The following is a 428,884-nucleotide window of genomic DNA, read 5'->3' as shown; positions in this document are numbered from 1 at the left end:
AACTACTACTACTGCTGCTACTGCTACTGCTACTACTACTACTGCTACTGCTACTATTACTAGTGCTACTATTTCTGCTACTATTACAACTACTACTACTACTGCTACTGCTACTATTACTAGTGCTACTATTTCTGCTACTATTACAACTACTACTACTACTGCTACTGCTACTACTACTAGTGCTACTATTACTACTGCTACTACTACTACTACTGCTGCTACTGTTACTACTACTACTACTACTGCTACTATTGCTACTACTACTACTGCTACTACTACTATTATTATTACTAATGCTACTACTACTACTACTGCTACTATTACTACTGCTACTACTACTACTACTGCTGCTACTGTTACTACTACTACTACTGCTACTATTGCTACTACTACTACTACTACTACTGCTACTACTACTACTACTACTATTATTACCAATGCTACTACTACTACTGCTACTACTAACACTAATACTACTACTGCTACTGCTACTACTACTAGTGCTACTAGTGCTACTATTACTACTGCTACTACTACTAGTGCTACTATTACAACTACTGCTAATACTACTACCACTGCTGCTACTGTTACTACTACTACTACTGCTACTATTGCTACTACTACTACTGCTACCACCACTACTACTACTACTACTACTACTAATGCTACTACTACTACTACTGCTACTACTACCACTGCTACTATTACTACTGCTACTACTACTACTGCTATTACTGCTACTATTACTACTACTATCACTGCTACTATTACTACTACTATCACTACTACTATCACTACTACTAGTACTGCTACTACTGCTACTATTGCTACTACTACTACTGCTACTACTACTATTACTACTGCTCTCACTGCTACTACTACTGCTACTACGACTACTATTACTACTGGTCCTACTACTATTGCTACTACTGCTGCTACTACTACTACTACTACTACTACTACTACTGCTACTACTACTACTACTACTGCTACTACTACTACTACTACTGCAACTACTACTGCTACTATTACTAATGCTACTAATACTGGTCCTACTACTACTGCTACTACTACTACAACTACTACTGCTACTACTACTGCTCTTACTGCTACTACTACTGGTCCTACTACTACTGCTCTTACTACTACTACTACTACTACTAATATTACTACTGCTACTACTACTGCTCTTACTGCTACTACTACTACTAGTATTACTATTACTACTCCTACTACTACTGCTCTTACTGCTACTACTACTAGTCCTACTACTACTACTGCTACTACTACTGGTCCTACTGCTACTACTAGTACTACTACTGCTACTGCTACTACTGCTACTAATACTGCACTACTACTACAGCTACTACTATGATTACTGTTACCTGTACCACTTTAAGAACATCGCATATCAGGTATTCAGAGATAAGCTTGCTATACCATTAGCAGACTTTAAAACTAGTAATTACATTTTATTACTCATATTTTATAAGAAAACAGACAGCCAGTGAAGTTATGCAAAAACGATCTATAATGATTTTGCTAATGTGTTAATATTGCTTCAGTTTTTTTCCTGCAGTTTTTGAAGTCCTATGAGCAATGCAATACAATGATCAGAGCCAGAATAAGAAAAAGCATAGATCAAGGGATGTCTAACTTTAGCTTTTGCCTTTAGAGACAGATTTCCTAATCTCTCATAAATATTTCTACTAATATTATTTTTTTATTATTTTTTTAAATACTGGTAGATATTTCTACCAGTTTTTTAGTCTTGTTTCTTTTAATTAAAACAATGCTATTCATCCCGCTAACAATACTGGACAAACAGGTTACCAGCTTATCTAAAGTAGCAACAGTGACAACATATGCCAAGAAGACAAAAGTGGGCCAAGTACAGAGCCTTTTGGTACACCACAGAGAATAGCTTGCATATCTGAGATATGTTCTTTCAGTTAAATGCATAGAAAACCAGTTGAGTGGTGTTCAGATTTGTCCTCTGCATGAAGCAGTACATGATTAGCCATACTTCGAATGGACATGCATTTGTGTTGTGTGTGTGTGTGTGTGTGTGGCTCAGATTAGCCATGCATAATGCAACAATAACAAATTCTTTACACTCTGAATGATCATATGTTTGTGTGTATGCTTGCGTGTATGCCCACATATTTGTATATGCCAACATGAATGTATATAAGAATGTATGTAACAACCTACGCTTTGGACAGACATGCATGTGTGTGAGTTTGTGTGTGTGTGTTGTTTTTTTCAGTGTTTGCATTGTGTCTGGTATCAGGTAAGGGTCTGGCTCCTTCCTACATTGTTGGGCGATAATGGTGGCTGATTAAAAATGGATGAGGGCAGATAAATGTTTAGTAGGTGGAGTGAAGGCCGACACCAGATCCGCCGAGCTTGAGGCTGGAATAATTAGCAGCTGTTGAGAGAGTGTATCAGTGCATCTCTCCTCATTCGCACAGGCCCCTCACTGCAGTCCTTTCATGCAGGCCCATTTTAAGCTATTCATGGGTAATTAACTCCTAAATAAGCCTCAGCATGTCTGCTTACTCAACGCTCACCCGCACAGGTAAGTGTAATATATGGTGTTGATGATGATGGTGGAAAAAATCCAACATGCCTTTAATATCAGGAGACAGTACTTAACGCCATTATAGGGCTCTGAAGGCTGTTTAAAAAAACTGTTTAAATATATATGTATATATTATTATATATACATTATTTTTTTTACTGTAAAATTAAAACACTTTGTATCTCTTTCTATGTAATAAATCAGTGGGGATTATGTGATATACAGTCTCACATTTATTTCCTGTTTTTATAGACAGCAAATGCCATTAACAATTTAAAAAAAAAAAAAATGTTCATGGAACCCTTCTATTATGTAAACTTTAACAGGTTCTTCACAGGTGATTTGTGCTTACATGTCATATTTATGGAAATGATGACATTTGATTATGGATACAATTCATTTTATATTCATTTTTATTAAAGTATCAAAAAATAACGCTTTACAAAAATCATTCAAAGCACCCAGAGTGTCACAAATGACAAGGAATAAAATGGTGAAATGTGTCTCATTCCTGCAGACATGATTTTTCCTATAAGAAAGTACAATTGTCTACCAAATACTTCCACACACACATTTTAAAACTGCAGAATTAGTTGATATTTATATTCATATTTAAGGTAGGTTGATCGCAAAGCCAGACGTGTGTAAGGTTAGTTTTGGTGGTGGTGGGGTGCAGAAATCATGTGACAGGTATAATCAGGAAATTGTAGGATGTTGGATCTGGAGAAGGTTTTCCAAACATCAGGTACCATGGCATGATATCATTTAAAATTAACTTCAAAATAACACAAGAAAAATAAGTAACTAACTAACAGGAGCCAACGAGGATGCTCTGAATACTTTTTTGGTTTGCTTTGAGAGTTTGATTTGCTTGTTTTTGTATAACTGTTGAATAGTGCTGCTGTCCAACAAAAAACATGTATCTCCAATTTTGTCCATTTTTAGATTTCTCAACAGTTTGAACCCTGTAACTGCTCTGTACACTGTCTAAATAATTCTAGATGAATTAACTCATAGAAATGCTATAAGACCAATTTGTTTTTTCATGCCTTTGCCTTTTCCATTAAAGTCACTATTTTGGAGATATGTGGTTTTCATTAAATAGCAAAAATTATTTTCTAATGTAATTCAGTGTTTTTCATTACACTTATTAGGAGCTTAACAACTTGGATGGAAATAAGAGAATTATGAGACAATATAACATCTCAGAGTTCTTAGTATTTGCTGGTGTCCTCCTTTAATGACACTGTGCACGTGTGCTACATGGATAAGCTGTTCTAAAGCCTTTGATGATCAAACCTTGTAGATCATCTCTGTCGATGAAGTGCACCTAGGAGTCGTCTAAACATGAGCATCAGTAAAAGAGATAAGACACAAAACAATCAGACCTTTTTCTATAAAGGTGGCAACAAAGGGGGGGTCCCTCTACTTGTGGAGTAACCAGCAAGCAGATTGGCTCATTTGGTTGAAAGGCCGGAATTTATCCGGAAATAGACGCCACGTTGAGCGTTACAAAAACTCCAGTGTTCTGTCTCCTCATTCATATCATCTCTAATTACGCTAAACCAACCACTCCAACGTTCCAGTGGATGAATTTCAATTTTGGGATTTACAGCACATAACCAAACGCATACAGAGAAGGTGCCATGAGCGTTTTCATCCAACTGTTGAAACCTTAACAAAAGAAAAGTTCCCAAAGAATTCACTAAATTACAATTGTTTTAAGTAAACTTGTTCCTTTTTAATTATTTTTTCCTTAAAAATGAAACAATATTATTATTAAATTATATTATTGTATTGTATTATTAATATATATGTTTTGTTCCTGCAGTCACATAATATATTTATATATTTATTATATAATATATATATTTGTTAGTTTGTATTTAATGTTTCTATTCTTCAACTGTTTTCAAAGAATTCTCCCAACAATAATTTAATGAATGTATTTAATATCATTTTTTAATATAAATGATTTCATTTTCACAACATTCTTCAGTTCATGGTTCGAACACTGTGTTTAGTGTGTTTTATGTGCCGTGTGTTTGGAAATAGCTGTGGCGGGAAACATCTGACATCCTAAACCTGACAATCCTGCTCTGCCAGGTCTTAATGCAGGTCGAAGTTCAGAAGGAGATCAAAACAATAGCATGTTCCTGCCAAAAGCACCGCAGTGGTCATTCTCTGTCAGACATAATGAGCAATGGTCAATCTCCATCAGAGATAATGAGTGGCCCTAACAGACCTGGTCAGACAGGAAATATAAGACAGCCAAGTCAGTAGTGAAGGAGATGGATAAAGCAGATCAGGAAGAATCCCAGTACATGAACTCCTCAACCAGGGCTTCCTGCAGCTGTGGAGTTATTGGGTTATTGGGACAGACTGAGTTTTAATATATCTCATCATATGCTATTAATATTCTGAACTTTCACCTGGAACTTTATGTGTATTCATTCAGTGAGACAGTGAGTCCTGCACCCCCACCCCACCACCCCTTAATTATACCTGTAGCTGTTCAGGGCCTATTTGAGTACCCTGTGCTTTTGAGCAGTTTAGACATGTACACTTAGGTTTTTTAGCACACTGGTCAAAATGGTCAAATGGCACATTGTGGTCATTTTCTAAGTGACCATTAGTAACCACATCCTCCACCAGAAACAGAAAACACTCAGAAAATAAAAATCATCAGTAAGTTTTCAACAGTACATTTTCATTTCAAGTAAGTACATATTTAATTCAGACATAACAGCCAATTACTTAGTTTAACCTCCTGAGGCCCAGTTTTCTTCTAGTTGGGAATAGTAGGACCTAACAAGTATAAAAAACTAAACAAAGTACAAGGTCTTTGTACAGGAGGTCGTTTAGCAAAAACCAATGTCCTAATATAAGGACAAAGGATCAAAGTAAAAAAATAAGTATCATGGTATCAGAGTATCAGAGAAGCAGTAATGTAATGTTTCCATATGAGGACGCAGGGTCTCAAGAGGTTAAAGGTATATTTTGCAATACCCAGCTTCATGTTTATCAAAATTAGAATTCTCTTGTGTGAAACAAAGACTTTGTCTAAATAATCATTTCAATGTCATTTTTTCCCAATTGATTGTTTAAAGCACATATGTAATCAAATAAACAAAAATCATCCCCTAAAGGTATGTTTAAAGTATTAGTAGTACTAAAAACAGTTCAATTCAGTTATACTATACACATTCCATTTAATTGCACTAAAAACTAAAATTCAATTGTACTAAAACATTCATTTTGATTATACTAAAACATTTAAATTCAATTGTACTAAAACATTCAATTAAATTGTACTAAAAACATTTAAATTCAATTGTACTAAAACATTCAATTCAATTGTCAATTGTACAAAACTGTTTAATTAAATTGGACTAAGAAAACTAAAAAAACTGATAAATTCAATTGTACAAAAAACGTTTAATTCAATATTACTAAAAACAGTTAAATTCAATTGTACTAAAATAGTTTAATTTAACTGTAGTAAAACAGTTTAAAATCTAGGTTTCATGAATTCCTGTATATGAAATGTGTACTTTATCTTTTTGTTGCTATCCCACTTCCTTTACCCAGATATCATGTGAGCATAAATATTTGAGGTACTTTGCATTTTATTCAAGTTAAAACATATAAAACAGTGTTTCAAGTGTTTTTATCAAGCGCATCCTGTGTTTTTAGGAGATTTTATTTATTTTAATATTACTTTTTAAATGATTTGTAATTCCATTCATACAGTACACTTGTGCTTAATGAGATGCATGATAAAACCAGTATTTCTAAATATTGTTTGTATGAGCTCTTTTGGCTAACTTAGCTTTTTTCTTGACAGGTTGAATGTTACTTGCCTTTTCACTATAAGCATCATCTTAACTAGGTAGCTCCAGCACTCCTTTCCATTGCCTGTGGGTCTCTGCCTGTTATTAACTGGCTTGCTTATTGTTTACTTGATTTACTGCTTAATAATTATTAAATTATGCTGCCTTACGTTAAATTCTAGACACATAGTATGAACCCTGCTACACTTAAAAAAGGGTTGCTTATAGTGCTAGTTCGATGAAAATAGTGGAACCCTTTTTGTTGCTATATAGAAATATTTGTGAATAGAATGGTAGATGGTTTCTTTGCATAGTGAACCTTTTCCGAACGTATGTGATGCTGTCAACAACACCAGACTGGTCTACCTACATACACTCCTGAACTCCCTGTTGTACTGTTCCTTTTACACGCACAACTAATCACTCATAGCCAGCACTTGTGTACATTTGTGTTCCGGGTTTGAAAACCAGCGCTCTGAAGTTCAGGGTGTTTTCACAGAATCAAATAAGCTGTCGAGGCCTGATCTTAGATCAGTGTGCTTAGTTTAGATGGTTTTGGCCTCAGCCAGTGTGGGTGTGAGACGCTGGCCCAGTCCATTTTCCAGACACTAGCTGAGCCGCTGTCTGGCACTCTCTGTTTACCTGTGTGGATCGGGTGTCTTTGCTTAATAAGCGAGGGCATCTCCCCTCCTTAGAGGCAAACAGAGTCTGGCTATCTCTCCCTGTCTGTCGGAGGGAGGCAAGGGTCAGGCCTAAATGACCCTCCCCACTCGCCTCCTTCAATTATTCACACCCCCCTTCACCTGAGATGACTGACAGCCTCTGCTTTTGTCTCTCTCTGGGTCCTGAATGAGGTGTGCTGCTGAATGCGCACACATGGGCTGTGTGGAGTGAGCTTGGGACACATTTTTGTGATGATTGATGATAATGTATTCTAGTATTCCAACAGAATTCCATTTCCAATTATTCTTCTAATATTCCCATCTATTGTTTCCAATTGTACCCATTTGAATTTTCCAATCGTTCAATCACGTTACACACTTATAACATTTCTAATGTTTTGATGGAGAGCTGTTTGCAAGCATGTGGTCAAAGCTGAACACTAGTTACCACCATACAAGCCCTAAAATGTTGAAGGTCCGTTTAGACATTAATGTAACCAAACTACATGCCGAAATATTTCCAATCTGGCTTCCCTTAAATATTCATTTGCACATAAGGATGGTTTTTTTAACATTAATATTCTAGGAGCCTGTGTCTACAGCATGTTCAGAGCTTTAAATATCTCCAGGGAACTTTCACATGAGCGCAAACAACTGATCTCTTCAATATTACATGATTAAAAGCGAGCAACTACTGTGCCAGGGGGCTCATTTTAGGTTCTGTGCGTATGTGTGTGTACGCGCGAATGTGTGTGTTTAGGAGTGCCTTCTTGCTGCTGGCAGCTGCTTCATAGCTGTTCTCTGCTGGTTGAATGGGGAATATCTCCTTCTTACCACAGATGTATGCATCTCAGGGCATGAAGCATTTCTGTGGAGGATTGAAGCCATAAATATGAATGAATGAACCCAGTGGAAAATCAACAGAGTGCTAAAATGGCCTTTAAGTGGCTAATCAGCGACGAGCCAATAGACGAGGGTTGAAGGCGGGCCGTGAAGGCCAGCAGCCTGTTACCAGGTCAGCGTGTCTGCTAAAGTCTCCGCTCACTCACTCCTATTGGGTCAGTGTGCCGCTTCCTCTACACCTGACTGGCTGGCTCAGCTCACACGGTTGCTAAGGAGCTCGTCCAGTCAGAGCGAGGGAGGAAAGCCCCCCTGTTGGTTTCTAGGCAGGATTCAGACAACAAGAATTAGAAGTAGAGGAATTAGTTTTTCTTCCAGATAACGGGACTACTGGCTTCTCCTAGTCCCTCCACCACCAACAGCTTGGTCTGTGCCTGGATGGACTTTGGATGGAAGTTCGTGTCACTGCATTCAAGCAGACCAATAGCCGTGTCCAGTCAGGGGCGGCTGGAAACCCCCTTGTTGGTCTCCAGGCAGGATTCACATCCTTGAGGACATTTGGGTAGAAGAGAGAGAGAGAGCGAGAGAGAGAGAGAGAGAGAGAGAGAGCAAATGGGAGAGAGAGAGAGATTGACTGAAAGAAAGACTAGGGAGCAGCAAGGGGGTTCTAGGGCTACTGTGGGAAATGGAGCATGTGATTGTTCAGCCATGTGTGTGTGTGTGTGTGTGTGTGTGTGTGTGTGTATGTCCACATGTGCTTGCTGGTTGCATTTGGACATCCAGTATGTTGCAATGTGATCAGACCAGGCCAGTGGTGATAGCCAATAAACTTTGAAGTTGGTAAGTCAAACGCCTCCACTGTTGCTCTGGGTACATTTGGGTATTTAGTGTATTTATTCAATTATTGAATAAATAATAATGCACTAATTAAACAATTCTTGAACAATTCAAATTGAATTATTACCACACTCAAATCGCTGTGAGGTCACAGATTTATACCCCTAGTGGCCATTATATCTCTACCAGCTAAGGAAGCCACATGTTTATGTGCTCCCTCCCTTCGCCAGGAACCACAAGCCAATGATGACCCTGTTGCCATCAGAACAGGAAGACGGCGAGAGACGGCTGTGTACAACGCTCCTCATCCCTCTCCACCCCGTCTCCATAGAAACACACTTCTGCCAAAAGTGTCCTGTCTCTATTCATATGAATCATTCATCTCTTTTCTTTACTGCCTCTCTATCACCGAACAAACCCATGACATGGATTCCGGGGTTGAGCCATTTCATCCGTCGAAATGTCATGTCGAATGCTAGATTGATAATCCTCTGAGTGAAAGGGAAAGGAAGCTCCACGGGGCCTAATTCATTATTCATGCTGGATGTACGTAAGTGGATTTTCACAATTTAGCTGAATGGCAACTTCAAGCCTGAGACTAATCCATGCCAAAAACATTGCACCGCATTAGTCATCACAGTTCTGCATGTCGTACCCAGTGTATAACTACACTGGCAGACATACACAGATATCATCATATACTGATGTTTGGATGGGTTTGAAAGAATCTGTCCAGTCTTTTTTGGCCGATGACCACTAAGCAATGATATGACTTGCTAACGAAACAGGATTCCACATCACTCATTAAGTGATGGAGTGGATTGAGGAGTGAGGATGTTCAGGTGATGTCATGACCACAGTCACCAGAGTTAAAGAGCACTAAGAACTTATGGGACTCCATTGGGAAATGTGTGGAAAGGAAAATTCCAACCACTATAGGAGGTCTGTAGGCAGTAGGGAGGAGTACATGGGAAGCAATTAGTTTAGATTAGTGCTACCGAAAGTGTTGCCTCCAGGCATAAGTTTGCCCATGAAAATATTTGGCCAATCAGAAAGCTCCCCTGACCCCAACTCAATGAGAGTGTATATTTTATTTTTATACGATATGTCACATATTCATTTCTAATTTCCCTTTCCTGGAATTTTGAGTATTTTTGTATCAAAATACAGTATAATACAGTGATCAATTTGAAACAGGCCTACCTTCTTTATTTGCATATTGTTTTGTCCTTTTGGGACCCCCCCCCCACACACACACACACACCCAGGGCTATGTGCCCCAGCACTTGACCCCCCCCCCCCCCCCAGGTGAAAGTTGTATAGCCCTCGATTTAGATTATGTTTTATTAAAGTGACAGTGGTGTGAGCCAGTTGATGTTTTGTGTGCATCGGTGGTTATTAAAATTTGTAATTAAATTAATAATAAAAATGTAATTTAATGTAATTTAAAAAAAAATTGCTGCATATTTTAGCATAGTCCTCAGCTGTATTGTATCTCTGTACATCACACTTACCCTGCTCAAACACACTCAGTTTAACCCAAAAAGTTGCAAGTCCAAAACAAGCCTTTTACCTTTGAATCTACTCTTTTTAATTGAATAACATAATATTTACATTTGGTTTTGTATCAAACTACAATTTTGAGTTTACTTTATTTTTTTTGCTCTGATGAAACAAACCACTAAACTCTTACTGATGTAACATCAGTTCTGAAACTATTGCAGTGCATCCAACAATACAGACAGCATTGTTCTTCTTTTATTATAGTACTAATACATGTCACTGTGCCCAGTTGGTGCGGAAGTCTGTGAATGTATATCAGGTAATGCTAATGAGCTAATTAGCTAATTATGACCTTTGACCTGGTAGAACAAAGAGGACCCAAATTGTGCAGGACAGGAGTACTCCAAGACAAACATTGACCTACTATGACCGAATGAGCAAACTATGCAGAGTAGGTAAACATACCAGTGAAAAGCGGAGGATTATATCTCAGGTAAAGTCATAAGGAAGTTTTGTGGGAGAAAGCAGGCCGTTGCTGATAGGATGGCATTACGGCTCTAAGCTATATAGGCCATATAGTGGAGACAGTCTGTGTGTACACAGCCACAAAGTGCTTCAGCACAACTGGCCTCTGTCACAGCACTGGCATTTTGTGAAGGGTTATTGGTTTATGAAAGGGAAGTTGGGTGTTTGTGATGACAGTGGTTTGAAGGGGAAATAATTCCAGATGATCAGACTCCAAATAAGAATCACAGTGAATTTTCATTAAAATAACAAAACACGAGATTTAGAATTGATTATATGTAGTTGCACAGTTTTAAACATGGGAGCCAAACAGTAGTCTTTTCTATGGTACCTACAGTACTAACTGAGGATATGTCCTGGGCTTACCATAACCACTCATATAGATATGACCCTAAATGCAGTTATATACAATCTAAAACAGGTTCTATATAGTACCGATATTTTGCACTTGTAACACAAGTGAAAGCCTTTTTGTTGCCATATAAAAATAATTTTAAAGGTCTATAAAGATCCACATACATCCAGGTTTTCCATCATAGTGAAGCCTATTTAGATCAGGGCTGTCCAAAGTATGGCCCATGAGAACATTATGGCTTGCGAGCATGGTACCCTAACTCCTGCCCCTTACCCATATAGTGTCGCTAGAAAGTTTCTGTATATATTGTATGTATAGATATAGTTAAAGCTAAATGTTTCCTGATTCCTGAGAACTCTGGGACAGCATTACCAAAGCTCATAAGCCTTGTTTTGTAAAAGGTTACAAAACAGTGCCCATTTTTACCATTTGTGTTGACCACAGGTGGAATTTGGCTTCCGTCTTTAAGCCATCCATGCAGTGAACACACACCAGTGACTGTGAGCACACATGCCCAGAGTAGTGTGCAGCTATTGCAGAGAGGAGCAGAGAGGGCAAAGGGCCTTGCTGAGCCCAGGTATCAAACCCACAACCCTGTTATCAGTAGCCAGGAGCTCTAACTGCTGAGCCACCACTGCCCAAACGTTTAGAGACTTATGATTTAGATACTTTTAAGAAAATGTCGTGAAAATATGTTCCATTGAAGAACCCCTTTACTAAGTCTCTCTATATATATATATTGGCAGATTGAGATCTTAACAGGCATAAACAAGATTAGCTGACTGCTATGATCTTTACTGAATGCAGCTTAGCTTCCTTAAATGCATTAATACTAATCAGTATGCTTTCTAATGACTAACCACACTGATTTGGGAAAAGTAATATGACAAATGTACCGATTTGCAGCTATATTGTTTAAGGATACACTATTACCCTTGGAATAATACCATTCCAGACAATTCTGCTGTTTTCAGACATTGCTTTGGGCCATAAAAAATCAATATGTATGTATTTCACAAAAGAAAACTGTGAAATTAAACCATGTTCATGGAAAGCTAATATTAGATGATAAAATTATGATTTTTATGAAGTATTAGCAACTGTTTCACTGTGTTTCACTAAACCCTGGCTTCTTCTTGCTTAATCAAAATTCAGATGTCATGAAGTTTCATGGGTTTGCCCATTAAAATATTTGATTTGGCCTATCAGAAAGCTACCCTGGCCCCAGATCATGGAGAGTGTATATTTTATATTTATACAATATGTCACATATTATTTTCTGATTTTCCTTTCCTGCTTTTTTAGCATTTCAGTAACAAAAGCAGTGTAATACTGTGATTGATTTGAAAGGGACCTACCTTTGTATATATTTTTTTACCCATTGGGGCCCCCGCTTAGCACTTTGTGGCCCATCACCTGGCCCCCCAAATGAAAGTTTTAGAGCCCTCAGTGGTGGTGGAGTGGTGTAAGGCAGTCATTAAGGCCAATGAAGGACTTAGAAAATACAGAAAATACAGAGGCATGGTGTATTTAAAGTTTTGATAGCATGTGTATATAATCCTTTTCTGAAATGATTATAAATGGAGGTTATAATGTATTGGTATTATCATTACCATAGTGTAAGATTGTAACTCCTGTCCTGTTACCTTTACTTACTACAGATACACGGTGAAGTGAACTGGGCTGGTTTTCCCCTGTGCTGACTGTTAAATGGTAGAGCAAGCATCACAATTTACCTCCTATCTACACCTTAAGATGATCTTATCACTAAAATGCTTTTAAAAAAAGTGGGCCCCAGATGACTATAACAGATGACTACAACAACCTTCACAGACAGCACTTTCGGTAGTACTTTTCATTCGGTAGTACGTTTGCTTTCCTCCCCCACACAATGATTTGCCTGCTTCCTCGCTGCAGTCTGAGACTGGCTAGAGATATGTCAGTGGCCCAGGTCTGAACTTGCTCATAACCCGAATTGGAGGGCCTCCAGCAAACTCCATGTGAACCCTGATGCTGTTCCCCGGTCTCTTGCTTAGGGGAGAGTGGGGGAGGGAAGGAGAACAGGCAGGGTCAATTGACAAAAGAATAGAGTTTCACTGTTTGTGGGGACTAAGGAGAACCTACTTCATTTTTTCTACCTCATGCTGTATCTGACAATCTATGCAGTTGAACTTTATTGGCTTTCTCTGAATTAGAGAGTCGGAATGTGGCCTTGGCTATCAGTCTCATCCATTATCATAGATTGTTAAAATTGCTTTAGCTACACAATGACTTGCTTAAGTCAACAAGTCCTGGAGTCTGTAGAAAAAAGATGACTGGATTACCGGTGCATTTACAATGGCCATAAATCAACTGTGACAGCAAAAGTTTCACAAACAACACGACAAAGCGTTTTGTAACAAAATATGGCAGGACAGGTCACATACGTAAGCAAAGCTATTTAATGACAGACGTTTCCATAGGTGGTCAGTGAGAGTCTGAAGGAAGCTAAAATGAAGTCGAAGACCTGTACACTTCCACTTGCAGGAGGGAGGTGATAGACAAGGGCCAGCAAAAAAGACCTCTAGCCTACATTGGTTATATCTCCTTCACACAGTCAAAAGCCTAAATGCTTATGTCATAATTAACCCCTTAACACAGCAAGGCTTATCACACACTAAGGTGTATTAGTAAATACAAGGACTTCTGTACATACTGGTGGGGCTGTTCTCTGGTAATAGAAGTTAGTTTCAGTGGCTTATTGGAATACAGTAAAATGTTCTTTACTCTCAACTTAACCAGGCAGGAATGACCTTGTTTCCTGTTTCATAGTTCATGGGTTTCATGTGCCGTAAGAGCTCACGTTCTCCACCCATCTATGGCCATATCACATCATCTATGAAAATCACACCAGCTATGCTAAGTCCTAACTCTGTTTTGACCATAAAAACTCAAATTTCAGATCTCTGTAATGCAGCTGTTACTAGTCTACACCTTCATCAGAGATCAGCTACACATGTGTTACTAGTGATAATCTCAGATCTACAGATCTGCCATTTTCACTAGTCATGTTACCGGGACGACATATCTTTAATGTCATTTTGACTACTCACATGTTACCCTTGATTTACATGGAATTTCACTCTCTCTTATTTCTAATTACATTGTTACTAGTAAAAAGTCCAGTTAAAGATACCTACAATTACTTTTTTTTTATTAATTCTTAGAAATTGTCATTCCAGATATCTGCAATGTAATTCTGACTAGTAAAAAGTCCAGGTCCATGTATTCATAAATACTGACTAGTACAAAAGCTAATTCAAGATATCTGTAATGTAGTCTTGGCTAGTTGTAATGTGTATGTAGGATATGTGCAGGTTTAGATCTCAATAATATCATTTTAGATTTCAGACTTTTTTGTAATTATAATAATATTATTGATCTCTAAAGAGTTGTTACTAGTCAGAATTACATTATAGATATCTGGAACTACAATTACTACTATACTTCTAAAAACGTAGGTGTAAGAAGTATAGAAAAATGCACTTATAGATAAGAGAGAGTGAAATTCCATGTAAATCAATGGTAATATGTAACTAGTCAAAATGACATTGAGGTTCTGATATTACTACTAGTAAACACTTCATAGCTGATCTCTGAAATGAGAGTTTCTACTAGTAAAAACTGCATCACAGAGATCTTGAATTTGTTTGAAGTTTTACAGTAAAGCCTGAGTTACAGCTCATATCGCTGGTGTCATTTTAGGCTAAAACAGCATGCCATATCCATCTGACTCTCTTTCTTCTATTTCCATCCATTCTGAGCTCTGTTTCAGGTGAGTTCAGTTTAAGTTGAGTTCAGTTTGTTCTTTATATTTTATAATACCGTGTATAATATAATAAGTGTAACAAGGTGTTTGTGATAACATAGATGATATTATTGACTACACAACACTTCATCTGTCTGTCTTTCATTTACTGTCCTCTATTTAGGAGCATCCCTGGCTCAGTTTGTGATTAAGTTTTTGAAGTGAGGAGTGCTGAGTGTTGTGGTCCCAGTTACAGAGGTGGGGGAGGGAGAGTATTTGTGCATATGTGTGTGTAGTAGGGTATTGTCCTCTCTCTGTGAGAGAATGCTGGGTCGCCCTCTGCTCCAGCTGTCCAAGTGTTTATTGATCAGTCCTAGTCCCCGAGGGTGGAGAGGGCCAGATCATAACAACCAACACCTGCCCCACTCCCCTGGCCGAGAGACAGAGGCCACAGCCAGATTCCACAGAGGCATAAATAGAGCTGCCACCGAGCTGCTTAGCCAGGCACTCCTAGCGCAGACTCAGCATCGGATCATCTGTGCTTTTGTTGTACTGTCCATGGAAGGCTCTCTACTACATTTTGGAGCATTGCTGTGAGGAGTTGATTGCATTCAGCGTCAAAGACCATTAGTGAGGGCAGAACATTGAAGGATTACCTCACTTTGATCCACATCATTTCAAAAGTATTGGTTGGAGCACCATCATTCCAGAAAACACAGAGGTGAAGCCTCTGTACCTATACCTTTTATACAGATTCTTTTTGGATACTTATTAATTTAATAAATTGTATTGAGCAAGTTGAATAATAGTGGTAGCACCGCTGAAACTTAAATAAACGGCACGCTACGTCTTTGACAGCTCGCTGTAGTTCAGCAAGGCCGCCGTTCCCGCTTTGGGAATTTCCCTTCCACGTGTCTGGTTGAAAAAAAGAGGGCGGGATCATAACAAACGCCCTGATTGGTTAGAAAGGCACGTGACCGCCGTTTCTTACGAGAACTGTGCTGTCGGGACGAATGTGACGGGTCTGTGGAGGCGGGGCATGTTGTGACGTAAATGGAAATGAAGCTCGGCGGTTGGAGGTGAGAGCAGAATGAAGAGCGAAGTGGAGAAGAAAGGAGAGCAGAGGAGAGGAGAAGAGAGAAACGGAGCAGAGTGGAGCCGAGAGTCGCCGAGAGTCGCCGAGAGGAAAGTACTTTAACCTGACTGGACTTAAAGGACGTTACAACAGTACGACCAGAGGTAAACCTCGCTTATTAATTACGTTAAAGTTATGTAGCTGGGGGTGACACGGGTTGAGTTTTGCCTGGCTTAGGTAGCCAGCTGACAGAAGCGGCTGAAGGGCTGGATAGAGTGTGGCTTGGAGGATCTGTCAACAAATACTCGTATGGTGTTGATCGGAGTGTAGCTAACTTTACAGCGGTCATGTGATGTTGTTGCTGTTGTTCAGTGTAACGTCTATGTGCTGCAGGTGTTGTATTTGTCTCCTATAGCTAGTTAGCCGGACACAGTCAGGCCGGTACGCCGCTGTAAACACTCGCTTCGCTGTCTTAGACATGGCTAACGTGACCTAGCCTAGCTGTGAGGACGTCGCCTAGTAGCCGGGGGAGCAGCCGGCTTCACGTAGCTAGCTAACGAAGCTCTCGACTGTACTGAAAGCCAGAGTCGTGTGTTGTTATTTTTATTTTATTTATTTTTTTGGTTTTGTTGTGCAATGACAACATGCACAAAAACAGTCAAGGGATACTGTACCCACTGTAAACAGTTAGCTAGGTTATGTGGTGCTATCTAGGTAGCTCGACCTCGTAGATGTGTCTAAACGTACAGATACGCCGGTCCGAAGAGTTTAGCTAGCTAGCTTACACCGCGGTCAGCGGTTGCCGGTAGATGCCGCTTAGCTAGCTAGACTACACTTCTGAGACCTGATTTTACCCCACGGTCCTAGACACGTCCACTTAGTTGAGTAGAGTTAGCCAGCACTAGCTACGTTAAAACTTCACGAAACGTGTGTGTGTGTGTGTGTGTGCACATGTGAGTGAGAATGGAAACAACCCGCGGCAGCGCTTTACTCGACTCCGCGAGTTAGCTTGCACTAGCTAATAGAAAACATGAGCTTTTTTTTTTAATACAGACAAAACCGACCCAGTATCCTTTCATGCGAAATGAGAGAAAGCCGGCAAACGTAGCTAGCTAGCTAGCTAACACGATCACGAATCTCCAACATGATTTTGGGTGAACGTGTAGCCCCTGCACGACGAGCGCGTTACGCACCGACCTGGACCTGAGTTTAGCGAACCAGCAGTGTGAAGATCATGCTTCGCCTCTCTCCACCTTTAAGATGATCTTTACACCAGCTAGCTAGCTTGTAAGATGCTCGGGGACAGTCGACACTGGGCGGTATGGGCTCATCATGGTGTAGAAAATAAACTTATTATTAATATAATAATCAAAGCCAGTCTGTGGACTCCGCGTGAGGAGCGGTCGTGCCAGTGTTCAGCAAAAACATGCGTTTGGCTCCAAGAGGAGCATTTGCATTGCAAATGAAAACGCTAAGCGGACTGTTGTAGAAGTGAGCTGATAGTGACTGCAGTGTTTTTATAGAAGACAAGTGACATTTAAAGTGCTCTCACACTCGCACGGGTATACACTGAGCTCGATCACTGGGGCGGGGAGCCTCGGGTGACTCTCGGCGGCTTTCCCCGGTGTTCACTCGGCCGGTCGACTTGCCTGAAGTTGAAGTGTGTGATTATCTGACCTGCGGCGATGTTTTTAAGAGCCGTCTTCAGGTGGCTTTGTCAACTTGTGAATCCTTCTGCGAGCTGCTACAGGTCAGACTGGTCTCGTGGGTGTCTGGGCTTAATCATGTGGGCTCTCAGACCTCCTGTTTAATCCGCGTTCAGTCAGGTTCAGCTGATTTCTTCAGAGAGGGTCTGAAGAGTGTCTCTGATCTTCTTGTGGTTGCTCTGCTTGGTGGCAGCATGCAGTAAATGACCGATCTCTATGTCGAGGACGGACCCTGCTGCTGAGTGAGTCGTGGCTTGTGTGTTTTTGCGCTGGCAGCGTGTGAGTGTTGTGAAAGCGCCTCTCTGTGTTTTTGTGCTTGTCTGCCCACAGCAGCAGAGGGAGCTAGATGTTGCTTTCTCCACTCTGCGAGAGTTGACACACTCGGTGTGATGTGAATGAGGTGGACGTGACTGCGAACCTGGTAGTTTAAAGCCACAGTGCACATTAATGTTTGCTAATCCAGGGAGAGAACCGTCCACTTATCCATTACTTGTGGATGGTCATTTGAGCTCCATTGACCTTGACATTGGCCTACTAATTGGGTCTTGAGTATGTCCACAGACAATAAGTTAGAGCATACATAGCCGATTCCCATCCAGAGCACAGTGATGGAAAGCTTCTGCTTTGTGTGTGTGTGTGTGTGTGTGTGTGTGTGTGTGTGTGTGTGTGTGCGTGCGTGCGCACGCCCCTTTCTGCATCTTCTGCTGCGTAATTGTTATGTGGGATTGACATGGTGGCATTTCGGGGACAAACAGTCTCAGCTGCTGCGTCCAGAATAGTCGTTATTCACAAAAACCACACAGACTCTACCACAGAACACGGAACGAGTAGGCGACACAGTTTCTGCCTGCATCTCGCCAAACCACTGCAAAGTTAAATATAGTAAACCAGTTGTCTAATCGCAGCCCCAATGTGTGGTTTCATTGCTGCCATTTACCCAAATCAGCACAACCCACAAGCTAACCCTAACCCTTACGGTTATTATTCTATAGATGTGGCCTCCTACGGGCCGCATGCCCTTTTCTCTTCAGATATGGAATCAGGGTTGTGTATCACTAAGGCATTGGATCTATCAGTGTGTAAAAGTGTGTGTGTGCATTGTTTTCATACCGTTGCAGGACAAAATGTCCTGATGTAGGAAAACTAAAGACAAACAAGAGTAACCATTGTTGGACCAGCAATGTTGGAATCAGGAAGGTGCTGTGAAGGTAAAATAGCTACATGTTTTTTTTTGTTGTTGGAAAAACTGGAACCTTTTTGTTGTTGTTGGTTAAGATTGGCCTAAATATTAGAAACCTTTATTACACACAGGTTATTATACAGTATGTGGACAAATGTACTGGTACACCTGCTCATTCATTGTTTCTTCTGAAATTAAAGGTATTGAAAAAGGGGGTTGGAGTAACTGTCTCTACTGTCCAGGAAGGCTTTCCACTTGATTTTGGAGCATTGTCATCTGATTGCATTTAGTGACAAGAATGTTAGTGAGCCCAGGATGTTGGATGATCAACTCACAGACGAATCCCAAAAGTATTAGATAGAGCCCGTTTGCACGTCTCTGTCAGCAATGGGTGCAACTTAAAGTTGTTTAATTCATTCATTTGGACATGTAGTGGACAAATATTAGGAATGCAGCAATACAACTTTTCTTAGGCTAACATAATAGCTTGTGGCTGGAGCGTTAGATTGGAACCTGTTGAGTCAGAGCTTTAGTTTCAGGTGTTGTACTTTTTCTAAGGTTGAATGCTCTCATAAACTGCAAGTGGAAACACTGACATGTTGACGTATGGCACCTCTGTATTGCGTTACGCCAAGCTCTGCATTTTGTACGTCCTTAAACCTCCATGATTATATAAAAAGAAATGTGTGTAAATGTGTGAACACCAGGAAAATGACTACAATGATGATGACAACAATAACTAGTTATGATGATGATGATGATGATGATGATGATGATGATGAATCATGAGTATCTTCTCTGTGTGTGTTTGCAGGTGGAGAGTGTGTGAGGCCCTTCCCATGGATGATGAGGAGGATGATGTGTTTGGGACAGATACACAATATTGGCGTCCCTCAAGCAGGGAGATAAAACAGCAGGAGGAGCGTAGCACACAGACTCCAGGGCGGCCGGCGGCTCGGCCCAATGGCATGCTGCCCTGTGGAGTGTCCGAGGAGCCAAGACATCTCTTCTATGGTAAGTCTGAGATAAAGAGACAGTGCTTGGTGCTTAATTTATCTACCTGTTGGTAGATAAACCTCTCTTCTCGTCCTTCAGCCCCCGTGGCGTCTGACACTCCTAGCCTCTGCAGCTTTTATTACCTGTGTGTGTGTGTGTGTGTGTGTGTGTGTGTGTGTGTGTGTGTGTGTGTGTGTGTGTGTGTGTGTGTGTGTGTGTGTGTGTGTGTGTGCCCAGTCACTTTGCAATTCAAATGACTGCACGCAAGGGTTGTTTGACTGGCAGAGTGCCCGGCCATGGACACACCGCCCCTAGTAGAGCTTAAACTTAACTGTCTGCATTTGTTTACAATTGGTCAATTTTTGTAGGCTGGACCTGTCCAAGGAGCAGGAGCTGGCTACATCACATTTCGGTAGCACAGCTAGGGCTGTCGCAATAACTGATTGATGCTACCACTCAAAACACCACTTCCTTAAAGCCCCATGGGATCCAAATCCACATTTCCTCTCGAATTAGGCTAGTGTTGCTTATGTACATGTACAAAGTATGTAGCATACATTTATAAAGGATTCCCTCTGAATAATGTTCCAATGTTCAATAAATTGTCAACAGAATCTCCCTTTTGGTATAAACTAGGCGGCTCTAATTTTAACATCAAGGGCTGATGCGATTTGGTTCCACCCACGCAACTCTAACTATTCACACCCCCCCCCCCCCCCCCACCGTTTCAGTCCATTCAGGTAGAGAAACTTAGCAGGTGAAAGCTAACCTAGCATGCATTCCTTCATCCAGCTTGCCCTGCAGTGAATAAGAGTGGTACCTTCCTAAATGTGTTGGTACATAAAAGCTGGCTGTGTATGGTAGGCAATAGACATATTTCACTCATTTCTCCCCTTTCACTGTGTTGTATCTGAATTCTGCTGCATTACAGGCTAGGAGTCTTGGATAGGGGGCCATTAATGAAGTGTGTGTCCAGACAGTTCTGATACAGGTCTGATCAGCGTTTTTATTTATTTATTTATTTAATTTAACCCCCCCCCCCCATCATTCACTCAGTTTTTGTATTTTAAGTATATGTAAATTGCATTGTGCTCTGGAAGCTTAAGGTAAAATAACATCAGCCCTATAGAGGAGAGTGCTCTGGCTCGACCTTTCCCTGAACTCTGACCCCCCCCCCCCCCCCCCCCAACCTCCCGCCAACCAGGAACCTTTTTTTTTTTTTTCCAACTTCTTCATGTTCAAGTCAGACCTTTATGACTCATGTCATCTTGTGCTAAGACAATTTTCAATGCTTTGTTCTGTTATGGAAAAATAGTGTTTCATGTTAATTCGTTGTGGTCTGTCGGTTATTATTTAAAAAATTTCACAGTCTGAGGTTTTTAGAAACCACTACAAACAGGAAATTTTAGTTATGACTGTGTGAGTTATTGGTGCCTTAAGCACTTGCTGAAAGGATGACAATCTGGCCAGCTAATGGGCATTCGCTTGGAGTCAATGAGCATAACATACAGCACTCGGAAAACCTTGATATTTGTCTCGTTTCCTCGCCATAGGGTATGTGCTTTTAGATCTGAGGCTTATTAACACTACTTGTTGCACTATTTATTGAGTTTTTGACCACTTCGGTTTTGTGAGGGCAGTGAAGACAACATCCCTTCCTACATGGTGTTACTTTTTATAGTTTGACTTGTGTATGACAATTGTATGATGCTAACCCTTTGGCTCTCTTTCTCTCTCTCTTTTGTTAGGTAGTGCAGGACTGCTATTACTGGCACCGTCTGCCCGCCCTGAACGCGTCGAGGGCGCCATGTTTCAGGAGGACCATCGAGCCATTGCGCCTCGGAGACGGCCGGCGCACAGCGTAGAGGCCCGCATCGGTCAGAAGCTCCAAATGATCGGAGACCAGTTCTATCAAGAGCACATGCTGGTGAGTCATTATAGGCCTCACAGTTTTCAGACGTTGTGAGTCCTCATAAATCTGTTGTGAATGGGCTTTGGGTGGTGCCAGATTTTCAGCATGACTGTGTATGCTGCAATATATAATGTTAATGACTGCACAGTGATTTCTGTACAGTGAACCCAGCTGCCAACAGCTTTCAACATGTGGGGGGAGGGAATGACTTTTCTACATACAGTGAGTCCAAGAAGTATTTGATCCCTTGCTGATTTTCTTTGTTTGCCCACTAATAAAGACACTATCCTTCTGCACTTTTAATGGTAGATATATTCTAACATGGAGAGACAGAATATCAAGACAAAAATCCAGAATATAATTTTAAAGAATATATTTTAATTAATTTGTATTTCAATGAGGAAAATAAGTATTTGATCCCTCTTGCCAAACACACTCAATACTTAGTGGCAAAGCCTTTGTTTGCAAGCACAGCGGTGAGACGTTTGTTGTAGTTAACCACAAGTTTAGCACACACACCAGGGGGAATTTTGGCCCACTCTTCTTTGCAGATCCTCTCTAAATCATGAAGGTTGGTGGGCTGTCGCTTGGCAACTCTGACCTTCAGCTCCCTCCATAGATTTTCGATCGGATTGAGGTCTGGCGACTGGCTGGGCCACTCCATGACCTTAATGTGATTTTTCTTGAGCCAATCCTTTGTTGCCTTTGCTGTATGTTTAGGGTCGTTATCATGTTGGAAGACCCAACCACGGCCCATTTTCAGATCCCTGGCAGAGGGGAGGAGGTTGTCCCTCAGGATTGTGCGGTACATGGCTCCATCCATCTTCCCAGTGATGCGGTGAAGTAGCCCTGTACCCTTGGCAGAGAAACACCCCCAAAACATTATGCTTCCACCTCCATGCTTGACGGTGGGCACAGTGTTCTTGGGGTCATAGGCAGCATTTTTCTTCCTCCACACATGGCGGGTGGAGTTGAGGCCAAAAAGTTCAATTTTGGTCTCGTCTGACCACAAAACCTTCTCCCAATAACTTGGTTCATCTTTCAAATGATCATTGGCATACTTGAGGCGCGCCTCCACATGTGCTCTCTTCAGCAGGGGTACCTTTCGGGCACTGCAGGATGTGAATCCATTGTTGCACAAAGTGTTGCCAATTGTTTCCTTGCAAACTGTGGTCCCAGCTGCCTTCAGGTCATTTGCTAACTCCTGCCGAGTGGTTGCAGGACGATTTCTGACTGTTCTCAGCATCATTGCCACCCCACGAGGCGAAATCTTCTTTGGAGCACCGGGCCGAGGTCTGTTGATTGTCATGTTATACTCTTTAAACTTTCTGATAATTGCACCAATAGTTGTTACTTTCACATCCAACACCTTACTAATCTTTTTGTAGCCCATTCCAGCTTTGTGAAGGTCAACAATTCTGACTCTGAGGTCCTGTGACAGCTCTTTGGTTTTACCCATGTTGGAGACTTGAAATCTGTGTGATCTGTCTGATTCTGTGGACAGGTGTTTTTCACACAAGTGATTAGTGAGAACAGGTGGCTTCAGGTCAGGTAACAAGTTGATTGGGAGTGTCTAACTGGTCTGTAAAAGCCAGAACTGCTAATGAATACTAAGGGATCAAATACTTATTTCACTCCATGAAATACAAATCAATTAATATATATTCCTTAGATTTATTTTCTGGATTTTCTTTTTAATATTCTGTCTCTCCATGTAAGAATACATCTACCATTAAAAGTATAGAATGATCATGTCTTTATTAGTGGGCCAACGAAGAAAATCAGCAAGGGATCAAATACTTCTTGGACTCACTGTATATGATAATTTGTGACATTGGGCCAGTTTCCAGAACATGGAATTCTGGAAGTCTTGGACTAAGTTGTGATACTAATGACGGCTCGCCACTGTTGGGCCCTTGAGCAAGGCCCTTTACCCTCTCTGCTCCCCGGGCGCTGGAGTTTGCTGCCCACCGCTCTGGGTGTATGTGTGTACTCACTGCCCCTAACACGCGTGTGTGTACGCGTGTGTGTACGCGTGTGTGTACGCGTGTGTGTACGCGTGTGTGTACGCACTACCAGATGGGTTAAATGCGGAGGACAACTACGTGCACCTTTACCTTTACCATTCAGAATGCTTTATGATAGTCTGATGTTTAGGCTTAGCCTGGGTCTGAGCAATCTGCCTAATATCATCCCCCTTGCTGCCCCTTCCTAGGTGTAAGCAGCTCCTAGCATCTTTTTAATGACTCTACTGTGTCATAATTCTCTCAGCTGTCGAAAATCTTGCATGTTAAGAAGACTGCAGCAGTCTGGGAGCTTAGCAGCTCTCTTGAGCTTAGCAGCTTTTCGGCATTGCCGATATCTTACAGCCTCAGTGATTGTTGTTGTTGCCTCACTCCTGCTTCATTATAGTCTGGAGCAGAGGAAAGCCCACCAACATCAGTGTAGAGGTAAAGACATTAAGAGTAGCTTTAGTGCAAGACCTCTTCCACGTCCTGCATTTGTTTTGGCCAGACGTTTCCTTCAGCAAAGTATAATGTGACAACCCCTTGTTTTACCCCTATGACACAGAGCTCTCTCTCTGCTTGAAACTCAACTCACCCTATCCTTTCAGTTTCCTGTTTATTGCTCTCCTTCCCTCCTGTATGTGTGTGTGCCTGGGTGTGTGTGCGCATATGTGTCGAAGTGTGCATGCCCATAACCCTCCCGCTGCCCTGTGTGTGTGTGGGGGCGGGGGGGGGGGGGGGAGTTGATGCAACACGCAGAGTAATGACCGGCTAAGATTTTTGTCACTGATTTGTGTGACGGTGCACAAAGCGCTACCGCCACAGAGCTCATGGACGCCTGCCCTGGGCAAGAACAATGGCTCTTTTGTTCTGCAGAGTTTCAACAGCAAATCAGATGCCATTAATGAGACCTCGTTGGCTGCCGCACTGGCTAGCACGAGGCGTACTTGAAAAAGAGGTGCTAAGAGTGCGATTGCAGGGACGGGGAGAGGGAGAGGTAGAGAGAGGGGGAGATACTAGGCACTGAGTTAGGCTCACTCCCTGTGCACACTATACCAAGTTAGTTCGTATTAGTGAATTAGCTGCTCCACAGCTCGATATGCTAGAGCAGCCCTTCTACCCTCTAACCCACACCTGGCATTAGGCATGGTGTCAATAGGTTGAAATATGTTTATCTGCTCCAGAGATTACTGGGAGTCTACAGTGACCAGACACACTGTGTGTGCATTTGCACACCTGTGTCAGCAATGGTTGCTACTTAAGCTTGTACATATTTCTGTATAGCTTTGTTGTCTAGTGGAGTGACTGGCCCTCACTCTGCCGCTGTTGTTTGGATTCTTTTATTAAACACAGTCCGCTGGCCCCCATAATCATCCTATCACACACCAGCAGTCATTACCTCTCTCTCTCTCTCTCTCTCTCTCTCTCTCTCTCTCTCTCTCTCTCTCTCTCTCTCTCTCTCTCTCTCTCTCTCTCTCTCTCGCACACGCACACGCACACGCTGAGGCGCTGAAAAAGTGGCCAGGCAAGGTAAACAGGGTGGTGAGCCGAAGCTTGGCACGGCCGCTCTGGCGGTTTGGGAGACTCCAGCTAAAGTCCTGCCCGGCGTCGAGAGCACCCGCAAAAGACAGCCAAATAAGAGGCTTCCTAGCCCCCCCCTCCTCCATACACACACACAGTCCACCAGCAAGGAAAAGCCTCAGGCCAGCAATACTACAGCCAGACTGGTGCCAACTGTGATTTCCCAGTGATAATAAGATACTATTTCAGCTGTAGATCAGCGCGAGCAATGCTGCTGCCAGAGGTTTTTGAGGCTCTTTGTGTTTTAGGGAGCTCTCTGCTCTTGGTCGTGTAATTGAGATGGCGCTTTTCCTTTCCCTCACATTTGGCACTGTTTCTGTTTCTTGGCCACGGAAAGGACTGTTGCATTGTTGGAGTGTAGAACTGGGTTTAAAGGCAAATTTATATTATTGTCCCCAAATATAATCTGTCAGCTAAGACATATATCTGGTGCTTCTCCAGGTTTGCACTGGTGTAAAGTGGAGTGTAATATCGCTAACAAGTTAACAAGGGATCTTACACTCCACTAGTTGGCATTGTGCAAAGGGCATGACCAATTCTTAGACTTGCCTCAAATCATGACAAGTTGGTAAGTAATCTCAAAAAAAGCCTGTTTACACCTGGATGAGATCAGATTTTACTTTCCCGCATAAAAAGCACACCATCATGTACAGCACTTCCGTTTTACTTCCTGTAAACAGCGGTTTCTCATCAAAATAGTCATTTTCTGGGAAACTGTGGACAGTTTAGAGGAACGGTGGGAGTTCTACAACATGGTGGAACCGTCAGGGGTCAGGGGTGGGGGTTGATGTACACCTGGCTTGAAATCTGAACGTGATCCGATCACCAAAACACATTAATGCCAGGTGTAAACAGGCCTATAGACTTCTGAAACAGGCCTGTTTGTGATTCTGAAAGACTTCGGGAAGAATTCGGTTCACGATTCGGAATGATTAATGTCTAGTGGTGGATCTCTGATGTCACAGTATCACAGTAAAATAGACTGGAATAAAATGATCACCAGTAAAATAAAATGAAAACCAGTACATTATTCTGCCAGTAATTTCCTCAGAGGAGGAGGGAGAAAAACATGGACGTGGCCAACCTGTATGGGAATAAAATCACAGAGCAGCTTCTGTGACAGATCAGATAAACCTCCAAAATAAATATTTGGACGGGATTACATGAAAATCCCCCATCGAAATATATCTTACTTACGACATACTGTTATGTACATTAGTCAATAGTATGGAAACACTGGTATGGTAACATTGAGTTGATGACTGATCCCAAAGAGACGAGCGCAGACCAGTTAGAGTTGGTTTAGTGTGCTTGCTTTTTTCCCCTTCCACTCCTCCTGTATTCTTGTCTGTGTGGTGAGATTGTGTAATTTACTCCTCAGCATGGGGTAAAGTAGGCTGTTGTCAGCACCTTTTACCAGTTTCTCCAGTTTGTATCTTGTCTCTCTGTCTATCAATGGGTTCTTTATGTTTAGTTTTTTATTATTATTATTCATGTTTTCTTCTGAATGTTCATGAACAGATCTACTGTATGGACAAAAGTATTAGGACACCTGGCACCATTCATTGTTGTCTCTGAAATGGGTATTAAAATAAGAGCTTATCCTGCTTTGGTTGGAGTAACTGTCTCTAGATTTTGGAGCATTCCTGTGAGGATTTGATTGCATTTAGTGACAAGAGTGTTAGGATGAGGTCAGGATGCCGGATGATCACCCCTTCTCGTCCCCTAACCCCCTAACTCCCCAACTCCTCCCAAAAGTATTGAGTGAAGCACCACCACCATTCCAGAGAGCAAAGTTCCAATGCTCCAATGGGGAAAACTTAAGGTAGCTAAACACATTCATTAGAATGGGTGTCCAAAAACAAAAACGCTGGGGTGCATAGAAGGCCTTAGTCCCGCAGTGATTTAAAAAACAAAATCCCCTCTGATTCAACACTTAACTTAATTACTAGGTTTAGTAGGTGAGTGGGAAAACAGAGACCAAACAGCACTGGTCTTGAGATGTGTGATGTTTTTTTTTTTTGGGGGGGGGGTGGTTTTGTGATTCATCTTTTGTTTTGTCCTGCTTGAGTGTGATGTTGCAGTGTGTGTGTGGTGTGTGTGGTGTGTGTGGTGTGTGTGGTGTGTGTGGTGTGTGTGTGTGTGTGTGTGTGTGTGTGTGTGGGGAGTTATGTTGATGTTAACACAGGTCTTCAGCTGCCTAATTGCAGGGTTTGGTGGAGTGACCCATGGCGTTGTCAGCCGTTCACTTTAGTTGCTGTCATTTGAGTAATAATAATAATAAAAAAAGGGTCAAGGACCAAAGTGAGAAAGCTACCCATGTATTGTGCACAGTATTTATTATTTTTTTATTATATCTTTATTATGTATTTCTTAATAAAAATAAATAAATACAATTATATATATATATATATATATATATATATATATATATATATATATATATATATATATATATATATATATATATATATTCAAATAATCAGTGAGATGTTTGGCCTTGCAAAGGCTCACGTCATTTTAGACCTTGATTAGCATTATTCTTCTTTGATATTTCAGATTACACTATTCATACTTAATAAAAGTAGGCTATTTGCGTACATGTCCGGTCTTACCATGTTGATTTATATAAAAAAAAAAACACAGCCCCCCCTTAGTGACTGGGTCAGATATTATTTAGTTAAGAGCAGCAGTAAATGCAGTTTGAATTCTGGTACTCTAAATTGAAGTTTGTGCCAAGTGCAGTTAACCCTGCTGTTACAAATGCTTGCTCTGGGATCGTTAGTGTTACTTTAAAACTTGATTTAGGTGCCTTAGGGGAGTCTTCCTAAAGTGGTAGTAAAGCTCTCCTGAAGACTGTAGGGAGCCTTATACTGTGCATACTCTGTACTTTTTCTGCTGAATGGCCTTTTTGGTTTGTCAAAAATAACTAGTTCAGCTCAATATTTAATGCATTTCAGCCACCTGACAAAAATACCCCACTAAAATTGACTTGTGTTGTGGATTCATGGTCGTTTCTTGATGGCAACCTGTGTCAAACACAACAGCCTAGTTTTTGGCTTTAATGATAGTGGAAATAGCATTATGCTGCTTTACATAATGAGGATTATGCTTAACAACCAGCTCAAGCTAACATGATAGCTTAAAACTGGAGCTGGGCTTTAATGAGCGGGGGATTCTCCGAAAAACTGCAGGAGTGGAAGGTGTGATTGTTTAAACCACGGCTGCTGCAACTGCCGTGAGAAAAGCGACTGTGCACGTCCATTAGCTTAATGCTAATGCAATGCATAATTGCTATCCTGTAGAAATTAGCATTGTTTTAGCAGTGTTACAATGAATAAATCAAAGGCTGCTTACCAAGTAAAGGCTTCAGCCTTACATTTACATCACAGAACAAGGGGACAGAAGTAACGCGTGTTTCTCTTTGAAAACCCTCTCTTACGACTCCCATTACCCCATGCTTACAGTGGATTGGGTGGCCAGGTTTTTCTTGTGGCTTTCTCAGCCTTGCTGAAATGACATGACGATAAGAGCCAGCGGGGTTCAGACTTCATGTTTCATTCCCTAAAGCCTCGTCCCTGCACGCTCCACAGCAACTGGGCCCTCTTGAGTGGCAAAACTGCTCTTTTAACACCCGGAGCATTCGCTTATCAGTGCCTTGTCTCTCTCATTACTGCCGCAGTGTCAGAGATTTGACGCCAGGAATGACACTTCAGCCCCTGAATGACTCAGACACGACAAAGAGCAGTCTGTTTTTCCCTTCGGTCCCCCCGGCTGGCCGCTGCAGTTAGCGTAGCGCCGGCGGGCTGCTCAGGCGCAGATGAAGTGGCTGCAGAAGCTGTGATAGCAGAGGCAGCTGCTGACAGATAAATTGCTGCTCTCTCCTGACAGGTCTGTGAGGAGGCCCTGGGGCAGTGGAGACAGGCAGGCAGGAGGGAGGGATGGAAAGAGACTGTTGCTTCTCTCCGATGGACTTATTATCTATTATCTCAGGAGCTGTCAGAGTGTTTTTATGGTTCTCTTTGGATTTTTATTTAGCTTTGTTCATTTCGAGAATGGAGATATGGTGATGCTATTGCCGTGATAAAGTTAATCCGTATGCTTTTTATTTGGGGCACACTGTGTTTAGGACCCCCTGTTCATAGAATACTTAACCTCATAACGTCAGTATGTAGAAATCATTAAATAAAAGCCAGAAATGCTTAGAATTGGGAATGATTCTGCCCCCAGTGCTACAAGATCTAAAGCATTAATCAAATGAAACAGCAACTGCCGTTGTTGCAAAGGAATCCAGTTATGAAACAACAGGTCAACAGAAAGCAGTGAGCAAGTCAAATGCGACAGTGGCAGGAAAGGCTCCCTCCGAGCTGGAGGAAGAAACCTTGGGAGAAACTAGTACTACCTTTTTTGATCAGAATTACTTATAAATTATTGATAAAAAACAAACAAACAAACAAACAAGTCACCATACCACTACATAAGACTCTTCTTCTGCTCAGGTGTTCTAATCATCATAATATAATGTAAATAATAATATAATATAATAGTGATGGTAAGAATAATTAAAGTAATGGTTAATGAACAATAGTAATGAGAATAGTAGTAATAATAATAATAATAATAATAATAGTAGTAGCAAATGGAGACTTTAACACAGTTAGTAATGGAGGGAGGGCAGCTAGGACAGGTTGCAGAAGCTGGACATTGGGCATCTGGTCTGATGCGAATAGCAAAATGTTATCATATTATTCATGTTATTCATATTATTTCAGACCGTGAATTATTTCTGCTGCTTTTTTTTAGCTCAAGGTGTGAGCACTAATGCTCTGGCACCCATCAGCCATAGCACTAAAAGCACTGAAGTGAGGTGAAGTGAAGAACACTGATTATCTGACTACAGTGACATCTGTCAAGGGGTGGAATAGACCCCAAATGAACAGTCAGGTTTTGAAGTTGATGTGTTAGAAGTAGGAATAATAAGCAAGCATAAGAATTTGAGTGAGTGACTCTGACAAGAGCCAACTTGTGATGGCTGCTGTAGCACAAATGGCTGATAAATGAAGGCTTGTAGATTCCTTAACTGGTCAGAGCTGTTTTGGTGGCCAGAGAAGGTTTTAATGTTCTGGCTGATCAGTGGATATGTTCATTAAAGCAGTGCTGCACTGTACAGCGGCGTCATGTCTAGCCCTAAAGGTAGCAAATCACCTTTTATACAGGATCAGAGCATCTCTAAAACATTAAGGGGGGGGGGGTCCTGGTATGCAGTGGTCAGTACCTACCAAAACTGGTGGTCTGAAGAGGGACAACTTGTGAACCAGCAACAGGATGCACCTGGGGAGCAAAGTCTGGCCCATCTGGTGTGATGCGACAGAAGAGCTGCTGTAGCACAAACGGCTGATAAATGAAGGCCTGTAGATTCCTTTACTGGTCAGAGCTGTTTTGGTGGCCAGAGAAGGTTTTAATGTTCTGGCTGATCAGTGGATATGTCAATTAAAGCAGTGCTGCACTGTACAGCTGCACCATGTCTAGCCTTAAAGGTAGCAAATCACCTTTTTATATTACCATTTTTTGATACTACAATGGCAGTTAGCTTCTGTATCAGCTACGGCACATTGACGGCCTGCACAGGGTCAGGTTTTAAGATATCTGATTGGCACTGGTGGGGCCTGTGTGTGTGTGTGTGTGTATGTGTGTGTGTGTGTGTGTGTGTATGTGTGTGTGTGTGTATGTGTATGTGCGTGTGAGGCGAGATTTGACTTCCTCCTTCCATCTGTATTTGTGTGTATACTCATGCGGGGGGGAAGCCCTCCTGTGCTGGTGTGTTGGTGTCTGAGAGAGAGAATAGTGGCACTCATGTTTACTAGCGCTGAGCTCCAGAGAAAAGGGGATGTGTCTGACGTTTCCTGTCAGCTCGTCTAAAAGCTGTACGCACCTCTCAGAGGAACGCAACGGCAGCTCAGGAACAACAGCAGCCACTGAAGCACAGAAGCATGGATCAGTGCTTGTTTTGCTCATCTGCACATTGAATATTTGGACACAGATGAGTACAAAAACACAAACTTGCATTTCCCAGGTCTAATTAAGCTTCTTGAAGACTGCATTTTTGTCTCTGCTTCTGTGCTTTTATCCACTACTGTAGATAACTGGTCAAGTTTGCACTGAGTCAAGGCAGACTTTTGGTGACTGAAGGGCCCATTCTGCTGTGTATTAGGGAGAATATGAATACTTCATTTTTGTGAGATCAAAGAGACAAAGATAAGGACCAGCACATTTTCCGTTTCGCATGGTATTTGGCCTCTGCCTTTACGCTAGTAAGCATACATGCCCGGAGCGGTGGGTAATCTTCGCTCCAGCACCCATGGAGCAGAGAGGGTTAAGGGCCCAACAGTGGCAACTTGGTGAACCCAGGTATCCAACCATAGCCCTGTCATCATTAACCCAGTGCACTAAGCACTGAGTCATGAATGACCCAAGTATCTTAAACACCATATATTTTTTGGGGGGGAAATAATCATCTACATGCAAAGATTGGTGGTAGACAGTGCTTCATTCTGTTTTGTGTTAAACCCTGACTGATGAATAGCACCCAAATAACCTGTACGGCTACCCATGGGTTCCATGTTGGCCACACATATGACGCCTATTGTGCTGTTTATTTTTATACTTTCTGACAGTTTTTAAATAAATTAATAACAGTATTGAAATATATAGCAGTGTAGCCAATCATAACCCCTGTATTGTGACCTGTATCGTGTCACTATGTTCTTGCCAATACACATCCCTAATATCTAGTGCGTCTGCATATATCTACATATACGGCCTACATTAAGCAGATATAAGTACGTTTTCAGGATACAAAGTGCCTGCATACTATGCCATATTATGCTGCATGGTTATGTTGCATTGATAGCTACCATTTAGCTCCAACACCAAACTAAAGAAGGAAGCAAGCTTGAGGCATCAGGCATGTCTTGACTGATTGTACTTTTCCTGCTGAATTATTTCATGAAGGGTTGCCTGGCTGTACAGTGCAGTGATGTCTTGACCCATTATAGTGTTTTGTTTTGTCTTGTCATCCCCACTTGGCCCGGTGACATTGTGTGTGTGCGTGTGTGTGTGTGTGTGTGTGTGTGTTTATTGCTGCTCTAGTGATAATCGGGGGGCTCTTGGGAGCTGATAGCTGATGGACAGGCTGCACGCAGAGCTGATAAGAAGTTGCAGGAGTGACGACACCGAGCGTCTGCGAAAACTCTGCCGCTTATCTCGCACTAAATATAGCCTCTGACTCATTTTTGACAGTTAGCCATGTGGCACGGAGGAGCCTACATAAACACAGACACACGCACTGACAGACAGTTGCGTGTCGCTCTTGTTTTGGGTGGGGAAAAAAGTGTGTGTGTGTAGGTGTTTGTGTGTGCGCGTGTGAAGGTCACTCTGAGTGAAGGGACTTTCTGCTGTCCTCATGTTGTGGGTTTTGATGTGTGAAGCAGGCTCTGGTGCAGCTCTGTCTGCCTCTTTGTTTGCTAGGGGCCTAAACTTTGGACATCGCAATCAACTGTTACCCCTTAAACCCTCTGAACTCTGTTGGGGAAACCCACACTATATTACTGTTATCATTTTCAGCAGTGTCATAGGCCCTAATGGGGAGCCCTGTAGGATACCATGCAATCTGCTAATGTAAATAGATACACAGTACTTTTTGCTTTAGGATGAATAATTCCACATATTGTGCAATGCTACACAGTATTATGATATAGTAGGTGTTTGTTTTTTTTTTTGTCCCCCCCTCCCCCTCAGTCTGTTCAGGCTGTATTAAACTGAGAGGCGCATCTTGAACGATACAACACAACACGCTGTAATGTTAGAGACCTAATTTCCACTCAGAACACTTGCAATATTTTTTTTCTATAATCAAATTCATGAATCATGTATATCTTTTTAATAAAAATGCATGTCTTCTAATTGGATTTTGCCTTAGACTTAACAGAATCTCTAGACACATCCAACAGCCTAGGATACAATTAGTGTGCAACTGCGCTCACCAAGCAGCGCTAATTACTAGGAGTGATGTTAGACAAGCCTTTTTTTAAAGAAGAGATGGAGAGGGGGAGAGGGAGAGCGAGAGACAGAAAAAAGAAAACGTCCTTGACTTAAAAATGAGGCAGAGCAGACCTGAGTGATCTAAAGCGCCCTGTGAAGCTGGAGAGGGCCTGATGGCAGTTCCTGCTGCTGTTTGGGAGTGTAAATTGGCCTATGAGGAGAAAGGAAGAGCTGGCAGGGGCTTATGCAATGTGCTGCAATGCCCGCTATGATCTTGGTGAGCCAGTGGCAATCGTTATATCTTAACAACAAGAGGGATGGGTCCGCTCTTAAACAGGCCAGCGTTTCCCTTTATTTTGCAAATGGTGTGTTTGTTGTAAGATTTTTTTTGATTCAAGTGTTAGTCCAGATTGAGATGCTTCTGTATTCTCTTTGTTATTCAATATAAACCTTCTTCATAAAAAAAATCTTATTTTAGATCACTGCAGATGTTTTATGCTGTGAAGTGTGTGTGTGTGTGTGTGTGTGTGTGTGTGTGTGTGTGTGTGTGTGTGTGTGTGTGTGTGTGTGTGTGTGTGTGTGTGTGTGTGTGAATTGTTCATCTTATCTTACCTGGACTGGGTTTTGTTTTGATACACTGTCCATCCAAGTTTGCCGTCAGAGCACTCTAATCCCATTCACTATTCGCTATTTTATCCCCCAACCCAAAGACAGCTGTAGTATTATCCCTTAAATCTCCTCAAATCCAATCGGGCTCAGTTCCATGGACAAACACATGAGTGACAGATTAAACCATGCATCATCTAAGGTATAAGCTTACCTATTTCATGTCTTGACAAGATCATGGATTCCATATTAGGTCACCCATTTACTTGCATTTACTTAATGACTTAATGTCCCAGCTCATGGGTTACCAAGGTGAATTTGAAGAGTACAGTGGTGTCCAATCATCGCTATCATTTAACACTGCTACAGGTTTGAGTAACTCTTCACTTTGGATGGTCCATTGTAGATGCTCACCTGATATTCAATTAAATGTTTATTCAATGCAACTGAGCTCTAAGTTGAATGTAAATGACGGTCTATTGTATGGAAGTATGGAAGGGTTAGAATTTAGGGTTGATTCAAGGTTAAGGTTAGGGTTAGGTGTACAGTTGCATTTAACAGGCATGTCAGTTAAGCAGGTTATCTAAGAGGCATCTATAAGTATTTTTTTTTAATGACCCCGTGGTTTGCTAGCATGCTATATGTGTTTGTGTCTGGGTGAAAAGAAATGGGTAATACACAGAGGCTAAACTGAGGGCCGACGGGCACTCTCTGTTGTGGAAGCACTGTTCCGCTGTCTGGTTTTCACACCCACCCTCAGATGAGTACCCTCATCACATCCTGCAACAGAAACAACTGCCTGCATAACAGCATGCACTACATGACAGGATATGCTGTACACTGTGATCCTGTGATGTAACCGTTGTTGTATTCCAGGGCTATCATAATCCTCCCTTAAATTTTACTTCGGCATTAAAAGGCAGTTTGCATTATAGTAGGGATGCACTAATATGGGAATTGGGGGCTGCGATATGTATTTTTGTTCATGTACAGGTCTGCTTATTGAGATTCATTTGCATACAGGAACATTTCTGAATTGTAGGACTTGGTGACCACATCTATCTGTATAAGCCACATAGAGAAATTTAGCTTTTATATCTATACAAATGCAGTAGTCATTGCCGACAGTCTGGCATTACAGAGAGAGGGAGAGGGCGCGGCTAATTGTGCTCTCTCAGATTCTTAGACCGCTGATATAATTGATTGTGATATCTGGATTGACTTCCTGTCTCTTTGTGTTTCCTTTCTTTTTAGCAACACAGAAACCAAAGGAACCAGCAGCCGCTTTGGTTGCGTTTGGCGTCAGCGTTGTACACGCTTCTGTTTGAGAGGGAGCCAGGGGCTCACGGGAGGAGAGTGGACCGGAGGTGAGATGGCCACCTAGAAAGAACTAAAAACTGCCACCTTTCGTCCTGGCTTCAACACGGATCCGGAGGCTTAATGGCACTGTCTGATTTCTTTTTTTTTTTTTTTTTTGACACGGGTTTTCCGGGAGGGGGAGGGGGGATAAGACAGAAGACCAACAGCTCCGCGGGACGGAGGCGCTGGTTTTTGCAACAAAAAAAAATCCCCCATTCCTCCCCCCTCAAGAAGATGCCATGGTGTTCACGAGACTCTTTGACAGGAATATTTTCGTAAGGAACTTGTTGAGGTATTTTGTACAGTTTGTGCTGTCATTTCATTTTGTTTGCACTTCCATACATGTACATTATGAACAACCTCCACGAGTCCTGGGAATGGCCTTATCTCCAGCCGCTGCAGAAAGAGCGCCGCGTGTGGACTGAAGAAGAAGGTGGTACAAGGAAGGGCAGTGGGTTGGGTTGGATTTTTTTGGGTTTTTTTTTTTTTTTTCCTTCCCCTTCCTTTTTTTTTATCCCAGGATACCAACTTGACAGTTAGCCTGACTAATTTCCAAAGAGGCGGTTTCTCTGAACAAAGAGTTTTGCACCTCAGTATATCCAGTTCTTCAGTGTTTTTGTTGTTGTTGTTTTTTTTGTCTCAACTCACTATTTTTGTTCTTTTTCCAGTGTCTCATTAGTGTCTCAAATATTTGTCGTAATGGGAAGTAAAACAGGCTTATGCAGCTTCATGACTGTGATAAATAGGGGTGCACCAATTATGAATTCTTCCAATTTATTCAAATCCAATTTTTATTACATAAATAATATTTTTTTAATTGACTCCAATACAAAACACAGGATTCGCTATGACCATGCCTGTACTGGAACCTACTGGTTGAGGCCTAGAACTGTTCTAGAAGTCTAGGTGTAGATTGGCAGAGAATGCACAAATACATATTTGATGCAGCCACAAATTGTGCATATACAAAATGAACAGCTCATAACCATTGTAAACACTCTCTGAACACACATTTATTTAACAACCAACTTAGCACAGAGCTAAAACAAGCTAAAAAGCTCCTCCACTCATACCAAGGCATAGGCGTTAGGTTAAAATATGGGCTAAAGTGAAGAATGTGTTGCATGAATGTTTTACATTATTTTTTTGCAAGTCCAAATAAGCAGTTTGTGGATGAGTACATATGTAAACCAATGCAAAGCCCACATACTCTTTGCAAAAAAATGCAAATTGAGACAATTCCAGTTCTATCTAATTCTGACCATGCACCCCTAGTCCGCAGGTTCATGAATCCACTAAAAAGTGCTCCTGTGTCTGCCAAACTTTCTAGAGCATGTTTGGCATTCTCAGGTCCCACCAATAAGCCTGTCAACAACCAGCAGTCTCTCCCAGGAGGTGCTCCAATCACTATACGGTTTAGATGTCTAAATAGTCAACAGGTCAGTCGAGTGCAGTGCCTACCATACACCTGATCTTACCTTGAATTTCCCAATGCGTCACTAGCCACACTGGGAGCATAGCAGCATCTGAAGGGTATTATGGAACCATGAAATGCATGAAAAGCGTACAGACCTCCTCAAACTGTTTAATGAAGGTTTTACAAGTTCATTTAATGCCTGTATTTAAATTTTTTCCTCACTGTGATCAAAAGAACTCATCAGCTTAGGCATTGGACTGCAGGTTTAGCCCTGTAACACCATGAACTCCTCATTACTCATTACGACACCACCGGTGTTCACGTTGGCCTTTTCTGCATTGTATTGATTCTTCTACTGAAAGCATGTTTAAACGGTGGTTCTCTTCTTTGGCTGCCGAAGATAATTCTGGCCACTCGTTCTCTCGGCCCTGGAGCAATACTGTGTCTGTGAAGTGACTGCATTTCTTCTCTCAGGATACTCGGGTGTTTTGTTGTTGGTTTTTTTTTTGTTTTGTTTTTCTGTCATTTCAAGTTGTATTTGTACTTTTTGTCTTTTTATACCTTTTTCAGGTGACCCATTTCAGTAGTGTACAATTTCGTTTGTATGACCACTACTTTTGCCTTTTTTATATAAGAGATAAGGAAGGTCTTCTGTAAAGTGTTTGTAAAACTGTAACTTGGTGAGATAATGTCATGTTTGAAGACACTGTTGGATTCTTAATGCTGTTTTTCTTATCCTTTTTTTATTGCATTTCTTTTGTTCATTTTAAAGGAGTTGTATATATCTTGTGAGACTTGGTTTACCATTTTCAACCGTAAAGGCCTTTTTTATTCTCATGTTAACACACTTTCTTGACCTGAGAAATTTCAGTTTCTAGTTGTGGATATGAAGGAACTGCATTTTTTTAAAGAACTTTTAACAAAAGCACTCTATGTTTAAGCCATTAGAATAGTTGCCACAATTTAATATGTGAAATTGGAGAAGGAGGATGAAACCCATGATTGGTTAGCATTTAATATCCAGTCAGTAAGTTGCCTTAATTATTTGCTCAACCTACTGGTTGACAAAAGTAATGACCTTGGATTGACAGTGGCCTTAAAACTACCCAGGTACAGAGATATGGTACATAACTTCAGTTCTCGTTACTAAGCAGTCTTGCCGGCTAGCAGTCTATGGGGGCGCAGGCTACTTTTTCAAGCATGTTGAATGTCCTATGAAGTGCTGAAAGTTTGTTTCCTGCAGATCGTGAACGCTGAGCCAGTGCTTGTAGCCCTCATAGCTTATAGCTTATACCTTACCAGGTCTCTCCTCATATATACACTCCTTAACATTGATTTGATTTCTTTTTTTAATTGAATTGCTAACTTTGTAATTTATTTTTTTTTTCTTGTTATTTATTTTTGTATATTGGTCCATTGCTACTGTATAGATTCATGTGTGCAATTTTTTTCCTTCATGTTTTCTTGCTACTTTTTCATATTGGTTATGGATGTGTATATGTTGCTCTTTGTTTTGTTTTTTGTTTTTTGTGGGGGGGAGTTGTCCTCTCCTTTCTTGGCTTAAGGAGATGAGAGGTTTGCCACACCTAGTTGTTCTTTGACCGTGAAAATCTCCTGAGCGGTTAGCTGTAGTTGTTCTTTTTCAGTCTACAAAAGTAAAAGGTCATTGGATGTACTGGTAGCTGAGGTAGTGCTAACAGGAAACCCTTCATATGAATATATAGGGGCCAATGCTGATATCTGAGATTTTTACACAAGGTAGATCTCTAAGAGTAGGGTTGGAGATCGGTTTGTGGAGGCGGGGGGGCTGTAACCTGAAGATAAAGGTCTTCCTGTTAAGATGAGCTGGTATTCACTAAAAATCCTTGTTTAGAAGTTCTGCTTATGGGAAGAGTGCTGGAAGAGTGCTGCTCTGAGATGCTTTGAGTATAACAGTCTCTTTAAAAATAAAGGTGCCAGGAAATGTTCTTTAATATGATACCATAGAAGATCTAGAAATTGTAAATTGAGGTCAAGAATGTAAAAACTCATTTAATGATGCTGTAGAAGAACTACTGATGGAGAACTCTAAGCTTGTTTCTAGAGATGGAAAATTTTGACCCAGAAAGTAAAAATCCACCCCAGGATTTTTGTTCCAACTGCCAGGGCAGCTCATTTTGTATTGGTGGATTTTGTATTTTCAGCGCCTGAATTTGAGGAAAAACAGTCTATTGAATTGAATTCTTAATTGAAATCTCTAAAAACCCAAGAGTGCCATTAGAAAGAACCCTTTTCTGGTACATTTGTTTTTAAGAGTGTGTAAGTGGAATGATATCCATGAAGGACAGCGTTGTCCTTCGGAATCAGCGTTGTCCAACTCTACCCTACACTGTAGCAGTGACACTTGAGACCCAAACATTGCATAAACCCCCTTTTTTACTTTTAGATGAAGACATTTTAATTGTCCCAGACGACTTGCTGGTTTATGACCAAGCATGATACAAATTCCCTCCCAAAATGAAAACTTTTGATTTTTGCTGAAAGAAAGCAACTATGGCTAACGATGAAGGAAAGCTACTAGAGCAAAGCTAGCATGACCTCATTTGTATGATGCTGACTGTTCTTACCAGCTTTCCTTGATATTGGCAGTGATATGAAGTATTCCTTTAAACGGTTATTATTGCTCAGTCTCTGATGAGGCCGTTGGGGTGGGGAAGATGTACTTAGACACTGGGCCATGTTGTTCTTTGTTAATGGGTTGATTTTTAAAAAGAAATTTCTCTCCACTTTGTCCATTATTTTTCTCCTATTTTACATGCACTGGAAAGTACTTTTGTGTCTGTTTTAATCTCATGGCTCCTTCCATATTCCAGTGTTAAGTAAGAGTAAGTGGCATCTCCTGGCTTGGTTCCCGCAATGTTCTTCAGGTGCCAGGCCCAAGTGCCCCAAGTCTATGTTTTACTGAAAGGATTGCAAGCAAGCCACGGTGCCCAGTATTAGTCTGAGGGGAAAGGGGGGGGCGTGGGCGTGCTGGGTTGGCTGCGGTCCGCACACCGATTTCAATGTTTAAGACCAGGTTCAGTAGAAACCTGATAGTGGGGTCTGTCTGTGATGGAAACCAACAGTGTCTTGAAAAGTAGTTGAGTCCAACGTTAGTTTCAGTTTCCGAAAGTAGGTGATACTGACCGTTTGGTTATTAACTGTCAGAGCAGATCTTGCTCACACTTTTGTTTTTGTTCTTCTCAGATTTTTTTAATGCAGTTTCTGCTTTTTAAGGGCAATCTTTTGGTTTTTTTTAAACCTATGAATCAGTTCTAATGTGTTTTTTGGCATTAGATTTATGACTATTCAAATGAGATCAAAGGGCTTTCTTAATGTAAAACATTCCTTGTCCACCCATCATGTTTTTTTAGATGGAACCAACTGGATAATGAGTTTTTAATCAATTGGCATTTGTAATGAAATGGAAAACACTGTACTTTTGCAGAGGCCCATTGCTGTTAGTTACAGTATCTGAGATCTTAAAATGCCTTTTAGTTCATTTAGATTCAACAAAAGTCTTGAGGCTCACACATTCTCTGTATACCAAGAAATGAGACCCAGCGAAAATGTAGCATTTTTGTAAACATTGACTGTGTGTCTTCGAGACTGTACTGTGCACTCCTTTTTTGTTTGTTTTTCTCTTTTATGTTGATACAATATGGAAGTTTTAGACAATTTGTTATATAGTGCAATATGCTGTATATAAGAGCTTTGCTCTACAAAACTGATTTCTGATGTTTTTTGTTTTTCTTTTCCTTTGGTACATTTTTTTTTTCCATTAAAATTGTATTAAAGCCTGAATGCTTTGAGACTTGTTCATTATTGAGCACACCCTGTGAAACCTCTGAGTAACCAGAGGGCATGTATTGGCGCGGTGGTGAGGCAGAACATATTGTTCTCTCTCACTCTCGTGCTCTCCCTCGCTCGTCCTGGAGTTGCAAAGCTAGCCAGGCGTTTGGCAAAGGCACTGCCAGCTGCTTCCATCTCCCTCTGCAGGGTCATTAATTCAGTGGGCCATGCTATGCCTCTTGCCCACACTAATGACTGCCTGTCAGTTTACACACACACAGCTGTAAATGTCTGTAAATGAGAGTCATGCCATTTATAGAGCAAGCAGGAAGGCTCCCTCTCGGAGCAAATTAACGTCCTTTACACGAGTGTCACTGTTGCTCTGTTGATGCTTCGAAGGGCATAAATGGAAAATCTAATGCTAGTCAATGCCTGTAACTTTTCATTTAAACGTAAGTTGTCTCATTTAACTGATGACCCTTAAATAGAGATGAATGAAAGAATGTCAAGGTAATGACTGATGATGGCCTGACCCAGTTTGTTAGGTGTTCCCATCATTTTATTTTTTCTCAGTTGGCCAATAGCAAAGAACAACAGATGGTATTTCATCAATAAAAGTTCATGAAGTCAAAATATTATAGGTTTGGAACGAATCAGAAAATCCATCAATGTTTTAACTTGAGGGCTGAAGGGCAGGACACTGTTTTAAAAAAATGATGTAGCTGATCTGCATTGGTTGTTCATATACAGTAATAGGGAACTCCTAACAGCTTCAAACAGCCTCTTGATTCCTGGATGTTTAGTCAATAAAATCATACTTGTATTTAAATTCTGCATGCTGACTCATGGGGACTTAGGGTTTCAAGGAGCTGGATTGAAGGCCTAAAATTAACCACCAACATAATTAGAAAATCACATATGAGTTTCCAAAGGTTGGGGCAAGTTTTGAAATCTGTGAAATCCTAAAAGCTACGGCTTTTACATATCAATCCACTTCTGTGACATGGAAACTTGGTGATTGTCCCAATACTAGAGAAGAGGAAATGACTATACATGGACTATATATGCTGAAGGGCCTCAGAATTCCTTAAGATACAGGTTGACAACCATTAAGAGCAGAGGGGGTGTTTATAGCTATCTTACCAACAGGGCATGAGGAGAGATGTATAACTTCCTTATCCCTGCAATCTGAATTTTGTCACTGTACATAAGCTAAATAAACAAACCAACAAATGCTTTGGCAGGTGAAACACATGCAAAGCCTGCATATGCATGAGTCTTGATTCTAATGCACATTGCTTAAGCCAAATCTCTTCACAGTGTCTTAAACTATAGGGCTGCATGTTGCTTGTGTCATCAATGCAAGGATTTGATGAGGGCCGCCGGGCCTGGGGTTCCATTTGGGACTGGTCTTGAATCCATACAAGGTTTTATAACCTTCGAGTAAATAAAGAAACAGTTACAGAAAATGTAAATAGGCTGGGCTTCTGCAGGAGCTGCAGTTGTCTGATTGGCTTAGTTCATCAGTAGTCAGCTATCCTATTTCCTCAGATACCTCTCGCTTACTCTTTTCCTCTTCCGCCTTTCTTCCCACCCACTCCTACACATTCTTACAGGGCATTCCCATTATACAGGGTTTTTTAGAAAAGGTAATGGTTATGACAACTCGGAGAACAATTGGAATGCATAAATGGTTCTACATAGGATCAAAACAGGTTCCACTTTTGTTATGGAAGTGTTACAATGAAGCCTTTTTGCTCAGGGTGTTGGAAAGGGGGTGGTTGACCGCAGCAGTATCAAAGTTTCTGGCTGCAGCCTCTGCCTTCTGGAAGTCTGAGATACGTCTATGACCGCAGATGCCAGTGGAAGCTGAACTAAGTTCAGTCAGTGGCGAAAGGCCGGGTCACTGTAAAAGTACTGACTGTAAAAAGTCACTGTGAAACTGCAACATACAGTCATACGTCATGCGTTAGCCGCTCTCGCTCTGCAGTGTTACCTGACTCACCTGTTCCATTGCATCCAAGGTGAGAACTCCCTAGCCTGAAGCACCAGACAGACACTGTGACGGACACAGACACGTGCTGTGCTTTGAGCCTAATGAACAGACCAAGAAGCATTTCCCTACAACTCAAGCAGTACAAATACCCAACTCTTATCTTCAGGCACAGGGAAGGTTGTTTTTTCAGCTTCCTTGCTGTTGAAGAGCAGCCATCAAGTGTTTATGGACCGTTTACCTCTTACTTTTGATCGCTTCATGCACAGTGGTCGTGTTGGCTTTGACGGTTTGACACACAGCCCATTTTCACACAGCTTTTGTAGTAGAAGAACATTGGAAGCACCACCTCCGCAGACCACTCACGACAATTTCAAAAATGTCCTTTTGAGTTTGGGTGTAAAACTGACACGGCTAAAGTAAGTAAAGCTGCTTTTTCTTGGATTTTTACGTTTAATCTTAACTGGTGCTCAATTTAAGGTGGAATTAAAAATTCGAATTAAAAACAGGCAAATAAGAAGCCAACATCAGCCTAATCAGAAAATGTCATTGTGTGCTCTATTGGGAACAGGCTTTCGCTTCCACATGCCCCCAGGTACATTAGTGACCTGCTGGTTCAAAAACTGGTCACGCTATTAAAAAAAAAGAGCTAAAGGCTTGAGGCAATGGCAGGTATTCATATGGTTGCTACGTAGTGATTTGAGGGTCAAGACGAGCTTAGGACTGATCATTAGGACTACATCATGATTCTGACTCCCAGATAACAAATCAAACGTCATTCTTATAAAAGATATATATATATATATATATATATATATATATATATATATATATATATATATATAATTTCCCTATTTAATTAGTTAGGCCTGTGAGAAATCATAGGTAGGCCCAGACCTACTGGCCCATGTGCCTGATTACAAGTATAATTATTCAGGACTGGTATCAGAAACACTAGTAAAGAGCATGGCTGTCAAACTGGGTTCCTTCCAGGCCACAGCTCAGCACAGATTAGTGTTTTCTCCTCTGCTAACACTTCAAGTTCAACTCACAAAGGCCTTACTAATTAGTGGATGAGTGTTTTATAAGGCAGAACGCTAAACTATGCCATGCTGTGGCTCTGGCATGTGGTGTAGAACATAAAAAAAGACTCTTTGACTTTGACTTAGAATAGTGGGACAATCTTTGGTGCTATCAAACCCTTTTTAAAAAAAAATTCTGTAAAGAAGCATCTGCGAGATGTTTTCCTTGTATATGAAGAACCATTTACTTGTGTAAATGTGTTCATTTAAACAGTTCTTTTAGTTGTCAATGTTTTAAAATCACTACCTTTACCAAGGAACCCCTTTTTAAATGAAGATTGAGATATTCAGCGCAGGGCACATTTACAGCAGAGCCGAAAAAAGCAGGCAGTAACACTGGACATGATCATTTTGGCTGTTGTGGCGCTTCGGCAGAATGGAGAAGGACAGAGGGAGGAGGGGTGGGCTGCAGTCTAGGGGCCGGCCTCCAGATCAACAGCTTTTGCTTGGCTCAGCACTTTTCACAGAGGAGAGAGGAGTCTTGGCAGCCGCTGGCCCGCAAAACAATGGCCCCTCTGTTCGTGGACCACTCGCTGCCTGAAAGAGACACCCATTAGCCCCACTGTCTATCTCTAGGGTCAGGCCCGAGGGTCACCGGCAAGTGCCGCTCTTGTTTATGTCTGCAAAGCCAATCAAAACACTCAGCTGCAGCGCTTAACCCCTTCCTGCCAATGTCCGTGCTTACAAAATGGAAAGCAGAGTTGCTACAAATGCTACTCTTTGTTTTGTGAACCCTTAATGAACTTTCTGAAGGTCTACTGTCCCTGATGTAGGTTATAGAGCTTCATTTAATTTCATATTATCATTATTTTTCACTCACAGCTCTCTGGAACAAGCTGAGAAGCCCTGTATTGAATTTGATGAAATATTTTTGCAGTTCATACAGTTTTATTTGGTGGATTTTGAGGATTATCAATGGAAACATGTCTGAATTGCAGACTTGAAGCAGTATGTACATTAAATATGTCATTAATTAGTATTTACATTTGAACAGCACAAAAACAAACGTTTAACCCTGTGCAACATGGGGCGCTGCAATAGGGTCAAATTAATTGATAGATTTTTTCAACTTAAGCCCTAAAACAGCCTATGGCTCGCCGGCGGGCCGAAAGTCTTCTTACAAACCTCTAACACCATAGAACAGCCCCAGCAGTTTGTACAGAAGGCCCTGCAGTTACTGAGTAATACACCTTAGTGTGTAATACGCCTTGGAGTGTTAAGGGGTTAATACAACTAACTTTTTGTTCAGGCAGCCTTTCATTCCCATCCCCTACAGTACTGAGAAACTGGGAAGCATGTACTGTGATTCCCACTAGTCGATATTTTGCACACTTTCTTATCAGAAGCTAGACAGTGCACATACCCCAACACAAAACAAGAGTGGCCTCAAAAACGGCCACCAGATGCAGATTTGGGGCTACCTTAGTAATTTGTTGCTTCATAATGTGAAGGTACAGTGAGGGTTAAAGGCCACCGCTCTCATTGGCAGGAAGGGGCCAATCTCTCTCTTTCCAACCATTTACCCCAGATAACATGGGAAGCATTTTTTGCACAAGCATTTGCACTAATAACTTTACTACCTCACTGGACTCTATTTATTGCACATTGCACAACTTGCACACTACCGTCATTATTTATTATTATTCTCTGGTCTGTACTGTGTTGTGTTGTCTGTCCGCACTTGTTTGTTTGTGTTGCACTTGTGTCTTGTATGCACTGTCTATGTTGCACCATGGTCCTGGAGGAACGTTGTTTCGTTTCACTGTGTACTCTGTATGTAGTTGAAATGACAATAAACCCACTTGACTTGACTTGGTGTGGGGTGTGGTTTTGTGCAGCAGAATGAACAACAATGTCAACAAGGGCTGCCGCTCAGAGTGTTAAGCTTTGAAGATTCCTTTGCACTACAAGACCGAATACAGTCCCTAAACTAGGAGTTCAAGCCAGGCAGACAGGTCTTTGCATAGGGATGCTTGACACAGAAACCTTTTATCGATGTGCTTGCTAAGCTAGTGCTTTTTCCGGGCTAATTTGCCTGGTAATGGGTTGTTTTTCCTGTTCTGTTAGCATTAGGCTAGGAAAGTATAATAAGAATGGCAGAGGCAGGCCTGTTTTTGTCCTTGCAATTAGCCACCCAGGGCCAGTCAGACAGTAATCTAACAAACTAATAGGCCTTTAGGGACTGTCACTGCGTCATCACGTCCGGCTCTGAATAGTAGTGACATCAAACTTCTGCCTGCATCATTTAACAGAGCGTTCACTGGTTTTCAGCCTCCCTCAAAAATTTCATTGGGTTCAGCCCAGCCAACAGCAGGACAGTTAACTTGTCTGGAAATCCCACCAATATGGACGAAAGGCTAGTCTGTCTTGGCCGAAGCGCTTCGCACAAAAGTTGGAAAGCAGCGGCATGTAGATGGCAGAGTCTAAAAGGGTTCAGATCCGCTAGGAAGTGTTCCTTTATGTTAATACATCACACCTCTGAATGGACAGACTGGCAAGTTGAATTCCTCCCACAAAGCACCCTGGACACCAACACTAGCAAAAAGACACAGCACCGTATTTCTGTACTCTATATAACTTCTCATCAAGATACGGCGCTATGGGGTCAGTTTCTCAAGGGATGATCTTCGGGTTTAGCCTTTCTAATCACAAATACTGTTCAGCCCTGCATTCACTCCGGTTCAGTTTAACTCATGATGAGTTTTTTTAAGCTGGAGTTTAACATTTTTCAACTTGATGGAGTGTGTTTGGTTGAGTTATGAGTGTAATTAGAAAAAGGCAGTAGCCTCAGATATTGATTACAACACGACCAAAATCCATTTAACGCTACTAATTAGGCCTCTGCATTAATGAACACGGAAGTGTTATTCATTTTTTCTACCTCTTGTAAATATACTTGCCATATATAAGTACTATTATTACTGCTAATAATCAATAATAGATTCATATTGTCCAAAAAGTGCATCCTTACATGTCAGTCACAAATTACAATCACTCAGGTCATGTTTATTGCTGTCCATATCATCTCATAACTAACTCTGTTACACATGTGGTCTCTACTTTGATGCCCAGAGGGGTGTTTCTATTAATTGAACACAGTAGGGGCTATCAGTAAGAAAATTAGCGGTAGAAGGTGCTTCAGCATCTCCTGTGCTGACAAAACCACAAAGCCCACTCAAAGCAGCAACAGCCGACGCAGTTGGCAGTGCTGGCTGTGAGGTAATTGCTTAATTACTGCTGTAGATCACTCGCTCGTTTCATTAACCTCTCGCTGTCTGAGAGATAAAGAAAGTGTTGATTTTCTCAGAGGCAAAATAGCATGCGGCCTAAGTCAGGGTTCGTCAGAGAATGCACGAGTTTGTTGTGAAAAAAAGTGGGTTGTTTACTTCAATAGTTTGCGTCAAACTTCTGCATAGTAAATGCGGAGCTCCGGGCTATGTTTAAACGGATGGTCTTCAGATGTGCATACTCCAAGGAGCCACAGCAAGCTCCACCCTGCCCTAATAGTGAGCGGGTAGGGGGGAGGGGAAGCTCTTAGGGGTGCATTACAGTTCCCATAATCACAATCTTTCTCGTTGTTTGTTCAGTTTCCGTGACATTTATATTATTTATGCTCATGAAAAGCGGTTTTCGATACAGCAGCAAAAGTTATGTCAGCAACTCCTGATGAGTCCATCTCATTATTTATAGCCTCTAAATGCATCTAAACACAGGTTTTAGCCCTGTACCTTCACCAAAACATATGACAGCTCCACATTTAATGTGATTAGTGGAGTACTCTGGGCCAAGGCAAGCAGCAGTAATTTGTGTAAATTTCAGTCACGTTATTTTGTTTATGGCCTCCGCAGACTTGTACGTGCATAATGCTGCAGAAATATTGCGCTGATGGTCCATTTGACTTCATTCATTCTTTCATCGAATTATTCCAACTGTTTCTATTTATGTCGTTTTCCATTACTATATCCAGGCCTTACAGTCTATTATGGGTGTAAATAAAACTGATACATTAAAAAATCAGTTTATGATCTGTCTTCATCGATTTATAGACACAGATCCAGTTTGAATAATAAAAGAAAAGAGACAGAAAGTGACCCCAGCATTGCTAGTTGAATCTATAATCAGTGAGCATGCATGGTGCCTAAACACACATTAGCCTTGTGAGTGTTTTTGTAGACGGAAGCTACAGATGTAACAGGTAACGTTGTTGTTAGCAATCATTTACAGAGTTCCCTGTGTCAGTCTTGTAACCAGGGCAATGGCAATGACATGTACATTTACAGCATTTGGCTGAAGCGCTAAGCTTACTCCCAGAGTGTCTTACATGGGCGGTGAAGAATGAACAGCCTCCGAATGTTGAAAAGCATAAAAAAGGGATGAGGATGTTGCTCTATTTCTGCTTGATTGGCTGGTAACACTAACTTATTGTTTCTGTTTCAGAAATAGGTCAGTAGTGTTTTGTCCCATTTGCGGATGTTTGTGATAGCAATAGTTGCTGTAGCAACAGTTTGCTAATGCTAACCTAGCTAAAGCTAATTACTTGTCATGACTATGCTCTCACCAACGTTATATCATGACATTTGATTGTAAAACATTTGCAAAAGGGTTTTAATGACCATGAAGATCTGAAAAGATGTTTGCTAGCACAGTGGGATTATATACATCTATGCATAATTTAGCTATTCATTATAACGTTGAACGAGGCTGTTAACACAGCCGGCATGCTAACACAGCAGTAGCGATGTTGGACAAGGCCGGTAACTGGTTTGCAGTGCCAACTACTCTTCAGTAAGGAAAGTAGCTATTGGCTGTCCTAAAAGTCGCTAGAGGTTGCTAAATGATGTCATCGCCTAATTTGCATAATTGCTACTTTTTCAGTTAATCACATTTTCTGGCTTTTGAAATAGGCTTTCACTTCTCAAAATAACCTCATGAATTTAATGCTTTGTCTAGACCAACATTACATAAATCATTTTAATGTAAATTACATAAATATTTTTTGTTGTTAAATCTCAGCATATTAAATTGAATTATTGAATTGAATGTGGGGTGGAACTGCTACTCTACGCTCAACCCTCCTCCTTAATCCAGGCTTGGGGCCGGCAAAGTGACCTTAAAAGAAACACTTTGGCAGAGTTACTTAGTTACTTACTTACTTTTTGTTTTAGTTTTGAGGTGAGTGAGTGAGACTGTGTAAATTAAATGCAGTGATTTATTATGCATTTATACTGCATTTATATTTACACCCTGCTCTGTAAATAGGGGGTGGGGTCAGCGGCGGATTTGGGCATGAACAGTTCATTTGCAGTGTAGATGTGGAGCAGTGTGGGTCTGCTCTGACTGTGAGACCGAGTACTGTAAGTGTTGTGGGACGGGGCTCATGGCAGTACCCGCTGCTCAGGACAGTAACTGAAGAACATGTGTGTTTGTTCACCTCAGAAGCCGTGTTTGTGGGGGGGTGGAGGGGGATTTGTTCTCCAGCAAAAGGTGTCCACCTTCTCACCGCCATCCACCTACCAACTGCATCTACATCAAACATTGGTCAAATTGGTCCACCACAGCCGGTTGACCACAGTCTAAAAATGGCAAAATGCAAATATAAACCAAGCCAAATGAGTCTTTATTTTTCTAATGTCTTTATCAATGGGGAGACGTGGGTTGCCAGTAAATTCTGTCCGTGAGCGAGCGAGCCTCGCTGATGACTTGATTGGCAGGGTGACCTGCTCCTGAACGTGAACACTCAGCAGAAGCTGGCCTCAACACACTTCTACAGTATGGGGGACCTCTTGTGAAACCTTGAGGTGCCAAACGATACAATTCTCGGCACCAAATGGCGGTGTTGAGGCTTCTTAAATACCCCCCAATCCCAGGTGAAACTCATGAACACAATTAACATGAATCATGAGCCGATACCAAACACATGAGCGTAAACAAGGTGGAAGTCCTTATTTGGGCCTGTGGGCGGCGGCTCAGAATCGCCCCGGGGAGGGCGGGATACAGAGGGGCTGACAATTGCAAAACACAATAAAATTCGATATATCTCAATTTTCTTGATAGCAATGATAGCATTACCTTACCGTCATCTTACAACTGCAATTATACACAGTTGCAAAATACACAGGCATAATGGATGTGCACTGGGACCATTGATTGTAAAAAAAAAAAAAAAAAAAAAAAAAACATTCAAACACTTGTATACAACCTTTCTTTTCTTTCCTATTCAGAGAGTGAGGTATGAGGTATGAGGTATGAAGGGAATTCTCATAACAATAAAGACAGCAAAGAAAAGTTTTAAAATTGTGCATTCTCCAAATTACACGGCTCATCAATTCATGTAGTCAACACAGGCCTGAATCGAGTCATATCAGCACCGAACCAAATGATATCAGATCAGTACAAGGTTTTGTTAGTGTAAATACACACCATATATGCATAACAGCTTTAAGCTTTTAAACAATAGTCTATTTTTCTGACATTGCCTACATGCCCATAACGAGGGCAAACGAATCCTGCTGACGTTTGATAAAAGTTGTAGTGAATGAAACTATTCAGTCAGAGGCAGCAAAGACTGGCTTGAAAGACAGTTCTGACCGTGCAATGTGATTGGCTGAGACGCATTCTAGGAGGCCCAATATCTCCAAAACCAAATCTCAGTGTGCTCTATAAATTGCACTCAGCCTTACTCACCAGTAACCCGACTTTTGTGAATCCTGACGACGTAGCTTTTTTGACATGCATTCCGTGGCTACCCGACCCTGCGCGCAGTCGATTACATATGACTTCATTTATATGAAACGTGAAAATCAGGAACAGGGTCAATATCCAGGCTGAGAAGAAGATGTATCTTAATGAGATGAAACCCTGTGCACTGCTAGCTAATGTTTACTTGTTGGTAGGCCAACAACCCAAACAACTGGCCATTCACCCATTCACTATGGCCACTTTTTCCATCACACATTTCTGACTCACTTTGTTGTTGTGTCCCATCTTGCCTGCACGTGAACAGTAAAAATAGCCGTGGGTCGTCTGCCGTTGTTCCATGAGCCATTAGCATAGTGTGTTAACTAATTATAATGCAGACACGATCAACAGAACTGGATGAACTGGTGAAACAGGCCTGCTGAAGAGCTGAAGAGTGCCAGCCCTCTCTCTCTCTCTCTCTCTCTCTCTCTCTCTTTCACTCTTTCTTTCACTCTCCACCACTCTCCCATATCAATCTATGGGCGGTATTACTCTCTCTGTTCATCACATATTACATGACCACATTAAATCTAATCAGCGGCTCTACTCTCAGTTCTACTTTTCTTCTTCTCTATTATGGATTTATGGATTTATTTATAATTAATGCCATCAATATCATGGCGAAATGGCTTCATACAAATGTGATTTAGACCGAAATGAGTTTTAAAAGGTGTGGCTGAAAGTTCGAATTTGCAGCTGCCTCAAATAATAATAAAGGATGCCCTGGCTTAATGTTCTCAATTCTCTGTTTTCACACACATCCCTGGACGCTGGAGTGCTACTGAAGTTATGGTCACGAAGACTGGGGCAGTGGTGGCTCAGCGGTTAGAGCACCGGGATATCAATAACAGGGTTGTGGGTTCGATTCCCGGGCTCAGCAAGCTGCCACTGTTGGGCCCTTGAGCAAGGCCCTTTACCCTCTCTGCTCCCCGGGCGCTGGAGTTGGCTGCCCACCTGGGTGTGTGTGTGTACTCACTGCCCCTAACACATGTGTGTGTGTTCACTACCAGATGGGTTAAATGCGGAGGACACATTTCGCTGAACAGTCCACACTGTACAGTGACAAATACGTGCACCTTTATCCTTTACATGGTTACAGTGACAAATACGTGCACCTTTATCCTTTACATGGTCATACAGTATGTCTAGGAGCCTATTTACATGAATATTTCCCTGGAGGACAGAGTATCTCCGCTGCTCCTCACCACTAACCACATCTGATGGTAAACCATGTGTATCCAGGTGTGTCAGGTGAGTAGGTTTCTTGTGACTCAGACTTACTCATCAGATCTACACTTGCACATGGGCCATTTGTAGGAGCACTTCTGAGAAAGCCTTCATATTTAAGCTGTTGTTTGTTCACTCAGTTCAGTGTTAACATTAACGGACATGTCCTCAAAAGTTCCAGTCATTAAACCAACAGTGCCTAATCTAAATCCCAGTATATCCACAGCTATAAGCCATACCAGTTTCAGACTCAGAAACTCTGCACATGCAACGTTTGCCAGCGGCCAATGTCCTTTCAATTCGGTTAAATCTGATGCCAGGGTTACTGCACATGCCGGCTCACATGCTGTATCAGCATGCAGTATGGAAGACTTCTGTGCGCCACCATGTTTTCCACTATTTGCTATTTTAAAGGTATAAGGGGTCTCTGAGTGGCTCAGCCACTATGATCCAGGGGTTGGGAGTTTGAAAGCGTCAGCATCTGGATTACAAAAGAGCACATTTGGCCATGCTCTCTCCAGGTAAGTAGGCAGCGTTCTCGCTCCTCATCACTCTTAAGCGATGTTCGAGTGTGTCGGCTGCCTGACTATGTTGCGTTGGTGGCAGTTTCTAAAGAGGCAGTGGCTGGCTATCCTTATCCTCCTACTATCCTATTGCTAGGGGGAGCTATGAACGGGTGGGTTATTGGCAGTGCCAAACTGGGTGTGTTTGCCTTAAAGGGCCAAGCAAAACCCATCTACTTTTCCTCACAGCTTCTGATCACACCAGACAGGTGGACATGGTAAGGTTGTTGACGGCTGTTCTCACCGACTGGATGAATGTGCCAGGACACCGATGGTCTACTGTAGAGAACAGACCCAAAACTGTTGCATGTATTTCAGCTAGCAAAAGAATCATATTTGAAGCCTCAAAGGCCGAGGACAAGGATCCACATGCTGAGAGGTAAAGCTGAAGGATGAATATTACCTGCCTCCCGGGCATTGTCTTGGAGCATCAATGAACGGAGCAGTCTTTAAAAACCAAGCCAGTACAGTAAAGTGATTGACTCAACTAGGACCAAGGCTGAAATGTGAAGTCGCACCAGATATCAAAATGATCCACCAGGTTCTGCAAACCTTTCATTTGTGCTGGATGCCTGAACAAATATAACCCTGCTCATAAGCTCTGTTTAATGTAGAATTATGACACACAAAGAAACCATTGAATAGCCTGATTACAGCATTCTTTAGATTGGTGGAAACCCTACTGAACACCACTAAAAAGGTGCTCCGTATGCTTACGGTGTAGTCATATTTAAGAGGCATAAGCCTAATGATTTAACAGGCAAACTGCCTTACACACAGTACAGTTAACCTATATAGTTCTGTTTCAATTCTTGGTGGATATGGATACATTGATACAACAAGCTTCTGGGGTCTTGTTTAACGCAGTCCTGGTAGACCTTATGCCAATTAAGCTCATTTGAGGCATAATGCACCAGACACGAAGAACCATCAGTTGAAACACCTCTTCTTTCAATCTTCTAGTTTTGGTGAAACTGGATCCACATCTTGCTGTTTTCAGCTGACAGTGAAAAGGTCAGCTAAGGTCGACACCGGAAAGTTTCTTTGCACAATGGTGTGGAATTTTGGTTCTTAAAACAAAAAACTTTCAGTGGACGGTTCTTCAGCAAACTACAGCGAACCTCCACCTGTATGTGTGTATACTATATGGACAAAAGTATTCGGACATCAGATCAACACAGGTATTAAAATAGTTTATACCTGCTTTTGTTGAATTTCTACTGCCCAGGAAATGCTTTCCACTACATGTTGGATCATTGCTGTAAGGATTTGATTGCATTCAGCGACATGAGTATTAGTGAGGTCAGGATGTTGGATGATTACATCCCCACCTCATCCTCAACTCCCCAACTCATCCCAAAAGTACTGGATGGAGCACCACCCATCATTCCAGAGAATACAGTTCCACTGCTCCACAGCTCAATGCTGGATGACCTTAGACCTCTTTAAGCCCACACCTGGCATTAGGAATGGTGCCAATAGGTTCATGTTTATCTGCTTCAGAGTCATCAGCTTTTTCTCTGATAAGATTACTTGTGTTAGAAAGCACTGTAGACATAAGATTCACTTGTTTATTTAAAGAACCATTAACATAATCAGTACTACTTAGACACTTACCTTACTGTAAGTCATTAATGGCACAATGACTCACTTAAGTGATTATGATTTTTGTGAGAATACTTAAGATGTTGTTGGATATCCTTAATACAGTCTGAAGCATCTTGAGACAAGCATACAAAAGCATCCAAAAATACAAAAATGCTATTTTTATGACAAATAACGGTATTATTCGTCACTGACCCACAAACTGTTTAGAAACAGCTGCCTCGAGTTAGCCTACATGCTGATTAGATTAGGTGCTCCCCTCATTAGATGCTTTGACAGACCACTTGGCGAGTAAGCAGCACTCACATTCACAATCCAAATCACAGTCAACTGATGCAGGTCGCACATAATGGACAGTGTAGACCATGCTCTAAATGTCATTGTGTGCAGTTAATACTGTTCTCATATAGATGCACTTTATGGACAAAAGTATTCGGACACCTGCTCGTTCATTGTTTCTTGTGAAATTGGGTAGTATTAAAAAAAGAGTTGATGCTGCTTCTGTTGGAGTAACTGGCTAGCCTGTCCAGGGAAGAAAGACTTTCTACTAGACTGGAGCATTGTTGTGAGGATTTGATTGCATCATATTGAGGTCAGGTTGTTGGATGATCACCACCCTACCCCAACTCATCCCAGAAGAATTGGATGGAGCATCAACCATCATTCCTGAGAACACAGCTCCTCTGCTCCACAGCTCTATGCTGGGGCGGGTTTGGTCTGTTAGCGTTGGTCCAGAGAAAGCCCTATAAATGAGCTTTATTTCAGGCTGAAATTTAATGACTTTTCCTAGAATGATTCCAACATTAGTTCCTTAGTCACTTTTGTTTCATGTTGAGGACACAACTACTCATATTCAAAAGTTGGTGTATATGATAAAGTGACCCCTGGGCAAACATCCATTAAGTTATCACTCTCTATATTTCTTATATAAGGCTAGTGTGAATACCAACAAACTGACATACATCATCTGAAAGCGGTGACTCTTATAGAAATGTACACTTTCTGTTGCCACCATAAAATTGCGGCGCACTGCAGTAAGAAGAGAGAGAGAGAGAGAGAAAGGGAGGGAGAAAGAAGGACTTGAGGAGACGCTGACCCTCCCCCTCTCCTCTTTATACAACAGGCTTGAGCAAAGTACACACAGTTGTCATGGGAATCGCGACGGAGTCAAAACAGGCAGAGATAGCGGCTGTGAGTGAGCAAAAGAGTGTAATTAACTTTACAGAAAAAAATGACACGTTCTATGCGAGAGTGAGAGATGTGTGTGGTGTTAGGTTTGTATGGGTTTGTGTATGTGCCAGCAAACACCAGTCCTGTGTTTATTGTTCCAGCAAGCCTTTCCCCTCTAGCCCATGACTAATTTAGATTCAATTGCCCATTAGGTTTCATAACCATAGTTAAGATTAGTAGATAGTCGAGGCAAACACCTGTGAACTGTAAAGTACAGAGCACTGGAACACATGGCAGTTGGGCTTTCGCTGTTTTTCTAGAAGGGTATCAATGGGGTCTGGTTGTATAACCAATGACAAACACCGTGTAAATGTTGAAATCACTGATGCAACTTTTCCACTTCAATGCAAGAAACTTGAATCTGATTATTTGGTGAAGTGAGTTATTTTCCTGGCAAGCTGACCACAGAGGGCCATCAAAGATAGCTAGCTTTGTTTACCAAGTGCAAACCCAGAGCAAGCCTTTTGTTGGGCTCTGAGAAGCAGTCACTCCCAGTCTCACAGCTGTGACACACACGCACACATACACACACACACACACACACACAAACCAAGCTCTGTGGTCAAGGGGAGGGACCAGAAATCCACCAAGCACTCTTTACAAACCCAGTGAACTCTGTTTTCCCCCCTCGCTGCGGGGGAAATTACTGTGCACACAGTTTCTAGAGACATAGAGGGCCGCATACAAGCACCTAGAAGGTGATAGAATTCTGGTGAACAGGGTCACTGTGTGCTCAGTGTAACAAACCGATGGCACACGGCATGATACGCCATCCAGGCCTTTAGCACTGATAAGGACAAAAGCCTCAGTGTGAAAAAAGGGTGCACTTAAAGCAGCATTATGTAACATTTTTACTATAAAATAACAGCATCAAAATGATTGCAATGCTACACTAACCTGTAATAGAGGAAATTGCATCTCTATCATTGCTTCTCCAGGCCTGACATGCTGCTGACTGCACTATGTAACTTCAGTGAAGGGGGCAGGACAACACTCTGTATACTGTATAACATGATGTTTGTGTAAAATACTGTAATATTGCTCTCCCTCTCCCTCTTCAGCTCGCATAATTCTTTCACATTCAGCATGTCCTTTAGCGGTGTCTCAAAGCACTAATTCCACTTGTTGACTGTAGGGGGGCCCATGAGCAAGTAATACCAATTCTTACATAAGGCTTCTTTAAACACTTCAATGCTTAAATCCCTGGATATTACTGCTTTGGCAATGGTTCTGGATATGGGTGTGTCAGAAAATGTCAAAAATACACAAGCTGCAAAGCACATAAAATCAGATAAACGATTTTGTATTGATAAATCAGAATAAATCTGAACTTATGCAACCATTTTGTTTTGTTTTTTTTGCCTGGAACAACATGGTTACGTAAAGCATTTTCTTCATTAAAAGTCAGTTCGATGAAAACAAGCTGCTGGGCAGCAAAAATCACACCCTTTTTTATACTTCTTTCATTTTTTTATCGCTTTTTATCTGCAGTCAATGAACGTACCTACTCACACATGCAGCCATTAAACAGTATTTTACTGCAATGCACTCATTTATGCTTGCCATGGTAAACAGGACAAGGCGTCTTCAGAATGAACGGCCAACAGCTCCGTCATTTCTGAATCATGTATATAAAAAAAAAACACTACTGTGACTTTTTTTCATTCACAAAAAACAGAAAAACAACTCTCAGTAAAAAAGCGTCACAGAATCATGTAGCTTTGCCAGTCATGCTTTTGTGCAGAGGGTAAAACAAGCAGGTTACATTTTCTTTGCTTTCTAGAATTCTGTTCAAAATACACTCCTGCAGCATTTACACTCACTAAACTAGTGTTGTAGTACTCCTGTCAGTCAAATGAGTGCAAGGCCTGCTTTTTAAAAGAACACAACTGTGTAAAGTGCAGTGCATTTCAAACCAGAAGCTGCTCCATGCCTCCAGAAGAGCATAGAAAAACACTCCAGGGGTTAAAAAATTAACCACCACAATATCTAACAGCAAAGAAAGCCCTTGAATGACTTGAATGAGTGATTCCTACATTAGAGAAAGTGAAACATTGCCCTTGTTCCATGATCTTTCCATGAAAGCCATCCACCACCAGGTTACAAATCTTGTCTTCAGATCATTTTGACCCTTAACATTACGGAATGTTAAGACTACAGAAGGGTTAATATATGATATAGCAGAAACTTCAGGCCCCTGCAGAAAGACAGGATTTGTGGATTGAGAAGAGGTGGTACAGTGCAGTGAAGGTCTCATTGGATGTGTGGGAAAGGGGTCGCCAAGCAGATAATGATTGGCAAAAAGCAGTGATTGCTTTTGGGTGTGCCAAAGGCCACAGTGGAAGTAACTAAATTTGCAGGTGGATGTAAGAGTACGGTCATACGGGTCTACCAGCTGTGGCAAAAATCCTAGTATACATGAAAATCTTTGCATTCTTGAGCAGAAGTGGGTAAAGGCCTCTTTCGTGCCAATTCTCACATATTCTGTTTTAATTAGTAGTTAATTCATGGGTAAAAGTGCATGAAAAAAGGGCCTTCTGACATGAAAAATTTAATTGTTTTTCTCTCTTTCTCTTGCTCTCTCTCTCTCTCTCTCTCTCTCTCTCTCTCTCTCTGTTTCTCTCTGACTTTCTTTGTCTTTCTAAGTCGAAGTCTCTCACCAGGTTAGCTCAGCATGTGGTGAAAAGTAATGAGAGAAAAAGTTTTGCCTGCGCCGGCGCCGCTGCGAGACCACGCGAGACCAGCCGCTGAAAAAAAATTAGCGAATGCCTGCAGGCTACATGCAGTTCACTTCAGTGAGGAGCTTTATTGGGCCTGCTGGATGGCAAACCGAGACATCAAATTACCAGGTTTCGCGTGTCTCACTTTGATAAGGAACAGTTTGGTGAGGAAGAAACCAGGTGGAGAATTGTGGGGGGGTTGGATTAAACTGAGAGACGAGCGCAGGCCGTGTGGATGAATATGTTATTTCAGCTCACACGACAGCTCCCTACCAAGTATTACTGAAACCATAGGGGAGGCAATGGGAGGGGGGGGGGTGTTAAACTGAGAGATATTTTTTAGCATCATGTTTCAAAACAACACGCCATCTCCCAGCCCCATTTTTCTTTTCCATCTGTACCTCTTTTTCTTTTATTTCTGGACAATACATTGTTTCTCAAATGCTTTGCACATACATCCCCCACAACCAACCCACCCCCCCTCCTTTTTTTTTCTCCCTTTTGTCCACCCCTCCACTAGCTGCTGTTTCTCCCTGACAGTGCTGATTTACTCCAGGCTTGGACTGTGGCCAGGTCCTCTCAAACAATCAACTGAGTAGCTGGGCCACTCCAGCCAAGTCCTGATGGCAATAAACAAAGTTGTAGATTTTGCGCAATCCTCACCTCCTGCAGGTCCTGACAGCTGTGGAACACCCTCCCTCTTTCCCTCCACAGCATGCACCTCTGCTTCCCTCCACTTTCACCTCTTCAACTCACAGCTGCCATTAGTGCCGCTTCCACCTGGGAATGGATGCGTATAGGGTGTCAGGAGAATGATGTCTGGCAAGATTGTATGCCTTAAGGTGTTCAGCTGGGACAAAACAAAGGGCTTTTGTTGGAGGGTTTTTGTTTGAGCGTGGTGTTATTTGTTTGACACAATGCCTAACTTCACTGGTATAATTAGTTCAATTGTATTCAAATGCATGGCCCACCGCAGTGGCGGGAAGTATGGCTATGCTGTATGGGCATTGAATGCACTTCTTTAATATAGAATGCATATCTTTATTATTTCTAGTGAAATCTTCTAAATAATAGACCAGGGGTGTCCAAAAATATCTGAAAGGGTGGGCGTGGCTGCAGGTTTTTGTCACAAACAAGCTGGAGAACACCTGATTCCACTTGTTTAATCAGTTGGTCTCAGGGTTTCGTGAGCTGCTGCTTAGTTGGAATGAAAACCTGCAGCCACACCAGCTCTTCAGGGATAAGACTGGACACTCCTGGCAGAAAACATTAAAATACTAGATTTAGACCAATTATAGGGCCTGTTTACACCTGCCATTAACATGCATTTTCGGTGATCGGATCATATTCGGCCTTCACTTGTCTTGTGCTTACTGGCAGATGAGAGGAGTATTACAGATTGTGTTCCCTTGCGGTTTAAATAATCCGTCCCATTTTCTGATAGAGCCGTTACGGGAATGTGAGAACCATCTATTGTTCCACTGCGTTGTAGAATAACCCCCACCGTTCTTCTAAACTGTTCACAGTCTTCCGGAGTAGAACAATTTTGAGGAGTAAAATAGAAATGCTGTATGTGCTGGTGTGTGTTTTACATGCTAAAGTAATATTGGATCTCAACTGGTCACACTGGGGATATTTTTAGGATTTTATATTGAAAATGTAAACAGAATCAGGTCAGAGTAGATCCAGATACTTTCCGGATACAATGCAGGTGTAAACAGGCCCATAGAGAGCCAATAATGCTGCATTTACATGTTGGGGTTAAACAAAAAATGTGCTGGATAGTAGCATAAGACCAATCACGGCATGTGTTGCCATGTTTAATAGCATTAAAATAGCAGGAAAATCTAGTTCATCATAATGTGAGCACAGCATTAACAACCAGTGTACAAGAAGGAAAACCCTGCACAGTAACAGGCAGCTGATAGCATATCATCCTATTCTGCATTTATCTGATCTCGGTTTTGGCCTTTTATCGTCACACTACTGGGGCATTTTGTCCATTCCAACTTCTTCTGAATATTGTAATATATACAGTAGCATGAGCTGTGAAAATGTCTTCTGTAATGTCTTCGGTACGTTTTTTTTGCCATATCGTCCACCCTTACTCTAGCATGGGTATGGAGGTTCTTCTCATGTACTCTAAAAAATAGCAGTGATTCATATCATTTTTGAATTTTCTGAAGTTTAAATGTGATTCTGAGGGCACTACAATCTCCCACAATGCACTTATAATTTATAGTAGACATCTTAACTTACCAAACTAGACCAAAATGCTTTGCGAGTCTCTTGTAACAGAGCAACAGTTAGCCAATGACGTTTGCTCATACAGCTAAGCAAGTGATGGTTGCAAGCAACTGCGCAGCATGAAATCCACAAATTTTCTCATGTAGTTCGTTGATGGGAGACTTATGTTTCCAAGCAACATAACGGCAACGATTTTTCCATGAACAGCACAATGCTTTTACTAGTTCAGATTTCAGGTCATGTGTGTACAAAGTACAAAACACGGCTCAGTCACTCGCGTGGTTGTTTATGCGTCCGGTGCTGATGCATGTTGATGATCAGGAAGTGTCCAAATTCGCCATGTTTCACTACTTAGTGAACTAAATAGTCTCTCTCTCTCTTTATAACGTAATACAAAGGAAGTAGGGAATAGGGATCCATTTTGGATGTAAAGGTTCTTTAAGCACACTACATGTGTGGTAGCACAAGACTGGGGATCTCATACTTCCTCATTGAGTTTTGCTGATTTGTATGGCCCAAGAAATAATGCCCACTGCACACTAAATGACTAGGGATTATACCCTGCACCACTTCAACCCGCTGCTGAGCTGAACAGAGCATGAGTTCTTTGCGTTAAATAGGAGAAGCAGTGTAAACATGGAAGTACTTGTGTTACTATTTGCGCTAACCCATAGCGAAAGAAAGATGAAAGAAACATCTTTGGATGAGGTTGAGGGTAGGAAGATGGAGTTAGCATTGTCTGTACAGACTACAGAGAGACTTGGAGGTGAGTAGACATTGGCTTCTTACACAATTTTTCATTCTACCTTAAGTGGTGCTGCAGTATCAGACATGTACTAGTGCCAGAATGCAGCTACTGCATCATTTAAGGTGGAATGAAAAATAGAAATAAGAAACTGCCTAGTAAGTAACAATCACAGCCCAGCTTTTCTCCTTATCGGTGTGGTTGCGGTAGTTCCTGGAACTTACATTGCACAGCCAATCATGCTCCTGCCACAACATGCCTCAATTCACTTGTCCTCCATTGTAGAGGTCCGTTGCACGTGTGAACACAAGGTTTTTCTTTATCTGCTTCCTATGTTTACTTTTGTGCATGAGTTTTCCTTGGCTATTGATGGAACCTGTTCAGATTGAAACACAGTTGGAAGGCCAAGAATCTGAGCCTTATTTGACAATACATTACATTTAGATTTAAGGCATTCAGCAGATCAAGTCAAGTCAAGTGGGTTTTATTGTCATTTCAAATATATACAGAGTACACAGAGAAATGAAACAACGTTCCTCCAGGACCATGGTGCAACACAATACAAGTGCAGACAGACAATACAACACAATACAGACAAAGAATAATAAATAATTTAGTGGTAGTGTGCAAATTATGCAATAAATATTGAGTCCAGTGAGGTAGTAAAGTTATTTGTGCAAAATGCTTCCCATATTGTCTGGGGTAAATGGTGAGAGAGAGAGAGAGAGAGAGAGAGAGAGAGAGAGAGAGTCATCCACAATGCTGGTTGCTTTGCAGATGCAGCAGGCAGTGTAAATGTCCATGACGGAGGGGAGTCCTCACAATGCGTTGGAGGGTCTTGCTGTCAGAGGCTGTGCAGGTCCCAAACCAGGCAGTGATGCAGCTGCTCAGGATGCTCTCTATGGTCCCTCCATAGAAGAGGATGAGGATGGGTGGAGGGAGACGGGCCTTTCTCAGCTTCCCGAGGAAGTAGAGACGCTGCTGGGCTTTCTTGGCTGTAGAGCTGGTGTTCAGGGACCAGGTGAGGTTCTCCACTAAGTGGACACCAAGGAACTTGGTGCTCTTAATGATCTCCACAGAATAGCCGTTGATGCTGAGCGGAGAATGGTCGTGTCTTGTTTTCCTGAAGTCAACAACAATTTCCTTGGTCTTGTCTACATTCAAGTGAAGTTTATTAACTGTACACCAGTCTGTCAGCTGCAGCACCTCCTCTCTGTATGCTGACTCATCGCCTTTGCTGATGAGACCCAGCACAGTTGAATCATCGGCGAATTTTATGATGCTGTTAGAACTGTGTTTCGCAGCACAGTCATGAGTCAGCAGGGTGAACAGCAGAGGACTCAGAACACTGCCCTGGGGTGCCCCAGTGTTCAATGTGATGGTGCTGGAGATGCTGTCCCCGAACCGGACTAACTGGGGCCTCCCTGTCAGAAAGTCCAGGATCCAGTTGCAGAGGGGGGTGTTGAGACCCAGCAAGCTTAACTTCCTGATGAGTTTCTGTGGGACGATGGTGTTGAATGCTGAACTGAAGTCTATGAACAGCATTCTGACATGGGTGTCCTTCTTCTCCAGGTGGGTAAGGGAAAGATGAAGGGTGGTGGTGATGGCATCGTCCGTGGAGCGGTTGGGACGATATGCAAACTGCAGTTGGGTCTTGATGTTCCGTGGACACCGTGGACTTCTTCGGCACGGGGATGATGGTGGTGGTCTTGAGGCACGTTGGGACAGTGGAGCTGCACAGGGAGACATTGAAGATGTCCGTGAGAACATCCGTCAACTGGTCTGCACACTCTCTGAGCACTCTGCTGGGGATGTTGTCTGGTCCTGCAGCATTCCGTAGGTTGACTTTGTGCAGAGTTTTTCTCACCTCCACTGCAGTCAGGCACAACACACGTCTGGCTTGGGCGTTATCTTCCTCACCGACGTGTTGTTTTGTGCATCAAACCATGCATAGAAGTCATTCTCTGGGCGTGTGTGCGCTTTGCCTCTCGGGTGGCTTGTGACAATTTGGCTCTTGCTTTTCTCAGGGCCACCTTGTCACCCACTCTGAAGGCCGAGTCGCGGGTCCTCAGTAGTGCACGCACCTCAGCAGTCATCCACGGCTTCTGGTTTGGCCGTGTGGTGATGGTCTTGGAGACAGTGACATCATCAATACACTTGCTGATGTAGCCAGTGACTGATGCGGTATACTCCTCCTGTTGCAGCCTCCCTGAGCATGTCCCATGCAGTGCACTCACAACAGTCTTGAAGGGCAGAGATGGCTCCTGCCGGCCAGATTTTCACCTGCTTCTGAACTGGTCTGGAGCGTCTGATGAGAGATCTGTATGCTGGAGTCAGCCACACAGACATGTGGTCCAGCGCGTTCGCTCCTCTCGTTGCAAAGTCCGCATGAATTTAGGGAGGACTGATGTTCTTATACAGAGAGACTTACAAAAGTGCTTCACTGTTTACTTAGAAAATACCCTTAGCTAGTTTGTATAGACTAGGATCCAAAAGATACTTCTAAGCTTAGGTGCTACTGAACACAAAAGTCAGTATGGAGTACTCAACACAATACTCAACACTACACTTTTCCCAAAGTACTCTTAGAAGAGATGAAAAAGTCTTAAAGTCTGGATCTAAAAGGATGGTGGGTCAAAGGGCACACACTACTTGAATTTTTCACTCATTGTCAACTGGCGATAAATCTGCAGACTAGCACCAACCAGCACAGACTCAGCCATCCTGAGACTAAGCCAGGCTAAAATCTGGATATAAATCGCATAGCGTAACCCCAGCCTAAAGGTTCTTCACACTAACACATCCGTATTACAGATATGGTTCTTTTATGGCATTGCTTGAAGAACCATTGAAAGCCCCTTTTTCTTGAGTGTGCCTAGTTTGAGATTCCTGCACAATTGAGATCATCACAGCTTTGGAAAGCTGGAGGTAGCCCCATAAAAAAAGAATGTAACCTGGGCACACATAGCTTTTTTTTTAAAGGTGAGTTACTGGGTTGCCTTTAAACCTTGTGTTCATTTAACTTTCAAAAGTTAACAGAACAGAAAACACAGATTATAACTTACTATTAGACTATATATTTGGACAGGGAACAGGCCTTAAGACTGATCTGGACTAAAAACCAGGGGTGTCAATTGCTAAGGTGAACTACAAGACATGCAATTTCAAGCAAATGCAAATTCACTACCGGCACTACATTTCCCATAATGCCACAGCATCATACCAAAAAGTGAATAGCGAATGCTTGGGGCCAGTTTATTTCATTTTAAGCACAGAATAATGGACATTTGCAAATATTTAAAAGAAAGACAGCCATGCACCTACTAATAATAGATATTTGACCACTAGCAAACTAGCAAAGGCTTTAGTTACGTTAGCTAGCTAGTAAAAGGGGCAGTGACAAGCTTGCAAAATGAGCGTTGTGATCATGAACACATTATCAATAACAATATTAATAATATTAACAAGTAATATTATTAGGCAAGCAGATGGGTACAGCTGTACCTCTCTAAATGCAGTGGGTGCCCCAGTACAAGTAGTCTAGAAACACCCCTGCAGTACTTTTATCGCTGTATTGATGATCTCACAGCATATGTGATGATGCTTTAACAAGGTCCTCACTAATTGTGTGATAATGTGTATCCACTCGGTCAGAATCCAGGTGTGTTAAGGCACCAGATGTTTCTGTAACCAGTGTGAGTCAGCGCATTTGGCCTGCTAGTTCATGAAATGTCTTACCATTTACTGGCTGCTTGGCTCTTAGAAGACTGCAGGGCACTGCTGATTGCCCGGTGGGCAACAACTTGTAATCCCACAATGTTTATTGCACTTTTGAGCACACTTTATAGAGCTGGGATCACTTATGAAGTGAAAAGGCCTTACAACGTTGTTGCCCCTCCCCCCGGTACAAACTAGAAACTATCTAGATCCCTTTTAATAATATAAATATATCTATATTTATTGATTATTTTGTCCTGTTTTGCACATTTGTACTCTTACTTATCATCCCAGCCCAACGTAATAAAAATAACAGTACAAAAGATGTAAAAGAACACATTTTTAATTACATTAAAATACCAGTGGATAATGTTCAGGAGGCAAGAAGATGTTCTGGTTCCACAGTGAAACTGTAATGATGCACCAGCTAGTCCTGCAAGGTGGGCTTCCGCTTATTGACAAAGTGTTTCTGTGGGTCTCAATGCTTAAAGTAGACTAATGACTGTCTTTTTTAGTAGGAAAGGACTGTCTGACTGACATACGTCTAATAGCAAGGCTACAGAATTCCTTGCAACATGGATGGTTCTGCAAATTCAACTAGCAAAGATGGGCGGCAGCATCAGATTCATTACAGCTTCAAATAACAAGATTTTCATTATTAAAAAAAACTCAACTTCTGGACTGCATCATTATGCAGAAATAAACAATTAAAAGAACAGCTTCAGAATCATTGTGATGATCCACTGACTGACATAATAGTGAGAATGGCATCTCTGCACTGTGTAACTACACTACAACTGTGCAATGCTTTACTGCACGTGTGACACACCAACGGCTATAGGTCTTCGGTTAGCTATAAGTCAGAGTTTTATAGCTGATCATAAGCTAAGTTAGAGGTTTAGCCTCTAGCTAGACATTTCAAGGTGATGTTAGCAAACTTGCTCGATAAAACACTTGGACATCAGGGTTGGTAATAAGTGGTCTTGATGTGTTGGCTAGCTTACCACACAAGTTTTTATTTTGGTTAGTGGGTTTGTATTAAGAGCAGTGGCATCAACAGTCAATTACACTCCACAACTGTAGGGGGACCCCAGCATCAAAAAATAGCAATTCTCACATAATGCTCCTTTAACTATTTTTTTAAAGGTGTGACGCCATGAACTTCCGAACTCAGCACTCAGAGAAGACAATCACTTGTAAAAGTGCTGGAGAATAGACGTGTTCACATGTAGACAACCAATGTGTAGCTAAAAAAAACTTCAATGAAATTCAATTCCAATACCCATTTTCTTGCTGCCTTGCTACTAGAAAGTTTGTCAGCCAATAATTTCCTGTTTTGTTTTTTTTTTGCATACATTTTACCTGAAATGTCATCAGGTCTTCATTTTAGCCCAGAACATAGTGTAGGTGAACCCTTGCTTTCAGTACCTTCACCAAACCGTTTCTGGTAACAGGTTAGCATAACGAGTTGTCAGATTTGCTGTTGTGAGCTAATTAATGAAACCAGGTCTTTTGTCTTTTACAGGCTCTGTGACCTTTAATGAACTGATGTGACTAATGTGTGACTGGCAGATCAGACGGGTTTGACGTCTGACTCAGTTACACCTCAATTATTATTTTATTGCCTTGTTGTGACACGCTAGGCGATTATGTCACAAGCTTAGCTGTATGCCTTGTTGCAATCCACTCTGAAAAGCAGAGGCAAAACACAAACTGTCAGGCAGCACAACAAGATTAGCTTGATCAGGACACCTCTGCAGTGTTTAGATAATAATGATTTAGCCTTCAGATATGTAAAAAAAAAAAAAAAACTGGGGCTCTAAGTATCAGTTTTGTAATAGGCCTTGTTTGTGTTAGTAAACAAGTACATTTGTACTCAGTAAGGTACGTAATCTCTGCTGACCTCAGTTTAGTATGCTGACGCATGAGTCTCATTAGTTAATCAGCTGCCTGCGAACAATTTATCTGACTACATAATTAGCTTGGAGATACAGTATGTATAGCCAGTGATTTTGAAAATGCAACTTGGACACTTTGTCAGGGCTGCTTAACACTGACGTGAACTCCCTAGTGTTTTACTTTGAATAGCCTTTCAGAACATACAATAGTGCAAAGGTCAGACACCAGCCTTCATTTATTTTTTTAACTCCTTGCCATCTAAACAAGAATTCACTTGCAAAATGAAGGGAACAGTAAAAAGAAAAAGGTGAGAAAATGGGCTTTTGAAAAAAAAAAAAAAGAGAAAATGGGTCTGTTCAAAACCTGAAAGACCACTAAACGTGCCTCCGAAAGTACACCAGTTTGTACAGACGTCCCTGGAGTTACTGAATAATACTGAATAATATTAGTGTGTAATAAGCCTTGGAGTGTTGAGTGGTTAACTGATCAGGAAGTCCTAGCAAGGATGTGGAGCTGATCATGACACCCAGTGTCCAGAAAAAGCCGAAAGCGGGTTGGACTGCCCTCTGAAAGTCGCCGAGTCAAATCATCAGTTGGAGATATGACAGTTGACTGAGGTTCTTTGTATCAAGCAGACAATTTTTTTTGTAAAACAGACAAAAGCTTACAAAATAAAAAAATCTAAATAAATGGAATCATTAATATATGTGTATGTTCTAGCAGGGCTGAATGTCTGGCGTGCTTGCTAAAAGAAAATCTACATGACAGCATGCTGGTGGTTCACTGTTCAGGCAAGCTGAAGCAGAGCAGCTGAGGTGGAGGGGTATAGAGGCAATTTTTAAGGAGTATCCTATCAAACTTAACCGCTGAATGCAGAAAAGGCTTTATTACACACTAAGGTGTATTACTCAGTAACTACAGGGACTGAACAAACTAGTGAAGCCATTCTCTGGTAATAGAAGTTCGTAATGACAAGTTTGGCCATAGGCTTTTTAAGGGGTTAAAGCTCTGTGTGCAACAATTCTTTCATCATTCCACAACATTGAGCACAGCAAACCAATTTCAATGGGTACGTTGCTAAAGGTGTCCATTCTCAAATTATCTGGGCAGATTTAATGCAGGCAGTAAGTCTATTTACAGGCTAATCGGGTACACCCCAAAAAGCTATTCTTCTAAAAAAAATGGAAGCTATATTACAGTAGAATGGGGAACAGAGTAAATACTTAAAATGATTAAGTGTAACTATGTTAATGTATACATACAGTTATATATATGTTATGATTGATCTTTTGCACAGTTCCACAGGTCTGACAGTATAAGTGTGCATCTTTAGGTAAGAATCACTGCAGATGACTAATTACTATAGGTCTTTGAATGATTTTGCCACTGCTGAACTCGCACCACATGTGCTTTCTGTATCTTTAAAATCTAATGACATGTTTAACATTTTCTATTTGAGGATTAAAGTAAGATCTGATTGAGTGATAAAAGCAGAAGTCTGTCATGTTTTCACAGAGAAGTCTGCAGATTAGGGGGGATGTGGTATGCCTGTCCCTTATGCTGACTTGAGGTTGTCTGCTACAGAATTTTGTGGTTTTTATCTTAACAGGCTCAACAAGGTTCTTCAGGGGGCGCAAGCTGTAGAGAAAATGTAAACTAGCAATTCCAACAGCTCTGAGCCACTTGCAATACTTTGGCTATTACCTTATCATTTCACCACAATGTTTAATACACTACAGCCCCAAGACTTGGCAGTAATACTTAAAGTAAAACTTTGTCAAAACAAACATGGACATTTTAGCTCTTTAAGAAATAATGATACTATTGTATGTTTAATAACAGTACAGAAGAGCTGGACTAAATAATTCTTCATTCTTTTTGTTTTGCACTTGGTAATTCTCCTACAGGTTGTTACAGCTAAGATACGGGACATATGGGAACAAAGCTGTAGACCTCCCAGAATTGCATAATTTCTTCACATTTACTACACATTATACACTATATCTGGTTAACCCATGTATTTTCTTGGCTACTTTCACTTGTAAATGCAACATTGTCCATTGTTTGTGGAAAAAATACAGACATATATTAAATATATGTATGACTGTACGGTTTTTGCTATTCGCATACTGTCACATTTGGAAGGCAGGCAGGGATAAGGAGGACGTAGGTGCAGGTTAATGGTTTTATGGGAACAAACAGAGAAAAAGCAGACAGGCAAGGCCTACAAGACAGAGAGAGGTCCAAACATGAAGGCATGGAGACACATAAAAGACATGTACTCACACACAACAACCAACCAGAAACACTGCAGCACTAAAGGGGCTTTCTATACAAAGAGACTGGCAAGATACTTGTCAAGGGAAGTGAACAAAAGGGCAGGGCCACAAAGGAGGCACAAGTGGGTACACTAATGACTAGGCGGGGCTAGGGCGGAGACAAGAACACAAACATAGCAGAGCAGAACTGGGGAGCACATGGCAAAGACAGCAGACAGACTAAGGAAATGCACAGCCAGAGACCAGGGACAAACAAAACAGGGCCACTGTCCAATAAAAACATATTTTTTGTTCGTTTTTAGTTTGTAAGCATGTAGCTGCTTCTGTGTGTGATTGAATGGACCAATAAAAATGCTCTAAATGACTTTAAATAAAATCTTATTTTTCAATGGTCTTCTATTCAAAATAATTACATATGCTTTTCAATAGACAGTGATGATATGCTGTATGTCAGTTTACATGGAATATGTATACCCTTCTAATCTGAGTAGTGAAATATGCAAACTAATGGAAAAAAAAAATTGACTGTCAGTTATCAGCATATGTTATGCAGTGTCACTGATGTTATTTTGTAGAGCCCTGCCTACATTTTCATAATATGCCACCAACAAACAGCCTAACCCTTTCTAATGCTCATAGCAAAGGAAGTTAATAGCTGTGCCCTTTACTGAACCTTTGGTCTGTGTGCTTGAAGGTAGTGGTTGATTCTCTGTCTGCTGCAGAGCCAAACAGAGACACACAGTGGAGAGACTGTGGTTTCAGCAGATAGGTCAGTGAGGTTCATGTCCTCGGCTTGGTTTCTGGCTGAAACTGAAGGCGTGAAGATCCACTGGTTTGACTGCTGATCTACAGAGAAAAAAAATATCTCTGTCTCAAAATTTGCTGTAATATGGAAGAGGAGACTGTTGTAATAAGCTACAGCAAACCAAAGACAACTGCCTATGACATTTCACAAACTTCCCAAACTACGTGCCACTATTTTTCTAGATACCATATAGGTACACTTATCTACCCTTACTCATTACGTCTCACGCGGCTGCTGTGTTTTCAGTGTAAACACATCCAAGTGCAAGTCCTGCTTTTGTGAGCCAAGAGCAAATAATAGCCAGGCACTGCAAACGCTGATCCAAAACAGGAGATAAGGCTTGGTATAAATAATCGTATTTCACTGTGTCGCGAGGTAGGAAAAGCAGGCTCTAGACTATTGTTTTGGCAATTGCTGACCTGTCATAATTCTCAAAGCCTTGACAGGATTAGAAGGGCTCTGATAAGCTTGTCCGCATGCAGTCGCTGTTTCAAACAATAACCTTACGTTAGCCTATGGGCCTGCCATTTATCGATCAGGCCTCTGTTCTTATGTCCAGCACTCTCTGGCTCAAACGTCATATCGGCACATGTTCAAGTTCAAGGTGTTAGACCCTTAGTAATCATTTCGGTCATCTGTGAAAGCAAGGTTTGGACTTTGAAGGCATCAAATCCAACCCCATGTGGTCTTCATTTCGGTGACCTGTGAAAGCAGACTAGGCCTGAAAATTCTGGTTGGTTAGGCCTTCAGGAGCTGAACAGACAGCCATACACATTAGCTTAACCACCAACATAAGGAATCTGCTAATTGCACATTGATTTCCAACAAGTGAGACCAATTTTATGAGAAAAAGCATCACTCCACTTCTTCTGGAAGTCGTGCATGCACTACACGTCCAAAAGTATCCAGACACTCCTTTTAAGTTAGTAAGATCAGCTACTTTACCGTACACCCATTACTGATACAGGTGTCGTTAGCACATGCACAGCTTGTTTCACTGGGATAAGGTTAAGTGGGATTTTTGATCTATATATTTGATCTCCATAAACATGAGTGGTTGCCTGGTGGGGTGTTTAGGCACAACTGCACTGCGGTTATGTAGGACAGTTTACTGAATCCCTAAGACAGTATGAATATGCACTTTTACACATTTGACTCATTGGTAGCTCATAGAGATTGCTATTGCAGGACAAGCAATGCATATTTTTTGCGATGCATAATAATAATGATGAGTTGATTACTTTTCAGATTTTTTTTTTTGCACTGCTGGATGTTCGCAGCATTGCAAAAAAAAAAAAACTGCCATATTTGTGGGAAAACAGAGCTGTTCCAGCTTGCAGTGTCATTTATTGTTGTTAGCATCGACCATATCCAGTACAGCAGTACTTTGCACAGGGTAAAAAAACCTTATCTAGTTGGTTCTGACTGTTTTTCATCCAGGCATTTGAAGGCTTGATTTTGTCTCTGAACAAAAACATATTAAAGGAGCTCTACAGGCACTAACAGATCTGGCTGCTGTTTTCAAGCATGTTTTTAATGCATTAGAAGCATGAAAGAAAAAAAACCAGGGCTCCTGATTACCCTGATTATGTTCTGCACTTGAAATGTGACAATTTGATTTATTGGAAAAACATGCAGGTTAGTGAGTCCCGCCAGAAGCAAATATGATAAATCTTAGGTTTACTGGTATTCCTGGAAAGTAGTTGAACAGTGGGTAGCAGGGCATTCCTTATAAAAATCATTGGTGCCTCATTTAATTTTTTTGGGATACACTTATTCAAAACAAAGTTGTCACTAATCGCCATTTGTACCTAACCTTTTGCAGCATCTCACGTATCCAGATGGCAAGGTAATGTTGAAATCAACAGTATCAGTGAAAGTTCCCGGTTCCTAACACTGGCAGCAACACCATTGGATATACGTTGAGTTATAGGTGACTGGGAGATCGTGTTACAGAGGATGCATGAGCTGAATATAAATTATTTTTAAGCATTAAATAAATGACCTACTTTATACTGTGGCAAAATGCCTGATTGTGACTGAAGATTTTAGCTATCTAGCTAGCACTAGCTATGTCTTTAGCTGTTAATGGAAATGCATGACTTTTATTGCTCACATAACATGCGAGTTTTAAATGAGTTGTAAAATCTTTTGAACATTTCATTTTGGATATGTTTTTCGGATAAAAAATTAATTATAATACAATAATTACTTTCTTGCACCGGATTGCTTAGGTGCAACAGGTCCCCAAAAGTGCTGTACCTACTGATTTGGAACATGAACTGAAGGCATGAACATTAATATAGGGAAGAGTGAGTTGCCCTTACACAGGGTAAAATATAATTATAATGTTATTTTTAATTTAATATGATTGTTTAAAGGCTTAAAGAGGATTGAGGTAGTGTTGGTTTTCAGATAATGTTTTTTCAATATTAATTCAGAGTTCAAAAGTGATGATGAATCAATATGAGAATGGAACGTTGATATAATAAAGTAAATGTTGACAGTTTGGAATGAAACATTGACTTAACATCTATTCAATGACTAGTTGCTATTCTATGTAGTGTTCAAAATAACAATGGCTTTTCTCTTTCCTTGATTATAGCTTATAACTATACCTCCTCAGCAATGTATCAGTGTACAGCAACAACTATGCATAAATTAAAAAAGAGGGCCTGTTGGCACACCTTTTAAATCCAAGCAGAATGTCTGGATTTTTACCTCACATTTTCTTCACATACGTAACAACTGTTTGGTTATGGAATATCTGATGACAAACAAGGGAGGGAACAACCTTTAGATTTGTAGTTTCACTTCAGGTCATTTTTATATTGTCACTTTTGACAATCTTGCAGCAGGGCCTAAAAGAAACCAGGCCTGTGCTAGGGTGATGTAAGATAATGCAGATGACTGACACACTGACAAATCTGTACCGCCATAGCATTACTAATATGATTAATTTATTTAAGGCATTATTGATCCATTCAGCTACAGTGGTGTTAATCTTCCACTGTCTGTGTAGAGAATTTCCAAGAGTGCTATGATATTAGCATTTTTAAAAAAAGAACATATGGTAATCATTTTTTTTTATATAGCCCAGGACAAGATAAAATCCATTGTAAAATCTCTGCAGTCCTACCAACATCACTTACATGATGTTACGAGTCTTTCTCTAATGTAGAGTTGAAAACACATTTATTATTGAACCTCTATATCAAGTAGTCTTTATCTCTGAATGTTTTCTGAAGGAATTACATAAATGTATCGTTGCCGTGTCCTTTTTACTGACCAGTCTACTATGGCTGAAGTGATTTATGAAGCTAACATTATTTAAAATCTGACTGATTTTCTTTGACTGGCAGTGTTCTTTCGAGAACACTGCCAGTCAAAGACGCTTGATGTTGAGACTGTGCTCTTGTTGTGGAACACTTTCTAGATTTTCTTTAATTGAGATTTCCTCTTATGACACAGTAAGGATACTGAGGGTTTCAGAACTTCAGCCTGACTGGCATCTGATTCAGGCCAGTTGCCATTTCTCTTCTCATCCCCTATTTCGCTCAGAAGGCTCAGTTGTTAAAGCCCTCAAGCTTGACAAGGCGCCTTTAACATCATTTGCATACTTTGTTTAAATGATCGCCAAACGTCCGCTGATATTCAGAGAGAGATTTGGTGTAATGCATTAGACTCATGAGACTGTACCTGACAAGATGGTTTCTCTACAGCTTGTGTCTAACTTTCAACGTCACCTCCTTGAAATCCTGCACATTTCCATTGGTAATCATTACCATTCACTTCATCATGATTTATATAGATTTTAGATTGAACAGTTATGCATCGTTTTTTTAATACTCTGCTGATTTTTTTTTTTAACTTGTAGTGCCTCATAAGCACAAAAGCCCAAATGAGGACAGTTCTAATGCAGACACAGGCTCATCGAAATGCTCATTGCTATCTTATACCCAGCCAGCAGTCTATTTTCACTCCTTGCGTCATTTAAATAGCCCCGGTGTGGCGAATATATCTACGTTGATGGCCATGGTGGTCTCGAAATGAAGTGTGTTCAGGTAAACTTCTGGCGTATTGCTGTCTTGGCCATGGAAACCACAGGTGCATCACTGACTGAAAACAACCTGAGCAGACGTCAACAGTCAGACATTCATTGCTATCTTGGCAGTGAATTATCAACACAGGCCAGTGTGTGCCCAGTGTGCGTATATCCCTGCTTTACACCACTGTAATAGCCATCCGCCAAAATCAGATCACACCTGGCTCTTAAAGGAAAGGCAAGTGACACGCTGATTAGTTTATTGCACCTTATGCTTGAAACACACCCATGCAAGGCAAGGCGTACTTTCCCCGTCATTTCGTCAGCAAAGACACACTGACACGCCCTAAATCAGGCTGCCAAAAGATTGCTAAAATAGGGCCCATAATGTTACCTGGCTAGGCTCCATTTTCACCCCCAGACCTATAGGCATAAATACATGTTTTTTCATGGTGTGTGATTTCCATTTGTAATGTGTTTTCATTTTTATTTCTGTCATTATCAGGCATTTTACACTGGATCCAAGAGATGTGCAGATATGCTCAAAATCTAGATTCAATTTTGCAGATTGCGTAGACATGCAACACTTCCACATCTCTGCCTGTAATGTAACTAAATGCACCCATAAATGCCTGTGGCTCTACGGGTTAAAAAAATATTCTCTAAGGAGAAAAGAGCTATACTGTTCTCTAAGACTAACACACAATATCCACTGGCTCCTCTGAGCGATTTTCCTGCCATCGGGGGGCCAGCAATTAGGCTGTGACTGCTCTTGGCCAGACTCCAGAAGCCAGGCTAATACTTGGTGTCCACTGCCATATTCTGCTGAATGCAAACGACCTGGCCCACTAAAGTGAGTCTGACAATCCCACAACCCCTGCAACCCCCCTTTCTTTATGGATGGGTTTGATTTAAAGGCTCCAAGCATGGCTGTTATTAGGCTGTTTAGATTTTTTTTTTACATAGTTAATTATGCTAGCATGGAAAACAAACAGAGCAGTGGATGAATCGAGCCCCAGTTCGATGTCACATGGGACAAATTTATTTGTTTACCCAATGGGGACTCAAGGTTCTCTACACAGTACTAGCCCCAGGGGTTGTTTGGACAGTGAGAGATGCAAAAAAAAAAGTTTCCATAGAGAGCCACTCTTAGACTGAGTGTGTGGTTTTGATTTTTATTGTGCATCTTGTACAGCCTGCTGAATCACACTAATAACAGATAAATTATAATGCTGTCATGCACTGTTGAATGCAAATAGCATGACCCCATTAAAGCTAGTCTGAAAACACAACTCTCACCACCCACCACTCTATTGGGAAAGGAAAGTATAAGCATTCACTGTGTACGGCAGCCTACAATGGATTAATGAGCACAAATGACAGAAAGTGGTTCAGTGGTTAAATGTGTGCCCTGGTATCCACTGTCTGGGACATCTAAGTGTTTAAAGTCTTTTTAAGGCCAAGCAGCTGTGGTTGAACTAAAGCAGCAAAGTGCAATTCAGGAAAAACTCAAAACTAAAACAGAAAAACAGATAAACTATAGTTTTTAGCATTAGCCGGTAATTACAGCTGCAATGTTACAGAAGGTGCTATTTGGGACTGCAAAATGTAAACAGTTTGAACTCGGCCTCTAAAGATTACATCTAGTTGCTAGTCATGGCACCATAACCCCTAACTCCACCCCCACCCACCCCCCCCTTGCTCTCTTGCCTGTCTCTTTTTGTCAGAAATACTTATGGGAACACTCCATTCCGCTATGATAAACATAGCTGTCATGCAAAAAAACTCTAAATGGCAACTTTTCAGGACAAGGAAAAAACCTTCTTACTTTTCAATGGAAGTCAATGTAAAAAGATTATCTTCCAAGTCATTTTGAAGCATTTCTATTGGTCGCTTCATCATGAAATGTTGACAGTTGCAACTGTCTGATTATGTCAAAATAATGACACATAATGTTACAAAATCAAAAGCATGAATAATTTGGATATTATGTAACATTCTGACCCAGCACATGGTGTGAACAGAAGACAGGGGATGAATGTGGTGAAGGTTTTATTTATGTAGCACTATTCTCAAACCCTGAGCCACTCTACAGTATCATTCAGCGAGTAGCGTAAATAACATATGACAGAGCAAAAGCTGTGAATATGAACTGGTGGGAGTGAATACACTCCGTGACCTGCCACCCATAGAGGAGTCTGTAAACTCCCAGACCACAAAGTATAAACCAGCGGCAGAGAACCTGAGTGGACGAGCAAGGGGATATGGATGCCTTTTGACGTCAAACGACAAACTCCAGTCACGAACTCTTGAACTTGTGACAAAGACAGCCTGAAGTGCACTGCTTACCCTCCTCCACGTACCCCCTCTCTCTCTCTCCCTTTTTCTCTCTCTGCCCAATCTCCTTCTCTGGCTTTCTTCTCCCCTCTCTCAAACTGACTCACTCTCCTTCCTTTTTGCTCTCTCTCTCTCTCTCTCTCTCTCTCTCTCTCTCTCTCTTTGTCTCTTATTCTCTAACTCTCCCCCCTCCACATCCAGAGCAACACATCAGCTATGTTTATCAGATTGGCACTCAGCAGAGAGGCTCAATGAAACACTGAGGAATATACTATGTGGACAAAAGTATTGGGACACCTGCTCATTCATTGTTTCTTCTGAAATCAAGGGTATTAAAATTTTTGCTGAAGTTTGTCCTGCTTGTGTTGGAGTACCTGTCTCTACTGTCCCAGAAACACTTTATACTAGATTTTGGAGCATTACTGTGAGGATTTGATTGCACTCAGTGACAAAAACATTAATGAGGACAAGGTGTTGGATGATCACCACATCACCTCATGTCCAACTCCACAAAAAAAAAGTATTGGACGAAGCAACATTCATCATTTCAGAGAACACAGTTCCACTGCTCCACAGCTCAATGCTGAGAGGGGGCTTTATACCCCTTTAGATCACACCTGGCATTAGGCATGCTGCCACTAGGTACTTCTCTACAGGGGCCAGACAAGCTTTTTGTGGAAATTCATAAGAAGGGGTGTCCACAAACATTTGGACATACAGTATAGCATGTCTGCTCTCCTTCTGCAATCAGACACCAAATTAATTACAATTGTCTGAAACTAAATAAGTCATCACCTCCAAGAGAACAGGTTATCACGCACACACACACACACACACACACAGTTTTTTATTACACACCGATACCTGGGCGGTGATATAAACCTGACATGCAAATGCTGGCGTTACCTTTAGTTATCTAAAGAGCTTTGCAAGTCATGTGGAACCAAGCAAATATCAGCTCGTGTTACCGTGGAGAAATACACACGCAGGCACTGGGACGATGTCTGAACACTAGTTGAACAACCTGTAATTAGGTCTTCACAGCCTCTTAACGAAAACGCAGTCATACTAGCTGATATGGTATGTATAATGAACTGTGGTACAGTTGAGCATGCCATCAGTTTAGAAGGTCAAAAGTATACTATCTACTGGTCAGTTTGCCATAAAAGCTGTGATCTAATATTAATGAAATGATTCTAGACTAGTTTCACTGGTCATATAACGAAGGTGTGTAAACATTAAAGACAGAAAACGAGAGTGTGAGTCCATGTGCTGCTTTATCTCTGACTCCTGCCAGCCTTCTTATCGTTTTTCTTTTACTCCTAATCAAATTTAATTCTGCCATTTATAAATAATGAGAGGGAGGCAACAGCTGTGCAGCTGGAGTGGGCTCTCTATCTCTCTCTTTCTCTTTATCTCTCTCTCTCTCTGCCCTTCCAGGCATACAGCATGGTTTCGGTTCACTGCAATATAACTCCTGCTTCCACAGCCTGCTTGCCATTGCCTTCCACTGGTTCCAAATGAATCACACTGACGGCTGGCTTACTGCGTGAACATGACTGTTCTCAGCTGTAGAGCTCACAAAGCCAGACAAGGGTTTGAGAATGCATACAGTTAATCTATTGTTTGCTCCACAAATACATGCCAATGTTGCCATGCTGCAGCTGGGCTAGTAAAGGCTTGGGTTGCTTTCAGTACCTCTGGTTGATCTGTGTCTGCTGTAAGTTGATGGACAGCATTTAGTAATAATAATAATAATAATAACAATAACAATAGTGTCTTGTATTAAAACCCCACAGCAAGGCTCACCACACACTAAGGTGTATTACTTAGTAACTACAGGTACAAACTGGTGGGGCTATTCTTTGGTAATAGAAGTCTCTTCCCTAGTGGATTTTCCCCCAAACCCCCCTAGAAATGCTCCCATTCATCTCTAAATAATCTCCACCCTTGTTGTTTGCCATGTCTAAGTCCTGAACAGTTATCATTAGTAATTAAGAAAGTTTAAGTGTTAATTAATCTTTTTTTAATCTTTTTTATAGCTTTGACAGCATCAGCTGTGTTCATTTCACTGGTACTAGTCACTGGAGAGCCAATTCGTGTTTGCTTAGATTCCGTAGATTCACACAAACACATAGCTGACATTTCGCTGTGCATGACATGGCCTTCACCAGGGATGGACTGAGCACTGGAAAGAAAAGGGACTATGCTAGGTAGACCACTATATGTATAGGCCACTGATAGAGCAAGAAAGGCAGAAACTGCCTTAAAACTATCCTCCTGGTGCATGTAGTCTCATTTAAAAATGAATGGGGCCTACCAGACAAACAGCATGTGTTGAGTGCATACTGGAGGGCACATACCCTGGTACAGTGGCACACTGTACCCTCAGCATGTGACAATCATCCGATCATGCAAATGCTCAATCCTCAAATGACAAAGCAACAACCAGACACAGCAAAGTGTGAAGGCTAGCTAGAAAGCAACAGAGAAAACCACCAGAAAGCATAAAAGAGGAATGCAGGAAACTATATGATTTCTGGAATATCAGAGCAAGGAACCCCAGGAGTGGTTTGGCTTAGTTACATTTACATTTAAAGCATTTAGCAGATGCTCTTATCCAGAGTGGTTTACAAAACTGCTTCGCTTTTTTACTCAGAAAATATCCTTAGCTAGTTTCTATTGGATAGAATCTAAAAGATACCTCAAGCTTGCTGCCAAATCCAGAAGTCAGTATGGATATCTGTATCTTTAGTCTATCTGTAATCTAAGGCTTCATACAGCTAGCTTAATGATGTGTACTGTCTTTTATTAAACGTGGCTACTTACAGCAGCATTATGCACTGAATTGAATTGAATTTTTCTTAGCTTTTCCTGAGCTACCCCTCAGGAAGAACACACTGTACACACACAACTCTGGACAAGCTAAGATATACAGAACCATCACTAAAAATGAAATAAGCATGTGGGCCGACAAGGTAGAGTAATATTTTATGATATCATGCATCCTGCCTGCTTCACCAGAGTTACATAGTGCAGTTAGCAGTGTACAGAGCTCGGAGTGGCAGTGATAGAGACGCAATTCTCCAGATTAGGTCAATTGGGTATCACCATGATTTTGAAATGCTACATAATGTGACTGTGAGACAATAAGGGGAAAACATAGGCAAATAGGACTATTTGGGAAAATGTATAACTGTGCAAATGTGGTTATGACTGCTGGGGCGAGATTTACAGAGATTCACAGTAGAACCACTGTAATTGTGGTGGGCTGGACGGAAGTCAGTGGGTGAATCTGATCCCCCTTTGCAGAGGCCAAGGCTCGGCAGACTATGCTTATCTATGAATCTGTGCATCTTCAGAGAAGCATAAATCAGCCATAACCGGACACCGGAGAGGGGTCAGCGACAAAGTGACCATAACAGTCAAGGAGACCAGATTCTAAGCTTGTTCTGCCCTGGTGTTTAGATAGCTGTGTTGAAAGCGTATCTCCTGTAAGAAGCTCTAAACAAATAAAATGGAATTAGACTGGAACAGCAGTGTAAACACTCGCTCACTGACATGAGTAATGACCTGCCCCTGCTAGCTACTAAAAATAGGCACACGTCAGGAATTTGCATGTGTGACATTAGATATTAATACTGCCATCACAGCATCGATCAGCTGAGCTATTGTTGTTGATGAGGCAATCAGCTCTCTGTAAATTCCTGCTCACGTGTGACCTGTTATAGGGAACGTAAAACTGTAGAAAGGGCAGATACACTCGCTGACCCCCGAGTTATAAAAAGGAACAATAAATAATAACGGCAGTGGGCTATAATATCCACAAGTGGGCCAGCAGCTGGATCTCTCACTCTCTCTCTCTCTCTCTCCACAGGGATCTTTTCTGGAACCAGGCCTGTAACGTGAGATACAGAAGGGAGAGAGAGAGAGTGAGAGAGAGTGAGAGAGAGAAAGAGAGAGAGAGGTGAAGCGAGCAAAGAAAGAGAGAAAGAAAAACAATCATGGGCCATACACTGAGAAAGGGTGAGGTGGGCAGCCTGCCAAGGGTAACAACTCACTCATCGAGCGAGAGAAGGGGGGAGGGGGGGGAAGGAGATAAAGGAAAAGGGAGGCATAGTAAGTGTGTGTGTGTGTGTCTGTGTGTGTGTGTATCTTTAGTGCTGATTTGAAAAACAGGCTGAGATCGTGCGGCTAAAACTGTGTGGAGGTCATCTGCCTGCGCAGTGCCACCACAAGTCTGACCTTTTGACCTTTTGTTCCACTAACCTGCCGCAACGTCTACTTATGCACACATACTCTCAGAGATAAAGACACAGACACACACACAAACACACGCACAACATACACACACACAGATATACATACCCAGATATACATACCCAGACACACACACACACACACACACATGCATGGCACGATGCAAAACTGCACGTAGCTGTACTTCCATGGTACCTAGTGGTTAAAGCAGTGGTTTTGTTGCCACCACAATGTTCATATCACCTCTGAGAGACATCGTACCCAAAGTGCACACACACACACGGAAACACACACACACACTCAAAGCTGCATCTTAAGTCAAGGGAGCATGGCACGGTGGGTTGAGGTAGTGGTTTTCACCTTTTTTACCTTAGCTTAGCCTAACTTCAATCCCTACTCTCTCATTTCTCTCTCTCTCTTTCTCACTCTCTCTCTCACACACTGAGCATCCAGCCTATGCACCATATGCTTTCACTTTTACGCCACTAAAATATGAAGCATGTTAAAGGTCACAATTGATGGAAAAATTCCATTTCAATTTCAGGTTGAATTCAGTGTATTCTGACTCTTATTCGAGATGCTAAACGTCACCAGTCGAGCAGATCCATATGTGGAAAGTGAGCTTTGGAAACTGCTCGTTTTCAATGTGTCATGGTTGTGACAACACAACCCTGAGAAATAAGGGGTGTTGTTGCTGCACACGGCGTTCCAAAAATACACACATCAAATAAAGTTTATTCATGTTCTTCATGTTTATAGCCGGTCCGGCTGTGTGTGCATGTCAGTCCCGCCCTGTAAAATTGAAGGCCCTCCCCACGAGACAAGGCAGTGATCATCCACATGTCACTCCAATGTGCATGCAAGATGGCAGAGTACATATCTTTCATGTGAAAATATTCAGGTCCAAATATTTTTTTCACAGAAAAACTATTTCAATCAATTCCTATGATCATTAAATCAGTAAGTAAATAAGTTTGGACGTTTTTAGCAGAATAGCTGCAATACTAACAGCCAGGCTCAGCAGGGTTGAAGACACAATGCAACCAGGAACAGCAGCTGGGATCCTCAGGGCAGGACCAGGTTAGTCACATTGCTAACAGCCGGGCTCAGCAGGGTTGGAGCCAGGTTAGCCGTTGTCAGGCAGCACAGTTGTCAGGTAATGACAGGAATCGCACGAAACATGAGTACACAGGCAGGACATGATGCGAAGCAGCAATCACACAGAGATGCCATTGTTCTCTCTCCCAAGGAGGATGACACAAACTCAACAAATATGATTTGAAATCGCTAGCAAAATCTGCTTTCTTGGCTGTAACACCAAGCTGAGAACACAAACTGGGGGAAGGAGGCGTGGCTAAACACAATGCATTTGTTTTGGTCTCTAGTGCGACATCTAGTGGTAGAAAAGTTCACATAGTGCTTCTTTAACTACCATTTAAAAAAGTTTTCCTTAAACTAAAGTGGAACACACATGATTCTGTAAATCCACCACTTGGGAGATAAGCACACTTTACCACTGTTGCACAGCATTCCAATGAAATGTAACCTCTGCAGTTAACCATATCTGTGGCAACACAAACACACACAGAGAGGGTTGGGCAGCCACCTCAGCACACAGGGAGCAATTGGTGGTTAGGTGTCTTGCTCAAGGGCTCCTTAGTCATAGATGCTGTTCCTGGGAATCAAGCCAACGACCTTCTGGCCCTTTAGGCCACCATTGCACCCTAAGCATGGTGTGAAGGTTCTAAGAAGAACCCTTATGAACATGCTGTTCTTATCTCTTATATATATATATATATATACCTTGAAAATCTACAGTAGCTATCAGCAGTAACTGTAACAGCATCTTGTCTCTTTGCACTTTAGACTTTTGCCAAGGATATACTTTTTGTGAGTCGCTCGGGATGCAGTGCAAGTGCAAAAAACATACATAAAAGGAGAATAAAAAATGTAAAAATCATGTAAAAAAAAGTTTTTCCACACCACATATGTGTTATAAGTGAAAAGGGGCAAAATGGGAAAAGGCCCTTTAAAAATTCAGATACGGCTGCTGATGACCCAGATGCTAAGGAATGGGGGTGGCTCTCACTGGGCTGGTTCTCGTGACTTGCATGGTTCTTATTTGTAACACTCGTATTTTTTGAATTCACAAAATTGTTTTCTCAGCCCATTTTGGTTAAACATGGCTTTGGGTGAAATGAAGGGTAAAATAAGTAAAGTAATCATGAGGTGGTTACTAACAGTTACCAACAACAAATGCCAATGATCATAAGCCCTGCACAGAAAATATGAGCAATACACATAACTATATTATATTTATATTATGAGAATTTGGCTATGTTTTGGTTATGTCTCCAGGGTCACTCACTCTCACCCCCCCCCCCCCCTTCTCACTCTCTCTCACCCACACACATACTATCTCTCTCTACAAAAACAAAGAATGGGATATCCTGTTTTCCAGTGAGGCCTATGGCTCTAAAAATAGAGTGGATTGTTATTCTAGATTATTGAGAAAAGCATGGACACACAAATGTTACCTTTTCCTGCATACCTACGAGTCACCCAGTGACACACACACACACAAAGGTTTGTTTTACTAAATGTACGATTATGGTAGCCGAGATGTGCTCCACAAATTTCTGATGTTAACCCCAACCATTCTAACCCTAAACCTCACCAAAACCTTAAGCATACTACTAACCCTACACTTCACCCTAACCTAAACCAAACCCTCTATCTGCCTGTTTTTCAAGACAACAGCACATCTACACTGTGTGACTCATATCACAACTCTTATTATAGTCCCCCATTTCAGGGGACTGTAAGTAATGCGCTTAAATCGAAACAAGAGAGTTCATTCTAGATGTGGCATTTGCACCTGGAGGATTTTGCTGTGGTCTTTCAACATGAGGACCAACCAAATGTCAAACCAGGCCATCAGGACAGCATAGCCTCAGAGATTAGACCACAGATCAGATCGTCCTCTGGCAGAGTGATAAGAGGAGGAAGGCAAACTACTTCATCTGTGAAACATGGTGGAGGGGGGTGTCATGACCTAGGCATGGCCAATGGAACTGGCTCTCATGTCTTTACTGATGACGTCCCTTCTGACAACAGCAACATGGAGAATTCTGAAGCAACGTAGCTGCTTAGATCCAGCGAAATGCACAGAACTTCTCTGGTACTTCTCCATACAGCAGAAGGCCACGTCAGTCACTGAAGGCTGACGAAAGCTCATGAAAGAAGCAAAAATGGCTGCAGAGCATCAACAAAGGTGTCAATAATTGTGTTGAGGGTCAACCCAATGGATCATTGCTGTGAGTACTTGATTGCATTCAACCAAAAGAGATCGCAAACTCCACTCACAAACTCATCCCATTGGTATGGTGGTATATGGAGCTCCACCATGCCAGAGAATGCAGTTCCACTGCTTCACGGCCCAATGCTGGTGGGTTTTATACACCTATAGCTGATGTTTAATGGGGCAAAGCAGGGTTGCAGGGGAGCCATGGGTGAGGTTATAAATGGAAAATGGCAAAAACTAAATATTTAAATGATTGCAAATCAGTTTACCACTGTTCCAAGATGGACCTTCGTTTCCAGGTTTTTTGGGGTGGGGAAGAAGGGGGGGTGGGGGCAAATTTCTCAAAAACTGCCTGGGAAGGCAGCCTCAGGAGGGAATCATATGAATACATATGGGCTAATTTGTCAGCCACTCTCCACCCCACCTGTCATTGTACAGTGACCATATATATTTATATATATAGTTTGGACACAACTGGTTGATCAACTGTGATCATCATCCTAAAAACATGTGATTCTAAAGCAACTGGGGATGGGGGATGTCATGGCTGGCGGTTTGAATAGGCCTGAGTTATACATACACACACATTGCCATGGTTCTACAACCTAGGACTACTTAAACCCTCCCTAGCAACAACATCCTAACTACAGTGGATACCCGTGTGTCCCCAGTGTCCTATTTCTTCTCTTTCTCCCGCTTTCTCCTCCACTCCTTAACTCCTTAACTCACTCTCTCTAATCCGAAATTCCCGAGGATGAATACCGAGCTGGTTTGCATACTCTCATACACTTCTGGAATTCCATTGGCTAATTCCTCTTGAGCACCACTATGCGTTTTGGGTGTCTTTCATATGGGTAGTAATGCCGAATATTCTCCACACATGCCAGAAATACACAGTGATGAGTGATGTCCTTGCAGAGTGCTACTCTATCAGCATTTCAGTTCCTACCAGCATGTGCATGCCATAGCCGCGAGGCCAAGCGGGTGGACGGAGGTCCGCATGGGGTGAGCCATAGTAATGTTATAAATATTCAAGAGCAAGTGTGCTTTCCAGTGTACGCACTCCCACACGTCTAAGCACACAAGTGCATACACACGTAGATACACGCAATATTCAGTACGAGTTTAAAGCTCGCCCTTGAATTTGGCAGCTACTCACTTTTCCTTTGGCTTTGGCTTTGTTTACACACACAGCAGAGAAGCATCATTTGCCCCAACAAGCATTACTGTATGTTGAACAGCCACTTTTCTAGAAACCCTCCTTTGTGGGTCCACCTTTCTGGTGTACCGTTACAGACTGTGGGCCATCTGTTACCATACACAGTCCTACACTATAGCCAAAAAGAGTTCTGCCATATATACACTGTCTGGACAAAAGTATTGGGACACCTGCTTGTTTAACGTTTCTTCCGAAATCGAGGGAATTACAAAAGGAATTTATCCTGCTTTTGTTGGAGGAACTGTCTCTACTGTCCAGGAAATGCTTTCTGCTAGATTTGGAGCATTGCTGTGAGGTTGTGATTGCTGTTGGAAGAGCACTAACTCCATCTCATCCCCAACTCAAAAGTATTGGATGGGGCACCATACATCATTCCAGAGAACTCCGGAGTTCCACTACTCCACAGCTCAATGCTGGGGGTTTTTATATCCCTCTTGCCCACATCTGGCATAAGGCATACTGCCAATGGCTTCATTTTTACTCTACCAGCAGGCCTTCTCTACAACTTAAAGTAGCTGAACGCATTCATTGGAAGGGGTGTTTGTGCTGTACCTTCCATTGGCAAGCAGGGTTCTGAGCTGTAGCTGTAGTATGCTGTACTGCACTGCCCCAGTGGAAAGCATTACAATTGGACTCCCTTGCGTACTGACCAAGACAGTAGGTAGACCTCATAAATTGACCAGGATGTCTACTACAGATGGTAAGTAGGTTCCACTACTTGCTTGAAGCCGTTTTTACAAAATAAGAGGTCCATGAGTTCTGCTTTTCTGTAAGGGACAATAAGCAGCCGAATGTCCTACTTTGCTCCACCATGTCCATAATGACAGGAAGTCCGGAGCACATGGAGTCCAGACGCAGTAGTTAAGAGGTTTTGTTACTGCAGCCGCAATGACAGCTCCACTCAGCAGAGCAGTAAAAGAGGAACATCTCCCTGACCCCATTAGTCACCCAGCCCGGCCTCACTGCCTCCTTCTTTGGCCCTCAATCATAATGACAAAGCAGACCAGCCCAGGTGCAGCATGGAGATTCCCTCACCATGCTGCACTTAGTAAACTGTAATTCTTGGAAACACATCTGGAGCAGGATAAATACTTTAAACACCTTCATTCGCCTGTGAACAAAAGTGAAATGCTGCTAGCTAGTAATAAAGGACTCATATCAAGTACAGACAAACTTTCTTTGCCTTTTTTGTTAGGTAAGAGTTTGATGTTAACAGACAGCAAAAGAGTCTGAACTCATCATGGTTGTGATGTCAACCAGATGTCTATCATTACCAAAGGATCCAAACATTCAAAAGGAGTGGCTTAAATGGATTTTACAATGTGTAAGAGGATTTAAGGGTGAACTTAAAGGAGTAGTTCACTGAAAAACCCAGTTAACAATTTACCACTTAGGCCAGAGGCAGCCAAGATTTGTTTATATCTGACATGTGTTTCTTTAGTTTACAACAGGAGATGCTAGGCTAATGTTACTAGCAAACACAAAGCTGCACATTCTCAAGCTAAGACTGGACAGTTACTCAAAATGACTGCTCCACCATCAGCTCTGCAGAGAAGTTTCTTTTTGTTTTAGAGACTACCCAGATCACATGTTCATGTTGGCCCCACATATGGATGCCCACCAGGCTCAGTGATGGGACCAGGAGGGGTTAAACATGGCCCCCTTCTGGGATGTACACTACACATGGGGCCTAGACACATGGGCTGTGACAATGGGGCCCATTTGGAAAGTCCAGCTGGGTCCCAACAACAACACTTTAGAGCTCATGCCCACCTGGAACCCACCTAGCCCACAAGAGCACGTTATAACATGTTCTTAACCACAACCACAACCTTGTGATGCACTTTGAGCAGGTTGAGAGACATTTATGGGCTTGTATTTACAGGAATGGGAGATGGAGGTGACAGCATTAGCAGTGTTAGCAGCATTAGCAAGGCATCTCCCTCTTAGCATTGCATCCCATATGAGGAAGAAGTTATAGGTACCAATGATAATGACAATAAATGATTTATGACCATTTTTGGTACATATACACACACGCAATTCTAGGTCCTTCGAAAACACAGGATAGACCTTCAAGGGGAATTCCACCAGTTCCCCATTCTTGTAAGTCAGTTGTTAACAAGGTCATTCAGAGTGGTTTGATGTGAAGTGCTCTCTGCTGGAGAAGCATGCCCTGTTTCAGAATTGTTGCCTTTAAAGCTACACAATCATGAAATGGTTATGAATCTGCTATCAGGATTTGGCCTATTGTAATTTTTTAAACTAATACTAATACATGTACAGAAGTACATGTAGGGCATTGTGTGGCCAAATAGTCCCCAACTAGGCAGGCATTTTTTTGAATGTGACCTATAATTTCATCAGCATTTAAGTAGTAAATGAAATGGTCATATCTTTGTTGTAAACATTGTGACCCCTGGTTCCTATCACCACCACTGTACAAAGCTAGTATGTTCCTCTAGAATGTAGAGGAAATGGCTTTGGCTACATCTCAGCCGTTGAACAATACACCCATTGAATTTGGATGGAATCCAGCTTTTGGTTGGTAACACTTGAGCTCCTGAACCCTACAAACCCATACATACAAGGAGGAAACTTATGTAGGCAAGTGAAGACCCTGTAGGTGATAATAGGTCACCTTAGGCCTGTAGTTGTCAGCATGAATGTTCACAAACATCTATGTAGGGTTTATGAATGAAGTGTATGATGAAGTGTGTGGTTATGAATGTTTAACAAGTCCTTAACCCCTCATGCTCTGTGTCTTTTGTTACAGCCTTAGGATTACTAACCAGTAACTCCATGCAAAGCAATGCAAACCGGCTGGGCTGTTTCTAAGTTATAACAGTGGGGGGAGGAAAAGCCAGGAAAAGTGATTCGGAGGAGTGTGTGAGGTTACTTAGGGAGCCTCAAACCTCAGAACAGATTCAGCTGAGTCAAATGCAGCATATAGACTGAACAAGGAGTGAACCTGAACCTGTTAAGATACATATCATATCCATATCCATACATTTAACCTGGTTTGCTTTTTGTTTTCTTGGTATGTATATGTAAAATTATATGTAATATTACTTTTATTTAAAGCCGCCGATGAGGCCTTGTCACTATGATGTGTTGTAACCTTGGCCTACTCCTTGCAAAACTGTCTTATGCCATTAATTGCTGTTAACTGCAAATGAACAGATCACAGGCGAGGCTTGTGGTAGCCTGTTTCACAGACTAAATAGTAGATAAGTAATTCACACACACTGGCAATATATTGGGTTTTATCAGTGTTTTTATAAATGTTTACTCTATACTAGGCCGATTACAGGCCCATGAGAGTGCAGACTCAGCACTCTGTAATCTAGAGCGCAGGGAACGTAGTGAGATTTACTATCTGTGATGATATTCATCTTTGTTGATAAACAAAGCAAAAGAGGATCTTGAGAACCCTATACAAGCACTTTATCTTCATGGCTAAAAGGTGGGCAAGCCAGAGGGCTGACAGTAGCCTTAGTTCACGTAAGATTTGTGCTGAGGCACCTAAGTAGAGGTTTGAGGCCCCTAAACACATTATTTAAAACCATTTATCTCAGCAGTGAGAGGTTTTGCTCATAAAAAACACCAGATCACATCAGAACAGATGTGCCTAATCATGAATGCAGTGAGATTAAAAAGAAATACAGCAACATAAACAAAAAGAAACAGAGATTTCTCATTTTCAAGGTCTTGTGAGCTAGTTAGAAGAACCAAGCCGGGATCCAGATGTCTTCTGGATGCCCCCAGCGTAGATATGTTCAATTCCATCACCAGAACAGCGGATTTAAAAGAAGTAAGCATTGATTTGCTAAACCAGGTGTTGGATGAGAACTATAAACAATACGAAACACCCATGAGGAAAGCTTTGGAGATGTTTTCATGAATACAGTGATGTAAAACCACCACTTATATGAATACTATTTGCATTTATTCTAATATTATGTGTTTTACTGAGCAAATAAACACTCACTGCCCAGACAAGGAGGTCTACACAGAGGCCTAAATGTTTGCACAGTACTGTAAGTGTGTATGTAGGCAATGTGTGTTTATATGTTGATGCATGCCCTTAAAGTGTGACACGTAATGCCCAGCCCATTCCCTTTACCCATATTCGAACTATCCCATTTCTTTGTAAACTATCCACAGTGGCTGTCAGGTAGGCACCTCCCTTTGTCTGTGTTTCACTGAATTAGGCCAACGACAACCTCCAGGAGGCTTAACAGTGAGGTCTCACTCCCCTTCAAGCTCACTTCACAGAACTAACAGAACTGTCACCTAACCAACTTCATAACGGTAGAATCACACTGGCCTCCCTAGTGGCCAGCATAGTGCATAGTAACCTATATCTTGTCATAGTTATCATATATTCATATATATATATATATATATATATATATATATATATATATATATATATATATATATATATAGTGCTCTAACCGCTGAACCACCACGTTGAATCTGTCTCTTCGCACACACCAATGGTTTGCTATTAGTTTAAGTAAGTTCAGACTCATGTAAACAACTCTCATGTAAACAATATGTCATAAGCTGGCTTAGCCCGATTAAAACTTGCGGCCCAGGCTGGTATTAGCCAGTCTAGCTAACTCTTTGATCAGTCCACAATTGATGCTTGAAGGTTTTGTGACAGTTTGCTGTGTTTTTATTAGTAATAACCGTGTGATGACAGCTTTCTGACTCAAAGGTCTCGTTCCAATACTGCTGTTTACACGCCCACGCAAATTTCCACTCAGCACTCTAAAAAAAGTGACGCATTCGTCAGCTTATCTCTAACTAACTTTCACATACACTCCAAACACAAAAGGCAGGGAGGATGTGTGAAGAGGATGAGCCGTTCCTCGCGTTAAACGCTTTGTCAGACCTATTGAAATAATTATATTACTGATACAATTGAAATAGTAAGACTAGTCTTTTATACAGCTCTTGTAAACCTTTGGTTCGGTCCAGTTTCTCAAACACGTGTAAAGCTTGTTGGGCTAATGTGTGCATGTAAATGTAGCTACTGATAAAAGCACTGCACTGGGATTAATGCCACACTCCACCCATTCGATCCCCTTGTAGTCATGCCAGCAATCCTCAGCTCTCAAACCTCTGGAACTTCAACTCTTTGAACCTTTGCTTTGGGCCAAAACATTTTAATATGAGTTTTGGAAAGAAAGCCATCAAATCTACTCCTTCATACCTTTGATGAGCAAGAAGCTAAGTGTTCTGAAATATAAATCAATATATATATATATATATATATATATATATATATATATATCTGTATATAGTAGTATTAGCAATTAGCTGTTTTGAGGTTAACAAAGCATTCGCAGCCAATTTGTCTTACTTCACTGAAACATCACAGTGTCTCTCCCTCTCACACTCTCTCGGTTTTACTTTATTTTCCTTTCGCAGTTGCTGAGTGGCAGGCTGACCTTGAGTGACCTCTGAGCTGCGTGTAGTGCTGATGTCAGCATCTTACTGCAGACTCAGTAAGTTCTCGTTCAAAAACAAAACTCGCCCAAGCCCCCCAGGGACCAGCTCGCCGCTGCTTAAAGCCACAGTGCTGCTTTACGGTTCGGGATGCAGCTTTCACAAAAGTGAAAGGCTACTCACAACTCCACATTTTACATTTCAACATAGCATTTCTGCCTGATTCAATTCCGTTTAACAGCCTTCGTGAAGTGTCTGTGAATGACGTGGAAATGAGGAAGAAGGCAGTCATGTAGCAATGAGGAACACTCAGTAGGCACGCTACAAGTAAAGGTGTTGCCTGACGGTGTGCCTGCTTTTCTCTCTTTCTTGCTCTCTCCTATTACGGCACGCGAACCTTAAAGCTGATGATACTTTGCGAACTAATAACAATTAGAGAATAAGGATAGAAAATACCCTGACATTTTAGAAAAAAATGGTGAACACAGTAGCTGCCAGAAGGTCTGATTTCACAGGCTGCAGATTTGTCAGCATTCCATGTGAAACCCAAATCCCTCCATAAAGCATTGGTTACACACTGTCTTCAATTAGAAAGCACCAGCAAACAACACTACTAACACCCAGTCCATCCAGACCTGAATTCAATTAACAATCAATTCACGCTAAGAAAGAACTCTGTTCACACTTCCTTCAGAGTCTCAGGATGAAAAAATAGTGTGTGGGTGTGTGTGTTTGCATGTTCGTGACAATGAAGCCCAACAATGATTTTGGATCATGCTACAGAAATCTACCTGTCCAGTTCTGCCAGTGTGCAGATACAGTAAAAGTAAGCCTGCTGTCGTATTTACTGTATTTATGGTATATTACATGTACTAGTTACAAGGTACTGTAAAGGAAGTGTGTACTGGGGTGGTTAAGGCACACGAAAGGGAACTGCCCCTACTTGTCTGACCAGGACATTCACAATGTGTGGTGTAAAGGAGGCCATGTTCCCCATTTAATGAATATGATTTCCCTTTATTATGTACCAATTTTCTTAAATCATGATTTTACATGAGTTACAGTAGTTTTTTACCCAGTACGTTTGCTCTTACAGTACAATTTCACCTGTTTGAGGTACATGTACTCTTCTGTATAGTCAGGAAATAAAATGGCATCATTTGTACACTTTTTAATAGCTTGATCAGAATGCATGGGTTAGTTCTGATGCATAGCGTATTACAGTAACAGGGTATTATGGTGCTGTTTGGATTGGGTGCTAGCATTCTGATGACAGGTTGGATGAAAGGTAACAGTTTTGGCTTGTTTGTAGTTTCAACAACAATATCCTATACTGTACACACATGTCCAAATGTTTGTAGACGCCCCTTCTAATGAATGCATTCAGTTACGTTAAGTTGTGCCCATTGCTGACACGGATGTGCAAATGCACACACACAACTTGTCTAACCCCAGTAGCGAAGCACTGCCAACAGATTAGGACTCTATAACTGAGATAAACATGAAATTATTGGCACTAGGCCTAATGCCAGGCATGGGCAAGAGGGGTATAAAGCCCCCAGCATTGAGCTGTGGAGCAGTGGAAGAACTGTGATCTCTGGAATAATGGTTGGGGCTCCATTCAATACTTTTGGGGTGAGTTGGGGAGTTGGCGATAAGGTGAGGTGAGGTGGGTTGGGCTGGTAATCACCCAACATCCTGACTTCACTGACGCTCTTGTTGCTGAATGCACTGAAATCCTCAGAGAATTGCTCCAACAATCTAGTGGAAAGCCTTCCCTCCCTGGACAGCATAAGCAGATGTCCCAATACTTTTGTTAAAATAGTGTAACTTCAGTAAGATTGAGTTTCTTTAATGAAAATGCATGTTATTATGAAAATAAGACGTGGCTCTTTATGGTTAACAGTCAAATATCTTTAGAACTCGTCTCAGCAGTGGATAATGTGTGTGTGTGTGTGTGTGTGTATTTGATACTTTATGCATGCCATCTGAGGGCACACATAAAGTTTGCTGACATGGAGGTTTGAGGTTAGCCCAGATCAGTGTGCAGTTTTGGTATTGTGTTTGCGGTCTTGGGAAAATGAAGCAGTGTATGGAAACTAGCTGTAAAAGTTTTTTGTGACGGTGATACAGAAATAAAGTCCCCAATATGAGAAAGACATCACGGTCAATGGGGTAGTAGCGTCTGGTGCTGCCTTTAACGGGAACACTTTAACAGAATGTTACTATAAACAAATAACTGCTGTGTATTATGTACCATTTCCCACTGCTGTAGGAACTGTGGGAGCCTACATCAAACCTCCAGCATCACTTCTGAGAAGGTTGTCCTGCCCCAAGCCTTTGCAGGTGTGAGAGCCACAGCTTCTGAAACCAGCCAGTTATCATTATCATCTCAGCGTCACTGTCTTGTGCAATGTCTGCACGGGGACAGGGTGACTAATATTGTGTTCCTGTCCACTAATGAGTCAGCTTCTTGTTTCTATCAGAGATGGAAAAAAATATATATATCGTGTCAGGTGGTGTGATGGAAACATCTGTGAACTAGAGAATAGAGTGCTGTGTGAATGAATGGGCGAGTAGATATCAGATATGTCGACTGGAGACTGGAATGGAGGAGCTACATGAGGGAAGAGGTGGATACAGAGGACATATGGATGGATATAGAAGCAGAATATTTTCATACTGCTGTCTGAGTGATAAGGGTGTTGTGGCTGTGTGGGAAAGTTGTAAAGCTGTGGATTTAATAGCTGTGCTGACTTTGTGGTCAGGGCTTCTTTATCACTGTCTGTATGAGACACACCAATGTCTAACACCTTTTAACCAATGGCAGCGGTGTCTTGCCGTTGTGGGTGGGTGTGTGTGCGTTTGTATGTTGATGGGTGGTATTTGTGGTATTTTCTGGTGCACAAAAAAAATGACAGGGGTTATTTACAATAGTACATTTAGTGAATGTACTGGAACTATGCTGTGAAATGAACTGAATAAAAATATGCACACACATGAGTCTTAAACAGTGATATTAAACATGCTTAAGATGCTTAATGCTTAAGATATTAAGCATTACTTACCTAAACATTTCAGTTAAAACAACTAACAGCAACTAAGGAAGCTGATTTGGGAAACTCCACCACCTGATTTGTGGTGAGTAAACAAAACACTACAGTAAACTATAAAATTTACAGGTTTTACTGTGTACCGTTAAGTCAAATTATGAAATGCAAAATGTGCTTTATTTTAAGTAAAACAAAAATTAGAAACAATGTATTGTTTTTCATTTGCTTGCTATGAAGTCATTTGCTTGCTATGAAGTCACTAGAGGGTGAGTGGTAGTTGTAGCCCATTTTATGATCTAAATTTGTTAGATCATATAAAGATAAACATTAAAGTCATTTTAAGTATATGTTAACAATATATGTCCTAATTTTGTTACAGTTGGCTAGCATTAGCATTAGCAACTTACCTAGCTAGTTACCAAATAAATGTAACAGCTATACCGGTATTACAAACATAAGTAGAAAACTAGGAAAGTACTAGGACTTCCCTTATATACCCCCCCCATCCAGTAGTGCCCTTTGGGTGGTGCAGTTTAAACAGTAAGGTTTAACAGTAATTGGGGTCATATGGGTGTCTGTTGTAGTTAGGATGGTGTGGGGAGCTTCAAGTAGGCCTTTTAGTTGAAGGATGTAATGAGCTGCTGTTAAAATGTCCACTGTTAGACTCACAGTTCAGTCCTCCAGGGGTGTCGGACAGGCTTTGGATTTGAATGTTGATTTAAAACCTGAGCTTCAATGGTGCACATGGTTCAATAAATTATTTGTGTTTTTTACTTTGGCATTCAGGCATTTTTAGGCTGCAGTCAATCACCATCTCTCTCTCTCTTCCACCCTCTGAGGATTCTGACTGGTTCTGTGTCTGAGTTTGACTCTCTGCTGTCCCACCCCTAGCTGAAATAGTGAGTCTGACTGGTTCTGCTGCAGAATTTGACTCTCCAAGGGTAAAATTGATTCAATCAAGTATCAGGAAATGCTAGAAATGCCTTCTGTGAGGAATCTACAGCCTGGTAATATGTAATATAAAAATAAAGCTTAATAATATATAATGTAAAAATTCAAAAGATATTTCACACTCTTTTATTCTTTTGAGGGTTGTGGAATTTCTTGGAATGTGTTGTGGTTTCTTTACTCAGTATGTAAGTATTTTTTGGGGGGAAGGCTGATGTTTACCTCAGTGAGCTTTTAGCCAACATCCAGTCGCAGCTTTAACAGTTGCCAACTGTCTTTTCAGCCTCTTCTCTTGCAGCAGCTGAAATTAGGTTTGGATTAGAGCACTTGCCGCAGCTCTTCCCTCAGGTATTAGTACCCTGCTATTTGACATGTTTGAATAATGAGTGAGAAAAGTAATTATGGACATTTATCTGTGTGTGTATGTGCGGGGTGGCATTAAATGGAGACTGGTCTAGTGGGGGATCTGTTTGTATATAAATATTCACTTAATATTTGATATTTGATTTTATAACAATATGTAGATGTACAGGATATAGAGTGATATGCACCCCATGTCAAAATGTCTGTTCCTGTGAATAGATAAGTCAACCTCATTTTTTCAAAATAGTGTTAAATAAGCATTTTTTAAAATATTTTAGGCAATATCATTTTTTTATTTATTTTTGTACATACTTACACACACATCTGAAAGCAATAAACATATTTACATGGTATCATTGTTTTCAGTGTGTTTGTGCACGTGTGTGTGTGATTGGGTGTGTGTGTGGCAGAGTCTGAGAGAGAAACCCCACCCGTCAGATTGTGGTGCCGACTGTGGTTGACTTAAAAGGAGACGATCATAAAGAATGTCAGACAGGGTGGGTGGTAGATAGGACGGAAAACGTCTCTGTAAACAACACACACACACACACTCACACATATACGCACATGACCGGTGAAAAAATATTGCGGTTTTCAGTAGAAATTCATGTGATGTCTGTGTCTTGCATTTGAAACACTCACTGGAGTGACTGTTAGGGCGGCTTTATTTTCAGTCCGGGAGTGAAAGTGCTGCCTCATGAGTTGTTTCACAGCTTTAGTTCTCCCAGGCAGTACCAAAAAAAAGAAGAGAGAGAGAGAGAGAAAAAGTGACAGAATTTTAGATGAGCGTGCCCACAAAGGCTGGATCAGTGCCGTCTAGACACTTCATTTGTTCTCAGCTCACACGGAGGCTAAATTCCCATGTACACACACACACACACACACACACAAATATTCTTACAAGAACCACTTGTTCTCTGCACCTGATAATACTTTTATAGGCTGCTTGATGGGGAACGTACAAAGATTTGTGTGAACAGCTGTCCTGGAGACCACGTCACCAATCTCAGTCCCAAAACACCACCCCCCCTAATGCCCCCTGGCCTTCATGGGTTCACACACCACAGAGGGCTGCAGAAAAGAAGTCTCATTGGCTTTCTTGTGCACAGTCCAGGACAGCTGATAGAGTACAGTATCAACATGCCTGTTGAGGTCTGTTGAAGGGTCATTTGAAAGTGCTCTACTTTTTGGAACACTTGTGAAATCTCATTTCTGAGGGACGCTGTGAAGTCCAACATCAAATGGTTCTAAGTCCTGGTCCTGGAGTTTGCCTCACTATATTAAAATAAAGGCGCTTCAAAGGGTTCTTTAAGCGATGCCCTGGAGGAACTACTTTGGTGTGTTTGTAGTAGAGATTAATACTTTTAAGGGTGCTGCTTTGTGCATTTCAGCATTACCTCATCTCTCTATTTATTGTGTTTGCCACCCTTATGGAGAGCAATGGAGAGCAAACAGTGGAATGCAAATCAGAAAGTACCCAGAGAGGCACAGGTTTAGTTATAGTAACATACATCTTTATGTAGATCTGGAGACCTTATACAGCATATTTTTACTACATACACCCCCGCAAGTAAAAAAAATAGTCCCCTTGCCTGTGGGTAGGTGGTAGTAGCTTCAGGCTTCTGCAGATGGCATTGCACGAGGATAGCCATGCTATAAATACCTGCAGGGTGTCTGACATGGTTCATAGACTGAGAAGAGGTGGATGTCTCATCCAATGTCTGGAAAATGGGTCGCAAGGCAAATGTTAATAAGGGGCAAAAAGGAGTGACTGCATTTGGCCATAGTGTGAAGGAAGTAGCTGAATTTGCAGGTGTATCGAAGCGTAGGATCATACGGGTCTACCAGCAGTGGCCAGAACCCTAATCCCAGTTCTAGTTCTCATCAGAAGAAGTTTTCATGGCTTGTGAATGACAATCACCTCGCTTCCCTGCATTTGTAGTGATTTCCTTATGTCTACAAACTGTATATATTATATATTATATATATTATATAATATTCTGGAAATCAATGTTTTTGAGATAGATACATACGTGGACAAAATTGTTGGTACCCCTTGGTTAATGAAAGAAAAACCCACAATAGTCACAGAAATAACTTGAATCTGGGAAAAGTAATAATAAATACAAATTCTATGACAATGAACAAATGGGCCTTTATATAGGGCTACAGATAGTCACTGTGCTGTTTGGTGACATAGTGTGTAACACACTCAACAAGGACCAGAGGAAGCGAAGGAAAGAGTTGTCTCAGAAGATTAGAAAGAAAATTACAGACAAGCATGTTAAAGGTAAAGATTAAAAGACCATCTCCATGCAGCTTGATGATCCTGTGAATACAGTTGCACATATTATTCAAAAATTAAAGATCCATGGGACTGTAGCCAACCTCTCTGGACGTGGCCGCAGGAGGAAAATTGATGACAAATCAAAGAGACGGATAATACGAATGGTAACAAAAGAGCCAAGAAAAACTTCTAAAGAGATTAAAGGTGAACTTCAAACTCAAGGAACATCAGTGTCAGTTCACACCATCCGTCATTATTTGAGCCAAAGCGGACTTCATGGGACATGACCAAGGAGGACACCATTGTCATAAAAAAGCCAGACTGGAATTTGCCAAACTACATATTAACAAGCCCCAAAGCTTCTGGGAGAATGTCCTATGGACAGATGAGACAAAAATGGAACTTTTTTCTAAGGCACATTAGCTCTATATTCACAGATGGAAAAATGAAGCATATCAAGAAAAGAACACTGTCCCTACTGTGAAACATGGAGGAGGCTCTGTTATGTTCTGGGGCTGCTTTGCTGCATTTGGCACAGGGTGTCTTCAATCTGTGCAGGGTACAATGAAATCTCAAGATTATCAAGGGATTCTAGAGAGAAATGTGCTGCCCAGTGTCAGAAAGCTTGGTCTCAGTCGCAAGTCATGGGTCTTGCAACAGGATAATGACCCAAAACACAACTAAAAACACCCAAGAATGGCTAAGAGGAAAACATTGGACTATTCTGAAATGGCCTTCTAGGAGCCCTGCCCTAAATCCTATTGAGCATCTTTGGAAGGAGCTAAAACATGCCACCCTTTAAACCTGAGACAACTGGAGCAGTTTGCTCATGAGGAGTAGGCCATAATGCCTGCTGAGAGGTGCAGAAGTCTCATGACAGTTACAGGAATTGTTTGATTGCAGTGATTGCCTCAAAATGTTGTGCAACAAAATATTAAGTTAAGAGACCATCATCTCTGTCCAGGCCTGTTTCATGAGTTTATTTTTTAAAATAGTTTTGTTGAAGCATGGTTGAAAAGCAATGACTGACTTTCATTGGTTAATTATCATATCATTTTTATTTATTATTACTTTTGTCAGATTCAAGTTATTTCTGTGACCATTGTGAGTTTTTCTTTCATTAACCGAGGGGTACCAACAATTTTGTCCACATGTGTAAATGGGTGAATGAATGAATGGACAAAAGTATTGGAACACACCCCAGACTACCCTTATATCTAAAGGAGTCAAATAAGGGGTCGCTGCACTGTTTGTAACATTGACTTTTCAATTGTCAATGGAGATTAAATGTCTGTAAAGACTGTAAAATATTGAGGTTAGGGTTAGCTGGTGTCATTCATTCATCAGTATGCTGTAGCTACTATGCTGATTCTCTATTAATGTATATAGGTGGTGTAATGGTGTGGGCAGTGTTTTCTTGGTACACTTTGGGCCTGCTAATACTAATCAATCATTGATTGAATGCCACAGCCTATTTGAGTGTTTGTTGCTGACCATGTGTGTGCCTTCATGACCACAGATTACCTTCAGTCTATCTTTAAATGCCTACTTCCAGCATGGTAAATGCACCATGACATAAAGAAAAAGTAGACTCAAACTGGTTTCGTGAACATGACAATGAGCCCAGTGTTCTTCAGGGGCCTTCCCAGTCACTAAATCCAAATGAACATAGATCACTTTTGGTATGTGGTAGAACAGGAGATTCAGAGCATGAAATAGCTCCTGACAAATTTGCTGGAAAAATGTATCCAACATCTTGGGTTGAGGAACTAGGGCTGTTTTGAGAGCAACAGGATGGCCTACCTAGCATTAGTATAGTCACCCAAATAAACTGCATAGTACGTGTATATTAAGCCTCTTGATGTAGGCGAATAATTTAAAAAGACGGGGAGAGAACAGCTTGCTCCTGAGATGACCCTTTTACTATGTGAGCCCAGTGAATTTTTGTCTTGTCCTCTGGTTTATTTGTGGCACTCAAAGTTAACCGTGTGATACTGGATATCAGACACCACCATTCGCTCCTCTTTATAAAACTGCGATCAAAGTGTTTATTATAACATGCAGGCTCCAGTATGGTTCTGAATAATAATGGAGTCACTGTTTGCAAATAAGGCATAATCTCTTGGTCATGTTGAGCGTTTTAGGGTCTTAATAGGCTGTGTTACTAGCCCAGTAAATTTGATTATCATAAAGGACGCATCTTACTTTTTGTTGCGCTTTGGAAAGGGTGACTAATTCTCTCTGCACATCAGTTCACATGATCTCCAGGCTCTGATATGACAAGGAGTATCATGAAACAAAATGAAAGCCTGGGTTTTATATAAGTGTACAATTAGAGACTTTAGCTGATTTCTCTAGTGAAAAAACTGTCCTGTGCTTTAGTGCACTAAAGTGTACCGTGAAACAACTTATTTTTTACTTGTTATACTTTAATTGTACAAAAATAGTACAAAAGCATAACTTTAACTGTGTTCTGTGCACTTAACTGTGCTATAAGTGAAGTATTTTAAGTATCCTTAGGTAGACCTTAAACATACTAGTGCCTATGTATTGAAATCCAGGTTCCAGCCTTTTCCAGACTTTTTCTAGACTTTTTTCTCATTGTATCATTGTATAATGTAAATAATTGGCCACATAGTGTCATACCATAAGAATTGCAGAAGTCCAGATATATGAAGATGTTGAGTGGTCACTATAGCATTCAGCCAACATGAAGCCTCTCTTAACAGCCGCAGAAAAAGAAGGAAAAATAGTACTTTGCTCTTTCAGCCTTCAGCTTTAAGGCCAGGCAGCTACTCTACAGTGTTTTCACACTGGCTTCACACTGATGGTGTGAGTAAAAGGGGACAGACATAGGGAAAGACTTCTCATAGGAGAAGGTTTTTAGCTATTCAAGTTGTAAAATGAACCAATCACACAACCCCACACCTGCAGTGGACCACACCAGAGTCCAGTTGAAGCGAACCCCAGACCACTGATGTCAGGAGACCAGAGACCAGATATCGATGCTCTGGACCACTCCCGGGCCCGTCAACAGCTTGCATGCTTGACCAAATGTACAAAGCATGAGGAGCAAGTGGACTTGGGTCCGGAAAAAAGCTAGGGTAGCAAGGTAGACCATGATCTGTCAGTGTAAGTTCTGAGCATGTCAGGAGTGAAATTTGAGTGAGTGTAATGAGGTACTCATGTAATAATTATTACACTGGACATCTTTCAGTCTTTTGGAAGTTCAACAACACTTGAGAGGCGATTCTTCAGATGCTATGAAGTCACTGTAGTGAAGAGTACTGAAGAGTATGGACCTGCTAATGTTAAAAAGTGTGGGATATTCACAGGGCTCCAGGTGTATTACTGAAGATTCACACGAATATAATAGAAAAAAAACTAATGTCTTTGTGAATTAATGGAACCTTTAGGTCGCACACATTTTGTTCAGAAGCCGATAACGAAACGCTTTGTGTTAAGCTGTCAAAACCAGTATGAATTGAGAGCCTGGGCTGGAGAGCCGTCATTGGCAGAACAGAAGGTTGGCTTAGCGTTCGCCATTAATCTGTGCGTATTTCCTGCTTTATCTCGTCTTCTGGCAGCGCATTATTCCATTGTGTGCCGAAGCCTTGCGAATGTAACAGCGGCCTTTTTACATTCAGAGAGTAAGGGGGAGAGAGCGAGAGCGAGAGCGAGAATAAATACATTGTTTTTCTGGCTTGCCTCCAACTTCCCTAATCACACTATATTACTCTGTCAGGGCTAGTTGGACTTGAATGGATCTGAAGCGTATTGTTTTAAATCATAATGAACTCCTTATGAAAGCAGCCGAGTGGCGCATGAAAAGTTGTTGTTTTTTTTTTTCTTCCTCTCGACTGTACAATCCGAGTCCAATCAAAACAGAGCTGTATTTCCCTTCCGAACAAACAAGGGGACATGAAAAGGGAGGGAGGGAGGGTGGCAAAGGGACTGTGGCAATTCATTTGTTAGCTTTCCGTTTGGGTCACTTGGAAAGTATAGGGCAAACAGTATGAAGGCAAAGACAATTTGCCCCATTTCCCCCTCGAGTGTTTATAGATCTCAGCATTCATCTGTTATTACCGTGGTGTTATGAGGTTCTATAATTGCTAAATTGCAGTGTAAGACAGAGAGAGAGAGAGACAGAGAGAGAGAGAGAGAATGGGGGACAGAGAGCAAGCGAGTGAGTGAGAGAGAGAGGGAGAGAGGGAGGTAAGTAGGGTTGTTTGTCTTGGCACAGACACCAGAAATCTGATCCAAGGGCTGGGATGGGTTTAAACAATAACATAAACCCAACAGGGTCACTTCAGGATACACTGACAATATGTCTGCCCTGAGTCCGGTCTCTCTCTCCCCCTCTTTCTCGTGCTCTCTCTCACTCAGTCTCTCTCTCTCTCCCCACTTTTCATCACGCGGGGTCAGATAAGGCCTTGGTGCAGTGTCCCTTTGCAGAGGGAGAAACACACGCTGACACATAGAGGAAACACTCTCTAAGCCATGCGAACAATTAAATCAAAGCAAGCCTGCTCAGCGCTTTTTTCATCATCCATTGTAACTGAAAAATCACTTAATGTGGAAAGCATATGCTTTTTTACAGCCCTCTGTACTCTTGACTTTCCATAAACTCCCAGCTGTGTTAGTGTGTGTGTGTGTGCACACGCAAGTGTGTTTTCCTTTCTGCATTTTCACTAATTGTTTAACTTACAGACACAAGAAGCTTCAGTTAGACCACAGCAGATTGGGCAGTGCGGCCATGTAGTATGGTTGGTTGCAGTGAATTACGCTAATAGACAATTCTTTCATTTGTGGTGCATTTTTTGTAGTTAACAGACGTGGCTGGCCCCTGGATGGTATGGTCCCTTCAATTGGAACGTTCAGCTTCAAACACGACGCAACAACCAGCTTTAGGTCCACTAGTTCATCTAACCTGCTTCCCCCAGAACACATCATGTCTCTATGACACTACCAACACACCGCAACAATCGATCAGCGTAAGACTGCCAGTCATAACGGTTATAATGTGCTTGCATCTAAAATGCTAGTTAACCCCTTTAAACAGTCTATGTTTAAATGTTATTCCAAACATCTATTACAAGAGAATAGGCCCACCAGTTTGTATAGACGTCTTTGTAGTTACTGAGTAAAACTCTCTAAAGTGTAATAAATCTTGCTGCGTTAAGGGGTTAAACTCAAGATACATTCAAGTGATTCCCTGGTTATATGCTAAAACACCATGTAAATGTTTCACTTTGCCTCTCATCATTTTACCACCCCATCACGTAACCTCAGTAAACATAAAATTCAGTGCCAGTTAATGACACTGTAAACAAACATGGCTGCCTTAAGGAGGCTGAGGTTGTTCACTAGCTTCTCACTGGAATTTTTCATTCCACCTTATGCGGCAGAAGTTTTAAGGTGGAATATCAGCTTGATGCTGCTAGATAAGGCAAACACAGCAAACGTAATGCGTTGTTCATATCTTTAAAATGATCATTTCAAACTTTTTGTATCTGTCAGATCCTGTGAATGCATGAGGATCATTACTTTAGAGAAACAGGCAAAAACAGTACTAATAATAATAAGACCCCAGTATTCATGATCTGGCCTTGTCTGCAAAGTTTACTGCCTGTTGATTCCCCACATTGTTCTTCAGGTGACTGATAGCTGAGTTGCGGAGTAACATCACATTCTCCCTGTTCTGGTGGTACCACAGAAGTTCACTCTGTGCGATTTCTCTCAAGAAGCCATCCAGGCCCACCCAATACAATTACTAATTTGTTTAGAATTCAATTGCGAAAGGTTTCATTTACAGTACATATGGGCTCCTGAGCGGATCAGCCATCTATGCATTGATCCCATTATTAGGAGATTACTAGTTTGATCCCCAGCGATGCTTCAGGGTAACTGGTATGACTCTTCCTGGGTGGGTTAGGTGACCCCTCCTTTCCCCCATAACTCAGCATGATGATGACCTATGTGCGATATATCATTGGTTGATTATATCAGGCAATATCATCTCAATGAAAACAGCCCATCGTTGATTTGCTTTCTGTTTTTAATACAGTTATTTTTTTATAATTCATAACCCTTTGGCTATAGTCATCATACCTCACCTCACCTCACTTTGTTTGAGAAACTGAAAGTGGAACATACTATTTTAAAGGTGAACAAATCTATTTCAGTAAAATGCTCAAATTTTTTTTTGACTTTCTGTTTATTGGGTTGTCAAGATGCAGAGATGGAGACATTCGAAACAGAGATGACCAACATATACAATTTTTAGCAATTTCTCTCAAGATACCCCTAAGAAGTCATCCAGGCCCACCCAATACAATTACACCCTTCCGTCCACCCTCACCCACCCTGTCACTTGGTATGACCTAAATTAACTTAGATATACAAATTTACCAATACATATAAAAAAAACTAATATATACATAAAAAAATAAATAAATAATAAATACAAAACCAATAAAACCTGTATAAATAAATAAATAAATAAATTTGAAAATGGGAAGAATTAAATAAAGGGAATATAGGGATAACAGACTGTCTTTATTATGGTGCACTTATCAGATCAGATCAGCTGAATCTCTAGGAAGAAAACAAAAAAATGGCGCCCACATACGAAGATATTGCTGTGTGTTGCCTCAAAAAAATGCTCAGTTCTAAAGCTCATAGTTTTTTGACCAGTAAACACAAACAATCAGCGTAAAAATGCACCAAACAGCTTAACAGTACCCTCTCAGCAAGATACAGTTCAATCCAGTTTTTCAGGCTATGAGTCATTTAAGCCTTCAGGGCTTGCTTTCCAGGTATAGATTAAGCCTAGCGTTGCACTTAATTATACTTGCCAGCAGCGATTGCCTATTGAAAATCCTTCTTAGTCTTTTTAGCCTAAGGATAAGTCCAGAAAACTGGCTCTCAGAATTTCTAATTGGTGTTTTTGTGAACACACGGTGAAGAATAACAGGGATTTGTTGTACTCACCATGGCTCCAGGTTATCATGCAAATTGGTCTCTCTCACTCACATGCACACAGGCATGCACACAAACAGTCTTCAGCTTGGATATATACATTCAAGTGAAAACAAAGCACACCCTCTTTGAATTCTACTCTTTTACGTATCAGGAAATAATAATAAAAAAAGACACTCTTAAAAGGTCTTAAAGGTCTCAAAGGTCTTAAAATTAGGTAAACGCAACCTCAAATGAACAACACCACACAACAGCTTCCACCCTGTCATTATTCATTTAACAAACACTAGGCCAAAATGCAGAAGCAGGGTGTGAAAAATTAGGTGTGCCCATCCATAGGGATTAAGAGGGTAAATAGCAGCCAGGTGCTGCTGAACAAATGCCCCTGATGAATTGATCATCAGCAAATGAAACACCACTATGAAAGTAGACGTTTTGGCAGTTTGCTGGTCTGCAGCATCAGGTGTGTGTTTACACAATGCCAAGTAGGAAAGAAATCAGCAATGATCTTACAGAAGCAATTGTTGCTTCCCTATCAATCTGCCAAGGGGTTTAAGGCCATTTTCAAACAATCTGAAGTCCATCATTCTACAGTGAGAAAGATTAAGACAGTCAAATTAAGACAGCTGCCAATCTTCCTAGGGGTTGATGTCCGAGCAAATATACCCTGAGGTCAGACAATGTGCAATGCTCACAGAAATTGCAAAAAACCCAGGAGCTACATCTCAGTCTCAGTAAGCATGTTAAATGGTCAAGTTCATGACAGTACAATTAGAAAAAACTGAACTATGAACTGAAGTATGGCTTGTTTGGAAGGGCTGCCAGGAGAAAGCCTCTTCATTCTAAAGAGAACATGTCAGCACTGCCTACGTTTGCAAAGTTGCATCCGAACAAACCACAAGACTTCTGTAACAATGTCCTTTGGACAGACAAGACCAAAGTGGAAGTGTTTGGCCATACTGCACAGTGCCACGTTTGGCAAAAACCAAACACCTTTTACTAACTGTCAAGCACGGTGGTGGAGGTGTGATGATTTGGGCTTGTTTTACAGCCACATAACCTGGGTACATTCCAATCACATTTAAGGCCATCTATCTTTAACAGCTAAAGCTTGGCTGACACTGGGTCACGCAAAAGGACGATGATGCCAAGCACACCAGTAAATCTACGATAGAGTGGCTGAAAAAGAAAAGAATCAAGGTGTTGCAATGGCTCAGTCAAAGTCTAGACCTCAAAGTCCAGAACTGAATTGAAATCCTGTGGCAGGAACTGTGAGCTGTGCATAAACGAAAGTCCACAAACCTCAATGAACTATAGCAACATTGTAAAGAAGAGTGGGCCAAAACTCTTTCAGAACTATGTGAGATTAATAAAGTCGGAGAAGTACAGAAAACCATGACTTTCCCTTTAAGGTATTGATGATAAAAGGTTCTACAAGCTATTGATTTATGGGGTGTGCATAAATAATGACACAGTGGAATCTGTTGTGGTGTTTTTCATCTGAGGGTGCCTAATTTTAAGGTCTGCTAAAGACTAGATGTGTTCGTACGTAAATTTATAGAAAATCAGTTTCATAGACATAAACCTCTAATCATCCAGCATATTTTATATGATTAACATCATGCACTCTTCATTTGCAAAACAACATATGCATATGAAAGTTCTCTGAATATTGGCTTCAAGTGTAATGTGGTGTCTTGTTCCTCTTTTTTGTGCTTTCATAATATCAGCATACTTGCGTGTGAGTGAAATACAGGAATCAAAATAATGACAAGTGAGAAAACCTCTTTTTGAGCGATCATCTGACATTGCACAAGCTAGGTGGCTCAAATATTTAGGCCAATCTGCAGTATTATTTAATGTAGAGGTAGTAAACACAGCCTTTGTAACACACATATTAGGATTTTTGGCGAATCCTAATATTAAAACTATCAAAACTCTTATCACTTATCAAACATGGGCCCATAACTGTCTAAAAATCTGAAAATAATAGTAACTAGTGTGCACTTCGCAAGAGAAGGCAATAAGATAGAGTTGAGAGTTTTCAGCATATGCTTTTTACAGTGTGTAATTTCTATGTTTCAAACTGTGGAGGTCAAGATGAGATCTGCATTACCAAGAAACTCAGAAAGAACTGCTCGTATGCTGGTAAAACAAATCAAACCCCCCTCAAAAAAATAACCCACATGGAAGAGTCATAAGAGCAATAACTGCAAACTCATCACAGAGTCATAGTTTGAACATGACAAACATTTAGATGCTACATGACATCTAAATGAGTCAGATGAGTTTCAGAAAGCAGTGCTGTGGTCTGATGAAAGCAAAACAGAACCTCTTGGCTTGAATTAGCAAATGAGGTGGATCTATCATGCTTTGAGACAGTGCAGCCACCACTGACATTGGTAGTATTTCACAAGCGTAGGGAAGACCACCAGCACCAGAAGAGGCCCAAACTGAAACTTTTTGGAATAGCCCTCATAGTCCCTGGGCCTAAATATCATAGAACATTGTGAATAGACCTTAACCAAGCTGTGCAGCATGACGACCCTAGCACATCTCAGAACTACAGGCCTTCTGCAAAGAAGAGTGGGAGGAATCCAGCTACAGGAACTGAAAGACCTGACTTTGTTAGGTGCTGAACCTTTTACATAACACTGCATGTACATGTGACTTAATAAATACATAAATAAAATAAAATGAATATTTAATCACTAATGAATGTTTTGAATTTGAATATAAGCTGTTCTCAGGGCTCACATGTTTTATGGCATCAGTGACTTATGTAATGTTATTGCCATTCCTTTAAGATGTTGTAGATGGTGTGTGACAACAGTATGAGTTTTAAGACAGAAACTCTACACAACTATGCAAATCAAATATCAGCGCATGGCCAGCGCTCTGCAAACGCATGGTCCTGCTGTACAAAGTCATTGTGTGTTCTTTCTGTGTAACTTTAAGTGTCTGCATTTGTGTCCTTGCACCAGTTTCCTTCCTCCATGTGTGCCTAAGCCTCCATGTTTAGGACTTGCATGACATTTCGGGCCTAAGCCTCCAAGTATAGGACTTTTTTTTCTCCATGTGTAGGATAAACCATATAGTTTGTAGGGGCCCCCATAGCATCACATTTGGGTGCTTAGTTAACAGCTGAGGATGTTTTTTACACCCACATGTCTTTCAATATTGGACACAGTGTCAACAACTCATGTAATCCTTATGATTCCATATTTAATCAAACACATGATTTCCTCATTGATTCTTAAATGAACAGAACAAGTCTATTATGGCTGCCTATGTTTTTTTTACCCCCGCTCTGCAACATCTAATGATAATCTGCAGAGTCCCATGTGTCTACTGTTTAATGTGCTATTTACTTTGCCACCCCCCCCACTCTACACACACACAAACTCACTCACACACACACACACACACACACACACACACACACACTGCTGTAAGCGTTTATTGGCATAGTCATATGGGGTTTAAAACAGCTTAGCTCCAGAGTTCAATTAAAATAATGAGCATCTAATGTAGAGAGTCATTAAGGGAGTTTGAGTAAATGACAGAGGTTGCAACCACATGGTGACTCAGTATGTAAGAGAGTACATGTGCATACACTTATACACACACACACACACACACACACACACACACACACAGTGTCAAAATAATCTCACATGTTGCAGAATCAGTGCTAACAGTCATGTATATGCCTGTGCAGTGCTTACTCACTCTCTCTCTCTCTCTCTCTCTCTCTCTCTCTCTCTCTCTCTCTCTCTGACACACACACACACACAGATGTTCAGCATATGGGCCAGAGTGGAAAATCAGGGCGCTTGTCACAAATTTCCCAAATAAATCTCTCACTCCAGTGCGGGTCCTAGCATTGCATGTTTGTATCAGATATGTCAAAACACAGAACTGCACTGTACTGTATACTGGTTCTCTACATGAAAAGGGTTCTACATAGTACTGACACAGCACCCCTTGACTTATACACCATTTGGTGCTATATAGAACCATCTTCTTTGGAACAAACGGTTTTGAACCAATGTAAATGACCCTTTAAAAGTGAAATTGTTTTTGTAATTTGTAATTGTTTTGGTTTCATATAGAACTATTGTCTCTACTAAAGAACCCTCCGACCCCTGGAACATCTGTATGCCATACCCAGCCATGATGTCTGGCCTCTACTCCACAATAAGAGTGTATTCTCAGTCTTATTGGTTCCAGTGAGGGGAATGGCCTATGACTACTTTGCAGAAAGAATTCAGCAAATTACCAAAACTGACAAAGACTTCATCACTGGAAGGAAATGTGGCCAGAGGTTGTTTTGTCTCCCTGACGTAAAGTGCTCAGTATCAAATAACAATTAGACCGTTTAAGGAAACTGCATGGCTTATTGTGTTGTCTTTGTGCTGCCATTCATTCATATTTTTTTTTTGGGGGGGGGGGTATCTGTAAAATACATTACAGCATTTACTGCATTAATACATTACCGTTGGAAAAACTGGGACCAATTTGATTATATATGCTTTTATAGTCTATAAGTGTAGCAGCATCACTGTTACACAGAAACCTTGTATATATTTTTTTTTTCACATTTTGACATTATTTGAATCTGTCTATTGTTCTTTAGACTGTGCACAGTTTTCTTGATGAATGGACCAATAGAATTGCTGCAAAATGACTTCCAATAAAAACGTTTTGCATTGACTTCCACTGAAAGTCAAAAGGGTTTTGGCCTTCTCCTGTAAAATTACTATTTTTAGGCTTTGGTGTGACCGTTACAATATAGACTTTTGACTTGGGGGGCCCAAGTGCTTCGTTTGCAGTGGTTTGAGAGCCAAAATGACAAAATGATATCTATACAAAATATATGATATCTGCAAATCTGTCCCCGTACATTAATTTATGCATATAGTTTATATGTTTATATGACATCTAGGCCATATAGACTGATACCAGAACAGATATCAGCATATTGTAGTTAAGCATTGATTGACCAAGACAGATATCAGATGCATGTCTTTATAGAGTAATTGAAGTATCTTCACACACACACACACACACACAGCATCCAGCCTGTGCACTGCTCTCTTTATGATCTCATAACTGCCTCTTGCTTGCCTCTGGCTATGAGGCACTAAACAACATGAAAGAACATCTCGGAGGACTCGCTGGATTTCACTGCTCTCACTTCTCAGACTTGAGCTTTCCTGTCAGATTGAAAAAGGATGAAGATCACCGAAACAAAGCCTAACCCCACCTGAGAAACCACATGAGCCACTGAGAGCGAGAGAGCGATATGGTACAGTGTAGATTTATCTGGGTCTTTTCGAGTATAAGATCCTCAAAGAACTTTTGGAGGTTCTTTTCTTGAGGAACCTTCTCCTCTAAAAACCCTTTTTTGGAGGTTCCTCAGAGCATCTTACGATTCTCCTCCACAGTTTCAAATCGAAGAACCTCCAAAAAGTCCTCAGTGATCTTATACTTTTAACAGTGTACATAGATGGCGTCACACTAAAGGGGTGTGGTAACCAGAAACAAGAGGTTATGATACATCTAATAATAATAATAATAATAATAATAATAATAATAATTTAACCATAGATAATCTTCCATCTGCAAAATCTTGACAACTGTACGATTGCAATCATACACAGCCTTCAGTGTCTGTCGTTGGTTCATTAAAACACAGCCTTGCTGTGAGTTTGTAATAAATGCATCAAAGACCGGATGACCTCAGCAGCTGACCCCTCCCCTATCTGAGCCCTGATTGGTAAATCTCCTGACGGACACTTCAAAGGCTCCTGCTGGTGGATGACCCATGCGTGCCACTGTCTGCTACTCTACTGAACTAGAGCCAAGAAATGGCTTCAAACGCTCCACAATACAAACACCCTCAGGCAACAAGTGACCGCTCCACACAGCATGTAAACCAATGGCCTGAGGGAGGCCGAGGGAGAGATAAAGGGAAGAGGGGAGCGAGGGATGACTTTATCTCTCTCTCTCTCTCTCTCTCTCTCTCTCTCTCTCTTTCTCTCTCTCTCTCTCTCTCTCTCTCTCTCTCTCTTTGCTCACACCTGAACCTTTAAACCCTCACTCGTCTTCTCACACACTAAGCTGCTCTCTCTCTTTCTCTCTTTTTCTCTCTTTCTCTGCTTCTCTCTCTCTGTCTTGCTCCTCACTCTTTTATCCTGTCCTCACCCCCCCCCCAACCAACCCCCCCCCCCCTCCCCCGACCCATATACATACTTTCCACTTTTCTCCACTCTTCTACCATCTGGAGACGATTAGCAGGGCTAGTTTCATGGATACAGCTGTGGACCCTTAGCTCTGGTCAGTGTTTGGTCAGGGTTAGAGCAGTATGGACAAAAGACTAATTAACATGACACTAAACCATCACAATTTCAATCACTCTTGCACGCTTGAAGTACCATGACAGTCGTGTTTTTGACATTGTGATCCTGCATGATGTATTGTAAAGGTGAGTACTCGTTGTGCTAGCAGATGCGATTTCGCAACAGCAACTGGGGGGGGGGGGGGTATGGGGATTGCGGGGAAAAGCGAGGCTTTGATCACTTTAGCAGCGTTGCTGATGGAGGGCCAACAAAAATGTTTTCAACTGGGAGCCTGGATGTGACCAGCAAGAAGAAGAAGAAGAAGAAAAAGAAGAGAGAGAGAGAGAGAGAGAGAGAGAGAGAGAGAAGTACAGGAAAGTACAAAGAAAAGCTTCAATTCAAAATGCTAGCATTGCTAATAGTGAACGTGAGATAATGGGGCTAGTTGCTGAATGAGTAATAAGCAGTTGGTAAGTAAGTACAGCTATTACACACTATTACACTCCATATACACATGTGCAGTTTTATAAGCAAGTGGTTGAGAAAGCAGTTAGGAATGAGTGTGTTGTAGCTTCTAAATTCAGCCATGTTCAACTCCTGTGCTGCGTTCTCTTAACTGGCTTCCTGTAGCTGCTTCCTGCATCAGATTCAAAACTCTGACACTGACCTACAAAGCCAAGGCTGGACCAGCCCCTCCATACTTGATGGCAATGGTAAAAAGCCGATCAGTACCAAGAGCCCTTCCAGCTTCAAGTACGGCTTTGCTTGAACCGACATCCTTTTTTCAGCAGACCCACCTCTTCTTGGGCGCCAAGAGTACTTGGGCGAAGTGTAGTGTTGAGTATTGTGCTCTCCATACTGACTTTTAGTTTTAGACTGTTTAGTAGTGTCTAAGCTTAGAGGTATGTTTTGGATTGTAGTCTATACAAACTAGTCCATACAAAGGGTTTTTAATAAACTCATAATTAATAATCAGACTCTCAGTGACATACAGTATTAACTCATCGTCTCAGTTATGCAGCAGCATCTGATCATTCAGCAGATTATCAACAGACTTGTAATGAAGACGTCTACCGAATTTAATTAGAGAGTTTAAGAGGAGATCTGTAGATGTTAACTGGATTAGGCTGAGAATAGTGGTCCAGAATAAGGGTTAAGGTTGGTTTTTCGGTTAAGGTTAAATTAGGGTCAGGGCCAGGGTAAATCTATAGATTAAGATTTGGGATGTGGTTAAGGTTAGGATTAGGAACAGTTTGAGGGTTAGGATTAGGCTTTGGGTTGAGTTAAAGGTAGGATTAGGGCCAGGGTGAGGGTTAGGTTTTGGGTTGAGGGTAAAGTTAAGGTTAAGGTCATGGTGAGGGTTAGGCTTAAGTTTTGGGATGAGGTTAGGTTAGGATTAGGGCCAGTGTCAGGTGTTGGGTAAGGCTGGGTTAGGTTTTGCATAATGGAAGTAACATATTAAGTCTACTTGATGTAACAGATTAACAGCAAATCTTCTTGTATATAAGCAATGCATCAACAGAACATTTTCAGAAAGAGAAGATTTACCTCAGTGTATTCAGATGCTCTGCTGCTGCTCCTGCACTGATATGTTGTTGATGTGTAAAAAACAGTCTACTAAACATTTACAAAGAACCACTCCAAATAAAGTGTTCAGTAAAGTCTAATTTGAAAACGACCAGATCTTCTAAAGAAGGATCTTAATTACCCATATGGACATATTTGGTGGACAGTGGTGTCTACATGCAAGAACCCAGACACAATGAATAAACCCATTTTGGCTTTGTGACATAAGTGATCTAAACAAGAGACTTGACAAGGACATGAATTTTAGTTATACATAAACATAAAAGTAAGCTTTTAGATTATTATCCATTAATAACTTCTGTGCGATAGAAAGAGTTTAATGTTTCCAGAGTTCTTAGGGAATACCCAGGAGCAGCAGATGAGCCTAATCCCTGCCAGCCTTTGAACAAACAAACACCTCCTGTCCAGATAACGACCTTTATAGACTATACAAGTTACAGTTTAATAGCCTACATAAGAGCAAGTTCATATTCAGAGGCGTTATTGTTGTTTTAACCATCTACCAGTGCATAGTCTCGTTACATAACATAATCATACAGGACCATAGTGCAGCAAATGACAAAACACTATACTGTTACAAAAAAAAGAAAAAATTGCTCTAGTTTTTTCATGTATGACTGTATACAAAACCATTGTGTAAATGAATTTTTTCTTACAGAATATTATATTAATTAATTATTTCTATTTCTATATTTAATTTTTTGTAGTTTTATATTTAGGTGTTTACTGGAAAGAATTGACTAAATGACTGACAGCAATGGTTGCCAAACAGAAAATGTAAAATGTGAAGTGACATATCCTCAATGAAATACAGTAGGAAAACAATACATTTACAGAAAGTTTCTGCAGACAAATCTTCCTGAATTATTATGATCCAATACCTCCAACAAAGTGACAACACTAAAAATTCTGCTGCAAACATATGCATCTTTCCTGTTGGCTCCTGGCACCATCTGTTTACATACAGGGTGTGTCCTCCAGTCACTGACACTCACCATCAATGTGTGGCCATTTCCCAGGGCTACCTTCTCTTAGGTGCCCTTGTATGTTTTTTGTAATGGTTCACTGCCTGACCTTGTGTTGTAGACTGTAAGAGCAAGTTACCTTTTCTGTGTTGCTGAGAGTGACTCTCTGTTGGCAGTGTTCCAGCATTTGACTTTTTTATTTTTTATTTTTTTTTGCGATTTTTAGAGCATACCCTCAACTACATAAAGGGCACCATAACAACAGACAGGACAGTGCAGCATGGACACAGCACTCTGAGTGGTGAGGACAAGGGTGCAGAGATGGTGGGGCAGTGCTGGCTCAGTGGTTAGAGCGGAATAACAGGGTTGTGGGTTCGATTTCCGGGCTCGCCGAACTACCACTGTTGGGCTCTTGAGCAAGGCCCTTTACCCTCTCTTCTCCCCGGGCACTGGAGTTGGCTGCCCACCGCTCTGGGTGTGTGTGTACTTACTGTCCCTAGTTCACGTGTGTGTGTGTGTGTGTGTGTGTGTACATTCACAACCACAGATGGGTTAAATGTGAAGGACACATTTTGCTGTAGGGTGTACACTGTCCAGTGATAAATACTATGACATAAGGTATTTCACAGTCAGCTTATCATCAAGATCATTCACTCCAAGCAGTCAGATGTTCATTATTTGATCAATACAGACACTGAGGTACGGTGCATGGGCAGCAACGATTTCACACTCAGTGTAAGTACATATTGATTCCCTCCTGCTGTTTAATAATGTTTCAACTTAAATGTTCTCATCATGCCGCTGCCTGTAAGTAGCCTACATCGGTAGTTCTCAGATTCGACCTCAGGGAACCCCTGATGGTTTCAATTTTATCTTTAGTTCTGTATATTACAAGTTGGAGAAACATCTGGACCATATGGGTCTCTCTGAGGGCCAGTTTAAGAACCACTGGTCTAGATGACTTGCCACATTTTTTCCTGTTCTGTCCGAAGTGGGTTCCTGTTCAGGTGTCTAGCCGAGTTTGCATAGCCGTACGGTGACTGGTGGGCTAAACCCAATTGTAAACAATTCTTAAAGACATTTCCACCCAGCTAGCTAGTTGTGCATGTCCATTAACATTACCAATCACCTCCATGCATTCAGTACAGTAAAACTGTTTTGCTACAGTCACAAGATAGAGTAAGTGAACCCTTTGCATGGTTTTAGAGATATTAACTCACTCCTAGCATTGCCACAGGCCCAGAACTCAGGGCTACATGAAGCCCCACAGCCACAACATCCTAACCTTGGTGGATACTTCAGTGTCCTCTTTTTTGAAAATCTAAATATGGTCACCCATCATTATCAAAGTACAGACAAACACTGCTGTCCAAAGAAACAACAACAACAACATTGTGTCCCATCCCAGATTCACCCACAACCACCTGGATATCACACAATGTTTGGAAAATATTTATGGACAGTTGAAATAAAAAGTAAACATTTTAGAACATATACACAACACTATGTTTGGAGGGGGAATAAATGCTGCATACCAACACCACAACCTCCCCCCAACTGTAAAGCATTGTGAAGGGAGCATCATGGTTTGGGGATGTCTTGCAAACATTGTTCTTCAAGTAACAGTTTATTTAGGTGAACTGTGTATCAAAATATTTTACAGGAGAATTTAAGGATAGCATGTCAATGACATTAAGCAGAAGGTACGTTGGGTGATGCAACAGGACAATGACCCAAAGCACGCAAATCATTTACTAAAGAATTGCAGAAAAAGAAGATGTGTTTTGGAATGGCCAACTCCTGTGTTTTGGAGTGCTGAAATGCTGTCACATGACCTGTGTGTGCAAGGTATTCCAAAATTTTTTTTAACCAATTTGCACATTTGCAGGCCAAAGATTCATCCTCAACATTGTACAAATCTTATTTGCTACAGGAAAAATATGGTGGATGTGATTGCTGCTAATGAGGGATCTACAGGTTATTAGGTTCAGGAGTCAACTTACTTTTTCTAACCTGCACTGTGTATTAGACATTGTTTACTCAATGAGCTTAATAAAAGACACACACGGGACAACTGTTTGTGTTATTACTTTATTGTTTGCCAAAATTGTGAATTTTATTAGTAAGAAATCCTCTAATCATACAGTTCAAAATGGTAGGAAATGTTCTTGATGTCAGATATCGTTGTTTGGCTCATTATGCCACTTCCACATTGTTGACTGTTACATAAGGGCTCCCCTACCTCAGAAATCCCAATTTAGCATCAGCTATTAGCTATATGAACATTCTGGCAGTGATTGTTTTATGTAGAGTACTGCAGTCATGGTACAAAGCAACGGAAACATTAGCAGGAGAAAAACAGGGGGCCTAAAGAAACAGAAAGCAGGCTTGTGCAAATTCGGTTGATCTTAAGCCCAAATGGCATTTTTCAGGTAGTGTAGTGGGAGTATTGAGGTTCAGTGCAAAGTGTATTTTTCACCTGTCACTCAGCTTGATGTATTCACTGAGTGACAGATCCAGCTGCCTGCTGGCTTAAAACACAGCTAGAGAGCTTCGCTCCAAACAAATTGCCTGCCCTCTCCACTAAAGCCTGGCTCAAATCTTCATCTTTTGACTCTGCTGCCTCAGGACAGACGAGCCATGCTTTTCCTCATGCTCCCCTTAAAAATGCCCTCACTACTAGTGCAGCAGATTACACTGCCTTCAGTTTAATTTGAGAAGTAGTTAAAGTGCCCGTACATTCATGCTGTATGCACAGAGTAGGAGGAAAGCCTATTACACGCTGTCTCTTTTACACACACACACACACACACACACACACACACACATATTCACAGACGCAGCAGGGTGACGCCACTTATCACTCAGGCCAGTGTTCTTGATTAGTGGAGCGGCCTCGGCTCTCCACAGGGGAATAAGGGCTTAGGCTATAATTAAACTTTTTACCACTTGCAGTTTTATGTGCTGCACACTGAAATCACTTCTCTCTGCCTGAAGGATATAAACCCGATGGCATCATCATGCACTCTACAAACTGATCAGGATGGTCATCATGCTTAGCCATTGGAGTATTTGTGCATTTTTGGGTCCTCATGCTCTACATGTGGATTTAAAATGCATTTTCCAGTTTCCCCATGAATTGTAGCCTAAAATCCTGGAACATAGAGCTGGTGTTAGAGGGCCATTTGCAAGGACAAGGCCTTAATCCTCATATTAAGCTTGGGTGAACAACTGTCAAGGGTGGCCATATCTTGTTTTTTTAAAAGACAGACTATTAAAAAAAAGAAAATTTCTACATGAAGGAAAAGCCAAATCCCTAACTAATAAAATCCCACATTTAAGAACCTGAATTGCAGAGCTTTAGCCAATAGCTCATTTTTTAGTTATGGTAATATAATTACCAACTGCAACAATACCACCTAAAAGTGTGTAATCAAATCTATATTCTGCAGAAATGTTCAAGGTATGTTAACAAGCATGTCCATTGTATGTCCAATCTTGGATGATTGAACTAATCATATATTTGGAAAGTGGAAAAGCAAAGGTTAAACTGGATCAGTGCATTTCCTGAAAGAAAGGCAGAACAGTTGCACATCTAAACTACTTTCCACTTCCAGGCAGTTGCTAGGCCGTTGCTATGTGGTTGCTATGGTATTCCAGGTGTTTTTAATGGTGTTGTGGGCTGGTTTCTAGTAGTCTGCTGGTAAATAAGCTGGTGTCTACAAACCTTTGGACACGATGTGCACTGTAGGTTTATCTGTTTTATTTTATCCCCCACCCCCACCCCCCTCTGGTCAGATTCCACCCTCATGCTTTAAATTTGGCAACCAGACCTGCTGAGTCATAGTCAGCATGGGATTGCAGCATTGGTTATTGCAGCATTGTCAGGTTGTCAGGTGGTTGCTATGGTGTTCCAGGGTTTTTTTTTGGTGTTGTGAGCTGGTTGTCCGGGTGTTGTTAAGACTAAAAAGAAGAAAAATGCAACCATCATAAACATGATGCTGATATTTGTTATTAACAGTTGTCGGTCCAAAGCTACCTTGTTGCATTCCTTTGCATTCCTACCTTTCTAATATACATAACTTCCAGACAAGCCTCCTTGTTAGTGAATCAGCTACTTTAAGGTGCACCCATTTGCTGACTCATGCAATCAATTTAATGGCATTACCATTAAAATGAGATGCTCAGGAGCAGCTGCACATAAGATGAAAGTCACCATGCAAAGTGCCATTGTGCATTGGCAAGAAGCCTATCAAGCAAGCATTCTCTGGCGTTATGGCTGCTATATTGCCATCCAATATCTTTGGGATAAGTTGTAGTGGAATTTGTGATGGTGACCTAATCATCCAACATCAGTACTTGACCTCCCTAATGCTCTTGTGGCTGAATGCAATCAAATCCACACTGCAACGTAGTGTGAAAGTCATGAGTCAAGGTTGTTACTGCAGCAAAGTGAGTACATGTTCCTCAGTTTTTGATTTCAGAGAAAATAAGCTGGTGTCTACAAACTTTTGGACACGGTGTGCACCATAAGTTCATCAATTTTATGCTGCATCCCCTGTGTTTTTTTGTCCCGATTCCTCCTTCATGCTTTAGATTTGGCAACCAGACCTGCTGAGTCTCAGTCAGCAGAGGATTGTAGCATTGCTAGCCGTCTGCTCCATATTAATTTTACTATCCGTTTTAATCAAAACAAACAGACCTAAATAAACAGTCTGCAGATCAGTTTGTATTGTTTGCCTGATTACATGCTGGACAAAACAGGCTTTTCCGCTTGTGCTGGTTCTGCTCTGGTTGGCAACATTACGCTAATTTCCTCTTAATCTGAGTTAGATAAGACCTGTTGTGATGCGTCGGTTATGCTGAACACTGAATGTTGCAATGTTTGTGCTGCCAAGTGTTATGTAGACAGAGAGCATCCTCCTGCTGAAGATGGACACATTGTAATGCTACCAATGTTACTCAACACCCCCACAGCTATTACATCTAAAGAGTCTCCGTTTAAAACAAAAAAGAAAATCAGTTAAGTCTTCTTTACTTCGTGATGCAACCCATTGTAACATTTGTGTTAGACACTCGAATCCAACAATGGCCTGGGGAGTTTTTTAGGCTCGCTTTCAGCCCCAGGCTCACCAGTGTTATAAGAAATGGTTACTTTAAACTAATATCACAATGGATGTAACTAGTCAAACACATCAGAACTGCAAGATGACGTGTTTGCATTGGAATGCATAGGTAAAAAAATGGCGGCTCAGTGAAATGTTTAATGAATAAAGGCCTGAGCGACTTACAAAAGTGCTTTGCTGTTCATTCAGAAAATACCCTTAGATGGTTTGTATGGACTAGGATCCAAAGATACCTCTAAGCTTTGACACTACTAAACACAAAAGTTAGTATAGAGACCACGACTCTGCTGTTCGGACACCCAGGGGAAGTTCATTCCACCACTTTGGTGCGAGGACAGAGAAAAGCATGACGTTTGTCTTCTGTTGATTTTGAGGGATGGCGGGTCGAGCCAAGCCGTACTTGAAGCTCAAAGGGCTCTTGGTACTGATCGGCTTTTGACCATTGCCATCAAATAGGGAGGGGCGGGTCCAGTATTGGCTTTGTAGGCCAGTATCTGGGTTTTGAAATGCAGATGTGCAAGGCAGGTGTTTTGAAATGGCCTAAAAAACAAACATCATATCAAGACTTGAGGTTTTGATATAAAAATGAAGAAATAAAAGAAGATATAAAAATGTTGCTCCTTCAACATTTCTTATGAAATCAAAGGTATTTCATAATCCTTATATAATGGTAACTAGAGGTAGAGGTATCTTTGAATTATTAGTCTATTCTAACTAGCTAAGGTTTTTTTTCTTGGGTAAATAGCAAAGCACTTTGCATTTAGCAGACGCTCTTATCCAGAGCGTCTGCTAAATGCCATAAATGTAAATGGTAACTCTACTGGGCAGGCTTTGCACTAGATGTTGAAACATTGCTATGAGGATTTGACTGCATTCAACCACAAGAGCATTAGTTTGTGAGGTCTGGATCACAAACACTGCTTCAATCCATTGCAAAAGTATTAGAGCTACATCACTCCAGATAATGCACTTTCACTGCTCCTTAGCAGAGACGTTCTAAATGAGGAGACCGGCCACTGCTTGAAATATGAATGGGAGTTCTTATAGTGCATAAAATGGCGCCTGTTTGCTAATAAAGTCCCACCCCTCACTATTCATGAGATTTTTGTCAGGTTTTCTGTCAGTGATTTTTGAAATTGTAACCTCTCCTTGTTTACAGAAATGGGAGCCTGGTCTTTTGTGACTGGAAATAACTGCCAGGTGGTGTTGCAAAGATGGCTGCTGAGTGAACAGACATACCCGAAATGATTTTGTCCTTAGTCCAATACTGAGAAGGTACTTGCTGATGCTTGGTAGAGGTAATAGAGACCTTGTTGGCATGGTGAAATCATTCAAATATGATCCCAGTGATTTTGAGAGTGTCATAATAGTTGGTACTAGATGGGCGTGTTTTGGGTATTTTTGGAATTTATTCTCTAATCTCTAGAGTTTACTCAGAATGGGGTAAAAAAAAACAATCATCCAGTTAGGGGCAGTACTGCTGACAGAACGGGTTGACAAACACTGACCAGACTGGTTTGAGCTAACAGCAAGGCTATGCTAACTCAATTGTGCAATTGTGACAATCGGAAAAGCATCTCAGAATGCAAAACGTGTCCAACTTTGAGGCCGATAGGCTACAACAGCAGAAGACCATGTCAGGTTCCACCTCTGTCAGCCAAGAACAGAAGGCTGGGGCTGCAGTGGGCATGGGCTTACCAACTGGACATTTGAAGACTGTAAAAAACACAACCTAGTCTCAAGAATCTTAGTTAGTGCTAAAGCACACAGATGGTAGGGTCAGTTTGGTGCCAACAGTTTGAATCTATGGAATGTTTGCTTGGTACGCTCTCGATCTGTTAATACCAATCAATCATTCTTCTAATGACTACTTCCAGCATGATAATGTATCACGTCACAAAGCAATAACATCTCAAATCAGTCTCATGAACATGACAATGAGTTCAGTGTTCCTCAGCGGCCTTACTAAGCACCAGAAAAGGAATCTAACATCTGGTATGATATATCTCACAAAGAATTGAGGCTAATTGAAAGACAAAGGGGTTCACCTTAAAAGCAAATTTGCTAGTTATAAGTGTTTACATATGTTCAAGCCAAAAATGAACAACCAGTCTAAGATGTCACTGTAACCAGTATAAGATGTCACTGTTAGTCTGATGTGAGGTGATGTTTAGAAGCCATTAGAGACAGCACTCAGGCGGCTGTGCAGCAGTGTTGGGTTACAACTGGAAGGGGAGGTGCACGCTTGCTTCTGGTTTGCCGTGTCCTACAGACAGAGCGTCTGACGAGAGGCAAAACAAAGGAAATTAGACATTTGCCTTTAATTAGTGCAAAGACCTCTCTGACAGTCTAATTACATCCGCCGTTGCTTCTTATTGTCATCCGGCCACATCAAGGAGGCCCAAAATGAGCCATTTTCCTTTTCTTCTCTGGACTTCAAAAACACACTCTCCTAGATGGGCTAATCTGAGAAGTCTGTGCGTCTCCTCCTTCAGGATCCCACCCTTTTCCATTCTCATATCCTTAATAACTTCTGATTCATGCTCATGAATGACTCAGCAGGGAGGGTTGAAAGAATTTGATATTGGACTGCGTCATGTTTCCATGGAACGTGCATGCAAACGTTCTCCAAACGTGAGCGGTAAACAACAGCAATCAGCATATTGCACCAAAGCAGAACCTATAATAAGAACTGAGAGGAACCAAGTGTGGTCAGTGGGTCAGATCACAGATATGAAGATCTTTCATATCAAAAAAAGTTTGAGCCCTAATTTGGAAAAAAAAAACTGTATATTATATTATATTATATATAAAAAATAAACCATAATCCGAAGAAATATTAATTTCTGCTAATCTCTACTATCATGTAAGCACTAAGCTAACATCGGTGTACAGTGTTTAAACACAGACATGTACTGCTTGTAAAAGACATTCTATATTTTTATTTGAAGCATACCACAGATAATAACCCATATACTATATGGACAAAAGTATTGGGACACCTGCTCATTGATTGGTATGAAAAGTGTCCAGAGTCCTGCTTTTGCTTGAGTCTCTACTGGCTTTCTACTAGATTTTGGACCCTTGCTGTGAGGATATGATTGTATTCAGTGACGGGGTTGTTAGTGAGATGAAGATGTTGGATGAGCACCATCATTTCAGAGAACACACTTCTATTGCTCCACAGCTCAATGCTGGGTGCTTTTTACCCCTCTAGCCCACGCCTGCCATAACGCATGGTGCCAAGAGGTTCATGTTTATCTGCTCCAGAGAGTCCTATTCTATTGGCAGTGCTGCTCTACAGAGACCAGACAAACTTTTTTGTGTGTATATTTGCAGTGTGTAAATTTTAAGGATGCAATTTAAAGTAGTTAAATGCATTCATTAGAATGGGTGTCCACAAACATTTGGACATATATATGTCTGTAGTGGTCTTAAAGTGACTCCTTCAGTACTTCTTCACCAGTTGTCAATGTAGCAAGATGTTAATGACCACTGACAAGCAGTTTCTTATAACAATGAGCAATAATTAGTGTCTACAGTAGCTGCATCATTAGTGATCATTAGCAACGAGTAACTAACGGCAATAATTGTAACCACCAGAGCATGGTGGGCTTCCAGCTTTATCCATCAATGTACACCCCTCTTTGTACTGAATGTGTCTGTTGGTAATAAAGGCACAGGATCCACACACTTCCTCTGGTATTGTGCCGTGCTCTGGGGGTCCGGGCTCTTTGATGTCCACAGAGATGCCCGCTGTCCAGCACAACTGCCAGGAAACTCAGAGTCTCGCCTGTCCCAGAGGAGCCTCACTCGCGGCCGAGCCGAGGAGAGGCTCTTTTTGATGTCGTGAAGAGGGATACTGGCTGTAATTTACCCTTTCATCTGCTTTTCTTACAGGCTCTGATTCATCTCCTTTTTGGCAGGGTTGCCAGCCTCTTCAGCAGTTAAAAGAAAAAAATTAATGCAGCTTTTAAAAATAAGTAGCACCCACGGGAGGACAGGGAAACATGGGAACAATGAAGCCCATTTGTAGAAGCCGAATGGGCATTTTGCGGAGTGAAGAAACATGAGGGGGGTCTGTGCTATCCTTTTTTTTTTTTCTTTTTTCACAAGCTAAAGATGGCATTGAGATGCATATCATAATGTATAATAACATATATGATTGCACAGTATTTCAAACTGTTTTCTTGATTACAAGTATTTTATCATAATTATACATAATAAAGTATTTATAGAATATGTATAGAAGCAGCTATTTGCAATCCGGCATGAATTATTAAACAGTGTTTTCCAATTTCTGATACACCACATTCAATGCATGAAGGTGAATTAAACACTTGATCCTAAGCTGATGAGTTTAAACAGTTGTGTTAAATGAGGTGGTGCACTGAACACTGAAGAATTCATGTTAGTAAAACATGCACTACAGGAGTCTACCTTCTACGTGCATGAACAGTGTTTGCATTGGCCTTGCTTTTGCTTGGTCTCAGGCCCGTGTTCATTGCTCACCTGATAGTGCAGTGACAGATGAGAACTAAGCTGAGAAAGCTCTAAAAGTCTTTAGTTTAAGGATTTTATTAAAGAACAAAAAGTAGCACAGGGATGTCAATGCTTATGAATTGTAATCAGAGCATAATATGCTGAAGTTAATGCAGCTATTTTAATCAAAAACTCAGTTTAAATGAATAAGAGGTGCAGAGAGCAGTATGACCCTTCCTCAGCATTTAAATACAGCAGCCCACATAGATCTGAGCTTTTATTCATCTTTTGTCTTTTGTGTCTTTAAAATAGTTTATTCAGGATTATTTTTATATGAGAAGGTAAAATAATGTAATTTTATTACAGGATGTCTGTTAAATGCATCACAGATTTGCATGGACAGGATAACAAATCACAGCATGATGAGGAGATGAAGTGGCTATTTGTTTATTACTTGTTATTTATGCAATGCCATCACCTCGACCTCTAAAGTTAGTACAATTCTAAGGGCCTGTGACTGACAGGGGCCCTTAAAATGTATAATTGAGGACTTGGGCAGAACTGTTATGAGTTGTGGGGCTTTTCAGGAGACCCATGCACCCCTGTTTCTACTACAATTCATTTTTCTTTGTAGATTCTCTCCAGGTTGTATCTGGAGTTTGACTTGACTAGACCTTTTTAATTTGGCCTAGTGCTTGAGATTATTATCCTCCTGATGGTCAGTCCCAATGTTGGTCAAAATGCAGTATTTTCACTCCATGTTTACCTTTTTAATGCAGCTCACTGGACTAACCAAACACTTGGCTAGTATTTTGCAGCCTTTTCCTCTTTCCAGCATGTCTATAACTTGATCTTTACTTTTCTTGGAATGCTCTTTGGTCTTCGTTTTACAGCTTTCCTTCAGATAGACAATCTGACCAATGATATTTGGATTATATGAGTCTTTTATCCAACTGTAATCTTTTTGGCACAATTCACAGGCAGAGGCCAATTCTAAGCCAACTGTGTCTTCATCAGGGCAATCTCTTCATCAACAGCTTTACTTTATCTTGTCAACCAGTAATTACTTACTGGTGCATTCCATGATAAGCTAAAATGGTCCAAATGTATCCTGATGTATAAATCAACTGACCCAAAAGTTTTTTTTATACAATTACAGACCTGTATCTGTTTTGCCATTCACATATTTCGAAGGTCTAGGTCTAACTATACAAACAGCTACGCTTAAATGTTGTCTACCTCAACTGTATTTTGATCACCCTATCCCCTGCGTTCGCCCTGCACAGCCCCGGCGAAGACGGACATCAACAGGTGTTCCATGTTCACCTGCACTCAGCACTGAGCTTTTAACAACCACTCTTATCTAACATATTAAGCTTCAGGCTTCACCGCACCTCTGTCTAACAGCCAAAGAAAAGCTACAGGCAGTTGTGTTTGCCTTAGTGTTTGCCAAAAGGTAGAAGTGGGATTAATGGTTTACAGCTCCCTATTTAAATAAATGACATCTTCTTGAGTAGACAAACACTTTCAGTAACCAATGTTCCATAAACGATTGGATATGAGTCAGACAGAAGCGCAACTGAGGGAAAAAAAAAAAACACCCCAGAGCTGCACTGCTCTCTGAGCTGGAGACAAAAAGCAGCTGTCAAGATGTTTCTCACAAACCCATGTGATAAGAACTACAGTGTAATTTATTATGGTTAATGCAAATAACACATGGTGCACCTTCAACCTGCTCTTGAGTCCACTCTGTTCCATCAATCTGTGCTTCATCTGTTCTCCACATTAGTTGTTTGATTGTTTGTGTGACACCTTGTCATGTGGGAGTCTAAAAAACAGGCTTATACTCTACAAATAAACCTTGTCTTTGGTGAAAATTCACACTGCATGTTCTCCTGTCCTCTATAGTCAAAACTGAAGCCTCCTGCCTAAGCTACTAACATATCGTCACTGATACTAGGAGCCACTGTGTGTACAAATAGTGTGTCAGTGGTATTAGCAATTTAACCAGCTAGCTAAAACTAAATTGTGATAAAAAAGGACAGGCAACTGAATAACAGTGCCTTCTGCTACATAAGCATGTATACTGTTGCCATAGCTCGACCAACCTGGCTTTCTTATGTTCAACATGATGTGATCTGTAGAAATAGTTTTCAACAGACATGGCCTTTATTCCATCCCAGCAGGAGCTCATATAACAAATCAAGTGTGGCTGAGATCAACTAAATAAGTGTGATTCTGCTGGATAGAACCTGATATTGGTGCCCCTTCACTAAGATGGTTTGGGCAATTACTGCCAGGGACAGATCATGTCTGTGGTGTTGCAAAGCCCCTGTGCACATGATGGTTTGGAGGCTCTCACACTCCTCCAGAAACACACAATAAAAAAGTCAATGAATTACATACAAATCATCTTTATTAATTATTAAGTCTAAAGACAAACTTTAATCATCATATTTTTCTGGTATATATTAGTCAGAATGCAGAAAAAGAAGTAGTTCTACACACAGGGGCATAGGATGGGGGAAAAGTTCTAAGGGCTTGTGACTGGCAGGGGCCCTAAAAATGTATTCATTGAGTATTTTGGCTTTAGAGTCTTTAGAGTTATGGGGCCCAGTGTAATATCTTTTCATGGAGGCCAAAATTCCTGGCAGCACCCATGTCTACAGACATGGGAGATTAACGCTAACACCATTGTCACATTGCCTAAACCCAACAATAATATAACAGATATGATTAATTAATGACTAAACTTATTAGATTATTGAATTTATTTAGTCAAATGTAGCAATACAACAGCTGCCTGTTCATCATGTGTTTACATCTGCCGCACATTGTATATTGAGTATTAGAGGCTCCTTGGGCCTGGAAGTCCAAGGCCTTCAGACATCCCTTTAGAAAATGGCTCCAATGACCCGGCCAGTAATACATGCTTGCATACTGAATGGCAAAGAATGGTTGACAAAGCTAAATTCTAAACCAATACCTGGGAAAATTGTGCAGTACATGATCGTCATAATGCTGACTGCACACAACATCCTGCTGTTGCCCTCCCAACATGATTTACAGAGGATGGAATCTCTCAAAAGATGAGGCAGGAATAACAAGAAGAATAACAAAGAATCATGGCAAAATCCACTCGCTTCCTCCATGAATCCAAGAAGAAGTGCAGAGGCTTTTTAACTCTAGCAAAACCAATAATGCTTCTTTGATGCTAAGCTCTGTCTTGGATCACAACTTGGTCTAAAAAAAGAGAAGCAAAGGAGAGTTGCTCAGCCTCCGATTCGTGAAAAGCGTGTTTCAGACATTTCTTGTGCTTATTTTTGTTAGACGGAAGGCCTTCGGGATCAAACACTTTTAAATGCTCATCTGCACTTGGCTGTGTGGTGTGTGCACACAGCTATATCAACAAGACAACAAAGCAATAAATATCCAGTTGTGTAACCATTACAGCGACTGTGGGAAAGCTGTGTTGGGTCCACTGGGCCTAACCTGCCTTAAATCACTTAAACATCCCTCTGTAGCCTGAGGGAGCACTTGTGGGGGCAGTGAACTTGGAGCAGTAGAACTTAGAGATCATTATGTTGGTCAGTGTTCCCTCTCCTTCAGGCCATAGGCCAGAGTTCAGTGCACCCATTGTAACTCCAAAAGCCCGTAGTCATATATCAGGCAATTACAAGGTGCAACTTCAGTGCTGAAGTAGAGGATTCTGACGCTTAAGTAAAAGCAAAGAGAAAGCCTTCAGCAGGCCTGGCCTGGCTTTGATCTTTGAAGTGACCGATGGAAGTCAAGTTAGTCGTCGACATTTAATTTTGATTCTGGAGCATGAAGCACACTTTAAACTTCATAAGACCCAAAGCCCATCACCCAAGGGTCCCATAAGTTACTGCAAGTCAGGTCAGAGCCATTGTTAAGTTAAATAGCTACACTGTCAGTAAATCTAACCATCTTAATGCACAGTAAGGCAGAGAATTTGCTATTATGCTTAGTAGCCGCTTTATTAGATGTACCTACTCCTTAACTTAGGGCTGCAATACCATTTAGGTGATAGTAAGTTCATTGACAACGTTTTGGGACCACTGTTGTCATGAAAAGGTGATTGATGGCAACCATTTTCTCTCCCTTTAGGCCATTGGTCAAAGTTCAGCCTTTGTAACTCCAAAGGTCATGCAACTGTGAACAGAATGTTGTTCTAAAAACATTGGCAGACACTTTTTTGATATTTTGTGTATGTATATAATTGCAAATAATATACATATATGCACAAATACACAAATACTCCATCTCTATCTAATCAATGTATAGTAGGCTCTCCTCTTATACTGCTTACAATGTTCATTTATTGGGAGCAAGCCAAAGCAGCTTTACCTGTATATGTTTTTGAATTTTAAATAGGGCTTAAATACCATGGCATATGTTTTGTGCAGTATGCCACTGTTCTATGAATCTAATTCAAGGGGTTCCAGTGGACCATAGAGCTGTACCGTAGTGTATAGAGCTGTACATTTGGTTGAGATTCAGTCAAAATCTGGATCATAACGTATGTCACATCTGGACAGGGACATTACATCAAGCAACCCAGATGTGCTTGAAGCACAGACATTCAGCTTTAATTCAAATGGTTTAAAAAAGCTATTGCATTAATATTTTGTAAACAGGCTCAGGCTCAAAAGTAATTGGACATTCAGACACAATTATAAATTTAAAGATTTTTTTTATGGCCTGGGCGCAATCAATGTCAATTGTAGAATCTGACTCTGCAGACAGTTCTATACCCTCACTAAAGCCACTCCTATCAGCAGTCATATCAATTAACACCAATAGCCAAGTTGCCCACAGTGCCTGCACCATGTTTGACAGTTGATACGGAATATTTCAGATCATGAGCCCTTCCTTTCCATGTCCATAATAATGACCTTCTTTACTTTCACAGACACCTTTTTGGACAGCATGTAGAGAGTTTTCATGCTAACAGCTACTATGTGCAAATGGTCAGCAACTTGGAAAGACCTTTTATCTCCTTGATTTATCATGAGATGAGGCCATTAAGCTGCTTGTCAGTTATCTGTCCAATTACTTTTGAGCAGGTGAAAGTGGAGGGACTGTGTAAAAAAGTACTGTATAAAACTACTGTAAAACTAGAACCCTAAAAAGCAAAAATTCACTGAGGTGGTGTACAGAGCCAACATTTCAAGAATTGCATCACTGTCCAAATACTTTTGAACCTCACTATAGTTCTTTTACTGAAACCACTGCTAATTTCTAGGTAATGCTGTGTCCCAAGACCACAGGAAACATAGCACAATCTAACTGGAACTACGTGATGAAGAACTTTCAACTTACAAATATCATCTACGAGGTGAACTGTAACTGCATCTAGACACCTAGGTCTAGAGGTTTTGGGTGGCCCTGTGGTCTGCGGTTCAGGTCACAGCAGATAATGAGCTCACAGGTGCACATCCTCTCGCCGTGCAGGATCTGTGGTTTTTTAGCAATGCAAACACACAGCTGCGTCAGCTACTGACGCTAAAGGTGAGGTGAAAGAGAAAGGACCGGAGACAGCTGCAAATGTGTGAAGGAGAAGAGTGTGTTTTCTTTCACTTGTTTCATGCCACATGTGAAGATCGGCATGCTCGTCTTTCATCTTAGTGGCTTAGGCTGGCCAAGACTGTGTATACTTCCACTTACTTAAAAGAAACCTGTTAAAAACCACACATGAGGCCCAGTCTTCTAAATGCCTCCACATTATGGCTTAATGCCACATAAATCAACCTTTAAACCAAAGCATTTAAGGTTAGTTAGACCTCAGAAAAAGACTCTGGACCACCGGCTAGTCTTTACCCACTGTAATTTATTCGTAAACCTTCTTTTATGATGTTTGCCTTGTGATTTTTTTTTTTATGAGTCTCAGTGCAAATGGAGCAGGCGGCTTGACCTTTGAACCCTGGAGCTGTTCCATGACCTGGGTCAGGGGTTTAACCTGGGTCTCTAGGCTCTTTCTCCTTCCACAACGATACAATTATGAGCTGCCAATCACATGCGGGACATGCTGCTTTAGTGTTATCTGATTGGCCAGATTAAGCACAGGGGCCTTGATACACCAAAGAGACGCCAACCATCTGTCTGTCAGAAAATTAAGAGATGTATGTCTGACAGCAGCCAGGATTATTTATAGTAGTCACTTTGTGTTTCAGGGCACAGCTATACCCTTATGCTTGCATAATATTATTACTAGTTACTAATTATTAGTAGGAACTTATTATTATTATTAGTAGTAGTAGTAGTATATTAGTAATATCACTGTCACACATGCACATATTTCTTCACACATTTCTTATGTGGCATAAAACCACATGTAATTTTGATGTCTTTGCATCATTATTTCATGTTAGCTAATTTTGCAAGCTTGTCAAAGACTTTTTGACTAGCTTGCATAAATTAAGCTTATGCTAACGCAACTGATGCCTTTGCTTTAGTGATCTCATATGTATGTTTGGCAGGTTATGCGGTTATAATTAGCTACAACCAAAATGTATAGCTATAAGCCATCATTACCTTGTCTGTTGTGTAGCTGACTATTTATGAATGTCCATAAGTCCGAACCATAATAATACAATAAACTGACTGAGTTTTTGGAAAGTTTTTGAAAAGATGCTGGAGCATTATGGGAAATGTAGTGCTTGTAGTGTGTTTGGGTTACATGTCCTGCAGTTCTGCTCATCAATTCAGAATAACATTTTATACAATCATATTACATCTTGATTTTAGTGGGACACAGCAATATTTAGCACAAGAGCCCCATGAATTTAGGGTTCAGAAATGTGTCACATAATACCTACTACAAACAATTTACAAGCAATGCACAATTATTACACCCTGAATGTATAGATTACTAAATCTGCAAAGAGAAAGAACAAGACAGGAAGTGCAAGTAGTGTAAGTGGTGTAAACACAATAAAAGATTGAATAGATGTAATATTAGCGCTCTATAAGTGCTCTCAAAAGAGGTGGGCCCTCAGTTGACATTTGCAATAGCAAGTGATTCTGCTGTTTGGGCAGTTAGGGTTCATTCCACCACCTCGTTGCCAGGAAAAAGAAAAGTCTGGACGCTTGTCTTCTGTGCGTCCAGAGAGATCTGGGGTCAACCCGAGCTGTGCTTGAAGTAGAAAGGGCTCCTGGTACAGATTGGGTTTTTACAACTGCCATCAGGTAGTTTTTTTATATGTGATGTGGGTAGCTACATGAAGCCAGAGACATGTATGTGACATGTATGAGGAGTCAAGATGCTGCATTCTGGACCAGATGTAGAGGCCTGATGGTGCGTGTAGGAAGACCAACCAGGAGGAAGTTGCAGTAGTCAAGTCTTGAGATGACTAGAGACTGAACAAACACCTGGGTGGCCTCCCTAGAGAGAAATGGTTGAATTCTCTGAATGCTGTAAAGGAGAAATCTGCATGACCATGTCAGGTTAACAACATGAGCCGTGAAAAAAGATAACTGGTGATCAACAACTACACCAAGGCTATGTGTTTCTGCAGATGGAGTGATGGAGGAGTTCATAAAGGAAATATATAGAACACAGTGAAGACATGTAGCCTTGGGTGCTGCCAGGGATTTTGGGCCCTGTGAAAAGATATTACAACAAATGTTAATACATGTTTTTAGGGCCTCTGTCAGTCACTGGCTTTGCCTGCTCCTGAGATGTAAAGCAGCTCTGTCTTGCTTGGGATTAGCTTCCATTATGAGATATAACCCAGTCTGTAAGCACACACCATGGCATCTAGTCTTACTAAGATCTCACTAGCTAAACCAGTCATTGTGCAAATAACCTATACACAGTGGCACACTTACCTATAATATGCTTATTATGGGGATTCACATATACACAAGTAGCCTACTTTCCCAACTCACTGAGAAGGTAGCAGCAGACTACTAGACTACTACAGCTGACACCCTAAAACAGTGTTCCTAAAACAGTCACTAACTTACAGTGTAGTTACAGTGGATTAATTCTTAGGTATTTTAAAGATGGACTGTGTTCCTATTCCCCCCAAAAAAACGATAATGAGATTTTGGAACTACACAGTGAAGATAATAGTAATAGTAATCTTGACCCCTGTTACTTTCATAAGTGTGTTTATGTTTGTATGGTCTGAGTTCCGCTTAAGACAAAGATTAATGTGGCCTGCCAACCACGTTGTTGGGTACATTGGACATGTCATCAACATGAACACTATTTTTTTTTTTGTGGAAAAAACATAGACTACAACCTGTTGCAGTTAGCGCTCTGCTGCCTTAGAGCACAGCTGCGTGAAGTGTGAATCAACACTTCACTTTCATTATTGCGAAGCAAATCGCTTCCCTAGTAAAAGTGCTTGTAGAAACCAATATTGTGCTTGGGGGAAGGGATGGGGGTGCAACGATAAAATCAATCATTTATTTCTGATTCTAGATTCCAGCACCCCTGTAGCACCCTTGACATAAATATTATAATAATAATATCTGGTGCTGCCCCAGAAGGCCTCCATGGGTAAAGTTCACAACAAATGAATGTAGTTTCATAGATGACTGAATTATGTTTTGACACTTGCGTATATGCGGTTCACTTAGGTGCTGAACCTCTTCTAAAAGATTTCCTATGAGCTTACTATGAGATTTCTACAAGCCATACTTATATCTGTCTTAAGGTTTTACATGGTTATCAACTGGTATGGGGTGTCCAGAAAACACTTAAGTTCTGCTAAAGCATGATGCTAAAGCACTGATAAATCACTGTGCTGATTAGTTATTTATCTCAGTGTTACTGAGCTCTACTAAAACCTGAGTAGACTGATAAATCACTGTGCTGATCAGTTATTTATCTCAGTGTTACTGAGCTCTGCTAAAGCATGAGTAGACTGATAAATCACTGTGCTGATCAGTTATTTATCTCAGTGTTACTGAGCTCTACTAAAGCATGAGTAGACTGATAAATCACTGCTCTGATCAGTTATTTATCTCAGTGTTACTGAGCTCTACTAAAGCCTGAGTAGACTGATAAATCACTGTGCTGATCAGTTATTTATCTCAGTGTTACTCAGATCAGCTAAAGCCTGAGTAGACTGATAAATCACTGTGCTGATCAGTTATTTATCTATGTTACTGAGCTCTACTCTCGTCAGTTATTTATCTAAGTAGAAGAATTCCATTCTAACTGTGGATTGGCTGTGCAATCACTTTTCTGGGTGCATTTTTGCAAGATGGTAGGGCCTAGGTTCATTCGTTTATTGTTTTTCCTTCTTTTCCTTGGATTTAAACACGCACCTTTACAGAGTCACAGAGCTGTTCTTGTAAGCCATGTTTTAGCCAAGCAGGCAATAATACAATATCCAAAAGTCACTTGAAGCAAACCTCCACCAATTTGATTCATTCTCTGGACTGCTCCTGGGCTCAGAAATGCCACACTTGACCAAACGTACCGACAAATGCCAACCACTAAAATCAATCAACTGTGTGCATTTGGCAAAAATGACAGCAGTAGAGCTTGTGAAGTGCAGTCTACATATATTCTAATTGTAGTGTATATTATACCTTGTATACTCTAAATGTGTCGCCTACATATACTCTATCTAAACAGTTACTGTTCTAAAAGGATTCAGGGGACATTTCTGTGAGAGCTATGGAAACTACTCTATAAAAATCAATGAGAAATAATTCAAGCATTTGCAGGAAACACTTGGTTGGACCACAGTTTTGTTACACATGCTTTAACAATGGAGGAAATCAGTGAAATACAGAAATGCAGAAAGCTACTCAAGTTGTCCAACACTGAAATTTGTCTTTGGAATGAAAAAGCAAAAAAGCAAGCCATTGGCCTCAGCCATGTTGAAATGAGAAAGAGCTTTGTGAGATGTGGGATTGACAGATAACAAGCCATTCATGTTCAATGCTTAGTTCAATTCTGTGTCTTCAAGCATACTACAAATTAAAATAATGACTCGGGTTGAAAAGCCTGTAACTCACATGTGCATGCACTTTGCTAAAGAAAGCCATTGTTGGTGGAAACAGTTGCAAGGCGCTAAACTTCACTAACATTTTGAGGGGGCGGTGCTTATCTGCATAATCTGAGTGTGCATGTGTGTGTGTGAATGTGTGTTCATCTGGTGAATAAAAAGAAGTCGAGGAGCCACTTTACAAGGCAAAATGGGCCTGCTTGTGAAGGCACATGAATACAGGCCTGGTCAGTGTGAACGGGTCGGGAGGAGGGGTTGGTTTGGGGTGGGGGTTGTGAAGCACAACAATGAGTTGCTTTATCGTCCAATCATGCAGAGCACTGCAGTCAATCTCCCAGCATGCCATGCGGGTCACATGAGAGAGGACCAGGCCTAATGACCAGCATCAAGTGGTGGACAATGTGGGACTACATGGCTGTGCCATTGCATTCAGGCTGCAATATGGATGGAAGACAATAGGTGACTATAGTAAGCGCTGTTGGGAATGCACAGGCTGCCCTTAACAAGTCCACATGTCACATTGTCTTATGATAAGCCACAAGTCACAAGCTTCGGCATTGAAAAAGAAGAGATTAACACAGTCGTTGGGGCCGGGTAGCAGCATGATGCTGTGTGTGCTTGTGTTTGTAGAACTGTGTCCATCCAACGCACATGACCACAGCCGAAGGTTTAAGTAGAGAAGCTTAAAACCACAATCAAGTAAAAGCATTGTTACTTACAGGGGGCATCGCTAGGCCCAGTTTATGGGGATACATGCCCCATAATTAATTTATCAAGTAAAAATGTATGAATGTCTAAACCTCCTCTGGTATTGAGAATAGTCTGATAGCACTGTTTCAATGAAATTAAAACCCACTATGATGTGACATGTTGAAAAACTGACCTGCATTATTTTGATCACCCGAAAACACACAGAACTCTACTGCCACAATCTATGAGGTTGGTCGGGGTTTTTACCAAATTATAAATTAAGGGTTATTTACCCATACCAGGAGTAAGTCCTGGAATACACTTTTTCTGTGGAGAATCTCTCTTGAGACATTCACAGTTTAAGCCTAGTCCAGGACTGTCCAGGAAACTGACCTTAAAGGATTAAGACTCATTTACATATTATATATGCATCCTTCTACAATATCATTATTACAGGGGTCAATAGTGTGATATAAGTTAATAAAAAAATAAATTAAACCAGTTCCAAAACTGTCACATAACAGTCTTGGCTCATTATATTTACACCCCCAAAACTGTATAGCTCTAAAGCTTTAATGAGGTAAAACACAATGTCTACTTTGAGAGAATATGATTTTTTATATACTTCCTGAGACAAGCTACACCATGACCTAGCCTATTCTCAATCTGCGCTCTTGTATGTACTAATGTTCCTGTGGACTTCTCAGTTCGACTTCTCAAGTACTGCTCTATTCAGAAGTTTACATCTAGCCAAATACAGTCCAAATAACCAGATGTGTTCTTTATCCGCCCGTTTTGTCGAGGATGCGTAAAAGACGTGACTTGTGAGGACTCGGCACAGTCAAATATCCCAGAATGTATTACGCACCACGCTGCTATACCAATTGCAAAATTACCGTACAGGGTCTGCCCGTTCTCGGGAGTTTGTACTCACAAGTCAACTTGCAAAGTCAGTATTACCAAGTACACCATTCCGAACTTGCCGTACTTCGTATTGAGAATCCCTTTCATGACTTTTTCCTATTCCATTCAGCCATGCGAGGAACCTTAGGCCCGGGAAGCTAAAAGTGCTAGGCTAAGAGCTAACACTAGTAAACCAGCTTTTACCATCTCTTCTCTGCAACATCTCCTTCCTCAAGGTGTAGAGCTTTAATGTCAGGCTAGAGCTAAACACACATCAGAAGCGGAACTCAAAAGCACAGAGTGAAGAAGGCAAACCCTGAGAAGTGAGCTAAGTGTCTGTGCTAGGCTAAAAGCTAATGCTAGCTGACCTGCAACAATCTATTCAGCTAAATCAGCCAAAGAAAATCCATGGAATTCATTCTGGGACAATGTAACAGTGTTGTACATAGATTTGTAAAGCCAGATATGAGCATTTTTGTACCTCAACCAAAAGTCACATACTGACTATTTATACATCAAAGAACAACTTGGCAAGCATGTATAAAGTACTAGATACTCAGACTTGAGTAAAAGTACAAGTGCTCTATCAAAAAAGTGACTTGAGTAGAAGTAGAAGTGTTCTTTAAGCTCCAGACTTAAGTATAAGTACTAAAGTATTCAACATTTTCTGTACTTAAGTATTGCAAGTAGTTTATTCTGAAATGTACTACTTAAAAAAAAGTAAAGTATTGTGTTATGTAGTTCTTACAGAAAGCAGTTCAAAGTCTGAATATGAGTGTTTATATTATTTAAAACGCGTAGACTTAAGGACTGTCACAATTCCTTTGGCTGTAGTAAGGACAGGGATGTACAGGACAGAGGACATGAACATGGAGTCTTCAGTTAACTCTCTAAACAAACTTGCCCAAAAGAAAGCCTAAACAGAATTGACTCAACCTGCCACATACAAGTGAGGAGAGCAGCTTAAAACTCTGAGCTTAACTCTTTATAAACAAAACTACAGCTAAAAGATCTCAGGCCATTAGGCCACATACAGGTATTTAAAGGTGGTGAAGATGGGTTTTCTTCTGGTGGTTCTTCCATCTCTGAATAAACTAACAGAGCTCTAGCGTTAGTGCTCTCACTGCAGCAGTGGAGTGAAAGGAAGAACGGCAGCATGCTCACTCATGGCTTGATCGCTTGTTCTGCTCAATCTTGAACCCGGTGACAGCGCCATTTAGCACTCTGGCGATGATAATGTGGGTTTGAAATGATTCATACCATTTTTATAATTGTAAAGAGTAACAATGCAGCACATGAAACATGTAACGGAGTAAAAGTATTAAACTCATCTAAAACATGTAGTGAAGTAAAAGTGGAAGTAGGAGAAAAAAGTAATACTGCAGTAGAGAACAGATACAGCATTGTAGTACTTAAGTACAGTAGTGAAGTAGTTCGACTTCATTTCTATAAATCACTGCAACTTGTCAACTAAAATGATATGACTACAAAGTGAGAAGTTCGAACAGCAAAAGGAGCATCTGACAGCGCACACTCTTAATGCATGGTCCTATGGAATAGCTTTACACAGTCGAGAACGCTTACATTTTGCAAACATGGCACTTTGTAAAGAACCATCCACAAAAAGAACCAAACTACACAAAGGTGGTTTATGGGTCCATTCACCAGCTCTCTTTTGAAGAGTCTTGCAGTAATGTACTGTTAGAAAAGTGCTAATCCATCAAATCTTCACACTTACGTAATGTAACTGAGTACCCACCACGTCTCCTCTACACATACAGCACATGTCGTGTGAAAGGCAGGTTGCTAGGTGTTGAGAGTGTAATTTATGAAAGATCTCAATACAGATTGAACTCTGACACGAGTTACAGCAGCAGGATGAATAAGTGTTTCATGTCACTCCCCAGTTACAGTACTGAAACTTTACGAGCTTTGGTTTCAAGCTCTCGTCAGCTCTTTTCTTATTTCTGTCAGCGCTGGACGCAGGTTTTCCCTTTCACAGCTTGGCTGAGTTTACTGCCTCATAGAAATACACTGTATGTAGTATCCTTTTAGAGGTAACAGAATAGCGCGTAGGGGGATGTGGAGAGGGGAAGTGTATTGTTGCAAGTGCCGTCAAGTACATTGCACTGCGTTAATAGGTTTTCGGTTGCACACAGACACATATTGGATTAGTTCCAAAGTCTTTTGTATTATAGTAGCTAAAGGCTACACCTACACCTAACATTAACCTTAACCTTAACTTTAGTATACTATACTTCTTCAAAAAAGGAAACCTTAACCATGAAGGTTTTCACTTTGTTTGTTTTTGAATGGTCCCCATAATGATAAAATGTCATCATGGCATGGGGACTTGTCCTCCCACAAAGAAATACATGAACCCTTACACATGTCACAACATGGGGTCAACCTAGGGGTGGGCAATCTGGCACAAGTACTACATCACAATACATAAAAACATATTTCAAAAACAATCCAGCCAACATGCTCACGTGGGGCTCACATGGGTGGAATGTGGGCTAGGCAGGTTCCAGGTGGGTTTGTGAATGTTTTGTTACTGTGACCCAATTGGGCTTCCCAAATAGGCCCCATTGTTACAGTCCACCCTAATCTCACATGGGTTCCATCTAGGCCCCATATGCAGTGTCCAACCCAGATGGGGCCCATGTTTAACCCCTAAACCCATCACTGATCCTGGTTGACATCCATATGTTGGGCCAATTTGAACCCCATGGACAAACCTTTCTGGTCCCCAGTTGGACTAACTATACAGGCCCCATGTGGACAGGTAATCTGGATATTTTATTAATTATTTTTAAATACTAATTATTTATCTTCAAATTCAGTTGATGCAGGGTTTTCTAAGTTAGCATTATGCAGAAACTATTTTTTGCTCCTGGGCTCCCCCTACAGATGGGGAGTGTAATTCACTTTTACTCTACTGCAGTAAATACAAATTGCGCTTCAATCTCCCCCTTAGGGTGCACGTGCATTTTACAAGCTGAGAGATGCAAAACCTGAAAACTGCAGAAGTTGGACTGATGTGGTAGAGTAATAGGCAGTCTCATGCTGCTCCACCGAGATCCATAGCGCAGTAGCAGCATTCCAGATATAGGGGGGCAATGCCAGAGGGGCTATTCTCCCTATTACAAGTGAGTGTACCATCAACATGATCCTAAAGCTGTTATTTTTAGGGTGAAATGCTACACAATTTTGCTGCAAGTGCTGACAATGCCCACGATATACTCACAAAAGCATATTGCTTATCACATTAAAAATATTTAGGATTATAACAATGAAACACCATCATATTGTACATCTTTAAGTAAAAAACCTAAGAGCTAACCCTGAGGAACCAAAAGCCAGTATTTTGCTACTTTCCTGCTCTTTCAGTTTCAGAAACTCAAACATGTAGCACTTTGCAGGAGCCTGTTTCTTTCTGTTCGGTCCCCTGAAAATGTATAAAAACAAACACACATGAATGCACACACTCACACACAGCCTGGTGAGAAGCGGCAGTGTGCCAGTGGTGTCGAGTCACTCAGTGGGCCTGGAGCCACAGGGGAGTGAGTTTAAGGAGGTCTAATCCTGGCGTCCAGCGAGGGTTTAAGGTTGAACATTGCCCCAGGCCCTGCTGATAGGAGAAAGATGTTGGGAGAGAGGTAGAAAAAAAGAGAGAAAGGGAGAGGGAGTCATGGAAGGTGGAACAGTAGACCAGTGAATGTGTGAGTGTGTTTGTGAGGCTTCTTAGAAATAAAGGGGGAGGGGGGCACTGAGTGGCATAATGCCAAAAGCCTCCACCCAGGGAGTAGGTTTTCATTGTAAGGCCTGTTCTTTGGCTCCTTAAGCCACAGAACTAACAATGATTCACCTCCAAACAAAAGCAGTCTGAGAATCAGCTCTATCTGTCATCTTAATTTGAAGCTTGTGTTAGCTTGTACCTTGTGTTTTATTGCTGAACACTCATGGCTGCAGCTGGAGAGGAAAAAAATAACATATATTATATATAGGATGAGGATTTCTCAAACCATGGGACTACAGCCTTACCAGCCTTTATTAATTACCCCCATGAACATATTGTAACTACAGTAGATACCTGTGTGGATACCCCCCGTTGTCCCCTTTTTTAAAAGCAAAAAATATAAGCTATCTAGCTTTTGGATCAAATGTTCCACCAAGTGTTTACAAATGTTTGACTATTTTTGACTCATTTTCAGTCAGCTGTGAATCAGATCAGGCCTTTGACCCAACACAAACATGCTTAAGAGACTACTGATTTACTGATTGCTGTGCTTATTACTTATATCTGCTTTGCACTTGGTTGCTAAGTTTGAAACTAGCTGCTAAATATAGATGTCAGATTGGCATTGGCTTTCAGGGGGAAAATCATTGATTTATTTTATGAACACACACACACACACACACACACACACTCAGTGTGTTACATTCTAGCAATAAAACAAGCAGCAATTATCATGCCCTAAAATGTGTAGATAATCTCATAATCTTTACAATTCTCTATGCTGCTCTGAGTGGACCATGCATTCACTAAAAAAAACACCCAGAGCACACAACATGGCATGAAAATGCTCAGGTCCTAATCCTTCACTATACGTAGTTCACACTCTCCATTCATTCTCTGCCCACATGACCTGGTTGAAGTGGTCTTGTGATTTAGTGTTCAGAAGAAACCATGCCTGCACATAGAAAGATAAGATTTGGCTAGGAAGTGTTATGTTACCAAAATGGGTTTTAAGTTAAAAGCACATATACTACAAGTAGTGCAGAACTTTAGGCCTTTAGTACAAAGCTGCTATGTTCAATGGACTGCTGTAACCACATGACCTGTCATTGTTGTACTGACTCTGTGATGCTAAAAGAAACTGTTAAGTTCATAATTGAAGCTTTTTGGCCAGATGGAATTGCAGATTGCACTGCTGTGGCTCTGTTTTCTACAGGCAAGACTGTTCACTAGGCCTGCAGCCAAAATCCCATTAGTCAACCCCAAGAAAAGTTCAAGGCTGGTCGAGATCAAGTCAAAACTAAGTCTGAAGGCAGCTGACACCAAGTCAAGACCAAGTTCAGATAAGAGAGAGGCCAAATCAAGATCAATCCCAGCGAGAGAGGGAGAAACCTAGTCAAGACCAAATACAAATAAGAGAGAAACCGAGTCAAGGCCAAGACCAAATGAGAGAGAAAGTCAAATGAAATGAGAGACAGAGTAAAGTTCCAGCCCAAAGAAAGAAAGCCTGAATGAAGATGGAGTCCAAATGAGAAAGAATCCAAGACAAGGCCAAGTCCAAATAGGTTATTTTGTTTTTTGTACAAGTTGGTGACGTTATTAAGTGAGATATGCTCGGTTTTGCAAAGACTGAGAATCTTGCCAGGTTACTATTTGCAAGATTGCTGATGCAGATGATTTCCCTTTATTTCATTATTTTTATTATGTTGTATTGGATTTTTTGTATATTTATTATATTTTATTATTTTTCAATGATTTCAATGATTTATTTTGCAAGGCCTCCCCAGAGTCTCCTCAATAGTTCCCAAAGTAGTCCCAAAGCCCAGGCTGCAGCTGAGGTAGACTGCATTTCTTGCACTAAGTCATACGAGGCTCTAAAGTAGTAAGTAAAGACCCTTCTTATACAGCTCTGACATGCAGCCTACATTTGGAGTGACTTGGAGGACTTCCCAGCCTTCGGTTATCCACAGTTCTCTGTGCACATACAACATAAGAAAATAAGGAAAAAACAGCACCATGAAAATGATGGAAAAGAAAGCCTCCAGAGCAGAGTTCGTTTTAAAATGTATGAGTCGCTTTGCTGCTTCCTGATTGGTGTTGGAGTGAGTTGACCTATTGGGTATTCGCAATGTCCGCTTCCCAATTAGCATGAGCCAAAGACTAAAAACCTGTGATAATATTAAACATGGTTGATTTTATCAGAACGTCAAGACCAGAGAAATACAGCTATCCTGACCAAGTTGCACAAAGCGATGGAGGTGACGGGAGCATGCCGCAACTCCAGTGAGACTCAATGGATATTATTCCGACATTGGAAATATCTTGTTTCACAACTCAGACCTGGTACTTAGATATGTTAAAAATAGGCCATGCTATCTACATGTATCTACATGTAGACATTGGTCAAACCTCTTAAGTCCTACCTTCACACTGCCACTATTGGTCTACATGTATCTGCATCTACATCATTGTTGTTTTATTTTTGCTTTTTTACTTATTTTATTTTGAGACAGAACTTAAACTGAAAGGAGATAATTTTGCAATTTAGGCTATTAATGCTATTTATTGTTCTTGGTAAATAATTTATATATTAAATACTGCATGGGTTTAGAGGTGTTCAACTCTCTCCCACCCTCACACATACACACTGCCACAGTCTTAAAACTTAGGCCTACTTGAAGGCCTCAGCATCATAACCACAACAGGCGCCCCCAGTGTCACCCCAGTGTATTTCCACTCATTCTAAAAACTGCTCTGCATTTACACATCCAATTCAATTTCTCATCAATAATAGAGACAGCCTTAGCATTCCTAACCTGTGTCTATTACTGTGCACCATTGCCTGAGTGCTGGTGCGTATGTCAGTTTAGAGACTTAGGTATGACCCAGTATTTCTAGCCACTTTCTTATTTCTCAATAGTTTTCAAAATGGTAATTTCTTGACCTAGTGTTAACTCAGCAGGTCTGAATATATGCAAAGATGCAAACTCTGCATCTTGTGCTCATAGATATTCTCAGTCTTACATAAAGTCGTGAGGAGGAGCATAAAGTAACTCCATGGATGCGTTCCAGACTTCAGATCTATGTGTGTGTGTGTGTGTGTGTGTGTGTGTTTGTGTGTGTGTGTGTGTGTGTGTGTGTGTGTGCAAGGGGCACAAAGAGTACCGTGAAGGCTAAGATGAAGCTGTGGAATCAGTGAGCGTGATAACATCTAGCCTGGCTTACATCTCTAGAGCTCAAACAGTCTTTATAAAACTCCCCAGAGCTTCGCCCCACTCTACTGGAAAAAGCGTCATATAACTCAGCCTTACAGCCCAGGTCTACTGCTAGTGGTCAGTCCTAGTGTTTGAGTGCGTGTGTGTTTGTGTGTGTGTGCATGATGTGCGTTTGCCGAATGATTGCACTTTGGCAGTGGACTAATGAAAACCATACAGCTTCTTACTCTCTCTTTCTCTTCTTTGCTCTCTCCTTCCCCAGCTGTCTTTGTCTAAAGGGGAGGGGGGGGGGGGGGTTTGGGTGCAATGGAAAAAGTGTCAATGCTCTGCTCTATACGTGATTCATAACTGAGAGTCCTTAGAGACTGTTCGGAGAGGCTGCAGCATCAAAATATGGCAATCGGTGGCACGCCAAGCGTGTGCTTGACACGACCGCAAGACTGCTCTGGAACCTGACAAGATCCAGGACAGGCAAAGGCAGAAAGGGTGGAGCACTGTGCGTGAAGATGAGTGGAGAGGAGGTAGGGAAAGAGAGAGAGAAAAAGAGAGAGAGAGCGCGAGAGAGAGAGAGAGAAAGAGTCAGCGAGGACGTGCTACTGCCCACATCTGTACCCACATCCAGATGAAAACCAGCACGCAAATGTGAATCCAAATATTTTCAAAGTGATAGTTCAGCGAAACATTATACTGTATCTACACCACGTTCTCCTCACCTCAAATGTACTCCCCCAGCCAAGAGTTGTGCCCTGGAGCTACGAGGCTAATATAGCTAACAAGCAAGAAAACTCACTAATAGACTTGCTCCTGTGATTCCTGACACAGTATGACTATGGACTAAAGTGCGCTGCATAGATTAAATGCTACTATCAGTCACCCTAGTGCTATCATCCACATTACAATGAAGGACAGTATAACCTAGCCTTAGCATCAGTCAAACACATCAGTCTCAATGGTTGGTTCTTTTCTATCTCAGCTCCACCACAGTCTGCCAGCAGATGATGCAGTCACCCTGACTCTGTGCCATGTCCTCAATTATTTGGATGCTTCAGGCCTGTTCCATAGTCATACCTTAATGCAGTATTATGAAAGAACTGGTGTTTCTTGCTCCTGGCCTCCCACTACAGTTGGGAAGTGGAATTCACCCTTTGAGCCACCCTTTAAGAAGGATACTGTACACACACATTTCTGGACACAGAACCGACATCTGAAGTGAAAGAAGCATGTGGGCCGTGATATTACAGTGATATTACAGACATATACATATACATGAATATGACCCAGATTATGCAGCTTTGCGCAGTTCTCACATGCATTATCCTGCTTGCTTCTCCAAAGTGACATAGTGCAGTTAGCAGCATGCAGAGTTTGGAGTGTCAGTGGAGCATCACAATGACTTTGAACTGAGGGTGAACCCCTCCAACTGCCAGTGGATTGTGGATGTCCTGTCAGACAGACAGCAGCTTGTGCAGCTGGGACTTTACCAGTCAAAACCTCTATTCATCAGCACAGAGTACTGTGTACTTTCATCTCTCCTTTACTACTTGCACTTCAACGAGTGCGCATCCAGCAACCCTTCCATCCTGCTCATAAAATTTGCAGACGAAACGGCCTCAGTAGGCTACATCAGGAACGATGAGTCTGCCTACAGGAGAAAAATGGCCTGGCTGCCTATGCAGTACTATGCACATACTGAACACAACCTGCAGCAACAAGGAATGTAGAGTCGTTCCAAATCACAGGTACCACCATCTTCAAAATTCTCAAATGGGAGCCAATACACAATATACGTAATGAGAAAGCACATCAGAGAATGTTCTTTCTACAAATGTCATGGAAGCTCTGTTCTCCATAGTCTCTACCACAGAGGGCATCTTAACCTCATCCTAAGCTCAGTCACCTTCCGCTGCAGATCGATCATCTGATCAGAGTTGAAACCCACACACCCAAGGATCTGTTTTAGGTGAGTGGTGCTGCTCCCCAATCCCCATTGTAGATAAGCAGAACTGACCATCTCTTTACAGGAGGTATATTTCTATTGTACTTCTGTTGGTTCTATTGTATTTATTTATTTTGTATTTTGTAATTTATATTGTACAGTATAGGCCAGATTCATAAAATTCTGTGGTAACAGCACTACAACATGCAAAATATGTGCCACTGTAATGACGTACTATAGATAAAGTTATGGTGGTCAAAAGCCAGACATAATCGACATGTTAATGGGCTAATTGTCACGCTCCCAGGTTTACACCCTGATCCAGTTGACTCTATGGTCTGCACTACCCATGATTTCCCCCAGACTCGCGTGACTGTCACCTGCAGTATTGCCCGAAGTATCATCGCAAACATACCGAGCTGTCTTTTTCTATTGTTCTGCTCGTGTTTCTGACCTTTTTTTTGTCTTTGGGCTTTCTGCTGACTTTTCTGCTTTTTTGCCTGATCCTGTATGTTTTTGGATTTGACCTCCACCTGTTTTTTTACTACAATCTTGCCTTGCCCATGTATCTGCTTTTACTATTCCTGATTTTTGAAGTCGTTCACTCGTTCTCTCCTTCTATTTTCATCCATCTGGTTCGTCCTGACCACGATACACTAATGGATATAAATGACCACCGCTCTGATGCCAGGGGTACCGAAATCACAGAAATTAGCTTCTTCCACATGGAATTATATTTTTGCGTGTGATGCAATATGCAAATGAGGAAAATGGGATATCATGCAAACAGTAAAACATGCCAGTAATCCTCCTGCATGAATGAGCAAATGTGTTACCATGACACTATTTACTCTTAACACCATGGTAAATCTGGCCCTGCGCTTTATGAATCTGGCCCCATTCTGGCCCCATGTGTCTTCGCACTGATTTGTCAAGTTGAATTCCTCTTTGCTGTGTACAAGTGATCCTGATATTATCATTCAAATATCCAAGCCCACAGCACATCTATTTGCAAGAGAGTGAAGCTTGCAGGCCTGTGGTGGAGTGTGGAGTGTTTGAAAAACAGCTTCGATCAGTCCATCGCTCCATTAGAACCATGTGTTTGGGGCCATGCCACAGGCACCGAGCAAGCACCAGGGAAAGATGTGGCAAAGCTGTGGCCAAACAGCCTGCTGGCAGTGCAGGCTGCTTTCAATCAGAGAGAGAGAGAGAGAGAGAGAGAGTGAGAGAGCGAGAGAGAAATGACACAGAATAATAATCATAAAAAACCCTGAATGACCCTGGCATGGGTTAGCGCTGCAGAGCTGGAAATCGCATTTGGACATCTCCAGCTGTTTGTGTGGCGAGCTCACAATTCAGCAGGTGCGGAATAATTGCACTTTGGGAGTGGGGGGCGGGGGTGGGTGCACGTGAGTTACAGAAAACGAAAGGCTGAAAAGGCGAGAGGAGATAACACATATATTAAAGAATGAATCACACAGCAAGTAGCAATGGAAAGCAAAAGCCTGGATTAATTCTTCCTCCATTAGAAACCTCAAGCATCAAATGTTTGCAAATGTGTGTGTGTGAGTGTGTGTGTGTGTGTGTGTGTGTGTCTGTGGATAAATAAGAACAGAAACTGTGAATCTGAGTCGAAAGTGTGTAGTAGTAGTATTAGCATCATGCAGTTCTGAAAAGAGGTCTTGTTCACGCGTCACCAAAGTTACATAGTGCAGTAGCAGCATTCTGGGCCCAGAGTGGCAATGACAGAAACGCCATTCTTCTTATTTCATGACTCTGAAGTTATTTTGACATAAAATTATTATGGTATGTTGCTTTAACTGTGCATGCTTCTATATTCCATTCCCAAACTAAACTGATTTAAAGAGTTTGTTGCTTGTATCCAGTTTATAGGCCTGGTGCACCGGTAACAACCAATTAAAATAGCTAATGTATGTCACTTCCAACAAGTCCAGGTAAATAGCAATATATAAAATAATAATGTCAGTGAATACAATGGTGTTCAGAAAAATGCTTGCTCTGGGTGCCTGATTATGTTATAAGTAATGATCAACTGGTCAACGACTGACCAGCTTGAACCTTTAAAAGTATGACCTTTTAATGACATACTTGAAGTGTGGATGTAGTGTGGGGTAATTCAGTGGTAAAAGCTTGCTGGTCTTTTTTCAATAGACTTCATCAGAGCCATCTCGTCCAGCTCTGAATAGTACCAGGTTGACGACCTTCCATCTGCTCTGTTTAACAGAGCGCTCACCAGTTATCCTAGCATCTCTCAACAAAAACAGTTAACACGTCTTGATGTCCATCCAACATGGACAAAAGAATAGTTTGGCATGGCCAATTCAAGACCGATGTGATCCTGCACGTCTGCCGCTGGGCGCTGTTTACCACTCTGCTGTAAATGCATTCTGAGCTTCGTTCTGGAGGAGAAAAAATCTAGCAGGTTGAATTCCTCTTACTCAGTCAATGTTAACATTAGCAACATTAGCGAGCGCCCTGGACACCAACACTAGGAAAGAGACACAGCATCATATTTCTACATTAACCTATTCAAGATACGGCGCTGAGGGGTCGGTTTCTCAAGGGTTTGAACCAAACCTTGCTGATAACCATTTCAATAGATGTTGAATGAAATAGTGTTGATCTTTAAGTTTAGCCTTTTTGATCACAAATATGAGAAAATCTGTGCCAGCGTTCAGCCCTGCATTCACTCCATCTCAGTGTAACTCCCATTTAATTGGTTGCCTTGATAAAAAATGACACATTTCAGTTTTTTGTTTAAGGTGACACTTTATTGGAAAAACCCTTTGGCTCCACCTTGCTGATATACGTTTACAGGCTGGCTCTCGACTGGCCCATATGCACAATAAGTGTTAGCCATCCTCTAGCCCAGTGAACCACAGAGCCACTCCCGACTGAATAATTGCGAATGGCAAAGCACTCTCAACTCTGTCAACTTGTGCACGCACACTTTCACGTTGTGAGTGTAGTGTTGAGAATGGTCCATGCACCAAACAATATCTGGTCAACGGCAGTCCTGTGGTCATAACTGGCTCTTGATAAATAAGTACGAGGGTGGCTGTCAAATTGCGGATGCACTCCAGTCTGACCTCATAGGCCAGTGGTCAGTGACTGGATGTTCAAGGCAGATGTTTCTAGTAAAGTGGGTAGTGAGTGTGTGTATGAGTGTCAGTGTGATGGGTACATCAGTGTTGCACATGTTGTGGATCAATTAACACCACTAACCGGCTTTGAATGTGGGTTTGTTTCCGGAAGATCAAGAAAACTGGCATCGAGAAGCTGGTGCACCGCTCCACTATACAAAAATGCATGTGAAAGTCATTAATCCTTGTGTAGTCTTAACATTTTGTATACTCCCCTGGTCGTATGACCTCAAAAATGACCTGAAAGGGCTTCCTATGTACGTTGGTGGTGTACAGCTTTAATGGAAGTGCGACCAAAAGTGATGTTTCACTTTCTCTAACGTTGAAGCCACCCTAGAAAAAGTTTTAGAGGGGTTTCTTTGCTGTTAAACATGGTGGTGGGCCATTTTTAACCCCATCAGCAGCCGGAGCCTAAGAGAGCACAATTGTTGCTGCCAGTGGCATTGGCAGTGTGGTGAGGAGGGTAGAGAAGAATGGATAGATCAATCACAGTAGATCAATTAATCTCATTAACTAGTTAATGGTGCTCTTTCCCCTCATCACTCCCATTGTCTACCAGAAATACCAGCAAACCCTGGATGCAAATGTCAAACCACATGTCAAATGGCTGAAGCAGAGAAGACCCAACAATACAAGCAGTGCATATGAGCGTGTCCACAGATTGCCACTTGATAAAGCAGGCCATTAACAGAGAAAAGCCGAGGACTTTTGTCTTTTCGGCCCATTTGTCCGTTCAGTCTGTTACAGTAACTGGAAGAGGTTGCTCTTTCCGACACCACTTTGTGGTTTCTATTCACATGGATCGCCCCTCATATGGGGACATTTAGTTTCCAGCAATCTAAATAGACCAAATACCAACGCTTTTGCATATGACCTTTGCCATATGTGCTTCTCCTCTACGGAACACTGTGATAGTGTTATCTCAGGACAGGCCTCCAGTTGTTAGTGCAAATAAGGCTGTGCTTTGCATCTATCATCCTTTTAGGAGTGAAAGACTGAGAAAGTAATTTATACACAAAAACACACTGTTCTCTCTATCTCTCTTTCTCGCTCTCTCTCTCTTTCTCTCTCTCTCTCTCTCTCTCTCTTTTTCTCTGCACACACAAACACACACTCACACACACACACACACACGCATGCATGGACACATAAACACAAGCACTGTCCCTGGAGAGTATCTGGCTCTCACGCAAGCATTTTGTGTGTGTGTCAGTGCATGCAACGGGCAGAGAGCCAGAGACCACAAGTTTCTCTGTGCCAGAAAGACAGAGAGAGACAGAGAGAGAGAGAAGGAGGGGGAGGCTGCAGGTGTTCTTGGTTGAGGGCTTGAGACTTGGGGGGGAGGGATTGAAAAAGAACCCTTGGACTGGGCAGTCACAAAAACCCAAGAGAGCAGAGAAAGTAAGAGAGAGCGAGTGAGAGAGAGACAGAGGGACCAAAACAGCAAGACCCAAACGCAGCACAAAGCTTCCACCAGCACACAACCACAATGAATCCAAAACACAACACACACACATACACACTCACAAGTGCCAGCAGGGTTAGCGGAAGATTACTGTGTCAACACAGGGAAATGGAGCGTTCAAGAGCTGTTCAAATCATACGAATGTTGAGCTTACTGACATATTATTCATAATCACTACCTCAGCTGAACTGTGAAATGCTGCACTCTAATCATACTTCATCAGATTATACCGTATTGAAATATGATAATTATATAATTAAAAATAAAATATAAAAGTGTAGAATATATAAGTCAAGACAATTATTCTGTCTTTCATAACATTAAAAAACCTCCAAAAAATCTGTTTGGCCTATGCAAATGTCTGGCCCTCTCACTGCAGCAAATGCTCAGGTTGTTTTATGACAGGTCTTTAACATTGGGATGTTATTTTATTATAAAATCTGGCCCCAGACATGTCACCAGTTGTAACTAAGACTTTTAGCGGAACCATATTTCCAGGGTTTATACCTTTATTCAGACTCTTTAAAGCTTGTAATAAGTCTTATCCAACATGGGTACCTCTAATTAACTGTCTAAAGACATGAAAACTAAAGTAATCAATGTCTACAAGGCAGTAAGAGTGTCCCTCACAATGACCCTACTGTTCCAGGATTGAAGAATCATAAGAGGGATCTGAAATGAAAAATCATAAGAGGGATCTGGACTAAAGGGTCAGTAGAAGGATCTGGAAAGAAGAGCCATAAGAAAGATCTGGACTGAGAAATCATAAGAAGGATCTGCAAAGAAGAATCATAGAAGGGATCTGGACTGAGGAATCATAAGAAGGATTTTGACTGAAGGGTTATAAGAAAAATCTGGACTGAAGAATCACAAGAGGGATCTAAACTGAAAAATCATAAGAAATATCTTAACTGGAGGTTCATAAGACAGATCTGCACTGAAGAATCATAAGAGAGATCTGGACTGAAGGGTCATTAGAAGCATCTGGACTGAAAGGTCATAAAAAGGAATTGCAAAGAAAAGTCATAAGAATGAAACTATAACTGTGACCTTGTTCCAAAAACCAAAGTTTGATAAATTGCTACAGAGCATCTGGAGAAGCTGGGTGGGCTTTGGAAACAAGTGCTGTTTGGGGCTGTTTGGAGATAATCATTTGGAGAAAAAAAGGAATTGCATTTCATGAAAAGAACACCATACCAACTGTGAAGCATGGGGCTGGCTCTGTCATGCTCCAGGGTTGTATTGCTGCCAGTGGAAATCCTGAAAACCATTGATAAAGAGGCTGAAGCTGAAAACATCTCTCAAACTCCACCATGGACTTCCTGACCTAAATATTTACATTTATGGCATTTAGCAGACACTCTTATCCAGAGCAACTTACAAGGTTACTCGTATTACAGAGGAGGGCCAATGTGGTGTTAGGAGTCTTGCCCATGGACTCCTATTGGTGTAGCACAGCATAGTCACCCAAACCAGGAATCAAACCCTGGTTTCCCACATGGCGTTGTTGTAACTCAGTGGCAGGTGGTGGTGTTATCTGTTGCGCCACACCAACCACAGAAGAAGGAACACTCTCGACTCTGGTGGGACTTGAACCCACAACCTTTGAATTGCTCCAGCTACTCATCTAGAAGTCCAATGCGCTATACATTGCGCCACAGAGCCCAGGATAGAGAACAGGATATCTCTACATCAGGATGCAGGTAGGTTTACTTCTGAAGAGTCTTCCATGAAGGCTGTACTTGTGCAGGTCTTGCCACACAATGAGGTTTTGCACCACCACTCCAGTGTCTGCTCAATCTTTCTGAAGGCCTTATGCAGCCATACTGGGGTCTAGAGTTTCCTTTCAATCATCCTTCAGAACATTTTCTCAGTCTTACATTACAAACCAAGGCAAGAGCTTTCTGAGACTCAGTCTTCTGATAGCCTTCTCCTGCTTTGTTAGCATCAAGTATTCTACTTTTCAGATTCCCATCAATAGGCAGCTATTCAGCAGTTTCTTATTTTATTTTACATTCCACCTTAAATGATGTGGCAGCTGCACTCTGGCGCTAGTAGCTGCATGTCCGATACTGCAGCACAGTTTAAGGTGGAATGGAAACTTGTACGCAGGGTGGCCTCCAATATGTGCTGTGCTACTCACCTACCAACTCAACTTCTGCAATCGCTACAGACCATGCTGACTTCGTCTTCCCACCCACCACCTCATCCAAAGCCCTTTCGTTTTGGGTCGGTGCAAATGGTGCCGGGAATCTGCGTCTCCTAGGTAACGGGAGGCCTGCGGGGTTTGGGCCGTTGTTCTGATCAGTTCAGCAACATGTTAAAGTGCTTGCTGATCATTGGAATAGGTTTAAGATTTGGAAAGGTTGAGGAGATTTGATTGTGAACAAGCCACCCCCCTAACATGCTAATCAAGGTCTGAGACCTTGGTAGAAGTCATCTGGATGATGTCCAAACTTTTGCATGGTGCTCCTTTTTTCATTTTTGATCAAAATGGTGAAACAAATGTTTAATATTTTACTTTATGCTTTTTTTTTTTTTACTTTGGAGATTGGTTCATCTACTACTCACTTAACTATTCCCAGTAACAGAAATGTTGACTTTTGCAAGCCACTGTATTTTGCACTGTTGAGATACCAACGTCGTACCCAAAAATGAACTCTGTTTGACATATAACAGCTCATACACAACAGCTCGACACACCGAGAGGCAAGTGAGTGATGATTCAGACCTGCATTTTTCACGATAATAAACTGCTGACTGTTAGCTCCCTTTACTTGTTAGCTACTCATTACTCTCACCTAAGACACAAACCATGTGTATTCCCTGCCAACTATGTAGTGAATCAGGGCAAAATGTGAATGCCAGAGCTGTATATTTGGCAAATGATGTCCACACAAAGCAAAGCCGCCCATTTAAACTGCAGTGAAAGGAAATAAATACTAGTAGTCCAGGGAGGAACAACAGGTAGAGGGCCAGACTTGCCCGGCTAGTTCCATGCACATAAGCATGTCCCATATACCCTCCTGGACGAAATCACTCACACACATACACATACACATGTACGCACACACACACATAGGAGGGGTGAGTCTTTTCAGATGTCAAACAAGGCCCCTTGTGTCTCAGAGGACGCTGCCTGCCATTGTCCCCATCACGACTGCAAGATAGATGTGCCTATGGGGGCCTGGCCCCGGCCCACTCATATTAAATTCTGCTGAGCAAATACAACCTACCCCCCCCCCCCCCCTTTCTCTCGACCCGCCTCGCCCTGCAGTGGAAAGGGCCTAATTTACTGATGTGTGTGTGTAAAGGTGTAGAGTTTCTCTTGACAGACAAGAGAGTGTGCTGGACGAGAGACAGAGAGAGAGAGAGAGAGAGAGAGAGAGAGAGAGAGAGCAAAATACTGAAACAGGCATGGATAAAAGGAGCATAGGATAATAGGATAGAGGGAAGGAAGACATAAAGTAAGGGGAGGGGGGAAGAATAGGACAGAGGGAGTAAGGGAAAGAGAAAAAAAACGAGAGATACACAGAGAAACAGAGGCAGAGAAAAGAGAAACAGAGCAAGGTAAGAGAGTGAATATGAGAGAGTGAGAGAAAGGGAGAGAGGAAGAGCAGAGGAGGACAGCGGGCTAGAAAATAAGGAGAGGAGAAAGCAGGAAAGAGGCAGAGAAAAATAGAATTAAGCCGGACGGGATTGGTTTAACGCTGCAAGGTGGGGAAACGCCGTTTTGCCAGAGGATGTCTGTAATGTTGATGACTGAGATAGGAGGGGCTCCTCCAGTTTACACCAAAAATGCGACAATTTCATACCTTTTTTTCTGATTGTAGGAGACTAAATTCTCACAGCTTTTCAACAGTTGAAGGTTGCATTGTTTTTCCATATTTCCCACATGATGTGCTTAAATTGGGCCGAGTCCTGCAGGTTTTGCTTAATGGAATATACCCATAGGAATATACCCATCTGAATAGGTTACAGTTTTTTTACACTGTCATGCAAAACCCTTGTATCTCCATTTCTGCCAATTTTCATTTTCTAACATAATTTAAATCTAGCATTTGAACATTGTGTCAAAATTTAATAATGAATGGGCCAATAGAAATGCCATACAATACATGTAGAAATGACATAGAACACATTTGTTTTGTTGACTTTCATTGACAATTAAAAAGGATTTTTCCGTATCCTGTAAAGTTGGCATATTGGAGATATTCTGTGGTTTGCGAGGTATTCACCCCCTCATACATAAACATGGCCATGGTCTTACAACTTAGCCTTACTTGCAACCCCCAGCCACGACATTCTAACTACAGTGGATACCAATGGATGTCCCCAGTGTGCTCTTTTTTTGTAAACTAAAATATGTCAAGTGTTCAGATCAAATGATTTAAAGAAGTTTATCAGCACACATTCAACCAGTTGTTTCAACCAGTCCAAACTTTTGACCGGTTATATATATATATAAAGTAGACAGTAAGGAGGGCAGAACTGCAGAGAGGGGAAGGTAGAAAGGGTAGAAGGGTAAAAAGAGAGTATAGGAGAGAGTTTAAGTGAGAGTGATCAGGAGAGAGAAGGGGAGAGACAGAGGGAGAGAAAGAAGAGGGAAAGGGAAGGGGGGGTCCATCCCTGTCACTTTGAGTTCATGGTCAGTTTGAAATGTTTATCTCTCTGGCAAGCTCCCTCCATCTGCTAGCACTTTGCTTTTATAAGAACATCAACCTTCAGACACACACACACACACAATCCAGACAAATGCCAAGAGAGTAAGCATAGACTGAATCAAAAATAGACACTGCTCACAGCTCTGTCAAAAGTCCATACAATCACAAACATTGAAGTACGTCAATATTAACTCTTTACCGGGCATTGTGACCGCACGGCAGACCTTTTTTTCTGTGATTGCTGTAATAAAAACTCATTTGCTGCTTTGCGGCCTTATTCCCCTTAATGAATAGAGAGTGTAATGCTGATTGCTTTCACTGTGTGGCAATATCCTAAAAATGCAGCTCTGCAGACTCTTCAGACTGATGCTAACGATAGCTGCACAAGATCACAATGCCTTTTTCCTTACTAGACTAAACTGTATGCATTTTACCTTCAGATTGGCCTTCAGGTCTTTAAAGCCGTTTACTGTTTCTATAATAAAATTTGAACTAGTAGTACTCAATATTTCTGCCATAGCCATCATCCTGAACCTCACTGAAGAAAAATGCTTTGAATAGCTATAGCCACAGCTTTCTAGCTAGGTAGGTAGCTATAAACATCACATTTTAATCTAACGTGTACAAGAGGAGGCCTAGTATTACCCTAACAGGGCATGTCAACCAAAAAAAATAGGATACAAGAATGTTGGGTTGTGTGAAGGGTGTGTGGTGTGGCGCAACAGATAACACCACGATGTGCCAGTGAGCTATCACACCACATGGGAGACTGGGGTTCAAGCGCTAAACCAATAAGAGTACTTGGACAAGATTCCCAACACTACATTGGCCCATATTTGTAATATGAGTAACCTTGTAAGTCGCTCTGGATAAGAGCATCAGCTAAATGCCATAAATGTAAATGACAATTTAAAGCAACACTATGGAAAATTGGCATTTCTTGCTCGTGGACTCCCCCTACAGTCGGGAAGTGTAATTTGTGCTTTAAGCCACCCCTAAAGCATTTTTCTGGAAGAGCTGAGAGATAAAAGTAAAAGAAGCATGTAGACTCACATGATACAGTAATATTAGTGGAAATATGCAGCATTACAAAGTGCTTATGAGCGTTATCCTGCCTGCTTCAATTTAGAAGTGTTTCCGAGCCCGGATGAGCAACTTATTCTCCTAGTCAGCAAAGCTATTCTCCCAATTTTATCTCAGTGGAGCATCAGCATCATTTTGAAGCTATTACTTCAAGACAGAAATGCTACATAGTGTTACTTTAAACCGAATTCATCACAAAAACATGACTGGACAGCAAATCCCGCTGCCTGTTCTTTACTTTATAGAAATGAAGCTTAATCAACAGTTTTGATTTTACAAGAAGTTTGAAAATGCTTTCCCGTCTGTTCCTTCTCCTAAAAATAAAAACTCATTTTAGCTTGCCCCATAAAGTAATACCTAGTCATTTGTGTGTGTGCAAGTGTGTTTGTGGATATATGTGTGCGTGTCTGTGTGTGTGTATATTCATGTGCCTGCCTGAAAACTCCAAAAAATAAACAGCCTTCTTGTAAATTTGTCCCTGAGGTCCTTTAACAGGATGGCTCAACATTTTGGCAGCAAACGCGCCTCTACGTTCCAAGAGTGAGAGTGAATGGAGTAGCAGGGGGTTTAAAGAATGTCCTCTCAAAAAGACGTTCTTTAAATGTCCTATGATATTCCTGAGAGGCCTGTCTATACAAAAGTCACATATAATTCAGGGCTTGCTTCAGTTCCCAGGTGTTCCATATTGCCTGTGGTCAAGCATCCTTGGCAGATGCAGCTGACCCTTTGTGAACTGCGTGGAGCTCAGGATCTACATCGCCCATTCCACCAAAAATAACGTGTTTGAAAGCGCAGCGGGGGATTTTTTTCACATTCTGTGAAAACAGCTGTAGAATGACAAAAAGAGAAGGAGCACTATGCAAATGTTTGGGCCCCCCAAGATATGTGAGCTATCAGGGTAACATTTACAAATGTCTCAGACCTTAACCCCTTAAACAGCCTATGGTGGGCCTAAAGTGAGATTACAAACTTCAGTTACCAAAGAATGGCCCCACCAGTCTGTACTGAAGTCCCTGTTGTTGCTGTATAATGCATTCTGCGCCTTTTTGTGTTAGGGGGTTTATTAGCTTGTTAAGTCGAGAGTCTGTTCATAATAATCATTAGGAAAAAAACAGGTGTTGCACATGTCAATGCTTTATAAATACTCCTGGGGATTCTCAAAACAACGTATGCCAAGTTCGTACTGGTGTACTAGGTAGTACTGACTCCCAAGGTCGGGAGGAGCAGTATGGTGGGTAGTGCATTCTTGGCTATTTGGCTGTGCCAAGTCCACAAAAATAATGTCCGGATGTCCAGATTCTCGATAAGAGAGGTGCAACAAGAACACATCCAGGCATTCTTGGCTAGTACTTGGCTAGATGTGAACGTTTAGAGCAGGATGGGCTGCAATTGACGAAGTTTTACAAGTCCACAGGAACACGAAAATTGACGTAAATTGGACTCCTCAACCCTTCACAAATTTAGCATCTATTCAAATAACTGATGAAGACAAAGCAGGTGAAGGTTATAAGAAGATAGCAAGGCATTTCAGGTTGTTGGTTCCTCATTTTGTAGTTCAGAAAATAAGTGGCAGTCAGGTAACAGGTATGATAGAGGTCAAGTTGAGGTCTGGAAGACCAAGAAGACCAACTGGCTTGTAGGATCGCTAGAAAGGCTTATGTTTGACTGTAAAACACCTTCGGGAACATTTAGCACACTCTGGAGCAGTGCTTCATCTACATGGACAGACTCTTCAATAATGTCAGAAGGGTTTTCAAAGGAACATCTTTGCAAGCAATAGGAGAAAAGCTTCTCCTCACTTGTAGTGAGAGTGATGGATTCAATACAATACCAGCCATGTCTGGAAGAAAGCATCACATTGTAAAAAGGCTAAAAATAAAAAGCAATGGCTTCTGCACTGGATGATTATCCTAAACACATGTCAGAATCCACAACGCAAGCTAAAGGTTTTGCCATTTCATTTGTTAGAAGTCCTTAAAAGAGCAGTGCATGCAAGATGACGCAAGAAAGAAACTTTTGCTTTTGTGCTTTGGGCCCTTTTGCTTTTTGTTATCCTGAAACTATAAAATATGGACAAATATGGACTCATTATGTTCTCGCTCAGCTATTTACAGTAACAGACGTTTTGACCAGGAGTACAGAACTTTTCAATGCCACTGTAAACTTTGGAAATGACAGCCATTGTGAAGGTTCTACTAGGAGACTCTATAGCTACGCCGCCTTCACCTCGAGCAGTCACCTGCTTTCACAAATCTAAGACCTCTACTCCCACGCCTCATTGCTGCTTTTAGATGCTGACATTTCACCCTTTTTCCTCCTTCCTCCCCAGTTTGATCCCCCCTGGTTGCCAAGGGTGCTGGCTTCACCTCTGCTTTCCATGTACAGCAGGATCTGCGAGTGCCCAGATGTTTCAAGACCTGGGCTGACGATGGGCCTACGTGAAAGCCTCTAGCTTATAAATATTGTTGTTTATTAAACTGTTGATTTTGTCAAATGTAAGTTTTTCTTCTTGTATACTTGCCTGGTCGAAATCATCTGTGCAGCCGCTGTGATTGGCTGCGAGGAGCAGCAGAGGAGTGCTTTCAAGTGAACTTTGTAACTGATTTAGTTAATCAGTTTCCTTAAATTGGATCACACAAAATCAGATCAAGTTAACTGCTCCAGCTCCTTTCCTTTTCTCTCCTCAACTCCTTTCCTTTTTTCCGAGCTGGGAAAAAAAGCATTAGCAAAGGTTGTGGATGTGGCCATTGGCAGCACAGGTTGGTGATATCCCTTTTTAAATACAACTTCCAAGCTTGATTCCTCCTGCTGATATGGAGGTCCATTAATTTGCTTTTTCGCTGGGACCCAAAGTTCCATCACAGACTGACGCTCTTGCCATCCACACATACTGCATTGCCACATTCAGTAGTGTACTGTGCAAACTGCTGACTGCCACACCATCAATCAGAGAAGATTTGCTGTGAACTCAATACAGCTAGCTAAACAAATGCTAGCCAACGCTTTAAAGGATGAAGAACAAACTGCTTCCATTTTCTGGGAATCAAACGTTGTTCCTTTTGCATTTGATCTCCCTCATTATTGGCTAGTGAGTCAATGAGTGGGCTAACAAAGGGTCAACTGGCTGCGTTCCCAGTAGGGTGGGATTAGCCGGCTAGGATCCCTCTGTTTTCTGTGATCCAGTGAGGCAACCATGTAGTTATGAGGTGGAGTAGAGTGATTAGCTTTCTTAAAGCAAAGCACTCTGATGCAACTCAGTGTGGGCAGGGTTTTGAAAAAGCCCAATGGCACACTTGATCCACAGTGAAGTAAACATCTACAGCCTTTACTTGTACAGACTGGTAAACGTGTGCTATTATTTTATGATTTATTTTATGCTTCTTTTTTAATCCATTAAGGGCGGAGAAATGCATGCAAGGTGTTAGAAGGAAATGCAGTACACACAGACAACACTCTTTTTGGATTTACCACTATTTCACCATTATTAACATTACATATGTGAAGATATGGAGAATCACTGGTCATTTTGCATAGTACATTAAAATGCATTGTAGAAATTGGGTGAAATTCCCTTTCAGCCTTTGAGTGACCCACCTCTTTGTTTTAAACGTTTCTGCTTGGTCCAAACCAAACCAGCAGGTGTGGAAAGTGTCTAAGCAACCAAAGCACCAACAACTAAAAGAGGTGGTCTTGGTCCAGATTAGGTGGACCATGGCTTGGTTTGTTTGCAGTATGAAAACACTTTTCTCAGATGGTTCAGACGTTCAAAGCATTTACAGGACGTTTATGTAATTAATTTGGCATTAATTATATCAATTTCCTGTAAATGCTTTGAAAGTCTGAACTGACCGAGAAAGTGTTTCCAGCAATCCATCCAAATTACTATAAAACCAGTGGTCCATGGACGTCCATGAACGTCCTGCTAACTGAGGCTTAAATAACATTCGTTTAGAGGATAAATCCTCATGTCTGAGAGCACAGAGTCAGGTGAAAGGTCAAGTGATATAATCATAATATAATACAGCCTAATATAATTATAGTAGAGATGGTAACAATAATGTATAGTGATGATGGTTAACGGTGGTAATAATAATAGCAGTGGCAGGAGAGTGGGCAGCTGGTCTGATGTGGGTGGTAGGGGGGCATGGCAGTCTGGTGGGTGAGCAGCTGGTCTGCCTGGATAAGTGGGCAGTCGTTAACTTGTCATTAAAGGCGCCATTAAAAATGACATTCTGTAGTTTTTTGGGTGGTCTCAGACAAAAGAAAAAAAAACATTGTAAGCAGTAGAAAAATAGGTACCAATTAGATGATAGATGTATACAGGAGTGTTGTACAAGAGTTGAGTCAGTGTTTCTCAATATAATAATTCTAGAATAATGTTTAGACAAAAATGGTCAGTAATTAATTCCTGAACATCTTGGTAAGAAATACTCGTTGTTTACTGCTAGTATTTCTTTCAGGTTTGCTCTGGTGTGATCAGAGTAAAGACAGAGAGGAAGAGAGAGTATGAGGATGCCGACAAGGCAGGGAAAGCAGGTGACTCGGAGGTGAGAAAAAGCGGTTGTAACATGTGGCTTTGGCTTACCCTTGTGCACATTCGCACATGGCTCTGTTTGTGTTTTGTCCTTGTCTCCTCCCTGTCTAGCTCCTACCTGTGCTTACTATGTAGCCCCGCCTTCTCAATATCCTCCTAGGTGTTCCTTGTTGTCTTTGGTGTTCTTATAGACGGTATGCACTGACGTCACATTCCCGCTGAAACATGCACCCTTTTGGGGACTGAGTGGCAAAAAGCTCTGCAGTAAAATGGCCAAACTGGAAATGAAACGGGAATTAGGTGATTATCTGCACAAGGTTAAGGCAGTTGGACTCATCAGTGATTCATTTAATTTACTAAAGAACCAATACTCCATGGACAGTGATGTGTAGCAAGGAATGTCTAGCTCTCTGAGTCTCAAATCACATCTGTTTAGAGGGTAAAGCCTCATATCTGAGAGCACAGAGTCGAGTGAATGGTCTTAGGAGTGTTTTCAGGTACATTTAATTGACTTAATCCAGGTTTGCTAGCTTTCTCTCTTAAGCTTATTTAATTTGCAAGTATGGTGGGCTTGTCACCACCCCCCCCAACTATTTTCAGACCATGTCTTTACCATCAGTGAGCTCCCATATGTTTCCATTAGTTCCAATAGTCCATTAGTTTCACCTCTCTTTAGCTTTCATCAGTCTGTCAAAGGAGAGCTCTAAATTCCTGCTGAATCTGTTCATACAGGCAATTGCACAACTGCTCGTTCCTGTTTCTGTCTTAACAGCATTCACACTGAACACTAGTGCTCCCACTCTGTCTGACTTCTGGCCATCGCTGTGGCCCCGGGGTGCAGGGAGGGCAAAGGACCTTGCTCAGGGGCCCAATGGTGGCAGCTTGCCAAGCCTGGGTATCAAACCCACAACTCTGTCATCAATAGCCCGGAGCTCTAGCCACTGAGCCACTGCTGCGCCACCACTGCCCCATGGTTATGGTATCCCTTTTCAAATACAACTTCCAAGCTTGATTCCTCCTGCTGATATGGAGGTCCAGTCATTTGCTTTTTGCTTTTTGCTTTTTCTCAGTCTGTTCCATCACAAACTGACGCTCTTGCCATCCACACATACTGCATTGCCACATTCAGTAGTGTAGTGTGCAAACTGCTGACTGCCACACCATCAATCAGAGAAGATTTGCTGTGAACTCTGGTGTGATCAGAGTAAAGACAGAGAGGGAGAGAGAGTATGAGGATGCCGACAAGGCAGGGAAAGCAGGTGACTCGGAGGTGAGAAAAAGCGGTTGTAACATGTGGCTTTGGCTTACCCTTGTGCACATTCGCACATGGCTCTGTTTGTGTTTTGTCCTTGTCTCCTCCCTGTCTGGCTCCTACCTGTGCTTACTATGTAGCCCCGCCTTCTCAATATCCTCCCAGGTGTTCCTTGTTGTCTTTGGTGTTCTTATAGACGGTATGCACTGACGTCACATTCCCGCTGAAACATGCACCCTTTTGGGGACTGAGTGGCAAAAAGCTCTGCCCCATGGTTATGGTTGATTCCATGAGCTATTGAATCCCCCGGTAGATCTGGTGCCCACAAAAGTTCAATTCATGGCTACGGCCTTGATGTGAAGAGAACGTTCTGTATAAGAACCTTTATAAGGTGTATAATCAGTATACTGCTCTAAATTCCTGCTGAATCTGTTTATACAGTCAATCTCACAACAGCTCTTTTCCGTTTTTGTGTTACCGGCCTTCACACTGAACGCTAATGCTGCCACTCTGTGGCCGTGGCCGCAGTGACTCATGAAACCTGTGATGTCCCCTCAATACTCCTGTGTTAGCAGGTTGTCTCCGGCTTGCATTAACAGTAATCTTGATGGTATGTTCTATGTGTTTTAATGTTCGTTTTGTTCTCTTGTTGTTTTGGATTCCTTGTTTTGTCGGTTGTGTTTAGTTTAGTTTATGTCCTTGGTGATGGTCACTCTTCTTAGCCCTGTGTCTGGACACTATTAAAAGGTTAAATAGAAGGACCTCGCACTTGCATCCTGCCCCCTATTTGTTACAGTGGTGCAGTTTCTCAAAGAAGTGCAGGGGTGCCAATAGTTATAGCCATGACTGAATGATTGGACAAGACAAGACAATACTAGCACATTCACCCTTTGTGTTGGACACAGATGGAATTTGAAACCCATCCATGCAGTGAACACACATGCAAACACACATACACACTAGTGATCAAACACACACACAGTGACAGCGAGTACACATGCCCGGAGGGGTGGGCAGCTCTTGGGGCGCAGGGAAGGTGAACTTACTCAAGAGCCCAACAGTGGCACCTTGCCGATCCTGGGTATCAAAAACCTCAATAGCATGTCATCAATACCCCGGTGCTCTAATCGCTGATCCACCACTGAGCCACCACTGCCCCAAGGTTATCGTTGATCCCATGAGCTATTGAATCCCCCGATAGATTTGGTGCCCCCAAAAGTTAAATTCTACATCAAGGCTACAGCCTTGATTTGAAGAGAACAATATTTATAAGAACTTTTATAAGGTTCTTTACACTGATATAATCAATACTGCACACATTTTAAGCATGTATTGTAAAAATAAGCTGTAAATATTGCCTGGATAATATCTCTGGTGTCACTGGTATAACTGCGTTGATCCAGTTTTTCCACAGTGCCACCGTGAGGCCATGCTGTCTGCATTAAAAATCCTCCTAAAAACAATAACACACACACAAAAAAAGTCTAAACACACACGGATACACAGACCAAAAAAACTCTAGACCCCATGGAGCTAATAGTCTGCTGGATTTGGAAGCCCCAAGGCCTAGTTCAGCTCTCAGCACTGGTTACTTCATTTCCTCCATAATGAGGGTAATAAGCAGGCCGCTACGCTAACTGACTCTGACCTACTCACACGCACAAACACACACCCTAAGGAAAACTGAAGGAGCAGACAAATAAGTAACCAAGAGGAGTACAGTCATAGGACTTTGCTTTACTGTAAATGAATACAAGAGAATTCTGTTGCATGAAATCATAACTTTCCTCAATTTAATAAACGTATAAACAGCATATAAACAGTTCCAGAGCTGAAAACCTAACGTGAAATGGATGACACATGTTGGAAATGTGTAAATGACGCTCCACTATAGATTTACACACACATTAGTTCTGCTCACGTTTCCTGAATAAGACCTCATATGTGTTAGAATGGTCTCGAATTCAGCTGCGGACATGTACTGTATATGTGTGTGCGTCTGTGTGTGTGTTGGGTTTGCTCAGGTTGCAAATGTGCAGGTGTGTGTGTGTGTGTATGTGAAACAGATCAGCATGAGGTCACAGGGGTCAGCATGGTAGAAGTTGGATGAATTCCAGCTATATTTGACCCTCACGCAGATGCCACCGGCTCTCGGAGGACTTGAGTCATGTCAATCTGGGCGTTTAGAAGCAGGTGCAGCAGATTAGCGGACGGGTCTCAACACGTCAGGAAACAGATTGTTATTGTGTGTCAATGTCTCCCTTTCCACTCCCTCCATTCCCTCCCTCCCTCCATCTCAATGTTTTCCTCCCTCCCTGTCTGTGCAGCAGCAGAGAGCCTGAGGTGGAGTGAAACTTGAACCTGCTCACTAGGATAATTCTGCTCATTGTGTAAAGGGGTAGTGGAAAGAAAATAGCAAGGTTATGTGTGTGTGTGTGTGTGTGTGTGTGTGTGTGTATGTGTGTGTGTGTGCACTGCCAAATCTATGCATCAGGTTCTGCACTGTGCACAGGGCAGTGTAAGTCTAAACGCACAATGACAGATTTTGCTCCCAGTGGCTGACCTATGAAAAATCATCTGCTGCTAATGCAAAGAGAGAGAGAGAGAGAGAGAGAGAGAGAGAGAGAGAGAGAGAGAGAGAGAGAGAAAGAGAAAGAGAGAGAGAGAGAGAGAGAGAGACTTTAACTTTAAGTACTTTTATTGTCAGACATACTTTGTACAATGCATCAAAATTATGTTTCTTGTTTCTTTATTGTTGTCATATGTATGCACTTTGTACAGAGAAAGAGAGAGGAAGAGGGAGAGAGAGGGACAGGAAGAGAGAAAAAGAGAGAGAAATGTGAATAGAGAGAGGATGAGGGGAAAGGAGAGCGTGTGTGTGTGTGTGAGAGAGAGAGATAGAGATAGAGAGAGAGAGAAACAGGGAGAAAAAGGGAGAGAGATAAAGAAGAAGAAGGAGGGAGAGAGAAGAGGGGCCAAGAAGAAGAAGAAGAAGAAGAAGAAGAAGAAGAAGATGAAGGGGGGATAGGATGAAAGAGGGGGAGAGAAGAAGAAGAAGAAGAGGGAGAAAGAGGGGAAGAGGGAGAGGAAGAAGAAGAGGGATGAAGAAGAAGAAGAAGAAGAAGAAGATGAAGGAGGGAGAGAGAAGAAGAGAGAGGGAGAGACAATAAGACAGACCAAGAAGAAAAAGAAGAAGAAGATGAAGAATATGAAGGGGGAGAGGATGAGAGAAAGGGAGAGAAGAAGAGGGACAGAGAAGAAGAAGAAGAAGAAGAAGAAGAAGAAGGGGGAGAAAGAGGGGAAGAGGGAGAGAGGAAGAAGAAGAAGAGGGAGGGAGGGGGGCAGGGAGAGAGAGGGAGGAGAAGGAAAGGGACAGAGAAGAGAGATAGATGATCAGAAGAAGGGGGACAGAGAAGAAGAAGAAGGGGGAGAGAGACTTTTACATGAACTTCAATACCAAATCCAAACCAATAAATGTGTTACACCATAAAAACCCAACCCCTAACCCCCCTAAAGCACAGCCCGACCACTTCACACACAAACCGCCAACTCATCATCAACCATTGATCACACTGCATCACCAACACGCCACGCAGTCTGAAGTCTCAGCACAGCATTCAGCAGTGCATAACAGGCAAATCCACACTGAGGCCTGATCTGACCAGGGCCTCACACAGCAGCACAGGGTCAGACACACCTTCACCTCCAAACTTCACCTCACAAACTTCACCTTATGATCATTTCACCTGTCTCTTCTGCTGCTGAGAGAGATTGAGACAGATAGAGAGACTTTTTTTACTTTGAATACTAAATTTTCTTTTTTGACACCAGCACACCGTTAACTCAACTGAACTGCTCCAGCTCAAGAGAGAGGGAGAGAGCATTTGTACAACACTGTTGCAATTGAAAACGGTAAAGCAAATTTAATTAGCTGAAAATTGTCATTCTTTTTCATCCTTTATGTTAAAAATCGACAGGAACCAGGTTTAACCGCTTAAGATTATTAATTATTTAAATGTCTAATTATTTGATTATTAAATGTCTAATTATTTAATTATTAAATTAAAGTTATATAATAATCGGCTGATTTTGCATAGGTCTCAATAACTTAAATGTAGCAAATATGATGCACTTGGCTTTAAAGGGTTAGGCTCATTTTCATGGCCATTAAAAAGGAATTCAATATCACTTAAGAGTGATGATGGGAGAGAGTGCCATCTACCCACCGGGAGAGAGCACGGTCAGTTGTGCCCTTTCAGACTCCAGTTGTTGATGGCAAAGCTGCATGGCTCAGGATTTGAATTCTGCCATTTCTTACTTACATTACAAACTGAGTAAAGCAAGCAGATGATGGGTTAGGTTTACAGGTTGCACAATGCTGATCAGTGAAGAATACAGTTCCATTACTTGTTAGCTACCTGAGCCTTGAAGTTCCAGTGCAAAACTCAAGCAGCAGACATCAGATACCAAATATGTTTTGGTTAATCGACTGCATTTGGGTTCAGGGCAAAACTGTGTTCATGCCAAAGCATTATGGTAAGGTCATCGCTTGAGCCTCTTCCTGTGTGTTTTTCCTTTCAGGATCATCAAACACATGTGTGCTTGCTTTCACAGAATTGACAGGACATACCAGGTTTATCTTTTCGCCAATACTGTACTTTGGCCTGTAAACAAAAGACACAGGAATGAAAGTCTGCCCCCTGACCTGTCTCAGAATCTGTTTATCACTGGCACCTCCAGACCCACTACTGGAGTGTCATGTTCCTGTAGAGGCACCTGATACAGCTAATCAGGATCTTCGGAAGCACATGAATATTAATAGCAAGGTGTGACTACATGTGTGTATCTGAATATTAGTCGGTGTGTGTGTGGCCTACGTTTAAAATCCCTTTGACACCATTTAAGATCCTGGACTGGAGGTCACTGCTTCTGCTTTCCTCTAGAGCAGGGGTGGGCAAGTCCGGTCCTGGCTCAAGCACCCCCTATTAACCCTAGATTAGCAGTAGGTCTGTTAGAGCAGGGAAATCAGCAAACAATGCTGGACTCTGGCCCGTGTTGTCTACCCCTGCTTTCGAGTGCTAGAGTAGCAAGTGCAACTTCTTTGAAGTGTGTTATACAAAGATATTCTGATGGCCTTTTCTCCTTTAGTTACCTTGCAAGTTTAAGGTGGTAGCAACTTCAGATGAGGTGGTCTCTTCAGATGTGTGGGAAATGGGTCGCAAAGCAGATGTTAATGATTGGCAAAAAGGAATGATTGCTTTAGGACATGCCAAAGGTCCTGGTGTGAAGGGAGTAGCTGAATTTGCAGGTGTATGGAAGCATACGGTCATCAGGGTCTACCAGCAGTGGCAAAAATCCTAATCTACAAGAAATCTTGTACAAATCGAGGCAGAAAGACGAAGCTGGCGGACAGGGGCCACTGGTGTGTTTCTCAATTTGTGAATGAAAAACTAGAAGTCAGCACAGATCCTTCACGACCAATCTCTGAAAGAACACTCTACAAGCTGTGAAACCTGCTTTCCATCTACACCATGGCCTTTGGCACACCCAATTGCAATCACTCCAGTGATCTCCAATGAGATGTTCAGATGTTCTCCAATGAGAACATCTGCTTTGCGACACATTTTCCACACATCAAACGAGACATTCACTGCACTGCAGACACTCACCTTTCCTCAACCAATGAATCTCGTCACAACCTGCAGAAATTTATAGCCTGATCATCCTTGTCCAACACCATCTGCCGTATCCTGAAGTTATTTAAACACAACCTTAAACAAGCAAGGTGACAAGGGAGCTTACATAAACAAGTTCAACAAGGTTCCACTCATTTAAACTGCTATGAAAATAATCTATTGCCGTCATGCATGGAATAATACCACATACAAAGTGGTAAAGGTTGTAAATCACACTGATTTGACTGCTCAGAATGCTTTTTGGCAGGTCAAGAGACATTTGGGCCATGTATTTACAGAGAGAGAGGTGATAATTTACTCATTTAAACAGCCTACGGCCCACTGGTGGGCTTAAAGGGTTATTGCAAACTTCTGTTACCAGAGAACAGCCCCACTAGTTTGTACAGAGGTCCCTGTAATTACTGAGTAATACACCTTAGAGTGTGATAAGCCTCGCTGCGATCCAGTGTTTGTTAGCAGCATTTCCATATTAATGATAAATTGCAATTTCACCAAACTATTCCTTTAAAGAACCCTATGATTATAGTCAGTTAAGGCATGTTTGTTACCTGAAGTGTGCTTATTAGGTCTTACACAGGAGCTACGTGGCTAACATAGCTAATGCCTGGCCCACACTATAAAACTTTAAATGTATTCTATGTTGAAATTTTGTGAGACCTTGCAGATATTGATTTTTTTATGATTTTAATCTAGGTGGGAGAGACAACTGAGTAATGAGCAAGATTTTTTCCTTACCAACAAGTCACAATAAACTTTTTTTTTTAAATCTTAGTATATGCTGGTCAATGGTGCTTAATGTATCCCATGGAGAACATGAAAAAAAATACATCAAATAAATAAATAAAAAACTACCACACTGTCATAATGCCTCACATCCACAGCCTTAATGCAAATGTACACGAAATGTCCAAAAAGTTGTGGACACCCCTTCTAAAAATGCATTCAGCTACTTTACGTTGTACTGTATTGCAGACACAGATGTGCAAATGCACACATTTTTAAAGCCAGTTAGGACTTGAGAGGTTTTGTAGCATATCCAAACCGTAAATCCTCTAGAACACTTTTCCTCACACTGTGTTGAGCTGTTAAGTAGCCTCAGATCGTGGACATATAATGTTGACAAACATATGGACAAAAAAATATAGGCTGCCAGATGCTTGCTACTACTGTTTACAGCTAGGCAATGTACTGCTGTCCATATCTATGCATCCCAGTATGTCATACAATGTCAGAAACCTCATTTGGGGACCACTTACCCTTTAATTCTTGCCTAAAGATGCCTAAGGAGTGAAAATGAGAGAGCGAGGGAGACAGATTCATTTATATTTTCCCTGAAGTGTTTTGGCAGTTGTAGTCACGCTTGTAAATGTAGGCCTCATATCACCTGATGTGCCAGATTAGCAACACAGAGCCGGGTTTCCCAAGAGCATCACAGCCCAACAAGGCGTTGCATTTAGATAAAACAAGCAGGTCTTTGAGTCCTGTTTATAATGGTTGAGAGAGAGGGTTTTTTGAGAAACTGGTATTAGATTAAAAAAGGCACAGTCAGCTTCTGTAGATGCATGTGAATTCACGCTCAGCCTGCAGAAACTTCCCCTGCTAACTTTGGAACTTTGCTACCAGTTCCAAAGACATAAGTTTTTTTTTAATTAGGAGACCAAAGTGATCTACTGTATTCGTTCGAGTTAATTCATTTTAGCAAAACCACTGATTCTATATCTTTTAACCATTTGAACCATATGTTTATTAATCAGCTTCTAATCCTCATGCAGAAACTGTTGTGGATTAATTGGTAACTGTTTGGTTTAGCATATCGCATGGCGTCCCACAGGATTCTATTTAGGGCCTATGAAACTGTTGTTTTATTATGCCAACAATGTAGTTATGAGAGTGACTAAGTGTGGGCTTCCAGACAGGGTCTAAGGGGTTAAGAGACCCTGACCCTTTTTTTTTTTTTTTTGCTTGGAGAGGGGAGTCATCTGCTCTATTGTGATTGATTGGTCATTGTCATCTATTACAACAGGAGTTGTCTATTGACTGGTCGACATTATGTAAGTATGTTGTGAAAAAAAAAGTGTTGCAATAGCGTATGACATGATGTGCAAAAAATGTGTGTTCCTGTGGTTGGACTGTTGAATGTTCAGTGAGGAACATTTTGTACCTTGTTGGGCCTAAGAAGGTCCTTACAGACCTCTATTCCAGTTCAGATGTCAGATGTGTATCGATAGGCTGATAACAGGAGAAAATGCTGAATCAGAGATCAGAGAGAAACAGGGAATGACTCCAATCCTGTATTAAATCTAGCCTGAGCCGTTCATACTCAAACTGTGATGTCATAGTGTTTGCTGTGGATTTTGTCCAACGGGGTTAACCCCTTAAACAGCTCATGGCGTGCTGGTGGGCTGAAAGTGTTATAACAAACTTCTATTACCAAGGAATACCCTCACCGGTTTGTACAGAAGTCTCTGTAGTTACTGAATAATACACCTTAGTGTGTAATAAGCCTTTCTGCATCATGGGGCAATAAAGAGTGACTGATATGACTAAAAATGCCTACTTTTAGATGCTCTTCTTGGGTGTGCCCATGAAAACAGCTCATTTTAAAGTTTAAGGAAAAGAAATAGCAAGAACCACTATGTACCCATGCAGTTATAGAACATAATGGCCAGGGGCCATCAGTGCCAGTCCTGAAGGGGTCAAGACCCATGACTCACCCAAGACCCACACTGGTCATTCTCCTGCTCAAACACACCTGATTCAACTCGTTACCAGGTTTAGTAAGTGTTTGAGCAGGGAAAACAGCTGTACTCCGGCTCTCCAGGGCCAGAATTGAGGATGCCTACTTTTAGGCCTCCATTAATCAGTCCTCAGTTTCTGACCACAAAACCACTAATGACTGGTTGACTACTCTCAACCTAGCACTGACAGTGACATGTGTAAAAACCCTGACACACTCATAGTAGTACCACACACACACACGCTGCCATGTTATTACCATAGCTGTGTTTCTGCTGTGCTGAGAATGGCTCATCATCCAAAAGATATCTGCTCAATAATACTGCAGTCAGGAACTGGCCAAAGATGAACGGGGTACATGAGAACAGATGGGCTGCAGTGTGTAATTGGGCACCTATAGCGGTCCTTACTCTTAAAAAGAAATGGTTCAAATGGGTCTTAACCCCTCAAAAAGCCTATGGCCCAAAAAATACATTTATTACCCGAGAATAGCCTCACCTGTTTGTACAGAAGTCCCTGTAGTTACAATATAATACACCTTAGTGTGTAATAAGCCTTGGCGTGTTAAGCAGTGCCATAGAAGAACCACTTTTGGCTCCATACAATAGAACACATCATTCTCCAAGTGTCTGAAACTTGACAAAGTTCTTGAGAAAAGTCCTAACAAAAACTCTATGTCAGGCCATAGAACCGTTCATAGCTATGTTCTCAAAACAATAGAACCCACTGTCCTCAAAAACTGAACAAATGACAAATAACAAAGCATTGGTAAACGTGAGAATATTTGGAAAATTACATAAGTAGGTTTTAAGAAAAGCTGGTGAAGGAGGCCCGTGGTTCTTTCCGGACCCAGAAGTGGTGCTTCTATGCCCTCGCTCCGAGAACTATGAGAAGTATTGCTTGCTATAAGTGACCAGAGAGAGAAAGGCCGAGGTAGGTGTTTCTAATAAAGTGGATGGTGAGTATAGTGAGGTTTGACCCTAGCAATTCTTATGGACAACTTCTAATGTCTTAATGTCTGTCTCACTCTGCCCCCTACTGACTCCGCTGTGCCACTGCATCCTCATAACGGTTCATAGAAGAAACCTGTTGCTGTGTGTTTTTCTGTACCTCTGTCTCTCTCTGAGGCGATAACCCGTGTGCACTGACAGGCAGCAGTAAGCTTGGGAAGAAGAGACAGAGAGAGAGGGGGAGAGGGGGAGAAGATTTGGACATGAAACTGATGTGGCGTGTGATGAAGAAGCGAGAGTGTTGTGATTCTCACGGCAGACGACTCGGCTCGTGGTTGACCGCAGCGGGTCACTCTTCTGTCTGTAACTATGTATCGGCGTGTGGGGCTGCAGCTCGGCAGACTGGCAGACTGGTGTCTAGACACACAGACCTGCAGCGCTTTCCGAGCATTGTTTGCTGGCATTTGAGCGCGAGGAAAAACAGGAAACCTTTCGCCGGCGGCTTACGGCGCGCGCACACACACGCCGCGCGCACACACTTAGGGCGGCGTGAAGATATTTACACACACACACACACACACACACACACAGAGAGAGAGACAGACAGACACACAGACAGACTCGCGCGCAAACAGTGAGCAGTATTGAGGCATTCTCACACACCGTCTTGCGCACGTGGAGGAGGCGCGCGCGCTCCTGCCCACACACACACACACACACACACACTGAGAACAGGTCGTAGATATATACACAACACACACACAAGCATGGTCATTTCAGTAAATACAGCTGTGGTCAGAAGTTTATATACACTCAGCATGGAGATAAGTGTCATGGCACTGCTGGGCTTTCGGTCATTTCTCTGGTGTGGAATCAGTGTATAACACACAAGGGCACACCTTTGAATTCCGGGCCAAAATTATACATACGACCCCCTTAGGTGATCAGTTCAGTGGTGCTGAAAGGTCCAATATAAAGGGCCAGTGCCTCTCAACTTCCTGTTAGTGGTCATGATCGGCTACAGCTGGTAGCTTCTCTTTGACCGCAGTGCGATTCACAGTGTGCATCAGACTGGCGGACACACGTGGCAGTGGGAAGGTCTGAGGAGCTTAGTAAAGATCTGAGAAGGTCAGAAAGTCAGAAACGTCTCTAGGAGTTATTTGCCCAAGACTGCCCAAGATCCCAAGATCATCAGTTTAAGCCATTGTACATTAAGTCCAAGTTATCAGGAGGTGTAGTCACTGGCATTGCCATGGTCTGGAAGAAGACCCAAACCGCCCCCCTCAGCTAAAAAGAAATGAGGTTAGAGATTTGGATGGTCAGGAACACTCCGAGAACTCAGCAAAGGCACAGGTCTGCCTGAACTGGAAGCTCCTGGAACACCAGTATCACCATCTACAGTCATTTTACATAAGCCATAGCCATTAGCACCATTGACAGGTAAAGGGAAAAACATTGATCAGCTTAATCTACAGTAGAATCTGTCAAGGGGTGGGATATATTAGACAGCAGCTGTGTTGATGTGTTAAAAGCAGGAAACATGGTCAAGTTTAAGGGTCTGAGCCACTTTGACAGGGGACAGACTGTGTTGGCTAGGCGACTGGGTCAGAACATCCCCCTCTGGTGGAGGGTTTTCTGGTATGCAGTGGTCAGTACCTACCAAAAGTGTTCCAAAAAAGGACAACCAGTGAACCAGAGACAGGCTCATGGGTACCGAAGGCTCATGGATGTGATCCATGAAGGTCCCACCTCACAACTTGAAATACAACAGGTTCTGCTGCCAACGTCTTGGTACCAGAGACCACATGACGCCTTAAGAGGTCTTGTGGAGTCCATGCCTCGAATAGTCAGATGACAGCACGAGGTAGACATACTCCACATTAGGCATATAATATTATGGCTGATCGATGTATGTATATTTTTAACCCTGTGTTACAATCTATGCACCAATTTCCTGTTGTTTATAGCAAGCAGCCAGGCTTTCTATAATAATGGTGGGTGCAAATCCATACAGAGCCTCTGCGCTAGTCTCAGTTCTCTTATTTGAGCTGTAACTTTCTAATTCAGTCTAGTCAACACTGGACAGGATTTATTGTCTTGGCAGTCCTTCTTGCCTCTGCAGTGACTACTAGATCCAGATTAATTCACTTGGATTAAAATTGCCCCTGAATTTCTGTCTAAACAAGCCCACCACAATCTACCCATATGCCCATCACAGTCCCAGGGGTGCGCAATGGGGGCCATAATCCAGCCCAGCACAGCACAGATTTGCCTGCTCTAACAGACCTTTCAAACCTAATCAGCAGTAAGTCACAGTTGAGTTGAATCATGTGTGCTTAAGCAGGAAAAAAAACACAGAACTACAGGAATATGGCCCTCCTGGACCGGAATTGCTCACCCCTGGTCTAGACCAATCACCGTAATTTAGTTCCCTTCCTTGAGGAAGATGCTTCATAACAATGTAAACAAGATGCAAAGTAAATAAGTGTTGCTTTAAGGTCTTGATGTCATTATAATGACATTTACTACTACTAATATCTTTTTGCGTCTTGTGAATACTGACATAAGCTGTTCATACCCATTTATAATCAAGGAGGTGTGCAGTAACGTGACATTGTGCATCATAGAGAATACACATTTATTAATTATTCATTTGAGTTGCATCAAATGCATTGATTAAAAAGCAAAAGCAGCACCAATCAACCGCTGACTCCACCACAGCCGCCCAGCCGCAGTCTCAGTAGTAAATAATAAAAACATGGGTACAGTGAACCTTTTTCAACATTATCATTATGCTTTGCTAGATACTGAATCATAAACTGACCATCATGAATCGATTTAAATCATAAGGGTGAGTGTATCCTTACACCCCAAGCTTCAGGCATTTTAATGTAGGATACTTATGAAGGCCCTATGTAGGTGGCATGTAAATAAAGCACTACCATTAATTTATGATTCAAATTATGATTCATTCAAATTAATTCTTCAAGACAATCAAGCCCAGTTCAGCTGCTTGTTGCTTACCATTGTTTTTACGGTGAATAGGACTGTGAAATAGGAATCCATGGAACATAGATTGTCCTAAATGCGGTATGGGTCAAGTTGACCAGTATGGGTCAAGGAGTTACAGAAGTGTTGTATAGATGCTTCCTATGTTGCTGTGCTCAGAGTGGCCAGCAGAGGGAGATCTTTCACTAGAATTCGAGCTTACCATGTCCAGCATACTTCTAATTCATTCATCTCATTGAATATAGTCTGCTTTGCTGTCTTAGGATATTTTTTTACATATTTCACAATATTTCACATGCACAAACTTGCACCAGATTGACTGCTTAAAAAAAAACATCAACAACATGCAAAATAAGGTTTGGAGTGACAACATAAAACATAATTTCCTAAAAAAAACAATTTGATAAATATTCGATTCAATTCAATTTTATTTATTAAGAGCTTTTCACAAACATTATGTAACCTAAATGCCCTGAAGTGGAGTTCATCACAGTGACATAGCAACAAGCCGCTTGTTAAGGCTACAACTTGGTGGAAGGCTAACATTAAAATGTATGAAATGCTACATTCACTGCTCAGGTTATTTCTTTCTTTCTTCTGTATTTAAGCAATAGTACACTCCAGGATGTGTGTTATTGTTACTTCACAATAACACACTCCCTCTGGTGTTCTATTTCTTTAATATTTTATGTTAACCAATCAAATAAATGTTCAATCCGATTAACATTTGGTGTTAAAACAATGAGTGCTCATAATTTTTTGCCAGTATGATTTGGTATCAGAATCAAAATGATGGCATTGAGACAACCGTCATCCAGTCTTTCAGAACAGAGACAAAAAAGAACGCAGTCATAGAAAATGGTATGTCATACAATTCATACTTAGCACTGTATGATTCAATTGTACCTCAAGAAATGTATAGCAATTGCACATATTATTGCACAACTTTTCGTATATATTTTACTGCATTTTACAATTCACAAATTACACACAACAAAGTCTGTTATGTACTCGAAGAAGAATTTAGAAAACAGTGGCCCCAAAGCATGGTCTGCTTTCTTCCATGCTAATGAACGAAAACTCCTGCAGAAATTGTCAGAATTTCACATTCTGTTATGGTTATGTTTAGATTTAGGTTAGGTTAGGTTTAGGTGAAGGTTGGTGTAACGGTTGGGGTTAGGTTAAGTTTAGGTTATGGTTAAGGTAAGGTTTAGGTTTACGCTGGTTGCTTTTATTTATAACATCCTCATTGCTTCATTTCTGCATGTCTGGGTTGCGTCAGCAATTCGAGAGTATTCACAAGAGTTAAGTGTGCATTGTACGAACCCTGAAATGGTCTTTTAGACACATATGTACAAATTCCTCTTGGAAGGGGCTGGACAGGCCCTGCTTCTGATTGATAGTTAATACACACAGTAGTTCCACCTTACTCTGCCCATCACCTTTCTACTGCCGCCTATACTTTTACAGCACTCAAAGCATTTCAAGGTGTCCATAGACATTTTTTTTTATTATTAACCATAGTTTTAGTACATTTTCTCCTCAATTTAGTTGAGTGAAGGCTTCCAACAGTGATTGGTGTGGCACAACAGATAACACCACTACCTGCCAGTAAGCTACCACACCATGTAGGAGACAGGGGTTCAATTCCCGGTCTGGGTGGCTATGCTGCGCTACACCAATAAGAGTCTTTGGGCAAGACTCCTAACACTACATTGGCCCACCTCTGTAATACGAGTAACCTTGTAAGTCGCTCTGGATAAGAGTACTAAATACCGTAAATGTAAATATAAGGCTAGCATGTGTTTCCTTAGGACACACAAAGTGACACTGCATCTTTCCAAACTGCAGCTAAAGCAACATCATTTGGACAGCTCAGTGTGCTGAAAAGAGTATCTGCTTAGAACAGAAGTCTGTGTTGGCTAGCATTGCACAGGAAGAAGAGAGCCAGGCCAATTATGCTGTCTTGGACTCTCAGCCGATCTCACCGATGGCTGTGGCAGCACTAGAGATCTGACCCCTTGCTTATGTTTCTGACACTATTTTATTGTTAAAGGAATAAAAGTACATAGCTGTGATTTGGTTAAAAGAATAGCAGTCACTTGGAACCTGATTGTTTTCCATATATTTTAGCAGCTTGATTTCTTGGTAGCTAGATCTGTAAAATTATATATATATATTTTTTACAAAACTTTTTCAAAGACATAAAGACAGCTTTCTTTTGTACAGTTTTGCCATCAGTTCCAAACTATGCTACAAAACATGCCAGGCCTTCAACTTAGCCTTTAGTCTGAGCCTGTTTTTATTTATCTCAGGGACTTTCTCATAAGCTGGAATAAGTTTCAGCATGTCATTTGATTCATCCTCTATGGCACCCGTATCCAGTGATGCGTTGAACCGGACAAACAGAAAACATGCACGCACAAGCTAAAATACTAGTCTGAGGTTGGACAAGAACCATCTTCACATACTTCTCCTCAACCCCTGTCCATCTCCTCCCCAGACAATAACACTGGCCCATGTCTCAGAAGCCTTGAGCATAGACTGCTCTGGCCTCAGCCAAGGTGGTAATTTCACTTTTAAGTTTGAGCTGGTGACACTGTAATTACGGCAGGGGGATTTACCGCCCTCTGAAATGGAGAAGATTGACATTCCAGAAGCAGATGGAAGCACGGCCGTAAATACTGCAGCCTTACCTGAGGGGGATCACCCCGCACCCAGACTGTGGAAAACTGACCCTACAGTGCAGAGTTTACTGATGGCTCACGCATGTCGAAGGTTTAGCATCAGGGGCAGGTGTGGTGGTACAGAAGGAGGCCTTTCGAAGTTGAAAACTTACACTTGCATCTTTGCCACAGACGATTTACAAAGAAGACGATTTACAGATTAAGCCTCTTAGAGAGTCCTATTCTTGTTATGTTTGCACAAGCAAATGTAAGACTAACGTTCTTCAAGGTCCTAACAGTCAGACATACACAGGCAGAGGTAATGACAGTAGTTATTCTGGGAATGAAGGCAGTGATGTCTGTTCTGAAGGCAATGGCATCTGTGGCACTTTATTCGGATAGCATGTTTCGGATGCTTTGTAGGTACTTAAGTTACCTGTTACTTTGTACATCTGTCTATTAAAACCAATATTTAATATCAATATTAAAATTCACCCTAACATCAACCTCAGTCCTAAGCCTTAACCTTGTCCTAATCAGCTTAGTTTCACTAGAGAGTTTGTTAATAATTTGGACATATCTAGAGGTAATCCATAGGGGGCTAAAAAGAGGCTGAGCTTTGCAATACAGTGGTCATAAATGGGTACTTTTTGCAACACACATTTTAGGAAATACAGAAATCCTGATGTACTTAATGACCTGGCTGTTATATTCAGAGTTGGGTAGTGTGGTATAAATCATTGAAGCCCATTCCTGCCAGGCAGAGAAAAAAATGTCTATTTTGTGTTTTGTTTCTCTTTTTTCTGTTTCTGGTTTCAATGAAACGACTGATGTTTTTAGTGACACACACACAGATGGCAGTGAACACACATGCCCGGAGCAGTGGGCAGCCATTGCTGCAGTGCCTGGGGAGCAGAGAGGGTGAGGGGCCTTGCTCAAGGGCCCAACAGTGGCAGCTTTTCGGGCCTGGGTATCAAACCCACAACCCTGTCATAAATAGCCTGGAGCTCGAATCGCTGAGCCACCCTGGTCTGTTACTTCATCTTTAACTTGATGGACCATGAATTGAAAAATTGATCAAATAGCAGATTGAATAGATTTGATTGAAAGACTAATGCATCATTAACTATTGTCCATATTTTATTTAAATTTATTACTTAAAGACAGCACTGTTTGGTTATTTATCATTTTGGCATATGATCAGTTATGTTGACCTAGTAAGCCCTCATTTTAAGTCAAAATGTTGAGAAAGTAAGTCATAATTTTGGCAAAGTAGTTGTTATTTTAAGATATCAAACTTTTCAGAACATTAGTCATTTTGACAGTCATTTGTTTAAGATGCTATGTGAGATCTAGCTTCATGCTAGATGCTAACTTCATCAGAATTGTCATAATTGAAAAGGTTTTCAGTATGTAAGATACTAAATCAAGAACATAAACTAAGGCGCTTCCATTGTGATCTGAGGATTGCCATCAGCAGCCAGAGTCAAAAAGAACACAATTGGTCTTGCTCTGTTGGGGTGTGTTGATGGCACTTCCTCCCCATATAACTATATAGTGTGATGGTCAGCACAGGCGTCTGTTAGCTGGGGAGCTACACTTTTCCTCCAAGTGCACTGGCTGCACAGAGATACTGCGCTTCCGGTGGATGGCTTCACATGTGTTGGAGGAGACATGCCTTTTCTCTCCTAGTGTTTGGGGGCATTGCAAAGGGGAGTTTACATGAATGGGTATTTGGCCTTCCATATTTGGTAGAAAATGGGGTAAAATTTGAATAAAAAGAAAACAATTGCGAGTATTCAATTATGATGTAAGGTCACTCTGAATAAATATGTAATCATTTTTGCATTATTTTGATGTAATTTTCATTTTGAGTCATTAATCAAAGTTTTGAGTAAAGTTATTATTGTGTACATCATTATTTAGATACAAGATAAGAGATAAGTACAACATTTTACCATACTGCTGCTAGAAACTATTTGACAGAAATTGGCTTTCTTGCTAAAACCATACTCAGGTAAAGGCAGTTGGTACTTTTGTGAAATAATGATACTGATGTAACTTTCGAAAAACAACTTGAGTAGATATGCAGGTTGGTGCCGAGAAGTATTGAGTAACCTACAGAATGGAACATCCATATTGTATATTGTAGCATATGAACAGAAGTTTGCTATTCCCATGCAAATGGTGCAAAATGAATTTGTAACAATACATTAATGACTAAAAGGTAGCTGAGTAAAATATATTTGAATTCAAATATAAGTCATAGAAGTGCATGAATGGCAAATAATGGAATCATTGTTTGTAAATTTTTTTGAAGACTTAAGTGTAAATAAATCAAGCTTTGCTTGTTCCTCCATCTTTAAAATTCTTGATTAGTTCCACTCTTGTTCCTTTTTTGTTCTATCAAACAATATAAAAAATATTTGTAATTTGTGTAACAGGTAGGGAATTATAGCCTTTGCATTGGGACAAATGTTTTCAATATATATTTCAATAGATATGAAATCATTTTGTAGACTAAGTCTACTCTTCATACCTAAGGAGTACTGTAAAATATACCCTAAAGTAACCTAAAAGACACTTTGTTTGTTTTTTGTTTTTTTACAGCGGAAATAAACACTCATTAGACTCTCAGTAACAACACAGTATCAACAACGTCTCAGTGATGCAGCAGCATCTGATCATTCAGCAGATTCTCAACAGACCTGTACTGAAGACGTCTACTGAATTCAGCTGTTCTTCACTTTATTTAGAGAGTCCAAAATCAGATCTGTAGATCTTCACCTGGGAAATCACTGATCATCTAACAGCTCTAACACAGACAGTTTCACCATCCTCAACCAGCTGTTATAGACCTGATGCTGACACCAGTCTGGAACTGGAGCTTAACTGGATTAGGCTGAGATTAAGGGTGATGGTTGGGATTAGGTGTTTGGTTAAAGTTAAAGTGACATTTTATCAAAATCATGACAAATATTGCATTTTTTCATTTCATTACAGAGAGTGTAATTAGTGCAGTTTAATTAAATGACACTCTCATTTGTCTGCATGTCAAAATATTGCAGTAAATTTGGGAAATTCTTAATTCTAAATATTGTGAACTAATATTTTTTACCATATCACCCACCCCAATTTCTGCCTTACAAGCCTACAGTGGTTTAGCTAGAGGTATCGGATGTACAGAGGCAGCCAATCAGAACAGAGGTTTTCATTTTCATATTTTAATGACACAGGAACAAAAACAGGCTGTTTATTGCTGGGGTATAAAGAGTGTATGGAAATGGTCATATCAGTAATAAATTAAGAATGGTTTGGGGTTAATAAAATCATGTGTGGGTCACGTGTATTCCTCGGGTGGGGGTGGGGGGTGAGGGTGGAGTGAATACAAGCCAGTATGGGCCCTGTAACTTTGTCAGTTTCATGTCTGCCCAGGTCTCAAATGACCGCTCACCAACTGAGCATTACTTCTCTAACAGGAAAAAACAGCTCTCTGTTGCCATAGATAGTTGTGATTTATGGATAATGTGTTTTACTGATACGGTTGTGAAACTGCGCGATGCCCGGCTACAGTTAGCTGCAAAACAAAGCTCAGGGTCTCATAGAAGTGCCAGGCACAGTTGGAGGACATCCTCTGCACTGAAGAACTCGCTGAACCCCAGCTTCGTTCATGCCCGGAGGTTTGATGTTCAGGGCACAGGGCCCACTGGGGCGCGCTGCTGCTGGAGATTTATTGTGTTCCTGTAGAGCTCTGTCTCCTAATTCTAGCTCGTTCACCTTCCCAACCCCAAAAGCACCTCCTATCAATCAGCTACCACAAGGGGCTAAGCGGCAACACGTCCTACCTAACTTCTCAGTACACCAGAGGGTAGAGAGGGTCACCGAATAGCGTTGAGAAAATACTTTTCGGCCTATGTGCAAGGATATGTGCAGGGTACCAAATTCAAACCATAGCAGATCTCACAGGGATATGAATCAAGGAATAAATAAGGAAACATGTATTTGATATTAGCTTTGATATTAGGAGAGTGCACTGTATTTGTGTGCCCTATCATTTTCCTATTTCTCTTTTTAAAAGAAAAACTTGACTGGAGGTTGTATGATGACCGCTGTCTGGTTAGATTTAAGTAAAAACTCAAGCATTTGGATGTTAGCTGTTTTCAGCAGTTAGCAAAAAGCCTTCTTTTGCTGTTTATGATGCTTAAGAAAAAGGTTTTTAACTGCCTGAATGTTTTCCCTAATTTCTGATAAAACTCTGAGAGCTCTCCATTTGAGATAAGCTTAGCACGTGTGCTATTTGAGCCAGAGGTGAGGACCCTCTTAAGGCTAAGCCTCAGGAACAGTTATAGCATGTAGCAACAGCCTGGTGCTGTCCAATCCCCGGGCAATCACATATCATGTCTAGTCTCACTCAGAAGAGATGATCCAGCAAGGACTACGGCAGGTTCTTAGAACTGTCAGCCAAATTCAGCGACACCTTCACGACACTTGATTGTATGGACATGACCATAAGACACTCACTCACATGCTAACCTGAGCACATCCAAGAAAGTCACCAGAAAGTATATCTTATTGTTTGAGACTGTTTGAGTGCTAGTTTGATGTTAGCATTTTAGCTCATGTTTAGCATGTTTTTCCGCAGTTAGTACATTATTGGATGAAACTAGATGGAGAGAGTTCATCGGTTTGGTGCTGTGGTTGGGCAACTGAGACGATGTCCTGGCTGAAAAGAAAAACAGCTCAGACTAGCATGAAGTTAGTTGTTTTTTTATTAATAAATAAATGAATGTATTCATTTGTTTATATATTTTTATATTTAGTTTGGCTTTCTTATACTGTTGAGCATCCAGTCTCGACGGATCAGGCACAAACCCACAGTGACCCACTAGTGTCTGTAATATCATGCTATTTTTTATCATGCTGAAAACTTTCATAAGCTGTAGATCAATAGACTGAGCATTAAGACATCAGGCATTTATAGACACGTATGATCTATAGTTTCACCACAGGAATTTCTACAGCACCCCTATACAAATTTCACAGTGAAATTAGACAATTACTTCTAATTTACCACAGCAATTAAATAAAATAATTAACATGTCTAAATGCTATTATTATTATTATTATTATTCATTCTACTATTATTAAATACTAAGTATTACAGAGGTGTTTATCTTATGGCACCACTACCATTCACACACACACATACACTTAGTTTAAGACCTACTAAGACCCACACCCTCTGGAGAAATGTCTGCTGATGATATCTTGGCGTAGTGTTAACACCTCAGGGTCAAAGGTCTTGAGGGTCAAAAAGCAGAGCAAAAGTCACAGAGTCTTCTGTGGAGCGGTTGTAGCTCAGCCAGGGCTTTGTGTGGCTCTTTATCCAGTCTGCTCCCATAGTCACTTCTCTCACCCTGCTTGCTTTTGGAAATACATGTCTTTCTCAAAGTTTTATGCATTTCATGTCCTACTAACATCCAAGATGCAATTATACAGATGCGGGCGCCTTGAGTAATTGTGGGCTCGCAATTCTTCTGTCTTTCCCTTCGGCAAAACAAATGTCCACTAGCTCAGGCACTGTCAGGGTGGAATTGCTGGGCACACGTCAAGACTTGAACAGCTCAATTATGGCAGATGTTCCACTGAAGAGGACAAGCTTTTCTAAAGCATCCAGAGGTCATATTCACTTGGCTTTGGTCATGACACTGTAGGACAGGTAATAATGATGATGGTAAACTTTGTCACACTTAACCCTAATCCAGTGTTTTTTGACAATAATTCATGTCCAGAATGTCCAGAAGAGACAGAAATTTAATATATGTGCATTTTTGTAGTAAAATTGAATGAAATCCTGAACATACTGAAATACTGAGGTGAGCAGATGTAAGCCTATTAAGCCTAATAACCAACAGAGGCCATTTTTCGAGTATTCATTAAGTCAGGAAGAAAATATACAAGCCAACAATTGTATATGGCTAGTAATGTCATTATGCTGTAACAGGGCTGTAAAGTGTATATTTGCTATCGCTGGAACTAGCTCTGGAGCTTGCTAGAACCATAAACACATAGGCAAACCTGGTCTGAGCTTGATATGTCAATGAAAAAATATATATACTGGAGGCTCAAAGTGGTCCAGTCAACTAAGATGCTGCCACTGTGATCTCGCAGTTTGAATCCCAGGTCATGCTGCTGGCCATCAGCAGCCGGAGTCAGAGAGCACAATTGGCTTTGCTCTCTCAGGGATGGGTTCTCTTCCTGTGTGATGTTGGTCAGCACAGGTGTCTGTTAGCTCTTGTATTGGAGCTGGGGATCTGGTGCTTTCCTCAGAGTGTGCTGGCTGCTCAGTTATTTTACATCAGAGGCAGTTCAAAAATAGGTGCTGGCTGGCTTTACATTTGTCGGAGATCACATGTGCTAGTCTTCCCCCTCCTAGTGTTGGAGGCACTAGTGCTAGTGATGGGGGGGGGGGGGGGTCTACATGAATGGCATTGGGTAAATGACCTTCCAAATTGAGTAAAATTAGAAATAAATGATTTAAAAAATGTTTCAGATTTTTGAAAACTGCTGCAATTGTTCTGGTTCTGGTCCAGAACTTAGCTGAATTCAATTCAAATGAAATTTGTTGTGAAAAGCAGCTTTACAGAGATCTGGGTCTGATGCTCTGTCTGGCGACAGTCTCAAGGACAAATTCCCTAAGCCCAAGAGAAGGAAGACTTGAGAAGAACCAAGACTTCCCAATATGGGCTTCATTGATGTTGACTACAGAACAATGCACACCTTTAGAAGTCCATTGACAACACAGTGAAAAGACATTTCTCTGTTCTCAATGCTACCTGGCAAACTACGATGCTGGCACGTCACCCGCTGAGGAGGAAAAATCTTATGTGGTAGCCCTTGTGTTAGCACTAGCTCACTGGAAAGGCAGCCTCTGTTGGACAGGTCCGACATGAAAACTGATCAGTTCAACCCAAAGTGACCCAAAAATTGTACTTTCTGAATTTCTGAATAATAAAATACATTTATATGTTCAAATGTTTGTGGACATCCTTTTTAATGAAAGTGTTCAGTTATTTTAAGTTGCACCCATTGCTGACACAGATGTGCAAACACACACATGTAGCTTGAGCTTGTCTAGTCCCTGTTGAGGAGTATTGTCATAAGAATAGGTCTCTCTAGAGCAGATAAACATGAACTATAGGCAGCATGTCTAGTGTCAGGTGTGGGCTAGAGGGGTATGAATGGAATGGAATGGAGCATGGAATGGAATGATGATGCTGCTCCATCCAATCCTTTGAACTGGGGTTGAAGTGGGGTGGTGATCATCCAGCATCCTGACCGAATAATGCTCTTGTTGGGGAAAGCAATCTGTAACACAGCAATGCTCCACAATCTTGTAGACCTACCCTATAAACCTACCCTATACTTGATTTTGGAAGGAACAATGAATGAGCAAGTGTACCAATCCTGTTGTGCATATAGCGTACCTCTGTCAGATATACTGATGAGCTTGTTCCAATGTTTGTTAATACAGTTTTTCTGTTTCACATTTTTACTAAATTGGATAAAGCAAATAACATTGATTACCCAGTAGCAACAACACAAGTCAAAGTGTGGGATGTTACACAGTAACTGAACAATTAGTTCTCGTAGTCAACATGTTGAAGAAATGGTCAAGTGTAAAGACCTGAGCGAAGTGCTGAATTGTCATGGTCAAACCACTGGGTCCAAGCATCTCCAAATTGGCAAGGCTTGTGGAGTGCTCCTGATCAGGGTATTGTGTGCACACATATCATCATTGTGTGAGAGCAACGAAAGCTATCCCGTTTGAGTTGGATTGAACATGGTAAGACTGTGGTAAGACTAGACTCAAGAAATTTTGGATGATGGTTACGGGAGAAATACGTCAAAACACAGTGGTCTCTGCTGTGTAGCTACAGGCCAGTCAAAGTGCCCATGCTAACCCCTGTCTACAGTGTGCCCACAAGCGTCTGCACTGGATCTTGGAGGTCATTGTAAAGAGGTGGCCTGGTCTGTTTTTTATATTGCTTAGATGGCAGATGTGCTGTTTACCTGTGGGAAGTGCTGGATCTGTGACACATCTCCAACAGATCCACCCCACAAATGAGTTAAATGAGTTAAAGAAACAATAATTATAAATTAAAGAAGCTAACGATCATCTTGATGATATTTAAAGTGGCCTTTGCTATTGCAACTGCAACAAATCTGTCTTGCTTAAATTTGACATGCCATAAACATCAGATTTGAGCTGTCTGTCTGAACCAAGCCTCCCCTGCTCTAACACACACAGTTCCATTCCAGAAGGGTTTGTTGTTTACTGGATTTAGTTGGATCAGGTGTATTAAGAGTCCGAGAACTGGGAAAATGTGCAGGGTAGGGGCTCTCCGGGACCAGGATTGGAGACTACTGAATTGAACAACTGTGTACTCTTAAGTCCATGTGCTGTATACCTTTCATTGTAATACAATCCAGTCCAGTCAAGAGGATGTGTGTTTCAGTTAACAGTAAACAAGCCAACAGTTATTGGCATTAAAGTGTGTAACACTTCTGTTAGCCACTCATTGTGCTACAGCTGCTCATCCCACCCACCTCCAACCTGCAAACAAACACCAAGCAAACATCAGCTGCAGAACGTACAATACATCCATCTGCCCTTACAGGACAACATCTGCCCCATACAACACAATAGAGGCACAGTTAAAGCTTTAAACCCATTACTCCCCCCCCCCCCCCCCCCCCCCAACACACACACAGGGTCAAAGGGTCTTCATGTGTCCAAATGTCTCCACACAGCCAGAAAGAAACTCATTGCTCTCTTCCCAGAACCTCATATTATCCACACTCTATTTCCAAAAACATCCTGTTAACCAATAATCAGGGTTTCATAGTCAGGCATGTTCCACAAAGCATGGGATGAGGATGCATGAGCCTTCTCATGGCTGCACTAATATGGTTTTGCCTGTCCATGTCTCCTCAGGTTCCAGAGCACCCAGGTTTTGTTTGGACCACAAGAACAATGTTCCACTGAACATTAACAACACTGCGAAGCAGAATCAGTTCTGGGAAATGTAGTCAATTTCAAGAAAGGCAATAAGAACATCATGTCGGTTCAGAATGAGGAAATCTGGGGAAATACTTTGCAAAGTGATCCCGCTGAGAAACATAAATCCTTATTGCGACCAGATCAAACACACATTCAAATCGTTGTCATTTTTGTAAATGACAAATGGAAATTCCCAGAGTCCACAAACCTTTTTTTTTCAAGCATTTCATTTTCATGGTTCCCTTTTTTGTGGGCAAAGTAAACAGAAAGGATCTGTTATTCTTCGACTAACAACTGTCCACACCATACACTTGGGGAAATGGTAATTATTGCCAGCAAATTGCTGGGCTTTCATCTGACTGAGCTAGATGACATCTACAGATCCACAGCCCTTAGCGAAGTGGAGTAAACTCTCATACCCTTCATTTCCACTTTCCACAGCTTTGGGCTGCTACCTTTCTGGCTCCAGGTTGCATCTTCCAGCCTATGTTTTTTTTTTTTTGGAAAAACAGCACACACATTTATGAGTCTTCTTTCTAATTGGTCTTTTGCAATCTCACAGGTTTTAAATAATTATTAGGAAGCTATAAAAAAAACCTCCAGAGCTGGACACAGTTTCCCAAAGGCATCCATGGTAAAACCCAGCCTGGTTTAGTCTATACGTCCTGGTTTAGTCTATATGTGTGATTCTTAAGTGACAGAGAATGTTGTGTAAAGTCGCAATGGTGTTGCTAGGTGGCTGCCTTGTTGTCCCAAGTGGTTGCTAAGGTATTCCAGGTGGTTGATATAATGTGGGGTTTATCAAGATGTTTCCTAAGGTGTCTATTGTTGGTGGCTGCAGGATCCCAGATGGTTGCAATGGCAGTTTGGAAGGTACTTCAGTTGCCAGTTGCCAGAGCCTTCCAGGCGGCTGCTATGGCAGTTGCTGAGGTGCCCTGGGTGGTGGCCAAGGCGTGCTTCTGGGTGGTTGTTTTGGTATGCCAGGTGGTTGCAAGTTGAAAAGGTGTTCTATGTGCTGTCTACAGTGGTTGCTATGGCTGTTCCTGTGGTATTTTAGGTAGTTACCTAGGTGCCACAGGTAGTTGCCAAGGTGTTGGTAAGTGAGTGCTAGGACATTGATGAGGTGTTTGGTGGTGTATCTTTGTTGCTCAGAATATTAATTTAAAAGGATTTTAATTAAATTCTGCATAAAGATTGCATACTTTTAACATTACTGTAGAACCAGAGACTTGTGTTAATTGAGACCTGAGTAATGCGAGGAAAAGCCATGTCTGTGGTGTTGAAGGTTCCTCTTTCGAGGCAAAAATCTGAAAAGGAACAGGGTGACCCGGGAAGAGGGAGGTCACGCACCCACACACGCGTAGACTGAACAACCTACGCTGTCTAAAGTTAACAAAGCCTTACTTCTAATGGAAATGTGATCATCTGTGAGCCAATGAAGATTCTTTGAACATATACACAGCTGACATCATAGCAACCACAAAGAAACACCTTGGCAACACCATAGCACCCACTTTGCAACACCTTAGCAACCACCAGGAATACTATAGCAACTGCATAGCAACATACATAGCAATGGTTTGCAAAAATAGCTTTACCACAGTGTGACCACATAGCAACGGCCTAGCAACTGCCTAGAAGTGGGAACCACTTAAGCTACACAAGCATTCTGCGTTTTCCTCAGGAAATGCGTGGTTCTCCTTATCAGTAAACATTCACTTCTGACTTTTCAACACTAATTTATGCAGAAATATAAAAAATAAAATCAGTGGGATTCTTATTCACTGTCCTCATGTACCTGCTTATGAATCTACATAACTGCTTATGAATCTACCACACTACACAGACTGCGTCCTTCTAGACAAGTGGGTTCGCCTTCCATCTCCCACCTCTGCTCCCTGGCCCGGGTACGCCCTCTCAGCGCCACTCCTGATTGGACAAAGCCCACGCCCGTCAAGAGGAAGGGGCGCCTCCCACCCCTATATCCCCCTAATGTCAGCGTGAGTTTCAGATTGCATCCCAGCGCTGCAGAGGCAGTGGTACAGTGCGCTCCAGCATCTCAACCCCGCGTCCAGCGCGCAGCACGACAGAGGAGCGTTCCTTACACCCTCTCATAAAGTTGAGGAGAACAGCCTGCCGTTTTGAGGAGGACTCTCGTGCAACTGCAACCTGAGGAACAGCCAGATGTCCACCTAGCATCTCGTGCCACCCTCTTACCCTCGAGACCCGTTTCGTCCAACTCCTGTTAGACTTGGAAACTTGGACTATTCCACAGAGGATCCTGCGCTCCACTACTACTGTGTGTGTGAGAGAGAGTGAAGTGAGTGACTGAGTGAGTGTGTGTGTGTGTGTGTCTGTCTGTGTTGGGTCACTTCTGACCTCCCTCTCTCGTTAAACATGCATCGCGAGCCTCTGCTCGCCCTGTTGCTGCTGCACTTCCCGGCTCTGCTGCGCGCGCTCGCGGCCTACGAGTGCACGCCATGCGCGAGCCGCGCGTGTCCGAGCGCAGCGGCGGCGGAGGTGACAGGCGCCTGTGAAGACGGCCGCGTCCGCGTCCGTGACCCGTGCAGGTGCTGCGCGCCTCAGTGCGCGCGCCTCGAGCTGGAGCTGTGTGGCGGGAAAGACTGGACGCTGGGCTACTGCGGCCTGGGACTCACGTGCGCCGCTCTCAACCGCACCGGAGCCGCCGACATCCCCGAGGTGGGAGTGTGTAAAGGTGAGTGTGAGGAGGCGCGGGAGGGCCGGTATATGAAACATGGCAGAGGAAATTTACAAAATGTCGAAAACATCGTAAAAAGTTCCTTAACTAGGATTTTTGGGCGTTTATCGTTTTGACCGTTCGACCGTTAGTGTTGCTAATGTAAACTGTTGTTGCTATGGAATGGTGATGGGAAGTGTGATTCCGTTTACTGAATCGATTCTCTTGAACTGTGTGCAAAACGGCTACTAAAATTGGGGGAACTGAACCGAGCGGCGGAGTCAACGACTCAGTGAATCACGAGTTAAGTAAATCTGACTCTCAGCTACTTCTACTCACTAATATAGTCAGATTAAGACTAAACAAAGCACCATCCGACATAATAAACACAATAAATCTGAAACAGTGGTGCACAAATCCATGTTCTTGTGAGGACGAAGACTAAAATGATATTAAGAACCGTTTAAACGATTCAGCTGGACCGGATAAGTTCAAAATAACGATTCATTCAGGAGGCAGGCGTTGCTAATATGAAAACGGTGGAAAATAAGCTTCTCTTTGCAGTTAAATTAGATTATAATAAAATAAATAACTAAATAAGATCTCAAAGATCTCAACTCAAAGTTGAAGTGGAAGAAAACACCTAAGAGGCGAAATGCCTCGCTTTTAAAGGAACACTTGAGGTCTGATCTCACTCAGTGTTGATATTAATGCTAAACCTGGCTCGGCCACTCTGTTGGCTCTGTATTCAGGGGCCTGTGCTAGCTAAGTTTGGATTGTACATAGAGCAGGGGCAGGGACTTGAGGGCTGGAATCCACCAGAATCTGCTGATGTCCTTGCTCTAACACACTGACTAAACCTGGTAATGAATAGGTGATTTGCTGTGCTTGAGCAAGAAAGACACAGACAGTGCAGGAATCTGATATCTGATGGGCTTAGATTTCTGAGTTAGATTTCAGGTTTTAAGAGTTTAAACCTGCAGCAAGGGTTGGAGACCACTGATCTTTTTCCTGGTTGCAGTCCAGGAGCCCACCTTCACCTCCACCTTCATGCTAGCTCATAGCATGACTCATGTATGCTGTGGGGCTGGAGTTGGAAAACAGTGGTCTAAGTTATGAAGATATGATCAGAATCAGGAAAGGTGCATCTTACTACATGCAGATTGCAGTGAATATAGTGTGCATGCACTGGATATATGAATAGAACAGAATTAGACATTGATTAGATTAGGTTAGGTAAAGGTGCACGTATTTGTGTCCTCCGCATTTAACCCATCTGATAGTGAACACACACACACACACACCCAGAGCGGTGGGCAGCCAACTCCAGTGCCCGGGGAGCAAAGAGGGTAAAGGGCCTTGCTCAAGGGCCCAACAGTGGCAGCTTGCCGAGCCCGGGAATCGAACCCACAACCCTGTTATCGATATCCCGGCGCTCTAACCGCTGAGCCACCACTGCCCACTGGTTAAAGGATAGAATACTAGAATACTTACAGCAAGTCCTGCTAAGTAATACATAATCAATCCTTTCCGTTAATTAGTATAACGATATTAACTGTTGCAATACTGACATTATATTACCCAGTGATATTACAGAAATCAGGCTCTGGAAATCCCAGACATTCTTGTCTTCCTTTGTGTTTCTGTGGGTGTATGGATGGATTAGTTATTAATAAATAAATAAAGTTCAGAATAATGCAAAGTAATGTTTAATTTTGTTCGTTAAATGATTCACTTCATTTGCAATTTCCACATGCAGCAACATTTTTGCAAAGGTTTACGTTTCCTCACATATTTAATTTGGCTGTGTGTGTTACATGCAGTTGTAAATCTTGCGTGTTTCATAATTCGTCTTCATGATATCTGGTGGGCAGTAAATGCCAGATCCACTGTAGAATGCACAGTTGTGTTAAAGGATGTACGTTCAGGCCTGGCTTCCTTGAAGATGCCAGCAGCATTGCTCCTCACAGCTGCAAGGCTTCTGATACCCCTAGACTCCCAACCTATGTCCTGGACTTTCTCTCAACCTAAACAAGTGGGTTTCTGAGGACCCAACCACATGAAGGAGAGAGAGAAAGCAGAGATTTTGTAGCTACATGACCCTTCCGCCTCTCCATCATTCTGGGAGGTCTGGGGGGAGGAGTCGGGGGGGGGGGGGGGTCTCCGGCTCATGTTCGTCTCTGGGGATGGTGTCCCTGATTGAGTCCTATTTACAAGTGCAGGGCTGGAGGTTAATCCTGAGTTGGACCTGGTGCGCCCTTGGCAAATTAGCTACTTTGAATTAGGCAAAGACTTAATGGCTTCTGTGATTGAGTTGAGGCGGGCAGCGAGTTGATGGGGTCCCCTGCGGCGCTGAATAGAGGGCTGCATCAACACCTAATACACTTGTTCCTGAACATGCTTCCCTTAGTTCTCTCTCTTCCTCTGATCTAAGATTTCCTGAGAGGCAGTGCATTTGAAATAAATTGGAGGTCAGGAGGTTCTGTGAAAATGCTTTTTCTTGAGCTGCGGCTTTGTCTGATGCCACTGGGTGAAAGGCTTATTGGATTGGAGGGCGAGGAAGTAGGAAATACCCTTGTGCTGTAGAAGGTACAGGTGACATTAGAACGTCTTCGAACTGGGATGTAAGAACTAGGAAGTCTGATGAGGAATTCTTGATGAGGTGTATAATCACCAACCCCAGTCTGACTGATTGCAAGCAGCTGAACCATCATCATGTTCATGCATTATGTATGATATGATCCATTGATTTGCCCTACTTGTCTCTGAGCTAATTAAATAAATGAAGTCATTTATATTCAGTTGATGAATGGAGGAAACTAATAGAGATCTGAAAGTTGGAGAAGTTCTCATGATGAAATAATTGGATGACGTTGCCCATCTTACCAGTTAGTTTGTGCTTGAAGATCTATAACACCTAACTTTAAAATTTACTAATGACTTAAAACATTGATAATTTGGCTTGATATACCTTGGTTTCTAACATTTCAACATGAACATTTTGGTGTATTATTAAAAAATCCACCAAAAAAACATGACAGTGTAAGTAGGTTGCACTGAACCTCAACAGGAAGAAAAACAGTCAAATCCTAGTACTGGTATGCTTGCAATCCTGCAAAGCTGTCACAGTGCTCATTTTGCTGATTGAAGGGGTGCTCATGAGTGCCCTCTTTGCACCTTTACTGTAGCCTGCAGCAAAGACAGCTTCTATGCAATCTCAGCAGAGCCCTTTTACCCAAATTACTTGAGATGCATGGTTGAGGACCAGGGGGATTGTTTACACCTATCTGACCAACAAGGCAGAGAGGGAGATTTGAGTTCAGACATGAATTAATATGCGTTTGTTAATTTAACTGTTCATTGAGCTGCATTATGCTTGTAATCTGAATTGATCCAATGCAGAAAAGCAAAGTAACCCGAAACGCTGCTTGTGGCACACACACATAGCCTGCACGTGTAAACCAAGCATCCTTGAGGGTCTGTTTTTTGTTAAGCCTGCCCATAGTTTACCAAAGTGTGGACTTCGAGGGTGGACAGTTACCTAACGTTATCTAACGTTTCATAGACTTCCTCTTTAGTAATGCTGGCGTCCAGAGACTGGCCCCTGAGGTAAGCTGTGTCATCATCTCAGGCTCCGGATGCCAAGACGTGCAGTCTCCAAGAGTTTCGGGGCAGATGTGCAAGTTTAATACTAACGTAGGGCCTTTAACCACTATAAGACAAGGTCTGCCCATTGTTTATTAATGTGTGGACATTGAGGGTGACAGTTTAGTTCATTATCATGAAGTTTTCTCTTGGGCACTCTAGTTAATACTGAGTAGGCTGAGTTAGATTAGGTAACTAGTTCCTCAGGGAGGTCCCTGAGTTCCTAGAGGTCCCATTAATTATTTTTAATTGGGTATTTTCGGTGGCTCACACTGATCATCTAGTGTCAGCCAAGACACTTCTTTCAGTTGCTTAATCTACATTGATCTCTTTTTGCTCTCTCAATGCTAATAATCAGATAATAGTAGTGTTCAATATACAATGTGCTATGTACCTTGTTTTTGATATTATATAATCTCCTCAAAATTACCCAAGTTGTCTAGACAGAGACTCAGACATGGATGCCAGTGCACTTAGCATACCTTCCCATTTTCCATTTTCCATTTCAGTGATTTAGGAAGCACTGAAGTGTCCACTTCTCCTGCTCACGGGAAGCGGCTGTCCAGACCTCTTTGCCCCAGCATTATCTAACTTTTCAAAGACTTCCTCTTTAGTAATGCTTTTGCCCAGAGACCGGCCCCTGAGGTCAGCTGTGTCATCATTTCAGGCTCTGGATGCCAAGACATGCAGTCTCCAAGATATTCTGGGCAGATGTGCAAGTTTAATACTAACGTAGGGCCAACTTTTATCCAAACCTGAACCTTTAACCACTCTGAGACTATGAGGTCTGCATGAATCAGAGAACTTCTACAGACCTCTGCTACAGATTTAGCTGTTTACGCTTCTAACTTTGTTTGCTGGCTTGAACATAATGAATTATCAGTGATTAATTTGAATTGTTATTGATTAGTTAGCTTGACAACCCTTACATTTCCCATATAACGTAACCTTACTTAATTAACAGAAAATACTACCCAAACCAAATGCTTTATAAAAGTTTTGTTTGTGTTTTCTGTACTTTTTTTAATGAAACTCACCTCATCCAGCATGATTGCACTGTTATGACAGAGCAGAAAACACACAGCATTCCCTGCCCAGAGATCCAGATCCAGTTTCTAGGGTGTACTGTACAAATGCAAATGTGCCAAAGTTCAACAACAGAGCAAATAAATCCTACAAAAAAAAGTCAAGATTCTGATTGTGACGATTCTGAGTGAAAAGTCAAGATTCTGATTGTACATGATTCTCATGATTCTCAGTGTACATGCCTGACATGCCTGATCACTGAGCTAGTCAGGAATATCAGGTTTGTTTATGACGTTGCTGACCAGGTAGATTTAGAAATGAATAGAAATGCCCCCCCCCCCCAAAAAAAAAAAAATGTGATGCATACAATGAACAGTGGGGACAAAGAGACCATCGAAAAGTGGAAAAGTGCACCATCAACACAGCACTTAGTACTGCATGTGTGTGGTGAAGAGGCATGGTGCAGAGATATGTAACATACTACGACATATGAGGTATTTCACAGTCAGCTTTTGTAGCATATCTGAATTCAGCAGGTTCTAAGGTAACAGGATACAGTATTCTGTTAAATACAGTATTTATCAGCAAACATTACCTGAGAAAGTGATTTGACACTAATTTGAACAGCCGCGATTCTGAGTGAACAGTCAAGATTCTGATTGTCAAGATTCTTAGTGAACAGTCAAGATTCTAAGTGAACGGTCAAGATTTTGATTGTCAAGATTATAAGTGAACGGTCAAGATTCTTACTGAACAGTCAAGATTCTAAGCAAACAGTCAAAATCCTGATTGTCGAGATTTTGAGTGATAAGCCAAGATTCTGATTGTGACGATTCTGAGTGAACAGTCAAGATTCTGCCTTTCAGCATTCTAAGTTGAACAGCCAAAATTCAGAGTGAACAGTCAAGATTCTGATTGTGACGATTCTGAGTGAAAAGTCAAGATTCTGATTGTACATGATTCTCATGATTCTCAGTGTACATGCCTGACATGCCTGATCACTGAGCTAGTCAGGAATATCAGGTTTGTTTATGACGTTGCTGACCAGGTAGATTTAGAAATGAATAGACAATCCCCCCCCCCGGCCAGTCTCCATATGCTTTTATGATATAATCAACTCAGATGCACAGAGAACCTGTATTTCCATTCTCAAACACAACCTGAAGAAAAAAATGATCCCAAACCAGAGGCTCCAGGCAACTTGGAACAGCCCGGGCTTTGTGACCACCCCACTGTATGAAACCATTAGGGGCTGTGTGAAAATATGAAAAATACCCTTTGCAGGAAAGCGCCGGATGGAAAAAAACGTTGGAGGCTCGGATCATTTTGAGGTGACAGGAAATAAGAGGGAAAGTTCTGGAGAGGCCGGGCGACGGTTAGTTTGAAAAGCGCGCTTGTGCTCAGCCTGCCAACCTGTCTGTTTGAGGAGAGCCGCAGTCTCCTGCTCAATAGATGTGCATTTGTCCACAGACTGAAGTTCCAGAGCCGGGAGCGTAAATACACGAGCCCTGGACCTGACTGTGTGCTTTTTCAGGCATGAATGTGGTTTCTTTACCACCCATGGTTCACTGTTTAAAGTTTTCTGTGGGCTTGGGAAATGTGGCCCTTCTGGCCACTTTGAAAGTCTCCAGAGAGGATTTGATCTTTTCGCCTTCTATTGACTTGGTTTGCAGGTTAATATGCATGAAAGCTTAACCCCTTAAACAGCCTGTGGCCCACCAGTTTGTATAGACGTCCCTGTAGTTGAGTACTGAGTACTACACCTTAGTGTGTAATAAGCCTTGCTGTGTTAAGAGATTAAAAAAACTGTATCTTAGATAAATGTGACATTTTAAAAGACATTCATTATTAAAGAATTGTCACATAAGGCTAGAAACCTAAAATCTACCAGACTACATTGTGAGAAACTCGACTAATAAAAGGCCTGCAGTTCTGATTTGATGTATGTAGTCATACTTTCTAGAGTGTTAAGGCTAAAAGTGTTAACATGCTGTTGGTTCAGGGCCAGTTTTCCGTACGCAAACTAGTCTTAGATCCGTGTTAATGTTCACCAGAATCTACAGGGAGCTTTAGAAGTTTTAAGGCAACAATTAAGCTTAAAGCGCCAGAGCCGTTGTGCTGCTGACGTGTAGTCAGGGTTCTTTTGTTTTGCGCTTGGTGAGGGTTTCGAGAGCCAAGCCCTAGGAGAGGAGAGAGGCTGTACAGATTACAGTCTGGTTCTGTTTATTTGCATGCAGGCATGGCCTCAGCAATCTCTGGGGGGTCTATGCAGGGGATCTTAAGGAATCAGATGCTGACGTGAATTGCCTCATCTTACTTAACCCACACGTACAGAGAGAACTGGGGCAGTCAGAGACTGAGCCCAGTTAGAGGGACTAGAAGGGTGGAGGTGGAAAGAAAGCACAAATGAAAGACCCTGAAAGGGAAAAAGCACAGGAAGGTGATGAGCAAACCAAGGGCCCCAGTCAGCAGCACAAAGCAGGAGATCATTATAAACGATTCAAAAGAGAGTCCTTACTCCGTAGAAATCTAGTAGTGGTATTTGTCCCTGCCCTGAGAGTACCACCTCAGAGATGGCCAATGCCAGGCATGCCACAGTTCAAGTAGGCACAAAGCTCCTGGACAGAGGGCGACCGAAAGGGCCCCCCATACAAGACGCTGTCTAAACAAATCAACCGGACAGTTCGGAATCTCTGTGGCAACACTGTTGTCTTTTTCCACAGGGCTCCCTGAAGCCTTAGACGCTGGAGCAGAGGACGAGCGCTGCCCCCTGGCGAGCGGGTGTGACCGTGTGAGCGGAGAGTGTGTTTGTGAGTCCATACACTCCTGCATCAGGACGTTCAGCTACTCGGACAGAGAGATGTGTGTCCGTGCTGCCAAGACAGGTGAGAATTAAAGGGTGTATAGATTGAAGATGCTGGCAGACGTGGTGTTGATCACACTTTAGGGGATCTGGGAAGTCCATATTGAATTGGTGGGCTATAAGTTTTCATCACGTTGGCTATAGTAACCAACAAACATCAAATATATCTTGCTGGATGTTAGAAGAAAAAAGATCCAGCCAATTCTGTCCTCAAGTAGTTGAACATTGAACATTGTGGTTGGATTTGTTAGCGTGGAAGTAGTCTGTTCCCCAAGACACGGGTTGGGTACCTCTGACCTACAGAATAATTAAGTACACCAGGCTGTTGACTCACTTTCTCCATCTTCCCCACACCCCTCCCTCTCTCCCCTCACCATCTTTCAGAGGCTCGACGGCATGAGCAGGAGCACAGAGACAGGCACAAGGAGAGGTTTGTGGGTCCCGCTAACCCAGCCTGCATATTCTCTGGCTGTAACCTGACCGCAAAGGGCTGTGAGTGCGCCTCCCAGAGCTGCTACCCCCACTTCACCTACGCTAACCGCAGTCAGTGCCAGCTAGCAGCAGGTACTTCGTCAAGAACCTATTGTCAAGTTGATAAGCTATGTATGACCACACTTAAACTTTTTTGATTTTAGTTCAGAAACCGAAGACAATGGAGTGAGAGATACTAACTGTACAGTTTAGATGGTACAGACTTTGAAAACACAAAATTTGATATTTTAAAAGCATCTAAGTAGGTATTTAAAAGTGAAGATATCTCAAAAGGAGGAGGGTCTTTCAAAAAGAATGGGTCATATTTCTGTTCTGTGTTTGTCTAGTAGCCTGCTGGCTGACTTAACTTATCGACTTCACTCTCTCAGACACAAGTTTTTATCATCAACAACTGTGTTGGTGAAGTGAAGCACCAGGATAAGAGCGTCTGCCAAATGCCGAAAGGTAAATGTCGGTAGGTGAGCAGTTAGTCAGCAGTAGCTGCAGCTCTGGACTGTCCGATAGCTGGACAAGCTAAGCAAATGCTAGGTCCACAGACCCAAAACCTCGGGAAAAACTTTCAGCTGTCCTTTTAGCAGCAGTCACTCCCTCAAAGTCATTAGTGCCTAAATTGTTTCAATCAGCCAGACTTCAGTTTGTTCTGTGATGAGCAGGATGAGATGGTACAGAAGCCCCGTAAATGTCGAAACCCTCAGCGCTACTTAATGGTGGATCCCATTGCCCTCGTAAATTGGAACAAATCCTAAGTAATGAAGGAACTGGTTAATTCGAGAATCTTTGTGAAAACTATGTAAGAAGTTGAAGTGAATAAGGCCCTTTTATCGGCACGGGCCCAGGACTGCCTACACCGAACAATTTATTGGTTGCGGAACAAATACGACCAGCAGGCTTCTGATGCAAGAGTGTCTGAGAAAGTGCTTTCAGACGTGCTGTTGACTGTAACCCAACCATGTTGGGATATTGTTTCAGCCATCTTTGCGTCACTGCAAAATCTTGGCAAGTTTCCATGCAGCTCCACCAAAATCTCTCTGACGCTTGGTTGCGTACAGCGGTGCAGGATGGAGCGGAATGCATTCAGCCAAAGTAAATCACCCAGCAATCCAGCATGCCAGCTCTCAACCAGGCTTAACAAAGCAGTTCTACTAAATGAAACAGAAAACCGCACGTTGCACACAACCATGTGGACCAAGAACAAGTCCAAACTGTACTGAGTCTGTCCAAATAGCAATGAGAGGCACTGTGTGTGTCTGTTGGCAGGGTCTTTTACTTGTGGTCAGGAAGCAGTGAGTGATGGGGCAGTGACAGTGTGGATGATGAAGGGATGAAGGCTGAAATTGTGGCCTTTTTTTTCCTCTCTGCCTCGAGTCACATTTCTGGAAGAAAGCTATGTTAGAAAGGACACATGGGCACATGGACTAATTACAGTGGCCTATGTGCCCTTACTGTCATAGAGAAGCAGCTCACATGGGCATGGAGGGATTTTTGATTAGCTTACATAGTCGCACTGACGCTGCTTTGCAAGTGTCAGGCTGTATTGCAGTGGGCAAAGTTCATCACATCATTTGTTTAGATACCTAGGTCGTGTTTTGTGATCTCAACACCCAATTCTTTGTCGCTGTAGCCGTCTTCCCAAGCCGTAAAATTATCTTTTTTGCAAGCCCTGCTGTCGTTGATATTGACCTGTTACATTGTTGCTTAGTGCAACTGGCAGCGCACCATAATGGCATGTTTAGCTGATTAAGCATTGGATCAAAAGAGCCATTGCAGACTCTTGGCTGAGTATTTTGATGTTTGTGAGGAGCAGTTGGTTTAATAAATCTCTAAGGACTTGTGGGAAAACAGATTTCATATTGTTTGAGGCAGCAGCAAGAGTGATTACGCCCCACTGTCATAATGAAATATATGATCCACCATGAAAAACACTTTTTAAAAATGCAAGAGACCGAAGAGTTGAAGAGAGTAAACAACATTTTTCAGCAGCTTTCTGGCTTTCCAGCGTTCCCATACGCCCTTTTCGATCAACCTAGCCAAACGGAGAGCTGACCTTTTGGGTGTGTCTGTTTACATGTTTCTATTAAAAATTAATAGATTAAAAAAAAAAGTAAATAAAAAATGAAGTTTGTAAATGTGACAAGCCAGGGTAGATGTGGGTTTGCTACGCCTTTGCAGTTAGCACACTGACAGGAAACTAATTTCTCCGAGTGGCTGCATAAGGTGTGAACATGTTTTCTGGGTGTTGAATGTTGTCTTACATTCACCGAGCACAAGAAGGGGATTGAAACAGGTTCTCTGAAGTGTGTAACGGCTTTTTGGGGATCCTGGCCTTCGTCAGCCTGGCATAAAGTGACTGAATGGCCTCCTCTCACGCAGTGGAACATGAAAGCAGACTTTGTTGCTAGCACATATGATCGTAGTTTTTTTCAGCATTCCATTTTAATACACCACACACACATATGTACACACACACACACACACATATATATATATATACATACTTTATATGCCAAATGTTTATGGACATTCGACTACTTTAAGTTGCTCCCATTTCTGACAGAGATATGTGAATATACAAATACAGCTTGTGTTGTCCCTGTAGAGACATATTGCCAATTAAATAGGACTCTCTGGAGCAGATCAACTTGATCCTACTGACAGCATACTTAATGCCAGGCGTGGGCTAGAGGGGTAGAAAGCCACCCAGCATTGAGCTGTGCTCTCTGAACTGATGGTGCTTCATCCAATGCTTTTGGGATGAGTTGGGGAAGAAATAATAAATGAGCTGGTGTCTTAATACCTGAAGAATGTTAAGATCACTCTCACTGTATTCGGTTTGCATGCAGGCCTGTGGCGTGTTGCCTACTAAGCATTAAGTGGTTAAGGATGAACTAGAAAGCTATTGATTGACGGGAGCTTATTTTATCCTCCAGTTAGCAGCAGTGATGTTACGGTTGCATGTGCTCCCAATTTTCCCAGGTAATAAATGGTAAGAACTTGGCAGCCCTAAGGTGCCATTGCATTTGGCTTTACTTCAAAGGATAGATGTCTGGCTTTGGCGCCAGTTCAACTGGTTTACTTTACATTCCCACTAATTTACTGACGTCCTCCCAAACAAAATCAACAATCAGCATTTGTACTCCCTCTCCCAGTCCCTCTCTGCCTCCCTCAATCACACTAACCATTTTAGTGGGTGTAACGTGTCCAATTATTCATATTAATGAACCGCAGCCATGATTGGCCGACAAACACCCGACTGTCTTCCAAACCACCATTTAAAAATGAAAACAAAGTCAGCCAGTGGGCTGTACTAGTTGGCTCAGTGACAAGGGAGCATTCTAAATAATTATTTATTTATCCTGGGTGATGTCTGTAATCAGATTGAGCTATTCAAAATTAAGATTTACTCTAGATATAAACTGAAACTAAAGCAACACAGTTCTAATTGCCAGCACCTCACAACCACCTTATAAACATGTTTCCCCACACAATAAACTTATGATTGAAATCAGTTATGGTTAAGCCACAGATCCTGACTTACATATACTATCCTGCACAACCCAGCAAAAAAAGCATCCATGCTGTTTGTTGAAACCAATGCAGACATTTCGATGAATAGGGTATCTATTATTTTAAGCCCAATCCAGTTTGCAATTCTTAGTTTTTACCACAGCGATCAGAGAGCCCTCTGGCGTCCTCAGGGTGCCATTCATAGATATTACTTACAGCCCACAGCAGTGAGGAGTGTTATCAAACCAAACGCTCTCAGCTAAAAAGGTATCGGACCAAATGCCCTTAGCCAAAAAGGTATCGGACCAAATGCCCCCAGTCAAAAAGGTATTAGACCAAATGCTCTCAGCCAAAAAGGTATCGGACCAAACGACCTTAGCCAAAAAGGTATCGGACCAAACGCCCTCAGCCAAAAAAGTATCAGGCCAAATGCTCTTAGCTAAAAAGGTATCAGACCAAACGCTCTCAGCTAAAAAGGTATCGGACCAAATGCCCTTAGCCAAAAAGGTATCGGACCAAATGCCCCCAGTCAAAAAGGTATTAGACCTAACGGTCTCAGCCCTAAAGGTATCGGACCAAACGCCCTTAGTCAAAAAGGTATCGAACCAAACGCCCTCAGCCAAAAAAGTATCAGGCCAAACGCTCTCAGCTAAAAAGGTATCGGACCAAACCCTCTCAGCTAAAAAGGTATCGGACCAAACGCTCTCAGCTAAAAAGGTATCGGGCCAAACGCCCCCAGTCAAAAAGGTATTAGACCAAACGCTCTCAGCCAAAAAGGTATCGGGCCAAAAGCTTACAGCTAAAAAGGTATCGGACCAGACACCCTCAGTCTAAAAGGTATCAGACCAGACACCCTCAGCCAAAAAAGTATCGGGCCAAACACCCTCAGCCAAAAAGATGCCAGACGAAACACCCTCAGATGAAAAGATGTCAAACCATATGCACTCAGACGAAAAGGTATCAGAACAAACACCCTTAGATAAAAAGGTATCGAGGTAGAACAGGGAATACATGAGATGGTTTTTCCTTAGACTGAGACTCAAAGTTGTTCAGTAAGAGGAATTGTGCTGTTCTGTCCAGTACTGATGTTAAGGTCTGGGGATGTCCTAAAATATACATCATATAACACACTTTAGAGTAGTTACTTCACTTCAGTAGTGGACAAACAACAGATATCTGATCAGAGTGAGGGGCAGAATAACAGGATTGGGACATCCCTAGAGCCTAGAGCCAAGAGTGTAGCCTACATGGTATGCAGCAACAAAACTGCAGAACTTTACATGCTTTATTCTCACATTAATGAGAACTAATTCACAAACTTGGTAAGTTAAAATAATCTTGAATGGGTAGCATGTAAAGAGTATAGATGTTAAGACTCTGTGGGCTATAAGCTGCTGTGCTCACATAATGCCATGGTGATGCTGTAATGTAGCCCCCAGCACCACCACAGACTTGGCCCACCTGTAACTCTTCCTTTCTCTCCCTCTCTCTCTCTGTCTCTACACTCTTCATTAGTTCCGCTTGGTCTGTGTCTCTTTGTGGTATGGCTGTTGCTGCGCTCCCCAGACTGCTGCTGGCTGGCAAAAGTACAATGTGGCCTTCACCCCTAGGTTTATGTGTTGTCTGCTGAAACACACTGTGTATGTTTGTGTGTCTGGAGCCCTTCTCACAGTCCTTGTCTGTCTTTCTCTTTCACTCTCACTTCTTATGCTGCAGATCATAAAAGAGCTGAATATGCCTCTCATTGTGTCATTGTTACTTTTTTTATAGATCTAATGAAAGAGAGAGAGAGAGAGAGAGAGAGAGAGAGAGGGAACCAATAGAGTTGTCTCCTGTAGTCTTTAATGCACTTTAAGTCATGCTCAATATATTTTACAGTTGGTTTAGAAGCTAGTAAATTTATTTAATATATGGCCATGGCTGTAGTTGTAGTCAGTTATGTGGTTGTAGTCAGTACACCTCTCTAGCCATTTATTAAAATCTGCTTTATCCTGTTGGACACATTTGCAAATGTGTAACCTTGTAAGTTTTTGTCTTAAAGGACAAACAGTGCATCTAAAGTTATGTCATAAATGTCCATCCTTTTTAAAACCACAAACATGTAAGAGGGATAGAAAAAAGGGTGCAGAAATTCATGAAAAGAACATCTCTCCAGCAGTTAAGTGGAGAGGTGGATGGATCATGTTCTGGGCTTGTGTTGCAGCCAGTGTCATGGAACACATTTCACTAGTAGTGGAAAAAATGGAATCAGTTAAATAAGCAAATACTGGAAAGCAAATACTGGAGATAAACATCACACCATCTGTAAAAAAGCTAAAGATTACATTCTAAACACTCCTCAAAATGTATAATGCCTCCAGCTGAAGGTTTCGCTATGGCCCTCACAGGCCCCAGACCTAAACACCATGAGAAACCAGTGGATAGACCTCAAAAGAGCAGTGTGTGCAAGACAGCCCAAGAATCTAGAAGCATTTCGTAAGAAAATGACATGCACTTACCAAAAGGAGTGTTACCAAGGGTGCCTACACTTTTGCTTTGGGTCCTTTTTCTTTTTTGTTATTCTTCACAACAGAAATTGTCACCAGGGTTGCCAAACTTGCATGCCACTGTTTTATCTTTGGAAAAGCATCAGAAAATCATAGCTAGGGACGGGATTGACAGAATTGTTTTGTTTTTTACATCAGACAAATTTGACTGTTGTTTTTTTAACCAATATTTGAGGATATGATTATTGTACCCTGGAAAAGCAGAATGTGTCTGTGATGTTAGATGATGTGGGGCTACTACTACACTACAATGTGTGCAGGTTATATTTTTCTGTAGTATTGATCCTGGAAATCGTAGTCCCAATTTGTAAATATAAAAATTTATTTTTAATTTAAATTAATCAAACTCTGTATACATTGAGGGTGACCCTCATTGAAAACAAGAATTTTGCATAGTACAAGAAAAACTGAAGATGGATTATTAATTATGCATATATATAATAATTATTTAAATAGTTAAATCTAAGAGTAGAATTGTAAATGATTACATGTCAAAGATCAAAAACATAGGTAATACATAAATAAATAGATAAAAGATAGATAAAAGATAAATAGAAAAAACTTTTTTGTCATTATGAAAAATAAGAATGGTTAAAGAAAGTTAAATGAACTAAAATCCAATAAAACTGTTGCAGGCTGTGTGGGGATGGTTAAAGATTAAGTGAGAAATATGTTTGTCTAGCAATTCTGACAGATATGTACAAGGAAAATACTGGATATTAGCCTAGAATTCCCATATTAGTGCATCACTACTGATAACAGATAGGTTGCAGTCATTATCTCTTGCACGTGTTGTCCGTTGCCACTACCCAGTAGATGTATAAGAAAATATTCATACATTTGAGTATCACAATATTTTGCTGTAGTGTATTGTTTCCAGAAACCTAGCACAGATTTTTTATTAATATTTTGCAGAAGACTAGGCAGACAGTGCTTGTATATGTTTGAAACCTGCTAGATTGGGGTTCTCAGGCCCCACTGTTCTGATTGCATTAAAAAGGATACTTTCCATTTACTCAGATACAATGCATATGATGTTATTTGAATATTTTTATAAATTGTTTTTTTGTTTTGTTTTGTTTTATAAGACAGAAACAAACATTAGCACCCACCCCAAGGCCACAACTGGGGAAAAAAGACATAATAATTGCAGACAATATCTGATCTATACATTGTTTGAACAGGAAGTGTTTTGAAGGCTATAGCCTGAAGAGCTGTAATTTGTTTTTCCAATGGAAAACACAAATTACAAAAACAGCAATTATAGGGTTAGGATACCACCCCCCCCCCCCATAAACATAGGAGACTGCTTTGATAATCCCCACCTGATCATTAAAAAAGAATTCCTAAAATATAAAAAAAAAACAGTATATTTATGACATTGCCTTTCTTATAGCATCGCAATATATTGAATCGTAACCCCTGTATCATGTTACCTATCGTATCACCAGGTTCTTTCCAATACATGGCCATACTACCCTAATGTCTCTCCTCTACCACTGCAATGTGCAGCGTTCATGGTTTACACTGGTACATGATTTAAAGATGTGGTCCAAGTTTAGACATCTTTAAAGACTTAAGGATGTTGGCCCATCTTAAAGCTATCATGACTGTTTACACATTTCCCATATGCTTTCTGTATGTTGGAAATTTACAGTGAGGCTGAAGTGGACGAAAGGCTTTCAGCATGCTTTCTTGAGTGCAGGGTCTCAGACAATAGCAGAGAGGGCTTTTGTGTGGCATTGTTCCGTGTGTTCAGCATGATAAAGGCTTGGGTCGCCTCAGCACTGTGTATCTGACAAAGAGGGGAAGGGTGTGTTTTCCACAGTGAACCCAAACAGACACACACACAGAGTCACACACACTCGTACGCCAAGATACACTTAGTCTTGGATCAGAACAGACACAGATAAGCAGTCTCGCACACTCATTGGCACATGCACACACACATACACACACAAGAGACAGTCAACAGTTTTGGATTAGAACAGGCCCAGGCACACACACATACACATATTTGTTTTCATACAATGTCAGGACTTGGGAGTCATACATCATATTTTTGGCAAAATAAGGGTGCTTCAGACGATTCTTTGAACCATTGAAACTTATTTTGGATAGTGGTGATAGATTCATGTGAGTGTAAAGAACATTTACATCAAGTCAAGGTTCTTTAGACCTTTAAAAGGTTCTTCAGACATGATTCTTTTAAGGCTTCGTTCAAAGAATCATATGAAGCTTCCTGGATTTGTATCTATAGATTTGAAAGCTGATATTTCCTAGGAATTCAGGACATTTTGATACACACACACACACACACGCACACAGACTTCCCCTCTAGGTCCAGTCCGACACTTTTCGTTCAAATATTTACTAAGTGAGCGAGGGAATGCTGAGGTTTCTGTATCTGGAGGAGAGGCGGGGCAGTCCTCCCCATGTCCCAAGTATTTATGGACTCCATCGAAAACTGGTGGTGTTGACCAAAGCATTTCATAACATGTCTTCATCTCTTCACAGCTTCTCGCAGATAGTAGCATCGCACCTGGTGTTCTATTTCAAAAGCCCCCTTCCCTGCTAGCACCTGTAGGTCAAAAAGCACACTAACCTCACAGAAGCATACGCAACTACCTGATCTCCTCGCATCTGTTTTTGTGCATGTGTAAACTATATAAAACCTGAGGTCTTGAGCCTTGAAAAGCCCACGCGAGCGCAGCTGCACTGAGACAGCTTTGTTCCTTGCTGACTAGCGTCCAAAGTCAGTCTCCAAACACTGTGCGCATTGTGCAGGGCTTTTTTTTTCCATGAGTAAACCTCGGCTTGTCAACACAGCCTCCTCTGCCTGCAAGAGACGCTCGAGAAAAAGAGGGAGAGTGGGTGAAGACTGCTGCCCTTGTGCCCTCTGCTAGAAGGAAAAACACATTTACAAAGCTGCTTTTCTTTCCTGAATGAGTGTTCGAGGTGCCAGATATATATGCATTGTTTACAATGGGCCGCTTTGTGGTACTGAGCCAATTTCCGCATCCCACCTCTTTTCGGCCCTTGTGGTTTTCTCTGTATTTATGTATGTGTGAGCGTGTGCTGCCCAGACCCACCGGTTGCTAGGCATTTCATAGTGCCTCTCCATTCTACCAGGAGCAAGCAAAATTTGGTTAGACCGAATTTATCAAGCATGTCAAATGAGGCCTTTGTGTCTTTGTTTGCTAAACACTGGAGAATAGCCACCATTGTGGTGGGAAGATTGCTTCTGTAGCCACTGACTAGCTAATTATCCCAGACCCTCCCATGGAGCACAGACAGAATGCATCTGCTATTGAATTTGTACAACCGCTGTCTTCTTATCTTCCTATTGTGCTCATAACCGTCCACCCAGCTAATAATCCTATTAATTGGACTGCACTGAACCTCCATCACATCCAGTTATTTCGAATGACAATAGCCATCGGTTGGAAGCTTTTCTACAGAATTGGATCTGTGCTAAACATGCTGCCATGATAATGGAAACATGCTGACAGTGACCTTTACCAAAATGTTCTGTCCTCCAACGAAATTAATGATGGCCCCCTGATAGACTTTTTTATAGTTTTTCCACAATTGATAGCATTTGTAGCATTAGAGTTAGGGTTAGATTAAAACCAGGAATAGGGATAGGCTTAGATTTTGGGCTCAGATTAGGGGTTGGTTTAAAGCAGCATTATGTGACAAATGGGTGCCAATTCTCACAGTCAAGAAGTGGAAGTCAAATTTTGAGCCACCCGGCAAGAAGGACATATACTTGCATTTCTGGGCAAGCTGAGATACATCAGGGCTCTGAGTGGGCTGTCAGTGGTCTGAGATGCTTGTGAATTTGACGACAGTGGCTGGAGTCTAAAAGTTCGCAATTGGCTGTGCTCTCTCCGGGTGGGTAGGTGGCGCTCCCCCCCAATCACTCTTGAAGCAGTGTTGGCCAGCACAGGCGTTTGTTAGCTGGTGCGGCAGAGCTGGGGACTCGCTGCTTTTCTCTGAGCGTGTCGGCCGCCCACCAATCACGCATTGCGGCAGTTTGACAAGAGGCGGTGGCTGGCTTTGCATGTATCGGAGAACACTAGAAGGTCTTTACCCTTCTAGTTTTGGGAGCATTGCCAGTGCTAGGGGGAACTACAAACAGGCGGGTGAATTGGCAGTGCCAAATTGGGGTAAAAAAATGGGGGTCACCGAAAGTAAAAGAAGCATGTGGACAGACGCAGTAGAGAAATAATAGGATTTTGCATAGTTATGGCTCGGGATATGCAGTGTTATGCAGCCTGAACCCAAAGTTACATTGTGCAGTTAGCAACAATAGAAATGCTTTTTCACAACGATTCTGCAGTCAACTATCAAAATGTAGGATTACCTTTTTTTAATAGGACCACCTGAATGAACATTATCTGGAAGCTGGGAAAAAGTTCCAGAATCACATTGGCTGTTTATTTAAAGTGTAGGATTTACGCCAAGGGCAGTTAAGCAGGAGCTCGAAGTCGGCCTAAATTCGAGAGGGTTTTTTTCTTACGTCTCTCAATGTCAGTATATATCAAGAGGGTTTGATCAATGCACACCTTGTGCCCCTCTACTGATGTGTCTTAGTCAGCTAAAGCAAACAGTGCTGTACAGATACCTCACACTCCAGCTCTATTTATCCAACGGCTGCTGCGGCCATTAGATTCCCTACCAAAATATTACCCTTCCTATATGTGCAACATAGACATGCACGCAAGCCGGCTCAATTTCTCTCCTCTCTTCAGTACAACTTTCACATTTTGTCTAGTGAAGCCACTCAAAGGAACATCACCTTGCCTCCAAAAAAACTTACATCACTCCCAAGGAGAGTGACTCAGAACTCAGAACCCAAGTACACAGGCCTACCAAACAGCAGAGCAAGCTGTAGCTGGACTCGGAGTAAACAGAGTGTATCATGGCGTTGCTAAATTGCTTTTTGAATTTCCCATATGGTGGGGGGTGACCGGGTAAAGAAAAAAAAAACAGAAGATCTTCTTACAGGTTCGTAAATGTCAGAGCGGAGGCACATCCTCAGTGAGAGTCGAGTTGCAGGCTTGGGAAGGGGGCGACGGGGTCAGAGCCTGGGAAGGACATCAGCAAAGCCGCTGGTCTCTGGAAGGCACCACAGCACAAACCGCGTTATGCACTTCAGTCTGGCTGCCACTTTTCTCTTGATTTGCAGCGGTCGAGCGGATCATGCTGAATGCCACTGGCATTGCTTATAAACATTTTGGCTTTCCGGATGCTCATGAAGCAATTAGCAGTTTATGAGTTTTGTGGTGTTTCTGCTCCTCTGTGCAAGTCATTGCATACGACCATAATTACTAATTACATAATATTCTCATCTGTCAATAACCTTATGATTTTACTTTATGTAGTTCAAAATAACATTGATAATAGTATTACAGTGGATACAAACTTCTTATCATGCTAACTGGCTACAACAATTTTTGTCACTGTTAACCACATTAGATTAACAATAGTTTGGCTCAACAAAAAGTGTACTTCTTAGCGGGCAGGTTAAAGGATTTCATTGAGGAATGAGGAAAATGTGTACTTAATGGCCGGCAACTCATCCGGCCCGGCATGATAGAAGACCGACCGCTCCTTTACCTGCGTCAGACCAACTGCCACCCACCAGACTGACCACCAGGCTCTACTGGTACCCATGTTAGACCTGCTGCCCACCCTCCTGCCACTGCTACTTGCCTAATGGCTATGTTGAAATTGTTGAAATGAAGACATATCTGCCACTATTATTATTACCATTGTTATTAACCATCATTACTCTCATTACTCTGACCACCACTACTATTCTTATATTAAGTTACTACACCATGATTATTATGATTATTATATTATGATATGATGATTATGTTGCACACCTGAGCAGCAGGACAGTCTTATGCTGTAGTTCAGTGACTTTTATTTAGAATATATATGTAGTTCTGATCAGAGGAGGATGGGTCACCCTTGTGAGTGTTGGTTCCTCCCAAGGTTTCCATTTCCAGCTCTGAGGGAGTTTTTCCTTGCCACTGTCACCTTTGGCTTTCTCACTGGGGGTCTTGTTTTTTATTATGTTGTTGACTTCTTGTCTTCTTACTGTTTACTGACTCTGTAACAGCTTTATTTTGTACTGTATTTTGAGAGAACACTGTTTGAGACCAATACAAGCAATAGACAGCACTTTATTAGGAATACCTGTACATTATCTAATCAGCCAATTGTGTGGCAGCAGTGCAGTGCATATGATCAGGCAAATATCGGCAAGCAGCTTCAAGTATTATTCACATCAAACATGGTGAGAATGGGGGAAAATGTGATTTCAGTGAGTTTGAGCATGATGTGATGGTTGGAGGTACTGGAGTACCTCTAGATCTGCTGATCTCCTTGGATTTTTATGTTCTCAAAATGGTAGAATAAAAAAACATCCAGTGAGAGATGTTTCTGCAGGCGAAAACATCTTGTTGATGAGGGACATCAATAGAGAATAGCCAGACTTGTTCGGGCTCACCACATGATGCAAAGCATCTCAGAATGCACAACACATCCAACCCACTTCTGTCAGATAAGAACAGAAAGCCGAGGCTGCAGTGGGCACAGGCTTACCAACTCTGGACAGTTGAAGACTGGAATGTATGAAAACGTAGCCTGGTCTGATGATTCTTGGTTTCTGCTGAGGCACTTAGATTATTACATTTTAGGACCTAACCTGCCCTGTGTCAGTCATCTTGTGTCAATCATCACTTGAATGCCACAGCCTGTTCGGGTGTTGTTGTTAACCATGTGCATCCCTTTATGGCCACAAATTCCCCATTTTCTAATGTCTACTTCCAATGCAATAATGGTGTTCTCAGTCACTGGATCTAAATCCAGTAGAACATCTTTGGTATGGGATGTGGTAGAACAGGAGGTGTGCGGTGCCATCCTTTCAATTTGGGTCCGAATCGAAAAGTAATGTTTCTAACATCCTGTCTAATCCATGCAAAGGAAAACTGAGGCTGTGATAGCGAAGAGCAGATAACCATGAACCTGTTGGCACCGTGTCAAATGCCATGTGTGGGCTAGAGGGGTATAACCCACCCCTCCCCATCTGCTCCATCTAATTCTTCTGGGATGAGTTGGGGAGTTGGGGATGAAGAGAGGTGTGCAAGCAAATCCTCACTGCGATGCTCCAACAACCTAGTAGAAAGCCTTCTCTGGACAGTAGAAACAGTTACTCCAACAAAAGCAGGATAAACTTATTTGTAATACTCTTGATCTTGGAGGAAACGTCTCAGTACTGTTGTCCATATAGTGTTATACCACTGTCTTTACTGTAGAACCCTTGAAGAACTATTTAGAGTGTTCAGCTCCAAATCAGCCAAAAGAAAACAGCCTTTCTCTCCGTGCTGGATAATCCAATAAAGCGAAGGCTCATTCTTGACTGGTTGGCTGTGAATGACGTTTTGCTTTTTTTCATGGGTGCACAATTTGTTTGGCTTAAACACATGGTTTAAATACATAAACAGAATTGTGCAGGCTAGAGGACTGCTACAGTGAAAAGAAGCATACTGAAAGAGTTGTTACAGCAATTTTCCTAGGCTTATTCTTCTTTAAGACAGTATCTTAAACCTCTGGTGTCTATGAACACACTGGCACATCAAATTCAATGTTTCCTGATGTTTCTGTTCATATCGACAATACAGCGCAGAAATGCAGTTCAAACGTTTCCTGATTCTGTAGAGCTGGTCCTTTCCATTGCATCTTAATGCCTCTTACCTGTAATTGGTGGATTCATGCTTTCGGCTGTATGTGAAACTGACCAATGGGCCAGAAACTCGTCTTAAGCCTTTTGCCATTTATATACTATTTTATTCATACATTCCACTTCTTTTGTGAACCTAAGACTTATATTTAATTTCAAGCAGCAAAAGAATTCGTCCACATGAGGAATATTAACAATTTCTAAAATCAGGTTTAGGATCTGAGTATCTTTTCACACAGTGTTCTAGGTCACATTGTTCTGAACATGTTGATATAAAACATGTAGATATTATTTTCTATTCTATTCTATTTAAGTGAATTAAAGAAGATATCCAAAAATCGAGAAATTTGAACTCTCGAGAGGGCTGTGGGACACCAAATCAGATTTGTCACATACATAGTAATACCTGGTACAACTGACAGTGAAGAGCTAGCATTTCCGCTTTATACATTTATACTCTTATCACAGTGAGTAAAATGAGATGAGATGAGACAGCCTAGATTGAATGCACAGCACTCTGACGCTGATGTTAGTCATGTCTCATGCATGTGTGAGCGCAGGGGCCGCACATGGTGGTGTGTTACACTGCGGGAGGTTTGCTGGCAGGCGATCCCAGAAGAACGGCTCCCACTATACTGAGGTTTTGACTCAGCTGGGAATATGCTTAGTCACATAGTTACAGAGTGTGATTGTTGTCCCTTTTCGAGCCCGCCAAAGGACTCAGCAGTGACTGACAGTTCAAATCAGTGCAGCGGCAGGCCAGACTCTCCGTGTCAGCTTATATCCGCATTGAGGTTCTGGCTTTTACCTAATTACAGTATTGGGTAAAAGCACGAAAATACCCAAAGAATGTCTCAAAAACTGAATTTGAGAGCCATGGTCTTAAAATCCAGTGTTCCCAACATTACCTCATGCTGGATCCCAGAATTAGTTTTAGCTAGAGCGTCCTGAAAAATACTTAATTTGCTGACAGACTTCAGGGGCAGATCTTCTCTGCCTCCCTCTTTCTGTCTGCACGTACGAACACCATTCAGGTTGTGCTGCTTCGCTGAGAAATTCAAACCCAAAATAAACGCTGTTTAAGAGTGGTGTAATCCAAGCTCTGTGAGGTAGCTTCTGTTCTACCACAATAACAGTGCAGGGGAAATAATCCACCAATTTTCTTTTCCTGAACGCCATCCAAAATTCAACCCAGAGTGGCCCGACACCTCCCCACAAGGGTATCAGCGTGACTGTGCTGGCACCAGGGGCTTTGTGAATTTTGACTATGCTAAATGATGGGATTAAAATAGACTCCTAGGTGAAAAGAGGGATTGTTCCTAAAGCGTATCAAAGCTAAAAAAGGAGTGAATGTGTGAGGCGGCGAATAAGGGGAAGAAACACACTGAGTTGCCAGTTTATTCATCTAGTAGTGGGCTGTACCTTCTTTGGACTTCAGAGCAGCAGGAATTGGGCCTGGGCAAGGGTTTCTCTGCCCTTAGTGCATTGACCTTTTGGAAGTACCCATCTGAGTGTGGATAAACTGTAGCCAAGGGATGAACTCAGTTCGGACATGACATGCTGTCCAGTGCATGCCAGGGGCTCTAATATGTACCAGAAACACACACCATTGCACTGCCACCAAACAGAATGGCATGGTCTCATGTTACCTGTGCTAGTTCTGGACATTACTTAAGCGTGACAAAGCAAAGTGAACTTGGATTTGACAACCAGGCACAGTTTTGATGCTCAGTTTTCTTCCCAAATAAGGTAGTCAATTCCCTAATTCACTTGTTAGTACACTTTCAATCACATGCAATGCAAGGGTTAGGACTGACATATGCCTCCTCCGACACATTTATAGCTAGCCACTGCTTCTTTTCAGGCCCCCCATGCAACCAAACATGCGTGGAGGAAAGTGCAGGGGACACATATCCATGCCAGCCAGCATCATACAGAAGTGATGTGGGGAGAGCGAGAAAGCCATCTACCCACCCAGAGAGAGCTAACCCAATTGTGCTCTCTCTGGCTCTGGCTGCTGATGGCAGGCAACATATATAATTGGCAGATAATTGGTGCGAAATGAATTTGGGTGTGATTTACCTGCATGACACTTTTTTCTTTCAGTAGTTTTAATTTTTTTCAAAATTCTTGATAAAAAAACGTTAAAATTGATGTAAAAAACAGAACCACAGCTGTTTAAGAGCTAGTCTTTATACCGCACGCTATAGTCATGTTATGAATGACTGTGTGTGGTCAGAGTGTCTAATAAAATGGCGACCCATTGTACATTTGAATGAGTGGGCTGGTGAAGCAGTGAGGGACCAAATGAGCGAGGGACTGGATGATCAAGCAGCTGAACAAGCTCACTTGTTTTCCGAAATCAGCACACAGTGTAGTAGATGAAGAACAGGAAGTACAGGGAGCTGAGCTGTGTGGGTGTGTGTTCTCACGCTCAGGTGGACAGGATGCATAAAACTGTCAGTGAGAGACAGAGTTAGATCTGATGACTGCCGCACTGCTGCCAGCCTGAAACCCGATCTCTCTCTCTCTCTCTCCCTCCCTCTCGCTCACTTTCCCTCTCTTCTCTCTGCTGCAACCACTTAGAGGTAGAAGGTGTTTATGACAGCAACTGTTATTTGACTGTTATTCTAACCCATTCTCTGCATATTTGTGTGTGTTTCAGTGGAGCTGAAATGTGCAGGGATCATATGCTCGACTCTACCTGCAACTGACTGCCCGCCTGACTCAGTGCTGACCCACAGCTACACGCCTCCTGGAGGCTGCTGCCCCACACTGTCACCTCAGTGCACCTGTGGTCAGTGCTCACCCCAGCCAGAATGTCCCAGCGGACACAGGGCAGTCGTCATCAACGAGGCCACTGGTGCACCAGGAAACTGCTGCCGCACCTATGACTGCCAGAGAGGTATGCGCATCTGCATTACTAAACAGTAAATACTCTTTTTGACCACAGGACCATTACTTCGGAGGTGGATCCCCCATGGAGTTGGGAAGTGTCATTTCCACATTGAGCCACCCCTGAAGGAGATGCTGCACACATGCATTTCTTGACAAGCAGAGGGATACGTAGTGCAGTTCTCACGAGTGTCGTTTTGACCGCTTCACCAGAGTTACATAGCGCAGTTAAGCCATGTGTAGCAATGATAGAGACACTATTCTCCCTATTACAGATCACCGGAGGGTCAACATGATTTTGAAGCTTTTAAAGTAAAAATGCTACATAATGTTGCTTTAACGGCTAAGTTGAGAGTGGTCAGCACACCCAAAAATATCCAGCCAAAAACAGCTCAGTGCTCAGAAACTAGTAGATGGACTACAGTCTTTAACTGTATTCCAGCAACATGCAGCTGCGGGTAGGTGTTTCTAATAAACTGAAAAGTGCACATACATGCAGTATTCACTCAATACATTAAAAAGGCAGATATGTGACTCTCTGGGTGTCACAAATGCATATCAGATACTGGTTTGAAATTATAGTGAAATAAACTGTACAATACAATACATATATAATTCTGTAGAACATTATTGAAAGTTCTTCTAAAATGAACTACATAAGATTGATGCCAGAGACAGATGCTCAGGATTCTCCTGGAAGTGTGTTAAAGTACTTGCTATTGTTATATGCTACAAGCCTTTTTTACGAGGTGAGGGAAACTACTGCCCTACCAGTGGGGCTCTAAAGTCCATACTAGTCCAACACAGGCAATTATAGCCATATCTAAATAGCCCTATCTAAATTGCAGTTAATGAAAAAGAGATGCTATTAATGTTATGGCTGATCGATGTATGTAAATTAGGCAAACCACATACAATTGCTAAATTAATTGGCTGATTCCTTAAGTAATTTAATTGGTCAATGAGGTCAACAGATTCTGCTCTGGAGGTTTGTGAAATACCAATGAAATTTAGGTGTTTACCTGGTTTACCTGGTACTTTTGCAGTTGCAGTTCCAGTCCACACGTATAAGCCATGCTACCATGCCTGAAAGGACATTTTGGAGATGGGCAAGAGCAAGTCCTCATCTCAATTACAATGGCTGTGATGTAATTGCCTTAATGTGTATGAAGAGAAGACACACCTTAAGGCATTCTTAGTTGTTATGTATACACACAGTGTAACAGCAGTAATGCATGTGAGAAGTGCAAAGGTACGCTCTGTGTCTATAGACAACTGAAGTCATGTGTCATTCTGTTGTTCTCGTTATGCCCATATTTGGCACTCCGGCTCTTACTTCTATTTTTTAGTGGCAAAGGCCATTTTTTGAAAACCCCATTCGTTTCAGTCATGTTTTGTAGTAAATAAATAAGCTGTGCCCTGTACATTTTGTTGTGTGTGCATTTTACTCCTGTACATCACTGGGTCTTCTGACTTATGATTCTGTTAAATAGTCAAAATATGAATATTGCTACATGTAAGCTAATGCTACTGTGCACTGAATTGACGTCATTAGACTGGCAGCTGCACAAACCAACACACTATGCCAGTGTGGTAGTCGAATGTTATTGGCACGTTCAGTTTGAGAATCAGTTGTTTGCCACACTAGTCCGTCATTATGACCAGCTTGATCAAACTGGTCAACCACCTTAGTCACAATTTTAGCTAAATCATCCAACTCATATGAAATCGTCTTCTGAGCTGGACAAGAGCTACGCTGCTCAACCAGCTTGCTTACCAGCCTAAGGTAATTTTTTCCTGGATGAGCAGCTTTTCAATTATCATCAAAGATTTGCTTAGATCATCTGAAATCAGTTAGCAACAGAAGCTGATGTTGAGCTGGATTTGTGGTGGATGTAGGCTATGATGCAGGTATCTGTTCTCCATCTAATTCTCACTGAAACACAATAGAGCCTTCCCTTCTTAGCTTGCTTTGACAAGCCTTCCAGGTTGACCTGAATTCAGGCTCTGCTCCTCAATATGACCAGACTCAAAGTGGTCTTCACCTCTTTTCATACTTTTGTGGTCATTCTTCAAGGCGGTTAACAAACCACAAAGGGATACGACCTCTATGGCCCGTTTTACTTTGGTGAAGTCGCAGTAGCATTAGCTTAAATGTAACAATGTTAGTATTATGACTCTTTAAGGACCTTGTAAATCAAAAGAGAAGGAGAAGAATGTACACAGAATGCGATAGAGGCAATTTGTTTGGAAAACCTTGTTCATTCCTGCCATTGAAAACTGAGGTTAAACCCAAACATGCGCCAGACATGGGCATAACAACATGGTGCCAACTACAACATGGCAACACAAAGTCAGTGGCCTTTTGCGGCAACGTGCTTCATTAGGTGTACGCATACAAACCTCCAGAGCAGAATCTGTTAACCTCATTCACCAATCAAATTACTGAACAGGAAACCCATTTTGCAAGCTATGTTAACTTTAACCTATACTTGCTGTACCTGACCTGACACACGAGAGTCGCGTCTGGTGTGAAATAACAATAATAAGTGTTTGGGTGGTTGTGGCTTGCATGCACTGTACAATTGTCTTCAGAGAAGGCGTCAGAGGCTGAAGGACAGAGAATGTAAAAAAAGTGGACAGCTAAGAGAGAGAGATTGAGAGAAGGATGGTGTATAAGGCCGTTTTACACAGAAAAGGGCACTTCACCCTCAGTGTGTACTTTGTGCTAGCGTCAAATATTCCCTGTTTTACCAACAGTCCAAATTCCCATTCTGGCCTCTTGGCCCTGCTGTAAATGTGTGCCATGTCCTGGAACTAATGGACTTAACGAGGAAGCCGGGCGAACAGAGGAAAAAGCGCTTAGGCTACCAGTCGTGTTCCGAACGGCAGAGCGGAGTCAAAGGCTTCGCTTGTCTGCTCATGCACACACACAAACACACACACACACAGCAGTCTAAGTAGGGAAGTGCAAGGGGTTCACGGATGGTTATATGTATGGGCATGTGTCCCTTCTGTGTGTGGGAGAGAGTGAGAAACTGAGGGATGTGAGAGAAAGGGAGAGCATGGGAGTGTGTATGTGTGTGTGTGTGTGCATAGATGGCGGGACTGCGAGTGGCGGCAGTGGGGGCGGGTGGGGATCAGTATTTTGATAACAAGAGTCTGCCTCTTTCAGCAGGCTCAGGGGACTTCATGCCCTTTGTGGGTGCCCTCTGCACTAGCGCTTAGCTTCTGCATGACTGAGTCCTGCTTCAGAGGGAGAGAAAAGAGAGAGAGAGAGATGTAGATGTAGATATACTGCAGTGTACAGTACCAAGAGTTTCAAGAACAGTTTAAATAGCATCCTGAGCAGGTGGTCCTGGGTAGGTGGTCAAAAACCCTTAAATGACCTGCAGCAAGATTTGGTGGCAGCAGACACTGAAGTTTCAGTTTGCACAGTAAGGTGCATACCAAGTGCTGAGGGTCTCCATGCCTGTACACCTCTACCGACCCAAAAGCAGAAGAAAAGTTGGCTCCAATCTGCTCAAAACCATATATATATAATAATAATAATTCTGTTCTGTGGAGTGAAAAGAACTCAACCTGGAACCTCAGGCCTATGCATCAGCGGTGTGCCTGGAGGAGACATACGCTAAAGCATAAGCTGAGTGCAGGGTGTTCTTTTTTTAAGCATACACTGAAAAGAACACCCTGCACTAGAAACCTGCAGCGTGTGGAAGGGCAAGATAGATTCAATCAATTATCAGGAAATCCTAGGAGAAAACATCATGCCTTCTGTGAGGAAGTTGAAGCTTGGGCATCATTGAACCTTGCAACAGGACAGTGATCCCAAGCATGTCCTGGAAGATTCTGGCGTGGTCGTCATGGTCACCTGACTTGAACTCCATAAAAGATTTTTGGTAGGATTTGAAGAAAGCCAAAAATATTAGTGAACTGGAGGCTAAGATTCCTTTAAAAGCTTTTAGGCTTTTGACTATGCAGCCAGTTTCCAGCAGGTCGTAACAGCAGATGGGAGCTCTACTAAGTACTGAAGGTGCTTGTCATGAAAGGGTTGAAGAATTCTGAGACTGCAGTGTCATTTTGTGTTGAATTGCGAAAAAAGCACTATTATTATTACATTGGTCTTGTTTGATTGGTTTATTACAAAAAGCTGAACCTGAATTTTTTAAATGGGTGTTGAATAATTTGCATATAGCTACTGCAAGTCAGTTGGAATAATCATCTGAGATTGCTCTATATTAAGCTGGTAGGGACAATATCCATGGTAGGGTGCAAATACATATGAAGGAAAATGGTGGCTACTAAGAAATACTTCTAACATTAGATTGCTTGAATTAGTGCAATTACATTTTATTCCACAGTTTGTAAGGGAAATATACCTCATTATTATTCAAAAGTGTGGAACAACTTTTGGAACAGTGTGGAAGACACATTTTCATGGTTACCTTTAGCTATTTTTGTTCATGTCAACCATCAGAATGAAGGGAAAAAGCGATGGTAGGGTTTTTAAGCGCACCATGGTTGTTGGTTCAGAGCGGTCTGGTTTGAGTATACCTGTAACTGCTGATCTCCTGGTATTTTCAGCATGACAGTCAGAATGGTGTAATAAAGAAGAAACGTCTGGCGAGTGAAAGTTCTGCAGACAGAAACGCCTTGTTGGTGAGAGAGGTCAATGGAGAATGGCCTGTCTGGTTCGAGCTGACAAAAGGCTACTCTGTACACTAATCTAGTTCCACTATTGCAGTGGACGCCTGCTCATCAAAACTGGACAGTTGAAGACTGGAAGAATGTTACCTGGTCTGGGGAATCTTGATTTCTGCTGAGGCACAGGGTCAGAATTTGGCACCAACAGCATGAATGCATGAACCTGACCTGTTTTTATCAACAGTCCAGGCTGGTAGTGAGGGTGTAATGGGTGTAAAAAAAATGTATTGGCAAACTTTGGGCCTGTTAATGCCAGTCAATCATCTTAAATGCTACAGACTGTTAAATATTGTTGCTGACCATGTTCATGCCTTCATGGCCACAGTTTACTAATAATCTAACGGCTTCTTCCAGCATGTCATAAACATGACAACTCTATTCTGTATGTTAAAAGCTATAGAATTCCTCAAAAGTCTTTTCCAGTTGGAATAGTTTAGAAAAAAAACTCCCAAAAAATCAGACTTGGTCCTCTTAGAAGGCTGAAAAATCTCAGAAGCTCTGTCGCTGCTTTCTGCCACATTTTCCCTGACACAAACAAACCCATGTCGCGTACTGCATCTTCGAGGCTTTGTCTGGGAGACCAATGCTGTACAGTATTTAACGTGAGATTTTTAAAGCGCTGTAGTCCACCATGATTTTAATGAATAACAAAAAAATCATTTAATGATTTAACTGTCATGTATTTTACAGTGGTTTACCATGAACCCAATTACCGTTTCCCCTCTGGTGGCAAGAAATTGAATCTTTTTGTTTTCCTATGTTTATTCTATCTGGGGTGCCTGTTTGCCTTTCTGATAGCCAAAGTTTAGTCAAACCTCTAACCTAGAGCATTAATCCTAATCATGCTACATATTTTACACCAATAGAGATTATATAAAAGGATTTTTATTGCTTTAGAAAAGTAATGATGATGGCTCTAAGCGGGGAATAGGCCAGTGTGGCACATTGCCTCTGCTTGCCTATTAGTAGGTTAGCAGGTCTGCCAGGCTGTTGTGGAAGTGCCCATTAGAATCTGACTCATTTGTTCCTATCTGCGGAAATACCTTTAAAGTTGAATGTGATTGGCTGTGTTGAGATAGTTGGGAAGTAAGCCCCGGCGCTAAACTTTATTAGGAGCTCTTTAAGATGATGATCTGTGTATTTCTGGGAATAGACACAGTATGGCAATATGGAATTACAGCCTGTAGAATGTTTTATAGTCTTGGCGAGAAGAGGCCACTATGATTTCAGGTCCTGATACCTGTGCGGGACACACTGTCAGGATTTTGTAACTGCTTTAGTGTTCCCTAAAGCACAAGAGATGTATGAGTCAGTCTACAGTGCTTTTTACTTCTTGACCTGTTGCCTCAATTATGTCTTTAATAACTGATGATTGAGGCTAAGATTGCTAAGCTAGATAAGCGCTGAACCCTTTCACTAATGGGCTTAGACTTCCCCTCTAGATAATTGTTTATTGTTCATTATGGTAAACGACGCTGATAAACTTTCTATTCTTTGCAAAAGAGATGGCGCGGTTAATGTTGGTGCCGCCTTTGAGTTTCTTGGCCTGACTCTTAAAAACAAACAAAAAAAACAAATAGGAAAGAGAAAGAAAAACAACCTCAGATCAGGAGGCACGATCGGAATCCCTGTCTACGGCACCAGTTCGCACTCGGGATTAACTTTCACAAACCCTACGGAAATCACATGCACGCATCCTGTCACGTGACTTCCCCTTGGAAGCTCGGTTATGTTAATGAATCACTGCGGTGCCTTTTGACTCGCCGGCTTTGATTTGGGTCCGCTCTGCTTGCTCACGCTTCACACACGGCCAACGGGGAAAAGAGGAGAGGGGAATAAAAGAGGCAAATCCTCTTTTTATTTTCGACTGGCTTGACCCACCTGCTTTGTATTAGCCTGCAAAAAAAAAAAACTGGGTCGTACGGTCAGCTCTGCTTTTTCACTTTCTTCTATGGCCCGCAGATGCTGATGTTGCCGTACAATGCATTGTTGGCCTGTAGGAGGGACACATCTGGTAGCATCTGGACTCTTTATGATGGTGGTCACCAACACCTCATCCAGGCTGTAAAGACTCTCTGGAAATACTGAAAATACTGTTTACATTGATTAGGTGGAGCAGGTGTGGCCAGTTAAGGTAGAAAGGTTAATGTCCAGATGGCTGCTTTATGTCCAAAGCGGTGATCCCTGCGTCCACTGGTTTCAATCATGTCTGAAGTCTGTCCTACTGCTATAGAATGATGGCCATACACAGCTATGTGTATTTGTGTCTTGACTAGGTGGTAGCTATATTTCTGACACTATATTCATTCAACAGCACATATCTAATACATATGTAAAACATGCATGACAGTTTCTGTAGAAAGCAGGTTGCTGATTATTACTGTAAATGACTACAGTAAAGTTCGACCTACACACAGAAATATATGGCATGGTATTGAACACCATTCACTTTTACGATGAGGACCACAGTGTAACCCAACCACTTTTATGATGAAGATGAAAGTGGGAAGGCCATATCAGATTTATGCCAAGACAGTGGAAAAGGATCGGATTATCTACTTTGTAGAAACCATGACCAAGTTCATGAACATGCTGACCGTCATAAATTGTATAGATTTTACCGTTTTAACAGATTTATTGTGTGTTTACACGCAGCCTATTTATTCCAGCCTGTTGATTAGATAAAGAGCAGGTCTGCTTACACTACATTAACTGAGACACATTTCAAATTCAGTCCCATTACCACGAATGTATAGAATTAAGCACCTAGCCATGCAGTCAGCCTGGGGATGGTGGGGTTCGGACACAAATGCCAGGATTTGTTTTCATATCCCTCTGTTTAAAACAGCTCCACACTGCACTCCACAGAGATTTCTCTTTGGCATCTCTTTGGTAACTTCTAGGAATGCACCTCACTGCTGCGGGCTGTAGATTGTGAATATTAATTGTAAATGTAAACATAAGTTTTACATTTACAATTAATTTAAATACAATTAATTAATTTAATCAATAAATTAAGGTATTGTGATGTTATGTTTTGCAATACTGTACTGAACGCCCTTCTCGGTTTTTAATTAGTAGGATATATGCAAATATTGGTGGCAAACAGTGGTTCATTTTGTGTTGTGTTGAAACCCTGACCACTAGATAGCAGTGTCGATAGTGTTCAGATCCCACTGTTCTGATTGCATAAAACGTCAACTTCAAATCTATAAAACATACATTGTTTTCTATACAGTATTATCTGTATAGCAAGTCGTAACCCCTGTATCACAATGCGTATCGTATTGCCAGATTGTTGCCAATACACAACCCCTATAAATTGAGAACAAAAAAGTAAAAAAAAATCCAATCTGATCCAGTAGAATCACTATTTGGACGAGTATCAGACATGTTGGGCTGTTGCGTGCCGCTGTGCAGTGCTTGCCCGGGGTCTTTAATGATCTGCGGGGTATCTGTTGTTCCAGCAGGCAGAGCCTCGGAGACAGCAGAAGCTTCCGGTACTTATGCTAGGCTTTAAGTTAGCCCGTCTGTTGTCTGCGGCACACACTCGTCTCCGGCTGCTGTTTTCTTTAACCCAGCATGTGTGTATATGTCTGTGATCACAAGCTATAAGACAAGCAGCGTGCGTGCGTTCTTGCTAAGCAGATCTGGCTGCATTGTGTGAACAGAGAAAGGCTTAGCGAAGGTGCTTAGGTCAGCAATACGCAGCTACTTTGGGGAGAAACAAAATGCCCAGACAGTTTTACAGTATGGATGTTATTTTAAAATGTTAATCCTATCCTTACCCATTCATCAGTGGTTTCAGTGATGGATGAAATGGGACTTTTCTAGCTAACTTTAGTATGATGTAGTGCAGCATGATTATAGTATGACTTACATACCTCCTGCTCACTGCCTCTGTGTCTGTCTCTCTTCATCAGTTTCCCCCAGATGCGTGCACAACGGGAAGGAGTTTGCTGAGGGCGAGGTGTACCGCATGGACTCCTGCTGGCTCTGCCAGTGTCGAGGGGGCATCTCCTTCTGCTCTAAGGCAGAGTGTGCTGAGCTGAACTGTGAAAACTTCTACATCCCAGAAGGGGAATGCTGCCCAGTCTGTATAGGTACACTGTCTGCCATGCTTTGCTGTCAGCGACTGCATACCTGACTCCCATATAAGCTAATATTTCTTGCTGTTGTGCAAAATATTGAATCGGTTGTCCTTTAATTGTGTCAGAATTTCATGATGAATGGTCCAGTAGAACTTGGCGATACAATATGAATCACAATACAGGGGTTATGATTCATTATACCATAGTTAGTTCTGAACCTGCAATGTGATTGGCTGAGAGACATTGGCAGTAATAATAATGGCACACTAATGGCACACTTACCGAAGCTCTTCAAGTGTTACTATTACAATTCAAGAATTGATACAATATTGAAAAACATTTTTTGTATTTCAGTATATTGATATTTTCTTATACCCTTAGTAGAAATGCTCTAAAATGACTTCTATCAAAAGTCAGGGTTCTCTCTTTCTCCTGTAAAGTTGCCTTTCTGAAGATACAAGGTTTTTGCACAACAATAACAATAAGAGAGGTATTGATCCAGTCCTGGAGGGCCACTGTATGTTGATTTCCCTGCTTGAGCACATCTGATCCAGAACATAAGTTAATGTCTGATAGAGAATGGTTATAAAAATTGAGTGACCAAAGCAACCATGGATTTCAGTGTCATCATACTATTCAAACATGCTGAAATAATTAAAATAGCACCACTGCACATATATGCAGATATTATTTTACCACAAGTATTAAATTGAGTTTTATTTTTAATTAAATACCGTTTATTTTTTTACAGATTATACACAGTGTAAACATGCCTTGTTCTCAAAATATCCCACTGTTGGGAGACTGTATCTGTAGACTGTTTACTTCCACTCCTTTTAATAAACAGTGTAATCATACACAGCTTTGGAATTAGCAAGATTTGAAACCATAAGATTATCATTAGGTTTTACACGAACCTATATCATTACAACTGGTAAACGTCTCATTCCTAATGGCCAGGCGTACTAGGTGTGTTTGAGCAGGGATATGACCAAACTTTGATGGAATGTGGCCCTCCAGGACAGAAGGTATGTCACTATACAGTATGGGATGTTCCTGGTAACATTCCTAAGACATACAGTGCCAGAGTGTTTAGATCATAAGCTGTTATGAAATACTACAGAGCCAGTCATCATTTGGAACCCGCTAGTGCATATTATTGAGTAAGGTTTAGAGTGGAGGGCTTAGGTATGAATTTATTCATGTTTACGTAGCACTTCTCTAGGACTTGCAGACATAACACTGTTTGCATGAGTCTTTAACACTGGGACTCAGCAGAGTTGTGCTGTGTAAAGCAGGGTAGGTTGTCTGATTTGATGAATGGGTGCAGGGGAGCCAGCTTCCATTAAAAGCACTGAGTGTGGTCAGCAGTGTTGAGACGGTGCTTGAGGCTTTGTACTACCTTCCCCCCTGAGGTGCCTTGGCTGTGTACAATGCTTTTTGCCTTAACCGCTTCCTTTCCAAATCCAGACATCTACTGTCATAAACATGCATCTTGTAAACAGCAGGGGCAGTAAGGATGATGAATAATCATATTTTTAGGACAGGAGGTTTGAGCTTCATTATCAGAATAACAAATTCCTTGATAAGAATTCTCATCATGGTGAAGCCAGAATAATGATAGCAACCTAAACCTTCACTGCCACTAAGCTTGTTATTGTCTGATGGTTTCAGGAGCCAGCTGAATGGAAATGGTTGGCATGGACTGTAAGTAGCTTAGCAGCGCATGTGGCTAACAGACAGCGGTCAGGCAGACTAGTATTTCCCCTCAGTCAGAGGGTGTTTCTGGGTTCAGCAGACATCAGAGGTAGGAGCGGCGGTTATAGGGGGTCAAAGTCTAGAGACCCACCTGGAATCCAAAGCCCTCTAAAGGGAGGGAATGCTTTCATCTTGGCCCGTTCCAGCTCTGGTCCTTGGTCAATAAGGAAAGCTTTAATGAGAGCTACACTGTGAAAATGAAGGGTTAAAAGAAGCAATTCACCAAAAGAAAAGAGAAAAAGAATTTTTCCCACAGGGTATTCTGATCAAACTGCCACTTCAGTTAATTAATGGTTGGGGCTGAAGCCCTGTTAACCTGGACGTTGAGAGAAATAGCATTGAACCACTGCGCTCAAGGGATTTTTCATTGTACTATTCCATTGAAAAATTATGAAAGTGGCTCAGTGGGCTAACGTGCTGCCACTATGGCCGGGGGTCATAAGTTCAAATCCTGAGCCATGATGCTTTGCCATCAGTAGCCAGAGTCCAAAAGAGCACAATTCACCATGTTCTCTCCCTTATCACTCTTAATCGATGTTGGATGAGTGGCTCAGTGGTCTAATGTGCTGCCACTATGGCCCAGGAGTCGCAAGTTCAAATCCTGATCCTTCATGCTTTGCTATCAGTGGCCGGAGTCCAGAAGAGCACAGTTGGCGATACTTCCTCCCATTATCACTCTTAATTGATGTTGGCCGGTACAGGCGTCTGTTAGCTGGCGACCCAGCGCTGTCCTCCAAGTGTGTCGACTGCCCAGCAATTCAGCATTGACGGCTTTGAGACATGTGTTAAGTCCTTACCCTCCTAGTTCCTGGAGCATTGCTAGGGCTAAGGGAAGATTGGTTAATCGGCAACACCAAATTGGGGGGAAAATTGGGAAAATTTGAGAAAATTAAAAAGAAAAAAGAGGGAGCCACTGAGTGAGTGTTGATACACACAGAGACTCAGTGAGCTAATCACAGTCTTTCACACAAACTTCAGGTGTGTAGTCACTTGTAGTGTACTTGTGGTATTAGTGTGTAGTGCTTACTCTGTGGTTGACAACTATTGGAACGGATGTTGATACGCTGCAGAACAAACCAGTATTTACAAATGTGGATCCACTTCATACCAGAGGACAAGATATGCAGTAAAGCAAATCATAAAGAAAGCAGAGTTTGTTCATCCACTACTTTTAAGAGTAGATGGACATTGTTACATCCAACATTATTTGTTAACCAAATAGATTACCAGCTACTGAGGCACATAAATCAGTGGTAAGGTGTCTACAAACTTTTGGACAGATGGTGTAGCATCTTACTTGCTAATTGTACCTCGCTTGTCCTCCTTATGTAAGGGGTCACTTTTCAGAGTGCAACTTTTTGGCTAGTGAAAACCTAACACTACTTTTTTTTTTTAATTTGGATATGATTTGTTGCATCATGACAATGTCAGGTCATCTGTCTGTGAGCTAGAGCTTAAAGGTGCACGTATTCGTCACTGTACAGTGTGGACTGTACAGCGAAATGTGTCCTCCGCATTTAACCCATCTGGTAGTGAACACACACTCACACACACACACACGTGTTAGCGGTGGGCAGCCAACTCCAGCGCCCGGGGAGCAGAGAGGGTAAAGGGCCTTGCTCAAGGACCCAACAGTGGCAGCTTGCCGAGCCCGGGAATCGAACCCACAACCCTGTTATCGATATCCCGGCGCTCTAACCGCTGAGCCACCACTGCCCATAAGCACAGTTGGATCATGCAACAAGACAATGAGCTAAAGTACACAAACAAGTCTGCCTTACAATGGTTACAAAATGAAATATTTAAACCTTTGGAATAGCCAACTCAGTGTACCGACTACAGACAGTGTTTGGAGGCAGTCCTTCTGGGTTCTGCAGTATTAGGGTTTGCAAGGAATTCAGACAGAAAACAAATGTTTTTTTTTTACATACAGTGTCACTTAGAAACATTAACAGGGGTGGGAGGGATACTTTAAAATGTATTCTGTTAAAGATTACTGAGTAACTCATTAAAAATGTAATTGTATGATGAAATTACTTTCAATTACTTTTGATATTACTTAAATATTAAAACCATATACTCAAATAAACAGAAACTAAAATAGGATTTTAAAGACGTAAATACATCAAAAGGTTCTTTACAAATTTTAAGGTTGTCAATGCTGAGTTGTTTCAAAAATGGATCCTTATGGAACCAGAAAGTGGTGCTTCTATGGCATCTTACCTTTATTTAAATAGGTTGCATTATATGTACCATATATATGTGTACCTTTGGAAAAGAGACATGCTCTTAGATTACTAATGGAGAATTACATGGCATTAGCTCATTGTGGCTAAAGTGTGCTGCTAGTGGTACAGTGGCTGACTGACAACTTTCACTGGTTGATAAAAACAACTTGGCGACTGACTAACACTGACTCTCAGCTCTGCAGCCTTGCAGGTTCACACAAAGCACCAACTGTGAGCTAGCTAACATATCTGGAGAACATAAGGCCCTAAATTAGTGAGGTTAGACCGTATAAAAGTAGGTGTTCTGCGGCTGTTCTCTAGCCGAATCTGAATTCACACTTGTGTGGGAAAAGTCCCGCCCCATCCCTTTTTTTGTCATCTGATTCCCAGTAGTTTAGTTCAGGATCCTGTTATTCTGTTCTGTGGAATTCACTATTTCTTTTAGAATAGATCAGGGCCCTGAATGCTTCAGCAGATATGGACAAAAGTATTGGGACACCTGCTCATTCATTGTTTCTCTTTAAATCAAGGGCTATCAAAAAGAGTTTATCCTGCTTCTGTTGGAGTAACTGTCTCTACTGTCCAGTGAAGGCTTTCTACTAGATTTTGGAGGAGCATTGCTGTGAGGATTTGATTGCATTCAGCAACAAGAGAGTTAATGAGGTCAGTGTGTTGAATGATCACCACCTGACCTCAATGACCCCTCTAGCCCAGACCTTAGACATTAGACATATCAATGTGTCAATAGGTTCATGTTTATCTTCTCCAGAGAGTCCGATTCTATTGACAGTACTTCTCTACATGGACTACCAAGCTGCATATGTGTGTGTGCATTTGTACATCTGTGTCAGCAATGGGGGCAACTTGAAAGTGGCTCAATGCATTCATTAGACGTGTGTCCACAAACATTTGGATAGTTTATCTCAGTGTATTTCCAGCAGGTATACATGAGCATGCTCTTACAGAACCTGGGAGATGGAGGGAGGAAACAAAGAGGAGAGAAAACCAAGATGAAGAGTCAATGGGTTTAACTGCATCCAGATGGAAAGCACATCAGCCAAATAACTGCTGCAATCAAGTAAACATAGGCTTTTCCTGGGAACAAATCAAACACAGAACGCAGCACCTACACTGCAGTGATGACTGGACACTAAACTACATCTATTGCAAACAGAACCAAAAAGCTCAATTACCTATGTTTTCAGGAAGCTCTGACACATTACCTCTGAAATTCCTCCAGACTGTACTTAAACCGTTAGCAGAACACGCCACCAGCTCAGGAAGCTCTTGAACATTTGGCTTCGTTTTAAGGCTGCTCAGAACTTCAAACACTGGTGTAAATGCGGGTGTAATGCTAACGCTAATGCTTTTAAACAGCATTTCCTACTTCGGAGTGAAAATTACAGCCGTGACCTCTGCACCGGTCTTCGGTCTAGACAGGCCGAGGTCCAGCTAAAATGGTCAAGCTAACAGCATTAAGCTAAGAGTGACACACAGTGGTCATGTTGACCCTTGACACCGAGCAGGAATGTACACCAATGATATATGCTGACATTCCACCAATGTATTCATTTAAAACTTTTTACCAGAATGGTTTACATATGCCTTTTCCTTCCGTTTAGGTGACTCTCTCTTCTCTCTTCTCGGTCATAGCTCAAACTTAGCCTTTTTCCTCCCTCATATCTAGCATGCTAATCCAGGCCATAATCACTATCTTATGCCTTGATCCTCGCTCAGTTGTATGCCGGAACTAAGCCTCTTTTTTCCCTTCACCTTGGATTTCTGCCTCCTGGATCTTTCCAGAGCATACATTCTACATCCATATGTTCCCTTGATGTTGTAAAAGACAATGATTGCGCAGGTGTCCCATTACTTTTGTCCACTTAAGTGTCTTTTTACACAATGTCTTTTTACTATATGTTGGATTGCTTTTCACCTATAGCTGATTGAAACAAATGGATAAAGTCTTTTAAAAGTGTGGATTTGACACTTTCGAGCGATCTCACTTTTGTGTGAAAGGAGTAATTTAATGAGAATTTGAAAACAGACATGTTTACAGTCTGGTGGAAAGCAAATACATTTTTGTATTGTTTCATATAAAAAAGGCCAGAAATGACTGTAAACCGAACATAAATACAATTAATTAGTTGTACATATTTTCTCAGATGTCTAAACCATATAATTATGCAGTTATGTATAAATTGTTATTTATACATAATAAATCATTATCAAATGTATAGCAAAAGGACAATACTAATTCTATTGTAGATAATGAAGTAGCCATCACAACTGTAATCCTCTAAGGGTTAACCCTTTGGTGTCTCTTCCTGCAGATGTGGAGCTATTGTCCGTGGAGAGCACCAAGGCCAGCTGCTGGGTGAATCACAAACTCAGACAGCACGAGGAGCAGTGGAAGGAGGACGACTGCACTTTCTGCCAGTGTGTGGACGGAGAACCCCACTGCACAGCCATGGCCTGCAAACAGAGCTGCCAGAACCCAGTCAAAATCCCAGGAGAGTGCTGCCCCTTCTGTGAGGGTAAGGACACAAACACACACATGGACACACACGCACAGAAGCAGACACACATAGTGGCAAACGTGCACACACACATGCAAGTATTCACATGTAGCCCCTTTTTGTTTATAGGACTGAGGGTTTTGTAAACCAAGGCTTACTATAACATGAACACACACACAAACCTGAATGTTAACACTTCTCAATCCTACACTTAGTCTCTCTTTTTCAACAACACACACACATTCACACTTTCTATGATGAGAGGAACTTATCAACACCTCACCATTAAGCTACTAAAAGTATGCCAGATATTTAAATGTGAACATTGAGACTACTGGCCAAAAGCTGAGGCCCAAACCAAGGGACAGCAAGCCCTGTGACTACCCACAGCCAAAGAAATAGCATATATGCAGAACAGAATTACAGCAACTGAGCTTCAGTGTCTCATATCATCAGTTGAAGCTTAAAGTTGATGTATTGAAAGGCCTAATTACTATTAGTCATATTTACTGTACATAAACACGCTTGGAGGAGAGCACTCACTGCCCAGTGTTGTCTACAAGAGCTGGCAAACAGTTGGGTAGCACCTTTGTAGACCATACAAGAGAGGATAATCTAAGCCATTTCCCCCCACCTAGCTCACTGCAGACTTGATCTGTAGGTGGGTCACAAATATTGGAGCATAAATCTCATTCGCAGTGTCTTCTGAAATCAAGGGTATTTATATATATATATATATAAAAAAAATGTTTTTCCTACTATAACTGAGGATCTGAATGCATAAGCACAAAAGCACTAGGGAAGCCAGGGTGTTGGCTGCTCACCTCCCACCTCATTCCCAGCTCCCCAGCTTGTCCCAAAAGTACTGGATATAGCACCCAGTGATCTAGGTGGTCCTCTTTAAGACTCCTGACCCATTGTTGGCTGTGGCACCATTGGGATTTAAACAGGTCTTGTTGATGATCCAAATAGTTGCCTCAGATTTTCCTAGAAGGAAGTGACCTATAATTCAGATCTACTTAAAATTGAACATTAAGATTAGGAATAAGATGAACACATCTATTATTGGTCCAGAGCTTCAGCACTGACGTATTTGTCTTGTAATTGGAGTTGGGTCTAATCACTTACACACACAGTATCAAAATGGGTGATTGTTTCCTTAAAATTTGTGCACGCATTTATCCTGAAGTCAGATTTCCAGCATGGACCTCAGGCTTAGATTGTGTTAGCTGTAATTGTCTTCAGTTGGGAATGTTTTCTTTAAGTACTCAATTCTTCTAGATTATTGTAACAGTGTGAAGCTCATTTGAAAGAAAATTGCACAAGAGCAGTTGCTTGTGTGTTCATTTCTTCGGGTAACTGCCTGTCCCGCCATTATACAGCTTGTTAGCCATCCTGTACCATCCATGTGCACGTTTACCCCCACAGTAGCTCATTAAAAAAGGCCTGCAGGCATTCTTCAGACTGGAGAAATCTTACCCTTTATTGGGCTAACCTGCCAAAAGGAACCCAACCTGGCTTCCTTAACTGCAGAACAGTATACAGGCCGAACATAATGAGTTACAGCTCCTTGTGGTTATTTGCTTGCCAGCAAGGAGAGGCCTTTGTGGGCTGCACACGTGCCACCACAGCGGCAACTCCCCACGACAACCACAGACCCATTTTACCATCATTTAAGTATCAACAGATGAGATGATGGAGGTTCAGGGTTTAGGAGAAAGTGGTGCTTCTGTACGGCAATTTAACTAATGCGAGAGGCAGCCCGTTCATGAAAGACTGTCAGATAAGGAAAGTGAGGGCAGAATAATCATGGCTGCATTTATCTGTAATCACTGGAACCCAGAGGGTGCTGCTGTTAGCAATCCTAACGCTTAGACAGGATTGTTAGCATGATTTTCAAGAATGCAGACTTGATCTGTACATGGCTCACTCTATGTGCAAAAGTATTAGAGAACGAATCTCATTCGCCGTGAAATCAAGGGTATTTATAAAAAATGTAAAAAAAAAAAAAAAAAAAAGTTTTCTACTAGAACATTGCTGGGACAATCTGAATGCAAAAGCACAAAAGGACTAGGGAAGCCAGGGTGTTGGCTGTGGCTGCTCACCTCCCCACCTTGTCCCAAAAGTACTGGATAGTGAACCATTATTCCAGAGAACACAGTTCCACTGCTCCTCAGCTCATTGCTGGAAGGCTTTACACCCCCTCTAGCCCACGCCTGGCATTAGGCATAGTGCCTGTAGGATCATGTTTATCTGCTACAGGGACTAGACAAGCTACCTGTGTGCATTTAAAGTAGCTGAACGCATTAACTAGAAAGGGGCGTCCACGAACTTCTGGACAAAGTGTATTTGTATTCAACAAACAGTTGATAAAAGACAAAGCTGACATTGTGAAATCATCTGTGCCTTGATTTCGCTCCCCTGAAAGATGTGAATTTATCAAAACACCAAGACACTAGCAAATTAGCAATGCTAGCTCATGTTTTACCACACCCCATGACTCACTGGAAGAAGTTAATGTCTGGAACTGAATGTTTTGATGTTCTGATGTCCAGTGTCCATTCATGTCTTGCTTAATAATGACATTCTGACTGCATGTGATGGACCTGTCCATCTCCAGAAGCATCAGAAGCTAATCTTCAACTCATATGTTCCTTCAGAGCCTTCGTATGAGACTGTGAGCCCCTTATTGTGTCCCCCACTCGAAAACTGCTCCCTATCAGCACAAGACTGCCCTTTTGGCTTCCTGCAGGATCACAACGGCTGTCTGCTGTGTCAGTGTCTTGGCAGTAAGTGAATTCAAGATCTTTCACACTTTGCTTAGGTTTTAGACAGCCAGCCACATCGGGCCCAAATCTGATCTTTTCTTTGAAGTCTAAACAGCAAACAAATCACATCCATTTATCTAATTGAAATCATTTATATACTTACATTTACATTTAAAGCATTTAGAAGATGCTTTTATGCAGAGCGACTTACAAAAGTGCGTCACTGTTTAATCAGAAAATACCCGTAGCTAGTTTGTATAGACTAGGATCCAAAGATACCTAGATACTACTAAATACAAAAGCCAGGATGGAGACCACAATACTCCACACTGCACTTTCACCCAAATACTCTTAGAAGAGGTGGGTCTTCGGTCTGCATTTGAAGACAGCGAGTGACTGCCATTCGGACACCCAGGGGAAGTTCGTCCACCAATTCAGTGGATCTTAAAGGATGGCAGGTCAGCTGAAGCCGAGCCATACTTGAAGCTCGAATATGTTTGTACATATATGTACAGACACAGTCATTTCAGCAGCAAATGAGTCTGTGTTGACACCTAAAACGAACAGAAGAGCAAAGCTGCTAATGCTGTTCCACCCTACAGTCATACATGTAGCCTCACGGCAGAGCGGTGTTGCTAACAGGCCACTTTAAAAACACTCTAAAGTGTATGTTCCTGCAAGTGCCAGCAGTGCACAACACAAGTAAACACTGGCTTAATACACAGAGCACAGTCCAGATGAATCATCTTGGACACGAGTCTGCTTCACACAGTAACTTGTTCATGAGGCATTTCCCATGACGTGCATTTCCTCAAGCTCACCAGCCTTTTTTTCATGAACCAGGGGTTTTCAAGTCTGTATAGTTCTTTTTAGGGCAGAGTTGATTTGGCATTCTGTTTTAAAGAAACCTCTTTACAGTGGTTTAACTATTGACTCCTCTTGTGTGGACACAGCAATCTGATTGAATTAGCAGTCATAACAATATAAACAATATGTACAGCTTTTTTTATGTTAACATAAAAAAAGAGAGCCTGAGGCTTTAAATGCAGCCAAAAGAATAAGCACATTTACAGGCTTGAGCAAGAGCAAAGGCACTCCTGGTCAAATTAAAGGTTTGATTTTCTAACTGTAAGGACACATTCTAAAAATAATTACTGTTTAGTAGCTTAATTGAATTGTAATATACTGTAAAATAAAACTCAAACATTAAATTCTGAAACAATAAAAATATAATTATGTGATTTGGGCTTTGACTACAGATTCTTAAGGATCCCCTTTTTTAGCCAAAGGAATCAATGCAAAAGGACCACACCTCTAATAGAGCTCACCTCTAATGTCACAATGATACAAATACACTAGTAACACCCAACCAACCACAATGGGTACCACACAAATTACTTTTACTTGGGCAGCTATCTGAGACACCATAGCAACATCACACAAATAACCTGAAATACCATATCAATCACATTGCAACACCATAGCATTCATCTAGCAACCACGTAGGTACACTATCAACCACCAGGAATACTTTAGCAATCACCTATCAACACCATAGGAACCACCTAGCAACCACTTAGCAACGTCATACCAACCACCTAGCAACCATGTAGCAACACTGAAACAGCCACAGAGCAACCACTTAGCAACACCATAACATCTACATAGCAGCAGACTAGCAACTACATGTGTGGGAACCACTAAACCCGAGCAGCCAGTGTACATTTCCTTCAGGACCTGCACTTCTCTAGTTTTCTATTATCTTTTTTATTAATTGTTTTTTTTTGTTTGTTTGTTTATAATCTTAAACTTTTCAGGCTGTTTTAAATGTATTTAAATATTTTTAACTTCAAATAGACTAACATTCCAGAATTTATGCAGTTGCCACCATTGTACATGGATATTTTTACCCCTCTATTGTACATTTATAGATGTTTTTACGTTTATGCGCCTCTTACTTACCTCATTTCAGATGACTCCTGCCCCGAATTGTCCAAGTATTGCAACCTACAATGCCCAATGGGATATGAGAAGGATGACTTTGGCTGTGAAGTGTGTGAGTGCAGCTTGCCCTCTAAGTGTAAACCTCTCACCTGCAGCAAGACCTGTCCCTATGGATATATGTAAGTCTGCGGGAACCTTAAACAAGGCTTTTTTTTCTTCTTCTTCTTCTTCTTCTTCTTCTTCTTCAATCTAGACATGGCTTCTTCTACCCAAGCGACTTTAATCACTATAATCAGGTTAAGTCAGGTGGAAGCACAGTTGCACAGCAGTTTAAATACCTTGCCTTTATGTGAACTTGTGTGAGCAGTGTTTGATTTTCACTCTTACTTTTCAATTAAGTAAGAAATGTCTGCAAGGACTGTGTTAAAACATTTACTAGTGAGGAGATTTACTAGTGCAGCACTTTGGCAAGCATTTAGCAAAATTCACCTTCATGTTCATCAAAGCATCTTTGTTATAAAGACTAGGTTTTGTCTAAATATGACAAACTTGACAGTTTCTCTTTCCAAACTATTCATGAAGCCTGCATTCAAAATCTTTTAATGATGTTTAAACAGCTCAAGGTTATGAGTCCTGACATCTCATCAGAGAGATTAAATGTTTGGGTAATGCCAAGGTAGCAGTCTCGTCTGTTGCTTCTTCAGCTTTTGTTCATGGAAAACTGGCCTTATGTATAAAGTATACTATTTATTACGCATCACATTCTATTTAATAGAACATCTATTTAATATACAACAAATAAAAGACGCTAGTGTATTAAAAAGACAATTTGAAAAGCACAGTGTACCCGAATTTGGACAGCTAATGGATCTACTTGGTTTATGATTTAGTCTCAGTCATTGCAAATGAACAGATCAGACATGATATGTTAATGTACAGAGAGTCTAATCATCACAGAAAGAGAAAGAGCTTTCAGGCCTAGCTGCTGAACTGTTGATTCCTTCTATGAAAATCAAAAAAAGCTCAGCTCTCATCTTGGCCATGGTTTGTGCTTGAAATGGCTTGGCCTGTACCCCCTCCCTGCCAGTAATCCGCCTGACTTGAGCAAACATCTGGAAATTTTCCTCTTTACTCCCCACAGATCCTCACCTCCAAGCCAGCCACTTTTCGTTTCATAAAGCGTCCCTCCATTCCACCACAGCGTCACAAAAGAGGCCTGTGTGTGCCTTACATGAAATTCTTCCGCTATCTGAACCGTGCTGTTGAGGAACCTATTCCGGAGATTGGGCTGACAGGGTCTTCGCTGGGTGCCGGATTGTGGTTTTGGGGAGGGGGGGGATTGATGGGACCAGGAAGCACAGAATCCTCATACTGCAGCTCCCTCTTGGGGGGGGGGGTTGTGTTTATAGTGGCCCACAAAGAGAATCAAAGATCCTCCTCTTTGAATATGTTTGTTGATACTGAGGTAAGGTTCTGAGGTTTAACGACTTTGTGGCTTTTGTTACTTCTCCAAAAATGATAAATGAACAGTCAATCACATGACCAGTTGGAAGTGAACGCTGCAGGATGCTAGTGTCAGTTCCTTTGATGGATGCCAAACATGGGGCATTCCGGTGGCTATAAGGTTTCTGTTGCTTTCCACAGAACCATAGAGCTCAACAGCATGACCTTGATAGCAGGAGTGTGGCCCTTGAGCTTCAGCCCAAGCCGGCTTTAAGAAAAGGAACAAATGTGAACGAAAAGTACAAGCCTCGCTTGTCCAGCGTGTGTCACGGTGCGTAGCGGAGCGGCTGTTTGGACTGACATTTGGCACAGTGGAGCACCCCTGGGCTCTGCACAATGGAGGACTTAAACCGTTTCCCCTTCTCAATGGGGCTAAAATATCATCGGATCTGACAGGACATAGCGGGGCCATTGGTGGGGGCCCACTGGAATTTGTGCCGAGCCAGCAGTAGTCCCTAGTGAAATTCCACAGGCCAACTTTAAACAAAGCCTGACTCCAAAGGTCACGGGACGCCCTGTCTCTATGTTTGTACACTGTGGGCCTCCACGGTGCGTCCGGCTCAATACACAATACTGCTGTTTCAGCAAGAGAGCGGAGGACTTATGCTGCCGCTGTGTAGTGTCTAAGTAGGTGCTCACTGTTTTGATGGAGGTGGGAGAGACAGATAGTAAACCTAAGACTGGCTATGGACAAAAGTAATGGGAGACCTGCTCTTTCATTGTTCCTTCTGAAACTAAGGACAGTTTATCCTGTCTCTAATGTTCAGAGAAGGTTTCTGCTAGATTTTGGAGCATTGCTGTGAGGATTTGATTGCATATCCCAAAGGTATTGGATGGAGCACTGTCCATCATTCCAGAGAACCCCTGTCCACTGCTCTACAGCTTAATGCCGGGGGAGGGGGGCTGTATACCCCTCTAACCCATGCCTGGCATTAGACATGGTGCCAATAGGTTCATGTTTACCTGCTCCAAAGAATCCTATTGTATTGGTAGTACTTCACTACAGGGACTAGACAGATTTGTGTGTGCGCACATTTGCACATCTGTGTCAGCAATGGGTGCAACTTTAAAAAGTAGCCGAGTGCATACATTACAAGGGGTGTCCACAAACATTTGACATGTAATGTATGTGCAAAGAAAGGCATTGACCCCTGCACACTTGAAACACACCTGGCCTGAACACGGCTGCATCTGCACCCATGCAACTGCAAACTGTATGTTTGTTATCATGCAGGCGTGTTGCTTTATAGATCTGTTATGCAATTCTGTCCATCTGTCCTCAGACCTAGAAAATCGCTGGGTGAAATCATTCCAGAATATATGCAGAGATGGAATAGCCCAGGAATAGGATTTGGAACCACGGTCAGTGGTAATAAAGTGTAATGCTAGAGAGATGGGATTAAACATTACATTCCCTTTTCAAGTCTGCATCAGAGGTCTGAGAAAGGATGAGCAAGTGAGAGATGGACAGAACAGCGACTGTTCACTAGAGAGTGCCGCCCAGCAGTAAAAAGGCGAATTGAGATGGCGAGACTGAACATCAGACACAGATACAGAGGTGGTCAGATCTTAGAAGTGCAGCACAGTGGCGTCTTTCATGTAAAGCTTGAAAACAAGAAATGCCTCATCTCGTCTAAACATGGACCCATGAGGATTGGATGAATGGAAGAGTTAAGTGGGCTGGGGGGGGGGACCATGTTGTTAGTGCTGGAATGGCGTGCGCACCACAGGGATCTCACATGTTTCTGGGTGCTGCTTTTATCTGGACTCTTCAAAGGGAACTCATATAGTGGGGAGGAAAGCAGAACCATATGCCCTGCTGTACCAGTCTTGACCATCTGGCTCGTCGGTCTTTGCAGAGTACCTTCAACAAGGAGGAGTGGAGCACAGAGCCTTCCATTATTATAGTGCATGTTCGTGTATTAGCCAAGCTGTTAAATCTTCACTAGTGTGGACATGATACGTCTACTTGCATCACGTGGTCACCACAAACTTGGTATCTGGAATGGAGAGGGCTGCAGGTTGTTGGTTGGCAGACAAAATGCCTGTTGGCAGTTTAGGAAGCACTGTATTGTGCATGCCTCATTAGGAAGGGAGATGTGAGAAATGATAGGAGCTTGAGGTCAGAAGAATTCAACAGCTGAATGGAAACGTGAAAGCTTGGTCAGCTCTGGTCAAGGAAGAGGAGGGTCTGAAGGTGAAGATAGCATATTGGCTAAATTCACTGTCTAATGTTGGAGTTGTAGTTGTACAGCAGTACGCTGATCAGCTACAGTTCATCATCCACATCTATAGCAATGATGAGCAATGAATCAAGTGGTCATCAAATCAGTCATATACAACTAGTCCAAGACACGGCTTAATCCATGTCTAAGAAATCAGACCATCTAGCTACATACTGTAATATCATTTAAATTTACACCTTTTATATTTAAGTTCTGGTCTGGTTTGAATATCCACTCATTTCACATTAGACAAAAATATTGGGGCACTTGCTTGTTTATTGTTTCTTTTGAAATCAAGGGTATTTAAAAAAAAATATCCTGCCTTTGTTGGAGAAACTGTCACTTGTCCTAGATTTTGGAGCTTTGCTGTGAGGATTTGATTGCATTCAGCGACAAGAGCATTAGTAAGGTCAGGATGTTGCATGAAAACTCATGCCAAAAGCACTAGCTGGAGCACCATCATTCCAATGAACACATTTCCACTGCTCCACAGCTCAATGCTGGGGGCGCTGTGTACCCCTCCAGCTAACACCTGGCATTAGGCATGATATCAGTAGGTTCATGTTTGTCTGCTTCAGAGATTTCAATTCTGTTGGCAGTACTGCTCTACAGGGACTAGATAAGGTGTGCAGCAATGGGTGCAACTTAAAGTAGCTGAATGCATTCATTAAAAGTCCGCAAACATTTGGACATAGTGTATTTAGTGCAAACTGATCATTTGATTTAAAACTCTGTGTCTTTTAAAAGAACTTCCATCACTAATAATCATATCTCACTCCACTCAGGAGGAACAAGCACGGCTGTGAGATGTGTCGCTGCATCAAGTGCCCCCCCTTTACATGTGACAAGCAGTGCAGTGATGGCTACAAGCAGAACCGGAAGGGCTGCAGTGTGTGCCTCTGTAAAGGTGAGTGTGTTATTTTCTTTCTATCCTATGTCGGGAACCACATCTAATCTAATCAATCGTGCCACCCAGATGTCTGTTTAAGTAAACGTATATAGAATATGTGATTCTGATGTATGTGATAATCTTCTTACAATGGCACCTGTCCAGGGGTGGGATATATTAGGTAGGACGTGAACGGTCAGTCTTTAAGTTGATTGTTAGAAGCAGGAAAAATGAGCAAGTGTAAAATCTGAGTTGTGTGGTCTTCCCAGTATGCAGTGGTTAGTACTTATCAAAAGTGCTCCAAGGTGAAGCAACAACAGTCTTGGATGCCTAAGGCTAATCAATGCACATGGAGGGGAGCGAAGGCAAGCCCGTCTGGTCCGAGCCGACAGAAGAGCTGCTGTAGCACAAATTGCTGAAAATATAATTCTTGTTATAACCGAACACACAGTGCAGTGCCCCCTACTGCGTATGTCCACCATGTGTGCAAGTGTCTACAATGGGCATGTGAGCATCAGAACTGGGCCATGGAGCAGTGTGGCCCAGCAGGTGGCCTGGTCTGATGAATCATATTTACTTTTACATTATGTAGGCGGCCAGGTGTGTGTGCATCATTTATCTAGGGAAGAGTCAGCACCAGGATGCACTGTGGGGAAAAAGGCAAGCCAGCGGAAGGAGTGTGTTACTCTGGGCAATGTTCTGTTGGAAAACCTGGGGTTCTAATATTCTTGCGGCTGTTCCTTTGACACGTAGCATCCTACCTAAAAAATAAAGTTGAGGTTTAAGTACACCCCAACAGTATTCCCTAATGAGAGTGGCCTCATTCAGTAGGATGATGCACCCTGTCACACTGGCCTTCATATTCCCCAGATCTCACTCCAACTGGGCTTCTGTGGGGTGTGCAGGACAAAAAGGTTAAATCATTCTGGTGTCAGATACCACAGGACACCTTCAGAGGTCTTGTGGAGTCCATGCCTCAGTGGGTCAGAGCGCTTTTGGCAGCATTGGGGGGGGGGGGGGTGCAGAGTCTGAGCAATAATAGGCAGTTATGGCCGATTGGTGTATACTTGTTTCTTAACAAGTACATTCAGTGTGCTTATTAAGAAATAATAGCACAGCACTGTGAGGTGAGCTAATAACTATAATACAGCCCCATCTGGTCTGCAGCAGTAGGTCACAGGGTAAAGTGCGTATGGTTCCACAAACACAACAAGGTGTGTGAAATGTACTTTGCATTACAGCAGAGTGTATTATGAGAGAAGAATTTGTGTTTTTTGAGGTTTGAAGTTTTGAGGTCCCTTATTTTTTTTCGGTTCTCCTGCTGCTGTAGACACAACATGATATCACACTAATGTCCTTCCAGCTGCCCTGTGGCAAGCGGAGGCCTGTATTGAAGTGATGACCGGTCATTTTGATCTGGTTCATGAAGCTTCAGTAGAAAGATGATTTTTTTTTTTAAATGCCAGCTTAGGTTTCTGTGATATTGCTTTTCTTACTAATCTATAAATCCATAAAGCTAGGGTGTCTCTTTGTTTTTTTCTTGGTCTTTGTAAGCAAACAAACATGATAAACGTTTAGAGGCTATGCACTGACGTCACGTTCCCGCTGGAATGCTCCCCCTTTAGTCAGACTGGGTGGCAAAACATTCAGCAGCACGGCAGCTTTTATTAGGAAAAATGGCCAAACCGCTAAAGAATGAAGCCATCATCTGCTCAAGGTTAACGCGGTTAGACTCTGCAGCAATCCAAGCAAATTACTAAAGAACCAATACTCCATGGACAGCGATGTGTAGCCAGCTAAATGAGACTGAAATCACACCCATTTAGAGGAAGAAGCCTCATATCTGAGAGCACAAAGTCAAGTAAATAGTCTGAGTTTTCCACTGTTTCCAGACTGGTTTCTCACTCACTTGAACTTAGCATGTTGCTAAATTTTCCCACACCTCTTTTCAGAGCGTGACTTCACCAGTCAATGAGATCCCACACGTTTTGATGCCTGGATTCCAGTTGTTTCTGTGAATTGCAGGAATCTATTAGTTTATCTTCCCTTAGCTTTCAGGAGTCTGTAAAAGGAAAGCTAAGAATTCCTGCTGAATCTGCTTCTACAGTCAATCGCACAACAGCTCGTTCCCTTTTTCTGTGCTAGCGGCCTTCACTCTGAACGCCAACGCTGCCACTATTTTTTGCCACTCTGTGGGCATGGCCGCAGTGATGCTGTGAAACATCTGAACCAGGTGATTTCAAACATCCAGAGTTCTTTTCTTGTTAATGGATAAGGGCCAGTTTTGGGAAACGAAAGAAACACAGCTTGACTTGCTACTACAGGTGGTTTGCATAGCACAGATGCATGTGCTCTTCCAGTCACAGTGGAACAAGGTTGCTCCGAGCTTAATAAAAGGAAAATGTGGGGGTAATTTTGGGCCGAACGTATAAGGGAAATGATTCCGTTAACTTTATTTGCAGGAAAATGAACTGTTAAACCTGCACAGAGTTAACTCACAGACTTTATATTCTAGCAGTTTCAGTGGCTTGGGGATTAAATGACCTCACTTGGAAGTGCACCTCAGCTCTTGCCAGAAAACGACACATTTCGTTCACACACAGATGTAAGGTCGAAACCTTTTCTGAGCTTTTTTTGGAAGCCTCAAGTTGTATGTGTGTGTGTTTGTTCTCTTTTTCAGAGGGTGAGCGTGCCCTCAGCACTACTGCACCTCCTCCCCCTCCCAGCTACTGCCTGACTGCAAACGGCCAGCGCTTCGAGGAGGGCGAGGGTTGGCACGATGGCTGCAGAGACTGCTACTGCCACGCTGGACGCGAAATGTGTGTGCTCATATCTTGTCCTGTGCCCAGCTGCAAACAACCAGTGCTCAGGCCACACCAGTGCTGTCCAACCTGTGAGGGTACGTACAGAACAGCCTTGAACGTTACACTTAACATTTACATTTACAGCATTTAGCTTAATGTTCGAACTAGAGCTGAGATCTGATCTGAGGTCCAGATTTTGATGTTCGATGGTTTATAGATGTTGCCAAAAAGACAACTGGCTACTGTGAAGGTTTCCAGCCTTGTTCTCAAAAAGTATGTTTCATGTGTTATATGAGAACCCCTTTTCATTGCTGGGACACCGGCACTACATATACCCTGATGCACAAAATTCACTTGCACAACACATGCAGTGTAATCAACAGTCAGATCAGCTCTTGGGTAATACACTACAAGCAGATAGGTTAGCAAGGTTAGCCTTTTTTAACCAGTGTAGGCTGCAGTTTTGTCTGAGGTACCTACAAGTACCTTCAGAAGGAGTATATATGGACCACCTTCAGTGCAATTAAACATAAAATATGTAGTCCAATAAAATCTAGTTTTATTTATATGTCCCTGCCATCCTCCCCCATATTCCATCCTGTAAATGTCTGGAATACTCTGACTTTTCAGCTGAGTATTATAACTTCCAAATTACTGCAATTTCAACATTTTCATCCTTGTATTCTGGCATCCCAGTCATTTCTGTGCACTGAAGGTCTTTTATGGAAGCTTCTGTTGTTCTGTTGGTACTGTATATATATATATATATATATATATATATATATCAGGGAACCTATTAGAAGAGCTGGGTTTAGTTCGCAAAATTATATCACGCTGAGCTTACTTTCAAAGCATTCAGTGGTTGGTTTGTTTTTTTTATTCGGTAGATTATTTCAAAAGGTGTGCATCTGTTGGGTCTCCACCCTTATTTACTTGTTAGACCTCATTCTACAATGTCTTCCATTAGGTGGGCAAAATTGAACTGTGAATCACAAAACAAACACGCCACACCTACAGGCCAACTAAATCAGCCACTGTTCAAGGCAAATAGTCAGCAGACCGACCGGAAACTGATGAAATAAACCCCGCCCAACAAAAACAGTGCCCTGTAATGTGTTTTTACCTAAAACCACCTAGTGATCCACCTTTTTTCATAATTTTCTAAACACAAAAATGAAATGCTCATCAGCTTATTCTCATAAAAATCCACTTTTAACAATCTCAGGACTGTTGCTCTTGCTGAGAGAACACGGCAGATGGGGGTAAATGTTCCAAGACGTATGCGTGCGATTGCAACCCTTCAGTCATGAACATTTTTCTCTTGTCTGAGCGTCCTTATTAAACTGCTTAAACTTTCTTGGTTTGATACAGAGGAGGCAGGCAGCGGCCAGCCAGAGGGAATGGACATGGTGGTGTGCCGCGCCCCTGGAGGGGATCTTTACGTGGAAGGTGAGACGTGGAACCTGGACGAATGCACCCGCTGTACATGCAGGCAGGGCAGAGTGCTGTGCGACACAGAAGTATGCCCCCCCACCCTCTGCCAGGCACCAACCAGGAGCAAGGACACCTGCTGCTACATCTGCCCAGGTACCTCTCAGATACATGCAGAAACCTTTTCTTTGAGGTATTGGCTTAGGTTGAAGAAAAAGATAATTTAGGCCTTTGATATAACTTTTGCCTTGCTCAAAAATGCCAGCCATGACATGTTTAACGTCCCCATATGACGAGGCCAATGTAGCTACAAGTAATGGAGCATATACTCTTCCCATAGGTCCATTTCATGTTAGCCACAGTGTCCACATGGAACCAGTGCTAAATTTGCACTGGCTAAATTTCCAGGCCAGAGTATGCTTGCATAATTAATTCATTTTTGGGTTGAAGAAACGCATCACTACCTGATCTGTGCCACCTGCCAACAGCTATTATTTACTGTGATGTTTTTTTTGGAGTTGATTTGGGTGGGCTGATGTTCAGATTTAACAATTATGCCTTTTTTTTGCCTTATTTTTTTGCACCTACAAGAAATTCTTATGGATGCAGCATCACTGACCTCGTGTTCGAGTTCTGTGCTCAGGCATAGTTAGCGGCCGCACTAGATGCGTACCTTGCCAGAGTGCAACTGACCCGTGCATGATCCTACCTCTTCAGGCATGCCTGGGCAAGGTTATATATAATTAAGCGATCACACTAGTCAGGACACTAGTCACACCAGTCAACAGGCCTGGCTTTGGGGGCAAAAAACAAGCTTGGGCACGGTACAGATTGCCCAGTGCGAGTGCACGCTAAATTATCAACTGGGCTAGCCTCTAATATTAGCACCCTTCATCTAGCTTCTAATATAACCATCCATTTTTTATTCTGCCAGGTACTAGAGCACATGGCCCAGAGTTTCTTTGTTTCATTTGTATAAATACCAGACAATGTTCAGGCTCAGAAAGTCAGTGTTCTAGGCTATGTATGTAATCTTTCCCTACTGTAACTATCTGAACTAACTCTAGATTAGAATGATCAGAATGGTTAAATAAATACAAAGAAACAAAAACTCACGTGGGAACAAAAATTAAAAGGGAAAAAAATGGGCCAATTTACACTTCTTTTTTTTTTTATTAGCATGATATTCCATAATACCAACCAAATCATTCTAAGACTCTTGCTCTCGCTTGCATACCACCCCCCACTCCCCTCCACATTTGTGGAGTGAAATGTCAAATTCCATCTGATGGACATTAAGCCTCCAAAACGTAAGATTTTATTAGCATATGTTCTTGCAGGTACAGAAAGGCAAGCGCTTTCCATGAGAGCACTTTATTGTCTGGCCCAGACCTGTAAACCGAATGGCCTGAAACGCCTTACACATCCACCCTGCGGCAAGAAACACATGTGGCCATGTTTGTGTCTTTTTTTTCTTTTCTTTTTTTTCCCTTCCTCAGACAGCAGGTCATGCCTGCCTCAAACACTCTCGATGTAGTAAACAGAACCACCTCTGCAATCCTTCCAACTCCATCCTTAAATCAGACTCGCATGACTGCCTGAGAAACTCCTGGCTCTCTCTATGAACTGCCCGTCAGGCTTATCAGCCCCATCTCGCAGCTAAATGTAGACTGTCAAATTCAGCACTTTGATGAATGGAGGGGCCTCTGTGGCAGGAAACGTGGGAACGACTCACATTTGACAAACGATGGTTCCAGCGATCTGTGCGGAACGTGCGCCTTAGCTGCAAGCCATAAACTGAACTACAAGTGATGTAAAGAGGAGGTTAACATATAGATCTTAACCCCAGTCCATGCTGTGCACTTCTGCTCCTCAGAGGACACGCTCAGTTCCCTGCTTCCGGTCAACAGTAGCCAGCAAGAGTACTGCATCTCCAGTGATGGAGACGTCCTATTGGCTGGAGATTCTTGGAAACCTAATGCCTGCACCAGTTGTATCTGCAACAACGGGACTGTTCAGTGCTTCTCCCAGCGATGCCCAGCTGCCAACTGCAGAGTTCCAGTTCTGCGTAAGGGCCAGTGCTGTCCACACTGTCTAGGTAAGTCCCTACGTAACTGGCCCTGTTGCCTACCTTCTGTTTCTTTTATGCATTCGCATCTTAAGCTCATTGCGATGAAAAAGACTGGTTCCCTTTTCTGGAGCACATTTGGGAGTGTTCCCTTGCATATTACAGCTGGGCAAATGCTAAAATGTGTTGGACAGGGCTATTCCAGGTCCAGGATCGGGAACTACTGTGCAAATGAAAAAGTTCAATCAATAATATTTAAAAGTCTGTCTACTGTCAGCAGTACCTCCGTTGGTGGTGGTTCTTCTATATAAGGATTTAGTCTGCTCTATCTGAACATGAACACTGTTTCAGTAGCAGCGGAAGCTGTAATGTAACTGTGACAAAAGATCAATCGTGTGCACTGAAGCCCTGCACATGCCATTCGCTCTGAAGATGCCAAGGGCCAAACTCAAGTTCCGTAACAGCGACATTCCATACAACACAAGCACGGGTCCAAACAACAAAAAAACATTCCCCCGACATCCGCATATTCACACGTCTTTCCTGCCTGCTTTTGAAGGGGTGCCGCACTCGGAAAAGAGAGGCAAAGAGGCAGATCACTCACTCTGCCGTTCCTTTAAAGGAAAGAAAATGCTCACACGCTTTGTTTGCAGTGGTTTTTAGCCATTTCATCTTCTGCTTTGTTTACTTCAGACAGGGAAAACCCACACTTTCTCATCAGAACGCCGTCCTCCAGTGTTGTAATCTCCCCACCATTTAGATCAACAAACCGCAACGCTCTGATTAACTGCGATGCCCTGCACAACATCTAGCGATAAGACTGGCGACGCTGTGACATTCCTTTTCATAATTAGAAACGTCTGTTTTCTGTTTATCCGCTCCACAGAGGTCACGACAACCTCAGTGCCAATGACCGTGACTACCACAACAGCCAGACCCAAAGCCAACACCACCGCCACTGCCACTACTGAAAGCGCGACTGTTCTGATCACCATGCACACGGTGCCTCCCGTTGTTGCATTCACAGGTAAAGAACAAACACAAACACCACTACATCACAGTAGCTCCGTCCAGAGTCATGTTACGGCCACAAAGAAGGATCCGTCATAGCATCGGTCATGCCTTTACTTCCATCAGTGGACCCCAAAGAGTTGATGAGTGCTTGCATACTGTACAAGGGAGTCGGACAGCCGGGTAAATGAGCTGAACGTAACCTTCCACACGTGCGCAAGTGAAAAGACAAAGCATAGTGGATCACAGAAAAATCAAGAGTAGCCTGTAATGGATCACAGAGCCAACATGCTAGTGCAGAAACATCATCTCACATAGCTACAGCCAAGGGAAAAACATGTCTCCTATGGAGTCCCATGTATTCATTTCAACTGATTAAAAAGTGTACACATTTCAGAATATCTGTAGCAATCGGACATTTCTTGTGAAACTCTCGTCTCCTAGATGATGGAGGTCTGAGCAAGGATGCCCCAACCCAGACAGAAATGTCCCTCGTCTACCAGTCAGCAGCCTGGATTCTGGCAGGTCTCCTTTTGGCTATAGTCATCTTCCTCATCGTAGCCATTCTCATCAACAAGAAGAAGAAATGGGTGCAGATGTCCTGCTACAGCGCACCCAAAAAGGTGAGCCTTTTCTAAAGCACATACTTTCACAGTGTTGGCAGGACTGTCCTGCCAGGATCATTAGCCAGAGTCTAAATATTATAGCTTTAATAAATCAAGTTCCTATAGATGATTAATGAGCCATAGTCTCATTATATCTGAATACAAGTCTTTCATGACTTTAATTGAGATTTATGTATTTATCCTCCACTGACTGTGTGGGCAGTGACTTATTAGCAGACAATACTGCGTCAGGAGTATTTTTCACCACCGTCCCACAAAATGAAATGATGCTGTCATGGGAAATGTAATTCATCTCAGGTTTTAGGAGATCGATGCTGTTCCAGCTAAGCGTTCACCACACACACAGCTAGTAAGACGTGCCGAGTCGAAAAAGCTGGCAGGATCTGCCTCCTGTCCTAAAAGCCAGCAGTGTTCCTTTAATGAAGCCTTTTGGAATCTTTCCCGTTTCCCTTCCCTAGACGGTGATCCTGAAGAAGCACGTGAACAAGAACTCTGTTGTGTACATGGAGCCGTCCAAAGAGAACAAGTTCCAGAGCGTAAAGAACGACTGCGGCGTGACCTTCTCCCCAGACGTGAGCTCGCCCTGTGGGGAGCGGATCAGCATCCCGCGGGCCAAGCTCAGCAACGGACACGCGAGGGTCCAGCGCTAACATCTCCGAGGTCACCTGGCAGGCCTTCAGGATGTTTCCTTTCATCTCCCCTACCATTTCACACACATCCTTGGAGCTCATGAGAGAAACTTTTACCACATGCTGAGGATTCTTCTGCCTGCCGTCGATTCACACAAAGCTCTTCGGTCTCCCGTGGAGGAAAGAAGTATTGTGAAACTCGTGACGTCTTGTTTTATTACATTGTTGTTTCGCCTCTTGTACCATGTTCGGAGCTTTAAAAGCCTCTGCGCTGCTGTCTCGGAAGCAACGAAGAGGGGGAACTGGACTTTCATTGACTTGGATGTTCCTTTAATGCCATATCGGTCCAAGCTGGAGAGATGGAATACAGCTTATGAACGTTTGACTGTGAACCTCATCACAGATCACTGCCTCTGTAAAGACAATTACATTTGTTATGAGGATCCACCATCAGAAACGCTTTAGGTCAGGAGACTTGCTCCTGGGTTTTCTCAGGCAGTTTGTTTGCGTAAACTCGGCTGGCTGTCCATTCAGAGCGACATAAGTAAAGGGCAGCTACCTGGCTGATTTTTTCTTTTCCTTGGACTTTGGCATAGGAAAGAAAGAGGAAAAAAAGAGGAGGGAAAAGACTCCTGATCTCCTGATCTTCTCCCGGTTTACATTTGATACAGTTCTAGTTCCAAGTGTATTACCTGTAGTCTTAGTCACTTCTATGCTTTCTGTTATGGCTTCCTCTCGAGTGGCAGTTACACACAGCAGTTAAGGACAGGGGACACTCTGGCGTAATAGTAAACCGTGCCTCAGAAAAACAAAACCCTTTAATCGAGCTAATGAGAAGGCAGATGATACCAGATCTGTGTCCAGTCATTTTTATAGGTCTGAAACAAAATGTCAACAGAGCTGCCCAATCCAACTAGCACACTGAGAATGATGAGTCTCAGACACTGCGAAGAACTGGCTTCATTCAGCATCTCCGCTCCAGATGGGGGGGGGGGGGGGGGTACAGAATTACAAAATAGTCACATTCAGTTCACTAGGTGATCATTTTACTTAAGCCCGCTCAAAATACTGGCCTTATTATTCAAACTGACCCTAAGGATTTATGTTGACTGATTTGTCAACGCCACAAAATAACTCAAGAAACACAAAGTGCCTCATTAGGACACATTTATGACTGTTTACTAACCAGAGTAGTAAAATATTCCTGGGCAAACTGCTGTGTGGACAGGGATTTATAATCTTCATTAATACGGTAAACACTGTATTTCTTTGTGGGCATCTCTGCTGCAAGAGCAACAAAAGGGAGAAAACCCAAACCCTAAAAGCGCTAAACATCAGGACATTACATCCGTTTTGCATGTTAGTGTTGCTGTTGGAGAAACAGACAGAAAGCAGCGAAAACTGAACCGCAGCCACAGATTTAAAACCAGTGGAGGAGGCCATCTGCAGATTGTATTTCCTAAATGTAAAAAGGTAGATAAACCATAGATGAAGAGTACATTATTTATTTTTTCACATAGTTTATTTATTAATACTAAACTCTAGTTCGAGTAATGGAGATTTTGTGTTGTTTGGACGTTGACCGAAACCTTAGTAGCCAAAGCTGCTGTACATTTTTTTTTATTTTGTAAACCATTTCCATTTCTATCTGCTTTTTATTCTTCGAGCTTATTTATTTTACTTCTTTTGCAAAACTGTAAATACATATTTCTTAGATGTTTTAAAGTAACATTTACACTTATTTTGAAAAAAATGAAATAAAATATATTGTGTGACGACTGTCTCAAGTGTTCATATTTTTTGCGCTGCTCAATCTTATTTCTATATTGTTTTTTTTAATCATCTGACCCCCGGCAAACATCTGTGGTTTACTCTTGACACAGTGATTTGCAGACTAATTTACTCTGTGGTCAGTGAGGATGTCTGCATGATGAGGCAATCACCATTCATGAAGTTTCCAAGACAGAAGACAGAGGAGGTCCAACAAGCTGAACTTTAGATTATGGCTCAAAACAAAATAAATGTAATGCCGCTTACAGAGGCGTGAAATGTCATTCCATTCCGCAACTTTCTGCCTAGTTACACATTGAAAACAGGGCAGCTTTTTTGGTAAGGAAGAACACATGATTTATTAGGTCTTTTCCAAAACTTATAATACATTAGCAAGTTCAACCACTGGAATCCGTCCTGAAACCGTTTGTTATATGAAAATAAAGCTTGACCCAAAAAATATCACTATGCTGAGATTCCAAATTTAGGACCTATTTAATGCAGAGTTTCAAAGTTGGTAAATACTGGACCCCCATTGTAACAATCAATGATTCATTCATACCTTTGGCATCCATTTCTGTGTAGAAATGTAAAACGACTTCATTTCAGAAGCTGCAAGCCTCCAAAAACATACTTATATCCTTCAGTAAAAAAAGTTCTGTTATCCAGGGACAAAACTGCAATCAGGTTTACAGAAGAATCTTGTAGTAGTCATCTTTGTAACTGTACAAGACCACCACCGCAACCCTGCAAAAGAAAAAGTCATTTTTAAAATCATGCTGAAATAATAAACTGGAATCGTGTCTTATATTCATCAGTGAAGTCATTGCATGCCAAAAAAATCCTTGCCATAACATCTCCATTGTTCTCTTCTGAAGCTAATTTGCAAGTAAACGTGGCCTTCACAATACTAGGACTGTAAAAGCAAACAAAAGGAAATTGGAAACAACTGTTCTGGCTAATGTATCAAAACTGCTGTAGGTGCCAAACGTAGCTTTAGTTGTACTGCTTCCCACACAGTTGTCCAATTCTTTCTTTTTTGTTTGTTTTTTGTTTTAAGACTGAAATTCTTGAAGCTTGTAGGCCTTATATTTATGGTATTTATGGAGGCTGGACTGGGAAAACCCACACATAACACCAAAAAAAAAAAGAAAAAAAAGATTTTTCAGCAGGTTTGGCAGAAGATTTCACAAACAGCATCGACATGAGCTGAGAGCTGGTGGCTGTTTTGTTCAGATGCCTTTCTCAGATCTGTTGTACAAGGTTGTGCAAAGTCAAGCAAACACCATGTGGAACCAAGAGAGCACATCTGTGAGCATCACGTTGAGGAGATAATTCAAAGCGTGAGGTGACTCAGGACACCTGGAAACGAAAGTTAGATTTTTTCACTGAGGTTCAGCAACCAGAAGGACAGAAGTCAGCCTTTCAAAGCTGGCTTGATTTTCTCTGTTGCTTGCATTGTGTTTCATGACTGCCAATAAAACAGAGCGGGAGATCTGACGCAGAGCTCTGGGGCACTCTGGGGAGGAAAGGGGGGGGGGTCTAGAGTACTACACTGATGGTTTTGGTGGATCCACAGCCATAAACACATGTTTCCCCACCTTTAATAGAAATAATCATGGGATGAAGGGGTGAGTTAAAGCAAGACAACACTCAAATGTGCAGGACAGGCACAGCACTTAAAGTTCAAATGTGGATACTGGAGCAGTAAATATTGTTGACAATAATAACAATAAAAATAATAATAATCCCAAGAATATAAAACTAAATGTTGACAGAACTAAGCATCATGGGATGTTTCCTTTTTTTTTTGGTGGTGGTGGTGGTGACTTCATGTAGAGTCATGGAAGTGTGGCCTGCATGGCTTCAGATGCAATGACTAATGATCAGTAATAGTGCAGCTACAGGGTTCAAAAACTAAAAATGGATTAGATAAGATTGGACTGCAGCGATATGAATTAGTTCTAATCAGCTGAAACTCGACCGCCTGGCAAAGTCTAAAGTACTAAACAATACAGTTTTGGAAACATGTTTGCTTGGTAAGTTTCTCAGACTGGAAGGGAGTGAGACGGTGGGGAATGGATGTTTTCACAAAACAGCCTCGAGACTGGTAAGATTAGCACCTCCCAGTTCACATGGAAACGGTGACTATGGTAAAATATGACTTATTTATTATCTAATGGTTATTAATGCTGCATACCTTGAACATATATGGTGAATGCCCCAAAGTGAGAGACCAACCCAATAAAATAAACATGCTATTTCATCATTTCTACTAAAATCAAGGATATTAAAAAGTTTATCCTGCTTTTGTCAGAGTAACTGTCTCTACTGTCCAGGAAAAAAGACTTTCTACTAGATTGTGGAGCATCTCTGTGAGGATTTGATTGCATTTGATTTGATTCAGCGTAAAGAGCGTTAGTGAGGTCAGGATGTTGGATGATCACCACCCCAAATAATCCCCAGCAAATCCCAACAGTGTTGGATGGAGCACAAACCATCCTTCCAGAGAACACAGTTCCACTGCTCAACACTGGGGGCTTAATACCCCTCTAGCCAATGGGTTCATTTTTATCTGCTCCTAAGTCCTATTCCATTGGCAATACTTCTCTACAGAGACTAGACAAGCTGTGTGTATGTACATGCTGTGTTAAAAATGGATGCAACTTAAAGTAGGTGAATGCGTTGATTAGAAGGGGTGTCCACAAACATTTTGACATATAGGGTACTTGGGAAGACGTACTTCAGAATCAAGGTTGAGGAATCACTCCTTTAGCAGAATAATTTAACCAGGATATAAAGCATTTTCTTCCACTCAGAAAAAAGCCTACCTTTTAATGATTTTAAACCGGTGGATCTCCTCACAGATGGACTTCAGGTAGCGCTGTTTGGGAAGCCTTGACAGCAAGTGCTTGACGCTGATGTTGAATTGCTCCTCTCCATCAAACTGAATGAATGAAGAAAAAAAAATAATAATAGCTGGACTTACTCAAGCTTATTTGCTAGCTCAAATTTCTGTTCTGCAAACTATTTAGTATAAAGTAATGAGGAATTAGACCATTACTCGTTACAAAAATAAACTAATTCATTAAACAAAAATAATAAAAAAGAAGAGCCCATTTCTGACAGATGTGCATATAAAAGTATTATAATATAAATGTGGTTATATATTATATCATGCAAGGAAAAAAAAAAAAAAAAAAACATCTTAAGCCCTATTTGGACGAGATAAGTTGTACATGGGGAGGTGGAGTAATGTAATTTTATTACAGGACGACTGTTAAATGTACTGTATGATGTTCATACAGGATAAAAAATCTCAGCATAATGACTAAGATGGGCATGGCTACTTTGTTTATGCACTGCCTCTCCAAAAGATGTGTGTAGGCTTTAGCTGCATGCTGCTCAATGACTTGCCTATAGCTGCCAGCAGCAGGTTGGCCACAGACTTGAAAGACCAGCTGTATCTGTGCCATGCAGGGCGAAATGACATGGTCATGAGATGACACCATGTAACAATATGACATTATGTCACGATATGATTTCTCACAATATGATATGGTATAATTTGATGTCACTAGATAATTGTCATGACAATACTATGTCACCATATGATGACATCACAATATGACACAATGTCATGCTATATCACAAGATCACCATGTTACTATAACAATATGATGTCATAATTTGATGATATGTCACTATTTAATACGGTCATAACATGTCTACTTGCGCAGGATTAATATAACCTGAGGTTAATTTTATGTACCTTCACAAACTTTTACGCTGTACAGAAAGCAAAAGACTTCGGAATCTTCACTACCGTGGAATGAAAAAAAAAAATGACAGACATGGCGCATTCACACAGGACTAAAATAACTGAGAAACTCAATAATTACATTACCCACCTCCCCATGTAAACCTAATCCTGTCTGAATAGGGCTTTAGTTATGTAATTGTATATTTTACAAAACTCCAAAGTATTGGCATTTGGAAGCCGGAGCCGAGCCAAATTAGTCACACCGAGGCCTGGCTCCCTGAAGTATAGGTTCAAGCATTGTGTATTGTCTTTAGCCTCAAACCCATCGGGAGCGTGCTCCTTTTCACACTTTCCTAGACCATGCTGTGATGTGCGTTTTATGGACAAGCCGGCCATTCATTCATTTGGTGTGCTACGCCAGTCTGCGTCAGTTACATTTCTCATCTGGATTTAGATTTCTTCGCACTGCATAATTGCTGTGTTTTTCTCTTATTCAAACAAAGACCGGGGGATTGTATTCCACCGCCCAGCCCTGGAAGCCAAAAAAGCTCTGTCGTCTTCCTTCTCTTCAAGTGGTTCATTCATTTGTAGTGCTGAGAAAGAAATGGAAAATTGACTGGAGGAGAGGGGTTCCCCCTCACGAGAAGAGAGTGGCGGAACCTCCACATCCATGTTTCCTTCATACTTTGCGCACCAGACAGGACCCCCCCCCCCACACTTTCCTGTTTGTGTGTCTGTAAAGGCTTCCCTCCCTTTCACTGTGGAATGCAGCTTATTTACTCAATAGCTCATCATAAAGACTACATACCTCCAGGGATAGGAAGTTGATGAGGGTTTCCTTGGGCAAGTCAACCTGGGAGTGGAGGGAAACGAGGTTACTTTCACAGCACAATGGATTCTTATCTGAAATGCACTGTGTACACAACACACACCACCATCACCACATAAACACACTGTACCAGGCAACAGGAACTTTCCGAAGAGTGTCTTAGCATTGCTGCTGGGACAACAATTGCAAAAAGCCTGCCAATTTCCAGTGAGTACAGATACAGGACTATGGAGAGACTTCAGTCTGATGATTAAGTCCATTGCTGCATTCCACAAGTGTTACTTGTACAAAGAAAACAGCTCATTATTTCACAAAATCAATCTGCTCCATCTAGGAGACTGAACTGTTTACTTACCTATGTGTAACTATGGCATTTTAACTATGCTGCTAATGACTATTTAGCACTCAATTAATCTGCAGCCTATTTTATTGATGTTTAAAGTAATCCAACCCAAAAAAATATATATATAATATTGCATCTACTAAATGTGTTAATCAGTTCAAATGAGCCATCTCGTCCCAAAAAAAAAAAAAAAAAAAAAAGTAAATGAACCTGCACACAATGAGTTCAGCAAATTGCCAACAGAGATGACGTGCAAGCTAAATGAACTGATTAATCTGAAGCATTCATTTTATAGGAAAGAAACACAAAGACTTTATTTTTCTAGTAAGAAGTTTAACTGCAGTTTTAGCAATCCATTAAAATGAGTAAGATCTTCAATAAGACCAGCTGCTAAATAGATAAAGCCATGCCGTGCCCCTGTCCCCCAAAAGTGGCACTACAACCCAGCCTAATAACATTACTTCAACAGTTTTCTGCAAATAAATATGTCTGTAAACTAGCAATTTATTAAACCTACAGCAAAAATTACCAAACCACAGCAAGGCCAAAGTTAGCCCGCATTAGGATAAGGACACAGATATTCAAATATATTTTACTGATGTCCAATGAAAACCATGTATCTCCCTTTTTGTCTGTTTTTAGTTTTCTCTGTGGGTTGAAGCCTGTAGCTGCTCCGTCTACATAATTCTGGATGAATGAACCAATAGAAATGCTCTGAATGACTTGAAATAAACTTTTTACATTGACTTCTATTTAAAGTTTTTGCCTTCTCCTGTAAAGTCACCATTTTATGTATTTATATTTATATTTTCTATATATCGCAGCTGCCCAAGACGTAGTGCAAACATAGGTTAGGGTAGGTTTCTAAAGTTCTCACATCAGTTGTGATGATCCAGGGTAGCTAAACCTTAAGTTACCATTGACACACTAAATGACATGAGCATTCTCAGGTTCCTTAGGGGAACAAAGAGTTTTGGTAACACTGGTAACACAAACCCACCAGGATTTCGCTGCCCTTTTTCAGCAACTGGATTAATAAAGTTTTCTTATTTTTAATGTACGGGGTTTAATAGACTAGAAGTCTAATAATCTTTAACTTTTTAAGTGCAGCTTATTGGGTTCTTGTAAAAAAACAAAACAAAAAAATAAATAAAAACAACTAGATGTGCAACAAATTATGTGCCCCTCAACAAAGAACACAAAAAAAATAAGTCTATAAAGTTTAAATACTGTAAGGACTGGATAAATTATAGGATGGACTGCAAATGTACTGTGCACAGTAACACCTAATATGAATTCACATCCAAACCACAAATAAATAAATAATAATACATGAAACAATACATATTCCCTCCAAAAATTCCAGTCTTGTCTAGAATTTCCATAGTGTGTTAAAAACACACACACACACACACACACACACACAAAAGCATTCACTTACAGCCAGCACCTCTATGTCATTACTCTTGTTCTGCAAATTGCTACCAAGATTCTGCAATCTGGTTTGGATCTGGAAGAGGAGGAGAGGGAAAGAAAGGAACAGTTACTCCCATGATCACTATAAACGTCAGTGGAAAACAAAAGGCGTTTTATCCTCGCGTGCATCACGGCTCGGTGAGAAGCAGTTCACTCCGCTTGGCTCTCAGCTACAGGCAGCAAGTTGAGTCTGCGGAGGCTGTCGAGGCTTCACTCGAGCCTCAGCCAGGCCAGCAGTGGAAGAGCGACGTCAGCACCCTGCTCTACTCAATCCGTAATTTCACCATCGCAACTGAGCCATGCCAAATTACTCGCGCCAAACGATCGCGGACATGCCGAATGACTCTGTAATTCCATAATACAGTAAAAATACATTTTGCGCGATCCCCTGCAAGTTTGTCATGATGATCGCTTGCAGATTCTCCTGTATTAATCATTTCGACCCTTTTTTCGTTCTACCTGTGTGTATGACCAATCGCTGAAATCTGACAGTCATCATTTTGAAATACTGTAATACCAGAATACTGCCCAACTCTATGGTGCATAGTTAAACACAGTGGTAGATCATAAACACAGCTAAACCCAGTTTATGCAAGCAATCCTTGTTTGCTTATATATATATATATATATTGTTTTTTTTTTTTTTTTTATTATTATTATTTATTTTATTTTTTTTCCCCAACAACCAAAATCCCACTACTTACAGGTTGGCAATATTGTTGCGGCAAAGAACAGCAAGCTAAATATCTAATTTAACTTCAATGTATCTAAACTTCAGTCTTTCTAGTTTAAGCTAGTTTCCTAAGACGAGCAGCAGGACGTTCTAACAATCTTAAGATAAAGGTTCATAAACACATTCTTAAAGGCAACATTCTCAAATAGTCTCTTAAGAAAACGACTGTGGTATGACATCAGGGAGCTATTACTTTCCTTAAGTAGACACAAACAGTACTTCTGTAAAATCTCCACTTTTAAATGTTGTTAAATTAGACATTACCTCGAGTCGTCAACTATTTAAACTGATCTTTTTAAAGGCTTACCTTCCGACAGGGATTAAGCCTAGTCCTGTATGTATGCCTAATCCTGCATGTTCTGAATGGTGATGCTCCATTAAAATATAAATTAGTCTTGGACTAGGTTTAATCCCTTTCTGGAAAACCAATCCTTACAGTTACCAGTGAGAGGGGCCCTTTTTTTCTAACATTACTTTTTTTGGAAAGAAAAGTTAAGGAAAAAAAACAAGAAAATTCAGAATTATTGAGTTAAGAAAAAACAGCACACGTATGAAGAAACTGTTTTGTTTAACCTTTGCAACACTGGCACCCTTACAAACCTGTGTCTCGTAGCGCCGCCGGGTGCTGGCAGAAACCTTCTCCGGCGTGACCAGGTTCACATTCATGCTCATGGCAGCACTGCCACCGTGCTGCTCTGATGACCCTGGCAGACAAAAAAAATGCATGTATACAAGATGTCAAAGCCAGTCAACTACTGATTTAAAAAAAACAATGCATCAGAGTTTGTTTTTGTGTTGATTTTCTTGCATAACTAACTAAATCAGCATGTTTAGAGTATGAGAAAAGTCTGAATGCCAGCTGTAGTGTGAAATGTAACAATCTTGACTCTCTTTGAGAACTAACACTCTTTGTGGCCTTGTTGCTTTTGGGAAATGAGTTAATAAAAGTCCCTTTGCAGCGTGAGAAAAAAACAACACAATAGAATTTGGGAGAAAGAGAGGCTTAGCAGCAAAATCCAGACTTCAGTGGCAAAACTACCAGACAGAGGACCATAAATTATGCTTAGTATACCCATTTGAGGGGCTACTTAAAAGTACACAGTATGCTCACAGCCATCAAAGCTTCAGGACACTGCTCTCCCAACTGTTTTTAAATAAACAAACATGTTCTCTTTGGAAAACTGCAAAACCAAAGCAACAACTGACAAAAGCCCCACCAGATCCCACACATAATATCCCCTTGTTGTGATGTCAGCAGTCATGGGAACAGCTGTGTAAACCATGCCTGAGCCAAGGGATTGTCAGGTCTTATCAGCCCTTAACAATAGTTCGTCCAAAAATTATTTAGAAAAAAAAAAGAAAAAAAACGAATGCATCATCACAGGCCCCCATCACACAATGCTACGCACCATGAAAGCTAGTATATGCTTCTTGCTGGAAACATGAAAATAGCCAAACAATATAAACACACTCCTGCTCTTGAAAAAACATTAACACAGTAACTGGACAGCTCAACATGCTGGGAGGAGAATGTTATGTCAGTCAGCTAATGGACACCTGTTCCTGCTAGCATTGTGCTAGTAAGTAAAGCAATGGGGGGGGGGGGTTAATTATGCTCTCGTAGACCATCTGTGGCATCACCGAGGATCACAATGCCCAAATAATAAAACATGATAACGTGGGGCTCACATGGGTGGAACATGGGCTAGGTGGGTTCCAGGTGAGCATGGGCTCAGAGTGGATTTGTATGTGTTGTGGCTGGGACCCAGTTGGGCTTCCCAAATCATAGCCCACCATAATCTTACATGGGTCCCATCTATGCCCCATTGGCAGTGTACAACCTAGACAGGGACCATGTTTAATCCCTCCTGGTCCCCATCACTGACCCTAGTGGGATCCTGGCAGGTATCCATATGTGGGGCCAACATGGAACTCAGACAGTGGTTTTATTAAAAAGGACCAATGAAAAACATTATTCATGCGGTCATCAGATGGAAAGTGCAAGTGTACACTGTGCCCCCCCCACCCCCCCGTCTAAACAGCAGCACCAGTTCCACAAGTGCGCAAGGGGACCTTAGCTGAGTTTTTCCATAGCTGTGGGCGGTCTCTTCAAGCTTAATAACAACAGAAAAGGTCAAGAAGAAAATCTCATACCTGAGTTTACCAGCAATGATCCCTTAGGATTTTGGAGAGAGGTTCCCTCTGATATCTCTCTGGTGGGAACAAATCAACAGAGAACATTAGGTCAACCGTGTGAGGACCAGGGTTATAAAGAAGGGCATAAAGAATCAGCGCAGTGCCATTTACCGGCTTCTTTCTTCAAAGAGTTTGGTCCTGCATTTCTGGATGATGTGATCCACTAGGTCCGACTCAGGGATCCTCTTTTCCAATTGACGGTCCTTCTCAAAAGATTTCACCTAGAGCAGTGGAAAAAAAAAAAAAAAAAGAGATGATTACCTCAACATCTACAGTGTATGGGGGAGAAGGAGCACTATTCTAAAAACACTGAACCTTGTGTTTACCATGCTGCTTAATAATTTGCCTTAATTTCTTTGAAAATGTTCAGTTTGGGCATGTTTATTAGTTAAAGACCCATTACTGAAATGTCTAGAACGTCTATAAAAAGAACAAGCAGTGTAATTTTCACACCAGTGCAAAGTAAGCAGCTGTGCAGCTTTCTTAAAGCTTACCTTAAAATAGCTGCCCTCTTTGTCAGAGACAAGAACCATGAAGGTAATGCCTGAGAGTCTGCACTGTTCCATGAGAGCCTCCTGAGACTGAAACATATACATTTATCTTCAGCCATACAGAACAAGCAAGAATTGCATTAAATCAGCATTAAAAAAACAATAGGGCTGGTCATTTGAAATTCTGTTATAAATATGATGGTCATCGACTGATGTGAATGTGAAAGGGTAATATTTTTTTAAATCTTTAAATCATTCTAAAGATCATTTAAAGAATGCAGGACCACAAATCCATTAAATTATATATATTGTGGTGTAAATTTAGTCACATTATTCTGCCATATAATTAATCACAAGTTAAAATGCTAGCTAACATCTTTGAAAACTGTCAAGCCCTTCGAGCTTCAAGTATGGCTCGGCTCGACCCTCAAAATCCACGGAAGACAAGCGTTCAGGCTTTTTTCTGTCCTGGCACCAAAGTGGTGAAATGACATTCCCCTGGGTGTCCGAGTCGCTTGCTTCCGAGATTACTTTGGAGAATAGCAGAGCAGTCCCCTTATTGTGTTTAGTAGAGTCTAAACTTAGAGGTATCTTTGAATTTTTAGCCATTTCAAACTAGCTGAGGTTTTTCTTGGGTAAATAGCAAAGCACTTTTGTAAGTCGCTCTGGTGAATGTACATGTCTAGAGGAATACAGTTTTTTTTCTTACAATATTTAGTTAGTTATGAGATTTTATCCAGCACCGTATTTCATTATTTCAGCATAAATAAAGTGTAATATACCCTCTGAGCTCAACAGCAGCAACGTTTACGTCACTAAATAAAAGCCCCAATACGCCACTAGGCTCTGTAAAGAGAGTGACCTACAGGAGGAAGGAATGTGTACTTTATGCCCACTTTCGTGTTCATGTTGTCCCTCTCAATAAACATCATGACCTGCATTTTGTCTGCAAAACTGTTATCCCATTTCTGCACATTTTGTCAAGTTATTGGCTCTTCAATTCAAATGAACATTCGTTTAATATAAAATAAAAGAATATATTGTTACTCAAGGTTAATTTCAGACGTCTTACTAAACGCCTGTGTATTTTTATAAAGGCTCATGTTCGTCGTCAGTTGAAAGGCCACCCTTTAGTAGTTGCCAAAATTACAAGCATCTCCAAAGTGACAGGCATTAGAAATGAACATAAGCTACAGGTCGAGAATGAGCATTGCTCTGTTTGACAGAAGAGAGGCTGATAAAACCGCAGAGGGTAACCAACTGCTCAACTGACTCCTTCAAAAATCGACAGTGGCATGTTTGGCTAGAACAGAGGCTACATGGTCACGTTGTCTGTGTATAGGAAGCTAACTCACCCATGTAAGACCATTACTCTCTGTTTGTGTGAGTGTGGGTTTCAGAGAGGCAGAGAGAGACAGAGAGAGGGGAAGACAAAAAGACAGCAAAGAGAGTCGGTCGTGATGAGCAGACCTACAAACCTCCTGAAAGAAAAGTCTGCCTTTCTGACACTGCAAGTAGTGTGTCAACAGATTCCTGAGAAACTATTCGTGTGAATTTCCATGAAGGCGAGCCAGAAGTGCGTCCACTGATCAGTGTGTGCCTGGGGGCAGATTTATCTTCATCACACCTGCTGGTGTGATGTCTGTTTGCAGCTCAGTGAGCATGGAGTAGACAGCTCTCCGTGCAGTAAACATCATTCTGCACTCAGTGACCCCGTCACTGTGCAACCAACCCTGACAGCTCCCGTCAACAAACCTAAACACGCAGCCTCAATTGCAGCAAACACTTTCACCTGTCGGGCCACCTGTTAGGTTAACGCTCCACAACTCACATGCTTGTGACTTCATTCAAAATATCTCTTCCTGTCAGGATGAACATGTTTAACTAGTAAGAAAAGCATAGTTCTGCTGAAAACTAGACATAGATGTAGTCGGGTGTACAGAGTGTGATGAAGCTAACACAGTTAGCACATTTAAAAGTTAGCAATAAAGCCCTTATAATCCCTCGATTAGAATCATGCAAACTGTATACCTAAACAAATCTCACGTTTGCCGCAAATTGGGCATAGTCAAGATGTATGCTGCCCTAAAACAGACCTGCTTGTGTTGTTTCTGACACATCATGTTGATGCTTTACGGACCTGTAATAGTGTCTATGCAGTTGCCACTCTGGGCTTAGCAAAGTGCTAACAGCACTATGTAACTTTGGTGAGGCAGAGAGGACAACCTTCGTTAGAAATGTGGAACGAGTCATATTTGTGTAAAATCTCAGCCTGTCCACAAATGCATGTCCTTTAGTGGTGGCATAAAGCACAAAAGCCCAGGAGCAAGAAATACTGGTTCTCCAAAACGCCATCTGTGATCAGAATATGTTCGGAGTTTACTTGACCACATGAAAAGCTAGGTGTAAACTGTGATCAGATCACCGTCTGATCACTCAAACCACATTCGGATCTAAAACACATTGTAAACCAAGTGTGAATGGAATGCGCTTTCCACATCTGGATACAGTCAGAGGCAGTTACAGGCAGGCGGAAACACTTCTGTCCAAAAAAAGTTAACATGGGTCATTATTACTGTATACGCGCTCACTCTCGCTCGCTCTCTTACTATTATGATCTCCCTCGGTCACTGTGTGTGTACTTTTACTGGTAGATAAACGTTCACCTGCGGTTTAAATAGTCTTTCAGATGTTCACCGCCTACCGCGATGTAGCCGGACCACCTCGATTACAGAACCATTGTTTACAGAAAGTAATTCTTTTATGCAAGAAAGCAAGACTGGATCTTATCTGACCAGATATTGTTTACATTTCCACTGAAACGTATAAACAGATTTTGGTCAAAGTATATACAGATACAATCTGGTTTACAAATTAAAAATAAAAAAATAAAAACAACGATGATGTAGCACCTGAGGTCTAAAGGCTAGAAAGGCAGAATTGGTTTGATCCCCAGGACCAGCATCCACGGCTGAGGTGTCCTTGATCAAGGCCCCTAAACACCAGTTGCTCTATAGGTGCTGAGGTGGCTGCCTGCTGCTTCAGGGGTACTCTAATTGCCATTGCCCATAGTGTGTGCATGTGTGTGTTCACTGCCACGGGTGGGTAAAATGCAGAAGTTGAATTCCGTTGTACTGCTGTGCAATGGCAGCAAAGTGTGTTTAATCTTTAAAACAGTAAAAGCAGCCACCATCCTCAAGCCGGTTTCCAGCCATACCTTGTCAGTTTTGCTCGTTAGAGAATATGCCTGACTATGCTGCCTGCCACCAGCAGCCAGAGCCCAAGATAGCACAACTGGTCTTGCTCTCTCCAGGTGGGTGAATGGATCTCTTTCTCTCCACATCACATCAGCTAGCGTATGCTAGCTAAAGCATCAGAGTTGGGTAGTCGGTGCTTTCCCCCAAGCGTGTTGGTTGTTTCGAAAAGACGCAGCAGCAGGCTACACGTGTCAGAGGAGGCATGTGTCAGTCTACACCCTCCCAGTGTCGGGAGCATTACATGTGATGGGGAAGAGCACTAACAAGTCGGTTGGGTAAAACTGGGTAAAAATAACAAAATAAAAATCCCTTCAAATCATCAATTTAAAAACCCTAGTATCATAAGAATATTCAGTAATGATATTAATGAATTATCTTCATCGACAACCAAAGTCCAAGACTGTCCTGGCTAGTATTGTGCCATGTTCCCCTCCCAAAGAAAGCAAGGCCAACTGTACTCATTTCGGACTCAAGGTCACAGATGTTGGGACCATGTTTTTTTTTTTTTTTTTTTTTTTGTTTTTTTAGCTTGTTCATAACAAGAACTTGTAGGAATATCTAATTTGGACCACCAACAACGAAGCAATGAAACACTGTATGAAACAATTCAACCGATTCTCAGTAGCAATTAAGACGACAGCAACAGACTGTCTAGTTTTGTTGTGATGTTCCTATTGTTTTCCCTGTTAGACCTACAATTCACATGACTCATAACCCCACACATAAACCCACGGTTTTATTTTCTGACTACTTTTCAGCCCCCCCCCCCCCAAACAAGCAAGACATACATTTCCTCCATCTATCTAATATTGCGCATGTCCCTGTTGTGCCATCAAAACAGCTCAGAACTCCAAACGCCAGCATTAACCTTTTTCATAGGATAGGTCTTCCGTGAGATGGCAAGCTGGCTTTCCTATCCATACACATCAACTGAGCCTTGTGACACTATCGCCAACACCCAACAAGACCTGCATTTTGGGGATGTTTCTGATCGCCATCTAACCGTCACGGCTTGGCTCGTCAAAGTGACTAAGTACCTTATGCTTGCCCAAATGTCCTGCTTTTAACTTCAAGAACTGGCTGCTTACTTGCTGCCTAATATATCCCACCCCTTGACAGGTGCCACTGTAACCAGTTATTATTATTTACTATAATTTTTTTTAATTGAGGCCCATATTTATGATTCGTTTCTATATATGACACATTTGTATGAAAAATGTAATACCCTTATACAGTCACATTGTAAGTAACTTTTTTGCTTGAATAAATAGTGGAACAAGAGCAGTTTTCCTCCTCAAATAAAAGTAGGGGTGAATGCTCAGGTCAGTTGCATGCATACTAACGGTAAAGTATAGTCGTATGTCAGATTTTGGACCAGTATTTCATCACCTTCCAGTCAAGCAGATGATGAGGGAAGAAGACAATCAAGCCATTGTTGATTTTGGGCTCAGGGTACATGGTTGGGCAATACAAGGTTTAGAGCCAGGCCAAGATACACAGAAGTGTATCTTGGCCACTATTTAATCAAAAATAGAAGTCTAATTGGGGAATAGAAATGAAAGAGAAAACAAAGAGAGTATAAAAATGATTGAGTGGCAGGACGTGGGGAGAGACATCGCTCTGAAAGAAGTAAGACTCTTGCATCGTAAATGCTCAGGCGCAGGCTCTTGCCATGCACTAAGCAATCAGTGCATGTAATATTGACGTAAGACTCCCTGGCACAGATCAGGGGAGCGCTGTGGATGTGGAGGATGTTCCTGTGTCATGGCAACAGCAAAGGAACTACAGGGCGTACGCAACACTACAAAAAGTACATGAAAGACAACTACACATCACACCAATGTGTGTACTCAAATTTCCTGCTGAATTACTGAAGACTGACCTGTGACACATCGTAGACCAAGTCAGCTGACACTCCAGCAGTCCACAGCTTCTGGGTAGCGTTGATGGCTCTGCCCAGTGAGGTGTGGCCTACAGGTACCACCAGCACGTCACAGGAGCTAACAAGGGGCTGTGGAGATCAAATCAAGGTGGTGTAGAAGCAGTCAACCAAAACTCGGACAGAGAAATAGAGGTCTCAGCCTCACCGGTTCTTCCATGGCTGCCACAACAGTGCAGATTTTATCCAGAGCTATGCTGGCTCCCACAGCTGAAGGCACAGGAGCAGTGGCTGCTGGGGCACGGAACTCCAAGATCTGAGCAGAGCAAAAGAAAAAAAATTTCAGGTCAAGTTTTATTATATTTTATTTAGTATAACTGCTCAGTGAGGGTGTGTGAGATAGATAGAGGGGTAGATACCAGGTGGTCATATCGCCCTCCTGCTGCTATAATATCAGGCACAGTGCGCCTGCGTTTCTTAATAAAGGCCACAAACTGGAAGATGACTCCGAAGTGGTGTTGCACCTTGTAGACCAGCCCCAGGTTGACCACCACCTGTAACCAACCAAGTATCAAGGTGAGCTCACATTTTGATTTCAGAGACAGGTCAGAAATCATATTCTCAGTTTAAAAAAAAAAATTATAATAATAAAAAATACTACCCCCCCCCCACACACACACACCGTCCCCTCATGTATCCTGTATTTCTTGTCACAGAATCTATCCAAGCATGACAGATCCACAGCCAAGGTTTTCGTCCCATGAAACGCAGTTCCTCTCTTCTTGTAAATGTCATTTAGGAAGTTTTCATTGCCACTGCTTCTTGAATCTGGGGCATCACACTGAACAGCAAGAACAACAGTGTAGTCTGACCCAACTTAGGCCTTGAAAAGTTTGTCTGGTAGGCTGCTGTTTTGTTCGTTGTGCATTACCAGGGGCCAAGATACCAGAAGAATGTTCCTGCTGAAGGTTGCAGCCGATAAGACCATGGCTGTGCTCATTGGAGGGAAATCAGTGAAGTCACACACTGTCCTCAAAATAAGCTTTAGGATGTTGATATACACTATATAGACAAAAGTATTGGGACACCTGCTCATTCATTGTTTTCATCAAAATCAAGGGTATTATATAAGTCTACACCATAGACTGTCTAGGCTTTCTACTAGATTTTGGCACATTGCTGTGAAGATTTGATTGTGCATTAGGCATGGTGTCAACAGGTTTATCTGCTTCAAGTCCTATGATATTGGCAGTGTTTCTCTACAGGGAATAGACAAATTGTGTGTGTCCATTTAAACTAATTAATAAAAAAAACAGTACACCTGATTCACTTATCTGATTCCTGTTAAAGTCCGCCCACCACTCAAACTGTGGTAAAACACCCAACAACGGTCTAATCTTTGTTTATGCATGAATAGGCAATACCTCATTCAAATAAATTGTGCATGTACATTTCTTCAGCAGATATACTACCTGTAGTTTAACTCCAAGTTTCTTGAGCAGGCCAGTGAGCTCTTCCAAGTCTTTCAAGCCTTGCTTGGCCAGCTGTGTAACCGCTGCAATCTTCTGTTTGGTCAGTGAGTTGATGAGGGGAATGAGCTCGTGCAGCTCCCCCTTCTGCTCAATGAACTTATACAGCGTCTGCAACTGCATAAACATAAACAGAGAACATGAGAATGAGTGGAGCCTTAGCAGAGACGATGTGGAGAGACTATGAAATAAAATGTGATAGCTAATGTACTGACAAATATTTCTGCTTTAGCAAAAAGCTAAATGCAGTTCATTAATTACCTTTACCAAAAGATTTAGCTTGACACTTACAGATGACCATTTGTGTGTATATAGTGTATAAAACATTGGCTGTATTTCTAGTGACTTACGCTGTTGTTGGACAAAGACAGGTTGCAGAACTTGGCTTCCACCTCACGCTTAGTCAGCTTTTCACTCTGTGTTGTGAAAGACAGAGAGATTCCAAGTTATGTTACCAAGAGACCTCGAGGGAGTGCTTGAAATGTTATCAAAATGTGAACTCCATGAACTCCAATTTGGGGAGTTCAACAGTAGGTTACAATAGCCTTTTTTTTATTTGAATGGCTGAATAAACCACTGGGCATATAGAGCATTAAAAAATAAGGAGAGACGCAGCTTCCTGCATCTCAAGTGGACAAACACACCTCACAGTAAGACAACACAAACCTAAAGCATGCTATATGTTGATTTCCATCTAGACAGAAACAGTAAGTATGGAACAGCTCGAGCTGAATGTTGCACATCTGTGACCCCTACTTCAGAATGGGTCATCCTGGTCACAAATCACCAAATGATGCAGAGCAACGAAAATAAATCATTCTCCTGGCACTGATGTAATAGGAAATACAACAATTTTAAATCAAAATTAAAAATGAAAATTGATTGATTGATGTCCAGAGGACATTTACTCACATATGAAAAACACTGGTCAGCCAAGGTAAAATGACCAGTTTAGCTGATTATCAAGTAAAAAGAAGCACACATGCTCAACACAAAACAACCTTCTGAACATTTTAGTGCACAATTATGCTTTATAATTGCTTCATTTACCTTTGTGGAAAAACAAGAAAAAAACCCAAAAGATTTTACATGCTCTACATTTTACATGTTTTCTCAATACACCAAATTCAGCAGATAAACAGAAAAAACTGTGTCAAGTAGTGTCAATCCATTGCAAAGTTTAATCATGTTAATCAGAGCAATATTTTGTGATTATTTATGATTAATCACAAGTTAAAATGCTAACACTTTTACTTTTGGAGCAATAGAACTAATAAATGAGAAGTACGCTTAATAAACTGCCTTTTATTATGATCTCAGTGTAGTGTGAGAACTTGAGTCTGTGAGTAAGAGTGTGAGTGACGAGGGAGCGGTAAGAGAAAAAGAGTTATTTATGAGATTTAATTCATATTTCAGCATAAATAAAGAGTAATCTACCCTCTGAGCTCAACAGTAGGGACATGGTGTTTACATCACTACATAAAAGCAAATAATACCTCACCAGGCTCTGTAAAGAGGGAGTGACCTACAGGAGGAAGTTGGGGCCAAACTTGGTAAGATAATTCATTTGCTTTACAAAAGTTTGCAGATAAATTGTGCACATTAACGCGTTAACATTGACAGCACTAACTATAACTTAATTTCACATAGACACTCCAAACTGCAAACGACTGCTTAGGGCGACTGCTTACAACTGTAGCAGTGAGTATGTGTGTGTACGAGTCTGAGCTCACCATGGCATCACACAGTATATTGGAAGCCTGGTTTAGTTTGTCTTCTGGAACTCCACTGTGCAGTAAAATGGCTCGCAACATGCTGGTGTGGTTCAGGTAGATAGTGTAGTTCCTTTCCTGCAACCCAGCATGAAATACAAAACATTAACAGACTTCTTTCCAACTCTAACACTTTACAGAGGACAGTGTTTGCTTTTTCTGAGGCCATTTGTAATATCAGGTATTATTAGACCTGCTTACAGAAGCTCGCCATTTCCTCTGATATAATTCTGGAACAGTTTATTTATTTATAAAGCATGCAATAGGATGTATCCGCCATTTCCTGAAAATCAAACCATTTTGCCAGGTGGAGCGGTCATCAGAGACTGATCTTTACAAAGGTTATTTAAACAATTTATTTCTTGTTCCATGGATGCCGTGTTCACATCTCTGGTTTAAAAAAAGTTTAAAAGTTTAAAAAAAATTATTTCTCCCCATGCAGACATAATCATAGTTCTTTCCAATCATGTTCTAAAAAAACAGAAAAAAGACCCTGAGAGAAATAACTGAGTTTCCATAGAGTTGACATGACTAGAACTAGGGGTGTGTATAGCACAGAAAACTGAATCGGCTGGCTATCAGCTGATTTTCAGCCAAAAAATGTGTGATTGGACGATATTTTTCTGATTAGCCAATCCTGAGAGCCCATCAGATCATATTTGCAAGTTATGGATTTTGGCAACTCTGCGCAAGGCTTCTCAGTCACAGAACACTGCAGTTCCTAGTTCAACTGATATAAGGAACTACGGAGCTACGGCTGCAGACACTGATTAAACCAATGTTGCCTATGCCAGCCAAGGTATAAACCCAACAGAAAACAAATCACTGTCAGCCTAAACTATTCATTAAAAAATCCATACTGATTTTGAGAACTGAGAACCCTACCAAGAAAATAAGACCGGTTCTTATTTACTTTGTCTGAATCTGCCAAAAAGGTACAAATGAACTGTTTAATAAATTCCCTTTAAGACGTTTGCACTGTTTGGTCCCAGTAGATGTATGGGTCAGGTACCTGGAGAGCGCAGAACTCCTGGATCACCTCAGATATGGTGTAGATGGTCTCAGCATCAGGGAGCATGCTGCCAGTCACAGGCACCACTATATCAAAAGCGCACTCCAACAGCTCTCGGGGGTGAGCTCTGTCCAGCTTGCGCGGTCTGAACACACGCTCAATACTGTACCTAAACAGGATTAAGATTAGACCTTATTGTTATTAAGTGGCAATGTTATAAGCAGCCATTAATCATGCTTATAAACCACACTGAAGGTAGCAGGATAATAAGACCTTAATAAAGAATGACCAAAGGATTTCCCTGTTAACGTATTAAACTGTGGCATGCCACCCTCAGACCACCTTAGGCGGCTCACCATAGTTTCTAACTCCTGTGGGAAAAAAAACTATGGTGAATACTTTCTAGATAAAAGGCCAGTTCCCCATTCCCCCTTGAGATTAATAAAATAAAAGCATAAAAACAGCTTAAAAAAAAAAAAAAAAAACACACATTTGTGGCTGTAATTACAGCTGCAAGTGTCGTATCAGCTTTGTATATCCAGTTACTTTTACGCAAAATTACACATTCATTCTGTGAGACAATTTCTATTTATTTTTTACACTTAAAAAAAAAAAACTTAGGTTCTCTGTTATAAACCACTTTGAAGCTTTGATTAAATACTTACAGCTATTATCTTGTTGGAAGACAAACTTCACTCCACTTCAGTCTTAGTCTTATACAGTTTACTTATTTCTATATCTGACTTGTCCTGTCAGCATTATGCTACCACCATCATGCTTCACATTGGGGTGTTTGGGGGGGGGGGGGACTTGGTGTTTTTAGGGTGATGAGCTGTGCCACTCTAGCAATGCTATTCTATGTCTATCTAGCACATGACCAAATACGCTAAACCTGGATGAATTAATAAGATGCACTAAAATTGCATTGCTAAAACTGAACAAATCAATTTAATTAATTAGCCTAAAAGTCTCTCTTGTTTTTTTTTTTAAAAAAAAGAACTGTTCTACAACTGTTTTACAAACCGAAGTTCTGTAACTTTGCAGATGTACTCCTCTTGACAACAGAACAATGTCTGCAAAAAGCCATCCTTGGGTCATTCTAAGACTTTAAAAATGCTTCCACACAGCCGACATGTTTGCTGATCAAGTCATCAAACTGTAAAAAATTATAAATACTTGGCTTTTCTTTGCTATTTTCAGCTACTGAATATTCAGCTAATCCTTAGTGTTTTGAGCTCCAGCTATCTGGTTTACCCTGCTAACTTATCTAAGTCTAGATTTGCTACAAGTCTCCACGGAATTTGTCATCTTTCACTTTTGTTGCTCCCAACACCAGTTAACCAGTCAATAGGCTTTGCTCTCTCAGACAGGTTTTTATTGTCAACACTTGCACTAGCTTAGTGAGTGGGCTACAGATTCAAAACTCATACTCTAATCTACAAACCTAATCCATAACTGAACTGAGCTTCCAAATGTCACTGAACCAAACGGGATTGCAACACAGTACCAATACATAACATGCATAGCATTTGCACAGTGATTCCTTTTTAACGTATTATTCTTTGAGTTATTTAATTTTTAGGATATTTTTCCCTATTAGTGTAATACTTGTTAACAGCCTGTGTTTGTGTTACAGGCCATACTTGTGTTGCTCTCACCAAGCAAAAAAAAAACTGGCAAAATAGAGATTCTGATTCTATCTGGATATCAGTCAATCCTACCCACAGTTGTGCCAAATTCTTTCTATTTTAAAATTTTAATTTATTGGTAATCTGCACATGATTTATTTATAACTAATCTCATATTAATGCATTTCAGACCTTTGTCCATAACTCATTCGGATACTACTTTCTGTTGTTTAGCCAGGTTCTGTAACAAACTGCTGGTTTGAAAACAGGGGGTAAATACTTTGCAGAGACAGCGTACATCAATCAAGTTATTTAAAAAGGAAAAATACCTTTTGACATGTGAAATGTTATTTCTGGCCACAAATCTGGCAAATGACACCTGACAAAAAAAGAGAGAAAAAACAGAGCAAGAAGTTAGTCAGACATTAAACTGGGAAATAGGAGAAAGCTCCGTATGAGTAGCATCAAACAGGGTTTCTTCAGTTGCATGGCTCTGCAGAGATTAGAGTTTTCCCACTTCTTATACTCTGAATTTAATTCATGCAGCCTAGAAAGACCAACATTTTACACGCCAGACAAAGTGCTGGTGAAGGAAACAGCACCACTGTATCCAACTCCAGTCCTGCAGGTCCACTTTCTTGGTGTTTTTTAAATTTATTTATATTTATTTATTTATTTTACGTGCCCTAATGCACCTAATGATAAGACCTGATCATTGGATAATGAATATAGCTGTAATGAAAGATTTTAAAAACATGTAAAAATGATTTTTCATTATAAATTGAAAAATGATTTATAATATAATAAAAGCATATAATTTATTCAAATTCTTTACTAAAAATGCAGTGAATTAATTGTAGGATTAATTAGGCAGCCTATTTTAGTAAACATATGGCCATTTAATTCAGAAAATTCCAAATAGGATCAGAATTGGCCGATGCTCATTAAGTTGCCTAGACAGTAAGTTGCTTGGATCAATTCATGTGGCCAAAAAAAAAAAACAAACAAACTGTGCAGTGCAGGTCTCTAATACTTAAGTTGGCCAACAATAAACCAGAACTGAACACTGAAGCAGCCATTCATTAATCATGCTTAGAAACAACACTGAAGGTAAAAGTATTAAATGAAATTAATAAAGAGTGCTCACGGGGTTTCCTCAATCGCATAATAAAATGTGGCAGGTTGCCCTGAGACCACCTAAGGGGGTTCAAAGTCAACTCACCACAGTTTCTCAAATCCAATTGCATGTGTATTAGTGAAGGTTTTAACTAATCAATTAGGTTTTAAAGGCTTTAAGCAATAGTCCATCAGCCAAGACAAGTTTGATATCTCAGTTACACATGATTCTTTAGTTTAGAACAGGAGGTGCAATGCTAACATTGCTAATAAACACTAGACTTAGACTGTCACCAATCTCATCTCTGTAAATACATACCCAAAAACCTCTCATCCTGCAGAGCTGAACAGAGTTCCAGTCTAAAGCTCCATCCATGCAGTTTTATTAAACTGTGTTTTTATGAAAGTGTTTTTTTTCCATATGATTTTTGCAAAAACAAACGTGATTTACAGAGATTAGATTGGTGACAATCTAAATCCAGTGTTTGTTAGCAACGTTAGCCTAGTATGTTGTAAACTTCAATGTATTGGCTAGTAATCTAAAGAAACTTTAGATTTTTACACCTAGAAGCAGTGTGGGCCCTGAGAGTATAACTGCAGGGTTAAACAACTCAAGACAATAGAAATTGGGGTGACCTGGGTATTAACTATTGGTGATACTGTATAGATAGCTTATTGTACTAACATTTAGTCTCTGCCATGCAAAAACCTTGCATCTCCAAAATGGCAACTTCACAGGGCAAGGAAGCATTTATATTGGTCCGATCATCATGAAAGTTTCATTCAATACAAATATAAATATATCAAATAGTCACAAACTGGCAGAAATAGAGAGACAAGGTGTTTGTAGATTATGAATATGGTGTGTAAGGAGGATGTGTAGGCATTTATGTAATGACTGATCCACTGTGCACGATGTTGCCAATGGGCTTGTGAACACAGATTCTGGAGTACTTACCCGCAGGTCATAGGGCAGGGTGACCAGCATACCACTGTGGTCCATAAAGCAGGCCAGTTCACATCCCTCATACAACTTTCTGTTCCTGGGCAAAAACAGTGGGGTCTGTAGTCTTACTGCACCTGTAAGTGAGTGAGTGACAGAGACAGAGGCTGTTTGTGTTAAGTATCTAACCAGATTAAAAATCCACTCAATCCATTTTTGTACGTCTTGTACCAAGTCTGAACATTTCACGATGAATGAAGAATTACTTGAAATACAGTCTTAGCGCATTAATCTTCTCATTGGAAGCGATCACTGAAGATCATACCGATTACATGTACAGTTAATGGAAAGCAGAGTTGAGAGCAAAAACAACATACTCAAAGAATCATATTACAACCATCACAGGCGGTGCGATCAGTGCGATTTAGGACCCATGTACTTCCTAGATCCTAAATGTGCTATGTTGAGGAACACACTTCAGGAGAGACCTGGCAACGTGTGGCTTCCTAGACTTCCTAGAACGATGAAAAACTCCCTTTCATTCTGGGAGGGAGAGGTGAGCTGGTCATCCAAGTACAAACACCCTTGTGCCATAACACAAGGGGGTAACCAGACCCAAAGCAGATGGAGGTACACAGGGCACAGCATGCGAGTCTCTGCCAGTGATGCAAAACATCCTACAGTCAAACCTAAAGACCTTAGACCAACATGAACGCCGTCTGTCGTGACAGGATATAGACGCCATACATTCCAATCTCCTCAATGTACAAGCTGTATAATTCACCATAAACAAAAGCAATACCAGAGCTCTTTTTAACTCTCCTTTATTGAGCCCATAAAAGCATAGAGCAACAAAACAGGCCTTTTCTCAGTCTCTGACCCCTCGGCAACTGGAAACAGACAGTGGCATTTCCCTCATATGTCCTCCATTTACACTTGCGAGGCCTAATAACTTACAGACAGGAACTCCACTGCGCTTTGTGGAGTAATGATCATAGCTACATGCTTCAGAGCACTCAGAGCAAAGCTAAAATGTAGTGTCAGCTCTTATGGTTAAATATTTGCTACAGTAAATTGTATTTGGTCTCCAAATACGTGATAAGATAAGCCATGAAAAGACCATAAAACTCTGCAATGAACAGAAGGCTTCAAGAATCTACATGTACAGATGCCGCACTAAACCCCTGTAGATCCGTAAGCACTTCAGCACTCTTCTGAAGTATCTGTACTTTCTCAATGTATTCCCATTTTTGGTGATTTTTTATTTTCCTACTTTCCACACAGGATTTTCCAAACATCCACAACAATATGAAACTAAATCTAAATCTCTCCTGTAAATACAGACTGTGTAATCACAGCTTAGCGTAACTATAACTATGCCCAAGCTTCTCTGCCAAGCTTCAGAACTTTACAATGTGCCATGTCATTATCTATGGTATTTTAAATCGGGTACCTGGCAAGCAGTTTGGAGCCGGTAGTAAAATAAACTATACGTTTTTTTTTTGTTGTTTTTTTGTTTGTTTTTTTAACTAAAGACAGAAGAGAGCAGCAGACGAGTACATTACCTGTTAAACCTATCAAAAACATGCACGTCTGATGTGGCATCTGAAGCCAAAGTATGAGGGTAAGTTTATAAAAAATTTGACCAGCTAGATCCTTATGACACCTGACATATATGATGATACATACAGTCATTCACTTTTAACTAAGAGCAACAGTGCAGCCATTAGTAGGATATTTTAGCATGTTTCTTAACTGGCGTTGCGTTGTTTTTTCAAATAACAATTTTGCACATTTTAATAACATGGTGAAATTTCATGACTACAGAGTCTTCAGTGGAAGTAACCGATATGAAGTGTTTTAAATCATCATTGTAGAGATGGCAATTCTTTTTGTCCATTTCAAGATAATTAATGTTAGGCGTGGGCAATATGAAGATATTTACCATTACTGTATTCAGTTATGAATGCTTTTCCAACAATATCATGCATTGGTACTTCTAAAACAACGAACAAAGTGAGCATGAGGTACAATTACAAGTCGTCCTAGTATTTCATAAAGCAGTATTATGGAGACCGTTTGGACAGTTTCTGCTCCTGGGCTTCCCCTACAGGATGGGAGTGCAATTTACAGTTACGTTTAACAAGCTGAGAGCTATAGAACAGGCATCTGAGGTGAAAGGAACACGTGGACTGCCAAGGTAGAGTAAAATTACAGACGTTTACATGCATATGACTCAGGTTAGACAGTGTTATGCAGTTCTCGCAAGCACTGTTGTGCAGCTCCTCCAAAGTTACATAGCGCAGTAGCAGCATTCCAGCCAATAGTGCCAATGACGGAGACACTATTCTCCCTATTACAGTCAGTGGAATATCACACAGTTACTTTTTGTGCATACCAGTCAAGCATTATGACAACTGACACTTGAAATAAGCTTTTATAAACGTCTACAGATGTTTCCACAATTGTGAACTCATCCTGAAAGGCTCATGTAGGTGACGTGTAGCCTTATCAACATAGCCGTTCAGCCATTCAGTGTCCGTTTCTAGTGTTACTAGAAAACCACAGTCTAATATTACGCATTGTACAAAATTTCTTAAATTCTAAAGTCCTAACTCATGTTCCACAATTGACTGAAAAGGTCTAGCTGGCTGAACAGGTGATCTAAACACTTAAAATCAAGATGGGGTCACTCACCATGTTTTCTGAAGACCCTAGTGACTGTCTCATGCACATACTGCTGCAGTTTGGCGCTGCCGACATTGAAACTGCCCTGGGGCAAAACAAACCAGATGGGAGGGTGAGGGGGGGCAGTCAAATAGAGTAGCACTGATAGAGTTCAAAAAACACATCTTGTAATATGTGGACCAGATGATGAGGGTACATGAGGGCAACACTGGAAGCAATGCTGTGTACACAGACAGTGACATCTAGCGGTCAGGAAGGAACAACGCATAAATGAGGGAGTCTGATCTCATAGGCTACTGCCACATTTTTAGGCAGAGCTTCAATCTCTCTGTGTTGAGGGTTCATGTATGTGAACCACAACTGTAATTAGGTTGAAAAGACCTGATACGACTCCCATGCTATTTTAGCTGCTTAACATGACTGGCTGGGTGGCAAAAGCAGAGATTCTTTTTTGCAGAATCTGGTAACCTAGCTAATAATATGCATATATACAATAAATAAATGAATAAATACCACAAATTATTGTTCCACTAGCATTGTACAACTGCATGGGCAGATACTCTATATGTATTTGATAAACAATTAATTTGCCTTAAGGTTCAAATCCGATCTGAAAAGATTCGATTTTTGTGTTCACGGACTTCTGGAAACTTCTTGTGCTACTTCATGCTGCAACCTTCACACACCTGCTGACTACCTCTATCTCAGTGCTCCTGTAGGTCTCTAACTGGCTTATTCATTGTCAGCAAGATGAGTACAGCTGGTAAGAGATCTTTATCAAGCTAGGCAGACACAGGTACTTGGATGCGCTACCTTGTGGATGTCAATATCGTAGGTGTAGTCCATGACGTGGGACGGGTTCTGGGAGAACAGCTGGTTGACCATGGTGCGGTAGGCCTTTCCCATGACGTTAGCCATGGTGTGCTGCAACACCTCATGCAGCTCTGACTCCTCCATCTGAGGAGGTGGGAGGAGATCACTCTTCAAAAGCTCCACCGCTGTGGGCCGCCGGGCAGGGTCGTGGTTCAGCAACCAGCAAATCACTTTTTTCTGTATCCACAGACAGAGATGAAAACTCAAGCAGTGAAAAGGGTGACAAGTGTTAAGAAACCAAACCCCTGAAGCGGGGTCCGGTGGCATCATTCCTAGAAGAATGAACATATATGCAAATTCAAGTCAGGCCTAAAAATCTCCTGAAACTCCACTTTTACAAAAGGTCAGTCTAAAAACACTGTCCATCATTTGTGCTATTCTGGCTGCATCATTTGTGATTTGCACTTGCAATGTTATTCTAAAAAAGAGGCTGACCTCTCATAGCTGTCACGAGCAAGCATCCAGACATCAAGGTGTTCTACATCAATTTCAGGCCAAAACTAAACATCAACAAGTCCTCCCGGTTACTAACAACAGCAATTTACATAGATCTTTCTCGTGCGATTCTAGAAATCTGTTGAAGAAATCGATGTATGCAAATTGTAAATCGATATATTTTTTATTTTGTTTTGGTGACTTTATCTGTATCTGAAGGTTTGGCCAATGTGTGAGCTGGCTTGTGACTTTCACTAAAAAGGGTTGCATGTAAGCCCAAAAACTCACTTGTGTTCCACTCTCATAGTCACCAAAATCCTCAGGGAAGTCAATGGACTCCTGCAAAGAGAATAAGAACAGCCTGAATGCTTTAAAATGGTTAAAGCAATTGACATATTTACATAAACAGTGCATGTCTGTATCAACAGAATCCATGTCTGACATTTAGTACTTTTTTGTTTTAGTAATAAAAAAGGAAGACAAAGCAATACATTTCCATCTAATTCAAATCATAGCAATAAATGTCCTCTTCTACTTCAAAATATAAATCAAATCAGGTGTATTGTCACATCACTAACATAGGTGTAAAGGTGGTGTATGGTCGCTCTCTGTAGTAAAAACAAAATTTAAAAATAGATACACATTAGATTACATCATGCACACAATACACATACACTACACATACACTACAGAACTGTTCAAAATGTACAAGTTTATTATGTTATCTGTAAAATGCATGTGGTCTTTGGTGGTTGCAGTGTGACTGAGCAGAGGTCACAGTCTCAGTAAGTAAGAGTAGGTTGCAGAGTATGTTTGTATGGGGTGGAGGTGTGAGATATCTTGTGTGATAAGACTGAGGAGATCACTTCGCAGAGACAAACATAATACTGTGCTAAACCCACCTTTCTGAGCTGGCTGAGGACAGATATACGCTCGGATGCCGTAGTCATTGGCCGGTAGGACATCTCAAACAAGATGATCCCCAAACTGAAGAGATCCACTTTCTAAAAATAAATAAATAAATAAATAAATTAATTAATTAATTAATTAATTAATTAATTAAACAAACAAACAATTATGGAAATATAACATTTTTGCAGAATAAAGACCACCATATGACCTATTAACAACACAAAATAAAATATGGCAATTAGTACAACATTTCATTTTACCTGATTGTAAGTGGCTTTAGTATTTCCTTGGACCTCTGGGCTGACATACAGCGCAGTGCCAACCATTCCAGTCATGTTGCCTGGTTAGAACATTAAACAGAAAAAAAGTAAAGTATAATATACCATAAACACATAAGCAAATGGGTCTGAAATGAAGAGTACAGAGTGAAAGTCACTTATTTGGTTCAGGTTTACCTGTCGGGTCTGATTTTAAGAACAGGCCTGAGCTATTATCCTCAATCTCCAGCTTTCCTGAAGCCTATAAGGAATCAGACATGCAATGTTTGTTTGAAACAATTTACCAGATTACAGCAACAATTCAACTATAAGGGATGCTCCAACCCTTTTTGTGGCTCATGATCTGATCTACATCCTTTAATATTTAGCACTGGCTGATGCTGGTTGTATATTTATATTTTCATAGAGAATGCAGAGCATAATTTTAGTAAAACCACTCTAATTTTTAGATACCATGTTACTGGCTCCCACCTAATTCTACAAAATAAATAAAAATAAATAAAATAAATCTTTTCGTAGGCAAAGCACCTCACAAACCCTTGAAACTCACCCCCTGACATACAGAGTCCAGTTTGGCAGACATAAGTCCACAAGGGGTCACTATTAGCACTCACATTTATTTCAGTGCTTCACATCAATGACATCGAGTCTCTTTTTTTCTGTAAGTGTGTTTAATGCTGACCAGTGACCCGATTTGACAAACTGATCGGATTATTTAGCTACCAGAAATTTTAAACTTTTAAAATAAGGGTATTTAAATTGAAACTGAAAAACTTTTAGCTGACACACATTCATAAACTATGTAATTATATATATTAAAAGTCTTAACATAACCCATGTACATAATAATCTGTATCATTAAAATAAAATTAATCATTGCATGTAGTACCACATTAGCTGGGTGGTCGGTAGCCAAGCCAAAGTCTCCTATCTTGACATGGTCATGAAAGTCCAGAAAAATGTTGACCGGTTTCAGGTCTCTGTGAATCATTCCCTGAGGAGACAGAGAGAGGCAAGTCATACAGCAACACTGGATTCACAACTAAACACATGGCCATTGTCTCTGCGTTTCAGTTTAAAAGTCTCTTCAGTACTCTTCAGTAACTTAATGTATTCATTCTAAGGGGTCCAAACATCTTAATAGTTCAACAAACACCTTGAGTGACTGATTTTCGTATATGCCCAGACAGAATCCTAGATAATATTAAAAATATTGGCACAGCTGCATTACTAAGGGGTGCTACAAAATATAAATCCAATGCTGGGTCTACTTGGGAGACTGTCAAAGTTGACAGAATATCAGACTGTATAGTCGCTTCCTGCAAATATTTCCCATTGAATACCGTAGTGCTGTTTATATGATGCTTGGTCATATTAATCCGTCAGATCTGGCTGTGCCTTCAGAGACAAGGTACCTGTTCATGAATGTATGCAATTCCATCCAGGATCTCCCTGAAAAGTCTCCAGAGGCGACTGCAGTCCTGGTGAAGGCCTTGGTCAATTGTGTCTCTTAAAGTGCTTTTTTCACAGTATTCCATCTGCAGATACAAGATGTTCTTGATCCAAAAATGTTGAAAAGTCCACCATCCATTTATACCACCACCACCACCATTTACAGCTCAGTAGATATGGTTTAAAAATTCATCTCATCAATAGTATCTTATCAAATAGCTTAGCTGCTAGACCTGATCAGTGTTGTTCACAGTGTATGTCTTTTGAACAACGTAATTTGAGGCTTTAAAAAAAAAAAAAAAAGTCTCAGCAATAAGAGTGTTTTCCACTGCAAAAAACAACACATCACATTACACCAGATGCAAGTGAACATAAATACAGTAAAAAGTAACACAGATTTCTCAGTTTGAAGAAAGTAGATGACATCTTCAGCTAGTCAGCACATGGATTTGTTCAATTCCATCGCCAGAGCTTACCAAGCACTGATTTACCATACCAGGTGTTGGATGATGACTATAAATAATACTAGACTGCCATTTTAATTAACACAGTGACGTAAAACTACTACCTTATTTGGTTTGTATCTATTGTCATTTTAGTGTTTTACTTGACAATATAACACCCCACTGGAACTGATCTTAATACCTGCATACACTTACCTGTATATACAGATAATGTGCAGTCAGGGGAGGTCTTTCAGAGTCAGTACTCTCTGCTGTGTCCACTGCTTTCTGTTTACTCAATTCATCCTGTATGGGATAGATGGATGAAAAAAAGATACTTAAAGATCACAGGGATAAATAATATTTAGTGAAACAAGCAGAATGCCAGCGCCAATTTCAGATGACTTACTGACCTGCACAAGACTGTCCTTGCTGGCATCGCCATTGTCAAAGATAATGTCACTTTCAGAGTCGCTATTCGAAGGACTGCAAAAAAATAAAAAATAAATTGAAACACACAAAATCAGGTCAGAATTAAAGAGCAGCTATTGCATTCTATCAGCATTACCTGTTAAAGAGCATATTTTATTGGCCAAATGTTTCTTAATTCAATACATCAAGATTCATTAGCGCTGCAAAAATCATAAGGGTCTATGAGCGTATTGTGAAGATTTACAAACAATCTAATCACAAAGGAGCTCACAGGAAAGATGGACAGAACACATCTGCCTCCTCGTCGTCCTCATCATCATCATCATCATCGCTGGAGTCAGCAGCATTGCACTTGGCGCTGGACGATCTCTCCAGAGATGTACTCCACTCTACTGAGCTAGCCAATGCTGGTGGCGGTGCGTCGGCCTCCACATTGTCGAGGAGCCCCAACTCGTTGATGCGCCGCCGGGCAGCCGGCCGCTCGGGGGTGCTCTGAGGTTCTGAACTGTCACTGCTCACCACACCTGTGGAGGGGGTCTCGTGCCGTTCAATCCAGGCATTGTAGTAGCGGACAATGTTCTCATGGTTGAGGCGAGAGAGGAGGGTCACTTCGCCTTTGATGCGGCGGAACTGCTTACTGCCTGGATTAACCTGGATCCGCTTCACAGCATAGTAGCAGCCATCCAACTTGTTTTGGACCTGAGCATCCACAAACAGAGAACCACACAAACAGATGAGAATATATAAGTAAAATAGCTCCTAAAATATGATCAAGAGGAAATGTCGTCACTCCCACCAAAAGAAATTATTTTGCTTAAGACAAAAAATAAATCAGACACAGAACAGATCACTGGTCACCTTGATGACTGCTCCAAAAGCACCTTTCCCTAGAAGCTGCAGCTCCTCAAACTCGGTGAAGTAACGGGAGAATTGTTTGTGCACCACTGTACTGAAAGGGCCCCCGAGAAGGTGGCCCTGTGGAATAACCGTAGATGCAAAATCCACACCCATGTCTGTAACAAACACAAAGCAAAGATGTGAAAACACTACATACTGGGAGGGGACACAGGGTCACTGAGAGAAAGCATCACTCTTATCTTGTATTCATTGTAATGACCTAAACAAGTTCACAATGTGTTTAACATGGAAGGGTATTCTACCCATTTCATGGTCTATTAGAAGCTATGATGACTTCAGATCTTCATATATTCATAGGAAGGTTTGGTCATTAGGTTGGTTTCAGGGGGGAAATGGTGTATGGTGCATGAGAGAGAGAGAGAGAGAGAGACCTTCTGGACTAGGCTCCTGGCAGGGAGGGAGGCTCTTTGGTGAGGGTGGTCGAAGGAAGGAGTGTTCTAGGAGCTGCTGAGTGTTCCAGCGGTCAACATCATTAAGACATACACACCTACCAAACAAAAATAAAGTCATGATCAAACACAAGTGAAGACATTAAAAAGAGAGTTATGGCACCTAATTTAATATTAAGTAACTAAAAATACATTATAAAGTGCAAAATCTGATTTCATTTTACATGGTCATAAGAAAAAAAAAAAAAAAAAAGAAAAAAAAAAACCACAAAAAAATGTATATATATATATCTATCTATATATATATATATATATATACACACATATATATATATATATATATATATATATATATATATATATATATATATATATACACACACACATATATATATATATATATATATATATATATATATATATATATATATATATGCTTGTATATGATAATTAAGTTAAACAATTGATACTGTTACTAAACCTCTGATAGAAAACGAGAACAGTGCAGACATTTGTTTTTAATCAGCAGCAAATAAAGTTGAATTAAAATGCTATAATATAATAAATATAACCAGACTATCAATGTTCATTTTACCACTTCTACCATTACAAATCATATCAGCATAAAATGATTAGAAACTATTACATACTTCAACACTAATTTCAGAATTGTATAATCAGAATTGTGTTTTGTGTAAACCTTGATCCTTACATAATGCACCTAATAGCGTGATATAGATTGCCGTCTCAATAATGACTAGCTACAGTTATTTGAGAACATGGCAGTGCACTTTTAGTGCTACTGTGCTCCTGACATACTGTTTACCAGAGCAGAACACACTCCCACCCTTAATATATATATATATATATATACAGTCATGCCCGAAAGTATTCATACCCCTGGCAAAGTTTGACTTAAATTTACTTTTATTTAACCAGAAGTTATATTTTTGCCTTGAAACGACACAGGCATCTCCCAGGAGATAACACGATGATGTACAAGAGGCATCATTGTGGGAAAAAGTATTTTTCAGCTTTTATACACATTTGAACAAAAAGTGGCATGTCCAAAATTATTCATACCCTTTGAAAACTGTCACAGTATATGGGAAAATCCAAAGTTCTATACCATTCCAAATAGTCCAAGCTGTTTTAAAGCATCCTAATTACCCTGATTCATTGGGAACAGCTGTTTTAATCAACTCAACAGGAGAAAAACAGCAGCTCTCTGCAGTTGGTTTGTGGACAGTCATGGCTAAGACAAAGGAGCTCACTAAGGACCTGCGGCTGTGCATTGTGGCCGCTCACAAGTCAGGAAAGGGCTATAAAGCCATATCAAAATGTTTTCAAGTTCCAGTGGCTACAGTGCAAAGTATTATTAAAAAATACAAGAAGTTCCGCACTGTGGAAAATCTCAGAAGATGTGGTCGGAAGCCAAAAGTGACACCTGTGCTGGCCAGGAGAATAGTGAGAGAGGTGAAGAAAAATCCAAGGATCACCACCAAGGCCATCCTGGTGAATCTGGACTCTGCTGGTGGCGACATCTCAAGGCAGACAGTTCAACGGACACTGCACACTGCTGGGTTCCACGGACGCAGGCCAAGGAGGACACCACTTCTCCAGAAAAGGCACACAAAAGCCCGCTTGACCTTTGCAAATGCTCATCTGGACAAAGAAGAAGACTTCTGGTGTTCTGTTTTATGGTCAGATGAAACAAAAATTGAATTGTTTGGCCACAATGATGTGTGCTCCATTTGGCGTAAAAAAGGAGAAGCCTTCAACCCTAAGAACACCATCCCCACTGTCAAACATGGTGGTGGGAACCTAATGTTTTGGGGGTGTTTTTCAGCCAATGGACCAGGGAACTTGATCGCAGTAAATGGCACCATGAAAAAAGAGCAATACATCAAGATTCTCAACAACAACATCAGGCAGTCTGCAGAGAAACTTGGCCTTGGGAACCGGTGGACATTTCAGCACAACAACGACCCAAAACACACAGCCAAAGTGGTGAAGAAATGGTTAGCAGACAAAAACATTAATGTTTTGCAGTGGCCCAGCCAGAGTCCTGACTTGAATCCAATTGAGGATCTGTGGAGGGAGCTAAAGATCAGGGTGATGGCAAGGAGACCCTCGAACCTCAAAGAGTTGGAGCTCATCACTAAAGATGAATGGGCAAAAATACCAGTGGAGACATGCAAAAAGCTGGTCAGCAATTACAGGAAGTGTTTGATTGCTGTAATAGCCAATAAAGGCTTTTCTATTAATTATTGAGAAGGGTATGAATAAATTTGGGCATGCCACTTTTTGTTCAAATGTGTATAAAAGCTGAGAAATATTTTTTCCCACAATGATGCCTCTTGTACATCATCGTGTTATCTCCTGGGAGATGCCTGTGTCATTTCCAGGCAAAAATATAATTTCTGGTTAAATAAAAGTAAATTTAAGTCAAACTTTGACAGGGGTATGAATACTTTCGGGCATGACTGTATATTATATATATATATATATATATATATATATATATATATATATATATATATATATATATATATATATACACACACACACATACACACACACACAAATATATTTATTATAGAAAAATAAAAGCAATAGAACACTCAAGGTCGTGTGTTACTGTGAAATAACAGCACAGCTGTGACAAAGCCATCACTTCATCACAGTCGTGCTGTTCATTCACGATAACACAACCTTGAGTGTTTTATTGCTTTTATACAACCATGGCAAACTCTACTCACCGACTGAACAGGCTGCAGGTCCTTATCCAGACCAACAGACCAACTAATTAAACTACATTGCTGATAACTTTATCAGTTTGTTTGTTGTTATTGTTTATTCTTGTGATCTAGTGATCTAAAATGTGCCACTATATCAAAATAACTGCACGGTTAGAACACTTCTCAATCGGCTTGCGTGGTCTTCACTAACTGTTGTATAAACAAACAAACAAAAGAAACCAATGCATCAATAAAGCTAGATCACCTTCAGTGCGACTTTCACTGGAGGGCCAAGCACAAGTGTCAACACATAGACAAACACAGTCACACGCTCTACTACCCATCTACCTCAGCATTACACACATTAAACTATAATTCCTGCCAAAGCATAAGCAAACACACAGTAGGAAGAAACTTTGCTTTCCAGAGAAACACACAGCACTGCCTGGCACACAGGGCTGAGATGGAAAGATCTAAAGCTTTCTCTTTATTTATAGAGCCAACAGGCTGCTATTGATCCAGGGCATTTCTGGTGTGGCATTCACCAGAGAACATCAACTCTTCTCCTCCATGTTCTGAAACACCACCATCATGAAAAAAAAAATGTCTATGAGAGAAAAAGCAAGCATGCATACACATACAAGGAATTTGTTTTGTGGAATTTGAAAGCAGAAGACGATAGAAATCAGAGCCAATGCACAAGCACTGGGTCTCACAAATATTAAATTTTGCAATGTGAAATAAAAACAAAAGAGAAACCACTGGAGTTCTAACTAACCGACATTGAGCAGATCGACCAAGGAAAACAGCAGAAGAGAGAGAGCTAGGAAGAAAAACCCCAAAACAGAGAAAATGCCAACAACCTCCACAGGGAAGTGGTGAAGGTCTCAGAGTCCGACATTTTGAAGAAAACTTGGACAGCACATTTAAACCAGCCACGATGGGAATTTATGTATTTTATGTAATTACGTTACATAATTTATGTATAAAATTATAATTAAAAATTTAAAAACACTGTTCGGGGCACTTGTGAACCATGGATTAATCACCAAAGTTTAACCATAACAGTGTGGAATACAGATTTACTGCCACTGTTACTTTTTACAGTAATTATTCGCTAAAGCTGGATGCAGAGCTGCAGTGGAAACATACAGATTGAGCAGCTTTTGGTCACATGAACAGAGCCTGCAGTTTATAAACACTGTGCCACAAGAGCAACAAAAGACAATACTGCCACACATCTGCCGACATTACTCTGGTGTATGAGTGGAGAGCAGAGTTATATCAGGCGTAGGAGTCTCATATGGACCCTGACTGTTAGTGTCAGTAAAAAGGAGAAATCTTCAAGTAACTCAGCCTCAGAACGACGGACTTAGCTAACTTTTAACGTGTAGCGGAATGAAAGGGAAAAAAAAACTGAGCATGCAAGAGAGCTAATCGCGCCACTCAACCACTACATCAAACAGGCCGTGTAAAAAATAAAAGTCACCAATACAAGTCAACAGACAGGCTGTGTTAAAACAAGTGACCGTGGCTGAGTTTTGCTAAACATTTCAATAACACCAGCTGATCGTGGAATTTCTGAGAGGGAGGAGATTTTACTAAACGACTTGCTATGGTGCATCCTATTACAGTACCACATAGGAATTCAGTAAGCTCTTTAGAGCCACCCACACACTAATATGTGTAAATGCAGAATGCATAGCTATGGTTGTTTTTGGGTTCACCTAAAACCTGGGTGCTCTGCCACCAGAGATGCCATGTTCTAAGTTGTTTAGGTTCTACAGACAGCTGTAGTGAGTTTGTTTGGTCTATAAAACCATGTCTCTGACGTGTGAAAGACTAAAAGGCACTGGCGTTCCTTAAACAGTCCTTATTTATCAATTCCTCTACATCGCAGTTCTGAATGTTCAGTATAGCCGATGTTGCTCCATTGAAATATACCTTGATCACTTCTGATATCAACCTTGCATAAGATATCATTACTAGCTTCCACTTACTAGCCTTCCCATTATTTAACATCAACCGAAGGTCAAAAAACGGTGCTACTACACCAGCACTTGCTTAATACAAACTCAGAACCTACTTCTTGAGGAAGTCCTGAAGGTCAGCAGGCAGGCTGGAAGGAACAGTAACCGGGTATTCGTTGACCTCCCGTCCCTGGCTAAGGGCCAGGAGAAGAAGCCCAAGGCTCCAGACATCCCCTTTCTTGCCCGTCCTTGTGGGCAGCGCGTCCTCACTGAAGCGTACATGAGCCTGTTCGAAAACATCCTCCTTGCAAACCTCAGCTAACCGTTTAGCCAAGCTGTAGTCCATCAGCCTGACGTTGCCCTGGGAATCCAGGAGTACGGAGGAGGCGCTGAGCTGCTTGTGGACCACTGAGTTGGAGTGGAGGTAGTCGAGAGCAGCGAGCAGCTGGGTGATGTGGTGGCGGAGCTCGTCTACAGGCACTGGAGTGCTGGTGGAGAGGCTGTGGGCCAGGCTGCAACCTGGCACATACTCTGCCAGGAGATTAACCACCAGGCAGTCCTCACGCTCAATGCAGCTTAAGGCCTGGTAGCGCACCAGGTTAGGGTGGTCCAGCTTCAGCAAGGAGTTCAACTCACTCTCAGCTCCGTGAATCTGGAAGGAATACACAAAAGAATGAAAGAAGCTGGATGAATACTGTAGAACAAGTATGCACCCACATGGGAATTGCGGGATGATGCAAATTTCTTCATATACAGAGGCATGCAAAGGTTTGGGCACCCCCTCAAAATGTGTTGCTGTGAATAGCTGGAAGTGAGTAGAAGATAAATTGATCAACAAAAAAAATGGCCAGGTGACAAATTTCACGCTTCGGGCTTTGGTTGCAGCCAGGATTCCAATGGATTCCATTAATTGCCAACAAATTCTGGAAGTATACCTCACACCATCAGTGTAAGAATCTTTACATTGCCATGGCCCTCATGGTCCACAGAACTAAACATAGACCTAAAACAAAAAAATGCACGCAAGACAACCCAAGAATCACAGAACTACAAACCCTTTTCAAGGAAGAATGGGCGATAATCCCCCCCAAAAACAATTAATTAAACACTATTAGCTGCTACATAAAGTGTTCATAAGCCGTGATATCCCTCAAAGGGCCAAATAAGGACTGTACAAATGTTTTTCTGCCACACTTCTAGCATGTTAGGAAGCTTTCAGCATTTAACATATGTGTTTATGCAGCACCTGTCCGTTCCACAAGTAACGCAAAGCAATACAGAATGTAGGAGTAAGGCAGATACATGGTCTTAAAACTTTAAAAGTGGCCATAATATCAATTAATCAAGACCCCACCCCACCCCCTCCACACACACACACTTCCCTTCTGCCGCTGTTTACTTCTTGTGTGCGTATCACTGTATCAGCGTTATCTACTTAATTATCACAATGTCTGTGAAGCTTCACAACAAATGCTGCAATATTCATCATTATCAATTCTTTTTCATCACTACTGCAATTATGGACTGTATTGCATAGTTAAGACATTAGTTCATGACACATGTGGGTCACACCATACCTGTTTTTTGCATTTTTCTATCTTCTCTTTCTCCTGGCTGGTGAAAAACTTGCCGATCTTCTTGCTCCAGCGAAGAACCCACTCATACACAACAGCAAACTCTCCAGAGGTGCCATTGAGGGCGTGATAAACACTCCTGCCCAGTCTCTCACTCTCACCTCAGACACACAGACACATACACACCTATGAACAAAACTCCAGAGTGACTCTTGCCCAGAACATATTTAGTGCATGTCGGGAACGTAAAAGAAACTAATGAGAAACCTTACCTATACACTTCCCTCTGTGAACAAGGATCTCACCCATGGCACTATTACTGAAGTGGAGGACTTCATGAAGACTTGGACTATCTTCACTGCAAGTGTCTCGCCTGATGAGGGGAAAAACAGACTGCTGGGTATGGAAACTTTCTCAGTAACACTGTTCATTTGATCACAACCCATAGCTTGGACATTGTGACTTAAATCCATACTGACTTGTATTTAATAGTATCCAAGCTTAGAGGTCTCTTTTGGATCCTAGTCTCTACAAAGTAGCTGGGTATATTTTAGATTAAACATCAAAGCACTTTTGTAAGTCACTCTGAATAAGAGTGTCTGCTAAATGCCTTAAATGTAAATGCACACACATTTGAAACATACAGAGGAGTATTTCAGATTATCACCTTTCTAGCCATTTTTACTAGCCAAACATTTGCCACATTGACAAAAAAGAGGCAGCTGGATATTTCTGGTAGCGCTCAAATAAGCACTGTTCACAAAAAATAAATATAAGCAAAAAGCAGCCCAGTCAAATACAACACCCCTACATTTAACATTAGATCTTTCACTGGGGCAACTGGGAACGCAAACATCTCAAATTAGCAACTGCTGAAAATAAACTGCAAACGGTAGCACCATGAGATAAGGGAGGGTTCTACGTCCACACCTGTGTCTGCTGTTGGAGGTGGTCCGACGCCTGTTTGTTGAACCCTTCCTGTTCTCGACAGACTCAATGGGAGGTCCGGGGGAAGTGGCACTGCTCATAGTTGGGCTACCTATAGTTGGCTGCACCTCACTCTCCATGCGCTCCTGTGGTCGTAACAGCTTGGGTGTTAAGCATCATATGTTTACACAAGAGCTAACAGAGTTCAAACACTAAGAAAACATACAGTATCCCTTATCTACACTTCAGTTCCTCCCTCTCATAAATGTATAACTTTGCATTAACTTAATAGTAGTTATCAAACAATTTAACATTGACGTATACCCAGCTCATCAGAGAAAGCCCAGGTAACAGCTGGCAAAACAGTAAAACAACTGCGACTTCTGAAGAACATGACTTTTCCTACCAGTGTCCACAGAAACTCAAACCTTGACATATGTCAACTCGGCGACATGAAAGCCAGAGGCCACGAACAGGGATCCTTGCTAGGCTAAAAGTTAACACTGTTAAAGCTGACTACTAAACTCACACCTCAGAAAGGGAAGTGGAGGCAAGGCTGAAAGCTAACCAAGCTACAATCTTGTCAGCTTGCAGTATAGCACACTAACTGGTAATACCATGGAAATAATTACAGTAGGTGTTACACTGTTAACTATGCCATAAAATGCAGCTGGGGAGACCCTCGTAATGTCTGAAACAAACCAATAAAAGCACAGCCTATCTGTTTTTGTTTTTTTCTCAGACCAGATTGTGTATTATTATTGATTTGACACAATTTTAGAGTAGGAAAAAAAAGGAAAAGAGCAACCCAAGAAATTTGAGCTCTCATCACTTGTACCAACATCTCAGACAATAATTTAGCCTGTTGGGGTTATGGCTTGTTTACAACTTTTAGGAAATGCAAGGTGATGCAAATTCCAAAGCTTGATACAAACTTCTTCCAATAATCAGCAGTCATTGCCTCCTCTATGCAGCTGTCAACTCTAAATTAAAATAACTGATCCTCACGAAGCAGGAGAAGGCCATTAGAAGATAAGAACGTTTTCAGGTAGTTATTTCCTCAGTACGTAAAGTAATTAGTAAATGGCAATTAACAGGAACCATGGAGGTTGAGATAAGGTCTGGAAGACCAAGAAAACTCAATAAGATTTAGCAGATGCTAGGCTAAAAGTTTACGCCAGCTACAATCTCTTCAGCTTCCTAATCGTACATCACACAGGGACAGCAACATTAACTGGTAAAACAGCATTAAAGCTATGCCAAAATATGCAACTTCAATGAGCCCGCCGTAATGCCATTTACCAACCAATAAAAGCACAGCCCTAAATATTCATCTAGAAATTATGAACCTGTATCATTTTACCAGTTCCTGAAAAGCTTTAACCAGTTTAACCAGCTCTGAAAACCCATTTGTTTTTCTTGACAATGTACCGAGAAATCTAGTTAAATCTACCAATCTAACTAACTCTAAACTGTGACACTGGTTTGCTGATTGTTTCTTACGAGGGAAAGTGGTCAAAAAGTAGTGTCTACAATGGAAATGCCCAACTTCTAGGAGATGTGAGCTAATGTTGGTTCATCAGCCTTAATGTAACTTCTCTCTTCAGCTATGCCTTTCTGACCTAAGTGAGTAACCTCCCACGGTGATTACTGCTTGCCACTTCCCCACCTGTTGCTAAAGAAGCCTTTATTTAGACTTCACTGATAATCATCCCATTCAGATATTCACAAATACTGCTGAAATAAGAACATCCAATCAGTTCATTCACTGACTGCGTTGCTTATTCACGCGCGCACACAGCCCAATCTCAAGCAACAGCAGTCTTACATAGCAAAATATGTTAAACACTGACATTCCAAGTAACATAAGCATGTAAAAACACACAATGTATAAAAACAGAGCTCGTACCAGCTTGGCCATTTCTTTCTTCCTCCTTTCCTCACGCCTCTCCTCTTCTCGTCTCTGGATTTCAGCAAGTATCTCATTTTGCTGTTGAGATATTACATCACTGCTTAAAAGATTAGCACACAGTGGGACATGCCACGTAAGACACGTTCTACACCAAGAGACTAGTTGGAACAAATGTGTGCCAACATTTCTGTCACAGAATCACTGTCAGACAATTGACAGCAAGCAAACAACCAACAAAAGTGTCGGTTCCACCAATACAAATAAATACAGACATCAGATTTTGCTTCCTAGCAGTAGCGTTGGTTATCTGGATTCTGCATTAGACAGCTAACAAATGCACCTTCAAGATACATAATCTTTGAACCAGAGAAATGTCCCTATAGTGGATTTTTACTGTTTGAACAATCCCTTTAACATTCCCTGTGCTCTTAAATAAATAAGTATTCCATTAACATTTCATTAGGCCTTTTAAAAAGGCAAGCCATCACTGGGTGATGAGTTACCATCTGCTCCTCCTGTCTACGACGCTGGTCGATCTTCTGCTGCTCTTCTAAGGCCAGTCTCTCTTGCTGCCGCTGCTGGTTCTTCAGCATCTCCTCGTGAAAGGAACGAGATGGAGGAACATTGTGTTCGGTCAGAAAACTCTGCACGAAGTCTGCTAGCTCGTAGATCATCACCTAGAAATGATTCATATTTATTATAGTTAATACATATTATAAGGTGCACGTATTTGTCACTGTACAGTGTACAGCGAAATGTGTCCTCCGCATTTAACCCATCTGGTAGTGAACACACACTCACACACACACGTGTGTTAGGGGCAGTGAGTACACACACACACACCCAGAGCGGTGGGCAGCCAACTCCAGCGCCCGGGGAGCAGAGAGGGTAAAGGGCCTTGCTCAAGGGCCCAACAGTGGCAGCTTGCCGAGCCCGGGAATCGAACCCACAACCCTGTTATCGACAGCCCGGAGCTCTAACCGCTGAGCCACCACTGCCCTATATAGCAAACATTCCAAGGTTCTTCAAAACATGTTACACAGATGACCTGGGATTTTTTAACCAAGTCTCTGGGGCCCACATTCCCAACCTGTGTCATGAGCTAGTATAGAGCAAACGTACAGACAACCTAGAGGGCCCGTAACCCACTAGCTATTGGGTGTAACCCCTGCAATAATCTAATGAACACTACAGAAGATGAGGGATTCTTGGCCCAATAATCCATGAGAAGATCAAATGAGAGATATGCTCCTGGTGTTCAGTGTCTACAGCTCACCTCACCACATCTGTCCAAGGCCAGTTTGGTAAGCTCAGTCCGGAGTTTCTGAAGCTTGTCATTGGAAAGGCCTTTGGCATTTTTCAGCTCAAGCTCAGGAGGCCTGGGTCACATGAAAAACAAGTGAAAAAAAAAGAAAAAGAACCAACACAGACCACAGTGGAAAAAGAACAGCTTTAAGTGCAGCACAAAATCCTGTCACACTGAGAGTCGGTTATAATAAGCAAAACACCAACACCAATAAAGACCAATAAATAAATAAATATTGCACCTGCAGACATGTTGAGAATGAACAGCATATATTTGGTGCAGGGTTTGAATGATACAATTACCACTGCTGATATTCTGACCTTTGTTGCAGTTAAAGGATAACGTGGAAAGTGGTGGGTATTAACCAGAAATTCAGGCCATTAAATCTGTAGCCAGTTCAGAGTGAAAGAAACAAAAGACTCAAAGAAGCCTCAGGATCAGTAAAAATAATCAGTAGCAAACAGTAACTACAGACAGATCATTAAATCATTACTTTTATCTGTGTTTCTGTCTGTTTCTTACTGCAATAAATACAACACAAATAATAACAGTGTAGTACAGCACTGTACATCTGTACACCACTTGTTTTCAGAACACAGCACTTTGAGCAAATCTCTTTAAATGGTGAAAATGTGTTTAAATTAGAGCTGGACAAAATGCCAATATTTTATCATATTGTGATTGATTCTGTTATCATGATACACAATATGCTTTTCTAAGCACATCGAGGACATTGCTAGTGCTTAAAGAGCACTGCTCAACTGCAAGTTTCATTACAAACTGTGTAATTAGACTGGTTTAATTAGATGAAGAGCGAGAGAAGATGTGAATTAAGATCACTGTATTCAGTTTGGGAAACGGACTCAGTGATACAGTAGAAATACTATATTATGATATTTAATAATATTTTCACGATATACAATATTTATCACTATACATGTGATAATAGACTAAATACATTAGTAGCTACAGATTCTTACACTACTACATGCATGCTTTCAAAAGCTACATCACAGAAATTCCTTATTTCAATTTAGGGATGCACCCATCCCACTTTTTCCACTTTCCATAGTATCTGCCGATATACAAATTCTCGATGGAGGACCACAAATCCTGATATTTATAGCCTTCCACTTTTTTATATCTTATCCCAAATAAGATTTTTACTTTTCTTTCTTTAAATTTTCTATGTGAAAAAAAACATACATATATATATAAATATATACACACACACATTATATACATATATATATATAAAATCACTGTTTTATAATGCCTTTTTGTCCAAAAGAAATATATATTTATTTTGTGGCAGAAAGGTGCATACAGGATGCTCTGAGGCAGAAACAGCCATAGAATACCTCACAAGACATCCGCAGGTTCATTGGGGGTCTATGGCAGTAAATGAACTTGCTAGCCTAATGTGTTGACCGCTGTTTCCACATGATACAGAAATGTGACTTTCTTAATGCAAAATATTATCATGTATGAACACTGTTAATGAATTCCCATGTACAGGACTGTACAGGAAAAACTGGAACCTATTTTTGTTGTTGTTGTTGTTAAAGACAGACCACCTCTACCATAGACAACATAACACACACGTAATGACCAAGTTACCAGATAACCACCACGAGAAGTAACTTAGTGAAGGTGTCTGCAACTTACACATCGGGATATGTTGGTGGACACTGGACCTGCAAGTCCACGGTCACGTAACACTCTTGGCCATAACTCAGCCCCTTGGGTCGTAAATACAGGTAGACCTCCGGGGGACGTTTAACCTGAAATGGGAGAGGGGGGAGAAGGGGGAGAGGGGGTACAGGGGGGAGAAGGGGGGAGAGGGTAAGTATCAGTAGCTATATGTAATACAGGAACTGGATGTCGTGGCTAACGTTAGCCTGCCATATGAAAGTAACAACGACTCAGCTAAAGCTAGCTACGAGCATTTGGTCGCACCTTCCAGGGATGTTTAACCCGGAGATCCTCAAAATCATCTCCGAATATCGACGCAAGGGCTTCGAGCTCGTTTTCCTGCTGACTAGAGTAGTCTTCGTTCCCATGTGGAGAGTCAGGAGCAGAGCTCATTCTGCTGCACGGAACTCATATCTCTCCCTCACGCCCCTCAAAACACACTGGCGGAGACAACCGTGTTCACCCCAATACACCGCTGGATACCCCTATATCGATATATTAACCATCTCGCTATAAAAGGCAAAGCTAAAAGATGTGTCATACACAGACATGTCGGCTTAAAGGAAACTTATTAGGAAGCGACTCGCGACCACAACACTGAGCCTCACGCTGGCGCTCAGCGAGTCGCCATGTCAGCGCGTCGCATCGGTGACGTAAGCGGAGCACCCCTCCCCCCCTGTGCGTCAGTTCAAACGAGATGTTACTTTTCTAACTATATTAAATATTAGAAATATAATATTATTTTCTCTTTTCACTTTTAATGTATAAAATATGTTTCAATGTTTTATTCTTGTTTTTCAAATGTAAAACAAAAAATATATATTTATTCATTTTATTATTATATTGTGGGAGTAGCATCTGTGAGGGAGAGATATCGACGGCAGACAAGAAGAGACTGAGCAAACTCATAAAGAGGGCCGGTTCTGTCCTGGGATGCTTCTTAGACCCAGTGCAGGTGGTGGGAGACAGGAGGATGACAGCCAAGCTGGCATCCATGCTGGAGAACAGCTCCCACCCCATGCAGCTTCCTTCCTGCTGCCGTCAGACTCCACAACCAGCACTGCTCCCAGCAGACCACATACACACACACTTAACTTATCAGAGAATTTCTACAGATCCCTCCTGCCTGTGTATATTCTGTATTTTGTGTATATGTTGTGTGTATTTTGTATTTATTTAATATAATTTTATATAACTTTATTTTAACATGTTTAGTATGTATATAGTTTTGTCCTCCTGTAGAGCATCAACCTGAGCCTCACCACAAGCATTTCAATGCATAAATGTCCTGACAGGTTGTGCAGATGACAAATAAACCTGAAACCTGCAACTTGAAACTTAACGACACACACATGTTCAGGGAATAGAGAGTGGAAAAAAGTTAATGTTAAAAATGATATGATTCTTGAGGACCTTTTAGAGGTTCTTCAATTTGGGGCTGTGGAGGAACTGCTTCCTCTTCCGAGAAAAGGTTTTTAGAAGAAAAAGGTTCCTTAAAGATTCCTCAAAGGTTGTTCCACCATGTCAAACTGAAGAGGTTCATCCGTTTGAACCTGCTGCAAAACCTCCTAAAATGCTTTGAGGATTTTTTAAGGAACCTTTTTCTTGAAGGAGGTTTCAAACTGAAGAAGCAATTAGCAAGTATGATAATGAAACTAATCAAAGGAAAAAAATGAATGAATGAGTTCTAGATACGTAAATATATGTTTATATACATATAATTTCTCTTTATTGTAATCTGATCATTGTCCTTTACATTGTATCAGAGCAGAATAGAAATTCTTTTATTGACTTTCTTTAAAAGCTGAAAGGTTTTATTTTTTCTTTCTCTTGTAAAGTTGTGATTTTGGAGATAAGAGGTTCTTGCATGATTTATACAGTGACATGCAAATATCTGGGCAACCTTGTCATCCAAACATTATTTTTTAACATTTTATTCGGTTAATTTACTAGGTAAAATTGTGTTTTTGGTAAAGGTGCATGTATTTGACACTGTACAGCGAAATGTGTCCTCTGCATTTAACCCATCTGTGGTAGTGAACACACACTCACACACACTAGTGAGGTAGGGGCAGTGAGTACACACACACCCAGAGCGGTGGACAGCCAACTCCAGCGCCCGGGGAGCAAAGAGGGTAAAGGTCCTTGCTCAAGGGCCCAACAGTGGCAGCTTGCCAAGCCCGGGAATCGAACCCACAACCCTGTTATCGATAACCCGGCGCTCTAACCGCTGAGCCACCACTTTTGGGCACCCCAGGAGCTTTGATTGCTTGGGTAAGCTTCAGCAAAGTCTCAGCAGCTGCCTAGCACTCTAGAATTTAAATACCTGATGCCCACAAAGCAGGAGAAAGATATATGAAGAAAGACAGCCCAAGAATATCACAAACCTTATATCAGAAGCCTTTTGCAATAAAAATGGGTAAAACCGGCCCTGTCTCCCACTCTTACCTCAGACACAGACACACCTATGAACAAAACTCCACAGTGACTCTTGCCCAGAGCATTAAGATAATGATCACCACATGATCACCACATGATCACCACGCCGCCACATATTCAGTGTGATTTGGGTATAGTATCACTGGCTGCACTTTGTGGCTTACATCTTTTGCAAGAAAGACTGGGTGGAAATTCGCCCACAAAAGAACTGGTAGACTCTTAGCTGAGTACTGACCACCAAGGGTTGCTAAACACCTGCTTCAAGCTCTTTTTCTGTTATGTTTTATATATATATATATATATATATATATATATATATATATATATATATATATATATATATATATATATATATATTGTATATAAATTATAATATAATAATTATTAATAATAATAATAACATATTGTATGTAAATATATAATGTATATAACCCAAAATTGAGTTTTATTTAAGAAAGTACATACATACAAATGATTTCTGTTGTGCAAAAACACTTTACAACTTTTACATGCAAGTCAATGTACAAAAAATAAAAAAATAAATAAATTCCAGGTCAAGCATTTCTATTGGTTCTTTACCTTGGAAGTTTGACATAATGCACAAAAAACAACTGCGCACAAGTTTTTTTTGTTCATCTGATAGCAACCATATATAAATATCTATATATTACCAACTCACACAAACTTTTTGCATTTCAGATTTTGCCGTTCATAATATAAATTCTTTCAGAGTGTTTCAGGTTGTGTTTTCCCCCACATTACTGTGTGCCCTGTTTTCCCTTATGCCACAATAGTGATAAACGTCATCATTGAAGTATTTAATATCTTTATACGTTAATGGATTTAGAAACACAATTATTTTTATACTTTACTGTTTTCTAAACATAATGATAAAAGTTTGGCAGTATAGCTTACGCCATTCCCTCACCCTCTCCCTCCCTCCCCCTCTCTCTAGATCTATTATTTATGTCATTTTCAACAAAACAGAAACATATTACTACTGCTAGTGGTACTACTACTAATGATAACATTTGATCTGTACTGGTGAGCCAATTAATTTTGTTTATTTATTTATTTATTTTACTTAAAATTCACATAGCTACCACACTTTTAGACAAAAGGACGCCTGTGCTTATTAGACACAATCATGACTGCAAAGCAAAATGTGGAATTTGAGAAACTTTTGGAGGTTCCAAAGGTTCCTGAAGGATCTTATACTTTTAACAGTGTAATACACTAATACTGACACTTGGTGGCGCTCATTACCAAAACAAAGAGCAACCTCCTGAGTTTATGACCAGGAGAGGCTGATGTGTTAAGCTGCTGCAGTTAACAGCAAGTTATTTTGAGACAGATGGGTGTAATCTGGCTATTATTTTATCACAAAAGCATTAGCCCAGACAACCACATATTAGCCAGTACATATTATACTCTATTAGATACACATGAGCTTCAGTCCCTTCCTGACAGATGTTTAACCCATTGAACCCATAATTAGACTCAGGACCATTACTTTTTATCACATATAGGAGAATTGGCTTTTGGCCCCTGAGCCACAGGGGAGCCCACAATTTATGAGTTTACTTCCAAAAAAATAAGACAACAGATGTGACGTTGCAATAGAATAAAGAATATTTGTTTAATGGTGCTTTTATTTATCTTTTCAGATAAAACAAAAACATTATAATTTTTGTATATACTCTTTGTATATATTGACCCCAGGAATGTTCAGCAATTGCCCTGATTAGACCATTTAATGCAGTCAAAGGGCAAGTGACACCATGACTTACATAAAAAACTATTCACTCTGTTATCTTCTTCTAGAGTCCTGCTCAGTTTATGTCACCTTGTCCAGGAGATTTAAGCAGTTAGGTAATCCCCTCTCAGTCTGTGGTTGGTCAGCCTGTAATCCCCATTCAAATAGAGAAATCCTGGACAATTTCATCTACCTTCTATCTCTGGAGATGGTGCAAAGAGGCTAAATATAGTAATATATCTCTCAACCAACTGAGGCCTGTGAAGCAGATACATGTCCTTGCATTATCAAACTGTGATGGGAAGATACCTGATACATTCGACAAACTGCAGCCAGTGCCTGACTCTGTGATTCTCATTAGGGTAAAACTGAGCTATACGGTTATTTTGATGGTGTTCTGCTTATAGCTCTTATTGGTGAGCTCTCAGGGGATAATGCATACCAGGCTTGCTCATATGTAGATCAGAAACAGGCGGTAGATAGATAGATAGATAGATAGATAGTTCGATAGATTGATAGATCGATAGATAGATAGATAGCAATATAGATATATAGAGAGACATATAGATAGATAGATAGATAGATAGATAGACAGACAGACAGATTGATAGATAGATAGATAGATAGATAGATAGATAGATAGATAGATAGATTGTAAAATATTATTTTTAGACTCATACTTCTGTAACCTTCTTTCTGAAGGCATCAGAAAGCTTATCATGGTAATACCACTCACTTCAGCCATCAAGAGCAAAATGTCTATTTTACATATATTTACATTTTAATAAAGGCATGTACTCTGTGTCATTTGTTTAGTTGTAGTACATCCATCTCTCAATGGTAATATGTCCATGTTTAGTTATGTTAATAAGACAAAGGTTTCTTTATGACTGTTGGTAGGTAGGTAAACAGAGTCTAAAGGCCTTGGACAAGAGCACATTTATTCATCATACTTTTGTTCATCTTATTACACTAGGGCCTAAGGTTATGGTAGAAACCTGAAATGTCCTTATAGGGAGAGGTGAATTGGGGTTGTAAGGGTCAACACTAATAAGGAAGCCTGTTCTCACACTCAATTCTACGCTGCATCAACACCTGTTCCACACCATGACCCTAAAAGGAGAGAATTCAGCCAATCAGGATCTAGCTACCGCTACAGCCCAGCCAATCAGGGAGCTGCTAGGTGAGAGGGACCTCAGCAAGTACATCCCCCCCTCCCCCCATCCCACTCTGCCCTCACTGTTCTCCATGTTTAGGGCTCCAGCCCACATGCCAGTAAGTTGGCCTACTGACATATACAGTATCCCGCCTGGCTGGAGAGTGGAGGGTCTTGAATGTCTGTCTCCTTAAGCACTTAGTATAGACTGAGGGGATCGTCATTTTATGTTGCCCTGCCCTGATAACAGGGTGGAGAACCTTCTCTTTTCATGACCAGGCCTCTACCTCTACAAGTGTCCATTTAAGGAGAAATCATTTAGGAATGCTGTTAACTATCTAAATTGTATCTTAATTCCACTCTCTGGTGCATCCCACAGCAGAACTGCCTCTTTACAGGCTTGGTTCACCTTCAGGTTTCTACTTCATGCCTCTTAAGGAGTGTTTTTTCTGTTTGCCAACTTTACCTTTGGCCTTGGGCTCATTTGGTGTCTGGACATAGTGGCAGTGTCTGTTGAGAAAAGAGAAATAATAAATAAATACATAAATACATAAATACATACATGCATGCATAAATAAATATATTAATAAATCAATAAACTAAAAACCAAATAAAGTATCTCATAGTTTTAAATTATTGGACTTTTTGGTTGAAATAAATAAATAAATAAATAAAAACAAATCACTGAGTAACTTATACTTACTGTATCTGAGTAAAATATCTCTTTGTCCTGTGAATTGGTTTGCAGTTGATCTGAAGTTTAATGCAGAATTAATGCACTAGAATCAATGCATTATATTTGAAAATGTGCACTGTACATATCAAGATGGCACCATAAACCCTAGCAAACATTAAGCTAAGCTAAGTAAAGCACTTGGCATCCAATTAGAATTTTATTACTTGGGGGAGCTGCTATTTCCAAGGAAGTGCTGCTCCGTTTTGGAAGGATCTGATTGCTTCGTAGCATCAAGATAGACCCACTGCGGGAGGGTTTTGATCTTTTTTTTTTTTTACTCTCCCATGCTCATATTTGGGCTTCTGTGAACTCGATGCTCCACCCCAGCCCCCTTTGCTCGAGTCTTATTTAAGGGGAGCTCTTCCCTCTGCCACTTTGTCCCAGTGGAAGCATCAGTCTTGTGCGATACAACCTGGTGAGTGTATGCTACTATTGGTTCCTATGGAAGAGAGCAGGGAGCAGGGTTACGGGTCCGCAGTCTGTTGACGAATTTTGCTCAGGAACAGTGCTGTGGTGAGATGACTAAGTGAAGGGAAAGGTCGGGGCATTTGAAATGACATAGTTGTCAGGCATCAGAAACAGCTTTCTCGTGTCATTGGCACTAATCTGTTCTGTCTAGAAGCAGAACTTCATCTTGGAGCAACCATCATCTTGGAGCTCTTTAGAGTTCATGCTTAGTGAAAGAACAGGGCAATGGATGAGCTGTACTGTCATTGCACATTAACTTAGTACATAGCACAGCGTCTCATGAATGAAGCCATCACAAATTAGAGGCAACAAGCCATGCTGTAAAGTTTAGGTGTTGCAATGTGACGGCAGCTGCAAGCTGAACTGATCCTGGGCAGGCCCCAAGCTGAGATAGGGTGGCTGTGAGGTGAGAAGAACCCATATAGGCTTCCAACAGCAGGGGGGAAGGGGCTTAAAATAGACCACCAGGCTCCACTGTGGCCCCTTTTTTGGCTCTACATTAACAGGCAGGCAATTTCTTGAAACACTTTGGCAGGGGAGATACAGTTTCAGTAACCTTTCAGGAAGGCTTGGGGTGAAAAAAAAAAAAAGGGGGGGGGGGTTAGGCCAGGTTCTGATCAGGTCTGCAGAATTGCTTGTTCTTGGAAGGTCTAGATAATGATTCTGGTCCAGTTACTTTGGATAGCATAGCAAACTTGCAAACGTGAGATATTAGCAAAAATAAGGGCAGCATTTTGAACCTCGTTGGTGGTATCAGTTACATACATAAACCTTCCAGTTGTTCCACCACATGGTGACCTGTCACTCTTAACGTAATCGTGCCATCTCTCCCCCCTCCTCAGACCATCCCAGAAACCAACCATGTGTGACGACGAGGAAACCACCGCCCTTGTGTGCGACAACGGCTCTGGCTTGGTCAAGGCTGGATTTGCCGGAGATGACGCTCCACGTGCTGTCTTCCCTTCCATTGTTGGAAGGCCCCGCCACCAGGTGAACTTCAGTAAAAACAAGCTATGCTGTCTTTTCACAGTTGCTAGAAGCTTTGGTTTTTAGATATATATGATTGGCCTAAAGAGCCTAACATGTTAATTAATAATTCTTAACTTCTCACTTGTTAATTTCAAAAGGTACTATTTTTTACACAATATTAATAGTGTGATATTAATGTATAACCTATATCCATCTCTTATCCATTAATTCATAACTATTTATATTAATCTATAATCATATTTTTGGAAGACAGCTGGCAGGAGTTGGCAACAAACTCCTCACACATTTTAAAGACAAAAAGAGGCGAATAATTAATATTAAATGTTAAATATTAAAAAAATAATCCTGCATTCAATGCAAGTTAATGTGGCAAGACTGTATTCTATCATTTTGGACCATTTATATCATTTCACTGAACGTGTCTTAGCACAATTTAAAGGCTACATGTCATGCTACAAATGCTAAACATTACAAATAATACACCTTTACTTGAGTAAGTAGTGTGTTTACTTCTACCATCTGCACTAAATGTTCATTTGAAGTATTTTCACTGTAACAGACTGTTTCGTGCGGAACTGTTGGTGATTACTATATTTAATTATATGTACAGGACAGCTGTAACATTTGTTCTCTTTCTCTCACAGGGTGTGATGGTGGGTATGGGTCAGAAAGACAGCTACGTCGGTGATGAGGCCCAGAGCAAGAGGGGTATCTTGACTCTGAAGTACCCCATTGAGCACGGCATCATCACCAACTGGGACGATATGGAGAAGGTGGGCAACCAGATCCCAACTCTTTCACTTCCCTATGTGCAGTTTTAGCTCAAGAGTAATCTGGAAATATTTCTGAATATTTCGGCTATCAGTATAGCCTAGAACAAGCGTTCACAATAATAAATGAGATAAGATAAGATCATTCTTCGGACCCTGATGGAGGTGCATGGTTATTCCTTTCAGATTTGGCACCACACCTTCTACAACGAGCTCCGTGTGGCCCCTGAGGAGCACCCCACCCTGCTCACTGAGGCTCCCCTCAACCCCAAGGCCAACAGGGAGAAGATGACCCAGGTACCCAGACCTCCACCACATTTCTGTTACGTTATTCTTGGACTTCAGTGGTATTACCTCATCTGTACTAACAATAACGCTCATCTAATCTCCTCTTGCAGATCATGTTCGAGACCTTCAACGTCCCTGCCATGTATGTGGCCATCCAGGCTGTCCTGTCCCTGTACGCCTCTGGCCGTACCACTGGTTAGTATTAGCCCTACTGCATACTTTGAGCTAATGCTAAAAGTGCTAAATAAATGAAAGCTGGTCAGTTCAAGATATATTGTTAGCTGGTCCCTAATTGCTTTCATTCATGACGTTCATTTCTTCAATAAATCAACACAGTGCGATGCAAAGTTAACCACATTTCTTAGGCCTCTTTTGAGGGAGCTATATATTTGTGTTAGAACACAGTTGGTGGTACAGAGCATCCAGGAAAATAAATTTCATCACTCATAGAACATGATAGCTTCTCATTGTTCTCTGGCAATTGAAAACATTCTCTCTGTTGAGTTATACATAGCACAATTAGACATGCAATGCAGTTTATTTGCCAGACAGCAAGATAAACGACCAGGGCATTGTAGAGGATTAGCAGTAATCCACAAGTTGCTGGGGTGAAAGCTCCACCTGTGGCCACTGATGTCATCAGCATTGTCTGTTTACGACGTGCCACATACTCAGGGGAACTTTTAAATGGCAACAGACTGATGTCTGACTAAACACTGCCCTCTGCAGGTATTGTGCTGGACTCCGGTGATGGTGTGACCCACAATGTCCCCATCTATGAGGGTTACGCTCTCCCCCACGCCATCATGCGTCTGGATCTGGCCGGTCGCGATCTGACTGACTACCTGATGAAGATCCTGACTGAGAGAGGCTACTCTTTCGTCACAACCGGTAAGTCATAGTACCACAACAAAGACATTGTATAGTCAGGAGAGAGACTAGCTTTAGACAGTAGCTTTAGCCCTTGACAAAGGGCAAATAGACAGTAGTAGGATTTTCTTGTTATACTACCCACAGTGCAACAGTCTAGTTACAGTTGACGTTACCACTAGTCCACCAGCTATGCTGGTTTTTGTAGTTCTCAGTTATTTTCTCAGTAGGGTTTGTGCATTTGCTTCACATCTGTTCTCTGAAACTTGCCCCTCTTAGCTGAGCGTGAGATCGTGCGTGACATCAAGGAGAAGCTGTGCTACGTGGCTCTGGACTTCGAGAATGAGATGGCCACCGCTGCCTCCTCCTCCTCCCTGGAGAAGAGCTATGAGCTTCCCGATGGTCAGGTCATCACCATTGGTAACGAGCGTTTCCGCTGCCCCGAGACCCTCTTCCAGCCATCCTTCATTGGTAAGCTGCACTTCTACATAACCCAAACTACTACATATTACAAATAAGTAATAGAATGCAGACCACTGTGACTATGGTGGTGGTCTTACAGTCCTACAGTAAAACAGCAAAACTCACAGGAGCCAATTTTGGCTCTGTAAAATCCATCACTTTTCCTCGCTCTATGCTTCTTGACAACCAACATTTCCTCAAACCTCAGGTATGGAGTCTGCTGGTATCCATGAGACTGCCTACAACAGCATCATGAAGTGCGACATTGACATCCGCAAGGACCTGTACGCCAACAACGTCCTCTCTGGTGGTACCACCATGTACCCTGGTATTGCTGACCGTATGCAGAAGGAGATCACCGCTCTGGCCCCCAGCACCATGAAAATCAAGGTAAGGGGAATTTGGCCATAGTTGCATACAATGTTACCTGATTACTTTGAACTAGTAGAAGAAATACTTAGCCCAAAAGTCCCATGGTTACCAATAATACCGAAACACAGAGCTTTTATGGACCAAAAAGTTAGCCATGGTAACTAGTCCACTTGCCGAGTAAGGATATCTAACCTGAAAAGTTCCAGATCAGTTTTACAGATAATCTTTTATCCATGTTATATAAAAGAAACCAACCAAATTCTTCTTTCCCTTCAGATCATTGCTCCCCCTGAGCGTAAGTACTCCGTCTGGATCGGTGGCTCCATCCTGGCCTCCCTGTCCACCTTCCAGCAGATGTGGATCACCAAGCAGGAGTACGATGAGGCAGGCCCCTCTATTGTCCACAGGAAGTGCTTCTAAGCCAGCAAACCTCCTTTCAGTCATACATTTGTACTGTCTTTTAATGTATATACATGTCCTGTTGTAATAAAAGTGGATCATTATAACAGCAGCTGTCCTCATTTTATTCTTTCTCTTAATCAGTCAGACAAAATAATAGTGGTTGAACAACAACAGTGGACTCCAGGTGTTGCCACATAGGATGTGCTTATGTCCCAGTATACTCCACTTCCTTGCCAAGTACAATCAAACAGGAACCCATGACCACATTCCAGTATGATTAGAACAACAGCCTATACAAATTTGGCAAGCTAAAAACTGTGTTATTCTAATCAAGCTACTTCAGCTATAATCTATCAAGACTGTGTATTATAAAGTAATTTAAAGGACTGGATATGTGGACAATCATTAAGCTTAGTCTCTGACTAACCTGCAGTGTCAATGGCCTTCCAGCATTTACAATCCAATCAGCTGTTTCATTACCATTTTTAACATGGCCTTGTGGACTTGGCTCCACCCTTTCCCTGAATCCCTAAAGTCATCTGAAGGCCTGTTCATAGCACGTTTGTGAGGTGAGCCTTTAGAAGAGGGGTGAGAGGCTGAGTGAGCACAAGACTCTGACTTTAACAGCAGAACCTGCCAGAGATCATGGTGACCAGATGCATTTCCACTGCTACATCTAAACTGGGTTTTAGGTTTCACTACTCCATCTGTCGTATGTGACTGCTGAGACAACTTACATACCTTATTCTGCTAACTTGCTTGCTTAGTTACTCTGCTAGCTAAACACTACACAGCTTGCAAGAACAAAATCTAAAGGCCAGAAAGCCAGAATACCAGTTCTAAACCAAACAAAATGGTTCTAAACAACCCAGCTAATATGTCCATGTGGGGCCTGTACGGGGAACCAGAAAGTTTTGTCCTCGGATCCCATGTTGGCCCCACACATGGATGCCCACCAGGGTCAGTGAAGGAACCAAGAGGGGTAAAGATTGTGCCCCTCTGTGTTGTACACTGCATATGAGGCCTAGGTGGGAATCATATGGGATTAAGGTGGACTGTAACAATAGGCCCATTTGGGAAGCCCAACTGGATCCCAGTAATTACACTTGTACAAACCCACTCAGAGCCCATGCCCATCTGGAACCCACCCAGCCCACATTCCACCCATGTAAGCCCTGCATGAGCATGTTGGCTGAAAAGGAACACCCCACTCTGCTCACTGAGGCCAATATGGTGAAGGTCCCCATACCTCCACTCCATGCCTGTTCAGTCACTCATGGCCCAAAGTGGCTATAGCGGTGTTACCTTATCTGTACTAACAATAAAGCTCATCTAATCTCCTCTTTTGGATCCAGTTTAAGACCTTTGACATCCATGCCATGTATGTGAGCCACTATGAGTAGGTGTATGTAAACATCCCGTTTGCTCTGCACAATGGTTGGTAGTACTGCTACAAGACTAGAAGAACAAAAGACTTTTGTATTTAGAAAGTCTAGAATGTAGTAGTAAGATTAAGATGAAGACATTCTTATTATAAACAGTGTGTGCTTACTTAAACTGTAGAATAAGTGGCAGCTGTCCATGCTGTTTAGACACTTGCTGCAGAAACAGAAATAGGTTTAGAAATTGCTGAGTGTGGAAAGGGATGGATGGTTGTCACAGGTGCCTACTCTGAGGGAGGTCATTGGGTCGTGTGGGCCCTCTAAAGCTAAAAAAGGGGGCGCAATGCCACTGTAATCCTAGCACCAGCACAAGAAAAACATGGCTGTTAAACTGCTAGAACAGGTTTAAAACAGCAGCCATAGTAGAGCTTTACTGAGGGAAACAGAAGTAAAGACTGAAAAAATGATTCCTGCTCTGCATATGGTCCAAGCTGAAAGTCTGCATGCCCCTTTCACATTGTTCCATGTTTCACCATGTTACAGACTTATTTTACAGTAGATTGAGTTCATTTTTGGCCTTAAACATCTACACACAAGCGCCAATAATAGCAAAATTGTAAAAAATATGCCAGTTTATTTTACTCACAAAAACAGTTTATGTAGGGGTTACATATCTGTACACACCTAATTCTTGTTTGATACACATTTGGCAGCAATTACAGCTTCAAGGTATCTTGGGAAAGATGAGTTTGGCATGCTTGATTCTAGACATTTTTGCCCAGTCCTCTTGGCATATCCTTGCAAGCCCCATCAGGTTGGATAGGGAACCTTGAAACCTTATGTTCAACTGGATTGAGGCTGCATTCATCTTTTCCTCTATCAGGACTAGTTCCCACTACTACCATCCCCACATCATGATGCTGCCACAGCCATGCTGTACTGTAGGGATAGCATTAGCCAGGTGATGAGGAATGCCTGGTTTCCTCCAGATGTGATACTTGGTATTCAGGCCAAAAAAATCTAATTTGTTATCACCAGAGAACTTTGTTTCTCATGATTAGAGAGTTCTCCAAGCGGACTGTAATGTGCCTTTTACTAAGAAGGCTTTCATCTGGCCACTCTACTATAAAGGCCTGATTTGTGGAGTGCTGCCTGGATGGTTGACCTTCTGAAAGGTCATGTCCACAAGGTGGAGCTCTGTCAGAGTGGCCCTCAGGTTCCTACTCACCTCCCTCAGTTTGGCCGGGCGGCCAGGTCAAGGAAGATTGTTGGTGGTTCCAAACTTCTTCCATTTACGAATGATGGTGGCCACTGTGCTCATTGGGACTTGTAAAGCAGCAGCAAGGTTTCTGTAGCCTTCTCCAGATCTTTGCCTTGCCACAATTCTGTTTCTAAGGACTGCAAATAATTCCTTTGGCCCCATGGCTTGGAGTTTGCTCTAACATGCACTGTCAACTGTCGGACCTTATGTAGGCAAGTGTTTGCAATCACCAATCATGTCCAATCAACTGAATTTACCACAGGTGGACTCCAGTTAAATTGCAGAAACTTTAAGCAGTATCAGCGGAACCAACAGCTTACTTTTGTGTGTACATACAATATTTAAAATGTTTAATAAATTCTCACATAATGAGGCTTTAAAACACTGGATATGTCCCAGTTGAGTACTAAGTTCGAATAACAACTAGGTTTGAGTACTAAGTATGTAGTATAGATCAATTATTTGACTACATTTAAATATTTAATATATACTGAGAACTGGTTCGTTTTTGAGTGTGGTCACAATGGACGCTATTATGCCACAATGCAATGTGAAATGGAAAGGGAGGAGCTACTCATGTCTGGAACGGCTATCAGAAACAAAATTGGAGGATAAAGATGCAGTAGAAACAGTGGCAGAAGAATTATCTATTTACACAACATAATATACAGTGCATATTCACTATTCAATGCAAAGTAATAGCATATATTTGTTAATGTATCTGTTTCGCCTACAACTGTAATAGTAGTGGTAGTAGCAATGGTAGTCACAGCAGTAGCAGTAGTAGTCACAGTAGTAGTAGTAGTAGTAGTAGTCGCAGTAGTATTAGTAGTATTAGTAGCAGTAGTAGTAGCAGTAGTAGCAGCAGTAGTAGTAGTAGCAGTAGTAATAGAAGTAGTGGTAGTAGCAGTAGTAGTAGTAGTAGCAGTAGTGGAGTAGTAGTAGTAGCAGTAATAGTAGCAGTAGCAGTAGTAGTAGTAGTAGTAGTAGTAGTAGCAGTAATAGTAGCAGTAGCAGTAGTAGTAGCAGTAGTAGTAGCAGTAGTGGTAGTAGCAGCAGTGGTAGTAGCAGTAGCAGTAGCAGTAGTAGTAGCAGTAGTAGTAGTAGTAGTAGCAGTAGCAGTAGTAGTAGCAGTAGTAGCAGTAGCAGTAGTAGTAGCAGTAGTGGTAGTAGCAGAAGTAGTAATAGCAGTAGTAGTGGCAGTACTGCAATAAACAGTAGCAGTAGCAGTAGTAGTGGCAGTAGCAGTAGTAGTAGTAGTAGTAGTAGTAGTAGTGGCAGTAGTAATAGCAGTAGTAGTGGCAGTAGTATTAGCAGTAGTAGTGGCAGTAGTAGCAGCAGTAGTAGTAGCAGTAGCAGTAGCAGTAGTAGCAGTAGCAGTAGTAGTAGCAGTAGCAGAAGTAGCAGTAGCAGTAGCAGTAGTGGTAGTAGCAGTAGTAGTATTAGCAGTAGTAGTGGCAGTAGTAGCAGTACTGCAATAAACAGTAGCAGTAGTAGTAGTGGCAGTAGCAGCAGCAGTAGTAGTAGTAGTAGTAGTAGTAGTAGTGGCAGTAGTATTAGCAGTAGTAGTGGCAGTAGTAGCAGTAGTAGTAGTAGTAGCAGTAGTAGCAGTAGTAGTAGCAGTAGTGGTAGCAGTAGCAGTAGTAGCAGTAGCAGTAGTAGTAGCAGTAGTGGTCATAGCAGTAGTAGTAGTAGCAGTAGTGGTCATAGCAGTAGTAGTATTAGCAGTAGTAGTGGCAGTAGTATTAGCAGTAGTAGTGGCAGTAGTAGCAGTACTGCAATAAACAGTAGCAGTAGTAGTAGTAGTAGCAGTAGTGGTCATAGCAGTAGTAGTATTAGCAGTAGTAGTGGCAGTAGTATTAGCAGTAGTAGTGGCAGTAGTAGTAGCAGTACTGCAATAAACAGTAGCAGTAGCAGTAGTAGCAGTAGTAGCAGTAGTGGCAGTAGAATTAGCAGTAGTAGTGGCAGTAGTAGCAGTAGCAGTAGTGGTAGTAGCAGTAGTAGTAATAGCAGTAGTAGTGGCAGTAGAATTAGCAGTAGTAGTGGCAGTAGTAGTAGTAATAGTAGTAGTAGTGGCAGTAGTAATAGTAGTAGTAGTGGCAGTAGTAGTAGTAATAGTAGTAGTAGTGGCAGTAGTAATAGTAGTAGTAGTGGCAGTAGAATTAGCAGTAGTAGTGGCAGTAGTAGCAGTACTGCAATAAACATCTTCAGTGATGTTTCTTGTCTGTGGGGATACAACAGAATAACTTCCAGTTTCTCAGGAACTTTCCAGTAACTAAAGACAACTCGTGGATTGATGAAACATGTACTTTACTGCAGGTATGACTGCCCTACAGAGCGACAACACCAACTGTGCTCTGTTCACAGAGAGATCACCACTGCTTTTCAGACAGTTAACAAAAGTCCCACACGGTCGATGATTTGGCAGTGAATGTTGATTAGCTGTAGACCAGGACCTGTGAGATGTTGTTTTTCTGACAGATGAGAGTCTCAAATGGCGTGAGAAGACTATTTAGAATTACAATAGACCAGACGACCTGATCTCATAAACACACAGACATTATTAAACCCATTACTGTCTCCTCTCCTTTTAGTAGTGTAACTATTGTGTTGAGAGGGCTGACCTAAAAGCACTAGAACACTTTATTGTCTGTTTTGTCCAATTAAAACAATGCATCTCCATTTTTGTCCAATTTTAGTTTTCTCCCTGATTTGAACATTGATCTGAATACTGTGTAAATAATTCTGGATGAACTGACCAATAGAAATGCTCTAAATGACCTGAAATAAACTCTTATTTTACTTTTATTCAAAGTTACAAATATTGTGATCATTTTGGAAATACAGGTTTTTCATCAAAAGTATTTAACCAGTGTTTTACTAAGGGAAAACACTCTTTCCATGAGAGTAGGCAGAGAAAGTAACAGAGTGTTGAAGTTTGGACAAGTGGACACTTGCTAATGATTATACATATATATATATATATAGTTTCTAAGACACTTTTTACAACAAATGTCACAAAGCAGCTTTACAGAGATCTGGGTGTGAGTCTCACTGTCCGAGACCGTGGCAAGGAACACCTCTCTCAGATCAGGAGGGAGAAACCTTGAGAGGAACCAAGACAAAAATGTGGCTACACAAGTGTGGCTGTGGAGTCAATCACTCTAGACATTAAGCTAAAATCCTTTTAAAAGAAAGCTGATTCATGTGCGTGGGATTTGTCCTCCATAGTAGTGCAAGTCTTGGAGAGTGTTCATAGGCCAAGTCATATGGCAGAAGTTAGCTAGCTACTGTGAGACAGGGTGTGTGGTATTAGTCTTACACCTTCTCAATTCGTAGGCCCTGAATAATTCAGGCAACGTTAAACAAACTTTTTTAAACAAACTGAAACAGAGTTTTTATTGAACAGGTCTATTTATAGTGTTTCCGTTTTCTCCACAGTCCCTTCTTTAATGTAATACCTGAACATCTGCATCAGCTTTCCACCACCCCAAGGCATACAGGCGCATACAGGCGCATACAGGCGCATCCACCAGTCACGTGTCCGGCTCGACCAATCAGAGGGCGCGACAGAGAGCGGTGACGCAGGCGCTGAGAAATTTGAACATTCCGCAGCCAATCAGCGCGCGGCAGAGGAGCAGCGCTGCCGTTTGAAAGACGTTTACGGGAGACGGAAGGCAGTGAGAGTCGGGGGGGACGGCGATGTTTACTAGCTGTATAGGACACGCTTCTAACTCGGTTTCTGGCTAGTTTTAGACGCTGACCTGTTCAGGTCGAGAAAATGCGCGACAGGTAGGGCAAGAATTAACAACTTTTAAGGTGCGTTTATGCTCCAGGGTTAGTTAACTAGCTAGCTAACTTAGTAGCTACGTTGCTCAGAGAGCTAGCTAGCCAAACTCCGAGGTTAGCCAGAAAGCTAGCTAGCTAGCTAATTAGCGGCAGTGTTTTGAAACAGCGCTGAAAGATGAAACGTGTCGTCCTGAGTCGAGTTTCTATATAACAGGTAGGATTCCTTCCAGTCTATGGCCATTATTTAGTCTCAGCACAACGCGCGGACCACGCTGGCCGAGTTTCTGTAGCGAGCTAGTTGTTTAGCCTAGCATCTGACTGGGAGTCACAGAGTGGCCGTATCTGCTGTGCATAGACCCGTCTGTGGGTCGTCAGCTCTATTGTTTTCAGAGTAGCCCTGGTCAGCTCACACGGTCTGCGGAAGTTCTGTAAGGCAGGATGAAAACCGTGGAAAGAAACGTGGTGCGCCTGGCAGTGGTGCAGCACCTCCGTGCAACGTATGGACTGAAGACCAAGAACTGGAACAAAAGCAAAACGAGCAAGTTGACAGCAGGAAACTCGGTGGGTTACTGATCAGCAGCTTTCTTCAACTAATGTCTAATCTAATCTGTTTTAGCAGTGTGCAACTGTGTTTGGAAATCTTGAGTGATTCGTTGCGTGCTTGCTCTCTCACCCCGTTTCACCATGCCTGAAGTTTTTCAGGTCACTGAAGTTACTGTCACCGCAAATGCAGATGTTACTCAATTTCCTCTTGTGTGCAGCACATGACTGACTTTTGAGTTGTTAATCTCGTGAACCATCATAGTGATCTGCTTCTGCTTTCCAGATCTCTTAGACACAGCATTTTAATGCAGTAGTGCCACACAGATCACAGCAACGTAAACAGAGCTTCACAGATGAAGTTTATTAATATCTGTGATTTCGTCTGACATGGGAACACCCTCCACCTCATAGCAGCAGGGTTCAGGAAATGACCTCTGTCAAATTTACACACCGTACAGTCTTTGTGTAAGGTGCTTCGTAGGTGATTTCTGCGAGCTGTTTTCAGATGTGCTTGTGTCAGGTAATGTTAATTGGAGCATTGCTGGCAGTAGTTATAGTTGCCGCTGTCTTCATCATGCAGGCCTATCACTCAGTATTCAGAGATGCAGTTTTGACCCTTGGCTACATGTTCACTGACTGGTAATTTGATGGAAATGCCGGATTGTTTTTCATGATTTAGGCATCATACATCAACGGTTTTAGATTGTTTCTGAGCTCAGTAGTACTAATCATGTCAGCATTCCTCCTGCGTTTTACTTTCCGTTGGGAATAAATTGAGTAATTGAATTTTAGTGGGTTGGCAGCTGGTTTTTACACTGTTACTTTCAAATGAACAGAGCAGTGCTTGTTCACATTTTCAGTTTTTCAGTTCTCAGGAACGTTAATTCACTAGGCTGACCTAAGTCGGATTAGATGTCGAAAAGAGACAAGCCCTACAGCTATAAAACTTTGCTCGTAAACAACTGGCTTGGCTTGACATTTTTTTTCTCTTGTGCAGGCTTGTTATAACGTGTTGGACAATTTGCACCCCTTTCCTTTAAAGCATAGCCTATCTTGAAAAGAAATAGACTTGTACTTATTCAATGATTGTAATGTATTTACCTGTTTTTTTTTTTTGTTTGTTTGTTTTTAGGTGAAGGTCTTTGGGGTTGCGTTAGAAAGTCTGCCACATTGTCATGTGCTAGACTATGGAGACATACCCTGGTAAGAAGATTTATTTTCTCGTAGCTTAAATGTTGCTCTGTACACTGTCCAACATTTTCTTTTGAAAGTTTAGTGCAAGGAGGAGTGTTTTTATTATTATTTTATTATTATATTTTTATTTTAACAAACTAAACACTTTTTCAGTGTAGGCTGTGGAAGGGAAGTTAATATTAAATTAATAACAAATTCTTTTCTGTTTTACCTTAAGCAGATTAACGGCTTGTCGATACCAGAAACCTTTATTAAATATTTATTTTATTTCCTCACACATCTCTTTCTCACAATAAAATAAAGGCTGGGGCCTAAACCAAGTACAGTGGGACTTTTTGTGTTGCAGTATTTTTTATTTTTTTTTTATTATTATTACTTGTATATTATGCAGAAATTGTAGAGATGGGGTCCTACGCATCGGTAACCTTCAAAATTAGGTTATTCAAATAAATCATAGTGTACAGTACCAAATTGATCACATAAGAACAGTTCACTAACAAATCTAACTTCTTTCAACTTTTTCTTTTCAACATAGCTTCCTTGTAGATGCCTGTACATGCCTTATGTCTCATTTGGACACAGAGGGCCTGTTTAGAAAGTCAGGTTCCGTTGTTAGAGTGAAGGCGATTCGGGTGAGTGATGACTTTTCTTGGCTTTTCTAACCTTTTATGGAGAGGCCCTTGCTGGGACCCCTGTTTGAACAGTGGCTGTATTGTTTTGACCCTGAAGGCTAAGTTGGATCAGGCTGAGGAGTGTCTGTCTACTGCCCTCCCGTTGGACATAGCTGGGCTTTTGAAACAGTTCTTTCGGGAGTTGCCTGAGCCAGTCCTGCCCATGGACCTGCAGAGTGCCTTTCTAAAAGCCCAAGAGTTGCCCTCCTTGGAGGAGAGAACCTCTGCCACCATCCTGCTGTCCTGTGTACTGCCTCATGGGAATGTAAATGTTCTGCGCTACTTCTTCAGCTTTCTTAAGAGGGTCTCTCAGAGGTAAGTTGAAAAAGAAGTTGACTGTCATGGTCTGCGTTGCTAACTACCAGATCACTGCAATTGCAGATTGTCAAGCTTGTCTACTTAAAATATAACCTGTTTATAATATATTGCATATACCTCAGATTCTAAACACAAGGGTTGTGTGTGTGTGTAATATATATAGAACAAATCTTCAGGTGTTTAGATGGCTACTGTGCAGTCTATTTTTGTCCAATAAATGGTTACAATTCTGTCAAACATTTGTGTGGACAGAGAAGCTACAGGAGGATAAAAAAATGTAGAAACTTTTTACACCAATGAATTCATAATCTTAGCAAGTGTGATGCATGTATGTTTGGAGAAAAAGGGCAACCAGTTGATAAGATTTCATATTAAAGATGTGTGTAGTAATTTATTTTGCCCCAGAAAAATTCATTGTTTAATGAAATAATTAAAAGCACAATACAATGTCTGTCTGTTCCAGATGTGGTGAAAACAAGATGGACAGCAGCAACCTTTCTGTTATCTTTGCTCCAAACCTGCTTCATTGTGGAGATGGGACAGAGAAGATGAGTACCAGCACTGAGAAGAGACTAAAACTTCAAGCTGCTGTTGTACAGTGCCTTATTGATAATGCTGAGGATCTTGGTGAATAATAGTTTCTGGCTATAGGTTAGGATTATAATATCAGGAACTCTTGTTGCTCCAAATTTGAGAAGTACTGAAAGTGTTTGTGTGTGCAGGTGTGGTGCCAGAGTTCCTTATGGCCAAAGTTCCAGCCATGCTGGGTTGTGAGTCTGGAGTGTTTTCCCCAGCAGATGCTATGGAGGATGGAAATACACCTTCCGGGGTAAAAAGATGCAGGCGCAGTTTAGGAGGTGAGAGATTTGCGTGTGGACATAGATTTTTTTCCTCTGTGTATAAGTTGTGTTTTTGTTTAGTTTTTTTTTTAACATAGTTGCCGCCTGACAGCATTTTCTTAAGCAAAGTACTAACAGCATAGGTCTTCACAGATGAGTGGCTTTGTTTGCATTACAGATGTGGTAAATGGAGCTCTGAGTAAATTAAAAAGTAATAGAACCCCCTCTCATACACCTGATGGACCAGGTAGGTATATGTTATGCTCAGGTTAGGCTTGTCTGCAAAAGTACTGAATGCATGCAGGTTACGTTACCTCAGTAGATAAGCTGCTCTATATAGAGGTAATACGGCTTCTAAATGCATATCTGCTTGCTGTAAGGTTTGCTAGAGAATCATAGTACTCAGTCATGGATCTCTCCAGTGCATCAATCTTTTGTTTCCCTCTCGTATACATGCTTGCCTTGTTGCTCCAAATGAATGGCTGATTTTTAGCTTTTTGCTTGTTCTTGCTTGAAAAAATATCTTGGTGTTTTCACACTTGAGCCTGGGTCTGTTTGCATTGAGAGTACAGTATGTTTTTAGTCCTTAAAATTTGGACACATTACTACATGTTACACGGCATACACTGCTATTGTTTCTTTAACACGTCTTGCATCACGAATTGTATGTCAGTAAACAACCAAAGGAATATAACAATAGAGGACAGTATTGGCAGTTTCAATTCCCAATTTGCATAACAATTACAATCAGATGAAAGGTATGGAATCGTGTAATCTATGTACAATTCTGAGGAAATTATGCAGAGTGAAATAGAAACCTAAAAGCTCAGAATTGGTACTGGATGCAGACTTAACTATTCGGCTCAGGTGGGAAAACGCTCATAAACATGGTTGTTGATCCGACACAAGCCTTTACTGAGTGCTTGTCCTTATTTAAGTGAAACCCTCTTTCTGTGATGGGAGTAATTCCTGCATTCCTTTTGCCGTCTCTCCTATGTTATTTTATTATTTTCCTAATGTTTCTTAACCATCACCCCCTGGCACACTGTGCGGCAGTAAGGTGAGGTCCGGTATTCTGTTATTGGTCAGCGCAGTGTTAATAGCATTGACTGATACTCCTGTACTGACGGATTCTTCTGCACATTACTGCAGCTGTGTCCGGTCTAACTGTAGTCATTAACTAACTATCATTTTGAGCATCGCAGCTTCCCCAAAAATATTTATGTACTCCTTTCAGGCTGTACATAAAGCCTGGCAGTAAACTTCAAATGAGATGTTTTAAATGCTTTGTTTACCATTTACAATAGCACAGCAGTTTGGTTCTTTTTTTTTTTTATCCATTTGAAACAAGGCTATAAATGAACTCTTAGCCATGGCGATTACCAATTATGGTTATGTGAAGCTTTACAGTGCCCTCTGGTGGATTAAGAGTTCAAACATGTCTTATTTGTTTTTATATTTGTAGTTCAGACATGTAATGGTACTTGTATATTGGAATGACTAACCTTAGAAAAGCTCATTTGCTGCTAATCGAATATAGGTTTGTGACTACTTGAGCATTAAAAAAATTCACTCCTTCCCAGCTTATAGCCATATGGTGTATTTGGTGTACATCCTATGGCAACCACCTGAATGTCATTAAAAGTTGCTATTGGTACTGTTGCTTCTGTGTAGGATAGGCTAATGGAATAGATTTAAGTAGGTGAGGAAAAGCCGATGTGACTGGAAGCTGTAATGTGGTATTTGATGTAAACATGACGGCCACAGCTTTGACCATACCAAGTTGAAGCAAAGGGAACTGGGGCTGTCCTTACTGCAGTCATAATTCTCAACCAGATCTTTTCCTGATCAAGTTTTCCTTCCACATTAAATGGGAACAGTTACAAAATCACTTTGCAAGCAGTGCAGTTGTTTTGTCTTTTAAAGTGGCATGAGAACTATAGACTACAGATACTAAACTGCTAATGTTCTGATGTTTAATGTTGCCACATCAGCTTAGTTATTTGGCTCTGAAGTAGGTGTACACAACTTTAGTCCTGGAGGGCATCCAAGAAATTGCAGGCATGCTGTAGGTGTGACAGAGGCTGCTGTTGGCCTCCGCTCACAACCTCCCTCAGAGTTCGGGCCGCAGTTTTAAGGTTTTTGTCAAGTTCTCCCCTCATGAGATTCAATGTCTCAAAAAGAGCTGAGAAATTTATGAAACTACAGTTAACCACTGCAAAAGTGGATGCAAAGAAGAACGTTTCCTGAGCAATTATGTCACAATGTAGCACTGAGCAGGCCTTTAACAGAGCTTGTGTTAAAACACTATACAAATGTACTGAGTTCTCAATAGAAGTTGTTGATCATTTGAAGTATACTGCCAGTTTGAAGAATGGTGTGTATTGAAACATTAGTGTGCTGGGGGGTGAAAAGGTTAAGAATATTACATGTACTCGCTTTTGCAAGCATTTTGTCGTCAGTGCTATAAATTTAAGATGGTATTCATCGAAGAAGTATTTCTTTTATTTATAATTTTATTTTTTTCTTTAGTTTTTTCCACTGACACTCCGGTTATCATGACGCCTAAGCGCAAACTTCCCCTGGAGTCAGGACAGAGTTATGGATTCTCCAACAAGAAGCGCAGGTCTCTCAAGAAGAATCTTGGTCTTGAACTGTTTCCTAGTGCCTTGTTTGGAGGAGGATCCACCCCTGGGTCAGGTACAGATTTACGTAGTTATGTAACAGATCTTCAGATCAGCTTGCGTTGTGAGTATAACCACAAACTTCAGTTCACAGTGCTGAAAGATGAACACCGGTCTTATCTAATGTCACTGGGTCCTTATAAAACACACCCAGTCCTTGTGTGTCAAAGAATCCTAAAGTGTCAAAGTTTTTAAAAGGTGCAGGCGCAGAAATGAGAAAGCAGAAAGCCTGTATAAAGCTTTACGCAATGATAAGCTGGCATGCCGTGGCCATGCTGAGAAGAGTATATTAAATATCCCTCTAAATGATTGTTAGAAAAAGGAGAGTGTAAGTGGGTTTTTTTTTTTTTTGTTTGTTTGTTTTTTTAATTACTCATCACACCATAGTTTTATTTATTTTTTACAATTTATTTAGTGGGAGGACAATATAGTAAGTAAAAGTGCATACATGTGAGTCTTGGCATGAAAAGGTGAGGGAAGCCCACCATAAATCCTGTTTTTTACTGCTTGTTTCTCCCCTGTTGTAGTGAACACATACTGTAGCGTTCTGTTTAAACAGTGAATTCTGAGTACCATTACAACACCAGTTCAAAGACCTTTATAGATGTCTCTTGGATAGATGTATCTAAAATTTCAGGGACAATCGCAGAGAAAAAAATGTTTCCAATGTGGTTTGGTCTTTCAGCACACAGTGCCTCCGGAACCCTTGACTCCTCTCGAAGTGGCATGTTCTCTGTGGGGAGAATCAGTCAACTGTCTGCACATTCTGTGAGGAGAAGGAGCAAAAGATTGAGCCACCGAAACGTTAACCGGTATGTTACATCTTTATTACTGATCGTAATAAAGGACCTATTGAAACTTTACGTTTTCATTTAACATAGAAATTATAGTCATATAGTTAGATGTAGCAATCTGGTGCGTCTCCTGCAAACAGTGAGATTTTACTCAACTCAATTCAGTCAGAAATGAGAGAATTCAGTTACTTAAGAACAAATAAATTTGATGTCAAAGTAAACTACTTTCCCAGTATTTACTTTTGAAGTTACAAAAAATAATTTTTCCTTAGTATAAGGTATATTTGACTTGCTTTGAATGCAGTTTTTGATTGTTTGTAAAATACTACATGTACGTGGTGGGTTGCACAGTGATATTTGTCCTGATTCTCAAATAGATTTAGTTTAGTATTTTTTTTTCTCTCTGTTTTTTGTTTAAGTGCTTATCTTTTTCTGCCCACTGAAATGGTTTAAATTTGTCCTTCAGTAGGACATCCCCAATTTATATTCTTTAATTAAAAATAAAAAAAAAATAAAAGTGTGTGTGTGTGTGTGTGTGTGTGTGTGTGTGTGTGTGTGTGTGCGCGCGCAGAGGTCAGGGGCTTCAGTCTTGTGGAACTGCAGATTTAAAATCAGGATATGGTGTCACACCAGTGGGTGTGTATTTCAGTGCCAAAATGTAGTTAAAGTTCCTTTCACTTTTAAGAATATGGATAAAAGAATCAACTAACTAAACATTTTATATAATAATGGGTTCATGTGGAAGTAAAAATGGCATGTTCAGTCAGCAACCCATATCGATCAAACAGTTACATTACATCATTACCATTACATCAGGGAGAACTCAGAGATTCTGATGTCATTTCCGTTGTTCTTTACCGAATATGGTTTATTTTTCAGAGTGGAATCTGGGAAGGCTGGCTGCTTTTCCCCAAGAGTGACCAAAAAAGAGGCAACAAGAAAGTCTCTGCGTCTGCGCTTTAGCCTCGGGAAACCCAATCGAGATTGTGTAAGTCCATCTTCTCAGTCTGCTTCCTCAAGAAACTGCACAATCCAACTGTAATCAAGTACTTCAGGGTTTTATCAGTCCTGTATAAATTTGCATGTCTGTCGGTCTGTGTGTGTGTACAATTTTGCATGATGGCTAATTGTTGACTGTGATTTTTCCCTTTAATAGACGTTTGTCAGTACAATGCAGTCAATACAGTGGTAGACGGTTAGATATTTTGTGACCTGTATCTGTTTGTTTCTGTTCTTTTCAATCTGATCTATCGATTGTGGGTATTTTGTGGACTAATGGATTTCCCTTTTACAAACACATACATCTAAACGTTTATTTGTTTATGGGAACAGAAATGTGTTCTTTTAGCCTATTGGGTTTGCACACTTGATCACTAAGAAGTGTTTAATGTAGCTAGATGACTATCAGGTCTGGCACCCTGTTCTGCTGCAGATAAAATAATAGGAGAGTCTGTTGTGCTATGCATGGTGTCCACAGTAAATATGAGTTGCTTTCAGATACCTGTCAGTTTGGTCTCAAGACCGCCTTTATAAGCTAGTACCTGAATATTTTTCTCCACAGTAAATACTGCTTGTTTAACAGAGCCTAATTGTTCTGAACAGGGAAATTGTGCTGTTAAATAATCAGCTTTAGAGAGTGTGACATGACTGGATATAAGGAAGCAAAGTACTTGTACTAAATCTTTGCTTTAGAAGAAAACAGATGGTTAAAAGTTGTTTACATTGTTGCATTAAATTCTGCAATGTGTTTCTTTATGTAAGACAAGTATCTAAAAGCACATTTTAATCAAGTGTCAGATATGATCACTTATGCCATTTATTTTAAGTGTTAAAACACTAATTGGAATTGTATAGTCACTTTAACTTGCGTGTTAGTGACTTTGCCTAACGCTGCACGTCTTAAGATTAAGAGAAGAGATTATTGTATATTAGTTTTATGTTTTCTATAACCTGTAACTACTGAATGTTTTACAATAATAAAAAAAATCTATTAAGAAAGTAAACCACTTAATATATCATGTAACCTTTTTTAACATCTTTCATATGTTAACGGTAATGTGGGTTTGGGTTGTCTTTGCATCAAAGAACTATTATTTGATATCCTAATGCAAATGTAAATTGTGTCTTTGTTCTAAAATAAATATGCATTTGCTAACTCTGTCATTGCTGGTATTTCTTTTGAGAGTTGCACTTATAATTCCAGAAAATGCTTTCTAGCACTAAACAGCACCTGGCTGTGGTAAACAATCTGAAGTAAAAAGAAGATGCCTTTATTCCAACAGAGTGTCATTTCACATTCTCTACCGGTGCCAAAGGGGTCAGAGGTCATTGGTTGGCGTCTAGCGACACAAGAGAGCGTCACCAGTTTTCACTTCACCAAAGATACTGCGTTTAGTCCGGCTGTTTTGAGAAACAGCACTTCAACAGGTCAGTGATTAATCTTCTCTCTTAAAGTTTCTTCTGTGTTATTAATCACTGTGGTCACACAAATTGCTGTGTGTCTCCAAAGTGGCAACATTTAAAGGACAAACACTGAGAATAAAACATTTTATGTTGACTTTCAAATTCACTTTTTATTCTTCCATCAACCATGAAATTTGGACACTTTTTTTTTTTAAAAGACATAAGCTGGCAGCTTTTTTTTTATTATTAATTAATTAATTTATTTATTTATTTATTTATTTTAAACAAAGAACAAAAATGGAAATGCAAGGTTTTTGCATGACCATGATGTAGTTTAAAGTTTTGGCATCCCTGTTTAAATGAGTGAAGTGTTAAGTGAATAAATTCACCTTTACAATAAACAAACAAACATTTTCGATATGTTTTAGAATCCAAGTTGCACAAACTATGCACACACCATATTTTATATATATTTTGCAATATTTTATTTTACATTAAGCATATAAACAGTGATTATGCCTTAAAATGTGCAGATGTGTCTGTAGAGGATGAACTTATTTACACAAGTTCCAAACATCACTGTCTCACAGATACCTTATCTTCATTGTTGCTGTTTTTTACTTTTACAGTTAATTTGCCATTAGTTGTTTACATTTGTCGAACATTCAATAAAAAACAGACCAAGACCAACAGATTGTATAAAATACAGAAATGGAGAATAAATCGCATCTGCCACATCTGTACAAATAAGCAAGGCCAAACTCTTGTAGGACAGCACTTCTAAATCATGTCTTTATTAGTCTTATGGGTTTGGTTGATATTCCACTGTTCCATAATTGACACATGTTCTTCACAGGCTCCAAGTACATCAGTAAGTCTGAAGACAACCTGCTGACTCCATGTGCCACTACGCAACCAGGGACTTCTTGGAGTAAGGAGACCCCAGATGGAACGCAGGTCTATGCAGGAAACTCCTTCGCGGACACGCCCATGACCGCATGCTTGAAGTCCACCTACCGCTCAGAACCGCTCATTGTTGTAAGCAAGCCACCTACAGTTGGAAGTCTCCCAAAGAGCCTTTGCTGTGCTACTAGTGCTGAAAGCCTGGCTAGTTCGGAGTCCTGCAACGAGGAGCCCTTGGAGACGGGTCCTACTCTTTTGAGACGAAGAGTAGATTCTGAGGCGTCTGTCAATTCCTTTCATACTACTGATGGTGATCGTACGGAGGAACCCAAAGAGAAAAAAGAAGAAAATGCAAACGATACCCTTGCTTCTTCTGAGCCCTGTGTACCTTTGGAAAACACGCTTGTGCCCTCAGATGAACTGAAGAAAAATTCCACAGTACAGGCACCACAAAGTTTAGCAGATGATCCTAACATCACCTTTGGACAGATTGAGATCGTTCCCTTGTCTCCTTTGCACATAGACAGTGCTCTGTTTGAGACAGATGCTGCAGAAAGTTGTGCAGTAGTACAAAACGCCAGCGAGGGCTCTCTGACTGTTGAGCATGAAAGCAGCTGCTTGATTGAGGACAACTCAACAGGTTCTGAAAACTGCAGCCGCCTCATCGATGCTCTGGACATACAAAGCCCCGTGGCGTTCCGACTCGACGGCTCCATCACAGTTCAGTCTACACCGTTTGCAGCAAGAGAGCGAACGAGTGAACTCAACTCACAGATGCATGAGTTCAAAGAGCCATCGCCGGTAGAAACCTCAGAGTCTTCAAAACATGATCTTCAACATGAAGTCTGTGCACATGAGGGCAAACGGCAAGAACTCTCTCCACGTCTGGTGCAGTCTTGCCAATTGAAGGTGGCCGACCATATCCAACGTTTCAACATGCTGACCCTCAAGTCGCCAAAAAACAAAGTGGCCCGCTCTCCTCTGAAGTTCCAGCGTACGCCCGTACGGCAGTCAGTCAGGAGGATCAACTCTCTGCTGGGTCAAAGGAAAGAGGCCCGGTCTGGGTGGTGTGCTGCCAGTCGAGGACCCTCAGTCATGAAGGCGACGAGTTTAGAATGTGGCCTGTCCACTGGAGCGCCACAGGAAGGTCAAGCCACAGTGCTACCTGGGCAGACTTTTGTTAATGAGGCAGTTTTCACAAAACCGGTGACCCCCATAAAGTCAGCTGCTTGCTCTGCCGTTAGGCATTGTGCCCTCGGAGATGTAACCAATACAGTGGCACCCAGGGCAAAGGCTGATGCCCACTCAACTAAAAACGCCCCAAAGTCTGTCCTGCTACAGACAACTGAGAGAGACATGGGTCACTACAGGGGCTCACCCAAGAACCCCTTGACGCAGGGTAAATTGCTCTCTGCTATGAAACCCGTAGACCTTTAAGACTGCGCTACTTCACAAATACGATCTGCTTTATCAGGCTGACTGCTTCAGCCTGTGCTTTTTGCAGCAATTTATGCATATCATCAATTCAGGGGTCTTAATTTATTTCATGGCGAGTTTAGAGTGTGATGTTCTTGGTTGATTGAATTAAGGGTTGTGACTGGGTTTTCCATTCGAATGCGTACAGTCTAGTTATGACCAGAACGAGACAAGAAAACGTAATCAGAACGATTAGCTTTGAAAGGCCTACCTTGTGCTTTGCGCATTTCTCCTTTGTATTGCAGGGTGAGGCCCATTTCACATTTCTATATTTATCTCATAATTTTAACTCCTGCTGTTTTAAACATATCCAGAGGCTCATTTCAAATGAGCCCTGTTTTCATGCAATATCAGAGGCAACTTTCCGCTAAATCGAGCAGAGGCAACGCAGCTTGTCGTTCCAGCGCCTGGGGAAATGACCTCTAACTGAAAGTCTTAGGAGTCTAGGAATTTAAGGCTTGTGTAATGTGAAGGAAGGTATCCCTTTAAGTGAAGTTAGCAAGTGTGAGTGTGATCCCGGGTAAGTGTAAAGAGTGGTTCCTCTTAGTCTGCTGTCTGTACTTGTGAGGGTGAGGATGCGTGTCTGTATGACCTGGATGGAAGGAGTTTACATGATGGACATATTTACCTTCTATTTATTTTCTGTACTCTGAGCTTAATGGTTAAGGTCTTAGACAGCGATGTTAATGAAGAAGTGGGTTAAAAAAAATACTGATGTACCTCATGAATGAAACAGTATTACAATTTTTAATATTTGATCTTAAATTGTCAGTCTGCTATGTTATGAAAATGTCTCAGAGCTTTGTTTATGAGCATAAAGTTGCCTTTTCAAAACACACTTGGGATGATGTGAAGTTCTTCTGTGCGCCACAGGGTGGAGCATGGCGTTTCATTGAACTCCAGGTTTGTCTGCTGTGGATTCTCCTGAGCAGGGCTGATCACTCCACTCCAACAGTGATTGAGATGACTGATTCTGATTCCAAGCCAAAAAATATATATTAAATTATTTTTAAAATATTATTTTTATTTATAATTACATTTTTTCCCCAAAGGTCAGATGACTTTTTTTTTTTTTTTTCTTTTTTTTGTTACAAATTGGCTAAACTAAAAATGAAGCTGTAATTCTTTTTTTCATGACCATTTTCCAACCTCTCTTAGTTTTGAGAAATCTGTTCTAGTGCTTCTTAGGCTAATCGATGCAAATGAGTTGTATTCTGATTGGCTGCCCTGTTTTGCAAATCAGTGTCATCACTCTTTTAACTTTGGTTAAAAAAAATTGGTGAGGCCAAACTGCTGTATGTGGAACAGGCGGTTATAGTTGATCACTTTAGTTTTCTTGACCTCGCAAACACACACTGGGCCTCAGTCACACCACTGTCTTCTTAACTCCATAAGAGCCCAGACCCCGTTTAGAAAATAATGAACAGTTAAATTTATCGAGCAGCTTGTTATTGTATTTTTGTAATGTGACCTCAACAGTTTCATAACCTGAATCCCATCATTATGTTCTAGAAATAGGGTCTGAACTGGTTCTGTGTAATACGACATTTTATTAAAGTGACTGGTTAAATGGGTTGGAGCTGACCTTTAGAACTAAATAAATACAGCTGGTTTTGGCTCAAGTACTACCCAGTCTCACCAACGCTACGTACGTATTTACATAATGTCTTTAAGTCACAGAAGTGTTCGCAACTATGCTCTTTTTAGTTGGATCAGGTGATCAGGGACAGCCTTTAGAAATGTGCTGGACAATGGGCCTCCGGGTCCAAGGTTGGGGGCCATTGGTCTTCACCCAGCCACTGTTCTGACACTGGACAGCCTTCAGTCATATTGGAGTCAAAGGGTGGTATTGCGGACTTATGATATTAATTGGGTGAGCATGCTTATGATAATATAACTACCAGTTGCTACCAGTGCGCTGCCGATACACCGGCAACCACAGGACCTGTTGTTGTTGTTTGGTTCCAGAGGCCTAAGGCTTTACATCAACTTCTAGGGCACTGACTTGTGAGAGAACACAGGCAGCAAGGCATCGAGCCAGCTACCTTCAGATTCAGACACAGCCATCGTTCCTTAGGTGAATCGACTCTTTTTGTAATCGACTCTCAGCCCTAATTAAAAGTGATGATAGCCTGACTGCATGTGGCGCAGCAGATAACACCACTACCTGCCACTGAGCTACCACACCATGTGGGAGACTGGTGTTCGATTCCCGGTCTGGGTGACTGTGGGTGCTGTGCTACACCAATAAAAGTCCTTGGGCCAGACTCCTAACACTACACTGACCCACCTCTGTAATATGAGTAACCTTGTAAGTCGCTCTGGATAAGAGCGTCTGCTAAATGCCGTAAATGTAAATGAATCCTGATTTAGAGATTTTACAGAGTGACCATTTATTCTCGGAGGCGTTGTTTATAAAAGGGTAAAATATATAAACGTATTCAACCTAAATGTATGGAAACCATTAAATAAATAAATAAATAAATGGAACCTTTCTCTGAGCTCCACTGTAAACACAGGCCTGGGAGAGCTGGGGAGAGGAGGAGAGTTTACTCCCTGTAAGTAAAGTAATGTCCTTTTGACTGTAGGTGGGAGAGTGAGCTCCAGCCTGCTGTACCTCTGAATAGCTGAAGCCACTTCAACCGTCCAGGCCTCTTTGTATTAGAACCCAGTTTATATTTCTGCAAATTTAATGACATTTGTTGTATTTATAGTCTATTTTATAATATTCACTAAATACGATCACGTCTAACACACGAATAAAACACACACAACTCTATCCATGACTTTTTAAGATATATTTATTCATCATAAGTATTAATTATTATTATTATTAATTACTGCTGTTTTTAAGAGCTTTGTGAAAGTGGTTCAGACCAAGCAGGGTTTCCCCCACCGAGTCATACAGCACCCCAGGAGCCTCATTAATGATTACTGCAGAATATAATATATCATATATGATATATGTGTGTATATTGAGGTTGTTTATGATGGGAAGGCTCTGGGATGTGCTTCCATTCAGCAGCAAGAGGCGCGTGGCAATAGTACAGACATAGCGGCCGGGGGAGGCTGACTCCCACTACCCCCCAGTCCCGATACCAGTCTGCCCCATCCAGCCAGTATCACTCCGTCAGAACCGCAGATCTGACCCAGTGGAGCTTCCAGCTGGCCGAACTGAGCCGAGAGGAGCACTGGGCCTTTTACAGACGGGGGGTCTGAGAGGTGGACCCCCGCTTGAACGGACTCGCTGTGAGCTGAGCTGAGCTCTGGAAGAGTGGCAGCCTGTTTCTCCCTCGAACTCTAGACCTTCATCATCATCATCATCATCCTCCCATTACACTCCTCTCCTCGGCTCCCCCGCTTGTCTGGATGTGTGTGTGTGTGTGTGTGTGGAGGGGGGGGGTGAAGTGTGGAGGGGGCGGTAAGTTTGTACGGAGCCAATAACGAGGAGGGAAGCGCAGCGTCCGGCTCAGCTGGCAGACATTTAAAGAGGAGGCAGTGGGGCGCTGCTGCAGTCTGGATTAAACCCTCACACTCTGCTCCTCTCCCTCTCCGAGTCTGTCTCTCACACACACACACACACACACACACACACTGTTTAACTCGCACCGGCTCCGCTCGCCTCTTTTCTCTCCTCGGATCCCCCCTGAAAGACCACTTGGCTTCGTCCACGGCGTCCCGGGACTCTGACAGGTGAGAGCTCTCAGCATCTATCCACACACTGTACCCTGATCATACCCTAGCATAGCAGCTGGGTGGGGGGGTTTAACAACCCTGATGGGGGTCCAGGAGCAGGTGTCTGTGAGGGGCTTATTCTCATGAACTTTGTAAAGACAGGAAAGTCTCCAGAGTGGAGCAGGGATGGAAAACACCCCTGTACAGTAACTGTACTGATGGACAGTCCGTGCTGGAGTGCTGTTAGGCTTTACATAGTCTTATGGTCACTGGTATGGTCACTGGTATGGTCACAGTTTGAGAATGTGAAGAAGGGGCTTTGAGGAACCTTCAAGGAACCCATTTCTTCCTCAAAGCACCTTAAGATGTTCCTCCTCATATCCAAACTGAAGAACCTCCAATAGTCCCTCAAGGACCCCAGCCTTCACTCAGTCACAGCGTCTCTGCACTCCTTCCACCCCGGCCTTGAATGAAGGACTCCAGAGTTTACGGACGTTCACCTGGACACAGGCGAACGCCGCAAGAGTGCCTTCAACACTGTATGTGTGTGGTCAAGCTCTCCTCGAGGGCTTCTGCTGTGTGGTACTGATGGTTCTGATGATATGGGCTGATTGATAGATGGTCTCTTACCTTAAATAAACTCTGTAGACCTAAATCCTGAACCCCTCGTGGACTCTTTAGTGCGTTTAGTGGAAACAGATAAGTTCCAGGTTCTCCTGCTGGACACAGGTCAGTTTTGGTGGCAGTCTGAGGTTGGACTTGTTGGACTAGGTGGTTTGCTGTGTAGTCTAGACGTCTTTAAAGTGGCCTCAATTCCTCAACACACGTAATACAAAGAGAAACTTCAGGAATCTTCAGGAATCATCTGTGAGGCACCGGAGACACAGGGTCTCCTATAACACAGTAAAAAAAGTCTGGACTGGTCATTTCTGGCATGTCGTCGGTTTAGAAGCCTGAAAGCCTGAAAGCCTGAAAGCCTGGCCTTGGGACTAGACTGCAATGCTGATGGTGCTCTCTATAAAACCGTCTATTTTAGCCGATTTAATCCCGTTACTGAAACTAGTCATTAGGGTTTGAGGTCATGGGCTATTCGGCATGACATCACTTTTAAGGCTTGCAGTTAGTCAGCACTAGCCAAGAAAGGGGGTTTGTGTGCAGTGACGGGACTTTTCCATGTTGGGCTCGTTTCTTTCTTTCTTTAAAGGAAGTAATCGGTAGGTCAATAGGACGCATGGTGCAATGGTACAGTTGCAGGGTGACAGGGTTGATCACTTTCTAGGAACTTTAAAGGAGCTCTTGGATGAAGAGTGAATCCACCACAAGCCCTTTTCCATGCTCAGCTGCTAAATGCTGATTTGTCTGCTATCAGTGGTTTGGGACAGGAGTTCACACAAGGAGGTTTTTCCTAAAGTAGTATTTTTGTCACATGATACTGCAGAACATCCACTTTTGATTCCATCTAAAGACCACACACACACACACACACATACATACATACATACACACATCTCTGTTACAAACATGGCTCCATGGCATCCTTCAAAGAACCATTGGTAGCACCTTCAGCTGTTGAGCTGCTGTGTTTGGCATCAGTGCTTGATCCTGAGAGGTCTCAGCAACACCAGCGTTAGGGTATCATATCTTTGAGGTTCTAGGTTACTTGTATCGAGCACATTCCATTAATATTAATATTACAATACACCAAATCAGCTTCAGTGATGCCCTTACACTGCTCGAGGTCCTACAGGATGATGGGGAGGGGGGGGGGGTCTGCTCCTGGCAGTAAGGCCATAGTGAACTCACTGCCCAGTGTGGCTTACTGTATATGATACTGGGATTGTGGGCTGATGGTGATGTTACTCATATTTGCTGATGTTAAATGTGACACCTAACGCCATCAAATATCAGTGAGAAATCAAGGTCAAGTTCTAAAGTACTAAAGGTGTCTATTGTACTGTCTGATGGAGTGCAGCTGATCCATCCTTCAGCAGCTGTGTGTGGAGATGAGGAATGACAGGGACCTTATAGTGAAGGATGGAGGAAGCAGATCCTAGACCATCTGAGGTCGTGGCCTTTTAGAGGAGAAATGCACTGGTTGGTCAGCGTGCACGTGTTGGTCATTCACACTGGTTACATACGCTGCCTGATGCCTGACTTTTAGGCTTTGGGCCTAAAAAGTGATTTTTAAAGCCAGTCATGGTGCAGAGATACGTGCAGGGTGATGTGATGCAAACTTGCCCCTCAGTAAAATGTTTTTTATTATATTAACATTCAGATCTAATGCAGGTTCATCGTTTTCATCTTTTAAAACATTAACAGGTGATATATGAAGACATGGGGCATTTTTACAACATGTGATCACAACATCCCCAAGACTGTGTGTCACATTTTTAATATCACTAAATGTGTTCTTGATAAAGGTCCTGTCAGACAGCCTGCACTGAATTCCCTGCTCTTATAATAAACCCAAAGTCTCAAGGTTGCAGCTGCAGAGTTGCAGACACTGGTTCGAACCCCTGGGTCCCATCAGCACCAGTGTGAACTCCCTGCAGTCCCCCACTCTCCCTCTCAGAGGGTCTCCTCTCGCGACCACTGACCGACTGTGTGTCCCTTTTCTTTCAGGATGGCGGGTGTCGCGCGCCTCCTCTGCGCTGTGCTGCTGCTGGTCTCGGCGCTGGCGTGGCGCGCGGCGGACGCGAAGGGCAACCGCGGCTCTCAGGGCGCCATTCCTCACCCGGCCAAGAGCAGCACCAACGAGTCCGAGCGCCGCCGCGCATCCTCACCTTCCTCTTCCTCTTCCTCCCCCTCCTCCTCGTCCACCTCCACCTCCTCCACCTCCTCTTCGTCTGCCTCCTCCGCCGAGGAAGTGCTGGAGTCCAGCCAGGAGGCGCTGCACGTGACTGAGCGGCGCTACCTGAAGCGCGACTGGTGCAAGACGCAGCCGCTGAAGCAGACGCTGCACGAGGAGGGCTGCGCGAGCCTCACCATCCTCAACCGCTTCTGCTACGGCCAGTGCAACTCCTTCTACATCCCGCGGCACGTGCGCGCCGAGGAGGAGGGCGCCTTCCAGTCGTGCTCGTTCTGCAAACCGCGCCGCTTCACCACCATGACCTACACCCTCAACTGCCCCGACCTGCAGCCCCCCACCAAGAAGAAGCGCGTGCAGCGCGTCAAGCAGTGCCGCTGCATCTCCATAGACCTGGACTGAGGCTGCCTCCTCCCCCCCCCCCCCCCCTCTCCCCCAGCAGAGGAGGGGGGGGGTACTGGTGGGAGGGTGGGGGTCCGAACTGAACTTCAGTTGACGGCAGTGTCCGCTGAGCCGCAGCGGCTGAGGAGACCGAGTGGCGGAACAGGCGGATGGGCTGTGTCCCAAATCGAGTCCTCGTCTCTTACGTAGTGAGCTACTACTGTCTATCGAACAACAGACCAGAGCACACCTTTTGCGCGCGCACACACACACACACACACACACACACACACACACACACTAATGTCTGCAGTTGTCCAGAACAACAACTGCTAAAACAACCTTTAAGGGGTTGGTCAGGGGTGCCCAAACTTTTGGCCTCTAAATAAAGGAGGTCACTGGACCTTTAGAGACATGTATCATGTTAATGCAGATCATTGCAGACAGAACAAAAACCTTGTATTTCCAAATCAAGTACATTTCCAGGGAAGTCCAAATATACATAATTATATAATCTTACAGCAAATTTAACTCTCAACGTTAATGAATGTATCAACTTTAGGACCCTTGGGCCCGTCCATTTGTCAAGGAAATTTGACGGAGGTTAAAAGGCAGCTGTTTTACTTGTTAGTTATGTAAAAAAAAGAAAAAAAAGTTCAAAAGTTTAAAGGTTTCTATTCCGATCACGTGGGAGATGATTAGTCCTGTAGACCCCCTGTGATTTAGTGGCAGTGCAATTTTAGTGACCGTCTCTTCAGTATAGCTCTGCTGTCCAGTGAAAACCATGCATCTTCACTTCTGTCCGTTTTCCCTTTTCTCTATGGGTTAAATCCTGTAGCTGCTCTGAATGCTGTGTACATAATTCTGTAAAGTCACCAATTTGGAGATACCTGTTTTTCACTGGACAGAGACGATGTGTGTATTAGTCTAAATAAAAATAGCAAACCCCTCTGCTGCTGCTGCTGCTGCTGCATAAAACAAGCTACAGGCTTTTCAGCAGAGTGTGCTTCATAGTGATTCAAATAAGTGTGTGGGTGAGTGAGTGAGTGAGTGAGGGAGTGAGTGAGTGAGTGAGGGAGTGAGTGAGGCCAGTCCTTGACCCACTGGGCTCACTTTGGGCAGCCCTGTTCTAGAGTACAGGGACGACCCGCCAACCACCTACATGTCTTGGAGCATCCTGGCCCAGAGTCCACGAGTCCACGCTTGCAGCTTGTGGTGTAGCTGTGGCACTCTTGAAGCCTGCTAGCGATACGTGTATGGTGTTTTTGTGAGGCGGGTCGTTGTGGACGTTCATGGTGTTAATATTCCTCCCTGAGGTGGAACTAAAAACGAGCTTTGGGAAACGTACTGATCCCACTTCGGCCTTCGAGCAGCCTGCAGGTGCTTGCAGTTAGGGAATGCTGGGGGCTGTTTCTGTTGAGAGGTGCTGCATGCGTTGCTTTTGAAGGTTTGAGCAACGTGGCTGAAAACACACAAGACCACAAGAGTGAACCTTAGGTGACCACCTAATCTCACAAGTAGCCTACCAGTCACAGCGTGTTTACAGGCTACCTACAGGGAACTCATCCGCCATACTGAATTCAGGTGTGCGTTGTCTGTTGAAGTGTACACTAGTTAGGGCACACGGTCGTTCCCTAGACTTTCAAAATGTCCCTACGTTGCCTCATTTACACTGAAACAGTTTAGATCCCCAGTTAGTTTATTTACATACGGAACAAGTGGTCGATTTGAAACCAAGTGCCGACACACACACGGTCAGAGAGAGAGAGAGTGTGTGTGTGTGAGGAAGAGAGAAGGGCTTCTAGAGCATGCTGTCTGTAAGCACTCAGTATTACTGTATAGCACAGAGTGCTGAGAAAGGGTTTCCACCATGTGGAATTATACTGACCTTAAGGCGATGAGAGACTATTTCATTTGGACGGTTTCTGCGCTTCGGGCTGTTTTACTGAGCCTGTGCTTCGGGCTGTTTTACTGAGCCTGTGCTTCGGGCTGTTTTACTGAGCCTGTGCTTCGGGCTGTTTTACTGAGCCTGTGCTTTTGTCGCAGGAGCGAATCGTCGTTACTGAGGTTTGCGACGACGAGGAGCAACAGAAACGACCTGTACAGACTTAGCTAGCTAGCTTTACGGCTAACAGTAGCTACATGGCTTATAATGTCAGTGTGCCGGGTTGTTCTTTCTGTTTACTGGTTTTCTTGGTGTGTGTAACTGGTACAGGCCTGTCTAAAGTATTAACCAAATAAAAGCCCCTCTGTTTCAATGCTCGGTGTCCTCTGAAGATTAGCATCCATGCTAAAGGTCCTAAAGGTCCTAAAGGTCCACGGGTAACCGCTGCCATTTGGCAACACGCGACTCCGCTGTCTTCCCCAGGTGTGTTCCCCAGGTGTGTTCTCCAGGTGTGTTCTCCAGGTGTGTTCTCCAGAGGGGTTATAGCGGGTAACAGGTAACTTTTGGTTTTTTTTTTTTTTTTTAAGTAACTATTGAAAATTACTCACAGGTTTAAAGTTTTTTCCTCGAACAGAAATGGCCTGATATGACCAATTTAATTAGATTAGATGAATGCTCATTGGCTGCACCTCGGTTGTGCCTGATAAACCTGTGTATGTAAATATTGTCATTCACTGCCCATTTCATACTGGTGTAAAAATGAGTATTATTAAAAATGATTAAGAATAACAGTTGTTTTTTTTTACTCCCCTCTATCACTACATTAGCTACACCATTTACAGATTACTCCTGGTTCCTGTTGGTTCTCCAATAATATTTAATGGTCAGTAATACCATAATACCATTTTGCTGGGCTACTACTACAATGTTAACAATGCTGAAGTGACTGTAGATTTACTTGATGGTTTTCTTGAGGGGGAAAAAGACCGAAAACCAGTGGTAACCACTAGTTCAATTCCCAGTTAAGATTGGAAAGCACAAGTTTTCTACTGGTTTCTGTGATTTTTCACCAACCAAACAATTTAGTAAGAAATTGGAATTGCTAACTGGAGAACAAACCACTGCTTTTTAGGAGGAGGTGATGCAGTAAAACAGTCAAGTGTGCCTGAGCTGGAAAACACGAGTATACAAATGCCGTATTGCGTATGTGTGTGTTTTTGATGATAAACCATAACATGAGAATAAATAGAAATACACAAACACAGTAGATGTCTCGTCTCCCCCCCCCCCCAAGTGCTGCATAGACACCAGCACTAGTACTGATTACCACAAGTGATACTGTGGTGAGGCTTCATTAACCACAGTGACCCAAAAATCACCCACTTTTACACCTAGCGGCCAGATTTCCACACGAATTCTAATGTTAGACTTTGCACAGAGTTGCGTACACACTATGATCAGAGGTGTGAGCTACTCCTTTCCTTTCTTCATCTTGGAAACACTTGTCAATGCTGTTGAAAGAAGAAGGTCCCAAAAACAACAAGGAATGGCTGAAGTTTATGTTCATGAACAGACAGAAAGGGCCATGATTACTGTGACATGTACTAGACGACACTAGCACTTCACTGCTGTTGTGCAAAAACCTTGTATTTTCACAAATGACAGACTTAACTTTCAACGGAAATCAATGTGGCAAAATAAAAAAAAGACCATTTCTTTTTTGAAATCAACATAAAAACTGGGTCCCGACGTAAAAGACTACCGCCACATTATATCAGAAAGTGAAGAACAAGGGATTTTTGCACAACAATGACAAAACGTGTCTGTTTGAACAGACAGCTCTGACATAGACCACAGCTGTAAATGAACTATTTTCACAACTATTTCTTCACCCAACCCCGCAGTATAGGTCTCATCAGCATTTGATGCAATAAAAAAAATCAATTATTTGATAGAATTAAAATCGAGATATGAGTAAAATGTTCCCCTTATCAAGAACGTTCCCAAATCCTTTAGCATTTTTTCTGTCTCCATTGACCGAGCAAGCAGATCCAAGAAGGCAAAAATGACAAGCAGATTAGGCCGACTTACGTTTTGGTAATGATGAGAAATTCACTTAAGGCATCAATGAATTCGCCTATTTCTAATTAGAAATATATATCTATCGTCAGTAAAGACTATGGTTATATATTTACATATTACATTTCAACAATTCACTCCAACCATAACCATAAGTTCACCGATATTCTAACAAAATAAATAAACTCTATTGTACACAGACAATGTGGGTCACAGTTGCTTTACAGGAAGGAGACTGCATAGAAAGTCACGTGCCAGGAAAGGTTCAACACACTCAATTGGGTACCAAGTGGTAAAATAGCTGCTGCTGCTGCAGGCAGGAAAGTGCAACATACGCCACAAAACAACTGATTCCGAGAAATGGGGGAAAAAAAAAAAAAAAAAAAAAAAAAAAAAAAAATCAAAACTCACACTGGCTGGTCACTGGGATAAAAAAAAAAAGCTGGTTGCTTGGTGTTTGTGTGAGTGATGTGAGTCTTTACCTCAGACCATAACTGTTTACCTCCTGTCTCTCACCTTATGCTTTGGGATTTGTCTGTTAGTATATTGCTTCATCAATGCCCTCCTTCTGTAGCTGAACTAGACAGCGGTCCTGTCCGTCTTTACCCTGGTGAGGTTGACTTGGTATCAACATTTGTTTTTTTTAAAATGTTTGCTACAATGAGTGTGATTAACCCATTAATCCCTCAGTAGCACCTTTTTTTTTTTTAGAGGGTCCTACTGCAGAAGCCAATAGCAATTGCTCATGATATGTCAATGTCCTTTGTGTAGCGATGAGGAGGGCCATTAGCAGTCCCAACAGTATCTTCAATGAAAGTGATGAAAGTTTAGCTAGGTCCCACACCGAACACTGCAGTACAGTAGTTCCACCACCACTGATTGTCCTTTCGCGTAAGAGGAAACGTCCTGCCTCACATCTCCACCGACGGCCCATGTGAAGTTCTTTAGAAAGCAGACGATGGAAAGGATGGAAGGCTCCCTGGTTGTCGTCTTTTAGTCCTCAACTGGAGGACACACTCGCTTCTTTCTGTCTCAGTCTTTCTTTCTGTAAGCATGGGACATTTTTAATAAAGACTTTGCAAGAATAGTCCAGGATCTGACTAGAAGTTTTCTGTTTGGGACTAGTCAAATAAATATGTTTGTGTGTGTGTGTGTGTGTGTGTGTGTGTGTGTGTGTGTGTGTGTGTGTGTGTGTGTGGCTCTTGCTCTCACCAGACTGTTGGCGTTGACCTTCTTCGTCTCCACTCTCTTCTCAGCTGTAATCTTCTGGACATTGAGCTGAGCTTCTTTTAGTCTGAAAACAACACAGCAAATTAATCATATTAGCCAAGAACTCACTGTTATCATTCTTTGATATTTCTCATTAACATTCCCGGATTTTATATATATATATATATATATATATATATATATATATATATATATATATAAATGAAAAATAATATAATAAATGTAACTGCACATCTTTAACACTAGATTTCAATGCTTTGTAATGATCCTTCATCACATTTTGTGGACAAAATTAAACAAATAAAATGTAAAGTCATTTGCAGTGATTTGATGTGAAATGCTCCTCTCTAAAGGAAAATATCACGGTAGAATTGTTCCGAGGGGATGTGATGAGAACAAGAACTCATTCTTCGAATAGCTCCCTCACAGGAATTTACTATTTGAAATAGTTATTAATACACTGATTGGTGAATGTGAAATTGCTTTATGAAACTTCTTCACCAATCACAATCACTAAACAACTCAAAGAGGGCATGTTTAATGTATATTTAATTTAAAGTAATTGGTTGAAAAACAACTATGGATATATCGGTCTCAGTCCTTTCAGTGTGTTTGCCTCGACCTAGTTAAATTGGTTCACTATACATAACTCTTTTTAACCTGGTCTTTAGCAATGTCTATAGAATAGTAAAGCATCAGACATTTTCAAATGTTTTCTGACCTTAATTTAAAAAAAAAAAAAAAAAAAAGCCTTAGGAATTTGTTCGTTAGGCGAAATTGGATGAAGGTTTAAGCGAGGTTGGTTTTATGAGCATGCCAACTGCCTTTAAGATAAAAGGTAGTTGTAGATATAAGATCAGTGAAAGCTGCTGGGACACAATTGTCTAGTAAACAACATAGGTACATATGAGGGCTTGAAATCGTTGAACTGCTCCACACTAAGCAACAAATCTTCACCAAGCCTCACTCATTCAGTTAATACACTTAGTTACATTTCCGAATCTATTTCTGTGTAGTTTTTGCATGCTTTACTACAGAGTTCAGTCTCTGAGATATTGCAATATTATCTTTTTCAAGCTGCAAAATATTTTTATCCAGTATCTACTAAATACTTCCCATTTAGGTTCAAAATCGAACAAAATGCTCATTCTGCTATTAGATCTGACATGCTTTTAATAAATGTGATGAAACAGGGCTTGAAAACAGAATTTGAAGTAACAAACTCAGTTTGGATGTTAGTTAGTAGTAGTAGAAGCTGTAAAGCATCTTTAAAAGACATCACTGCTTGCGCTCCCTTTAACAGCCTCCCGTACTACACCAGTAAAGCCAGGGGGCCGTGGAGAGAGGTGCTGTCCCCCCAGTGGGATGCCCCCCTAAGTGGACGCCACAGGTTAGGGGCAATGTCGTAAATCTGGGCTCCGGCTTTGACACTGTACTAGGGCTGCGGGCTGAAACTGCCGCCTTCGGCTTTGATGCCCCTTGGGCCTTAAAAACCAAAAGCACTTTATTTTTATTTGTCCTTACAGAATTCATTCTGGCTCTCCATAGGCAATTCGGGGAGCTGTAGGCGCAACCGAGGAGAGGCTGAGAGTCTGGCATGTGTTAAGAGGCTCCACTGCTTTGTTGGCTAATTGAAAGGCAGTAACAGAAGGTGCTACAAAGATAGAAAGCTTAAATTACTCAGAAGAAAGTTGAGAGCTAAACATGTACCTAAAAGTATCAGCATCGATCTACAATTTCCAGATCAATGCATCTGCTGTGCATGAACACGAAATAGCTTAATCTCATGTTAACAGCACTGTTTATTTGCATTTTGATTTTGATATTGTCAACAATAACAAACTTTTTTGTTTGTCAAATATTTATTTTTTTTCCTCCCAATTTGGTACTCCCAATCAACCCACCTGATTGTAGCTCCCCCTAGCACTAGGAATGCTCCAACACTAGCAGGGTAACAGCTTCTCTGATACATGTGAAGCCAGCCACTAATGTGGCACTGCCAAGCAGCCGACGTGGTTGGAGGAAAGCGTCAGGTCCCCAACTCCACCCCATCAGCTAACAGCCGTCTGTGCCAGCCAACATCGCTTTAAGAGGCTCAGGATTTAAACTTGTGATCCCCAGGCCTTAGTGGTAGACCACTGAGCCACCAATGTAAAATGTAAGCATTTGAACACTCATTACAAGAACGTACTGTATGTACTGTAAAAAAAAAAAAAAAAAACTGTTGCTACAGCATGCATCTTTCAGGTGGATTCATGTTTGAAAGATAATTCATTAACTGGTCAAACGAAGAAAATATCATTATTTAAAAGACACGCTGGACATATGTGGACATGAATTTCTTGTTATTCGTATTTCTCAATGTTTGTGCACATACTGGCACAAACGACTGAGTGGAAACAACATTTTGATGATTTTTTTTTTTTTTTTTTTTTAGAATTTATACTACTTTCTTTCATCACATTTGCCAACTGAACATTAGGGGAACAGATGACTCAGTAACAATGGCAGCACTCAGACTCTGAGAAGACTGTACTCCCACTAACCTCTCCTTGGAGATGTTCTTACTCTCACGTTTCCACGTGTTCTTGAAGTCGTTGCAGAACTCAAACCAGAGCATGAAAACGTAGTTCGGAGCGACTTCTTTTTCTCCAGATTTGGGCTTAAGTCCAAAGTAGGCCACCATGTCCTGGAAGCTAACGAAAGGGGGTGTGAGGGTTGGGAGGTGAATCAGGAGAGAAAGAGAATCAGGAAAGACCAAGGCAACACTGGCTGGACAAAACATTTAACTACATGCCATGGCTCCACTAATCTTCCTGACATCTCCACTCTGGGGAGGACAAGACCGAAGGAAAGAGATCTGAGGCAGAGGCGAAAGAGCCAGAGGGCAAGCCATAGTCCATCAGTCTGTCAAAGTCTCAATTTTTTTAGGACATCACATTATTCCACAGAAAGAGATTGAATATGGGGGAATTTAGCTCCTGAAACAAACTCCTGAAAAATTATTTAAAAAGTATTGAAGCACAATCCCTGAACAGCACTGCATTCAGCATAATAAATAACAGAGTAGTGCTTGTAATTGGATAAGGCAAGAACAGTCGCAAAGGAGCATTTCATAGCTCACAAGTCTCTGCAAGTGCCCCTCCGAGTATTCACAAACTCTATGTTACACAGATCCAGAGGCTAATGCAATTGTAACCGAACCTGAAATCTTCCCAGTGTTCACAGCAGTGCTCCGCAAGCTGCAGACGCTACATACTGCTCTGCAGCCTGCTTCCATTCAGAGATAAAAGACCCTCTCCCCGCGCCGCTGTCACGCCTGTCTCATGGCCAGCCGTGACTCCGAAGGATGCACGGGGGTCGCCAATCCTCCCATGACCCCCAGACGAATGGGGCCTAGCGCTATGCTAATAGGAGACATGCTGCGGGACAGATGGCGCCACGCCAGTGCCAAGATGCTTCCCATTTTCTGGTCATCTTTCTGGCTGCTACAGAGGACGGAACCATACATCATTCATTCTCCGGGGCTTTTCGCAGCCTATGGAGCTCTAGAAATGCAGAGGAGCAATCGATTCTTCCTACTTTCCATCTCTAGAGATCATGAGACCCGAGATGCTCTTTGAAATTCTCTCGCTGGATCCTTTTATGATCCGGACAAGGAGTGACATACAAATCAGCGAGGTCCACCAACAAAGCAGTCCTAACGGCACCACCTGCTGTGAGACCGGTTTGCATTGTATACACATTTTCTGCTTTCTCCTTTGAATGGCAGGGAAAAGGCAATAACATGTAGGGCTTCGTTACAGCACATTACAGAGCGTCCAAACCTTTCCAAGTATCCTTTGAAAAAGCACCCAAGTTTTTCCAAGAATCCTTTGAGAAACTGTTAAATCTCGCTAGGTCGTAGAACGTTCCCTGTCTTAAAATATGACACGTTGAGTTCACATCAGAACAACTAAAGTCACTCAAAATGTTTCTCAAACATTAAAGATAAAAAATAGAACCATAAGTGTCCTAACAGCCATCACTCACACATTTGGCTGCTGCTGTGGGGCCAGGTTTGTTCAGAATAGCTGTGTGTTAAGACTAGGAGATGATTAAGGGGAGGCCAATCAGCGATCTCTAGCAGAAACTCACTGCTGGAGTGCAAAACATGCTCAGTGGCCACAAGTCAAGTGGAACAGTGTGACTAATGGGCACCTGTATAGCAGCTTATCCGTATCACAAACAGGAGGGAAACTCAATGGGCCGTTTAAGCATGGACATAAAGGCCCATAAAGCAGGCTGAAAATTTACTGTGCATTAGGATAGCGAGTGTGCTGCCACTTCCACCCCTCCTGCTTGTTGAACAGGTTACACTTGTTCACTTCACCACCATTAGGCTATAACGTTTAAAAAATATATGTATAAATATACAGCTCTGGAAAAAAATGAAGAGACCACACCACATTATCACATTTCCCTCAAATTCTAAATAAACATATTGCTATTTAGAGCATTTATTTGCGCAATGACAAATGCTCAAATAATGCAAAGAAATAATTATAATAATCATAATGCAAAGAAATAATTATTCAAATTTAACAGCACAGTACTAATATTTGAACTTTGAGAGCATCTAAAAAATCACTATGGTGAAATAACCTTGACTGCCAATCACAGCTTTAATGTCTTGGCAGGCTCTCCACTAGTCTTTCACATTGCTGTTGGGTGACTTTATGGCATTTTTATGCCATATTTTTCCAGAGCTGTATATAAAAACATAAATTAAAATAAAATAAAATAAAATAAAATTATGATCCATGTCTGAATAGCTAAAAGACTTATTTTCATCGAAAGCAAGGATACTGATCCAATTAATGTCACAATACCAGTACAAACATTCATACAGTCTAAATTTACAGAGTGGAATGGATAGGTTATGGGAAGGAAAAAAAAGTTGCCCGGCAGCAATGAACTGGACTAATTAATGTGCTCTGTGACTTTAAGGACTGGGTTAATTGCTATATCACTGTGGAAGTGAAAACAACTCCCACCATCCACTGCATTTCCAAAGGTCTGCATTTTCCTAAGCCCATTCCCTGTAGACGGCACCTAATCACAATTTAGCTCGTGCATTTACTTAAGATCCCTCTCTGGTACTACCCAAATAAAAACGATCAAGCTACGTTTAACCTCTTATATTAAAAGACTTTTAAGTCATAGGGTTGATAGAAAAAGTACACTACACTACATGGACAAAAGTATTGGGACACCTTTGGGGCTGCTTTTATCTTGCTTTTGTTGGGGTATCTGTCTCTTCTGTCCTGTCACGGCTTTCTATTAGATTTTGAAGCATTGCTGTGAAGATCTGACTGCATTGTATGTTGGATTATCACCACTCCACTTCATCCGCAACTCATGCAGACATGACTGGATAGAGCACCATCATTCCAGAGCACACAGTTCCACTGCTCCACAGCTCAATGCGTATATGTGGCCTGAAACAATGCAATCAAATCTGAAAGAATGGTTACATGTAGGTTAGACTATTTACTGAGATGTAAAACAATCTCCCAGAGGTTCCCATGATCAAGTGGCGTGCCAGCTAATGTGTGCGCGGCCTCAGAGTCTTTCCTTCTAGGCTTTGATGTTGCCTATGTGCCTCCAGGAATGCTTCTCGGCACAATAGCTAACCCATTTATGATTAGAACCATCTTTGCTGTTGAACGCTTTCTTGTTCTGCCATGCTTGAGTGAAGTGGATAAAGCCTGAAAAGTATGAATGAAGCTATATGGCAGGAAAATAGCCTAATCATATACTTAGCCTTGTGGCCTCTGCATCTGGGTGACAAACCCCTAATTCCTGATGATCAGAATCACTGGCTACTAGCTGGCCTGTACAAACATCACCAGCATTTATGTATTTAAATATCAATCATGGGAGCCCAGTGTTTAAAGAAGTATTGGTTTGCATTTCTGGAGCATTAAAAGGACAAAAAAAAAACAAAAACAACACAAACAAAAACAACAAAAACAACATCCCATGTACTGTTCATGCTGGTAGCATTACTTGTTTTTATTACTAATAAATAACTTTATAGAACTTTACCTTTACAGACGGCCTACAGCAGTCTGGCTCCGCTACTTTTACGGTGAAGTTATAAGGGGCATTTCATGCGTCTACCATTGGAATGGCAGCCAGTGAGAACAGCGGCCATTTACACATATCTTAAACTCACAGTAAGAGGAACAACCTCTTCCATTGTAAGGAACTAAGAGAAGCTGTAAAAAATCATTTTGACTTGTTTTGGTACATAAACACAAACAAACCTGGAATAAGTGGACCTCATGGGATTAAAAATGGGAGCACCCACAACTATATGCATTGGTTTGAGATTTTGAGTTTTAATCCCCCAGCAACCGAACCATTAAATAGCCCCACTTTGACTGCAACAATGGAATGACAGACTTCACAAATCTTTCAAAAGACATACATTTGTTTAGATTACGCCAGCGTACGTCTAGAGGAGACTGCTTCGGCAGCTTTTACTGTTGCGTAGCTGAATGGAGTTAATGGACGATTTGCACGGAATTAAGATGGAATGCATGAAATGTACACAGAGTAATTTGTGTCGACCTCCAACTGCCTGCCAGGACGTTAAATAAACAGGAGATAAGAGAAATACAGAGAACGAGGGGAGAGATTTTATGATCGAAAGAAAGCTTAGCAGATCTGTTTCTGCTGTCTCTTTATCCTTTTTTTAACCTCATCCAATGAAACTGACCAGTAAGGCCAAAAAGATCTAAAACTAGGGTGCCTTCAGCCTCGTCACATATTGGTTCACAGGTCCAAAAAACAACCCAAAGGTTTCAACCCAGAAGTATCCTCAAATGAACATAACAGATTTTAATTACATTTACTATTACATAATAGGCACTGAAACGAAGGAGACTGGGAGATTCTCTGTAAATGTGACATTTTAAGATCTTTACTAATTATTTAGTAACTACATTAAAGTATTCAATAACTACTATAAAGCAAATATGTAGCTTATGCCATTTAAGAGAAGAAATAAAGCCTATAGAGTTGAATAGGCTCTATCATGGAAAACTAAATTTCCCTCACTTTTTAAAATGAGTTTGTAAGATCCTACAGTTTTGAATTCACCGTGTATGTGACATGATAATAAGCCACCCTCGTTTACATTGCAGTTCTCAGGAGTGTTTTAGCTCAGAGTGCTTTCTGATCGAGGCATAATACAGGGCAGATTATCAGATCAAAACTTATGTATCTTATTATTCATCTTAAAGTCAGTTTAATTCTAAAGAATAATACAAGTTTTGAAATGGTTGTGTAAAAATGATTTATGAGCATTTCTGGAACATAAAGCCACATATACGTTGTAATTGGACCTTAAGGGATAATACAAAGTGCACCAAAAACATGGGATATGAGCCCTCGTTTATGTAATCTAAGGGGACATGTTTAATTACTTTTGACTAGCGTTAAAGTTTACTATGATACCGTTTAGCCTACTATCATACACAATCACCAACTTTGCAGCATATCCACAAAGTTCACTAGCTACTCTACTTAGCCTCAGCAAACTAGAATAATAAAATATCTATATACAACAGGTGTTATTAAACAGGAGTTTTATTAAAATCAGGCCTTTAACTTCGGTATACAACAAAAGACTAAATTTAGACGCAGTGTACACAGCACGGCTTGGAGGATAACACATTGTGAGTTAATATTAAGCTTGTTTTTTGTGCAATAACCGGTACACATCTGAAAACAATACATTTATGGTTCTAGCAGACGCTTTTATACACAGCAATGTAAAATAGCAGGTGTGTGCAGCGTGAGGAGTGAGGACCCTTTCTCATCTTTTTTTACCCCAAAAATTGTAATACTGCAAAAGAGAGCTAGTAGTAGTAGCCCTTTTACCATTTTGGGTGGAAACAGTGCTTTCATGATCAAAGGTACGGCTCTGTTGAGGAGTCTGACCACCGTGCTGGCCACACAGTGCCTACACTGCGAAGGTGGACTCCCTTCAGATTCGGACACATGTGGGCGCCCACCCAGCTCCACGAGGCTGGTCGTATCCATCACCAGTGTGTCACTTTAATGAGGTGTGTTCATGGGAACACGGGGGGAACACCCCCTCTACACCACAGTTCATCTTCTACCTTGGGGGCGGCCAGTTCTTTGGTCGCTATTGGGGACCAAATTAATGGCAAAATTGAAGCTTTTCTACCTGCCTGGCCTTTTTGATCAATATTAGTCTATTCGGCACCTTCTTGAAAAGTGGCAACGTGGAGGTGCTTAGGTTTCTGGTCTGCAACACATTAAAGGAGAATGCCAGCAATTTTACATATGTCTATATGTCATATGTGTATGATTCAATCAGTGAGATGTAAACGTCATTCAAAAAACATTGTACAAAATTACAAGATATTGTAGAGAACTACAAGATTTGATTATATATATATATATATATATATATTTTAAATATTTGTTATATTATATTTTCTTTGTCATCATTCTCAAAAAACAAAACAAAATGGATTTTACACAAAATTGTTATCATTACCAAATGCTCTGTATGCCTCTTGCAATAAATTACTCTTAAAAAGCTGGTTTCGGACCTGAACATAACTATTGCATGTAATATATTTATGTATTTAAGTGATGTAGCTTTTAGTGGCAATAAATGCTTATAATGCCTGGTTCCCATCATTACTGATGAACAATTTTAGCTTGACAAAGTTACTCTAGAGCAGAGTATTTCGCATCGAAACACTAATGATTTGGTTTACATCTCAACAACCAAATAATGCATAACTTGTAAAAACAAACTCTCTGGAAATTCAGAGCTGAATTCGGTCTTGTTTGTCCTGGACATAAAAAGACCATCAGTCTTGCAGTATGACATGACAGGGTCTGGTCTGCAACCATCAGCTCTGTGCTGTCAAAAATTTTAGACTTGCTGAAGCTCGGAGTTGTCTTGTTCCCCACCCCCCCAAGTATGCGCACGTCATGATTTATCGGATTCCACCTAGTTTCTGCCGACCACGCCAAAGAACTCTCATCTCTAGCTAAACAAAGAAAAATAATCAGTTTGTTCTGTTTGTCATTTGGAGAGAATTTTCCCCTCTATGAAAAGTTCCAGATATGCTTTCTGTTGTTCAGCATCCGTGAGTCTAACACGTTCACATAAATCACCAAAAACGGTGGACCACTGTTGGAGAAAGGTTTATACTGATACAAATGGGAGTCTGATGGATCATATAGGCATGATAAGGCTACGCGATAAGGTAGCTGTGTGGGTGTGAGAGAGAGAAAAAAATACATTCAAACATTTCTAGGCATCCCTCCAGCTCCCTGGGTAGCAGTGAGGGCTGTCATGAGCAACGGGTCCTGTCCCGATGGTGGGAGAAGGAAGTCATTGGTTAATGACTGCTGAAGACTACATAATTCAGCAGGCTGAGCAGACCCCCGCTCTCGCTCTCTGTCTCCCTCTCCCATTCCCCCGTTCTCATGTAGCTGAGGGATTCCTTATCAGCTAATGCTAATTGCTACAGACAACTTTACAAATGACATGCATTACTGCTATCTGATGCTGAGAGGATGTGGGCTCTGCTTATCTGTACCCAACATGCTGAATAACCGAAGATGGCTGTCTGACGTCTCTCATAAATCTCACTTGGCTGAGTTCCCCACTGGATGTCACATACTTCCATGAAGGCCTCATGTAGTCTTGTAGCCGTGTACATTTTCTTGTCCAAACGGATAAAAACAGAATACTGCACCTACGTGGCGTATGCCAAACAGGACCCATTTTTAAATAAAGAGTCTCTTCCTACCTCTTCTGGGCAGCATTCAGGCGGTCATCTTCAGCTGCATACTCTGTTTGCGCTGCAAAAGAACAGACAGTAGCAAAGTATTATTGGTTAATGCTTCTGTTTAGGTTTTCATTCACATTATTGTTAAAAAGTTTAAAATGATTTGACACACCAGCCATTGTTATAGTTATTTGATAAGCAATAATATAAAATGATAAATTCAATATTTCAAGAATTCTATGAAGTTAAAATAAACTATAAAAAATCTGTAATACTGTAATTATCTATGTATTTTTGTCAAATTACCTGCCTAGAAATGTGAGCTCTATTTTGTGAATATAATTTTTTGTTTCCTACAAAATAATCTAAATTCTAGATACACAGAGCTATATTTGTCTGCACCCTCTGGTTTAGTAATCATTGGCTTTTTATTATTTGTTATGATCTGAAACAACTTTTAAACAGGAAGCACTGATTGCAAACCTTTGATCAGGATCTGCAAACATCTGCCATTTTTTAGTAGAGCAAGCCTTTCCAATACACCCCTGTTATTCATTCTCTTATAACGGCCAATCAGGTAATCAGGAAAATTAGCATGTGCGACGTACAACAGCAGCCGCGCTAAAGAGATCAGAGAGCTACATGTTCTTGCCGTATGCGAGAAGTTGTCGAGGTGCCCATGGCTTTCGAAACAGTCAAGGCACATTAGTGTCCTGTGGTTGTGCGTGTGTGCATGCAGCAGGAGCGAGGAGTAAAGCTTGGGAACTGGAGGCTCTTGTGGAGCCGCTCCATGTAAAAGTGTCTAAATGCAAGGCAGATGTGTACGGCGGGCCAGGCCGAGGTGCAAGAATTTATCTAGGGCCAGAGAGAGCCTGTGATCTCAGATTTATTGCATTTTTCCAGATTCATCCTTTTTTTCAACTTTGATGGGGGGACCTTTCCCACTCCAAAGATTTAAGAGGGGGAAGTCTCCAAAAAATTGTTCAAAGGCAGGTTTCGGGGTCTTTGGGGTGGGGAGGCTGGGGGGTTGGTGGGGGTGTAAGCAGCAAAACATTCAGAGTGTTTGTGCGTGTGTGAATGTGTGTGTGGCTGATTATCTGAGGTGAGTCTAATGACGGGAGAGGGGCACTGTGGTGGGGTAATGGACAGAAAGGGGAGGGCTATGACCATTGGCGTTGGGTCTCAGCATGGGGTAGACTGGCGCCGGAGGTCCCTCTATGTGTGTGTGTGTATGTGTGTATATGTGTGTGTGTGTGTGTGGAGGTGGCAGGGCCACTCCTGAGACCGGCACGGAGGGAGAGAGAGGATGTGTGAATTTTCTCTACCCCCAAGCTCCCTCTGTAAACATGAAACCAGTAGTGGCTAACTAGAAAGTTATGGGACTCGCACGCTGAGAGGTACAATAAATTAAGGCTTTAAAAGCTCCACTCACTTCTTCGAAGCACCGCTCTCCCTACACCTCCTGTAACCACAGTCCCCAAATTCAGCAATAATTATGAAGCGCTCTAACTGTGTTTGGCACGCAACACATTTACAAACCTATGCGCCAGATTGGCTTACACTCCTAAAAATAAAGGTGCTACAAAAGGTACTCTGAGAACAGAAGAGTCACTATTGGTTCCATTAAAAACTGTTTTGTGATGCAAAAGATGTGCAAGTGTGAAGAACCTTTTAAAGAACCTTTTAAAGAACCTTTTAAAGTTCCTTTTAAAGTTCCTTTTAAAGTTCCTTTTGATGTAAAGGTTTGTCACACCAAACCATTTCTAGATTTCCATCTCTATTACTATTCTGTCTCCTTATGGAACCAAAATTTGTTCTTCTATGGCAAAGAACCTTTTTTAGCACCTGTATTTTTTTTTTTAAAGTGTAGTGTGTGCATTTCTGGTTGCCATTTGTCTTTTTAAAGAACCATTTATTCATATTTAGTGTTAAATTTTTTTAGCAAATAAGCTAATACTTATGTATAAGATATATACATACAAGACATATACAAGATATGTATAATGATGTGCATTGTCTTTAAAATGTCACGATGAATGAACCAATAGAAATGTTTCAACTTAGTCTAGTCTTTAAGATTGATTCACTGAAAGTAAATTTTGATCTTCAAGGTTTTTGTGTGACTTTACACACACACCCATTACATATATATATATATTTATACACACACACACACATATATATATATATATATATATATATATATATATATATATATGCACACACACACACAAATAAGATTTATATATGTATATATTATATTTCTAATATTTATATACATTAAAAAAGTGGTTTTACATCTGTTAATTAAAACATCTCATGACAGTCTAGCACTATTCATAATTACCAGCAAACACGTAGTTTGGCAATGCTTAGTGACGTGAATGTGAAATTCTTTTTCAGTGTTAATGTTTACTTGTATCTGATTTAATGTTAACAGGCAAAGACACTGATTGGTTTATTTTAAATAATGTGCTTAGGGACCAACAAGCTATGCACAGTTCTGTATATTCCACAGACAATTGACAATATTCTACAATTCTAATGTAAAAGTTTCTTACTGTGATAAAGTTTGCTTGCCAAGCAATTCTGGATATCATCAGTACTTAAAGAACACTGACCAACTGCATGTTTCATCCACAGAGCAGAATTAGGTCTCAAAAGGACCTACATAACTTTCAATGGAAGTCAAAAATAATTTATTTAGTTTCTGTTGATCTGATAATAATAAAATCTAGACACAATATAAAGAGTAACTGCCGGATTCTGTCAATTATGTCAAAAAGTCAAAAACAAAAATGGAGATTGGATTGATGGATTGATTTGATGAATGAATAAATGAAAAAAAAGAAAGAAAAGGAGCTAAATCAGAGGTGTGAACCAGAGTCGTCTCGAGTAGATTAGAAGAGAATGACTAATTGAGTAAGTAAAAGAGTGGAACACAGGCTCTCCTATGGAGGCAGCGGCAGGGGAGGTCCGTTAAAAGGGACGAAAGAAAAGGAAGGTCGCAGAGGTGGGGGGGGGGAAGAGGTAAATGGATTACAGCAAAATGGATGAATGAGTTTTGAAGATGTAAAAGCTGCTCAGATCACAGGCAGGTTTAAGAGCCTGCGTGCAGGTCGTTCGAGTTCACCTGCAGCCCCCACTGCGTGAGACGCTGTCACTGAGACCGAACCGTAAAGCATTCATACATGAGTTATGGATTACTGCCCTATATATGCATACTCACACACACACTCGCACACATACATACGTTCAAGTAATCAGGGGAACTAGCTCTGGCTGGTGCAGGTTCACTGCAGCAGAGCGCAACAAACAAAATGAGATTAGTTTCTACTTTCTAGTGGATTGAGCAGTCATAGATAAAGGGAAAGGGATTAGGGGTAAAATAGGTGTAAGCATTCAGAATTCACTGATTTGAAGGAGCAGATTCAACTGAATATTACAATAGTTTAATTATAATAATCCTGTAAAGTATGCATGAATTTATTACACAGATACATTGCAGGTGTACACTACAGGTCTTATATTTTATAATATTATATAAAATATTAAATATAAATATTATAGATATTAATATAGATATTAAATATTAGAATAAAAAATAATTATGGTACATATTCCATTCATTTGTTTATAGTCCCTCCAGTTGCACCTGTGTATTGAGTGTACTTTGAAAAACACTCTGAATTGCACCAAAACAATGAAACAGGAAAATACCCATAAAGGAATTGTGAGCCTATACTGATACATAATTGTTGTTTATAAACGCATGTACTTTTATAGGGTACCAAATGTGATCAAATAAATAAAATGCAGACGTTTGGTTCCAGAGAGGGAACTAAGTATTTGATCCTCTACAAACCATGACTAATGTTGGCTCCCACAGACCACTGACACACCCTAATCTCAGTGAAGTCGTTACCTGCATGAGAGACACCTGTCCTAAATTGTCACCTGTGTAAAAGGCCTGCCAAGAGACTCAGTGACACTCCAACATCTCCACCATGGGCAAGACTAAAGAGCTGTCTAAAGATGTCAGGGATGAAATTGTTGACCTACACAAGGCTGGAATGGGCTACAAAGCCATAAGTAAGAAGCTGGATGAGAAGGTGACAACTGTTGGTGCAATTATTCGGAAGTGGAAGAAGTACAACATCAACAACTATCAATCGACCTAGGCCTGGAGCTCCATGCAAGATATCACCTTGTGGAGACTCATTGATCATGAGAAAGGTTAAACATCAGCCAAGAACTACACGGGAGGAGTTGGTTAATTATCTCAAGGCAGCTGGGACCACAGTCTCCAAAAAAACCATTGGTAATACACTGAGACGTAATGGTTTAAAATCCTGCAGTGCACGCAAGGTTCCTCTGCTCAAGAAGGCTTATGTCCAGGCCCGCCTCAAGTTCGCCAATGAACATATTAATGACTCCAAGAGAGACTGGGAGAAGGTGCTGTGGTCAGATGAGACCAAAATTGAGCTCTTTGCCCTTAACTCAACGTGTTTGGAGGAAGAAAAATACAGAATATGACCCTAAGAACACCATCCCCACCGTCAAGCATGGTGGTGGAAGTATTATGTTGGGGGTGTTTTTCTTTTAAGGGCATAGGCCAACTTCACCGCATCGGCGGGAAGATGAACGGGGCCATGTATCGCAAAATCCTGGGTGACAACCTCCTTGCCTCTGCCAGGGCACTGAAAATGGGCCGTGGATGGGTCTTCTAGCACGACAACGACCCAAACCATACAGCCAAGAAAACAAAGGAGTGGCTCCATAAGAAGCACATCAAGGTCATGGAATGGCCTAGCCAGTCTCCTGAACTCAATCCCATAGAAAATCTATGGAGAGAGCTGAAGCCTTATGTTTCCAAATGCACGCCATAAAAACCTTAAGGATTTGGAGATGATCTGCAGAGAGGACTGTGTCAAAATTACTCCTGAACTGTGTGCAAACCTAAAGAAAACTACAAGAAACATCTGACTGCTGTGCTTGCCAACAAGGGTTTTGCCACCAAGTATTAAAAGATGTTTTACTAGGGGGTCAAATATTTATTTCCTTCAATGAAATTTAAGTAAATGTTTTCTAATTTCATGTAATTTTCTCAGTTTTCCTTTTGATATTCTATGTGTCACTGTTAAAATAAAGCTGGCATAAAATGATGAGACGTTTCATTATTTTTTTGTATTAATACTTTTAAAGTCAGTGGGGGGGTCAAATACTTATTTCCTGCACTGTATGTAGATCACAAGTTCATTCCCCAGTAATGCTACAGCCATCCATGCTCAAGAGTGCAAGAGCATAACAGGCCTCACTTTTCTCTTCATCCTCCATCACTCAGAGCAATTCTAGCACAAATGTTCAATGTACACAACAAATGTAATCAATTATACATTTAAAGAATTAAATTTTATATTCTAGGGGTTGTGATTTTTGAGATGGCACATTCTGTTGGAGAATTTATCTTGAAGGTATCAGATCTGAGATCCCATTTCATCAAACCTTTGAATTTTGATTACTGTTATACCCCTTATTCACACACTAGATCACTCCTACTTCAAGCTTGTGCCATCTGGCAAATCAAGAAGCCTGAAATGCATAATCCTTCATTGAAGGTTCCCTGAATGACTGAGCCATTGAAGCAGAATCAAAAATACCAGTTGTCCTTCTCTCTTCTGTAACAGAGCTCTGACCCAAAACCCTCCTCATCTAAAATAGCCTGCACAATCTTGCACTTTTTAAAAATGCCTTAATCTCCATTTGTTTTGTGTACTGAAGCCATGGAATCAGCTTCTGAGAAGGCTAATGTCATTGCTAAGCTCCTAGTACTTCAAAAAGCAGAAACAAGGGAACAGCCAAAGGAATTTTGTTTATAGAGAGTGCTTTACAAGTATCCTACTGGATAATCTATACTCTGGATGTACCTCTGTTAACTCAGGCAGCACTGTAGCCAGTGGCAATTGTCTTGCTGTACTGTCTGCTTTGAGGTTTAGTGATGATCTAAGGACAGGACTCCCAAGTCCACAAAACATGCATACACTCACCATGCAATCTTTATTAAGAAAGCAATACCAGTGCTGGGTAGGGTCCACTTTCGCTGTTAAAACAGCCTCAATTCTTTGTTTTCCACAAGATGTTGAAAACACGCTTTGAGATTCTGGCCCATGTTGACATGAATGCACCTGACACTCAACTTCTTACAAGAAAATATGGCAATGTTAATTTTCTCCAATATATTTTTCAATATACAGCAGCTAGTTAATCTAATTAAAATATACATTCCAGACTTTAATTTAGGAGTGTTTACACACATCTCGTTTTCCCCACATTCAAATTACAACACTTTTTACACAGTCCCCTTCATTTCAGGGCACCATAAAGCTTGGGACAAAGCAATGATGTGTACATTAAAGCAGCCATGTTTCGTACTTTGTTGAATATCTCTTGAACACCATGACTGCTTGAATAGTTATAGACATCACCAGGCACGGAGTATCTTCTCTGGTGATGCTTTGGCAAGCTTCTAAAGTAGTCATCTTCAGCTCTTGCTTGTTTCAGGGTCTTGTTCCCCCAAGTTTTCTCTTTAGCATACAGAACGTACGCTCGGTTAAATTTTAATCAGGGGACTGGCAAAAACTTTCCATTAATTTACCTGTGTTTGGTATCATTTTGATGGTGTAAAAACAGCATTACAATTTCAACATGGTGAAATTGTATGCAAATATCTTTAAATTGAAGTCTGTAATGTGTACTTTAATCACATCTGATTGATTATATTTTACATTTTGACCTGTGGAGCAGAGGGACATATCAAGGAAAAGTGTGTCTCAAATATTATAGAGGGCCCTGAATGTCAGTCAACACACAAACATAATGAGAAGGCTCTGAACTAAAAAGTGTTTAGTCACTTACGATCAGTGACAAAGTGCAAAGCAGCAGCCAACTGTCTAGGACAAGGGCCATAAGAGTGGTGGGTGTGATATGACGTCCCCTGCCATGGTGGTCCACCAAACTGTCCCTGCTGAGGTAGGCCAGGCTTTACGAGAGCCCGGTCAGAGATGTCCTGCCAGCTTTATTGCAGGACTGAGTACATACGGCCGGTTTAGGGCAACCTGATCTACAGCGTAGTCTCAAGCTGTCATACAGTGGAGCTCTGCTAGCATTCCACAAACCTGCGGCTAGCTTCTGAGACCCCGCGAGCATGAAAACCACAAGGCAAGGTCAGATCTTGGGCATATCATAGAAGTAAGGTTAGGAGTAGGAGGGGAGGAAATACTTAGAAAACTAGATGACAAAAATGTGTTGATGGAATTTGTGTGAGGAAAAGTAAGCAAACTTAAAGTGAAGTGTATGAGTGTAAGATATCTCACATAAAAATGATTATAATGCGCAATTGAAAATGAGAAAACGTTCTGTGACTTCAACTTCAGTGGTCATTTAGGACTAAAAATTACAATACAACATTGTGAACATTGTAAATCCTAGTAGGGGTCTATTTGGAGGCAACATGAACAAAGTCGACATCTTTCAGAATGCTCATTTTTTCTAGCCCCACCACAACAATCGGCTAACCAACCAAAAGCAGTCAGTTTATAAGCTTCCCCTCTGTGGCTCAAACAAGAAACCACAAACAACTTTAGACCTGGCCTGCATACACAAAATATCCCCCCGCTAACATGTTGTGACTAGCATGAGGCAATTCACATCAGCCATGCCCAGTCTGCAGCCACAATGGTTTGCTCCTTTTGCTGTTCACTCACCAGTAGCGATGAAGGCCTCCATCTTGTCTTTGAATGGCTGGAGGTGTTCTTCTGTGGAGTTGGCACACACCTTCTGCATGTTCTTTTCACAAGCTACAGAGAAGGGAAACAAACAAAACAAGTTCAGCATTTGATATCACTGCATTTGGCTTTTGAGTCGGGGCCAGGGGTGAGAAAAGTTGGGAATCAGAGGCACAACACAAAGCAAAGCACTGCAGTGCAAAACTGCCATTTGTTTCCCATTGTCCAAGGATCATTATTCAGAAGTAGCGTGGCCTCAACTGCCAGACGACTATATTGGCTGGACACTAACAAGCGTGGAACCACAGAGAGCAGGCTTAGGGGTGTGTTTCAAAGACAAGTGAGTTATTTTCTACTAGCAAATCAAGCAATGGCAGAGATATGATGAGGTGGGTTTGAAGCTACAGCCTTTGTCTGTGTGACCAATCAAGCTATCAGCAGAAACCACAGCGGATCCAGATGTCAGCTAACAGCTGGGCTCTTCAAATATAGATGGAGTATAAAACGAGCAGGAGATTAATGAAGGGCATATGAGTTTGCACATCTCATTACAGACACGTTTCACAATTAAGTTAAGCAAAGTCTTGTAAGGAAAACAGATGAGGAGGAAGCAGAGTGTGAATGTGCACAAAAACATCCCCGGCATATGGCTATAAAAGACAGTCTCTTTAACTGGTCTTGGGCCGAGTTCAGAATGTAACGAGAGAAACAAAGCTTTTCATTATCAGCCCAGTCTCCTGTAATCAAAAGCATGGCTTTTCACATTTTCAGCAGGATTTGATGGCGGTGCAACTTAAAAGTAAACGTTTTTCTCATCAACACGTTCAGCATGTAGCGATGACATGAGTCTGTGGCTCAGTATGCGTTATGAGATCCTTTTCATATGCCTGCGGTTGTTATTAATCCCAGTCTCAGGCACCCCATACACAGCCTGTTTTTGCGTTTTTCACGGCTCTAAAACACTTGATTCAACTCATCAGGTAATCACTGAACCTTTCAGGAGCTGAGTCAGCTTTTCTGGCAGTGCATTTTTACTGATTGTCACACAATCAGGTAACTGGTTCCTGGAAATGGTAACTGTAGGACCAAAATGGTGCTATTACATTATTTCTGGTAACTGGAACGTTGCCCCTAGCGTTTCTGATCTGCATTATTGTCCTTTAGGAACTATATCGGCATGTTTTGATGCCGTCATTGCTGTGCCAGATCAAGTGCATCATACCACAAATCAAATCAAAACCACAAATTTATTTGTGTAGCGCTTTTTACAACTGATGTCTCAAAGCAGCTTTACAGAATTCCAGCAATGCAACAACAACAAAAATCAACAACACATAAAATCCCCAGTGAGAAAGTCAAAGGTGAAAGGGGCGAGTAAAAAAAAACCCTGGAGCTGGAGGAAGAAACCTTGGGAAGAACCAAGACTCACAAAGGTGGGCCCATCCTCCTCTGGACAGAACTACTCAGAAATCTGATGTAGTCTGTTATGCTCAGGTGTACTGATGGTCTTCTTTAATAATTTATTTTGGGTTTGGTCTTCGGTTTTGTTTCATTTGCTGGTTGGAAGTTGCTTTTGAGTCACTTTTGATTTGAATGGACTGATGAAACATATCCATAAGCAGCCATAAATAGACACACATAGTTACACATGTATACTACATATTCTCTGAAGACCACAGGTAAAAAAGCTACACAGTAAGCACAGTAAGTAGCAAACAGGCTGTAAAAGACCAACAAATGGAGCATTAAGTAACCAGCAAAATTTAGCTTAAGAAGAATTCCCTACCTTGCAAGTCCAGAATGCTGGTGTACAGTTACATCTACAGCAATGCATGACTCATGTTAGCAGTATTCTAGTCCTGTGGTCAATCCCAGCCCAATGGTCCATTCCGCACCACAGAACTACTCAGGCAGGACACTTTCGATCTAATGTGACTCCAGCTTTGACTTGTACTGTGTCTGACACAATGCACTACAATGACCTGGTTAAGAGCAGTCGTGTGGTCATAAACTGACCAACAACAAAAGGGGTTGGGGTGACAGAAAATTGGGCATGACAGTGAGGGCTGGTAACTGTACACAGGCAGTCCAAAATCATCTCTTAAAGGGTGTCCTCTTCTAACAGGCTTTGATAACTGCAGTACACTGCTTCACTTTGCATAATCTTTCTTAAAATGATATACACTGTGTGAACAAAAGTATTGGAACACATGTTCATTCATTGTTTCTTCTGAAATCAAGGTTTTCTAAGAGTTTACCCTGCTTTTGTTGGAGTAACGGTCTCTACTGTCCAGGGAAGGTTTTCCACTAGATTCTTAATACTACATTTCTTATTAATACTATATTACAATATTTCTCTACAGGGACTAAACAAGCTGTGTGGTGCATTTGCACATCAGTGTCAGCAATGGGTGCAACTTAAAGTAGCTGAAGACATTTATTAGACGAGGTGTCCACAAACATAAGGAGACGGTGTAAATTATTTAATTCCCACAGACGTCTTACAGCGGTTGGATCCGTTTCTCGAACACATTTGCCAACACAGTGTAACACATTCTCAATAGTATTCAAACTGGTGATTGTGTTGGCCCTGACATCACCTGAACATTCATAATCCTCAACCCACTCCACCACTTGATGAGTGGTGTGGCATCCTGCATTGTCTTGTTGGCATATCAAGTGGTTATGTGGTTAACCACAAAAAAAGAAGGGGCAGATCCTTTAAACACATCCAGAACAGCTGCTAAACATCAGTATATGACGTGTTTACATCTAAATAAATCTTTTGATGGGGTCCAAAACAAGTGTTTCTAATGAAGTGCATATTGAGTGTTTGCATGCATACAGTCAAGTTTTCAAGTGAGCAGTAATAGTTTTGCAGAATTTAAAGGAATAGAACTCAAAGCATCTCTTTTTTTTATTGTTTTTGACTGTAAACACTGCTTATTGTTAAGGTTACGTTTAAGGTTGGTCAACATGATAATTTTATCAAATTGTGATAACTTGTCACCATGACATACAGAGAGTATAGTTTTATTTATATAGTCCTGTTTCATTGGATGGAATAGGGGGAAAATGAATGAAGAACATTTTGTATGCAGGACACAATTTACTAAATATCGAATATCTTTAAATATTAACCAGCCCTAGCTAGGTTCATGCTTTTCCCAACTTCTCTGGGTCCAGGGGCTGATCTACACTCAGTTTTCACCCATTACATTCTAATGAGAACAACTACATGGACAAGGGTGACTTCATCTTAGATCACCACAATTAGACGGAGACTCTTGATCAGTCCCTGCACCATATGGTGGATTGGGTTTGACCCATCCTGAGTCTGAGACACATGTTTGTGTTGTTTGTGCCAAAGCTCGGCTTTGTTGTCCTGCCAAACAACTGTTCTCACACACACTCAATGGCTTGGCACCCCTTTAACTTCAGTTTTTAGTTCTTCCAAACAAGCCTTCTTGGGTTACAATATATAAGAACAGTGCAAATAGCGTTGTTTTGTTTTTTTTTCACCTGGTAGTCATTAATCAGGGCAATAAATACTAACTCAACATGAGCTGTGCTCCTAAATAAGCATCACAACACAACATAAACTGGGCTGTCGCTGCTGTGGAAAAAGCTGCCAGTAGTCTTTACAGAGGACAGCAGCCTGGGGCAGGGATTTTTTGGAAACTGTTAATGTTTCATATTTGCTGTGTTAATATTTTGTATGTGGAATTATTGAGCACATGAACACTCTGCACATGCCCTTGTCTCTCTGAAAAAGAGCTGGTGAAAGGTGAAAATACTATATCACAATACTTAAAGCTATTTTCACAATCCATCCAGGCAACAGATTCTTTAACTACTATTTGGATACTCTCCCATACTGAGTACAGTGATCTTGCCCAGCTCTACTTTGAAATATACTGCAAAAGCAATGAAATTTTAAAAGTTACCATAGCATTTTGTCTTGCTGGCGAAGATGGATTTAATACTGGGGTTCTTTTAGATATGCTTATTTTCTTAGACTGTCTTTTTCTCTGCTTCCTTACTTTTCATTTACCTTGCTCCCAGAGTCCTCAAAAGCCTGAAAAAACCTATGCCATTATTTGATTAGTTACCTACTCTTCTTTTGTCTCAATAATTAATGATTTTTCTTTGCTTAACCATCAAGTATATCCACCTAGAGAGTGTTTTTGAACTGAAACATGCTTTTGAGCTTCCATGTAAAAGTTCCTTGTCTTTGTGTGAGACATAGCTTCTCCCCTCCCTTCACTCTCCTTATCCTCAACCCCTCTCTTGACATACCACACACCATAAATGGCCTCAGGTGATTCAGCATTCAACATTGCAAAACCTCGGACCCTCTACAGAGGAATCGACACAGAAGTGATTTGATTCTAAGGCTCCACTTCCTCATAGTGGTCTAGACAAAGTTCAGCCACAAGAAGGAAGCCTCAAGAACAACAAAGCTTACAAAAAAATATCAAACCAAAACCAGAAAGTCATTGTTTGTGGTCGTCGTCAGGCAGCATCATGTAGCGCGCAAAGGCCTGCCCGAAAGCATGTGAGGATGCTCCAGTGTGTGCCCATGTGGTATCTACGCAGGCTCCCCACAGGCAAATAACCCCATTGGGGTAAAAAAAAAAATAAAATAAGGATGCTGGTTTTAAATGTTTTAAATGAATGGCTAGTGTTAACCAACGTCAGTACACCAGTGTCAATAAGATGGTGGGCCTAAGGGCAATGTTTTACTCTTTATTAAAATGTCCATACATTTAGTACAGATTTCAGGATGAAAAATCTGAAATGTGGTTGAATGAGAAATTTGGAGCATTAAAAGTGCAGGAATCGACATGAACCAGAATCTCAAAGAAATATTTTCTTACCTTGTATAATCCATGCCACAAAGAATTAAGGTTTGTGATTTAATTAAATTAAATTATTTAGTAAGTGTAATATTTTATGCCTAGGAATTTTAAAATACATAGTAGCATCTAGCGTCAATACAAATTCTTTGAATTGCTACATTACATTTTAAGTACTTTAGTTGCTGTAGGGGCAAGGCCTAGTGCTCTGTAAAACTTATTTGCAATCTCAATAATGTTTGTCACTCTCCATGTAATAGTAGGCAGTGTGAGACCATGTGAAACACAAGCAAAATGTCACAATAACCAGTACACACAGTCTGGGCCAAGAACCATTTAAAAACAGTAGTGAGACCAAATCCAAATAAACCTTAATATCCTCAGAGGTAAATAAAATGATAACATAAGCCAAATTGGTCCAAGAGGGCCAGATATAGAACACCACAACAGCTTAAAATAGAATACTATTCGAGAACGGCAAAACCTTGCTACAGGCTAACATAATAAAAGTGGGTTTACAGATGATTGGAGGGAATGTCGTGTGCATGTGCACTCGCAGTGTCAAATGTAGAGCAATATCATTATTCAACATTCATTTCTACATCACAGGTTGACTGAAGACCAATTCTCTCCCAAAACAAGTCTGAGGTTGTGACCCTCACTACATCCCCAATGAGCCTATATAGAGCAAAGCACAGGATAGCGTGGGCATGGTCATGTAGTGTTGCATTATATTAGCAGCCAGTGTAAGGTAATGCTTCCGACCAAGGAAGACCAACGCAACGGAACAAAGACAACTAGAGCTCGTTTAGCATTCAGGGGAGGTTAGTGTTTCAGAGAAAGGTCTGAGTGAGGTTAAAGCATCCATCACTGTGGCAAATCAGACACTGGGCTCCCGTTTAAATGGCCCTAAATGTCAGGAGTGGGCATGGCCTTTAAAGGTGAGGGCCCTTTTACAGAGGACCGAGTGGGACAGTCTCAGTCACCACCGCACTGCATGTGCTCAGACGGGACTTGTGAACAGGGCGCCAGAGGCAGACTGCCTTTTTGTGTTTTATTCCCAGTCGTTATGTGTTTTGTTGGTGTTCTGTCACTTTTTTCGAATATCTCTTTGGACACATTAAAAAAGGGGTGTCATTATGTTTAAGGTTTCCCACATTTGTTCAAAAAGACTAATGTTGAATTGTTGAGTATATGCTCTCCCGCGACATAAGACTGAAGAAGTTCCTAATGCTGAATATGCTACATATGTAGCTATCAGGTGATTATGTGAAATGGGCCAAAACAACTGATTAAAATAATTTAAAAAATAAACTTCACTATTTCTACTCATCTTAGCAACAAATTCCAATCATCTTTACACGTCTTTGGACAAAATGCATTTTAAAGGGGATAATTTATGAAAAACTCACTTGGGCACATTCATTTGAGTATCTGTAATGCCTACCAACCCACAAATGATGAAACAGTCCAACCCTGTGAGGTTTGTTTTTGGGGGCTGCCTAGGGATTTTACACACTGTTCATATTTGGCTCGGCTTTCAAAGTCTCATGCCATCTAATTAGAATTATTTGTGAAGGCAGAGCTGCAGAAGGCAGCTGTGGGTGAAAATTGTAAGGTTGCAGGAGAATTTTTGGGGCTACTTCAAAATGTACCGCCGACACACACAAAAAAAAAAATGACCGTAGGATAAAATGAAAAGAACTGCATTATGCATACGTCCAGCCGAGAAAAGCAGGTACTCCGGCTGGGAGGGAGAGAGAGAGAAAGCGTGAGCAAGAGCAAGGTTTATGAATCAAAGAAGAAGTGATTGTTAGCTAGCTAGCGTGAATCCAAGGTGAAGTGAATATTGAATAACTAGTGTAAACTGCTGTGGGGGGTGGGGGGGGGAGGGGGAGAGAGAGAGAGAGAGAGAGAGAGAGAGAGAGAGATGTGAACTCAAGGTGAAGTAAATGTTAGCTAGCTAGTGCGAACTGTGATGAATGAAAATAAACTTTAAAAGTTTAGCCAGTTCATGTAGCCAAGAAAATTAATGAAAAACACTTTACTTTCACTGAAAAGTGAAAATACTTGTGGGTTTTAAAAAAGCTGTACAAAAAGGGACTATAAGGAAACCAAATGTAAATCAAGAGTTTGTAATATTTGTGCTTAATGAAGCTCTAAGAAAATCTGTTGAAAACAAACCTGAACAATTCCGGTATGAACATAACTGGGTAAATCAGGCGTGTAGACAGAGTTTACAGTTTAACAGAAATGAAGGATATGCAGGTCAAAGATTTTACACCCAGACACAAATGTAATGTATGGGGTGAAGGATCAAATGCTAATGTTCACACTGTAAACCTGGTATAAAACCAGTGCTACCCATGGTAGCTTAAGTATCTGAGACTACTTGTACAGATAGCTGACTGTGCATTGGGTAAAAAAAAAAGGGGACCAAGAGCTGATTTATGGAGGCGAGCGGGCCTCGGCCAGCCTGAAGGTAATAGCTGGGATTTATACAGAGCTCTGACAGCGCTCTGGGGTTGTATATAATTGTGGATTATCTGCTGAAATTCTTCAGCTTTGCTGTGATGGAAATGATCCACTGCGTGGTATATAAATAACCACGGAGCGCCTGGCCAGACAAAAGTCTCCTCTCCTGAAAGATTTTCCAAAACATGACATCTAAAACCGTGTGTGTGTGTGTGTGTGTGTGTGTGCGTGCGCATTTACTTATTTGGCCCTGTCATCATCAAGGACTGCAGAGGATTAAAAGGAAAAAGCAGCATTTCAATGTCTTAGCATGAGGGCTCAACTGATGTTTGTCTTGTATTGTTATTCCAAAGAAATGCCCAGCAGCAGAGTGGCTAGAATAATATAGCATTGTCTCCAAACGGACTGACTAGTAGCTGGAGGTGGGAGAGTGACGTATGTGGGGCCATTAAGGATCGGTGTGATCATTAAAAGAGATGAGACTGACTGAATGGCACCACAGAGGATCAGTCTGAGCTCTATTCCATTCACCTGCTTGGAACGTGTAGTATGATGTGGCATAATTCTGAGAACAGAAATACAACCTCATGTAGGCCTAACGCTCTATCCTGTAGTGACATAACTTGAGACGTTATGGCTTGATATTTTCACAGTGAGATAACCAGAAAGTCCGAAAATCACACAGTTTTACGGTATGACTGTATTAAGCGCCTTAAAACAAACAAACAAAAACAAAAGATTATGGTTAAAATCAGAAGAAAAAAAATATGGAATATGAGCATCATCTCTTACATGTATAGTATAGATCTAAACAATGCATCATCTGTGCAGAATATGTTTTTTTATTTCGTGAGTTAAGACCATGCCTCAATTCATATGTTTTCCAGGTTGGGTTTTGTGCTCTCTCTCAGTGGCAAGGCTGGCAAAATAAGTGCAACTCTGAACCAAACAGCTCAGCTCACTAACCTTTGTGTTTTAACACTACATGTTAATCAACTGCTAAAGGTAGCTACACGGTAGCCACAATGTGTCCTATTACAGACTAGCAATGCAACCTGTTTACAAAAGAGATGGACTAGAGGCTTAGTCTATGATGGTCAGTGATATGATGTTCCTGCCCTCCAAATGCATAGAAACGTAAAGCAAGACTTCTTGAGTGTTGAGAAGGCGACAAGGCTGCATGCTAAAACAGGGTAATAATCACTGGTTTAAGGGACTTCAATGTAATTTTGGTCAATATTTTTTGATCAAGTCAAAGCTCACACTGTGAGTAACTGAACTTGTGTATAATTTATATTTACTGTCATAGTAGGTACCAAAGCATTTATATTCGCTTAGAATTAAAACGTTTTAAGATAAGTATCTGACTAATAATCCTGAAGTTTAAAAGTTCAAGTCTTGAAATTACATCTCACACTGGCACACATACAGTAACATCAGAGTAAGTGCCACAGGCTGTGTGTTCGGTCTCCCTGGTCCAGAGAAACATCTTTACAAGTGTTTCATCTGGAAACAAACCACCATCTCCAGTCCAAGGACTGTAATTCTTTGATAGCTATTACTCATCCGTTCATGTTTGTGTTTCTGTATATTACACACACACACACGAATATATAAGGGAAAATTAAGAAGCCAAGGTCCTCAAGAAGTCGGTTATATAGTTTACAAGTTTGCGGTATTGCTTCGCATGGTAATTACATGCCTCATGAGCAGCACAATCAAAACAGCTGACAGGTCTGACCATAAAGGGAGGGGAAAAAAATCTAACATGGGAGCGACATGGGGCAGTTTCATATGTTGTTATGCCACTCTTCTAGCAATGATTGATGCTTGGCTGTACATGAAAAACCCTTTCCATCCACAGTAAACACAGAATGACCGCTTTTGTTTTGCACCATTGTTCTAAAGCAGAAAGCAGTCCCGGAGGCTTTGGGACTGGAGCTGCTCTCTTCTGGTGTGGCTGAGGAGGGATTGTGCAAGGAAGCTGTGTGGGCCCAATGTTGGTGAATACAGCACAGAAATGCACCAACTAAACATGAGCAATACCTGTTTAGATCAGCACTTAGATCCTGATTTATATTCCAGCATGTGTTTTTTTTTTCCTCTGGAACTTAAGCAGAGTGTTCATAAAGGTGAGGTGTGGAGTCAAATGACTTGGACCAGAGTCAGACATTGCATAAAGAAGTGGCTATTTTAGAGAAAGTTCAGTTTGTTCAGCTATGAAGGTTCAAAGGTTTAGGAGGAGCACAGATGGCTTGAAACATGCTCCCAAAATCCCCAGAAATATATAATTTTTTTTATTATTATTTCTTTAATAAAACTCAAACACACTTTATCTCATGTGCAGTTGGAGTAATTTTAGTGGATCTGTCATCTGCAAAATCCATTTAGAATGGATTTAGTCATTTTGGAGGAGTAATGAATAAACTAACTAACTAACTAACTAAATAAATAAAGAAATACATACATAACTGTTATTCATGCTGATTGTAACATTGTATTGACCTTGGCACAGATTAATATTGTGAGTTTAGTACAGAACGTACTGTGAACTTGTCTCTTTTTCTTGAAGATATGACTATAACTAAAACAGCTGTAAAACAAGCCAATTCTAAAACCCCCAAATGGTTACGTCCTGGCTTATTTTACTGATGTTCTTTTAACATACACCTAGCTAGCGCCGAGTGAGAAGATATCACGATTCATTGATGTTTTTCATGAATAATTTGAACTATATAAGCTGCTCGAGTTGCTTTGTTGGCTCGGTGCTTTGAGTTCTACATGTTGCTTCAATGACTGAAAGAGGCAGAGTCACATGATAACACATGTGGTAGTATGCTTTTCAGGTGATGGTACATGAACACAAGCAGTGAGGAAAGTACAAACTATTTTTGAAGTATATACTAATAGAATAAGATTATTACTTCAATTAGAGGTTTTGAAAGTCACCCAGTCCTCTAATAAAAGGCTTTAGAGAATACTTTCGGAGAAGCAAGAGAACGCTAGCCGACCAGGTGCAGCACCATTTTGAAAAAGGCCAACCTTAGTAAAGCACTAAGGCTAACCGTGCCTGGGGAAGCGAGTAGATTTGGGCAGGTGCTAGGTGGCTGCTAGGCTGAAAAACAATCCCAGCAAACCAGCTACAGCCTGCTCATCTAACTAACAACACATATTGCCAACTGGACACAGAGAAGACAGCAACACTTGGACTCAAAACTATGCTATACTAGGGGGCAACTGTGAGCCATCACATTAACGAAAACCAGCCAATCAAAGGCAAAATAACAGGGTTGTAAAGAGGTGTGTAGTAAAACTGCATTGTGCCCCGACCAAAATCACATGCTTACTATTTGTACATAAAAAAACTATTTTACTAACAACAAGCCATCATTTATGTGTTATATTACCATCAACATCAATGTTTGTGTCCAGTGTTTAAATGGAACTTTAATCTAGACTCAAGTCTCAAGACTAACTTGTTACTTGCAACTCAGTGGCTTGTTCCCATCTCTGATTTCCAGAGCTATTCCCTAATGGAATCCAAACCTGAAGTCTTCAGCATAAGGCAGTGTTAATCTAGGAGTGTGCTTGTTAATGCTTGTCCTGGAGTACCATATTTATGCAGAGTTTAGAATTTAACCTTATGCAGCCCTACCACACCCAGATCAACTTGGGTAAGGTTTGTTAATTAGCTGGGAAGATAAGGCACCAAGTATGTGCAGGGCAGTGGTCCAGGATTGAGACACCCCGCTCTAGGTTCAGTGTGCCACAGTTTTGATGTGCCACTAGTCCTTCACAAGAAACAAACAAAAAAAAAAGACTCTGCTCAACAGCAGAAAGCAACAGAGATGAGTGCTGAGAAAGGGCCCTGAGGCATCCGAAGATGACCCCATGCCCTGGCCCATGTTCCACACCATGGGTGCTGGAAAAACAGCACAGAGTGAGTGACCCATAAGTCCCTCAACACCAAGATAGCCTTCTCTCGCTGTGTGTTTTAAGCCATTTCTTTTTCTTGGGTTCCCTTGTTTTTATTCCTCACCGGTATCATTAGCGCAGTTAGCTCAGTGAACCTTTTTTTAAATGTATAGGGGGTTTAAGATTAGCTGACAATTTGGAACTTTTATACTTTCTCCTTAAAAGTAATGTATTATGACAAGCAGGTGTCTCACGTATTCTGGATCTTTGAAATCATGTGATCATTTATCATGAAGTTTCAACTTAAAAACTCAAAACAACTCCATTGACTCAGTGTGGACTATCTAATCTCCTCTGAAACATCAATAACTTGTACTTAACAGCCATTCTGACTGGAAATGAAACAAATGAAGGATGGTCTCTGAATTTTAAACAGTACTATACAGTCTTACTGAGACCATGTTCACATACTCTGCCACTGTAATAAACAGTCTCCAGCAGACTGTGTTAAACCATTACCCTTACAAGAAGTATCTCCAAAAACGGCCTTCTGTCACATGAGCAACTCGAGCACTAACCCTTTTTTCAGTACCAGAATCTAAGGAATCTAAGGAGGTGTATTGCAAATGGTATAATTAAGAACACTTGGTTTCTTTAGGGTGGCTCATGATAGCACAGCATAAATATTTATCTCGCTCAGCTCGTGGTGGGGATAAAAAAATAAATACGTAGAAGGCCCTCTCCTTCCAAAGCGCTGTAATTTTTGCCTTACGATTTTAGTGCCAGTACCCCGAGGACGTGAAGGCGAGACTTTTAAAGTTTTTTGCTGCGGTACAGATCAAATGCTAAGCCCCTTATGTTGTATTTATTGTCTCCAAGTCTTCCATTTTTCCCTATAAATGACTGACAGACAGCTTGAGGTGGGTAGGCGACTCTTTTGTAGATTACTTTGTGTTTTTTCCCCTGCGGGTCAGTGAGGATCAGGGTTTTTTAACTGTGATTTGTGAACAGAGGGGAGAGGAGAGAGGACTTATCTAAATTGGTTTCATATGTCGTATTATTGCTTGATTTAAATAATCGCAGACACCCAGGGCTGACGGGAGCATGACCCTCAACCTCCCGGCTGCTTATAGAGGAGCGGGTAGACGGTTAGAGGGTAACAGACCTCTACAAACACCTTTACTTCTAATGAATGCTTTCTCATCAACAGGTTTTTGAGAATGCGTGCGAGATCCATAATACAATAACAAAAAGTAGAATAGAGAGGAGTTATAAAATTAATTTAAGATTATAGAACATTAAAAGTTGTTACAGCCAGTGGCATGAGATGTCAAAGGGGCCATATCATGAAAATCCAAAATGTTATTAATACGAGTTTATCATGTAAACACAATTGATGCTTTAAAGCATATTGTTCTTGTCCCAGTTCTTATATGGAAAACGAGCTGCAAAAACAGCCCGTTTAGAATATACAGTTTTTATGGTGTCCATTAAACCCATTTATATGTATTTAGCCTACAGAAGTTTAACCTGCCCGTTCACTCTAAAGTTAACTGTTTCAGCCTGGGCTGCTTACTGAGTGAGATACAATATAGTGCAGCCAATATAGCCAGGAATAGGGATCATTTACATACCAGTCACACAAAAAGTTAACTTTTCTTTTTTTTTTTCTGACAAGATTACATTTACATGGCGTCTTGAAGGCTCCTCTGTGAATTTATGTCCGCCAAGGTCGGCCACGTCTGTGTTTTTCTCAGTCCTCCGCTACAAAGGTAGAATTATCTACCATTTAGTTTTTTCCCCCCACTAAACTTAGTGTTTCTCTTGTCCAGATATACCGCTGCTGTGCACCATATTTATTAGGGTGTGTATCCTGAAGAGATCCACTTCTAGATATTACACACTTTTCAAATCACTAAATTAAAATTGGAACTTTACTTTACCCAAAACTGAAATAAGAGCCAGGACTTCTGTACTCCAGCGTCTTGTTGATTGTTTGGACCCCTACATTGTGAATGGACCATAATCATGAGACTCATGTAATGCAAAGAGTAAGTAAACTGGCTCATCTGTTTTTTATTGCTGCCTGGAGTTTCATCGCTGAGGAGATGTGTACAGTTTTATTACAGACGTCCCCTAATATAGTAATTAAATTCGTAATAGGACTCAAAAGATGAGAGATTGGAAAATGGCTGTGTGCAAACAAATTGAAGCTTTTTTTTTTTTCATGAAACCACAAAAGTGCCATTTAATGGAAAATGCAAAGAAAAAAACCCTGCAGGACAGAGGTACTGTAAAGCTATTCAAAAGCGACATGATTTCTTTATAGAAACAATATTTTTTTCTATGCTTTAGAAATAGTAAAATGAAAGAATTCCCTCCATTTCAATACCTGTGAGATCCCTCTTTAGCTTTCGCAGGTCCTTTGAGAGGTCATCAAACTTGACTTGAGCAGCCAGAAAAAAATCCTGAGGCTCAGGCAGTGGGAAGACACTCTTATCCGTTCCTGCATTCTGAAACAAAATACATATAAGTAATTAAAAAAAATACTTCCTACCCAGACAGAAAAAAATATCACTCACGATAAAGCACACTTGTAATTATTTTACCTCATCTATGTTTCGTAAGTAGTACGACACCACATAATCCACAAGGCTGATCCGATTGTCCTATGGTTTAAAAAATGAAATTAAGGATTACAATTGCACAATATGCTTTAACAAGAAATAATCAAATGGGGAATCAAGACATTGAAAGCATTTAGAGAAACCCACATGAAAGAAATGTGTCTGCAATTTTTATTTAAAAGTTTTTAAAACAAATTCCTACTGCTTTTTTTTTATTATTTAAACCCTGCAAGCAATGCAGCAAAACTCACTGTTTTACCTCCTTTAAAGTTGGCTGGAAACAATTATTTCAACTCATGAAGTGAAAATTGTTTCTTTTTAAAGTATATATGTAGATACTGCAGAGGGAATCCCTTTTGTTGGTTAATGACATCAGGAGCTAGAATTCTTAATGCTTTAGATCTTCTAGATCTTTAGAACTTCTAACTAGAGATGTCTCGATTCAACCCAGTGGATCGGGTATTGGCTATTTTAATTCCTCAGAGTCTTTGTTTTAACCACATTGTTCAGAGCGCCACCTGATGGCCTCATGACGCCATTAACAGACATTACTGCCCAGAAGTCAGCAGCAAAAGACATTCTCAGGAATCTGCAGTGAGTAAATATTTTACAGTGAAACATGAAAACAGACTATAATATCTAAAACTTTATTAAGTATTGTAGGAATGCTCCGTTTTACCGGCGGGGGAACCACACAACTTCTATTGTTTTTAATCCAGCACCGAGGAACATATTTAAAACTATTGAAAGCCCTAATCTAAGCTGACGGAACGAGAGACCCCTGCTAAGTATAGGAATACAGGTTGCTACGTAAAACCAGGCAATCATGACTGTGGCTTTTCCTGTATTAGTGTCCGCATAAAGGAAACTCAAAGTGAAGCGAAAGCCAGGGAATCAAACAGGGATCCACACTATGCTAAAAACTTAACTAGGCTAAAAACTAATGCTCACCTCATCTGAGAACTAAACTAAACACACATTAGAAGAGAAAGCGCAGCAACATTCTGAAAAGTATAGTAATGTAAAAATACTCAATAAATACACTTTTTGGCATTAAAAATATTACTAATTCATCACTTAAAAAACTAAGCCTTTCAGAGGTTTTATGTAAATCAGTTGTAATTTGCATTAAGGCCGTGGTAAAACATTTTAAAGTACTGTAAGGTGGTGTGTACGTACCCTGCTCTTGACATCCTTCAATTTTGGAAGGATTTCTAGCCCGAAGCCATCAGCCTGCCCTCTGGTCCTATTCCCACCATTCATGTAGTTCCCAAAGGCTAGGACAAGGCCTATCACTTCTTTAATACTGCTGTCCTCCAGGAGCCCCTGCAGGAATACAAAAGCACACATGTTACAGCAAGAACAATTTAAATGCATGTCACTTATTCCTAGCTGCCCATCACCAGTAAAGCAACTCATTTTCCTAGACATTATAATTAGCTATCATCCCATCAATGCAATACTGATCTTAGCACTAATAAAGCAAAATAGGATATCTCTGCTGGGTTGTACCTTACACACTGTGGAGATGATCTGTACTTTGCGATGAATAGACGATATGGAGTCCAGAAACACTGACTGGAATATGATGCACTGCGCTCGGCCGGCAAAATCCGGAATCTGGGAGAGCTCATAAAGGAACCTTTTCAGGAAAGAAAAGAGGACAAGTGAGAGACGTGACACACACTATCCACAAGAACTGGAATACAGGTTACCTCTTCTCAATTTACATGCTAACCAGAAAATGCGTCAAGGCAAGCTGCTTTTTGTCAAAAAATGGCAAAAATCTGGATGTAACTAAGTGTAATTAAGTGTGATTATCTTAAAGATCAAAGATATGAGGTAGTACACGCACAGTTCGAGGCAAAGCGCAAGGCTCAATAAATCAAAACAATGAAAGCTAACAAGATGAATACTCCTGACTCATTCTCCTGAAAAATACCCTGTTCAACTGTAATTCTCAGTAATTACTTCTAGTCACTTTCCCACTCTTTGAGAAAAACAAAGGCCTTGTTGGTTCTTGTTGAACACTTTAAACTGAACATTTGAAATCTTGTAGCAAATTCATTTAACATAACTAATAAATTCTAAAATATGCTACTGACTATAACTTAATATGGTAAGTAACACGGTATAATATACAATGAAAAAGTTACAATACCATGAGGCAGATGTTCTTGAGTTTCTCAGAATCTCATCACGAAACTTGTACAAACTTGTAATCGTAGGAGCTTAATTTTGCCTGTACAAAACTAATGTAATAAACGGCTTCAGCAAATAATCTAGATTTTATGTCATACTGTTCAGGCTTGTCCAATAGCTTGACTTCATCCTCTTTCGATGTCTCATAATGTTTCTTGATCTTCTCCAACTCATCATTCTGAGCCCTCTGTAATAATTTCGAACAGTTACTGACAGAACATTCAAAATTGGAAATCCTAAACATTCACAGAGAACATGAAATATCTAGTGAAAATTGTTGCCATTGAAATACATGCATTACTGTAACATACTGCTGAAACAACAATATATCATGAACGGGGTAAACAGTAGCACAACACCACAGTCTATGTGAATAGGAATCCTCTGCACATTCCAATTTATCAGATTGTTTATTGTGACAAATTATTAATCTGTTGTGATATTACACACAGTACGCATATGATGCAAATTACAGGGAACAGTAGGCCTGCTTGCATTTTCGACCACCATCTGATTACAAAACCCTGAAAATACTCACATTTTCATATAAAGCCTCAATGGTCTCCAGATCCACCACAGAGTTGTCCACGGTAAGAACAGCTGCAATAGTAAATCAGTTTATTAGCAGCTCTTCACACAGACATTAAGAATAAAAAAAAGCATGCACGCTGTACTCGTTAGTGTTAGCCCTTGTTTTGGAACGCTTGCACATTTTCCCCTGAAAGCTTAAGCCATTTACACGCTGCACTGTTTCATGAGCCTGTTTGTACCTGGATTTATTGGATGGCAGTGCCTCTAATACTTAGGCTTGGAAACATAATACCAATAAACTCAAAGCACTGCTTTGAATAGCAGAATAAGGTTGGTATTCTGTAAATTGCTGGATTGGACCCAAATATAGAAATCACACCCCCCGTATTCATTCTGTATGTGGACAAACTGCATCAGACTTCATTTTACTACAGTAATGAAGTGTTTTAAGCAGACCTGAGGTTGGTTGATAAGGCTGATAAGCATGTGGATTATGAGTTTTGTGGTGAATGCAAGTTCAGATTGGGGCTGCTTTGACTCATGGGGTATTTCTCATCTTTCTGCCGCTCTGTTCCACACACCCACCCACACGGAGAGGACTAAGCCTCTAGGCCATGGGTCATGGCCAGAAGCCTGTACTTGCTTAACCCCAGGACCCACACATACAGAACTACCACAGTTCTGCAGTCATTTGTACTGCCTCTCTGGAGGAGTGGAGAGGAGAGTGGAGTGGAGAGGAAAGAGGAGAGGAAAAAGGAGAGTAAGGGGAGAGTGGAAAGGAGAGAGTAAAAAGGAGAGGAGAGGAGAGGAGAGAGTAAAAAGGAGAGGAGAGGAAAGGAGAGAGGAGTAAGGAGGAGAGTAAAAAGGAGAGGAGAGGAGAGAGTAAAAAGGAGAGGAGAGGAAAGGAGAGAGGAGTAAGGAGGAGAGTAAAAAGGAGATGAGAGGAAAGAGGAGCGTAAAAAGGAGAAGAGAGAGTAAATTATGAGAGTAAAGAGGAGAGGAAAGAGGAGAGACTAAAAAGGAAAGGAGAGAAGAGTAAAGAGTAAATAGGAGAGGAGACTAAAGAGGTAAAGAGTAAAGAAGAGAGAGTAAAAAGGAGAGGGGAGAAGCTTCATGTCTGGCTGCCCACATCCAGTATATCATGTTTCTGTAGCCTCTGGACGATGAGGCCAAAAAGTTGCACTGTGATTTTACGCAGAGACGTTCTAGCAGGCCGAAAGGGCTTTCTGGCATCTCTCTGCAGACTTCCAAATAAGACTCGGACTATCTGCTTTTCTCTGCTGAGCTTCGTTAGCTGCCAGCAGTCTCGCTGACGGATTAGAGGAGCAGTTCTGGATCGGGCTCCAAGTGATGTTAAAACGAACTTTTGCAGAGCTCACAGGGCTTCTGATCAATCATGCAGCGGCTAAGCCTTGGGGAGTGCGTTCACGTGTGTGGGTTCAAAGGTGTGACGTGCTCTGGAAATTTCTTCACACCTTCAGATCAAAGGCCACCAACAACTCTGCCACTTTACTTGGTTTTCCTCTATTAGCCCCTCACTGAGAAAAGGGGTAGTGTTTGTATGTGTGTGCGTGCGTGTGTGTGGGGGAGTTACAGAAACCTAGCCACTCTCTTAGTGTTGGGGGTATTGCTTGTGATAGGGTAGTTCACATGGATGGGGATTGGGTAATTGGCCTTGCAAAATTGGGTAGAAAATAGGATGAAATTAGAATTTATTACTCACATCTTAATTACAAACACGATTCTTTATAGAATCAAAGGAGGTTCTTCAGTGGTGTCCCTCAAAGAGCCATTTGTAGCTCCTTCATTTTTTAAAAAGACTTTAAGTGAGGATAGCAGTAAAGAATATGACAGCTATGAAAGACAGTACATAATATTGACTGGCACTCATAATTGTCACTCTTAAAAGAAGATGCTTCTACAGTCAAAGATGTTTTGGGGGAAGAGCATTCTACAGTTTGGGAGCAGTGGCATTTAAATATCTCACATCCACAAAAGTATTGGGACACTTGTTCTTTCGTTGTTTCTTCTAAAATGAAGGGTATTAAAGAGTTTATCCTGCTTTTGTTGGAGTAACTGTCTCTACTGTCCAGAGAAAGCCTTCTACATTGTGGCGCATTACTGTGAGAATTTGACTGCATTCTGTGACAAGGGCGGAGTGAGGTCAGGATGTTGGATGATCACCTCCCCAACTCATCCCAAAAGTACTGGATGGATGGAGTTACAGAAACCTAGAGAGTGGCTGGATGCTAGGCTAACACACACCTGTGCTGACCAACATCACGCTAGAAGTGAAGTGGGGAGGAGGGAGCGCCATCAACCCACCCCTGAAAGGGGAAGGCCAACTGTGCTCTCTCTGACTCCGGCTGCTGATGGTAAGCAACATGCTCATGCTACATGCTACTCTAGCTACTGCTCATGCTCTCTCTCTAGCTACCTCCCTTCCCTCTGTCCCCATCCCAATCACCTTTCCCCATGCGGCTATAATTGCAATACATATTCCACTGCTCTTTCATTTGCCAGCACAGAGGTGAGTGGCACTGAAAGCTGGCAGACCCTCAGAAGTGCCTATTAAGAGTCTCTCCTCTACTGTGACACTCAAAACACTGCACTTCTCCAAAACCTGCTAGTAAGAGGTCCACACATGCTGAGGGAGAGAGAGAGAGCGTACCAGTAACAGCCTGCCTGGCCCAAGGTGCCAGGTCTGTGTGTGTGTGTATTCTGCAGTGGTGGATTTATACACACTCAGATCATTAGCAGATTGCTCCCATTAGGGATGTGGAGAGTGTCACTGGCTAGAATAAACAGATCAGAGTCAGCCACATGCACAGACAAGCAGGCACTGACTGCGCCACTGCTGTCTCCAACCAACCTAAACAGACACAGACACACACACACACACACACACACACACACACACACACACACACACCTGACACTGGTTCTGCTTCTTTACTCCTAAATCTTTTCTTTTTGTCTCTTTCCTGCCCTACCTCTCCGCACACCCATCTCTTCCCCACACACCCACTTATTCGGCCCGTCTTTCTTCCCTCAGTCAAATGGGACAAATTTCCTGCCTCTGAACTCAAACAAGAAAAGGAAATGATAGGAGTCTTTAACATAATTCCTACACTGCATTTAGCTTACTCACCAGAGCCTCAGAAAACACACACACACATACACACAGTTTGAGTGCTTCCCTTAAACACGAGCATTGTTCGCCACAGTTGCAGGAAATTCATTAAAAAACAAGGTCAACTGGAAGTGAATCAAGAGACGCCGGTGAAAAGAGAGACAATTACAGTTGCGCATTGCTCACAAATTCTCCCACTAAAAATAACCGAGCCCATCTGCGAGTTATCAAGCGCAGCCAGAGCGATTTAAGTCTATGCAAGTGCAATTAAACAAGAGAGGAGGGCACTTAAGAAATCGGGGAAAACGGTTAAAATGGTTAAAGGGGGAGGGGGGGGGGCAAATGAATGGTCGTTGTTCTCACCTTGCTGAATATCCTTCATCTCCAGGTGAAGGCTGGATATTAGGATTCCCACCGCCTGAGAACGCTTGCCGTCCAACAGCTTGATGATCTGCAAGGAGAGCAAATAAATTCAGAAATAAAATTCATTTTTAACAGCACTTACACCTTTTACTGACCTGCTGGCCTTTTCTGCTGCTAGTGAGCTGCTGCTGTTGCTTCTTTGCAGCAGTGAGTTTTTCAGATTTAGAAAATAATACAGAAAACAGAGTAAGGGCAGTTTTACTTTGTATGGCATCCAGATTCTGTGGCAGATTTACATGTGTGCTGTCGCACTCTCGCACATTGGCTGAGAGACTTGAGACTCACAATTAGCAATTAATCTCATTAACTGCATAAAAAAAACAATAGACCTCTCATTCCCCTCCAATGTGACTTGTACTCAAAGCAACAGCAAACCTCTCGTAAAATGAACAGCGTGCTCAGACAGTGGACAAAACACTCAGCTAAAGCCCCCGAACCTAAATATAAAGTTAAATAAAAGTTAAAATCTTTCTAATTAAGTTAACCTCAGGACCAGAAGTGTGTTTTATGGGAATCTCTTCCCAAAGTTTAATAACAGTAATTTTAAAGTTTTTTTAGTTTGGCCTGGATAGAGTGGCGTTGTCAACAACAGGTCAGCTTCAGTAACTTCGGTCAGGTGGCCACATCCACGTACGTACAGTCTGCTACGCTGCGAGGAGAAGCCTGGCTAAACTCCTGTCTCTCTCTTTCTCTCTCTCTCTCACAGCACCTCAAAGCTGGGGTTTTAGCCGGGCTGGTCCTCATCGTGTGGGCAGAGCGTAAGTATGCATAGCACTGCAAGAGAATAGCTGTTCCTCTGTAAGGGGGCAGAGCTAGGTATGCACAGCAATGCGAGAGGGAGACGGGTTGTGTATCCAGGCTATTTAAATCTTGCTGAATGCTTAACACCCAAGTTAAACAACCTGCATTAAACAAAGCATCAAAATGTGTACCTGAGGGCTTTAACACTGACTCACTGCTGTTACTGCTGTGTAACAGCACTCATGGCTCCCAACAAAAACTGGGCTAGGACCTCAAAGTAACGAGAATATACACTATATGGACACCTACACGTTACACCTACTTTTATGGAGCTTTTATGACATCCCATTCTACATCCACATGCATTAATGTGGAGCTGGTCCCCCACTTTGCAGCTTCAACAGCTTTCAGTTCTCTGGGAAGTCTTTCTACACGATTCTGGAAGGTGCCCGTTCATCCAGAAGAGCATTTGTGAGTTGAGACACAGATGTTGGATAACAGGGTCTGGGTCGCAATCTCCATTCTAATTCATCCCAAAGGTGTTTGTTGCGGTTCAGGTCAGGGCACCAAACCATGCCTTTATAAACCTTGCTTTGTGCACAGGGGCAAAGTCATGCTGCAACAGAAAAGGGCCTTCCCCAAACTGTTTCCACAAATTTGGAAGCATGCAACTGTCCAAGATGTCTTGGTGTGCTGCAGCATAAAGATTTCCCTTCAGTGGAACTAAGTGGTGACTCCACAGAACACATTTCCACTGCGGTGTGCTTTACACCACTCCACCTGACGCTTAGCATTATGATTGGTGATGTAAGGCTGGCATGCAGCTGCTCGGCCATGGAAACCCATGCCACGAAGCTCCAGGCACAGAGTTTTTGTGCTGATGGAGGTTTGGAACGCAGTTATTGAGTCAGCAGAGAGTTGGCAGCTTTTTAATACACCATGCCCCTCAGCACTTGGCAACCCTGCTCTGCAAATTTACATGGCCTGCCACTCCAGGACCGACTTGCTGTGGTTCCTAAACGCTTCAACTTTTCAATAATACCACTCACAGTTGATTGAGTATCCAGAACCAACTGATTTGTTGCAAATGTTACACAAATGTTTGTAAAGGCAGACTGTATGGCTAGTGGTTTGATTTTATACGTGTGGCAATAAGACTGAATAAAACACCTGAAATCAATGATTAAGAGGTGTGTCTCAATACCTTTATCTACATAGTTTTTAAGTGTATACTGTAGTTTTTTGTTTGCAGTCTTACTGAGTAATACTGTGGTAAACGAATAGTTTTAAAAAACAAATAAACAAAAAAAGCCACAAACAATTAATCAAAAAAAAAAAAAAAAACTCATCACCCCAAACCCACCATCCACAGGTCATCTGTAACCATGTGTGATCCTCTAGTTGTTGATCAATTGTCTTTCTGTTCACAGAGTTTCTCTTGGCTAGATATTTTCAGGTAGGGGGTCACTCTCAACCTCATAACACACACAACACAGCTGTGCCTGATGTATTTAGATAGTGAGTGAATAGTGGGTGTATGCAAGATACAGACATAGAAGCCTTAGAAGAAAACAACATGGTCCTAAAATGGTATCGTTTAAATAGCTGAAGCAGCCTAATTATCCCACTTATGAGGATATATGACATCAATGAAAGAACCAAAGAACCCCCCTCAAATAATTCATGTGTGATACAGTCCTAACCAGCCGTGAATAAAGTAACAGAGAAAAATGGAACCATAAAAGGACATCTTTCGGCCCTGGACGAGCAGGCTAACAGATTTTATAACGAACTATAAATTCACAGGATTTTTATTTCCACCTACACATGGTCACAATTACATATGACTGAATATCCCCATAAAGGACAAAACAGTTTTTGGCAAGTTAAAGCCCCGCTCTAAAAGTTAATGTCTTGGGCTTCTTCATTAGGTAGCTACTGAGCACTCATGCAAGAGCTATGCTACTGAGGTGTTCAGTGGGAACCGGTGCGAGGGCTCTTTAGAAGTCAGTATTGCATTACAGCCAGCGAAGTGGGCATGCTGCTTCTGTATTCATTATTAATGTCGCCGCGGATCTCCCCTGGCCTCCCCTCCCACAGACACTGCAAGAAAGGGAGAGCCTCTCTTAACACCTCTAATGAAGTGCTGCATTAAAGCTAACCAGCCTTAAAACGTCTGCAGAGCACAGCGGCTAAATGGGGCCACCAATTAGCACTGTGCCTAGCAGAGGTAATGGATCAGTGGCAAACAAGGGACCAATGCATGCTGCCCCTGTTTCAATAAAAAGGACATACGGCTGAATTGGGAATGGACTGATAGTAGTGGTGGGCAAGGGGACACACGATCAAGATCACTATACTTCATAACGCTCCCATTACAAAAAACAAAGCTCTCTACACTAGCCGCAAGCTGCAGATACATTCTGTCCAGAGGTGGAAAGGAAGGGGAAAAAAATGCCATAATGGCTGATTTTAGATTCAGATAGATAGATAGATACTACATCAGCACATACAACGTCATGGAAAGGTTTGGGCACTCATGATTTCTCACTCTAATTAGCTTGTTAAGGCTATGGCTCCTTTTGGAAAGAACAGGTGACGAAAATGTCAATGCTTTAGAAAAAATCCTCAAACTCAAAGGGTTCCTCTTAGCAGCTGCCTAGCACTCTAAAATAATTCAATCTCACAAAGCAGAGGTAGGCCATAAAAATTAATTATAATTATTAATAATGTAATTAAGAAATGGCAAATAATAGGAATGGTGCAGGACATGACAGGTCCTAGAAAACCCCAATACAATTCTAAAAGAACTGCTCACAGACTTGCTAGAAAGGCAAATCAAAATCTTATTTGAGCTTCATAAAGACTCTGGAATGGTAGTGCACTCTTCTACTGTGCAGTGACACCTGAACAAATATCACCATTACTGCATCCTCCCCAACAAATGTTCTGTCAGATGTCTAAACAATCCTGATGCAAGTCCTGTGGAAAGTTAAAAGCCACAATAATGGAAGGTATGTTTGGAGAAAAAAAGGGGCAGAAATTTGTGCAAAGAACATCTCTCCAATTGTTCAGAATGGGGGGAGGTTGTTTATGCATTGGGCTTGTGTTGCAGGTTCAACATTTCCCTGCAACATGCAAGCTACAGGTTTTGCTATGGCCCTCACAGCCCCCCTAACCTAAACATAATACAAAATCTGTAGATAGACCTCTAAAGAGCAGTGCATCAAGATGGTTGAAGAATCGCACAGAACTAGAAGCCTTTTGTAAGGAAAAAAATGGCACCTCTCCCCAAACAAGAACCGAAAGACTAGCAACAAAAGGCTTGGAAGCTCTGAAATTTGCAAAAGACCATATCAGGCATTCACAGTACCAAGGGTGACCACAATATCCTATGCCACTGTATAGGTGCACTTGATCTTGATCACTGAAAACCTTACAGACCCACAGCCAATATTCTCAGTAGTGCAGGGATACTCAATCATTTACATTTATGTCATTTAGCAGACGCTCTTATCCATGCTTTGCTATTTACTCAACAATGGCCGATGCTAGTTTGAATAGACTTAAAATTCAAAGATACCTCTAAGTTTAGACACTACTAAACACAAGTCAATATGAAGACCATAGTACTCTACTATTCGCCCAAGTACTCTCGGAAAAGCTTGGTTTTCAGTCTGCGTATTAAGACAGTGAGCGGCTCTGCTGTTCGGACACCTAGGGGAAGTTTGTTCCACCACTTCGGTGCCAGGACAGAAAAAAGCCTGGGCGCTTGTCTTCCGTGGATTTTAGGGGATGGCAGGTCGAGCTGAGCCATACTTGAAGCTCAAAGGGCTCTTGGTGCAGATCGGCTTTTGACCATAGCTATCAAGTACGGAGGGTTGGGAGGGCTGGTCCAATCACCATTTGTGTTGCACATTTGGAAATTTTATCTCTGCCTTTAACTCATCCGTACAATTGCTAAGAGGTCGAACTGCACGGAAAGGGGGAAAAAGTAACATTGGAGACAACTGCCTATTTAGTATGCTTCTGTAATGCCTTCAGTTCAGAAGTATTACAAAGTGTACACAAAATACAAGGCAACCATAGATTTGATGAGGAGGTCCAGAATGATAAAATACCAAGAACTAGACATTAGCGCATGTTAGGTAGTTCCCTTAACATTGACATTTCAATTTTTAATTCAAAGAACATAATTAATGACTTAAAATACATAAAAGCACATTTAACCTCAATGCTGCAGTGCTTATGGAACCAGCCCTTATTTTTAATCGAAATCACAATTTAAATGGACGCAATTTTCTAGTCACAGTAGCTGCAATATGAATTAGCCAATAGCCTGCAAGAAAAAAAAAAACACAAATACAAATGAATGCCCTGCTGATGACCAATCAGAAGGCGCCAATTATGCCACAAATCCCCACCTCCGTTACACAGGCGTTCAAAAGCATCACGCCATATAAGAAAAGCTTGTGAAGGCACACCAAGATTGACTCCTCGGCTTAGGTGTTCATTTATCTTGCGTTATTTATCTGGTTACTCATTTAAAATAAAACCTAAAATTGCATTTCATCTGTGAGATTTGAGGATTTTCTTATGTAGTAATATGTTTAGAATTACACTTGATAGATATGCGAACCACTACTGAGTCTACTCACACTGATTAAAAAGCTTGTAATATTAACACCAAGACTCTTGCAACATACGTTTCAGGCAAATCTGAAGGCGCAGAGATGAGAGCACCATGACCCAGGTCTACCCAAGCTAGCATATCCTGAACCCACTCTCAGGCGTCAAACCCCGTCCTAAAATAGCTGCTCGGTAAACACAAGGTGCTGGGGCCTGTAAGTCATTGCAGAACTTCTGAGTCAGGACCAATTAAAATGTCAGTTTGTTTGAGCGGTATTATTGCTGTACAAACTGCGTATTAAATGTGATTCATCTGGCGACTGAAATCGCTGTGTGATGTTTATGCATTAGGCCACATATTACAGGCCTGCACTGGAGGGACAGACGCAGAGAGCGACACAGTGGGATGTATTTTTCTTTAACGATGTGTAATGTATATCATCACTTTTAACAATGCTGAGACACACCACTACGCCGGGGGACAAGACCCAGGCCTGTAGACGCCCTGTAGCTCAGTGCTTGAAGAGGTCTAGTGCTTACCGGCACTTCTATGCTTCATTCTGTAGAGTATGCATTCTGTAGAGTTTTTCCTTGTGTCCTGGCACAAGACTGACAGAAGGTTGGTGCAGAGCATACTACGGTAGCCTGAAAGTGCAACAAACACATTAACAAACCAGAACACACACCAGAAACAAGCCACAAAACAAATCAAAAAAAGTCTGCATGAGAGAACAGAGAGCTGTATGTGTTCATATGCATGTCGATAACGAGCATGCGGAGGCGGGGCTGAGTGAGATCTGGGCAAAGTAGAAAGCAGCCAATGAGAGGCATTTCTGGCATTTCGGTTTCTGTTGTTGGCACAGAAACCAGTGGGAGTATTAACATTTGGAAGGTATCCCCCCCACAGCTACGTAATACAGTGAAAAGATCCTCGTTATGGCTGTGTCTAAACCGTAATACATACTGCCTACTCAGGCGGTATCAGTTGGCAAGTTGTCATCAAACGCGTTTCTCGCGCCAACTAGAAACGTTTCAGGACAGATGTGAACCACGGATGAGTCGTCAAAGTTTAACCATAATATTGAAAAATTTAAATCAATCTGGACACAGAGCTGCAATGGAAACGTACAGACTAGGCAGCTGTCAGTCACGTGAGTGGAGCATGGATAAAACCAGAAGGCAACATGGTCACACATCTATAGCGAAATCACTGGTTGAAATCAATGCAAGTTCTTGTAAAAGTCAACATGGCCAGTGATGTTTATGGATAAAATCCCACCCTTCAACAGGCCATTTCAAAGTAAAAGCAACTAATACAAGGCAGTACCACAAAGTCACAGAAAATTACTCTCTTACATTTGTTTCTCTTTGGGTGGAGTCTGAAAAATGATGAGGAAAATATTGCTGCTACTTGGCACATCCTCGGTTTTAAGTTTAAGAAAAAAATACTGAAGTTTGTATGAGCAGCAGGAAAGTTCATCAAAACAGTGAATTTCTTAATAAGTTAACGTTATCAAATACATAAAATGACCTCACACAACTTAAAAGCTGATAGCTACATATGAGTTATTTAGCAATTAAGCAGTTTATAATCCAAATAATGAATGATTCATTTTAATAGTCTCATAATCTATTGATTATCAAAATAGTCATTTGTTGTAGCCCTAATCAGCTTTTTTAGGGAGCGGACATGATATGGGGGATTAAAAAAAAGAAAGAAAAAAAATTTGCCTGAATGTTCGTTGAAGGAGCCACATTAACATTGTAGCACCAGCCCTTTTTTTTGGACTGCACTTTTTTTTCAGCACTGCCCCAGACTCAAGTGAAGCCACATGCATGCAATTAGGTTTTGGTCCACTGGTCTGATTGAGATGACAGAGGCTCCATTTGCTGCATGTCATCTCCTCTGCTTTCATATGATAATTAGGAAGTAGGGAGCGGGAAGTAGGGAGCGAGAGAGAAAGAGAAGGCACCGAGAACACACATCAGGACACATGATAGAAATTAGCCCCCCCTGCACCACTACCTTATGTAATTGTGTACAGAGATGAGACGGCAATCTCCGTTCTGAACACTTTGCGGGTGATTTCAATATTAACCCCTTAAACTCCAGGCTTATTACTGATGTATTTGTTTTAACATTGATTATTCATCTTTGTAACTACTATGAATTATTGCCTTGCATCTGTGAAACTAATAAGGAGGGTATGGGAGCGAAAAAAAGGCCCATGTAACCGTTTGCGCGAAAAGGATAAGTTGTACACATGGCCTCAAAAGGACTGTCTATGAAATCGAAATAGCTGGAGACATTAACACATGGCCCAGAATGAACATCCAGTAAGGCACGCACAGTAACCTCACCTCCATATCATGCCAGCATAAATTAACACACACCTACACACTTTTCCCCAAACACATTTCCTCACCTTTCTCAAAAGACCCGTGTGCCGCAGGGCAAACAAGTCTGGCACAATCTGGCAACACTTTGAGAAGAGGCGCACACAAGAACACCCACACGACTGCATGACTGTCATCACTCTCTGCTGGCCAGCTGAGCCCTGGCCCTCATTGATCTGGTCCAGACTCATCCGACCACTATCGGAGGACCGGGAGTGAAGCTATTGGTCTGTCAGCCCTCCCCCCTTCCCCCTCCCTTATTGCACTGTAAGGATGTGTAGGGAAATTGACAATAGTCTGCGTCTGGCTGGCTGGCTGGGCCGGCAGCCCCTCCTTCTAAATTCCTCCATGCTTCTGCCCAAAATCCCTTCTTTTCTTGGCATCCGCTCGAGAGCCTGATTTCTCAGAAGGATGATTCAGGAAAAGCGTTCATACCTTGGAGTGTAAACAGGCACAGATAAAAGATGAAGATGTAAACACGTTACTTTTGTTTAGCTGACCTTCTGGAAATTGCGCCGCTTTGCCAAGACGCTCGTGCCAACAACCATCTGTCTTCGCACTTTTACCGGACACAATGTTGAAACTTAATGATGGTGTCATCAAAATTTTTATGTCCCAAAATTTCTGTCTCTCACACACACACACACACACACACACACACACACACACACACACACACACGTACCATAGAGAGATATACTGTCCAGACACGTGCTCTTGCATCTAAAAACCCTCCCATGCTGGCGCTATACTATTTTTTCAGGGGTTTTTTATACTATATTTCCAGTGTGTGTGTGTGTGTGTGTATATATATATATATATATATATATATATATAAGGGAATATATATATATATATTGTTTAAGGGAAAAAGCAGTCAGAAGTATGAAGTTTGCGTCAGTTTGAAGTTTGTCTTTTCCAACCTGGAATCAAGGAAGGCGGCGGTTGGTACATTTCTTTCAGCATTTCAGTGACAGAAGTTATTGTTGGATAATTTCTCCCTTAGTCATAACTTACAATCTCACAGCTGTAAGTCATTGTTCTTATCCTGACCTTATCCTGAGTCACTTCTAAGAAACGTGTACAAAATACTGCCTGACTGTACAGTTAGACCAAAATTCAAAGAAAAACTAGTTAATTGTCTGTTTTCATGAATTTCCGAACTAATGGATTATTAAACTGTTGATTAACCTGAAATGTGAAATGTTTACATGGTGTCTGTCACAATCCTGTAAGGAGCATCGTAAGCATGTGTTTACTTTTGCAGGTATTTAAATAAGGCATCAAACAACGTTAAACCTTCTATCTTCTATCCTAAAGAGAATTCTAGAGTGATGAAGTGCTAAACTTGCAGTTTGTGGAGACTCGAGGAAAACAAACAGCTGGCAAAGCCAGTCCCAGTGGCCATCTGAAATCAGATCAAGCAAGGCTAACTCTGAGGCCAGAGTGACCAGACACACACATTGGCGACTTGGTGCCCTAACTGATTGATCAAAAAGGGGGCCGTGTATGGATTTGAAATGGGTCTAGACAGGTCCAGATGGGCCAGTGGGTGATTTCTGAACTGCCTGGACGCCAGAACAAAGTGCTGACATGCTAAACTGGACCATCAGTGTCAATGTTGGATGGTGTACCTGCCCCCCATAGCAAGTGGCTACTAAAACAAATCTAATTTCACACTGTTGTCTGTGTAGCATTATAATGTAACGTCTATGGGACTGAATTCATAAACCATGAGAAATGCTAAGTTTAGCATGGAGGGGAAATCATGATTCAGTGTCGTCAGACATATCCTCTTCTGACAGTTGGGGCTTTTTCAGATAAGTATTTTGCATTTCGCTCAACATGAGGCTGGGTTTACAAGATTCTTTCACTCCAAGGTGCTACTGCGTAGCTCTGCATGTGATTGTTTAGCCTAAATAGACTTGAATGGACACCAGTTTTATCCATTCACAATAATATTGCGCACTCACAGACATCTTAACACAAGTTTTGCTTTCTTATTAATCGTAGCTTTATTATTTCTATCTGACCAGTTATTCGACTGCTGTTTTGTTGTTTTATGGGGTGTCAACCAGAGGAGAACTGGTTTCCTCAAACTTTCAGTTCTTCTCAAGGTTTGCTACTCTTGGCCAACTCTTTTCCTTGCCACTGTGACCAATGGTTTCCTCAAACAATAACTGCCAAATTCAACTTGATTTTGCTCAAAGAAGTGCAGCATCAACGTTAACGCCTTTGCTCTCGCCAGCACAAAGTGGTTTTGCCACACATCATCTGACTGCACTCTTAGTGTTAAAAAAGAGAGAATGTGAAAGTCTTGTACATCTGAGCCAACTAAACTTTTTCCCCCTCACTCTCATAATGGGGTAATGGGATGGGCCAGTCAGTTTATTAGATGTGTTGTTTGTATATTCAGTGTACTGTCAGTATACTGTTCCCAAAGTCATAGAGGATGTGGACTGTAAGCAGAAACACATATATATGGAGCCAGCATAGCTATCCTAATCTTATCGTAGATACATATCTGTACATAAAACCACATAATATTTGACAAACCACATAAGTATGTCACCTTCTCTAATGCAAAAATGTCATTCTAAACTCCAGAAAAAAAAGTACCATCCACTGTGAAACATTTAAAAAAGACAATTATCATTTCTCCAAGTCCGCCAAAATCAAAACGGCAGGTTTTAGCAAAAAGGACCAGAAACCCATAAAACGCTGCAGAAATGTTAGCTAGTGTGCCTGAAACGTCCTCTAGTGGTAGCAATCGACCACTCCTCCATCAATCGCAAGGCAAAGTAAGCACTACAGTGTTTAGCACATGGTTCACCCACGCAGTTAAGAAACCATAAGATATTCAAAAGCATGCTTGCACAAACCAAATTTTGTGAGCCCTTGGACCAGATAATGGAGGGGAGATGGTAACTTCATAATCTGTGGTGCAGATGTGTTGCAATTGGAGGGTGGTGGCGTAAAGGAAGGATATCTACCTTCTTAGCTTTGGCCTTCTTCTCATAGGTGTCAGAGAGAGGCTTCTTCTTGGGCTGCAGCGTGGCTTTGGAGAATAGCTCTTCAAACTCCTTTGTGTCAACAATGCCTGGCTCTTCCAAAGAACCCCATAGCGTGTTATTGCTGGGGGAAAAAAAACAATGAATATGCATGGAGTATTTCAGGTTTCATTAGAGCAACAGCTAGTGACAGAGCAAGGGAGGGTTACTCAAGATTATATAGAGTAGGAAAGGCACCTCTGGAAGTACCAAAGCAAACTGTTCTCTCCCAGCTGTACACAATGTTATTTTTCTTTTAGGTCTCCTCAGTTGCACCAAAACTCGAGATGTAAGTGCGACATTAGTGCCTTTGCAAGTAAGATGTGAGTGAGACATTATATTATGTGTCTTTGGAAAGAAGAATTTGTCCAAGGTGTTTCGGAGAAACTTTAAAAAGACTAGATTCAAGTGTTCTTCCAGAAGTACTTTCCTCTCGTCTGCAAAACTACTGCGTCATTAAGGATGAGAGGTATTTGATTTCTCCTGTTGCTGAGTAACATGGACAATACAAACAGGCTGTCTGGTCATGAGCGAGGGAGGCCAACAGTGTCTTGTGACTGTCTTTGCTACCTTTCTTTTTCCACTCCTTTCGTCCTAAAGTTGGAAAATAATCTCCGACAATACAGCAGCTCTTTCCAAGCGCTTACACATGAATTGACCCTGGCGTATTATAAAAGGATGGGGTGCATAAATCTAACTTTATCTTCTAACATCAGTTTAGCAAAACTGGTCCTTAAGGAATTCCTTAAGGAACCCCTTTTATCAAGGCTAAAGATTCGAACAGGTTCACATAGATGTGCTGAATAGAAAAGGCAATTCAGTACTGATGATGATTGGTACGAGTTAGCAGCATAAAAGGCTTCATCGGATATAAAAGGGAACAAAAATGAATCAGAATGAATCCGGCCCTGTAAGAAATCTAGCCTAAAATGGTTCACACTCTCACTGTATTTCTTCCTGTGGGGGAGTGTTTAGATCTGGATCATGATCGCCTACTTCAGATGGTCATCTTCAGTGAAGTGCTTCATATACAAAGCTAATTTTAGTAGTTTTTAAAGACGAATGAAGAATCAGTTTCAGTAACTACTGAGTAATTCACACAAAATTGCCAAAATATGTCCAGAAATGTTTGAGTGTCCCAATCAGCTGAGCCAGTCAAAGATGACTGGAAGTTAATAATGAAACATTTCTTTAATATTTTAAGCAAGATTCATTTTATATTTACAGTTTTCACAATAACAAGAAAAAGCAAGAAAAGGAAAAGCAAAAAAGTCTAAGCACCCTGCATGGTCATTAAATTAGTAACATGCATTTTCAGCAAGTATCAAATATTCTCATTCTTCCTTGCAAAAGCCCTTTAGTTCTTTGGGCTTTTTGGGTTCAATTTTCGGAGGTCTATCCATAGATTTTTATGACAGCAAAAATCGTGAGTGTTTTTAGGATCATTATCCTGCTGTAGAAGCCATCCTCATGTCATTTTTGTAGCTTTTGTTAACAAATGGTGCTTCCTGAATTCGCTGGTATTTCTGTCTCTACCAGTGTTTTACGTATGTCACTGTGTATCAAATAAAACATTTTCATAGCTACATAGCTAGTACTCATTCAAATGCTTAATGATGTTAAATCAGCCGTTATGGTGATGAAAAAGAAAAAAATGCAGGCACTGGCTGTAGGCTTCCAGAAAAAAAGCTTTGTTCTTCAAATTAGCTTCCAAGATATCAACTTTTTTTCAAAGTGAGATATTCTTTCAACCAGCTTTTAAGACCTGGTTGATAGGATGTTTTTAGAGCAATTTTAGATGTGGTGTATTCCAGCCCTTCCGTCAATCGGTATTGACTGAAGATCAGTCAATCATCTTTCAGCTGCCTCAAAACCATTAATCGGTCCATCTCTAAGAAACACTTCAAAATCAGTATTGAAAAACACATGTTGGTATCATTCCATCTCTAGTCTAGAACTTGACACACTAGAAAAGTCACTTTCCCTGCACAAAACAAAACAAGTCCTTGCACTTGTACTGCTGTTTGGATCAACTAAAACCTAGCTTTATCGTCATGTCTTTTTTTTAAGCTTGGGCCTTCTGTCAGTGTAATAATCTGAGCATAATTCACCAAACATAATGAGCAGCCCAGACATTAACCAGAGCTTTGGCAGGGCGCGTTGGATTCAGTGAAGAATTTTACAAGCGAGAAATGAGGTTTCTCAGAAAAACAAAAGGGTCGAGCATTTGGTCATGGAGACAATACCACAGCAATCAACTGTGCTGCCAGTGATTCAATTAAGAACAAGTGAGTGTAATCTGAAGCGTTTGGGAGCCTGGTATTGCAACAGTGTTGCACTCCCTTAAAGAACACAAATGGATGTAATGCACACTGACTTGCCTGACATTTAGCCTTGTGGTTTAAATGGCTCTAATGGACCTTATTGTCCTTTCCACAAATAGCTGCAGTAAAACAGGTGAAAGTGTATTGGTGGAGACAAGCCAAAGGCTCACACATTGTTTAGCATTTTCCCTCTCTAGGCTACTATACAAGTCCTGGTAACAGAGGATTAAGAAGTAAATTTCGCAAGGTTCATGCAGTCATATTGAACTCATCGACCACCCTACCAAACCATCCTCATAAAAGGGTGTTAAAAAAGAAGTAAAAAGTGATGAGCCCTATTTAAAAAGCATGGGGTGCCACAGATTGCTGCACACACACATGGTAGTGGGGCTTTATTTTGGTTTAACACTTTTAGCACTGTAGCACTGATGGCTAACATAAAAAAACACTCATTTTCCCAAGGCTCCTGGAGTGAGAGAGGACTATGAAGCACCACTGTACATCCTTTTTCTAATCCCCCTTACAGTAATACAAGGCCATAAAGCTCCTGGGCTGGCACTCCAACCTCTCCATCTGTATAAACCACAGGCACTTTAAAACAAGCAGCTCACACTCCATTTCCCTCATAACCACTAGCTCTAGGTGTGGACAGCTACATACACACTGTTCTTTGAGTGTGTAAGTGTGTGTGGGGGTGGGAGAGTTGTGCCTGGTTGAGCTCAAAATCAGTAAACGCCATGGTGGCATTCACATTGCAGAGTGCAAGTGGCACAAAATTCAATTTCCTGGCTAAATGTGACATATCAGATTAATTTTTTTCCCTTCAGAATATAATCCAACTATTTAAATCAGATCTGAGTCTCTTTCATTTCACTTCACTGTATATGCACATAACACTGTTGCCATCATTCAGTGTGGTGCCATAAAGGTAAAATGTAAGCATGTCTGTCTTTTCAGAGCAAATGTGCGTTCACACTAATGGCAGTACTACACCGTATTATGGGATATGACAGCAAATAGGGGTTCAAACAATCACATTAAGTCACACTCTTTAGCCATCTTCAGCTTTCTGGATAATTACCAAATGTTAAATGTTGGTAATGTAAGAGTGATTGAGACAATAAAGAGTTTTGGGGACACAGGTTGTCTGACTGACTCTTACAGTATATAGAATGATTATATATATATATATATATATATATATATATATATATATATATATATATATATATATATATATATATGTATCAGATAGAGCAGGGCTGCTCAATCCTGGTCCTGGAGATCTACCACCCTAAAGAGGTCAGATCCAAAACAATGGCTCTAATGTTCAGTTGCTTCTAAAGGCCTTCATTATCTGGTTCAGGTGTGTTAGATTCAGGGTGGAGCTAAACTCTGGAGGGTGGTACATCTCCAGAATCAGGTTTGATCAGCCCTTAGATACGTAAATAGGTAGGTAAGTAGGTAGGTAGATAGATAGATAGATAGATTATTCAGAGCTACTTTGCATATCTAAGGTGAAGCAGCAAGGAAAATATAGTGAAATTTGAAATTATCTACAAGGACAACATGGTGTGCTTACTTGTTGTCTTGAATCTGAATCCTAGTCCAGTAGAGGGGCTTCATTGGACAGGTGGGCTCCACTGCAGGCTTGCGGGGGGCTTTATCTGCAGCCTGACCAATGCCAAAGCCACCAAAGGCAGGAGGAGGAGGTGGGGGGCCACATCCTGGCATGGGTGGGGGTGGAGGTGGGACCCCGGGTATGCCAGGTGGAAGGGGTGGCGCTCCAGGGAGGGGTGGAGGTGGCGGCGGTGCATGTCCAAGTCCAGGCAAAGGAGGTGGAGGAGGCGGTGCTGTGAATCCAGGAAGTGGTGGGGGTGGTGGTGGTGGAGGTAGAGGTGCTGAGCCTGGCAGAGGAGGAGGTGGAGGAGGAGGAGGAGGAGGAGGGGCAGGAGCTCCTGGGGTCACATTTAAGGTCAAGGTGATTGAGTCCAGGTCAAGTTTTTTGGGCAGGCTGAGACTGGGGCTTGGGGTTAGCTTGGGGCCCTCTCCCTCAGGCGGCGTCTTGATAAAGGTCTCGCGGTCAGTCTGGATGCAGACGGTCCTGTAGGTTTTAGGTGGTGTGTCATCTTCAGTGGACACACAGGCCTCCCGCATTCCTCCACGCTCCCGCAACGAGCCATGGTCCCGCTCCCGTTGCATTTCGGAAATGGTTCCCTCCAGCCGGGACACTGCCACAGCATGCTCTCCCCGCAGCTGGAAGACCTTGAGTTCGAAGTCGTTCTGGATTCACACATGGTTGGAAATGAAAGATATTTATGTTAGCATAGTGCGACAAAGTCATGGTGTTCATGCAGGTCATTCATGGAAATGGCTAGACGCTATATGATACCACTAGTCAGCACAAAAGAAGTCAACTGGTCACAAATGCTGTGGTAAAATGATCGTTTTCAGGCCTAAAAGTCAAACTTGAGATATTTTCAGTCTGGCTGAAGCGCAAAGGAAAGTGTCTCGACAAACTTCACATTATGTCATTTGGCGATGTGCTTACAAACACACTGAAAAGTGAGACTGAGAAGAAGCGCATTTTACAACGCAACCTCCACATGTTTCTAGTTACAATGTGGTTTGAACAGGACTGAGCAAGGCACGCTGTCTACTCCCATGCTTTACCACTCCTTGTCAGCACTAAACATCCCCCCCATTCGTTTTGCTTTAAATTGGATGTGCGTGTGTGACAAACAAGATACTAAGACACAGTCAAGTAATAACACATTACACTACATTACTGCATCAGGCAGCATTAATCATCCTCCTAAAGATATCAAGATGTTGTTTCCAAGAGCGGAATAAATTTTAATATAAACGATGGATGCCACAGAATTTGACTTTTATTATGGCCTGCATATTTAAATCATGTTTGAAGAGACTTATTACACATTTAACAGCATGTATGTTTATAATAGTTCATGCAAGTGAAGATTGAAGGCTAATTTAATGGATGCCAAATTATGACTTCTCAGTAAGAAGCTAGACGTTTAGTCCAGCCACGTCGAGGGCTGACATGCTCTTACAATTATTTTGAATCAACCTATTCAGAACAAATGTGCAGCTGTAAAGTGTACGGTTGCTGTAATTCAAGACAGATTCTATGTTTCACGTACATTAAGAAGGATTTTCAATGAAGGATACGCAAGGACAGTGTAATTAAGTTCAAGACTTCACTAATCTGGCCTAATCTGTGCCTTAAAAACCAGCTTTGAAAGCAAAGCCCTGTTTTATCTATGACTGGCATTACATCAGGAGAGAAAGAGCGCACGCGAGAGAGTGAGAGCGACAGAGAGAAGAGAGAGAGGAAAAAAACTATCAAATGCATCCTCTCCCCCTGAGAAGTGTGTGAAACTGCATTCGAAGAGCCTCTTTAGATGCCACAGCCTTGCCAGCCACAGCATGGCTGCATAAACATTAGACCCTCTCTATCAGGAGACAAATCAGAACAGAGCAAGTAGGGTGTTCAAACTAATCCTTAGGCAAAGCCACACAAATAAACTAAATGAATATACAAAGAAATGTTTCCTGACGGACAGGGGCAGTTTTGACCGTGGATGGGGTGCCAGGACGTGTCCAGCTTTTAGACCATGATCTAATTTCATAAGAGGAGCTGGCAAGAGGAGCACCTCCATCTGGAAACTATCACCCCAATATGGCTTCTTCACTCACTTCTGCCCTCGTATCCAACTATGCTGTTTACAGTCAGTGGGCACTGCATTCAGCCTTTGGCAATGTGATGGCATCTGCCAACAAAGAGTTAATAAATACGTTGTTTCTGCATTATCCATTAATGTTCGAAACAAATGAAAGATTTTAATGTGAGCCTTTAATCTCTAACAGTATTGTATTTTCACTTGTACTTTATTCATTAGCATTGACATTTTAGTATAGCTTGTTATAGTAATTCAGTCATTATTATTATTATCCGGCCTGTGCTATGGAATACAAGTTAACTACTATGAAACTAGTACATACTAGTTCTGACCCACACGAGGAGTTTTAATTTAATTATGTTGATCTTATAGTGACCATGTGATACATGTAAAGAGATCTATTCATTCCTTTAAAGAATTATAAGACATTTTTCTGTTACTATCCAGCACTGAAACTGATCTCTTGTCCTACTTTTAGTCACACTACACCTTCAGTCACTTAAGACTCGCAAACACATTTGACAATTACAAATATCTGTGTTCTGTGAAAGACATATCCATTAAAGGCACAAGCAAGAGCAGAAATAGTTAAAATCTTTGAGCAATAGGTCTAATACAAGAGGCCTCCATGAGGGAACAGGAGCATAGTCCTCTACAGGCTGTGTTTGTAACCACAAACGTCATGGAGTAGTAGTTATAGGCTTCATAACATGATCCAATTCTGTTGTAAAATGCATCTTAGAATAATCAAAACAGTAAGTGTGACTTTAAGTCCTGAATGTGTGAAAATAACAAGAGCTGAACTGTAAGTGAAATCTGGAGACCTCTGAATTAGCCCAAGAGGGATCTGGCAAATTAATACATCCATCTCTCAGAAACAGAAAAGTAGCACAATACACTCAAGCTGTGCAATAACCTGGGGTGGCTTTGGGAAGCTGATCTGTGTAGGTGTAGTATGTTCCAGTGCATTTTTGCTTCCTCGGGCATTTAGTGCTGTTACCTTTTGGGCTAAGCACATATCAGATTCCCTCCGATGCCATCTAAGATGACTTCACTGTGCATACTGACATCTAGTGGATCATAAGGGAACTACGGCATCTAAATGTAGGACTTACATGCAGTTTTTCCAGCTCCTCTTTGCATTCTCTCTTCAGCTGAAGCAGGGCAGCCTGGTGTTCTAGAAAGACAGGCATGACATGTCAGGTTATGGTTCTAAGTTTCTCAGACAAGTCTGTCCTGCAGACAACAGGCTCAAGAAGGTGATAATCTGAGTAATATGAGTTTTCCTGATTCAACAAACTCTTCAAAGTGAGTATGTGTAAAGTAGAATAAACACAGAAGAAAATTCTGATTGTATAAAGTGTGAAAATGTGATAACACAGCTTGGTCATCAGGATATTCTTCTCAAAGTTTTATTTAATAGTTTGCAGTAGTTTACACAGCCTCACCCTACTGTAAAACAAAATACACCACAGCTTCTATGCAATGCTTGTTTGACTCCTCGTATTTGCATTGCCTCCATAATGTCTATCATTTGCTCACATAATGTCAATATTTGTATGGACAACAATGGGCAACTTTAAAGAAGTGTTATGTTACATAAGGCTCTTCTCATTTATGGATTCTCATAATCCAGAGAACACAGGAAAGGCTCGACACCAGTGGTTTCCAGCCTCTGAAATGCACACTAGCATATTCTCTGTTCCCATTTCAGCAATTTGTCAAATTACATAAAGCACATTATATGGACACCTAATCAACAATACCATCATTTTATCAGCCAATCGTGTGGCAGCTGTGCAGTCTGTACAATCATGCTGATACAGGCCAGCAGCTTAAGCTAATGCTTCCATCAACCATCCGAATTGGGAAACCAATGTTATTTCCATGATTGTGGGCATGGTATGACTGCGTGTGCCAGACAGGCTGGATTAAGTATTTCTATAACTGCTAAAGAAAAAAAACATTCAATGAGCAGCAGTTCTGCACACTGCTTGTTGATGGGATAGGTCAACAGAGAAAGGCCAGACTGGTTCCACTTTTGTCAGCCAAAAACAGAAAGCGGAGGCTGCAGTAGACACAGGCTCACCAAAATGGACAGCAGGAGTGTGCCAAATCAGGCTGCACCCAGGTCAGAATTTGGCACAACTGCATAAATCCAAGAACCCAACCTGTGTCAACTGTCTGAGCTGATGGAAAAGGTCTACTTGCCATTAAAACCAGTTTATCATCATTTTTATGTTACAGACTATCTGAGTATTTTTGCTAACCATGTTTATTCCTTCATAGCCACAATTTATCCATCTACCCATCTATCATTCTGGCCACATGCAGAATGATAATGCACCATGTCACAAAGCAAAAGTAATTTCAAACTTATTTCATGAACATGACAATAAGTTCAGTGTTATTCATTGGCCTTACCAGTCACCAGATCTGAATAGAACACCTTTACAGGATTTGGAGATTTGGAGCATGAAGGTGCTCCTTAAAAATCTGCCAGAACTGTGTGATTACTGCAGTACCAAGGAAAATTACCTTTGAACATGCTTGACTCTTGCTTATTCTTGGTCTTCATAAAATGTGCCCCAAGTGTGGTATTATGCTAATTATACAGGGAACCCTTGATTTTGTACAGACAGTGAGGAATTATTTTTCTTAGATTAATTATCTATTAATCTTATGCTATTATAATTTCAGAAGTTGTTAATTTTGGGTTATAACATGTGATTACATTTTCAATGCTTTTTTCCCCCTTTTTCTTTAAACATGACAGTTTTCTTGTATTTTATATTCTGTGTTGTATTTATATGCTGTTTTATGTTGTTTTTTTTAATTATACTCTGAGTGATGGAAATTAAACTAAGTTCCATAAACTGAAAATATTTGTTAAAAAACAGGACAGGCCCACAAATCTGCAGCCTTCTGGAACTGACATGCTCAAGTGTCCACAAACAGCATCTACAAGGATAAAAGCAGGGTGTGGGAACTGCAAAATCTGATTTCTCAACAATCTAACCCTTACAAACTCAAGAATCGGATGTACTATCCTGGCGTGACAACAGAAAACTAAAATAAGTAAGGGCAATAAACGCTTCACTCTAATTTTTGAAGTTGTTTCTCTCTCTTGTATTTATTTATTTAGAAATGAGTCAGATGACGAAATGAAAGCTATGTGGCCTAAATCCATGCTCTTTCTTGTAAGCCATGTAGGTATTTGGAGTGCTGGAAATGAGTAATGTTCTAGACTGTTTCTTTGACAGCACGAGACCCAAACAGAAATCTCATGGCTAGGGACAGCTTAACATGCATTCCTCCTTTAAACGGATTTAAAAAACAGAACACCCGTGGATCTAATGACTACCACAAAGGCGGAATTGCTGTTCTTGCTTGTAGCACCTTACAATTAGATTAGGATGTGAGAAGTGTTTTGAAAGAAGGCGGCCAGTTCCAGGAGCAATGAGGGGGATGGAGAAATGTATTTCTGTACTGGCACAAATGCTCGCATATAAAATACCAACCTGCTTCTGTGTATCGAAGTCCCACTTTCTCCTCCTCATCCTTCGGCTTGGGTGGTGGCCAAATCGCTTGAAGTCGCCCTGGTGTTCTATCCTCGCTGTCTGTAGGGGAGCAGACCTCAGACTGGAAAATGAAGAGAGGAAAAGAGGAGCAAAATTCTGAGAGAATGTATATCGGTCAGTCGTTTTGAATAAGCAGGTTGTACCCTAACTCAAAAACACAGCCACAATTTTCTCATCAGCAAATGATATTATTTTACCTATTTATTGTTTATCTATTTGTTTTAATGGTTATAGTTTTTGTATAAAGCAACTTAATTATATACAGTGATCTAAAGCCTGTTTCAACCGGGTGCAGAATGGATGTGGAATTCCACTGAAGACTGCAATTAGTCTGAAAAATGCCATGGTCAAATTTCACGAGCAATTCTTATATGATGAAATACCTCTTACATTTACAAGGTAAATGCTGTTCAAGAAATACATACTTTGACCTCTGCTGTACTCTTCTCACTACTAGGTGATTTGCTTGAAGTTCTCTCAAAGATGGACTTAAGCAACTCTTTTTCGTTCTTTCTCTTCCTCTTGACAGCCTCTAAATCCACAGGTGCATCTGCAGGATCCTTTTTGAGGGGCTTCGGACTAAAGAAAAACTTGAAGGCATCAAAGGCAGTATCTGTGCTTTTGTTGCCATCATTTATTGGAGAGTCATCCTCTGCAACATTCCCTACCAGATCTTGCTCCTCAGATTTGAGGTCTCCAGTGTCCTGGGATTCTTTCTCTGGACTCTCCTGAGTATGACCATCATCAAAATTTAGGATTCGCCACAACCGGCTCTTGGGCTCAGACACATCTTTGGGTTCAGCTCTTTTTTTGGGCGAAGAAGTGCTGGCTGCCTGCTTTTCAAACTTAGCTTTGTTGACTTGCTGTTTTAGGCTCAGTAATGCCCGGTCAGTATCCCTTTGTTTGATCTCAGATACGCTCTCCCTCTCTTCCCCCACAGCACCCTTCTTCAGCACTCGCAGTCCACTAAACAAGGCCGGCAGCTGGAAAGGCTCCCTGGGCGTGGATGCAGCACGCGATCTGGGCTTGGAGGAAGGGTCTGTGGTGGCCCTCTCGGTCGCAGGCGTATCCTGTTTGCTGACTTGTAAAGGAGGAGAGATGGCATTTGGCACAGAGTCAGATGGGGACTCCTCCTGTTCTACACATGACTGGCCCTTTGTCATGCTGCTCCCCAGCTGAGGAACGGAGTCTGGAGAGGTAGGGCTTGTGGAGTTGATGGACTCTGAACTGATTTCTTTAAGCAAAGGAGATGTTGGCAGTCGAGCTGTTCTCCAACTCCATGGTTGATCTGAAATTAGATCCTCTGAAAGCAACGAGGAGTCTGAGTAATTTTCACCCGAAAAAGGCACATGAAAAGGGTCCTCAACCAAATTTGATGAAGGAATGTCTTCGTGGTCACTGGGGTGGTCAGGAACAGCTGGATAGGTACAGTCCCTCGGTGAAGGAACAGTGACAGCTGACACATCTGAGCCCATGTCTAGAGCTGGGTCATCTCCCCTGCAAGAGTCATGTTGAATCTTTTGCTCTGAAAGGTCACAGGAGTCGTCCAGCCGCCCACCGAGCCTCCTGTTCGAATCCGACTTCTTCAGAACAGAGATGTCTTTGAGAGATCGCTCCAAAATACTTTTGGCTGTGAATACAGACAGTTTTAAGTCTGCCTTAGGCATCTCACTCCCCCTATCTTGACGGAGCACCTGATCCGAGTTACGATCAGTCTCTTCATTTTTAAGAAGAGACAAGGATTTTTCAGCAGGCTCCAGTTTACCAGACTGCCCAAAGATCCTACCCCCATCTTCCTCATCATTTTCTGTGTCACTGTAAGTCTCCACTCTGGTTACATGCACGAGATCTTGGTCTGCCACAATAGGGGAGGAGGTGGAAAAAGGTCGTCTCCAAGATGGAAAAGGAGAGTGTGGCAGAGCTTCTTCCTTACAGGACTCAATCTCCCATGATTCAACTGTTCCCTCAAAAGTAGTGCTGGCATTATTTTTAGATGCTGACCCTGGAGGATCTACTTCAACCGGGTAAAGACATGACGCTTCCTCGGGCAGTGTTCGGAACGACTTGAGCACTGCACTCTCCTCTGCTTGCCGCTGAGAGTCTGCCCTCAAAAACATAATAGGGGATAGGAAAATGCCGTGGGTGGATAGTAGAACGACCTAGGTGGATTCTTCTCCTGAACGTCCTGAACTCAGAGTCAGTGCAAAGACTGTCTGTAATCAGGGGTCATTTAACAGATTTCCCCAAATCATTGAGTGTACAATTGGCCGATTAAATCCAGAAAAGATTTCAGTCAGTGTCAAAAAAGTATCCTTTATCCAACCTGTATGTACTACTTTCTTTTAGCCGAGGAAACAAAAGCCTTTTGTGAAGGCATCTACACCAGGAGTGCTTCAATTACTGCCCTGTTAAAGACCCCCTTATCTTCCTTCTTTTGCCAGGGAACGTTGCACTCAAGCTGTCCTCTTCTCAGAGCAAAAGGTTTATCCGTTTCCACAGCATGATTCTGGCTCCTCCTGCATAGATTCATTTAACAATCAGAGCCGCTACAAGTGCTTTGGGATTAAAAGTCATTCCCCATTCCAATCATTTCCCCACAATCTCCCTGGAAAGCTGGGAAAGAATTTGAGGTTGCTCAGCAATGCTCAGGACAAACACTGCGAAAGAAGAAGAAATACTTCTCTCCAGCGTTAAATACAAGCAAGCAGGGTGGTCCAGAAATGTCCTCAGTGTGGTCTTTCAGTTTGCAGTGCAATGTAGCCTCCCAGCGCTGTGTCTCCCGCCTGCTCCTTGGGACTGTGCGAGAGTTTGTGTACCTTCTGGAGAAAGTTCCGTGTTGCCCTGTGAGAGAGTCATTCAGGCTTGCTGAGTGCGTCACACTGGTTTACCTAGGCTCCTCTTCCTGCCTCGTTTACATTCCCCTGTCTACTTCCTGGGGCAGAACTTCAGCGACAGGTGTCTTATTACTTAAAACTTACTTCCTTAAAATGGCGCCAGGTACAACCTCCCCCTCTTGCTCGCTCCCTTTCTCTCGCTCTCTTTCGCTCTAATCTCCTCAAGGGTCAGGTGGAGTGGGCGGTGCTGCTACACCAGCTTTAAGCTGCTCTGGTTAAGTCACAGAGACCACGCCTCTGCTTTTCCACACTGCCACAGCAATAGGTCAGCTAGCCTAAAGCTTGCTTTTTTTCCCGCCTGATGTTTTGAACATGTAGAGTTTAGTAGAAGACCTAAAGATCTTGTTTTAAGGTTCAGTATTTAGTCTAAAGATCTCATCTCAAGTACACTGCTTTTTTCTTCAGAACCACAGGAAGTTAGGAACACAGGAACACAGCTCAGGGAAGGACTTGACCTGAAAGTCCAGTCATACTGGGACTGCCTGGCCATTTTTTTCCCATTCTGGTAGTATTACAAGTTTTTCTGAGGGCATTACTGGTCTAACTGTACCAGAGTCTATGTAAGACCTCTAAAGCTTAAAGCTCTGAAATGGTTTCCAGGGTGATTTGGCAAGTCTTTACAAATGTTATAAATGTTACCATTTACACCACACTGAGCAAAAGATGTAAGCGCATGTAAAATATGACTATATAACTATGAATATATAACAAAAAAAACAAAAAAGCTTCTTATCTGGGTAGCAAGTGTTTACATGCTTAATAAAACACTGATAGAATAAATACAAAAAAACATTCATACAAAATGTTAGGCTTTTATCAAACACCTAGTTTAGCAAATCAATGCTTAATGATGAGCTGGTGTTGGAACTGAACTAATCCATGTGCTTTCTTCAAAAAGTGAAATTCTTGTTAACGTTTACTGTTTTTATGTTTACGTGCATCTGTTCTAATGTGACTTACTGCCGAGACAACTGGTCTTAAATGCTTAGGAAGTGCTCAGGTGTCCAAACCCTTACCCAGCACTAATATATATATATATGTGTGTGTGTGTGGGTGTGTGTACTGTAGGAATTACAGTATGGGCCCACATGTGACTGGCTTACCCTGCAGCACTCAATGGCATCATCATCAAAATAATAGGTCCAAATCAAGGAGTCTCCCTCCAAAATGGGGAAACCATTGGGCTTATTTAGCATACGCCAAAGCAAAACAGGAAGAGGCGCAACACCTCTTACTGTTTGACCAAAAGACAATCTACTTAAAGAACTGGACACAACTCAATTTCCAAAACTACAGTGCCTTGCAAATGTATTCACCCTTGGCTTTTTACCCATTTTGTTACATTACAACCTGTATTTAAATGTTTTTTTTTTTTTATCTGAATTGTATGTGATGCATCTGTACATATCTGCATATATGTCTAAATAGTCTAGTGAAGTGAAATGAGAAGAAAATATAAAACTGAAAAATGGCATGTGCATATGTATTCATCCCCTTTGATATGAAGCCCCTAAGAAGTTTTGGTGTAACCAAGTACCTTCAGAAGTCATATGCTTAGTTAAATGAAGTCCACCTGTGTGCAATCTAAGTGCCACATGATCTGTCAGTGTATACACACCTTTTCTCAAAGGCCCCAGAGACTGCAACACTATTAAGTAAGAGGAACCACTAATCAAACAACACCATGAAGACCAAACAAGTCAGGGACTACGTTGTAGAGAAGTACAAGTCAGGGTTGGGTTATAAAAAATATTATTTATATATTAATATATATTTATATATTTATAAAATACCAATTTTCTGATGACCCCCCAGAGCACCATCAAATCCATTATCATCAAATGCCAAGAGTGTGTCGCCCATTACAACTCTCAGACAGGGCAAGGAGGGAATTAATAAGAGAGGCAGCACAGAGACCAAAGGTAACCCTGTAGGAGATGCAGAGTTCCCAAGCAGAGACTGGAGTATCTGTCCATATGACCACAATATGCATTACACTCTATAGAGCTGGGCTTTATGGGAGAGCGGCCAGAAAAAAAGCCTTTACTATATGGAGGTATGTCATCTGGTCACGAGACCAAAATTTAACTTTTTGGCCACCAAGAAAAATATATTCCGGATATTTTTGAGCAAAACCTGTTTCGGTCTGTCAGTAATTTGATACTGGGACTTAGGTTTACCTTCCAACAGTACAATGACCCAAAGCATACACTCGAGTGGGTTAAGGGGAAACGTGTAAATGTATTGGAATGGCCTATTCAATGTCTAAACTTTTGCACACGACTGTATATAGAATTTTAAGACTAAAGAAGAAACAAAGAAAGTCTAGTAGTACTAGACTTAAAAAAATACTAGTAAATAATACTAATTGGCACTGGATGAAAGGCTTAAGCCTTGAAACACAGTTCACTGCAAGGCTTATATGAAGGTGATGCGTGGATTGAAACTATTCTAATCCTTAAAGCCTTAAAGACCTAATTGCTACTCTTGTGTAATAAATGGCACCACTGTCCAGGCACTGTACATCTGTGAAAAAAACAGACCCAGCAACACAGACTGACATGCATGCATGGAATTTAGGTGTGCCTCGACCTTTGAGAAACAGTCTGTAACATTCATTCCATTGTAAAGGTCAAATCTATTCAAAGTTTCTTGCATTAATGTCAAGGAACCCATTAACAAGGAATACAAACATGACATAGAAACGACACTACAGTAACCATTATATTTTTAGAAGAAAGTTTAAACATAAAAGTAGAAAACGGCTCAGAGGAAATTTCATCTTCTCTACTGACCACACCTTTGCCATCTTTTGCTTGAATTAGATCTAAACTACAATCCGTTGTTTAGTCATAAATACTGCTGGTGCTGACTTGGGAGTGTACCATTTTAATTTCATAGGGTGTGTGTGGGCACGTACACACGTAATTATACGAACACTGCAGAGCTTGTGCTAAACTGTGTTATGCATGTGAGCAGTTTCAGCTGTGGCCATTGTGGACGAGGCTGAAAGAACCTTAAGAAGCCAAAACCTAAGAACCTGGGAAAGCTAGATTTGCTAAAATACTTTTTAAAGTGTAGCACAGCCTGCTGCCCATCTGCTTATTTCCATTATTAACTTCTTGAAACTGCAGATTAGATGCTCTAAAAACCCTGCAGCTACTTTCATTCCAGAAAGAGGCTTCTTGTTTCCAAGAAGTGTTTAATACTCACAAGAAATATAATTTACACAACTGGTGTGGGAACATGCAAATCAGCCACTGTGCAAATGCAACTCAACTGCAAATCACCCAACACCAACCCGGCATTTATTTGCAGTATTATTAGTGTTACCATCCAACACCTAGTTTATCTAATCAGTCCTTCGTTACAGTAAATCAGGTGAGCTGCTGGTGGAACCGAACAAATACATTCAGTGTCCTTCAATCAAACATCTACATATCTTGATTGTTTTGACCTATTTGAATGTTACATGGGACTCCACAGGGAAAACACACTCACAGTTCAATATGTGTGTGTCCGCATATGGCTTTTGTAAAGTACTGAACATTACACCACTCATAAGTACGTGGTGCAATGCTATTAAAGGTATACACACTGATACTGGTCGACATTAACTAAAGTTGGCTTGTTTGAAATACAACAGCCAAACACATATGGTCTCTCCCTTCAGTGCTCCCTCCAGGGCTTTGCCTGCAAAACACAACCACTTGCGCTGCCTAAGCTAGAACACCTGGTGTTTACTGACTGTCACAGATAAAACAACAAGCAAAGAGGACACGGATGCTGCTAGCAACAATTAGTTAACTCCAAAACTAGGTATTCAGCTGATATATCGAGCCCAGAGTTATTGTGTTAGCTTCACATGTGCTTAAACGTTATTGGTTATTATTTCCAGAATGTAAATTGTTTGTAATACCTTATATTTGAAAAATTATAACCATATGTTTAATATTCTGTTGACGCTCCAGGTGCACCCAAAACAGCTCACTCTACTTCTGAAGGAGTCCTTACTGCTATCGGACACCAACAGCAGATCCTTTGAGTACTGCAATGTGTGAGCTGAAGCTGCTGCGGCTTGGTTTTCCAGCACATCCCAAGGTAAACAGGGCACATGTGTTTGTCTGTCCACATGAGGTAGAAGAAAACAGGACATCAGACCAGGCAACCTTCTTTCACTGCTCCAAGGACCAGGTTCTGATACTCTGATACAGTTCGGATACTCTGTAGGCATTTTTGACGGTGGACAGGGGTCAGCATGAGCATTCTCACCAATCAACTTGTGTTACAGAAGCTCTTCTGTCCAGATAGGACAGCCCAGATGATCCCTATCCCTTTCTGTGGTTGGACACCTCTGTCTATAGGTCATCAGCAATGCTGACTGGGGGCTGTCACAACCCAGTAGTCTGACCATCATGAATATGAATATCTGGCTCTTGCCAAAGTTGTTCAGATGTTGACTGATCTGCCCATTTCTCCTGCACCCGACAAGTCGACTATGAGAAGCATCTGTTCAGTTCCCGTCTATCATATATCCCAGACCTTCACATATGCCGTTGTTACGAGATAATCACAGCTGTTCACTTACTGCATCCAATTTTATTGGAATGCATTCTTTTAATAAATAATGTATTTGCATGTGAATACATATTAAAGCTTTTGATACTTGTAAATCTACTATTTCCAGGTGGGTAAAGGATTCTGCATTTTTGTGCATTTCCATAGCTATTCTATCTAGTCACACTAAACAACAAACTGCCTAATCTGAGCAGAGCAGTCTGTGTACATGTGTATTAAGTGTCAGGTTCACTGACTGTCCTCTTTACCCCCAGCCATAAATCTGCTCCACTTACTGTAAGCTGAAGTTTCGGGTGATATGGTGTATCGCCAATGATATCATCCTCAGGCGGCGTGATCCTCAGGAAATCTAGACGGTCGGGTCTGGTGGCTCGGCACAGGGGCTCATGAGAAATGCCTTCGTCACCATCAAACAACCAGATGTCGTCTTGTCTCAAGAAAGAGTCATCTGCAGAAAACAGAAAGACCACCGCACCAAAATAAAAGTCTTCACTTTCTGATAATCAGTCTTAACAAATCAATGTTTTTTGCTAATTAATGGCAAAACTCATTGCAAGTAAATGTGATGTCCTTCATAGCTTCACCATTTCAGTGTTCACCTCACATGAGCAGTAATCAGCACTGCTGCAAAAACAGCACTCCTCTCTTTTAACATATATTCAAATATTCATTCAGAAATAACAGCAGCTAAATACAAGCAGCTAGCCAATATCAGCTAGCTGGCTGGCCATCATGCACTTGAGTTTTATTCATTTAGCTATAGGCAAACATAGCTAGCTATATTTCTGAGAAACTATAGTACATGCTAGCATAGATTAACTTAGTAAACAATAAATTAACATAATAATGATAATAATAATAATAATGGCTAAACAATAACAGTAGCTAGCTTGCTAGCTAGTTGTGTTAGCTTATTGGCTTAGTGCTAGCAGTTTAACAAACCAAACTTTTTACAATTAGCTAAAGTTTAAGATAAGCTAATCATTAGTGTGTATGTTAAATGTCGTACTGGACGTTATTATATAGTTGGCACCGAATTAATAACATATATAGCAAAATATTTGACTTTCTGAGGCACAAACTATGTAAATTAGCCACTGGTAGCTCGCTGGTAGCTTACGTCCACAGCTCGACGATTCAAAATCTGAAGGCGTGTAGACGTGCATGTAATGTCACGAAAAGTTGACACTGGGGTAACTATAAATTATAATAAAATATTAAAAGCAGAAGTTGGGTATTCACGTGTGGCATGACCTGACAAAACGGAGAGCCATGCCACGAAAAGAAGAAGAGGGAAGGAGACAGAGAGAGAGAGAGAGAAGGCCACAGAGAAAGAGAGCGTGCACACTAGCAATGAGAGTCGATTCCAAATAGAGCCGACTCCCGGCTTCTAAGCATGAAGAGTCGACTCTTAAGCTTTAGACTCGACTCCACATAGAGACACACGCGCGCACACGGAGCTCGAGGGAAGGCCACAGAGAGACGAGAGTATGCGCACTAGCAATGAGAGTCGATTCCAGAAAGAGTCGACTCTCTGGTTTCAGGCACCAAGAGTCCACTCCAAAGCTTTAGACTCGACTCCACACAGAGACACATGTACTCTGCCATGGCTGTAAAACATAGCTAGATATGTAGCCATGTATTTTTCTTCATCTAAACACACTAAAACATTGTAAAAAAAAAAAAAAAAAAAAAAAGAAAGAAAAGAAAAAAAGAAAGAAAAAGAAATAATAATAATAATAATAATAAATAATAATAAAAAATGGTGCCCTGCCATTAGAAGAGAATGGCACAGTAAGCTATTAGTCTGTCTTTCTGGGTGAGCAGCTTTAAGAAAACTCTGGCCTGTAGGTTGTAATTGGACTTGGCAGCACTACCGAAGCACACCAATATATTCTTCTATATGTTATACAGAAGAATAACCCATAAAATGATGGACTTTTTTATTTACCCTGTATCATTGTATTTGATAAAAATGGCCCCCAGAAATTTCTAAAATCATACACAAATCCATAAGTCACTTAGGAAGAGTACGTCTATTTATAACCAGTTCTCTTCTGTCTGGAATCAGCAGGCTCAGTCTGATCCAATAAAGCCGTGCAACCACAATGTGAGCAGCCCTAGAAAGCAGGACCAGAACTCGTCAGATTTATACATCCACTCTGCTCTATAGAAAACGACAGGCTTGATGCATTACTTAGAGTGTATGGCCGGCCTGCACTTCACTTCGCTACAGCTGCAATGATGCAATGATTTAATGTTAGTATGGAGCCTGAAAGTGGAGGGAAACAGCATGCGGTGCAAATCTTGAATCAATCAATTGGTCTGGCTTAAGTGAAGAACATGTGTGAGGAAAAAAAACAGAGCCTGTCTACTGTTATTCATCACGCTAGATGAAGATGTGCTACGCAGATGGAAACCAGAGAAAAGGCTCACATTTGACAACAGGGGAAATGATTTGACCAATTACATGCAGTGTAACAGTAAAATGTGCTTAATGTGTGTGTGTGTGGGGGGGGGGGCACAATCTACATTATGATTTTAGCTAAATAAATCTTTTAAAAGGTGACATTACACCCCTTTGCCACAAGTTGTGCCTGAATGCACAAGCTAGTCGATATTTACTTCACCTTGAGTTCATGTCACTCACATCTTTCTCCTTCTCTATGGTATGTGGATACATGTGCAATTTATTAAATACAATAAATAATAAATATAATATATCTGTGCCAAAATACACATGGTCAGTAGGGTCCAAGTCTTTGATCACAGAACTGCTTTTAACCATGATGGGCCGTTCTGAGCACTGACGTGATCCTGGCACGGTACTGTGTGGTGCTAGAATGAGTTTGTCAGATAATGCAAATTTGTGCATGGCATCAGATGGGCTACCAGGTACATGTTTCTAAGGTGGTCTAATTGGCCACTGAGTGGACATGGTTCCTATTAAGAAATGCAACAAATCAATTACTCAAGTACCTCCACTACATGACTGACAATCTCTCAGTACTCGCAGCTGCCCTCTACCTCATTCATCACTCGTCAGTTTCTGACCACAGGACTGCTCTTGGCCAGACCATATTATTTGCAGATAGGGCCATTCTCAACACCAAGTATAAGAACAGCTGCATCAGTGTGAGGGTATAGAAAGGGCTTATGAATATTTCATTGGCATGTTCTGCTCTTGCTTGGTATGAGCCCTGGAGGCAGTGAACACTCTGTACCCAGTACCTAGTGAGGATCATGGCTACATGGCTATAGCTCTGCTCACCCTGGATTGCTCTGCTCTTTAAGACACTTTTATGAAGTGTTCTGCACTTCAGATGACATCAAATCAGATATTTGATGATGGATTTATTGAAATGATAAAAAGCTACATGGCTACTGAAAGAGACTCAATAATAGCAATAATGGCTAAACGTGTCCCAGGACTGCAGTGTCTGTTCAGTCTGACTGTCAGTTTATAACCACACTGTTAAAAGTACAAGTTCCTTGAGGAACGTTTAAGAGGTTCTTCCATTTGAAACTGTGGAGGAGGTTCTTAAGGTGCCTTCAGGAACCTTCAAAGAACCTTTTTCTTAAAGGTTTCTCAAATCACCTTAAGATGTTCCACCTCCACAGTTTCAAACTGAAGAACCTCCAAAAGGTTCTCCAGCATCTTATACTTTTAGCAGTGTAAGAGCACAATGGGCAGTGTCTTACGTGTGTAGACATGCTGTAAACTCTTAGAAATGTGCTACAAATAGTAAAACCACTTTGGGCTCCATAAAGAACCATGTTTGAAATAGAGCTGTATTGAGTGTATGTAATGTCTCCCTCTGCTGGCCTTAGTGGGGAGCTCATGCATAGGTCCTGTGCTCCAGTGTGCAATGTCCCTGAGGCTCATCTCCAGCACAGAGGTGCTGTTGATGATTGGACTGATTAGGAATCCTCTTAAGCACCATAATTTTGGGTGTTGTTTGGGAAGCTTGTAGGAGGCTGAGGCTGAGGCTCCGGCTCCCAGTGTGAATGTCCCTCACTAGGCCACAGTTTCATCCACAGTGTGCGTGCCATACCACATGCAGTGCTTTCTCCAGTGCTGAGAGAAACGCTTAAGTGAAACTGTGTATATGTAGTTGGGAGGGAGGAGGGGTCAAGTGTGTGTGTTTGTGCATGTGTGCACGTCACACTTCATAAAGGCCAGCAAGAGGATACTGCACAGCCGTCAGTTCACTACAGGACGTACGTAGGCAAGATATAACTGTACCGGCTACCTTCTGAATCATACACACATACAGTGAGTGCATGATTCAGACCACTGGTATATTTTTGCACCAGTTCTAAACATGCGCAGTTGGTACCAGCGTGAGTGGGAAAGCAGTATCTATAATTATGGAGACTGTAGCGGGGAGGAGGGAAGCCTGACTGGGTTTAATAATGTTTCATTATGGTAATGCATCTCTGGACCAAGCTGGCTAGACCTTGAGATGCTGACTGCACATTTGGTACCGTTCCAAATGCAAAAGGCAAATCTTTAACAGGCCTGTCCACTTTCTCCTTGGTGCTCTGCAGCAAATCACTGACGGACTGCAGCTCTTTATGCGCATTCCAGGCTTACAAGCTTCTCGAACCGGTGGTGTAAAGGCAACTAGCCATGCAGTGCAAGCAGCCGCGCTACTAAAGGATTTCATTTGCAAACAAGATAGCAGGACAAAGCACTCTTTCTACATCAGCTAAGCCACAACAGTCCCCATCTCTATGTGACACACCTACTGGAGGTTACAAAGGGTCAAACAGTGCCATCTTCTGGACTGGAAGAGGCACGTTCACGTTAGTTTCAGTGACCCTGGGCTTATGAATGAAGGCTGCTGTTTTGCTAGTCCAGTAATGGTGCATTGCACACTTTAGTGGTTTATCTGCTTGAACACACGTTGTTCACTTCACGAAAGGCTTGATAAGTGGCTAATGAACCTGAACACCTCTGTGAGACAATCTGTAGACTTACCTAGACTTTTATTATCTATTTAAGGTTTATTTAAAGTAAATGAGCAGAGCTAACTCGTAGATACATGCATATTAGCTTTATATGAAAACTGCAGCTGAGAATAGCCTAGGTTAATAGAGGCTCAATCACTGCGTTCAAATGACTGCTAACTCTCAGCTCATGGAATTAACAGTGGTGCTTCTACAGCAGTGGCTTGTTCTCCGTTCTGGGAATCCCATGCCCTGTTCGCTTCCCCCTAATCTAACACACTTGACTCATCTTATCATGTAATTAACGAGCAGTTTATGGGATGCAGAAAAGCACCGAAAATGGGAAGGAGAAGCGGAAAGCGCACAAATGTGCAAAACATGAGGTTTTAACGGCTCACATTTTACAGTTTGATACTGAATTTGTAACCATGTGCAATGAGAGAGAGAATGACGGGAGGAAACTGGCTCTGATATGGGATTTGTTTGGCACATTTTTTAAGCATGTGACTGCTAGTTCACTGCTAGCTTTGGTCAGGGGGGCTGCTGAATGCTGTTTTGTAGTTACTGAGATTCTCTTAATTTGTAGATTCCTCAGAAATGTTGAAAACTGCTTCTGATTTCTACCAGAAATGCCTAAAATGTACTAAAAAGTGGATGTAATTAAAGCACATTACTATTACTGGCTATATTGAGCCTTAAAAGCATAAGGATTCCACAGTCATATAAGTCAGTATGGGTATATGATTATTTCTTTGTATCAGACACATAATTAAGGCCATATTTCAAGGCAAGCTGCTCAACGCATGTATTGTGCTTAGACGGTACTGTGCTACAATCCCTGAAACTTCGCTATTTTGCTGCATTTGTTTATGAATGTAGTCCCAGTTTCTACATTTTCTAAATGCATACATGTTGCCATCGGCCTCAACATGCATGCATGAAAGATACTGGATATTGATGCACCCTTAGTCTGAATAGTGCTGTTGCTGTAATTTCCACCCTCCATATTTCGGAATGTAAACTGTATAATGGTTCTATCATGAAAAATACAAATACTTTTCCGCCCTCAATCATTCCTCCACTTGTTCAAGCTAGTATCCCAGAATCACATGATGCTGATTTCAGCTTAATCTCAGGCTAATCTCAGGTTAATAAAGGCAAAATAGCATTTCAGCATTTTTGATCTAATAGAGTTCTGTTATTCGGCTGGCAAAACTCGTAAGCAGGTTACCAGAACAGATTGTTGTTGGGGGTTTTTTTGAGCCTTTAAAAGAGAAATTCTATTCCTAATAGCACCTCACACTATTATATCATTAAGCTGAAGCACAAAGTTCTGGTGAATTCATTTAAGCCCTGTAGGCCTCCTGTTTTAAAGATAATGACAGTGCACTATTAGAGTTGGCTTAAGGCAAAACTATGAGGAAGCCACACACACACACACCGCGGGTGAGGCAGAGTTCAGTAGCACGAGGGAAAGCTGCTGTCTAATCTCTCGACGCAGACTCAGTCATAGATAATTAGCTCAGTTCATTAACAGCTTTTTTTATTACACACATCACATTTTCCCCTCCCAAAAACATACGCTCCTCCACCCATCTTTCATATTGCTGTTTGCGCCGGAGTACAACAAAATAGCTTTGTGTGTGTGAGTGCTTTCTCTCTGACAGGCATGCCCTAAATTGAACTTGTCCTCAGAAAACTCCCCACTACTGCGCTATTTGCCGCTACCCTGCCCAGCCAACCACACTGATCACATGCTGTGCAGTCAAGTTCACTCCCTATAGGGGACACCAAATACACACGCTGTCCTTATAGACTGTCAGGCAGTGGTGTGCTGTTACAGGCCCTAGTTCTACATACTGCACTAAATGTTGGAGAATATGGATGCTATAGGTCAGGGGGTCCAGTGAACAGCACAGTTAGGTGGCTTCCCTGTTCAAACACACACCTACTGAACAGGGAAAGTATCAGATGAGGTGAATCAGGTGTTTTTGTGTGGGGAAAGTACCAACCCATGCTAGAAACAGGGCCTGCAGGCCTGAAACTGAAGAACCCTGCTTTCAATGATTTCTTGGAATATATAATATATGTCTAGACATGTTTCTATTGTTATTTGCTATCTGTGTATATAATATAAATACAAATTGATCATTCCTCCACTTGTTTGAGCAAGTATCCCAATATCACATGGTGCTAATGTCAGCATAATCTCAGGCTAATCTCAGGTTACCATAAAGCCCAGTTTTTGGGGCTTTACAGGAGCTGTTCCTATAGAATAGAACACATTATGCAGTGACTACATGCTTCATGTGCGAGTAATGTAGAGTCGTCAGTACGGTGTTGACGGACAAGGTTGTGATGTAAAGAGGTAAATCAGAAAGTGCGAATGGAGTAGCTGTCAGTATGTGTGTGGTGGCAGCGTGGGGTGGGCTGCAGGGGGTTGAAACAGTGCTTGTATTATATGACTGCAGAGAGAGGTCATGAGTTAGCTGTCCCTAGCTGGCAGCTGCTGGACCCATTTATTGTGTCTGTGCTGATGTACAGTATCGCTGTTGACAGTAGTTCATCATCATGTAGTGCATTGGGGGGCGTGAATCAAACCACATGCTCTAAATAGGTCAGCATCTGCACTGGAGCGTAACATAGCTAAAATAGTTTGGGGAGAACAGGAGGACATCCTCCAGCGGGGCTGGGCGGCTTAAGACTGAGAAACCGTGAATACGGTCCACGGTGATATGCTGTATATGCATGTACATACACCATAAGATGTACTCCTCCATATGCACTTTAGAAATGAGTCACCTTGAAAGGCTTATTTCTGTCAGCGACAGCTTTTGTAACCCAGTTACTGTGCAACAGTGACGTGGCGAGACACCTAACCTGCACCTCGGTAGCAGAAGATAATGAAAAAAATAGGAATGCCTGTTTCGTCGTTCACCTCACATTCAACTGATTTGGCTCATTCGTCACAAACAGCTGCAGTACACATCTCCCCTCTGCCCTCTTTCTCTCTAGTTTATCCTCCTCTTATATTGTCCTAATGCCGTAATGGAGTCTAGAGCATAATCCCTTTGTGGCGTTCCCATCTGCAAGCCCATAATTCCAGTTAAATGAGACTTTGAAAGAGAGGACACAGCATGCTCAAATGGGAATCACACAGCCAAGGAATAGCCATGTCCTGATGTAGAAATAAGCCCAGCATAGGCCTATACTCCGATGTCTCTAATGTGTTCAGCAAGAATGCTGACTTGAGGCTCTGAGTAGCTCAGCGGTCTAAAGCTGCCACTATGGCCCGGGGGGTCAGGAGTTCAAATCCCGAGCCATGCCGCTTTGCCATCAGTGGCCGGAATCTGAGAGAGCACAATTGGTGGTGCTTTTACTGGGTGAGTAGAGGACATTCTCTCCCTTCAACCCTCTTAAGGCTGGCACAGGTGTCTGTTAGCTGGTGCAGCAGAGATGGAGACCCGGCACTTTCCTCCGATGCAGCTGCCCGGCAATCCAGGCGGTCTTTACCCTTCTACTGTCGGCGGGTTAATTAGCGGCACCAAATTGGGAGGAAAGAGGACAAATGTATTAATTAAAGAATTAATTTAAAAAATGATCAAATATTCAGGGGAGCTGTGGTGATCAAGGGTGATTTTCAGGGGCCCCCAAATGGCACAACTGTCTAATTGTTAGCCCTGTAATTGGTAGATTGTGAGCCTGATCCTGGGTGATGCTATAGCCATCCATAGGCAAAAGAGCATAATGGGCTTCACTCTCTCTGGGATGGCTGCTTGCTGTTGTGTTACCAGTTCAAAAATGCGGTGGCATGTTCTAGTCTCCATGATGTGCTGGTGGCATTGCTGGATACCGAAAATTGCAGTAGGTGGGATTTGCAATGACAGAGCTGGGGAAAACATTTTGAACTTTTGTATTTTCCAAAATGTCTACTTGGCTGGCATTAAAGAACCACCTTTGGATCCCTTAACAGCTTTTCAATGATGTTTTTAAAGAACCTTTAAACCTGTAAATGAGGTGCATGATTGGTTTCTTACGTATGTCATTATTTCATAGGTTTATCTGAATACTTCTGTCTAATGACAAGCTTGTTTCTTTTTTCTTAATTTATTCTTATTATACAGTATTTGAAAAGCACCTGTCCTTTTCTTTTTATTATTATTATAATTATTGCTTTTGTTGTCCTGTTTTTCTAGCTGGTCGGATTCCCCTTTTTGAGTCGTGGCTCCTTCTTCTCTCTTGAGGCTGTGCCAAAAGCTGTCGTTCAAAACATTATATAACATAATCTGAATTTGAAGAGAATTGGAAGACATTCTCCACATAATAATCTAATCTAAGCCAATCAAAATCTTCTCTAAGAGCTGTATGTGCATTTATAGAGCTAATTAAAGATCACTGATCATCACCCCTTGTCGCAGATCCTCTTTGAATGCCTCACACGGCACTGAACTGATTACAGGCTTGGTTTCGTGATTAGATGATAGGTCCCCAAAGCGACAATTTTTGCATGTCAACTCATTTGCCTGAACCAACTTCCTGGGAAGTCTCACAATGTCCTCCTCTTGTTCTGCTCTCAGTTGTCCTTCCAGCTCTTCTATATTGGATGTGCCTTGATGAACATGAGTAGGTTGAGTCTGAGTGCTGTGATGCCCTGAAGGGCAAAGCTGAAATGGAGCACAGTGCGAAGCTCGCAGGAGTCGTCACCACTCCTCTACCGTTCAGCACAGGCCAAAAAAGCCAGCCACTGGAAAAACAACGCAATTGCTTACCCTCGACTTCCCTGTGTGGAGGATTAGGAAAGAACAGAACACTTGCAATTGCAGAGTGCAGTTTGATTTCAGCTGATTTTCAGCTGAGAATCTCCCGCACCATCACTCTCTGGAGAAAGTGAGTTTCCCCAAATGAGTTTGTGACTTATTCAAAAAAAATTACACGTTGGGCATAATTACGGGTAATCAATGAGAGCTATTTCTGATGCCTCACAGCCTGCTGGGAGCGAGGAAGCATCCTCTTCAGCCTCGTAGATCAGAATCAGACTAATTATAGGAAAGGAAATGGGCCTTCTCTGGGTTTGTTCATGTCAGCTGAACAGAATATAAAGCTCAGTGTTCTCTACACTTCCTGCTGACTACCAGAAGCTCGTCAACTGACTTCCCCTGAGTGATTAGTTTCATATGACCACTGGAGTGATTAGTTTATGTCATTAGGGTATTACTGACTCTATCCCAGTGTAAGATGGATTACTTAACACTCGTTTAGAAAAGCAGCTGACTGTGTCTGTCCTGACTGATTACAGTTCATGCTTACATACAGTAGATAAGCTTTAAACTGATCCCAGGCCTGTTTAAACTACATCTGCATCCTCAATCCAACCAGTTACAACAACATGACCGTTATCCTTCATGTCTTGAAAAGCTATGCACCAATCCAATACTAGGATCGGATATCAGTCCTGATACTAACAAAATAAGCTGGATCAGATATTGGATAATAATTAGGCCAATCCACGGGACCGATCCATTCAATGAACCTGATTCCCGCACCGCCAGTATTCTAGGCTTCATAACTGAGGATCAGAATAACCTACAAACATCATACACATCACACAAACAGCAAGACATTCCTAATCTAACTTTCTAATTGTCAACCATCAGCGACTTATCTAGCTTAGAAAAACAGCCGGGAGGCTGCGCGAATCCGGGAGGAAGCACGAACAGGGGATCTCTAACTCTCAGGATGAACACAGTTTTGAGTCCCAGGAGTGTCCTAAATCAACACATTACATGTCTTTCATTAATTATCAGTAAACTTCAGATTTCAATCCTCTGTTGCCATTTTTAAAAGCCACAGCATTGCCATTTCAGCCAGTTTTCAGTGATAAAGAGAGACGAGAGTTGAACTGTTCAATTGGAGCCTTGCACCTGTAACGGAAGACAGCCGAGAGCAAGGTGGAGGGGGTAATGACATCACTGCCACAGCTGGTCCTACATATTAGGAGATCCAAGAAGTGAAGTGAAGAGCTGCTAGCTCCTTTTTGGTCTTACAGACTTGGAATTGAACTTGGAAGTCCTTAGCCCAGACAACAGTGTGCCAAGGTCCAGTACCATTATTTATTTAAGTGACAAATCAACAGCAAATCAGTTCATTAATATCCGTGTTCATTTGTTATAGTTTATTATAAGTGAGTAAAGTAATGTTTAAGTCAGTCCTGCTGCATTAAGTCTCTCCCACACACATATATATATATACATATACATACATATGATAATATATATAATAATAGCATATTATATTCTGGTTTGAAGTGGTGGTAATAGGACCCAGATTACCAGATTGTAATGTTATGTTCAATGTAAGAGTTTAGTGTAAAGAAAGTCGGTCATGTTTTCTGTATTTATAATTCTCTAAACTGTTCAGACCAACCTGGTTGACTTTGTTTACATCTCATTGATTCGGTTATACAAAAAAGGAAGGAGGAAATCCACTTTAAACACAACATTGCTAAAAATGGAATGTAAATTTGAGAAGTATTGGTAGGGCAGACTGAAGGACAGGCGCCATTCTAGCCCCCTTTTAACTTTGCCCAGGTAACTTTCCAAGAGTAATTAATTATTGAAAGAGGGTCAAAGAGGGTTAAAGGTCCTTGTATCAGTTTTTCTTTGTACGGACAAAGACATACTGAAAACACTAAAGATTTGCTCCCTTATTTTCTCACATTGTCGACGTACAAACACCTATTATCAAATTAAATCTCTAAAGTTGAATCTGGCACTTAAAGCATTTAGCCAGTTAGACTAGTAAGCATTACTCCATGTTTCGAGTGACTCTACATTTCAATCTGCCACATATGTGCTGAAATACTTGGGTAATTTGTGTCTGGGATAATTTAAGGTAATGTGAAGGACAGCAGGCATGACTATGAGTACAGGTCTGCGTGACTGGCAGGGGAAGAGATCATTACTGAGAATCGGATTATAACCCCCACACACTATCCTCACATGCTCCCCCTCCCTCTCTTATAGAATCCCTGAATGCCTGTGTAACTGCTAGACAAAGTGTCTTTCACTACCTCATCTCTAATGCCTAAAACCGAACCACACAGGCTGAGCCTCAGAGATGAACAGTTAGTCTACACTGCTTTAATGTGGCATCACAATTACAAGCTAAATCACAGTGTTTATTACATAAAGACTTACATTTACATTCAGTGTCATTCAGTGTCATTCGCTGACTTCTGTATCAGCGAGTTTCAGACTCCTCAAATGTAACAACAGTAACTTTAGTTTCGTATACAACCATGACTGGCAACTCAAAGTGAAAAGGATCTTCATGGAAAACATCTTGTATATGATTCTTTAAAGATCCTTTAAAAGGATGGTTTTATATAGCACCAAATAGGGTTCCTTTATTGCTACAAGCCAGAAAAATCCAAAAAATTACTGTAGTACTAAGTACTGAAAAAGGGTTGTTTGACTCATAACAAAAGTGCACATTTTAAGTGCTATGTAGAACCATTTTAAAAGCTTCTCTAAAGAAGCTTCTCTCTACAATTTAAAAGGGAAAATCATTTTTTGGCTCTTTGAGTTGGCATGGTTCTATAAAGCACTACTGCCATTAATAAATAAGCATTGAATAACCTATTTTTTAAGAGTGTACTGTTCATGTGTTCGATTCTAAAGAAAAGGAGTTCTATTATTATATACACGCAACACAAAAATGATTCTATACAGTACTGAGAAAGGGTCCTTAGGTTACTATAATGGAACCATTTTTGGTGCTTTGCAGAACCATTTTTTAATATATTCTATACAGAACATCTGGTTCATCAAGGTTTTTCCATCCAGCGAAGAACCCTTTAATCATCCATATAGTTTGCTGAGTTGCCATGGTTCTATATAAAACAGCTCACTTAATAGAGAACCCTGAGTAGAGCATATTGAAAAAGGTTTTCTCATGTAGTGGAACCTTTTTTTTTAAACGAGTCCTATATGGAACCACATACAAGAGGTTTTGTATGTATATGATGAACCATTTAAGAGGGAAACCATTTGAATGCTTCTATGCCCTTGAGAACCCTTTTTTGAAGCGCATACTGAAAAAGTAGGTGAACCCTTTTTAAATAAGCTCTATATAGAACTACTTAGAAGCGGGTTTAACTTGTTTATAAAGAACCATTTAAGAGGGAAACTTTGTTCTTTGAGTTGCCATGGTTCTATATATAGAACCATTTTTAAAGATCATACTGAAGAGGGTTTCTTTAAATAGTGGACCCTTTTAAAAATGATTTGATAAGGAACCACCTACAAGAGCTTTTACTTACATATATTTTACTTATACATTTATGAAGAACCATTTAAAAGGGAAACCATTTGGATACATTTATTCAGTCAAATGATTCTCAGAATTGCCATTCCCTTAATAAAGAACCCTTAAAAACGCTTTTTAATGAGGTGCATACTGAAAAAAGTCTTCCTCAAGTAGTGAAACATTTTTAAAATGGTTCTATAGAAAGGTTTTGTTTGTGTATGAAGAACTATTTTAGAGGAAAAGCGTTTGAGTTGAGTTGCCATAGTTCTCTGTAGAATCCTTGGCTTTGCTAAAGAAAGGTAAATGCACAAAAATATTAAAAGAGGAACTCTGTTCTAATCTTTGGGCCATACTTAATAGCCATTTATATTTTTTGAATAAATGCCTCTATCAAAAACTGCAAGACGTAATCGTATGGCTGAATGCATGAGCCAGCATGTGCATTACCGCATGCTCCCTAATAACATGTTCAAGACAGTCCTGATTTTCCTAAATATACTATATATAGACACAAACAGAATATCTACACTGTATTGTCAAGCTCATTACCTTTGCCAAGGCAACCTGAGGAAGCTGTGATCATGTGATGTGATCATGACCTAAAGACTTTAGCGAAAAGCAAAGGACTGACCTTTCCACAATGTTCTCTGCCTGACCACCTCACCTCAAAAGAACAGCCAAAATAGCCAGAACTGACACTGTGGTGCAGAATAATCTATGATTAAATCAGCCGGCGAGTTGGAAACTAGACAGAGCAGCATCAAAGGGGGGTGGCAGCATCCGTTCTGCCCCAAGCGAAGGAAGCTGAGGGGTACATTGTCTGTTAATTGATCAGTAAATCACATAATCCACTGAGCTGAGGCTAGTGGTGCTTGCAAATGGATTTACCATAAAGGCGCACTATGCATTTTTGTTCTTATTGACGCTGTCACTGTGACCAAAGGGTGAAGCTTACAAGCTGTGGCACCAGAGTTCGGAAGTTCCTTTTTTTCTGTTTGAGCAACACAGAGCCTTAATCCCCTTTTCTAAGTCATGCATCAGGGAGGCCAATCTGGATCGGTAAAATCAGGGCAGCTGCACCCCCCCCCTCCCCTCAACAGGATAAAGCTCCAAAGGTGCAGAGCAAATTGGCAATGCTTGAGTTGATGTTGCATTTATGGGACTGGCACAAGTGTGAAGTGTGAAACTCATGCCGATCAAGTGACTTTGATCCGGGAGGGTCAGGTGTACAACCAGGACTCTCTTACTCAAGCACATACTAGCCTAAAATGAAGTGAAGAAATGAAGACTATACACATATTTGAGGTAACTCAGCTTATCAGCAACACAGGGTCTCATCAAATATTTCAATTAATGTGTAAAACACTTCTGTGAGACGACATAAATAAACCTTACCTTACACTCACCTGTAGTGGTGGAACCAGAAGTGCCAGCAGTGTTCCATGTAGAGTTCCCAGTTCCTTGCCGACTAAGGTTCAGGTCCAGCCGTGTAATTGTTCTGCGGTTCCCGTTTTTGTCTATGACCTCTGTTGTGACTTTGGGCTGATTCCCAGCTTCTGACCATGACCTAGCTGCTTCATGGGACCACCTAGATCCTTCATTCGCCTTAACCCCATCCTCGTCAGGCAGCAATACAATGCGGTGATTCAACTGCGGACTGGACAACTTAGAAGAAAGTGGTGATAGGACAGGGGACATACTTTGGAGACTGTTGGTTGGAGGGTAGGACACATTGAAAACCCCAGAAAGAGTAGGAGATGTGGGACTTTTGGTCCATGGTCTAAGGTTGGAAGGTCCAGCCTGAGCATGGTGCGAGAGGGGGAGCCTCATCGTTTCTGGTCTGTCCCCCATATTTGATTCATTTCTGTGAGTAGAGTTTTCGTTTAAGATCCTTGCGTCTTCTTGGTTGAAATGTTGGCAAGTGTGCCTCATGACAGAGCTGTCCTTGGTGGTGTGAAGAACAGCTTCTACAGCACCAGAAGAGGCTTCTTTGGTCCCCACAAAGGAACTGCTCTGTATCTCACTGACCACTTGAACAGTCATGTCCGTCCTGTTTATGTCTTCACACAGCTGAGCTGTGGTTTTACCTCCGGTCTTCTCCTGCAAGTTCTCATTCCCTGAAGAGCTGCTGTTCCTGCTGGGCCGTATGTTATTTCCACTGGTTATCTGGATATGATCCTGCACACTGTCCATGAAAGTACCTGTTGACACTTCATAGCCCAGACAGAACTGGTCCTCAAATTCAGTGAGGTCCATTTCTGAATCAAACGGACGCGATTCCTCCATGAAGTCCCAACCTTCCTGAGCAGTGTGGAAGGGTCCCTCCATTGGCAGAAGTGGCTCACTGCTGACACCAGCATAAGACTTTGAACCTGGGGTCTCTGGTGACTGAAAAGAGAGGCTTCCAGCTGCCTGAACAACCAAAGAAATTGTATCCAGATGAGTCTGTGAAAGCTCTGAAGCTGTAAAGCTCTCACGCTTCTTCTTTATTTTACTCTGCAAGAACTCTTCACTGCTATCAGTCTTCTTGGAGGCCAGTTTTTTCAACTTCCGAACCCGTGAGGCTGCTTTTTTATGATCTGGAGACAATGAAAGGGCATGCTGAAGGTTGCTGCTGCTGCTAAGATCCTGCAAAAGGTTTCCTGCATAAGCTTCAGGTTCACCTGGGAACTTGCCATCCTGGTTGCCCATCCTGACCCTTGCTGCGCAGTCACCGCATAGAGCCAAGAGATCCACCAGCAATTGCCAGTGTTCCGCAGAGAGCCACTGAAGCTCAGCTAAAACTCCTTTTGTTGAACTGTAGGATTGGGAGGCATCTCCCACGGGCTTGTAAGACTGGCCTCTTTGTTTGGCCTTTGCAGGATCTTCATCCTCCTGCTGATTAGTGAGCAGGGGTTGGCGGTCACGAGGGGTGCGGCTGCCATACGTAAAGCCTCGGACCCTCCCAGCGGGGAAGTACAGGCTGATGTAGCTGAACTCCTGGATGGGTTTGTGCAGACACAGCACTGTGTGTGTGCCCTCCATTATTGGGGCCATTTAATTAATCACACACCTACATTAAATGGACACTCATCCTGAAGCTCTTGACTTTACTGGTAGAATGCTCAGGACGAACTGAAGGAGTGAAGGGTGTTCATCACCTGGGCGATCGAAGGTCTGTTAAAGACAAGGAGGCCATTAGGGAGACCAATATGGTCATAAATCTGTTTAAGTACGATGGCAAGTGCACAAAAGAACAGTTTACAAAATGTCAATGTGCCATATTATTACAGCCCAGATGAAAATCAGTTTCATCTAAATGAAATTTCTGTCACTCTGTAAACATATGAACTGCAAGGCTGTAGCCAAACATATAAACTGACTGCAAGGCTGTAGCCAAACTTATGAACTGACTGCAAGACTGTATCAAACATATGAACTGACTGCAAGGCTGTAGCCAAATTTATGAACTGACTGCAAGACTGTATCAAACATATGAACTGACTGCCAGACTGTAGCCAAACGTATAAACTGACTGCAAGGCTGTAGCCAAACATAAACACTGACTGCAAGGCTGCAACCAATTAATATAAGAACTGACTGCAAGGCTGTAGCCAAACATAAACACTGACTGCAAGACTGTAGCCAAACTTATGCACTGACTGCAAGACTGTATCAAACATATGAACTGACTGCAAGGCTGTAGCCAAACTTATGAACTGACTGCAAGACTGTAGCCAAACATAAACACTGACTGCAAGGCTGTAGCCAAACTTATGAACTGACTGCAAGACTGTATCAAACTTATGAACTGACTGCAAGACTGTAGCCAAACATAAACACTGACTGCAAGGCTGTAGCCAAACTTATGAACTGACTGCAAGGCTGTAGCCAAACATAAACACTGACTGCAAGGCTGTAGCCAAACTTATGAACTGACTGCAAGGCTGTAGCCAAACTTATGAACTGACTGCAAGGCTGTAGCCAAACATATACACTGACTGCAAGACTGTAGCCAAACTTATGAACTGACTGCAAGACTGTAGCCAAACTTATGAACTGACTGCAAGGCTGTAGCCAAACATAAACACTGACTGCAAGGCTGTATCAAACATATAAACTGACTGCAAGGCTGTAGCCAAACATATGAACTGACTGCAAGACTGTAGCCAAACATATACACTGACTGCAAGACTGTAGCCAAACTTATGAACTGACTGCAAGACTGCAACAAATTAATATAAGAACTGACTGCAAGGCTGTAGCCAAACACATGAACTGACTGCAAGACTGTAGCCAAACACATTAACTGACTGCAAGATTGTAGCCAAACATATAAACTGACTGCAAGACTGTAGCCAATTAATATATGAACTGACTGCAAGGCTGTAGCCAATTAATATATGAACTGACTGCAAGGCTGTAGCAAAACACATGAACTGACTGCAAGGCTGTATCAAACATATAAACTGACTGCAAGGCTGCAAACAAACATAAACACTGACTGCAAGGCTGTATCAAACATAAACACTGACTGCAAGGCTGTATCAAACATAAACACTGACTGCAAGGCTGTATCCAAACTTATGAACTGACTGCAAGATTGTAGCCAAACATATAAACTGACTGCAAGACTGTAGCCAAACATATGAACTGGCTGCAAGGCTGTAGCAAAACATAAACACTGACTGCAAGACTGTAGCCAAACTTATGAACTGACTGCAAGACTGTATCAAACTTATGACCTGACTGCAAGACTGGAGTCAAACATAAACACTGACTGCAAGACTGTAGCCAAACATAAACACTGACTGCAAGACTGTAGCCAAACATAAACACTGACTGCAAGGCTGTAGCCAAACATAAACACTGACTGCAAGACTGTAGCCAATTAATATATGAACTGACTGCAAGACTGTAGCCAATTAATATATGAACTGACTGCAAGACTGTAGCCAATTAATATATGAACTGACTGCAAGACTGTAGCCAATTAATATATGAACTGACTGCAAGACTGTAGCCAATTAATATATGAACTGACTGCAAGGATGTAGCCAAACTTATGAACTGACTGCAAGGCTGTAGCCAAACATATGAACTGACTGCAAGACTGTAGCCAAACATAAACACTGACTGCAAGGCTGTAGCCAAACATAAACACTGACTGCAAGGCTGTAGCCAAACATAAACACTGACTGCAAGACTGTAGCCAATTAATATATGAACTGACTGCAAGGATGTAGCCAAACTTATGAACTGACTGCAAGGCTGTAGCCAACTGTAGGTCGTCTCCTCATAATAACAATATTAGATAGATGACAGATGGGAAAGGATGGAATACAGACTCGATTCACTGTGTTAGAAAGACAAAATTAGAATGCAGAACAGTGATTAACATTATGCAACACTCAGCTTCTTCTCGCCAACTAATTATGAATGAGTGCTTCCTGGAACGTTTCCCGAAACTGCAAGACATTAGACTAATAAAAAAATCTCTGGCATAAACTTGCAAGAAGTGAACAATCACAGAATCGCTTGATGATGCCCAACACATTACTCACAATACTTCAAACCTATACTACATATATGCAGAATAACTAGTATTAATGCCACAGCAGCCTACATGATGATAAGAGCAGGCTATAATAACAATGAGAGCATCACTCCTAATTTTTTGACAAAAAGGACAAGAAAACAAAACATCAAAGGGTAAAATCAAAAACAGATCAAAAACATCAACAACAATAAAAAAAACACCTAAACATAATCACGTCCTGTGAAGTTATGACAGATCTGATTCACGGCCCCCCATCGGTGTTGGGATTTCCCCCTTTAGAAGAACTGCGGCTATTCATTCCCACCAAACGCCATCCTGCTCTGCAGTAAGGAAGCAATCACATCCTCATCATTACTCCTGTAGCTATATACTGTATATATATTTATATAAATATTCATATATAACAGCTGGGAGAACACAGTGCAGCATGAAGTTCCTTCTCCTGCCGTGCTTCAACAAGCAGAGCACCATCCATCCTCCACTCTCTCCGCTCCGCGCTGTGGACGGAGCATTACATAACACGGGCGCCACATGCTAAAGGCAGGTGTGTGAAGTGAAGTGCAGAGCTGAGCCCCCTCACCCGTCTCGCTCGCATGCCCGTGTTGTTGTCCCCTCTCCTCTTCGCTCTGTCCGAACCGAGCAGCAAAGCGCTCAGCGCCCTGTTCTGGAGGGCGGCGTGGCCTCAGCTCGTGACTGACAGGCGCGTGAGCCAATCAAAGCGGGGCGGCGTGCCAGTCCGCCGCTCTGATTGGCTGGCCTGTCGGGCTACTGGCTCAATAGAGCCGGAGTCGCTGCGGGCAGCTGCGGATTTTCAGGTGCAGGCGAGAGCAAGATGAAGAGGGGGAGGAGATCCACTTCCATACGCGCTGTCGCTGAAGAAACTTAAAGGGGACACCGGCCCGAGCTTTACTATGAGTATTTATTATTTATTTCACTTAGCGGAGCTTAGGGAAGTCTGTGGGTTCTGCTAAATATGCTGGTGAGCGACTGAAAGGATTGTTTGTGGGACTGGCAGGGTTTCTGAAGACCAGACAAGCAACATGAGGGTTTCTAGTGAGGCTGCAGGAGGTTCATATGCAGGCTACACCGTGTAATATTGTCCCTTTAGACGATTAAAGGGACAATGTCCTACATTAAGATCCCCTCTTACTGGGGACCTTACATTACATCACATATTTTGTTGATTTCTGAGGGAAAATAAGTAAAAACAACCTCTCCTCCACACCTTTTATTTTTTTAATGTTAATGTGAAAGCAAACATACTTTATATTGGATTAACTTGGATTAACAAAAACTCAGACTTTTAATGGTACATTAAGAACTTAATTAACTTGTTAGACTGATTTGCCATTAGGAATTGTCCTAAGATATTAATATCAATATCAATCCCACAGTGTAATGAGAAATCGGACTTTTCAAACCTTTTGCGAACACCGAAGGACCATAAACTCCTTTAAGTAGCTGGTTGAGGTAATGAATGCCTACCAAGCATGGTCACCATTTGTGTTGGACACAGATGGAATTTGGCCTCCACCTTTAACCCATCCACAGTGACAGTGACAGCACACAAGCCCCAAGCCTTTTTTTCAGGGAGCAGAGCCTTGCTCAGGGGTCCAACAGGGACAGCTTGCCAAGCCCAGGTATTGAACCCACAACTGTGTGATCAATAGCCTGATGCTCTAATCGCTAACCCCAATCTCTGCATTGGCCGGGAATCGGACCCGGGTCTCCCATGTGGCAGGTGAGAATCTACCACAACACTAGCCTGTATCACAGTTCATCCATACTTTCCACTGTGTGAAATGTCATAACCCTTATATTATGTGTAAAAATAAATAAATTAATAAATACAAAAATAATGTTATTGGTCAAAGTTGAATTACACACAAAGACAAGTCAAGTCAACATAGTAAAACCTTTTTTTCTCAGAAAATTTCTCAGAATATTCAGAAATTAAATATAAAAAATTATACCATATTGAACTTTTTAATAAATATTTTCTTTACAAACTAGCAATGTGATAATGCCATTCATAGTACATAATATATATATATATATATATATATATATATATATATATATATATATATATATATTATTTATTATTTATTTATTTATTTATTTGGCCTGTTTTCATTACTAATTTCATTCCTGAGTCTACACAATCCAGTGGCTTTCAGTTTCTCACAAATTACAGAACTCCCTTCCAAGTTGGTCATCCAGTATCATTGTCTTACTGGTTGAGGAATTAAGAAGCTGGTTGTGTGTCACACACTTAAGTGACAGCGAATTGTCCAGACTAGGAACCATCATAATGCTTTGGGGCTGTGGTGGCTTAGTTCTTAGAGCTCTGGGCCATTGATGACAGAATTGTCGGTTCGATATCCTGGGCTCAGCAAGCTGACACTGTTGGGCCCTTGAACAAGGCCCTTCACCCTTTCTGCTTCCCGGGTGCTGGAGTTGGCGGCCCACCGCTGTGTGTGTCTATGTGGGCTCACTGCCCCTAGTTCACTAGTTTGTGTATGTGTTCACTACCACTGATGGTAGTGATAAATAGTACAGTGACAAATAAGGGCACCTTTACTTTTAATGATATTCAAAGCTGAATGCCTGCCTTGGCTTTGCTGTGGTGAAGGTAACCACTCTTCCTGCACAGTCTCTGACCGCAAGACCCTCCAACGCATTGTAAGGACAGCTGAGAGGATCATCGGAGTCTCTCTCCCCTCCGTCATGGACATTTACACTGCCCGCTGCATCCGCAAAGCAACCAGCATTGTGGATGACTCCACCCACCCTTCACACAGACTGTTCTCCCTCCTGCCATCAGGAAGAAGGTACCGCAGCATCCGGTCCAACACGACCAGACTCTGCAATAGCTTCTTCCCCCAAGCCATCAGACTTCTCAACTCCAGAGACTGAACTGATGTTTTTTTTCTGTTCCATGCACACACACACACACTCTCTCTCTCTCTCTCTCTCTCTCTCTCTCTCTCTCTCTCACCATTTACCCCAGATTATATGGGAAGCATTTTGCACAAATAACTTTACTACCTCACTGGACTCAATATTATTGCACACTGCATAATTTGCACACTACCCCCAATTATTTATTATTCTCTGTCTTTATTGTGTTGTGTTGTCTGTCTGCACTTGTATTGTCCTTGCACCATGGCCTTGGAGGAACCTTGTTTTGTTTCACTATGTATTCTGTATATAGTTGAAATGACAATAAAAACCCACTTGACTTAAATTGACTTGACTCTATATACCTCATATATCTTCAGATTTTCATGGCCCAGCTCCTCTTGATGGTGGCTGTGTTTCATTGTTTTTTTTAGTGTTTCTGAGTTCTTCATATCACAACCAGCTGAGAGAATTATACTGGACATGACCTGACCAGTTTGTTTTTTGTATTTGTATTTGTGTTGAACTGGAAACCACTACCTATCCAACATGCTCATGTAGGGTTCAAACGAGTGGATCATGGGTTAAGTGGGTTCCAGGTGGGCTATGGGCTCTGAGTGGGCTTTCCATCCTCTGAGTGGGCCCCATCAGTACAGCCCACCTTAATCTCAAATGGTGTCCCATCTAGACTTCGTATGCAGTATACAACCCAGGTAGGGCCTACATTTAACCCCTACTGGTCCACTCACTGACCTTGGTGGGCATCCGTATGTGGGGCTAATGTGGAACCTGAGTACCTGAAAACTTTCTGGTTGCCAGTTATGTATGTATGTATGTATTGCCATATGGACATATTAGCTAGGTGGAAATTATCCTGTGCATCTGAATCATCCTTTGTCTATAAAACCTCAGAAATGTTTTTATTTTGGGTCTGTGAAACCATCTCTGCACCAAAGTGTCAGGGTCACTGACCCAAATGACTCAAAACATCATCTTTGCACACAAATACTGTACAGACCATCAATAACACATCGGTGTGACCACATACAAGTACAACATACAAGTGCATGACCCTGAGGTAACCAGGGTAACCAGTACTACAGACAACTCAAAAGTGAAAACAGGTCAAACTGACTCATAACATAATTGGAGGGTTAGGAAATGGCAGTTAAAGGTTACAGTAGAAGTCAAGGCAATACAACTCTCTGGATTGCTCATATGCTGGCCAGAAAGGCAAGGCAAACCCCTATAAGACAGTACTGTTGTACTGCGCAGTGTTACTTGCATAAACATCTGCAATGCAAGAGTCATCAGAAATAGTTCAGAAGGCCTTCACCTTACCAGTGACTTACCCGCAACAGTCAACATCTGAAGAACAATTTCTAGAGAAGCCAAAGAGCAGCATTTCATGAAAATAACCCCTTTGCCAACTCTTAAGCATGACGGTGAATCTGTGAGGTGTGTGGCAGTCATTGGCGCAGGAATCACCGCCTTAAATATGAGCAAATTCTGGAAGCAAAATGGAAAATGCAGCTGAAAAGACTCTGGCTTCTACAGCAAGCTTTTGGAATGGCCCTCACATCCCCCTTGATTTAAACAGCATTGACAAATCTGTAGGTATATCTTAGACATGCCGTTAAACATGTCTACACAATCAGTGATTACACTGACAACCTAGCTGAAACCGTTCTGCAAGGAAGAGAATAGACAGACTTGTGTCTGGCTACAAAAAGTGTTAGCAAGCTGTGATATCTGCCAAAGGTGGTGTTACTAAGTGCTAACTTAGTAGAGTGTCCAAGATTTTGCACATATACTGACATTTGCACATGTAAACTTAAACTGACCATAACCTTTTAGTTTAATACATGACCATTTCACAACCTCTCATTATTCCAGAATTAGACAGAAATCCATCTGATCTGATTGTGTCTCATACTTCAATCAAAAAGTAGTCTGGGCTGAAAAACTGCTTAAAACATACAAATAAACTGCTGTAGGCTGAAGACAACACATGAAGACATAAGACAACCTTATACACCATTATTATTGGATGCAGATGGGATCTGGCCTCCACCTTTAACACGCACATACACACTAGTGATCAAACAGCAGCCATTGGGCAGCCATTGGGAAGGAGAATGGCCTTGTTCAAGGACCCAACAGTGGCAGCTTGCCGAGGCCGGGTATCAAAGCTACAAAATACATTGAAATACATTAAAAAAAAATAGTTTTGGTGGGAAAGAAGTTGGTTTTGCAGCATAATTTTCATTAATGAACGAATGGGCTGAGGAAGGAAGTGTACTGTAATATTTACATGCAGAGGTGCAAGTAACGAATTACATTTACTTTTATCACTGTAGTTAAGGCGTGTACTTGTGTGCTTGTACTTTTAACCTCATATTGAATTTTATTTATTTATATATTTATTTATTTATTTATTTAAATCTACCTGGCTACTCTGACAACCTAATTTCTCTCTGGGAATTAATAAAGCTATCTATCTAGCTATCTAACATCCTGCTGGTAAGTAATTATTAACAGAAATATAGAGACCCAGACTTGAGTAAAAGTACAAGTGCTCTATCAAAAGTGACTTGAGTAGAAGTAGAAGTGTTCTTTAAGCTCCAGACTTAAGTATAAGTACTAAAGTATTTCGTACTTCGAATTGCAAGTAGTTTATTCTGAAATGTACTACTTAAAAAAAAGTAAAGTATTGTGTTATGTAGTTCTTACAGAAAGCAGTTCAAAGTCTGAATATCAGTGTTTATATTATTTCAAATGCGTAGACTTAAGGACTGTCACAATTCCTTTGGCTGTAGTAAGGACAGGGATGTACAGGACAGAGGACATGAACATGGAGTCTTCAGTTAACTCTCTAAACAAACTCGCCCAAAAGAAAGCCTAAACAGAATTGACTCAACCTGCCACATACAAGTGAGGAGAGCAGCTTAAAACTCTGAGCTTAACTCTTTATAAACAAAACTACAGCTAAAAGATCTCAGGCCATTAGGCCACATACAGGTATTTAAAGGTGGTGAAGATGGGTTTTCTTCTGGTGGTTCTTCCATCTCTGAATAAACTAACAGAGCTCTAGCGTTAGTGCTCTCACTGCAGCAGTGGAGTGAAAGGAAGAACGGCAGCATGCTCACTCACGGCTTGATCGCTTGTTCTGCTTAATCTCGAACCTGGTGACAGCGCCATTTAGCACTCTGGCGATGATAATGTGGGTTTGAAATGATTCATACCATTTTTATAATTGTAAAGAGTAACAATGCAGCACATGAAACATGTAACGGAGTAAAAGATTTAAAACATGTAGTGAAGTAAAAGTGGAAATAGGAGATACATTTTAGTACTTAAGTACAGTAGTGAAGTAGTTCGACTTCATTTCTATCTATCTCTGAACTATTAATGATGCTAACTCTCTGTTACCGGACATGATCAATAACAGAGATATCATTAAAGACCCAGCCCCACATCTAATTACATTTACAAGACAAAACGCTAAGTGGACTGTACCTGGTCTATTTTACGAATTGACAACTGCAGGACAGCAAGGATGGACTCTGCTAACAAAAACCAACTGAGAACCAACTGCTGTTTAAACCGTACAGGACGTTCAGAGAGTAATGCCCTAATGATGGTCACACAAATAAAGCAGCTGTAATGTAGATATACCGCAGGGCAGGGATTTTGCCATGCGCTTCATTTGACATGGTTGGAGTTTATTTGTCATGCTTTGTTATTCAACAGGTAGATCACTGTCTGAAAACGTATTACAACATCTTGAAGATCCTTCTTTGGGACATTTAGGAAAAGTCATAACACCTGTGACCCTTTTGGATTTAAAGATTTGCAGTATGACTGTTGTTGGTGTTTGTAGGTGAAGAAAAGAAGGATGATCTACAGAATCCACACTTCAATGCCACCTTCAACAGTTGGATTGCTTGAAAAGGTTGGATGGGATGATCTGTGCTGAAATGACACATTATAACTAAATATTATAGCCTAAATATTTGTTATTGCATTTCATTTGTATTTTAAGAGTTCAAGGTTTAGATCCCTTTGTCCCTTTTTTGCGCTACACAGGAGCGACCTCCCTCTGCTGCAGTTAATAAAAGTAACCTTTACTTTAAAAATAGCTACTTTTCTATATTTACGTAAGTAGATTTTGGGGTAGTTTTAACTTGTACTTGAGTAAAAGCTAATCAAGGTGACAGTACTTGTACTTGAGTAGACAATTTAAGTACTCTCTGTTTACATGCTACATGAAACTCCACAGTTGTCTCATAACCTACCACTGATAAAAACAAGACACAGGAGCATGATGGGTGCTGTGGCTGATATTAGTTGACATCTCTTATCATCCTGACATAAGCATTAGTGTAATCTTATTTAGCACCCACTCATCTTTAGCCATCTTCCCTCATATAACCTAGCCTATGAGGATTAAGGCTACTGGGGGATGCATATGGCTGTGTTACATCACATGTGTGGAAGAGCAAGCCTAATGTAATGTAATCACTGTGCAGAGGCTGTGGTTGGAGCAGTTGGGTGTAAGGCCTGTGTTGTCATTTGTAGGATTATAAGATAAGTCACAGGCACTCCCTGTTTTTTTGTGTATAACATTTTTTGAATGAAGTTTATTATCCAGATATTTATCCAAGTTAAAAAAATCTTAAGAACAATTAGTTACAATGTATGTGACTTGTAATCGGCCTCGTGCAGCACAAAGTTGCATAGTGCAGTGGCAATGCCCGAGACGCCATTCTCCCTATTACAGGTCAGTGGAGCATCAAAATGATTGTAAAGCTGCTATTTTAAGGTAAAAATGCTACAGAATGTTGCTTTAATAGGGTTATTATAAAGAACCGTGGTTGGTGTGGTGCAACAGATAACACCACCGCCTGCCACTGAGCTACCACACCATGTAGGAGACAGGGGTTCGATTCCTGGTCTGGGTGACTGTGCTGCGCTACACAAATAAGAGTCCTTGGGCAAGACTCCTAACACTACATTGGCTCACCTCTGTAATACGAGTAACCTTGTAAGTCGCTCTGGATAAGAGCGTCAGCTAAATGCCATAAATGTAAATGTAAGTTAATCAAACCTTTCAATGGACTTTGGAGAGCTATTTGTTTAAGATGTAAATGAGAACCCCTACTTAATCTAAAAGCACTAGGACAGTCCCTGCTGGTATAGAAACGTTATGTTAATTAAAGCATCCCTTGAAGAAGGCTTTGTAGAATTTTACAGCCTATAAACCACCCGAGGCCCTAAAGGGTTATTACATAACTTCTATTACCAGAGAATAGCCCCACTAGTTTGTACAGAAGTAACTGTAGTTACTGAGTAACACAGCTTAGTGTGTAATGAGCCTTTCTGCATTAAGGGTTAAAGGATGGTTTAACTGCATACTTAATTGGCAGGAAACCCCTGAGGATGTTCTAGGACCTAGAAGGATTAGCGCTGACCACTTAAATTTACATCACTCAAGGTGTATCATTTCTTTAAGCAAAGTTACAGTTAAGTTAAGTTAAAGTTACAAAGTTACTCCTTCTTTTACAGTTTAAATAGCAAAAGAGATCCTGCATGGTTAGTATTTGGTAACACCCCCTTTTACAAGTAGCTTTGTAGCAAAACAAAAAAGCTCTTTAAAATTATTTTTCATGCAGAAAGTTTCTAGTTTTGTAAGAACACTGGTCTGGGACGTCTTGCATGCTTTTTAATGATGTTTAGGTCAGGGGACTGTGAGGGCCATGGCAAAACTTGTGGTAGTCCACTGTGGATTTTGAGGTGTCTTTAGGATCACCTTTCTGCTGTTGAAGCCACCATCTGTTTTTTTTTCTACCAGTGAAATGTTCTCTGTGCCACTGGCTGCAACACAAGTCCAAAGCATGCCTGACCAGTAGTGTCAGGCTTTTTGCAGTTAAATGAGGCTTCCATCTGCTTTTCTACCAATCCTATGAGCAGTTTTCTTCAGCTATTTTACAGCCTTTACCTGCTCTGTGGAAATCAACTATTTTACTTTTCTGAGTGCAAGACAGCTGCTTAGAAGAGCCCGTGGCTGTGGACAGTTGGGACAAGGTTTGAAGTGCCAGAGCTTTGAAATTAACCTCAACTGGCCTTTTCTAATGCTGACTGTGAGGGAATGATATTCCTAACAAGCTAATAAAGTCTTGAACCTTGGTAAAAGTTATCTGAGAGCTCGGGCTTGGGGTACTCAAACATTTGCATGCTGCTCCTTTCCTTTTATCACTCAGAAATTGTACAAAACAAGAAGAATGCCCTAATCTTGATTAAATTTGAGATTTTAAACAACATTTATTTTACTTAACATTATTATTGGTCTATTATATGGTCTTCATTAGAAGAAGAAAGGCCATATGAGACTGGCACAATCTCACCAGACCTATGAAAACACGTCACAAAAAATATTGTGCCAATATAGTCTTACCACTAGAGGGCAGCAAGTGATCATGTATCCTTGACATGCCAGCATCCAGCCAGGACACACAGGTCATCACCACTGTATTGGAAATACCTACATTGCCTTAGTTCATTTGGTTCACCTGCCTTATAGGTCTCTATTCAGATGTCAAGTTACAGACCTTGTGAGCCAACATATTCATGACTGGTCAGTTTCTAATCACTGACCTCTATTAACCAGATGGGTGGTGGACCATCCTCAACACAATTGTGACACTGCCTCTGTAGTGTGTTTGGAGCTGGCACAAGTACATCAGATACAGTCTTCTTGGGGTTTGCACACACCATCAGCACAAGGGGGGGGGGGCTACTTCCTTGGTTCTAATGTTATGGCTGATCAGTGTATATACACCATATACACTGGCACCTATTGGCACCATATCTAATGCCATGCATGCACTGGAGGGGTATAACGGCTCCAGCATGGAACTGTGGAGCAGTGGAACTGTGTTCTCTCCAATACTTTTGGGATAAGTTGGGGAGTTGGGGATTAGGTGGGATGGTGATCCTCCAAAATCTCCAAAACCTCACTAACGCTCTTGTTGCTCCAAATGTAGTAGAAACCCTTCCCTGGACTTCAGAGGCAGTTACTACAGCAAAAAGGATAAACATAATACAGGATGAACTCTTTATAATATCCTTGAATTCAGAGGAAACACTGAATGAGCAGGTGTCCCAATACTGTTCCACATTACAGTAGCGAAGTTGCACTCTCAGTCTCAGACGATATGAATATCTCCCAAAAACACACATGGTAGATAAATTGGTCCTTTTCAGTATTGTGACCTATTTGCTTTTGTCGGCTCTAGATAATAAATATGGCAGTGGTGTGGGTAACGCAAGTCCACATAGACAGATACGATAAGAGAAACAATGTACACATGGACACATCTTATAATTTACATGTAGAATCAAACTTTTTGTCATTTAAAAAGAATGTTCTGCATTATTCAATGGTTAAAGTGTAAAAATGAAGCCATATATGCATCCGCTAAGCTACCAGCATTGTGGACGACCCCACTCACCCCTCACACAGACTCTTCTCACTGCTTCCGTCTGGCTGAAGGTAACGGAGCATCCAAGCCATCACTGCCCGACTCTTAAACAGCTACTACCTCCATGCTCTCAGACTTCTTAATGCACAAGGACTGAGCTGAGACCCTTGCTCACCTCACACACATATACTTCATATGCACTCACATGCACAGCTCTATTGACGCTCCCACCATGTGCCTGCTGGCACACCAAACAGGCTACTTGCTGACGTCTAAGACACACATTTTGAACCTGTGTACCTACTTCTCCTCCATGAATCTTTGACAACATACGACTCCCTCTGAAACCTATTGAAAAACTCAAAAGGCCTTAAAAAAGCAATGTATTTGCAACTATCCCATGTAAGTTTTGCTTTTGCAGAGAGACTGAACTCCTCAGATGTTGTGGCACCACCAACGTGACTAGTTCTGATCCTATACGTTTCTCTTGAATGAGGCATTTCACATCAAACCGCTCTGAGTGAGTTTGTCAAGATCATCATAATAAAAAAAGTCCTCTATAAATAAGCTTCAGCAGAGGTGCCCCACTGGGCACTTCTTTCAACTTTTTAAACCTATTATCACCAGTTCTCCTACTGTAATCCTGCTGAAAGGACACTGTATATGGTTAGGCCAGATTGCTCCGGTTCCTTCTTCACCTCACAGAAAATGAAGGTCATGCAGATTTGCTGTAATCGCAAGTCGTGTGTGTCCACTAGCTTCCAGTTCTGATCCGACAGGTCTGTGCTACCGTCTCTTTTTACTATACTGTAAAGTCAGTGTAGTAATTACACTGCAGCCGGCACTCTGTTTATACACTAGGGACCCAAAGACTGCATATATTGTATACCTTCACATACAGTGTGTATGCATATCCCACAGAATGCTGCATTCTGCTCTGCGACACCTTAAAAAGGGCTCATGCCTGACAGTCCTTGCTATTGTAGAGGAAGCGGCTTCTTAAAACTGGGCAAGTGGGGCATCCTCCTGGTTCTGCAGTGGCCTGCACAGCATGAGCAGCCCAACAGAAAAGGCACTAAAAAGAAAAACAGATCAGCCATAACATTAAAACCACCTGTCTAACATTGTGTAGGTCCCTCTTGTGTTACCAAAACAGATCTGATCATTTCAGGCATGGACTCCACAAGACCTCTGAAGGTGTACTGTGGTATCTGGCACCAAGACTTTTGCAGCAGATCCTTTAAATCCTGGAAGTTTGCACGGTGGGGTCTCAATAAGTCTTGGGTGCTCTTGACCCTGCCGTTTTGGCCATCTCAGTTTGTCCCTTGTCAAAGTCAATCACATCCTTATGCTTGTCCATGTTTCTGCTTCAAATCACATCAACTTCAAGAATTGACTGTTCACTTGCTGCCTAGTATATACCACACTTTGACAGGTGCCACTGGAACCAGATAATCCTTGTTGTTCGCCTCACATGTCAGTGGTTTTATTGTTTTGGCTGTTCAGGATGTTTGAGCTATACATCTTCTTTGTCTTGTTTTGTTATCATTGCTGTTTGCTGAGAGTTCCACTCCGCTGGATTGGATTATATAGGCCTAATTTAATCACTGAGATGTAAACAAGGTCAGAGGTTTGATGACAACTGGTTCATTGTAGGGAAGCTTACTGACTCGGATTTCTTCACAGCTGTGGTTACAGGAACAAGGGGTTGCAATTTCTGAAATGCAAATATAGCCATTTTATTCACTGCTCAACACTACCGGTAAATCTAGACATGTCTACATGCAGTGCTGATGATGGTAAAACAGGGTTAAATCTCAAAATTTTACACCAGTAATCTTAGGACAATCTGTCAGGCTTCAGGCAGCATGTTCACAACCGTCTATATATAATTCCCATCATCACCACTATGAACAATTCTGACCCTGGAACAGAACAATTGAAAGCAAAACACTTTGACGGACTTTATTTATAATGTAAACACTTTATTTTATTCATGTATTCAATGTCAGGACAACGTCTAATGCCAACATCCGTTAGACGTAGAATAGAGACAATAGCCGATGTGGATATTTCACTGGTTTTAAGTTGTGATGTTTAATAATCAACCCAACGCTTTCCTAGACTTACATGCCAGCCTCAAATTTGTAAAGTACAGAGATCAAAATCTAAACTTGACTTTCTAACTTCAACATGAAATTCGAACATTGAGGGCGTTGACACGATCCGATTAACTGCAGAAAATCAGATTTGGGCAGTAATCCGATCAAAGTGATTGCATGCAATTATCTTAGTGACTTGCGACTAGCTCCGAGCTATTGATGACAGGGTTGTGGGTTCAAAACCCAGGCTCGGCAAGCTGCCACTGTTGGGCACTGTTGAGCAAGGCCCTTCACCCTCTCTGCTCCCGGGGTGCTGGAGTTTGCTGCCCACCACTCTGTGTGTGTGTGTGTGTGTGTGTGCGTGTGCGTGTGCTCACTGCTCCCAGTTCACTAGTGTGCGTGTGTGTGTTCACTACCACAGACAGGTCAAGTGCGGAGGACACAGTTTTCTGTACAGAGTACAGTGACAGATATTTGCACCTTTACCTTTAATCAGATCATGTGAAAAACCTGGGTCTACATGAGTCAGGCAGTAATCAGATTTATGCTGTGCAGCCAGCCAATAAACTTAGTGAGATAAACGTCACGTAAAACCCAAACCCCATGTCTCGTTTATATTAACACTTTAAGCCACAGTATGAACATGCATCATCTAGAAGAGGGAGAATAGTTAAATCGCTGTCTTGCGGGTGCTGCGTTACAAGCTTCATGCTTATTTGCTGTATTATTCGCCTGTTTTCACGCATGCGCAGAATCCAAGACAACGCACATAAGTCAAGTCAAGTCAAGTGGGTTTTATTGTCATTTCAGCTACATACAGAGTCCACAGTGAAACAAAACAACGTTCCTCCAGGACCATGGTGCAACATAGACAGTGCATACAAAACACAAGTGCAACACAATACAGTGCGGAGTACAGTACAGACAGAGAATAATAAATAATTAGGGGTAGAGTGCAAATGATGCAGTGTGTAATAAATATTGAGTCCAGTGAGGTAGTAAAGTTATTAGTGCAAAATGCTTTGTGCAAAAAATGCTTCCCATTTTATCTGGGGTAAGTGGTGAGAGAGAGAGTGAGAGTGAGTGAGAGAGAGAGAGAGAGAGTGAAGATAACAGAAAAGACATCAGGTCAGAAGTTGAGTTGAGAAGTCTGATGGCTTGGGGGAAGAAGCTATTGCAGAGTCTGGTCGTGTTGGACCGGATGCTGCGGTACCTTCTTCCTGATGGCAGGAGGGAGAACAGTCTGTGTGAAGGGTGAAGGGTGGGTGGAGTCATCCACAATGCTGCTTGCTTTGTGGATGCAGCGGGCGGTGTAAATGTCCATGACGGTGATCCGATGATCCTCTCAGCACCATTTCTACTTTCTAGCTACATGTACTGAGAAGTCTGATTACTGAGCTGAAACCCAGCTCTTTTTTGGGGATTTGCTATTGGGATTTTTGAGTGCATGTATATGTTGCTGGTTTTGAATGTTAACCATGGTGTTAAGTAACCAAAATTTCAACATCTGTGTAGCTGATGTTGGTTTTTTTGACAGAAATGTGACTGATTGATTTCTAGCCGAAATGAACGTCTGTACAGTGCCGGTTTTGACCCATA

At 41.4% G+C, this 428,884-nt stretch overlaps 7 protein-coding genes across 12 annotated transcripts; 5 read left to right on the top strand and 2 right to left on the bottom strand.

Moving 5' to 3' along the window:
* Positions 1-16,000: 16,000 nt before the first annotated feature.
* On the top strand, positions 16,001-40,587 carry bmf1 (BCL2 modifying factor 1). Of its 2 annotated transcripts, XM_072689803.1 has the most exons (5): positions 16,001-16,168; positions 18,829-18,918; positions 19,705-19,904; positions 21,635-21,813; positions 35,286-40,587. In XM_072689803.1, exons 3-5 carry the CDS (start codon positions 19,730-19,732, stop codon positions 35,400-35,402), a joined length of 471 nt encoding a protein of 156 aa, XP_072545904.1. In that variant the 5' UTR covers positions 16,001-16,168; positions 18,829-18,918; positions 19,705-19,729; the 3' UTR covers positions 35,403-40,587. The 2 variants fall into 2 exon arrangements, with proteins under 2 accessions (XP_072545904.1, XP_072545905.1); XM_072689804.1 differs by lacking the exon at positions 18,829-18,918.
* A 144,437-nt stretch (positions 40,588-185,024) lies between these two features.
* Positions 185,025-245,390, top strand: LOC140564386 (cysteine-rich motor neuron 1 protein-like). The gene is made up of 15 exons (XM_072689802.1): positions 185,025-185,705; positions 193,082-193,243; positions 193,606-193,785; positions 210,188-210,427; positions 219,045-219,224; positions 225,532-225,735; positions 228,378-228,506; positions 230,458-230,608; positions 234,943-235,064; positions 237,727-237,945; positions 239,222-239,437; positions 241,158-241,379; positions 242,236-242,376; positions 242,805-242,983; positions 243,445-245,390. The coding sequence occupies exons 1-15, from the start codon at positions 185,387-185,389 to the stop codon at positions 243,634-243,636; spliced, it is 2,856 nt and encodes a 951-aa protein (XP_072545903.1). The 5' UTR covers positions 185,025-185,386; the 3' UTR covers positions 243,637-245,390.
* A 344-nt stretch (positions 245,391-245,734) lies between these two features.
* On the bottom strand, positions 245,735-289,939 carry eif2ak4 (eukaryotic translation initiation factor 2 alpha kinase 4). 2 transcript variants are annotated; one of them, XM_072689801.1, is made up of 39 exons: positions 289,562-289,939; positions 289,271-289,386; positions 287,573-287,675; positions 286,800-286,973; positions 286,294-286,374; positions 284,388-284,530; positions 283,730-283,830; positions 283,461-283,618; positions 282,000-282,535; positions 277,155-277,270; positions 276,724-276,878; positions 276,137-276,564; positions 275,847-275,919; positions 275,650-275,739; positions 274,954-275,076; positions 274,428-274,532; positions 273,716-273,779; positions 273,521-273,600; positions 273,251-273,352; positions 272,637-272,687; positions 271,854-272,090; positions 271,050-271,125; positions 268,368-268,489; positions 266,623-266,672; positions 264,666-264,834; positions 263,615-263,731; positions 262,232-262,297; positions 261,825-261,998; positions 260,772-260,906; positions 260,561-260,668; positions 260,356-260,484; positions 255,220-255,306; positions 254,837-254,946; positions 254,684-254,742; positions 253,130-253,233; positions 251,762-251,830; positions 249,957-250,001; positions 248,217-248,332; positions 245,735-246,132 (listed from the first exon to the last, which is right to left on the bottom strand). In XM_072689801.1, the coding sequence occupies exons 1-39, from the start codon at positions 289,688-289,690 to the stop codon at positions 246,075-246,077; spliced, it is 4,959 nt and encodes a 1,652-aa protein (XP_072545902.1). In that variant the 5' UTR covers positions 289,691-289,939; the 3' UTR covers positions 245,735-246,074. The 2 variants fall into 2 exon arrangements, with proteins under 2 accessions (XP_072545902.1, XP_072545901.1); XM_072689800.1 differs by lacking the exons at positions 245,735-246,132; positions 248,217-248,332 and adding an exon at positions 248,507-248,852.
* A 5,823-nt stretch (positions 289,940-295,762) lies between these two features.
* Positions 295,763-300,096, top strand: actc1b (actin alpha cardiac muscle 1b). Its single transcript, XM_072689799.1, has 9 exons — positions 295,763-295,799; positions 296,695-296,842; positions 297,487-297,615; positions 297,799-297,909; positions 298,011-298,095; positions 298,630-298,791; positions 299,050-299,241; positions 299,441-299,622; positions 299,881-300,096. Exons 2-9 carry the CDS (start codon positions 296,714-296,716, stop codon positions 300,022-300,024), a joined length of 1,134 nt encoding a protein of 377 aa, XP_072545900.1. The 5' UTR covers positions 295,763-295,799; positions 296,695-296,713; the 3' UTR covers positions 300,025-300,096.
* Positions 300,097-306,325: 6,229 nt separating this feature from the next.
* On the top strand, positions 306,326-319,081 carry arhgap11a (Rho GTPase activating protein 11A). Of its 2 annotated transcripts, XM_072689797.1 has the most exons (12): positions 306,326-306,999; positions 308,114-308,184; positions 308,711-308,807; positions 308,905-309,161; positions 309,628-309,791; positions 309,887-310,021; positions 310,182-310,250; positions 312,536-312,703; positions 313,373-313,499; positions 314,361-314,469; positions 315,764-315,908; positions 316,741-319,081. In XM_072689797.1, exons 1-12 carry the CDS (start codon positions 306,877-306,879, stop codon positions 318,222-318,224), a joined length of 2,949 nt encoding a protein of 982 aa, XP_072545898.1. In that variant the 5' UTR covers positions 306,326-306,876; the 3' UTR covers positions 318,225-319,081. The 2 variants fall into 2 exon arrangements, with proteins under 2 accessions (XP_072545898.1, XP_072545899.1); XM_072689798.1 differs by lacking the exon at positions 310,182-310,250.
* Positions 319,082-321,768: 2,687 nt separating this feature from the next.
* grem1b (gremlin 1b) lies at positions 321,769-327,085 on the top strand. Its single transcript, XM_072690507.1, has 2 exons — positions 321,769-321,956; positions 324,561-327,085. The coding sequence occupies exon 2, from the start codon at positions 324,562-324,564 to the stop codon at positions 325,144-325,146; it is 585 nt and encodes a 194-aa protein (XP_072546608.1). The 5' UTR covers positions 321,769-321,956; position 324,561; the 3' UTR covers positions 325,147-327,085.
* A 2,384-nt stretch (positions 327,086-329,469) lies between these two features.
* On the bottom strand, positions 329,470-415,464 carry LOC140564382 (formin-like). Of its 3 annotated transcripts, XM_072689793.1 has the most exons (19): positions 415,376-415,464; positions 410,663-412,412; positions 396,272-396,444; positions 388,465-388,585; positions 386,059-386,120; positions 382,822-383,522; positions 378,859-379,000; positions 368,039-368,126; positions 364,550-364,611; positions 364,110-364,198; positions 363,322-363,451; positions 362,989-363,135; positions 361,792-361,851; positions 361,575-361,695; positions 347,913-348,005; positions 340,171-340,222; positions 332,866-333,015; positions 330,302-330,383; positions 329,470-330,134 (listed from the first exon to the last, which is right to left on the bottom strand). In XM_072689793.1, the coding sequence occupies exons 2-19, from the start codon at positions 412,290-412,292 to the stop codon at positions 330,090-330,092; spliced, it is 3,948 nt and encodes a 1,315-aa protein (XP_072545894.1). In that variant the 5' UTR covers positions 412,293-412,412; positions 415,376-415,464; the 3' UTR covers positions 329,470-330,089. The 3 variants fall into 3 exon arrangements, with proteins under 3 accessions (XP_072545894.1, XP_072545897.1, XP_072545895.1); XM_072689796.1 differs by lacking the exons at positions 396,272-396,444; positions 410,663-412,412; positions 415,376-415,464 and adding an exon at positions 388,950-390,029 and having other exon boundaries at positions 329,477-330,134; XM_072689794.1 differs by lacking the exons at positions 329,470-330,134; positions 330,302-330,383; positions 332,866-333,015; ... (2 more) ...; positions 361,575-361,695; positions 361,792-361,851 and having other exon boundaries at positions 363,028-363,135; positions 363,327-363,451.
* Between the last annotated feature and the right edge of the window lie 13,420 nt (positions 415,465-428,884).

The sequence above is a fragment of the Salminus brasiliensis genome, chromosome 10 (genome assembly GCF_030463535.1).
Source record: "Salminus brasiliensis chromosome 10, fSalBra1.hap2, whole genome shotgun sequence".
In the NCBI taxonomy this organism is placed as follows: Eukaryota; Metazoa; Chordata; class Actinopteri; order Characiformes; family Bryconidae; genus Salminus; species Salminus brasiliensis.
Note: the sequence above shows the minus strand (reverse complement) of the source record. Positions and strands in the feature narration are given on the sequence as shown.

What these genes read in the sequence shown, in the direction of transcription:
- LOC140564386 (XM_072689802.1), top strand. Translation starts at nt 185,387, where the DNA reads ATGCATCGCGAGCCTCTGCTCGCCCTGTTGCTGCTGCACTTCCCGGCT. An exon ending in CGAGGTGGGAGTGTGTAAAG is followed by an intron (nt 185,706 to 193,081) that starts GTGAGTGTGAGG and finishes CTTTTTCCACAG; the next exon opens with GGCTCCCTGAAGCCTTAGAC. An exon ending in TCCCGTTGTTGCATTCACAG is followed by an intron (nt 242,377 to 242,804) that starts GTAAAGAACAAA and finishes CTCGTCTCCTAG; the next exon opens with ATGATGGAGGTCTGAGCAAG.
- eif2ak4 (XM_072689800.1), bottom strand. Translation starts at nt 289,690, where the DNA reads ATGAGCTCTGCTCCTGACTCTCCACATGGGAACGAAGACTACTCTAGT. An exon ending in AACATTTCACATGTCAAAAG is followed by an intron (nt 264,835 to 266,622) that starts GTATTTTTCCTT and finishes AATCCTGTTTAG; the next exon opens with GTACAGTATTGAGCGTGTGT. An exon ending in TGTCTTTGTCCAACAACAGC is followed by an intron (nt 261,999 to 262,231) that starts GTAAGTCACTAG and finishes ATGTTTATGCAG; the next exon opens with TTGCAGACGCTGTATAAGTT.
- bmf1 (XM_072689804.1), top strand. Translation starts at nt 19,730, where the DNA reads ATGGATGATGAGGAGGATGATGTGTTTGGGACAGATACACAATATTGG. An exon ending in GCCAAGACATCTCTTCTATG is followed by an intron (nt 19,905 to 21,634) that starts GTAAGTCTGAGA and finishes CTCTTTTGTTAG; the next exon opens with GTAGTGCAGGACTGCTATTA. An exon ending in TCTATCAAGAGCACATGCTG is followed by an intron (nt 21,814 to 35,285) that starts GTGAGTCATTAT and finishes CTTTCTTTTTAG; the next exon opens with CAACACAGAAACCAAAGGAA.
- LOC140564382 (XM_072689793.1), bottom strand. Translation starts at nt 412,292, where the DNA reads ATGGCCCCAATAATGGAGGGCACACACACAGTGCTGTGTCTGCACAAA. An exon ending in TTCTGGTTCCACCACTACAG is followed by an intron (nt 396,445 to 410,662) that starts GTGAGTGTAAGG and finishes TGTTTTCTGCAG; the next exon opens with ATGACTCTTTCTTGAGACAA. An exon ending in TCATCTCCACAGTGTGTAAG is followed by an intron (nt 363,136 to 363,321) that starts GTACAACCCAGC and finishes GTATTCCTGCAG; the next exon opens with GGGCTCCTGGAGGACAGCAG.
- grem1b (XM_072690507.1), top strand. Translation starts at nt 324,562, where the DNA reads ATGGCGGGTGTCGCGCGCCTCCTCTGCGCTGTGCTGCTGCTGGTCTCG.
- arhgap11a (XM_072689797.1), top strand. Translation starts at nt 306,877, where the DNA reads ATGAAAACCGTGGAAAGAAACGTGGTGCGCCTGGCAGTGGTGCAGCAC. An exon ending in CTTAAGAGGGTCTCTCAGAG is followed by an intron (nt 309,162 to 309,627) that starts GTAAGTTGAAAA and finishes TGTCTGTTCCAG; the next exon opens with ATGTGGTGAAAACAAGATGG. An exon ending in TGATAATGCTGAGGATCTTG is followed by an intron (nt 309,792 to 309,886) that starts GTGAATAATAGT and finishes TTGTGTGTGCAG; the next exon opens with GTGTGGTGCCAGAGTTCCTT.
- actc1b (XM_072689799.1), top strand. Translation starts at nt 296,714, where the DNA reads ATGTGTGACGACGAGGAAACCACCGCCCTTGTGTGCGACAACGGCTCT. An exon ending in ACAGGGAGAAGATGACCCAG is followed by an intron (nt 297,910 to 298,010) that starts GTACCCAGACCT and finishes CTCCTCTTGCAG; the next exon opens with ATCATGTTCGAGACCTTCAA. An exon ending in CTACTCTTTCGTCACAACCG is followed by an intron (nt 298,792 to 299,049) that starts GTAAGTCATAGT and finishes TGCCCCTCTTAG; the next exon opens with CTGAGCGTGAGATCGTGCGT.